Here is a 525,753-nt window from a genome sequence, read left to right as displayed (position 1 = left end):
TCACTTAATTTGATGGAAGAGACAAATCAGATGAACTCTCAATTGGCTGGCATAACAGATCGGATAAACATGAGAGGTACAACAGGGAGGGTATTCAGTCAAAATTAAAGTAGAGATTCTAAAAGTTGACCTCACAAGGGTCAACCAATGCTTTTCTTACGATGGGAAAAGTACTTACATATATGTATTTATGCTATGTGTACGTTCTCCTTTTAAAACCTTAGGTTAAACGATGTGTCGTTGACCTGAGGAGGCCTCCATACAAGCCGACAAAGGCGAGTCAGAGTAGACGTGATCTTTGACTTCTTCTTAGGACCTGATGGTCTTTAAGGAAATGTTATGAGACACGATCCTTGTAAACTGAAGAGACAATTTGCATTCTTGGATGGTGGAACTATGAGCTTCCCTCCTACCAGTTCTCTGAATTAGATGTGGTTATTTATGTCATCAGTGTGTGTGTGTGTGTGTGTGTTTACAGTGTGACAGCGTGAGCTAGGTTTCTGGCTCTAGTAACACAGGTTAGTGTTTTTACGATTGTAAACCTTCTGTCCTGTGGCTGTCAGCCTGTTACTAAATGGAAAGTGTTTCCAGTAAACATGCCTGCCATTATAAGGGTTAACTATGTGTACAAACACACATAAACATAAACAACATGTATACTGCAGACTCACATGTACAGAATGCACGCTCTCACACATGCCCCTCACACACAGACACAAGATGAAAGTTCATCCATCACCACTGGTCTGCCTTTAGTTTGTGTGCAACTCAGAGGGTTCTGTCCTAAGGTGGCGCAACATTAGCAAGACCACAAACATGGCTGCATCTGCCAGCTGTAACTCAGCAACGGTTCATCTGAATTACTTGTACAACTCATTTGCAAATGACACACCAACTATTATTGGAGTTTGAATTTGTTGGATGTCGTCCATTTAAGGCAGTATTTTACATCATTAGATGGCTAGCGAGCATTAGCTGATGTGGCACACTAAGGCAAAATCTTTGGGAGCGAGCATAAACATATAGCCGTCACCCAGAGCTTTCCTAACTGCTTAATATGACCAAACACACACACACAGTTTGTTCTGACACCTGCTGTAATTGTATATGGTGTTAGAAAGAAACATGATCCGACTGCATCTTGCACATGTTAAGCATGTTCAACTAAGACAGGCCTCCAGCCAGTGTGGGCATATGTGTGTGTGTGTGTGGGTACATACCAATTCATCACTTGTGTGTGGTGAGGAGCTTGGGAAGGCAGGGTGGGGAGGGAGGGAGGGAAAGTGATCACTCTAATTGCTTTTCCTGCTGTGCTTCAGTCTTGTTTCTCTCTCTGTGACGTCAAAACATCAGCGTGATTATGAACTAATTTGGAGAAACTGAACGTGTCTACTTTAATTCACACTTTGACCTCATTTATTGTGCATGTACTTATGTTAATGCATGAGCCTGTGCATTTCCTGCATGTCCAGGCATACCTCACAGAAATCAAATAAAATCCTGAGGGGACAATAAACAGAATTATATTTCATTTTTTTTATCCTTACATTCATAGTCATATCCATACATACATAAAATATGCATCTGCATCCTTTTAGACATTTTAGACTGATTATCATGTTTGGCACAGAGACTATAATGGTCCCCTGAGTTTGAATCCTGATAACTCCAGTGACCTGACCTTTCATGTAACACCAGCAGCAGGCCAAAGTTTCCACTTGTCTAGCACTCCAGCTAGTTCCACTTGTCCTGCGCAAAATGAGGTAAAGTACCCAGACGATTTGTGGACGATCAGTTTGCAGGGGCAGAACATTGTTTAAATGTTTTCACATGGCAACAGCAGTGAAAATGCATGTTTAAACTACATTTTATTGCTCATAAACGTCACACTAAATTCAGATTATTGGATTATATGTCCAAATCAACCTATATCAATGTTTCCAGGAAGTCAAATGTAATTTAGCAGATTTAATTAATGTCTCTGAATGACAATCTGAGCCGGTCACACTTACAGTCATATGATGTTTATTTAGTTGATTCGATACATACTATTTGCTTCATAATTGTGTCCACTTGGAAGGTGCGCAGCTCTCTTTTGACTGTTGCCTCACTTACATTATGCACTATTAAAGTGATGCTGGTCAAGGAGGGCCTCTCACACTCACTGTGTGTGTTACCTCACCCACACACTCCACACACAGTGATGGATGTACAGTGGAGGCCTTTCACTGCTGTCCTCATGCGACCTGCTGACAGAGTGCTATGTGTATACTGTGTGTATTGACATAAAGGTATATTAAGTTTGACTCAAAGAATGACAGAGTGTGACTGCAGGGGCCAGTTGTGTTCTTATGCAAACCTTCCTGCAACATTGTCAAATTTTGCATGAACAGCACATTTAATCCTGTCCACTATGGCCTCTCTGCCCTTCATGTGTGTGCTGCAGTTGAAAACTTGTGTACAGAAGTTTAAATCCTAATGTGATGTTACTCCTTTCGTATTTGAGAAGAGAAGTTGTTTGAAATTGGGTCATCAGTTCTCAAACTCTGACAAAAGGGATAGTTCTCCTCAGAGCATCATATGCTGTCATGGGTTACACACACACACACACACACACACACACACACGTTACAGCACCACGTGAACAACAAAACAACAAACATATGATCGTACTTAATATACAGATAGAGTTTTCTCTATTTTACCTCTGTGGTAGATTGCCGATGGTCCAGGGTGTACCCCGCCTGTCTTCTTGACAGCTCGGACAGTCTCCAACTCTCCCATGACCCTGTAGTGCAGGACAAAGCAGGTTTAGAAAATGCATGGATGGTTTGGTTTACTGAGAAGATGCTTAAACATGCAAATCAAATCTGATCACATGTTTAAATCTGCACTGCTCCTGCTGCTCTGATTAGCCAAGAGCCCTGTCATATTTGTAGTGTACCAGAGACAGACAGAAGATGTTAACTTAGCCTGTGTGCAAAGGTAACAAAATCTGCTTGTGAGCAAAAATTCATGATGTTTGGGTTTGTTGAATACACACAAATCTTGCTCTCATAATATTTGGTGTCTCATTTTGTCCTGAGAATCAAGAGTAAGTTTCCTGAAGCTTCCTGAAACTCTTTCCTACTCTAAATGAACAACCGCTTGTTGTTAATCCCCAAATATTACCAACTCACCCTGAACGAATTCAGACAGAGAAGCAATGTCATGTGAAATTATCCCAAAATATCCCTGCTATGATTACACTACATTACCTTCACTGGTCCCTGGTAAATCATCCTGCAGTAAAATGTCATATATTACATAATAAGCAGCTATTCAGTAGGTAATGGTTGACATCAGACTTGCCTCCAGGCTGGGATTGAAGGAGGATGTCACAAACCAAAATCAGGTGACGGTAGAGAGACATAAGGTCTCCAGTCCGCAGTGTCATCACATGCAGAAGCATAGTGGGTGGGCGGTGGTGGTGGGGGGGTTCTGTGTTAGGCTAAAAACAAGCCCATGCTGGTTGGTTTGCCCATCCATTTGCTCTCCAGTGTCTTAGAACAAGTTCGACTATAAATGACTCCTCGAGGAAGTGTGGTTGTTTCTAGTCATTTTCAATCACGGGTGCATTGCTGGTTGCTTAGGAGTCAGTAAACAAGAGAACAGAAGTGAAAGTATTCTCAGATGCTGCCTCACCAGATTTAAAAGTTTTTTTATGAACATTCAGCAGTGCTCTGACTGACAGCAGCTCAGCTGGCCAAACTGGGCTTTCCACTTTTACTCCCGCCCTCTCACACGCCTATGATGACTTTCCTTATGACAGAGATCCAGAAAAGACAATAACCATCAGCACTGTAATTTAGTGCACCACCCCTATGTGAACTGTCAAAAAGAACATTCCCTGTTTGAGTCGGCACATACCAAAGTTTGTCACCTAAGATACAAGTTATATAACTGTATATTGTTATAAGCTATCCAGAATAAGGTATATATATATATAGAGAGAGAGACAAAGGTTTAAAGTAAGGTATCAGTGTGATCATGAGTAATGGACACCATCAGGCTGGAGCATCTAGTTTCTCCCCTGGACACTGGATCTGTCCCTGTCTGTTACTGGCAGCTCACGACCAGTGCGAACACTGCCGCCACTTTTTTGTGTAAATTATCAACTGCTGATAGGTGTCAGGACGAGAGAGAGAAAGCTATGTCACACTTGCAAGTCATTATGTGAGCACTGGAGGCATGACATAATTGCCCAACAGGCAAAGTAGAACAGAATAGATAGGCCTATAGGCTGTGTTTCTGTCCACAGCTGCCTCTTTTATCTGCATCACTCTGCACCCACATACTCAGGTCTGCGTTTGATTCAGCGCTGCGGAACCACAGTGGGATTCTGAAGGAAGGTACAGTAGCTGCATGGTGATTAGATAGAAAAGGAGGCACCTTGTGGAAATTATGGATTCTCAAAAAAAAGAGCGTAGGCAGGCGGGCCTGATGAGTCAGTGTTGCTTTGTGGCAGATGGTTTGGCATTGGCAAGCAAATGTGGGCGCAACCAAACATTTAAACACAGCATCTTTAAACTTTTGTCATCTTGTACAAGCTGCATTTTAAATTTCTTTTTTTTTTTATCTTAGCATAGTATTATTTTTCTGTATTGTAACCTAAATATGTTTCAATTAAAAAAGAAAGACTACCCTAACAGTGACATGAGTGCTTCCTATATAGCAGAGATAAACACCTTAATGTGAACTTCAGTCCAGCAGAACGTGAGCAGCCCTTTCTAATCATGATAAAACAGTTAGTGCAGACTTTAATATTTACCTTCTAATGCTTGCTGATATACTGTAAGTCACCTGCTTCTTATCTAAAACCATAAATGAATATGAAAGTTTAAACCATGAGTCACGTTTGATAATTCCCATGCTATGCAGTGTCTGGAAATGGACCGTACAAACAAGGAAATGTCACATGGTGTCATGTCACTGTGATTTTTGGAGTAATTTAAAACAACATTTTCATGATCAAACCTCACTCTGTTCCTGTTTGAGTGTCTGTTACTGTATGTGTGAGACTAAAAGAAGACTGTAAAGCCAAAGACAGTGACCTCGGTGTTAAAGTTAGTGTATGGTTTCTCTAAAGTTCTCAATATCAAAGTAAAAGACTTCACACGCTATAAATAAACAGAGCCGGCCCTCTGGAGACTGAAGTAACAAGTTCCTGATTAATCTGCATGTGAAATGGTTCCTCAGACTCTTAGTGTCTCTGCTGCCAACTGACATCGAATTTAAGCAGTGCTTGAGTTTTACGATACCCACTCCTCTTCGTGTCTGAACAGGAACCAGGATCAGCGGGTATCATGAGCGCAAGACAGTGAAAGTGTGGGCCATTTTTTTCTGTGGTAAAAGTCAATATAAAATGAATTATACAGGTGTGTTTTTTTTCTCCATTGCTAACTTGTCCTATGTCAATTGGATACACATATACATATACATATACAAATAAATACAAGTATTTTTAACTGACCTTAAAGAGATGCTGCAACCTGGGGAAAAAAGTGTGTTTGATGATTGAGTGCATGTACAGTATTAATAATAATTCCAGAAGTACATTCATTAGTTTGACTATAGCTGTCAAATCCTCGACCAATTGTGGAGAGTCCAGTGTGTGTGTGCATGTGTACTGTTTGCCTTTGTGTGTTGAATTTGTGTATTTGTTGTTATAATCACTGCCATGCCAGCTAATTCTCCCTCTATTTATAAGAGTGTTGTTTTGACAGCTGACTCAAAGTGGAAAGTGTAAGTGCCTGTGTGTGCTCGCAGAGCGACAATCGATCTCACACACAGGCAGCACATGCACACACACACACACACACACACACACACACATACACACAATAGATAACTCATCTTTACACACATGCACAATTACCCCACTGGACCAATCAGTGAGGTTGCATGTGCAACAGAAGGAGAAACAGCGAGGCAGCGAGTTGGGTGTTCAGTCCAGACCGGTATCAGATACAGCACAGTGATCCCCATGTTAAAACCCTGCTCATCTATTTTAGCTGCAGGGGCTGTTATGTAATCAGTCACGTTTTCCCAACATCGCTTTCTCAGTCACCGACTTCTTGTTTTACAGTCAGCAGGTGGCTCCTGTTGTCCAGGGCCGTGCCGTGTCCAGAGCATCAAAGTAAACAACCAGGCACTGATGAAGTGGAGAATGATTGCAGGGGGATAAATCCATCTCCATTTAAACTTTGTTTAAACGGGACAGTGGTGATTGATTTACAGTCACCAGGCTGGAGGACTGCAGGGGAGCACAAGAGCACGAGCCAGCATGTATTCACAGAAAGGACCCACATGCATCTTCAACACCTCTTTCATGTGAAGCAGCTGTGTGATATGTCAGGAAATGGGACACAGTCCAAACATACACCAAAAAAAAATCAGACTTCCAAGCATGGCAGATATGGCAGACATCAGACAGCTTGCAGTTGGCTTGGAGAGTTCAGCTAAAATGACTCACAGTGAATTTATTATTACAGCTTACGCTTATTTTCTTTAGGACATGCTAATGATTTTTGCATAAAATGAGTGCTAAGAAGACAACATGACCAGCCAAAGAATACAATTACTGAACGAAAAGCAACCAAATCACGTCCAAAGGAAATAATCTGATTTTAAATACCAAAAGTGCCAGAATGAAGAAATAGATCACTCATAACACATAAATAAATGAATTAAAACCATCTACAATAATTGTTGTAAAATATATTTATGTATGTATTATACAGTGTTTTTTTCTTCATTCAAAGTGTGTGACAGGATGACTTTTTTGTGTTTAAAAAAAGTGCATGAATGGTGACGATTCATCTTAAAAGAAAAGTTAAAATAGATCCTGCTGCCGTGGTGACCAAGGACAGAGAGGCAGAGGAGGGAGGGGGGAGCAAAGAGTGAGGAGGTGGACAGATTTACCAAAGAAAAACAAGGGAGATGCATCATAAAGCATTAAAAAACAGACAAAACTAATGAAAAAAACAACCAGTGAGTTTGTATCTGAGTCTGTGAAGCCTCCATGGGCTCAGCTGAAATGGGTTGACTTAGCACATGGAGACAGGCACATGAGGAGGTACTAGGAAAGGAAGGGTGTCTGGTGACTGAGGCAAGTTCACCTGCAGGTATTCAGAGACAGAGCAGCACGCTTAATGTGGGACAGCTTTCCAACAGGGCATTATTCGGTCCTAAATATAGACAGGACAGAAGTAGGCTGAGCTGACAGCACTGCCAAAAAGGACAGAAAAATAAGCCTTAATGTGGAGCTTTGTGTACAGTCAGTGAGGAGTCCTTCTGTCAATCTTATTTATTTTCCTTGTGTTTTATTCCCTTGTGTAGTTCTTTGTGTGTTTTTGTAGTTATATTTTTAAAAAAAGTTTTGTCATTATTCAAGTAATTTTGTGTCTATCTTAGAACACAATATTCACGGGCAACCCTCTGACTCACTGTACCGCCTCCACACTGAGAAAATGTGGCTTACACACACACACACACACACCAGGCTTCTTCTTTTCATCCCAGTGGCCCTTCTAATCTCCCCCACATTATGTCAACATCTAATCAGACACAGAGCACTGCTAACCTCCTCTGACTGGGCTACATGAGCACATGTTGCTGAGACGAGACTGGACTTGCTCCAGACACTTAGACCCAGAAACACCCACACATACACTTCACAATTACCATCAACGGGACATGTCAACTTTTCAGCCGGTGGGGATGTAGGTCAACCAAGCTTTATACAGCAGAGAGAGCAGGTTGCAGTAGAGATTTCCAGCTGATACTGTTCCTCTCAATAAATAAACACCTATCCTCTTTCGCCCTTATAATATCTGTGCTATTTTTAACAGGTAGTCTAGTTCTGGGTGTGGTCATCATAGCAAAAGTTCAGTGACACTTGTAAGAGCGGCCCTGTCGGATAATGACTTATACTTTAAGAAACACTTTTATCAAGTCGGTTGTGCTCTGGATTCACATCTGAAAGTTTCTATTACGTAATGTTATGGCTGCAAGTTAAAATCATTTGCTAGAGATTTCTGGAAGAAAAAAAAGTCACAGAACTGCACTCAGAAAAGACATCTACCCAAACCCGTTCTGTCCTGCCTCAGCAGCTTGGCACACACACCTACAATGATCATGACTCATTAAGAAATTCCTACTCTCTGCTCTTTGCTAGAGATCCTGGCAATGACTCATCACAGAACATTCAGGATAGGTGTGACATTCTGGGACTGACTGCTGCTGCTGTATGTGGAGGAAACAGGTGGTGAGATCCTCAATGTGAGAGGAAAGGGGAGGAAAACACCATAATTCATGTTTGCATTTGAATACATTGAAAATCATGAACATTATAACATCCAAAAACTGTACAGGAAAATGACATCTATGATGTTTCATAAAAACAAAAAGAATCTGCAGCTGCATGTGCTTAGGTTCAGTTATGCTTTCAGCTGAATGTTGACACGTCTGTGCTAATTGCTGCTAAACACAATTCACAGCTCAAAATTACAGTCGTTACAGTACAATGAGAAGATAGGCAGGAATGTGTGCACTCAGTCATAGATGATGAGACATTTCATTAAAAAACAAAAAGTTATTTATACAAGTAAGTGATGTATTATTGGGGGTATTAAAACTGCTCAGCCGGTCTGAGCGTCAGAATCTCTTATCCGTGTTCAGCTAGTCAAGTATTTCAAGTCGAAAACTTCAGAATTTTGAAGAAAAACGCAAGGGTTGTCATTTTTGCTCCTCTTTTAGGTACCAGTCATGTGCAGGAATCGTCGCTGTGACCAATAAAATGGAGAAGCCAACCTGATCTGCATAAAGACCATAAAGAATGCCAACAAACCAAAATCAAATGCAACCATGGGCCACACCATACATCAGGCTTCAGATACAAGGACACTCCCAAGCTCCGTTGCTGTTGTACTTTACTGCCTCAAGCAACCAGTACTGAACAAATAAGCCATAAATTATGGTGTTTTTTATGCTTCTTTAGTTCTGGGAAGTAAATGGTTGCACAACAACATGAGCAGCCCCCTCCTACAATGTCAAAGGTTTTCCAGTCTAGAGGGGGGTCCTCTGTGAGTCTCCTCCCAGCTCAGATATCTGGAATGAGTCCATCGCTCAGTGACTGTGCAGTAAAAACAGCAGGAAAATAAAAGCTAATGAAATTTAAAATCTCTTGTATGCCAACAATTCCCATTGAATAGACAAACACATGAAAAAAAGACATGTGACCAGGAAAACATGTGCAACATGGGTTTATTGTCAAACTGGTTAAGACATGAACTTGATTAATGCCATAACAAATCTTAAACTCCGCTGTAGTAAAGTGCAGATTTAAATCAAGTTGCCCTGGGAGTCCTAATACAATTTCTGTGTCTGGTTTTGAACTGTCAGGTTAAATAGACTGCAGTATGAAATCCTACAAATTATGAAAAGCCCTTTTTTTCAACCCACACATCTAAAGCTAATGTGCAAACAAGAGAACTCAAAGCTTTACAGCCATTTTCAACTTTCATACAATTTGACGACAGTTGTAAACACTGAACAGAATTATCCTTGCTGTGGTCTAAGTAGGAGGCTTCATGGAAAGGTCTTCTGATGTGATCGGTTGGTTGATATACTAACTGCTGCACATGGACAGTGGGTGAACATTGGTAACCTACCAAGACTTTTTCCTTTTTGATCAAGATTATTAAAGAGTGGTGGCATTTAAAGGTCGGCCGCGTGAGGTCACTTCTGTGTACAAGCCTGCCTCTGTCAGTGGTTGTAGACAGTTAAGTTTGGCCGCTGTGGGTACAAGTGGCAGTCATGTGCATTATGGAATCTCCATGAGTGCCTCTTCCCAAACTCCTGTCCTCAACTTGCTCGAAAGGAAAAAAAAAAAGAAAGGGGGAAAAAAAAACACACCCTGTGGCACACACACTTTCACACGATCACTCGATCTCATTCTCTCATAACAATCAGTATAATGGTTTTGCATCCCCTTTCCCTCCCCCCCCTTTGCGTGAAGTAGGTGGATACTGAAGAAAAACGGCAGCAATGAGGTAAACACAAAAACTCGTGAGAGATATTGCACAGACAAGTGCCGGCACAGAATACAACAGTCTCTCTTTCCAACAGCCTAGCCTGTGCATAGGAAGAATAAAGCACTTATGGTGTTCGCACACATTAAACCCTTCTTGTAAAGCTTTGTTACACACTAAAGTGGGAACAACAAATGAGTCTAGAATCCACACCACTTGGCAGGTATCCAGATTTGCATGATAAAAACTACATGTATAGTAAAAGTACAAAAAAAATAACCTAAAAGGATGACTGAGGAAGGGTCCATGACTGTTGGCAACAGTGACAGGACAAAAAAAAAAATAACCTGAAGTCTCAGTGTATGTAGAAACGCCTCACCCCTTGCTTTGGGAAGGGAGAAGCAGGCAATGTTGAGACTGGGTTGGAGCCAGCATGGAGAAAAATCTCTCAAGTTTCATCCAATAAATAGCATTGTGGAATATGCAAAAAAAAAAATCATTTTTCCTCGAGCAGAAATACGACAACCTCGTTGCCCAGTTACAGCTGTCCATGTTGCAATCTGTTTCTCACAGATGGGCTGTGAATCAGGAAGATGGTGGTAGTTTTATTCCTCCATATAATCCATTCATCAGTCCATCATGGTTAAATGAAGATTTTTTTTTCCAGCTCAAGTAGTTTGAATTTGCAAACCTATCCCACATAATTGTCACTCTGCTTCTCAAACACCTTGTGGGTCAGGCTTTGAACTGTAATGCTCAGTCTGTTCAGGTTACTTGATGTAATCGTCCCACACACGTCCATTCATTCCTCCCTTCTCTACATCATAATCATTATCTGTGGAGCAAGACGAAGGCCTCCAGTTTCTCAGGGATATTTCCCCGGTAGTCGAGACTGTGCTTGATGATGGCCCTGGCGGCTAGGCACTGCAGCGTGGTGTGGTTAATGGGCTGAATGACATTCCTGGCTAGCTCCTTCTCATCTAGGAGGTCGCAGGCCGTTTGTTGGAAGGCATTAGTGCTGTCAAAGTGAGTTCCGCAGGAAATCAGCAGATTCATGATATCAGGGTGGCCGTTAGATGCCGCTATATGTAGGGGGCTGGTGGGACATAAGTAGATATAAGAAATATACTGCACAACATACATGTTTTGCATTTTATTCTAATAACAAGCTGGATAAAAACAAACGTACCTGTTGTCATCTTCATCTCGGCTGTTAACATCTGCCCCACACTCCAGGAGGATTGAGGCAACTGTGAGGGAGGGGAACTTGCAGACAGGGTAGCGGCCCACGCAGGTGGTGTTGCGGTCAACTGCCAGGTGTAGTGGACTGTAGCCATTCTTACCACATGGCCGGAGCTTCAAGAACCTAAACATGTGAAAATATGTCAACGTTTTAGTCAAGGAATTGCATATTTAGTTCAAATCTAACAATATGTTTACCCCAACGTCCTGCTAAGCAGACAGGGGATATCATAGCCATTTTTAGAAAGAAGGTCAAAAGAAACTTATGAAGGCAGAAAATTTCACCTCTCTCAGTGCACTAAGCAATTTCCAATAATATTTTTTTACACAGAAACACACCTATAGATCGTTTCCTTTTTGAAGTGGTCCTGCTCTGCAGTGCATGGCACCTTCTCCAAAAGACAAATGAGGTGCAGGATAATTGAGAGGGCCTTGCTGAGCTGTGCAGGGTCGGGATGCATTGGTCCACTTTGTTTAACCGCTCGCTCAATTTCCAACACGCTCTTGGATAGAATCCCCATCAAGTCCTCAAATGACACCGACGTCCCCAAAAGCCCCTTGGCTCTGTCCTGCAGCATGAACGAGAAGAGCTCAGCAAATGACAGCAGGCTGGAGGCAGTCATGGGGCTGAGGGGGTCCAGGTTACTCTGCTGCATGTCCAGTGCATACTTCCACAGGTTAATGCAGCGCTCAAAGTTTCCAGAGTCAGCATAGACGGCGCCTCTGTAACGGATGTAGTAGGATGTGTCTGGATGTTGTGGGCCGAGGATTCTCTCACGGATGAGCAGTGCCTGCATACGCATTTCATCTGGGTCAGATATCAGTCCATCCAGCTCTTCTGCATTTGTCACCTAAGAACGGGAGCAGCACATGACTTCTGTAGTACTCACAGAGTATCATGTTTGATTTTCCCTGCCGCATAAATTTAATAGCGATCTCAAATCTTCATGAAAGAGGAAAAAGAAAAAACTGACTCACCTCCCTGGCATAGTCATACGCCATGATCAGCTGCTTAGGTTCTGGTTTGTGGACAATGTTGTTACTATCAATGTAGCGGAGGTCCATGGCTCTCTTCCAATACTTTAAAGCTCCCAGCAGATCTCTCTTCTTGTCTACAAATGTAGCTCCTAAAAGCTCTAGGGCGTCGATACGCTCTGTATGGCTTGTCTGCAGAGAACAGAACATCCCCTTTCAACTTTGTCCAAGAGCATTTAATGCATTTATTGAATTATCAATCATTTTATTTAGCTGGACAAAAATCTACTGACACATTATAACTGACAGGAAGCCTGACCTGCTGATGTGACGTCAGGTAGTCTACGATGTTAGTGTGGCCTGTGACGCTGGCAGAAAGTAGTGGTGTCATGCCATAGCCGTCCTGCTCCATAGATGCTCCGTATTGTAGCAACATCCGCATGATCTCCAGGCTGCCCGACTCTGCACAGTCATGAAGTGCTGTGTTTCCTGTGGACAGAGAAAACATTTGTCTTACCAAAATACAGAGACAGTTGCTGTCATTCACATCCAATCTGAACATGACAGACATGTGTTTGAACGAAATTACTGCTGTTTTTAACTTTTGACCATATTTGGCAACCTTTCTGTTATTTCTAATCAGCTGATGCTTGGATTATTGTAGATGCTGCCATGAGCAATTTCTCCACCCAATGATCACCCATTTCAGTGAGATGTGTCATGCTCACTGCTTGTGCATGTAATTCCCCAACAACACACTCATTCAGACAGAAAAATCACAGGTCGCGTGGTCACTAGCTCTGGCATAAATTGATGTGTAAACAGGCTGTAGACTCTGTGTAGTGTGTTGAGTGTTGAGTGAGTGCTTAACTGCTGCAAACGTAGGCCTATTAAGTATGAAGATACACTGATTTGTTTTTGTTTTTTTGCCACACATCACACACAGAATGTTTTAAAAAGTGTTTCACTTTGTGGGTGTGTTATGTTGTAGGTGTGTCATGTTGTAGGTGAAACCTGGCATGACTGGTGATTTCGCAGTGCGGAATTCCAAACAGCCACAAAAACGTAATGGTCATGTGCTGAAAAACATCTTTACTTCTCTCCTTTCATTTTTATAATAACATTTTTTTTAATAATGCTACAGTTGTTTGCCTCATCTCTGGTCACTGAGGTTAATCCATACTCAAGCAGGCCGGGCCAAACAGGGTTAGTTAAGGATTACCCATGATTAATATTCTTCAGTTTCTGCCAAAAATACATCTGATTTTTTTTTCCAAGCCAATTGTTGACAAAGAAAACTATGGGGGTAACAGCTTTAGAGCTTTGCCTCAGTTAATTAAAGATGGATAAGGTCAGCTGGGCTAACAATGCAGAAAAACTGTTCCAACAGCAATGTTATTAAGGTTTTGCTAAATGCTTTCAAATGGGCTTCTATCAACACAATGCTATCTCCCTTAGTGTTCAGTTATAAGCAAGACGAATCTGAAGCTTGAATCTGTTGCCTGTTGCAAAGTGGCTGATGTGATCATGAGGCAAAATAAGGACAAGCTACAAGCACATGGTTCTGATCAGACCCTAGAGGTGGGGACTCGCATATGATTCCAATACCAAGTCCGTGCTCCTAAATCTGACAGCTTCACAGTGGCATTTTACTGACCACTTCTGAAATCAACCATAAAACCCAGGACTCTAGCCAAACACACTTCGCATGCTCCATAAAAGGAAGGATCAATAAATCTGCAACCATCTAATCCAACCACAGTGGTGGACATGCTGTCGCCTGTTATTTAAAACAACAGTCACCCAAAAACAGCTGGACATGACTTCTACTGCGCTTATAAAACACCAGGATGATAGCACTACCTTTCAGACACACCCAGGTGAACAGGTTGACTCTGACATAACCGGCCTACAATGTTCCATTGAGAAACCAGAAGTTTATGATATTCTGTTGAGTCATTTCACAAAAAAATCTGCAATCATCTGAATGATGTCATCTGATAGTGCTGATTCTGTCTACTTGCAACAAAGTGTATGAGTAGATTTTGGTATGTAAATGCCTGAGCACATTGTAACAGGTGTTTCACTGATTTTCAAAATAATCCTAATCTATTCTTTGATTGGAAACTACTTGTTGACAGATTAGTAACAAATGTTTTGATGTGGCAGACAAAACAATGTAAAAACTACATACATGTCATTTAAGTGTCACTCACCTTTTACACTTTTCCTGTTGACATCTGCACCTTTCTCCAGCAAGTACTGCGCTATCTCCTTGTGTCCCTTATAACAGGAAATCATGAGACACGTATGTCCGTGTCTGTTGGCCACTTCGAGGTCAGCTTTGTGCTCCACCAGGTATTTAACAATGTCCAAGTGGCCATCAAAGCAGGCTGCCCTCAAAGGCGTCGAGTTGGTGAGAGTCGTGCTGTTGACAGAAGCTCCGTGGCCAACCAGGGACTGAACTACCTTCAGGTGACCCGCTGCTGAAGCAGCCCAGAGAGGAGGCGCTCCCTCGATGGTCTCCCCGTCAAAGTTCACAGACCCACCGACCTCAACTGGAGCACTGCAGCACTCTAGCAGATACTCCACCAGGTCTAGGTGGCCGTACCGGGAAGCCATCAGGAGCGGGGTGGCCCCGTTCGTTTTCTCGCCCATTAATTTGGTCACCTCGTGTCCATCTTTGTTCTCCAACAGTTTTTGAAGCAGCCGGAGCTTTCCGTCCCTGGCTGCGTTGAATACTGCTGTCTTTAAATCCATTTCTAGTGGTTAATTCCACCGTTAAATCAAACAATGGGTCAACGATCACTGGAAATGTAACGCTGTTGGGAACAGGTGGAGCTCGGGACTCTTTGTTTACAACAAGCTCCGACTTTCTGGCTAACGATCAATCAATTAGCTAGCTGTGTTACAAACCCACAACAAATTCTAAACTTCAGCTCTTCGTAGTTGTCATCGCCAGTCGGTTAGGTGAATGTTTAACTCTATTAATAACTCAGACGTTTGAGACGACCCTTAGTCCAGTAATGCATTTGTCGCCGAGTTAGCAAGGTGGCTAGCCAACTTCCTTGATCAATTTAGCTAACAGACTAGCTCTGCTTAGCTTAGAACTACTTTTTTAACCTCTTTATTGACCGTTCAACCGATGCGTGTCCATTGACACCTCTTCCCCTCCAGGAAACCCCCTTCTTTAGATCGGTTTCCTTCACTTGGCATTGTCCCGCCACATAACGTTACTCCTGAGACGGTATTTATATTCTGTTTCCGAGGGCCGAGATGTAGAAATCCACCCCCACCCGTTACGCTGTGCTGCTGTTAGCTTAGCCTGGAAAAATGACGCTCGGTCTCTTGTTCGGCCAAACAAGGAGGGGATATCCCCAACATCCGAGCCGCGGTTCTCTCTCTCTGACAGCCACACCAACACGTCGACAGGCGTTAACCCCGAAACGACGAATAACAGTCGTCCATGTATCCACCACAGCAGGCTGGCACGACAATAATCACAGCGAAGGTAAATAGGGAAGGCTAACCACCCACGGCTCGACCGGATGATCACGACTCAGTTTCTGTCAAATCACAACCCCAACGCAGTCTTTTTTCTCTACTAGAGTCAATGATGGACCTGTGAACGTCCAATCAGAATGCGGCTTCCCTGTTATGCAGCCAATGGGAAACGAGTTTGAGATAAAGCTCCAGTTAAAGCACCTGGGACTTTTCCTTTATAGGAAAAAAGCAGCCCGCTCTGGGAAAAGTAACCACAATGGAAAGAAACTAACGTCACAAGACACATCAAAACACATTCTCCGTATCTGCTCGATAGAGAGATATTATGAAATACTCCATGAATCCAAAACTGACAGTGAAATACTTGGTTATATCACTCCCTACAGGATAAAAGAAGCATGACCAAATGCATCTCATTTTCACTTTCATTCATTTTTACTGATAATTAAAAAAACACAGAATCTCAGCATTTAAACAGAAAGTTTATTCAGCCATTACAATAACTTAATAAGTTCCCACAATGCTTTAGAGTTGTATTTGTCCTCAACCAACATTGCACCACAATCCAAAACTTAAAATAAACACATAGTGGAGAAAGAACAACAAACAAAGGCAAGGGCAAAAAGAAAGAAAAAAACAAATGTGATAAATGGCAAAATTAAATTCCAATAACAGTAATGTAGTTTTCAGTTGTTTCTAAGAGTTAATAGACTGTGGAGTCAGCTCTGACAAAGTTAAGCTTCATATATTCTGGTCTCTTCTGGTGGTCTAGGTTTGTAATGATGATTTAAAACTGAATGGCAGTAAAAAATGCCAGAAACCGTGATATTAAGCAAAAAAATAAACCAATCTTCCGTCCTTATTATTTTAACAAACTGAGTTGCAGTGAGGGGATAACACAAAAAAAATGAAACCTGGAACTCAACAAGTTTCTAGAATGGCATGAACTTTACAAGAGTGGTGTCTAAAACCAAAAGGACAATAGCCACATAGCCACAGGTTACGCTTTAAACAGCTGCAGATCTACATAAAATGTTGCAAGGAAACCAGAGAAACAAGATTTTAGAAGCTGGTTCAATTTAAACTGCTGGCGTTGCCACTTTAACTACAAAATGCCATTTTCATATACAAGAACATTATTTCTCTTTTCCCACACAAGATGTATTGTAACCCCTGCCTTATAATTCACCTAAAAAACTGCAAAAACTGCCCATTTTTTAGGTCTGCAGTCACTTAAGGGAGAGCATGAGCATGCCTACCATTAATCTTGCAAACAAAAGATGGTTTACTCTTACTTGGTACACTCCTAATAACCTGTCTAAAAAGAAAATGCTGATAAAAGCAAACTCAATATCTACTCCTTCTCACTTTATAAAGTGAGGATTAATAAACAAAAATACAAATTTCATAACTAATTACTTTGTGGGGAGGCACCCTTTGCACTGCAGGTGTGATTTTAGAGACCCAGTGCTCTGCAGAGGGAAAAATATCAACAGTGTCCAAATATTGTGAGTACATTTAGTACTTTGGACTGAACAATGGAGAGATGATGTGGGCAGAATAGGACACAAATAACAGAACTTTTTTTCAAATACTCAAATTACTTACAACTTGCCAGACCAGTGCTTGGGCTGCCTAAAATACAAGCACACAATCAAATCTTCCTTTTTTTTTCTTTAAACCCTCAAAAACCATTTTACACTCAAAACATTTTCCTCCTAACTAATTTGCATAAAGTTTCTAAGGACAGCAGTGCTGAATGAAGATGACATGTCAGATTGCAAGACCTGGCAGTTCTGATATGATGCAATGACAGATCAGCAATGCTGTTCTTAACCCACTCAATGCAAACATGCCCAGACACAGATAAGAAAGCAATGAATTACATCCTGGAGCCAAGAGAGTGTTATGATCCAACACGTGTTGTAGTGGTCTTTTTGTCAGAGAAGAAACTTCTCAGCAGGACCACCTGGCTGATGCTGACCACCAGAAGGATAATGGCTTCTCCAATGGACCAGAACGCAACGCGGGTGTTGAGGTCCTCTGCCCGACTGCGTCCCTGGGCCTCACGTAGGCGGAAGTGTGTCTGGTAATCAATAACTGACTTCAGAGCCTCGTGAATGGACACACAGGCTGATTCCATCTAGAAATGGTTGACAAATGGTAGCACAGTATTAGATATTTGAAACAAAAGAGAGAGAAGACCCCTTTCCCCATGCATGTAAAATCCATCTTAAACCAAAAAATAAGCACCAGTCCCAAATGTCTGAAAGTCAGGCCAGAATATGAGGGTTCTGATCTAGCAACACTAAACTCAGTCACCGATGACAGGACGACTCCTGACCTGAGCAGCAACAGTATTCTTGTTCATACATCAGCTCATCCTAACATAAATACACTTCATTCATGGGAGCACGCACAATAATGTCTGGCTGATGTCCACTTTACCAGCATTCTAACATTCAGATCCAAACAAAAATCTAGAATTGTTGTGCACACATTAAGCACCACTGAGCAACACAGTAATCTTGTTGAACCTATTTCCAGGTTTGTGTGTTATTTATGGCAATACGTTAGAATCATTACTATACATGCATGCAATTTTTGCCCGTTTCTTGCGAAGTGCTCTACCTTAAATATCTTATATTTTTTAAGAAAATTACTTCTAATTTAGCATGTCTTGTCTCTAAACACAACTTACCTGAGTCAGTGCAGTGACTCTGTTCTCGTTGGGGAAGAGCGGTGGGTCATCACCGACCTGGAAATCAAAGTAAACCGTCTTGTGCGTGAAGGTGGAGAACTCATTGCTGAAGCAAAACTTATAGGTTCCATTCTTGGCTGCTGTGAAGGTAAAACTGTCGTATTGCTTCTTCATTTCCTTGTAGAGCGTAGTGCCATCTGGGTCCTCCAAACGACAGTCCACATCATAATGGCCTCCGGTTACCACCTGAGAATTGAAAAGGTAAGGTAGGGTAATCGTTTATTTTGAGCTATTTTTCATGGTTTCATTAAATACAGGGCCAAGGAAACTGGTGTACATTATGTAGCGAAATGATAAGTGACTGATTAATTGAGTCAAATATTAAATGTTAAGTAGTATAGTAGTTATTCAAGTCTCACTTCCTCATTACATGTACACAGACAACTGGAAAATAATCATAAACACTCACAAAAGGAGAGGAATTTGATTATTCACAATGACAAATGCCCAAGTATAGCTTTGGTACATGTAGTGAGTACATTAAGCTACCAATAGCCCTGGAGTATTCATTTGTTAACTTCTCCTTAGACACACGTACCTGAAACTCCAGTGTACACTTGGTTCCAATGATGATGTCTTCGTAGAAACACTGCTTGGCGTTGTCTGGGAGCTCAAAAGTTAGCTCTGAGCCTAGCACCCACCCACATAGCAGATGGGCCCACAGCACCTGCAAAAGCACCCGAAACGATCCGTACATCTCGAAGATCGACAGCCAACGCCTTCAAAGGAAACCCTGTCGAAATAAACATAAGCCAACGTTGAATAAAACCAATATTAACGATGGCAAAAAGCAAATATAATGATCAGGCAAACCCGGACATGGTAAGTTATTAGCTTAAAGCTAACTAGCTAGCTGGCTAGCTGGCTTTCATATGTTACAGATATAAAATAGCTTGTAATTCGTAGCATTTTTCCATAGATATGATGTTTATGTACTTTCGTTGCTTTCGCGGGCCTTGGAATTTAACTAAATCAAAAGATTAACGTTTCTTAATTCATTATTTTGTCTCTCTCCGAATCACCTACTCACCCCGGAGTCCTCACCCGGATGCGACTAATACTATAACGTAACACAAACGTATCACATCATTGGCTGTCACCTATCAATGCCCGCCTTACCCTCTCTCTAATTGGTCCAAAAAAAGAAGCAGAGAGAAGCAGTTTAGATCACGTGGGCCACGTCCCCTTAGGAAGGAAGCGTATCTTCCGTTTTTATTAAAACTCCAACGTGGCTGTTTATTAGCATGCTGCGCATAAACCGAAATAATTAGTTATTTATTTAGTGTTATTTTACAGTTTGCACCAGACCATACTCTTTCTTACACACCATATATGTTTATTTTAAACATTATTAAGCGAATTATTATGGTATCATAACTTATGTATTCTCTGTACTATGCCTTGTAATATACTCAAGATACTGATAATAGTACAATAGTATACAACATCAGTGGTTCTTGTGAAAGTTAGCAGCCTTTCGGGAATGAACTGCTGTACTCCAACGTCATTTTCTCGGCACCTGAGATGTGATATATCTATGCGACAGGACGCAAACGTAATCAGAATAGGAACATACGTGTTCAGTGAGACGCTAGTTGAGTTGAAAGGGGTCATTTTTTAATGACAAATTACAAATTATGTGTATCAGTTCCCTGTAAGCATATATACAAGGATCTTGGATCAGGCGAGGCAAAGGAAGAGGGAAAAACAAAGTTCTGATACATCGGAATAAAATTTGAATAACAGGGAATAACAATTAACTCCTAATGACATACTTTGTGACAACAACAAAATAAGATTTTTTTTTCCATGAAATTAGCATCAATTGATCAAAGTTAGTCTGTAGTTTATGCGCGCTGATTGCGTCTTCATGATGGTTGTGAACACGCGGCTGACCTGACAACAAAGTCTCGTGTGAACAGCCACACGAGATCACAGGACAGGGAGGGCTGCATGGAGAGCTGGAAAGACAAAACAAAAGCCCCACATTTCAACTAACAGGCGCTGGTCGCTTTTTATTTTTTTGTGAGCCAAAAAAAAAACGAATTCATTATTCATATCGATTTGCCTGTACCGGCAATATTACATAAGATTTGCACCATGCCCAGTAGCACGTCTTTGCTGGAGGCCGATGAGGGAGAGTCCGAAGTCCCACCGCCGCTAGTACACGCTTTCGCCGGTATGGGCCTTGAGGAGCACCACGGCATCCAAAGCCAGACTCCCGAACAAGCAGATGAGAGCCTCGCCTTTCATCACAATCAACTTTCTCCTGTTTCCCATTTTAACCTCCTCGGTACGGTTCTGGACTTGAAACCTCTGCCGCTGCATCGACCGCCCTCCGGGGATGGAGTGAACAAGACGGCACTGCCTGAGGACGAACAGTCAGAAGTTGTACCCGGTGATTCGTCCTGCACCGGTGGCTCATTGCTAGCCCAGGCCCACCGCCACCAACACCTCCCATCGGGGCCGGGTAGCTCCGTGATGCCACCCGGAATGGAGCCACCACATATCGAGACGGTGTTGTTGTATAATGGTGACGAGCGGGATGATCCCGCGGTTGGCGGCAGCGCCTTACCACCGGCTGGCAGCATGGCAATGCTGCCGTCCGGCGTGTACGGGGAGCCGGGCTACGAGACCGAGCCTTCGCTGTTGAGTCGGCGAAAAAGCGTCAACACCACCGAGTGTGTGGCCGTGCCGAGCTCCGAGCACGTCGCGGAGATCGTGGGAAGGCAGGGTGAGTCTGGATGGTTTTGGGTCATTCGTTAACAAGTTGCTAGCAGGAGTTTGGATGAAACTTGGTGAAAAGACAATGAAGGAAGGAGAAAACCGAACATGCAAAAGTTCAGAACGGGACGGGATTGAGTCACCCAGTGTAATATAATATATATAACGGAAGCTACAGAAAATGTTACGATAAAACTAATGTACTACTGAATCTCTAGCTTTAGTCGCAGGACCCATGTTAGCTAACCAGCATAATTTATTGTCATCCCTATTAACCTAATGGTACGCACTCCGTCTACATTTTTTGTAAATCGTAACACTTGATGTAGACGTTTGAGTCTGTATAGTTTCGAATATAGTCTATAGTCAAAAATCCTCTATAAAACACTCATGTAGCATCTTCAGCTAAAGTAGTTACCGTTAGCTTTCAAGCAGCTAGCTTAGCACTCATAAGTGGGTCAACAACACCCTCGCCCAACACGCTCAGAAAAGTTTACATCACAAGTTTTATCAACCAGCAGATCCCACTGTGTCTTCTCTCGCTTTGACAACTCGTCGGTATCATGGGTGTTTTTGTCTGTGCTTGGCTGACAGTGTGTCCATCTTCAGCCGTGCCTGGTCGTGCTGAAGCAGGCTTGGCTTTGTCTCGAAGGAGCACATAAAGAACAATATGCTGGTCAACCATTGCTTTGCCACATCAGCTGTAGGTTGTAGTTGGCATCCTGACACATTAAGAACCCTTTAACTAAACATGACTCGTCTTTTTCTTACACATCCATATCCTTTATCTGGGCCATTACATAAACTTTACATAGCTTATTGGCAGGGTTGGGAGTGTGTTATGTCGTGTTTGAGACCAGTTGGGGGAGGGTGCAGAGACTGTGATGTTGACAACAACAGGAAATGGCTCTGGTAATGATGTTGGACTCTCAACCGCTGCTAAAAGGCATATTTAATTTATAAGCTATGCAGCTTTTATATGGTATTAATGACTTAAAACGTGTGTTGTAATCCTTTCTTGTTTATCATGGAGGTGAGTCTAGAAGTCTAATAATATCTCTGTGCATGTTAAAACTGAACTATCCCTCCTGTGCCCCTTAACTTTCCCCTCACAGGCTGTAAGATTAAGGCACTGCGAGCCAAGACCAACACCTACATTAAGACACCGGTTAGAGGCGAGCAGCCTGTCTTTGTTGTGACGGGGCGCAAGGAGGATGTGGCTATGGCTAAGAGGGAGATCCTCTCTGCAGCGGAGCATTTCTCCCTTATCAGAGCCTCTCGGAATAAGACGGGCCCTCTGTCTGCTGTCAGCGGGTTAGCAACCCCTGCTCTACCTGGACAGACAACCATTCAGGTCAGGCTATGAGTTACATCGTCATTTAGTGACATACAGTACACAAAGATAATAAATCACATTTTAAAGTTGGTTCTGTGTGTGTGTAGTTACCTTGTGCCTTTTACACCTCACAGGTGCGGGTACCGTATCGAGTTGTTGGGTTGGTTGTTGGTCCCAAAGGTGGGTCTCTTAATTCACTCTGTATTTAGATGTGTGTTGTTACTAAAGGTAGCAGCCACTGTCTGTACTCTTACAGTGTTTTTTTCCCATAGTTAATATTAGAAAATCAAAGTTATAATTTAAGACTGACAGTTTTCATGGTTTCAGAACAGGTCTCACTTCCCATTTAGATGCATTAAGGTGGTGATAAATTCAGACTTATGTGGAGCTGAAGTATAATCTCTACTCTTTTAGATTAGAGTTTTCCTTATTGATGTTCTAAGCAGACCTCTGAGCACATAAGTGAAACTATAAACGGTCTAATGGTTACTGTAGGGAGTGTTAATGTGCTCAGCTCCATTCCGTGAGGTTTTTTTTGCTCTTACAAAGTCTTTAACCTCTTGCCCTGTTGACATTACCACTTGAGTGTGAGGAAGCCCTGGGGTTGATTGTAAATTGAACTGCAGTGGTTCTCATCTAAGTGCCATTACACTGCAGAAGGTGAGTTAACAAGTCCAAGTGACAACAAAGTTGACAATAACCCAGTGCCCCACATAAACACGGAAGGAAATTCTTAGAGCACCCCAGGGTTTGTTTCTCTGACAAAGACATCAATACGCCTTTGTAGCTGAAGCAGTAACTTTTGAAAAGCTCTTTTTTAATGTTAAACACTACAGTATGTTGCTTTTAACCTAGGTGAGTCACTGGGGCAGCCTGCAGGTCAGGACTGTAATTACTGCACAGATGTGCTTTCAAAGTTGTTTTATGTGTCATTTCTTCCTTGTTATAGAAGTATTTTTTTGCATGCTATATACAAAGCTAACCTAACACTCAACTCACATATGTTTCAGGGGCAACCATCAAACGCATTCAGCAACAGACCCACACCTACATTGTCACGCCAAGCCGTGACAAAGAGCCAGTCTTTGAGGTCACAGGGATGCCAGAGAATGTGGACCGGGCAAGAGAGGAGATAGAGGCGCACATCGCCCTCCGTACTGGAACCTGCGGGGGTGTCGAGGCCCCAGGTATAGACAATAATGACTTTCAGTTTAATGGAACCGATGTCAGCTTTGACACGTCTGCACCTTCAGTTGGGTTGGGTGAGGCTGGGTGGCTTCAGGCAGGTGCATCATCGCCAGGCGGTGGAAACTTGGTGCCAGCAAGCATCAATGGTACTCAACGCATCAATAGCAATATTAGCAATGGTGTCAGGATGTCTTCCAACTACCGCAATGACAGCTCCAGTTCCCTAGGCAGTGGCTCCAGCTCAGCGGATTCTTTCTATAGCAGTGGGAATGCTAACCGAATGGCAGATTTCAGCCCAACCTGTCTGTTCAGTGCCAATGCTAACAACAATAACAACAGTAATGGCGGCAGTGCGAGCTTCTGGTTTGGAGAAACAGTTCTTCCTGTCGGTTCTGAGGAGCTGGTCAGTCTTGGAGGTGGAAGCTCCTCCTCAGGATTTGACTCATTAACCATTTCTACCGCTCAAGCTGCACACCAAGCTGCACAGCCACACATCTGGAGCCCTTATGTGGATCACCAGCCCCTCCAAGGCTTTGATGCCCTACAGTCTCAGGTATGTGAAATTCAACAGCAGCATTCTGCATTTGGACACACGGCTTAATTAAATTCAAAAACGGTTGTCTGATGACTGCTGTCATTGGTGTCTCCAGACCAGTCAACCTGGTACGCCCCGACTCTCTCCAACCTTCCCTGGGACAGAAGCCTTGGAGCACCCTCAGGCCCAGCGTGTTCACCGAGGGGCCTTGGGCTCAGCCGGAACCCTTGACGCCCACAGGTTCCCCTCCTATAGCTCGGCCTTCTCCTCTTCCAGTGAAAGCACCGCCTCCTCTTCTTCTCCACCTGAATCCTCTCTTGCCTATCGAGCGGGGCTTGGTTTGGCAGGGAGAGGACAGGAAATATGCATCCACTGTATGGATAACCAGGTGGTTGCTGCCTTGGTTCCTTGTGGCCATAACCTCTTCTGTCTCGATTGTGCCACCCTGATATGTCAGGGTCCAGAGCCTGCGTGCCCTGTGTGCTTGTCCCCGGCCACACAGGCCATTCAGCTCCGCAATATGTGATTTTTTTTTTTTTTTAATCCTGGATTTCTGACTATGGATCAGCCCCCCTAACAATTTTGGGTCGTATCATTCGTGGGGAATTTACAAATCTGATCCTGAATCAGTGTCTAGGCATGCCCTCACTCAGTGAGGAAGAGTAGGTGAATAAGCAATGATGTGTATTTAGGGCATAGGTTAGGGTGTTCAGCCCGTTCATGTGCCTGCTATTGTGAAGTTGTCTCCCTTGATTGATCAATGGGAGGGTTGGAAGCCCTCTATGTAGCATTGGGTGGGTTGCTCATCACCATTTTGATTTGCATTTTCCATGAAACCTTTTTTAGTTCAGCCTCTGCCTACCTATAACTTTAAATCTATCAGAAACATCTCATGAGGTTTTCCCTTTTATTTTGCTGCTACAAGTTTTGAAATGTGTTTTAATAGCCTGGCCCTGTTGCCTCTCAGTTATTATGCTCTCAGCAGGAAATCTTCAGGAAAAAAGCAGCGAGCACACACACTCATACTTTCTATATATATATGTATATAGAAAGTATGAGGCCCACGCATGGCTATTTATAAATCCATGGTATTCTCATGGTTACTACAAAATTTGATTGCCGCAGCAACCCTAGATAAACATTTTCAGGAAACTGACGTGCAAAAGATAAAGGTAGAGGATATGTTTACATTCTCCAGATCTTAACATCGTATAGACATGCACACACCCACGGAAGGTTTTTTTTAACCAAAGTGGGTCAAACCTGCTACTCCAAATTTGTCACACTCCAATAGCAAACTCCAGGTAGAACCAACTAGCCAGCTAACTCATTTTTGTAGAAAACAAGGATGTAACACCACTTCAGTATCGCCACGTTGCTTTCTATTTCTACTTTTAAAAAATGTGTTTACGGTGAACTTGTGCCTAGTAAACAAAAGAAACGACTAGTTCAGCGGACACACAGTGTTGCTCTGTCTTCAAACAAGCTTTGTGGCCTTTGTTTGGAAAGCCTATAATTAACACTATTTACAAATCCAGATTTTTGGGCTCGAAAGGACATGAGCTGACAGACCTAAGTCTTAATGTATTTGTGTTCAGTCTCTTGATGGAACAAAGATTGAATCACAGGGATGTATTCTTTTGCTTAGTCTTCTGGGAGGTATTTATCACCTATTGCTTCATGTTTTTTTTGACACCAAACACTCTACATCTCGTTCATTTCGGACCCATCTTGTTTGCCTTTTTGTTTACGCCTTGATGACATCATCTGTGGGAAACGGTGTGCTGTTTTTTTGGCGAGAAAGACATGCACAGCTTGTACCTTTCGGTAACATTCCCCTCTTTTGTAGAAGGTTTTGATTAAGTTCACCTAGGGGGCCAAAAAAAGCTGATATCTGGAACAAATCCCTGTACTGTACAAGCGGCAGTGGAGTTACTTTAATTCATCTCGGCCATATTATTTCATTCGCCTGAATGTTGATCGACTGCTCCACTACAAGGCTGTCTTGTCACACCTTGTTTTGTCAGGTACTAGGATGTAAAATTGAGTTGAAGGCCACTCATTGCTTTTAAAATCCCACACCTTGTCTGCCAGGCCTATGCAAAAATCATCAGTGCTTTAACTAGTCAAGGAAGCGCCTGATAATTGAACCCCTTAAGGGTTTAATTACAGAGCTCGAACTACATTTCAGTCTTCATTACTCGCTTTAATGCATCAATAAGAACTTTTAACGGTACACACTTGGGATCTATCAGCTCATTTACTCTTGTCCTGTGCACTACTAAGCACAGCCTTCCCCATATCTTCTCACACTATTGACAAGCTGGGACAAGCACATTATAAGGTTTTGTTTCTTTTCCCTTTTTCTGCGCCTCATCATCATTCTGAACTGTAAAGGAAAGCTACACATTGGTGGGAATCATCTCAGATCTGTAGTTTTAAACACCACAAACAGGTTGAGGGATATTTTGAAGGTGAAGCAGCTGGAAAGATTTTATCTAACTAGGCTGACACTACTTAAGGTTAATACTGTTGCTCTGTTGTGTGGACATTGGACTGCAGTCCCTCACAGGATTTGGAAGTTATTACATCACTTGGCTCTGTTTCTTTAAATATCTTTTTCATGGATCAATGAGCTTTTCTTGAGGAAACAGGAACCAAACAAGTCCCACAAGTGCAAAAAAAAAAAACAAACCCATCTGCTTCTGTCTGCTCGGGTCTTCTATCCGTCCCATCAGTTTACTTTTCAGCTCTACACCGGGCTGCTTTGTTTCTGTCTGAGGGAATGCAATACAGTGTTGGCCCTCAGTTCTATTGACATTTGTGTATGTATTATATATTATTACTGTTAATGACTGATTAATATACAGAACTTATTTTTTATTTTGTTACATTTCATATACACATAAATATATATATATATATAAAAATGTTTACAATAAGATTTTTTTAAAGATTTTTTTTTTACTTTACTCTCATTGAATAAGTGAATGAAGAGTTAGAAACCCAGAAATGTTGCAGGAGAGTGTCAGTGCTATCTGCTTGTAGTCTAGTTATTAGTTTACAGTATTGATGATAAATAGTATTGATAGCTGCCGTTAAACCTAGTGGAAAATGGAATGTGCATCACAAGCATGTCTTCATCATTTTACCGCCAATGTAAAATCATTACACTGCAACTGTAAAAAGGCCAAGGATTCAAGCTGCCTGTCATGTCTGTACACCACCAAATTAAGAACGGTATACTATTACAATGTATCTTAGAGTATCTATATAAATACATATATTGTTAAGCTGTACCAACAGTTGGAAGTATTTGCTAATTTTACTACACTTTTGTTATGTATATGTAGGGGGAGTCTTAAGGCATATAAATTCTTCAAATTGAGTCAGGAGTTTAAAAGCAGACTATATTTTATAAAGGCCTTTTAAGTTATTGTGGCCAAAGCACTGATATTATATATTTGCTGTAAAGAGAATTTAAGAGTTTTATTTTTCTGATATTAAAGTTACTTAATAAAGTCGGTTTCATTTAAAGCCACATCACACTGTTGTCTCTCATTCATTTTGTAAAATTTGTGTTTACTTCCTAAGGATCTTCAAGATCCTGTTTTTTGTGAATGTAAGTGCCTGTTTCACCTGATGTTTCAATTTATAAATAGTAATTCTCATTTTGACGTTTAAATAATGTCTAAAAAACAATTGTGTGTATATATACATATAGAACTCCTGAACTTCTAAGAGCCCTGAACATTTCTTTAAATTATTCAGGAGTGCTGAGTGTGGTGCAAAGGTGTTTGTTATTTTAAATTATTATTAAATTATTTCAGTATTAATTAAATATGTATTTTGCAAACACTTACTTATATAAAGCCCTCATCAAACTCTTGTCCTTCCACGAACATACAACAGTCAGTAAGTAGAAAGACTCCTGGAGGTATCTCCTAAAATCAACATGAACGCTTGGAGAAAAAAGAAAAACAGGTGAAAATATTTTGCACATAATTTTAACAAACTCTTACAGAAATAATCCACTGCTGTGATGTGAACTTTAACTAATACAGCCTCAAAAGTCCTAACACAATGATGGTCAAGCTTTATGAATATCCTGCATTTTCATCACACAACATGGGTATGATGGGGTAGTATGCTTCAATGACTACAAAAAAAGAAGAAACAGACTTACAGGAGACAAATGAGACACCTCTTTTGGATTCAAGTATTTGTATAGTATTCATTTTTAATAATCAAATAATAAAAAATGTTCAATATACTAGAGCTTCCATGTCATGGGACCAAGTGATTTAAAAAATAGCCATCACTTCCTTTCTTCTAAAAGAGAACATTATGTAGTATAATGTAGGGCTGTGACTATTATTGGCAGATCAATGTGTTCAAGACCTTATTAACTATGTGAGATTTGGTCAACATATGGGCAAAGTTATTGATATGGTAAAACACTGAAGTTCACCATATGTCCCACCATTGCTGTGTGGCAAAAATGAAACAGGATCATCAATGTGCTAAGACATTTGTGTAGATTGATTGATTTCCATGTAAGAGTCAAGCAGTCTAAATATTCCCTCAACTGCACTGCTCCTTGATGACCACAAGGCTGCTCAACACTGGTTGCAACTAGGTTTATATTTGTGGTAAAAGACAGTGGTGGAAGGAGCTGCCTTGACTGTGTTAACACTTTCAGGTCAACATTTACATACTACTTTACTGCAACATCATCAAACTGCTGATGATTTGACTAACGTGCAAGAATCCGTCTCCTAACCCACCGCTTAACTCACACAGCTGGCTGAACTTGTGGATGACTAAAAATTAGCTCCAGCTGCATGGACCGACAGACTATGGTGTAGTTGCAAACATGTAGATAAAATAAACAACTTTCTACTTACAGAATATCAGGCCATTTTAATTATAGACTCCCACATGAGAAATACAGGTAAAATTGATCTCTGAAATCTGTCATAGTAGTCAACATTAACTCATGGGAGCTGCTTTTTGGCTCCTATAATAACTTCAAATAAACTTTAAAAACATCTGTGTCCCTTAAAGCATGATAGGATATAACAGACCTCAGCATAAATTCGTTCAGTAACACATAATTATAAAATATCCTGCCATTTCATCAGTTGGATACATAGTGAACATATTCCTTAAGTATGTCCCAACAATTTTCAAATTACACTGAAATGATGAAGCATGGGGCGAGAGTAAGGGAGCCCAATCCAGCCCAATACATACTGAAAGACAGATTGGTGTGGGGGAAAAAGTCAGCATGAGGATCAAAGAGTGTAACCTTTAAAAACTGTGGCAAAATCCATCACATGCAGGAAGAGCAGACTCCAATTAATGCAACATGTTCAAGTACTTTCAAAAAGAGCTACACAACAATTACTGGAGGAGATATTTAACTTAAATTACACATGGAAAGATTAAGTTGCTTTCTTTAGGAGCCGAGCTGAGAGCCTAGAGTGTTTGGTTTATATAGTTTAATTGGGGGATTCATATTAGCGATAACAACAACTGTAACTTCCACTCTATGCACCTTTAATGCTGTTCTCCTCAACACACAAACACTAATATACAGCAGGTGCCTTTTTTGTACTCCATTTTAAAGGGCTTTTAAAGGGAGCGGGGATACAAAGGGGCGTCTTGGACAATAAAATTCATGCAAACATTGACATGCCTTTCAAAAACAAAAAAAGTTATTTACATGGATTAAACAGAAAATGCAAATCAAAAACTCAGACCAACCAAAAGATACCATAAGCTGTGTTGTAAATGCAAAGGGGCAAAAACAGGTGCCTAAAAAAAAAGGTGTCTTAGTGGTGTTTCAATACAAATGCATCACAATGCTACCGCTGCATAGAGCCCTACAGTACATCTAAGCCAGCCTATTTACTCCCTTATTCATAACTGCAGGACAACCACCTCAAAATAAAGAGTTAAATCAAGAAAAATGTAAAGTGCTAAAAAAAATATAGAAATCACAAAAATAAAAACTAGTATTGCTGGGAACTTTCTTAAATTCTCTCAACATATCAGTAAACTATACACAAGTAGTACACAAGTGGGCTATGAGTCATATATTTATGGAAAATGATCCTCAGCTAGGTGTTGGGCATGCCTGGAGAGAAGTATCTGCCAAAAATGTGAAAAAAATAACATAATAATAAACATAGCACACCTATTTATAGAATTTCTGAGCAATTTGTACTTTGGTTTGCCAAAACACTAATAACCCTATAATTAAATCTACAAAGATTGAGTGTCTGTCTCCTCTCTGCTTTCCTACTTCAATCTTATCGAGACAAGGCAAAGAGTTGACAGAAGGCATATGAAATTCACCATTTGTGTCAGCATAAAGATGGGCGTTTTCCAGATCCATACCTGAAACAAATGGAAAGTGAATCATGATGAATGAGCACTGATTACAGCTGTTTTTGAATGAGAACTGTTAATGCAGTAAACCAGGCATTAGAGTAGCTGTGACATGTGAGGGACACTGTGATCCATAAAACCAACCAGGCGCTCCACATTGTGTACAATAGAGAAAGGAGGGAAACAAAGATTTGTCATGGGATACCCACCAGGTGCAGGCCTGCAACAATCTTTTAAGTTCCGCAGACTGACGTTATCTGACCTACAAATGTCCATAGAACCGTTTCAGTTCAGACGTTGAGTTTGCAACATGACATTCTCAGTTGTGAGTGGTCCACAGCCCTGCCCAGAGGCACCAACAGGTTGACTTCGTCTGCGTGCTGATGCTCTTCTGTCCAGGCTGACAGCTCTCACAGCTCTGAGCTTACTTTTAATTCCAGGTGTAAAGCAATCTGTAACAGCTTCAGTGACATCAGACACAATAGTACTGCTCTGGATATGAGAACAGCTGTACAGCACACAGATGTTTTTCTATCATTCAGTGAGTTTAATGCCTGTCAGTAGTCTGTGGTTGTGTCAGGGTACGTTCCAGTTTTACAAGATCTGCAGGTCAGGTAACATATTTTTCTAGTCATATTGTTCACCCTTCCAGTCTTCACCATTTAAAGCCATTTATCAAAAATATACACATATTTTTGATAAACGGCTGCAGATAATTTTAGTTTCACTAATAATACATCAGGGCCACCTTGCACACAGGTGCCTCAAACACACCGCAAAGTCATTTAAGGTGAACACATTCACTGTCCTCTCCAAATAAAACAGTTCACTGAAGATGACTTTCCATTGCCACGATTGCTGCTGTGTGAGAGTACTGTTTATAAAGTCTCAGTCCAGAGGTTGTGGGTCTGCTATAGGCATGGTGTGCAGAACTTCATCTAATAACTGAAGAGCTCTGTGCAGGTGGATCTCGATCCAACAGGGGGTCTCCTTGATGCTCTGCCGTGGGTAGTCAGGTCCCCAGCCCTTAACAAAGCTCATCCTGAGAATGCACAGCCTCCGGAGGTCATCTACCCCGATGCCAGCTGCTGCTGAGAGACCTGAGAAAAGATAAATGAGTGAGTTACAACAATCGTTTGCTGCTGTAATATAAAATCTGTCAGCCAAATATGCCGGTATCAGAACCCAATACTGATACTAGATCGGATCGGCCGCATCCCTAACAGTTACAGTATCTTACTAATAGCTGGAGCGATTCCGCCAACTGATCCAGGTCCAGGTATGTTTCCGGCCACAGCTGCTGCTTGTGCTGCTGCTGCTGCTTGAGCTGTAGCAGCCTGCTGCTGCATCTGTCTGTGACACTGACGAAGGTCAAACACCTGGAAGGACAGAACAGGCTTTGAAAACTGTGCATATTGACATTTCTCCTGAGTAGAAGACATCAGTGAAAAGAGAGCAAACTACAGCAAATAGAGAAAAACTAGTGCGTCAGAATGGCTAAGAAGACATTAAATGGTCGCATTTGCAGTCTTCACTCAACAAGAAAAAATATTTTTGAAATGAGTGATGTCCTGTTTCAGTCCGGTGACTTCATTACACAGGAATAACGCCTGTGTGTGCTTACCTTGATGTAAGCACTGGGGTAGATTTTGTGAACAGCATCTCCAGGGGCCCGACCCGCTTCTCTGTCCAGGTAGTAACTCTGAACAAACACTGCATGGTCACTAAGGCATCGCACCCAGACATCTCCCTCACCTTTACACTCCAGCTGGACCCCTTTACCAATGTGAAGCCTGACCAGAGAGAACAGTAAGGGATAAAGGAGACATGAGTGACAGCTGTAGCATATGAAGTTTAAGAAGTATGTTGGTGTAATTTCATACTGGCATATTTTTCATAAATGTTGGCATTGTTGTTATTTTTTTAATTACTGTCTTAATCTTAATCATGTTTTTTGTAGCTACATGGGGAACCCACCTTGCTCTCTCTATAGCCTCGGTGCGATGTACATTACTGAGCTGACCCAAGCAGAACCTGTCTCCTCCTGAGGGGTCGACATAGCCATCCACTGTCACAATTGGGCAGGAAGAGGGTACTTTAAATGTTTCTCCAACTTGAACGTCCATCTCAAAATAGGCAATGGAGCACCAGTAGTCAGGAGCTGAAACAGAGGTTTTAGTGAGTTAATATGAGTTAAAGTTAGTTAATATGAGACCTGAAAATTCTGTCCAGGGTTTTTGTACTTCTGAGGTTATGTGTTCTCACCTGGATGATTGGATATAGGAGGCTGAAAGGCAAGTTCATTATGCACCGGCCCTAAAAGAAAACAAGAGTAATGTCTGTGATCATGTGTAACTTTATCTGAGGATTAAGTAACAACTGTAGTGTATGCTTACAGTAGTGTGTTGGATGTGGCATAGGGGGATGGTGCTGTAGATGACCGTTGGTGTGGTGGGGTATGCTCCTGGGCCAAGTTGGGGTGGCACCTGAGGGGAAATCAAGGATCAGAGCTTTGCAAAGACTAAAACGTGCCTGTGTACAATGTAATGTGACAGTGCTGCATCTTACTGCCTGATCCAGCAGCAATAGCTGGAAAGGTTGACGCTGAGGCAGAGGTGGAGGCCTCAGTGGGTGGGAGCAGGGTGGGGGTTGCAAACGTTTCAGATGGAGTTGGACGACTGCTGGAAGGCGGGTGCTGGATGGTCTGGAGGGAGTGCCCTGAGTGTCCTCCTTCGATAGAGGGCATACTTTGCTGCCCATCAAAATCATACTCATCCTTCACCATCAATGCTGAGCTGGGTCCTGAATTGGTCAGGGTTAACCCGGATAAGTCTGTGGACAAAGAACAACAATGAGGCTTACTGACAAATCCAACTGCTCATCTGCATTCAGAGTGATGCATTCTGTGGCCTGGACACATCTAACAGGTAAAGCAGGTGTGTATAAAATGCAAAGCAACTTCAAAAACACGTAGCACAACTAGTCAAATTACTTACTAATCTTAAACAACCACACTGTTTCAATACACATTTTACATTCTCACTGTGTTTTGTGTTAAGGGGAAAATCTCACCTATGCCAGGAGACACCACTCTCTCGTAGTGATAGGGGTTGACACACACATTATCACACTTGAGGTCAAAAGCAAACTGGCAGTATTTCACATGCTTTAGTTCATTTTTATGCAGGTCAGGCCATCGCCACAACCGGGCATAGATTACATGAGGAAACCCTTTACGACCAGCCACCTGGGAACAATAACAAAGAGAGGAATACATTAAAGGAGGTAATTCATTTGTGCATTTGCTGGTGAGGTCAAAGCCAATTACTGGAAGCCAGAGAATCCCTAGAGTTTTCTCCTAACTGTCCAAATACACACTGAACAAAATAATTGCAGAGAGTTTTCATGAATTTTCCATTTTTAATGTTAAGAGTTTCTCAAAGGTTAATCATGTTTTTTTGCACATGATTTATGATCACAGGGTACCGTGTAGTGGCATGTGTCACATCCTGTATGTTAGACACTGGAAAAGTTTCTGGATATCTTTTTAAAACAGTACACTCCTGAGTGCCAGTGTGCTTCTTCATGTTTATGTACCTGTATAGTTATGATTTCCTACCTGCAGCCGTCCATCCAGTGTCCTTTGAATGGTCACACACTTGCTTGGATGGGCGCCATTGGTGGTAATAGCTGTAATGAGGGAGTCAAGCTCGTCTTTTTTCTCCTTCAGCTTTTTTACCAGACTTTCGATGGCCCGCTTGGAAAATGTCTCGCTCTCGCCACCCTGTCTGTGACACATCAGGCTGTGCACAATGCTCAGGCAGGCATCGTTGCTGGTAGGTGTATTTGTGATGGACATCTTGGCTTTTGTGTCTGCTGCACTTTATGAGAATGTATTTGTTGTTGACAAGAGTTTCACATCACCATTTGAAGCAGAGATGATCTTCTCAGGGTTGATAAAAACAGCTTTTTGAATCAAGTGAGGAGGAGATACGATCTGAAAGAAGAGGATAATGCATGTTTTTACACCATTTTAGTCATAGCATAAACAAAGCATTTATTTTATAATTGTCAAAACACCTTTGAATTGAGTAGAGGCGCTTACTGCCATGTTTCTGCTGCAACGTTGAGCAAATCTGGATTAGTTAGTTCTAGCAAACACTAACCAACAATGTTTTGAGTCTGAGTGGGGGGGCTAGTGCATGAACAAGAAACTGTAACGTTATGACGAAGTTGTTAGCTGTACAATAACACCGCTAGCTCACAAATAACCCTGACAATGACATAATGGAGCAGTAATCAGTACATGGGCAGCAACGTTTAAAAAACCATGTAGCTGTTTATGCATGGGTATAAATACATTTTCATTGGTGTGCTCCTATGCTTCTTAGCTAGCTAGCGGCGCCAGTCTGGCGGCTGTCTAATCAGGGAAGCTGCACGAATTTACTGCAACCGCACAATATTAACCGGAAGTACTTATTTACAGTGTTAAAAAATGAAACTGGACTAACAAGCAAAATTAAATTACCGGTAGATTAGAGCATATGTAAGACAACAGCTTCTAGAGAATGTTACTATCGCTTTACATGGTATGCCACTTTATATTATTAGTACTTTTGTTCGTGCCTTTTAATTATATTTTGAAAAGCACTACCGGATATAACCGCTGTTATGAAAATCACTTCACCATCATCATTTAGCGTTGGCTAGCTACCTGCTGCTAAACGTCAGAGGCTGTTGATAGCAAACTAGCTAGCATGCTACTGTGAGGTTAGCTGACTTGTTTGTTTATTATGGTCAGTTCCACAGCACAAGAACGTGTTGATCATTTTGCTCTTTAGCGATTAACAAACCCCATTGAACTGTTGGAAACATTCCTTAGCAAGTGAGCGATACATATTGTATTAATTAGTTTGTATTCAAATATAAACTAATTAAAGCTATGACAAGAGCTAGCAGCTTACGCTACCTGGAGTTAGCTGGCAGTAGCGGCTAGCAGGCGGACCCTGCCTCTGTCCCAAGTTGCCGTGCCGACGGGGCCAGCAGTGGGGCTCTGCGGATCCCGTATACCCCCTTTCCTGGCCTGTATTTGCCAAAAAAAATGTCCACCCACTCTTTACAAAAGCATGGTGAAAACGCCGTTGTCCGCAAACGATAGCTTCACATCCTCCCAAGTGGAGCAGAGAACAACTCAGAGTCAAAACTCAGATTTCGTGTCAACTCCCCGACACCACTTCACTCACTTCTCACACCATTTCCTTCAATGGCGCGTCGCGCATGCGTACAGTTGGCCGTGGTGGTGTTCAGGCGTTTACTGGCTGTAATTTACTTCATTAGTTAGTAAATGATATATTACTGTTACAATTGCTGTTGCTGGCTTTTCTGTGATCACTATAAACCACTGCATCTATACTGTGAATAAAGCTATAACTGATTTTTTTCCACATTTCAAATATATTTTTATTTACTTCAGCCAATGAGGTAAAAAGTACCTTTATATGTCTTATATATTATAATCCTTAATATAAGGCACGCACAAAAAATGTACTTTTTAATCCTCTGTGTGGACTTCTCTGTGTTTTCAAACAATACCCTTTTTTTATAGTTCCTATCTATGAAATATACCAATACAAATCATACAATGGGCCACAGATGTATAAACCAACTGTAAACATGACTTTCATTAGAAAGAAATATTCCAGTTAGACTTTACTGTATTTGATGAAGAGAGGCAGTTTTATTTAAGCTGCTGCACCACAAGTGCTCATTTTACAAATGCTTCACTCCTCTGTGGTTAACAAGCCTAACTGCAGATGTGAAATCAGCTGCTGTATGCTGAGTTGGGATAGAAAGGAGACATTGTTTATCCTTGATGATTTGGTTTCTCATTTTACTCTCTCCGCATTATGTGAATACATAAGCATCTGTATTCACACAGAAACACTGACGTTTAAATGCCCCACTGGTTACCAATTTGTCCCAATTACGGATGCAGCTATTACCCACTGACAAGGCGCACAATGATGATTAATTGTCAGCTTTGGTAGCTAATATAGTTGGCATGCCCCCATAATTTGACTTTAATTGTCTATCATCATTCTTTTTGATTTCCTTTCAGCTCTTTGGGATTACCTCTCTATATTGTCTTTCCCCATAAATAACCTTCACAGATGAAGTCAAAACAGGGAATAATGTCTTTCAGTTTAATGTTTAATTTTTCTGTGTTAGTCCAATTTTTCATGTTCATTCTAAGTATTATTGTGTTTTGACTCCTCACTCTGTCCCTGACCAGAATTATAACCTCACTGTGTGGCCTTGTCCTTTCATTTTCCTCAGTATATAAGACTGAGACAGCACCAGGCGACTGATGATCTCATCAGAATACATGAATAGAGGGTCACAAATCACAATATGTCACACTATGCATTACATGTTCATAAGAACCACAAAAGGATAAGAGGAAAGTTTAAACATATTCTTATTCTGCCTGGCAATACTGCTCCATATCTAAACACAACACACATGACTATTTGGCTTGCATAACTCCCCAGACTCACCATTAGAGGGCAGTAACCACCAATTTATACTCTTTATTCATACTCTGCACCTGCACCCTTACAGAACTTAATAATTAGGTGAGAAAAAAATGAATTGCTTCTTCTTCTTTATCAAGTCAACCCTGCATTATACCTTTAACATGAGCTGTCACAGATAATTAATAAATTTACATTCCAAACAGACTTTTATGAAAGTGCGCTTTACATAAAAAAAAACATAGTAGTAGTAACAATGCAGCTTTCAAAATAAAATGTCCCAAAATAACTATATTCTCAGCAAAATATATGTCACATATGTGATGTTCAGCTCAGTCTGCACAGAAATAAAAGATGATGATCATTTATTTCCTCTCAGGGATGTTACAGATACTTATAGACATTAATTGATTGTGCTCATAAAGTCCTGCCACACACACACACACAAACGAGTGACTGGCAAAGTAGGTTGTATGTCATTAATGAGTGTGTAGGCTAATACCCACGTACAAAAACCTAAATGCAAATCAACGAGCAGAACTGAGTGACATGATGTGACTACTCCTGTCAGACTCTGTTGTCCACCCATTCACGCATTTTCAGATGACCGGGGTTAACCAAAAACGTCTGTGAAAGATGTAGCAATTCGGCCTTGTGAAATGTCGTCCTAACCCTAACTTATGATGGATTCCTATATGTCGACTATCTAGCCTAACTACAAGAAGAAAGTGAATAAAGTGTGTCCTGAAACAACAGGTCCACCTCAAGAATGAATGGATCGTCCTGGCCAACTAAGTGAAAACATAACACCATGTTATGAAAATTGACCAAATGTGCCATCATGTGTGAGGCTGTGTTGGTAAAACTCCAGCAAAGAAGCTTTGATGTTATCCTTCTTTTTTGTGCTTACCTGCCCTCCTCTTCCTCCTCTCTTAAACTCCTGAAATGAAATCATAGCTGTCAGCTGTTGCTAATTAAACTAATTGACGCTGGCTGACCGTAGGATGACTGCAGATTGTTGCCATATTAAAAACGGTACTTTTCTGTTTTTACCTTCTAACAGCTGTGTGTGAATAACTTCCATTCTTCCTCCTCAATGTTTGCACACACCTTCTTGCTCTCTCTCTCTCTCTCCTCTTTCTCTGAACCCCATCCTCTGAAGGTTGAACACATCACATGAGTGGGGGGGATGTATTAAATCTGAAATTTTTCCACTTCAGTGGGATTCAGGAAATTGTCTCCCCTGCGGGAAGTTAATGCAGATGGAGGGATGGGTAGATGGAAACAGGAAGAGACGGAGAGAGGAGTAAAAATGAGAATAAGGAGAGATGGATTTAGGGATGGAGGGAGGGTTGGATTGAGAGGTGGAAGGTATTTAGAAGATGGATGAGTGTAAGACAGACAGAGTGGGAATGGAGGGGTGGATGGAAAAAGGAGGTGTGGAAGAGGGGAGATGAGTGAGCTGTCCGTTTGAAGATAAATCAGAGAGGCAGTGTAGTGAGGAGGTCTATATCTGTAAACACAAATACACACACACACACAAACAGATGTGTGTGTGCGCACTCATGCTTCAACTCACACACATGCAAACACGAATACACTCACAAATACACTCATGCACGCTCTGCCTCACAGCGAGGTAGTAAAAGGCCACGGCTGATTGGGTGCTGCAGGCTGATTTTGCCCCGAGTGGCAGAGCGGTGCATGTTGGGATATTTGGATACAAATGCAGCGATCCATGAAGACATGAGGTAGGTCACCCTTCTTCCCTCTCTCTCATCCCTCCTTTTTTAACCCTCTTAATCTTTCCATCCTCACATTTTCCTTTTTTTTTCCAATCCTGGCTCTCTTCGTTTTCACTAATACACCTCCAGATTTGCCCTTTTCTCTCATCTTGCCAATCCATCTTTCATAAAGAGAGTGTATTCTCTCAGGGTAATGACAGTAGCTCTCAGTTCTCCACTCTTTCTTCCTCTTTTGCTCTCTTTCATCTGGCTCGATTCATTTCCATCTGTCTCCAATCTCTCTCTATTTCTAGTCCTCCATCCACCCTCCATCTTTCTCTGCCTACAGCCCTACAACACACAATGACACACACACACACTCACTTTGTATCCCTGCAGTGTAGTGTGCTAACAGAATAATTAGTCGTGCTTGATGTCTCTGACAGCTCTAATCCTTCTAAATGGCCACCACATGCCTCCCCTCGTCAGCCCATGGCTAGACACACAAAAACCACACACTCATACTCATACATGCACACACACTCGTGAAAAGCTTCCAAACAGGCATAGTTACTAATGTGATGGTACCATATAGATGTGAGATGGTTGTATGTGAAATTATTATTCACAAAATAATACATCATCATCTGCATGTGGAACAGTAAGGTTTGTGTATAATACAAAAGCGAAGGGACCACGGAAACACCACTGAATCATTTAGGTTCTCTCAGTGGTGTGGCTTTGGTCTCTAACACATATATTAATAATACACATGTTACTAGGACTGCCCTCTCTTACCTTCACAATATTGTCAACACTAAGTGTATCCTGTCTCGGAGTGATACTGAAAATCTAGTCCATCATCTCTGCTGGACTGTTGTAGATTCTGAAAAGCCTCCAGCTGATTCAAAACGCTGCAGCCAGAGAACTGATGTGATAAAGCAAGACAGATCATATTCCCTCAGAGCACACAGATTTAAAAATTCTTCTCCTTGTGTACAAGGCCCTTAGAGGTTAAGCTCCATTAAAGACCCGATAATTCTATATGATTCCTATAGAAGACTTCAGTGCTCTCAGAGAGCAGACTTAATTATGGTTCCCAGAATTTCTATAAGCCACGTCTTAGCAGGATGCAGAGACCCTTCTCTAATTTAAAGACCTTAAAACCTGCCTTTTTGTTAAAGCTTATAGGGTTTCCTCAGGTGACTTGCCCTCAGTTATGCTAAGCTGTTGGGAGATGTCCCATGATGCAACGAGCACCTCTTCTCTCGTTCCCTCGTCATGCATTTGTATTTCCTTTCTGTCCTCCCTGCAGGTGTCTCTGGTTTCAGTTGCATGTTGAATTCTGATCTGGGGGTTCTGGATGAAGTAATTTAGACTCAAACAGCTTATATTCTACACACCTATAAATACACACCCAGATTCATTTTCCGTCTCAATACTTTGCTTTTTCATGCAGTCCAACCACCTTTCAGTTTTATCACAATCCATCACAGCACACACACTTTGGTTGAATCTAGTTGCTGAACTGTGTTTTCATTAAAGTTATGGAAAGAGTTAATGAATCTCGCCTCATGCGGTCTGTGCAGCTTTGCCTGCATGTGGTTTAAAGCTCAATGGATTTAGGCTTCACAAAGACTCATATGTATGTGTTTGTTGGCTTGAATATCTGTGTTGGTAGAGTTTTCAATTTCCCATATCTATTCTGTGTCTGGGAGTACATGTTTGTATATTTGCCTGTGTGTTGTGACTCTCTGTAAGCCTGAATGTGCGTGCGTGAGTGTGTGAGTAAGCTCATTTTTTCTCAGTGGAACATGACAAGCATCATCACAGTGCTGAACAGAGTCAACACGGAATAAATACAAACAGATAGCTGCTTCGCTCTATTACACTTACACAGTCAAACATGTGTGTGTTAGTTGTGTCTTTTGTGTTACTGCATGTTTGCATGGTTGTTTACTGTGTGTGTGTGTGCATGGTGAATGCTTTAAGACTGTGATAGGAAACAGAGACAGTGTCATAGGGGGGTGGGGTGGGGGGGCTTCGTGGTGCTCTTTTAAGAGATTTCCCCTGAGAAAAGACGATCAGGAGCAGAGAACCAGCAGTGAGAAACAGAGAGAAAACATGAGAAGAGTCAAAGAGAGACGGGGAGTGTGCGGCCGTTCAGGATACACAGTGAGAGGGAAGCTGCAACGAGGGACTCACCAGGTAGATTCTGAAGGATAGAGAAAAAAATTATAAGTAAAATTTAAACATTTAGGATGTAGTTACTTATCATAACACATAATGTGTTTTTCCTGTCTTTGTCTTTCAGATGTGTGATCCTGTCTCGGTGAACAAACTCATGTGTTTCTTATTAAAGACTGGAGCAAAGCTGCAAATCAGCCACATCACTCCCACTGAGAGACATTCGCTCGTGTAAAACTAATAATGTCTCTTTGTAAAACATTGTCGGACATGTGTGTGTTCACACAGGTGTGTGTGTGTGTGCATGTACGTTTCCTGATTGTGGGTGGGCCCATTAGCCCACAACCTTTCATAGCATATGGGTCAGTGGTTTAGGAAAAAATGTTCCGAACCACAGCAACACACACACTCACACAAACCGCAACACACATAACCACACTGTCGTGCCAAATTATATATACAGACACACACACATACAGTGAAAAAAACACCTTGATAGTGTGACACACATCATAACAAACCTCGCTCACATAAACTAAACACGCTGACGTGCTGAGCCAGTGTGTGTGTGTGTTGCTTTATTGAAGTTTTATGATGAAACATGAAGACTTGAACCAAATTCAAACCATATGACAGCAGCAGCGTTTGATCTCTACTAGCTCACTGAGACAAACAGGGGCTCACGGTGTGTGTGTGTGTGTGTGTGTGTGTGGTCACACGTTTACTTTTAATGGTTACACACACACACACACACACACACACAGAGAAAATGTAGATCCAGTCCAGTTACATTAGCCTGCAGTTAAATGGAAACCTGGCCTGACCTCAAGATCTTTGCTAAAGGCGTTGATACAAGATTTAAAAAATACACTGTACATCATGTGTTACAGAAAATGTCATATGCAAAGTAATTATTTGATGTCTTAATGTCTTAATACAGTGTATAGGTTTCATCATGTTGGTCTAACTTAACCCCACTGACAGCTAAAAAAGGCAAACCCTTCATATCCACAATGAGCTGGTAATACTTCCTAATGATCTAACAAATATAAGAATACTGTATAAATGTCTTCCATAATGTGGACTGCATGTATGAATCACCTTCTTGAGGAGGACTCAGAGGAGCAACCACTTCAAGACACTGTAATCATCATTTATTTATCAAACTCCTCTGCACCTGCCTCAGTCAGCACACATAGTGGAAAGTGCTGTGAATCCCGGCTGTTTGCTTGCGTCAATGCAAAAACACAACTGGCTGTCACAGAGCAGATGACAGGGTTTTTGTTAGAATCTGTGGTCAGTGTCATACAAACACCATCTGTGGCCTTTCATGCTTCTAGATTTGGTTAATCTTTCCCATATAATGTCCCTGGATTGATCATCACAATCTCACCTCCTATAACCATAAACATTAATTTTTTGATGTTGTCAGTTTAGAAAACACTGCATCTCCATATTGTTTGAGAGTAAAAATTTGGTTGCAAGCCTTGCTGAGTGACACAGATATATTTCACTGCATAAAAACTTTTTGCCATCTGGGATGTCAAAATGTTGGTTCTCAATCCTCCACAGGGACATCTAGAGCCTTATAATTTTATGCTCACAATTTGTCACTGTTAGGATGGTGATTTCTGTCATGCTGAGACATTTCAACAACTTTCTTCTCGGAATGTCTTTGGTTGTGGAAAAAAGCGATTTCACTGCTGTGGGGTTTAAACTCGGCACCACTGGTGTCACATGCATCATTGCTAACCACTCGACCGTCCAACCTCCTCTGAAGGGCTTTTAGCGATCAGATTGTGGGCTGAGAATTGTTGGTTTTACCCCACACAATTTTACAAAACAAGATGTGCTTGTTGTTTTTCCCAGCTGCAGTAGATGTGTTCATGTGAGTTCAGGATGAAATAATAAAAAAATCAATACTTTAAGGGCAATGAAAGTCATTAGCACGTTGTCACACAAGCTACCAGTCTGTCTGGGACTGTAATCTGTCTGCCTTCTATTAGGCCTTAATTCTCCAAGAAGTGTTTAACATACACACACACACACACACACAGGTTAAAATACACACACACACAGAGAACACCACTCAGTGCGTCAGCAGCATTTGCTGGCATTCTCTGACTCTTGCTGCTTTGTTCTGAACATGGAAAATCTCCTTTTAACTACACACTGGCATGAGCGCACACACACACACTGGTGTCAGTAGAGCACAAATAATGTGACTGCAGAAAACACATTAGGCCACCTGTATCCATGTGAGCACATGTGCATCTCATTATACTTCTTATGACACTCATTTTGCTTCTATTAGTTCCCTAACCAGTAGAAGCACAGGCCTGTTGCTAACAGTTAGCCATGGCTGCAATGAGCTCTTCTTCAAAGCTATGATAACATTCAAAAATATCAACTTCAGAGAACATTCTATTTTATTCTAGAGAATGTATCTATTTTCTTTAAATCTTACCTAGCATGGTATCTATGTTTCCAGAATAATGTGCTTGTGGGAGATCCACAGTGATGTGGACCAAGTCTTGATCTACATCCTGTGCGATCAAGAATTAAAGGTCTTCTATAAGTGGTCTTTGTAGACATTGCTTGGATAACTGTTTTCTTCTTTATTTAGGCTTCTATTTTAGCCCACCCAAAACAGATTTGTCATACTCTTGAGAGCTTGTAATCCGTTGTCTATAGGATTACTTAACTTCTTATGTCTCACAGTGTAGATGTCTGAGGAACCCTTTCTGTGTGCTTATTGTGTCCACTTCAGATGTTAATACACTGCACCTTCTTAACCATGCCTGCAAGCAAGGACGTAGATTGGCTTTTGACATTGGTGGGGACCTAAGAGTCCAACAACTGTCTCACACTCGCTGTCTGGCATGTGTTTTGGCGACAGCTGGTGGAAGGCACAGCCAATCACATGGCCATATGTGGACCAGAACCCTTGATATAACCCAATCAAAATCAGAATATCAAGGGCTTTGGGTAGGACCAATGACAGGAGGATATCTATTGGTAGGGCACCAGAAACGGACTGAATTTAACCCTTCCTGCACCTAACCTTTTTTTGGGAGGAGATCAAATTATTGGTACAATAATGGTCTACTTCTAGTTAAGAACTGAATCTGTGAGGCGGATCAAACTGCTTTGACACACCACTTAACAGCTGTAGCTTGCCTTCAGTGGTTAAGAACAATGACCGGGTTTGTTGCCGTTTGCATCTGATGCTTTTCTATGTCTAAAAAATACCAAGTCATTAGGAACTGATCAGTAACAGCAGACACACTCGAGACACTTTGTGCTCTTGTAATTATGCTGCGAACAGTGTGAAGAATGACTGTTAAGCATCGATAATCACCTTTCTCCACATTTATCAATCTTTTCCCCATTTTTCTACCTCACTTTCAGATGACAACATGCGTGAAACCTCCGGTCAGGGAGCTAATCAATTTGCATCACATAGCTAATCCATTAGATGGTGTAATAATTAAATCAAGTTTTAGGGGCTGTAATGAATCTCTGTATCCTTGCCCTGTTGTATCTCAGCTGGCTATGTTCTGTATCCCATGAAACTTAAAACTTAGTCATGCTTAATGATTTTTACACACTGTTAGCCTGAGCTGACCGTTTCAGCCTGTCACTTTATCTGTCACTTATACAGCATGAAAGAATCTAACATTTGACATATTTGCTCTTCATGACTTATAATGACAAGCTAATGCACGTCAGAATGCTAACAGGCTGGTGTTATCTCTATGTTCACCATATAAGTGAGCTCATATACAAACATTAAATACTCCAAAGTCCAGCTGATGTGAATGACCTCAGAAGTAAAGGACAGAGTGGGTAAAAAACAAATAGTAAGAAAAGGCTTCTATATGATGCGTCTTTGCATTTAGGTTTATTTGCCAAAGACTGAGATCATTAAGCAAACCTTGTCGAAATAACATGGAAAAAAAACACAGAGGCAAGAGTGTTGCTTGACAATGAATGGCAAAGAAAACAGCTGAACCATGATTGCTCATGTTTATCATAAATCATGATCATCTGTTTTGCTCTGTTACTCTATTACTCTGTTACTCATCAAAAATGATCTGCTGCAGAAGAGGAAACAGCAAAACACTTTGCATCTATCAGAATTTTCCAATTATAACATCTCAAAGCTGATGTATAGCGACAACGAAGAACTGTAATAGCACTAGACTTTGTTTATACGTCTGTGTTCCTGCCTTCACACGATGGGTTTGGATTAACTCACCTAAATACTCCCAGGATGTGTATGAGATGTGTAAACCCTCTTTTTCCTCTCTAAGCCATCCATGAGGCTGTTACTGTAAATACAAATGTGCTGTCGGTTAACTGGATAGAAAAGGGCTGAAAATTTGGCCTGTGGTTTTCCATTCAAAACCGCAAAGCTGCTGAAGTCCCCCCCATCTCCTTTCTTCTCCTCCCGTCTCATCTTTCCCCATTTATTACTCATCCCTCCACATTAAAGGCGTGCTGCTAACTCAGAAAAGGTTCGTCTCCTGCTTTCAAGTCTCGGTGCCTCAATATCTTGCCTGAGCAGAATGAGTTTGTTACAGTGTGCGGGTGATTAGAATGTGATCTTGTTTTGAAAGTGTGTTTGTCACCTTTCACCTACATGTCATGTTTACTGTGCAGTCTGTTTCAATCCATCCTCACCGCTTTGTTTCGTGACCTACCACCAGCCTCATAATTGGCCTGTGAGTGCTGACCTTGTTAAAGCTACCTCAGTTTTATAATGGCTTTCATCACTGGCCACGGCTGGTCTAATGCCAATAGTGGCATTAGTGCTAGTCTGTATTTACACCTGAGATCCCAGCAGATACAGGGCTAGCCATTACACACTGTCTTAATGCTAATCTGTTCTAATAGATTTAGCATTGATCTGTGAGGCTGTAAAGCGGTTAGCAAGGGTTATAAAAGGTCAAAGGAAAAGAAACTGCCACAGGGGTTGGCTGTGATACTGATAAACATGACCTCATCCTGCAGTGAGCCCTATTATGACATTTTTCTGTTGTTTCCTGTGTTTTTGTTTTGGGTCAGTCTGTATTTAGTGTTTTACTCTTCCCTTTGCTGACTGGTGATGGGATGATACCATTGTTTTTGTAGATGAGGTGAGGTTGAGGGATTCTGTATGAGCCACAGCTGCTGGAGTAATTACAAGAATGTATATTGCTCAGGTGTAGATGATGAATGAACAGTATGTTCACTCAGCAAAGGCTGTCCACCTGACTATTACCAGATATGGTGATAGTGCATGAAAGTTGTGATTCTGTGATGTCTAAGTTAAAAAAGAAGCCTGTGAATCCCAGTGTGTTTTGTTTGTGTGTGTGTGTGCCTCCCCCTGCCCTAGACTCATGAAATTAAGCCTAGGGGACAGTTCTTAGTTCAGTCTGATTCACACTGATCCTATTATGCAAAGGCACACACGTGCATGCAAACACACACACACACACAGTTCATCAGACCCACAAAGAAACAGTCAGATGATGACAGTGGGTGTGTACATTGTGTTTGTGTGTGAGTGCTGCTGGAATCATAAGCCTCTTTAATATCGTTGAATAACTGATTTACAGTAAATCTTCTTAGTCGTCCATCACTCCGTCTTTTCCTCTCTGTCTCACACATTCTCCATCCCTGGTTTTTCAATCGCTGAATCCCCTCATCATTGTCTTCGCTTTGGCCTTTTCGTCACAGTTTCATTCCCTGGAGACGCAATATGACAGACTCACATGTTTCACATGCACACACATTCAAGTTCACAACAAAACCAAATAAAGCACTTTAATGTCTATGAATTGTGATGTAATGAGTTCTCTTTAATAAAGCATGCATCTTGTATAACACCACTTAGTACTGCTATGAGTCAATGTTCCATCTTGTCTGCCCTCGATCTATCATGTGAGGAAGAGGAAGCGCCGTCAGAGAGTTCAATGGAAGGCTTTGGCTTAAGTGGTTTAATGATACAATGTGTATTTATTAATAAGGGTGGAACACTTTGTAGGCAATTAATGGCATACTTTACTAGGATAGCTTCCCCATACACCAGCCTGCTACCAGCATTGGGTGATGGAAACTTATCCATCACAAGATGCTTCAAGCTTCAGTGTGTGACAGTTGTAGACATTATAAGGTCAGGGTGTTGACCCCACTGTGTAAAATACACATGCTTCACAAATACAATTCTGCTTTCTAATAAATGTGTGTATGTTCAAGTAAAAACCAGCAGCTCTGATGTAACCTGTGAGGATTTCCTGTCTTGCTCAAGGACACATAAGCAGGATGGATGCTTGTGACATGAGGTCTAAAACCATGCCTGTTCTTTCCGCCCTTGCTGATTAGTCTGTAGGTCCTTAACAAAAAAAAACACCACTTCCACCACTGAAAGTCATGGTTTGCTAAATATACAAGAGGCTGATTTGAGGTTTATAACGTATATGAACGTGTGCGTGTTTGTTTGTGTGTGTGTGAGGGGGCATACACACACACACACAGACACGGCATCTATCTTTATCTGCTCTCTCAGTGTGTGTAAGAGCTCAGTTGTGGTTTAACGGTATTAGTGCTTACTTAAAGGGTCGCAAGAGTCTCAGTGTCTAAGCCTGTCTCTTGGATTAGCACAACAGCCTAGAACGCGCGCACACACACTCTCATGCACACAAAATGTTCTATTTGCATTTCTTCATACACAGAGATCACTGTCATACAAATCATGTGCAAATGATTGAAACAAGGAGATTTTAACGTCAGGCTATCTTATATAAAAACGTGTGTGTGCTAGTATGCAATCGCACACCCACATCCACGCACACATATAGCACAGTGATACACTCATACACAGCTATTTGCATTCCCATGACCATAACAAGCCTTTGATTATCACTCGTGGTGGGTATTTCCCCCTCGGGCCTGTTTGCATGGCTGTTAAACAAACTGGGTGTTGGTGTATCTGGAGAAGCATCTTTGTTCTGTTTTTTTTCTTCGACACAAAGACCTGCCACGAATAGCTCACATGCGCTGATAGTAGTCTGATAGTGCTGGGTTAAGGAAACACACACCTGATGACCATGAATGCCCTCCTGACGCACACCTACAGGTATGCAACCATGCACAAAGAAAACATACAAATGTGGTGGATGCACAAACAGCCACAGTGATTATAAATAAGATGCACTCACGACAACAAAGAGAATGCATTTCAACTAGAAATATTGTCCCAGACTCAGAGGCTGCAGGAGTAGATGGACTTTATCTTTTATTCTCCACTCGACATAAAAGAAGTTTTCACGACGGAGCGACCAGGCAGCTACAATTCTACTTTCTGTTTTATCCTTGTTAAAATGAGGAGGAAAACTAAAGGAGAGCGCTTCAAAAAGAATAGGCGGATCAAACACACAGATCAAAAGGACACATCAAAATACCCCTAGTGGTATAAAGTTGGACTCTCAGCTTTTGGACTTTGAACATTCGTAGCTGCTGTAAAATCATGAGTTGCTAAACAGAATAACATTAAATGAACATAGATGTGCAAAACCCTGCAAAGCAGTCAGAGAGACTCTCAAGCCTTTCAAGCCTTTCAAGACAAAAGGAGAGGTTTTTGATCTGGGGCTCATGTATGGTGGAGAACATTATCATCAGTGTTTAGCACAGAAGGAACAGGGCGGAGGAACAGTCATCCACACCTATGAGATGAAAATACAGACAGATGTGTCCTTCCTTTTGAATGTTGCACTATATGAGCACTGTTTGACATTTTGACTCGGTTCAGAATTTAATATTATTATTAGCTGCACACGGCTGGATGTGACAGGTCCATTCTGAATATGCTGATGTAAACTAGCCAAAAGTTTCAGGTTCATACCATAAACATTAATGAAAATGTTATTTTTTTAGACACATGCTCAACAGTAACCTCCTTTTTTAAGTGTAAATCATTGTGAGTGTGACCAGATGTGGTCTGTGTTAATCGCTACATGATGTCTTCATTAAGATTAATTTTTCAGCATTTAAAATGTTTTATCCACTGTGATGGATATATATACACCAGCTCTTTGAACTTGTGTGTGTGTGTGTGTGTGTGTGTGCGTGCGTATATCCTGATTAACCAACCAACCTTTTACTCAACCATCTGCTGTAGATCATAGCGCTGACTGCCACTACACATGTTAGGACGCACAAAGTAACCGCCAAAACCTCTTACAAAAACATCCACACAGCCCCCACAGTTGTAGACTCTTTATTCTCCCCTGACAATATCTAGTCCTGGTTCAGTTTGTTATCTTTGTGATCAGAAACGCAGACGGACGTCCTGGTGGCTCAAAGCCAAGATACACAACACACACACACATTGTAAGGTTTAAACTGGCTCGCCTCGCTCTCTCTCTCTCTCTCTCTCTCTCTCTCTCTCTCCCTTTGTTTTTTATGTTTTTTGCATATCACTCCTGTTGCTCCTATTTGAGCTCATTAAACAGGAAAGCTATAAAAAAAAACAAAGACAGAGCAGAGGAGAAAGAGATGAGTCTTCTAGAGGCCTGAGTGATATATAACATAACAAAGCTAGATGAGAGATGACCAGGTCTGTGAGACAGACTGAAACCCATCTGGACCTGATCTTCTCTGCAGCAGTCCAGCTCTGCTCCGCAGGCTGCCTTTGATACAACTCTGCTCACAGCTGGACTTGATAAAACTGGAGGTTTTGTGGTACTTGGTTTATGTGTGTATGTGTGTGTGTGTGTGTGTGCGTGATTGTCTGTGTGTTTATATGTGTTTGCAAGTTTTTTTATGTGTGCTTTTCTGGCCCACACTGTGTCACTTCCACATTGTCTCGTCACAAACCCTCCCCACATAGACACACAAACGCTCAGTCGCACATGTTTTCCATTTAGGTTTTTAATTTCCCTCCTTCTCCCCTTTTCCTTTCGTCTGTTTAAACAGCCGGCAAGCGGCCTGTAAAAGCCCTGATCTGTTTACATGATAGGCTGCCTGGTGCTAGGCTGTTTAATGCACAGTCATAAATTATACAAGATCTCAGCACACTGGGAATGAACACCACACTGCAGCTTCAACAAAATGCCAAAAACCTGTTTCACATAGCTTGAATCTGGGACACCCCTGAGCTATGCAATAAAGGGAATTGTAAGGAAATCTGTACAGTCACAATGAACTAAAACTCCCCTGCATGTAATAAACATGTTATATGTGAATAAACTAGCTATGTATAAGTGATTATTTCTTCATAAGCACACAGAATGACAAAAATTGAGATCTCTCACCCATCTCTATACATGTTAACATTAAATTTTAACAGTGATAACTCACCATCATCTGAGGTGGAACCAGAGACTGTGGGAGTGATGTCATCTGAAGGTGAACAATGAACCTGAGACACTAAGAATGAGGGACAACAGGAATGAGAGAAGATCTAGTGGAAACGGTTCATACCTGTAGGCAGTGTTGCAGTGCATTCACAGATATATTACCACACACACACACAGGTTAACTTCTGCTCATGAGTGCGGTAGATGTTAGCAACATCACTGGGGCAGGATATAAATGACGTGAAACAGCAAGCTAACTGTCATCGTGTTTATAACTGCTGGTAAATATCTTGTGAGCAGATGACACAATGTGGATTCATCCATCCATGTGATGTTCACCACATACACTCACACTTCCAAGATTGGAAATGTATACCTCTTTGCACCATTAGTGCATCTAGTGATGCATCACTGTAGTATTAAAGTATCTTTGCTTCTAGACACACAATCAACAGAAGAGTTGGTTTCACATTTCCACATCACCCATGCTTGAGTTTCATATTGGAACACAAATGGCTTCTAAACTGATGTCACAAAAACCTGTTTGTGGAGGACACATTTCCTCCTCCTGCTGATGAATATGGAAGTGTGAAGTGGGTCATAAATGAGTACATCAGAGGGATTATAATATGATGTATCTGAACATTAAAAGGGGAGGGGAAAAAATATACAATTAGCATCTTAACCCAAGGGCATGTCAGCAGAAATGTCAACAGAAGAAGTTTTAAAGGAGTAAAGTGAAGAAAAGTAAATATGGTTGCATGTGTTTGCATCATAAGTCTTTACTGGCAGCTGTGCATGTTGACACTGCAGATTAGAGTCTTTGTCCCCTGCTTTGTTTTAATCTTTCGGTTGATGCTGACAAATACTGAAATGGGAAGTCGGCTCCTTCTCATAATAGATTCTCCCCAAGGACTTTGCTCTCCCTTTCCACTACTCTAGTATAAAACTATAGAAGGGATTATTAATATAACTATATGTGCAGTATTTAGAATAAAACAAATCAATGAAAAGATACCCATTTAGACTTAATAAAAAAGCCTCTGAACCCCATATGACTCAATCAATCATCATGAAACCTATTGGTTGCTAGGCAGCACTCAAGGCAGACAGTGAATAAAGGCGTGGTGAGGCGTGGACCTCAGAAAGAAGGTAGCAGATACCCTTGCCTGAACATGCTGCCATTTTTGAGCTGCTCACTGTGAAACAGCTGTATGTTGTTTTATCACAAAGAACAGTGAGACACATTCTGTGTGAAAACAAGCAACAGGGTAAAAGGAAGATCATCAGACAAGCCAAGGACTGGTCTCTGCTAGAACTGCTAGATTTACTACTAAAATTTTCAAGGAAGACTGTTGTCCTCAAGGTGGGCCATGGGCAAAGGAATACCCAGCAGCAGCATTAAAGTGAGAGTGCAGTTTGCTTCTGGTGATGTTGACACAGCAATGAATTGATCTTTTGAAGAACTTGGAGAACTCTGATGCTAGTGTGGTTTTTAGATTGTAAATGGATCTCACAGAAAAGAGTCCTGGGGTAGCCCTCTAAAAGCTTAGTACTAGTGAGAATCTATGGGAGACTGAAGTCACAGTCCATGCACCACAAGAGGCATGTGACTCAAAAGTTACTGACTTCTAACCAGCCATTTAATATGGATGCTGGGCACTACTGGTGACCCTCTTACATCAGTTTTCTATATTCAGTGCATCATCCTGCCACACAAAGGCTGATTTTGTCCTACTAATGTCCATTTCTATTTATTAAAGATCATGGATTTGATCCCAGTCGACAGTTTCCTTGGAAAAGCTAAGGTTTTAGTTTAGATTTCATAATGCTGGCTAAAACATTTCTATCAACATTGAAACCCTTGTTTCACAATGTGCACAACCTCGGCCCCAAATTGAACACAAAAGACTGGCTTTGGCATGCAGGGAGTCCAAGAGGAAACCAACCAGCATCCCAGACTCCCTCACTCAAAACACAGAGAAAGTGGCACACAGGCTGGGTCGATGGTATTCAAATTATGTCCTTGGTTGTCCATTAAAAACAGAAGAGTCAAAACAAAACAAAAGGGCTCCATGGGACAGCTCGGCCAGAACCCTCACGCAAATCATCTGCTGTTGACACACACACCACCTCATGACCATGAATACACTCTTTAACACCCTCTCCTGACACACATGCACACGCAAAAACACACAAACCGAATGCACACGTACATTCAAATAACTTACAGCCCCAACAAAATGCATATGTTTGCATATAAGATCACACACACAAAGACACACATAAGCAGAGATACACACACAAAAGCTCTACTTGTGGTAAGTGGGACGAGAGTGGGATCACTCCATTTGTCGTCCCACACAAAGCTGCTTGTTCAGTCATTATCTGGGAGAGCCTCTTCTCTCCTCTACAGGCAAGATGACCAGGTCACAGCTAAAATAGCCACTTCTCCCTTCACGCTCCTCTCCCACTCTCCCCCCCACTGCCTCTCCATCTTCCCCCTCTTTTATAAACAAAGCTCAACCATTTGTTTTAGCCACTAAAATCAGAAAGAAATTGGACATTTGCAAACCAAATGAGGCTTGTATGGCAGGTTCTTGTACGCCATCCAAAGCAGAGGCTAATTGTGTGCTTGCCCACTCTAAACAAATGACTGGGACAGAGATAAAGAGAGACTTCTGTAGTGAATGAGGGGATGGGCATTTGTTAAGGAAATCAGAGGCCAGTGAGCTCATGTGCCTTCCTCACTGTCGCTGTCTGATCACTGAAGCAGAACACAGAGTATCGCTGACAGCTTTGGACCAGTTCAGAGTACTGGCAGGTTTCATCTCTCTTGTGGTATAACAGACATGGACATAGAAACACAGACCAAACAAGACCTCCTTGAACTTTCTTTAAGGGGGCCTATATTCTCTAAGTGCATTATCTGTTAAAGGTTACGTTTAAGTCCTAAATCCTATCATCTTAATTGTGTTGTATTCAGGGAACAGACCCCAATCTGATTTAAATAGAGACTTTCTGAACCACATGATGTCCAACATATTGTCCTCACATATGAACACAGCAGAGTAGTTTGGGTGAAGGACAACAAATCAAAACCAGAGGTCCTGGTATCTGGGTGGTGAGCCATGCTGTGTTGTAGACAGGATAAATCTGACCCTGTCACCGCACCAACACGTTCTCATGTCAATTCTTGAGTGCCAATGCTTTAACATGACATATAAGTAAACGTGGATGAGGTAGTAACTGAAGACTGGTTTGGTTTAGACATTAAGTGAGGTACCTTGATGTGTGACAAATGGCTGTCTGGTGATGCCTTATCAGCAGCTCTCAGTATTGATATAAGTGCTGCATTGAGGTGAGCAAAGGATGTTACTGGATGCAGATGGTGCAGACATAAGAGGCAACTGTCTTGCACCGTTTCTTGTTTGCTCTATTTAGAGAACTGAGAGAGCGCTGAACCCAAACTGTTAATGATTACCTCGTTTTTTATAGGAACCATTGTCTCATGTTCTGCTTTTATTTTTCCGCTACAGTGATCAAGTGAGGATATTTCACAGTACATTTTAGGTTTAAGTTTCAGAAAAAACACACATTATTACTACTGCATCCACAATAACAAAAGCCTGCATGAAGGGAATATGTTTAAGAATTATTTAGATCCAAGTCTAAGCCAATTACAGCTAAACTTAAGTATAAGAAAATCTGACAGCTCAGAGGATGACAGAGGGGGACTCTCAGGACATGGGTTAACAGATGCTTGTAAAAGACAAAATGGGATCAAACCCATGCATGCAAAAATGTGGTTGCACACGCATGTTGTATCTGTACCACCCACTGACTAGCACCTGTGTGTGTGTGTGTGTGTGTGTGTGTGAGAGAGAGAGAGAGAGAGAGAGAGAGACCTGGGGGAAAAAAAAGGTCACGACTAGTCACAGTCAAGAGTCTCTCATATGGACTGGATCAGCCGCTGGAGGGGTTAGAGGTCATAGGGTCAGGGCTTGAGCTCTGGAAGCCAATCAGAGGTCATCAAGGAGCAGAGGGGCTTTCCATGTGAAGTGAGTGGTACTTAGATGGGGTGTTTATGCAGTTTGGGGTCTCCTGTGGTCATGAGCACAAGAAATGTGACAGTTGGTGCGAAAATACCCTCCAAAAAATGGTGGAAATTGAATACTTGTGATATGTAAAAGGGTTAGTTTTAATTTTGGTGCCTAAACCTGACAAAAGATTTTTTGTGACCATAATGATTTGCTGTAATACAACATAATTGAGCTTCTAGCAGAGGTTTGGACTAAAAATCTTCATTTAAATGTTCCACTGTTTCAACCATCACTTAGACATTAATAACATTGTGTAGTATTTACGTTTTTAGTATTAAGCAGCCATCTGGTTTTTAGAGTTTATATAATAAAATACACTTTATAATTAGGCTACAAATCAGAATTTCTTTTCACACTAGCCTCAGATAACATTTATAAAAGTGGTAAAACCAGGATCTGTATCCCTGTGTCACCAATGGAAAGATAAGATGAGAACCATGATTGTTTTTTTGTGGTTTTTTTGTTTTTTTGAGAAAAATTGAACTTTATACTTAAAAATAAATTCCCATCCTAAATAATATTATACATGAGGAAGAGGAAGAGGAAGATTTGAGGTGCTTTGTCCTGACACTTGTTGGAAAACAGCTTAGAGAAAACAGTATGTGTGCTTTTTTTTCTTTATGTGTTTCAATGGTGTGTGTGTGTGTGTGTGTGTGTGTGTGTGTCAGAGGTGGTTCATTTTTGTGTCAGTGTGTGCGTTCACGCGCACATATTCAACCCTGCTCCCGCTGAGCCCACGTTACTTTGATTGACAGGTGAGACTTGCCTTTACCCACCGCACTGCCCACCCTCGCGCGCTTCCGAAGTGGCAGCTCCTTGCGAGGCTCTAATTGGTCAGAATCTGCGTAGCTCAACGAGGTCAACAGCCCAGGGGACATTCTCTGAACGTCTATTGGTCATATCTGTAAGCCACTTCGTCAGCCCCACGTGGAACAGTGGCAGTGATTGGTCCGTTGCAGCTCTGTGGGCGGAGTCAGAGTTTCGGTTAGCTTGGGAGCGTGAAACCGCGTGAGAAAGTTGCCATTGAGGTAAGGCAGAGCTGGATGGAGGATGGTTCCCGCCGCTGCTGTGGGAGTTGTTGTTATCAAAACTAACGACATCTTTTGCCCTTTTTTTCCGTGAAATCTATTTCTGGACTCAGGTGTACATCCAAACGAGGAAGTAAATATTTCTGTTTTTGTTGAATATTTAACCGCCATCGAGAGACCGCGGCGAGTCAAGTGGGAACTATTCACTGCAATTAACTTGTGTGGATTTGTTTCTGATGCTCCGACAGAGAGCCAACAGTTTGCGGCTGTCTGTAGAGGATCTGCCGGCTTCCTTTTACCCTTGTTTGTTTGTTTAGCCAGGCTCTCTGTAGTCGGAATACACCAGTTCGCACACACAGAGCGAGTGAAGCGGCTCCAGCCTTTTCCTTCCTCACCTGGCTCCTGCCCTCCTCCTCCTCCTCCTCCTCCAGCTGCCTCCAGCTAATGAGCCGTTTCCCGTGTTTTTCCGGTTGATTTACGGTCGCGCTGCCGGTGGAGTGGAGGAGAGACAGCTTGAAAGGAGCAGGGATTCACGTTAAACAGCGTGTGGACCGGGACGGAGCGGCGGTTTTTGTTGGTCCAGATAACGGGGGCGGATGGATTCGTTTCCGTGATCAGGATCTTACCCCTACATTAGTCTGCCCTGTTTGATCCCTCGTTAACGGGGTTGTATAAGAAGGGAACGGTTGCATCCTCCCGGAGATAACAATGTTTCCCCAGGGGCGACACCCGGTAAGACACTTCCTTTCCTGCGTTAGCACTACTTTACCCAGTGATCAGAGCCCGGGAGATAATATTACCTCTTTGTCTGACCTGTGTGCCTCTCGTTGTACTAATTTGAATAAAAGCCTTCAAGCTACAACTACATGTTTATATAAAGCTTCTTCTCTTTGTTAATTAGTCTCGACGTTTGCCCAGAGCAGCACAGTAGGATTGATAATATTGTTTGCTTAATAACGACTAATAATTAAAACTTGTTGACATTACATGTGAGCCCGGAGAGGATCAGATGCACATTGTTGGCCACATAATGAAGCACTATGATGTTGATAATCCTGTGTGTGTGTATCTGTCAGACGCCCCACCAGGCTCCAGGCCAACCCTTCAAGTTCACCATCCCAGAGTCACTGGACCGCATCAAGGAGGAGTTCCAGTTTCTTCAGGCGCAGTACCACAGGTGGATAACACAAACACATGCACCACAGTTCAAACAGGAGTTGAACTGTGCTGTCTTCACGGGCCAATTTCCCCCCTATTGTAATCTACTATCTAACTCTAAACCTCACCCTAACCACCCTCATCCCCTTTACCACAATGAACGAAACCCCAACCCTGGCCTCAGACTAACCCATAAACCTGGATTAGGTTCACACAAAAGTGCACACATATGCAGCAGGCATCAGTGTTAGTACTTACACTGCGGTAGGTCTAAGTCCTGGTGATGGGTGAGAGCCAGAGGGTGGCGTGTGGGCTCAGGGTTTCATAAATCACTCCTTATTTTCCCCTGTGTATGTGCATAGTTGTGTGTTGGAGAGGAAAAGACAGCTGAAGTGTGTGCGCAGTTGTGTTTTCCTTTGCTTTACGTGTATCTACTTTGGCTTATTTGTGTTATCGGGGTGGGCTAGCCACAACAGGTGAAAGCTACTGACCTGGATGTGTTGTTTTAAAGTCACCTCTTTATGGTGCTAAGAAAGAGTGGCTTTAAGCAGGAGTTAATCATCCTGTTTTCCTTGTACTATGCTTCTTTGTCTTTGTGCGGCATGTTTTTGTGGTTGCTTAAATCAATGAGCTAATAATTGTGTTTTTAGACAAAAGAAAGAACATCTGCTTTGGTCTGACAAGCAAATTTGCTTAACTTATGAAGTTTGCTTTGTTTTTCAGTCTCAAACTGGAGTGCGAGAAGCTGGCGAGTGAAAAGACAGAGATGCAGAGGCACTATGTCATGGTGAGATACTTACATTCAATTAATTTTTCCCCAACACATCATAAACTATCCTTACACTTGCTCATGTTATGCATGCATGTTTAGATTTCTTATATTCAGACGCCCTAATGAGGACCATCAAATAACATTGTGTTATGACTTTGCAAACTCAATTTTTCACTAAGTTGAGAGAATGTCTCAAAGGCACTTTTTGAGTTTGAAGCTATTTATGTAAATGTTTGATATGATTAAAGCTTTTAGTTGACACAGAAACGACATGAACTGTCATTAGGTACAAAGCATCTGATTTGCATATAGCATAGCATCTTTAAACTAGTTTGATCTGTGAGAATATAGAATAACGTGTCATAAAAACAGACCTGCATGCTCTGCTGTTAATCTGTAAGATTGCACATATTCTCAGAGTTGTTCAAGGCTCTGACTTCAAAGGTTCAGGATTCCTTTTACTTATCTAACCATCTGACTCTTTGCTCTTCTCAGTATTATGAGATGTCATACGGCCTCAACATTGAAATGCACAAACAGGTACGGCTGCTTATCTGCCTTCTTGTTTGTCTCTCTTCCCCTCTCTCCCCCTGGCAGGATTTTGATGTATTTGGTGTGTGTGCGCCTGTTGACATGTCCTCGTACGTGCGTGTGTGTGTGCGTGCCAGCCAGCATGCACACACAAATGCTTTTGTGTGTCTTACTGTATGCCTGAATGTGTGTTTATTTGTGATCGATGGGGCTCTGTCTCCATTTCCCCAGTTAGGGCCGGCCGGCTGAGCCCAGAGGCAGGATGAATGGCTCTGTAGATTGATTGGTGCTGTCTAGGGGAGCGGCCTGCTTTATTACATTAGAGGGGCAGGGCTGGGGAGGGCAGAGGAATCGATCAAAGTGAGGCCAACAGAGGAGATACAGTGGAGCTCCCCCTTTTAGAAGCTGTGAGGTTAAAATAAATAGCTCAGTAAGGCAGATGCAAACATAAAGCAGAATAACAGAATATGCTAATGTACACATTTATATGCTTTAGCAATATGTGCAAACACATGGGTACAAGGACAGTATTACACACTTCTGATTAGTGCTCTAGTGTAAACACAAAAAGTTAAACATGTTTAAGCATGAAAACATACACTGTGAAAGGCAAACATTCTCACATTGTTAAGCCTGTAGACACATGGATGAGGAGGGAAAACTCACACAAACGCACATTTCCCCATAGGAGTGGTGCAGGGCTCAGAGCGTTTACCAGTAATTACCACAGCTATCGACCATTCAGACCAAAGGAAATTGGAGGTGGATTGGCTTGGCTGCTTCACTGAGGAGTAGGGAGGCTTCTCTCTCTCATACTCCTTCCCTTCAGTGTTATTCCCATCTTCCTCTTCACCTCTTATGCTGTTCTCCCCTTTTTATACCCCAAGTTCTCTCCTTTTCTTCCTGTCTTCTTCACTCCAATAACAGTTATGGGATCTCTTCTTTCATGTGCTACACCCCCACTCTCTTCCCCTTTTTCCTTTTCTTGGCTCCTCTTTCATTTTATGTCTATGTGAAGCTCCTGTTCTGTCGTTGTGAGGGAGATGCATCTCCTGCTATTGTTCCCACACACATAAACACACACACTAAAGCTCCAGGGGAGGTCATTAGCTTGGGGCTGCAGTTGTCAGAGCAACAAGCTTCTGTGGGCGGGGGGTACGGGGGATACAGACTAACAACCCACCTCCTGCTGGGGATGTACGGCCGTGTGTGTGTGCGTGCATGTGTAGTGTAGAAATAATTCTCCAATTATATGTGTAATGGGAAGCCTGTTCTCTGTTCACTTTGTGTGTATTGGCTTGCATCTTTTCTCTGTATTCTCAACTTTTGTGAGCCAACTTTTTTTATCACAGTGATTTTTTTTTTCATTCAGGAGGTGATTTCCTTCAGGTGTTGCCGCCTCACCCAATCAGCCTAACTTTGAGTATTTGTGCCTTTTGTCCTTTAGCTGGTGAGACTATTCTCAGACAGCCTAATCGGTTAGCCTTGATACAAAGCTAATTATAGGCTTACAACTCAGGATTCTGAGAATGGATGTGCAGGTATAGGTGGCCTGAAATAGCTCATTATTTAAAGCTGTCTATCCATGGAATCAGTTGGGTGTAATGGGAATAGCAGTTAGATGTGCTCTTGAGAACAATAGCAAGATGCACCCTGTAAATACTAAACAGACAGGTAAGCCAAAGGTTGAATGCAGACATCAAAGGTACCAGTTGTCTTTCTCTAGTGGCATGTTGTGCACCCCAATCTAGAAATGTAGCTGTCCATAATGAGTAAAGACAAGACATAACAACACTACATTGTGTCCAAGGTTGTCAACATGGGACTAGTAGTGCACACTACAACACAATACAAGTACATGACTGCAGCCCTAGAACTTAGTTCTGCACAGACTCCTGCACTTATAAATGATAGACAGAACTACATGTGTTCAGAAGTCTTACCACTGTTTGATTCTACATTCTGTTTCATTCGGGATAAAGAGTCAATTATTTATAGTTTCAATTATTTTTAGTGTTTAGTGTTCTCAGGGTAAAGCTGTTCCATATTTACTTGTTTGTGTTACTTTTTATCTATTTTTGGTACCACTTAATTTACATTCTAGGTAGTGCGATCATGCCTTTTGCAAGGCAAGATCTTTTTTTTACTTGCAGTTGTACTCCCATGTTCTATTCTAGGTGAAGCAGTTGCTTTGTTTAAGACTAATTGTGAACATACTAGTACTTTGTTTAGCTTTTCCAAGTACATAATTGGCTGAACTGGGTCAGGGTCAGAGCAGGCAGGTGTAGTATGTGTAACAGAGAGAGCCAACGGGTGTAAGTATGCTACAGCCGGAAAGAATGTCTCCAATTGTGCTTTTCAGGATTTGAAAGACTCATAAAAACATTTAATAATTTATACTGTTAGCAGCAGTGTGGCTTTAGGCACAGCACTACCTCCCAACAACCAGATACAAATATCTCAGCCTACTGGACAGATTCAAATGAAAAATGTATACAGGCTGTCACAATTTCAGAGAGAATGAGTTGGTGATTTGTTTTAAAAATTGGAAAGGAAATTGCTTTTTTAACTTTTCCTGTGTTTGACTCGGGACAGTGTTACCAGATTTGAATTTCTGAGAGTTATAATCCTCTAGTTTTTTAGTTGGTAAGCTATTGTCTTTGTTTCAGCCAGCATTCTTTGGCTGTATAACCACCATGATTCAAGAAGTAGTCAGCAGGAGAGAGTGATTAAACTTGAACTATCATTTGGAATCACAGTGTTCTATGTTTTTAAAAACAGTGGTACCAGTTACACTAGACCAGCTGTCTGTTGAACTTGATGACTTTAGTTTGACTGCGTTCACTGAGCTTTGAGAAAAATCATTTTAACTTTTTCTGGGGAGTACATAGAAGTTTGAGGCTCTTACATCCACTGTGTGTGTATCTAGCTATTATTGTGTGCCTGATGAGCCATTACTACATTTCATGGCTCCTCCAATTCCCTCTTCACCCTGGACGTCTTCGTATCAATTTGATTGGATGATATGTAATACGAGTCCCTTTATCTGATTTGATGCCACTGTGGGGGTATCTGGTTTCAGCCAATTGTAGCCACCTCCGGGGGTTTAGGGGGCAGGCGGATGTGTTGGCATGGATACTGGGGGAGAGCAAATGAAGTTAGTAGCTGATGAGATTATGTTGAAGTGCTGATGGGAAGAGGGACAAGAACACAGAGGACAGAGGGAGAGCGAAAAGAAATAAAACAGGCAAGAGAGAAACCTGAGCTCACAATGATGATTAGAGAAGAAAATCTCATTGTACTTTGTGTGTGTAATGCTGAAAGTGGCACTCACTGTGATTTGTGTGTAGAGTGCAGTGACGTTATTGTATCATAGTCTGGTAAGGTTGTGTGTGTGTGTGTGAATTAGCCTGCTGTGCCAGTAGTCGTTTTCATTGTGTTGATGTGTACACAGTTGTATTATTTTATTGGTATTGCTGAACAGCTGTCTTTTCTAAATGAATGTAATTATGTTATCAACAATTAAGTCTCTTTCTATCTCTGTGTGCCTCTTCCTTCACCAGACTGAGATTGCCAAGAGACTAAACACCATCTGTGCACAAGTCATTCCCTTCCTCTCACAGGAGGTAAGTATGTGTGACTGTGAGTTGTGTATTGTATGCCATGTATACAGTCAAGGTGCCTTTACTGGTTTTACTGATAAGTCTCCTTGCTTTTCTTAGCATCTTTGTGTGCATTTGTGTGTATGTTACAGCATCAGCAGCAGGTGGTTCAAGCTGTCGAGCGAGCCAAACAAGTAACCATGGCAGAACTTAATGCTGTCATCGGGGTACGTGGACTGCCAGGCCTTCCACCTACAGTGTGTATTCTCCTACTTACTCTTTATTTACATAGACTGTGTGTCTGCTTGTTCTGTATCAAATACATATTTTTTTGGGGAGGGAAACCTTAAATATTTTGATCTGTTTGACCCAGTGTCATTTTAACTGACAGATTAAATCAAATCAAAAGTTCCCCATTTTTTTATAAAGTATGGGTTTTAAAAATCTAAATAAGTAAAAATTGATTGATTGATAGGACAGTTTTTTTTTTACAGTTGGCAACTAGAGAATGGAGGATATGATTTAACGATGATGAGAGGTGCTCATTGAAAAAAATGTTGTCAGCCTAAGATGATGGATGGGGCATGACCAGCTATTCAAACTTGAGCAAAAATGGGTTCGGCAACGTGAGAGTGAAAAGAAGTTTTCACAGTAATTTCTGCTTCTACTAAGAAGTGGGATGGAGAGAGAGCATGACAGCTATTGGGTATTGCTTAGTCTTATAAGAGCCATATAGGGTCTTGACTGGCAAAAGGAGAAGCCATGAAGGGAAATGTGTGAAAAGAGGGTGGAGGGGTCTGTGTAGGTTTAGATTAGTGGGATTTGAAGGTAGTTTGGTTAGATGAGGGGTGGGCTTGTTAGTTGGCATGGACTGATGGGGGTCTCTGTTAGTGTGTGATGGGGTGAGAGGTGGATTTGGCAGTTGCTGTTGGAGTCTTAATTGCAGGATTTTAGTGTTTGTAAAAGGGGGGGTCACAGCGTTGCCCTTACACTCCCCTCTTCCCATCTCCTCTCGTCTCCCACGCCAGCCTGTCATTCACCCCGTTTGTGAGTTAAATGAGTGTAATGAAGCATGTTGCCCCTACCTCTACACACAAACCCCACACAAATGCATGCATACACACCAGCTCACTCTAACATCCCATGACAAACCAGACTCCCCCTGCCTCCACCAATACTTCCCCTCCATTTACTCCCATCAGGGGTCCTGTTTGTGTATCTGTGTGTGTTTGCATCTGGTTGTGTGTGCGTCTGTGTGTAGCAGAGCGTTCATTTCTGTTATCCCCAGAAAACAACAGGCAGGCTAGGTTAGTTGAGTGAGGGTGTGTGCGCCTGTCTTGTTTATCTAGACTCTACGTATACATGTTAGTGTGATCAAGTGTGACATGTGGGTGTGTTTGCGTTTGATTGTTTGGCAGGCAAGCCAACTCTGGAAATTGAGTGTGAGTGTGTGCAGGCAGGCATGGGGGTTGAGGCTAAAAGACTATTTCGTTGTTTTGCTTTCATTCATCGGGGGTGGATACAGAGAGCAAAGGATGGATAGAGAGGAAAAAAGGAGGAGGAGGCCAAGGGAGAGGGGGTGGGTTAGTCAATTAGGTGAGATAAAAGTCGATTTGACCTTCAGCACTCCTTCCACCCCTGCCGAGTCGCCTCCTGTGTCCCCCTTCTCTTTTTCTCTCCCTCCTTCCTCCTCCCTTCCCTGCGGCGAATCACTGAGCTTGGATTCCCGCGGCTACTGTCTGAGGAGGCAATAATGATGTTTTGGAACACAAAGGCATTTCACGCTCAGACGAGCGCCTGATTTGGTGTGAAAGAGAGAGCAGGGCTGCCAGCCAAACTCGCTCTCCCTCTCTCTCTCTGACCCTCTTCTCTCCTTCTCTCCTCCCCTCTCTCCTCAGCCGCCTCACTCCCTCACAAGACCTGACAGTGCAAGCAGCAGCTGGGGCTCTCGGCTCTGTCTCCCCCCTGCTTCCCCCCGTCATTCCTCCTTTTCCTCCCCCCCTTCTTCTCCCTCCACATCCTCAGGCTTTAGGCTGTGATCCCAGCTGTCAGTATTGTTCAGTGTTTGACCCCAGAGGGAGGAGGGTGTGTGTGTGTGTGTTGAGGGAGAGGATGTGTTCACCACCTTGTAGAGTGCAGCAGCTTGTTGAGGTGGTGTAAACCCCAGACACTGAAGAAACTGTCCCATCTGTTGAAGACTTCAATGGGGCCAGAAAGCTGTATTGATTAGGTTACAGAGTGCTATTGATTTTTACTTAGGGGTGCTTCTGTTTAGTTCATTCAGAGTTTTTGGTGTTGAGTGTTTTGCATATATTAGCTTTTAAGGTGGCAGTAAACCCAACATCTAACTTTTTAGTACTAGCCAAGGTTATAACATTTTGCACTCCATCACAGATGTGTTAAGTTAAACCAGCATCACACTATGAAAGAAACTCAACTAGGTGTATTTTACTAGGCTAGACAGCTTTGTCAGCCTGTCAGCGTATAATTGACCGAATCAAAAGTGGACTAAGTTTTGTTTTTATAAATATTGCAAGGGTTTCTGTTTTGCCCGTTCAATATTACTTAACAAACCACAACTTTCTCCCTCTGTTTTTCTTCTACATTTCTGTTAGCAGCAGCATCTGTCCCATAACCATGGTGGTGCCCCTGTGCCCCTCACTCCTCACCCTGCTGGCCTGCATCCCTCTCAGCTTGGTGGATCAGCTGGACTCCTAGCTCTTTCTGGAGCACTTGGTGCTGTTCCTCCTCATCTGATGGGAAAAGATGGTAGTGATAAAAAGCCTCATCTATCTGGAGCAGACTCACACCCTGCAGGACCTGAACACCTGAGAGGTACAGAGACTCAACCTCTGGATTAGTCATGTTGTCAAATGGTTTTACTTGTCTGTTTGGTCTCTTAACAGTCAATGCATTCATTCTTATCCCTTTATTTTCTTCTTGTTTTCTGCTCTGCTGAACACCCAACCCTATGACCTCAACCACATGTACACATTTCCAATGGCAATAGAGCGAGAACCAGGCACAGTAAGTACTTCCTGTTTCTGACAAACGACACAGTTTATTTTCTTTTTACTCTAAGGGTTAGTTTGGTCTTAGGGAATGTGACTTTGTTCTTCCTGTTTGAGTAAGATTAGCCTGTCTCAGATAGGCGTCTGTGGTCTGTACACTTTATGCAAACACATGGAACAATAAATTTACACAGTCTGCACTGGGTAAACCGTATTTACAGCAGTTCCCAAAAATTTTCTTAAGCCTGAACCTACGTATGTCTGAGGTTGTCTTGGGTCAAAAGTGTCACACATACAAACCTATATAAACAGTAACAATAGAACTAAGATATGGGTCTTGAAATCTATAATCCAGGTAGACGCCACCTGTTGCAGAATAAAGACTCATTTTTTGTGGTAATACTTTTGTTGACCCAATTTCACCTCGGAGATCAAAAATGAGGTCATTATGCCTTATTGTTTATTTTAACCACTGTTTCACATTCAAATAACTTTCATGTTGGAGTTCTGTATTTTCAACTGTCCATTTCAAAGTGTATGTGTGTGTGTGTTTGGTGATCTCTTGGGTAAAGCTTTGGCCTGCCTGTTTAGTTCTGCCCTAGATCTGCTCTGAACTGTTAGATTTCCTTTCTCCTCCAAATGAGCTTTTTAGCACGGTCACATGCACACAACACACACACAGGCTCACGCACACGCACACTTCTCCAGCCTAGCCTGCATTGTTGTGCATATTTAACACCTCAGTGAGCAGATTACCCCCTCCTCCCCCACACCCCCTCCCACCATCCCTGATCCCGCGCTTAAAGACTCTCATTGTGTTTAATATCGCCACCACAAGGGAGGGCTTGGGAAAGGGTGGGGGTGAGGGAGCAGCAGTCATATGACACTGAGCTTGTGTGTGTGCGAGGGAGAGAGAGACACCATGCTAAAAGCGAACAGGGGTGAGATGAGGAGGGGGGGTTGCTTATGTTTTGCGGGTCAGTGCTTCTGTGCTCAGCTCACTAAAACCTTTCAATAAAGGGGGAGGAGGGAGGAAGAGGAGGGGGGCATGAAGGAAGGGGCCTTTGGAAGAATACAGATTTCCAACCCCCCCTACACCTCTCTTTCCCTCCCTCGTCTCTTGTCACCCTTTCTTCTCCTCCACACTCTCACACCCTCCCTCCATCTTTCTGTCCTCTAATCTCATCCCCTCCATTTCCCCTTTTTTTCTCACCCTCCTCCTCCTCTCTCAATTATTCCTCCTTCATTTACCCTTTCTTCCCCTCAAAGCCCAAGCGCTTGCTCCCTCTCTAGATGTGTGCATGCGCATGTGTTTGTGTATGTTGGATGCACATTTCATTGACAGCCTGAGACTATAATGGACTCAACATGAAGCTTTAATCCATTAACAATAGGATCTGTTGGTCAGGGGGCCGGGGGAAGCAACTTTGTGTGTGTCTGTGTGTCTGTGTGTATATGTGTAGTCTTGGAACACAGGAACACAAGAGTTTTATGCAAGCAATACACACTCACAGTGTGTTACACACTTGATCATACACACAGGCTTTCACAGTCAATTACACATTGTGCACACACAGAAGCAGACAAACACACACACTAACCACACATACTACAGCCAGTGCAGCTTGTCAGAGCCAGGAGAGGGAGCACTGATAGATTTTGAGAGCCACTTAATGTAATCACCAACTTCAGAGGCATGTGTTTGTGTGCGGCAGTGACTGTCTTTGGTCAAGTGAGAAAAGAGGGTTGCTGTTTAAGTGTTAGTGCTGCTTAATTCACGCTTCTATGAACTATTAACCTCTTTGCAAGCAGGATTCTGTTTTTCTAACCTGCTCTCGCATAGCTGAGTGGCTCTTATACTTAGTGGTAAATCAGAATCAGACTGTACACATACAATAAAGGAAAACCTGAACTCTAAATGGAAAGATGTCTCAGTGCTTTAAATCTTAATCTTAAATTCTTTTCCCTCTCTGTCCATCAAACTCTCCTCTTGCCCTTCCACTGCTCCTCCTCCTTTCTATCTACAGAGTAACTCACTGCTGCCAGAAAGTCTTCGAAACTCAGATAAGCGACGCAATGGACCTGACTTTTCCAATGACATTAAGAAACGCAAGGTGGATGACAAGGACTCAAGCCACTATGTAAGATCTGTTTCTGCTGTTGCCTTTTTAGTCTACAATCCTTTTCTGATGAAATCCAAGTGCAAGGACATTTGTGGCAGACTTCTGTTAAAGAGGTTTTCCAAAACAAACAGAAATGTTTAATGCTGTGCTAACTGGCTTTTTTTAGGATAGTGACGGGGAAAAAAGTGATGACAATTTGGTGGTGGATGTCTCAAATGAGGTCAGTATGTTTTAACATCTTTGATTGTTTTTTAGTTGTTGTAATAAAGTTTAACTTTAGTACTGTAATTAACTGAATGTATTTATTCTCCAGGATCCAGCTTCCCCTCGTGGCACACCTCTGCCCTCTCCTAGAGAAAATGGCTTGGACAAAGCACGTCTTCTCAAGAAAGACCCGTGTAGTCCAGCCTCTACTGCATCATCAGCCAGTTCCTCCTCCCTCAAGTCCAAAGAGATGACAGTGGTAAGTAATTATAGTCTAATAAACCGAATCAATTAATATGACATTGTTATATATCCTTAAAATGAAATCTCACTTTCTGCCTGGCAGCGAGATAAAGCAGGTACACCTGGACTAAAGTCAAGCACACCCACACCTAGAGGTGACTCCACCCCGGGCCCAAGCTCCACACCTGGAATCCGGCCAAGTCTATCAAAACCCCCCTCCATGGAGATACCACATCCACCTAGTGAGTCCAGAATAACCATTTCTGCATTCATAAATTGGAAGTTCTTGAATTTTGATATGCAGCTTTTTGAGAGCAACAAGTTAAATTTTGTAATTTTTCATTTAAAAAACATTCAAAAAGGGTTTGAATAAATTATGCAGGATATTATTCATATATTTTTTCAGGTTGCTTTATGTATCTTTGCATCATAGTCAAAAATAACATCATCAAGGGTAACTAGTAAAGTCGGGTGACTTATTTTTCTCCTTGTCTTTAGCAGCAGGTTTGAGAACTCCCCTGGCCGTACCAGGCCCATATCCAGGTGCGTTTGGGATGTTACCCCACGCAGCAGGGATAAACGGGGAACTAGCCGGGGCTGCCGGGGCTGCAGCCTATGCTGCTGGACTTCACAACATGTCACCTCAGATGAGTGCTGCTGCTGCCGCTGCTGTGGCTGCATACGGCCGTACACCAATGGTAAGTGAAAAAAAATGTGTGCTATGCTATTTTTCCCACAATATGGTGCCGGCTTAGTTGTTTTTCTTAAAGCACCCTGCCACATTGGTTGTATGCATAGTGCTCATACTGCTATTCATTGCCTTAAAATAATAACAGATATGGACTTAGAGGGTGTGAATACTTTTCTTACCCACAGTATACTTTATATTGCAAACTGTGTTAAGAGTCAATAGTTGCACAGCTGTATTTCTCTGGCCAGTGTGATAGTATTTATACAGTGAGTATGCTAGTGTGCATTATGTTCAATCACCTCATCACTCTTGGCTCTATTTGCATAGTGTTTATTACACTGTTTAAACAGGTTTAGTAGATTCACAGCTGTGTCTAGGCAAGACTTGATAGCAACTCGTGTTGCGTACTTAACAGTTGTGCGTGTGTGGTGGGGAGAGCATAGTACTGACAGCTCTGCCACTGTGTGTTTGCCATCTCTTATACTTGTCATTCAGATTTGGAGGGTGTGTGTGCTTGTATCTGTTTGTTTTGTGCTCCTGGGTGTTTGTGTTCTCTGCCACCTGTGTGCCACCTGTGTGCATTTTGCCAATTCCTATGGGTGTGTGTTTGCACTGAGCTTATAAAAAGTCTGCGTTCTTTCCTGAAGGTTGGTTTTGATCCTCATCCTCACATGCGAGTCCCTGGAATGCCTCCTAGTCTGGCAGGGATCCCTGGAGGCAAACCGTAAGTGTGTTTGTTGCTCCTTGTATGTCAAAAGGATCTTTTGTATTCTGTACAATATTTAATCTCTTCATGTGTGTCATCAGTGCCTACTCCTTCCACGTCGCGGCTGATGGACAGATGCAGCCGGTGCCGTTCCCCCCGGATGCCTTGGTTGGCCCAGGGATTCCTCGCCATGCCCGTCAGATAAACACACTGAACCACGGAGAAGTAGTGTGTGCAGTTACCATTAGTAACCCCACCCGACACGTTTACACAGGAGGGAAGGGTTGTGTCAAGGTCTGGGACATTAGTCACCCAGGAAACAAAAGCCCAGTGTCCCAGCTAGACTGTCTGGTGAGTGAAGTGAAGGTCTATGTTTGATTACTTGTTTGTCATAGGGCATGCGTGACAAAGGATTAATGTCTTTATAGAAAGTGTTAAGAAAACTTTTTTTGTTGTGCATGCATCAGAACCGAGACAACTACATCCGCTCCTGTCGTCTCCTCCCTGATGGTCGGACACTCATTGTGGGAGGCGAGGCGAGCACGTTGTCAATCTGGGATTTGGCCACCCCTACTCCTCGGATTAAAGCAGAGTTAACATCATCAGCACCGGCATGCTACGCTCTGGCTATCAGCCCGGACTCCAAGGTCTGCTTCTCTTGCTGCAGCGATGGAAACATCGCGGTGTGGGATTTACACAACCAGACGCTTGTTAGGTAAGAGAGAACTCTGCTCAACGAGAATAGGTTGCTCAGCTTTAGTGTCATTCCTTACAGAAGACTGGTACAAATAAACATACTTGGGCATTAATTTTCTGATCTCTTGTTGGCAATAGTGTTGACACAGACTCAGCCTACTAACTTTTTTCGGATAAATTGAATAAGAACATTTAGCATTAGAACTACAGAAGAGTGCAGAGGAGAAATGCTGCCTAGATAACCTGATGCCTAGTGTGTCTTTGTTTAAACATTTCTCTCTTTATTTAACTAAGAATGTATGTGTATCCTGCAGGCAGTTTCAGGGCCACACAGATGGAGCCAGCTGTATCGACATCTCCAATGATGGCACCAAGCTGTGGACCGGAGGCCTGGATAATACTGTCCGTTCATGGGATCTGAGAGAGGGACGGCAGCTGCAGCAGCATGATTTTACGTCACAGGTACATGCAGACCATCAGTATTTCCTCCACTGACTAGTTTAGTTTTTACTTTAAAAAAGTTCTCTGCAGATATTCATAAAAAACTAAAATATTTCCTCCATTTTCTGTCTAGATCTTCTCTCTGGGTTACTGTCCAACAGGAGAATGGCTCGCTGTGGGAATGGAGAGCAGCAACGTTGAAGTGCTTCATGTCACCAAGCCTGACAAATACCAGCTTCATCTACATGAAAGCTGTGTACTCTCCTTGCGGTTTGCCTACTGTGGTAAGGAACCCTCTGTTTTCTTTCAGCCAATTTACCCTCCTTTTTCTATTCAGCTGCCTATTTTGTTGTGTCTTTTTCAAAACAATTGATTAAATGTGCTTTGGATTTTGTATGACTGTATTTATGATGTGATGAATTTGCTAAGTGTATCTGTTCCATCCTGTGAAGTGTTTTCTACTAACTACGTATTTGTTTTACCTTGATATTTGCTTATTGTGGTATAATATTTATGTGTGTTTCTCCACCCAGGCAAATGGTTTGTAAGCACAGGAAAGGACAACCTATTGAATGCATGGAGAACACCTTATGGAGCCAGCATATTCCAGGTTTGTAAAATATCATTCAAGTCAAAATATATGAATATGGATAAAAGCTGCTGCTTTTAGTTCATTAGCACCTCCGTGACTACCTATAACAGCTGCTGCATCTTAATAACAATTGTGTAATACAAATTTGAAAGAGTATCACATTGATTGCCTGCATGGTTTTATAATGTCCATCTATTGTATACAGAAGCTATGGCATATGTTATTATTGGCAATTTATTTATTTTTTTCCCCCTGTTGCTTTTTCTCTTCAGTCTAAAGAATCGTCCTCAGTGCTAAGCTGTGACATATCTGTGGATGACAAGTACATTGTTACTGGTTCAGGGGACAAGAAGGCCACTGTTTATGAGGTCATCTACTGAAAGAATGAAGAGAGAGCAAGGACATTTCTTTATTCTCACAACTCTTTGTAAGTTTCTAGAAATGTTCTCACAGAGCCCAGAAGAGTGACCTCAATGACATTATTTTTTGTGCTGTTACATCTGCTGAAGAGACGCAAAAAAGGACATAGTCATATCTATTGTGCCAGCTGGGAATTAACTGGAACATTTGGATGTGAGTGGAAAGAGAGGAACTATGTGGAGGTGGGTCTCCTCTGTTCTCTGCTGCGGACTGACCTGGGATCAGTTACAGGAACTACATGATAACCAAAGGAGACTCTGGGTTGTTTTAACTGGGACCAATCTCTGATTATACCGTACTGAACATCAAATATTGAACTCAACCTGGGGCAGAGACACTAGTATGAACTCTCACACCTGAGGGGTGAATACGTAAACAACTGGCAGAAGTTTGGAAAGACAGAGGAGACAAAACAGCAGCAGATAGACGAACATTGTACAGACAATGAATGCAGAACATGTTTGTATTTTGCTTCAGACAGACGATGCTCACATCCCGTTGATCTCTCAGCTACAACTTCTTTGACCTTAGAACCTCAGCTTGCTGTTCTGATACGCCTACACTGTCTGAAAAGTACCTTTTCTGTCTCAACAGTAAGTCCTTTCCTCACTAACTGCACTGTAGTGGTAGCTGTCCACCTACACGCTGTACTTAAAAATACCCAGATGGTACATTTTAATCCTACTGAAGGCTGTGCTGACTTGTCTAACATGCTGCTGTCAACTCCTATATGGAGTTAATTTGATTGTCAGTAGTTTCTCCTCATTCTTACCAATTTATGTTGGAAAATCGATTCTGTTATGTGGAGAAAAAAAAAGCTTTTTAACCCAGAGAAGCTTCAAAAACAGGAGAATGTATTAAAATGACCTAACTCTGGTTGCAAGACCAGCGAATGGAGACTTGACGTAAGAGAAAGCGCTGCTTCTCAGATTTTATTCTCCTTTTCTAATTATAGCTGTTTGAACATCCTAATGTTTTTTTTCACACAGATATGTTGACTGAAAATGTTTCACATGATCAGCATGTCTCTTCTGTTGACCCTAACCAACCCCGCCTTTATCTTTAAAACACACGATGTCTCATTGTATAGGTCATAAATTAGGCACCCTGTGGTTTGGTCTTCTTGCAGATGACATCATTATTGCCATAGTTGATGCTGTTTTAACTTCTTGAGACAGGAAATTAGCTAAAATGCCTTTTTTCACTTTTCAGTAAATAAGGAAGAACTATGAGCAAGATTAAATTATTTTTCAAGACAGTCTTAAGGAGGAGGGTAGAGAAGGTGCAGACTTCAGGAGTCAGTTTCAGCCATTATTCATGTCATGACCTTGTGCTTAAGTTTTTTTTGTTAATCTTTTTTTTGTCTGTAAAAATGTATATATGTTTTCTTTTTCTTACAAGACATGCTTTAGAAATAACGAACTGTTTTTGTACGTCTTTTACATGGAAAAGAAACATCTAATCTTGAGAAATACTAAATGGTCTTAATCCTAGTGGATCTAAAATGATTGAAATGTCTAGACAATAAATGTGTTTTTATATAGCTGCAGTCTTAAACGTCATTGTTTCGATACAAAAAACACATGAGGACCTCCTTAGTATTATGTTTAACTGACACAATAAGTGGCTCATGTTTTGTGGTTGTGTGACAGTTATAACATCTGCTAATCAGAATATTACCTGCTGGTACACTGCAGTTTATTATTGCCAAAGGGAGACATGACACAGTCCTAATCAAATTAGTGATTACTTTCTATCTCAGCTGGATGTGTGGGTTATCTCAGCAGGAACACACATTACTGCTGATGAGCCGATTATGAGTATGATCTGGGCATGACAACTGATTAGCCCAAGTTGGACCAGGTCTGTCCAGATCAGTTGGTGTTGACAGTCAATATGTGATGATAAAAGATTTTAATCTGGTTTTCAGATCCAGCTGCTGGATAGATAAAAAAATGGAGGCTAACACCCGAACTCTAAGCAAGTTTGTGAAAACGATGTGTGGTTTATTCAGTGCCTGTAGGATTCAGAGCTGCACTCTCTCGTAGTGTGGAATTAGATACATGGAGAATATTTGGCCCATTCTCCCCATTCATTCAGCCAAAAAGAAAAGTTTGTGGCGTGCAAAGTGTTGAGTTTTTATCCTATATTGTATTGATATGGAGGTATAGATAGCAGCAGAATCGAGCAGCTGTTCAAATCAACTGTGTGTTAAGTAACAAAGTCCAATCCCCTGCTTAATACTAACACCAACAACAAACAGACTAGCTCTCTCTCTCTCCAGATGTAAACTGGAAATCTGATTAATTACTGTGAATATATAAATCTCTGTCTATCCCTGGCTCTGGTTCGCAGACACTTGCACAGACACACACACACTAATGTTGTACAGTACGAGGTGATTATGTGGCAATTACAGCAGTCACAGTGACAAAATGAAAGCTGATCCTTGGAGGAGAGAAAAACGGAGAAAATGTCACTCCAAGTTTTCAGTCTATCTGGAGATTTCTGAGCTCTGAATCGCAACGTTCTCTTTTGATCATCACCGCTGCTGCCTCTCTCTGATACACAGACGGATTATTCCTCCTAAATCTCCCAAATCCCTAATCCTATTTATCTCAACGCCACACAAAAAAGGTGCTCTCTTCCTACTGCTCAGCTTATGTGTACAGTATGCGTGTGAGTATGTAACAATGTATTTTCTACATTTATGTTCATAACAGAGTGATATTTTAGGCTATGCTCATTCTGAAAGTACGGTTTTACTGTAGAGGTAATACACAATTCTAAATATTTTTAAAAATTTTTTATGTTGTTTTCTAGTAGAATATGTTTCGTTTTGGTAGAGCAAATTTGTGAATCGCCGATCTAATAAGACCATCCAAACTCCACACAGAAGCGCGCCAGTCAGAATCGAACCAGGAACAGGTCTTGCCATAAGACGAAAGTGCTAACCACTGCACCACAATGCCACTCTAATAACAATTTTCTAAAACTATAAATATGTCTTGGAGGCCCAATTGGGACCTCTCAGCAACACACAAGATACATAAAAGCAGGTATATTACCAATTACATACGTAATTTTTTGAGTACCATCTGATGCTAGTGGGGGCACTGGCCAATGTTTTGGCCTTCCAGTCTCACCTACAACAACCTCTGCCATGTGTTGGCAACTTTGATACAAGTTAGACATTAATGACATCTGCAACTGGACCACTACAAATGCTCTGTTTAACATATTTACCTGTTGATAACTACTGCGTTAGATCATGACGCATATTATCCGATATAACCCCTGAACCAGACATGTATATACAGGAGTAAAGCAGGGCATGCCTGCAAATAGTGCCAATAAGCTAAGGTTTGATGACTCCTAAACTAGTAATTAGTGCAGTTTAAGTTTATAAATGCATCATTAGAACAATAACAAGGTTTAATCATCATTTCATCGTTTCATTTTCTTTGTTGAGTTTGTGGACATCTCATGTGCAGTAGAGCTTCAGAAGGAAGACAAGCTACAATACGCCCAGATTAAATTAAATTCACACAAATCCGAGCAGGGGATAACAAGAGTGCAGCTGCTGGCAGCATGAATAAAAATGGGCCTTTAATCATTACATCCTGTTATGCCGTCTTCAAGCCTCATCCTCCTCCTGTTTTCTCTTGTCCTTCTCCCAGGCTCATTTAGGTTTCCCTCCCCATTCTATTCTGCCTTTACCTTTGTCTTTTGAAAGACGCCTTTTGCTTTTCTTATTTCTCTTTCAGCCCCTCCAGGTCTTGCGCTGCCGTCTTCACTCATCTTTCTCTTTGTTTTCCCTGTTGTCTTTTATGTGGTAAACCGATTTTTCCCTCCTCTCAGGAAATTTACTCTGCTTTCTCCTCCTGTAACTCTTCTAAGCTTATTTGCTTTTTTCCCCCGCTCTTTTTCTCCCTTTTTTTAGCCTCAACCTCCCCAGGTAGCTCACTCTGTGTGTGTGTGTGTGTGTTAATGAGCTTAGAGCTGTCTCCCTCCCAAGGTGAGGTACCATGCTGAGGTGATCAGCACTGCTGGAGCTGCAGGTATCAACCACAAACACCTGCCTGTTTGAGAACTAACACGCACACACACACGCACACAAACACCAGGTGCACAGAAATAATTTCCTTTTCGCTCACATGCACACCCACACACAAGAGTAAAACGGTTTCCTCCCTCCTCTTTCACACCGTTACACATATAAATGCAGAATAAATCTTTACTTTTTCCTCTCTCGCACAAGTGTACTCACATACACATACACATAAAATACACTATTTTTTTCTCTCATCCACTCTCACACACACACACACAGACAGCTGACTGCTGCACAAGGCCGATAGCAAAACTCTGTCCTGTCAACACACAGGATAATCAGCTGCTGGGGATTGTGGGTAAGCTGTAATAATCCCTCGCATGGAATATGGAAAGCATCACAGAGTTATTCAATAGGACAGAGATAAAGGTGTGTGTGTGGTGTGTGTGTCTGCAGTCAAACATCTAAGCTATGTAACAAATAATCAGAATCAGAAATACTTTATTAACCCCAGGATGAATTGCTTACATTCTAGGTGCTCAAAATCAAAAATAATAACAGGTTGAAAATATAAAATAAGGTAAAATAGCAAGTATATAACTATAAATACCACAAGCAAGTACAATATAACAGCATTAAATGCCATCCAATATGGATATAATTAGTAAGACCTCCTGTCTGATTTCGGAGGGAGGAGTTGTACAGTTTGATGGCCACAGGAAGGAATGACTTCCTGTGGCGTTCAGTGGTGATTTTAGGAGGGATCAGTCTGGCACTGAAAGTCCTCCTGCACCTCAGCAGCACGTGGTGGAGAGAATGGAAGCTGTTCTTCAGGATTCCCTGCAGCTTAGACAGCATCCTTCTGTCTGACACTGCTATCAGGGAGTCCAGCTCCACTCCACAGCACCACCAGACCTGGTGCTGTTGACCACTGTGTGCCAACGCACTGTGGTCTGTGAGCCCATCAAGTTCAAACAATGCAAGATGCAGCCTGTGATTTACTTTGTGCTCTTGCTATTGGCAAAAAAACATTCATTTTACAGTCAGTTAAGTCCTGTATGCTTCAAGCTTAGAACTTACTTTTACAAAGTTGTAAGAAGAAGAAGAATAGAGAACAGGATACTGGCTGCACAGAGGAAGGAGTATCATTCTGTAACAGATAGCATTCTTGGCATCGGCTCAGTTCTTCTAGTTATCAGTATTATGCTAAATGCACAGTTCATTATTAGAATCAGAATTTTTAGGGATTTATTACCATGGAAATTGTCTTGGCACTTGCAGGTATATAAACATGTTTTAAATACGTTTACTGCATCATTCACATCATTAGACCAGTTATCTCCCTGGCTGATTAAACTTAACACATCAACAGAACGGTAGATTCACATCAGTGTGACCTATAACATCTGTGCAGGAGGGTAGTGGAGGGTGAGTGTCCAGTCCCAGTGGGGAAATGCCTGATGGATTGCAGTCTAATGCCAGAGGGGAGTGGCTCTAAGAGCCTGTGTCCAGGGTGAGAGGGGGTTTAGCTGCAATCTTTCCTGCCTGCTTCAGTCCAGGAGACATAAAGGTCCTGCAGGGAGGGCAGTTTCACCTTCTCATCTGACCAGACAATGCACTGCAGTCTGCTTCTGACCTTAGCAGTAGCAGTAGTGTACCAGAGTGTGATGGAGGAGGTGGGGATGGACTCACTGACAGAGTGAATAAGTGACAGAAATATAAAAAAACCAATATCAGTCCCAATAAAATAATTACACTCGCCCAAGGAAATCAGACTAAAACATCTTTTTTTGTACCAGTCTGTAAACATGTTTAATCCTGCTGTAGAGTATTGTAATCTATGGGGATTGATTTGGAGCCAGCCTCAAGTGGCCACTTCAGGAACTGCAGTTTTTTGGTGTTTGAAACACTGCTTTTCCATTTTTAATATGCTTATTATTCACCTGAGGCTCCGTCATAACAAAAACATTTTCCTCACACATACATCTACTACCAGGGAAGCTGCAGCTGCTGAAGCGTTCCATGTAAGTCTTAATTAGGAACTACCTCCTGAACAAACCTCATCAAGTAAAAAATAAAACTCTGGGGAACACTGTGGCACTTTTACCTGTCATATTCCAAACTGCAGCGCAGACACTAATTAGGATGTGTTTAAAGATCTGTCAGTGTTCATGTATGCAGATTCTTCTTTGTTTATGTTTTTTAACACTTAAAGGTTAAAATAACTCTTTTTGGCCTCACATATTAATCTCATATCACAGGATTCTAATTAGAACGATGTCTTTCTGAAGCAGCTTTTTGGAGCCATTAACATTGTGTTCCACTGGGTACTTGATTGGTCTCCTTGCAGCAGGATTCATATTTTGAGGACAGGTTCCAATTCTAGGCAGAAAATTACTTTCCCAAACTTTCTTCTTTTTCTAAGCTCTGAGCAATTTCCTTCCACAATGTGTTATTGATTCAAGCCTCATTCTTTAAAAGATGAATTGTATATGTGCAGATGGGACACCCAGGTTAGTTTTAACAGAGACAGAGACATCTGCTAGAACCTTGTGTTCCAGTGACAAAACTTGAAATTAGAAAAATAATTTAATAGTTTAATTGTTAAACCTAATAGTTTGTGATAAAACCTTGTCCTTCCTTCCTTCACTCATATACATAATTGAACAATTTTAGTATACATTCAGAAAAAAACATTTATTTAGCGTGTAGTTCCTCATTTAGTGTGTGAGCTTGTGTTTGTGAGTGCGGGACAGCGTCCACACACTCACCCTTTGTCTCACCCAGCTTTGTTTAGAATTGATCAGTGAATTGGCGAGCTGTTTTTTAGACACACAACTCCAAATCAGGTTTCCCTGAGGACTGAAAGCTCATCATGTATTGATCACTCAATCCATAGCTATAAACTAGGGTCTGCTGATCAGAAACATTGATTACCTTTACCATGAATCAGCCTAACTAATGCCAACAGCAAGCTCACAAACACACACAAGCGGTGGGCCTCTCTTTGCTTCTGTTCTTTGTGTTTTGATCTTAAATTGTATATTTATAGCTGACTACAGATTAAAGAAGGGAATACCAAACTTTCTCATCAATCATCACAATACAAAGGAAATTAAAACTTCTCTCTCATGGTTTTACTAATCCCCCGTCTTTATTCTTTTTGCCCTTAACTCTGTGACTACACACATAATTATGCTGCTGGAAAAACCTAACACCGAACGTAAATCCTAAACGGTGTGGGTTCTCCCCAGAGTCTGGCTTTTCAAGGGTTTTAATCAGTTAAATATGTGCGTGGCTACGTGGCTAATCTGCTGGTTAATCTCACTAACACTTTTTATGGGATTGCTCGCTGCTGCAAGGATTACTGCACCACAGATCACATCCTGATTTCCATAATCCTCCTCTTCTGATAAAACTCTGTTTGTCCCTCATTCCTGTTCTTTTGTCAGACCGCTAAAAACATCATCCATTTACTGCATCGATTTCTTGGTGTAGTTGAAGGTGTTGCTCTTTGAAATCAGACAAACCTCATGTTTCAAATGAAGTATACATTACTATAAAAAAAGAATCTCAGACTCTCTTCAGACTAGACCTTATCATAATTATAATCATAATGGATATTAAACGCCAGATTCTGATTGCTTTCATTCATTACTTTCACAAGGACAGAAATGTGCAGTCTAGGATGGATTATACACACATTTTCATTTGTGTTGTTACAGAACCACTTTGTGATGAAATCTAGTTTTTCCTGGAAACACTGATTTAACATTTAGCATAAATTTACCAGACGTCTTTAACTGATTTGGCACAGGCCTCCCAGGTGATCAGAACCACATCCATACCGTCAGTCTATTATACAGTATGTAACAGAGGTCTGTTCTTCAGAAACAGACAGTTCGCCCAAAATTTATGATAAACAGCTACAACAAAAATATTCAGACTCTCAGTTTACTCCCTTGAAAAGCAGTTTTCGAATGTTAGGCTGTCTGCGTGTGCATGTGTGTCTGTGCAACATATTTGCCAGTGTGATTTGATTTCTTTTTATCTCGTGCTGTCTCTCTCCACTAGCCTCCATTTTCTGCTCTGAGGGTCCAGAGAATCCTCTCATGTGGAGAGAAGCTATGATAAAGTAAGCAGAAGAGAAGTGTTAGAGATGACGAGAGAGAGGGGGGAGGATGAAGAGGAAGAGGAGGGAGTGGAAGGAAGGATGGAAAAAAAAAGAAAGAAAGAAGTGGTGAGGTCTTTGGGAAAAGAAGGTGAATGTTGAAGACAGAGGAAGACTTAAAATTAGCCTGGTGTTAAATATAAAGAGGGTGGAGAAGAAGGTGGGGCAGGAGAAAGACTATCAGGAGGATGAAGAGGAGGAGGTTAACAACAGGAGGAAGGAGTCAAAGGGAGGGAGCGCAGGCATTCAGTTATGATGCTGGTGGAAATGGGTCTTTAACTGCATTACACTCTGGCAGCTCCATCTCCATCACTTTGTGTGTGTGTGTGTGTAACTTGTGTTTACTTGAAGATGCTCTGTGTGTGTGTGTGTATTAGTAACATACCCATGGGGCCTTTACTCTGTCAGTGCTTGGCGATAATCAGCCTCTATCTCTCTCCTGATCCATCTCCACCTCTATCTCTCCCTTGCCACCATCACTCACCGTGATACCCCCCCCCCCCCATCTCTTCCATTTCTCACTCTCGCTCACACCCACTCCTCCCACTTTGCACAAACACACACAGATGTAGTGTAGATAAATGTGTGTATGTTTGTGTGTATGAATCGATTCAGCCTCTGCCCTTTCTAAGCGTTCTACAAGCTCCATTGGCCTCTCACTCTCCACTGAGCAGCATCTGTTTCACACTCCACTACTGCTGTATGCCATATCACTCCATCTCCGCCTCTCTCTCTCTCTCTTTCTCTCTCCCTGGCCCTCTGTGTCTCTTGGTGTCTCCTTGGCCGTCCTCTGTCTCAGTCCATCCCTGATTCTTAATCACACTCTGTTTTGCAAATCTGATGTCCCTCACTCTGCCTTTTCTCCCTCTCCCTGACTCCCCTGTGGTCTGTATTGACTAACACTCACTTGGAATGAGTGAGAAATCTTGCGCATTCACAATATATTGATAACGGGAGCTTAAATGTCGATTTTGATCATGCCCTTGTGGGATTCTCAATTTAAACAGCCTAATTGCTCAATAGTTTAGGCTCCTAAGACTGACTGATCCAGTCCAGTTATCCTAGCTCCTTATCCTAGCAAACACACAATGCAACAAAGCATGCACCTGTTTATTTACCCAGTTCTGTCAGAGCAGGATGAACAAGGAAATCAAAATGCTGCTAGTTTGTGCATAAAAACCCATCAGCCCAGCATTATAACCGCCACTGTCACACTATGATGACAAAGCGTTGATGGTAAACTACAACTAATCCACATACTGTGTGTAGTTGTAGTTGAGTGACTGTGCATCAGGCTCTGTTGCCTCACTTCAGAGCCATAAATCTGCTTCATAGGCTCTGTCAGCATTTATAACAGAGATAAATTCCCTCCAGTAGATTTACTGTGTTCTGTGGATTTGCTTGCATTGCATTTGGGTAGAGACACAATACGGACACACCAGTGTGCACTTTTGACCAGCTGCAATCATTTGTAGCTGGTACACAACCTAGTCATCTATTTTCTGCAGAATCAGACACCAGTAGAGTTTCTTTTTTGGGCAGCTACCAGGTCTGTACAGGCTGGAACTAACCCCTGAAATTCATCAAACCTTCAGCGACATGCAGAGTATCACTGTACCATTCTGGGTACAGGTTTTGTGATAACCATTGTGTGTACATTTATTCTCAGCTAAAAGCTACAATCATGAATTTCATTATTGACATTCTTACTATCCATCTTTGTTTAGTAGACTATTAGGAACCTAACTAACTTTTCGTTGATTATGGAAACATCTGATTGTATATGGTGGCCTACAAACCACCATGTAACCTATCAGAGCCCTGGCAGCAGCGAGAGGCAGCTGCAGAAGCAGAAAGGCTGTTCTGTTGTGTTATCACGGTGCTGTCAGGTAGTACTGACTCTGAATAAAGGCAGTTAGTGTGCATCTCTAATTTCCCCGGGAGAGACCGTAGACGGGCTGTGATTCACAGCTAGGAGAGGAGATAATTACTGTTTCCTCCTCACCTCTCTTTCTCTCCCCACTTCTCTCCCGCTATCCTTCCCTTAGCTTTCCCTTTTTTGCTGCTCTTCTTCTCCAGCTGAGTGATTACCCCTCATTAAAAATCAGAATAAAACATTGTTAGCACAGATCGTTAGGGTGCTCACTCCCGCCTTTCTTTCACCCACTACTACCGTCGTTAGCACTCAGCTCCGGCACTAAACGAGCGGCCTTTGAGGAATGTTATTCTAATTCCAATTAGCTCTTCAGGCTTGGAGGGGAGCCAAGTCCCTGAGAAAAACACTAAAGCTACGGGCACGCACACACCAATGAGAAGCAAATAAGGGCATCCACATAAAAGCACAAGCACACACACATGAATAAATACACTGAAGTGTTGTGCACGCTCATTTTCAAGAGACCCAACACACACACAAGCGACACACATTGAATGCTCTGAGAACAGCAGCAGCTAATGGCTTTGGCAGAACTCTCACAGGGACCTGAAGAGCAATTAGGCTCCAAACTACACATTGTAAATCCCCTCTGATTACTCTGTGTGTGTGTGTGTGTGTGTGTGTCTTTGTGTGTGTGTGTTTGTGTGTTAAGTGCTGTTTATCTGCCACCAATTACTTCGCCCTGCCACAAGAGATGCACACTGGATAAATGGAATCCATGAACACACACACACAGATATTGAGTGCATGTACTCAGGTAAATGTGCACAGTCATACAGAGTAGGGCACACACACACACAAATACACACTCACAGAGTAGGTGTCTTATCAGTTTATGTTGGTGTGACTGGAGGATTTAGTCACATGACCTGCAAGACAGGAGCAGCCAGGCGCCAAAACTAATTTCCACCTTCAAAGACTCCCTTATCTCCTCAAACGCCCTGCATATATATGTGTGTTTGCCTGCAAGTGTGTGTGTGTGTGTGTTGCCTGCAAGTGTGTGTGTGTGTTGCCTGCAAGTGTGTGTGTGTTGCCTGCAAGTGTGTGTGTGGTTGATGATCTGATGTCCTCTGACAGAAGGACTTGCAGCGAATCATGTATCACTGTCTCATCTGCATCAACCACACACACACACACACACACACACACACATTGTCATAGAAAGAGAAGCCAGAGAAAGATAGAAACAGACAGACAGATAGATGGACAGATCTAGAGAATGGACATCCACCCACGCACACACAGCAGTGGAGGGCGAGGGAGGGATGTTAAGCATGGAAAGAGATGGATTTAAAGAGAGATAAGGGTGGGGTGGGGGGTGGTGGGGTGGGGTTAACAGATAAAAACCTTCGGCCCTCTCAAAGCCAAAGTATAAGAGATGCAGAGACAACAACAGCCTGTACCCAGCAGCTTGTGTCTCTCAGTGGCCTCTGAGGTAACATTGTTTATCTGACCTGTGATGAAAAAGTAACAAAGTGAACCTAAGCAAAAACAAAACAAAACAAGCAGCGCACCTCAGAGAGGTTTTCCAGCGACAGCAGTAACAGCAGAAGTGTGTTGTATATTTCATGGTGCTCTTTTGAAGTTGTCCCTACATTTTCCACCAGCTCTTCAAAGGTCAGACAGCAACTCCGTTTCATCATCCCCCCCCCCCCCCACACACACACACACACACACACCGTGACGTTCACCCCATCCCCTCACTGATGTTTCACTCATGTTGTATTCTCTCTGTTCACCCCCAGCTCTATTTTTCCCGCTCTTTCTCTCATTTCTGTCGATTCAGGTTACAATCAGAGTGAAATCAAATCATTTTTTGTAACGCTCTGTGACCAGGCGGTGATGCTCAAAGGAAAGAGTAAGGGAGTGGAGTCGTAAGGGGGGAAAGCATGCGCCTTCCTGACCTACATGATAAACCACAAATCAAAACAGAGATCAGAGAGGAGTGTCAGTGTGTTTGTGTGGGTGTTAGGGCATCAAATGCATATTACGTGCTCGACGTGTGTATCAAGTTCTCTGTGTATCTATGCAAATGCTCATGTTTAAGTGAAGGCTTTGTGGATTCATTATTTCCAGTCTAATTGTCTACAAGGAACCTTTAGGTAAATAGCTTTATGTAAAATAATTGCAAATGAGCTAATTAATTATCAGGTGAGTCAGAGTGCTGACTCTCTATCATTAACAGTAATTGCTTTACTAATGAGACACACAAAGTCAGACAGGAGGTTATTGTGTGTCTGTGCAGCTCATGCATCCTCCTATGCGTACATGTGACCTATTTCTTCATGCGTGTCCTTGTGTGTGTGTGTGTGTGTGTATCTGCATTGCTGTGTGCGATTTGTTGTCCACATCCTATCCATTAGCATCCTCCTGACCTGGAGCTGTTCCAGCCAATCAGAGTTTAGTGTACTGTCAGCAGGTGTCGTCACCTCGCTGTGAGATTTATCAAAGTGACGGGGCGCACCGCACAGTACGACAGCAGCATTTATCTCCGTTTCTCTCTCTCATGCCTTCCATTCTCTCTCACTCTGCACACACACACACCAGTATCACTTTATTTACTGCAGAAGCAAAGGATGCTCATGCAGAAGAGAGGACCACTGACAGTTCATGCACTGCAGTGACAACAAAACATACAGACTCATGAGATGAGGCGAACAATAAGAGGGGGAAGTTAAAAAATGCAGCTTCAGCAAATTTCAACAAGAAGCTCAAAGACAAAAAACAACAAAACAATGACACAGGCAAAGATACGTTTGAATGATCTGCTGATCCAATGAGGTAATGATCTATAACACAGGATGGTTTCATGACAAATCTGAAGTTATCACATCTCTTCTATCTCAACCATTCATGAAATCACTCATGAAGTGGATCAACACAAGAAAAGGAAAGAGAGGGAGAAAGACTATAAATGGGCTTCATCCTGTCCTTTTTAAAACATGCAGGTGAACTGTGTGTAGTATTTGATGCCATGGTTGGTCTGATCTTTAGAGTGTATCCACACTCAGAGCATAGCTTGAAAACACACGTTTACAGCTCACGTTACTGTGTCTATTGTCTATTATTTATCTAATTTACAGGACGACCTGTCATTTCTGGTTGCGGGTTTACTGTACTTACACTCCTCTGCTCTCACAGCGGAGTTCGCGCACACACGCACACACACACACACACACACACTGACAGAATAAATGCGCTGACAAAAATCAGTTTGTTTATTTAGCTAACTCTATGCGGTATTTAATTGTTCCGACGTCACTACAGCATAGACGAACTATGACAAAGAATTTACAGTGAATCAATAATCATTTTCGGACCAATCAAGGGAAACCTGATCACCTCTATAGCACACTGGATGGGAAACACTGCTTTAAACTACACAACCAGCCAATAAAATACATTCCAATCATTTGGAAATCCAAACAGATATTTCAACATGCAACAATAACTAGGCCTAGTTATAAACCAACTATACTCAAAAGTAAACATATTCCTAACACAAGCAATGAAACCAAAGACAGCAAACATAAGATCACATGAAATGTTGTAACAGATCAATATAACTGTAAACAAAGCAGGACTTACGGACGGTGCTGTTTTGTGTTTTTTCCTGTGAAGTGTTGACTAGATTATGCTGCAGCATGGTTCACAATTTGGCCAGAGAAAACCAGAGTTTAAAAAAAACCCTAAAGATATATACTTCCAGGTGAAGTCAACTTACTTCCTGTTTCTACCTGAGGAGTCACCTGTAATCTATATTAGGTGCCATTAGGTGGCGCTTCAAACATCAGCACACAAAATGTCTCCTGCTTGCCCTGAGTTTAATGCTAAGGTTAAGGTTAGTGCTAGGAACTACAGGATTTATCATGATGATTTCAAACACGTCATCTGACGAGTAGACAGAGAAAAACAGTAAATCAAAGGCAAGGCATTGTCCAGCACACACTGTGCACAGCTCTCCTCCCATCATATGTCTTTGTATGAATGAAGTAGTCTTAAGAGTGTGCACTCCTGACTTCACTCAACCTGATTCAACTCTGTTTTAGAGCTATTTTAGCTTATATAATTCATCTTGGTTAGGTTCCGGTTCATTCTCTCAGGTCATGGTAAAGGTTAGGCATGGATTTCTATGGACACAGTTGAGGCTATATGCCCCACAACAGCTGAGCTCCCAGCCCAAGGTTTAGGGTTAAATGCTTAGTGAAATTGTACAGAATTTCCCTACTGGTTGGAAATTGATGGAATCTCTGCAGCTTTTATACGGAACAATGATGCTTATCAATTTGTTTTGGTCGGAGGTCGTTTAATCCTGTTGTACCATGGAGGGCGTAACAAATTTATCACCATCTCAAAGCTGCGCTCCACGGATAAACTCTAATAAATTCATTTAAATACATAGATAGTCTGGATCTCTGGCATGTGAGTGTCTTCAAACTGCTCGATTGGGCCACAAAATGTTCTAACATTGCAGGATTTTCCCTTCAGGACGGTCATGCTGATACACTCAAACACACCGTGCCACCAGTGACCTTTGACCTTTAACTGCGACACGACCCCATCATGATGATGTACAGCAAGCTCATCATCTCCATGGTAACATGAACTAGTTGCACAGAGCAGCACCACAGGGGGGGTTGGTGTGTGTGCAAGTGTGTGTGTGTATCAGTTTTTGTGCAATGTGTGGTAGGTCTAAATAAGTGAAGGGGGAGGGGTGCACACACACACACACACACACACCAATACACCCACTAATAGGGCTCTCCATCTGTCTATGTAAATCAATCCTGACCTTTGCTGAACTCTGGCTGTGCAGTTTGACAGTTAATCACTTGATAAGTGTGTTGTGTGTGAGTGTGTCTCAGTCTGTGTGTACAACAAATATTTTGTTCTTTGTGTGTGTGGGTCTCCCAGTCTGTCTGTGTGCCTGTATGCTGTATGTATAAGCCAGAGGTTCCCAAAGTAGAGGGTGCGCCCCCTAGAGGGGGACAATGTTCTTATTTACAATAGGGGAGCTACACTGACTTTCTTGTTTAGGGGACTCAGTAGCAGCGTGACAAACCATCAGGTAAGTGTGTGTGTGTGTGTGTGTGTGTGTTTGAAAGTATCATCCTTTGTAATCCACATGTCTGTATCAGTAACCGTATTTTGCCATGTGTAGCTTGTAAGCAACTCCATCTTCTTCCTATTTTTTTATGGTCACCTGCATATAACAAAACAAGAATGGAGAGGATCAGACAAACTGAAGAAGATCTGCATTAAAGTATTTATAGCCACATTGATTTCGTCAACAATGTCACCTCCACTTCTGTTTGTCTTCATCAGAGTAACAAACTAAACTGTGTGGCAGGTGCTCTAAACCAAATCTAGGTTGTGGGAGCAACATGTCAATGTCTGTGGCCCTCGTGTGTGATGAGGTTCGTCAATATGTCCGTGCTGTTAGATCTCTATATTGGTGTGTGGGTCATTATGTGAGTGGGGGCATGCTTTGTGTGCAGACGCCCACACACATACAGATATCAATGGACCGCCTGTGGATTTGACGGATCAATCTAAATGAACACAATCTGTTTTTTTTTACACTTTGACTCAGATAAACCCGTTGGGATTGACATCTCAGAGAGGAAAACTGATCTCCAGTCTATGGAAAAAATCTGAGCATCCGCCACCATCAGCCAGTCAGCTTAAACCTTCAAAAAGATTTAGATATAATCATCTAGTAGAAAATACTTTATATAGTAAAGTGCAGTAGTACCACAGTGTAGCCAGGCTGTAATTCAAAGGGATATACAGTCACAAACTCACAGACATTCTCAGATTAACCTTATTAAGCTAATCTGTCAGATTAACACACATTATAAAACGGCTACTAATCTCTGCGCGTCCTTCCCAATAGGAGTCTAAGCGGTCACTGAGATAAACACAAGTGGGGCATCTTCTCTGGCATTAGACACAGACAGCGGTTATGATGGGCTCATTTCTTTTACCTTTAATAATAATCTAAGAAACTATTTTTTTAAATTAAAGGGGTTTCAATCCACAATAACTCTAAACATTAATTTCTATGTTCTATGTTTTTCATAAATTAGATGTAATCACTATTAATGACATCTACGGCAGCTGTGTGACATAACAGCATTAAATGCAGTCTGTAGCTACAGGTCAGCGTACAGAGTTTTTATTGTAGGAGACTGCTGCCCTCTTGCTTGTAGAGGTGGCATAGCACAGTGTTATGCTAGTGTTACGCTGACTCTTCCTTGCATTACAAATTATACAGTAAGAAGTTTGAACCAAAGATTTTCTGACACTAAGTATATCTCTTTTTTTTTAAGAAAAGCTCTGTAACTTATACAGTCACACACACACAGTCACAGACACACTGCTGCCACTAAATATCAATCTCAAAACCAGACACGGCAAACAATTTGACAGATATCCCTCAGATCCAACAGACTGTGTATGTGTGCATGTGTCTGACAAGGAGGTGGATTTGGACAGACAGTCTGCTGTCCCAGATGTCATCAGACTGACCAGTGCTTCCACTGTCTGACCTCTGACCTTACCAGATGGTGACACCCCTCTCAATCTATCGATGACCCCACCTTCTGATGGGCTGATAAAAAAAACTACACATTACAGGCGTGCATTCTTCATGTGTTGTCTATAAACTATATTAACTATGTAACATTCGGTTAGGATTTTAGTAAGAGTAAATATAAGTTTAAGATTACACAGGATCAGTTATTGAGGTATTATGTTTCCATGGTGTTGTTGTAAACCTGCAGATGCAGAACAACAAAGACAACCTGCTCCATCTCCTCCACACTAATATATTCATTACTGTCATTAACCTTTCGGCTACACAGTCCCCTTATCTAATTATCCCCCTGTTACTGCTGAACACACACACACACACACACACACACACACACACACACACCATCCCCACCTCCGCTACCCCACATGTTGTTTGACAAATGAGTGGTCTCGCCTCATCAAGCACATGACAATGTAAACAGATGGGAGGTGGAGACAGGGACCCGTGCCAGCTCTAAACACACCAAAACAATACACACACACACACACACACACACTCACACACACACACACAGAGCAAAACCCCTAACATATGTTGCAGTTTTTCAAACAGCTCCGCTCAGAGACACTTCCAGACGCTCGGGGAGTATGACTAACAGGAGGGTCTTTTAGAGCAGCAGCCAAGGAGAAATTATCTGATTTATTGATTTGTCTTCTCCTTTGTGTCTTCAGTGGGGGTGCAGATTGCCTGATTTACAGACAGACAACCATCAAATATCATCACTTCCATGTGTCTGACAACAATCTGAATAGACAAAAGGAGAATTTTCAAGTGTAGTGTAACATATATTTATCCTATTGTGGAATTCACAGTATATTTTTATTAAGAGGACTTTGTTTGAGTTTGTAATTGCACGTTAGCACAGACATTTATGCAAGATAAGATTAATAAACAGCTGAGCAACAGGTTGTCTGCTACATGCACATTTAAATACGGGTCAGTCTTGATGTTTTACTCTTTAAAAGTTAAAAAAACATGATGCTGACACAAACAGGACAAACGAAACATCTGTCACAGGTTTAGTGAGTAATTTCTGTGATGTAGCATCTGAAGGCTCTGACGCGGACACAGTTATTTATTTATTTTTTTACAGTGAAGTGAAGCTTCATCCTCCTCTTTTTATTGTAGTTTAAAACATTAATTAACAAAGACTGGAAAGACAATTTTCTAATGTGAACGACAAAAACTCTCCTCCATCCTAAAGAATTGTAACACTGTTGTGGTATTATAATAAGGAGCATACATTGTGACATCATTCTACATACACAACAACCAGGCTCAGCAGCTAATGAGCTCTCCCACTGTGTAATTCTTAGTGTTTCCAATCAATAATATAAATAAGTGCCAAAGTTAAAAGTTGAATCTATTCATATTCTCCACTCTTGTGTTCTTGTCATAAACCATACGCTTCTCTGTCTTTCTCTCCTCGTCGTGTGCAAATATCTGTCAGCATCACATCTCACTTTACAGCCACACTCATAAATCTCACTTTTAAACCCTTCTCACACTTCTCACTTTCACAGCTGTCGGGCACACTGTATCACTCATGTCAAAACGTGTAATAGCATAATAAAAATGTCACGTCAAGGCGTTTATACTGACTTCTCATATTCTTGTGTTTCTTATTTGCTCACTTTATCCACATTTTGGGTATTCACAGTAGTCATTTGTTCCTGCTGCTGTGGGGTCAGATTTATGCATTTGTTTTTTTTCCTTTGCTGAGCTCACATTAGGTTAGACATGGAAGGTCCAGCTCAGATGAGTTTGATCAGGTGCAGCAGGAGAAATTCGGTTTATTTCTCGGAGCGTCTAAACTGGTCAGCGACTGGTAGCGACTTTTCTCCTCATAAGTGGCCTGCTTGGTTACCTGCCTGTGAGTCAGAACAGCAGAAGGAATAAACACAGTGTTATCATATGGAGGTCATTCCTTAACATTTAATCTCATTAAAGCTACACTAACAGCTGTATCTGACCTGGCCAGGTGCAGCACAGACTCCAGGATGTTGGAGCCATCTTTGGCACTGGTTTCACAGAACAGAGTGTTGTATGTCTGTTAGAAAAGGACAACACATTATTGGATTATTGAATATATCTCCAGGATTAAAAAAGGCTGGAGTCATTTTATGTACGGTTAGATGAGTGCGTTTTTTTTTGTAATTACCATGGCCAGTTTTTCCCCATAGCTGGTGGGAACACTGTTAACTGCATGTTGCCTGAGGTCACACTTATTGCCAACAAGCATGATGGGAATGTCATCATGGGACACATCCTGCCAGGAAAATAAACACAACATTGTGAAGTGCTCTGTGATATCAAAATGTGTGGCCTAAACAAAATAACATAAACATGACATTATACTGTATAAAACCATGTGATACTATATAATACTCTATATGACTTACTGACATGTTTACATGCAGTAACAGTAACTGCAATGAAGTTTATCTATGTCTTTATGCATCTTAATAGCCAATCCAATAACTGCACATGTACAATTGTTTACCTCCTGACAGTTTTTGCACAACAGCTGATGTAGCACACATGCATATTTATGTATATAGCTTCATTTACTTCCATAGTTTATATTTTGTGTACTTATTTGCATCTTTTTGCTCTTCAAATTGCTCTTTTGCAAATTATTCTATTTTGACTTCTTAAAACTTTATGGCATTCAGTGTGAGCAGCAAAGTAAGTAAATTTCATTTTACAGGGAAACCAGTTTCTATACTGTGCATATGACAATAAACGCTTTGAATCTTGAATCTTGAATGACTTGAATATGGAGCCATTTTGGTGGAGTCCCACAATGAGCCTCCTGCCTCGTCTTCTGCTTTCCTGGTGCCTTGTTCCTGAATTTCCTGTCCTCAAAATCTTATTAGTCCTACATACAGACAGCTTCTCTTTCATCACAGCGATGCTTGATAGTTTGTATATCTCATCTGTTATCCACGGCGGTAGTATTATGGTTTGATGGGTTGGACCTGTTCTGTTGCATCTGAACCAGGCTGACTAAACTAATTGATGGAAGAATAGAGTTTGAAATACACCAGTGAATTCGACAAAGAAATGTGTGAGCTTAAGACAAAGAGAGTCGTTCGACAAGACAACAACAACTACACAAGTGGTTTTACAAAAGAACAGTTAAAGAAGAACAAAATGCTGTGGAAGCACCTGAACAGGTTTATGTGAGGAAACCCCACAACATCTCAGATTGTAGCTGTACAACTGAAGAATCAGCTAAAATACCTCCATGACCACTCATTTTAATGGAAAACTTGTTTTTGTTACTGCTGCATGAGAGCCCAGAGATGATACTGAGAGCAAAGGTTCACATACAAATACCACTCACATGTATGTAAAAACCCCATAGCTCAGTGCTTTAGAAGTATCAGGGCATCGTTCTTGCTCAGTTTAAATCTTGTGCGTGCCTGTCTGTTAATGCATCAGACTTGTGCAGAGTGGAAAAAGATACAAACATGTCTGATGTAAACAATTTCAACAGGAAAGTGACCTGTGCACATCAAATGAATGCAAAGGAACTCATATCTGAAAGGGGCTTTCCACAGAACCAGTGACTTATTGCATATTGAAAAACACATCATGCACGCACAAGTGACACAAGTCGCAGGACACAATCTGAACATGCATAACATCCAAACACTTACATGTCTGCTGCGTGTAGGAGGAGAGAAAGAAGCAAGAGCACTGAGTTTGTCATTTGATACAAATGGAGTCATCACTAAACCTTATTACACTGTAGACGAATTACCTCGATCATGTCCACCCAGTCTCGCACATTTAAGAAGCTCTTCTCACAAGTGACATCGTACAGCAGCAACACACCATCCGCTCGTCGGAAATAAGACTTAGCAATACTGCGAAACCTGGACAACACATGACATAATCACACACAGGTTTATTTTCCATGACGGAGGAAGTTATTGAAAAGCAACACACACCTTTCCTGTCCTGCCGTGTCCCACAGCTGTAGTAAAACTGGCTCTCCGTCAACGATGAGTGTCTTCATCTGGAAATCCACTCCTGAAATGAAGAGACAATTTGACACGTCACACAAAAAGCACATTATTCTGACTGAATTAGAGTGGGACATCCATCTCACCCAGAGTGGCACTGGAGTTCAGTGTGAACTCATTCTTGCAGAGGCGAAGCAGGAAACTGGATTTTCCCACAGCAGCATCTCCAGCTAACACAATCCTGTACGCCTTCTCTGATGTCATGTAGCCCAGGTCAGCACTGTCCTTGTCCTCCTTCTGCACAGACAGAGGGAACACAGAGGACAGACCAGGTCTCATTCCTATTTACTTTGCTGGCACTTGCTTTTGTGGGTCATTATTAATCGTTACCTGAACATTTAGGGCAGTGAGGGCTTTTTTCATTGCCGGGGCAGCAGGTGTGGTGGCACAAATAGGTTCAGATGGCTTCCAGTCCAAAACTGAGCTGCTGTCAGACCCGAATGCTGACTCACCGTCCTGCGTCTCTGCAGGCTGTGATGCAGACACACCAAAGCAAACAGTTTTACACAGTTAAATCCACTTAGGATCTATACAGTGTGGTAAGCCTTGTATGTAAACAGTGTACAGGGCTGCTCAAACTGTCTCACCTCAGTGTCCGAGTTTTCTCCCATCATGCTGTCATTGTTGTCATCCTCTATTTTCTTCTTCCTCTCACTCACTTCCTCCTCCTCCTCTTCGTGACCTTTGACCTCATGCTCTGATTCGTATCCACCGTGCGAGCCTCTGAGTGTCGACAGGCCGCTGTCCATGTGGATCTCGGGCAGGTAGTCCTCCTCACACTCACTGCTGTGTCTGCGCCTCAGGCCGGGGTCACACATGGCCAGTGCCAGGGTGTCACAGCTGGGCCGGCAGCTGTACAGAGGGTAGTCGTCCAAACGCTGGAACCTGAGGAGGAGATGGTGAAGACTAAATGACAATAATAAAAACATCTGTCCCACAGCACCTTAAATAAGTACATTCAACATTTACTTTATTATAGTGTAAAAACACCTGTCTGAGAAAACACTCTCATTTTATCATTATTTATGATCATATCATGGATTCTGGGTCTTACTTGTCTATTAGTGCATTGGGTGATGTATAACAGATGCTTTTACTTCTGTTTCTGCTTCTGTCCTTAATGTCTCCTGGTGACCCATCATTACCTGACTGCAACACACGTCAAACAAACATATTGTAAGTAAATTAGTAATTATTTTTGCAAAACTGTTTTGTGACTGAAAGTCCTCTGCTGTGTGGTGTTCAATCTGTGAAAATGTCACAACATTAGAGTATCAAGCTGAGCAGTTTCAGTTTTACCCTTGTAATCCTCTCCAAAGCAGCTCTTAGGCCATCGTTGGTGTCGTGGAGCTTCCTGTTTGCTGTCCTGTCCATACACAGAAAAATCATTTTATTCTTAGTGTTATGTGTAAATACGTGTTTTCTCTCTGTTAAACTTGTGTCTGACTTACTGCAGAATCTCAATCTGATTCTCCAGGACGTCTCGCTCATCAGAGAAGTGTTTGAAGAACTCCACATCTCTGCAACAAAACACAGCCAGACAACAAAGCTGAAATTAAAAAATAGCAGATTGTCCCTTGACATGTTGTACTAAAGGAGACCTTGTTTATTTGGTGTTGTTGTGGGAGCATTCCTGGCAGATACTGAGCATGCATTTAAAGACAGCACCCTCCTGTTTTCACTTCACTTGGTTCCAGACAAACACTACATCTAACTCATGAATAAGGAGATACCTAAAAATTAGAGTGTCAATATGATGAGCTGGTCCAATGAGGTGGGGTTTTATTCTGCCTGTAGACCTGTGGCTTCCGTTGCTAAGCAACACTTCTGAAAACTTATTGTGTGTGTGAAGTCACTCCAGGATATCCTGTTTCAGCTGTGACAAAACATAAAAAACCCATGGGAGCTGACCGAGGGAGGCGGGGCCTTCATCTCTCTGTGTGTCTGTTTCTGTTCTCAATGAAATTTCTCATTGAGATGGTGTAGAGCCATCTCATAAAGCATGACGGCAGACTGAATTCCATCTAAAACAAAGTAATTTAGGATGTTTTAAATACATGACACTGTGCAAATATTTATTATTCTCAAGGTAATCTTAAAATGAGAACCTGTTCTACAGCTTCTGGTCCATTAATTCTTGTTTTAAAGTTTGCAGACGGAAAGACAACGGCAGTAGTATATAAAGATCACTTTCATTTCATTGTAAACATTTTTAAAATTATCTTCTTGAGTGTAGTTGTAGCAGAGTTACTTTCTACTACTTGCTTTTTTTTCCAGCACAGAGCTTGTGACGTCAATGAGACACACAAGAAAGCTAAAAACCAGAAAACAGGAAGAGCTCATCTGCTGGCAAATAGAAGGTCTGCCTTTACCTCCATTTTTAGCCCCACAGACATGTTACTGACACATTACATTTTTATAATCAAATCACCGTTCAGAGTTGATGCTTTGATCAGTTAGCTCCGTCTTCAATGAGTCCATCTCGCTCTGCAGGCAGGCCACTTTGGTCTGAGACCTGAGCAGGTCCTGTTTTAACCGCTGGTTCTCCTGCAGAGAGAAAAAAAAAGACAAGAAGCACCATGAAAGAGCATAAATAAACTAGAAACAAACTAAATTACAGAAATTTTAACACTCTTACCAGCATTAGCTCATTGATCCTCTTCTTCAGGGCTGGACTCTCATCTTTCACAGTGATGTTCTTGTACTTCTCCTCAATCTGATGAACAGGATCACAAAATCTACTCAGGAAGGACTTGAGGAACCCAGCATTCAACGCCCCTGATCCACACACCAGGGTTACCAGACAGGCCCTGAACAACTATAGCTGATTTGAAGGACCTATATCAATACTTTTGCATCTGATTGTTGCATATTCATGGTGTGGTGTGGAACTGTGACTTCCCGTATCAGTGGATGACATTTGTTTTCCCATAAGCTCAAAAGAATAAATTAGTCCTGGTTCAATTTCATGTGAATGCTGTCTGTGTTCATTTTTCAAAATACTGATTGTTGATGTTGATTTTCTAATGTCTGACTGCACTGTGGATATAGTTATTAACATATGTAAACAGAACTCAAACAGATATATGTACCATCTGCATCCTCTGGACCTTACACTGCAGCTCACACACTTCAGTTTCATAAGTTCTCCGCAGGTCGTTCAGAGCGGCCTCAGTTCGCTTCTTCTCCTGCAAAAACACACAACAACATGATGGCGATATTTTTTTTATCAACGCGTGCATGTATGTTCGCTCTCTCCATTCAATCTGTGCTGTTTTAAGACTTATTTTGAAACACTGATGGAGAAGAATGATAAACGCTGCAGTAACTTTCTGTCCAAAAATAAAGTCCCAAAATAAAGGTGGCTGTGCACACAGTAACACCAGTAACCACAGTGTGAGAGAATGCAGGTGAGTGCCCTCTAATTTCTGTGTGCTTTTCCTAGACAAAACAAACAGCAGCTCCTGAGTTAGCCGAGTTGTTGGAGAACACTTACGTAAGAATCCACACGCTCACTGATAAGACGAGCTGTATGTTGAAAGAAAATGGAACCAAAGGCAACACTGAGGGAAGTGAAACGGTGAAAAGTGGTCATCTAACTATACTGTACTGCTGTGACACTAATAATATTGAATAATATTGATCTTTCACCATGTACCATTTGTTAGCAAAGCTACAACACATGTCTAAAGTGTGTTCTCCAGATTCTAGGAACCTCCTGCACTCCACTTTTGATCTGCTGTTAGTAACTCTCTATATGTCAGACTCATGACTCCACCCCTGAATCTGAATTCTCTTTTCGGGGCCATTCATCATGCTTAATGAACAGGGTAAACAATTATTGAGAGTTTATGGTGTCATGTCAACAAACTACACTGCCTCCATCCTTATCACTGTAAACATGCCCTGCTGTGTTACTGTTAACCTGAGGATAAAACTGTGGGCTGTTTAACATCAGTTGTGAAATCCAGCTGATGAGCAGGTGTGTCGTTTGTTTGACATATGGGAAGAGCTGTACAAACACACCCAGCTTATCACTCTACACAATCTCCATGGAAATGATACACAACAACAAGACAGCAATATCCAAAGCTTATGTTTACGTGTGTTTGTCCTACCTGCTCCCGTGTTTTCCTCTCCGCCACATGGATACGCTGGTCCATCTCCTCTTCCATCTCACTGAGCTGCATCGAGGCCTGGTCCTGAGCTCTGTTATCACAGTAACAGCATCACCGCAGATCCACCATGATGAATGTGTTGATGAATGCTAACTTTACTAATTACTGTGAGTAATTTCATTTAGTTTCTGCATGTAAACATATCGACTGAAGGATGAGCTGCACGTGTTTGTGTGTGCGCCTGTTTGCCACTCACCGCTTGATAGCCAGTGCCAGGTTCTCCATTTCTGAATTCTGCTGTTTGATCTCTTTGGTGAAGTTGATGATGACTTTCTCAAACTGAGGAATCAGCCTGGGCTCTGTCAGGCTGATGTTCTGGTACAGTGTCGCTGCTTGTTCAGGCCTAAAAAAAGTCAGGACATCTGACATCAGCCCTGATTTTTGTTTTGTTTGTTATATTTTTGCCAACAAGCATTTTAGAAGAACTAAATTAAAGAAATATTGTTGAGTTTCAGTGAAAATGTGAGCTGCAGGTGCTCAACATGATCATTTTTAGGTATACAGGTTGACAATTAGTGAGCTACTTCTTGGTCCTGGTGCTAAATTAAGTGAAGAGAGAAAGTGATGTCCACATCCACCCAGAAACTGCTATAAAAGAAATGACTCCTCCTCTTGTTTTCTAGTGACACATAATGAACTTTGTTCACATAATTCCTTCACAAGACCAAATGTATGTCATTCTTGTGTCCTCGTTATAACACAGTGATAAATCCCTCCGCGTCACGGCCACAGTGATGATACAGTGGAACCAGGTCACTGAAGTCTACAGTGTGTGTTTGCCGTCTGACAGGGTGGACCTGCTGTTATCCTGTGTATATAGACACTTCTGCCTGTCTGTCAATAGCTCACAGTGACACACAGCCCACAGCAGAGTCAGGTAATGACAGAAAAACACGCAAACACAATCCAACACCTGACCTGACAGTGAAGGAGAGGTATAAACGGAGGAAAACAGAAGCAGCTGATTTGTGCATAAAACTCAGAAATCAAAACCGAAAGCATGTCGAGCACCCTGATCCCCAATATTTTCAGTCTCAGTCACAGAAACAGGCTCAGTATTATAAAAATAAACCTGTTACATCAGCTTTGATCACGACAACAATTATGAAAAGGAAAATAATTGATTTTTCTGCTCTCGATGTCTCTTATATTTACACAATATATTCTTTCATCTCCTGATAAGTAGACAATTGTCTGAAGCGAGGCGTGTTTTCTAAACTGTCATCTCTCAGCTGACCGATATAACAGCGACTATAGCTGCTGGAGGATAACAGAGTGCATTTAGCAGATGCCACCGCTGTGACAATCAATGTCCTGATGCTGCAGCAGAGCAGCATGAGGACGAGTCCCATGTCAGGCTTCAGGCTACACACAAGCACACACACAAATATACAGACACTGTATATATTTAGTGTTCAGGATCACTATTAAGTGATAACTTTGATATCACTGTCAGCTCTGTAATGGTGCTCACACACAACACACAGGGACACATTTTAAACACAAGAAAAGTGTGATCAGGACTTATGACAGTTACAGGATGTTTGATAATGGTGCTACAGACTCAATTTAAAAAGAATATGTGACTTTTAGTGAAGTACGTGATGGCTGAAACTTCATCTGTCTGCTTAGACATTAACCTATACACCTGAATTCTTCTGTTCCTGTATCTGAACTGTTAATAGTTCCAGTCAGATGAAGACAAACCAGACAGTGGTGACTTAAACTTTATGCTTATGATGATCACCCTGAGAAGAAGGGAGTCAATGTCAGCACACTACCACAGTCCACCAGTTAAGGAGCATATGGATCCCATGTGTGTTAGAGAGTTGTCCACAGCAGTGATGACAACATAATGTGGAAATGGCCACGTTTGTGTGAGGACAATGATCCAGGACGATGACAGTCATTCTCTTCGTCCTCTGTCACACTTTCTCACCATGCTATGTAAGAAGCAGGACCCTCCCCTCATGTCTGTCAATACATGTACTGTACATGCAATTCTGTAAGCTTAGTTATAAATTAACTAACAACAACTAACAATGTCTCCCTGATAATTTAGTTTAAACTGGATTTAAAGTTGCTGCTGACCCCTTATGTCTTATAGTACTAAGAAAGAAACATGCTCCAAATTCTATAATCTAAAGTCTGGGACTTAATGCAATGTGATCATTTTATTATACTAATGGGACAATATTTTAGTCTGATTTGATCCTGAGTGAAAGCACACCTCCTGTAATGTATAATTTGTGGAGATCATTCAGTTGGCACCGCCACCTGTACGCACACTGCTCTCTTTGTCGAATTCACTCCTATCACCTCCATATTTCCATATTCTCATCCACCCTCCTCCTCTGACCTGTCCGTGTGTTCCTCTCACCTGGGGATGAACTTGGCCTGTTCTCCAATCCTGCCCTCGAAACGCTCCCAAGCAGCGGACACGTCTCCTCCGTCCGACTCCATATCCTGTCCGTAGCGTTCGTGAAACCCGTCGATGAACTCCTGCAGGGTGACGGTTCCGTCCTTGTCCACGTCCAGCCGGTTGAATATCCGGTCCGTCTCGGCCGCTGACACCTGCAGCTCCGCGCAGATGGTGAGAAACTCGTTCCTCTCGATCCTCCCGGATTTATCTAGGTCGTACGCGTGAAAGAGGGAGCGCAGCCGGTCCTGCTCCTTTGCGCTCATGCTCCTGATGGGAGGATGTGACTGGCTGGAAAGAAGGAGGCGTTGCAGTAAATAAGAAACCAAAAAGAGTTTTATTTTATTTTGGAGACAGCAACAAATTGAATAGAAGCAGCTTCCACTCGATCCTCTTCAAACATATTGACAGCTGTTGTTGAAAAGTTACATTTGAGTTAATCCATTGTGAACAGTTTCAACGATCAATAAATAAAACGGAGACACTAAAGCTCGCTTCCTTTCTTCACCAAGTAGCGTCTGTAGCTGCTGCCTGACCGGTGAGAAAAGCTGCAGTGTCTGACTCAGGTAACGCGCCGGCCGTAGAGACACCTCTCTCTCTCTCTCTCTCTGTGTGTGTTCACTCCTCACTCTTTTCAACAATAAAGGTCTGGGCTTCAGGCCAAATGAGAGTGGCTCCTCTGTGGAGAAAGGTTATAATAGCCTGTGGGCTATTGCAGTTGAATAAACTTTATCTATTATAAGGTCTTATATAATAATAATTATAATTATTATTATTTACACAAGAAAATCAGGCTAAAATCTCTAGTTACTAACCTATTATGGACGGCTTTTGAATTGTTGGACATCCAGACCAAGCTGTTATTCTTTAGTGTGCAGTGTTCACTGAAGCTGAACCATTTCTTTACATTTTCAGATTTCACCCTTTCTCTGTCAGGAAGCCTGGTCTTTGCTGATCTAGGACCAAGAACCTCCATCATGACCATCAATGTAGTTCATATACACCTACTCCTCATAAGGCCCCAAACCTTCCACCTCTCACCTGGATATGACCTGTTCTTTGGTGACTGATAACTCTTCAGCAGTTGAGGAGTTCTTGTCTTCATCCTCCTCGTCCTTGTGTTGGTCTTTGAAGCCGCTGATGAACTCTTCTAAAGTCACTGTGCCATCTTTGTTGACATCCAGACGATTGAATATGTCCTCTACTTGTTGAGGTGGGACGTGGAGCTCTTGGCATATAGTAGAGAATTCATTTTTTTCAATCCGTCCCGAATTATCTGCATCGTAGGCATAAAAAAGCGACCGCAGGCGCCGTTGTTCATCCTCACTCTTTCGCTTTGCTGCCATAATTATTCGTTTTAGTTTACAGCTAATTGGGCATCCAACAAATTTAATTAAGTTCAAAACTGCATTTCTTTGTTGTAATCAGAGGAGGTTGAAAACGTTTTCTTCCATCTCTGAAATCTTCTTAAGAGGAGCCAGACCTGGATCAGGCTCTGTCCGTCTGGTCCTCCTCTTATATATCCTCCCTCCTCTGATACCTCTTTCCTGTTCTTGCGTACACCCTTGACAAAAACATGATGTGTGTAGAAACTTCAAGGATGCTGTTGCAAATGCTGTTAAAACCATGACAGGCATCACAGTGGAAGAATCTTTCAGGCAATCCAAAGCACAGAGGGAAATAACAGCGTTTTCAAACCTGGCAGAGCAACAAAACAACTCTGTTTCCCTTCTAGAAAAGTTACAAAAAGAAATCCTCATTACAAAATTGCTGGTGAAATATATAGGTTATAGGTATAGGTTAAGGATCTGCATTGAAATTAAATATACACAGATCATCAGTCATTTTCAGACTTTAACGGCTACAGCATTAATATTTGTGATTCAGGTCAGAGGGTGAACTTTAACAGTACTGTTAACCTCTCTGATCTCTGCTTCAGTGGGGAGATGAGCACAGCCATAGATGTGAAGCACCTTCAACCTACAAGTAAAGGGAGAAAGATAAAGACACTGTTCGTCAGTGTGTCACAGTGTTTTTGCAAGCTTGAGTTATCACAGTGTAAAACCCAAACATGATCAGCAGTACAGCATGCTGACTGTGCTATTGATTTCTATAGTGAGAGCAGAAAAAAAATGTATACAACTATAAAGTAGCATGAGTGTGACGGTCGTATATGTTCTAAGCATCATTCAGGCATACACACAAACACACACACAGAGGAGAGCTTTTTACATTTTTACAATGAAAGAAAATTCGGTTTGAAAGTGTGTCACACCTTTTTGTCACTCCGCTCAGCAAACACACTGACAGGAAGTGTTTTAAATTAAATGTGTGTGTGTGTATTTACCTCTTGCAGTCTCTACAAAGCTTCAGTATTGTCTCTGCAGTGATGTGGCAGAAACTGAGTTTGACAGTTTGAAGGTATTCACTGCAGTGATTTGCCAGCAAAGAAACCCTTTATCACACACAAACACACAGTGAGGACATTAATTACATGATTTTATGTTTGATGTAACAGACTGTCACAAAAGTAATAATTGCTGCAGCTCACCATTGCTTTGAATTGTTATTTAAAGGATTGCTATGAATTGCTTGTATGTATTCCACATCATTAGGCTATTATTATTAAACATGCATTAAACCTGGATATGGATTTTCTTTTTTTATGTCTTCATCATGTCTGTGTTTGCACCTGAACAATGTCATAAAACTGACATATTGTCTTTGCATAAAGTTTTCAGTTGAATGGACTTTTGATGTGTACCCTCTGTTTCCTGTGCCAGTGGAGGTGAGATCCAGCTGCTGAAGCTGTTGGCAGCCCAGAGCCAAAGACTGAACACCTGCATCTGTGACTGCCTTACATCCACTCACATCCAGGGATCTGGCACACACACACACAAAGATACACACACTTTACAAAAGTGCATCCATAGTCCACTAAGGCTTTTATATTTATGGTTTGAGAATTGGTGTTTAAGAACATACTAGGTTAAATTTTGTGCATACCTGATTCGAGGTGTGTATTTGCTGATGTTGTGCAGTATGAGGTCTGTAACTCCAGGACAGGAACTGAAGGTCAGATTCTGAAGTTTGACACAGTTCTGGAGCAAAGTCTCTACTGAGGAGTCATCCAGCTGTTTGGGAAATAAAACCAGAGGAAGAGAGCGTACAGTATTTAAATGTCATATAAAGCTGAACAGATGTTCTAACTCACCACCTGTAGTCCAGTGAGATTTAAGGAAATGAGGCATTTCAGCTGTGTTGTCATCAGGGTGAGACAACGTATGTTAACTTTTGGCACCCGTCCAATGTTCAGATGTTGAAGATGAGGACACATCTGAAACAGAAAAAAAAACTGTAGTTATAAGTCCACTAGACACACAGCATGCACAATAAATCAATTAGTAAATAACTAAGCACCTCATATATATTCTGTAGACAGGATGGAGTAAGGAACTGACAGCCAAACACCTCCAACCTGCACAGGCTAAAGGGAGAACACGCACAACAGTTGTGTGAGGTGGTTTTGATAATCATTTGAAATTTAATTAAAAATTCTTTAATATCAGTATCAATATTTGTTACTTGCACATTATCTGTCTGATGCTGCACCCACACATGCCTACACTTACACTACAGACTGAATAAAGCAGGAATTCTGACCTCTCTTTGTGTTTGATGACAAGTTCTTTAAGCGGGACTTCTGTGATGTGACAGCCGTTCAACACAACAGATTTCAGTTTTAACCTACAGGAGGATAAAATGAAGGATTAACACTGTAAAGCATCCCTACCCCATTATAACGTCTGTGTGTGTGCACTGACCGTGTGCCACAGACACTCAGAGATTTCACTCCTGTGTCTGTTGCTCCACTCCAGCTTACATCCACACTAGTCACACAGTTGCACAGCTGACCAATCAGGGACAGCATCCGGTCACCATGCAGACCAGGGCCAGTACAGCTTGTGACCTTGAGCTCCTGTAATTTATAAAAGACAGAATAAATACAGATCATGACTGTTCACATGTGCACACCTGAGAGCTATAATTTAATCTTAAATGTGTGATTTCTTTGACTAGAGGAGGCCCCGGGGAAGACCCAGGACACAGTGGAGAGACTATGTCTCTCGGCTGGCCTGGGAGGAGCCCCAGAGGAGCTGGAGGAAGTGTCTGGTGAGAGGGAAGTCTGGGTGTCCCTGCTTAGACTGCTGCCCCCGTGACCCGGCCCCGGATAAGCGGTTGAAGATGGATAGATGGATGGATGTGCGATTTCTTTGAATCAGTTATTACATTGAAAACACACATTGAAACACGAGGATAATGATCATTTGTGCTGTCTATAATAAAACCTATAGGAATATAAAAGGAGCCAATCAATCCACAGCAGCTTTTTATATACTCCATGACAGCAGGCAGATGGATTCAGGATGTGAGTCCAATAAAAAAAAAATTGATGCATGTAACATGTGGCTCATTGATCAGGAGGATTTAATTCTACAGTTTCAGGGCCATGCCATACAATTATATGACTGCTGTGTTCTTCCAATGGCTCATTCTCAGTGATCAATCATTTTGTGTATTACCTCCAGAGAGTTCCTACACAGAAAGAGAAACATCTCCAGGCCGCAGGACGTGACAGACCAGCTACTGCAGCTGTACAGACACAGACTGCGGGGACGACGTCTGCCCACACACAGCAGCCACCGGTCAGTTAAAGTGGAGTTTTCCATCCTTAGATTTTTCCCTTGAAAAGGAGAAAGGATGTTGTATGTAGGTTTTTTGTCCAGTTTTACATTCTACAGTGTGTGTGCAGGCATGAGACCAGGTGATCAGGGTTATCTTCTGTTTGTCCAGGGAGGGTTACAGTACAGCAGTGCCTGGAAGCGCTTACATCATGAGAACCCACCATGTGCTGCTACTAGAGAACGTTTGGCATATCACACTTACTTGTGAACCTTAAAAAGCTAAAGGACCCTTGACTCATGTGTGTGTGAGTACAGAACTCACAGAGTGTGTGATCTGTAGCCAGTGTGTGCAGCCTGTGGCAGACCTGCAGCACTCTGCACAAATCCCTGTGAGACACCAGAGACAGGATGGACAGCCACACCTCATCAGGCAAACACAGCCAGCGGTCAGACACAGGGACACCTGCTGGCTGACAGGACAAAAACATGACAAAAACAAACACACCGTCATTTTCCCAGTTCTGTCAAAACTAAAAGCTGTGACTGCTTCTTACATTGAATTTGAATCCTTTGTTGATGTCCACTTTGACTTGCACAGCTGTACCTGTAAATACAAAGAGTTACAGTACTTTCAGATTGATATAAAATGTTATTTTTGTTGCTTAACTGTTACATAAATATCTGAAAAGCAAGATTTACCCTTTAAATAAGCATTTTATTTTTATCCTTTAGTGTAAATTAGTGTAAATTAGTGTCTGTAACACTAATTTTTCTTCTGTTCTGTTCTGTGATTTAATTATAGCATTTTTCAGTATAATGTTGGTGTTAAACTTACCCTCTGCTGATGTTGGTCTGGGGTTGTTAACACAAAGTGTGTATCCCTTTGTGGGGCGCAGGGATGTGTGTGTCTTCTTTCTGTGTGGTTGGGAGTCTACTTTCTTTGTGTAGTTGATTGATCCTCTGCTTGAGATAAAGGTGGTGTTACAAAAAGAAACCATGCTTTTATTTTGGAAATCTAATGTCTGCTATGAAGATCCTGGTAGATTGTAGTGAATTTTATAGGCTTATTACAAGAAATGAAATATTAACCCATTAAAATAAATGTTTTTCCTGATATATATTATTCTACAAATGACTTGTTCATGTGATGACTTCCTCTGTTACCTTGGCAGTATTCCTGCTGATGAAGGACTTTGAGTGTCAGCTGTCTTCTTTTGACCTTTGGCCGCCCTTTGATGACCCCTGCTGGCTAAGCAACATCTGACTTTTTCTTGCAGTGAATCTACACACAGACAAAGAGAAAAGCAAATTATACGATTAGCTATTGAACCAATTTTTAGCAGTGAATACTGTTGTATGCTCTGGTACAATAAGTAAATTTATAGGGGGGGGTTTATGTTTGGTACTAGATACCTGGGTTAGCTGCACTCTCCTCTGCAGGGGCAACATCGTCAGACTTCAGATTATCTGTAGGTGTGTTAATAGCCTCTTCACTCAGATCCAGATTTGGAGCATTTGATCTGACTGAACGCCTCTCCTCTGCGGCTTCTGCTGCTGTAAACTTTTGGCCTCCTGTGTTAAGGTGCCTGTCAGTTTCATTATTTGTGATGGGACAGGTGTCTTCAGATGTCTTCCGCTGTTTCTCGGGTGACTGTTTGAAGCATCCTGATTTGACAGGTTGGCTTGTTTGAAGATGGTGGACACATAGCTGGTACTGCTCATACACAGTCAAATCGGATGGTAGTGTCAAGTGAGCGGTAAGACTGGGAGTTGTAGTTTTTGTCATCTCTGAGCTGGATTCTTGTTCTTTTGTTCTACAGCTTTCCTCCCTCCTGCTTTTGCCTGCCTGCTCTGTCCTCAGCGCCTTCTGATTTTCTCCCTTTGACCCCGGACTAATCGTGCTGAGGAAATCTGTGCTGTCATGTGGCTGTTTTAAAGGGGATGCTGATGCTTTGATCAAGCCTGTTGTGGTATCTGTGGTAAGCGTTTGATCTGTGCTGCTGTTAGATGTGTCGGTGTGAAGCTTTTGACTGTGTAGCCCATTTGTTCCGCAGTGGTCTTGGCTCTGAGTTTGTTTACTTGTGGTATGTTGGGGATACAAACTTTTTCTGTTTTCACAGTCTCTGTTCTCTGACAAACAGAGAGGAGGTTTGTATCTGCAGGGGTAAGTATTTTGCTCACTATTCCCAAAGTTTGATAATCCTCCGAATCCCTCACTATCCCCTGCAGCACAGGAAACAGGTTGATGGTATTTATCTGTAGATAAGTGTTTACATTCAGGCGGCGTTCTCTCTGATCCTCTGTGCTTTGAATCAGCCAGTATCAAACTGTCTGCTCTGCAGATTTGACTGCAAACCTCTGACCCGCTGTGGAGGACATTTTCAGCCCAGTCCAACACATGCCTCAGCTTCTGCTGCTCACTAAACAGAGAGTCACTAAGAAGATGAAGCCTCAGCTCCTGGTTAACGCTCTGCCTACAGTTCCCAGCATCCTCCAAGAGTTCAGGCACTGCTCGTCCTGTCGCCCTTGTGACTGTATGTTTCTCCACAGTTGGATTAAGATGTACAGATTTGTGCATTGTTAGAATATGATCATGGAATTTGGTTGAACTGTTTGCGCCTTCACCAGTGATTTTCTCTGTCCACCATCTCACGCAGCCTGTTTGTTGTGAAAGAAAACGCACCCCCTAGGGACACACCGATCAGGTTGAAACAAAGCACAGCTGTTTACACATTCAACACATCTCTTCACTGATCAGATAGTGTTGCTTTTTGTTTATTCATAGGTGGATCCAGTTAAGGAGATTAAATAGTCACTCTTACCTGGATTGTGCCCTGACTTCTGCTCCTCTCAGTTTCCCACCTCAGTATGTTTTTCAGTAAACAGACTGACCATTAACTCTACATATTTTCAATCAAATAGAAAACTGGCTGCAGTCATCACAGTGAAACTCACTTTCCGTGTGGCTGAAATCTTGTGTTGCTCACACAGACGTCACCATAGAGATGGCTACACAAACTGCAATGACTATTTTCCACCACATGGAGGAGACAAAGGTTAAAATGGTGAGAAAATTTTAGAGTAGCACCTGAAATCTATTTTTTTTTCCACAGAGATGCTTGATGTTGTCAGTAGTTATTAAAGTGCTAACTTGTGTCAAGGTTCCTTTTTTACCTGATAAGTAATAAACCACTGTGATTAACAGCTGTTGTGTTGCAGAGAGAGACAGAGCTGTAGTTTGTGTTAACGTGTTATAAATGTGCTTCACACACAAAAACTCAACGACACCCAACAGTCTTAAAGGTTTAATCAACTGTCATTTCCTTATGATTCAGATTTGTTTGTATCAAAAAGACAAAACCAGCAGAAAGGATTCCCTTCACAGCCAACACAAAAATTCTAAATTTAAAACAGCACAATCAATCAATCAATAATGCAAATTTCATACTAAACTGAAAATGCATCATAGCTTTACAATTAAGAAGAATATTCAATGTGAAGTCTTTTCAAATACTTCTATAAACTACACTTATATTCACATTCAAACATACATTTGACATTTATTTATGATCTTTGGTTAAACTCCAGTGGCAGTGATTCTCACTCACATTAATCACTGTTATGTTATCAGTAGCTTGTGTTTTTGATGGAGATCTTTTGAGTGGCCACAATTTTGAAGTCTCCGACACCTGAGGGAGGATATGTTTCATTTTTACCAATGTGAAGTTAAGGCAGAAATGAGTCGCAGTGTAATGTGTGTGTGTGTGTGTGTGTGTGTGTCGGTGTGGGGGTGTGTGTGCGTGTTCTTACCCTCACTAAGTCCGGCGTCATCCGAGGAGAGGTGCCAGTATCTGCGGTCGCTCTGTCTGGCCTGCTCTCCATTCACCACACTTAAGAATGGTCCCCACAAGCTGGACTCTGTCTCAAACCTGTCACATGACATCAGATGTTACTCACAACTTATTAACACAGAACTCATAAAAGAATAGCTGTAGTGCAGAAGTGCATTATATGAGCTCACGTGAAGCCAACATTTCTCTCTTTGAGCAGTTTGAGGGCCTCCAGCAGGGAGCTGCCCTTTGGCACGTCTACAGAGAAAAGGGCCGCTGCTCCGCTGGCTGTCACCACTTCCACTGCCACAGTCACTTTGGTGTCACTTGATAAAACCACCACAGGGTCTGTGGGCTCAAGTACCAGAGTGTCTGTGGGAAGACATGCATAGTAACAGCAACAATGAAGACACAACCTGAAAACACTAATGAATGAAAACACTAATGAAAACAATAATGATGTGCAAACCATTTTCATTCAGACACGTCTTGCTTTTAACTGTCAGGTAGGATTTCTGCTGCAGAGCTGGCAGCGTCTGAGATATGGCCATGGGGTTGTGGTATGTGTTGCTTCTGGCAGCTGCCCTCATGGCTTCCATTGAGGCCGCGCACTCGCCAACAGTGCTGCCCATTGCCAACAAGGCCTTGAACACAGTGAATAATTATAGTTAAGCATCCAAAGATTGTTATGTGGTGATTCACAAACAAAAAGAGACAAAGGTGAAAAACTCCATACTTGAACTGCAAGACCTGTGCTGAACTCATTTCCAATATGTCCATCAGCCCTACGAAAGGCCAGAAGCTTCTGCTTGATCTTAGTGAGGGCTGTATTGAGCTCAGCTGCATTCTGCACATGAGAACCAGAATCACTCACACACTGGAGTGCCATTCCAGCCATGGCATAGGTATCTGTAAAGAGACATATGAGAAATTATTAATACACAATCTAAACCTTACAAAACAAGGACATCATCCCCTGCCTGCATATTCCTTGCACATATATTTCTTTTCATTGTAACAGCCAAAGACAACATGGAGGCACGTTTCACTCACCAACACTTTCAGAGTCTCCCTGCCTGAAGCGCTCATGTTCTGCTGCTTTGATGAGCTTGTTGCTGACATGGTTGTTAACCCTGATGCCGCTCACACAGAGAGCGAGCACACCCAGACTGTACTGGTAATAGTTGGTCAAAGGGCGGAGGCTTACTGCATAAAGGAGAGAAGTAACGGATAAAACATGACCTTAGGGTCAATTCAGAGGTACTTTTTTTCCCAGTGGATGGGCAATAGCTGCTGAGTCACACAACATTAAGAACTCGTGTTACAGCACAATGAAAGACAGTATTTTTTAATGTAGGTATTTGAATGTTTAACAGTAAACCTCACAGTTAATGTGCTCTTTCTCCAGTTCCATTTGCTTCTTCAGGTGTGTCAGCAGCATCTCACTCTTCCCATTGGCGGTGAAGGCGATGGTGTTGAGATCATAGCAGGAAGATTTTAAAGCCAGAGTGTACAGTGACAAGGTGCCGACCACAGACTGGCTGTTCGAGAGAGAGCTGAGAAAGACACCCTTGATAAGAACAGCAAGAACAAAGATACATCCAGTGTAAAACAAAAAAAGTAATACCTTTGGATGTCATTGTGCAAATCATTTTTCAGTCTGTTGAGGTGTTGGCTCTCCTTGACAACGTTATGGTAATCTGAAAGGCGTAATGCCAAGTGCACGCTGGGATTGGGAGTCCCTTCCTGTGTGTCTAAAGAGCGAAGGAGGTTCTTGTTGAGTGTCAGGAGCAGCTCACTGTTGGATCCTTCTGTATCTAAATTAAAAAATAGATGAAAAAAATGTCACTTGCAATGAACAAACTTGCAGAAGTACCCCTGTCTCTTGCTGACATCATGAACTTTCAAAGCATTGCAAAACCACTACAGATGCATCAGCACTTATGACAATGACGATCACGACTAAGGCACAGTCTTTATTGTTGGTTTACACTGATATCAAAGACCAAACTGTGCCCTGTGTGTTCAATGTAACAAATGAGCAAACAATATGAAGGCTATGCAACCTTGGACAATATGTAGTTGTGAAATCTGTGAATTCCCAGACTTGTGAGACAGTGTAAATGTACATTTAGCATTGGCCCTCATGTTGAATCTGTACTAGTTGGATTTCTTTTTAAAAGTTACTCACCACATGGTTTACAAGAGGCAAAAGCCAGCAGGCCTGTAACTATGACCAAAGGCAGCATTCTGGTTTAAACAAACAACAAAAAGAAACACCGTTATTTTATAAATGCAGAAGACAAAAAACCGTTACGAAAGGTACAGAGGCCAGACAATTAGAAGTGCACCCATCATTACATACATAACAAGCTACTCAGTGACGAGTGGTGCAGCAGTCTAGTCCTTCGCTTTGTTACCTGCTCGGTGCCCTGCGTGTGCACAGCGTGAAGAATCAGAGCTGAGTGAGGAAACAAGCAACACAACAGCTTCTATAGTTCACTGTCACATGACCGATCATCGGCGCTGACTACGAGGTGGAAAAAGCAGAGCGGTCCCTTTAAATCGGCAGCTGCGTGTCACAACGTAAACAGGAAGTTGGAGGATCTAAGCTAACACCCTTTTTTCGGTCTGTGCCAGACTCGCAATGATAGGTCACACATTTGAAACATTTAGATGCAGATAATGTTTAACCATTGGCCGCACCTTTGCTACCTGACTGCTGCTCCTGTTGTAAAAGGAAGCTTTGTAGCGACTTTGTAGCGTCTACAGTGACTTCATTTCCCACAATGCACCAACGTTACCGAACGTAGCGTACGCACTTTCTAGACCGTTGAAGAGTCTTCTGGCGCACATCACTTTTTCAGAATAGGCAACTCACGTCAGTCTACGGCAGGCCTGCCTTTCATGCAGTTCACACCACAGGGATTGACAGTTCGTGAGTTATTTATGCTCGGCGGTGATAGCGTAGAGTTAGGTTAGTAAGATTTAGACCTGCAATGCTGTTAATATGCGCAGAAGAGGGTGTTCTTGAGGAGAATATTGTGAACTGAACGAAGGCGAGCTAGCTAAACATCGACATCCCAATAAAAACACAGCGAGGAGGCAGGGCAGCTGCACAGGTCGGTCTCTAATGCTATGATTAACTTGTGCAAAGTAGATATGTAGAGATGAAGCTGCCATTGTGTGCTGTCGTGAAGAAATAACAGTCAGTTGTGTCTGTAACATCATACTAACAGCAACATGCAACAACGGCGTTGTAACTAGACAAGAGCAAGCTCAGTGTACACAGTTATAACTAGTTATGCGTCATGTAGGTTAAAATAAATACCAGTATCTAGCTTTTCTGACTGGTGTCAATACTGATGTTCCAGATCAGACCCGTTTAAAGGTTTCTGCCCGCGGGTTTCTCTATCATTTGATCGACTGAACTTCTAAACACTGAACTGGAGTTTCTGCCAGCCATGTATTCATTTTCAGGCCCCACAAGCCTACCTGAATTTGACTTTGGATCTCCAATATCTGGACATCTTCAGAAAGCTTCTGTCTCCAATAAGTATGTAGCAGATAAGTGCTGTGAATTTCCTGCAAACATTTGACATATTTCTTCATTCAAAACATTTGACACATCTGTATCCTTGTGCCTCTGCAGCTGGGAGACACGATGCCTCAGGAAGCACAGGAGGAGAGTAGATGATGAGTAAGTAAGAGGTGTGTTATAAAAAGCCATCTTAATCTTTCTTAACGTGACAGTGTGTAAGATTGTTGTTACTGTTTTTTTTCAGGGGATGCAGTGCTAAAAAAAGGAGGTTAATGTGTGAAGAAGTGGACATTTCAGAAAACTCAAGTGCTAGTGCTCCTCCTGACTGGCCCACAGCAAACAGCTGTCCCCCTCTGTCTGTGCAGCAGACGCCCCCTTCACTTTCACAGCCCAACCCAGCACCCCAGAACCTGACTCTGCCACAGCCCCCCTCCGCTGCCTTGTCCAGGCCTGACACGGAGAACTCCTGCATGGAGATAGAGGCAGCTCAGAGGAAACTGCAGGAGATTGAAGACAGGTACAGTATGCTGTGATCATCTGTTGTTAACAAGGTACAACATGTGTGAAGATGTGTAGTGTCACTTTCCCATCCACCACTGATTACAAAGAAATAACAAAAAACATGAAGATACTATAAAAGTGATTTGTTGTTTTTTGTTTTTGTACAACTGGATTTACAGAAAGACATTTTAGAGAACAATCTGGTTTCTGATTTTAGAATACTATCGATAATTTATCAAAAACATTGTTTATAGTAAACTTCTACATTGGAAGCATATTTGTTAGTTAGGTATTTGTTAGTTTCATTGCTTGTATTGAGGCTTGCTGTTTTGTCATTGAGTGCTTCAGCACACACTCTGCCCTCTGTTCCTGTAAATAAATACTGCGATATTGATGTGTCCTAGAATAACACTGGAGGATGATGATGAGGATGAAGATCTTGATGTAGAGCCAGCTCAGAGACGGCCAGTGCTGGTACTCTCTGACAGTTTGAAGGAGGGTCTGCAGCGTGGCATTAGTGACATCCTCCCCCACACAGTAGCCCAGTCTGTGTATGTTGTCATTATACTGTTACTGGAACATTATGGAACAAATTAAAGTTATGAACTAACTCACACTTGAAGACGGATCCATCTAATGCTGATTTGTTCTTTCTTGTGAATTTAGGAGTCATTCCTGCATGGAGCTGGTGCTGTGGCGACCACCAGACGACGACTTCTCTCGGAGGCTGAAGGGCTCTTTACAAAAACATCGCAAACAACAAACGGGCTCTCGGCAGCCCCCGACTCCATGTCCATCTCCCACCCCTCACACACCTCTCAGCCCCTCCAGTCCACCTGCAGCCACATACTCTCCTCTGTACAGTTTTCCTGTGGCTCACAATTCTGGGGAAGAAGACATGGAAATGTAACTGTGCGCATTCACTTTAAAAAGCAAGGCCAAAGTAAAAGGCTGGACACTCGTAAGACTGTGAAGGACTTTCTGCAACACTTCAAGTTGGTCTGTGTGGAGGGGGAGGTTTTGTGTCATATAAATATTGTGCTGTTTGAACAGTTTGTGCAACACATCATTTGCTATACGCTCATTCCAGTTTTCAATTCCTGGTATCTTCATATAACGTGACCTTATTAAACAGTTTTATTAATGTAAAGCTTCACAGTCTGTAGAGAGGCAGCCTTACACAACCTGTTTTATAGAATTAACCTTTGCCCTTAAAATGAGATGATTTGTATGCAATTTTGCTAACGAGCAGCCAGCAACACACTGATGATCTGTAAATATGTTCTCTGTTAAACATCAGTGTGCAGCACCTGAGTTTGTGGTTTAAATTGTGTCCTGCGTTTGGACATTGATAAGCTATCTAGCCAGTGTTATTACTTTATATTTGTTTTGTAATAAATGTACATGGTTCATGGAGAGATTTAACATGGTGTAGGTGGTCTTTGATTGGATGAAATTGTCTTGAATTTTACTTCATTACATACAGCATATCAGGAACAGTATATAATCCAGGACTACAAAATGCCACTAATGAGAACTCCTTGGCACAAATCAAAACCATTTTCTGTGTCCAGTACCTTTCTTTCAGTTACTTTCTGTTCATCAAAGCACATTTTTTACATCAGAGAGTTCCACAAAGTTAACACATATTTAATATTTTTTATGTTTATTTCCAGCCAGCTTTATGAGGTCATCTGACAATCCTTGGTCTCAGAGAAATGTCAGATCATCACTCATTACAGTTCACTGTGCTATAAAATGTGAACTTGTTGTCCACATTATGTCAGTGTGACCTGCTTGTAAACCTACTATCAGTGAATGATTCACATCCGTCACCACAGGACAGCTTAAAATACTTTCAAGAACATCATTTTACGGGCGTGCATTCACTCACACGGTGAGAGGTTTCATGTCCTTCACTGGAGTCTGTCCTAAGTGATGAATTACTCAGAATTACAGCTCTGTCTGGACCCGGACTGACCTGTGAAAGAGGGAGCAGTATTCATTACAATTATGAAAATAAGCATAAGCACATAATATTACAAATATTACAATAATGTTAATGTATTTGCCCTAAGATAAAGAGAGCTGAGGTAAAAGTCTTTTGTTAATGTATTAGGGTGTTGAAATGTCTGTGTCTGTGTGCAGAAAGTCTGAAAGTATTAACTTTGTGGTGTTTCTATTATGGGAACAGCAAGTCAGCACTGCCTCTGTGCAGTCAGCTGTTGCCTCGGTCTCCAGGGCTTATTGCCCGGGATGCTTCATGAAGGAATGGGCTGCTGTATCCAAATGTGGCAAAGCAGTGTCAGCTCCACCAGGGGGCATTAGAAAACTTCATTCACTGTGCCCCTTCACTTGTGTAATGCACACCATTATGTCTGTCCTCATCACCATCAATGGATATCTTAGCTCTGTTAAACAGAGCTTTTTATAGGTCCAAACATGCAGGAATTCAAGTTTTGCTTTGTCCTGGATGGGGTAACTGAACCGAGTCTGGGCAAAAAATATCAGCCTGCAGCACCCTGAAAGTCCTTGGTGCAGGTAAAAACTGCATTTTTTGAGGTGAACCTGCTGCAGTCAGCAGCAGTCACGGTAACACAATTACAATGGCTGACAGCAATAGGAGAGAATAAGATTCAGCATGAGAAGCTGACAAGAAGAGTAGTTTTGCACCAGGAATGTGAATATGAATTCCACTGACCCGATCTGACAACAGGTCTACCTTAGACTGTTGGTAGAAATAAATGTCTGATTTTTAATGTGCTACAGCGCTTGTTGCAGTAAACAGGATTATGCTGGACACTGAAAGATTTAGTTAATAGAGTCACTTTTCTGCAGTAACTGCTTTTAAATGTACTCACTGTTGCAAAATAAGATCCTGATAAATGTAAAGGGACTGCATGTGATGGAGGGGGACTCCATGTGTAGGCTTGATTTTCTACGCGGAGCTGCTTCACTCTGCTCTGCAGGTAACGTAGCAGTTTGAATGAAGCCAGGTCTGAGGGGCTGTGTGATGCAGCCGAGTCCACAACATGGAGGCAGGGAGAGCAGAGTGTTGTCTCAGTTTCCTGCTGGGAGAAAGACACCAGGAGAAAAAAAATCCTTGAGTCCAGCTGCCTCGATTTAAACTCATGGACACACCAGGAGAGACTTTTTTCAATAAACAAACACTTTTTTATTCCCATGAGAGGAGAGGTTTACCTTTCCAATGAACATAATTTCTCCTTCAGACCTCTCAGGCTTACTCAGCCTTTGCTCTTGAGTCTTTGGGGCTTTTCTGTAAATAAAATTTCAAAAAACAAACATGAATTGTAAATCTTGCTGGGTTAATAATTAACATAACTGCATGATGGAAGCATGGGTTGACGCATACTGTTAGATCTAGGGTCTATAAACAGCCTATCACAGTGAGTCCAGGTGAGGTCATGCTTGTGTGAGGACATTCTGCGGGTTAGTGTGTCATCTATTTTTCACACAAAGACAAGTTACCTGCCCCTTAACAACTTTGCTTTGCACCTGTGGGATGGCAGAGATCAAATGTAAACACTGTTGTGCGGATTATATTAGGATTTAGTCTGGAGGAGGTTGAATGTGGTACCGTTCTAAGTCGGCTGTCAGCTCCTCTTCAAACTTGCATGCCAGGCGCGCTGCGGTCTGTTCCTTCCACTCAGCCATGCTCCTCTGAACCTGCCTGAGCTCCTGGTCTTTAGCCTTCAACTGCTTGCGGAGAGATGCTGCCACTCCTCCTCCTCCTCCTCCTCCATCACTCATATGAGCCCATTTCAGACTGCTCAGCTCCTCGATGTGTTCCTGAATGAGACGCTCCTTCAGGGAATTAAAGGCTTGATCTCTCTCCACTCTCAGCTGCTGCCTCTGGATGCTCAGCTCTCGCTCCTGAATAGAATGTTGTGTTACTTATAATAGAACTTACAGACATGTGTTATGTCTACAAGTCTTACTTTGTCTTTTCTCAGCTGTTCATTGTTTTTTTTCTGTGAATCCAGCTCCTGCTGTAGATGGATCATTAAGTGCTTCAGCTTCTCTCGCAGTGTTCTCAGGTGTGTAAGAGCCTCAGACACTGTGACACTAACAAACACAAAGCATTACAAACCTATCATTGAACAAACATTCAGCTCTTTCTGGACATACAGTGAGGGCATAAACCTGGGAGGTAGTTCCTCAGCGCTAGGCTCCACTAAGTGATGTAGATGCTGGCACTCTGCTCTCAGCTGCTTGGCCCTGTGCTCCATCTCTGCTGTGATGTTTTTATGGCTGCTCTCCCTTTCTTCCAGCATCACCCGCAGCCTGTCACTCTCTTTCACAGCCAGCTGAACGTCCCGCTCGAGCCGCAGCACAGTCCTCTGACTCTGCTGTAATCACAGGCCACACCATGTCAGCTTCTTTATCCCTCTTGTGTGTGTGTAAATGACTGCTTTCTGAGCTGATTCCCTGCACCTGTGCCATGTGCTTCTGTGATCGCAGCAGCTCAGCCTGGTGCTCCTCCTTCAGTGATTTGCAAATAACAGCCAACAGAGTCTGCTGCTCTCTCTGCTGTGCACAGCTCTCGCTCTCCAGCTCCTGTACTCTCTCAGAGATAAAAGAAAAAATGATACAAAGGCAGAGAGAAACATGCTCAGGATGGTAACTTTTACACTTAGACCTTACTGTTTTTAGTTCCACCACTTGTTGCTGGAGAGCCAGTGCTTTGTTTCTCTCTCTCTGCATATCACTCCTCATGCTCTCCATGCTCTTTCTGTTCTGCTCCTCCAGTATCCCACACTGCACCTGCACGGCTTCCTCTTTTTCTGCCTCCCACTTCCTCCTCTCCTCCTCGACAGCTTTGTGCACCTGAATGAGGGCAAACCGTGCACGTCACGCAATCATGTTAGAAAAGCTTGCATGTGTTAAGAGGAGGATTAACACAGTACCTTTTCTAAAACCTCTGTTTGCATCTCCTCCTCGTACTTCTTCGCCTCCTCCCTCTGCTGCTGCAGTGATCTCTTCAGCTTTATTACTTCTTCTTCTTTGAGCTACCAGAATGAGATGATCACATCTGTGAAGTGTTGTTACTCTGACGCACTGTGGTGCAGGATAACACACTGACCTGAACGGAACTTTGCATTGACTCAATCTGTTGTGTGAGAGTCAGAGTCTGTTCTCTTAAGGTTTCAGCTTCAGCTTGCTTATTAACCTGAAGAGAGGAGAGAATCCCACTCTTTAGTTTGTCTCATTTTCTTCCTCTAGATTTACTAATCATTATTAATATGTTTAGAATATGTATCACCATCATCCTTTGAAGCTGCTCCTGAGCTTCCTTCAGTGCTTTGCAGTGCTGTGTTGTGAGGAGCTGCAGCTCCCCCTTCAGGCCATCTCGTTCTGCCAGTAAGGCTCCATGTTGCTCCTGTAAATCCAGCAGCTGCAGCTCTGTCTGGGCCAACATTTTCTCCAGAGTGCCCACGCTCACCTTACATTCTCCCAGTTCACCCTGCAGCTCTTTAGCTTTAACCTCAAGTGCCTGACGGTAAGAAAGAAAGATGGCAGTAACAGACAGATAAAAATGTGACGTGTTTATTTATAACAAGTGAGGAAAGAGTGATAAGAGGCGTCACCTCGATCTGCTCTGTTTTCTGCCTCTGTTTCTCCTCCAGAGAAGCACATCTGTTCCTCAGCGAGCTCTCTGCTTCTGTGGCTCTGTGCAGCTTCTCAGCACTCTCATCCAGCTCCTGCTCCCACATCATACAAACACATATCCAGAGAGACCGAGACTCAACCTGACGTTTACACAAAACAAAACTCCCTGATATGTTCATTCAAAGGTCTTCAACACTGCAAGGGTTGTACATAAAGAAACTTACGGATTAATTTAAGTGCAGCTATGAACAACTAATGTTAATATGATAATATGTTTGTAAGATGGACAAACACATTACTGTGATTTTTTATTACCTGACTAGTAATCCATTAAACCCAAATATATATTATTATATCAGTCATTTGGTTTTCATGCTGTACCTCCTGCATGGACTCTATCTTCTCTCTTGCACGCCGCTGCTCAGCAAACAATTCTGCTTTGGCACCATCCAGCTGTCTCTCCATCTCCTCCCTCTCCAGCACAGATATAATGACACTGTTCTAATTGTGGAAACAAAAAGCTTCAATATAAGAAATACAAACTCACATATTCAATCTAAGACATATTGACTGAGGGTTATTACCCTGCTCATGCTGGTTCCTTCCTTCAGAGTCTGTTTACGCTGACTCAGAGCTGCAAGATCTTCTTCCAGATCTCTGACCTGAAGGATGCAGGACTCCTTCTGCTTCTGCAGCCTCTGCAGCTGGAAACTACAACACAACACATAAACTCTTATTTATCGTGCTCCTTTAAACTGAACAGGGTTAGGTAGATGCATGTAAGAGACAAGTTAGTGGTTCGATTTGTTTTTGTACCTGACAGACTCCTTCTCCACCCTGCTGTCTCTCAGAACCGCCTCCAAAGTCATCCTCTCCTTCTCCATCTGTGCTCTCTCTGCAGTGAGTTGCTCTAATTCCTGCAAGGCATTCTGGGAAGATAAACTCTGAGTATGAGTGAGATGCCTAATCACACTTACCTGATAAACTGCGTGAACTATTTTACCTTCTTTTTCTGGCGAAGTTCAGAGAGGCAGAGCTCAACATCTTTCAACTGAGTCCTCTTCAGGTTTAGTGTCTCCTTCTCTGTCTCACATTTCTAAACACAAGTACAATAAGCAAACTGTCACACACGGCACAATTTATACACAACATTTCACAGTTATGTAAAATACACTTCTCTTACGTGTCGCAGTTCAGAGAGCCACTGTTTCATCTTGGCCGAGTCTGAGTGCATCTTCTCAGGCCTGAACCTCTCCCTGCTGTCAGTAATGTCCTCTTCAGTGTCCCTATCATTGTCACTCAAAGAACACACAAATCTAGGAAGAACAAACATGCAAAAATATAAGTCTAAAGAAGTTCAAAAGTAGCATAAATGTTAGATTTAACTGTTCCTTTACCTGTAGGTCTCTCTTCTGTTACGTTGAGCTTTACGTGCAGAAAGACTTCGGATGTGTCTCTGGACTTTGTAAATAAAGTTGTGCACAGATTAAAGTGTCTGTTTGTTACTGCGGACACAGAGAAATGCAGTCAGATGCTGTATTACCTGAAGTAGACTGTGGGTCACTGTCCTCCTGTGTGGGTGTGCCACAGTCACTCTGATTGGTGCTATGGTTGTCAGTCATGTCTGTGACAGACTGAATGAGAGAGCGCCAACCTTGAGGGGAGTGTCACATAAATCCTGTTAGAAACAAAGAATTACACAGCACGTCTTAGTCTCTGTGGCCTCTTACCAGTCAGCCTGTGAATGTGCTGCCTGACTTGCTCTGTGCAGACTGTGTCAACATCACTGTCAATGGACACTGTGTCAAAACTGCACACAGGAACTCCTGTATAAGACACAAAACGCACACAATCATTGATTCAAGTGAACAGCTTCCTGGTAGCTGTATAATCTGTGTGTGTAAGTTACCTGCCAAGCATCGGGCCTTGGGAGAACTGCTGATGTCTTCGTAGTTTGTTCTGTGAGAGACTGAAAGGCGTGCCTGTAAGAGCATGACTGCTGCAACACACAGTACAAAGCTACTGGAAGTTTGAGAACCACTGGATTAAATTGTGTTCAAAGGACTGACTTTGGATGATGACTTAATGATTAGCAGGAGGCAATAAAGAAGGCCTGCTGAAGCTGCTACATCTGTGTGATTACACAGTCTGTTCACTGCTTCTCACAGACCATCAGTTTGCAGTGACTGGGCTGACTACTAGTCAAACAGGAAAATATGCTGCACTAAAGCACTTATTTTTGCAGACAGAGCGGAGAAACCTGCTGCTGACGAGGCATCGATGCACATAACAGCAAACAGAAGCACTTCTAGTGGACTCTTTTGAACAAACAGATACATTAAATAGGGTTGAAAAAAAACATTAAACCTACCATTGCTAGTATTCCCAAGCCTTGTCTCAGCATCAGCACGTATACACTGTACATTCTGTCCACTGAGGCAGGTGTCTCTGTCACAGACATTTTCTCTGTGTTGTGTGCTGCTGTCAGGCAGAGCCACTTCCACCATCTCCTCTCTGAAGCGCCTGACAAAGTCCTCTGTGCAGACACTGTCTGAAGGAGGACAAGTGTCTGCCACCATCCCTCCGTCCTTACAAGCGTCTCCGAGCAGCCTCTCAAGCCTCCACATAACCTGCTCCCTCCGGGACTCATCTTTGTCTCTCGCCCTTCTTCTGTCCAGCCTCTTTTGACTCTCATCACGAGTGACAGAACAGCAGCTGGTGGTAGTATTGTCTGGGGAGAGCAGAGGGCAGACAGCACGTCAAGGAATCCATGGCTGAAATATGTACTGAAAAAGTTTTGATTCTAAAATATTACCTGATTCTTGCTCTGTTGTCGGAGTGTGTATCAAATCAAGACAAGACATGGGTGTGTCATTTGTTGTACTTCCAATGCCTGTGTCTTTGCTCAGAGACTGACTCCTCCTCAGAGGAGCTAGAAAAATATGTAACAGATAAGTGGACATAAAAATATTCAGTTTAAGGCAGATGTATGATGTAAATTACCTGCATCGCTGCAGTCATGCTCTCTGGAGACTGTCTCGCATTTCTTGACCTGCAAGCAGCATCACAATTGCTTGAAAAATGCATTTTAGTTGCACAGACAGAGACAGACAGGCAGACAGACAGACAGACAGACAGACAGGCAGACAGACAGACAGACAGACCTGCAGCTGGCTGAGCTGAGCATCCATTGCATCCAGCAGGAGCTCACAGTGGTCCAGTTTGAGAGGCGGTGGAGCAGAGTCCCATCCAGATGTACTGCTGTTCTCATTCAGATCTATGATGGCAGACAAACTGGTTAGTAAAGGGTGCAAACATCTATAAAAAACATAATCACTCAGGTCTCTGCTAAAAGTTTAGACCTGTGTAAAGCAGCTCATCAGTGTCCTCTGCATCTATCTGTGTCCCGTCACGGTTTCTGTCAGGCATGTCCTGTAGCTGAAGACAAATGCAGAGACAATCAGACCGTGTCCACACCCAGTGTGAAGCAGTGGTTAAAGCTGACCGGGCACTCATGAGAGGTGGGGGGTTTATGTTGCTCAGTTGTCTGGGAAACCAAGACAATTTAGCTTGTTAGCAAGTCAAACTGGACCCTAAATTCCTGACCGTGTCCCTCTCACTCCTCAAAATAAGAAGCAAGTTCAGGAGCAGTGAAGGTAAAAGTTCACTTCGACAGAGGTTTATAAGGATCATTCCAGTGTTCACATTTAAGCCTAAAGACTGAGTGGAGTCATAATACATAATACAGCGGTGCATACTATTTTCTAAGCTCACACACAAAGATAGCCCTGCTTTGATTTCATTTTTATTTTTTTGCCTGTAGTTTGTTAAATACTCACCATACACCTGTATGTAACTGTACTGTACTCACTTGTTTTCAAGGCACCAGCGTGGATACTCTCAATCGAAGCCGAACTTGACTCTTCAGTGAAGTTAAAGGCTGATGCTGCTGGATGGACGCGCAGCTTCAGGTTTGCTGTGGAGACGGTCAAACAGCTCGCGACTCCCATAACAACCCGATTCACACAGGACAGGCAGCGAGGACGCGCACTGGCGCGCACACTAGCGCCAAGTTAAGAGGCAGATACTTACTGACAGTAAACACTGATGTATGAGGGCTACAAGACTCACAGGGCGTGAAGAACCCGGTGCATCCAGCACACTTCAATGAAGGCGCGTCTCTGAAGCTACTATTAATAACGCAGTGGATCCGAGTGGGACGATTTGTGGACATTATAACCACCACCAAAAATGTAGATTATTCTATTTAAATATATTAAATATGTGTATATATCTTTTTTTATTTTGTGTATTTTATATTTATTTGTTTATTTACAAGTAATCTGTTGTTAAACCAAAGCAAAGCAGTATAACAATGTCAAGGACAAAAACCTCAAAGAAAACTCACACACATTCATCCAGTGTCAACAATAACAACTTTATTATCTTCTTCTTTCATTATTGTGTCTTTGTTCTTTAAAGACAATGTTATACAAGTATAAATTAAGGGAGAAAATACACAATTTAAAAAAAGAAGAAGAAGAAGAAAAAGAAGATCTGCAGTTAAACACCTGAATACACCTCTGTGTATTTGGGAAGTCAAGGCAGGTCAGTCACCTTTTTACCAGGCCGCTGTTGTGATGTGTCTCGTGATCATACAGATTTTTAACGTCCCCTTCATCTCACTGCAGAGCTGTGAGTCACAGTCGAAGGAGAAGCAGGGTCCAGTCTATACAAGGCAATAAAAGTCTCCCTACCTTTGTTTTTTGTTTTTCATTTCTGCCTGCCTAAAGACTGAGCAGCATCGAATGAGAAGGACATGTGTGCCCCATTGCACACACTCATCACTCACTGTGCACACAAACAGTAACATAAGAAAAAAATGGCACCCATGAGAAGGAAGAACAGAAAATAAAAGCATCAAAATTAAAGCTAAATATCACACTGTATGAACCATGAAATGAAACGATGACAGGGGCTTTACATGTGAACCCTCTGAGTCCGGGAAGGCAGACGAAGAGCTTTCGTTTTGAGTCTAGAGTACGCTCTCCACTTTGGTTGTTATGGTTTTCCCTTTCTGCATGAGGCAGACAACTGTCCTGTTCGAAGCAACAACAGCCATGAACTACTCACTTCACTCGCTGACTTATTGCTACAGCTGTCCAACACAACTTCACTCATCACCGATACTGAGGTCACCATATTTGGAAATATACTGATCATGATCAGCTCTCCGTTATCATTCAAAATATACTTTCAAATATAAAATCATCTCAAACACAATATATTAAAGTAAATCTCTAATGAACCTCCAACTGATCGCAGAGAACAAACAACAATCACATTTAACTCTTCGTTTGTACCACCTCTACACCACCGGCTGTGATTTTATCAGTTGATACAAAACTAACTGTACAAAGTCAAGATAGCAAAACATGTTGCTGCAGCAAGTGCCCGTCCTCCTGATATGATTAAAACATCTCATTTGTATATATATATATATATATATATATATACACACACTAATGGAAGTGTTTGAATCTGCAAATGAAAAGATGAAAAAAGCAGGTTTAAAGGAACAATTCAACATTTTGGGAAATGTGCACTTTCTTCATTGCACTCTCAAGTGGGAAAGTTAAAGCTGGTTAGCTCAGCTTCTCATTCAAAGGACCGATCAACCTGAAATCAAAAGGTTTTGGTGTGTGTGTTTGACACTAGCCAGTGAAAACTTTCATGAAATCATGACCTGACCACTCAAACAATCTACAGACATTGTTTCATGTAGCGAGACACTCTAGAGGGATAAACTGCGCTGCAGGCATGCAGGAAATTTGGGGGTGAACTGTCCCTTTAAAAGACTAAACAACATCTAAACATCCTGTTTCTCTCCAAAGGCAAAAGAACACATAAGCAGCTGTGAAATTGAATAATTAAGATGTCTAATCTTATTTCAGTGGCCAAAATGTCAGAGAGTCAGAGGGTTTATGCTCATGTTTTTTGAACCAAAAGCAACACGTGAAAAGTCTTTTGGCCACGAGCACCAATTCTGATTCTCAAGTAAATTGTAATGAGATTACATGGCGAGCCATTATTCGGACTTCAAGTGATAAAAGTTGCTCCAATGGGGACTTTATTTTAGCAGTATTGACAATCATCGATGGCCTGTCAGATTGGTAAGGTCCTGATCATGGAACAAACAAGATATAACATGCTGCTGAGACGGTGGAGTGTGTGTGCTGTGTTCTTAGTGTTCAACACAAGTGAATTGTTATTATATAATAAGTCTGGACAGCCATCTTGTTAATAGGTAAAAGATGATTTTGTGCAAAAAAATAACATCAAGCATCGCATGTCATTATCATCAACTCATTGATAAAGAATATCACAGTTAAACATTCTAAAGCTCAGACTGAAAATCTCCTCCACTCAGCACAGAGTGGTGATATTCTGTTTTTTTTCAGTGCATTTTTTTCCATCTTCATGGCCTGCAGAGGAAATAACTGAACCACAGTTACTAACATGAAGGACGATAAAAATGTATTTTCAGTTTTCGGCCAAATTGTGGGCGCCTCATGGTTAAGGTCCATCTTTGCAGAATCATTCTGGATTAAAAGGTAAAATTACAGCAAATCCTTCAGTGTCACTTCCACACTTGAACTCCGCTATACAGATGACTTAATACTCAGATTAGTATAATTACTCTTCATTTTACAATATCATTATTTTATCACAAAATATTCACACAAATAGACTAGATGGCAGATACAACACCACCAGCCATGAATTCTACATTCCTAATAATAATTACAAAAAAATACCAACTGCTTATTGAAACTCTTGTCACCATAGACTTGTAGTGCACAGGTCAGGGGACTCGTTCCCTTATTCAGTCAGTTAAAGGCAAAAGACCCAGTGTACCTTTGTGAGCTGATCCCAGACCAGCATGTCCACAAACGGTGAATGAGCTGTGGTGAGCCTGGAGCGGCAGCAGTAGAGGGAGGTCCTCTGTGGCTACAGCTGACTGCACAGTGGAGTGCTACAGGAACCAGCCCTGTCTGCTTCTATGACCTTTGACCTGCTGTCAGCTGAAGCCACGACAGGCTCCTCTGAGAAATCTGCTCCAATCTCAAGTACAGTAAATCCCACTGAGGTACACACTTGTGACTGAAATCATGTGATGCACACTATGGACATGTTCCTGTGTGATACTTAGTGAATGTCTCAGTGACGAGGGGCAGCCTGTCATCGTTTGTCACTGAGAGGGATGGTGGGTGAAATGGTGTTGATGTGGGAGAGCACCAGAGGACAAGGTAGAGTACAGAGTGAAAGCTTTATCAACATCAACACAGAGATATGTAATAACTAACCTCTATAGTCAACCACAGTGAAAAGTGCGTATTCAGGTCATTGATGGAGATTCTATTACAGTGATATGAGCATTTCATGTTGCATCACTGCAAGGGCACTAATGTGTAAAGGACTGACTACCACTGTAGAATTTAGTTAATCAGAATCACACATGGAAAAATGACAGATGCATGTCACTTAAACTACTAAACGGACCACCATTAAACAGACTAGTTGCATGTATCTAAAGGGAAACCCCAACATTCACACCAAAGAAAATATGTTCCTGTCTTGTTGCATATTTCTTAGTTCAGAATAAACGGAAGGAGAACCAAAGAGTTAAACTTTCAAATAAACACTAGATGTATAAAGGGGGAAATTACAAAGGCATAACGTTGTTTAAAACTAAAATTAAATAGTGTAATTTTACATGAAATTATTTAGTTAGAATCACATTAGTCAAAGAATGTTTTCTTCATCTTGGTTTTTTACATGCATACATGGAAAAACTAAAGCAAGGAAAGCAGCAGCAAAGCTGATTCTTCTGCTCTGTCTCATTTGTTCCCAGATAAACAAGGAAAAAAGCTTTATAAACACAAAAATATATTAAGTCCTTAGTGAACCTAAACCAGAAATTTAATATAGAGAGCACTAATAGGGATGCACAATATTATCGGTGACCAATAGGATGTATACATTGGCAGACAAGTTGACACTGGCTAATACTGACTGTGTCCCATGCATCCAATATGATGTCAGAGTGTCTGTGACTGTATAAAAACGACAAATACAGAATGTCTGCAATGCTAAGATTTTTAGTGTCAGAACCTACTAGTGTAGTTGCTCTGCATTGGCTTTCTCTAGACAGTGCAAGTCTAACTTAAATTCACTGTAGGAAAGGTCTTGAAATTAACAAGGGCTAGGTAAGGGCTTCTGCACTCAGCCAAAAGAAGCTGAACAATATCGCATATTGGATACCTGCAAAAAATGCAATATCATGCATGTCTAGTATCTGTTCAGTGTTTAGCTCTTTGGGTCTCCACAGTAATAATATTATCTAAAGCAGGTGCTGCTTTCAGGCCTCCTTCTTAAGCAATCAAAAATGTCAGATAATGCACACTTGGAACATTTTGGTAAGAAAAAATAAAGCTAAACTAAACTATTCTAAAAATTTATCAGATGGGTCAAGATAAATCCAAACTGTGCTGAATAAAACCTGGAGCCACCACTGAAATACTAACACATGTATTTAACACTGTGTCCTTATGATACTGTCAGTCTGTAATCAATGAGCTGCTCTGATGTGAGTTTCTATCCAATGAGGGAGGTCGAACACAGAAAAGTGCATTTTGCAGAGCACTGAAGCATCAGCATTGTGCAGGTGCCTTTACGGTGTGGAGTCCACACATTACTTCACATCCACACCTTACCTCACTGCTGTTTCAGTATAGTGTCTTTTTCTCCAACAGTCAAAACAGAGTGAGAGCGTACATTTGGAGGTACAGTGTAATCCGAGAGTGTGTGCAATAAACACATTCTCGTGCTCACAAGGGTCTGAATGGTGCTCATATACTCGCTATGCTCCACTGTTACAGGACCAGAGCAGATCCTTGTCCCATGAGGTTAGGTGTGATCTGAGGTCCTGGGTTAGAAGATGTCAGGGCACATGCTCCAGTCCTGTCTTTCCTTCGACTCCCAGTATCCTCCCTTGTAGACAAAGTTTGTCTCTCCTGTGATTGAGTCTCTCCTCTGGTGAAACCACAGCGGCTGGTACCCTTCATATTCTCTACCTGCAGAAACAAGTGCAGATGTTATTCTGCTGCCATCATTTAATCACACTCGATAAGGAGAAGCCACACTTGCAGGCAATTCACTGAGCAATTAATTCACCCTTCTATAAATGCATATGTGGGAAGCACTCAGTTGTTGAGGGCTGCATTTGGGAAGGCTCCAAATGTGAACTGAGCTAAAACAGCGAACAAATGAGATCAATATGTGCAATGCAAAAACCTGCATCGATTGTGGTAAGGAAGGAAATTATAATCAATAATATTGTGGAACTCTTTGGGCTGAATATTGAATTAAAATGTGAAAACTGCAGTTTCTGATGTATAAAATTTGGAAAAATATGTTGTTTTGAACCTATTTAAAACATAAACTAGCTTGAAGGTGCATCAGAAAATTGCCCGATCAAAGAGAAAGGATGGAAAATGAATGACTTGCTAATGTGGCTTCACCATAGCACACTGTAGATTTTAAAGTTTTCATTACATGTAGCATATTACTGAGGCCAGTTCTGAATGAAACATGTCACATGTATGCAGGAAAAAGTTTTTCTTTTTTTCCTGAGTCATTATTTGGAGACATGACAGGGGGCATCATGCAGTTCCCACACAGAGGCAAACCACACAGAGAACACAAAGGATGGTGTGTGTGTGTGCGTGTGTGCGTGTGGGAGTGTGTGTGTGTGTGTCTGTGGGAGTGATGCACAACAGAGGGGTACAAGGCATACCCCACTCACCAGAGTCAAAATCACACTCTGACCATCAATAGAGGGAGGAAAAGAAAAACACGTCATGGGTACATCAAATACAGTCTAACCTACAACACAACACACACACAAGACTGATTCACCAGGATGAAAGTTTTCAGCTGAGCCCTGACCTCTGGCCTTTGGTAACTCCTCCTTTCTCTCCTTGTATGTGATTTTTATTGTTGTCCTGCTGTTAGCTAACATTATAATTTCAGATTTTTACTGAGACTTTACATAACAAGCTCACCCACTGCATTTTTAAGCTCTTCTCCTGCTTTCTGGTTTTTGTCTTTCCCTCAGCTACTCTTCCCCAATCAGTCATCACATTTCATACCTTCATCCAGAGCATCAGAGGCCTCTGCTTCCCTCCTCCTCCTCACAGCTCTCTGTTTTTCTTCTAGCCTCTGTTTCTCTGAGTTTGCTTCATCCCATCGGCCATCCTCCATCAGCCTCTGGTCCGGTCTCAGACGGCTGTCGGTTAGTCCCACTCCTTCCTCTGACTCATTCAGTGTCAGTGCCAGTGCTGAGAAGTAGTACATGTTCTCAGCATTCTCCCTGGTAAAGGAAATCAACAGGAGATTGTGAGGTCTTACACTCAATGTTATTGAATGAATACACAACAGCTATAACTGTATTACTGCAATGTTCTGCCTTATGAGGTGGTTGAGATGAGCTTACGGGAGAGGATATTTCTTCCACAGCAGTTTGGGGGACAAAGTCTGATAGACGGTCTTCTGCTTGCCCTCTGATCCACTGCCCCCCCGGCTGCTCTGGATGATCTTGGCATATTCCATTTTATCATCCCATGTACCAGAGAGAATGTAATTAGCCTGGCCTCCACTGTCTGCCACCACACCTGTCACCTGAAAAAAAGAAGGAAGCAGAAAATGACACTCTGCCCTTTTCCTCCAAGTTTAAGGACGCACAGTCTTGCAGGCTGCACAAATTTCCATTATTGCATCATACATCCATCGTTCCATATTTAGATAATCGGTATAACTCTAATCATGGGACTAGATCACAGAGAATAAGTAGTTCGAATATTTATTTAATACTGTCCAGCAGGAGGCAGCATAACACAAATGAAGCCCACAGTGTATGACATCATGCCCAATTCTAGTATCACAGCTGGGAGAGAGAAGCATTTACCTTCCGAGGAACGTCCCTGGAGAAATAACTGTAGGGAGAGAACTTGAGCTGGCAGGTTTCCTTGGTCCTGTGATTCACAATCTCAATATCCCCCGACTGCACAAACACAAACAGGAGTACAATAAGAGAGACCAATAACAGCATATTTTGCTGGTAAAACTTTTTTACTGAACAAAAACCTGTAAATCTGATGTGGACTGAAACTCAGCCGACTTCTACCTTGGCTCTTAATCTGCTCTAAATCTTGCGGGATTTTTGACAATACGGCCATAACAAGCTACTGTGTAGAACTGCTGACTACTAGTGCTGGAGCAGAGCAATGCTTTGGAAAGCAGGTCCCTGTATTCTTTGTATTGTTTGGTCCTCACTGGGCGACACCTATTAATTTAAGTACTTAAACATGCTTGTGCTTGCAGCCATGAAATCAAAACACTTCAAGTCAATGTCAAGTAAATAAATGATAACAGATTTTGCTGCAATGGTAAGAAAGAAGCTTCAGCTACTGTATGTTACTGGAGAGAATCTGAACTGTTTTTTTAAATACTCTTTGGTTAAAACAATACAGTCTTATAGTTTTTGATTTTGTTAAACTTTTGCACACTCACAGAAAGTACAAAGTATTTGGAAGTACAATGTACCTGAAACTCTGCAGAAATGTTGGAAACATACAAGAAATTCTAAATATTATTCAATACATTTAGGTAAATATATAATGCATATAATCTCCCACATATTCCTTTAAAGGTTATGTGCAGGATGACAGTCTGATATGACACACATGAGCAGGAAGAATTACAGTTCTAAATTCTCTGCACAGACAGACAGACAGATGCCTGCCCCTCCCAGCTCCTCCCTTAATATAACTGGGCCATCTAACCCAGAAAAAGAAGGATGTTATTTTAGGGTGTTATTACAGATCAAAGCTAAAGATAAATAAATCCCCAGAGATCATGAAGCTTCTTATTCATGTGTTGTAAGACCTCACTTTGACTTCCTTCTTCACAGCACTGCTTTGTAACACAAACCTCTGCTTCTATGAGCTAATATCTGAAGGTCACAGGTATGATGGCAGGGTTGTGGCTTCGGGCCTGTGGATGAATAGTTAGCAATGTGCTCATAAACACACCTGATCAATCCAAAGCTTTCCCACAATGATGTTGTGAACGGTGGAGGTGACCTTTCTCCACACATAGTGGTTCCCACTAGAGTGGAAGTGCAGGTGGATGGCACCTACAGACAAACAGAGACAAGAGAAGAGTAATATTCCAACTGCAGACTTGAAAGTAATGCGGTATTGTTTGGTTTTGTGATTTGTGCTCTGTGACCCAACACCAAAAGACTTATTTCACAATAAATGCATTTGACTCATGAGATTTTTCTCCTGCATGTCTCCCCACAGTGGACGCATAATAGGAAGAGTGTGCAGTCAGATAAATACTGCAGCCCTATCAAATCTCTCATTTATCTGAGCCAACAGACCACTGCTCCTGCTCTCCCAGTGTAATATAAAGCTCCCTTTATACCCATATTTATGTATGTGTCAAAGGAGTCATAAAACCCTCCTGATTCATTCTCACCCCTGTTCCCCTGGTGTTAAGAGTATGTGAGCAGAGGTCTGCTTCTCTCCAGTGGGCTGTGGTGTCTTTCTTAAATTTGCTTGATGGAACCTTTATTTACATATTTCAGTGGTAAAATGTCTTACCCAGAGGCATTATGGAGAGGTATTTGCCACGGAACTTGCTAGCGATGGTGATTTCCTGCCACAAGGTCCAGCCTCTTTGGGAAATCACATGATGTGCAGCTGCAGGTGGATGATGGCTGACCTGGGGGGGGTCATATTGATATTAGAAAATGCATGCCAACTTGTTTGTGCTGGAAATATGTGCTAACACATTGGGGAGTATGTGAACAAAACCTCCCCATGGCTACGCCATTACCTGCTCACACAGCGAGCGGTAGCCAAACTCTTCCAGGCGATCAAGCTCGTAGGTCTCACCCAGCAGGGGGTTGAAGGGCTTGGCTGTCCGGTGGACCGTTGTGGAGTATGAGGAAACAGAGAAGGCAGCGACCAGGCACATCTGCTCCAGGGAGGAGTCACATCGGGCTGCCTTGTCAAGAAGCTCATGGTACTCCAGGTCCTCGGTGAGCCGCTGCAGCATTGACAGAGGCTCGTTGAAGTTTACCTGAAAGGAAGGTAAAGTTCTGAAAAACACAATCCACAAAGATTTACCTCATTGAGAAGAAGAAAACCTCATATAAACTTACAGGCATGGGGATTTTAGAGAGCTCCTTGCCGATGCAGTTCTTCATGATGCTCCACAGATTGAGGGAGTAATTGGGCTTGTCTGGGATATGAGTCCGCCTTTGTCTGCGGGGCTGCAGCTCCTTCCCTGACACATCATTACAGCTGGGTGACATCTTGGATGGAAAGGATGGCGATATAAGTTAGAGACAATACTTCAAATTCCACGGACAGGGTGGCAGCATCACATCAGATACAGACACAGAGCCAGGGAAAGAAAAGCACAGAGGAGAAAACGAAGCAGGAGAGAGTCAAGGGGATTGAAGAACAGATGTTTGGCTGGTAATTAAGATTCTGTGGAATGGCAGAACTGTGAATCTGTGGCACTACAGGAACGACAAGGAAACAGCATGAAACACAGATGAAAGCTGTGTGTGGTTGAGATGAATGAAGGGCAAGAAAGTAGGTTTGTGAGAACAGCTAGTGTAATAAAAATAAATCAACAAGGTAACTTGTTATGACTTTATATTGAGTTTATAAAAGTCAGCAGTGTTCACAAATGTCAGTTCTATTAGTCAGACTTGTTAGGAAAACAGACACTTACATGGTCGTCCTGGTTCCAGTCACTGGGATGGCCTCCACTCGCTCCGCTCAAATTACTCTGAGATCTCCTGGAACAGAATGACATTTTTTCCCACAATGAGCACCGGACACAATCACAGGCTAAATGTCCCACTCCATCTTGTTTCCATTTTAAGCACACAATGGAGGAAAGACATTTCTGGGTAATACAGTTGCTGCAGTGTAATAGTTTTTCATTAGCTGTAATGGTGCTACTGGAGCTGAAAAATATGTTGGAACACTGACAGATTAGTAAAAGCTGAGAACCTATTTTTATTTGTATAAAACACACTAAACACACCACTCTATGAGGAAGTATGACCTTGTTGAGCCACAAAAATAGTCTATAGAAATGTTGTTCTTCACTTTATTTTGCAAATACATATAAAAAAGTCTACTCAGTAACACGTGACACTGACCTGTGCTGTGTGTTCTCACTGGCAGTCACTGTGATGAATGCAGGGGAATCCTCCATGGCATCAAAGTACTCAGTATCCTCATCTTCGTCACTTGCCTCTTCTTTATGTGGTCTCTCACTCCCTTCAATTGGGACACATATACATTCGTGAGTCCATACAGACATCATGTAAATCTCAGCATAACCAACTCATGGTGGTGTTTGTATTCCACTGTGTCAGGAGAGAGCAGCCGTATAATCACATACCCATGGCGATTAATCAGGGAGTAATCAGCTTAGCAAAAATTGGCAATGTTCCTGCTGGTTAACTAGCCTGAATGATGCAAGTTCCCCAGGGTGTGCTGTTCATACATAGTATCCAATATTCAATACTCAGAACATTCAGTGAACCATTATCTGCGTAAGCCAGCTCTCAATACACAACCATAGAGCCTTCTAATGAAATATTATTCTATTTAAAAAAAGGGAAGGAAGAGGACTATAATATATGCTTACAACTGACAATCCATAGTATTAATGTATATTTAATAAAGGCTAAATAAAAGGAGTGTTTTCTAATGTTCTAACAATGTATGTGAATCTAAAACAACTTGGCGTTTGGTCTTAAAAGAAAATCAACTGTAAGTAGTAAAACTCTGATTACAGACAAAGGAGTGATGTTTCTTGATCACAAGTTGTTTAATTCTAACAACATTTTTAGGGCTCTATATCTGTGTGTCCTGTGTAACAGCACTTTAAGCTTCCTATTTGTGTTATTGAATGATGTTGCAAGCTAATTGCTTAGACGAAGACCGTCTTACACTAGATGTCATGAGTTTCTAAACTCATAGGTACCTTGTTACCTATAAGAAAGCACATCTATATACAGACAGGAGAGATCACATGGCCTACCGTTCCTGGTTAAAGTAATTTATCCAAACCTTCTGACACAACTTCCTCCACATAAACAAAGTCTATAATACCAAGCTTGAGGTTACACATGACTTTTAACCAATGAAATGAGGTCTACACTGAAGCCCACAGGAGTACATAAACAGACAGACAGTTGGTGTCACCTTTGCTGGTGGTTGGGGCACTGGGTGTGCTGGAAAGCGTGGGTGCTTCTCTCCACGCTCGCTCCAGGCTGTTATGCTGCTTGGCTAGCTGCTCAATGGTCTCCTCAAGGTGGGTTCGCTGCTCTCGCTCATACTGCAGCGCTCGCTGCCATCTTCTACTGTGAGTCTCAGCTAGGTCCAAGAAGTCTCGACACGCCTTGGGGAATACATGCAGACAAGCACATAGTTACAGACACTACTGATTTTTAAAATAAACAGTCTAAAAATGAATCTACACTAAGAAATAAATAATTTACAGATTTCTTTAAAAATATACAAAACATAAACTTATTCTCATCTTCATTCTTTTCCTGAAAGCTGGCAACAATATGAGAAAGTGACTAAATATATGTGTGACTCATTGTAATCAGGACTGCTTATCACCATTGTGTCAAGGCATCATCAATATGTTAATTAGCTGTCTGCCGAGCATTTACTGGATCTCCCTGCTGTGTCAAATGCTCTCCAAAGTAAACTGTAAACATCAGTGAGTGATGAACTGCAGCTTAAACCTCTGATTGCAGAGCATACCACCGTATATATATTTGAGTCAGGAGGGGGCATCATTGTTGCTGTTCTGCTTTCATTGTTGAGACAAAGGGGTTACTTCAGATCACACATATTACATGTCAGCACTTGCTGATCATATGTCTGACAGCTTTGCCTCATAGTGAGCTCAAAGGTCAATGAACCTAAAACTCCTCAGCTGACTACATACATGATAAAAATGTCATGTGATGGCCCTGAGCTGTCAGCAGGAGGCCATGCAGAGGTTTCATTTTGAAGCCGATGTTTGGCGGTTGAGTTCTGTAGCATTTTGTGAAGGCTTAAGTTCCTTTTCATTTGCTGCAAATGTAAATAATCATTTAAGAAAGGTTGTGGTCCAAAGCGACACAACCCTGAATCTGACTCTTACCATGATCGCTTATCAATACTAGCTAAATCTCAATCTCTCCCTCACACACGTTATGGTAAAACTTAGTGGCACAACTTTTTATTCAGTGTCTTGTTCAAAGACTCCAATCTGCAGTACCACCTTAAACACAGCTGCCCAACATACAAATATATCATTAATTAACATTAACACTTACCAAGATAAGATACAAACCATGATAACCGTGATATAACAAACCATATGACAGACAAAATGCTAAAATAGTTTACAAAATGGCAATAAAAGGATGCCATTTCTGGGAGCATTGTGTTCCTATGACAACATATACACTCACACATAGGACAGACAATTGCAAATTCTCAAAAATGTAAAGCTGCAATGAACCATTTATTCTACAAAAATAACAACGTATTAACTGATGATCTACTTCAGCAACAGATTTATTGTTTAAGCTAAAATTATATAATTTTATTTAATAACTTAAACAGTACAACTTTTCCTAGTTTTAGATGCAGTTCCTGGAGGACTGTGACTGTAGTGGCTTTCATGCAAAACATGTTGTCAGTATGACAATTAAATAAGTAATGTTATTAGCCAAATAACACATGTAGTAGTAATAACATTTTAAAAATCATGAATAATGGTGTGTACCAGCATTACACCTTTACTACTACAACAGTACTACAAATAATGATTTTAAAGTCACTAAAAATTTGCAGTAGAAACAGACCAATCTCCAGTCAATCTCTTACCTTATTCAGCCTTGCATGAGGTGTCTAAACATCAGAGTCTGCGCTCCAGTTTAAATGTCACAAACACGTGACGTTGCAGGCCACTTCCTCACACATTACCCTGATATGAAACTCACTAAAAGTATGACAGTTCCCTTTATTTAATGCTGACTTTCCCGTACAAACTCAGACTGCATGTGACTTCCTGTGTTGAAAAAGACAGGGTTGATAAAGGCTAAAATGAATGAGCATCCAGGAGAGGATATGTAAGAAAGACCTCATTGTGAAATCATCTTAATAAATCAACATTGTAGCACAGAATAAAGAGAAAGTAAGTAAAGCTTCACATGTTTAAACTCATTTAAAACATTGGGTGTGTAAGTTCTTGAATGCTGACACATACAAAACTGGCAAGTGTGCCCCTGGAGTCAGCTAAGAAGTCAGGTCACAGGTGAATGAACTGGAACGGAACCCTCTCAACAGACCAGGGTCGGATCACACACACTGCATGCAGTTGTGTCTTTTCATTATGGCCTCCTACTTTCCTCAACCCTTCCTCTTTCACCCGTATTCCCTTTTTACCCAGATTTTTTTATTATATTGCAACACACATAGCCACAGAAGTACAAAATCTTTCATTCCTTCACTACTCTCTGCTTCTAGAGAGCCATTTATAAGAGCAAAATACACTACAGGGAGTTTTCAGCAGTATTTCTTTCTCATTAGAAGCACATTCTTGGCAAACTAAATGGTATTTTAATGAGTTAGGCAATCCTACAGGGTAAATTTTATTGCTTGTCCAGTACGTTTTCTTTTTCTACACCAATTAATACAAAATGATGACAAGGAGCTCATCACTTTGAGCAATGGCCTCTTACATAATTTAAGTACAATCTGAACTGAGTTTTTTTTCTTATAATAAGCTGCATTCATACCTCCATATATCAGAAGTCTCTCAGTGCCAGAAATGAAACAACAACTACTTACACAAGAGAAAAGCTAAATAATCTAAAAATAATTTGTAACACATGCATTATACCAAAGAACTAACAACTGTTGACCCCAAAGAAATCAAAACCGCTGAAAGAAGAGCAGGAAGAAAGGCAAACCTTGTGTGATTGTCTGGTTTTAGTCAGGGCAGGTCTGTCTGTCCAACTGTAGTCCAGAAGGCTCTGAAATTCCTAACCAAGCAGGGAGGGTCGACGATTTGAGAGGAGGGGGGCAGGGGCTATTCCTGTCACCCCCACCCTCTATTCCTATCTAGTATCACTCCTCCAGGACCTCAACCCTCCCTGAACTCCCATCCGCTACCACAACCTACTGTAAAGCCCATGGTATTACCCAGAGAGGAAAGTGGAACAGAGCCAGCTTTAGTACAGCTTTCTGATGAGAGTGTTTGGTGATAACCGAAAACCCAGACATGTTGTTTTGCTAAATAAATCAGACAAGGTAAAAAAAAAGAAAAAGAAAAAAGTGAAAAATGTTAGCCTCTAAAATAAAGCTCTTATTCCATAGATTTTACTATTTAAACTTTTCCATTTTATGGAAGTTCCATCAATCAACATGAGGATATGACCTGTAGAGATAGAACAGAAATAAAAGATAATATTCATATAATAACAAGAATTTCTAAGCACACAGGAATCACCATCACCCCTGCAGACACAGAGAATCATGATTTGGGGGTTTAACAGTATCTGGTGAGGTGTAAGGCAGCCTGTCTGAACCTGCAGCTCTATGCCTGCAGGTCCTGTATAACATGCCACAGTGCAAAGTGATCTCATCACTCAGTAACAAGGACATTATAGATGACAGCTATTCCTGTCACATTGATCATGCCAAAGCATGAGAGACAGAGATCACTTACTGCTGCGTCTTCTACCCAGCTCTGTCCCTGCTACTTACATTGATCATAGCATTGGAAGTGATGCGGAAGAGGGTGGCTCGCTCATTCACCGCCTTGATCTTTTCTCCTCCCTCCACGGGCACTTTCAGGCCTTCGAGTTCACTCAGGGAACGCTGCAGGGCTGCCCCATGCTTGGCTATCAGGTCGTTACATGTGCTGAGATCATCAAGCTTGCTGACAAGGATCTTGAGTGTGCCCTGAATCTCACTGCGGTCCGACTGGGATGTGGGCTCCTCGTCCCCCGAGTCATCTGAAAGGCCAGAGGTCAGAGGTCAGAAGACAAATTATGTACTATATATTTATATAGGTTTCTCATTTTAAATGATTAAATGTTAAAAACCCATTTTCTCGTTTCATTCGTACTATTAACGACAAGCAGACAGCCGCTGGTCTGATTTTATAGATGTTTTCATGTAATACACAAATACACCCACGGAACAGCGATGCACTAAACTCAACAGCTCCAAAGCTTACCAAATATCCTGTTAATGTATAATTCTATCAGACAATTTTATGCGGACAGTCTGTTCCCATAGACCTCTGCTGTAGCAGCTGCCTTTCTCTATGATATAACTAAGGAGAGGTTACTCAAGGTTAAACAGAACATACGAGAACAGTGTTGCAGTGTCAGCTCTATATAATACGCACACATGTAAGCAGAAGCACTCACACAGAAAGACAGAAATATACCCAGTCCATAAACAGCCTAGAAACATAATTTAAAAAAAAAGCAGACCTGCAAATATTCAGAAATGAACCAGAGGATACAGATGATTGAAAACCTCTGTTATGAAGGATTTTATTTGAACATTTATTTATTATCTGACAGTAGATGTGTCAAACGGAAAACATGGGGAAAGAGTGGAAGTATGAAATATAACAAATGTCCCTGAGAAGAGGGTGCACTAAGACGTACTTTTATAAATCAAGAATACATCAAGGTATATGTCACTTTTACAAGAGAATTTTCCCACATACTGTGAAAGGCATCTGTGCAATTTGATAAATCAAAACAAGCCCATATGGTGGGGACAAATCAAAGGACCCGCTTCAGTTCCCTTCTTGTTGACACATTATGGCATGCTGCAAAGCATTAACATCCCCACAAGCACACCGCAGGAGTTACATACAGTATAACATTACTGCTGTGGCTAAAGCTAAAAAAAACAGACGACTAGGTGGTATGAGAAAGAGAAGGAGAAGAAACAAGAGGACATGCAGGGAAATAATAAAATGAGGACAAGCAGGAGGGCACTGTTTCTCTCTACATGGAGAGGCTAAAGTCCCTCCACCCTCTAATCCACCCTGCTGACCCTCTGATGTTCTAATGTAGGAAGTGCTGCCTATGCCTCAGCATGCAGAATATACTTTGTCACACTGAGAAGGTCTATTATGTAGCTGATAGGAGAGACTGTCACAGTTATGATGAGGTCTCCAAAGAACATGGCAGCTGGCTGTGACCTCGTAGTGGAAGGGACTATCACATCTGTCAGGCCTGTTTACACCAAGCAAGAATAACATGGCTCTACGCCTGGGGCGTGGTGGGAGGCTGGTGGTCTTATAGGCCTACATCAATTACTTGGTTCAAAATTGAACAGGACCTTTGTCCATCAGAGCATCAACCTCATGGGAGAAAAAAAAAACAAACAGTATTCTTACTGGATCGATCCATTTAATTCTGGACATCCAAAAACCATGCACAAACTATGGTATACTGTTAACAAAACCTTTGTCAAACATAAGCACTAAGCAACAGTGTGTTAGACTTATTAGTGAACAGAGTACTATTCAAAAAATCCAGCATTTATTAACCTTTTATTTAACTAAGAACAGTGAAAGGAGTAGAGATTCAAATTCCAATAACAAAATTGTTCCCTTATTAAACTGTGTAATAGCTACAGTGGTCCACCAGCAACATATATAATACCAGATTTTTAAACACCATCAGAAATTTGGAGGTTAGAGGGCATGCATGAGGAGACAGTTACACACTTTCACCCAAGAGAACAACCAAGTTCAAACACGAGGCTGACATTTGTGTTCCTCTGCAAAATGTCACCTAGGCCATAAAAAGCATAAATTCTCATTCTCCTGCAGCTGAAGGGTAATATGGCCATTGAAAGTTTATCACCAAATACCTGCTATCAGCTTTGCTTAGAGGGAAATTAGTGGAACATTAGCATGGAGAAATTAGGATGGTAATATAACATAATGTATATGTGCTTTGCTAGTATGAATCTGTGGATTATAATACGTATACCGTGTAATAATGTCAGGAGTTTATTCATTATGAGATAACATTTGCTAATAGCATTAGCCATGTAAAAAAAAAGCTCTACTGTACTTTTGCTGAAAAAAAGGAAGGTAAAACAGAAATCTCACCGTTTGCATTCCAGAGCATTGAATTTCACCCAAAAGGTAATCAAAGTTCAGCCAGTAAGATGCAACAGACCAAGAAAACTAAGCTTTAGTCCCTGTGGAACTGAACAAATATGTTGATCAAGCGCCCCGAGAGACACTGATGTCGGGCAATAAGAAGTCCAGTAAAAAGTCAGCTCACCAGTGACAGCAAAACCTGGCTTACAAAGTGACATCAGCATCAGCCAGAAAGTACATAGTAATCAAACTACTGAGAATTTCAATGAAGTCACTGCAGAGAATGACAGGCAAGGAAAAGTTGGAAAAGCTGATGAAGTCAGAAAACTGTGTGTCTAGAGACTGCAGCAACTGAAGGCAGGAGACAGCAGAAAAGGTGAGTTAAGAAAGCCGAAGAGAAAGTTTTAGGGGATAATGCAATTAGCATTAAATTGATAAGGCATGACTATGACATAAATAAATGAGTTAGTATGTTTTTAACTTCCTGCCACAAGGCAACAATTAACTTGACCCAAAGGATGTCGTATTTAGGACCACTGTGCTTTACTATAATTTTGTTTGAGTGGTTACCTTTAGTACATATCAGTTCATGATGCTATACACATCCCAAGGCAAATGTCAACATTAGAACCTGGATATGTTATTTTATATTTATAATATTGACTGAATAGGGTAAACTGTGTATTCAAGATGTGGTGTTTTGTTGAATCAAGCCACTTAAAATGCAACAATGCAAAGCTAAACACAGAGCATTAAAAGCACCCGCAGCAGCTTTCTTTCTAATCAGTAGTGGGAGGTTTATGTTATTTTATGATCGTACATGGATAAGCTATTCAGACTGTAACAACTGCAGCCCATTCTGTACAACAGGCTATTGTTAGGAAATAGAATGTCACAACTTGCAAGCCCTTTGGGAATAATGTTCAGTAGTATTTCATGAAATACAGTTTGCTGAGTGGGAGCAACATGCAAAGATTTTTGTAATTAAGCAGGGTATATATTACATCTTGGTCCAAAGTTTCTCCTGTCATTAAGAAAGAGAAACAAAACACTGAAACATGAGCACCTTATTCCATTCTGACTGGAAATCTGCATTACTGAATGGCAAAGGCACTGCTGACTGAGCAACAGTGAACTCAGACCTGCCCTGCCCACATTTGAGAGTGTGAAATTACATAGTAGCAACTGGATAATGTTCAGATCATTTCAGAGCTGCTGTGAGGATAAAACATGAAGGAGGTCACAGACTGGTGGTGTTTCTTTTCAGTGTTGAACTATATACATATTTCTATACAGTTAGGACATTTTAGGAGTAATACACAGCGAGACATTTCCAGAACTGCACTGACGCCTTGCTCATAGTATTCACCCTCATTCTGCCAAAGAGTTCAGCAGCTCTTGGTGATGCCACTTAAAAATAAACTGTCACATGTACCAAGGCATATTTGCTCACAGCAACTCGCCTGCAAAACTAATTCTCTCCTTCTGAAACCACACTGAAACAAACTGAGCTGCATGATTCTGGACACAGGACACAGAGCTTTTGTCAAACTATGTCAGAAATGCCCTTTATGCAATGTCCTTTCAGTTCACTAAATCATATCTATACAGTATTGACAAAATGGCAAAAATAATATATTCTAGCAAATGTGTATAATGCACGCTTGAAATAAAAAGTGAAAGTGGGTGTTTTACAACTGTTTACTAATTAATGTCAATAAACAACCTATTGATGCTGTTTTTGCATGACTGTCACTGCATAGCCCGCCTCCTCACATCTCCAGCTCCTTCTCCTCACAACAGCAGATGTAGATGGATTGCATCTTATAGCGAAGTCGACGTCATGAGGAAAGGCCGGGAGCCCATTACCACACTAGTCATGCCTCAAGGGCGGACTATCAAAACCCCTTCCCCCAAGCTACCACCTCGAAGAACACCCTGCATCAACACAAATGCAGGTCTGTTTCCTGTTTCTGCTTCCTACTGCACTGACAGAATTTAAGGTAGTGTCACTTCAGCACATCAACACACATCCATCTAACTCCTCAACATGTACAGTCTCTGTCCTTCACTGTCCATCGCTCAGCAGAGCACAAAAGTGTTGAACGAGGGGGGGAACGCTGGAGAAAGCAGGACAACAGGCAGTGGGAGTTTGTAATTGGGAGAGCAGTAGTCTCCTATCTCATTGTCAGGGCTCGTCTCTCTGCTCGTCCCTGAGGACAGGCTGTCAGATCAGTGGAGCCAGGCCTCCGGCTGACAAGACTTCACCCCGTGGCAGGAAGACGAGCATGTTAAGCTGGGAGAAATGTTCAGCCCCTCTGGATTGAAGATGGTATTTAAACACACTGCAAGCCCTAATTAAACAGGACAATGGTGTCAGAAAATCAAGAATGCACTTTATTTTTGCTTTTTTAGCTCAGTTTTGCATTTCATGTCAAAAAAATGTCAGTATAATAATGTCATAGTGTGGCTGAAGAAGGAGCTAGACAGTGTGATAGTATTTGAATAACTTCAGTTACCTTCAAGCAGGAAACAAATACTTAAAACATGAATGTATTATCCCTAAACTGTTTGAAATTAACTCCTTTCCACCTCCTACATCATGAATTTAAACTAGATAAGTGATGAAAAACAGCTCTATTTACATGCAGAAGGTAATTTCTTAAAAATGTATCCAGTAGTGTGAATCAGTAACTTAAGAAAATAGCTACCTGTAAAATTAAATATTTTTGTAGTATAGTGTACAATGCTCATATATTCCCTGATTCTCCAAATATCAGGGTAGATGAATTTAAATACATCCATATAATATATATAATAAAGGTTAATATATATATAGGTTATATATTAATAATTTAATGTTAATATGTTAGTATATAAAGGTTATATATTATATAAAATATATATAATAATTTTTATATTAAAGTTTATAGGAGTAGAAATTCTTAAGAAGGTATTTGGATATTATTGACCAAATATCCTCGACTTTACACAGTTTATTCGTTGAAGCACAGGATGGATGACTGTTTTGGCTACTTTGATGGCGTGTACAAGAAAAAATAGAGAAATGAGAAGTTTATCAGAAAAGAAGACAGAACAAGCTAGATGAAGAAAGAGAATGTGTCCCATGGGACAGGACTGTAATCCTGGCCAATAATTGCTAACTGGCACCATATCTCCCTTGAGATATATCACAAGGAGACAAACTGAGGAAACAGCAGGTTAAACTCAGTAACACAGTGCTCAGCTCTCCACAAGCAAATGAGAAACTGTGCAGTGCAACCCATCACTGTCCCCGAAGCTCTGCAGTGTAGCTCTGGCAGCGTGTGTCCAATTGAACACCCTCAGAAAGCAGCAAACAAAAGGAAAGATTAACAGCAAACCGCAACGACGCAGCATTGACTTTTAATTCTGTAATGTTTTACAATGTGCTAGGATGCAGAAAAAAAAGAAAACAATCAGCTTGCTGATTGCTACACATTAGATTTATATTATATTATATTTATAAATATTTTTTACAAACTTCCAGCTGGTGCATCAAACTCTGCCTTACTGCATAGGCTGAAGGTTGAGGACATTAATTATCCTACAACCTCGGAATACTAACAGAGCCCATCTATACCAGTCTGGTCACTGTGGCAGTGTTTCATTATATTACTGCAGCACTAAACACTTTTTGCTGCTGTACAGAATCACATGCACAATGTAAAGCCTGTGCAGTAATCCCTTTGATCATGAGCCTAATTAAAACCCATACACAGTGACACACAAACATAAGTTCTACACTGACAGGCACGCAAACAGCCGCTCATGCTCTGTTTGTTAACATCCGTGGTACAAGTTGGCACATGAAGATCCAATATGAATGCTTTTGACAGCATATCAGATGGAATTTCTTACACAGAGGACCCTCTCCAGTATTAAATAATTTGCTTGTGCATTAAAATTTTGAATTTTAGATGCTCATAATGGCATGCTTGCTGTAAATATTCTCTTTCTAGTCCTCTCAAGTACTCTATCACTGTATGTTATTAGATGATCCTTTCTCCTTGACACCTAGTTCAAGCACTGATGACTAATTCTAATCTAAACTAGTCATCTGCAACACTGTAGTCCTTAATTGATCAAATAATTAGTTTAGAAGCCAACTACTATCAACTGCTATGAAAACTTAACAAAGAATAGCAAGCTACTTTTAGCAACTTGTCAATAATCTCCTTCTTGCAAAGACTGACTGATACTGGATTTTTAAGGCCACATCAATACTGATTTAAGAAATTTAAAAAATTCCAATATTGATATTGATATTACCATCAATATAGCTAATTTCAGTTTTGCTGTAGTCCTGAGTTAGATTAAGCACTGCTGGAAAATGATCTTTTTCTGAATAATGCTCTTAAATCTATTTTTATATTGGCCAATTTTAATGCCAATACAATAAATTCAGCTAACCCATATGGTATATTGGCCAATTGGTAACATAAACAGTCTGACACTAACTTGTGTAGCGAAAATATCGGTCAGAAAGGGCCTCAAGTCGTACAGTGCATGTCATGGCCAGCAGTTATGTGCATTAAGATTTGAACATTATAATGATGACCGCCTAACAGGGCGCTCCAGAAGGTCTGCACTCTAGCCGACCCTGTGCTCTGACTCTTAATAATAAAAATGCATATACTGTAGTATGCATAGAGGCTGTATCCAGAGGGACAAAAGTAAAACTTCAACTGTCTCTACCACTGACAATATTTTTCCTTTGCTCCTCAGTTTCAGAGAAGAAACACACACATACTTAAATGAAAATGATTATCAAATAGATGTGGAATCTCACATGACAGTGCAACTCCAAAGCTATTCAGAATGGTTCTGCAGCAGTAGTATACCAAGAAATTTCCACTGAGAACATCTAGTCTGGTAAGCCTATTTTTAATGACACACACTCCAATTTTATTTACTCTTTTTATAGTCACAGTATATCATTCAAAACTGATAAAAATGTCACAAGGACATAAGATTAGACACTTTTTTCTTCTGGTTAAGCTTAGGTGTTGAAAAAGTGGTTAGGTTAGGTTTAGGTAAACTTGGTTTGTCTTTAAACACTCACGTTGCTAACATTAAAATATATATATCAACATAAAAAAGTCCCAGTTTAAAGATAGTATATTAAAAAATATACATTTTGGAAAGTTTGTCCTGAATGGGAAAATTATCTATAGAGACAAAAACTAACATGTGTAGGTGTGTTTTTCGATAATACCTTAAGACTGACTTGCAGCCTCAAGTGGCCACTTGAGGAACTGCAGTTTTTACACAGGCAGACGGCTATTGATTACTCACATTATGATAGGAGACTAAGAGAACAGCAGTAGTACAGATTCCACATTACTGCTTTGGAATCAATACTAACTTCATCACAGCCTGCTTTAAGAAAACTGGATAGCTTACTATGAAAAAAAGTAGTAAAAACAACATGGTTTGTACAACCTATGCCAACTTCATTTGAGTGAACAAGCAGACAAAGTACAGAGACTGAAAGCCCAAGGCTTAAGACCACAGCTGTTCCACTCCACATTGTCCAACTCTGCCACAGGCAAAGAGAGAGATGGAAAGACAGGAAGAGAAAAACGTGATGGTGCACACATCCATCACTGGTGTTCTGAAGGTAACAATGTAATCATACACAGACAACATGTAGTGCACCATACAGGATGCTCTTAACCTGCCATGAAAAGTAATAGAATATTGATTTGTTCTGTGCAAAATACATCAACTTGCTATACAGAATAATATTTCCTGTCAGTGCACTGAGCAACAATTCTATTAATCTGTAGCAACTGTCTTTAATAACTACTACAGGTTCCAAGACCCAGCAATATACAGCACATAGTATTTCCCAGTTTCTGATGTTTACAGTTACAATACTGATTGATTTCAATATATGCCTACACAAACACACCACTGCCAACACAACACGCAGGCCTGGCAGGCGCCGACTCATCCATATGCAAATGTGAGGTGGAGCAGGCGCAAACAAGAGAGAGGAAATGAGTGAGAGCAGCACAGGAGAGCGAGGGGAAAGAGAGAAGCAGACTGCATGCAGTGAAGAGCGCAGCAGCGAGGACAGGCTGCTTTTTCTACAGCATGAAGTGCAGCATTATGGAAGGCGCCAGGCTGCAGAAAGGATCAATGGTGGCAGATGACAGATGGAGGTAGATGGATGGAGGAATGACAGCTACCTCTTTCAGATGTACAATAAAGAGGTGATGGCAGGATGAAGAAGATTTTGTCATTGGACAGATGAACAGCAGTGTGACAGCTCCGTGCTCCTGTGCTAGCTTTAGCCGTAACTATACTGACCCTGGTTGAATTTACTCAGGCAGCCCGAGTTGCAGAGGGAGCGGACCGTCCCTGGCTCCCAGCAGCTCCGGCCCTTCATCCCACTCTTTGCAGGCCTGATCCTACTCCACGCTTCCTGAGATGCAATGCTGCCCTGGGTCGCTACATAATCCCAATCGAGGGGGGGCTGAGGCAGCAACTTCCCCTATTCAGCATTGCAGCGTGCACACACATACATGTACACTTACACACATGCAGTACAAACACACATACATACATGCGAAGAGTGATTTAGGGCAGGCACTGCCCCCTTTGAGTTTCAATCTTCTCTCTCCTGCATTGCTTTCCTCTATTTCCGAAAACACAAACTCTGCATACACACAATCACAAAGCTCGGCACATTTACAATTCTCCTCCACATGCTTCTCTCAATGCACTGCAGACTGGCAAGGGAGGGAGGGAGGGAGTGAAGCACAGGACTCAGCAGCCAGCATTCATCGACACAACTCAGAACACATCGTTTCCTCTCCTTGACCACTGCTGTGGTAACCAGACCGCAAAGGTAAACAATTTCAGGAAAGCTAAATGGCAGAGATAGTATTAAGTACATTAAGATATTATTATCATATTAAGTAAATTCATCTCCTGTATAGCATATGTTCGGTAAAAAATGAAACATGTGTGATGCGACATTAAAAGATTTCAGATTATGATTGGTACCACTAGACCAGGTATAGTTGAAGGTTGATGGCAGTGTTGATATTTCACTGAACTGTAAAACAAGGTCACCTTTAAAACCAAGAATTAACTTTCCACCTCTACAGTTAAGTGTGGGTTTCTTAGAAAATGCAGGTATATACATACTGTACAGCTCTGAGTTATTCTCTAGATTAAAAACACTACTACTATATCACATGGAGCCTATCTGCGGTAATCACTTTGTTGTAGTGATTCTGTAGGAAGCAGTGCTGACAAGGAAACATTGTTGGAAAGCAAATATATAATGTTGCCCAAATGTCCCGGGGCATGTTCTAGGCAGCAACGAAGCATGAAACCACCAATTAATTTTATACTTCATCATTTCTTTTATTCACAAATCACAATGAATTAATTTAATTTAAAGTTCTTGCTATTAATGTAAAGGTATATTTTGAGTTGTAGCTTAGCATAAAAGTGCAACAATAAATAATGTTGACTATCCCCAAAGCAGAAACTCATCTCCTTGTTTTTTTCTACCAGCATGTGAGTTGTTCAAACCATCTGAGATCAACTTAAGAGAAGGATGGTGTCTAAACAGCATAAATAACATCTCATTACTGCATTAAGAGGCAGGGACCCAAAAAACACACAACCTTCACAGCACTGAGCTCATTAAAGACAAACCAGTACAAGTCTGAGGACTCTTCCCATTCAAGAAAAAACATCTTGACATTACAGAAGTCACATTCAGAGATCGTTTGAAACATGCAGCTATACTAACTCCAGCGGCAGCAGCCAGACATATAAATGTTATTGATCCACATGAAAGGACCCTATTATGAGAGACACTGTGTTGGCTAAGTGTCATTGAAAAAACACAAGACCACTTCCATATAAGACCCAGAAAGAGAAAAATCGACTGGAGTGAAATGCAAGCCAAAATGAGCTCCCCTAATGCACTGATGCTCCTGTGGTGATAATAAGCGACTTATCCAAAGGAGGTGGGGGATCTTTAATTAACCACAAATCTAAGAGTTAAGAGTAATTGCTTCCTGTGTCAGTCTGCACTGCCTTATGGTAAAAAGAACCATGCATCAGCTTCATGATTTAGTAATCACTAACAGACACTTCATATGAATGCCCATCGCAGCAGAGTTAAATTATAGCAGACTCTCAAAACACTGGGGCGATGAATCATCACAGTCATCACTGGCAAATAAACTCCAGGTAGTATCTTTGCATGGTAGCTGCTATTGTTGGCACTGTGTAAATCCCCTGACTTAGAGTAGTTAAAAATACATTTTACTTACTTAGTCAATCCACAATTTGCAGAAATAATCGACTCCATTAGGCAGAAATCATGTATAAGAGGAAATCAATATTTCTATCTACTGAACACATGTCAACATTAATATATATATAGACATGTTTAAAAAGAAGAAATCATTTTTTCACATCCTGAAACTTCAGCACAGGCAGACCTTAAAAAGTCAGAATTTTGCATTTATGAAGCAAATAATAAGCCATCTTCATAAGCACAAGCTTAACCAAATGTTTCCATGGTTGCAGACAGAGCTGCAGAATGAGCAGTACTGTTGAACCAGTGCTCATTAGAGGAGTAGTTTCAGTTCGGTGATATCTGTGGAATGTCTTCTATGTACAATTTAACGGGCTTAAGGTCAGGAGTCTGACTTTCCAAACAGCACACATCTGCCAGTATGATGCATAATTACTTTGTGTGACACTGATCATAAACAGATACCTCTATATCTCTGAAGAATTTCACAAAACTACCAGAAATTCACTAGAGGCTTCAAGATGTCAAAAGACAGGGCCAGTGTGCACCTACAGACCATAGGGTGAGGTGTTAAGACACTTTTTAATGAATATGTTGGAGTCGACTCCTTGCCTTGCATAGAAACTGTGATGGCATAGACTCATATCTATACAGCTTCTACAGTTAACAATACATTATTTTCACTCCAGGTTCTATAAGCATCTTTGCCATATCCGTAGCTACCACATTGACAAGTCTTAGAAGGTAAAAAGCTTCAGATGTGTGAAAAAAACACCACCAATGCGGCTTGACTGTTCGGTCATCACATTTGCTGCAGAGCCATGCTGATAAATAAGACTTTCTCTTAAAGCCCTTCACAGGAAATTCAAGCTGAACAGACCCACATGTTTACAGAAAACTGGGCTTCCAACTAGTGGCCTCCAACCATCAGCAAAACAAAACCAAACTAATGGTGACTGCAGCGCGAGTAGAGAATTACATTTGGCCAGCTGTGCAGAAAATAGCAGAGGTTGGCATAAACCATTTTACCTGACCAATGAAAAAGCGGTGTCACAACAATGAAATCAATAAGAGGATAAAAATAGAGGAAAATGGGAAATTGAATATTGATCCTCTATTCTCTTAGTTGACCGCAATGTTTAGCTAATTCATATTTTAATTCCTAACTTCTATTTGTAGCTGATAAAGCAAAAAGCCCCAGCGTGTGCGACAGAGAGGAAACATGTGCACTGGGATACAATGCTCTCATAATAATGAATTCCAGCAGCAGTAGCACACATGTAGCAAGGACAGCCATATAATAATACCAGCAATATAATGAAGATTCAAACAATACAGCCTTTCAACAAAGCTTTTCCACTGATCCTATGTAATCATGATTTTAGATCAACATATCCCTGTAAGCACCCGAAGTCAAGACCAATTCAAACCTATTTAGCTTGTGAAACAGCAACAGTAACTTGAAAGCATTTACCAAATATTTTATCTAATAGAAGATAAACTTACACTTACATCAAAGATGGCAACAGCTTGTCCTTAGATGTGGTTAAAAAAGCATACACAAACAATAAATGAGGCCAAGAATTCCACTCACAAAAACTAAAATCAACTATTCCTCAAACCACTTCTGCAACATAATAACCAGAAGCACAGCGCTAACATGTTTCTGATTTAACATCAGCAGAAGACTAAAGCAGCTTGTTTGACAGAGAACAAAATTCTTATTAAATTGAATATTATGAGAAGAAAATTCTGCCCATTCAAGTGATTTAGTGTCCATTCAATAAGTGTTTGCTAAAAAGGCCCTCTTTACTTGATGTTGTTTCAGATACATAATGGAGGAAAGAAGAGCTAAACAGGTAGCAAACCCAGAAACAGACAATTAGTTCCAGTTGTTGATACTGAAAGGAAAACAACAATTACACAGTGGAGGTTTAATAAGTGAGGCCAGTGGGGGATAAAACAGGTGGCATGTTGATACCAAATCAATGTGGCCAACAACATGGAGGTAGTAAAATCCACTGTGACACAGCAAACATTTAATTCCACTGGGACACTTTCCTGGTAAAGTCACAGAAGATAACAGGTAGCGATAAGCGAGAAAGAAGTTAATCATGGCTTTAAAAGGGAAAGTAGAATACACAGTCATTTCTGGCTGGTTGTATAGTTGGACAGCAACATTGGTTTATGATATCTGTGAAGAGCTGGGTTTCAATTATGTTTGTTATGCCACAAAACAGAATCTGACTCTGATCTCTTCGTCCGCATCTCTCTTGTCACTGGGGACCAAGCTGATCTAGCAAATCGACCTCTGCTGGCACTTGTTTTTACATCCGAGACAAACAAGGACACGCAATTCAATACACACCCGCAGCAGAACTAATTGATGAAGATGATAAGCGTACCATCTGTCATTTCCTAACACCCTTTCAGGAGTTCAGAAAGTAGCACATCACAGGCTGATCTATGCAATGGTAACTGCTAAGGAAGGAGCTGCCAATTAATTAACAACGTATAAAATATATTACATAATAATAAAAAAACATACAGCTACAAAAGTAATTCAATACATTTTCATGACAATGGCAGTATCATCACACTAAATTTATATCAAATGATTTATGAGTTATGAATTTGTTGATGCCATGTATCTGCCACATGGGCTGATGTAATAAAATGCATACGTTAAATTGTATATTCTGTCCTCTAATCTTAGTCTCCTGTCCTGCAGAATGCAAACAATCTCCCATACACACACATTCCTGAGTACAACACAAATGCAAGAGAAGCTGTGTACTTACACGAGGGAGGCTCTGCCTTATCCCTTTGTGTATGATTCCCTTCAGAGTTTGTAGGACAATATTAATGTTTTAAGCACAAGAGAATGAGTGAAAGGGGAGAGAGTTGGAGAAAGAAGAAGGTCATTCCATTCAGAACTGAACCCCGCTGGATGAAAAGCAGTAAACGGCTTACTGAGAGAGAGAAGGGGAAAGAGAGAGAGAGAGAGAGAGAGAGAGAGAGAGAAAGAGGGAGGGGGCGGGAACACCAGACAGCGAGCAAGACTGAAAGAGAGAGGAAGAGCGACTGTTGGTGAGAATGTATAGGGGTAAAAAAAAAGCGACTAGGAGGAGGAGGCAGGGATAAATGACAACTGAAGCATGTTTAAAGAAGTGATCCTGTTTTACCCTCACCTCACCCTCTTATGTTTCAGGACCATGGACAGAGAACTACCTTTTATTGTAAATGCTCAGATGTCAAAACAAAAGATAAAATAAGCAAAAGGAACAACATGATTGACATCCACTTGATCCACACACACACTCAATGTGAGTAAAACATCACCCACAGGATGTCAGACTTACTTACTGATCAAACACTGATGCATATCAATGCACTGTTGTTAAAGAACTCAAGATAAGCATCAGCTTGTATGTCAGGCACATCAGGGTCATGTGCAGCTATTCTCCTGTCTGCCTCAGCTCTAATTGTCTGCTAGAACCAGAGAAATCCCTGACTGGATGACTGGTTCCAGCATCCAGAAATCTCTTTATCGCTTTTCGCAAAAAGAAAATGTGTCAGTTGTGCTAAATTTAAATAGGAATGTGTGTCAGGCTCATGAATTCAAGGCAGCACTGGAGCAAGTGATTCAAAGGGCTGCGGTCCCACCTTCACAAGCAGCAGCAAAAACAAGGCAGGTCACACTGACATGAGAGGAAACACTGCCATCTGCTGAACGTATATATGCCTCCAATTACAAGGACTAGACACAGGAAGCGGTTCGAAATCCAATCTAAGTCTAAATTAAAACAATATACAGTAACAACAGGACAGGTAATTTTCAAGAGAGGCCCTTTTAATCGAAAGGCAGCAGTACTAACTCAAGGTTCTGGTCAGTTACACACACAATGAATAGAGTGAATTTATACAACAGAACCTTTAGAAAAGGGACAAAGGTAAAACCAAAAAGCACAACAAGCTGCTAATGAAACAACAAGCTGTATCGAGGATATCAAGTTATAATTATCTACTGATGTGACCAGGGTTTATAATGCAGTCTCCTGAAGAGATCCATAGAAGCTCTTTCACTGACAGGGAGGGGAGGGCAGCTTAATTAATGTAGGCACCCCATCACTGACTGGACAAAGAAGGTGACTACAAAATTATTAAATTTAATTTTCATTAAGCCACACATACACCCTTACTTCCTTGTATTAGGAGCTACTTAATTTTCTGCAGACACACTCACACTGTGTCCCTTTTCTAACATCCTCTTAAATCGTCCTCCCACAGATAGATTAGCTGTGAAAGGAAACATTAGAAAGGCACAAAGGCACACACATTTCATTCTCTATAAGCTTTAAAGCAGTTACTTATTCAAAGCTTAGACAAAGCGCACACAATGCACTGCTTTTTCTAAGTAAAAGTCATGGCAGGAAATTACAGCACAGATGCAAATTTCAAGGATTTCAAGGTCAACAATACATAAAATATTTAAAAATTGTTGAACCTACAATAAAAGAATGTCACACATATTCTCCTTTTATCATGTTCAGGTTAACCAGAACCATGGCACCTAAGGAGAGCTCCTTACCTTAATGGTGTCTTTGGGGTTATCGCAGCCTGGACATGAGACTAACAGAAAGTCAGCCTTAAAATCCAGAGGTGTGACGTTGACAGAAGTGGGCATTTAGGAGGTAGGAAAAAGACACTGCTGAGCTGCACTACATGGCCTGCTGTTGAAAATGTTTTTCAAGTGGACATTTTATTATTCATTATAAAACTACTGTCTATTTCACCTACTCTGGCCAATGACCAACTTCTGTTGTAAAACACCAGGAAAAAACAGAGTCGCAAACTGAGTCATTGTTCTAGATGAATCCACACCGGACACCAAACTATAGTGGCACAAATGCTTTATCTGTACATTGGCTGGTTAACCTGATAATCTGAAAATGCATACACACAAATACAACCATTCTCCTGCTTACTGGAATCGTGTGCTGAACATCCTCTACTCAGTCTATATTTAGTGTTCTGACTTTCAAATGGAGGCCAGAGGAATATATAGCCTGTCTCAGTCTCTGTAGACCCTGTCTGCAGAAGACTAGGGCAGAGAGGCTCTGGGATGATGCCAGGGTGAAACGTGAAGAAAAACGTTTCTCCCAGGCTTTCCCACAGCCTTTGACCAGAAACATCTAACACAACCATAAGATTAAAGCCCCTTTGGAAAGGAGAGTGTTCTATTGTCGGAAGAAGGCTGAATGGAGGCTCAGTTCTCACAGCAAAATTAGCATACTCCAGTTTGTTTTCCAACTTGACCAAGCAGACAGCGCTGCCCTCTCCTGGCTCACAATGGAATGTAAATTACAATAAAGTAGGAGGGCGTGACCTGAAACAACAGCTGTGCTGAATATCAAATGGCAGATCAAGCATTTCTATATATGTAAACAGAACACACCTTTTCAGAATGTTTGCTCAGACTGTATGTACCCAGCCTTTAACCATCAAGGCTTCATTCTGACCATTAATGTCTGAACAATGACTCATGACTATATGATGGCATCAGGTGTTTGCACTTCCACAACAAACAGCATGCATGCATGCAGCTCTTTGCTACAGCTGCCCTTACCAGACTGATCGTTCATCATGCGGATAGCTTTAGCTTTAGCTAACTCCAGTGCAGTGACCCATCTCTGCCGCTCCACTTCCGTGCTAGCCTTCAGATGATAAGTGCGACCACCACTACTCAGGACAATATTGCAGGCGTCCTCTGTGTCGATGTGTGCTGTGGCCAAGTTTATCGTTCCACGACATGTGTGGGCCATCTCTGCCTGTGTCCTGCAGCAAAACAAAAGGCATAGAAAACTGAGGACACTGAATATGGGTTAATCAGCACAACATTCCAATATATTCATACAGTTCAGCAAGGCTGCAGGTAGGATAGTACAACTACGACTACTGAGCACAAGCGGGGAGGTTGGAAGGGACAGAGGACTGTCATAGTGATGATGTCAGTCATTCTGAAAGCCAAGCAACCTAATCACTGAACACATATCTCTGAAGCACGATCATTTATGAAACCTGCAATGTTGAACATGAAACAAATCAGATCTGTTTAACTACTAATTCATTTGCCTGCTCTGCTGCAAGTGTGATGAATTGTGGGTATCTGGGCAGCCAACTGTTGCACATTGAGAAGGCTACAGTAGTGGAGATAACAAGGCCATTGTCTGGCTCCAAGCCTCTGTAGTGAACACAACCAAACAATGAATAACAGTGTGAACAAAGAGAGAACAGAGTGTGAGAGGTGGTGAAAAATGGGAGAGTGATAGTAGGGAGACAGAGCCAAAGCAGCAGGGCAAGAGATTAGAACAAAGAGAAAGGGGGACAGGCAGTGTCAATGCATTGTGTGTGCAGTCTTCAAGAAAAATAAATGTATTTTTCAGGGCTGTATTATGTTTTACTTGTTCACTCATAGTGACTCAGAAATAACCTGATCAGCCTGTCTGATTGTGTTTATTGTGCACCAAGGTACAGATGGCTTTGTGAGAACAGAACAATCAGACCAGTGTTTATTTTTAGCAAATTAAATCTGCCAAGTTTGAACTTATCTTAAACTGTATACAGTGTAGTTAGTACTGCTTTTAATACAGATAAAAACTGCACAGGGTTAAGCAAGGTCAGTGTTGCTACAAGTAATTGTATTCACTGAAAAAAAAATCTGAATACATTGCATGTAGTGTGCTGTTGTGAAAAGCTGACTGTCTGACATTTTGTTATGGTTTGGCGAGCTAAGCTGTAGGGCAGGGAAGGACCATCATGTCCCTTGGAGAGCAAGTTTTCAGTCCAGCCACAGACCGCTGACTTTGCTGATTACCAGCTTCAACCAGAGAAGTCACTAATCAGCAAAATCATATGCTCCAGTCACTCTGCTGAAGTACAGAGGTTGTTTCAAATGAAACAAGTGTATTCTCAGCCCTCCATGTCACATGCTCGCCCAGCTACACTCCTGGAAACAGTCCCTTTGAACCATGCAGCCATGCAATCATATGCATTTATCTGAGGGTGCTAACATCCATTCATCCCTCCTCAGTGGGCTCTTACTGCCAGAAGCAGCTGCCTCTCAGCAGCACTAAGCGCTCCACCAGCTCCAGTCTCAGCTGACATTAACAAGGTGGTGGCTACCTTATTAAGTCAGAGGTTGAAGTGCATTTAAAAGTTCCGCCGCGCTGTGACTTCCCTCACACAGCTTCTACTGGCTAAAGTCAAGTCTTGTTACAATGCCAATCCAGAACAAGCGCCTCAGTGTATTGCACTTCTGCTGGCACTTGGTGCACATCAGTTGTGCAGACAACACTGCGCTGGGCCATGCGAAGCAGAGCGGTGGACAGGCAGGGATCCTCAACAGCCCAGTGTTCTGACTCATGCAGCCGAGCTCAGCTGCATAGTCCTGAATGTAAGTGGGTCATCAAACTGAATGTGCTGCTGATGAGTAAGATGAGATCCACACTGATCGCTTCTGCCCTGTGGGGAGGAAAGGCCATGCAAAGGCCATGAAATTACACAGTCAAGGAAACAACAAAAGCTGGGGAAGAAAGATAAGGGCTACAGGGGCATTGAGGCACTAGTAGAGGGGGATGTAAAGGTGAATGGGGGCAGCTGAAGGCATGAGAAAGGTCCTGCATGTTGCGCTGAGCCAGGAGAGAATTGCAGTGCTTTACCTGTCAGTCCCCTGTGCACACATCCTCATAAAACACAAATCCACCGATCTGGAGCATGTAATGACAAAACAACAACCGGTGAACAAACACAGAACAGACGGCCATAGGCATGACGTGACATACAGAGACAGGCTGAGGAAATAGGACTACCCAATGCTTCAGAATGTAGATACTGCAGGTTTTGTTGTGGCTGTGGTCTATAATATCACAAGATATGGAGGAAGAGAGCACAGAAAATGCAGAAGAACCTGTCATGCTAAAGACAGAGAAGAAACATAAGACAAGCAAACCAAAGCAATGATACTGCAACATGGACAGCATGAAATGACCTGCTGAGAGACTGAAACAATGAGAAGCTGAGAACCTAGCCAAACAACCCACTTGCTTCAACATCACTCTGCTGCTCTCACCTTCACAATAAAACACAAAAGACCCCCCCGGAGAGATAGACACAAATGCACACATACAAATACAAACTCGCATGTGCATGGCAGGTGCTAAGACCAATGAAGAGCCCACTAACATGATTAGATCACATCCCTTGCTCCATCTACTCTACTGATCTGCCATGCTAGTAAACAGAGTTTAGGTTCATAGTTCAAGGTTGGCTAGCTCACCATTCTTTATCCTCCCTCCCATCCTGCACCCAGGAACTGAGTGTGTGAGCAGCAACACCATAACCTGACTCTCACAGATGGTGCTGAACCCCCAGCGAGCACTTAAACTGATACTATCTAGTTACCCTCCCGCGGCTGAGAAGGAAATGTGGAGGGCCTAGCCTACTATGAAAGACAAGGCCGGATTCACTGATATGGCAGCTTCAATAGCGCTCAAAGCTTTAATGCCCTGTAATCTTCTGTAACACACCAAGCCGGATTTACTTTAAGAGGTGAGTAAGTAGTGCTGAAAGTATTAAAACTAGGAGGAAAAGTCAATTAAGAAATTAAAAATTGAAGACACTTAGTTGGATGAGGAGACAAAGGTCTTGTCATATGTCCCATTCAGCACAATAAGGCTCTTTACAGGAATTAAAAACTAGAAAAGGCACAAGCCTGATGTGAAATAAAACACAGCCAGGCTTGCAGTATTAGAGCCAAAAGTAATCAATAAGCAGCGCAACGTTGAATCTCTCTAAAACTCATTACAATTTAACAGTGGCAAGTGCTGAGTGGGTCAGTCGGTCTGCAGAATCAGGACATTGATTACAGTCCTGGCTTCTCAGCTCCTGGTGGAGTGAACTAAGCTTTTGCTCAAACAACTACAGGCCTACAGTAAAGAAAGCAATCCCGTGGATTATTGACTAGACCTCTAGCAGGCATGTTACTCACTATGGATTTATCAGAAATATAAAGCTGCCTTTAAAAGGGGCCAAGGAAATATTGAACACTGCAAATCAAACAATGAATCGATGCATGCTGGACCACAACTGATGTAAAGTGTATTTCCACATGACCATTATTTTGTTGAAAATGTCATTACCAAGCCCTTAATATAGAGAAGCAATGGTAAAGAATCTGTGTGCTGCAGTCATTTTCACTTTAACTTGCATTTTTTCTATTTATCAGTCTTATACAAAATCGTTCATGCTGTAGGAAGCGTGAGACACAATTATTACTTGACATGAAATGAAGACACAATAATTAATGTTGTCACATTTGCCTGTTTCCTTTTTACTTGACTCACAAAAGAAGTGCAGATAGTCAGTCAGAGAAGGCGCACACAAAGCGCACAAAGCCTTAAGTCAGACACACACAATGTGGTCTGCCAGGAAGACATCAGTGGATGGGACAACTTGTGCGCTTCACTGCCTCTGTGCTCAGATGTCGACAGGCTACCTTTACTTCAGGGACAGCAGTCACCTTATAACATAATGGACTATTAATAGAGGGTAGAGGCAACAGGCATCTTTCCTTTCACCACAAGCTCAGCCAGGCGGAGCAGGAGGAGGAGCAGGAAGGCATTGTCTACCATACCTTTCTGTCAAATTACACTCTGCTGACAACTAAAGACAATCAGGCCGCTTGGGAAAGTGTGGCAAGACTGCAGCATGGGATGGAATGGACTGAAATGGGTTTGATCAGATTTCTGCAACCCAAAAGGAATGTTCCAGGCTCAAAACCTCCATACTGACTAGCATCCACCACTCAGAAGTGCCGTTGAACAAGGCAGTGAATCATTGCTCGCTTCATTTTGCACTCTAAACTCCATAATGGAAGATGACATTTAAAAAGACAATTATCCTTGACGGATCAGCTTAGTGTCACATTATGTTATCGCTGAAATAATTTACAGGTTGTATTATCCTATTGAGCTATATGTTAGTAGACTTTTAAAGGATTTCTGATTTGTGGAGGCATTTAAACGTCACAGTCACAGTTTTGACTTATAGCGCAGTTAGCAGGGGAAGGTTAACTCTAACCTACATTGTGTTGTGAACCATTTAATTAGGGATAACTGGGCCAGATGGGCCAAATACTCTGCCTGTCTTTTTTAAACAAACCAGAAGTCTGTATATTCAATTGATATTTTGGACAACAACTTCAAGTAAATTAAATAGCTTAAACCTTCTAGGGTGCACCAAGGGCAGAGTGACCCTGGAGGTGATAAATCCGAGAATTTCAGTGTTGACAAAAGCAGCCAAGTGGAAGCAAGCAAACTGGTTAAACATGCAAGAACAAAGCAATGAGAGTTATTGAAAGAACTGACCTTATTTATGACAAAATAAGATCAATGCAAGGTCTGTTTTTCGTTTGTCAAAAACATCATATTGTCAGGAAATGAAGCAGATTCAAGGGGAAACTGTAAAAATGCTGGACCTTGTCCTACATCTGATTTTGTCCCAAGGTCAAACCTCCCCTATCTAGACTAGTTAATTCACCTGTAGGCACAGTTGTATTATAATCTGGTTAGAAAATTGTGTGCTGTCTGAGCAAGAGAAATTTTTGATTTAAGACACTTAAAGAAAATGGGCAGATCAGACGTGTATAAAGCCTTAAAAACATAACTCTTCTGCGCATAAGCAAAAAACCATTAGCCACCCAGAGATCTGACATGCTTTATGACCCATTCACTGTTGCACCTGTACACCCACACCTGTAGAAACATGACTCCCTTGTGAGAAGCACCTGAGCCACAGGTGTTTTGCTGGTGTTGTATAGCTAACATTAGCTCACAGGCTAGTAACTGTGTGGTCAGTGTGAAGACAGAATGATACCACTTGCAATGTATCTGCTTACAGTGATCATCATACTGAGTAGCTTGGCTTAATAACGCCAGTTAATGTAATGATGAATACACTTGGCAAAGTAGTGTGATGGTAATAAGACTTGAAAGTGTGTCATTAAAACAATCACACACACACACACACACACGCAACAATAATTAGTGAGTAGACATTTTCAGTTTCATGTTAAATGACCAGGGTATACTGTCGTGTCAGTGTCATTGAGGAGCCGACAGCTGGATCATCTGACAGATCATGACAGGAGGCTAAGAGCTAGCCTAGTTTGCTAGCTAACAACGGCATCATCTGTAGCTTCTTTTTCTGCACTTTACACAATAAAGTTAAAAGAGTTGCTGATGTTGGTGTCTCTGTCTGTGTTGTTCTCTTCCTGCAACCTACGGCGAGTTACAGTAAAGCGTTTTGACACCGTCAGCTTGAAGTAAACAGACACCCGACTCTGTTTGACAGCTAGCTTTAGCCCTGCTCCTAGCCAGCTGAGGCAGCCAGCTGTACTGATGCGCCGACACAGAAATAACATGAGTCGCTGTGCGCACAAGTGGCGTTTATTTTGAGAAATCATACACACTCCGTCTGCAGTATTACCTGTAATAGGAAAGCAGGCCGTTGCTGAGGACAAACCATCGCCGCTGGTACCCTTTCAAGTAGTTGGTCCATTTAAAAAGCCAGCCTTTGTAAGTATCCGATCCTGGTGCCGGGGCCGCGGCAGAGGCGGATGCCGAGCCCTTCCCTTGCTCGCTCATCCTCCGCTCCACCGCACGCCGAAGGGGTGCAGGATAAACCGGGGGCAGCGGGGACAGGGACACTACCCCTCGTAGACAGCCGGGGAGAGGACGTCGGCACTGACGAATGAGCTTGACTGAGGAGGGTCCGGGTTTGTGGCGAGAGAAACCACCGTGAGCCCCTTTCACATGACGCCGGAATGGACACAGGAGGAAGGACGAGAAGTGATGCCAAGACACTTTGCTGATGCAGACTGCAGAGGATTCAGAGCACAGAGCTTGGCTGGATAGAGAGGAAAAGCCTTAGGTGGTACCCGTGTAGTCTGAAAGGCTGTCAGCAAACCATCAGCGACTTCAATGACGACAGAGGTGGACAGTTTATGGCAGCAATTGTATGAGGGAGCGGCTACTAACCCGGTCGTTCATGTAATGTGGAGTGAATGGGAATGACCGCTCTATCAAATGAAGTCTATGATCCAGAGCTGCACCACGTGACGTTGTTATCTAAACATTCCTAAACATTTGACATGCGGTTTGCCTGCTGATTCAGATAGGACACCGGTCAGGTGAGCACACAGTTTTTACAGCAGACAGGTCACAGCAGTGGAGACAGGTGGAGCCTATCAATAGAAGGAGGAGGTCCTGGTTCACACTGCCATAGTTTACTGAGACACTTAACGGGTTAATCATTAATCTTTCCTTCCTGTACTTTTATGTACACAGTGTACACACCTCTAGCACCTCTCATTTGACCTAAATTTAGGATCCCATCAGGGGTCACGACCAAAATCACCAATGTCTGAATCACTCAGAAAGCATGTTCGTATTACTTGACCTGTTTTCTTGTGTGGTAAAATTTGCCTTCTCTGTTTTTCAACCTTGAGAAGATTTAGTTCCTTTAGATGTTGGTGGCTGGAGACAGAAAAGGTCTGGACATCTTTGAACCCCTTGTTGCTACAGCAACCTGGATGGACTAAATACCAAAAAATACCACAAAATTGAGAGTACTTGAATTTGAGAGGGGAACATACACATAGTCATAGACAAGCCTTAAAAAACGAAATTTTCTGCACTGATTACCACACACACTTAAATTAAAGCAGGCCGGCTGAAACACAGGGGACACCATCAGAACTTCATGTAGTTTAGTAGAGTAAAATCAAGCATAAATCCAGCAGTTGGACGGTGCCACTGCCACTGATTCCAGATCCTGATAACAATGCTTTACCACAAGATGGCAATGTTGTCAAATGATCTCAAGCCTGCACAGTAACCAGAGTGAAGAGGCTGTTCTCAAACGCATTTAATATTTCATTACGTGTCAAAATAAAAACAAAAATGCTCACAGTTACCAACACCATAAAAATCATTACAAGTGATGTTTCTGATAAAAACAGTAGCCCTTTTTATTTGGAAATGTGCACACAAACAAAGATGAGAACTCATGCTACACACAGTTGCTTTCTATCATATCTCTGCTACATATTTCTCTTTTTTTTAACTAGAAACAAAAGAAACTATTACAGCCATCTGCCCTGATTGAAGGGTTCAACACTACATCTGTGGGGGAGAATCATGAGTTTGCACTCTCACATGCTGGTTAGGAAAAAAAAATAACCACATTCACTCCACTCAGCTGTTCGATAGTGTCAGAAAAAAACATGTATTACAAAAAATTAAACACAATATCACATTTACACATCAGTGCAATTAAACCCTGACCTGTTGGCTCTACCAACAAAAGCATGCAAGTCTATGAATCACTCTTATGTACAATAGGTCTGCTTTGCTTTCAGTGCAGCCAGATTCACAAAGTGCCAATGAAGGCCTAATTAAATGAAAAGCAGTTTTTAATCGTACATTACCAGTTAGATAGTATTCAGAAACTGATATGAAAGCTTTGTTGATGTGTCTGTGATGTTGTGTTTTGTGTAAGTCAGAGCTGCTTCCTTATTTCTGCAGGATATCTCTGTATAAGTGGATTACATGTTCTGTATTTGAGGCATTTTTAATATAATATTGTGGTTCATATCGTCAGTCAGGACATCCCTGTGGGATTTTATTGCTCAGTTTTAATCCAAAGCTTCAACATCTGTCTCTTATCTTGCCGTGTCTGTCCTTTGCAAGCCTGAATGTCAGCTATCAAACCTGCCTCTCTCTCCCTCTTTCTCTCTCTCGCTCCGTCTCATACACTCAGACATTGTGTGCACTGGTTCTTGTTTTAGGCTCCGCAGCCTCCTGCGGGTCCCCAGTTCCCTGGATTTAATGTATTCATCAGAAACAGACACTGAGTGAGAGGAGGGAGCAGATTAAAGTCCTACAGTACATCATGATAATGGACTGCAGTATTTTCTGCTGCAAGACAACCTTAAAACACCCTTCATCTCAACAAACAGTTTTAGAGCGCAGGCCAAGTCTCTAATAGGGACAGGGAAGGAAAAATGCAGACTACAGTACATCTTAGAATCTAAAATTAAACACCACCTAATAGTCTATGTACATTTGAAATAATCTACCCAGGAATTCATATTTTTCTCTGCATTATTCTGTCATTGACACACTTCGTTTGGGTGTTAAATAGGCTATTGTCATATATTACCCCCATGATGACAAGTAGAGCTCAATTTTACCAGGTAGTTATCATTTTATCCCATTAAAAGTTATTATAAGAAGCCTTCCACATTGTGAGGGAGGCAAGTTGTCTTTTTTATAGGCACCAAGAATTGGTGTATAGATTTAGGAACATATTTATCTCCTATAGTCATCCTATAGCCCCCACCACCACCACCAAAACAAACTTCCCTTCCATTTTATGTATTAGCACAGCAACAAATACCCCCACAGTCACACCAGCAGTACCATCCGATGTAAGACTTAACCTTTCTCCTTGACTCACATTACGTTCTAATGTACCTTCTAGGCTACAATGCCTCTACTAGCCCATGTGGATGGGAATGGTGTGCCTCTTAATTTGCGTGATAATAAAATCAAAATCATTTGGGCATGAGCTTCTTCTGTTCAACCTTACAGGATGTGAACATTTTGAAAGGAAGACTCAATGATATTGCTGCCTTCATTTTCAGTCTCACAACCACAGCCTCCGTCCCTTCAGGCCCAGACCTGCTGCTGTGTTATTACTGGGAAGCACAGCCGGAAATCTTGAACTATCTGGACAATGTGAGAAAAAATATCTGTGCTATGCTGTTGGTTTTCACCTGCCTTCTCCTCTACCACCTTCCTTGTTTCTACATTTTATTTGGCAGAATTTGTGTAGGAAGTGGTTGGATGACCATGTGTGAAATTTTACAGCGCAAGAGTCTAATAGACCTCATTATGAAAAATCAGCTCAGTAAAGCAAGAGGCCACAGGGTATTTTTTTCCAGCCATTTAGATAATAAAGTCCTTTTCTCCACTGCCTCTCCACACCTGAGCGGTGGAGGGAGCTGTTAGGGTCACATGATGGTGCAGCGATTCCTCTGTAGCGCCCCTTGAAGACGGATGGAGGTGTGGTTTTGACGCATGCCCCGTGCAACAGCGATGCCCAGCAGCTCCTTAAAGAGCAGTACTACGTGCCAGTTAAACTTGGCAGAGCACTCCACGTAGCCGCACTTCCAGGTCTTCTTCACCAGCACCGACACCGCCCTGCGAGGCATGAAACGCTGCCGCTGCAAATCCCTCTTGTTACCCACCACTAGAATTGGCACCTCGCTGCTGCTGCCTTCCCTGCAGGAACATGTGATATAAAAGAGGTTAATTTCATCTCAGTGTCTGTCATAGTGGCTGTGCGTCTGTGTGTATAGTTTTTCCCTTCCTTCTTAGGTGTGTGTGGGCGGACTGGAGGATTAGAGCACACAGGCTCAAGGGGCCTCCCACCACACACTGCAGTGACTGGTTTACAGCATTATTGAGCAGGAAAATGTATGGGAGATATCCTAAGATCTGTGTTTTTAAAGCTTAGGCCTGAACTGCTAATGAAAAACATCAACAACCACTTCCAGTCACAACTGATTAGAAATCCAATCTACTACCAGAATTAAAAAGATGTTTCGTACAGCTATGTGGAGGGGAAATGATTGGATTTCTAACCATAAGTTTTTTTTTACTTAGTTGAAAGCAAAATCTAATAAGTTACTGTTTTATTAAAAAATAATAATAACCTAAGGACACACAGAGGTGTAGAGGTACAAGCACGACACATCTGCTGACATGTTGAGTGCAGGTGTCGCTGAAGCTGCTGCATTCATTTACATGCTGATCTTATCAAGAACAAAGGCTCTCTTCTGTTACATATTTTGACAAGAACTTCTGCATATTTGCACGCCTTGCAAGCCTTGACAGATGGACTGACTGAGAAAGACAAAGAGGCAGAGATGTACCAGTACAATCTTTGAGCCTCCAGGCAAAGTTCTTAAAAAGTGGAGTTGAAAACACACATCAATCGTCTCACTTTTACAGGTTGTGTTTACAAAAACAGACCTAAAAAAACGTCTCCTGGCATATTGCTGAGGCTCGAGCAGTTCTGCAGAATGAGATGTGCTGCACGAGAGCGCGTGGATGCAATGACTGCTGTCATGAGCCTTCCCAAATTGCAGTTAGGAGACTAAAAAACTAAAAAAAAGGTAGAAATAAAACAACACACATACAATACCTGTGTCTTTCTCCTCCAGTCTGATGTTATGTTTTTATGCGATTACACGTTTCTCCTGTTTTCTATTCCTTTTGCATCACCCCCTACCTTCCCTAGCTACTGGCAATAATGGGTTTCTGTCTTGAGCAATAAACATTCATGATCACACATTAGGCGTTGCAGGAAAGCAGGGGTGAGCTCTGCAGTGGCCGTTTGGTCATGTACAACATGGTAAACAAATGAGCACACTCAATTCACCTTTCTATATGTAAATGTATGCAGGTCGGCCAGTATTGTGAGGGTGATGGAGTATGTGATGTTTTTTTGTCAGCATTACTGTTCAATGGACTTACAAAGATAGCCAGCAGACCTTTAAGCCTTTTCCTGCAGTGTTCTGTCCAATAAAAGCCGATATATGCCAAATATAATCTTTAAATCACCAGTGACATCTCAGGCGTCTCTCATGCAGCAAGGCCAGGCTCAAATGTCATTATTAAACTGCTGTGGTGCAGGGACGGTTGAGCTGAATTAAAAGATATCACCACAAGCAAATATCACTGTCACAATCATGTAATTGTACGTCTTTGTGGCAGGCTGTGAAATTACATGCTGTCTCCAGACGAGTGACAGGAGGTTTTCAGAGGGGGTTACATCAGCTGTTATATGATCAGTAACTCTCTGGTGAGCTCATACCTGTTCTCCACTATCTGCTGTCTGATCATTTTGACATATTCAAAGCTCTCCACGCAGCAGATGTCGTACACCAGGATGTAGGCGTTGGCATTGCGGACACCTCTACAGCGCAGATCCAGCCACTCCTAGAGGACACAGAGAAACACGAATAAGCCAGGATTTTTCGTTCGCACACTCAAGTGATGGCATGGACTGTCAGTTGGTTTGCTCACTCTGTGAAATTTTTCACACATTGGCCCAATGTGTGTTGGCTTCAAGGTTTCCAGAAAGTGCATATTAATGTGTGGACCCAGCTGGCACCAGACGTCAGTTTAACGTCATAAAGATGCTGCTCTCTGCCAACACACACTGCATTTTGTTATGGATTTAAAATTAGATATCCCTCCAAAGCCAACATGGCCTAAATTGCATTGGACTAATGTAGATTCATGGTTAAATGTGGCTGATGATGAGGGTAGATGCTGAATTTTGTTCCATGGTGACAGAAAGTTTTCAGTGTAAAACATGAAAAGATAAACCTAGAGGCTTGTTGTTATTGTCTAAATTTAAGCTCAAAGCACCCACAGAGCTTCAAGCTTGCAGTGCATATACACTGAATACAGTTATAGTACAGTTGTAGCAAGGAGCAGCTGAACTGCATGAGATTCTGTCATATTCTAAAGCAAGGTGGCCCTGTGGTTTGCTGTAAAAAGTGCAGACTCAATGAATTCCACAAGCTGGCAGAGCTGTGTGAGCCTCACAGCCTGGAACAAAGTCATAAAACGTGGTAACTACCCAGCAGAAAGCATTGCACAGTCTCCTAGCTACACATGTTCAAGGACAATGACAGAGGTTAGCGACAAGCAAACACTCGGCCTTAAGCCAGGAGATGAAAAAAAGAACACTCTTTAACTGTTAGCCAAGCTTTGTAAAGCCAACCACATGCAATGTGGCAACACAGCAACATTTGTTTGATGCTAATGAGTTTTAAAGTGTAACTAAAGCGCATAGCACTAGTGGGTACATTTCCACCTCACTGGGGAGACATTTGGATCAATGGGGATGCAGTGACCAATTCCTATGCACATGCTGTGTTTCTCACAAGCTCACCACCATCCCTAACAGCATGCAACGAATTTATAAAGATTTGATCTGATGGAGATCTGTGGAGGAAGGGAAATGAGAAAATATCACTGGCATGAGAGAAAAAAAAGCAGCAGTGAATCATGGGATGCACAGATAATGTGTCATCGTAACCTCTGGTGTTCCTTCACACTTCTAATGAAGGACCAGTACTGACATGAACCAAAATCAATTCAATTGATCAGGCAAACAGCAGATGACTGCAACAAACAATTATGTATAGCCTGTTCAGTGCCACTGTATCTGAGGAATTAAAAACAATATATATATAGACAGAATCTAATCCCATGTTCAACCACTGTCTCTGTTGATGTAGTTTCTGTTGCCATGTGCTGCCACGAGTTTAGAGCTGTTCTGCTTGATGTATTTGATCTTTTCTGACTGATGCACCTGAACCTCGGGCACTGAGGGTTTGGCCTCTTCTGTTTGTTGTATTGTATCGCTTTGAAAAATCTGATTCGGATCTGATCAAAGTGCTGATGGTTAGACCTTGTTTAATTTCTATGCTTCTAATTAGCATGCAAGCTAATATGACCCTGGTGTGTAGCAGTGCAACACTGATTGATTGGCTACAGAGTTAAAGTCATTTTCCATGTGGTGATTACATGATTTTTTTTCTGCCTCCTGTGATGGCTTGTGCAACTTGAGACAGGAATGTGAAAAATATAATTACATTGCTGCCAAGGTTGGGGAAATATGCATCTAAACAGGGCATGCTGCAAAGCCACTGTCAAGATGTGATGATAATTTGTGACAGGGGAGGCTGTAAAGAACAGGTGATGATGGGTGTTAGATCTGATTATAATGCTAACACAAATTTCCCTCTCTTCAGTTTGGATGAGGGTAGTGGCGTGTTTGTGTCGAGAGGAAGAAACAGCCTCACACATCAGCAGAAGGGTAATGAAGCCAATCAAGCACACAGAAGCAAGATCACTGCAATCAGATGAGTAAGGTGGACACTGTTCTGAAAACTGCGATAAAGTGTGATGTTTTTTTCTTTTGTTTTGTGCAACAGGTTACCAAAAATTAGAATTAGATCAGTCATTGCCAAACACAAAAATAAATAAATCCTTGTCACACTAAAGCATATCATCACAGCTCACCCTTTACTGATAATTGAGGCAGCTGACGAGGTGAGATGCACACACTGGCTTCAGTTGCAGCCTCACATCCCTTGGGCTAAAAATAGCAGCTTGTGTTCTCATATCTCTTTGTCGTCCAAGTCCTGTTTTTAAATGTGGAGGAGGGGCTTGGAACAGCCATACTACCTCTCCAAACCAAAACAGGCAAAAACAAAAAGGAATAAAACGACAGGAAAGCACACTACACTACACCAGACCAAATCTAATACATGCATGTGTGGGTGTGTTTATTTATGTATGTGAGTGTGTGTGTGTGTGCTTGCAGCATGTGAGAGTGCACTTGTGGGAGAGCGTGAATGTGAAGTGTGGTGCCACTGTCTGTGTCCATCTTTCTTCATACCACAGTGCAGAAAAAGAGCATCCCATCCATCGCTCCTCAAGAGCCAAGCTGAATACGTTTCCTTGACAAAAGCTGTCATGGCCCCTGATGTTAAGGGAAGCAGCTTAATGGTAATGAGTGATTGTGATGGATCAATACTCAGGAGCGCAATAGGGAGGCTAGAAACTGTGACGTGGGGGATTGGGGGTATGTGACACATAGGCCACACTGGCTGATATGCAATTAAAATCTATTATCAATGATCACCTATTCCAAGGTAACCACTACAGTCTGCTGGCTGAACTGCTCGTGTTTAAGTTGGCGCTAAAAGGATCAACCAGATTCATTGATAACACAGGCACTGATGAGGTGAAACTACTTTCAGAGAATTCTTTGGAGCGACCACTTTCTCGGATGGCAGTCAGATTTGAGAGATATAATATAAGTATGCCTATTAAATACAAAGTTACAGCCAGGAACCACTTAGCTTTGTGAGACGGCTGTATCCATAGCAACCTAACTGAAACAGAAGTGTGGTCATTCAGTCTCAACCTTATAAATAGTATATATATCGTCCAAACATATTTAAAACATATGGCTTGTGGCTTGTGACTGAATTCACAGAGTCAATAGATTATTGATGTTTAGCTATTCATTTAATCACTGTAACCTAACAGTGAGTAAAACCTGAGTTAGTAATTATCTCAGTATTATAGATCGGTTTAAATCTAAAATAAAGCTTTCTGATTATGTCACCTACTCACAATTAACTGATTTGTAAACCACAGATGAACAAATATTCTCCTCCCAAGTGACACAGCGTGACATGAAAAGTGATTGTTTCCCTTGCTGTTATCACCTAAAGTATTGACAGAGAAAACATCCAGAGACAGAGCAGGGAAAAAAGGGAAGAAGGAGCACTGTGTGTGGGAGGAAGTTACAGCGATACAAAAAGAAAAGAACAACAGGAAAAATCATGCAGAATCTTCTGTCAGGCTTAAATCCATCTGTCTTCACCAATATCGACACACTGTGACAGATGCTCTCTAAATGCAGCACTATCAGGAAGAGGCAGACACGCTGCAAAGCAAACGAACGACAAATCTGCACCGGGTTGGAGACGTTCACTGACTCACTCCATTCTGCTGCTTATTCATCACAAATTCTAGAGAACCTCATTTGCTAACCCTTATACTCTGACTGTGTCCATTAAACTCTGTGCAAACTTTCTAATTGACTGCAGCAAATTCCATCTCTGTCCTTGTTAGCCTTTTATTCCCAGCAGTGTTCTAGCAGGGAGCTGTGCTTTAATTCAATTTGCCGTGTACAGCGAGTAAATTTCAATCAGGGTTCTTTGTAGTGGCAGTACTCGCCTCTCACTTTGCCCACAGCCCCTGACCTTAATGTTTTTTTTTATTTTGTCCAGAGGGTGAATACAGATGAGAGCCATGACTCAAAAATGCCCCTTGTCACTATCCTCACTAGCAAAGCAAGAGAGAGGGCTTCACAACAAGCAGGAGAAGAAAAGGCACAGCAGGCCTCACAGGGTCATTCCTCAGCAAATGAGTTACCATAAATCTGTCTGATAGAAATGTTGTGGCAGCACTCAGCTAATGGTTTTCACTGTTGTACACCTTCCACAAAGGGCCTGCCAAACACAGGCGCTCTCACTGCACTACAGCTCTAAAATTAGCACCAAACCTTCACACAATATCAAATTATGAAAGCTTTCTCGTGTGACTCAACCTTTGGGACACACTCCCACACTCCACGCTCATGTGACACATCTTGCCTTACTCCCACTTTCTGCTCACACCTACCAGCTTGTTCCCTAATGGGGGTCAAGCACCATTTAGCTGAGAAAAGAAGAAACGTGATGTCTTAACAAAGGGTCTCTGTGGGAAGGAAACAATGACACACTCTTTACACCTACCAATAAAAAGTTAAATCTAGTGGAAGAGCTGTGTGTAGCTCTGACAGGGTGATCACTCTGAGCCCACAGGCTGTCCGTCAGATGTTTGTTTTGTTTTTTTAAGAGCATGGCAAACCAACACTTTGAGAGGCCTTTCATTTCAAGCTGTTCGTTTGTTGTCTCCTGCTTGGCCTGATCTCATTTTCTGTGAAGATAGCTGTTCTTTGAGAGGGCTATCTGAGACACGGATGATGGGGAAAGAAACATTCAGCTGGTGACCTTGGAGATTTCTATCTTCAAAAGCACCACAGCCTCTTAAGCGAGGCAGCAATGGACAGGGGTCAAACAAACACTGCAGGTCGACAGGGTCTTGGAGAGGGGTCACATTTTGTTTGGTTGCTGATTTATACAGCAATGCACACAGTGAAGACCTTTGGGGCAAATAAAGAGAAAAACAAGATGTATGCATGTATGCATGTTCGCCTGTGTACTAACCTGGCCTCAAGCAGGACATTTTGTTTTTCCTTCTCGTAGTTCTGCAAAGCATTTGAAGACAATTTGGACTGCTATTGAAGCTAAATAAATACAAGCTAATCTTAAAACAATTGGACTTTTAAATGCTGGAATATGTAAGTGATTGTAGGGACAACATCCATAATTTCCCTTCTGTGTAGAAGTGTACTTTAAATTTTATTCGCAGCTGATGAGATGCTACACCAGTCTGAGTTTAACAAATCAAACAGACTACCCTCTGTCTTTCTAAATCCCCCCACGAATTCCCTTCACTGTTTGATCAAACCACAAAGACAGGATTTAAGACTTAAAAGAGGGTTACTTCAAACTGTTGAAGCCAAAGAAAATTTGGGTGGCAATAGGTTTTTAGTAGGGTATCATGTGAAGGCAGGCTGCTGTGAGTTCCTATAATAATCAAATCTTCTGTCTTATTCTCTCTTTATCTGTCTCTCCTTTCATGTTTTTTTTCTTTCTCCCTCTAATTCAGTTGTCAGCATTTTAAGTTTCCAATATCCAAACTGAAAAGAAAATTGAAATTCCACTTTCTGAACATGTGTGTCTGTTCTATGAACACTCTTTGTTTACAAGAAACCTCATTTCCATCACCTGCTTTTCAGCATTGTGATATTTTGTCAACATATCTACCTGACTGCTATTGATAAAAGACAACAGGCTAACACTGCTATAATCAAAAACAATGTGACTGAAACTCATGATAAATGTGTTTTGTAACCATTAGTATTTGCTGCCTCCTCTTCTAATAAGCTTGTGCTGAACTTTAATATTTTTACACTATAAAAAAGGCCTTTGAAATCTGTTGCTCATCATTTAACTGCATTAGGAAGGGATCAGTACACAGGTAATCATCTAAAGGCAGTCTACTCCAGCACCACATAATCAATTATTTAAACCCATTCCTCAAATCCTGACAAGAAGCTAAAAGCAAAAGCCGCTGCACACCTACAGTGTATTTTTGCTCTGATCCTGCAATCACATGTCTTCACCTAATGAGCTGTGGCATATGACCTGTGGTCTCAAATAAAAGGGCACCCTGCTCTATATTTAAACAGGAGAGTTTAACCAGGTGCTGTGGTGATGCCTGCAGCACAGTCCTGTTCTTATTTTTTTTCCACTGCAGAGGCGCAACATGTCCCCTACCAGGAAGCATGTATTCAGCTTTTATATGACACTAAACACTGCTCTTAGTGACGGGTCTGTGGAGACGTGATTAATAAGGCATTCCGTCCTCATGAGGGGGTTGCGAGAGAGAGAGAGAGAGAGTTTACAACCTCAAAGTGAAGCTCTGAGGCTTTAAGTCAGTCAGGTCTCCATAGCAACTAGTAGACTGGGGGACATCTGATAGTGATAGCAGAATGTATAAAATTGGACAAATGGTAGCAGCCTGGCACTTGTATAATAAGTAAATAAGATGTGGAGAATCCATCAATGCTTTTAAAAGTTTAATTCATCTAAGTCCTGAGACAGATACCTGACTGGAGCTGGATGGAAAAGAGGAGATTGGCGGGACGTCCAAAACCTTCAGCTCGTACATGTTCCCGTTCAGTATGACAGAGGGTCTGTACACATATCTGGTCCTGGTCGGCGTGTACACCTCCGAGAAATCGTTATAGATGAACTGGCGGATTATAGAAGTTTTGCCCACTCCGGGAGCACCGATCACTGCGATACTCAGCGTCTCCACCATTCCTGGAGCACGGCTTCAGCACCATGGACAGCGACAACAACGACAGATGTGACCGTGCAGAAGCTCCACAGCTGGCTGCCGCTGGATGCGTGATGATGCTGCTCTGCTGGAATTCAATCCAGCCGCTGCTCCCCCCCACACACACACACCTTTAACCAGCAGCCAGTAAATCACCCCAACCGGGTTCAACTGCGAACGATAAACAAATCAGTGTGCGAATAAATCATCCAGCCGTCGAGCAGAGCAGAGGAAACTTTGTCTCCAGGGTGAACAAGAAATATTCCGCGCAGATTGTCAAAATTAAAGCTCGAGCATGATCAAGCCAGCGGAGGGATTTCACTGCCAGCTGCAAGCACGGAGAGAAACTCTTGGTTTTCAGGGGGCATCCCCAGGCAACCTCGTCCCCGGAGAGGAAGCGTCAAAGTCCGTCCTTGTTGTTTCCACATGGACATAATCTTAACCAGGCTAGACGCTGACCTTGAGCAAACGCACAGGAGCTCTTGGTGTCTTCATGGATTATCTCTTCCTCTGCACCTCTCACTCATTTCCACCGATGCACCACCGCCACGCTCCTCCATCAAAGGGAGGACGGACGCGCAACCGCCAGGCTCGTAAATACGCGTTCCACGTGCTCTGAAATTGGATGAAACCCCATAATCTTCGACAACAGAGAGATCAGATTAGATCTGCGTGATTCAGCGAAGAGGAGGAGACCCACGGAGCAGAGAGAGGTGCGTTTTCTGTGAAGGCATCTGGAGTCTGTTAACCAGCGTTCTGTGTCTGCTGTTGGAAAGACAGCATCTCTCTCTCTCTCTCTCTCGCTCTCTCTCTCTCATCACTTGCCATATCCCCTGCCTTGCTCATCCAATAGGATCATGTCGTGCGCAAGGCGTGCGAAAGCTGCGAGCTCCCATACGCCGCAAAATAAAATGGCAAAGGAAGCGGTCACACACTGTACATCATCTCAGCGCGAGGGTCACGGAGAACATCATATATCTGAGGTGAGTTATTACTTCTGGACAGGGTCCTTGGAGCAGAGCGGGGACGAAGTGTCCCATCAATCATCCGAAGGAGAAATAACAGATTTTTATGGAGCCCTTTAGAAAAACTTGAGATGAGCTTGTAACATTTAGCAGCTTCAAACAAAGCGGTGTTTATATAGTTTTATGGCTTTAGTTTTTTTGGGTGGTGGTGAATTTCTGAAGAAACTCCAGGCTTATATAGACTGTTTAGTACAGTAATAATGGTTTAGAAATATATTAATATACACTTTCTACTGAGCCATCAGGTCTGTAAGCTGATATATAACCTAATAGTGTCAGACATTGATAAAGGATTTTTTAACCATCAGTCCTGAATGCCTGTAGTTTAGAAGCAAAATGATAAGTTATTAAAATTGTGTATTACTCTTGGTGCCAACTTGATGAGAAAGTCAATGACTTGACCAAAAAGTAGTGCAGTGGCGCCCCCTATTGAGAAGTATTAGTCACAGAAAATCAATAGTATGGATCATCCATTAGACAAAAACACAGAGTCGCTGACACTTGTTAAAGCTTTGGAACACCAACTTTTTTTCAGCATCTGTGAAGTAAGCTGACAGGGACAGACCCGAGATGACAGGTGTTTGTGTTCTCCGTTAGGTCATGCAGTGGAAATCCTGGCTAAGCTTTCCAAAGCAGGTCTGACTTTTAAACCCTGTCATTGCTTTAGAGCTACCTCTGCTGTGAGGATGCACATTGCGGTAGATAAACCTTTAGACTTGACTCAGGGATCAACTCTGAAAGCAGAGCGCTGGCTGAGTTTGTATGCAAAGCTCAAAGGCTGTTCAGCCGGTAACCCTAGAACAGAGCTGGGAGTGAATGAGAGGAGAGCCCACAGCATCACAAAGGTCACCGATGATTATAAAGTGTGTGAAAACAACGCACACAGGCTCGCAAAGCCGCAGGGAATGTAGACTTTACAGAGCATATAAAACAGAGAAAATTTTTTACATCCTGTGATGTGGGGACTTTGGCATCCATGTATTCCATCAGAAATAATCAAAACAAAATCAATATATGAATTTATCAAGACTTTTAATAGTTCCTTTTTAAATGATGTACACACAATGAAGAAACTTATATCAATCAAAAACATCTGATTAAACATTTGATTTTTTTCTCTTTTTTTGTACAGCATTTCATATGAATCAACTGCCACCACACACAAAGACACACACTTAGGAATACACAGCCTCCTCTGTTGTGATCTGGACAAGGTGTTATTGTGGGTACATTCATCCTGCAGAGCCGATAAAAAGGGCTTCCGTGTAATGACTCGAAAACTGAATCCAAATAATCTCCAGGTAGAACGAGGACAGTGGATGTTGTTCAGCATGCTACCTACACATACACCTATTACCCAGGGGTGTTACAAACTATGGCATCAGCTTATTTCACGTGAGCCTTCATCTCAGATGGCCATGGAACTCAAAGAGAACTGCAATGAGAACGAAGTGGCAGAGAGCCTGAGCGGCTGTCGCTAACACGGGGGGGGGGGTTCACCAGCTGTAAAATCCTCACCACCTGAGGCCCCTCTGCCAGTTCACCACATGTGCAGTATCAAGACTACAAACACAAATTAAACCATGGAATGACTAGGTAACAGAGCAGTCAACTGCTGCTAGTCTATAAATTGTCAAGATGTAAAAGTAAAAGAAACACATCCTCCCACACAGCTCCCATACACACATCAGACACTCGGTAGAGAATCTGATCCCACTGCTGACCACAGATGCTAAAGAAATCTCTATAAAATGACAATAGTGTAGTTTTAAAGTATTTATGTGTCTTTTACAGGCTGACACAGCCACCACCCACTTCAGTAAGGCAAAATAAAGCCTGATTCTGCTCCGTCTTAATTGAAATAACCTCCAAATAAATATGCCGACAGCAATGATTCACCTGCTGATTGCAAATGCTAAAAATAGACTCCAATTTGCAAAGAGGGCTGGAAAATGATTAAAGAGCCACATGCACAGAAACAGACACAAGAGTAAAAGTCACACGGCCGTCTGTCCCCCAAGAATAAAAGGTGGTAACAGGATGGATCAGGCAGGTAATTTAACTTAAGCTAATGTCCTGGAACTGGCACATGCGGAGTGAAGGCCAGCCAAGACAGTGAACCAGAAATATCTGCAGAGTTAGGGAGAAGAAAATTCAACAAAAATTAAGCATCCTAATAAAACAGCTGGATGACAGACAGACTGCAGGCTCCGGGCCAAATGCAGCAGGAAGGGTGCTGCTGCACTGCATGAGGGTTGTAGTATGGTTCACAGGTCGGGTGACAAAGAGCAAGAAGATGTGCTGGGAGTCTGCATGGGGCAGCGGCCAGGCGGAGTTGCGGGATGTTGGTTCAGTTCTTCAGCACAGCCTCGTAGCTCTGGAACACACACTGGGAAACCTCTGGAGCTCTGCACTTCAAGGAGACCTGAGGGAGAGGAGAGATGTGAAGTGTTTAATATGATTAAGTCATTTATTTTTAGTTCAAATAAGGGTAAAATGGATAAGAAGAGAGATAGGAATCGCCTTAAAATCATAAGCTCCTGACAATGACATGTTGCAATATTTAACTGAATCTTTAGGCAACTTCACACATGAGCATTTCTAATATTTCGTTACATTGTTGTTTGTTCAAACATCCCCCTTTTCAAGAAATAAATGCATTAGATTGTGAAGAAAAACAAGCTTTGCATTAAAATCTCCTTAATTCAGTCTTATCAAACACACAGACCTTCAGACAGAAATATATATATACACAAACACACTGGGGAGAACAGGCACTCGCTCGCCTCTTTGATGTCAGTCTAAGCTGGGAGGAGGTGTAGGATACGATGGAGTTTTTCTCCCATTGTGCTGCAATCACACTGCAGATGTTATTTCCTCATATCCATTTAAAGGAAACAACAAGGCAGGACACAAACCTCATGATGTTGCAGCATAAAAAATTCAACACAAACAAAGCTGAACATTTAAAAATGCTTCACTAATGGCTGCACAGTGAAAACCAGCTGTGCTATCTCCTTAATAACCCACATAATGTCTGTACAATGTGGAGAAGTGAAGACATCACCCGCATATTTCTCACCCTGACTCCATCGCTGAGCTGTTCTTTCAGCTTTAATCACTGTCATTGCTTCAAATCACATTTGTTACACTGGAGTGGAGCTGCAATAGTTTGAGGGTCACAATGCCAGTTTACCAATGCAAAGATAAAAAAAAAACAAAAAAATCTCTGTGTCCTTAAGATTCAGCCAGAACAGGGTGACCTCTATCGCCCATATTGTGTTTGGCGTCTTTTACTAAATGATTTTCTCCACGCTTTCCTCTGGATAATCTTAAATGACCCTCCACTATCCTTTTCTTTGACCATTTTCAGTTGTTCTTTTCAAATGTCAATGACACCACAGCATTTTCTCCACTTTGAGTCCATTATCATAATTACAGTGATTATGAATTAGCCAGAAATGTAATGATTGACTTACTGGAATTTCACACCAAGTTGCACCATGACTCAGTAAATATTCATCAAAATAAAGGTGATGGACTGTGTTGAGTATGGTGGATAAAACTGTGATATTGTACAGCTCCTTCAGCTCTGCATTGGTACACTCAAGGCCCTTTACTAATGCATGCCGCTGCTGCTGCTGCTGCTGCTGCTGCTGGCAACATTTAGATAGCTTTGCTACGATCAGCATGGGGCATGGTGTGAGGAAATGCAGAAGCTGTAGAGAAACTGCTTTTAAAAGAGACAGAACTGCAGCACTCGTGTTTCCGCTGAGGGCTTGCTGGTAAAATATTAGCATTATATCAGGCATGGAAAAAAACAAGAGGGGGAAGAAAAGAAAGCTCAGCGAATGTATCATTGATGGAATTAAGAGATTCATTTCTTTATACCAATACAGTTTTGTTTAATCGTCACAAGACTCTGCTGATGATAATAATAATAATATAAAATTAGCCAGCCTGAAGACACTGAAGGAGTGAGTCTAAAAGAACATCGTGTAACTGCTACACTGCTGCAGCAACCTAGCTCTACACAAACACAAAAAGAAGATAAACAATCGAGGCATCATACTCTGCAGACTCATTATGATCAATAATAACAGGAATCATTTTGTGGCACTTGAATGGAGTTCTTGACTTTATGCATGCACTATGATCAAAGCAAAGTTGGATGTATTGTCCAAAAGTAAAAAAACAAACAAAAAAAACAAATGGAGGACTGTGATTGAGAACAGAAGGGACACAAAAAGACCAGCAGCAGCAGACTGCACACTTGCATAATAATGAATCCCAGAAAAATCACAGAGAAGTGATCATTTCAGAGATCAAACATGTACTATTCAACATGGGAGTAATGTACAGGAAGCCACTGACACATTCAAAGATGGCCAAGAGGACAGTCCTAACTAAACTGCACAAAGCATATTCCATGTAGTTATTTTGAAAGAGCAAAAACAAAATAAATTTGGACTAAATAACCAACAATAGATGATATAACCACATAGATGTGTCTGAAACTGGAAAAAAAAACAGATTCATCACATTGTGGAAAAAGAAACCTATTCATGGCATGACATAAAAACTTCAATGCAAAAAGTTGCTTATGAGACTGGACGAGCATCATGGTGTCTAACAAAAAAAACCCCTGAATTACCAGCAAGAGACGTCAAGATTTCTGTAGAGAACAGCCAACATCGCTGGTCACACTGTTACCATGGGGACGTGAGACAGCAGATGAGAACACCATGCCTCACATCAAGAAGATGAGCAGCATTTCCATTACTACTATACTGAATCTGCCAATCCCCTCAATCTCAGGAGCTTTACAGTATCAGGACATTTTTAAGAGTCCAGTCTGCAAGTTTACGGTTTCACCATTCTTATAAGTTGGCTGCAAAAAGCAGCAAAGGGAAAAAAGTTTGTTTTCTGTGTCCTAATAACCTCGTAGTCCAAATCGAATTCAAGAATATCTTTTAGTATAATTAGTTTGGTCACTTTCATTGTTAATGAAGGAGAGATTCAAATCCTGTTAGAAGCAGCATGGTTTGTGAAATTGGGGCACAGCTATAATACTCTAATATAAGAAGTGAGACATCAAGGGAGAGCTGAAGCCAATCAAGTTTTCAGATATCCAAAAATAGGCCAAGCTACATTCAAGCCTTGAAACAGCATGGCTGAGCAGCAGCAAACGTCCAACACATCATACATCTCTCCTCTTCGCGTGGATTGTCATTGTTTTCATGTCTTCAGAAGAGCAATAAAACCCAGAAAACACACAGTGGCAGGGCTTTACATCTACAGGTCTAAAAATAGCTGCTGACAAAAGGCGTTGGCAGCTTGGCTTTAATGATCTGTGCCAAGAGAGCGCAGGGACCTTGCTGCAGAGCAGCTCAAAGGGACACATACAGGACAGTTAACTTGAAGGTGGAGTTTTTTTTTCTTCTCTTATTAAAAAAAGAACTGGAGCCCCTCCAGCCACACTGAGACTAGCACTTCAGAAGTGCAGGTGGACAAGAAAAACCTCCTTAATTAATGCTGTTGGATAAATGGGTGCAAGGGGAAATAAAAAAGGTACCTGTAAATACAGGTCAGGCTATGTGATGACTGAACTATGGAAGGTGTGAACTAATTTAAAGCTCTGAGGATTTTATGAACCAGAGCTGTGTGAAAGACAAATTGACTGGTCTAGACAGAAGAAAACAAAAAGACAGTTAATACCCCCTTATAAATAAAACATGAACTGCAAGCAGACTGAGTGACGAGCAGTGAGGAGGAGAGTCACGCCAAGGTCGTCGTTCAGGACGAGTCATGCAGAATTTCTAAGCTAAACACAATTCATCAAGACATTGGGACACGCTGACAAAGCAGATATGAGCAACAGCACAATGAAAGGATGCTAAAAACACATGTGGACACGAGTAACACAAACACACCCACACCCAAAAATCAACAATACTAGGAATGTACTTCAGTCTCTGCACAATCAACCTCCCCTCTGCAGCAGATACAGCACTCATTACTGAACATCATTCTCTGTCACGCCTGTGCTTGTTCAAATCAAATACTGGGATGTCATTCTCTATCTGTTGATGATGTGCAGTGATGACAGAGACTTACAAATACACAATCTCGAAGTTGAACACTGTTCACCAATGCAGAAAATCCAGATGGGGAAGCCCCCTAATTCCTTTTTAGTTAGTAGGACCTTTCAGAACTATCCCTGCAGTTCACAGAGCAAAAGAATCGGACAAACTGGGCATAAAAAATGGCCAAAAGAGGAACATTGGTACCAACTGAGTATTATTCAAAGGTGTAACAGTATTATTGGTTCTTATTTTTATAGTGCATACCAGATCATTGACACATGGATGCAGCACTGAGACAACTGAAAGCTCTGACAGTCTACTCAGATTAGTGCACAAGAAGAACATGGGAACCAACAAAGATCTTGTGAAGATGAGGCTTATAAATCTTCCATCCTGTCATGACTAAATCCAAAGAAAGAAGGCAGTTCTTAAGAAAAAGGTAGGCAGAATCTTGTATTACTAAGGTGTAAGTAATAAAGTGGTTACAGATGCATATCTGCCCTGTTAAAATCTCTTTATTTAAATTATTTCTATAGTAGGAATACTCACTGTGTAATTTGGGTTTCCTGCCTGCACCCTCAGCTCAGCCAGCACCCAGATACCGTTGGTGAGTTTTATGGACTGATACAGCATGTCCTGACCATCTACTGTGCGCTTTGCGATGGTGAAGATGCTGCTACCCTGCAGTTTGTTGGAGGCTGCATCTGTTGAGAGACCATAGGAGTAGTTCAGATATAATTTAATATGAAGAGTCACTCACTGACTTCTATCCATGCTCCATGGTTATCTGCTCAAATCTGTCATTAAATGTACCAGACCATAAAGCTTTTCTTTTACCCTTATCATCCCCTGAAATTTCCCCTTGGCTGTCTGTGCAACAAAGATACAGTCGCTAATTCCAAATTAACTTTTCTCCTCAGCCACTGTCTTGCTGTTGTGGCCCAGCAGGATGTGAAATCCTCTCTTTTTGTTCATGGAGAAGAAATTTAATCTGTGGGGGAAAATCTCCATTAAGCTGTCATTAAGAATTCCTCTCCTGTTCAGCTGCTGTCACACTTAAAAATAAATTATTACATGTAAATAGTGAGTGCAGCTGATGATTTCTCATCAAATGCAATTAGAGAGGGGATTGGGTTCTGAGATCACCACTATTCTGTCTGGCTATTTCCACATATAAAAGAGCTGAAAGAAATGGCAACAGAGTGGTGCTTTCTTCAGCTAGCGGAAGCTCTGTTCTGTTCATCCTTCTTACCTGAGCTGAGATGGCAGTCTTTTATCTGAAACTGAGTCTCGTTGTCATTAGGAATGTCTTTCCATGTGGCGAGGAATACTTGTCGCTCTGCAAGAGATGTAATCAATGGATGAGTCCAAAGACAGAGCACATGCTGAATTTTACACACCTGAAAATAACAGTAGGTTTTGTAGTAAATGTACACAGAGGAAAAAAAAAATCAAAGTAAGAGTATGAGTAGTTCAGTTCCACTTTAGCCACAAGGTTTCCTGCTGTGGCTTAGGCTCTGGAGCATTAGCTCACAGCCCCTGGCAGCAGTCCTGCTGTTAGCCCCATCAGATGGCTCCACAGGGAGAGATGCCAACATGTTTTTACAGAATAAATCAAACAGCAGCACAAAATAGGAGAAGGGGTCCGTCAAGGCACTGAGGTACAATCAATGTGTAACTGTGCACCAGCAGCATCAAGTAGAAGTACGTCACACAATACTTCACATGCTCAGAGCAGTCGCAATAATAACCCCTTACTGAAAGGATGACGTACTTTATGAGTTTCTGACGTCAGCAGGTGCTTCAATGCTTTCAAGAAACACTCACCCATCTTCCCGTCCTCTACAAACAACATGCTGATGGGATATTGGCAGCTGAAGTAGAATACGTCAATGTTGTTCTTAACAGCCACCTGTGAGAGTAATTACACCCAAGGAAGGGGGTAGAAGAGGACAAACGGGAGAAACAAGAAGCAATACATGAGTAATTACAATTCAAGTGGCCTTCAAACATTGCTGCTTCTATGTGAGACCGAAGTGCTTGAGTCTCACTCTTTCATACTCTCGCATCAGTTTTCGCATCAGAATTTAAAGTGTGATCAATTTTTTGTGAAAAAAGTTTTCAGTTGAAACAGTCACACGAGCATAGTTTAATGACCAGTCGCTTTGGTAGCAGGAAGTATACACTATATGTTGTGTCTCCAAAACAACAGAGTTGTGCACATCTGATCACATGATTCAGCAGCAGTAACAGTATTAGTTACAGTAATTATAAATTATTCACAACATGGATAAAACAGTACATTGTGTTGGGTGCACAGCGCCACAGTCTATTGGCTATGGGTAAACCACATGGCTGTCTAAGCTCCTCCCTCACAGTTGTCAAACACTCTTTTCCTTTTGTTTCATTGTCTTACAGCAGGATATGTGCAGTATTTACTTTTTAGGCATATAGTGGCTTCCTAAATGAAACACGTGTATTTGCATATCAAGTGGGGAACTAAGGTCTAAAACAAGTGGGTGCTGGAGACACGGTCTAATGAAAGGTGCAAATTGAAATCCAGAGAGCTCCATTTAAAACAGCATTTTGAATATGCTTCATATAAGATAAAAATAGAGATGAAAACAAGAAGACAATAATAGACAGCGGTTAAAAATAGCATAAATAACACAGTAAAGTGATGAAAAAATAGCTACTAACACAGAGTATGGTATAAAAGGAGCAGCTGCAGGCAGTAATACTGATCAGGGTTCTCAACAAAGAATTGCTGAGAGAAGGACAGTGAGTTCAGCCAGAGGATGGCAGAAGAATGATTTGTGAATAATTCATTAGGGCGTCTTATTCTTGGTGCAAAACAGGACACAATGCTTCAGTCTAAATGCTTAGAAACTGGAGCTGTAACCACGGGTTAGTTGTCCTAGAAGAGGAGGTCTGACAATAAATCAAACAAAGTAATACAACTGTCTGATAGAATTGTTGACATGCTATTACTGGTCTTATGTGCCTACATGAAATTAATCTACAAAACCACTAGATCACACCTCTGTCAAGTCTCTCATGCAGAGTCATATTCTGTACTCTCCACTTTTCTGAAAGCTGAGAAAGTGGCTCTAACTTTGGTTGGGATTATTTGCATTGAATAGTCTGGTATTTTACTCCACTTCCAGCTTTTCACTACCTGTATAGAAAAATCTGCAATAACCTTGTTTACTGTTGCCAAAATGACGGACAGATTTTGTAGTGTGCACATTTCATTTTCCCGCTCTACTTCCAGTCCGTCAAAGAGGCTTGTTTTATGTTTTAATTTACAGTGCTTGGATTTAACAATAAAGCTTAAGAATAAACTGCAAATGTCCTAGCAAATCTCACTACTGGAGCCAATTAATACGAGAGTGGTGACCGACTAATGTAGCTACAACTTTATCCGACTATGAATCCTTTGTCTTTGGTTCCTGTAGGTTTTAATGGCCTACACTCATTAGAAGTTCCTGAAGTATTTCCTTAGTGCTCATTTGTGATGAGGACTTTCAGCCACTGCAGCAGCAAAAACTGTTAAAAAGGGCACTCAGAAATATTCCGGGACATTTATCTACCACAGCTAAAATAGCTTTCAAAATATCTGGGAATGTGTCAAAACTGACAATAGAACCCATCAAAGCAGGGCCTTGAAGCAGCAGAGTAGAAAGGTTAGCAGGGCTGCTGAGGCCAGCAGAAACAAAAGAGCCATGTGCTGTGAGACCACTAATGGCCATCCACACCGCCATCACCCCCCTTGACACTCTTATCTTCTCTCTCCAGCTGCACAGAGCACCTTTCCACCATTCTGCTAAGTTAAAAGAACCACCCTGATCAAAAGCAAGCCAGCCTTTGCTGCCGCACTGTCAACCCTTCACAAAGGCCTGTGATGGGTTGTTTTATGTTTCAATCCACAGTTTGGGAATTCAATCATTTAGCTAAAGGACAGTAAGGATGCATGACTAATATAAGATTATAGAAGATAGAACATTATATTTTTAGAATGACCCAATGGACACAGTCAGGCCCATGGTATGCAGTATATACAAGCTAAGATGTACTGGAAACTTAGAACAACTTAAAGCAAGTAGTACTCTCAACTTGTTATTAAAATCTTTGCTATATTCTGTAAGTGTCGGTGTTGCCACATTTACTATGACATCTTGCCCTTTCCCACAAGAAACAAGTTGATGCTTTCACTATACAAACAATGATGCCCTGCTATTCTATCCCTGTACCTTCATACAGAAAGATGAGGCACAATAGACATGTCACAGTCCTGCCTTGAGTACAATGTATGTGAGAATCCATACAAATCCTTTGTAAAACTCCAAAGCATCTCTGACAGTCATCATGCTGAAAGGTTGTGTCACTGTCAGAAGTGTGAGGTGAAGAAGTTGAATCTAGAGTCAGGATTCATGGAGGTATAGTAGCAGCAGCAAAGTCCTATAACATTTAAGTAGCAATAAATACTGTGAATGTTTTACCTGCAGGTTATTGAGAGGATCCATCTTCATGACAGGACCCACAGTGTTGAGAGGAAGGGCCACTTCAATACTCTGGTTTGGGCTAAGAGGTGTTAAAACCTGGAGAGGGCCCGCTGGAGTGAGACCGAAGCTAAGGAGGGGGAAAAAAGGGAAAAGGGAGACTAGGGTGAACAAAAATGTTTCAATATACCAAAGAAAGAGGCAGTTTAGTAGGTGGTCTTACCTGTTTTTGTTGAACTGGATGGCAAAATCAGTCATGACACTCATAGCTTTATTAGTGAGGGTCATCTCCATTTGGATGACTCCAGCACGACGAGCAAACGTGCCTAATATCTCCAGACCTTTAGCCTTCATAGCTGGAAGCCAAATCTGAACAGAGATAAGTCATTTTACAACAAATTCTAAAACTAGTCTTAGATAGTTTTAAGACTTTGTTCCACATTATTAGCACTCACTGCTTTTGGAGGGCTGTAGGCTCCCATAGGCATACCAACACCGCCTCCAAGATCAAATAGGTCATCCAGACCGCCACTGCTAACAGGGGCATTGAAAGAGGCTGGCATCGCAGCTGGAGGTGCACCAAAACCAGCCCCCATCTGTGAGTCAAAAATCAACACATCACCCTAAGACATTTAATGTCACCCTGTACAGAGCAATCACAGCCCAATCAAAACAAATTGACTTACAGCAGGACTCCCTCCAAGGTCTCCTCCAAGCTGAGTACAGGAAAGAAGAATAAGAAAAAGCAATTACATTTGCGGCAAACTCATGTAGTACTGTGGGAGGTTTGAGGAGGATGGATGGTAGAGTGCTATGGGGTTTACACGTTTAACAAGTACTAGCAAGAAGTAGTTCAGGTGTACTCTGTTTGTGTATGTGACAGCTGAGTATCTACTGAAATCTAAAAGGTTTTACCTAAATGCAATATCTACTGTGGGGGTGAAAAGGTTGGGGATACAGAGAACAACTGTGAGTGAGACTCCATTGAAAGCTTAACTACTGTGCAAAAACCAGGTTTGGTTTACTGGAATCGCACCTACACAAGGTGGGACACAGTATAATACACAGTGCAAACAGGCACAGCTCACTGCTCAACTATTCAGAGGACACAGTGATACAACAGGGGACAGGAGGGGGGGGTTCTAGGCTGGTGCTGGCCTTTGCTGGTCCAGCGTGGTCCCCTGGACCAACCTCAGTGGGGCTGTAATCTGGGGGCGATGGGGACTGATGAGGGAGCTGAGGTGACTGAGGAGTGTCCGTCCGCAGGGGGATGGGCGGCTGATTGAAAGACGAAACACATCGCAGAGCCCAGAGATAAGTGATGGACTCAATGATTAGCAACACGCTTACTACACATATCAACGACAATAAAAGATGATACACGATGAAAGAAAATGTCAGACTGGTGCAGTGAAAACTACAGCAAAACAGCTGGATTTGTCTCATCTATAATGGTCCAATATAGCTTAGAAATATTCCACCCTCTCCCTCCATGTAGTTACCGGCTCAGACTCATCCCCCATCTGCGAGTGCAGCATTGAACAAAGAAAGGAAAACATACAGAGTCAAAAGAAAAAAAATCAAAGCAAAAGGTAGAAAAAAAAGATACAAAGATACATCACCATCAAACACTCCAGTTAACATTAAGACTATTCGAAGATCACAGCTTTACACAAATAGTGACATGTAGAAAACGTACCAGGCTGTCCAGTCCTCCACCAAGAAGGTCCATAGCACCCATCTGCATGCCAGAAGTGGCCGCTGGTGGTGGTCCGGTGGCACTAGGAGGTGTCAAGTCCAGATTGAGAAGATCCCCCAGGAGGTCTCCCTGGGATGGAATGACGGCAGGGGGTGCATCAGAAACTCCAGCAGCAGAACCTGCGTCCGGGCTCTCAACACTCTCTCCACTAATCAATAAGGAAGAACACAAAAAGCAACAATTAGTCAAGATTTAGAATTTGGATTTCTGTGTCCCTAACTGGCCATAATTTAAATCTAATCCACAAAAACAAAGGGAACTGTACAGTGTTTCCCACAGACCAGTTGGCAAATTGCGGTGGCATCTTGGCGCAGTGTCACATCGGTCGGCGAGTCGGTCATCAGGGTTTATACAGGTTAAATATACACCAGTATGCTTTTCTAATGACCGTTTTAAAGCTACAAGAAGCATTTTAAATTGATTTAGTTAAATCTTAATTCTCTCAGTTAGTTCTGAGTGATAAGACAAATAAACGTTTTTACTAGAACCCTGCCTGGAGCTTCCCCCACCTCAACTCCATACATTACAGGCCAGTAGTAGCTATTACCGGTACTTTGCTCATACAGATACCTGGACATAGTAGTAGTTGAATCATTGCCTAGTTTAGTTCTAATCTTTAGATTGTGTGTCATTCAAGGAATGGATTACAAATACAACTGAAGCTGAAGGTTTTTATTTCACTATATGAAGACTGACCTCAGCCCATATGTCCACCTGTTCTTGTGTTGTAAAATGACATCTTTAGGTAAAATAAAGGTTAAAATAAATAATGTGATATAATAAATACATTAATAACATAAATAATATGATTATAGATATTGTGAGGAGCTCGGTCACCCAAGAGGAGCTTGGAGTAGAGCCGCTGCTCCTTCACATCAAGAGGAGCCAGCTGAGGTGGCTCAGGCATCTGTTTAGGATGCCTCCTGGGGAGGTGTTAGATACATGGAACTACTAAAGGCACAACAAGGCAACTAACTATATAAATAAATAAATAAATAAATAAATAAAACAGCTTTTGGTGGTATTATTCTTCATGTGACTATGGGCATATAATGTAGTTTATCTCAACCGTAACCGTGTTTCGCTTTAAATCGCCGAATGGTTTGCTGCGTTACCAGCTCTGTCTGTGCTGAATTAGGGTGTGCGATGTTCCATTATCAATAACGTTGACCGTCTTCTCTGTGTAAAGATCCGCTGTTCCGGGTTTTCTTTCAACAGTCTATAGGCGTCAGGCATTGCACATGAAGAGAAGGAGCGGCCGGATCAGCTGCTGTCGGTGTGTGTGCTGCATGTGCGCTTATGTGTGTGAACGAGAACTGGAGGGAGAGAGAGAGTTGCGCGGAGTTGAATGAACAGAAGATAGCTATATTATAAAATCACATTGGCGAAAAAAAAAAACACAGAATCAATTTGTGGCGGAGGGTAGCAATTATGTGGCGGCCAGCCACGAATTGGTCTATGTGTGGGAAACCCTGCTGTAAGATTGCGGCTGCTTTAGAACGAAGGAAAGAACAAAGAACAGCTGCACAGTTTGACACTTCTGGAAAGTGTTACTCAGCAGATCTGAAGGGCAGCATAATTGCATAGTCATGAAACTAGTTATACTTAAGTAAACAAACGCCTAAAGAAACATAAAAGTGCATTACTCACGATCCAGCACTGCCTGGGAGTCTCTTGTGTTGAACACCACGGCTGCCCTCAACAAAAGCACTGGGGGGCTTGTGGTAGACAGAGGCAAGAGTACCAATGTGGCAGATAAGCTCCTCCAGCAGTGTGGGCTCAATCAGATCCGTCTCTTCAGAGATCAGAGGCTTCTCAGCCAGAACCACCTCCTTGGCAGCCACAGGGTCTGTGGACAACAAACGCCAGTAGATGTAGCCTCTGTCCCTGAGGTCGGGGTTATCAGAGTCCTGCAGAAAGAGGTGAAGATTATTATTTAAGGAGCAACCCAATACCTCATATTCTTAAACCCAGATATGATTCAACTGTTCTAAAGACAGCATCAGGTTAGTGCCAGAAATTGGATGATGTATGAGGAAACCGGACATACATTTATAAAATATCAAATTATACAATACTTATATAATCCAAATTTTCTTCTGTGACTGCTTTGTGCAGGAACAGAGGTACAAAGTTTTTTAGATATATCACAAATTGTAACTGCTTATGATGTTATAAGTTACTAATGTTATTGCTGTACATCTTTACAAAGAGTCTAATAGATAGATGGCATCTTCTATAGTACCACCATGTGGTTTATTTCAGGATGTCTCTCTTAAGTCATAGGCAGGAAAAATAAAATATATGAGCATAAGTTTTTACCTGTGTAGCTAGGCTTAGCACCTGCTGCACCAGCTCCTGTGTTTCTGTGGGCTTTTTAAGGAACAACTTGACGATTGCAGTCAGCAGCTGCAACTGCACCTAAAGTCATAAGAACATAGCTGTTTTAACAAAGCTCAGTTGGACCACAATAAACATATTGTAAACAAACAGTCTAATCTGCAAACAAAAAGGAATTTCTTGCAAAATGGCTGTGTTTTTACTAATAAAATATCTTCATGTAAAAGTAAAATATATGACTCTGAGTCGGGTATAAAATATTATCCACTTATTGTAGTGTTGTCTCATTATACATGCTTATTAGTCACAGTAAATAAAAACAACTCCCCTTGGCTTTATAATTCTTCTCAAATCAGTTTGGCAGTTGAATAAGGCTGGGAGTATTCCTTAGTACTTCTACACTTACACACTATACACTTACACATTATCTTCCATTTTAGAGCTTTTCAGCAGCTAACCAATAGCTTTCATTATTTCCTACAAACTGTGCTTCTTTCTGCCAGCGTTGATAGGCAATTACTTTGTGACTAACATTAAATATTGACTTTTTGAAGTAAGAATCTGCCAAAACTCTCCCCTAAACACACCTGAGTGCTTTCATCATGGAACCCCTCCAAAAAGCTCTCCAGCAGCTCATCTGCATTGTCGATGCGCTCAGCATACTCTCCAACGATCCAGATCATGGCAGCGCGTGCCTCTGGCTCATCCAGGGAGTCCAGATTTTCACACAGAGTGGCAATCACACTCTCATACCTAGAAACAGTCAAACAAAACAACACTACATGCACTCTGATGCAAATGTATAATGCAATGCAAATTGTTGACATGCACTTGCCAAGGACAAAAAAATAACACAAATGGCAGTATAAGCTGGCAGAGGAACAGCCACAGGTTTGATAGACAAAGCAGCATCGACACAGAACAACATTAACATTACAATGATGTCCATTTTTTGGAGGTCTGACAAATATAAATCTGGTTTTCACTCTCATTTGCATACCAGATGCCCAACCATGTCATCTGCAGCAATTGATTAATTTCTCTGATTCAGGCATTTCTGAACTGCATATATTACTTAGCAATAATTTATTCCATTTACATAATGATTTTGGTACAAATTATTCCAAGGCAAAAAAGTCTAACCAATAGGAAAATCAGACGTTTGACTGGACAGGGACTCATATAGCTCAAGGCTAGAGCCATGCTGAGCTAGAAGCTCTGCTAAGCCACTCCCTGGGAGAGTCACGACTCCTGCATGATGGTCTACTGCTGTGTGGGAGAGGGTTCTATCTGACACAAGGATCCACTCTGCTGGATCTGCAGCAGAAGTCATGCTTCCAGCTAAATCAGCCTGACCCTTGATGAGCTGTATTCTGGGCAGGGTGTTAGGTTCTGTGTTTGTGTTGCAAACTATTTTGTCTTTCTGTATAAGCAGCTTTCAGTCTTTAAAGTTCAAGAGAAACTATGTGAAATGCATTGATTGGTCCCTTCATAACAGAAAGCAAATATAATCAACAATGTTATGTGTGTATGGCCAATACATTACTTGAACAAACTGACAGTGATGAGATTTGTGACCATTCATGCTAGACTTTAGAAGATGTTAGCAAACTGTCCAAAGGACCACACAATATTTAAAAGGACACCTACTTGTTGGGGTACTTGCGGAAGATATCCTTGATGACTACAATGGCCTCCTGCACGACGTAATTGACCTTGGTCTGGATTAGGTCTAGCAGGGTGCTGACACAGCGTTCTGCTGATTGCTAAAGAATAAGGAGAAAAAGAAAAAGAAATCAATGACAGTATACATCAAATCTGATGTTTCCCATGTGTTGAAATGTGAGCAAGTAATTAAGGATTTATGATTTAACTACTACATAAAGCATTTAGGCTTCAAACATGACCAATCATGTGTCATTAACTTCTTGAAATTAATTTCTTTAAATGGACAGGAGAAAATAATCAAATGTTACACACCTAAAATAATAACCGTAATAATGTAGCATCATTTATTTTAGGTACTAATCCACACCGCTGCCATGCTGAGAGAGCCACCTTGTGTTTGAAACTGTGTCTTACTTGTGCCCTTTGAACAGTTACAGGTTTGTGGTTTTTGTGGCAGCCTGACTGTAACTCCATTACTCGCCGTGCTTTTAGCTCTGTTTTTATTTATGTGTCTTTTGCATGCTGGATGCAAAGAGCTCAAGTACAGCTGCCACTACTGTTTGAACAAGCAAACATCTGATGACAGTATTACATCATCTCCACTCACCTCCACTTTTATGGCACAGCGGCCAATGGCTCTGACCGCTTTACGCACAAAGTCCACATCCACCTCAGTGGCATACTCCTTCAACTCTGCCAGCACCTACAGCAAAACAGAAGGCAAGGCAAGCTTTATTTATATAGCACCATTCATACACAAGGCAATTCAGAGTGCTTTACATAAGATTAAATCACAGAATAAAAACATTTTAAAACATTAAATTAGGACGGAAATTAAAATCATAAAAAGAATAAAATCATAAAAACATCAAATAAAATCAGGGTGATTAAATGAGAAGAGTGCAGTCAAGTAATTAGGAGAACGCTGCAGTAAAAAAATGTGTTTTCAGGCCTGACTTAAATAGAGTGAGAATCCCTCAGAAGATCAGAGCTTCTTAAGAGCATCTAATGATAATGATGGATTTCAGATCTAGGTGTCTTACCTGAGCAATGTTGGCTTGAGATGCTAAGCGAATCATGATGTCGAGCTTCTCCAGTTTGACATAGATTGGGTCATTGTACTTCACAAAGAAAACCTTCATTTCATGTTTCAGGATCTCTGGGCTGTAATGGCACATTGAGCATGTCTTACAATCAAAATATAGGAGTTTAATTACTTTTCCAGAGACAGAGAGAACCCTTTGCACAGGCTTACCGTCTCTGAACGATAAGGTTTATGTTTCTAAGGGCCACATATTGCAACTCAGGCTCGGCAGAGAGGAGAGTAACTAGTGGAGGGGCGAGCTTCTTCAGCAGAGTCCCATAGTAGTCCAGGTCTTTCGGCAGCATCTCCATAAACTTCATTAAAACTTTAACAGCTGACAGCACCACAGCGGAGTTGGCATGAGAGAGTCGTGGGGTTACACGCTCACAGATGCTGGCAAATGTTGGGAAAGAAGGAGCAGAAAATTAAATTAAGTCTTTAGGGAATATATACCAACTGACATGCAGGGTGAGAAAATGTTGTGGTACCATCTCTTACCTTTGAGACTCACGGTCATCACGAGGTGTGTAATTAGCCAGACAGTCCAGAATGAATATCTGTCCCCACTCTGTACACTCATTAAGAGCTGTCAACAGCTTGTTTATTGTCTGAGGGTTCAGGTCCAATAGATTACTGTTAGGATGAGACTCTGCTATCTCGGACAACGCTGCCACAGCATTGGCTACAACCTAAGGAGGAACAGCACAGATGAATGATAACATTTACAAACAGTGCGCAAAAGCTACAAAATAAAGTCCCTTGGAACAAACTAAGCTGGCATCACATCAAACATTTGCTGAGCCAGCAAAGGGCTTATCTGTGAAAAGCACCGTGAAGGCTTGTAGCCAGCTGTATTACCCTGAATAAGAAATCTGGCTGGCTTAAAAATCATTTAGAAGGCTGGGCTGATGAAGTCGTACCATGGGGTTGGAGTCCGAGATGAGATCTTTAAGGGTGTCCAGAAATCCTTGATCCTCCACCAACTGGGCATTGATATCATGAAGCTTTGCTACACATACAGCGGCTGTCTTCCTCACATATGGGTCTTCGTCCTTCAGACACTTTCTCAGTGGCTCACAGAGGTACTCGGTGATCTTGTCCACACGAATGCAGCCCATTGTACGAACGGCAAGGGCCCGAATGAGAGGGTTCGGGTCCTCACAGTCCTAAGAGAGTGATTCACAGAGGTCACCAGAGACAATGTGATTCCATTTAACGTATAGTCAAGAGCGAGGGACTTTTTGCAGCTGAGATGACAGTTGCCTAAACCAGCATGCATGGGTAACATATATACACTGAAAGCAGAGCTTTCAAGTTTAAATGCAGGCAAAACAACAGGAAACTTTCTTTTTCTAAGTATTAGACCTACTGCGGAACGTCTAAGGATATTCTAAATACTACTTTTATTATTCTCAATATAGTACCTGCATATTTATGACTGACAGAGCTTTACCTTCACAAAGGTGTTAACAGCCATGATAGCCATGTCTGGCTGACTCTTGGCATAGTTCATCAGGTAGAGGTAGACCAGCTTTTTCAGTTCTAGGTTGTCTGTCTGCATGCAGTTCACGACATCTGGGAAAAGAGCACTGAAGGAGGAACACACTGTGACATAACAACCACCTCAAAATGAAGGGTCACGCACATGGTCATTTCCAATAGCTCACCTGACATCCTTGCCCACTGTCATTGATGCAATAACCTTCTTTACAGCCTCCTTTTTCTTCTCCTTCTTATCACTATTGAGCTCTGCCTTGAGCTCAAAGATCTCTCCTACATGCACAAAAAAGAGAGAGATTTGGGTCATCATGTAATGATAGGGTAGAGGAGAGCAGTTTCCCAGTCATTGTCGAGAGGGTACAATGACAGACAATGAACAGTGAGGGGTCAGAAACCCACATAAATGATGAATGACCAGTAAAATTGGTTGTCAGTGGAGCGGTGGTTAAAGGTTTTAGAGAACGTAATCAGACATCAACACAATGTACTGAATGTCACTGTCCGGCAAACGTTGCTACCAATATAATGGACAGACCAGAAACACAATGGTCAGTCAGTCAGTCCAGTGAGTTTTCAGCAGGTAGAAAAGACAGGTTCTGTGTAACACACTGTGATAGTGGAAAACCCCATCAGCAAGATAACTATATAGCTTTGAAACTGCTAAATTTGTCCTCATTATCTGTGACTGTCATGGTATTATAGGAACCTTACTCACTGGAAAGCAAAAAGTTTGTTTGCATGCCATTGCATTGTGTTTCAATTTGCACTGCTGTTACAAAACCTAAAGGTCTTCAGTGCCTACCTGCAAAATTTAAAATAAATACATACAGTGCAACTACAATTTTGGGCTTAAACTTTAATCTACCCACTTAACAGTTTCCCAGCAAATGTAGGCTGTTAAACACTCAAAATCCCCTTCAAGATGTTAGAAACTGAGTGTACACAATAACATCGGGCAGACCCAGAGAAAAAGAAAATACTGAAAGAATTGTCTCAAGAAAACCTAAACAATCAATGACAAGTCTATGCAGTGTGGGCCATAAGCTTCTGTTTACATGATTTAAGCCCTGTACGTGGGAACATTCAGGACTTCGGTGTGAGAGGAACCAAGCAAACACAACAAGAGGACTGTTATATTTCTGAGAGCTAATTCTCAATGTCTCATTTATAATAACCAGAGCTGTTGTTCTTGGCAATAAAGCAAGGAGATGAGGAAGGAACTTAAACTTTATCTGAACATACATTCCTCTTAGATCTTAAACTAATAAAGCATCTTAGGCTTTATAGGCAGAACACTGATGAACTGATGTAATGCATGTCAACAGGAACCTATGCACTTCGATATTTAGAAATCAATAAACAGATTAATGCCCATTACCAAGTAAGACAGTAATGGAGCATCACGTTACAAACCACACAAAGCATGTTAAATCATTGATTAACAAACCTTTCTTGGTAGTGGTGAAGTACTTGGAATCCGTCATCTTGGATCCAAATTGTCGATTCTCCTGCAAGGGGATGAGAAAGATGACTGTGAGATGTTTTTACTGCCTGGAAACTTTGGACAACAGGAAATTCAAGAAGTGCGAACACAGGGAAATAAAAGGAATTCCTGCTTTCTACTGAACAAACAGAAGAGGTCAAATGAAAAAGAAAACAATGGATTTTACAACGTAAATAGACACTGATTGTTTCTTGGTCAGCACATATGGTGCCAATACAAATCTCTTCTCTATCCAAGTTTACAAGTCGTCAGCAAGTTTAAGCCACGAGTAGTTCCTGTTCCCGTTTCCTGATTTCAGTTGGAGAAAGCACATCTCTGATAAATGATTTTTGTTTCATAATAAGCATTAGTGTTTAATGAAAAAAGAGAACGGTTGATGAAAACAAAAATCAGGACGAGGGCATCCACAGACATAAAACCAGTTTTTCTTTAACTTTTTGGGTTACAAATTGCACAAATACACTTCCACACATACATCGTCTTCTCTTTAGGTCTGTACTTATTTACTGCATTAAATTAATAATGTCCTTAATATTTTATGGTTTGGCTATAAATATGTACAGTGTACAAGTATTGTTATTGGTCCTGGTAATGGCTCAGTAACTGAAACAGATGCAGCCAACATTTAACAACTCTATAATCCTGAGATTGTCCTGAAATGAAAAATGCATGAAAGTTATTAATCAACATTAACAGGCTAAATGTAATAAAGCAGCTATAAACGGGATGTTTACAGTTTTAATAACACTTGTTAGCACAGCTCTGACTTCGAGGAGGTGATGATAAAAACAAGTCTAAATTTGTGGCTGAGGCCTGTTAGCTATTGATGCTAATTTGTTATTACTGCAATCAACTTTTAATTAAATGACTCGGTAAGTTATTTACTGAGTTCCAGGTAGCTGTCAACATCCGACAGGTTACTAACCGGACACAGGTTAACCAAATACGATACGACAACATAGCTGACGACGTAGCTAGCAAGGCGACAACGATGAATACGACGCGTTCCTGCCATAAAACTTGACGCAACCACACCAAAGAACACTGAACTAATCCTTAAATTGTTTGTAAACAAACAATGACTACTTGAGAGAAGCTGACTTCGACTTATACTTCTAACTTTGAGGAATGCTGCGCTAGATGGCTAGCATCAGGCTACAATGACGTTAGCATAGCAGGCTCGATTGTGTACAGATGAAGTCTGCTGAAATATGAGGTTAGCGATTTTATAAAGTTGGCTAAATAAGGACAAATAGCTGCGCAATTAGCGATACGACTCGATCGATTACTCACGCATAACTGATTGGCCCATTCCTGCATGTTTGCAGTAGTTACGGTAGATGAATGAAACTGGTGCTAACGGCTAGCTCTCCGGTGCAGTGTGCCTGTCAGTGGCAGCTAGCAAAGCTGAGACATGACCTTCTAAGTAGAGGCTTAAGGAAGCTTTTGCCGGGATAGTTAAGCTCTTAATCTATCGGCCTAGTTCAGACCTTACCCAACAAAGTAGCGTACCTTCTGTAGTTAAAATTAAACTCGCCACACAGTGAATTCAGAGAGGAAATCTCCACAAACATCTTACCGTGACAGGCGTAGTAGGAGCTGTGATGGCCTTCGTCCCCTCCCCTCTGCTTTACTTCCGTCTTTCCACAAAATAAACATAGCAGCGTCAGCTTTCATTCACAGAGGGCTGATCATAAATACTGGGAGCTGGAGTACTTCAGTAGCTCCATATAATATGATCTGAATATGATCTGCATGTATGCACTTCAGTACTGTTTGTATGTCTGAAAAATACTAAGTTGCAAGCTACTGGTTGACAGTGCAGTCTAAACAAATGAACTGAAGGTGTGTGGATTCAAATTACAGCTGTTTGTTATGCAACAAATACATATATGTTAAAAAAAACTGCTCAATTGTATTCAAATCTTCCCATTAAAAAAATTGGTAAGAGCTAATTCATAAAGTTCAGAAGAAAATATTTATTACAACAACTTGACAGCATTTATTTCAACTTCAAAAAGTGAAATGTTGCAGTATTGCTAGTTTTATACACACAAATTTCACAATGTCAAGCAATCTGTACATAAATCTGAAGTTGTATTGGAAATAACATCTGATTATTAACATTCAGATTTCGCTGGGAGAGAAGAAATTTGCAAAGTTGAATAGGAATAAAAATGCAAAAATGGACAATCAGTATTGATGACTAATACACTTCCATGTGTGTATGAAATCACAGTTTACATCTGAATCCCCAGTTAATCAAAAACCAAATATCTTCAAATGTCTCAAAACAAATTTTAAATAATCTGTAATAATCTGATTATACACATGACACACTCTAACATAAATTATATTTTATGAGTCTGTATATTTGAATTTTAGGAAACAGCCCAAACAAGTTTAATTTGTCTGCAGGATCTTTTACAGTTTGTATCTGGCAACAGTTCTAGTGCATAATGTTTAAAAAACACTTAAATTAAATTGCTCCATCTCATTTCATTTGCACTTTCCAAAACACGTATTCATTTACAGCATGTGGGGCACAGATGTCACTTGAGCCCAGACTTCATCGCATAAATAAATAAATTAGACCAACATCGCTCTGCTGTTTACTCACAACTCTGTACATATTCTCATACAGTATGTACACAAACATATACACACACTCGTCACTTTTAGCATCCTGCAACAATCTCAAACTTCTAAAACAGCCTCCAGTTCGTCCTCAGTCATCATAGCAAGATATTTCAAAAGTCATAATATTTCTGCAGGACACTGAGACACCACAAATCCAACTCTTCAACTTTCAAATATATATTTTACAAAGTCCACACCTGTTAAATACCAAAAACAGTGCTGTACACTCTGAAGCTCCGGAGTCTGATGACAACTGTGCAAGAGCTCCACACAGGAAACCTTAATATCCAGTTACATTATCTATTATTCATGCACTTACGCAGTCATTCTTCATCCATCAAACTTCACCATATCATACCATTGTAATTGGCTCTGCTGGTTTTAATCAGAACCTGGCATGCTGTTCTGAACAAATGAAAACAGGAAATAGTGTCAACAATATATAAGGATATATATTTACTGTGAATAAAACACATCTGCTTTTAGCCACTAGATGTCACCATAGGTTGTGCCATGTCAATTCAATCCAAACAGTATACCGGTACCTGTGTCTGCGACTGAGAAAGCATACATCATGTCTTAATGTTGACCTGTGCATCTACATCAATTTAAATTTAGAATTAAAAGTGGCAATGTTCTTCACATCTTCCCCACATTCACACCCAAACTCTCCAATTCCTATCCCTTTTTTTTGCTGGAAATGTAGTGTTACCCAATCTTAGTTATGCTAAGCGAAAACATTCAAAAGCCAACCTGTGAATTAATTTTAAGGCAAAGGGAATTGTCAAGGCATTTTTAACACCAACGTTGCATAGCTAAGGCAGCACAGAACCAAATACAGTGAATTATGTACATTAAATCTGTATATTCCACACCGTTTATATACAAAATGCCCACATTTCTCTGTGAGCACATGAATAAGTATTTACACATTAATTCTCCTAAGCATACACGCACACACACACAGAAACATTTATCATTGTATTCCAGAGTACAGTTTGATCAGAGGAGGAGCTCTCGTTTCTGTTTCAGTGACAATGACATAAAGAACTTTCAGATTTCACTGCTCCTCTTATTTTTACACTCAGTTTACTTAAAAGTTCAAATGGTTTACTGCATTTAACATAATCTTAAAACACATTTAAGCATTCAAAAACATAAACCAACTCAACTACACGAAAAGCTGACATGGTACGTTAATTAGATTGGACAACTGTACAGAAATTGGTAGTGAGCTTTCATGAAGTCAGAAGATGTGTATGTTAACCTATTAGTATATTGTAAATATGTGTATACTGAGACCACTACTGTGTCACCTAACCAGTATTTTGACTATCAAGGCAAGCAGAGAGACCATGGCAGACCACAAGAGGGCGCCAATGTGACTACAGGTTTAGTGTTTTTACACTGTTGCAGCTTTAAATCCCTGGCACTTCACCATGCCCCTCAGTGGGGGCACATTGCAGCACATATGCTCTCTTTCTTTTTGTGTGTATCAACTGTAAGAGTTTCACAAGTGTGTTGGAAAAAAAAAAACCCAAAACACCTTATGATTGGCAAAAGCATCCACATGCACACGTTAAATTACAGTAATATTTCAGACCATTCCTTTGGTAATAAATAATTTGGCTTGAGTGCAAAAAACAAAATAAAACAATAACAATAATGAACCCCCTGTGGTTATTCAGGGGTAAACTAAAAGAAAAAGGAGTGTTTGCCATGCAGTGAAAACAGTCTTTAGCCCAGTCGTAAGTGTTTTTATACACAGTAGTTACAGTTCATGACAAACCTCTCCTGTGTCATTAGTTTTGTGCTACATCCAAGCTTCAGTGTCCAGGCTGCCTGACTGTCCAGGATAGGAGCAGTCTTTGTTGCCCATGGCCGGGGAATGGGGCTGAGGGTGGATCATGTCTGTGAAAGCCTGGTGCAGGCTCTTACATGTTGCTGGACGACCTGTTGGATGAGAGCTCTGGGGGGACATTGGTGGGGTGTGGCAGGGGGAAAGAGTGCTGTGAGCCTGCTGTGTTCTGTAGCTGACTGGGGTGGGGATACGTGAGGGGCTGTTTTCTGGCCTGTTGTCAATGCGAGGCCTGAACCTGGCTCCCGGTTTGTGCTTAGAAGGGTGGTCTACCCTGTTGGCCTTCTTTTGGCCTTTCTTATTCTGCTTCATTTCTCTGTCTGTGTCCCCATTGGTCATGGGTGATGATGGTGGGGGGGACTCGGAGTGAGATTCGCTCAAGCTTAAGCACATGGAAGAGTTTTCACTGGAGGAATCCTGGAAGGAGCAGTCCTCAGATGGGGGGAGGGGCACAGGTGAAGGACAAGCCTCTGGGGGAGGGAGGTCATCATTCCCATCACCATTCTCTAGGTCATAAGGTAAATTTGGCTGGTGATTCTCCAGAGGAACATCTCCCTCAGGCCGTGGACCCCATCTAAGCTCATTCTGTGGTCCCTGGAGACTCCCTGTTGGAGGACAACCTCCATGCTCTCCATTCATATTCCTACAGTGGAAAGCATTTTGTGAGGGGATGTCTCCAATGCCAGGTAGGGAAGATGGAATTTCCCTCTCCTCCATGGAGCTAGAGATGGCTGGAAGCTTCTTGAGACCCCCTTCACGCTCCCCCCAGTGTTCAGGTTCTCCTTGACCAAAGCTGCGTGGTCCTCCACTGTTGTGTCCATAAAGTAAATTTAATGGATCCTCCGGTGGGAAGTGACGAGGATTAGTCCTCTTGGATTCCCTGAGGTCAGGCAGAGTTCCTATCTTTGCCCCCACATTCAAGGAAGAGGTGGAGGAGTTAGAAGAGGAATAGGCAGAGTCAGTGACGTTGGGATCAGTGACTGCTGGCACGGTATGTGTCCCAGCTCCCTGCAGGGTTGCTCCTCCCGGGGCTTTACTCAGCACTTTCCTAGCCTGCTGTGTATTGGCTAGAAACTCAGCCTCAAAGCTGCGATACAGGTCTTGCTCTCTTTGAGGATCTAATGTTGGCAGCATCTGGAAGCCAAAACCTAGTCCATCCCCCTCAGGCTCCTGGCGCTCCAGGCCAGACCAGTTTCTATGATGGCCTCGCCCAGCAGAGCGGGGAGTCTGTGAGATTCGAGGGGAGCGGGCAGCATTATGATGAGAGTTGCGTGGGGATGAGTGAGGTGAACGTCGACCTGAGTTGACAGGTGGCAGCAGTCTGCCTTTTCCGATGGAGGGTGAGCGAGGGGCAGGAGGTCTGGGTGTAGTTATAGTCTTATTGTTGGGGCTGTTGTTGTTGCTCTGGACTCCTTTAATAGGTGAGTTAGTGCATGAGGACGACTGCCTCTTGGCAAATCCACCACCAATTCTGGGAGAGGAAGGGGTCACCTGTTTGCCCCGAAGGTCCTCTCTCCTCTCTGAAGGTGGGGGCTGAGGATCTCTGTATGTATTAGTGGGTCCTGGACTGGCCTCGGTGGACCGAGTGTGGCTGGATAACTTACTCTGACTGTGAGAACGTGGAGCATGTATCCTCCTAGGCCCCTCGTTTCCAAGAGAGCGGCCTCGCTCTGTGCGAGAAGTCCGTGTTCCATCAGAGGATCCTTGTGGTGGGTTGGGTTTGAGTATCGAAGCAAGTGCAGAACGTTCTCGTGATTGGCTGCGTGCCCGGGGCAGGGAGGGCCGCATAGATGGGGTCTGATTTCCAGCTGCTGGCCTCTCAATCATGTGCCTTCCCTCCTTGCGGTTGACGAGCAGTATTACCTCCTCACCTGAGCGCCGTGAAGTACCGCCAAGAGGCCGCCCTCCTCCTCCTCCTCCTCCCTTAGAGGAGGCTGTGGAGGAATCGCTGTCTCCAGACAGACGTCTTGTGACAGGCAACATTGTCTCTTTATTCCTACAATGTATTGAAAAGACAGGGTCATTTATATTTCTAACAATACTACAGACTTTTTCAACATGTACTACACAGATATAACAGAGGTCTTCGGACATAACAGATTGGTAATGGTAATATGGTAACATCATCATAAAATGGTAACATGGTAATATCATCTTCCTTTGTGCTCCGATATGATGTGTAAATTACAATGTTGCAGATTTGCGAGTGTTTCCAGCCTGCCACTGGTGCACACAGACAGTGTGTATAACCTAAGGCTCATGTGTTTCTTGGAACAGTGGGCAGTGACAGCCAGGGGAGGGATTACGGACAAGATGAGAACAAGTGGGAGCAGGATTAGAGGTCTCATAGATTTTCTGGCCCAATACACACCACTGCCCTTTCTCAACCAGATACCGTTACACTGTCACGCACCTGTGGGACCATCAGGTTTAACTGTAATCAGCTCATAGCTTGCATTACAGGAAGTACAACCCTCTGAGCACTGATCAGTCAGACTGTGTGCTGCTAGTCACACATTCTAAGACCTAACAGAAGCCTGTATTTGGATATGTGTTTTCTATGTAGGTAATATATTTTTAGTGACTGGATTGAGGTACGACATAGTATAAGGTCCCACTTTGTGCTCTTAATTGTGTTTTGATTAGTGGACTACTGCAGTTATCCTCACAAATTAGATTTGCATGTATCAAGGCATAACATTTGTTTGTCTACATGGCGCCCACCTGTTGACCTACTTCCACAGTTAGTGGCGAACAGTTGTCAAGGGTCAGTTGTCAAGGGTCAGTTTAGATCAGATTAGTCTTTATCTTGTCTGGCACACTCGAAAGGGGACGTTCCCCCCACACAGGGTTAATTTGCATGAATTGCTGCCGTGATGTCTGATCGCTCAAAACAGAAATGAGACACATGTTGGCTTGTAGCCAAAGTAAACCACCATTCAGCCTCTAATTGTGTTAAACAATGGCGCCTGCATACTCAGACATATTGCAAAGGTATGTGACCAGCTAAACATTTTCCTGGATGCCATAAACACATTTTATTGCTCATATACAAAAAGCCATGTTTAATGATACTAACTTTGCTACCACTTTCTGGCAGAGCACTTTAGAAGCACAGAGTGAACAGATGAGTGGTTTAATTTGTCACTGGCTTCATACAGATTAAGACCATTTGTTTACCATGGCAAGAGAAGAAAGGCCTGAGCAACAGCTCACCCTCAGAATCCCAGCCATGATAGAGAGTCAATAGTCTAATTAACTGAATGAAAGTGGACGAGAGAAGAGCAGGAAGAAGGAGAGCTGAGCAAACATGTTAATGTCTGCCTTGTCTCCATTAGAAGGTGCTGTGGGGTGGATGGGTTAAACAGATTTATCAGGGCAATGTCACCTGAGATTAGATAAATCAGCTCTGGTTTAATCTGTGGCTTCCTGGCATGTGTATTTGTTGTGTTTATGCCCCACTATATGTGTGTAGTTTTACCAGAGTCAGCCTATCTGTTTGTGGGCGCTAAAGAGCAAGCAGCATAACTAAAGATGCTCTGCCAGGCTACTTGTGGGGGAGATTAATTTCTTAGCATGGTATCACACTTATCCACACTCTTATCCTTGCACAGAGACACACACACCTGACAGGATTAAAGTGGCGGGGCTCTGAGCGGTCTCGCGGCGGCCTTGGGAGCAGAGTACGGCCCGCACCACAGTCAGACTCTGCATGGGCAGAAGAGTTCTGGGATCGGCCTGGCCGTGTAGAGGAGGATGACGAAGAGGCACATGGAGCAGAGGGTGGCTCCAGGGAGCGTCTGTCAGGAGGTTTGTAGGGTGCAATGCCCTCATTTCGCCAGTGAGGGCCTGGGCTGGTGGAGCGGGAGGAGTGGGCACTGGAGGACTTGCTCTGGGCTCCTTGACCTTGAGCCTTAGCTTGGTGGTAGCGGTGGGCTGTGAAGACAGATTGACAACAAGTGTTAAGAACAGTCTTCTAACTAAAATGGCCTGTTCAAGGATAAAAGACATTTAACGGTCAACAATTACAGCTAGAAACTTCAATGGATAGACAAAATCCCAGAGATCACCCTCAGCATGACCTCATGTGGTCAGAAATATAAAGACCATTATGATTTCATCATGTGTCAGCTGTCCAGTCATCCCCTGCTACTTCATGGAGGGTCTTACTGGGCATAGCATCAAATTATATAACCATAGCATAGAGATGAGTTGCTATACAGATGTGTCGTAAGATCAGGTATAAGTAGATAAGGCAGACAGTTTCTGTTTCAAAACTGAACCATTTCCACACCGACATTTCTTTGTTAGATGTTGGCTAATACTGGTCAGGGTTCGCCGTGACACAGACCGACTGTTTCCATTAATACACCCTTGATATCACTGAAAATGAATTAAGTAATTTCAACATTGCTGACCTTAATTGTCTGCCCCTGGCCTAAGATATGAATCATGTGTTTACTTTATTATGCAACTTTGAGCCACAACAATAAAGTTATTTTGTAAGGGCCTGATGAAAAATAGGAAATGACCTCACCAAAAGCAGCACAGCGACATGGGTCATGCTTGTCCAAATAGTGCTCTAATGTGTCCCAGCCCCCTCCAACACGCACCATCACATGAGTACGAAGGACCTGAGGGGAGAGAAGGAAAAACAAGGCTTCAATAGATGAAGAGAAAGTAACGCACATTCATGCACAAATAAAATGGCTAAAGCTTTTGGAAGCTTTTGATTTAGTATCCCATCACACACATAAAACACAAGTCAATAGATATGTTAATCTCACAAACAGGGTGGCGTGCTAAAAGCTGGCTATCCCTCAGTGTTACATAACATCAAGATGCACCCCTGCATGTGCCCCTGCCTCTCCCTCCCCCACAACACTCTTACTCCCACATCACCCCCAGCTGCTGCCATTATCAGGGCCGTTCATTGCTATGCCAACTCACAATTAAAAAGAGTACGATAGCATAATAAAGAACCAAAGTGCTGTGAAAAAACCTCTCTTTTGGCCCCACTCTCCCTCTCATGCCTCTCAGCTTGCTTCCCTATGTATTCACAGAGTAGCAGGGTGAATTAACATGCTAACAGCCCACCCCTGCTGCCTGCTTCCCTCCTCAGCTGAGATTTCAGTTATCAGGGAGGGGAGGGGGGTCAGGATAGCCATAACAGAGGGGGGTTGGTGGATTTGTCACTTCCTACTCGTCTCTGTTCTTTGAGGCACACACTTCCACAAGATCAGACCAAAGAGCCTCACTCCCTCCAGGCAGAGGCTGCCTTCACTGAGGCAGTACACTGCTTGATGTGACAGCCCCGTGGATGCATCCCCCTGCCTTGGGTTGTGTAACACGGTCTGCCAGCCACATGTTTTAAAGGTTGTACCCGTGTGGCTGAGGGCACGCAAGGCAAAGCCATATTGGTAAATCTGCGTGGGCTGGCACCAAATCACACGTGGCACAGCATCTCATCTCCGGGTCCCTGTCCACAGCCAGCCAGAGGCCACAGACACAGCATGTGCTTCCAAAGTCTGACCCCACCTTCTCTCTCTAATACAATCCCTGACAATCCACTACAAGTCTTTTCATCGGCCCTGCTCCCCTACTACATTAAATCCGTCAAAACAGCTGATCTGCTTATCTCTATCAGACCTGGGAGTATAAACTGCTTACTCTCCAATGCTTCGGCCGTATGTCAGTAACAGGTTTACTGTGTCTGTGATGCTGCACAACCACAACAACCTAACAGGTAAAAGCAGGGCTACCCGAGGTTTAGAATATTACAGAAATATACTATTATGTTTTTGTGATTATTTACTTCACATTTCTCCAAAGTACAATTTGCAATCCAAGGTCTGACTTGGTATTTCATTTTGTTTTTATCCGGGATAGTCTGCTTACAAATTGCATTGCAATAAACACACAACTATAAAGAGAGTTACTGAGGGTCTTAAAATGCTCATTTTCAGCTACAGCAATTCAGTGTATCTTCTAATTAGGTTAATCCACATTATATTGTGTCTAAACATTCAGAAAAATCAATTAAAAACAGATTTAATCTTTATTTTTTTATTCTACATTAGTTGTTGCTGGATTCAACGACTTCATATATAATACATAATGCTGCAGCACTTCTGGAGGGTGAATGAGTGTTTAGGGACCATGTTCCACTCTAAATCTGTGGCTCAGCTGCCAGATTTCACAACCACTGAAGGGGTATCTCAGTCTTTACCAGTACAGAGATTCAATCCCTGTTTCTATGGCAACAGTGAACAGGGAGACGTCTTGTCATCACTGTGAGGGCGTGGTGAACAAATTTCTTTTTAAACATGCTAAACACAGTTCAAAAATTAAGCTCATCGTCCACTTCAGCTGTTGTGTCCCACATCCTCATCTCTTCATGGGAGCAGCCTCTCCATGGACAAAGGCGCCTTATTAACTTTCCACTCTGTTCATATGGCCCGATCACCCATTTGCTTTCATGACTTCACCCCCCATTTCAGCCCCCAAGATCCTTGTCTCTGGCAGCTGAATAGGGGGAGTTTGTAGGCTTTCAATGTGGCTGCCCATTTCCTCCCATCAGAAGAATAAGGGAAGTGTGTTGGGTGCACTTGTAGCTCCTTGGGCATATGCATAATCACTGTGGTGCCCAGCGAGGAATCAGGAGAGGGCGTAAACAACATGAAGGGAGCCAGTCTGACAGGTCAGAGGCTCCCAGAAGCACTCATGCATGAGTCTACCTCAAATTTAAATATGTCTTAGCTGCTCCAACAGGCAAATACATGTTTACACTGTGCAAACCCTTTATCTTAGGCACTCTGTCTAAATAATAAGGGGTGGAGTGGAGGCCATGAAGGGAGTTGTTTTGTCATGTTTTTCTTTCTTAAGGGACTTTTTTTTGGGAGCAGTGAAGCGTTAATTAATTTGTTTTTTCTGTGCTCAGCAAAAGACAAATAAACAGGGCGTTGATCAAGGTAATTATTCCATAACTAATATTAAGCTTCCATCTTTGTGGTGATAAAACACATCTGAGCTATGCTGTCTGTTCCATACTTTTGTCAACAAATGTTCACCCAATTTATTTCACACTTGTGGTGTGTTATTGGTAAGTGTGGTGCTGACAATGGTTGGTTTGGATGTCCAAATTTTGTTTTAAAAGCTAATTTCTCTCACAGTTTCACCACAGTATCCTTGTCCTCTTTAGCTCATCATTGTGCTTTCTTAAATAGAGACACATTTTGCTGTGCCTGCTCTGTCTGCTCTGTGGTTCAGGATTTCTTAAATTGCTGGATAATTTTGTATGTCACAGACGTGTAAATATGCGATCAGAAAATAATAAAAAATTGTATTACATTTTGATTTAAATTAGATGATCCATTTTTTTTGTACTTCTCATTTGGTGATTATTTTCACATACTGTCTTACAGTCCTGCTAAATTCAGTACTTCTTGAATGTATGGCATCTGTGCCAAATGTCTCCTGATACCACATCTCCTAGTGTGGACCAAGTAATGCTGCTAAATGTGAAGAAATATTCACATTACCCACAGTCAGACAGAAGAGTAAAATGCCTAAGCAGGCATTTTGGAAAATGATCAGAGGAGTCCATTAATACTGGCTGTGGTACATTTTAGGTAAGTGAGACCAAAATCGATCTCTGATATCAATAAGCAGGCTTCCTGCAGCATCCTCTGAGGCTGGGCGAGGGTACAGTGTCAACTCTTACTCTACAAAATGAGACATACAGTCCAGCAGAAAGAGGCCACAGCCAAGATAAGAAAAAGTCAGGAAATGACCTAAAGCTCTATTTGTGTCTCAGTGGAAAAAGTCAACTCCTGGGAGTGGGCCAAGATGAAGGCGGCTTGTAAACACACTCACATAAGAGAGAGGAATTACATTGCTGTTACATACTGTGGAACTCACTGTGTTTGATTCAGCCAAGCAGCTGAGTGGCCTATCTGTTGCTACACAACCTTGTTCTTCTTGAAACAACATATGATGCCATATGCTGGCACCATATGGCTCCATTCAATTACACCATGCCTGCTGTGCTCCTGTATTTACTGTACATATACTATTGTTATGTGCATGTAAAGCATCTAGAACAGTTAATACAACTTTTCTTAAGTTTTGTACATGTTCTGGTTATTAAAGGTGGCAGTGTGAGTGTGCCTGAAACATTGGCAGGTAATTGTGTTAAATCAAACAAAACATACAATAACACAGTTAAAGTAAAAAAAGATGTTTAATTTTTAAGATGTTTAATTTAATTAACAATCAAGGATGTACCAAGAATGGAGCCATTCATTCAGGAAATTTTCAAGGATGTTTTGTCAGCACTGTCAAAGCCTTTACAATACCCTTTTATTATAATAAAGAGCTTCACAATGTAACACATGCTGCCAATGAAAAGGGATACCTAAGATATCATACTACAGTTTTTGACTCTTCTTTGTTGACGTCATTTATCAGGCCAAGAAGTTGCTGCTTGCATTAAACACACTGAGATTGATTTGATGTCAATGGTGGTGAGTACCTACCCTGATGAAGATTAGTGCACTGGAGTCTCCCACTTTGTACTTGCCCTCAGACACCTTGATCATAGGAAACTGAGCTGGACAGGAACACTGGCCCAGAATCTCCCGCACCTGCGGAGAACAAAGCAGAGCAGATTAACATGATGATGCACACATCTGAGAGGAACCTGACAGCAGTCTCTTCCTTTTTTTAAGAGATCATGTTTAGTCATACATTTGTAACCACACTCCTGGACTTCAGTGCTGTGTGTGACGAACACAATGACTCTCTTTTATGGGGTGAGAAATGAGCACTCTTGGCTTCCTGAGTATATGACGGTGGGAGTGTGTGTGTGTGTGTGCGTGTGCGTGTGAGTGCATCATGTTCGTGCCAAGTTTTCTTTCCATGCACCTACAGGGTGATAAAGCACCCCGCCCACTGTCTTACCACAATAAAAGCCCTGCTCATCTCATCTCTGTACAACATTTTGGTCATTTAGCTCACCACAAAAATACATATCTGAACATGTTAATGAATACTCTGTCTCTCTCAGTCCCTGGACTTTTACATGACTCGTGACATCATGAACTGAAGGGAAGAAAGAACTCAGAAACCAGACTGGTGGCGGTGGTGGTGATGTGAGCAGGGCTGTGCTGCCAGCTGGGTTTTGAATTGAGAGAGTCAGAGCCGGTGCCCTTGCTGTGGTCGCGGCTGCTTATTAGGCAACTGGGAGTCAGACACAACTGCAGGGTGGAGTGAGATCGGCCCCATGTTGTTGCACAAGCCTGTGCTCTTGCTGCTGCTGCTGCTGGATTGGACATCTTTGATGTTTTTCTTGGCGTCTCTCTCAGACAAAGGCGTGTGCACACTTGTCGAGCAGGAGGGAGAGAAAGTAAACCAGCAAAGTGGACAGAGGGAAGTAGAGGGAAGTCTCTACAGAAGGCAGAGGGGTGCTTTATTGATACTAAAGTGACATTTTTCAGGTTGTGAGATGAGGTTTTACCCTCTAGCTGTTGACTGCACCTTTCCTGCTGCACACAGAGCTGTGTGTGCTCGACCTACAGCATCTTTATTATGGTGTACTCAGAAGATTAAGGTGGCACCTTGTTATTTTCTTAAAATAGCACCCTTTTTCTATCCCACGCTAATTACAGAGGGTGGAATGAGGGCTAAGCTGCAGCATCTCACCTGTCCCTGTGGTCTCTTTCTCACCTTCTTCTTCCCTCTTTTTCTCTTTGAGTTGTTATATTTCAGCCTTTATTTTTAGCTGACCTATATATGCTTTTTTTGTTTAGCTAACATTTCTACATTTGCTTGCGCCTTCTGTTTTCTCTACCCTGTCACCCTGCCTTTCATTTTGTCAGTAGGTGGACGAGCCCTGTTTGGAAAAACCCTAGCCAGTGACTTAATGGAAAGATTGCCATGGCAACAGACACACACACATAGTGTTATCCTTCCCTTTTTGACAGTACAGTTTTTTTTCAATCCTGCTAGTACAGTCAAGTCACCCCCAGAGCTGCCCAGCTGAGGTCATTCATTTTTCTCTGGAGGGAAGGGAAGGACTCACACATTGTGTCTCATATGAAAGTGTTTTGAAAATAACTTAATCAATAGCAACCTCGACACTTGAAGTGTTTACCCTGCAGCCACATGAAATGTGTGCACTTCTCATGTCTTCACTGTGTTCACAACACACACACGCACACACTGCAGAATGAGATAGAAGGCGAGGAGGGAGGCAAGGTCATGCAGGAAACATGCGGAAGTGCTGTGAAAAACGGAGGGATAAATTATGGATGCATGCTAGTCACTTTCAGCAAGAGCTGCAGATGTTTGAGAAGGAAAAGAGAAAAACGACACAACAATCCACAGCAAGCCCCTATACTGGCAATCTGGTGCATCTATCTTGAGATAGGAATGTGGAGATGTTTTTGCAAGAACAGAAAAAGAAACGTGTCCGTTACTAAGAAACCCTCCCCCCGAGCTGCTACATCTGCCTCTGAGCAGTTTAAGAAGACATACAGTGCATGTTCTTTTAATGCTCGGATCTGATCACGTCATATCTGCTCAGTATGAGTCAACAAGCTCTTCATTCTCTTCCTTCCTGACCTGCAAACTTCTGAAAGGCCATTCATGGCAAAGAGACTGAGGGCTGAGCAAACCCTGGGGATGGACAGAGGAAGTGGGCTGGGCCAAGATAATGATGTTTAGAGTTTATTCCTTATGTTCTTTACAATTTCCTGAGAGAATTGTCCAAATCCTTCATTTCAATTTATCAATTGCTGGTATGCAAATACACAAAAGCTATTGTTTGTTTTCTGGTTGTGTAGCTGTTGTTTTCAAATGTACAAAGCCACAAATACATTTGAATATTTGTCTGTTCTGTGACTCAACATCCACAGTGTAGCCACACAGTTTGCTTTACATAGGTGTGTTGGCCTGCTGTGACCGGCTCCCTTTATGAGTGCTATGTGAGGGATACTTATTGCTTAACTCCAAACAATAAAAACTGAACATTACAACTCACTTCACAGGAATTTATACAAGGCGTTTCCACTTCTGTGTCTTAGTGAGAGGAGGGAGTTTATAGCAGATCATATGGTAAAAGCACATTCAAAGAGAATTATATAAAAAAATAAGAGAACAAGCCTCTTCTCTTATCTGCACGCCCTGAAGCCTGGAAACTTCCCAAGATGAAACAACCATCAGATAAACTCAGAGAGAAGAAAACTAGGCCACAGGGGGCGCCTGCTTGGCAAGACAGAGATATGTGGACCACCGCCACCCATAAGTAAGCATTCCTAGAGCTTGTAAACACACACTGAAAACAGCTAACATATCAGACTCTATCACCCTATTACACTACCAGGCCACACTGAACAGCCTTTGCACGAATGATCTCTTTAAACATTATGGGGGAGCAGGGAGGAGATGAATAACAGGGATGAATGATAATTATGTTATCTAATTATCTTGGACCTGTAGCCTGAGGGAATGAACCAAAGAGTGTGATAATGTTTAGAGGCAGTTAGTGTGCTGGTCTAACAGGACTAACCAGAAGAGAAGAGATGGAAAAACAAGAGCCGGATGAGCCCCACAGGACAAGGTTTGTTAGTTAACAGGGAGGAGAAAGAAAATATACTAATGTATAATCATAATCAGAGGGTGTTGTCAAGTCAACTGTTGACTGATTATTATCTTATAATGAGGGAAAGCTAAATGAGAGAAGAATCTATGAATATTAACACCTCTCAAAAACATTATCTCATCTAAAATGTCATTATTATTAATAAAGCTGGACTACTTTTTAAAAAATACAGACCTCAGAGAACATTGAAGCATACTCCTTTTAGCAGCTGTTAGCTTAGCATAGCATTTAAGGGACAGTTCAACACAAAATACATCCTAGAGGAAAGTCACAGCTCAACCAAAGAGGAAACCATTAATGTTTACATCCAGACACGCTTTTACAGACTGCTGTCATGACTGGATGCATGCTGTGAACTGTGCACTGGGTATAGTTTGGTGGTGGTGAATTTGTTCACACTGTATCAGAATAAATCTGCAAACCAAGCACTTCTAAAGCTTCCTTATAAAAATGCTGTATATGGCTTCTTATGAACATAAACACCAGATTTAAAGGGGATTATGAGCCCTTTTTAAGACGTGGTGTGTTAATTAGTGAGAAGAGGATGAAAACAGAAGAAAACTATCTTTACAAACTGTCATTTAGCTCACCACTGCTCCTATAATTGTTAACCTCTATTGTGTTTGACTACAGTGAAAAATGTAATCATATGCGCTCCAAGCCAGATATCATGCACTGCTTCAAGCAAACCACTGTCTGCAAATCAATGCCTGTCTTTTGGCTACATGACAAGCAGCCCATCAGGGCCTTCAGCAATGTAAGAATCTGATGGACATCAAGTGCAATAAGGTGTAATAAATGCATTATCCATCTGCTTCAGTCAAACAACAATGTAATCACTCGGAGCAGGAAGTTAAATATCATGCCTCTGTCTAACTCATCCTCCGGTTTACTTGTGATGTGACTCCACAGCACTCTCTTTGTGAGGAACTGATGTTCAGTCTCCACCTGAGTCCAGCACAAAGGCTGCAGGCAGGTTCAAAAAATAACAGCAGCATGTTCAGAAAGGCCGCCAATTAAATAATAATTATGCAAATGATCCGTTGATAGCATCAAACGCTGCATAAAGACATAAAGAGGAGAACATGCAAAGTGAGGAGTCAGCTGTTTCCATACATGACCTGCTTCATGGAAAATAATGGTCTGAGCTGTTACTGTGCAAATTTAAATACCAAACCCCTAAAAACACTGCATGTGACAGCAGAGGGAGAAGCACTGAAGACTGCCACGCTCTCTCAGCAAAGCGTATGAGTGTGACCCAACACAGAGCATGATGACCTACTTTTCCCTTTCAGTCTCTCAACTGTAGCTCTCCCTCCCAGAGCAGCATCCACTCCAGTCAGGTTTAACAGAGTGTACAGTAAAGTCACTCACGGCACACTGTCTGTCATCCACTCCCCTTTTTATTCCCCTCAATACATGAATTGCAACATAAAGTTAATGGAGTATCCATACAGGCATTACACACACATCTTTTCACTGTGTGTATCACCCTTCCCCTCTGCTCTGCTGCTGTTTCCATCCAAAGGACATCAGCCTTTGATTACCTCGCAGTCTATTCATTTCCCCTCTTCCATGCCACCAACAAGACATACGGCTCCACTCTTTGCTTTATCATCTCCAGTGGAGGCAGACAGAGGTGGGGGGATGGGAATGAGGGCTCACACACATGAACTAAACAAATGCCGAATGTTGAAGCCTGCGGTGAGAAGAGACGTGAACCAGTTTATATGAGTGAGCAAGAAGAAGGAAAGGCGAAGGATGAAAGCCAACAATGAAGCTCACTTGTTTGTGAGGTGTATAGATGCATACTGCAAACATGTGAACAATTACAGAACGCATTAATGGGACACTTAGGATGCAGAAAACACACAAAAAGGTCATGAGTGTGGAATGCATCTTTGCCTCAGGCCTGGCGCAGCATATAGAAATGATCCATTATCCTACTATGGTGGTGGTATGATAGAAAATCCTCCTAATGCAAAAGACTGACTTCATGCATAGATGTGAAGCATCTGCTGCATGCACACACACGCATCAGGGAGAAAGACTCAGAAGGAAATGAGTTTGTAGCTACTTCCTTAACTTCAGTGTGGAAAAGTCTTCCTGCTGTAAGGTGAGTAAGTGCAGTGGCAGACAGGAACAGCGGTGAGTGCTTACATGAGGGTGTTGTAACCAGGAACTCAACCTATTGTACACTGCAGGTAGTTGATATGACACATGTAGTTTACACTCTCAGCCAGAGAGTGATCACAGTCTTGTCTCTTTAGAATAATGCAGTCTAATCCTATTATCACCACACTTGTTTCAACAAGAAGATTAGTTCCGTCTACTACCACTAAAGAATGTGCAGAAGAAGATAAAGGTGCCAAACAAACCTTAATAACTGACAAATAAACAATCTGATCTGGTATATAAAGGTCATATTACAAAAATATGGATTAGACATGTAAACAATAATTCCAGGTGGATCTTATATTTCACTAAAATATGAGCCCAATGGAAGCTGTATCCTCTGTGGCAATGGTATGGTAATTAATAGTAGACATTATATCAATAATGTTACTGGATATGAGTCTGAAGGTGGTTTGTAGTTAATAAATTATGCATTTTATTTCAAAAATGAGCTAAAAGCTTAAGTCATTACTGCATTAACCTATAAATCAGGCAGATTTGCTCTCAGAAGCAACTGTAGATACTGATCAAAGTGTTTAGAGGAAAATATGGATTTGATTTTGATCATTGACTGTACTACAGCACAAGATATTAAAAGGTATTCGGTGGAAGTACGCATCATGGAAATGGACCACAAGTGTGTGTGTCAGTGTGCTATTTAAAATTGTGGCCTGTGCTCTATTATTACTGTGGTTTCTGGATTGAACAGACTCGTGTTGATGTTGCAGAGCTTATATGTAATTAAATTTCTGATAGGATTGGAAGAGAGAGTTTATTTTGACACATGCTGACCGAGAATGCCTCTCGCTATCAAGAGCTGTCAAATCTGTCACTGAGCAACAGACGAGCATCTGTGGCTTTCCTGAGATTTTTTTGTTGTGATTTCTAATCCCCGGTCACATCAGTGAGAGTGTGCAGACTCAGACAGTCTGTATATGAACAGCGCACATCCTCCTCTCCTATTTCTGTCTGTGGAGGTCACACTGGAAGCGCCCGGCGAGCTTGATGAGTGTGACTGTCGGCTGTCTCCCCCTCCTCCCCCCGCTGTTGTCCCTCACATCTTTGGCGTCAAAGACAGACATTGTTCTCTTCATCAAGATGAAAATATTGAGTTCAACCCCCCCAGCTCACCACACAGTGAGCATGTGCTCTATCCGACTGGCTGTCTGCTCATTAGCTTTGCTCTAACAAGATCTCTCCCTCTCTCACTTGTCCAGCAAGATCCTGGCAAAAGGTCAGCCAGCGACAAATGACACAAGGTGATGGTTTGGATTCCTCAGCAGAGGGAATGTGTGTGTGGAACTTCCAAATGGGACGTTTTTGGTGATTAAGGAGAAACTAAAATGGTATTGATTATTCTTGATGACAAGCTAAATGAAAAAAACAATAAATCTGAAAACCTTCAGAGCAGACTCTTTGACTCTTTAGAGCTGCTCCTCTGAGAGGAAGCAAGAATCTGAGTGTCACACTCTCTCTGACCCTGCAGGTGAGCTGGAGTTTTTGACAGCATAGTCTGAAGTCATGCTCAGATACATGCACGCCCCACCAGAGGGAATCTTTAAGGCGCCTGCCTTCTTTATAGCACAGACATGATACTTTCAGAAGGGCTCCTTCACTTCTGACACACTTCTGTGGGAAAGATCTGCTGCTATCAGCTTATAATGTTTAACAGCAGACAAAACAGTGGGTGATATTTACCTTTAGCCAGGGCCAAAAACGCCTGTGGGAGCCTGCTCTCCCACAGACCCACTGAAGTTCACACTATGAGTAGTGGTGATTAAACAGTGTGAAAGCTGTGAGACTGTTCCACTAGTCTGACGACTATCATGAATCATCATCATCATCACAATCTACTCCTGTTACGACACATTTTGGATTTCTGTGGATTTCAGATCATAAACACACGGCTTGTGATTGTATCTTTTTCGCTGGCAACTCACCAACTCATCCAAATTTCGCATGTCACATAAAACTCTCTTCTGCGGCCAAATGAAGGGCTCTGGATCAGGTTCATCTTCATCCTCCACACTCTGGCTGCTCTCTTTCCGACTGAAACACCTGCTGGGCGGGCTCTGCTCAGCCGGCTCTCCAGTATCGATCCGCAGGCTCTCCTGATCTCGAATCTCCTCTTCGATCTCCTCCTCGAGCTGGATCAACATGGGCGCCAACATGCCAAACTTGGACCCACGCCGCGCCACCTCCAGGAGGCACAGAACTAAATTCTTCTCGTTGCATCTCTCCACCAAGTCGTTGGTCTCAAACATGAGGACGTCCTTGATCCGCAGCTCCTGTCTGCACCAGCTGATGAAGTTGGACACGTTGTCTCTCGCAAGAAAGGAGCCGGGGACAACGTTGCGCGACTGAAAGACAACATCTTTAGACGGCACCTTCATGGACTGTGCAGCCTCCGGGAACTCCAGCTGGAATTCCTGCGCGGCGCGGTTCACGTTGTTGGCGTGCCGACAGAGGGCACAGCCCGTCGCCAGACCATCCATGAAGGTGTCCGCAGTGATATCTAGATCGTACATGGTGTTTAGCCATTCAGCCAGATCCTCCTTCATGGCATACAGGTATTCTTCGCTGGATTTAAAGGGCCTGATGCTCTTGGAGGCGGCGGACTGGATGTTGCTCTGATCAGCCATATTGTCGGATTATGTATCAATACAGTCTATTTGATAATTCCCAAATGTCTCATTGCACAACTGCGCTCTGCAGCCTCATCCGCAATACAGAGCGAAATAACCGTGTTGACGCACCCATGCCGATTTGCATGTGCGGTTTCTTATGGGAGCTCCTTGAAGCCAGGCTTTGTGTTGTCAGAAGCATATCGGGATGCGGAGTGGCCGTGGCGCATGGATGCGTGTTCCGGATGTCTGTGAAACCCGTTTCCTCTAATGCGCGCATCGCCGGGTCCCGGAGTGAAAATGAAAACGGAGCAGCCCGGGACGCCGACACACACCCGCGCGACGACCAGTTAATTCCACCTGTGGTCGGTGGGTCATCTCGCCCACGGTAATCCACGTGTCACCATGATGTGTGTGAGACGGTCAAACAGATCAGCTCCTCGTCGGTGAAATCACGACCAGTGAGCGGCACCGAGTCCACAGCTCATTTCCCTGCAAATAGGCTCAGCCCATGTTGCGCCGCCTCTTGCGCTGAATATGTTGACCTGCTGTAGCTTAGACCAGCAGAGCGACTCGGTGGCACATCCCATTATGAGGGATAAACGCTCGACGGTGGAGGAAAACTTAACCCCATGTTCACCAAACTCACGACAGTCATGATCAAAATCATAAGATGTCGGATAGAACAAGCAACAATGTGGCCACAAATAAACAATAAATGAAACATTATAATGTCTACTAATTTATTAGATGCTGTGATTTCCTTGAATGAAGCCAGATCCATTTCCCAGTGTAGTCATATATACATGGAAAATAAACAGATGCTCCTCAACAAATTATGTAAACATGATGTAAATATCAAACCCAAAGCTTCAGTTCTTTGGATATTTTTCTTCTATCTTGTTGGGATTGGCTGCGTTTATGCTGATAAAACATATTTTGGGATGTTTGCTGTCACCACCTAAGCAGCGTCTCTAATAATTAAGTCTTTGTGTGGATTAAAAATAAAAAGCCTCAAAGCTTTTAAAGCTTTTACTATGAGACAGCACTGCTTTCCTGCTGTACAATCTTACAGATGATTACAGGATATGATGAGTAAGAAACCTTGTGCAGAACAAGGGTTGTAATCGATAGAGGATTATTGATTTGTAGCACAAATCAAGTCTGGACATGAGGCATGAAGATTCAGGGTCTGATATTAAGAAAAGTAAAGTTATCAAGTACATGCTTTGTACAAAGCAGCCAGTTCACAAGCACATGATCTACTGTGTGTGTGTGATTGGAAATGTCTTCTGAAGTGGGTAACAGGAATACTGTTACTGCAGAAAGGAAAGTGGACTATTTTGTGTTGCATTAATTCATAATCCTGCATTAACAAAAATATTAAACAAACCAGGACAATAGCAAAGTGACAAATATCATTACACACTGAGGGTAAATGGCTTTTCAGGATCAACATAAGTGTTGGAACAGTTTGGTGCAGGAGACCTGATTTTCAGGTTTTAAAGGTATGTTCCAAGTTTTGAAAACATCAACAAAACTTGAAAACAATGAGGCCAAGGCAGCTATAAATGCGAAGCACACAAATGGTAATATATTATTTCTGGTCTGGAGTGTCTGATTAAATCTTCGATAAGACGAAATGCAACTCAAAGCATTCACAGTATTTTTGAAACTTTCATCTTTTATCCCCCTCTCTCCACCCCAGTAACTCTTGTTCCCTCCTCAAGTGTAAGTTTGAATCTAAGCAAAAGCCTGCTGCCAAGAAGGAGGGTTTGTTTTCATTTAAAAAGAGGGGATGTGTCTGTTTAAGAGAGAAAGGAGAAAGAAAGGAAGGGACGGAGGGGGCAGCAGAGAGAGAGAGAGAGACATACAGAGGGAGAAGGAGGGGGCTGATGAGATCATTTTCTGGGCCTGGATGAATCAGCTTTTCTGTCGGTAAAAAGCAAGGGAGAGACTTCAGCAGTCTGTTAATCCATATGAGCAATTGGATGTAATGAATGAGAAGATGTCAGCTGTGCCGTTTTCCCAGAGGGACAACTTAGTAAGGACGAAGTTAAAAAATGATCACAGTTGCATATTGTCAGACTTCAAACCATATACCAAGTTTCTAAACTAACCCAAAATACAAAAGAGAAGTCTTGTTTTTGTCCCACAGAGAGATCAAGATGTGTTTCAGGAGTGTTTAAAGAAAAGCTGCCTTTGTACACAAATGAAGCTCTAATGTACAAACAAATCCTAAATGGTGATGTTTTAAAATTTCTACTGACAGGCTTATCCAATAGTAACATGAGGAGGTGTGCTAATAAAAGACCATATGTTTGACAGATGCTAAAAACCATTCCAACAATCAACATCTGCGATTAATAAACTACTCGATTCAGTGCGATTGCCTTATAGGGCCATGCTGTACAGAGTAATAAGACGGAAACTGTTAAAACAGTTCAAAGTTTATAACTTTGCATATCAACATTTAACTTAAACTGCTTAGATTTAAACTCAATCCTTTGATTAAAGTTCTGTATTTCAACTTCTGCTTCCCTGGCCTGTCTATTGTGGGTGACACACTGTGTTACTGAAATAAAGCATCCAGTATCATCTGATTCTGAGTTGCAGCAGCCAACATTTCAGTCTCACCAGCACCACCTATTGGCAAAACATGTAATAGGTGGTGTTGAGAAATGTACATGTCTGCAGAACAGTGTTCTAGATTCTAAAGACGGCATAAATCACGTCACTCTTCAAGGTTTGGCGATAGAAAAATGGTTAACCATCCACAGTGTATTCAGAGTCATCAGAATCCAAGCAATGATGTAGCACAGGTCCACAACGTGGGAGAGCAAACACAGATCAGACGAACATGGCTTCAAGAGGGCTAAATCCTTATAAGTGGAACAAGCATCCAGCTGACCTGAATCATGTCAACATGACCAGGACACTGGGTATAAACTGCAGCTTTAATTTACCCCAAAACTCAAGCTGATCAAATCGGTAAAATTTTATTTCCCCAAGTATGTAATCATACAATTGTCAGTGGCGGGAAAGGGAGGCAATGTTGCTAACAAAGGAAAATACACTAACAGATGGAAACAAATGCTGCATTTTACAATACAACGCTAATATACAAAACCTAATCTGCATATTAAAAAAAAAACAACCAAAAAAACATGCACAATACAAGATGCACCATAAATGGAACTAAAATTAATATGGAAACATGAGTGAGAATATAACTGCACAAGTTGTATGAAAGCAGCTCTATAGCCATCAAAATATGGAATTATAAATTAAAAATGTTATTTTTAAAAATCAAATTCCATAAGAGGAACAGTCAAGAAAGTCTCCTTCAGTAAGGTCGTTCTCTGCGTTCCTGCCGATGGTCCCTAAAAAACAAACAAGCAGAAATGAGTACTGAACAGTAAAAGTCTTTGTAACGTGACAACATAAATAACAAACTGACCATTTCACTGAAAAATAAAATCAAACCTCATATCCATCATCTTGCCAGCTGGTGGTCCCATTCCCCGCCCTCCTCTGCCACCCATGCGGTCCATCGGTGGTCCTCCGCGCCCGGCCCCCCGAAACCCTCCCCTATCCATGCCACCGCGTCCTCTGAATCCACCACGGTCGCCTCCCCAGCCTCCACGGAAACCTCCAGGGCCGCCTGGGCCTCCAGCTCCAGCCGGCCCACCGCGGTCCATACCTCTGCCTCCACGCATTCCCATTCCACCTCTGCCTCGGTCACCTCCCATAGGAAAAGGAGGGCCACCGCCTAACCCTTCTGGTTTGGGAGCTTTGCATTGGTTACACTCCATCCTCCAGGCAAAGTTCTGGTTACCACAACCCCTGGAAACACAGTCCACCACATAAATTACAACCTATTCTTCAATACCAAAAAAGAACCCAATAAGAGTGCACCGAGTAATACATACGGATTAGGACACTCCCAGTCCCCAGCTCTCTGCTGCATGTTGCCTCCTGTGGGTCCACCTCTTCCCATTCCACGTGGACCACCACGTGGGCCAAACCCACCACGGTCTCCTCCACGGCCCATCATGCCTGATAACACAAGGAAGTTACAGCACTTTATAATGCCAGGTCAAACATCAAAAATACAAAAGGGTTTGTGGTCTGAAGTAAGACGGGACAGCAAAGTGATTTCTTTTGATCTATCACTAAAACATTTAGGTGAGTGATTTAGTTCTCCCATGCCTTGTAAAAACCTGACATAAAAAAAAGAAAAAAAATATTTACCTCCACGACCCATCATGCCATCGCGCATAGGCATGCCACCTCTCATCATGGGTTTTCGCCGTGCCATGGACACTTTAAGCCTACGGCCTTGAAACTCTTTACCTACAATTAAATTACAAATTTTCCTTTATAGAAAAACATCACATCTTTAGACATTCACATACTTCTCAGATTCTTTTTCACTTCTGATTAGCAGTATGGAAAACATACCGTCAAAATGCTCCACAGCTGCTTTGGCACAGACGGGCTCCTCATAAGACAGAGTGGCATCTCCCTTTGGTTTGCCCGAGTCCTTGTCTGTGTATATGTTAATGGCAGGCTGGCCAAGTCTGCGGTTGATCTTGATAGAGAAATGATTCAGTTAGGTTTCACATTGAATTTGGATGAACCAACACAGCCTCAGCAGCTTTTTATACCCTAATTGGCCCGACATGTTTGAAGAATTCAGCCATTTCCTCCAGGTTAGCCTTCTCAGTCAATCCTGTGATGTAAATCGTGCTGTTCTCAGAGTCATCCTGCTCCTCTGGACGTCCTAAAACAAATCCATTAAAAATTTATATCCAGGAAATGTGTGCAGTGCATGAACATAAAATTTAAGATAAGATTCTACTTACCCATATCACGCTCGCCATCGTTCATCGGTCCTGTAGTCCATCAGTTTAGGGAAGGGGGAAACAAAAAATGATGCAAGTTAGGGTGCAGGACTGGAGTTTAGTATACAACACCTACGGGTACTACAAAAGATAATCAAGACACACTTTCTTAGATCCTTCAGTCATATTGGGATATTGAAAAAAATGGCACCATATGGTACACACAATTCCCACAAGTGTTATTTGGATTTGAAAATAGAACACCTCAGACCCTTTGGCAAATTGTCTCATTTGAAAAGCCTCTAAGACCAGTAACAAATCCTCAAAAAAAAAACATGAATTCAACTCATTGCAATTGTGTATATTGTCATTAACCTTTCAAAAAGTCCTTGTAAAACCATAAGCAGTGACTGATTTATACAAAGTACCCCAGAGAAATGGTCTCAGGCATTGAAAAAAGTTCCCCAATATTCCCAAATGTGTTCACATAAATAGAATTTGTAAACCACAATGAAAGACACATCAATACTTGATGCATATTTGCTCAAAAACTTTAAGGCTTGGAAAGGACTAACCAGTGTAATACTCGTTAACTTACCACCGGGCTTATTGAAGCCACCTCTCTCTCCAGCGCTGCTATGGGGGAATAAATGGAGAAATGAAGGCGTATCCCATTTACAGCCACTTCCACGGCTCGAGCAATGTGGCTTGATTGAGGGAGTAATCAAAACATTCTAACTAGCCACACAGCAACTAAAAAAATTTCCCCAAAATTATAAATACAAAGTGTGAAGGAGGGGATGTTTTAAATGTGCCATTCCTTAGCTAGATGAGTACAACTGCAGTGACAGAATACATTATGTTAAAATTATTAATGACTAACATGTTTTCACTGCCTTTGAAAAATGTAACAAAACCCAACATTTGTACAAAGAATGATTTCAGATGCATTGATGGTATACATATTTTAGAGCCAGAAACGAGCAACAACCTTGATAACATTTCTTAAAACCATGTTATAGCTCAATCTGATATAAAGGTGTAAATACAATGCATCTGAAATTTCACAAGAACATCAGTTGATCACAGATGTCAGGTATTAAAGTTAAATAAAATATTACAAAGATATATGAAAACCAGAAAAAAAATGACAGCTTTAACAGAGTTCCGGTAAATTAAAAACAAAGATCTGATCACTCAAAAATACCCATCATGCCTTTAAAAAAACACCATCCTCTGTTCTTGAAAAAGGCAGACCTTGAATCTTTGTTTAAGCTTCCTCCTGATGCTTAAGCTGGTGGCTCTGTACTGAGTACAGATACTTTTTAGAGAAAAGATGCTTTTAAATGGCTCTCACTGTTACCTGTACGGTATAAATGTGACAAAGCATGTTAAAAAGTGCTCAAAAGAAATTGATCAAACATTTGTATTCCAAACCACAAAAACAATTACATTTCAGCGAGACATCATGATTCCCCCAACCCGCCTCCCTCCATACCCCACATATAACCGTGCAAAGCTAAAACTATCCTACAATAAAAAGACTTAAAACTTTAGGGATGTATTTCTAGTTATGGCCCGATAGCGCCAATTAAGCAAGATCATAGCAGTTACTTGATTAGAGTCCCATTCTTAAATGTAAAAACTGTTGTGTACGTGTATTTGCTGCATCAGACACCAACATATCATGCAGAACTTTTTTGTTCTAAAAAGGATAATACCTGATGATTTGTGTAAAATTTCTGACTGATCATTCGGGAGGAAAAAAAAGCATTCCCCGAACAAAATTGTGAAAAATGAAAAAAAAAATTGTCTCAATGATATTGTAGACCGGCTCTATGGTATGTGATTAAAAAAAAGTGCAGATTAAACCAGTTTCTTTAATAATGAACCTATACCACAACAACCTCTGATCACCTTAATACCCCTGAGAAGTTTGTCGTGACCTCAACAATCTCTTTTCAGGTGAGCTGAATGCCAGTTCGTTTAAATAATTTTAAAGAGTAGACGATATGTAGGAACAGAGAAAAACCTGTGTACCCCTTAAGATCAAACTGCAGAGTTAGGTATGGTATAGAGTACCTGAAAGATGATAACTGCACACAGATAAAACTAGTTCACACTACGCAAAAACTCTAGAATGCTCCTATAATGTATTTGGGAGAACAAAGGAAGATTGAATCACATTCTATACACCCTGTGTTTTCAAAAACACTGTGAAAGTAGGGTGAGATCAAACAGCTGCCAGTGTTTGATAAATTATGCTGCATTTCAGTCAAAGATCTTGATCAATGAGTTTCACCCTTAATGTTTTAACTAATTCCTTTTAGTTTGAATAAAGTGACCAACCCATTCAGGAAAATCAGCAACTCTTGTAAATAGATGGCATCAAGTGATAAAAGATTGAAGATTTAGGACCAACATTGGAGCTACAATTAGAAAAACGACACAACAAAAAAAAACCAAGACCAGAAAATAGCTGCTCCATCACTGACTGATGTTTTGTAGTATTATTCTCATATCTGGCTCTGCCATTTTTAATGGTGCCAGAACTCTTTAATTAATTACTCAAACCCATCAGAAGGTAAAATACGTGTATGTTTAACAGCTCTACAAAAACCAACCACACTCTGAAAACACCAATAACTTGCATTGGCAAAATTAAAAAAAAAAAAAGAACCCAAATCGTGCACTTCAGTAGGCATACGTTTTTTTTTTGTTTTTTTTTTTAAAGTCCCGAATCTACTTAGGGGCCAGGTAACTTCCTAAAAGACCAAGGCTGTGTTTCATGTTATTGCATTTTTGTCAATGACTCCAGCATCACAACACCTGAAAAGCACCTGTTTAAGCAACTTCTAATTGCCCTCTTCAAAATATAATTGTACACCCTCCAGGTAACAATGTACCATGGTGAGAAATACACTGTTGTGAATGTTTTAATTTTTTACTTTAAAACTTAAAGATGTAGTGTAGATGTTCACTCCTAAAATGACCATACAAGACTGCAACTTTTGAATTATCCTGCACCTTTTGATACTGACCCATAGTCAAATAAGAGTGTGGGACATAAGCTGTTCCAACTAAATGTTTATGCACAGGTCTCTGATCACAAAAGAAAAAACCTTCTCCTTACCTCTGGCCAAAACAGGCAGGGCTAAGAGAAACTTAACGGGTGCTTAATGCTCATAATATTGATTCCCCCCACCCCACTGCTGCCAATACAACATTGACTCCTAAATAAATCATTATATTATTTTTATTATTATTATAAAATCCAGAGTGCTGGTATATTACTTTCAATTTCCCAATTACTACTTGCATTCTCTCAGCCCTGCCCCAAATGGCAACAGCACCTGTGGAGTCAAAATAAATGTGAAATTTAGAGGAAAGACACTTACCCCATGCCTCCACGTCCCATGCCTCCACGTCCGCGATGCATCATTCCACCTCGGTCAAAGCCGTCCCTGCCAGGACCCCTGCTCTCTCCCGCCCCTGGGTACCTTGAGGTCTCAGAGCCAGGGTAACCAGAACCTCCACCCTGGCCATCCTGTCTGTAATTATCTACAATACAAGCATAGTTTTACTCAATATTACCTTAACAGTGTCATTAAAATGAACAAAGAGTGAAATGTAAAGCTTACTGTAATGGTTGGACTGGTTGTAACTGGGCGGTCCACCTTGCTGGTTGTACTGGTTGGCTGGAGGCTGCCCATAAGAGCCAGCAGCCTGAGGAGGGTAAGCAGGAGGAGCCTGTTGCTGCTGCTGTGTTTGCTGCTGGTAGCCTTGCTGCTGGTTGTAGCCAGCCTGCTGGCCCTGATACCCAGCCTGTTGTTGACCATATGCTGCTGGCTGGGAGTAGCTGTTTTGGTTATAACTAGCTGGCTGATTGTTGGCACTGTAACTGTTAGAAGACAGACACACAATAAAAAAAACAATAAATAAATTATAATAAATTCACATGTAATTTTGGTTGAGAGGTACATACCTCTGAGGTGCAGTGGGAGTAGCCTGCTGGCCATAACCAGGGTAGGTAGACTGGGCAGAATACCCTGGCTGTGAGCCATATGACTGGGAGGCAGCTGGAGCAGCAGCAGCAGGAGTATTTTCATAACCACTGGCTCCATAACCCTGGGTGGACTGTGAGTAGCCATGTGTAGTAGACTGGGCAGCAGGATAGCCAGCTGTAGAAAACAATCATTTGCATTGTAGTGAGCTACTATGAACTGCTATGAAGGTAATTTTATAGTTTGTGCCATGCAGTCCCCAAACCTACCACATACCAGCATTATGCTGCGATTTTACTAATCACTGACCTGATGCTTGTTGGCCATATGAGGACCCATACTGCTGTTGCTGCTGAGGGTAGCCTCCAGTAGCAGGTGTGCTCTGGGTGTAACTGCTGTCAGCTGCAGCAGGTTGGGCATATGATCCATAATTTTGCTGACCATAGCTTTGCTGAAAGAAAATGACATACTTGAGCTGCTAGAATGCTGGAAGAACACATATCTGCTAACTAACACAATGACATTACATTTAAAGCAAATACTTTGGATGGTGTAAAGAGAGTTTTAATGTCTGTCTTTAAAAGTTAAATTGTTTGAAACCCTTTTTTACCTGTGCAGATTGTCCATAATTTTGGGACGACTGGGCAGCATAGGAGGCATACCTTAAAAAATTAAAAAACAAATAATCAAATGTGAATAATCAAACCTATACAGATTGTGCTTTTGTATAATAATAGCATTGTGCAAGTAGAATAGATTAAGTAACATCTACATCAGGGAGCCCATTTTCTTCAAAGAAGGACATTATGTTTCTACAGTGGTTCAGAATAGACAAAATGGCAGCTAGTTCACCTTGGGCTCTCTAAACGATTAGATTTAGGGGACTAGTCAGTAGGTAACAACCTGCAACCTCACATGTTAGTTGCTCCTTCATCCCACACTAATCCCTTTAAAAAAAAACTTTAACAAAAAATGTCTGCAAAGTTTGCAACATATAAATCAAAACATTTATCCTAAATAGATAATACTACATGGATATTTGGATGGTGCTTAATCGTGCCTCAAGCTCTGCTTTATTTTCTTTACTCGTGAAGTGGCAGTTTCACCCAGTGTTTCAACGCTACACTTTTACAATTATTTTAAAACTCAATTAATAAAAGAGCCTTACCCTTGCTGAGCACCGGTCTGGCTGTAGGAGCTGTAATCTGTAAAAGAAAAATAAACAGACCGTTAGCCGACGACTGATCATTAGAACAAAACATGCTTTGCGCGCGAGCTGCATGTTACAGACCCCCCTCCCCCGTAACGTCGCCATTCAACAAGGCAGCGGCCATTCATTTAACCAGCAGTGTTCTTTATCAAACAAAAGCATGCACGATATAATCATGCATTTAAAACAGCCTGGTGAAACTGGTGTTTGGATATGACTCGTAATATGTACAAATTTGGCTGCAAATACCGCAATGACTCGACGAGCTAATAGGGCCTTGCATTAGCTAGCTCATGCTAACACAATATTTAGTTAAAACAAAGTGATAATAACCCGGCTCAGATTAGACATTTGGATGAATGTCCCAATTATTATTTCAATTGTGGGCCAACTACGTTAAAATACAATATAAACGATAAATTCCTTACTTACCCGAAGCAGACGCCATTTTAGTGTGCCTGTAGAAGACGACTGGACAGAGCGACTAGCTGCTGGAGGAGCACTTCTCTACTCAGCAGCCGTGAAATCTCGCGAGATGCACGGCGCGACCTGAACGGAAATGGTGTACTGTTAAGTAATACAACAACAATAACTTCTGTACTGTGGTTCAGAGGCACATATATTAACTATAAAACGAAACAAACAACATGTTGTGAAGATGTATAGATTTTTTTGAAGTAAGTTTTTTTTTTTTTTTTACATATTTTTTACTCAATCGCCACAGTGTTCTAAAATGATACTGAATCATCAGTCAACTTAACTACTTCATTCTAACTGGTTAAGCTGCTAACTAGTGATTAGGCACAAACCAGCCATGTTTGAAATATGTATTGATAACAGATGAATTGCACAATGCACAAACTGCTGCAAAATAATAATGAAGCAAAAAGTTAAAGTAACTTTGTCCATCAAATGTTCCTATCTTAAGGTCACAGAGCAGTGCATATCAACATTAAAATTAAACAGGACAAATAAGTTCAGAAAAGTCACATCAGTGATTATTTCAAGTTAAAAAATGTGTGTGTGCAAATTAACCTGTGACTGGAATATGTCACACACTAGTGCATGTTTTCACTCAGCCTGTAGAACAGCAGCAGAAAAAACAAACAAACAGGACAGTTCCACATTTAAATGTATGTCAGTGCAAATCAACCTTCCTTACGTTCTTCCAGCGCTTACTTTGGTCGTGAGGAGCACAATGCCTAAACGTATCGCGGATTCTCGGAGTGGAATTCTTTCCAATATCTGCTGGAGGAGACTTCGCTGTTGTAATGGGCATATACATATATTATAGGGCAGCAGTGGCTCAGTGGTGAGCAGGGTTGTCCAATAACCGGAAGGTCGGCGGTTCGACCCCAGCTCCTCCCTAGTCATTGTTGTGTGTCCTTGGGCAAGGCACTTTACCCGCACCCGGAGGCAGCTTCTCCAGTCGGAGTTCATTCTTTTAATACCAACAAACATCCAGTTACTATGGCAACAACCAACGCTCCACGCTCCAAGCTGTGGCCTCGCTCGCTTTCTTCGGCTTCTTCGTACTCCGGCTTATGGTGACAGACGTTGAACCTCTTTAGGAACGTGCTGCTCCGCATCATTTAACTGAATACCATTGCCTTCCGCCATTATTGTTATTGTGGGCTCACATGTGCGGGTGATGGTGAGAGTACTTATACGTATAAGAGTATAAGTGTCACTAAAATCCAAATCAGAGTACAGTACGCAGTATGAGCACAATATATGATGCATGGATATGAATATAGACCAGTGGAGGGAATGACAGTGATGCATGACATGAACATCTAGCTCTTCTCCCTACAGAAAGGGGAGGAGTTATACAGTCTGATGGCCACGGGCAGGAAGGACCTCCTGAACGTGCTCCTGTAGGACAGCAGTGTGTCACGCAGGGGGTGAGACGCGTTGTTACGAATACTGAGGAGTTTCCTCAGTATCCTCCTCTCTGTCACCTCCACCACAGAAAGCACTTTAAAGTAACTTACTGACGTTTCAGTATTCTGGTTTACATAGAACACGTTAATTAATGTTCATTTTTTTTCTTTAAAGTTCATGCACTTTTATCTGTGAGGTAGCCTGTTATGCAAAAGCATTCTTTGCACAATGTTTGAAATTTTGGCATTAAATGCATAAGATTTCCTTAAAACATTGTGGGTAATTTTTCTTTTTCAGTTACATATATCGTCATGTATCATTGATCAAATTTGTTCCAATATATTGAATATCAAAATATCGAGAATCGTCAATATCGTGGGCTACATATCGCCACAGGATCGATTCGTGAGTTACCTGTATCGTCCCACCCCTAATGACCAAAGGCTTCTGAAGTTTTCCACTTCACCCAAGTATCTCTTTTCAGCCTCTCTCTACACGGCAGGTAGCACTGTTTGTTTTATCATAACATTTAACTTTTGGACTGTTCAGATTGTGTAGCCAACAATGAGGGTAGAGGTTGGACTGGCCCACAACCAATATACATGGCAAAGATCAAGACATGTTTATGACCAAACACCGGAGAAAAGAAATAGTGTGTTGTTTAATAAAGACCTTGACTTGAAGAGCTGACAAGAAAGCTCATTCAGAAGCAGGAAGCCATGGAAGCAGGAGAGTAACTGCTCAAGAAGTGACAGATAAAGAAAAAAAAAGAAATCCTCTCAGTGGTACAGACAGCCGTCTCCCTCCTCAGAGGTCGAAATTATTTTCAGCTGCTCCTGACTGCAGGGATTTACATTAACCCTAAACTGCTCTTGTTCCTGCTCAGTGCTGATTGTCTGAGCTGAGTGGCCTCATAAAACACCAAGGATGCCCATCATTTTTCCTGATCAATATTAACTTACTATTGCGCCACTGCTAAAAATGCTATAAGTATTTTTCAAACACTTCTTTACGATCAGTATATTTATTAATAAATCGTGAAGAAGACACGTAAATGAATGTGTCCAGCAGGTGGCAGGATTGCACTTTTACGCTCCTTACGTATAAGAAGAAGAAGAATAAAACGAAGAAGAAGATGTCACGTGTTGCGGAAGTTTGCATTTGCTTTGCTTACAATTTTACATTTAAAATGAATCGACTGTGGATTATATTTATTGTTACTGTAATGGTTTGTAGCATCCATTGTCATATTGTCGACAATAGACAGGGTTCTACATCTGCAACCTTTTAATTGCACGGTGTATTGCTCTTTTTAGGCGCAACAGCAGATGCTTGTTTGCAAAAAAATGGACATGTGAGTGGAGAAACTAACGCTGATTTTAATGATGCTGAGTCGTATGATGTTAGTGCGGTTTTGGTTTGGATCAGATCGCTCTGGATTCTGCTTAGGAACATCGTTATTGCTAACACTCATGCTGCTGATCTATGCTGGCGGCATCCAAGCAAGTCTCAGTTTAGGTCCAGGGGGAGAATTCCCAAGATTTAGAGGTAAGTTACTAATTCCACGACTTTCCAAATAGATCTGATGTTTCTGCATTGGATGAAATCAAGTGCAGTTTTCTTCTCCTCCTCAGACGTGTTTCTGTATGCTCTCAGTCATGATGACCTCCCCTCTCTGCTGGTCAGTGCTGGTCTGCTGCTGATGTTTGGACCATGTCAGGAGTGTCGCTGGGGAACAGTTGCCTTACTCACCCTCTCCATTCTGACAATGGCTGCGTTGCCCTGTCTTTACACTCTTATCCTCTTTGTGGGTAGCGCTGAGGCAAGTCGGATCTGTGGTCACTCCGCCATCCAGCTTGCTTTGTTTACAGCACAGTGTAGACAGGTGACACAAAGGAGACTGCTGAGGTGTCTGCCAGTCTGGTTCCTCCCTTGGCTGCTTCTTCTGATTGGCCTGCTGCTGCTGCCTGGAACGCCTGCACTGCTACACTTATGTGCTATATTCATTGGACACAACTGTATCCTTTCCTTTAATATATTGTTACTTTCCTGCTATTTTATTCCTATCCCTATGTAAATGACACATTACACGCCTCTCAAGTCCTTGACTCAATGTACCCTGCAGATCATTTGCCCTTTATTGGTACCTTACAGGAGATGGAGGAGGCCAGGGTCTTGGATATCATTCCTGATTGGATGTATGTCCCTGCTACTGCCAGGCTCAGATTGCCTATCTATGCTACTTCCCAGAGGTATGATTGATGTCCATCCCATTAAAAATCTCATTTGAATGCTCACCTGCAGATGTGATAACTTAAGTTTCATCTGTTGTCACAGATCTAGCTCATCTTCTCAGGCAGCTACTTCCCGAATGAACAACCTCTCTGCTTTGACCCAGCGCCCATCGATGGAGCCATTGCCTGTCTGGGTAATGGCTCACTCTGCTGCACTATCTGAGGCAGAAGTGCTGGAGGAGCAAATGCTGAGGGCAGGGATACTGGCCTCATTACAGGACGCTCCAGATGACCCGGATGCAAAAGTGGAGGTGCCCAAATCATCAGTTTCTTCACTTCGGTTTGTAAACCATTAATTACGAAATTTCTATTTTTTTGTTTATCCTAGTATTACTCACAATGCTGAGAGATGATGAAGTCAGTGGCCCAAGGTAGAAGTGCTAAAGTTACACATGTTCAGTCAGAGTGGAGCATGTATCGTCACTGTCAAAATGGTGATCGCTGAACCCCTTTTTCATCTTAGAGAAGAGGTCGTAGTCTGAATGTGTCATAGCTGGCGAAAAGTTCAGATCCACATCTTTAGACAGGAACCAGGGCTTAGTAACACAGGGTTGGACAAACGAAAAGTTGTTGACTATAAACATCGGTTATCACAACAGGTCATGTTATGTTACCACTTTATATTTTCATACAGTATTGGCAGTTCAGTTAAAGATCTGTGTTTCCTCTCAGACTCCAGCAGCTGGAGAAGATGGGCTTCCCCACAGAGAAAGCTGTGGTGGCACTAGCAGCATCAAAACAGCTAGATGGCGCCATCTCCCTGCTGATCGATGACAGCGTTGGAGAGCAAGCTGTTGTAGTGTCAAAGGTAAAGAGCCCTGCAAAAACCTAGAAGACTGCACTCTTCTGGACTGAATCTGTGGCAGTGTTTGGACTTGTGTTACAAACTGGACATACATTATGCTTGGGTTTTGCTGAGCTTCAGTATCTTCCCTGTGGGTTACATGTAGAACTATTAATGATCAGATAAAGGGGCACAATCGAGCTGTGAGTTGAAAACAGCTTCTATATCTGTGAATCTGGAGTGAACAGTTCTTTATAATTTATGTTATAAAAGTGTTTAATAATCACTGTTGTACCACAAATGAACACAAGTGACATGTTTAAAAAAAAGAATGAACATCATTTAATTACACCAATCATCTAGACAGGATTATTTTAACACATTAACACAGTTGCAAGAAAACAAAAATATGATGGTTACGCAACAGCTTACAAAATAAACTACAGTATTTTAAATAGTTTCACAATAAGTTTGATTAAAGATGAAAAAAAGTTTTTTCTCATCAGGGCAGTTTAAGCAATTTACCAACAAAACAATGGTAAAATAGGTTCAAGTTCCATTAACAGGTTATTTCCTCCATGTGTGTGTTGAAGATATTAAAAGCCTGTTTTGCCTAGATTTGTTTTCACGCTAAACAGTTTATATATTTACGCTGATGCAGCCAAACCCAGATGCAAATATTACATGTCAAAATACTATTGTATATTAAATCGCTTTATCAGTACATACTTTAATGGGGGGGGGGGGGGGCACTCACACCAGAACTACAAATGACTGTTAGCAACACATATGTCCATTAGGAGATGACTTCATCTTTTTAGTGCACTACATAACATTGAGTAAAACCATATGAGAAATATAAAATTAATGCTAGAAGAGGTTTGTCTGTGTAATTGTGTCCTGCAAACTGTACATGCTCTCAATATACTTAAATAATGGACTCTTCAGATTGTATTTATACTGTGAAAGCAATACTAACTCAGATGCAGTCTCTTTTCTCACATCTGATTTCTCCTTCACTTGAATACTCTAAATGACCCTTATTGTCCAGTTTGTCACTCATGCGAAAGATTTCCAAACATCTGTGATGTGAGGCAGATGGAGCGGCTGGGGTTATTGCATATTAGGAAGCGTGGTTGCGGCGATGCGTGTTGATAAGACTATTTTTCAGATTCCTGATGGAGCGGGGCAAAATGGAGTATCAGTGGAGTTTTCCTGAGGTGTCCCCCATCCTAAATCTGATGGTAAAACCATCAAACAGGCTAGCAGATACGGTTTAAATCTGTTGAGTGCCGATGAGACCTAAAGGAGGGGAGGTCAACCCAGCCAGTGAATCCTCAGGGTGAGCAGGAGAGGGAGGGAGTGGGACTACTTCCCTCGAACCTTGGTGTCAGCGGAAAGAGGAGAAGAAGCAAGTCGATGTGGAAGAACACCTGCTCGCTTATCTCTGTAGAAACTAGGGGAGACTGTGCCAAATGCTCCATCTCCAGACCCTAGATCGGGCTCTGTTGAAGAAAGACAACAGTTGGAACGGGGCCTCCCTGTCCAGCACTATGTGTGCACGCTGTAAGGTATTCTTAAAGTGCAACCATCCTAAGTGGGTTCTTATTTCCACTGGGCAGTTAAATGATTAACTAATCTGCTGTAACAAGGGGGCAAGAGTTGACTTTGTTATTAACAAATTTGTCTGCTGCATACATTTTCCATCTAACAGTCCACATTTGAATACGTTACAAAGCAAGATGTGATCAGACCTGTAACTGTCACAGATCCTACTGCTCTTAATGACATACCATTGTAGCGCTATTTATCATGTAAAAGATAAAAGTATCTCAATATCTCATAAAGTGTGTATGGGAAACTGTAAGTAGTTTAAACTTCAGTTTGATTGTACTTTTTGTTAAGGGACAGTGTGACGCTAACTTGGCCAGAAGGCCTACCAAAATATATAATGCACTGCTATTCATTGACACCTTAAAATGTTGATTACCCAACAGTCTTAAGAATTGTACCACACAGAAACACACATATATCAAAATACCTTGTCAAAAAAAAAAACACCTGAGCTAGAAAACAAAATGTGTGTAAGACCATAACTGGGTACATCTAATATCTCTGCAGTAGTTTACATAAAGGAACAACATTGTAGAATCTATATTTTAATTTAGTAGTTAAGTAACAAGTGAGCTGTTAAGCCTCTAACACTCAGGATGAGAATGTCACAGCGTTACCTGGCCAGATGATAGCCTCCAGCAGAGTCACCCTGCGAGCCAGAAGCTCAAGGTCTGCCTGCAAGTCGTGGAACATCTGCAAGCTAATGTCCTAACAGAGAGCAGTGACAGGGGGGACTGTGTGAGGGTGTGGAAACTCCAGCCCAAGTCCTGGGGCTGCTCACGACTGTTCCCACTCCCTATCTCAGCAGCAGAAATGGGGGTTTGAGTCACCCACCTTGGTCCCCCACCTAAAGCTGACCCTGCCTCAGGCCTCCTACTCACCATGAATACCGATCATAGTCTCAAGGATTAAAACTCTCTCGGCTAAGATCTTCAGCGCCTCTCTGATCTGATGTATTCCGTCCCCCTGTGAAGATAGATACAGCCGTCAAGGTAAGGAGCACAAGCCAAAGAACTGCTCGCCAAGATGCAAGTCATTGTTTTCAATACAGTTCAGTAGTTAGAAGGTTAAAACAGTCCACATACAGAGTCTGCCCAGCACTGTCAGACAATATCCATTCCCTGTATTTCTCCCTCATTCTCTGAACATGCTGCTACACAAAGTCATGCTGGGCTGGGCAACATCAGCATGCACATCACAGACCAGCCAACATAACTGAATCACACTCTTTGCATTTTTTTGTTGTTGGGTAGCAGTTCAGCCAGGCAACTACTTTCAGCTCCACAGTGTTCATTCTTATTACTGCAGTCACAAAAGTAACCCGTCGTCATCTGACACTTTGAAGCCACATTCAAATCTGATTTCTCTTTGGTTAATGGCTTCATGAGTCATACCTTTCAAAACAAACAAAAATAGCTGAAGAGGAGCGATAAGAGCAGACGGAGACAGGTGAAACAACCACAAAGCATGCAGAGATTATGCACATGTTAGTGACTCTGAGATACTCTCTTTATTATATCAAACAAAAGACATACTAATCAATGTTTTCAGAAAAAAAGGCAAAGTTACATCAACAGCTTGGCTGAAGTCAGTTTTGTTGGTTGGTCTTTGATACAAAAATGTCTCAACTTTGGGATAGATTGGCACAAATGAGTCTTATCACTCATTCAGAATGTGCCTTCATATATAAAATAATGAACTTTTGCACAAATAATCAAAGATGTGGGAATGAATTATGTTTTCATTTATGACCACGTTTCAAATGTGTTCCTAATTAAATACTTACAACTGATGACTTTCCCATTAAATTAGCACGTGGTGTGCATGATACCATGTTAACAGAGCAGTGACAGAACAGTACTGTTGTTTGTTTCCCAAATAAACCTTTATCTTTGCCTTATTTCTCTCTCACATTACTCACTAGACACATCCAGAAAGAGAGTTAATGTGGTATAGTAGTTACAAAATAAATCATGCATGATGTTAGCATTGTGGGAGAGAAGAGTATAGCTGTATCCACTCCACTCACATCAGAGCACAACACCTCTAAACCCGACAGGACCCACCACTGACACATATGGAAAGTTTTGGCATATACATCAATTTTGTGGTTCATTAAAACATTTTGATGAACAAACTATTAACTGTTGGATTCAAAACTTGTTCTGTATTTTTTCACTGAGTAACAGCCTACTTTTCTTCGTGTTGTTTTGCTTATTTATACTGTATGTATATGCCAAAGTCAGATGCTGAAAAGGTGACTGTGAAAGGTAGCCATGGGGACAGTAGCTTGCAGAGGGAGTCAGACAGCTTCAGGGTCAAGAGGACAGTGTGGTAACAGGGGGGGCAGCAGTCCAGAGCACACCCCAAGGACCAACAAAAACACACAAAATCAGACAGATCAACAGCTACAATCATATATACTCAAACATAAGGTTAAACAGACACTGTATGACTATCAACAGGAGAGAATGGGCTTGAGAGAGAGAGAGAGAGAGAGAGAGAGAGAGAGATGACCACCATTGTGTGGCCAATCACGGCCATAAACATGGTGAATAACCATAGTCTGAGATGTTGGTTTGAATTAATGTCACTGAGGAGAATCACTGCACAGTGAACATGTGAATAAAAATATCTTACATTTAGATTGCTCTTGTAAAATGAAGAAGAGGTAAAAGAAAAGTAAGGGTTAGACAGACAGAAAAAAAACTTGCAACATCTTCCCATCCTGGCAATGTGAAATGTAAATTACCACAAACTACTTTCTTACCGGCAAGCCCTTCTCTCCTGGCTCTCCTTTGGGCCCCGGTGCTCCCTGTAAAGAACCAACAGAAAAAGCTGAGCAGCAGTTCACGTCAACAGAAAAGAACGGAGGTTTGTAGAACTGCTGGTGAATGTCGTTTACAGTAACATAACCAGCTATGACATGTGTTGATGTTTCCTCCTTATACTCGTTTTCTCAGGCAACAATACTCAAGGCTTACCGGCTCGCCTCTGAAGCCCCTCTCTCCGGGGTAACCTAAAAGACCCTGAAAAACCAGAGGCACATCTCAGAAAGTTTCAAAAAGAAAACCTACGGCACACTGCATGTTTGGAAGCAGCGACAATGTTCTTGAAACTGAGTACAAGCAAACCAGTCTACTACACTGAAATCCATTGAATCACAATGCATAGAAACACTAAAATCAATCAGAAGCTTCACAGTGGTGAAAAGGAGCAGACTGTGTTAGATTTGTAAGATACTCACCCAGGTTCCGTTTTTCTTTCCATTAGCTAATTTAGTAGTGTTATTGTTCTGAGTTTTCAAATCAATTAATTAAATTACTCACTCTCTCCCCTCTTTCTCCCTTTGGCCCCACGGGGCCCTGTGCTCCAGGGGCTCCAAGTTTCCCCTGTGATGAATCGGAATGGACTTTAAAAATGACAAACGTGCAGTTGTTCAGCAAAACAAAAATCAACAGCACTGTTAACAAGCTTACATTCGGTCCTGGTGGGCCAGGAGGTCCTACTGGGCCTTTAGGACCTGGGGGACCTGTATAAAAAAATCATATTGGCGTATCAGTTTAAACTGAATTCGTGGGATGTTTGTGTTTGGTCAAGAATACAAATTTGAGTTTTCTACCTGAATTAAACAAACAAACAAATACATGTACTATACATGTTCTTTAGAGTATATCTTTGTCTGGCATGTTTAAGCATTTTTTTCACATTTAGAATGTCTGTGTGTACAGACAGATGTTAAACCACTCACCACACAAACATCCTGTGTATAAAGAGACTGGTAAACACTCACCAACAGGCCCGGCAGGACCCTGCGGTCCTGGAACAGGCGACCCTCGTGAGTCATGGAACGTGTTGGTGTTGAAGGGGTCTTTGCCGCGATCTACAGTTGACACAAAATATGTGTGGTTAATAGGATTCAGAAGTTGAAAGTGGAACCAAGTGGCTAAATGTGTGATAACAATCTATATCCTATCTTTTTCTTTTGATAGACCAGTTCAATTAGAACTGTTGACTAGGACCAGATGGAGCTTTTCTGTCAGTGTCTCTGTTGATTTTTGGATTCTTTTACTTGGTTTTACGGGACTTTATGGTCTTTAACCTGCATATGTGTCTCATCTACTTAAAGTATAGGAATTAATGCTGAAACTCTTGGGTATATTTAGAGATGGTGATGTAAAGGTTCCTGTTGCAGTTTTGGGAGAACAAGCAATGTTTTTTTCCTGAGAAAAAGAAACAAGAACAAACCTATACATTTTATTGTTGTCATAAATGTAAGAATTACAAACATCTGCAGCTAATGAGTAATGTTTTACTTTGTGGGCATATACCTTTGAAGCCTGTGCCCAGCTAGTGTAAACTCAACTCAGCCCAGTAAAGCTCAGGGTTAATAATGTTGTATCACCTCTAGAGGGCAGTGTTTTCCAACAAAAAGTCAAACTTCACTTTATGACTTCAGACGCAAAGTAAACAACTCTAAAATGTGTTCCAACGCACTGTCAGTGGAAGATCAGAGTTTGATATCTGTTGAAAGTTATATAATATTGCATTGCTCCACTGTGTAACAACAATGCTCGGACATACACAGCTCCACAAGGACATGAGGAAGTAGGTGGTGATTGTGCCAGTGATAGAGGAAAGGTGCGGTCAGTAGGTCATTTTATACTGACAGGAAAACATAGATCCAATCCCTGCATTAGACTACAAGAGATACAGAGAGAAAGAGGAGGAGGAGGAGGAAGGCGCGGAAGAGGGCTGACAGCCAGAAACATCCTCCAGCTGCAAGATCATTGTACACTGCAAACAGATCAGGACCAGAGGTGACATCCAAAGCAGGGTTGCTCACTTTGTGTGTCTATCTCTAGGCACCCTTCTCATTTCCTACCCAGAGCACACTGGGATCTGTGGCTTCACATGACATGACACTGAAATCATTCTGTTACACAGTCATCACAGCTTGGTTTGGGAAGCCTCTCCTGTTCTGCAGACGGGAATTCCAACATCCTGATGCAGATGTAAAAGCTAAATAAGCCTGTGTTTTCCAAAGGAAGCTCAGCTCAGAACCCCCACCTAATGTTCCCTACTGTTACTTTGATGTGTAAGAAATGGCCTACAGTCTCACAAACCATCATGCCAACATCTACGTCTCCACAGCTTTCTCTCACACAGGAACAAACCTGCGTGCTGCATACTTTGTTTCACCGCTGAATCCACGTATAAAACCCGCCCATGCATTGACCTTGAAAGGGCCGGTATGGGCCCCCCTCTCAGCTGTCTGAGCAGCAGACATCTGGAAGTTGTTGAGTGACATCAGTGGTGGACAGGTTCTCATCGCAGCATGCAAAGTCTGTGTCAATCTCACTGTGTCTGCCTCCATTTAACACTCTTTGATTCTGAGGAGCAAGTAGCAGCGAAAGGATTAACGCCGTCCTGTCTGTTCTTCATTTTATTTGTTTACCTTTTATCAGGCTGAATGAATATTAGTTTGAAGTGTCAAGTCTGTAAAACCCACAGTGTGTAACCCTGCCTGAGAACTCAGGTTGAATATTGTGCACAAACTGATTTCGTGTAGAGTCATATTTGCACCAGAAGGAGACCACACCACACGAGGAGGTGGAGGTGAAGTGGTTGGCTGACATGGATGTACTCACCACTGGGATTCCTGACCTCTGGGAGAGGTTCATAAATGCTCATAAAAACGGGGTGTGAGAATTCATAAGCAGCACCATCACAGCTGTATAAATTTTTATAAACCCACAGAAAGAAAATGAAACACACTGCAAGCAAAAGGGAGATATGCTAAAAAGCACGGTCTTACTGTAGTCTGGATCTGGGATGTGGGCGCTGGCTGGTGCTGGGGGGCCTGGTGGTCCTGGTGGGCCAGGGGGCCCTGGCAGACCCCGCTCCCCTGGGAGTCCTGATGGACCACGGGGGCCTGAAACAACGGACGACAGACAAATCACTATTGCGACAGATGTACTGTACTGTAGGAGTATGTCATAGCAAAATATGATCTTCTCCTGGAGAGACACAGCATATGGGAGACTGATAAATGACTGTGTGTGATGTGATGAAAGGAGGATAAACTATGACAAAGACCAGAGAGGAAAAAGATTAGATAAAGTGTTGAGTGATACAGCATAATCGTGTCTGGCAGGAGTGAGACTGTGTGGCTTTATATGGAGTACAATCAGGAGCTGGACAGAGAGGGAGAACTGGCTGACTTTGCCTCTCCGTAATTAACAGAAAGAGGGCGCTGGGCACTTACTCAGGGACAACTCAAATAAACACCATTAAACCCTGCAAAGTGTTACTGGCACAGGTTCATAGTAAATTAAACGCTCCTTGCACACATACCACCAGTTTTTAACATGTGTGGGAATCAGCCTGTGGCAGGTCCACATGTGCCGGTTAGTTAAAGTGCCCCCCCCCCCTCCTCCCCTCCCAGAGCCACTACTTTGAATGTGGAAAAAAAGACACGACCACAACATCTGACCTCATTGTTTGGATTCTCCTGAGGTAATGCAGTCTTGCAAACACCACCTCTTGCCCCAGACTCACCACCTTTATGTTTATGTAGTGATGAAACTGACAGTGACAGTCCACTAATTACTGCTTTGCAAAGTAATGTTATTACAGCTCTGATTTGACACCTTTGCACTGCGCCTCAGTAAACTCTGCAGCATGACTGGCTGTGTTTTGGCTGCTGCAGGGAGTTTATGGTGGTCAGAGCGGCGCTTCACAGAATGTGTGACATGTGAGCGAAAACTATTTTCAAGTTCTTCCTGCTGAATAATGGTTCCCCAGAGCAGCTTCAGGATTCTGCGACAAAATATGACTAATTCAAGTCTCCTGTAACTCATCAGGACCCATCATAACATACAGTATCACTTCTCACAATGACGGACACTCACTTTTCTCCCATCTTTCCCACAACCCCTGGCTTAAACACAAATTTGTCTACATTTTGCATGACACTGGAAACATTCCAGGCTCATGTTTATCTTTCTCTTTAAATGGAAAAAAAAATCAGCACAATAAGGAAAACACAGCTCCGCTTTTGGATACTTATGAAGTAATGGAGATAGAAAAAACAATAACACCACAGGCATATGGAAATCATAAGGCCCTGGGATTTGTGTATGTATAGCTCATGTTCATTTCAGATTGAAGTCACATGGCCCTTCCCAGAAAAATGGGTTTGTAGTTTAGGTTTTGCTCTAAATCTCGTCTTTACCCAGCAGCAGGCACAGAGCAAAGGGTCATATGCTGAGAGGGGGGGACACCTTCATGATCCAGAGCAGAGGAATAACAGTCTATAGCCAGAGCAGATGTTGTGACACACGTATACCGTCATTTACTTTATTCATCATTCAAGTCGCCGCAGACTGTGGACTTACTTTTTCTCCCAACAGGTCATTTATTATTAGTACATGGAACAGATTTATGATTCAGAGTCTGCTGTGGCTGTTCTGGCCATGAACTGCAGCACATGTTGAGGAGTCCATATGTAGTCTGAAAACAAATACCTCTGCTGCCCACTGAAACAGCATTTTTAGAAACGTATGATTTTACAAACCAGCTTTACCAGCGGGCCTCAAAAGAGCTGCTGGAATGCTCCAACATTTAACCACTGGATAGTCTGTGGGCTGACTGAGGTGTTTACAAAGAAGCAAATACTCCGGAGCATCACAGGCCTGTTTGCATTGTGGGCCAATCAAATGTCTCGTTGGACATGCTTATTTACAAGCTTTATTTGTTTGTACATCCAGGCCATCCGCTCTTACCTGCTGGTCCCGGGGGTCCTTTTAATCCGGGAGCTCCAGATGGGCCCCTCGTCCCAGCATCCCCCCGAGGCCCGCTGGGACCTGGCAGCCCTCGAGAACCTTGCTTCCCTAAGAGGAGGAAACAGTCATGAGTAATGCTGAAGCCTTAACTGCTCTATATCTTAAATAGTTTTACAGTAACTGAATGGTAACTATGGCTACAATTTACCATCTCTGCCAGGAAGCCCATCTCTCCCCTTTTCACCCTGAGGACCTGAAATGAAAACAGAGAGATGACTTAGATGAAAAAGTTGGCTCTGTGTTAAAAAAAATCAAAAGAGGCTGTGTAACATTTTGTAGAGGGATGAGAGCCAATTCTGTCATTATTGTGTTGACGTCAGTGTTACATGTTTTCTTTACAATACTAAATAGTCGCAACATTTAACAGTTGAATGAATTTAAAAGTCAATGCATTTGTAAAGAAAGACTTAGAGAATGATTTCAGACATTAATTAGGCCTTAGGTTCAACAAAGAGCTCTTCTGATTAGTTAAATAAGAATCCATTAGAGAATCAATTTTCAAATTCCCTTTGTATGTCACTCAGAGTGCTCGTGCATATGTAATACATAACACTGATGATGATCAATCCACAAAAAGAGTGATTTCTCAGGACAGTAGACTACAATATTAAACTACACATTCAAATCCCTTATATTGTACATCTAATTAGGCTAGGTACATTTCAATATAACTAACAGACTTTGTTCTTTTCTGAAGTGTTTTTAGCTGCAGCTTGGCTGGGCTCTACTCCAGGAAAGGAGAGGACATTCATGCTCCACACAGTCACAGAGCGCTGAAAGTGAGCAGCACAGACAACTGGGCTCTTACTTTTCTTAGAGGAAATGAGTGTGTGTGTGTGTGTGTGTAGTGGGAGAAACAGAATATCAGCAGGTAGTGGGCAGAAAAAAAGCTGTAAGGAGTGATTTCTCACTCAATTATCAAAACACATAACCCTGGACTAAATTAAATCGATTTTTTTAACCTAAACTTTATTAATACAAGACAGCATGGTATACTGACCTGCAGGTCCCTGCTCACCAGGAGCTCCCTGAGCGGGCACAGCCCCCATCAGCAACGAGGTCTCCGGATCAGTTCCTCCTTTACCCTGAAGGTGGCGATGTGATATGGAGACTGGGGCTGTGAGTAACTGGACCTTGTAGAGAAAGACATAAAACAAGTGCAGGTTTGACAATATGCCTTTTTAATGTAGATGTGTGATTGTTCTTAGTGACTCAGACACTGTGGTTGAATCTTTACCTTTGTCTCCAGTGAGTTCAGCCTGTCACTTAAAGCTGTGATTCGACTGCAGTTGAGACAATCTGAAAAACAGGAAATGGCTTGCTTCACTTTCAAGAATCAGATATGAAAACATGCATCATACCTCTGGCTCTATATTTGAAAAGTAACGTCTCCACAGTTCTCACTTGAGATGGGCTCTCCTGTGCGGGCAGGTGGACGGCGGAGTGTGGATGGTTTCCTAATTGCCTCTTGAGCTACAAGCTGGTTCCCTGCATCTGTAACATAAGACATAAAAGAGTCTTAAAACAAAAGGAAATTTTACATTTCTGTGGCTTGACATGAAGTATATTTGATGCTATAAAAACATTTCCAACAGCTCCAATTAGGAAGAGGAAGAAGGAGGGTGAGGACGGGGGGAGGAGGAGGACAAGAAGAAGAAAGAGAGCAAGAAGAAGCCTTTAACAGGTTGCAGGTGTCTGTATGTCACTGTATATTTAATGTAATGTCATCACTCCAGTGTTACAGACAATATCACGTTCCATCAAGACATTGCAGAGTGCAGGAAAGTAGAAACTCCCTCTGTGCCGTTTCTGTCCTCCAGGTAAGCTTTTACTATTAGCAGGCTGAAGGTTAACAGTGTGTAAGGAAACAGAAATGCAAACCACCAGTGACAGTTGCTGCTTTTTGTCTGTATTACAAACAGTGTGCACGCAGCGTGCACTCTACCAAGTTGCGCTCCTATTTTGCCTTGTTTCTTCACAGAGTGTAAAATCGCAAGGCCTGAGAGAGAGGGCGTGTAAAAGACAAACAATAGTTTCCTTGTGGAAAGAGAATGGGCAGCCTCGGCTCGCTTTCTGTCTTGCCTTCATTTTATGAAGTGTGGGAGTTTGTGTCCCAGGGTTCTGGATGTTTTGAATGGGCAGACCTTTGTGGAAATGCTAGACTGACTCCATTGTCTGGTCTGGTCTGGCTCTGGTCGGCCCAGGTGCTCCTGATACAAACAAGAGGCTGGGTTCAGCACCTCATTAGCCACCAGGAAGCACGTCTTTCCATTCAGTGGCCAGCAGCCACACAGTCAACGCCAAGTGCTATACTAAAGAGAAGCCATGAAATAGCACCTGCAGGGCAGAGCCTGAGCAGGAGAACTGTGTTCTTCACTTATTGTAACATCAGATGTCATAATCTGTCTCTATCCGCTGCAGACCAAGAAAAGGAAAATGAAGAGCTTATTGTGATGAAGAAAAATAAACGTTTTGGAACTTAAGACGCAAATGGATAATGGGTTGAGTGATTACCCAAAGAGTTGGGGAGGCAGAAGAGAGGGCAAAGGAGAAGAATAAAAAGTACACAGAGCACATGGTTCAGGGTAAACTGAGACTGCTCTAATAATTCTCCCTCCTCAGCCTCTGTGCTCATGATTTCACTGTTTTGGGTTTGGGGTATTTCTCAGAGGATTACAAGTGTAGATGGATTTAAACCATGTAAGACCTGAGACTGAAATGTTATGGCATGGGCTCTAGATTGTAGAAAACTCTTCCATCTTTCAATAACAATAAAAACCTCTCGCAGAGACGAGGAGAACACACACTTCACTCTGCTCTTCACTTGTCTGTACCCCCACTTGGGAGAAAGACGGCAAAGACAAAGAGAGGTGTGTATGTGTGTACATCTCATGGACTTTTTTTTTCTGTAGATGGCTGCATTCAATTACAAAGGGGGCTCTGGATAGGAAATCTAGCTCTCGCTCCTCCCCTTCCAACAGCACCTCTTTTCCCTGTAGAGTAAAGAACATCCGAGCGCCAAGATCCCCTCACCCACACTTGAGCTATTGTATGAAGCATTAAGCCGGCTTTGGCACAAGAACTACTGCCTCCCACACACACTCTCTCTCTGTCTGTCTTGCAACAACATATTTAAAATCCTGAAAGACCCCCTCTTTTCTTTTGCATCTCCTGTGACAGTATCAGTTAACGACAAGGCCTGCGGTGTGTGTGTGTGAGTGAGACTGTGTGTTTAAAAAAAAAATAAAAAGGTGGACTGAGATCCCTCAAGTGTGATCTGTCGCTCTGTTGGCCAACAATAACATCATCACAGCTAATGAATGCCCCCTATTGGACATGGTTCATTGTATCCACTCTTTGATCCCACTGGGCTAATTGCCCCAGTGAGGGGTCAAAGACATGTGTAAATGTATTTGACCTTGTTACCCCCATGTCGCACTGGGCTCTAATTGTGGACTGAGTCAGAGCTCTTCATTAGAGAAATACCCCCTCAGACACAATGAGCTGGCTTGCAGACACAAAGTTTAAAACCTGTTTACAAACACTGAAAAGGCAATAATTATTGCTCTTGCTAGTGTAATAATCTCAAAGGAAAAACAAGAAGGTACGAGCAAAGGTCACCCCGAGAAGGTTATCTCTCCCTATTTCATAATGAGAGTGTGTATTCAAGCAGAGTACCTCGGGGAATGTCCGTGCTCCATCAGCAGGAAAAGGTGCTAGGACTCTGAAGAGAAAGAGGCCTCTGAGAAGCAAATCAAATTTCGCAGAACATCTATTTCAGACTGATTTGATCTAATTTGGAGTTTCTTGCAGCGCGTTAAAGATATCCAGAAGTCGAGGTTGAGATACTAAACACTAGCAGACAGCTAGTGTTTGCTGAAATCTGGGCAAGAGGTCTCATGAGCCGCACCACATTTCTATCTTCAAAAACACTGAAGGCACTCCACTGCTCAGGTCCAACGAGACAAACTGTACTTCATATGTGGTGATAAATGCCCCTTAAAGGGACTGTTCAGTTTCTTTTAAATAGGATTGTAACCTGTCTATATTCAGCTTCAGTACATAAAGCAAAGCGATAGTCAGCTGTCAACAGGCTTAGCAGCAAATCGTCTTTAGGAAACAGAACCAGGAAACAAACAAAAAAACAGTCTGGTGTGTTGGAAGACAGCAGACATAGAACAAAGAAACAACCCTATTTCTTTAAATGTGTACTGGGTGGCCACTTATATTTCATGTTTACTTTTCACAAACTGTAAAATTGAATCAGAACTTGTCGTGGTGTAGAGCACCAGAGTCACACTTATGCCAAGTGTGAACAGGGTCAAAGAGGGGAAGGCTTCAACATGAACTAACAACACTCAAAGGAATCCTACATTTCAAATTTGGATTACATAACACCATTTACCTGCTTTTACTGTTATGTCAACATTCCTACTATAGTAACCTTATTACAAAGCTGTTTTTATTATTGGCTTTAAAAACAGTGACAGGACTGCAGCTGCACGTACGCACCTACGATCTAAGCTGCAGGATTATATGTGACAAACGTGCACTCACACACACACACACACATGCATACAGGCGGTGCTATTAATGGGCCAAGGTCATTGAAAATAAACACACACCTCACTCAATGCCTGATCCTCAAAGCCCATCACCTACTGAGGTTTGAGGCCGGCCTTAATGAGCTTCATGAACATACAAGTGAAACCTTCTGTCATATACGAAGACACACTTCAACAGCTTATAACGGCTTGTCTTGCCCCTTTTCCTGAAGGTAACTGTGTTATCTTAAAGTTTGAAGTCTTTCTGGAAAGATACACAGTGGTCTGGCAGCAGCTGTAAACATCACACATACACACACATGCACGTACACCACAGCCAGCAGACACAGCAGAGCGTAAGGTCCTGATCCATCTCTGTCTGGTCAATTAGCTGAGCTCAGCGCTGCAGCATCATTAGTGACCAGGTGCTGACAGCCAGCCGCAGGGAGGCGTTTGTCTCTGTCTTTGCACCAGACAGACTGAAGACTGCTGCTGCTGCTGCACTCACATAAACACACACACAAACACACACACACACTCAAAATACGCCAAGCTGAACAAGGTGGCTGCTCAGAACATATGTTTGCTGAGGGAGCAGTTTTTCTGTCTGTTTTTGAAACAAAGAGACAAATTGAGGTGATCCTGATATTGCTGTATTCTGCTCATTTTTCCTGTTCTAACACTGCAGCTAACATATTTATTTCTCCCACTGTAGTGCAGGTGGTCCAGGTGTGTGTTGAACTGCCAAATGTTTGGCCTTATTATATTTTTATTGAGAAAAATACACACATGAATGATGAATGAATTAACTAACTTGGCTGTTCTCAAAATGTCAAGACATTTATTACACCAGTACTTTATTCCACCTAAAGTACTGAACATGAAAACATTCAAGGCTTTGAGAGAAAACACTTTGAGCATCACTTCTACGCAGCTTTTTTGACCTGGTCTAAATCAATCTCAGGTGTGCTGGAAGCTGCTTTAACCTCAGCTTCAACCTCCCATACTGCTCACAGGTCTCGGCCTGGTCATCTGGTCTCGGCTGTCTGCCCATGTGCAAACATGCATCAGAACTGCAGTGTTTACTGTGGTTTCCCAGGGTTGCAGGTTTCTTTTATTAGGTGACTGGCTTTAAGGGTGGACACACCTAATCATTTCCTCATTCTACAGCATCTCTACGTCTGAAAGTGGAGCAGCCCACACACTGGACAGGTTCAACTGTAATTACAGGTGAGGAGGAAGTGCGGCCTTGCTGAAACAACTGGTCAGATAATTGATCCCACAGGAAAAGGCTAAACTGGACGAGACTGAATCATCACTTTCACACTGTTTATGTGGCAAACAAGTGCACCCAGGCAGCCAGCCTACATCTGCTCCTTTTCAATTTTTTTTTTTACAAGTTTTGGTGAGGTGTCGCAAAGACCTGCTGCTAAAAACACTACAGCCTCCAAGACCCTGAGGTGAGAGTGTGCAGGGTCAGAGAGGGTCTCACCTCACACACACACATCTCACCTCATCAATCAGCACAGACACCTAAGCCAAAGCCATGTAGCGTAGCACACAAGATCCCAACCATACCCTCCACAGAGCTTGACCTCCATCAGTTGGTCCCATAGGTACATTTATTTAATTACATTAAATCTGGTTTCTTTACCTAAGGAAATGAAAATATTTGCTGCAAAGCAAAAATACTTTTCTGACTGAGAGCTGCCTGTCTGTCTACTGGCTAGGAAGCAGAGGTGTACAGATAAGTCATAACTAGTCAAGCATGGTGCACAACAACACCTTCACACAAGATAAATGCTGTAGAGACCAGTTGCAGCGATGGTTCTCTAGTTCTTCCAATTTTCACATCAGTCCTTTCAGCTCCTCCAGCTTATCCAGATGTGCTCACACACACAGCCTCTAATCTTTCACAGGAAGGAGGAGGGTCTCTTGCCTCCCCTCCCGCCATGCTGTTCCACACAGAGCTGTCTTTACCTCACCTTCCCTCTCACTCACTCTCCCTATATCTCCCTCACTCTCTCTGTTTTTCCAGCACATGCCTGCAGTGATGCTGATGTCAGTGACAGGGTCTCAGTCTGGCTTCCCCTCCCCTTGCAAGCTGTGGTGTGTAATTACAGAGTAGCGTCAGGCTGAATGGTCTGACTAGTGGGGTGACTGTAGTCTGCTGACAGAGGTGTTTGTCTGGCCAAAAGACATGCACTACAATTGGCATTCTGGGACAGGAGATTGGCCACGATGGGCGCTAACAGCTGTGGGGCTAGACCTCTCTGCGCAGGATGCACAACTCACCTATAACCTGCCCTCCCTCCCTGCCCGCCTTCCCTCCCTGTTGTCAGGTTTCCTGTTCATTGTATTTTCCAGAGACCTACAGCTATTTGCCCCACAGAGGCTGAGACCTGACTGTCAAGAATACCTGCAAGGCACTTGTAGATACTAATTACAGGAATATTTAGCTTTGTTTCACAGTCACTCACCACCTTTGCTTCTAATTATTGAGGAGAGCAGAACCTCCTTCACTGCGTGTTAACTGCTCATTTTTGGGTGTAAGAGTCTGGTGTGTTCCACCAGAACAGCCACAACAGAGAAAGAATCTGGTGTTTACACATGATTAAGTGAGTTTAAACACAAAGAACCCAAACTGCTCTTCAAGTAGACTGAAAAATAAAACTTCACTATAAGTAGAAACAATTCTTTCTGTGCCATAAAAGCAAACAATGCTGTGGTCTGTGTAAAGTGGCTAAAATTAGTGGCGGGTACATCTGTCAAACTAGAGCATGCTGATTTGAGATAGTATGTGGTCAGGACAGGCTGCCCTGCAAATCCACCCCACAGACCTTAAACATTTCCTCCACTTGAAAGCAGCAGATGTCTAATAAAAGCTTGTCAAGGGCTGACGATCGCGCTCACACCCTTCACTTTTATTAAGAGAGACACAATTATGCAGAAGCCCCATGAAATGCAGCTCCTCCCTCGTGATCCTCGTTGACCCACATAAAAGCTGCTTTGTAAACTTTGCCTTGGCGACACTCTCCCTTTTGAGTGAACTCGGCTGGCACCTTATCCAGTGATGCGCCCCGTCTCTCAATCTCTGCCTCTTTTATGATCGCCAGGGAAACCAGTGAAAGCACATAGCTGCAGACTGTGTGGATTAAACCACACACTCTGCTGCTTTACTGTGGCAGGGAGGGGACCGTCTTGTCTGTGACCTCTCCAAATAAAACACTCCTGACACACAGCGGTAATTAAACACCACTCCTCTCGGCCAACACACTGCCACAAGAGGCCAACAAACAAAAGCTCTAAAAACACCCGGGACCACGATTACACCTCCACACACACACACACACACAAAGTGCTACAAAATATTAAAGTTATTGCTGTTGACTACACACTCTTTAAATAGCATGCATGCAGCTCTTTACTTTGTGTTTGTGACTTAAACACAATGTCTTTTGAATAATTATCCCACGTCATTACAATTTTGGTTTTATTTCTCTCTCCACCCAGCATGGTGCTATCCAAACTGCTGAGATCTGAGATCACTCCAAAGCCCAATGGAAACACGAGCAGCCACAAAAAGGGTGCAGACAGGTTAACAGGCCAAATGAGTGTGCAAAGTGTCTGGTCTACTTGGAGATAAAACCACTGAAGAGAAGTCAGCCATGTTTGAGCAGAGAACATCTCTTAACACAACCATTAATGTGAAACAATGACCAGATTGGCAAGTTAATGTCTCATTTAAAATTATTCCATTAGAATTTGATCAATGGACAAATAAGCAGTTACATTATTGTACTAAAAGGATCCTTAAAACAACCTGCTGTAAAACCTGGTCAGTCTGCATTTTTAATGTCCAGTGTTGCACCAAAGGTGTGCATACTTTTCCATTGTTTTTCAAGACAGAAAACAAAGATAATTCAGTTGTGATGAAATGGCTGAATTTCACTGTAATTCCACACTGGCTCTGGCATAACTCTAAATAAGACCCAAGCTGTAATAAAATACAAGAAGAGAAGTTACACAACAAAACGATCAGAACTATCTAAACAATAGGCTGCAAAGACTAAACAATAAAAAGATGTTGAATTGACCAACTGCTAACAGCAACAGAGAGTTTACACACTGCTGCATGCTGCTGAATTCCTGGCCAGCAGAGCCTTTACTCTGACCCTGTTCATTACCATACAGAAGTTGACATGTGCTCCAGCTCTCTGCCCACAGCTGCAGCCAAGCAGAGTGCAGGCCAATCCACAAACCTGCAGCCAAACATCTTATGCTGTACACACACTCTGCGCTGGGTGAGTAAATCCTTTGCCCTCAGTGTTTGAAGGACACGCTCAGCCCAACACACAGTTTATTTGTCCAAGGTTGGTCCGAGCGCTCACTTATTACGGCTCAGAGGCGTGTTGCCACAATAGCCACATGTAATTTCCCTCCTGTGGTATGATTTATATGTGAGTACATACGAGAGGGAGACTCTTGTTTAAAAAAAAAAGGTTTCAATAACCTATATTTTTCCTTAACCACCCATGTAAACAATAAAAACAATTGAGTCCCCTCTGACAACCGTGCAGCGGGATCCATGACAACCAAATACAAATGCTCCAGCTGAACACAATGACTGTGTGATAGTGACTGCACTTGTGCATCCAGAGCCAAGACACGATTGCCAGACTGTAGCCATTCCAACTCCCCTCAGAACGATATCCTGCTTCAATAGCAAACCATAAACCTGCCTCACTCTGCAGGGCCAGAAATGAACAGAGAGCAGCAGACATGTGTGGTAAGACGCGGGCCAAATCTTTCTTCACTTTTGTTTCATTTTTCCTCATGATTCAGCTTCTTTCAGAGAGCATCGTCCACTTCCTCCACCATAACAAATCATTTGATTTGTCAGTTGCCTGTGGGATTTCTCATATGACACCCTAATCTCCATTTTGCCTTCATAAGCTCGGATCATATTACTGTAGAGGTATTCAGCCTTGCTCAGAGGTTCGACAGGGCGAAAAATATTAGATGTAACATGCTGAAATAGCTAAAGACCACTGTTTCACCACACGCTTTAAACAGCACAGAGTTAAGGGAACATCTTCACATCTTAAATACACCTTAATACCAATATAAACAGTCTGTAAAAACAGCTCAGAGCGTTGCCATTTCACAACATTGTTGTTATTTTTAGCTGTTAAAATGAAGTAATCATGTAAAATTATTGTTTATGATATCCATTAGATGATTTCAGAAATAAAAGGGCTGATTTATAGGTTTGTGGCTTTGTCTCCTTCCACAGAGTTTGACCATACAGATCATCTTTGTAGAAATGTACATCTTGGACCTCCAGAAAGTAGTCACAGCAGTCATGGGATCATCACTGTCGGCACGATAACTCCTGAAGAATTGCTCTTTGAATGCAGCATGACAGTGTAATATTCCCAGGTTAGAGTATCATCTCCATTAAATTTACATACTGACGCCCCATCGCTCTGTTACATGCGCTATGTGTTACGTGTGTCTCACAGCAGTGGCAGGGTGCCGGGATCAACATCGCTCCCTCCATGCTCCAGGTTCAGTATAATATTGATGAGTCTGCTCCCTTCCAAATCAACTTCATGACAACTCTGAGCATCACTCTGTGCATCGTTAAACATTTCTGTGCACCTGTTAAAAAGCACACAGGAGCGAGACCGACCACCAATGACAGGAGTTTGAGTAACACATCCATTCACCTGATACTACTGCATCTCGCCTCTCAGCGTGCTGACAGACGGCCCTCCACACTCAGTATTTCTTATAGATGCACATCATCCTGCTGCTGCAGAAAGTGAAACTCTAATTAAAGACAGCAGGATGGTGTTTTAAACTTTCAGCTTTCCCCTGCGAGGATCGATTGAGTATCAAAAAAATCTGTTCAGAGGTGCGGCAGTGAGATCAAACCAGATGCTGATCTGCTGCCGTTGATTTCTGGAATACAGATGTTTAGGATCAAAAAAGACATTAATTATGAAGGGATGAATGTGAAACATAATACAAGCTTCTTTGTGTCATCGTTCCTGTCGTGTTTTGGCCTAAAGTGCATGCAACATGCTACACATTGTGATGTCTGTTTGATTGGAATGAAAAAGCTGCCTAACCTGACTGCTAGACATGTATGTCAGAAGCTGACACTCAAAGGTCTTTACACTGCCTAATTCAAACCATCATATCGACATATTCTGTCATTTATGTGTGACAATGTATTGTGATATACAAATGGGTCAAAAACTGCATTAGTTTTAGAGCTGCCAGCCTTGACTCTGATCATCTGGCCTCTTTGGCACACAAAGCTCACACAAAGAGCTTATTAGTGACAAACGTGGCTAATTAGCATTTGTCCTAATTTGACCTACATTTATGGCAATGTAAGCAAGATCTGAATGAGATTATTTCACTTAACCCTGCCTGCCTGCATTCGTGCAGAATACATGTCTTTATGCACACACACACACACACAAACACACACGTACATACAGTATGTACTCCCACAGAGTGGAGTGGAGTAAATGACTGTGTGAGGGTGAGCTCCTCTCAGTCTAATCCCTGAGTGAATGGTGTGCTGTGTGCCAAGCATTCCTCAGTGTCTTTCTAAGGCTTTCTACAGGATTAGACCCCACTTACTTCCAGGGGCCGCAGGGTGGGATCAAAGCTGATTGAGCTTTTTTTGGGTTCAGGGTGATAGCTGTGGAACAGTGAGCCTGTACTCAGGTGGACTCGCAGGGGAGGCGCGGGGGAACATGACACCGCGGCCGAGATTTGAGACAGCGACACAGGTCACACACACCTGGCAGGGGTCAAACCTGCGCTAATCCAGCACAGCACTCACCAGCACTGGGCTGATTGATGGCCCGCCTGCATTAGGTAAGACTTTACGCTGCAGTAATGCAGATATGCCGCCTCACTGGGGTTACACAAACACAAATCACAAATGAAAGATTTTAATCATGGTTTCATTCCTGCAGTTTGTATAAGAAGCCTTTAAGACATAAATGAAACCTGCATGTGACAGACTGTGCAGCAATCTGGACTTCATTCTCCTGATCACTCACACAGCGCTGCAGGCTTTACTCTGGCTAAACTTACATCCAGCAAAACAGAAGACAGACAAAACAAACATGACAGCTGATCTGCAGTGACCCGACAACACCCCGAAAGGTCTATACAGCGTCTGACCTTTACCCCGCCGCAAAAAAAACAGAAGGATTTCTTTAATCCGTTTAAGACAACCCAGAGGAAGTGCAGGAAGTCTTTATTGTGACAGTACAACGTGTAAAGTATGTGAATTACCAAAGAAAAAGACAAACACACAGAGAAGGTAAAGAGCTCTGGAGATCTGTCAAGATACAACACCAGGAATTAAGAAGGTCAACAAGGAGAGACCTTACAGACAAACTGAAAATAAACGCTGTAGATCCTCAAATATACTCAGATATTACAAACTGACTGTGTGTCAGAGAGAGAGACAGCGCTGTATGCAGCACACAAGGATGACACTAATTACCTTGTGTTGGAATTTCAAAGGCTAATCTCTGTGTAGCTGAAGCTATCTGCGGCATCTGGATCCTGATGACAAACACTTACACACGGCATGTTTTAGAAACTCCCGGGAAATAAACAAAGTGACCTTCAGAGGATTTCAGCGCCCCACAGATAAGCATAATCATGACAAACAGGACTGTTGACAGTGTGTGTACACCACTTATACGCTTCCACAAGTTATCTTGATGTCGCTCTTTGTTCTTTTAGTCCAAACTGCCTATGAAGGCCCTTTGTGCCACTCGGCACAGGTGTCTTTTTGCATCTACATGTTCTGTCTCTGAAGTGGATGGAGTAATAACACCCACACCCACAACAGCCAGTGACGACACTTCAGGGCTGAGCAGTGTTACTCCAGCATGAGGTTCTGTCTCATGTCTGCTCCCTCTCACAGATGGAAATAAAGTGGGCCCTCATGCGTATATGTGGGGCCACAGTTTGTTTGTGTTATGCACCATTGGTGATAAGTATGCATGCTCTGTGTGCTCTACAAAGGGATGATACGCTAATAAGGGCCATCCAGAGCTGAGCAGTGCAGCAAATAAAAATACAGAAATGTTTGTATTATATATGTATGGAGAAAAGTTAAATCCCCTTACATTACATGTCACATCATACAAAAATAATTTTGATAAATAAATAGCACTACAGGTCACAGAGAAAAACAAAATATATCAGTGAGTTTTTAAGCTTTATATTGTGAGGGCAAAAGGCATCTCTTCAATACAACATGCTATTAAGCACTGTGAGTATATTGCAGGAGTTTTGCGTGTGTAAATTATCCTGCAGTGTCCACTATCCACGACCCATCAGTATACAGTCATTCTCTTCTGATTTGTGTTTTCAAAACACCATCAACATGCTTTTATTATGTCTGAGGCCACAATAAATAGAGTATGATCTCTGGTTCTGCATGAGATAAGAACAGCAGCGGTGAATAATGCACAAAATTAGTCTTTGGTAACAAAATGAGCCCAAATATTAAGATCAAGGTACTTCAGGGTATTTTATGCTTCAAAGACAGATTTATTAACTGTACAAGGAGCTGTGCTCCAAGTTATAGAGCAGATGTAGGGTTTTGGGTTCTGTACTTGTTTTTTTGGCGAGGACATATCGGTGGGGGCCGCTGGACGATTCAGCCCAGGAAAACTCACTGCATCTATGTTATTCTATGTCCAACTCCTCTCTGTTTGCCAAGGCAAAGTCTCTGTTATTCTAAGGCTGAAGGTAGTTTGCAAGTATAGTGCTGTTAATTGCCTTTGCTTCAGATCACTGAAGTCTTTCAGGAATTGAGGAGGAACAAAGATAAAGGAGATGAATAAAGGAAGCGGGGGGGAGGAAGATGCTTCCATTCAGTGTTTTCACTCCTCTATCCTGCTATCACACCAGTATGAGGGTCTTATCTCTGAAAAGCACTTCAGAACAACATGCCCACAGACAGAGCTGACTGTGTGAAGACAAGCACACAGGGATGAAAGCATCCACACACATATCTGGAGGAGAAGCTCCCATACAGGGGAGTGGAAGCAGATTACAGGATCAGAGGAGCGAGGGGGAAACACAGATCAAAAATGCAGCAGAACCGTTACTGCAACGGGCCCAACAAGAATCAAACAGTGCAGAGCCATCAATCACGTTGTCCCTGTCCCCTAATAAAACAGACTGTGTGATCACACTTTGAGGTCAGCAGGGGTTGTTGACCCCTGAGGGCTTCAACGGAGGCTGGCAAGGTGGATGCGGCCCTTATCTCAGCACCGCATTACAAAGGAACACAAGCTCCCCTTTAAACTCCTCCCTGCTGGCGTTCACAAGGTTTTTCATCAACGTTGTTCCTGCACTCCCACGTCACACCCACACTGTGAGAAACTGCTGATCTGAAACTGACCAGTACACGCTTCAGCAACATCACACATCTTTGACCACCAAAACAATAATATACCAGTTTGTCCAAGAGAAGGACTGTGCCAAATTTCTTCAAAGTATTCCTGAGTTACAGGCAAAGTCTTAGTAATCTTGAACTTTGCCCACCAAATTCTTAACTTTGAATCCAATGGACATTTGTGCCAAATTTGAAGAAATTTCCTGAATGTGTTTTTAAGCCTCAAAACAGACAGAAACCATAAGAGGCATTAAAAGTTTGAAAATTCTGATACGTAAGAAGCTCCAACATTATGTTAAAGATGTCCCTGATGTTAGCATGCTAACTAGCTAGCACCAGCTACCTATTGAGCAAGTCTGACAAGGTTACAACTTTAAAACCAGGCTTGCAATTAAAAATGATTATTTAGGTGTTATCTTTGTATTAAAGAGTTCTGTTAATCTTTGACGGAAGAAAAACATGCATTGTACTGTTTCATATGTTTGGTTTAGTGTTGTTTTTTTAAAACAAAGAAAAAAGGAAATGAAAAATGCACCTATTTATTCATTTAGACGTCCTAATCAATCAACTGCTGCAACAATGTCAGCACTACAGGAAAAATGCATGGACACGTTACAAAATGACAGACTGTAGTTCTTTTATCTACAAAAAGTAAAAATGAATAAAGAAAATCAATCAATCAAATGATTCATTTGACTATGATTGATGTTTAATTATATTGTTTGGCATTTTAATCACATACAGTAATTACTAGCACTGTATTACTCATCACACAAACACAGTCTTGTTATTTCAGTAATCATATCATCATTGCTCCAGCAAAAAAAGTAATTTCTACCCGAACAGTCATATTTAGACAGTCAGTGAAGTGAAGATAAAGTTTCATTATCAGGTTTCAGAAAGAGTCACAGGGGAAATGCTGCACCGTGTCTGTAAGAGACTTATGGCGTGCAGGGTCTTTTGTGGCGTTACAGGTCTAAATCACTGCACAGGCGGGACCCCCCATGGTCAGCGAAGTGTAATTTATCAGAACGTTCCTGGTCACAGCAGCCGTGGCGACGTGCCGAGCTTCCAGCTTGAAAGATTAACACACCTTCAGAGGGAGCACAGCACTCGGACACATACATACTGAGATAAAACATCTGGCCTGCCTCGACTAAATATGTCTCCCATGTGTGCATGTTTGCAGTGTCTATTTGTCTAGAATGTGTGTGTGTGTGTGTGTGTGTGAAGTCCAGCCATGATGCGTGTATCCTTTCTGTCCTCTCCCCTTCGTTGCTGATATCTGGCAGTGTGAGGTGTGTTCTGAAGCAGACCTGGAGGTCTTGGCTAAGGATGACCTGATCTCTCCAGGCACTTGAAGAAAAAAAGGATGGATGTGTCCCACTGTCTCATTCAAAGCCAAGAAATGCCTGAAGTATATAAAAACTGTTTAAGATATGGAGAACTGTGTGTACGTGTGTGTGCAGAACAATAAGCGCTCTTTCGTCCTCTCCACCTATCACACTTAAGATACTGAGCGGCTGCTTCTTAAAAACCTACAGCCGTCAAACCCATCAACTATTCAGCTATTCAGCTATTCATTGTGTTTAATTGATTCATAAAAGAATCACCATCTACATGCATGACATAAAGGCTAATTTTGCTGACTTAGAGGGCTGTTTCTGTTTTATCTGCAGAGTGTTAAACTACTTATGAAACCTATAAAAACCACAAATGACAACTCAGGGCAAAGCAGCCTTTATAACTCATTGCAGAGCCCTCTACATAAAACTATACACCAGACCGCTGTTTAAAAGTGTTTTACTTTAAGGTCTTATGAAAGCTTCAGAACTACACATGACATCACTCAGCGGTGAGATAAGAATGGAAAATGAAAGTCACTTTGCCTCTGCACTTGAATCCTCCTCCCTTTTTCTAAAGAGTTATCATAATTCAGGCATGAAGTGCTGCCTCAGGGCTGATTTTACAGCAGCAAACTTTAAATCCCTCTTTTTTGTCTCGTGGGGACTTACTGTGTCTTCCAGATTTGGAAGTCATTTAAAGTGGGGACACTGGAAACATGTCCCTACCACTGTTTAAAATAGTTTGCAATAAGGCGCTTTAAACATGTAGTAACATAAACTTTTAGATGTGCTCTTGGGTAAACCCTGTTCCCAGCCATTATTTTGTCTGACGTTACCATAGACTGCCCGAATTTTGCACACGTTGGAGGCCGTTTAAATGCACAGGGCTTTTTAGCAAATGTTTCGGTATAAATTTCATGCATGACAAGCTCATTGTGATCACAGAAACTGCTAGGCCGGCATGCATTGTTCCTGTTCTTGGGTAGTCTGCACAATCACGTACATTTCCAGCTGGAAAGTAAGAGTTCCTGTAGGAGCTCTTTTGGGGGTAGCTACTCTGGGAATGCTACGTGCTAAGTGGTTAAAGTCATCATCATGGCTTCTGCCAAATTACAGCATTTAAAAAAGCAACACAAGCTACATTAAGTAGAAATAAAATGTCAACGATGCATTCAAGCTTTGGTGGCATGATCAGATGCACCTATGCCAATTGCTACATGATTCTTTCACACACACACACACACACACGTGAGCTGTCAATCTGGTGCTCCACTGATGGCATAAAAGGCCAACAACAATGCAATCTCACCCTGTACCTTTCACATAGAACAAATAGGTAAAGTAAAGGAACAACAGTTCTACGTGAAAAAGCATTTTTGAAACAATGCATCTTTTTATTTATTTTAATATTTGGATAACAGCTGCTTCCCTTTATGGACAAGTAACTTTCTTGCACTCTATAGCAAACTGTTTTTGCCTTTGTTCCTGGCAGAGCACAATTGACATGGCCACTGGAGAGCACAGAGCAAACATGCTCATGTGTTGTGCATGTCAGTGTTTCAGGCGTATGAACAAACAAACCAGCACAGAATTTTCTAGCGATGACTGTCCCAACGGGTCAGCTCAGCTAAATTGCAAACATAAATTAAACATTTTCAAAGGCGATTTTGAAACAATGTGAACACCAACTAAATTCCCTTCACATGCAGTCATCAAGAAACAACCACACATATAGTATGATTCCTAAAAACAACACACTCTTCACATGGCCTGCTGTGTTATTGCATGCATCCTCTGCATCTCATCCTCATGATCTTTGTCTCTTCTCCTCAAATGTTAAGGCTTAAAAATACCACTGAGTATCTCATAACAGCAGGAGCTCTTTCCCTTTGTCAAACAAACTGTATGCAGGATACTAAAACATACTCCAAAGGAGATGACTCAAAAATATAAACTCTGCAGACTTCACAACCTCACAGGATGATTCAGGGATGTTTAGATTTTGGGAGTGAGGATGCCAAGGATGGGTTCTGTGTTCAGCACTGCACATGCATTAGCAGTTCTTCTTGGGGACATCTTCATCTTGAAATATGGGAGAAAAAAAATATTGCTGCATACCACTCAGCCAACAGGTATGTCCCCCTTTCCTTCTGCACAGTCCCCTAACTCATTATGTCACTCCCTTTTAACAATTCATTTTTCAAATCTATACAGATTTTCATTCAAACAACAACTGCTGATGATAGCCATCCACGCTCCACCCATCTGCTGCATGGTTCATCCTTCCAGGCTCTTCCAGAGAGCAGGGCGTCTGCTCGCTGCTGACAGAAACTGCCTTAGTCCTAACTGAGAGCCTCCTGAAAACTTCCACAAAACTCAGCTGTGCTTTTGGAACAAAAAGTGAACTGGCAGCAGCTCGGGCTAAGGTTTCTGCACTGTCAGGTGCAGCCAGGGGAAAGGAATTCCAGCTTGGCAAAAAAAAGAGCTGCTCTGATGGATGAATGATCTCGAGCAGTGTTTGTAATTCATCTCCCAGCGTGCCCTCTCCTGTCCTCAACGGGACCAGGGAGCGTGTGAGGCCTCCATCACAATTACACGTCCACAGTGAAAGTATTAGTTGGATGTATCTCTGGCAGATGTCCATGCTGGCTGCAGCTTTCAGTCTAACAGTGTAGATGGAGTGAAAACAAGAGAACAATGGACAGTCAAACCACAGAAAAAAAACAAAGTGCACTCAATTCTCCTTGGATATCTCAGTCAATCATCCTCCTAAATGCTGAGACACTTGTGTCACACTCTCTTTGCCTTTAATCATACTTTTGATTTACTGATACCACAGTGCTAAAAGAGCCACATTGTACTCCCATAGCATGACCAGCTCACAACATAAAGCTCCAAAGTGACTGAAATTTAAGACAGACATTGAATGAGCGTGTCAAGAAATGTCCTATCATAGTCTGGACGCAGTGCTGCCACTTAAGGAACAATACAAGCCATTATTCTGCAGGAAAGCACAAACCCTGTACCCCTCAATCCTCCGCCCTTTCACCCCTTTGGCGTCCCTTTGGCTACCCAACCCACACCCAGGGGGTAGTGGTGCATGGAAGGTCAGACAGATCACACAAAGACAAGGAGACCACAAATCTAATTTTAGTTTTTTTTTTTGTTAGTTCAGAAATGATAAATTACCTCAAAGGAACATTGTGGTTATGGTGCGTACATAAACTATGAATGATGCTCATCATGGTTATTAGTTCAGTCTGTTCTTTGTCCTTTTAACAGTAACATGAACAGGCCTTTCCAGTTAAGAAAACCCCTCCATTTCCCCTTCTCTCTATGTCCCTTAAAATATTTTTCCTCCATCTGGCTTAAAACAACAGTGCCATCCCATTTCTTCGCAAGTGTCAACATGAGAGGAAGAAAAGCACATCCTCTTTTCCATTCTCACTCTTGTTGTCTTTTCTACCTGGCAGCGGTGGGGGGGAAACGTGTCCTACTGGAACTATGCCACCCTTTCACTAGTACAGCTCATTTTACATGCTCATCTCTCTCTACATCTCAAAGCGAAGGAATAGATTAGTGAGGCCAGAGGGGAAGAGAGGGGGCTCATGGCGGAGCTCGGACATTCAGGACAAACTGTAATTCTCCACTTTGTCTCTGGATTGAGGACCCATCTGGCTGCAGATTTAGTAACTCTGCTTCAATAGGGCTCTGTTTACTCAAGTAGCTAGGTTTACACAGGCAAAGTGGAGGGTTCATATAAAACGCATTAACTGAGAATAATCCTTTTGGTCTTTTGTAAATAGGGTGTAATGATGGGGGATGTCCACAGAGGGTAACCATTTTGAAAAGGCTCACAGAGACCAGTTCACTACCCGATCCTGAACTCTGGGTTCTGACATCTGATATCACATACAACTTCAGACTGATGCTGGCTCAAGACGAAAATTCAGAAACTATTATTATAAAGAATGCAGGAACTAAAGCTACACAATCCTTTCTGTTCTTTTGTTGTGTAATGTGTAAAATGAGAAGCATGTGCCATTTTCAAAGTACTTTTAAGTCCTAATTTAGAATTAGTTGCCTCACTGAGACTTGAATGAGTGAGTTAGACTTATTACAGAGAAGCAAGAAAGTCTAAACATACAACAACTCAGCTACAACTACATCATTTATCAATTTGCAAAACTACAGATACATTTTTGGTCAAACTGCTTGGTGTGATGAGCATTACCCTGACCGTCACCTCTTCCTACATACAGTATGTTGGCAGATTTACATGACCTCAGGAGGGAGCTATCTATATAAACACTGGTTATTGATGTCACCTCCACAATTCACCCGCTGCTGTTGTTTTCTTGGTGAGGAAAGGGCGGCCAGACGGTCCCTGGTGGAAAAAAACTCATCTTTCAGAGGACAGCATAGAGTGTAAAAAGAAAAGGCGATTGTCCCCAGAAGAAACACACAAATGGAGGTGAAAGAAGATAAGTGACTGACAGCAGTGGATGTTGCCTCATTGCTGTTGGACAGGAAGATATAACAGCGTTATGCAGCATTAGCGATCTGGCTGCTGTGATTTTAAGAAAATTGCATGCAGATGACCTGCACATATGTTAACAGTGTAATTACTCCAACAGAGAGAAGGGGGGAGACAAACGTTATGCAGTGTTCATTTTAGATGTGAAGAGGCCTATAAAAAGTGCTTTATACAATAATAACTAGAGCACCATATGACCTGGTAATGTGGAGTCTACAGCTAACCAGACAGTGAACAGTCAACCCACATTCAATGATTTACTGCCCTGTCAGCCTGTCAGTCATAAAGCACACATGCAGCTGATATACTGAATGTATATATGCGGAGGCAGTGAGTGAGTATCTGTGTATCCTGTTTATCGATCGCAGCGACTCAGCCAGCTTAGCTCACCACGTTTTTTTTTCCATGTTAGCGTGACCGCAGTCATCTGTGGTGCAAAAGTGTACATTTAATTTTAGTCACATATCTGTCTGTGCATACAGCTTTGATATATGTGTCTGTGCTTCAGAGAGCAGGTGTCTGCATGTGTGCAAGCACGAGTGTTTGCTTCCAGGCCCTGGCTGTGAGCTTAGCATGAATGAGTGAGAGAGCCATAAACACCCGAGGAGGCAGGAACACACAGACACCAGCTCTGGACTGTATTTATGTCCTGATTGAGGTAGTGGTGGGGGGAGTCATTACGCACAGCTCAGCTTTGGTTGTGGCGGGGGTCCAACAAAAACACCGGGGCTGTTAAAGCCCCCCTGGATGAGTCCCGAGGGGCAGTGGAGCGGACGGAATGCAGGCCTGGGTTTAGAGGTTCGGGGGTACGTCCTGTTGTTAATGAGATCACCCCGCTGGGCCTCTCTGGCTCTCAGCCCCCGGCATTGCCTCGCCAGCTACACCATCACTGCCACAACCACTTACTCCAGCCACAACGACTGGACCTGGACCACAGAGGCATACCACACTTCCTGAACAACATGCACATCGTTCTGTGTCGCTGAGGTTATCTCAACAAGCTGTGCATCTAGAAGGTAGCATGGCGTAAATCCTGCAAAGGATTTGAGCTCTTTCCTCTCTATTAATTGAGGGTACATAGCACTCAGCATACATTAAATATTTACCATTTTCTCTTCTAGAAAAAAAAATCTTTATTATGTGTGAGGTAAAACACATAAACCAGGAAATAAGTGCAAGGTGGATAAAGATGTTGTAAACCAGTTTGCCTTTGTATCTGGTTTGTGTGTAAAGCGCATACAACTTTTAATGGTTTACATGCAAGCAGCAAACTCCAGGGCTGAGCCATGAAGCACATGCAGAAGTGTTAAAAACTGCAGTTCACCCCGCAGCCTCTGGGGGCTGGCTCCAAAAGTCAATCCCTGTAGACTCCCATGTTAAAATGGCCACCTCTACACATAAATAGTGTGTACAGCATGGTACAAAGAACTGCTCACCTGCCTCAACTCTATCGACACTCTCCCTCTTTGAATTAAGGAACAGACTGTGACGCTGTCAACATGGCAAGAGCTTCACACAGGGACTCTGAATGACTCTTCAAAAACCTACGGGTGACGTCATGCTTCGTCCAAGTTATATACTGTCTAACTTTACAGGCTAATGATAGCACATCTTGTAGCCTGCATAGTAGTCACACTGCAATTAGAGATCGAGGGTCAATTTGTAAATTTCACTTGTACATTTTTAATGTGAGGGAGCTTTCAGGTAACACTTAAGGTGTACTTTGAGATCTCAAAAATAAAGTACCTTTAAACCAGTGGAGGTGGTTTGCAGACTGAGGGCAGTCTTACTGTAAACTTTGCAGCTTTTTCTGTCAGATGTTTGATCTTAAGAGGCAACTTCTATTATCCTCAAACTTTTTCCTCTTCTAGCCAATCAAGTGAGGTCATTTCTCTTTGGTCAAGACAGTTGCCTCCTCGAGGGGAATGCCAGCTCCTCTGTCAGGTCTGAGCTCTGAGAGCCAACCAGGCATGTTACTAATTAGACGGACTGCTGGTGCAATTCATCCAAACCTCCTCTGTACTCTGGTCTTCAGTCCAGGACTAATCACAACCATCAGCACCACTGCTCTCATCCCTGATGAGCACCGTATCAACCACATGAGCAAATGGAAATATATGCAAAGACCAGCTCAAAGCAGAGCTGAAAAGTCAGACAGGGGCAATGACTATTAAATTCTACACATTATCCAACCATGGCTGGGAAACTGGGACCAAACTGTAGGAGCAGAGGGGATTTTGGAGCAAAAGGCCATAAATGATGTCAGCACAACACGCCGCAGCACGGTCTCTGTGATGTGGTGCTCTGTTTGTGGTTTAGTATACAGTAGATTGGAGGGGAAGAGGGTTTGAAGGTCAGCTTTATAAAATCCCCACCCTCTGTTCCACAACAGCGAGCCTCTCTCATGTGGCGTTGTACATGTTTATAAACTTATAACAGCGACAAATGAGCAGGACTACTGGGAGGGAAGAAAAACCTCAGGCTGATGCAGAATAAGAGATGAAATATAAAAGCAACTTTTTTATTGTTTTTATGTCTTTGGTTTGCATATCAGGGCAGTGTGATGATGCAGCGATGAGGCAAGTAGATTTTATAGGGATTTATCCGACATTTGAATGTGTATAAAAGAGTTTTATTGTTTACTCAGCAGTTTAGAAGTGATTCATGGTCTATATCTGCTGACTCAAGCCTCTAAATCTGACTCTTTATTTTACACTAGTTTGATTTTTAAAAACATGAAACATCGGGAAAGTTAGCATCTTCGACCTCCAGAGAGTGGAGCACAGAGCCATTGTTATTGCCTTAAAATGTGTTTGAAACACAGTATCCAAACTTAAATGTTTTACAAAATGGAGAACAGGTCAGCTGAGTCTCACTAGTCTCTGTGGTAAACATTTTGACAATGATAATGATGCACTGCTAGTGTGGCCCTGAGTTTCAAGGTGCTTTAAGTAAAGAAGCTGCTAAGAAAATTCACTGTGTGCCTTTATGAATCTAATATCTGACATATCAGTAGAGCGTTTGTGATTTCTAGCTAAGTCTGGAGTTGTCACATAGATTACAGCCACCAGTGAGCCCACTGAACTCATCACAGCTGCATAGAGCCAACAGTTCCGCAGGTCTACCTGCTCCATAAATGCCACCATTGTCTCAGCACTGACGTCAAAACATCAAATATGTTTCATTACCTTCTCACAGCCTTCCTAAGGACAGTAGCGCTGTGTTATAGGGTACCTACATCATGCCACTCTATACCTGCTGGCTGAGAGATGGTGATAAATTGAAGGGCAGGGAGGAGACGGGGTTAATGCAGCTTTAATGACATGGCACAGATAGGAGAAAGGAGGTAGAGCACACACCTCCGCCCCTGAAGAGGATTTAAAAGGTAAAGGATTTCAGAGGTAGTCTTTTCTATGTGATAAAAGCTATTTCCAGTTCAGTTGGTGTTATCTCAGCCAGGAAGACAGTGCGTTACTTCTTTCTGCTTCTCTCCGATAGCGTGATCCTTCAGCTTGTAAAGTGCCTGTCTGTTTGTGGGTCACTCAGTCAGCAATGCAGTCCACTTAAAGGACAGGGTGAAGGGAAATGCCTCTGCTTTATTGGGGACAGAAGAATACTCCAGCTGGCATGACCTGCATTTGTGTGTATTTGCGGGAGTGAGTGTGTGTGTGTCTGTTTTCATCCCATAAAAGTTTTTTTTTGTGCACTGGTGACTCGGCCCACTTTATTTCTTTCTGACTGCAGGAAAACAGTTTTCGATGTACTCCCACGGGAAGTCTTGGGAAATAATAAATAAATCAGTAAGCAGAAGAGGCATTTCCAGTCCAGGAGCCAGATACTTAAAAGTTAACTCAGATCCAAGGCTACGTATGTATGAAACATTAAAAAAGATTCAGGGAAAGAATAGTGCATCTGCCTTTTCACTGGATTTCACTGGATGTAGGTTAACATTGAAATGTTTGATCAAATGTGGCTTTTCTGACCAATAAATAAATAAATAAAATCTCTTACACAAACCTACAAAATGTTCCTCCATACTGTCCTTCTCTAATGGTATTGCAGCCATTGTATAGGGGGGTATAATTATAATTCTTATGCCTCTATCATTATATTCCACAGCCGGCGAGGGATTTGCTGTGCACTATGTGGTTTGTATGGAACATTTCAAAATAATGCCATAATAATATTATCATAATTATATTCCAATTTAAATACCTAAACCCTCCTATGAAGTATAATCTTGGGATTTTTCAGGAATCTGGCACAAATAAAAGCACACATAAGACAGAAGAGACAGACAGACAGGAGGACAGCTTTCCTTCTCTGTGCGGTTTACTTGATTTTAGTTTTTAATGTTTTCGCTGATGCTGTTTGTTAATTAATGACTAATGACAATTCCCTTGAGCCAAGCAGCCTGTGCTGAACGGGCTGGACGCTCCCATGTCTAATCCCATCTGGGGCCCTCAGCCCAGTTCGCTTTAACTTCAGCTGCTTCCAATTTTGGGCTCAGCACTTGTGCGCTTGCCATTTACATAACTATGAATATCAGCTGCTGTGGCCTTTTCTACACGCCGCCATACCGTGTTGCATGTATATGGGATTTATGTGTCTTCACAGAACTTGTCTCCTGAGTGCTGTGGATGTGGGTGTGAATGCAGCTAAATCTGACACCAGATCTGTTATTTTTTGTGAATGGAAGAGTGCAGATGTAACACCTGCTAACGCAAACACATGGGAGCAGAGGAATGTGACCAAAAATAAAAAACAGAGAGAGAAGAGAAGAGCTGAATGAAACGGTGAGTCCGTGTTATGCAACTCTGATAGTGCTCCTCTGTGTGGTCTATGAGGAGTTGGAGCAGGGGGGGGTCACCTGCTCTTCCTCACCACCCTTCACTCTGACCTCAGACTGGAGTCTCTCCACTCACAGCTACTAAATGCTGCTGCCATTAAAGCAGCTAATCACAGTGAACAGCTGCATCCCTCACTGTACAAATCCTCAACGCCTCGCTCTCCCACCCACACATTGACTCTGGCAGCCAGACAAACACATATACCGGCGACCATGCACTCCCACTCTTCCATTGCTAGTGGCAAGCTGCAGCCGACTGATGTTTAAAGCAGGGGGGTTTAGTGTGTAGGCCTGTGATAAGCCACTCTGAGCTGTGAAAACACAGATTACATTTCTGCGGCTTATTACAGACAGCATGCTTCTGCCTCCCAGTCATACCGTAATTGCGACCCAAAAACCGCAGCCTCCGCTTGGCTATGAGATACGGCTTGATGGGGACCCCCGCAGCAGAGCTTTGACAGCCGTGCTAATTCAAGTCTACATTGGCCCATATGTTTTGCTGTACGCCGACCTCCTCCTGCGATAAGCTGCAGCCATAGTTCTTTTATGTGCTTTCCTCAATAAATCAAATCAGCGCCAGTATATCAGCTGCTGTCTCTTAGTGTCATCTTCAAACTTTTAAGACTCCATCAAAATAAGCAGATAAAGGGAGAATACCTATAGATATGACTGTATGAGAGCGCATTCTCTACATAGGATGGGGTCTTTGAGAGCCAGCTCTAATGTAATAATGCTGCTTTTAAGGGATAAATTTGATATTCTCATATCATAAAATTGCCTCTAAATGAGGCATAATTTTGATATTTGTGTTTGATGTAGCACAAGTTGGGATATCCCAACTGAAAACAAGCCTTTACTTACTTGGAATGCCAAAAGCCAACCAGGCATACATTAAATCCCTGTTTCTGGCAGGCTATGAAAGTGCCTCCATCTGCAAATACTTAGGCTTTTTTTTCTCTCAGGCTCAATCAGAGATAAAGACCATTGTGTTCCAGGTCCACAAGTAAGACAATATCTCCCAAACCTCATAGAAAACAATTAGGACCCAGTAATTACACCATTGGCCTGGAATTCCAGCCAAGTCCTGAGGTTGGGCTGAGGAAGTAAGAAAAAGAGAGCAAATGTGAAAGGTGCCTGTCTGATGCAGTGTTATCTTACTCTGATGGAGTGAGTTTGTTTATCAGCATGGGTGTGATGTAATGTTTTGCCTTTGGAGCCCTCACTCTGAATCCAAAAATCTTTACAAGCCTGCGTAAGACTTGATGACAGCACAGACCAAGCTCTTCCCATAATGATCTCTCATTTGTCTCTGTGCACTGCTGCTTTGGTTTTTTGGGAAAACAGAACTTAAACAGAGATATGTTATCTTTACTACAGACTGGACCTGTTGATGTACATATGTGGACCAATGAGCTGGCAGGCAGTGGAGTGAGAACAGAGGGACGCAAGAGAAAACAACTCTCTCGTCTCTAAATGTTTGATTTTAGCCATATCAGTGACAGTGCAAATGTCTTACAACACACTTGCTTCCTTGCTTTTCTTTAACCTTAAAGCAGCCCCTGGTCTCAGAAAAACTGCTAGTTTGAACATTGCTAGGATCTGCTGTAATGCAGACTGGCCCTGGGAGTCAGACGTGGCCACAGGCTTTTTGAGGTGGCCTGGTGGGAGAACAGTGGAGGTGAAAGCAGGGCGGTACGAGTAAATAAGCGGATCATACACATTTTCCACAGTCTGTGAAAGGCAGACAAGCAGACGAAAAGCACTGCATGCTCTGTACCAGGATGTGTACATATTTTTGCATGTTGTTTGAGATTCATGTTATCAAAATGTCACATGACTGAGACAAAAGATTTCACGATGTGCAGATGATGGGTTTGTTCTTTAAAATAAGGTTGTTTCTGTTTTCATTGAAGTGCTTACAGCCAGATAAAAATCTACAGATGTGAAGATCTGCAGATGATGCCACACAGGTATTAAGAGCCTGGACTGACCCACTGAACTATGCATGTAGCTTTAACTTCACTTGGCAACACCATGGCAACGGTTATATGCACAATCCGGTCTCCAGCATTGCCCGTGTGGCAAGTGTTTTTTTTTTCTTTCGTAACGTGGCCAAAGAGGCAGACAGCAGCAGGGTATCAGGTTCTGCACTGGCAAGGGGTTCTGCTCACGCGACAGGAGCAGAACAAAGCGCCGATGGCCCTGGATAGCATCCATGGTGCCGGAGAGTAAAGGCCCTGTGAATGGGACCTGTCACTTCCACTCAGCACCGCCTGTGATCTGAGCCACCCGGAACGACGCTCAGATAAGTGGCTAATCCCAGCATCCCCGCTGGCTCGACAGACCCCTCCTGCCATGACAACCGGAGGGGAATCTCCTCCAGCAACAACTTAATTGGATAATTTCCTCCCTGCTTCAGTGTGTGTTCCCCTGCTTTTGTTAAGTAAAGTCTGCGTTCTCTGACTGTGAATGTGTTTTTTTATTTAAACTTGTGAGTGGGGAGTGTCTAAAACAAGCATAACATTCAGGCAGTTCTGATGCACCCAAGTGTAAGCGGGAAAAGTAGAGTCATTTCTCCAGCTGAAACCACACTGCAGCAGACTTCTGGCCACAAGGAGGGCAGAGAGTTGATCTTAGTTTACCTGGGACTGAGAGCGTAAAAAGAGAAAAACAGCCTCTGCTTGCATCACCACAAAAAAGTGACCACTTTAACCACTGTAAACATTTATTGTCCTTTGTGTTACATAGCCCGGCAATTTGTGTTACACCCATTCAAGTCCTGGGTCCCAGCATAAACAGACGCTCCACCCTTCTCCCCAGACTGCAGAGACCTGCCAGTGCCAGGGGAAGTCATTATGCACTGGGAGTTTGTGTGTGTGTCTGTCTGTGTGTGTGTGGTGGGCTACCGTAGTCGAAAAATGAAAACAGCAGTGCTAGCAAGGAACCTAAAGAGGATGAAGACTTGGTTCCAGCTGGAGCATAAAACTCAAAACCACAGAAAAGAAAGAAGCCATACGTGGTACAATGAAGACATTAAAACTGATTAATAAAGTGGAGGTATCTGACTCACACAGGGGAGGCTGGGGGATCCTATTTCTTAACTTCATTTAGAAGACAGAAGCAGCCTTATGTAAGCTTAATGGAAATCACTCCTGTTTTAAAGTTTTACTCTCACAAGTATATTGGACAGCACATATGCAGGCAATAAGAGTAATGCAGATGGCGAGTTAGCTTGAAGACTAATAAAGAAACGGGAAGCAGGTAAAGAAAAGGTGACACAGTGAAAGAAGGAGAGATCTGTTTGTCATTCATGTCTGTATGAAGTTGGGTGAACTGCTCTGATGTCATGACTGACCTTCTTCACAGGTGGCCCCACTGAATCCTGGACAGCATTTCCACTCCAGAGACGTCACAGTGCGGTACACCACTTTATAGGAAGGTCTGACCACTGTCCTGTAGCTGCAACACAAACACACACACAAACTTTGTTTTCAGCTGGTTTCATTTTGGTTTTGTCTACTCCATACACAAATATTTATGTGTTTCTCATCAGAGCACATCCTCTTATTTTAGTTGGATTAATTGGCAGATCTTACAATAGACAAGAAAACCCCAGCTGTTATGTTCAAGCAGCAACCTCCACCACAGAAACATCACTGTCAAATGGCCACTGGAGGCTGGTTCAGCAACTCCCAACCCAACTGTTCAGAAGAGTGAATGCTGGTTGCTGTCTTATAACACTGTCTTATAAAATACTGTGGAAGTACAAGAATTTTGGTTGTTTGTTTTCTAAAAGTGTACTTAAAATCAGTTTTGTAAGAGTTCCTGACATCTTGGCACGTCTGTATTGGTACTGGCCCTCTCACCTGCCTCCTGTGCATCCCTGTGGCCAGCGGCACGTCTGGTAGACTCGCTGGAGGATTGTCCCATTCTGCACCTGGCAGGTCACTGTCTTAGTGACGGTATGAGGACACCAGTTCCTGAAGGGACAATTAAACATAAGTCAGACATACAGCAGGATCACCTTGGATTTTTAGATCACATTAAAGGTAGGGTAGGAGATTTTGAAAACTCAGTGAGAGTCAGCCAGATTTTGAAAGTAAACACACGCCCCGTTCTCTAAGAGCTCACCCCAAAGCCACGCCTCCCAACCAGTCTGTGACTTCAGCCATCATGCACGTACCTCTCTGGTGCGCGCAGAGCAAGAAGAGAGTGACAACCAGCCAATAATCCGCGCAGGTGCGCCTCGTAGGATTGGCTGATATTTTTAGCGTTTTATACCTTCCACAGATGATTAATATTCTTCGTTTTAAATCGAAACTGCCGAACTAATCGGTTGCTATCGGATTGTAAAGAGAAGTTACACTAATTTAACAAAAAGCGCATCAGAATGAAATCTCCTACCCTACCTTTAAGAGTAAACAAGGACTATATTTTAGAACACCTTTAAACCAGTGAAGCCGCACTACAGAGCGCTCACAAAGACAAATTAGTCACGCAGTCACATTCAGAAGTCTTCCCGCGACTCCAGATCCTCCTCTCCCTTCCCCCATTCCCTTTGTTTTAAAACTTCCTTATGGTGTTTACATGGTTTTAATCAGCCACAAGATTTGCAGTAGAGCATTGTGGGCTGTATTTACACTGAGGTCTCTCCTCTGTCAATACACATCCGCTTGTATTCAGCACTCAGGGGAGGTGAAGTCCCCGCGGAGGGAATAAAGAGGAAGACAAGGCTTCATACAGAGATGGAGGTCTTTCAGTACAGGTTAATTCTGGGTCGTGGCTTCAATCCCTTTTGAGAGAGGCTTCACAGGACATTATCTAGAGGCAGGAGAGACAATGACCAGCATCTGAAAAAAAAAAGCTGGGAGCAAAGACTTGAAAAATGGTATATTTTGTTAAAATGTATGCGTAAAGAGAGGAGACTGAAAGCTAATTGGTTTAGTTTAATCCTCACCATTGGCTCAATTACCCCTTTAACAGGAGCAGATATCTGAGATTATGAAAAAAGATTGAGAACTAGCATGATCGATCATCTCAACTTATCAAATCAGGTCAACACTGAGCTTCCGCGTGTCACTATTATTAACAGTGAAACGAACAAACACCCTCATTACCGCCATACATCTATGAGAAAAAGAAGGAAACAATTACAACCCCACAGCCTGTGTTTACACACTCAGTAGATGTATAGAAAGGGGCACAAACCACAAAGGACACAGTATGGCTCTCAGAACAAAACTACACTTTGTGTGTTCTGCTGCCAATGTGTTTGCAGGAGTGGGTGGGTTTTCCCACCAAAGTCTGTTTGTCAATATGTGAGACCATATGTTTGTGTGTATCACAGACAGTTTAAAAGAAAGCGCCAAAGGCGGAGGATGCGAGGCAGCCCTGAAACAGCTCCTATTAACAATCCCCACATGTTGTGGTGACCGCACACACACAGACCTGAGCCAGCGAGCATCAGACCGCTGATAAATGTTTGTGTACTACTGCAGAGTTTTTTTTTTCCTGAATGTTCAGCCTTATGAAGAATGACACCTTATATTATTTACACCATTTTGAAAGAAAGTGATGATTAAAAAGTAAAGAGAGCTCTAAACATTAAGACACACATCACAAAAGGAATGATGCATATACAACAGGCTCTAATCACTAGTGGAACATTTCAGACAGTTGTGGTCAGGTAGAACGAGGAGAGGGGTAATAACCCCAACTCCTCCCCACCACTTATCCTCCAGACCCAACAGATAAACATCTGAGTTTCCCAGGCTGAGAGGAGGTTTCACCTGGGAACAGCTAAGATTGTCACCAGGGGGTACGAGGAGGGAAGTGGGGGTGGCTTTTATGGTCTTCCTCTGTCTTTGCGTTGCTGCTCTTATGTAATTAAAAGAGGAAATGCCAACCAGAACTGCTGAGCGAAAGAGTTTATGACTTCTCTAAACGGTATGACAACCAGTGCTAACCAATTCACACAACAACAGAAATGATTCTCCACTGCGGTCAGGCAGTGATTAAAGATAATTGCATTAACATAACATCATTTTCTTCTCTTCTTCTTCATTTCCTACTTTACAGGGAGACAGGTGCTCATTGCACTTATTCTGCCACTCTCAAATATCTCATAGTCAACACCTTCCTCTTACTGGAGGCACCCTCGTGTTAGGAAGTGTGAAACCCACCAGCACCATGCTGTTTCACTGGCAAAAACACCAACCAGGCCCTCAGTGAGTATCAGGTCTCTAAGCACACATGGCACACTCTGAATGCCCGGCCCAAGCTAAATAAATCATCAACCATCTTTCACAGTCACACACAGCCACAGCCAACTGTTAAAGAAAGACATTTAGAAAAAACACACACATACAGCTTTGTCCCATCTGTTCCTCAACGCTGCAGAAGCCAAGACAGTAAAACATTGGAGGGAAGCAACCCTTAAATGAACACAAATGCTGACAAAAAAACTCTTAAGTTGTCAAAAATATATACTGCTTGTGGCCTCATTTCACCTTGTATGCAGTCAGCATCGTTAATGATCATACTACTGAGCTGGTTTACTCTCAGCAGCAGACTGTATGGGGAGGAAGAAGCTGGAAGTGTGGCTGTGTGAAATGAGGAGAGGGTGGACGGAGGCTGATGAGACTCTGGTGAAAAACATCCACCCGCCTATTCATACACTGTGAGAGGAGGAGAGCTGAATATTCAAAGATATGATTGAAATGCGTGGATAGAAATCTGAAGGAATTTTACTAGATTTCTGTCTGTGGGAAAATAGTTGGAGTGAACAAAGGACAAAAGATAGATGTGGCAAAACGCCATGAGAGGAGAGGAGAGGAGAGGAGAGGAGAGGAGAGGAGAGGAGAGGAGAGGAGAGGAGAGGAGAGGAGAGGAGGAGGATGAAGGAGGAGGAAGGTTATTTTATTATAAAGGTCGCACAAGGGAAAAGGGAAGTGAAAGAAAAGACAATTATAAGGCAGCATGGTTCCCATGGGACAGAGATAAAGTGTAAGATAAATGTGCTACAACAACAAATGACAAAGAGAAAAATACATGTCAAGAGGAAATTAATGAAGCAAACTGTGTTCCTGGAGTCCTAATCAGCAGCTTCTGGGAAAAACTAAAAAAAGAAGCAGAGGGGCCTGAAAAGTGTAAAGTAAAATAAAACTGACATATTCAGTTTATATTTGAAGAGTATCAGGGATATCATATTGCTGGTTCAAAGTGTGTTTCCCATGTGCTGAAGACAAAGGAGATCCTAAAAGCACTGCAGTGAGGCCTTGAAGGTCAGGGCTAAGTGACTCTTTACGACAGCCAGGAAGAAATCAGGAAAACTCTCATTTGTCTTTGTCTGTTTGGAGCTTTCAGGCCTGGACACCTGTGAGCTTTCAGTCAGAGTGTGTATTCATGGGTCTGTGCATCTTTAAGTGTTTGAAGCTGGAAGTTAAAAAGGAACATTCCACTCCATGAAAGATTTGACACACACAGTAACACATAGCCTGGTAGAGCTGACCTCCACCCAACATGAATGAGACTTGTACAGTATAGAATGTTTTTTGGATAATTTTCATCTGTATCAGCAATTTTTTAATTGATATAACAGAGGTGGCTTGAAGTGACGACTTCAGATGTCTGACAAAACCATCAAAAGGCCTCAATTCCACTCACATATTTTCAATAAAACAGAAGAAAGGCTGTGCTGCTTCCATATATAACTACACTTTCCCCGGACACACACTGTAACTGTACATTAAAGTAATTTAAATGGTCAAATCTGAAGCCACTCTCCACACAAGGCTCAGGCTGCTGGAATCTCTTCATTCCCATGCTTACAGAAAACGGTTAGGATGGGGGAGGAATGAGGGCGACTGCAGGGCTCAGACTGCCTGTCAGACCATGACAAGTCCTCCGAGGGAGGATAAAGAAGTGCGCGAGACATGAAATAAAGAAGCATCTACCTCAGCAACCCCACAGCGTGCTGAGCTTATACAGTCATTAAGAAGGACAAGGGTGAATGAACACTTTATCAGCTCCTCTACAGAGAGACAGCACAGAGTTGTTAATCCCCTTTGATTTCGGTAATCACTGTGTGAAGACAGGACTGGAATGGGCAGACTTTCTTAGTGAAGGTTGTTCTGCAACAGATTCTTTTCCTGATAGTTCATATTTATTGTCTTTTAAGCACCTAATGACAAGCTGTTGTGAGTCTGAAATCCCATCACTGAAACAGACCAGACCAGCAGGTGGACTGAGACCTTGAGCTCCTCTCATTTCACCTCAAACCCGCTGACCTCTCTGAAGACCTGCGCTTACACCAGCAGCAGCTTTCTTTCCATCTATCTATCCATCTATCCTACAGTGACCACTTACAAACAGCAGCAAACTGACTGTAAACTTATCTCATCTTCCCCCAAACAAGACCAGATGCAGCAGAGTCCCAGCTGCTTGTGTTTATTAAACATGTCCACAATCCTCTGGTCATGGAGTGGCAGAGGAGCTGAGTGGAGGGGTGCAGCCGGGTGAAGCGAGGCTGGGAGCAACCTGGGACACACCCAGAATAACAGAGCTCATCAGAGAGAAGGGGGCTCAGCCTCCGACCACACTGAGCACACACACACATTCAGACAGTATAAATATTTGAAAGACATCCTCTCATTATGTAGTAAAGGCTAGTCTGAGCTTTGCACCAGGAGAACAGAGCTGGTTAAAGATCTTGTTTGTTTAGTCTAGGACTCTCCTTCAACCACACTGCTGTCATACAGAGGATCAATCATTTCATGACACAGCATCAAAGAAGCAGCCTCTATGTTTGGTAGCTGGTGGTGCTGAGAAGGAGCAGATGATGGAGTTGTTGTTGCATACACACACACACACACACACACACACACACACAGAGGAGGTATATGAGTGAGCTGGGACAACAATGAAGATGGGACTAAGCAGGGAAATGAACTGCCAGCACAGGAAAAAGGAAACCAACTGTCAGGAAGACAATAGGACCTGGTAGATAGATGGAGATGGGAGTATCGTGCTTTGACAAAGGCAGACACAATCACAGCTTAATGTTTAACGTTCAGTGCAAGATGTTAACACAATATTAAGTGACCCTTCCTTACCTTTTCTGATAGACTGAGGTGTGAGCGGCTGCTGTCTGGTCTCTGCTCAGCTGCGTCCCGGCTGAATACGTCTTGTAAAGTCCCGTCTTCCAGGTCCCATCAACAAAAGTGGTCAGCCAGAGTATCAGCAGAGTCCAAAGCAAACTTTTTCTGCCAAGCGCGGACACGCTGTCTCGTTGGTACGATCCCATTTCCGCTGCATCCAAAGTGTGGAGTCCAGAACTGTTTTAATGAGCCCAACTTCCAACAGACCGGATTGTGAATCCGGCTCGGAGTGTGGAAAATGTGTCAAACTGCACCGGGTCGACTGGAAAAGACGCGCATCCTCTTTACTAAAGTAGAAAACTAATGCGGACTGTTTGTAAAATTGGCTCTCTGTGACAGAGATCCGAGCATTGGATAGCTGTGAGTGAGCGTTCAGAGTGTGTCGTCCTCTCCTCTGTGAGCTCTGCCTCCCTCCGTCTGTCTGCGCTCACATCCAGCAGAGCCTCTACAGCAGCGGGCATGGAACCAGTTTTATAGTGTCCTCGGGTCTTTGAAAAGCACAGCCTGCTCTACCCTGCCCCGTTTCAACCCCTCACAGATGACAATGCATGCTGAGGCCGACGGACTTTACGCAGCTGTATTTTTTTTAAAATCGTAAATAAATCACAAGAGCTGCTTCTCCAGGTTCCTATTATATCCCTGGAGCTGTGCGGATGATGACGATGACATTTTTGGTGAACACAACAGAATATAAAAAGAAACAATGAAATTATGGCTTTAGTAGATCTTACAAGGTTTAAGCTCTATAAGTTTTTTTTCTCGTTAGCAGTCAGCAGCTGTGAGTTGTGTACACTGATACCCCCTCTCTAAACATGCATTTGAGACATTTAGGTTTAGACATTTAGGTTTACAGTGCAAGCAGCCAGAAACCACCTGGCACTGCAAATCAGAGACGCAACCTCTCAGCTGCAAAAAGATGCTGCAGGCTGGGGGAGCATTGCAATACTCTTGAATGGCGCCCACCTGCTCACAATCGCTACACATAGAAACTTTGGTGTTGGATAGAGGTATGGGAGGTGGGGGGGGGGGGGGGGGGGGGGGGATGATGTGTCAGAGTTTTTTGTTTCAGGGCATCCTTGGTGTTTTATGAGGCCACTCAGCTCAGACAGTCAGCACAGAGCAGGAACAAGAGCAGTTTAGGGTTAATGTAAATCCCTGCAGTCAGGAGCAGCTGAAAATAATTTTGACCTCTGAGGAGGGAGACGGCTGTCTGTACCACTGAGAGGATTTCTTTTTTTTTTTCTTTATCTGTCACTTCTTGAGCAGTTACTCTCCTGCTTCCATGGCTTCCTGCTTCTGAATGAGCTGCTTTATTTCTTGTCAGCTCTTCAAGTCAAGGTCTTTATTAAACAACACACTATTCTTTGTCTCCGGTGTTTGGTCATAAACATGTCTTGATCTTTGCTGTGTATATTGGTTGTGGGCCAGTCCAACCTCTACCCTGATTTTTGGCTACACAATCTGAACAGTCCAAAAGTTTATTTTAACCAGCACAGCCACACTCTCTCCGCTGAGGCTACATGATCTATGCTGCATGCATCATTCCTAAAAACTGCTTTTATTTCTGCATGTCTCTGACCTCACTGCTGCACCAGCTGCCAGGTCCTCCGGGTCGTCTAGTTTTTAGAGGAAACTTCACCTGCTTTGGCATGCTGACCTCAGCAGCCTCAATTACTCAGAGCTGTACTAGATCTGTTTGTTAAATGTTATGATAAAACACACAGTGCTTCCTGCCGTGCAGAGAGAGGCTGAAAAGAGATACTTGGGTGAAGTGGAAAACTTCAGAAGCCTTTGGTCATTGTTACATTTTCCACTGTATGCAGCAGCTTTTGCCTTCCTCACCTCAGCAGAAACCTGCAGTCCTTACTAAGCATGTACACAAATCTGGCCATATATGATCGGATGAGTAGTGAATATTCATTCATCATAAAATAGACACTTAGGCCTAAAAGATGCTGACATAGTCTCTCAGTGCAGCAGCATGACTGGACTGAAGACTCAAGTATTGTTGTATGCTGCCATCTAGTGACAAAACACTTTCCCAAGGGGAAAATTCCAGGTGCTCCATGTATACTCAAAAAATGTATACTCTTTTAGACAGTACTCGTTTTGACTTGCCAATTTAGCGCAGACATCAAAGAGTTGGAAGGAGGAGTTCACCCTGTACACGGACCTCACGATGTCTGGCGCGGAGGAAAGGACTAAGGTTAAGTTGTTCATCTACCTCCTCGGAGAGAGAGGGAGGGAGCTACTGGATACACTGTCAAGTGGTAGGACGGCAGCCAGGAGGACAGTAGTTTCTATGATGGCGCTGTTTGATGAACATTGTAATCCAAAACTGAACAAAATTGTAGAGAGGTACAAGTTTTTCATCAGAAATCAAGGACTGGATGAGAATATTGACAGATATGTCACAGATTTAAGAGTTTTGGCCAGTATGTGCAACTTTGGAGATATAAAGGACTTACTAATAAAAGACCGCATCATGTGTGGCACAAATAGCTCTGCCATGAGAGAAAGAGTGTTAAGGGAAAAAAACTTAACACTGGATAAATGTTTGCAAATTTGCAGAGCATCAGAACTGTTGCGAGAGAATATCAAAACAATACAGAGAAAGACAGTGATGGAAATACATGCAATGAAAAGGACTTCCTGAAGAGACAAAAGGGAAGAGACTAACTGCAACTTTTGTGGCCATACACATGAGAAGAACAAACACAAATGTCTGGCATATTGAAAAAAGTGGAAAAAATGTGGAAAAGAAAACCATTTTGTTGTGAAATGCAAATCAAAACCTGAGAAAACTAAGAAAAGCGGACCAATTCACACAGTCTCAGAGTCAAGTGATTCATGTGAGGACATCATGACAATAACAGCAGTAAATGAAAAACAAGAGACCATAAACCATATGGAGGAGGTGCACAGCAAAAGCCAAGAGCTCTTTGCAGGGATGCTGTTAAACAAAAAGCTTGTAGACTTCCAAATCGAAATCCAAAATTTCTAGTATGATTTCTGTGACAAAGCCTAATGGGAAAATGAGGATCTGCATAGAACCCAAACCATTGAACAAAGCACTGAAAAGGTGTCGTTATCCTCTGCCCACTATTGATGACATCCTGCCAGAACTCTCGCAAGCAAAGGTATTCACAGTTTGTGACATGAAACATGGATTTTGGCATGTCAGGTCAGAAGAGGAGTCGAGCTATTTCACCACATTCGCTACTCCTTTTGGGCGCTACTGCTGGCTCAGGATGCCAATGGGCATAAGCCCAGCTCCAGAGGTCTTCCAAAGGAAACTCATGCACTCGCTTGAGGGGTTATAAGAAGTGTGTGTAATTGCTGATGACATACTGATCACCGGTGAGGGAGACACACAGGAAGAGGCAACCAAGAATCACAATGAGAAGTTGAAATGTTTTCTGGTGAGATGCAGAGAAAAAGACATTAAGCTGAATGCAGACAAGTTTAAGTTGAGAAGTCAGTCTGTTCCCTACATCGGACACTTACTGACATAAGAAGGTCTCCGCATTGACCTGGAGAAGGTTCGGGCAATAAAAGAACTGCCAAGACCTGGAGATGTTAAGGGAGTCCAGAGATTTGTAGGTATGTTGAACTACTTGTCAAAGTTCTGTGATCATCTTTCGGATGTCTGTGAAGTCTTGAGACAACTGACACACAAAAACAATATGTGGGAATGGTCTGAGGTGCATGAAAATGCATTCAGACAATTGAAAGAAAAGATAACAAACACACCACTGCTCAAATACTACAATCAAAATGATGAGTTAACTCTGCAATGGGATGCCTCAGAGACAGGGCTAGGTGCGGCCCTGACATAGAATGGTAAACCTGTGGCCTTTGGAAGCAGAGAGCTTACTCCCACAGAAAGAGGATATACCCAAATAGAAAAAGAATGCTTAGCCATAGTGTTTGGGATTGAAAAGTTCCACCAGTATATATATATATATATATATATATATACACATACTGTATATATATATGGTAGGAAAGTGACAGTACAGCGTGACCATAAGCCCCTTGAAAACATTGTGAGAAAGCCACTGCTCAGTGCACCAACGAGATTGCAGAGAATGTTACTCAGGCTGCAGAAATACATTGATGTGATATATGAAACACCCTGCAGCTTAGACAGCATCCTTCTGTCTGACACTGCTGTCAGGGAGTCCAGCTCCACCCTCAAAACATCACCAGCCCTTCTGATCAGTTTATTAAGTCTGTTTGTGTCCGCTGCTTTCAGTCTGCTGCCCCAGCCCACAACAGCAAAAAAAATCGCACTGGCAACCACAGACTCATAAAAGACCCTCCTCAGAAAATAGAGGCTGCTGCAGGTATTTGTAATCATCCACAATGTCCACACTCTGCCCACTAATGGAAACTGGAGCCACGTGTGTCTTGGTCCTCCTCAGGTCCACAACCAGCTCCCTTGTTTTTGCCACATTGAGCAGCAGATGGTTCTGCTCACACTGTGACAAAGCTGTCCACCACAGTCCTGTACTCAGACTCTCCACCTTTGCTGATACATCCCACTATGACAGAGTCATCAGAAAACTTCTGAAGGTGACATGTAGGGGTGGGACGATACAGGTAACTCACGATTCAATTCGGTGGCGATATGTAGCCCACGATATTGACGATTTGCAATATGTACGATATTCAATATATCGGAACAAATTTGATCAACGATATATGTTACTGAAAAAGAAAAAAATGGCCATACTTTTTTAAGGAAATCTTATGCATTTATTCAAGCCAACATTTCCAACACTGTGCAAAGAAATACGTGGCCAATATTTATTTAAACCCAGTGTAGCTACACAGATCTTTAATTGAACTCCCAATACTGTATAAAAATATAAAGGGGTAACAGTGACCTGTTGTGGTAACCAATGTTTATAGTCAACGTTTCGTTTGTCCAACCCTGTGTTACTAAGCTCTGGTTCTAAAGATGTGGATCTGAACTTTTCGCCAGCTATGACACATTCAAACTACGACCTCTTCTCTAAGATGAAAAAGGGGTTCAGCGATCACCATATTGACAGTGACGATACATGCTCCACTCTGACTGAACATGTGTAACTTGAGCACTTCTACCTTAGGCCACTGACTTCATCATCTCTCAGCATTGTGAGTAATACTATAGGATAAACAAAAAAATAGAAATTTAGTAACAAATGTTTTCAATCAAACCAAAGTGAAGAAACTGATGATTTGGGCACCTCCACTTTTGCATCCGGGTCATCTGGAGTGTCCTGTAATGAGGCCAGTATCCCTGCCCTCAGCATTTGCTCCTTACCCAGACAGGCAATGGCTCCATCGATGGGCGCTGGTTCAAAGCAGAGAGGCTGTTCATTCGGGAAGTAGCTGCCTGAGAAGATGAGCTAGATCTGTGACAACAGATGAAACTTAAGTTATCACATCTGCAGGTGAGCATTCAAATGAGATTTTTAATGGGATGGACATCAATCATACCTCTGGGAAGTAGCATAGGCAATCTGAGCCTGGCAGTAGCAGGGACATACATCCAATCAGGAATGATATCCAAGACCCTGGCCTCCTCCATCTCCTGTAAGGTACCAATAAAGGGCAAATGATCTGCAGGGTACATTGAGTCAAAGACTTGAGAGGCATGTAATGTGTCATTTACATAGGGATAAACATAATGGATTTGGTGGGATAAGCCCCTTTAAAATGACGCCTTACTCATGTGTCAGATCTATCAAAGAACCACCTGCAGCATTATGCTTGAATACTTAGATAAATGTTAAAAAAATGATAACATAACAAAATATCTCTTTAAGCAGCTAACTGATCACACTTGCAATTTGTTACAGCTGATGGACTGAAATAAAGATGGGTAGTTACAAGAGTTGTCCAATAAACTTGTTTTTATTAAGGAATTATTGAAATGAAAAATTGTGTGTGTGTGTGTGAGAGGTGAGTGTGTGTTAGAAAATGGATGGATGGATATAATACATTACATGTATACAATACAACAAAATCAGTGATCATTATTATCACGTCCTCAGGCAGGTGAAGACTGGTTTGGTGCAGTGTCTGGTCATAAGATCACAGAGCTGTGGAGAGAATATCACAATTACACAATGTACAATTTGCATGTCCTTTCATTTCCTTGTATTGGTGCAAATGTATGGCTCATTAAGTAGAAATGTAGCATTGAACTCCTGAGAGAAACCAGACACAAGTTATTTGTACAGCGATCCAGCTGTTTACATTTCAGCACAAATCTGTTGACAATACAAAGTGTATTCCCAGACAGGGAAATGAGGCCCCATTATCCTTTTCAGGGTAATATTTAGATTTCACAGCTTGTCTTGTTAGAGTAGCTGAAACTGAAGGAAAACACTGTCTATTTATGTAACATGCTGAAAGTCCTGTTTACAGGGGTTTAACCTGGGGTTTAGCAGTGCACTCCTCTTACATTGTTGTATCATTCAGATCAAATTTCACAGGTATGAGTTTATTGGTATTCAGCAAACACGTTAAGTCTTACTGTAGTCTGAATTTACATGTATGCTGGCACAGGAGTTAGACTGAGTTATATGTGTTTCACTATGTTCACAGAGTATAAAGATATGGCATGACTACTAGTGTAACGATCACTTAGCATGCTGACTTTGAATACAACACAAACAATAAAAACCGACAAAGTTTAAGGGCATGGAAATGTCTACACTGTGGCAGCTTACAGGAGCTGTTAGGATGTGTGTGGAGTCACATGTCATGCAAAGTGGCACTACAAATGGTACAAATAGTTGAAAGGATGTTATGACAAACAGCTCTGCTAGATCAATGGGCACACCCATGATATCCACTGGGCTGCTCTATCTATCTATCTATCTATCTATCTTGAATTGTATCCTCATCTGCTTCAGAGATTAACATAAAGTATTTCTTTAAGCTATTATGGTCATGGTTAAATTAGATGTGAAGTTTGAGCTTAAGAAAAGATTAGAAACAGACTGAATTTAAATCCTGCGAATCTCAATCATTTTAAGATGTTTTCTGCTGTAGCATGCTCATCTGTGTTGTTCGGGTGTATAAGGTCATGGTGGTTGTAAATCTCTTAGTGTTCCATTGCTTGAAGAGTTCCTTTGCTTTTTTGCGAAAGTTTTTCCCTACAACAACGTAGAGTATTGGGTTGAGAACGCTGTTAAAGAAGGCAAAGTAGCTGAAGAACTGTCGGCTGTATGCCACGTTGCGGTAAAAATCACACCCAGGCACAATCTTAAACCTACTAAGCAGGCTTAGTATCCTCATAACATGGAATGGCACCCAGCAGATCAAGAATGCTAGGAGGACAACCGGGACCAGAGTGGTGGCCTTGTTCTCCATTTTCTGAGCATGTACGCCCTCGGCCATTCTGTTTTTCAAAGCCTTAAGAATTTTAACAGTACAGAAAGAAATTGTACAAATAGGGATGACAAAGCCAAATGTTATGAGCACCAACTGAAATGTCAGATATGTTTTATCATCTAAGTCAAGAAAGCATATGGTAACATTAGAGTAATCTGTTTGTGTTTTCCTGTAGACAATAGTGGGGACACTCAGGAGCAAACCAAGTCCCCACACCAGAAGACATCCACATTTGGCAAAACCAGGCCTTCGCATAGTTTCATGGGAGAGTGGGTGCACCAGTGCCAAATAACGATCTATGCTAACCAGGACGAGGAAGTAGTTGCTGCAGTTTGCATTCATATGGATGACAGTGTTTGTCAGGCGACACATGGTTTTACCAAAAGTCCAGTTGAATTTGTTTCCTACATACACAGCCCAGAAGGGCAAAAAGGATGTCAGCAGGAGGTCAGCACCAGCCAGGTTGCCCAAGTAGATCTCAGCCACAGTGCAGGGCTTCTTGTGGAAGAAGAAAACCATCAGCACAAACACATTAAAGATGATTCCCAGCACACTGATGATCATGATGTAGGTCGCAATCATACCGACATAGGGTATGTCAGTAGAACACAATGAATTTTGCTGTGTGGAATCATTGCTGAGGTTGGCAGGGATGCTGTACAGAAACACAAGAAACATTATACTTAAAACAGCAAGTTACCAAGGTAAAATTATATTTCTTTAAATTACTACAAAGCGGTGGTTGGCAAGTAACTGTCTGCTTTGATGTTATGAGCAACTTGCGGGTTGAATTATTCTCTAAATTATACTTGTTCCCACACAAATTGCCACAGAAAGTTCTCTTTGCTCTGGTATTGTATATACTAGCTTTAGAAAGATATATTTGATCACATTTAACACATTTTAAATATTTAGTTTGTATCTAACTTCATCTGACAGGCAATCTTCCTGCCTGTATTTGTTTATCAATAATACTGTTATTTGAGCACTTATTTGCACATAACAGTAATAAGACTTACAACATTAAACACAATAAATACAGGATGAATGAATTCTTAAAAAAGCAATATAATCAGTCTATCTGTCCAGAAGTAGTGTAGATATTATCTAGAATTGTATCTATTATCTCCACTCAAGTCAAGTATTGGTAAACACTGACAAAACATGTTGAATTAAAACACTGGCTTTCTAAACAGTGTCATGTGTTCAGTGAAGACCCATTTTGGCTTCACACTATCACGTTGCATCAGAATATCTTAATGTGATGAGGCATAAAACTTGGAATTATGTTGCTCACGGCACTTGCTAGCATTGAAAACTACAGGGAATAAAGAAGAAACACGTTGTGCATACCTTGTAGGTGAGAGAGCCATCCCTGCAGAGGATAATAGAACTGTCCAAACACCCGCTGGCCGCCGGTGCCGCCGGTAAGAAAGCAGAGAACGTCACTCGTACAACGCGGACTCTCTGATAGCACGTTGTATACGCATGTTTGGTGTCGTGGTAAATTGTATCGAAGTGTTGAACCGGTGTTGTGCATCTTCACAGCTCTCTGTGTTGCTGTAACCAGCGTCCAAGACCTGCAGCACTGTGCCGCACCGAGGCGACGCAGACAACGAGCTGACCGTGGTCTGCTCAGAACATCCCGTAAACGTTACACAATGGGTTAAAAAATAAGAACTACCTGTTGATTTGACACATTTTAAGACAGAAGCCGCGGGCCATATAAAGTCCGCCGGCCGGACTTTGCACACTTTATACGCTACGACGCACGGGAGTGACGCCTTTTGTCATCCAGCCTCTTTGGCAGCGAGAGAGAGAGAGAGGGAGAGAGAGAGAGGGAGAGAGAGAGAGAGGGAGAGAGAGAGAGAGGGAGAGAGAGAGAGAGAGAGAGAGGGAGAGAGAGAGAGAGGGAGAGAGAGAGAGAGGAAAAACAACGAGCGTGCAGATGTAATTTATCGCGGCCGAAAAACTTATCGAGCCCATTTAATTTATCGTGCAATTAATTGATTTATTGTTTATCGCGACAGGCCTAATAACAGCAAGACATAAAGACTGAAGCAGTAAAACTGAACAATGATAACAGCAGCAGGTCTATGACAGAAGACGCTGCTCTGCTCTCCCTCAGCAGAGCTGAGGACGCAGCTACAACAACAACACAGAGACACGTGGCAAGGTTAGCAGGACTGATGTGACCATGATAATGACCATCGACAAGAACAAAGTCTTCGTATCCACATCAAGTTTGTCTGATCATCAGAGAGACGCTCAGAAAAACCGGTAAATGGAATAAAACCTGCTTTGAAACGCAGAAGCGCCTCGGAGGATTGGATGATGTTTTTAACGTTTTATAGCTTCCACAGATGATTAATATTCTGTTTTAAAGCGAAACTGCCTAATTGGTTGCTATCGGACTGTAAAGAGATTAACACTAATTTAACAAAAAGTGCATCAAAATGAAATCTCCTACCCTACCTTTAATGCATATTCCCACTGCGTTTACTGCAAGGCACCTGCCTCATATCACCTCACATTATACTACCAGTGTTTGCTTTTTAACTTTTACAAAAAAACAGCCAGGATATTGCCTAGTATATAAACATTCCTAACCACTCATTTAAAAAATAGAATAAAGTAAATAAGTACAATTATATTATAGAATAAAAAATAACAGTCAAAGTGTTGGTGTATGTACATTTAATAAAAATCACATCAAAATAAAGCTACATTTATAAATCTTAAAAGGTACAGTATTACAGACTGCACTGCAAAAATGGGTTAATATATACTAAATGATTTAAGATCACAATTGAGGCCATTTTGTGATAAAACAGCTCAGACAGGTGTGTCTGTACATGCCATGGACCATATGTAGTACTCTTGAGTTCAATGTGTGAACCCGTGTACAGTGAGAAATGCATTTAGAAGTTTAAAGGAGTGAACAACTCAGACAAATAATTGAAGATAATTAAGGGACAATTTCTCAAACGAACTGAAGCATGGGATGTTTGTTGCTGTACGAGAAACTACAACCATTTTACAATAATTAATAAAGACCATTTGCCCAAATAACCCAGTGAATGTCATTTTCATCATGATTTGACAGCACACTGATAAGCTTCCAAAAATATGCAGCTCAACACAACTGTGAAGACAAATACCTCATTCCCTTTAGAAAAAAAATCCCCATACTAACAGTGCCTGATATCAGTACACGATTCCATCATCTCCCATTTGATTTAATATAGGCCAGCCACTGTGCTGAATACAGATACAGGATCTTTCAAGATAAAGGTCTCCTGACTAGCAGAGCTGAGTCCACAAATGAATGGTGTAAGTTGGAATGTTAAATTGTACAGTAAGCAGCTTGTGCAAAGGCAACACAGTGAATGCATAAAAGTAAAAAGTGTACCCTATCTGTAATTCTGATGTATATTTAAAATAAATTAAAAATAATTCTATAAAAGTATATACATCTCATCACATCTGTTCAACTAGTATAACACTGGGATAGCAGGGAAGAATATGAACATGCTGTTGTATGGGTAGCACTTCTGTAAGGCAGTCAGTTCAACAAAAACTAAAAGTAAATGGTGGCTCAAAATCCAGTGCATAGAAACCAGATATGCCAAAACTAAAAAACAAAAATGTGTTTTTCTTTTTCTTAAATCACAAGATGGATGTTAATTTACATTATTTAAAAATCAAATCTATCCTTACAATCTTTCTGTGCAGCTAAATCTTAAGGCCCTGCATTTGCTAACTTATGTTGCATTATAAAAAACACTACAGTAGATATAATACATTAATTATTCTACATTAGGTGGATGCAGTTGTCCACAAAACATCACTGTTACACCCTTGAAGGTTAAAGCACATTTCAGACTCTAATGCTCTGCAGTGAAGCACGCTGATCCAAAAGAAAAAAAATATAATTTGGTATTTCAAAGTTTGTGAATCTCATTATATAATTTATTTGCAAAATTGTTAAAGGATGAAATAAATATCAATATCAGCCCATGATTTCTCTGGGATATGAATTTGTAAGCCCACCTTTTATTAAATAGTCCCTTTTATAGAAGGCCATCATTCTCAAAGCTGGAGGGTAGGAGAGAAAAAGAAAAAGGACTAAACTTGACTCCAGTCCCACTGTAGAATTTATTCTGAAATTCCACCCTGAGGAAGAAACAAACAGCTGTTATGAGATAAATCAAATCACACTGGCCCTAACAATCACACAATGACTAACACTTATTCTTACCAGTGCAACCGGAGGGCATGAAGGAATGCAGACAGCCCCTCCATTACCAGGAGGATAGACACAGTGAGAACAGCAAACAGGCCAAAAACAGGAACCAGGAAGAAAACCCCCAGAGTGGTGTCCATTCTTAGACCAATTCGCATCACCATGGCCCATAGAACTTCTGATAACTCTGTGGAAAGAATGTGCACACTCCATTTAGAAAATTAAGAGACCCGTTATCAATATTCATCCAAATATAAAGCCTGTAAAGTATACTTGTTGGCCTTGTTTATAAAATTCCTTAGCCACAACAAGTCTTGACTTCTCTAGCTTTAGGGTTCAATTTGTTTATCTTACACTGTATACCATCATACTTACGAGCATGTGCCAGGCTCAGAGCCCAGAGCCTTAGGTAGGAGGCTGTGTTAGAGATGCAACCCAAACAAAATTCTATAGTGTGAATGGCCTGATGAAGGAACTCGTCTGCAAAGTCAAACTGTTGGAACAAAATAAGAAACAAATAAATAAATGGAAATCAACAATAGATAGTAAATAATAATAAACCTCACTGATTTCCACATATTCCATAAATCAACATAGCTTTCAGTGTGATATTCATAACTGAAGTTGTATTTTCTCTTTCATGTTTCTCTTCATCTACAGACCTTACAACTAGATCTTGGCAACATCAACTGGTCTGATAAAGGAGTACAGATCCAGTTGTTTCTAATGTGCTGACCTCCTCTGTGTGGTGCTCTCCGCTAGAAGAGAGATCACTGTGACTGTTCCCCTCTTCCATGTCATGAGCCCTCATTAGGTAGACCTCTTCTTCACTGTTTCGTCTCACACGCTCATAGCCCTGGAAACACACAGACACTTAGTATCTGCATAATAACATTTAATGAATGTGTGCATTCAGGCAGACAGTGACTCACCCTGTACATTCTTAGGTGGTGGCTTCCATTGTGAAGCCAGTAAAGGTAGATTGGTTTCCCCAAGAGTAAAACAGGCACTGAGAAAACAGCAATGACCACCAGAAACACCTGTAGGCCAGTCTGAAAGAAGCAAAACATCACTTATCAGTTTAATGTGACCTCTACCAGTCACCTCTGAAGTGCATTTAAATGCTTTATTCAGTAGATTTTTACCTGTCCTGGGTAGAGTGGCTGCACTGCATCACCCTGCATGAGGAACATGTTTATAAAGTGGATAAGAATACTAGGGGCCTGTCTGGAGTTCTTAGCAGAGAAGAACAGCCACTTGTAGAATATCATGAACACCAGATAGCCAAACAGACACAACAGGAACAGGAGCTCAGGAAGAAACACCAGATACAGGTTGTACTTCTTCCTAAAGTATCTGTTTTTGTAGACAAAAAGAAGGTAGATTATTAAACTGTAAAGGATTTAAAAAAAAAAGATCAATCTAGTACTTACAGGTGATTGTAAGTGCTGAGGACAACCCCAAAGCTCATGTGTATGACACCCAATATTACTGACATCTTCATTTTGTAGGAGTTCAAAAATGTAAGGCGATTGGTGGCCAAGTTCCAAATCTTTACAAAAGACAGATGACAGATTATTAGCTGCGACCTGTTAACGACCAATGCCAATATTTAAATTCCATTAAGAATATCTAACTAATGATCTTTTGTTTATGCAATTCACAATACTTCAACTACAGACATATGTGCGAGTAGCACCATGGGTAATTAAGCAAATCCCTGTATATACATAAATACAATATATTAATAAGGTATATTACATGACATGGCATTTCATAGAGGATGTCTATCTATTGATATTGTACTCACTGGGTCAATTCCCAGAGGGTATGGCCCCCTGAAAACTCCTGTAACATTTGGATCCAGCATAAGAACACGATTCTCACGGATATCATTGATACTGTTAAGCACAAAAAAAATAAAAAAGTCCATATGTGGTAGCTGTTGTGTAAAACACACATATATATTTAATGTATAGTACATTTCTCAACAGCTTACTCACTCTTTGTACATGGCTTTCACACTCCAGCCAGAACCAAAGATGTTAAGGGACTTGGAAAAGCAGTCATTGTATATGAGGCCAGTGTAGATGGAGAACAGGCCCATCATCAGAATGATATAACGCCCCTCAAAGAATGTGTTCCAAATCTGAAAGTGCATATTAAATCACTCAGCCACATGGTCTCTCTTTCTCTTAATTAGCAAACACTATTATGGAGTACTCTCTTACCTCATTCCTGGTGTTTTTAAGTTTGCGGTCATTCTCATACAACACCATCCAGAAAGCAAACACAGCCATGATGATTCCATGGCCCAAGTCCCCGAACATTACAGCGAACAAGAATGGGAACGTTATGATTGTGAATGGAGCTAAAAACATGTGAGAGGAAAAAATCCATGTAAAAAATGCGCTCTCTCTCTCACACACACACACACAGCTGTCACATTTTAAATTTTCAAAACTAATACGTAAAGTCCACTTACCAGGGTTTACCTCCCTGTATGTCCCCACTCCATAGGCATCCACAATGTTCTGGAAGCCAGAGGTAAATTTATTGGTCCTTATTAAGGTGGGAGGAGTGTCGGTGGTGGGGATACGATTGACAAAAGAAGGAACAGTCGCCCCGCTTTTTCTCTGAAATAGAAAAGTGTCATGTTATTGTAAATTGAGTTGTACTAATATATAATATTATATGTCTCATACTCCTTCTACTGAAGAGTGCAAAATAATATCCTTCCTTTTGTGTTAACAATATGTCAGATCATGTAAAACTGCCTTGGTTAAATAAACGGAAACCTTGAATTGAAGCCAAATTCAATAGCAGTGTCTTCTTACCGATCCTTCCTCTAAGGCTCTCCGCAGCATGGGAATGTCATTGATAGGACACCACACCTCAGCGATCAGACACTTATTCGTCACATCAAAACTACACAGATTCAGAATGTAGTAGATGGCCTTCATTTTCTTGACTTGGACGACCCACGTGTAAACTGACTCTGAAGCCTTGATCAGGACTTGTCTCAGGTAGTCTTCTGTCCTATGAAGCACCTGTCCAGAGCACATAATTAGCACTTTCAGGGTGGCACATCATGTAAAAACTTCTTCATTTCTATGAGTGTTTGGAACATTACAAGCAAAAGAAGGGTTTGTGTTTAAGTAAGGACAGAGGAAAGACAAAACTGGGATGAAAGGGGGAGGATGAGGGGGAAAAAAGTTGTATCAGCTGATTCCTCATGTTGATCATGTGCTTTGGGGGGGAGTGCAATTCTACCTACAGTCACAGCGAGTTCAAGCTACCAAATGATTCACAGTGCAATGCCCCTGTGAGAAGCTCTGATGTTCCTATAACTACAAAGTCCACCTTGAAATCCTTATTCTGTTATGTTATGTATGTGATATAATGTAAGTTAAACATTCTGGCTTGTACTTTAACAGAGGGAAGATGGCAAGCACATTTACCATTAAACCTGTTGTGAATGATAAACAGCACAAGTAATCTGTCACCAGTTAAACTGCTGCATAATTAGATACTTCTGTAAGAACGTACTGTGTGCAGATCCTGAATACGAGTCCTTAGTCCTTCTACAACATCATTCCTTTCCTCATTGCTGCTGGGGTATGGATACAAGTGGCAGTGGTAACTGTGGAAGGAAATGACATGAATCAGAACTCACTACTTGTATAGTCAGGTAAAGACAGAAACAGAAATCAGCATGTACAAGATATTGTGTGCTAAAATTACCAATCACAGATCTTCTTCACTTTCTGACCAATTTGGTCTCCCCAGTAAGATATCAGGAACACCACACTTTTGGTAGGCTCACCCTGCAGATAAAAAAATAAAGTAGTTAAAAATAGTATAAATAAAGAACAGCCCGGTGCAGGATTTCAGGTGATGGCAACATGTTCTTGAGAACTTGAAAACAGCAGCTCAAAGCACCACTGTCTCCACACAGTTTTTGAAAAGCATGACCAGTTGATGAATTCAGCAGTAAATTTTGTCTGACATTCCATTAGTGATCAGCAACAGCAGTACATGCCTGCCTTCTGGTCAAGCAAAGGAAATGGATAAGTAGATTAGTGCTGTCACTCAGTATGAATAGACAAGATCACAGAGCTAACTGTTACAACAACCAGTAGAAACATACCTCACAGAATCAATTTACAGTTCTGGTCCCATTATTTTTTAAATATATTTTTATAGTACTTTAGTAATATTGCAACAAAACACTGTTTCTATCCAAAATTTAATTACTTCAGCCTTAAAGATCAACTGCTGAGATTTAATAAGGGGGACATGGACATTGAATAATCCAAACATATAATGCCTTCGTGCACAGATAGAGGCATAATTAATCATTCAAATTAAGTTTTATCATACAAAGTAAAGCACCTCAATTTCTTACTATAATAGAGGGAATGATTTTATCTTTAGCATAAATCAAAGAGAATTAGCTCTGGGCAACCTACTGTGTCAGGATCTTCCAGATACTCATCAATCTCAGCATAGCTAAGGATGGTGTAGCCTTTACAGACTCTCCAAAGCATCCGTTCAAAGGCCTCAATCTTCACCCGGTGAATCAACCCAGAAATAAAACTGCAAAAGATTTAGAACAATCAGCCAAAATAATTTGAAGTGATACTATAATAGAATACAAATCCTTTTAGAGCGATGGCACCTCAGGAAAAGGAGCTTAAAAAACATTAATTTGAAATAAGTTGCTCACTAACTATATTTATAATAGTATTGTCCTCAATGGTTTATTGAGCATAGACCAAAATTAGCAATAAATCCACAACACAATAAAGAGTGCAAAAACTAAAAGCAAATCCATTCTGAATTCACTGAAAGCAGCTGAAAGCATTAGACATCATTCCTTTGTGCTGTACATTCACAGGCCACTGTCCATCCTCCATAATACAAAGTGACTGTTTTTCAGCTGCATTTCAATTATTGCAACTTGTGAATGTGTTGCCTGTGTGTGTGAGTGAATGAGCAGAGTGGTGACAGACAGAAAGGACACAGAAAATCATTTAGAAGAGAAGTGAAAAGAGTAAACAGGCGACTGTTGTCCTCTGAAACTTTTTAAAGTTTGTTTCAAACACAGGGAATACTGTTGACTCAGAAATAGATCAAGCTCCTGACACCATTATAAGCCTAATACGTTTTTGTTTGCAAAATCCCATGTCTTACCCCAGTTTGGCTCCTAGCCTCTGCATGCTGCTGTAGTCCATCACTGTGTCTTTTTCTAGGAAGGGAAACTCCTCATACTGAACTTGTAAAGGCTCTCTCTAAAAGCAAAGACAAGATACAGGATGGTAAGCAATTGATTGACATTGATATGAATAATTGTGCATTGTCAATTTACTAACCTCAGCTGTTCGCTGAACAAAGTTGCGGGTGATGCGCAGCATGTGTGTGTACTCTGTCAGCTCCAGTAGATTCTTCTGCAGCTTCTCTTTATTCCTGGTGACTTCTCCCAACTCTACCTCTAGCCTCTGCAGCTGCTCCTGTAATGCAGTAGTACTCCCCATCAGACACAAACACCCAGAAGTTTACTTCCTGTCACTTTCGCTTGATAAGCAGCATCAAATCAAACAATAACAGGTAAATGAAAGCCTACAATCTGCATGTAACCTTATTATTCTTAGTATTAAATGAGGAAGTAATCAAATACATTTCTTTTTCTTCTACTGCATATTAAACAGCACATAAATGTCATAGCAAAAATAATAATCATGATAAGAAGCAAGCAAACCAACCATGATAGTCATGACATGCTTTGGTAAAGGAGCCACAGGGTTCACATCTCTTTCGGGTAGTGAGATATCAGCTTTCTTGATTTCCCTCAGAAGGTATCCTGCGAGGAACAAAGTACAACCTCTATCAAGACATAAAAACATTTCTAAAACGTATCAAAGTTTCCAAATGCCGTGACCAGTCTTTGAATAACACTGGAACTGAGGCCAAGTCCGACAGTGTGTTATTCTCTTCTTAATCTAATAATGCAGTGTTTAGTTAATGAAGGACTGAATCTACAACCAGCTGACATTAATCATGAGCGCAGGGTCGGGCTCTCAATTCAACTCCACAGCTTTGTGTACAGACAGAACTGTCCAATGCTCGACATCTAAACAAATAAGTGCAGAGCCTCACAGATAACACAGTTATTAAAATATGCTTACCAAGGATCCTCTCCATCTCTTCACATTTTTTAATCTCATTGACGTATTTTCGTTGGAATGCGTTAACACTAGGATTGAGCTAAAACAGGTACAAGAGACACAGTCAAGCATTGAATGATTAACAAACCACATCATCACTCACCAATAAAGACGCCTGAACTGTCATAAAATATTACGCGCAATGGCTGCAACATGGCCTGTACAGTAAATACGTGAATTTACAGCAATATTTTGCAGCAGCTAAGAACAATTTGTATTAAATGCCATTTGATTTGTATTACAAATGCTATATAGATCAGATAGTTAGACAAACAGGTAAAGCTGGATTACACTTTGTGGAGTACACCCAATGTTAGCAAACTTAGCAGGAACTTTTAAAGTCAGACAGCTCTAGGTTTCAACTACCTTTCTTGGAACTTACGTCTCTGAACTCCACAAGTCCCAGCTCCCCGAGTTCACTGATGCAGTCGTAAGCGGACCCAGACTGCAGAAACAGCTGGGCCAGGCACATCTCTTCACCTCGGAGCAGAGAGCACATCGTGACAGCTGCCTCTGATATCCCCCTGCTCCGCAAACTGGCTAATATTAGCAGGCTAACAGGTTCAGTAGAAGGTCCACTCAGTCTTTGTCTTTTTACATGATTCAGTTCAAGTTATAACACAATATTTACATAACGCTGACTTTACATAAACACCGTCACAGAAGTGGCAGTTCCTGCTAGCTAGCTAATTGGCTAGCCGGTGTAAGCGCCCTGTTGTTGATTCTTGGATGAAGAACCAGTTTCATCAATGTTGAGTTTAGAAATATCACTCGGTCGGTATTGCAGCCTAACGTGGTTTGTCTCAAGATGTGGTCTCAAATCCTCTCATAGTTTATGAAGTTTTAGGCGTCTGTTGGACATGTCCGTAACACTCCACGTCACTTTACTTCAGACTGTTGAATACGATCAACTTCCACAGAGTAGCGCAATGTAGCTTTGACCAATGGCCGCCGCCGCCTCCTGGAGTCTGCGCACTACGCAACGTATGTTGCTTCTAATCCCTCAATGCTGTCTGAAGGCGAGGACCCACAGCACCTGTCCACTTCACATTTTCTTGACTGCCAGTCAGATAGACAGTTATACAGCTATGAAACTTGATTTCTCAAAAACTAACAATGAGGCAATTAATGGAGAAATTGATTAACTTCTAACAATAAAATTTGAAAATGTAAAAAATACTCTACAATGTTTAATAATGTAAAAGCTCTGTTTTCTTCACCGTATGTTAAATGTTTGTATGATTATTATAGCGGGTGTAGTCTATTGTCATTTTAGCTCTTCAATAAACAGGCCTACAGACTGTATGGCAACTTATGACCCTAAAACAATCTTTAAAAACAATTCTATATTCTCTGGAGTCATGCTGCTGAAGTTGTCATCTATCATTAAATATTTATTCTGTAAATAGTATACTCACTCTGACTGGGCTAACCTGTTAAGAAGCCCCAGGGGGAAACAGGATAGTAAAACAAGATATTTGAAGAAGAAAAAATGTACATGATGTATACATCCCCTTATGTCAAAGGTAAAGAAGTGTGTACACAGCACTTTCATTTTAGCAGTAGTTGACTAAGGTAGCTTAATAACTTAATATAACTCCAGAAAAAGACCAGAGGTATGTTGTTAAAAATAAAATATTTTTATTAGAAATGAGTGCACCAAGAAACCCATAAAGCAATCACACACAAACATGTAAAAACATTTAAATAGAAAAGGGTATAACTACACTTCAGTGACTTATTAATGACTTAAAGTGATCTTATTAGGCCCTCCGTTTTCCTTTAACCCCTTGAGTTTTCTGATGTGTTTTCTCTACATTTTCTTCTTAAGGAGTTTAGCGAGTGGTGCTGTTCCACACCTGTCTGATCTGTCGCCATGGAGTTCCAAGAATTGAAGCAGTGATAAAGAAGAAAACCAAGATAATGCCCTTAGCCAGTGACAGGGAATACGATTCACCTGAGAGAAAAGAACAAAAAAGTAAAGTAAGGACGAATTATGTGTGCAAAAAAACAACAACACAGTGATGTTACTGTGGCAGTCCTTACACTTGCCCTCAGCTAAAATACTGTATGTTATCAAAGGTGCTTTCAGTATCTGTTATCTGCAACGGCACAGCTGGGACCAGATGCTTTATAGGTGTATTATGCCTCGATGATAATGTAGCATCAAACCCAGTACATAATTCAACTGAATAGTGCTGAATGGAGAAGCTCTGATGTTGAGATTATAACAGAATAATTCAAGTCAAATGTCATATAACAAATACACAAATCCCCACCTGTGTAATACTTAGTGATGGGAAACGCCAGCTCGGGCCAACACACGTCATTCCTATCACAGTCATATTCTGTGAAATTAATCTGAAACCTACAGAGAAGAAGAAGAGTCTGTTAGCTCAAAAACTGGTTTCACAGCTCGTCCTGTAAGAACAGTCTCTGTGTTAGAGTGAGCACCTGGTTTTTGGCGGTCCTGTGTTTGCAGGAATGTCAGTGAAGGTGACAGAGGAGGTAATGGGGAACAGCTGAGTTTTCAGTGGGTCTGCACATGAGGAGATGGCACCTCCTCCACAGTCCAATCTCCAGTTAGACAGGGTGTAGCTGAAAGTGAATAGAAAAACACAGAATATAGAGGCAACATTGTGTAATTAACAGCTTTTCCTAATGTAAATGGAGATCAGAATATACACTGTGCAACACAAAGCGCATCTGGCACACACCTGACTTGCAAAGCACGGATTTCTCTTTGAGGTATGCCCTCTGCCATGCCAGTGATAAGACTCCAAACATGGATATGCTGGTAAGATGGAATCCCATAACATGTACTTGGGCTGTCTTTGAAAGTTGTACTTGAGTTTAGCATCAGATCTGGAATTGATATATTGTGTACAGCATATAATTAAAAAAAATACTTTCCAAGTCCAAATAAAAGTTTAGAATAACAAATGCATCTTAATAAAAAGAACCATCTACTTACAGGTTATGTTCACCCAGTCTGTCATAGTTGAAAAATCTGGGTTTCCACTCCTCGCTATATACGTGGCTGTAATCAAAGCTGCCTGAAGAGTACTAACTGTCTCTCTAAAGGAGAAAACCATTACACCTTAGTACAAATATACAGTATATTGACATACATTGATCAAACAGCTGACCTCAGGAGATCGCATCGAGTCAGATTTTGTAGGCTAACCGGCAGCAAACATCCTGATGTTGAATTCTCCCCAAAGAGAAGTGGTTTCCTCTCAGCGGTTAAACAGAGTCCATCCCTCACTGGAGGCCAGATTACAAAATGGCATTGAGTTTTTTCATCCATTTGCCTGAATTGAAATGTATGTTTTTTAAATTTATACAACATAACACAACAGGTCTTACCTGGTTTCCAAAGATTGACTGACATCCTCTGAATGGAGCCTGTACTGTTGTCCAAAGTGTCCATGGATCCAGCAATGACAGGCCTTCCCACCTGATAACCTATCATTTAAAATGTGCATGTCAGTGTATTCTCTGCACAAAACTACTCTGTTATCTACAAAACTATGAAAAACTCTTGAAATGCTTACAAATGTGTATTAAAAATATGTTAATGCTGTGTATTATTTTAAGCAAACAAGTGTTCCAGTGACAAACACCAAGCAATTCAAATGCTTGAAATAATTTTACAAATACATAAACTACCGTTCAAAAGTAGCTTCTCTGATCAGCAGAACATCTCAGCTGTGCTAACATAATTTCACAGGAGTTTTCTAATCATCAATTAGCCTTTTTAACACGATTAGCTAACACAATGTACCATTAGAACATAGAAATGATGGTTGCTGGAAAAGGGTCTCTGTATTTGTATATATTCCATTAAAAAGCAGCCTTTTCTAACTAGAATAGTCATTTACCACATTAACAATGTCTAGACTGTATGTCTGATTACTTAATGTTATCTTCATTGAAAATATTTATTTTTTAAAAAACAAAGACATTTCCAAGTGACCCCAAACTTTTGAACGGTAGTGTACATCACAGTAAAAATACATATCTACATTTTACATTGATGGATCAAGCTTTAAAGCTTCATGTGCCTGAAATCTTTAAAAAAAATTGTGTCAAATTGTGTCATGCATGTTGCATTTAGGCGCTGATGGGAAACTAGAACATCTGGGCATTTGGTGGACCGAATGGCTTGACCGAATGGCTTGACTGGCTACTCATACTACAACCTTGTTGAAAAGAAAAACAATCGGTAAAGAACTTATTGAGAAGTTGGTAAAATTTACATTTGTAAAAATAATTTTATGTGTTCAAATAGTACCATATGTGAGAGTAATTACTCCCAATACACAATTCCCCTGAGGTTCAAATTGCTCTCACCTGGGTTCCCTGAGTTGGGATCACGCATGAATTCTCCATTTAGAAACACAGCAGAATACCGTGTAGTTAATTCCACTGTATAGAGAAGAAAAAAATTAAAAATAACCCAAAATTACATTAAACATCTTTCGACTTGGCATAAGCCAAATCATGAGCAAGCACTAAAGGCACTTACCTCTTTCTTTAAAGGTAATGGTTCCAATAGTACGTGTCAGGTTGATACCAGTGATGCCATTTCCTTTCCAGTAGAATTTGTAATCAAGCGCTAAGGTCACATATTCACATGCAAGCTTTTCATCTGCAAATATGAACACAACATCACAATTAATTGTCAGTATAAGATGTTTTAGTAATGACATGTAGAATGAATGAATCTCCATACCTGAAGAGCCAGCTGCATCACTTTTAGAAATAAATGGACTCAAATCACTGACCAACTGATCAACCACATTCACCCTGATGTCACCTAAAATGAAAACAAACTTTGTAAGAGAAGTGCATTCAAATTTCTTTTAAAACATGTATATGTTTTGACCTGCTACATTAAATTCAGGACAGGTAAAGCTTGCCTCCATTGCCATTCTTCACTTTAACACTCAAGTCTGTTGGTAGTGTCCGTAAGGGAGATCCAGTTGGACAAGAGCGGAGCAGAGTTACACAAGCGACTTTGAAATTCTTCAAAAAAGCTACAGGAGCACTGTTTATACAACGCCCAAGGACTTTCTGTGAAAGAAAAACAAACACCATGAGCTATGTGACGATTCTGGAAACACATACAATGCAAAATCATGAGCACAACTAACCTGAGGAATAGTGAAGTACTGATCATCTAATGTGAGAACTGGACTTCCTTGAATATACACATTAACAGGCACTGGAGCTGACAAAACAGGCCTTTGGAAGGACGGGCGAGGCTTGGGAGCACTACACAAGTCAAAAAAAGTTACGATGAAAACATGAAACAAACATTTGAAAATATACACATGACTCATTTTCTTTCTCACATTGTGTTTCCTTGATAAAAGAGGCCAAGGTAAGGGTTGTTTTCAGGTGGAGAATTGACACATAAAAATGGAAACCAATCAGGGGAGTTTTCAGAAGACTGCACAGAGCATTGATAATCTGGATCAGGGGACACCTGTCCACCAAAGGGCCCAGGCAGACAGTTGGACACAAACAGCTTCAAATCATTTTTGGAGCAGTCCTGATAAGTGAGAAACACAAAAATATTTTTACCAAAAGAACATTAACAACACTTTCAGTTGTTAAATAATTGTAATAACAAGTAATACCTTATCACAGCAGCAGCGTACATCACATATTCTGAATGTCAAGTCACAGGGACAAGAGCCCAGTGGTTGATACACTTGGTTTGGAAGGACTGTCGTATTATCTAAAAATAGAAAGTTGCATCATGGATGTAGAAATGTGGCAGTCTCTCACATGAAGTCACATTATGAAGCTTCTTTTGAATTACCAGATCCAATGTTGGAAGGGAACAACAGGGCATGTATCCTGACTTGGATAAGCAGTGAGGCCCGGGGTATACCGTCCATACAGGCAGCTACCTGAAGGGTTTCCAGGACACACAGCGGCTTTGGACAGCAGTCTGCATTTGTGTCATTCTCACCACACAAACGCAGACTTTGATTCAGTCTCAGCTGAACTCGAACCGCATTCTGATGATCAAAATGAAACAGAAACAAGCATAAAAGAATTTACTTTTACACAGTGGCATCAGTTATATAAATTGGGAGTGGGGGTTATCAATATATTGTTACTAAAATTCCACAAAAAATGCTATGATACATTTTATTCCTAAAGATCTATATCCACATCAAAATCCAAAATAGGCCCTACGATGACAATTTGTTTTTACTGTAAACCTTGTATCTCACCTTTCCCAGCTGCTCCCTTGTTATCGTCCATGACGTTGCCTCAGTGACACATGATGGAGAGCCAATATTTCCTATTAGAGAAAACAAACTATCACCAACTGTCCTAATTCTCTCCCTGTTAGCCCATTGACAGAAAAACGGGTACAAATTCAAATGTCATTCATTACCTGTTGTATTAGATGGAGACACTCTTCTCAGATTTAGAGAGATACCCGAGCTGTTTCCCAGCAGAACCGCACTCACCACTGGTCCCGTTGTGGTGAGATAGGACGGCTGGAAGACTGTAGGAGACATAGAGACTGTTTGCTGCATCTCACATTACTAACATAAATGCACTGAAAATTAACTCATTTAGCCTTCGCATGTGACTAAGTACTTGTGCTCGCTAACCCTTTGAGCTAGGTCTACGTAGATATCACTTTGAGAAAAAAACTTTTACATTTAGGTCTTACCGACAACGTTCTGTGTTTGAACCACGGAGACAAAGAGTAAAACAAAGGCGACTTTAAGCGAAGTGGGGACAGAAAATGAAGTATTAAACACATTAGCCATTAGCAACGCCTCAGACTATAGAGTCGACATAGTTGGACACTGTTGCTGAGCAACGCGGATCTTAACGAATCACAGCAGAGAGGACAAAACACCACAGCGCCCCCGTCCGGTCCGGAGTTACTAATTATTTTATGATCATTTGTAATACAATCATAATCATAAAACATGTTGCATACTTATTATTCTCATTTTACTTCCTGAACCATTTATAAAATAGACAAACAAAAAACTCATCTAATTCTTCATCTAAAAAAATCACGACATGAAAGCAAATATCTATGAGTTTAAAGGAAAACATTTTTCGTTATTTTTTTTTTACTTATTTTATGTTATTTTTATGTCTTTTTCAGTTGAGAGAACATTTAATAAGTCTTTTCCCAAAATACAGCCTCTAGGTGGCAGCATGTCCCTGTATCTTTGTGACGATGACAGTAGAAGTAGAGTATTGTCACGTGACCAGCCTACCAGCGTGCTGCCAATGTGTGAGACAACGTTAAGCCTCTGTTTTGGGGAATTGCCTGAATAATGTTGTCGTTTGAAAGCCTGATGACAAGTCTGCAGGACTGTGTGATGAGCGCGGATGGAGAACCTGAACATGTCAGCCAGACCCTCAGTCTGTTCACCGATAAACTGTCTGAATCCTCCAGGTTGGTCCTTCACAACTTCTCCAACTCTCAGTAGCTGTTGTTTGTAAACACTAATAAGATGTGATTATGAGTAGGAGCAGTGTGAAGAGGTGTAAGGAGCGCTGTTTAGAGGAAGCTGCTCAGTTGCTGAGACGCATTTCAGACGCGCAGCTCCGAGGTTTAGAGGACAAACATCTCTTGCTGCTTGTCAGACTTCTCCTGTCCACACAGCTGCAGACGGTCAGCATCTCCTCAGCCTGTCGTAAAGTGGACCAGGTCAGTCCAGCAACATGTACATTACCTCAAAACAAAAATGACAAGATGTACTTCAAACTTCTCGTTTGTTTGACAGATGTTGCAGCATTTATCAAAGGTGGACCATGAGGTAGTTTTCAGAGAAACTCGTCTCTGCTTTCATTCCATTGCCCACAGTGAACAGGTACAGGGCTCTCTCTGCATGTGTTTGTCTTATATTTTCATGAAAGCCTGGCAGATAACTTTCTTCTTTTCTTTTTCAGATGTTGTCTTTTGAGGATTTGCAGAGAGGTTGGTGCTGTTTCAAATGATGTGCTACTTATTATGCCACCGATGTTAATATGCAAAGACTTAATTGAGGTATTTTTCAGCCTGCATGTTCCTGGAGGACAGTGCTGTTGGCCGTGAGGTGTGGCAGGAGTCGTACATGCCCATGCTGAATAAAGTGTCTGAGTTATTTCCCATTTTATTGCAACAAGAGACTCTGAGAGACGGACCGCTGTGTTACATTACTGTCAAGGTACATGAAAGCATCATGACTCATGAGTCCCAGTTGTATGATACTGATTTGGAAACTATAATCCCTGCAGGTGTGTGTGCAAATATTCCAGCTATTGTCCAGTGAAATGGCCCCTCTGGTGTGGGTTGAGGACCACAGAGGTCCAACAGTGCAGAAGATCCTGCAGGCTCTTATGGACATCGTACTTGGGAAGGTTTGTTATTGTAAAAAAAAAACTAATTTAAAGTATCTTTTGCTGTGTCATCATTCAGTGTGTGCTGTCTTGCAGAGCTGCAATAGAGACACTCGTTTTTTGGCGGGCACTGCAGTGGCCATGCTGATCAACACAGCATCAGAGAGCACAGCTGCAGGAGATGCTGCCTGGAGTCTGCTGCAGGTCTCCAACTCAGGTTTGTAGCCCCCAACAAGAATGAGCGATCCAGCCATAAATATTACAAATTCAACAGCATAGTGTGAATGCCTGAAAACACCTGACTGAATAGCTGTTTATTTCTCAGCGCCGTGGCTGCTGACTGTCGGCACTCTCCAGGTTCAGTGTGGCCCATCAGGGAAAGACGGTGTTGACAGGCTTGCTGTGAGCAGGGGCCTCCTGACCTGCTGTCGATCTCACATTTTGCTCAGTTCACACAAGGATCCAACAGAAGTAATTCTACTAAAGGTTCAAGTCAAACACTTGTTTTGCTTAAATCACCTAAATCCCTCATGTCTTTCTTACAGACCTGTTTACTGAATGGTTTGTTTCCTCTGGTCTATGCTTTGTGTGAGGAGAAGCTTGATTGTCACTACTTTGCTTTTGAAGGTGAGTAACATATAGGTTTTTAATGTATTCATGCCGGTATCATCTGTTTGAATGTGACATGTTGTTGTTGCAGTGCTAACGCTGTGGATGAAGAAAGTAAAAGAAAGTCTGGCTGAACTCTGGAGGATGACAGGTGTTCGCCTGCTGCCCGACAACAGCAGCCTGCAGCAGCAGCTTATCCACATAATCTGGACCAATGCAGAGAGCCCAGTGAGTTATTGAACATCATTATACAGTACCATCCAGGTTCAAAATAATTATCTGATGTAAAGAGTTTTATATAGATTTGTCTTGTATACATCTGTTCAGACCTATAAACGTTGTGCAATGCTGTTTATAAGTTTGTTTATATACTAGTAAACTTGCTCAAATTATAAATGTGACTCTGCATTTCAGTTTTATAGTCTTTAAGTTTTGTTTTTGTTTGAATGTCCCCTGAATCACAGATCTTATGTCACACTGTGCATTTGCAGGTGGAAGGTGTCTCAGAATTTGTGCGCACTGCCTTTTGTCTGTTGTTGGACCTCTATGAGATGGACTGTGAGCACTTTTGTGATACAAAGAAGAGTTTTTATTTCACTTTGCTTCAGCGAGTGATGAAACAACCTTGGGATGCCAAAACCAAATACCACCGCCTTTGTGCCTTGCTGCCCTATCTGGGTACTGACATGGTGAGGATTCAGTGATCATTCAGTAGTATTAATGTTGTAATATAGTTGTTGTTGATCATGATGATGCATGTTTTTCAGGTGCTGGATCAGTATGCTGAATTACCCCATCATGTCCTGAAGTGCTTGTCGACTAATCACCTGTCACCGTGTGGATCAGAGCTTTACAAATGTCTGATCCAGCAGCAGAGGCGAGAGCTGTGTGACAGCTCTGCAAAGGCTGATTCCCACTCTGAGCTGGATCTGGCCTCTCACTGGGCGAGGCGTTGGCAGCCTGTTCTTCATGAGGCTCTGAAGTCTGAAGTGACTCTCCTTCAGAACAACTGCTCAACACAGTTGTTACCCTGCACCTTTCAGGTTTTTCCCTCTGCTGTGGACCATCTGCTGGCCTCTCTGGACCCAAATGTTCCTGGCTACCTCCATGCCTGGGCCTGCATCCTGAGCTCTTATCGAGCCGTGACTGGTCGCTCTCCTTGGGATCTTCTGGGTAGACCTGCCTTTGAAACCCTGCAGTTAGCTTTAGGATCTGCAGACGACAAAGTTCGCCTTGCTGCTCTCAGTCTGCTCTGCAGCTGCCCAAAGACAAAAGACACTCCAACCACAGAGGAGATGATGATGATGCGAATGTTTATTCCTCAGAATCTAAACTGTGAGTCGTCACCTTTTAGACAACATGTTCAGGCTGGAGTGAGGAGGTTTCTGGTTCGGATCAGAGACGGCTACTTGGCATATATCAAAGGACAAAAAAGCAAAAAGAAAGGAGGTGACAGTCACTCAGAGAACGGGGAGGATACACTGGAGCAGGGAATAGGTGAGAATCACTTGACATCCACCTTAATATGACCTGCTAAAATATTTGTTCCAATTTTAATTCCATCTGTTTTCTTCTGTGCAGGATTTGTGGAGTGGTTGAGTCAGCTTCCATACAGCTATCTGGCACCCGGACACAGTTATCAAAGGAAGAAGACCTCGTTGCTGCTGCTGTCTGCAGTGCTGGAGACCTGCACAGACACCTGGAGCCCTGACAAAAAGAAGGGACAGCCTCCAGGTCAGTTTAAAAAATGGCAATCCTATTCCTGGTTCTCTGAAGAATTCCTGCTCAGCATTACCATCTGTTTTGGCTTTTAATATTTGCAGCAAATATTGGATGTCTTATTGAATGTGCCAAACAAAGAGGACAGTGGGATTTCTTCTGCAGATCAAAACAGCTGCTCCTTATTAGCTGTTTAGAAGATTCTACAAATGAGGTAACGCTCCTGTGTCTTACATCTTTTGTATAGGTCAAATTAATTACATTTAAAAGATGTTTTTGTCTTCAGGTTCGAGAACTCTCAGCCGGGTTGTTGATGAGATTTTTTCCACCAAATTTCCCACACGATATTGCCGAAGTTCTGCACATGAGAACCAAACAGCTTCTGTCCAGTCCTCGCGTGCAGGAGGCACAGATGGGAGCCGTGATGATGAAGGTGCTTCTTCAGAAGTAAGCTGTTCCTCCCATGTCCACTCACACAAAGTTATACCTGCTTTAAGTGCAAAAGCTAAGCATTTTTTGTTTCTGTAGATCCCAAAAGCAGCACACAGACTGCAGTGACCCAAAGACCTCCTGCATGGTCAGGGACCTGGTTAAGGAGCTGGAGGAGCACTATTTGACAGCCAAGGCAAATATGATCCTTGCTGCCAGAACCAAGCCAATACATGGTGAGACATAAATGAACCTGATCCCAAGAGAAGTTCTTAAAGTCACCTGATGAATTATGCTGCAGGTGTCCTGAGTGCCCTTCAGAGGTGTTTGCTTGATTCTCACAACATGATCTGTGACACACTTGACCACATCCTTATTGAGCTGCTAGCCCTTTTGGAGAATATCTCTCTGCTGCTGCTTGGTGTTCTGTATGGGGACCGGGACGGTTGTGCTACAAAGAAGGGTAATAGAGCAATCTGCAGAAGCAATATATTGTATTTTTTGAGACACTATGGAGTAAAAATCACTCTTTTCTGTGTTAGATGCTCCACCTTCTTTTTGTGACATGGGAAATGCCATCAGCTCCCTGATCGCTGAAGCATCTGTTGGCACCCAGATGGAAGGAGAGGAGTGTGTCCTGCTGTCTGAAGAACACAGCCTCGTCCTCACCTGCTGCTGGGTCTCTCTTAAGGTAAAACACAACCAGGTGCACAACTGGATATCTTAATATTTTATTAATATTGACACTTATGCTTAATGCATTTGTTATTTGTGGATATTTTGTTTTCTAATTAGGAAATAGGAATTTTTCTGGGTTCCCTGGTGGGGAAAATTCTTGCAGAATCCAAACCAAACAGCAAGTGCCTTCTAACTAAAGACGATCTAATGAGAGCATCAAAAGTATTCAAGAGCATTCTTCTTAAATGCCGTCACTGGGTAAGATTTATCCACTTAGACATATAAATCTCTTCTACTGTGATGTTCCTTTCTGATGCATATTTTACTTGTCACCAGGGGGCAGTAGAAGGATGCTGTATAGGCTTCACAAAATTCTGTGCCTCTCTGTTGAGCAGCAATGATCCAGAGCTGAGGGATATCCCAGCCCAAATGTTGAAACAAGTGAGTGATGAACCCTACTGTAATTCTATAATAAAAAGAGACCCTGGCCTCCTGGCTGATAGATCATGTCTGTTTTTAGGGTTTGCAGGTTGTGCAGTGCCCTCGCTCGACATCTGTGACCCGACGGGCTGCAGGGCTGCCTATGCTGATCCTGTGTGTTGTGTCAGCAGAGGAGGCCAGTAAAGCACGACCACTGTTAGCACACAGTATGCAGACTTTGCTGGAAACAGCAAAAACTCCTCTAAATGAGGACTGGGACCAAACACTGGACCTGCCACAGGTGTGTAGATGCAGGAGTGAGAAAGACAGTATCAGTCCTTGTAAACACAAAAACACACGTGGTCACATGACTGTCCTCCTGCCTTACAGGTGTGTGCAGTTCACACGTTGCAGGCCCTGGTTCGTGGTGCAGGTTTGGGAGTTGCTGTTCTTCAGTATGCGCCTGCTGTTGCCATGTTGTCCCTCACTCTGCTCAGTTCTCCTTGTTGGGCCATGAGGAATGCAGCTCTGCAACTTTACAGTAAGACACAGGGTCAAGACATGCGGATCTACCTATACATACTTCACAACATCAACAATGAAGTGATCTGAAGCAAGGCACTTAACAGCTGCTGTGTGTTTGACAAAATGTGTTATTTGTCATTTTACCAGGTTCTCTGAGCTCACGAATGCTCGGCCAGCGGTCTAGTAATGAGGAGGCTGGTCCAACCCAAAACGGCTTGTCCCCGCCTGCATTCTTTTTCCACTATCCTGCACTCCACCCCTTCCTGCTGGGTGAGCTGCAAGTGGCAGCCGAACACCTCCAGGGTCCAAGCAGTGAGGCCAAGCTACACTTCCAGCCCTCACTCTACCCAATCCTCACTCTGTTAGCCCAGCTCCAGCCTGGTGTTCAAGACTCATCTGAGTAATTATACATTTACCTCTCACTGGCCTGTTTGATTAAAAGTTTTGCACATATATATATAACTGCCTGCACTAAATTTTCTTTGACTGACTAATTAAATGTCTTTGATTTTTCTTCTGCCAGAACTCTGTCGGACTTCCTGCCTCCTTTACTCCAGCTGTCTGCAAGTCCTGTTTACACTGTGAGAATCATGACCTCTAAGGCTCTGGTTGCCATGGCTCCCCCCTCAGAGTACATGAACATCCTCACCCAACTGACGGCTCAACTTCCCGGTCCACAGGAGTCCTGCTGTCACAACCAGCTCCACGGACAGCTGCTGCAGATCAAAGCTCTTCTAGAGAGAGCTCTCTGCACAGACAGGTGAGGCTTAAAAGGATTGTCTATTCATTCATCACACACTTTCAGGCTTTTAAAATGGCTGCTTTATTCATACAGCAGACACTGCAGGGCTTTGAAATCCTGTTGTGCCTTTATTCACAGTGCCCCTTCAGAAGTGCTCTGTGAGGTGATGAGTAGAGTGTATGACTCACATTGGCTGGTTACTGAAGCCCAGCGCTGCCCCCTGGTGAGAGCAGTGTACCTTGGAGTGACTGACTCTCTAAGAGGACTATGCAGTGAGACCTGCCTGTCCGTGCTCAATGATACACTCATGCACGCCCTCCAAAGACCACAGCAGGGTCTTCAGGTGTGTGAAATGTTTACATATGAAAAACAAAACATTTTCTGAATCTTTTAGAGTTTGATATTGATTATTAATGTATATACACTTCCTTATCTTCTATTCTACTATAAATGAGACCACAATTTACAAAATGGAAGTCGTGCTGTAATTTTTCATACATGTGAAAAGCCATTCACCTCCACAGCGTGTTCTCTAGGATACTGAAGGATCCTTGACTTGATAAGTAGGACCTGATTTCTTTTTGCAGCCACAGGAATTTAGGAAATTCGGGTTTAACGTTCATCACAGTTGCAGTCTGTCATGATCAGCCACAGAAGTAGCTTGTGGTAATAAGACGTAGCTGCAGCAATATGGACATGCACCTAATGTACTGCAGGGCCTGTATTATGCATAATGCAGTCTGCATAATGCTGCTCTTCTTCTAGATGAGAGGGAATACACCAAGTGTTGTTAGGAAATGCAAAAGCAAATCTAGGCACAAGCCTAACATGTTTGTCTGTGTCAAATCCACAGATTGGGCTGTCATCCTTCCATCAACAAGCCATCCACTTTCTGTGTGCAGATCCAAAGTGGGTGTGTAAAATCTGGGAGAACTTCTCCACAGCTAGTCCTGATCTGAGGCTGTCACTGGTTACATGGGTGCTGAATGGGCAGGGCGTGCAGCAGGCTGACTTAAAAAACATGATCCACAGGGTGTTGCAGGTAAGGTGGTGTGATCTGCAACTCTGAGCTGAGCTTAAAGAAAACAACATTACTTTGAAACCAGTCTGGCAGCATCTCTCTGAGGACGTAACAAACACAATGTGAGGAAATATTGAAGCCGAAGATAGGCTTAAAGAATAATACCGTCTGAGACTGAAATCAGGCCAAAGATCTTTTCTGAAAGGGCGTGGCTATAATTAACTGTAGTCTAACTATAAAGACACAAGTACAGTCATGCTGAGGATGTTTGTTTCTTTGTTGTATTGTATTTCGTTCAGATGAACATTTTTATCTCCAGGCTCTAACTGTACCTTCCCACGTTCAGTGTTTAGATGCCTCTTTAAATGAGCTTGATAAGATGACATGCTACATATCTAAAGACATTTTGTGAAGATTTTTGTTTGATGAATTTTATCTTTGTTGTGTAATGTTAATTATCTGTAGCTGAACCTGAGGGAAGCCTTGCTGAGCCACAATATGGAGTACCGAAGGAACTACCTCTCAGCCCTGGCAGTAGTGTCAGGTGATTGTATGTTACACCAACAACTCCCCTGCTTTGCCCCACTGGAGGAGCCAGTTCTACTTGAGTGCCTGGGCTTGTTGCTAAGGGACCTTGAGGACCAGAGGCAAGGGCCGGAGTTTCTATCCCAGGCTCTGTCTGCTGCTAGTCTGCTGCTGTCCCAGTGTCCAGACTCCAGGTTTTTGTTTTTTTTTGTGTATGTTTTTTCTCACTTATTATTCATTTTTCTGTGTAGCTCAGACTTTCTTCTTATCTTTCACCAATCAGTCTAAAGATAACCATGTTCAAGCGCTGGTGTGGCATTGTGGAATGTCAGAGTGCCCCGGATGCCCCTGAAGTACTCAGGATGGCATGTGCCGAAGCGCTGTGTGTGGCTGGAGTTCCACTAATGAGAGAACGCAGTAACACTGTGGCTCCCATCGCGATCAGGTATGAAGGTGATGAGATCAAATGATGCACGCTGATAAATATGAATTACATTAATAAAAAAATCTCTTTTTTTGGTTTAGGTTGATCAACTCAGGGCTTTACTTGCTGCAGGATCAAAGCCAGGTAGTGAGGATGAAAGCGGCCAGTTTCACTTCAGTGCTCCTCCATTTAAAAGGAGGAAGTCAGAGGAGGCTCCACCTCATGCAGGTCAACCAGGCTCTGACACTTCTCCTGGACCTGCTTGTGGAGGAATTCTGGGATACTCCTGGCACACTGGAGGTGCTGCTTTGTCACTTGCCTTCATTTGAACTCACATCTTTGCTGACAGAGGCATCAACAGTGGGGTATGTTACTTATGCATATGAAAGGAGCCATGTACATTTTTATCTTTCACAAGCGTCAATTTAGCTCTTGCAGCTTTAAGGCCGTGAACTTATCAATCACCCCAGTGTAACTACTTTAACTTGGTGAATTTTCCCTTTACTCAGGTGTTCCAGTCTGTATGAGCCGGATGAGGCCAATGTGTTTGCAGAGCCCTCGGTCATGTGTGCATATGTGCTGCCTTACCTGCTGCAGATTGCAGAAAAGTGCTCTCAATCCTCTGCTCTGGCACAGAGCCTGAATTCATGGGCAGAGGAGAGTGCTGCACAGGTGTTCAACAGCCTCACACTCTGCAGGCAGCTGCTAACAGGTAACACAATGGAATGTCAGTCCAGAAATAAGAATGTGTTTTTTTTTAATCCCTGTGTGATATGTGATGAGCTTTGGTATATTATGGTGCGTTAAAATCTAATTATTTATCCCCTCCCCCAGCTGAGGCTTTGACGCCCACTTGGCTGGCTCTCCTCGTAGCACCCTGTTTCCACAGCACCCTGTGCGGCCTGTTAACCAGGGCTGCTGTTCTCCTTCGACTGCTGAAAACATCAGACAGCATACAACACCTCTGTGATCCATCATCAATGAACATGAGTTTACAGGAAGTTTGCAGCCAGCTCAGTAGGAACGGTATCCACTTTCCCTCTGCCTTCACAGCTGCTGTCTGTGGAAAGCTGCCACAGTGACGGCATGAGCACAGCTTTTTGGCCAACAGTGGACCAAGATGAAATTTTAAGAATCCTTATGACATGCACACCCACTGCCTCATTCTTTGAGTGAGTGTTGCAACTGCTGATGCTGCAGTCCAGCAGCAGCACTCAGGGAGAAGTTATGTAAGAGCACAGTGGCTGTAGTCACTTGTGTCCATCATCATGTTTGCTGCATTAAAACGACCCTGTGGGTTCTGGGTGCCATCTGCACAGAAGGAAAACAGAAGTTTCAACAAAGCAGCTGCTCCTCCAGATTTTATAATTAAAAATAAGAGCTTAATTCTTTTTCATGCAGAGCAATAGTTTTAGGTGTGTCCAGCAGCAGTGAGACTCTTACTGCTGGTGCAGTGATGTAATGCAACAGCAGCTAGAGAAGACTGACTGCCAGCAGGGGAATATAGTGAATGGTTTAATGTTCCATTAGAGACCTTCTGCCTGGATAAGGATAAGTGTCCATTTTCCAACCACATGAGGTCTAATGATGGTTGACTGCATCTGACATAGTGGTTGCTCCGCAACAGACCACACACTCTATCAGTCTTACATCACTGGTTTTATTTGAGATGGGCGGCTCTCAGTGTTAGACAAACACTGCCATGAAAGAGCTTGTACATGCTGTGATTAGGCTGTGGTATGGATCACTTTATCAGGATCAGTATACATGCATAAATTGTTGTGAGTAATTAGATTGTGCAACAGCTATAATCTTGTATTAATGATTCATACTTAAACCTTATGCAATGTGTTTCCTTCGACCAATGCTAAAATCCACACCTGGTGCGTAGAGCTCTATGAGATTAACAAGTCCCTCAATGGGAAGTACAGGTGAGAACATGACGCAAAACACGCATCAACCAATAAAACACATCGGTGAGATGTGGAATTTTGTGGGGACGCAACTTTTTTAAAGGCGATTTTATTATGATGTCATAATTACATTGTTTTAATGAATGTGTCATTTTGTTTTGTTTCACCTTGAAAACAAAGTTTGGGAATCGTGTGTAAATGTAACAGGGTTTTTAGATTTGCTGCAGGAAAACTGTACAAAACTAGAAAATGACCATCTGCTATAATAAAGGCCGGCTATAGTTGCAGAGAGTCTGAGCTCTCAGTCAGCCTGCCTCCTGCTAATCAAATAATTAACTATGGCAACAGAGCAGAGCCAAGTAGATACATCCACTTTGATGGGGTGTGTGTATGTATATAGAGGCGTATATATGCACCATTTAGAGCATGAAATTAGTGTAGTTTGTTTTGTTTTTTTTGTTTTAGTAGCAATCACATTTTTTAATTAAATGTTTTATCAGTTAATTTGACTTTTAAAAATAACTGTGCTGAATATAATAAAGGGACTATTCAGATTATTCTAAAAAATGGCCTTTTTTATCATCAGTGGTGTTTAGTTTTTGTGTTTAATTTGTATTTCAAACATTCAAATTTCTTTGTGTTGTTAAATGTGAATGTTTTAGACATTTTAAAATTAAATCAAAGTTGTAAAACTTCTGAGGTAAGTTTAACCTTTTTTATTTAGCTTTGTTTTATTTCTTAGTATATTTTTTCTTCACTGATTCATTCTTTATGGTCATGGTTTTTTAGACTCATTTTATGTGATGTCATTGATTCTGTAAGTGCATGGAGATCAGCTCTGACTCTGACTCTGACTGATTGGTTGATTCTATGAACATGATGGAACACAGCTCCTCTGTGTACATATGCAAACAGAGTGGTGATGGAAACATGACACGTGCAGGCCTACAGAGGTGTAACCTGGGTGTATGAAGGGTTTGGCAGAGAACCGTGAAGCATTTATTATGTTTTTGTTTTTTTAAATGAGTCAGATCCATAAAGCTCTAGAAGCGCAGACAGATGCTGTGTGTTTGCTCTGGTGATTGCCTGAAAAACTGGGTAAGCACCTATTTGAAAAGTGGCTTAGTGCGCATTTACTGACTCATGCGTTGGCTGCCCTCTTTACTTGTGCGCCAACAATGGCACAGGGCCCCTCTGCTTTGACTATGCGGCTCCCTGTGTACAGACAGATACTATTGGCAGCTGCCCTTTATCAGCCTCTGTAGAGACGCGCAGGCCTTGTTGATTGCAGAGGAAGCCTGGGAAACAGGAAGATTTTGTACTAAGCGCTCAGAGCCAGATAAGATTCCACAGTTGGGATTATAAAGGGAAAGTAATGACTCAGAGAAAATGGAAAACATAAGCGGCTATTTATAGACGACCACAGACAACGCTTGGATGAGTAATTTTGTTTGAGGATGGATTGTAGAAGTGGCCATAAAAATATTTTCCCTCTGAGCGTCAACAAAAATGTGAATGAACATCCTTGACTTTTCAGCTGACTCTGTTTTGTCTGCGCGCCCTGATAGGATGCCAGACTTTTCTCCAGCTGATGTTCATCCCTTCCTGTGCGCGTGTGTGTGTGTGTGTGTGTGAGAGAGAGAGAGAGAGAGAGGGTACCAGGCTTTAGGACCTGACGACTGCACTGCAAAGGACAGCTCCTCCTCCACTGAAGGCTGTTTACGAAGAAAGCTGAGCTCCTCCGACAAAAACAAGGGCTGGGACCCCAGCGAGAGGAGCAGTGTGTCTGATGCACATTCAGCACAGGCTCTTCCTCCATTTTAAACATTTGTAGTTTATTTCTCACCACACATATTTGATTTTGGAGGAATAGAGAAAAGGCACCATGGTGTGTGTTCATTCAGCCCGTCAGCTGTGCAAGATGTTGTTCTCTCTGCACGTTGCGTTTCTGAGCGTGGCCATGGTGGAGAGCAGCGCATCAAATGGACGGAAAAGAGGTAAAAGAACACACCGTGGACTGCATTTAAATGTGTAGTGTGTTACAGGTGCTTACTTGTTTCCATCTTTTTTTTGCGCAACATGTTTTCCGTGTGTGCTCACGTGTTATTTTGTTGTTATTCTTGTTCAGACTGCGTGCGCTCCAGCGGTGTGGACTACAGAGGGGAACAACAGAGCTCCTCCACAGGTCTGAGCTGCCTGAACTGGACCAACACTTCAAGGGACTATGATGTCAAAATCTACCCCGATTCAGACACAGGTAATCGATTACTGCATCGCATGTCCCTTTAAATGATCTGAAAAGTTGTAGTACTCCCATATCCCTTCCAGGATAATAAACAACTTCTTTGCTGAGGTGATGATGCAGAGTAATAAATACAGTAAAGGATTGTAAACATGCAGAGTAATAAATACAGTTGTGTTTATGACTTGTTTTATAGGGTAGCTGCTGTTTCCTTTGTTTGTGCTCTTGCAGTCTGTTCATTGTACTGTGATGAAGTAGTGTTAATGATTTATGAATCCAGTGGTTTCACCCACACACAGACACACACACACACAGACATAGGCCTGTATTTCTACCAGCCTGACGTGTGCTGTTTTTTCTCAGGTGTCGGAGATCACAATTACTGCCGAAACCCTGACGCCGCCGAGAGACCTTGGTGCTACATTATTGGCCCAGATGAGGCCATCCAAAGACAATTCTGCACAATTGACACGTGCAAAGGTTGGTGAACACACCAGACACAACATTACCCATCAATATTTTATACAACAGTTGGCATCTGGACAAAGATGATGGAAACCTGAGAGAAACACTGAATTTTGAATCTATCATTAGTCTCTAAAAGAGGACTGCTTGGTTAAAAGAAAATAAATAATGAGGCGATGTTTGTAGCTATGCAAATTCTCTAATTAGTCAACCCGAAAAAAAAGATGCTGCAAAAAGTTTCAAACTTTTGTAGGTCAGTAAAAAAACTTGTAGGAAGTATCATTGACGATTAAACCACACACGTCCTCATCACAGATGGATTATCTCAGTTTACTTTTCCTAGTTAAGAGTTTTAGCCTGCAGTAGGTCAGTTGGCCACCAATAAGCTTCAGTCACACAAAAGTCACACACAACAACAACAAAGCACTGCATGCACACACTTTAGAAAGTTCAGTTTGAAAAAAAACACACTGACCACGCCTCAAACCTGAGCTCATTGGAACAGAGAGGCAGCCTTCCCTCAGAGACAGCGGCTAATTGGCTGCTTCAGTTTATGACTTCATGCCCTTTAACTCGAGCAGAGTTCATAAACAACTTGCAGGAAATGGGGGGAAAAAGACTGAAAGAGCAGATGTTGGCGTCTGCAGCTGAGACTTCCTGTCTCTTTAAAAAAAAAGAGTTGACCTTGTTTATGTCTGCTGCTTATGAGAAAGAAAAAACACACGCTCGCTGAACCTCTGAGTGATTTACATTCCAACAATTCGATGAGAGCAGTCTCAGAGCTTCGGTCCTGCTGTCGATGAGGGTTGTGCGTCAGTGGTAATATTATTGGACTAGTGGTAATTGGAAACTGCACCGTCCATATGATGCAAAGTGTTCTTATGTGCCATGTGACTGCACACAATAAAGCACTCACAGAGCCCTGAAAGCCTGTTCAGTTAAAGGTAAATCTCATCATACTCTGTGCATATTACATATCTATCTTACAGTGTGTTATTATGAGTTAGCATGTGAGTGGCTGAATGGGCACAGACATAGGAAATACTGTCAGAATCCACTCACTGTAATTCCATATTGCGGTTTCACATTGTGTTGTGATGGACATTTGTTTAGAAAATAATTGATCAATGATAAAAGGAGATCAGATACCGTCCGGCGGACTCTTCACTTGCCAAATCGGAAGATTTCCTGTGTGATTTGTGTAATCAGTAAACAATCCATCTCGTGCTTGTGATGGAACAGCAGTGAATCAGTGTTCAAGGTGGCACGAAATGGTCAAACGTGTAAGCTTGTAAAAGACAGATGGTTCCTCCAAGTCTTTTTTTTTTTTAAACATGCCTGCTATTTCAGTTTTCAGCCAAACCATCTGGTGCATACGGTTGTAGCTCCAAATATATCATTAAAAAAACCATGTACATCGTCAGCATGTTTTATTGGGATTTGTTTCATTTGCTTCCATTGACTTCTTTTAATCTTGTCATCCTGCTGTGTCTTTAGAACAAACCTCTGCGGTCCCAGCAGAGGCCGAATCCATTAACCAAGCAGGAACCACTCCATCCACAGAGAGCTTCCAGCCAGCCAGGTCGGGAGCTTCTCAGGGAGAAGTCGCTGCTGTACAGCCGGTGATGGGAATCAGCCAGCGAGTGCGCACAGGACCAAAAAAGAAGAAGGACCTCGGCACAATAGGTATGTTGTTATATTATAACCTGCAGTCAGACTTACAGTAGTTATACATGACACACTAAGAGTTTTTAACTTTTTGTGTTTTGTCAGGTTACGTGCTCGGCATCCTCATGATGGCGATTATCATCATCCTTGGCGTGGGCATCACATTTGGCTACTTCTATAAGAGGTCAGTATCTAAATCACAGCTCTGTGTTCAGGATAAGGGAGCCTCGATAAAGTCTTGGAAGAGGAATTTGTTAAATGTCCTATTTTATCTGTGGCTTGAAGGCAGCATATGAAGCCTCAGAGTTGGTCTCTTGAGGTTAGGCCTTCAGCCATTGTTCCACTTCCAGTGAATGTAACACATCCATTTTAACAGCTTCATCTCAACAACCACAACAACAGAACATGAGGAGGAACATGGCAGGGATTTAAATGCCCACTGTCTATTTTAAGCATTTTACATTCTGGAAAGGGAGGAGAGCGAGGAGGAGGAAGGCTTGAACTGAATGCAGAAGACCTTACATTCACTACAGTTATGTAATATACACAGAGATGGCCACAGTGTTTCGAAAGCAGGGGCTCCGATTCCCTTTGGCACAGCACAATGTGCCCTCCCAGAGCTGTGTTTGGCTGTCATATCTGATTAGGAGTCTTTGTTTGCTATTCTTAGGAGGTGATTATTAATAAGGAGCAGAAGCATGTTATGTCAGAGGGCTTATACATCACCTCAGCCTCAGTCCTGTTATAAATGTGCTGTAGGGAAGCCTATGTTCTTATCAATGTGCCGCTCCATTGACAAAGAGTACCTCCTACAATGAAAAAAGACCAAACAAAGCAAGTGATGCAAAGGTTTATTCTGTACTATACCCCTACTTTAGAACTGGCTCTCAGTCATTCAGTAGCAGTAGGTAGTTTATTGTCAACGGCACAAATCCCTTGCAGGCTTCATACCTGTGATAAAGCCGGTGGCCATGCAGTGATTGGCACGTATTGTAACTGCTTTTGGATTTCACCCAAGAACACACTGCTTCAACACAAAAATCCCACATAATGTAAAACCTCAAGCACCACAGTGCAAAGAATATGTGGTGAAATTTAGATATGTTGCAGTGTTTTTTGAATGTGTGGTATTATGGTCTGTGTTGGCTCCAGATCAGACGCCTGGTGCTGCTTGCTGTCGCTGTGTTGCCTTGAAGCAGATAAACTCCCCGGCAGCTTGTCAGCTCTCTGTTCTCTTTCACCATCTGTCCCCTTGTCTTTGCAACTGACCAGCTCCTGTTATCTACTCTGAGTATTTCTGAAGTGCACTATCATAGGTATTTAGCATGGTTGGCTCCCAGAATTTGCTGCACACAGGGTCAGTAAGAAGACTGCTTGTACACCAGATAAGAATGTGGTGGGATTTGTTGGAGCCTCTAGCTGCTATTTGAGGAACTCATGTAATAAAAAAGGAGAGTGAAGATTTCATTTGTAACAGCACGCTGAACCTGTTTTATGTTTTTAGGGGTCGTGACTTGAAGAAACAACATGAGCAGCGAGTTTACGAGCGTGAGATGCAGAGGATCACCCTGCCCCTCTCCGCTTTCTCCAATCCAACCTGTGAGCTTGTGGACGAGAACACCATCGTGATCACGGCAGAGCATGAGACGACCCCCGTCCAGGAAGGCGAGGACCCTCTCATGGGCCAGCAAGCGGGTACCCCGGGAGCATGAGCAGGGATGAGCACAGACTGGTGGACTGTGATATGTTTTTAGCGACCAAAACACTCCCAAAACTCCCTACATTTCTCCTTTCAGCTAATTCCCTCAGTGACCTCTGTTTTTAAAGGAGTAAGGGGAGCATAATGGTCTCTAGAGACTTGGACTGAAAGCTGTGTCCTTTGTGTCTCTTTTTCATTTAGTGTTTTTTCACGAGGCACAAACAAGATAAGCTCACACACAACTGACAGTCTGAACAACTAGACAGCAAGTGAGGTGAATCTGTTGTTAGTGTTTCGAGATCTTTTTTGTTTATATCTCATAGCCAACAAAATAAGGTCACATGAAGCTGTCCCCCTAAAAACAGCATGAATATCTAGTCAAGATAATTTGTGATCAACCCAGTTCTTTATAAGAGGTGGTGTTTTTGGGACAGGGAAATATTTTGTGTTGACTATGTGAAGAATTTGTGTGGACCCACTGATTGTGCCCATGGAGACACAGACAAGAGGTTGTATAAAGACTGCTTTCTCTCCGTCTCACACACACGTGTGTGTGTGTGTGTGTCCAAAAATAGCCATCCTACTCTGAGACAGGATGCGGGAGCATGAGGTAAAAAACTGGCCCACTAAAGACAAGGGAAAAACATCCCAAGTCTGAACTTGCCTTAGCATGATACTTCTGAATGTATTATCTTTTCTAGGATGAGTTTTTGTTAAAGTTTGTACTCGGCTGACAGGCTGATGCAGTTTTAAAAAAAGCATTGACGGCGGTCACAGGCAGATGCAAAAGAAGATTTGCCTTTACTTCCACAGGTTAAGGAGTGACAGGAAATATATAGAGAGTGCTCTCAGGACCCACGAGAGACAAGTAGTTAGTCCTCAGGACAAAATGGCACTGCCACAACATGGACCAGAAGAGGTCAGAGAGAGAAAGAGTCTGTCTTTGCAGAGCAGGACAGTGTGAGTGTTAAAGAAGCCTGGTGCCCAGATTAGCTTCATGTGCACCCGGAGCTTCAGTGTAGAGTAGAAACAGCCCAAGTTTGGTGTTCATATAAGACATGAATGCATGTATTCTGTATGGTTACCTGCTGTATGATTCCTTTCAGGAGCTGATGTTTTTGCATCTTTAAAAGTAGAACTATTCATTCTAAATAATAACAAAAAAAATCAGCCTGAAAATAACAAAAAAATCATCATGCACAGATTTTAGTTTGTTGCACATGACACAGTGTTGTATGTTTTTTGTTTGTCATTCCATCACTCCAGGTGATCTTGTAATTTATTGCTGGATCAAAATCACTGGTATTGTTCTGTTACTGTTGCTGCATTATGTTAAGTGTCTGCGTGCTGGCTGTAGTTATTTTCTCCATAGTAGCAAAAGTGTTCAGAAATACTGTGGTGCAGCATTTGGATTTAGTATCTGTATGAATGCAGATATTCACTGCTGAGACTGAAATAAAAACATCAAACAGACAACAGATGTGCTGTGCTTAATGAAAGGAACCAGTTAAAGAGCAATTCTGCAGGAGCACATGGCTATCATGGATGGTTCTCTGTAGAGATTTTGCAGCAGCTCCCTCTGTTGGCAGGTTAAGTAAAGGTATACGTTTACAGATTTTAAAATACATATATATCAAAGTGGTTGTTTGCATTTTAGGTAATAGTTGCTGATCACATCTCAATTGATTTTTGTACTGATTTCTGTAACAAACCACTATTAAATTGTGTATCATATAAAAGGTCAATTTTAGCATTTTAAAACCATAAATACCAGTTTTATCTTACAATTATTCATCTTTATTAACCTTATAAAAAGAGCAAACAAGTGTATAAGTTATTATGCTTTGTACCACTTATCTGAAGAATAACACCAAAGTAACTGCATTCCTTTCATATCTAATGATCAATATCCTGCCATTTGATCCTTAAACTACAACAAAGGTTCACCACCATGCACCATTAAATAACGACAATAACAAGTAACTTTCAGAGGGTTTATTTAAGAAACACTACAGTGATATAAATAATAGTGGTTACAACTGGTCGTCAGTACCTTGCATGATAAGAGCAAAATGGCAAAAACTTCCATTGTTCACGAAATGTCTAAAAAAAAAACAACAATCTACAAATCTAGAGTTCCCATTAGAAAATTAAATCCAAATTAGAAGCATAATATGTACATGATTATTTACATTGCTTAAGAAAAACAATCCAGTCCTTCTGTACAAAGCAAGTTAAGGTTTAATGGTCAGCTCTTATGTGATTAACAGTCCTACAATCCGAAAGAGCTGCTGTCCTGTTTCATTGGAAAAAAAAATCTACGTAGTGTTCATTTATTTTTCTAAAAAATTAATTAACTAATAGCATCAGACTACAAAGTACTTAAACACACACAGCATAATGTAACTATTCAGGCTCAGTGTGTGTTTTGATGTCACACCTTCTTTTATGTCCTGCCCTGTTTACCCTCACATGTCAGACAGACTGTGAGGGATCTTTGTTTTTCTTGCTGTTCAAGTGAAGTGACTCCTCTGTTGGGTAAGGACAGATCTGTACATGCCACACACACACACACACACACACAGCAAAACAACTTCAGAGCTAGAAAAAAAAATAATCGCCTTCTTCTGTCTTTGTACACAGTAAACATTAAAGAACAGGCCTGTGTGGTGAGCATGGCTTTAGCAGGGTGAGAACATTTAGTAACACTTGTTTTTTTTGTTGTTTTTTTTGTATGTTTTGAAATGCGTCTTTCCACTCTCTTTGCAGTTCATTGGTGCTCACAGAGCTAAGGTTTCACACAGGGATGATTGGTCCAGCTACCTCAGGTTATCCAGTTCTAATATGGCTCAGCAAAATGTTCCTCTTTTTCTCATCCACAGTATATTAGTGCAGCTGTTCAAGTGTCCCACACAGGCCTAGGTGCCATTGTCCGACATGCTGGAACCGTCTGGAGAGGCTTCTGTTGGAGTTAATGGCTGATTGGAGCCATGGCTCGGGGAGATGTCTTTAGGCCAGTGAAGCCGACTCAGACTCTGATGCAGTTCGTCCAGTTCAGCTGGTAGAGGGATTCCCAGCTCCTGATTGAGGGAAAGAGCTTCAAACCAGTCCTCCAGCTTCTGGAAAGGTGGACTGGTGGAGGAGAAGGAGAGATCAGTGAGGGCACACAGAGGGGTTTGAGGTTAAAACCAGACTGACAAGTTTGAGTGAAAACATGAGGAAGCAATCTGGCAGCAGAGGCGTGTCTCCGCGTAGGGCAGGCAGGTCACAATGGCATCTGAAAGGTTTTTATTTTTCCTACAAACTGACTTCACAAACTTAGGATTGCATTTTTGCTGCACAGCTATTGTCTCTTGACACGTTCATACCAGTCATCAACTCTGCAAAACATTAACTTTTCATAGTCAACAAAGCATAAGCTGTTCACATTACAACAACAGTACGTGCTCACCGGGTGTCTGGTGTCAGGTCACAGCAGGCCACAGCCAGTGGAAAAAAGGCTGGTGGACAATCTTCAGGGAGAAACTTCTCTACAAACTTGCCAACATTTAGACCAAAGTCCAGTGTCCTGGGAAGGCACTCAGGGTCTGCATAGACTTTTCCAATGATCTAATTCAAATAAAGGATTTTTAAAAAGAAGGAGTCAATGCACAAGCAGAGACAAAACAACAATGTTGATGTTGTTCGTGCATTACAAAAGGCGGAAACCAGTTTTGGAAACTACATTCAAGGCAGAAGGTTTCAGCATCTTACCTCACACAGTACAATTCCAAAGGAGAAAATATCCACCTTCTCATCGTAGCGTTTACCTGAAATAACATAAAGTAAAGGATGAGGCAGTGCACTCTCTGCCTATACAGCACATCGAGTCAGTAATTCATTTTCTTTTCTCAGCTCACCGTTCAACATCTCTGGAGCCATCCAGTAAGGGTTTCCCACAACTGTGTACCGCTTTTTCCGGTCAATACGCTTAAATACCCTCTTCTTCGTGGAGGGCTTCTCAGGTGGAGGTTTGACTTTCTCCTCCACTATAAGCCGGGACAGTCCAAAGTCCGCCACAACTACAGTGTTGTCCTGTTGACAGAAGACAACTGATGGTTCACTTAAAATATATGACAAATCTACAAAATCTACTATCTGCAGACAAATATGACAAGCACTAGCATGCATTCTCTTTCTGGCCACTAAAAACACCTTTAATCTTATTGTTGGTACAGTTTAATGTATAATGGCATGTCACCTACCAGTTTAACCAGGCAGTTGTGAGAATTGAGGTCTCTGTGGATGATGCTCATTGAGTGAAGGTGGGCCTGCAAGACAAAAGAAAAGCGGCAGGTTGGATAAAAGTCACGGATTGAAAGTAAATATATAAATAACTGAAATAAAATGGTAAATAAAATATTTTTGAACAGTAAATTAATGAGTGTTGAGCAGCTGTGGCAAAAATTGTGCACATTGCAGGCAACCCTTTCAGTAGAAGTTATTTCTTTTTGGAGACTCACCATGCCAGAAGCGATGCTCTTTGCAAAGCTCACTCTTTGCTCCCATGGAAACGTGTCCTGTTTGATTCAAGCACAGAAAGAAAAAGAGAAATGAAAAGAAACTCCCTCAGAGGTAAACAGTACTGTCGAACAGAATTCAATTCATGAGTATCATCTTAACTCACTCTCCTTCCCATACAAGTTTTAATTATCATGGTACAACTCCTCAAAACAGTCAGCTGTGGGAGGAGGGGAGGACTACTCTTCAAATTTCACCTGAGAACACATTCTACAACTCTCCTGTTCCTTGTGTTGGGCAGCTGACTTGCCAGCCAGCTTCTTACAGGGCAGAGTTTACTACAGGTCACCCCTCCTGCACCACAGTTCTCTCTGTGGCCTCTGAATAGTTTTTTGTACTCTAATGTGGAAGAGGATAAGAAGAGGGTTATGTGAATCAACAAGTTTAACTCACCATGTCGCGGATGAAATCCTTCAGCGTGCCTCCCTCAATGAATTCAGTTATCAGATTGAGCCTCTTGTCCTTATATAGCACGCCGATGAATCTCAAAACGTGGGGATGATCGAGGCTTCGCATTACTTTGACCTAAGCATTGGATGAGTGACAGAAAGTATTATAATCAAGTTAAGGTGAAGCCTCATACATGAGAAAGAGGCCATGGGTACAATATAAAATCTAACTAAAGTGTTCCCACAAGACTGAGGCAACAACCTTAAAATAACAATGTACAAAGCGGCAACTGTTGTTGGGACTTGTGATGTGCCTTCAGTGTCTCTATTAATAAGCTCCATTCAGGGACTGGTTTTGTTAGGAAGTACAGGCCTGCTGCTGCAAATTACTGACCTCCTTTAGGAAAGTTTTCTGGGTCTCCTCATCACAGCGAATTAGCTCCTTCATCACCATCACCTCTCCTGTGGCTTTATGAGTCACCTGTAATTGTGACGGCAACAGGAATTAGTGTTTTACTATGAGCACTAATGATATGGCTTGAGTAAAGTACAGGTTGAAAATACGATGGCTGCTGACCTTAATGGCCTGTCCGAAAAAACCCTTTCCTAAGATCTCTCCGTGGATGAGGTCACATGGTCGGAAAATGCGATGAGAGCAGCTGCTGGAGGATCTCAAGGACTCGGAGCGACCTATGTCCCGTGTAATAAAAGGTGACTCTTTAGGAGAGTTTGGCCCAGGTGACTTACATATGCTGTTACTGCGCCTACAACAGAGACAGAATACAGCTGATTAAAAAGGCACACATCTCTCTTCACAATACTGTAGCTGAGCTCCTACATACCTTAAAGACCTCCTTTTCAGAGTGCCATCATCAACCACATCTGTCCTCTCTAAAACTGCATCAGATGGGGAAGACAGACGCATGCGAGAGGTTGCAGGAACTCCCAGCCGGCTCCTGGGCGATCCCAGTCTGAGCCGGTCTAAACGCTGCCTGACTGGGTCATACTCTATCAGCAGCTGCAGCGTGTGACTGGTACGGTGAATGAGATCATCCACCTGAGCAATAAAACATTTTCCATGATTGTAAACTGGTTTCTTCTGAGAAAGGTGTTACACTCTTCACATGATAGTAAATTATTTGTTTGTTGTTTGTTAAAAGTAGATCAATTTGACAGAGCACATTATTTTATTTAGTGTAGTAGTGTTTCCTGCAAGAACCCATTCAAATTAAAGCACCTCCAGCTCTCAGTGGACAAAACAGGGCTTTTATTTTGAAACATCTGCCTCACATCAATAGTTGAAATAAATTAAAGGTTGATAATAAAAAAGTGAATCATGAATTCTGGTAAAAAAAAAAGAGAGTGCATTGTAAGAAACATTCTGGCTTCTTGAAAAATTATGTGAAGATAGAAAAGTGTTACTTCCACTAACTACACAGACAGATAGGTTTCAGGACTTTACAGCAAATTTAATGCACCTGTCCGAAATGTAATTTTGTTGGGAACAAATCTATCAAAAGCAAAGTAAAAGTGAATGATGTCTGCTGTGGAATGCATGTGAGGGTGAGGTTGTGGGAATGAGCCTTTAATTGCAGTCATTCCACATACCATCCTCTCCCAGTACAAGTATGTATAAATGATGGAGGAATGTTAAGAATGCCAAAAATCACATGTGGAGCTGTTGTATAATAAGAACATAGTGTAATGAATTTAAGGAATGGAATTAATGAGGAAACTAATTAGCTTCACTTGAATAATGTGAGAAGAGGCATCACTCAATGAGACTATGTGTGAAGGCTTTAAACTCACCTCTTCTTCCATCAATGTAGCCACAGGAAGGCCATTGATTTCCAGGATCCTGTCACCGACATGGATGGCATTTCGCACCTCTGGACTAATAAGCATCCCTCTGACCCTAAAACATTAGAACATTAACATGACTATGTGAACACTGTACTAATTTAGACAGTATGTTAAGACATCGGTCTGCTGGTTACCTGGTACACCTGGACAACAAACTGACAACAATGTTGCGCAATAATAAACTGTCAATAGCTACTTTTTTCTTCTAGTGGCACACTTCTACACACACACACCTGCAAATTCTGAAACCTATAATCAGCCTTACGTAAAGCATTACTCATGCCCTTCAGACAAAACTGTAATACAGGTACTGAGATCATTCAGGTCACACTTACTCTTTGACTTGAACACTCGCTGAGCCGTTGACGTCCCTCAGCACCGACACAGAAAGGCCCCTCTTGCCATTAGCTGCAGAGGGCATTGAGATGAGCGTAACAGTGTGGGGCAGCGAGTCTAGGATGGAGTCGTGTGAACGTTTTTCCAACATGGGTGTAAGGACCACCTGCTTGTAGCACTTTCCACTGCACAGAAAGTGAGAGGAACAATAAGCACACTTTTTGTTGAATTACAGAACAAAGGACGCATAAAAAATGGTAATATGAACATAGAAAATTAGTGATTATTCTGAGGATATTCCTGCCAACTATTCAGTCTGTGAATGGTCAGTTGTGTGTTAGTGATCCTTGATTCAAACAGAAAGGAACTAAAAATAATGATGTCCTTACTGCAACACTGTTTTTATACCATTGGTATGACAACAATTTGATATTTCATCTAAAACTACACATTGTATAATAATAATATATTGCAAACAATCTTTAAGGAAGGCATGAGCAGATGGCTTACCAGTAGAGTTTCGACCTCTCCACTAAGGCGTACGTATCCCTGTCCTCAATCACCACCTTGCAGCTCAGGCACACAAAACACTCTGGGTGGTACTTGTGCTCTCCAGCCACCTGGAACCACAAACAATCCTGCTAATTTTCCAGTCAAAGCAGAAAGAAGTAATATGAAGACGATGAGGTCGCCGTGCTGTTCTGCTGCTCATCAGAGATGAGTGTGATGTGTTGCTTTCTGTTTCTCCTACCACTGTGAGCTCTGACACAGTTGAAACACCTGCTTCACTGTCAGCCTGTCTGGAATCTGTTCTGACGTCAGTCTCTGCAGGTCTGAGCCACCCGTCTCGCTTTCAGCAGTCTGAAACCAGCTCACGATCCGTCATGCGCTTTCTCTCCCCTTGACACATCACTGACAGACTTCACTTTCTGAATGTTATGCCAAAGTCCTGTTTCATCTTTCTCTCATGCAAGATGAGATAATGCATTTGCCCTGCAGCAAGCAGGTGAATGGTGCAAATACCTGAATACCAACAACACTGATGTTATAACTATATAAAAACCAAAATTAAACTATATGTTTTCAGTATACTTACACTACATATTAATGATTCCTGTTCTATTTACAAATAAAATAGATCTGGCACAAAGCCACAGACCGCAATGTTAACTGCAATATTTTTTGCCACTGCTGTGACTCAGGAATTGCTGGGAAAGGATTCCCTGCTGCTATTGTGAGATTAAAGTGATGTCAGCGAAATTATTGTGACATCTCAGGAGTCTGTCTGCAAATCTGCCTTTAAGCCAAGAACACAAACACCACCAGAGTTACAACTTGCCTCAGGCTAAAACAGCATGACAGCCATAAAAAGCAAGATCCAAGTGAGGGATTAGGCAATGTGGACTAAGAATATTAAACAGGAAAACAACAGCACGATTCTGCAAACTGATGATATAAATATCCAAAATATCCTCAATTATCTATCATAATAAACTAGCAAATACTTAAACTGGGACAAAAACAATAGTGTTCTGGACTTGAATGCCAAACAAGCAGCAGCAGCTCTGCATGACCCTCCTCCGCTGATGGACCACAATGATTTTCTTTCTGGCTGAGGGGCTGCAGTGGCGGTTCAGCATTGCCAAAAACACTTGGCCTCACTGGCTGATGAAGCAGGATGCCAGTACCAAATAGAGGAGTCCATTATGTGTGTTGCTTGGTGGCAAAATGAAAAACCTCAGGCTGGCTCCATGTTAGACGAGTGACCCTGTTCGCCACCCACAAGAGCCACTGCCACCTGAATGTTTCAACTTGTGAATACAAAGCTCACTGATGTTTGGATCAAATTTAATGTATGTCAGCAGCTGGGCTTTTCTTATGTAAATCAGTTTCTGAATAACCATGGGTATAAATTTTAACAAAAGTGTGGCTAACATCTACAGAGTCACGTCACCACAGAGGATTGATGGGCCCTAAAACCACCTCATGTTCCAGCATCTGGATCCTCTGAGTACTTGGGGAGATGAACTGTGGACGTCTGTACAGAATGGGAACAGAATGGGGCCTCAAGGGGGAAAAACTAATTCACAAGTGAAGACTAGACGCCTTTCTGCTATGTTTAGCTGCAGCTCATGTAAAGCATCACTCGTCTCTAAGTGTAATGACTGCCTGACAAACAGCCTCCTGCTTTTTAACGCATGTTACTTCAAAAGTAGAACAGTGGGCAGAAACAGGAACAAAGAGAGCAACGACTCTGTGGGCATTCTGGTATTTTTTAAGTTGCTATATGATGGTGGCAGGAGAGAGACTGAATGCTCATTCCACACTAAAGGAACTTCCTCTAATAGTAATAATAAAAGTCGAGAAAAAAAGAAGCTTAATTCCTTGTATGGATTAAGTTTCAAGGTGTTTTTTGTTAAATCCTTTCACCTCTTTCACACAACACACTACAAGTAAGGCGTAATCAATTTTTCTTCCTGATACCAGTTTTAGTGCCTCAAATGTGAGAACTGACCGATACCAATGAGATCCAATGCCAAGATTTTAACCTGTACAGGTACAGATTTGAGGCCAGTGTACTTGCTGCTGATACATTCCCAATACTGGTCAGTAGCCAGTGATGATATTAGAGAAACCCATCCAACAGTCTGCATAGTGCCTACAGACTGGCATAGTAAAAAAAAATCTGTAGACCATAGCCGACTCACCATTGCAGGTCCAGTCATAAGCAGAGAGCAACCATGACAGAGCTCTCCAAACTTCTCCCAGTAGTGATTGCGACAGTACAGCTTGCCGTCTTTCTCATAGTACCAGTTTGTCAGGTGATCACAGCACACAGAGCACCTAAAGAACGAAAAAGACAACAACACATTCTTTTCAGTTTTGTAATGTAATGAAGACCCAAAGGGAAGAAATTTTGATGCAGACTAAAAACCCTGTTGGCACATTTTTTCAACCCTAAATCCTCATACCAACATAAAAATGATGAATAATATAGTTCAGGCAGCTCATTCGGAAACCATCTATCAGACCATGACAACGGGTTTACGACATTTTTTCACTCTGAGGTTTGGTAGGACACAAGCATTAGCTGGGGGCTTTTTTCCCCCAACAAAGACAACATGTACTTTTCTCTAAGTTTAATAAGGTGCAGGACTTAGTAAATACCTGGTCCCTGAGATGTGCAGAGTCTCACATGTGTGCTGGTATGTGTGCAGCTAACAGACAGCCCAAAGAGAACAGAGCAAACCTTTGCAGATGTTTGATTCACACGTTTGGTTATTAGACTGTGCATATTGCCACTATTGTTGCCAAACTGCAAAGCCAATTCCCAGCACCTAAATGAGATCCAGTTGTTTAAAATTATTTTTAAAAAAACAGGTTGCACCACTTGGATGGCAACCTACAGGCAGAAAATCTCTACAGGGCAAAGTGCTTAGGTCAATATAAATACCTACAGGACATCCTATAAGACTTCTGGTCAAAAGGTGCAAACCTTTAAAGATTTCAGAGAGGAGCCAGATTAGAGCAATAACATTAAGAATTTATACTATTCAGAGATTAAGAACTTCTGTTATACTTTATCTTCTGAGCATAGCTCTTATTATACTGCACCAAAGCTGATTTATTCAAGTTGTCACCTGAGAAGATACTTGGCAAAATGAGCAGACGTTAATGGATGACTTTGGGACAAAATGTTCCGAATGAGGAATGCTGAAGTTGCCAGCATAGTGGGAAGCACCTGCAGGCAAAGAGTGTTCCTTGAACAAGCTGCACTGGTTATGCAAAATGGTGGCAGCAAATTTGACTGCCAGAATACAATTAACGATGAGCCATTGTCAGAGATTAGATTACAGAGACGTCTGCAGTCAGTTTTGTAGCTGTCAGTGAAAAACTTTCAACCTTCAACCTTCTTTTTCTCTCAGTAATTTGAAGTACGCTGACTTAAGATTTAAAGTTGTTTACACTTCTCTCTTCTAGACACACAAAGCATGTGTAACACAACACACAGGTTAAGGAATGACAACAATTATTAACTGACTTAACTGACAGTATAGACTTCCTGATTAACAACTATTTTAAATTCAGGGAAAACCCAACATGGCTATGAAAGCTCTGACATGTTGTCTCTAAATAATGTTTAAAAAAAAATCCTATTTATGTCTTAAGCAGCCAATTCAAGTACATTACTTTGAATCTGTTTGCATTTTTATTCTGTTACTGCAGAGCTGTTTTCAGCTGAGCCTCACGAATCATGCCGTTCTCTGCACTGTAGGTATAGCTGATCCTGGATTATTGACTTTGGCACAGAATCCAGATATTTCAGAGTTTTCTGGCATTACTTAAGAAGGAGCTGTCCTTTGGAGGGAAGACCACATGTTTGTGTCTCTACTGTGGGGGGAAAAAATGGAGAACCGCTGGCTCGGAGGAGACTTTTTTGGTCTTTAACAATATGTGGCGTCTATGTTAATACCCAACAAACTGTTCCTCTGAGATGAAAGCAACAGATTTCAGGAAAGAACACAAGGTCACGGTAATAATGACTCCAGCCTGACGCATCCCACTGTGATGTGATGAGGGGAAACAGAGCAGAAAGTCTGCTGAAGTGAACACTGCATCAGTAATGGTAGCTGTGTTGCCGCAGTGTTCACAGCTGTGTTAAAAGTCAAACATCTGATTCATGTGTGAAAACATGAAAAACAAAATCACGTTTCCAGTTTCCGGGCTGAAATGGGGCCCATATGGGCTTAAATTTGGCTCAATTAGAATTTGCAAAGTGATGTTCACAACATCGATCTTCGTAAACCTGTAAAATAAACTTCAAAATATCCACTTTATGCATGTGTAAAAAAGACACAGACAGATTTTGACTCTTTCAAATGGATTCTAATAAAAACACTGAATTATTTCTATGTGTTCAGCTTTAAAGATCATGAAACACAGAACATTTTACTGGCATTATCAGTGGTCCTAATAATAAACTTAAACTGCCTGGCTAGTCAGATACTTGTAGGCAAAGAAAAAACAATAGAGCAGCATTTCAACAGATACTCAGTGTTTAACAATCAGTATCTGCCCAGGTACAGCAGGATACACGGACACCTCCGCCTTGCTCTGAGAAAAAGCATTCCTAGACGAAAACCTAATAAACCTTAATTATTGTCCATTATGTCTTTAATATATTTAGATAAAGTGATGTAAGAGAGCTTATGAAAACACCTGACATCCTTCTATGTGTGCAGCTGAATGGGGGGCGGGCACAGGTGGTTCTCCAGAGAACAATGCCATCGTCCTGCCTGCACAAACACTACAAAGTAAACATTACTCATTTCCTTACATCCACATTCCTGCTAGAGTGTATTCCTTTGTTGTTGTCCGGAGATAGTAAGATAGGGGAAACCTTTGCAAGTGTCAACGAAAAGAACTAGAACCAGAAAAAACTTTCTAAATCTTAAGACATTTTTATTATTATTTGTAAAATATTAAGCCTAAAATGCCTATTTGTAATTTGCAGGAAAATTAACTGAGGACTGACGAAGAGTTGAAACAACATCACCCCACCCTTTACTGGCCAGGCATGATAAGATCTGCTGCTTTATATGGTGAATAGCAAGATAGGAAAAGAACAATCAGCTTTTTTCGATGGGGAGCTTTCTACAGTGTGTGTCTGATGCAGCAGACATACATCTCTGAATCGCTGTCTAGGAATGCAGAAGGCAGCAAAGGCAAATCGTGCCGTTACCTATTGGACTCAACAACACTGCCAGGTTTACTGGAACATGAGTGACGTCATCTCATAAGAATGTTAAACTAGGTTGAAGTACATGGAGGGCAGGGTGGCAGCATGTGGACAAAGGAGAGCAGGAACACTACGGGGTCTCACATCAGCAAGGAGGACATGTTCAGCTTTGCTTCCTTAAAGAGTCTTTTCTTGCAAAGAATGTGAGTTGTGATGAGGGTGTCAATTTGCTGTGGCAGCAGTGATTGATAAGTCAGTGACCTGAGGTAGACAGAGGTGAGTTATAGAGCTGTTGTTGCATGCATGTGCAGCTCAACACAGTGCACAAAGTCAGAGGTAATAGAAATTCTGTTCTGGGTAACAAAAAAAAGTCAGTGCACATTGACCATATAATACATTACCTCAGTCTCATGGAGAAACATGAGCACAGGGTAGCAACACTAGGGCTGTTGCATTCTAATGATCATTTACTTATGAATAGTGCTGACTTGAAATTGTTCATTATGCAACTAGCATGAGCACATAAAGAGTTAAAAGCACTAACACGCCTTTTTAACACAAAAGGAGCATGCTTTATCATGCCCTGTGTCAAAAGAGTGAAACAAGCTCATTTTCATGGCTACAATGTTGACAGCAGATTATGCAATTTATCTGCACAACCACACTTCAAAATGTGACCACTACACAGACAACGGTATTTGTTTTCTACTTCTGGCCACAAATTTACCAATCACTGCTTGTATCTAATCATGCATGTTGTAGAATGTAGAAGTAGATTGAAAAGAAAAGGATCTGCTGTGTCAGGAACTTATATCATACTAAGATCTGTATGTGTTATTGAAAAGCCAGTGTGAGGAAACAGTGAAATCCCAGGTTATGTAAGGACACGGCTCAAAACACCGAGACAGTTATTTCAGGAGTCAGAAACAGACAATGCATTAAATTTGTTCTGTTCTTAAGGCTTTATTGACAAGCCAAAGGCCATCCGGATCCAGACTGCTCATAAAACTCAACCGATTTATGTGGATACACTCAGCAGTAAAATGCTGTACTCCAGATCAGCTACAGTCACAGTTTTAGGAAACAAGTCTTTACTGATTTAAACCAATTACACCCGTCACTTTTGGACACACAGTCTTTTCACTGAAAAAGCAGCTGTGGTCAACCACAGTGTCACATGACAGTTTTAAAACAATCTGAGCCATCTTATCACTCATGAGTAAAAGTGAATGTTTACTGTTAAACAAAGAGGAGAACCTCGTGGATGTTATATCAGGTAGGCATACAGTATGTCTGTCAGTGACCTGTGAAACCCACAGAAACCCAGTGTGGCAATCATTAAGCATCAGAGTAACAAAGTCCTGGAGTGGAGTGGGGGACCAATCCGTGCAGCTGTGACAGGCGCAGGACTGACCACCTGTACTGTGCATTTTGTGTAAAAACAATGGTGAAAAAACCACAGATGTAGGTACATGTTGCGCCTAGAAGCTACTGGGATTATCCACAAGGCCGTTTGTAAGTAACAGAAAGCAGCCAGCATGTTGACCAAAACCAATTGTGTCCATGTCAATGTAACCTGTCCCCTCCAGTCCCCGTGTCCTCCTTTCTATTAAGACAAAGCTAGTTATCAGACAGCACTGTGGAAATCACTTACTGAAAGCAGGCGTTGTGCCAGGTGTCCTGCAGGACTTTCATGTGAAACGAGTCTTGAATCTTTCCTCCACAGCCCGCACAGTAACAATTATCTACAAAGAGAGAGAGGGGGAAACTCGTCTGAAACTGCTGAGAAGCTTTCAGGCACTTGTATAGTCCAGGTAGTCCAGTCCCAACGCTGCTCCGCAGAAACAAGACTTACAACAACATTTTTTATCACAGACGATTTAACCTCGCCTCGGTGTAAATTCACAACCTGAAATCCTGCTCACCTTCTGCCTCCTCCATCTCCTTTTCGAGAGTATCGTCGATAATCACGTCCTTTCACAAAGGGCTCATACCGAAGCAGGACAGCTGTCATGCGCGCTTCAAACTTTCAGCCCTCCTCGACTAAAACTCCCAAACTCGTACACAACAATAAAAAAAAACGCCTTCAATCCTTCACACAAGAAAAATGAGCTGTTACTCCTGCTGGACGGAGCTGCTTTCTTGCCGTTGGCAGGATGACTGACGTAATGCAGTCTCCAAATTCCAGTACGGAGAGCGGAAAGGGTCAATGCAGCACCTGGAGTCAGGAGAAAACAAAGGTTTGGCCCCAAAATGGGAGGGAACGGCGGTGCCGCCATCTGCTGCCAACATGTACGAACTACACCACAGAGCTTTAGAAAACATGGACGTAGCCATACTGCCGAGAAGACGGAGCTGGGGGAAGAAGCGAGTGAGGCGCGGTGTAAATACTGCCCCCCAGTGTTTGTTTCCTGAAACAGCATTCAGCCAGTGTCTTTATTAGTATGAGGCAGTGATGTGTTCAGGGCACCATTACAGTAGTTAGAGTTTCTTGAAGATGTTTCGCTGCTCCTCCTAGCAGCTTCATTAGTTTTGTTTTGGTAGGGAATAAAGTCCACAAACTAAGGACACCTGTGTGTGTATATACACACATATACAAATATACACACACACACACACACACACTCCCTTTCAACTGAAGGAGACATTTATTTTTTGGAACTTCTTTAATGGTCTCAAGCTTAGTTTAAAAACAATGGAAAGTAAACTTTGACATAGTAAAAAGGCTGGTAGTAAACACAAACATATTTACAACACTGAAACTCTCTAGTTCAGATGAATGAAAATCTAGTGAGCAGAACAGAATGCCAACATGAACTCCACACATTCTACAGCAAAAACAGGAAATAAGAAAGCTTATGGGTGGGTTTGTAGTTAATTGATGCATGTGCAAGAAAGGCTTTAAAGAGAAGTATTTAAAGTGCCGTCCAGTCAATGGGAGTCTTTCCAGATTTCTTCAGCAGCTCATTGGCCTTTGAGAAATGTTTGCACCCAAAAAACCCTCGATGAGCAGATTGAGGAGAAGGATGCACCGCCTGCAGGACATGGTGGCGTTTCTGTAAAAACATAATAGTATAATAGTATGAATTCTTTATAAATAGCTTCAGCTGTAAAACAACAAGTGTGGACTTACCCTGTTTATGGCAGCGCCTTTCTTCTGAGCGTATGCTCCCCACAGCATGAAGACAAGGCCTTCCAGGTTGTTGCTGAGCCACTGCACCACAGCATCAATGAAGGTCTCCCAACCTTTATCTTTGTGGGAGTTGGCCTGGTGCTCACGGACAGTCAACACAGCATTGAGCAGGAGGACACCTGAGGGGCAAGGTCAAAGGCGCAGATTTGTTAGTGACTTCTTCTTGTTGAGTAACTGTGTGTAAACATCCAACAGACTGCACTTTTTAAATACCCTGTCTGGCCCATCCGGTAAGATCACCATGTCGAGGATGAGTGAAGCCTTTAATATCAGACGCCAGCTCTTTGTACATGTTCTCCAAACTGGAAATGAAAATGATCACAGAGTTCAAGTCAAGAAACTGACAGTAAAAAGCTCATTCAGGAATCAGAGGTTGGAAATTCAAGCTCTAGAGCCTGATAGATAGACTGCAATCTACTTCCACCAGAAACACAGAAACAGCTTCAGACCTGGGTGGAGGAGGCACTGGCCTTTTTACACTGAAGCACAATCCATGGGCTTGGTTAGGGCCATGATACGGATCCTGACCTAGAATCACCACTTTGACCTGCAATCAAGGAACACAGGCAACAAATGTGTCACAGAAATTATATATAGCAAAACAAATCTGTGCAAAACTGAAAGTGAATTATTGGACTCATATCTCCTGTTACTAACATCTGCTGCACAATAAACATCCACTAAAGAGACATTTGTCAGGATAACACATTTGGTTAACAAACAAGAAAAACGGACCCTGAGCTATTAGAAAAAAGTGGGAATGACACGTGGTCTGCATGTAAGTGACTGTCAGACTGTGTCAGGCTGAACTCACATCTCTGATGTCACACATCTGTGTCCAGGTGAAGACATCTTTAGCAGGTGGGTACACAGTGTGACGTCTCCTCTCCTCAGAAACAAAGTTCAACAGCTGTGGCAGAGTTCATGTGAAGTTATTACAACACAACGTAAAGGATCATGTTGCATGGTCATATCAGTGTCATCCTCCTACTTGTTCAAAATAGGGCTTTCTGAACTCAGCAGACAGTTCGCTCCTCCAGCCCTTCCTGAACCCTCGTAGTGTCTGAGCGTCAGCCATTTCCAGCGCCGCTCTCTTGGTGAGCTGATCTTATCTAGCTGCTCCAGGTACAGAAGCACAGGAGACGGATTGGGCTGCTCTGGCTCGACCACAGAGGCCTTCTGCTTCTTCTGTATTACTTTTGGTGTGTTGGGAAGAACACAAAGCTGGTGAAAATGTGCAACCAAAAGAGAAACTGGCGGAAGAAACCAGAGAAACCGGAGAAACTGCCGACTACATGGTGCAAACATGCTCGTGTTGGAGTAGTAACATTCAAGAAGAACAGAGTGGCAGGAGTGTCGTCTGCGAAACTTGAACACACACCCTTTTAACTGAAGGAGGCAACGCCTACTGATTCGACAAGAAACATTTATTTTTTGGAACCTCTTTAATGGACCCAACCTTTTAGTTTAAAAAAAGGATAAAAAAGTAAACTTTAACATAATAAAAAGGCTGATAGTAAACACAAACATATTTACAACACTGAAACTGTTTAGTTCAGATGAATGAAAATCTAGTGACCAGAACAGAATGCCAACATGAACTCCACACATTCTACAGCAAAAACAGGAAATAAGAAAGCTTATGGGTGGGTTTGTAGTTAATTGATGCATATGCAAGAAAGGCTTTAAAGAGAAGTATTTAAAGTGCCGTCCAGTCAATGGGAGTCTTTCCAGATTTCTTCAGCAGCTCGTTGGCCTTTGAGAAATGTTTGCACCCAAAAAACCCTCGATGAGCAGACAGAGGAGAAGGATGCACCGCCTGCAGGACATGGTGGCGTTTCTGTAAAAAACAAAAGTATTAGTATGAATTCTTTATAAATAGCTTCAGCTGTAAAACAACAAGTGTGGACTTACCCTGTTTATGGCAGCGCCTTTCTTCTGAGCGTATGCTCCCCACAGCATGAAGACAAGACCTTCCAGGTTGTTGCTGAGCCACTGCACCACAGCGTCAGTGAAGGCCTCCCAACCTTTGTCTTTGTGGGAGTTGGCCTGGTGCTCACGGACAGTCAACACAGCATTGAGCAGGAGGACACCTGAGGGGCAAGGTCAAAGGTGCAGATTTGTTAGTGACTTCTTCTTGTTGAGTAACTGTGTGTAAACATCCAACAGACTGCACTTTTTAAATACCCTGTCTGGCCCATCCGGTAAGATCACCATGTCGAGGGTGAGTGAAGCCTTTAATGTCAGACGCCAGCTCTTTGTACATGTTCTCCAAACTGGAAATGAAAATGATCACAGAGTTCAAGTCAAGAAACTGACAGTAAAAAGCTCATTCAGGAATCTGAGGCTGGAAATTTAAGCTCTAGAGCCTGATAGATAGACTGCAATCTACAGTGTCTTCCACCAGAAACACAGAAATAGCTTCAGACCTGGGTGGAGGAGGCACTGGCCTTTTCACACTGAAGCACAATCCATGGGCTTGGTTAGGGCCATGATACGGATCCTGACCCAGAATCACCACTTTGACCTGCAATCAAGGAACACAGGTAACAAATGTGTCACAGAAATTATATATAGCAAAACAAATCTGTGCAAAACTGAAAGTGAATTATTTCCTGTTACTAACATCTGCTGCACAATAAACTTCCACTAAAGAGACATTTGTCAGGATAACACATTTGTTTAACAAACAAGAAAAACGGACCCTGAGCTATTAGAAAAAAGTGGGAATGACACGTGGTCTGCATGTAAGTGACTGTCAGACTCTGTCAGGCTGAACTCACATCTCTGATGTCACACATCTGTGTCCAGGTGAAGACATCTTCAGCAGGTGGGTACACAGTGTGACGTCTCCTCTCCTCAGAAACAAAGTTCATCAGCTGTGGCAGAGTACATGTGAAGTTATTACAACACAACGTAAAGGATCATGTTGCAGGGTCATATCAGTGACGTCCTCCTACTTGTTTAAAATAGGGCTTTCCGAACTCAGCAGACAGTCCCTGCATCCAGCTCTCCCCGAACCCTGGCGGTGTCTGAGCGGAAGCGAGCCTTTCCAGCGCCGCTCTCTTGTTGCGGGCGATCTTCTCTAGCTGCTCCGGGGACAGAAGCACAGGAGACGGGCTGGGCTGCTCTGGCTGCACCGCAGAGGTCTTCTGCTTCTTCTGTATTATTTTGGTGTATTGGGAAGAACACATAGCTGGTAAAAAATTTGCAACTGAGAGAGAAACTGACGGAAGAAACCGCCGACTACATGGTGCAAACATGCTCATGTTGGATTAGCAACGCCCAAGAGGAACACGGCGGTGGTTGTGAACGCAGCTTACGTCGAACCAGTCGCGGGAAAGTGAACCTTAACTGTGTGCAGTGTAAGTGTTTTAAATGCTTAATAACATCACGTTTTAGCATTGCAAGCTACACATAATGCTAAATTGGCACATGATACTCACCGGCTCCTTGGCATCCTCCTCCGTTTCATTTAACTCCTTAGAAACTCTCTTCTTCGCGACTGGCGAAAAAAATGAATGAATAGTTTTCTGTCCAATCATTCTGGTAAAAAACACTTCGGCGGTAAATTCCGTAAACTAACTGAAATCCAATAAATACGAATACAAAAGCAAAACAGCAGTATGCTGCTCGGAAACTCAAAACTGTCCCGGTGGGATTAAAAGTTTCGCGCCTCCATACAGTGACGAAAGCAGTTATGATAATGAGCTGAGTGCTGTTCAAGACAAGTCAGGCGTTCATGTTTGCTAATGTTTGTCGCAGGTAGGCTACAGCACCTAGCATTGACGTTACACAAACAGCATGTAGACACACAGCGTATTTTTAAGTGGTTGCCTTGACGTGATTCTGTTAAGCTAAACAAAATGGTCCACAAAACGGGTAAGTTTGGGACATTTTTCAACAAAAAATGCATCTGTTCCGAAACTGTGAATCCTCAATTGTAGCAATGGTATTTCTGATTTCCCAACATTTCCGGTGTTAATGTTTTTTGTTTGTTTGTTTTTGTTTGTGCATCTTCAAGGTATATAAATCAAACACAATGGAAAAGTTTGTGATTCTTGGACAAAATAAACGCTCATGCAACAGTGATGCTGCAACAAGGAAGAAGATAAAACGGGGAAAAGATGACAGAATAAAGGAAGAGGAGGAGAAGAATGCCGAGGAAGATGAGGACGAGTTCTCTCATCCTGTTCCCTGGCAAAAAATAGAGGCAGAGGGACTTGACTGTGATTATGTACTGCTTTTCTCCAAAGAGGAAGCAGACCACCTTTTTAAACAGCTGGAAGAGGAGGTGGTGTACTCTACAGGTACAATAACCATGTTTGTGCACAGTTGTGACCAGAGGTCACAGTGCAGCTAAAGGATGTCATTTTCCAGGGGAAGAAGCAAAGGTCCAGGTGTTTGGAAAGGTGTACGATATACCAAGGAAACAAGCAACGTATGGAGACACAGGTTTAACTTATACCTATTCTGGCGTAACACGTTTGGCCTGCCCATGGACTCCAACATTGGAATACATTCGGGATGCTGTCACAAAGGTAACGGGGCAGACATTCAACTTCGTCTTGGTCAACAGGTGAGAAATGTATACTATCATATGTCATAGGTTGAGATCAGTTTAATGTTGAATGTAATAATCTGTCCACCAGGTACAAAGATGGGCAGGATCACATGGGTGAGCACCGTGACGACGAGAAGGAGCTGGACCCCCTGTCTCCCATTGCCTCCGTCTCCTTGGGAGCAGCACGAGACTTCATCTTCAGACACAGGGATGCTCGAGGAAAACAGAGCTGCAGGCAGATTGAACCTGTGAAGCTGGAGCTTGCACATGGAAGCCTGCTCCTCATGAACCCACCGACAAACACCTTCTGGTACCACAGCCTTCCTGTTCGTAAGAAGGTCCTCATACCTCGCATTAATCTCACCTTTCGACGCATCCTGCTGAGTGATGAGGACAAACCAAGGCATGATGTACAGGAGTGCACTGTCCAGACTGGTCAGAAGTCCTCTGGCTAGACATCACAAGCTTGAACTGTAAATCATGCACAGACTTTTCCTAACAGGTCATGTTTAAATGAGCAGTGAGGTTTTGTTAACAGCTAACATTGTTAGAGAAAAAATTAACAATAAAATAATGCAGTTTACTTCCTCTCTTTAAGTACAGACTTTGTTAGCTACCTACCCAGTTGATATACAGTACTTATAAATAAAGCTGCTACTATAGATTGCACTGTGAGGGTCTCCATAACCCCTCACAGCAGAAGGGTAATGGAAGAAAGGTGGGGTTGGGTGGATAGAGAGAGACAGAAAGATTCCCTTTAGGACTTCATAGTTCTCCTGAAGAGTTTTTCCTCTTCTACTCTTGTTCTTTACATTTTCCTTCCAGTGATTTTTCTTCAGGCGTCTCAATCTTCCTGCAGAGATTTCTTCTCTGTTCACAACTACCGGTATGTACAGTTATCCCCTTTTGTGTTTTTATATTTATCAATGGCAGTGTCTAAATGTTTCTGGTAGGAACACTTCAATTGGATTAAGGTCACAACTTTGGTCTTGGTCATTACAAAATTATTGTTCTTCTTTAACCATTCTTTTGTGTGTTTGGGGTTGTTGCAAAATGTATTTTTACTTTCAAAATTGATGTTGTGTTTTTTTAATATCTGAAAACAATCACCTTTACAGATTGCACACAAAAACACATAATCTCATGAATATACATCAGTGCAACCTGCAGACATTGGAAATGGCAGCTAATGCAGAATTAAAAACTTTTCAGGCTAACTTGCTCAGAGACTTGTGGTCATCTGGTTAAATCTCAACATTATGCCAATGTATCACATTTGCGGTAGCATTCATGGTTTCACATTCTACAGAATCTCGAGCATTAAAGACAACGTGGCACTTTCAACCTCGAACGTGCAACTCTGCACATCATGACTGTGTGAAGATCATTAGGGAAAATATCAAATGTAATAATGTCTGTCGTGCAGTTCTGTTTACACACACTGCTGGGAATGATAAAGCAAACATAATCAGAGTTTAGGAAGGTCGACCTGTTTATATCTCTGAGAGATCCATGTCACTGACTACTGTCTGCACTACAGGCTGGCCAAACTAACAGGAACACCTCAGAGTGTATTGCACTCAAATTTAACACCAACAGCATCATGGAAAATGCCACAGAACTTTATCGACACCTCTGACAGCATCAACAAAAATAATCTAATCTTCACATATGAACAGTGTATTGCAGGGCTATAACCTTGGTGCACGCTTCATTGTCAGGTGTTCCTGTTCACTTGTCCCATAGAAGCCAGAATTACACAAACTGTTACATATGTCAAGGAAATGTAGCACAAATAAATGAAGATATCTGCAGGTCCATCATCTTTGGGATTAAAAGAATCCTGCTCTGAACCCGAGCAGCAGGCTAAGTGTCCACAACACATCATAAACTGACCTTGACATGTTGTGATCCACAATCCAAAATTATTAAAACTCAAGCACGGCTTTCCTCTATGGTCTCATCATCACACAACGACCTGTAAGTAACCGCATTGTTCACTGGCACTTTAAGTGTGACAGTTTGACAGTAAACACTGAAGTCAGATTTACTAAGGGGAGAGGCTGAGCCTCTGAACTCTCTCATAGAAGAGCATATACGCATTGGAAGACAGCACCTCGTGCAGGCTGGCTTTGCGTACAGAGTCATCTGATACCCACAGCCACTGGGAGCTGAGGGGTGAGGAGCAGCGGAGTGACGAAGGGCTGCGGCGGTACGTGACGAAATGTCCTGAGTGCATGTCACCGTGGTGAACCAGCACAGCTGTGAGCTGGAAAAGGTACTCTGCAGAACTGTGGAAATAAGGACAGTGGGATCTCACTACAGGCTGTATTTAAATAACAGATGTTGCAACAACATCAATGACACGTTTCAGAAATCAAATGAGGACTATCTTCTCTTAATATTCAATACAATCTTGCAACCACAGAGCCGTTCCCCTGCTGGTTTTTAAAACTTAATTGGTTTCCCTTCTTAAACTAAACCACTGATCTCTAAACTCTACTCTAGAAAATAATGCCTCATTTTGATTCTCACCAGTTTCTTGTGCAGCCATCTTAATTGACAAGTTTCATCTTTACATTATTTTTTGCCAACCTTTACTACAGCGCTGTCTTACTGTCTTACTGATTTTTACCTGTAGTCATATGTGAGGCTGAGCGGTGAGTTTGCAACAGGAGAGTGAAGAAGAACAGACGAACAGGTTCCATTGGAAAAAGGTTTGTTGTTGTTATGATGCTCTGCATCTGGAAGACACAACACAACAAATACATGATGAACAATTAAAAAAACCTGAAGCAGATATTAGATATTGTTAACTCAACACTCCCAGCATACCGGTGCCATTGGCAGTGAGCTTCTCTGTGGAATCATCTACACTTTCTGCCTTTATGGCTTTTGGAGCACACCTGCTCCTCTGTGTGGATGTGCTGTGTTTGTAGCGATCCATTGATAGATATTCTGTGAACTGAACGTGCTCCTGTCGTTTGATGGGGGTTCCTTCACTGGACCACGTCAGTCTTTGTAAATGGATGCAGAGGCACTGAGGGAGCTAAAAGGGACAACATCTGTCATTTAGGAATAATAATAAGTCTGGGTATACAGGGATATTAACTTGGATAAACACAGGCAAATAACATCTCAAAACATTGATATTTACAATGACATGATGAACACACTTGCCTTTCCTAGTTTTAGCTGTTTAACAAACGTTGTCCTCTGGCTTTCTAGAATTTGCCCGTTCATTGTGGTCCCTTGTTGAAGCTGAGAAGGAATAATCAAAAACAAGAAATCAGCAGAACAGACTGAACAAAGTCACTTCTGGTGTAAAAACAATGACCCAGTTTTCTGCTTTGAGTGAATAAAGTAGTCACAACAATTTAAACAGCAATAAATGTACCTTAGTGCAGTTTTCACACTCCACTTCTTTGATAGTTTCTGAGGAGATAAAATGCTGAAGACACTGATCTAGAGAAATAGGCCGACCCTGAGAAACATACAATAAACATAATGACATAATGTGTATGAAGTGCTGACGCTATAAGAATAATTGCCTAATATATATATATGACATTTTTGCTCACCCACTGAGGTAAAGGGATGGACAGAGAGAGGCTCTCAAATGAGTCATACCGCACTGGACTCTGCAAAAACACAAAGCACAGGTCAAAACACTTCTTTGATGAAATGAAAAGTTAACTTGCTTGCTGGTAAAACACAAATAAACTCTGTTGTAAGGAGCAGGCCCAGAGGAGGACTTGGCGGTGGAGAGTAGGAGTTTGACCTTTGACCTGACCAAGGCTATAAGTAAAGGATTGCAGGTGTGAGAACCCCCTCCTCCACTAACATGCAGCAGGCTCCACTGACATCAACTGTTTGAATATATGCTATATATACATGCAATCAGCACTTCTGTTTAAGTTAATACATAATGTATATTTCTTTAGTTTAGTGATAACCAGCTTCAGTTGTCGTCTGCCTCAACCTGCCAACTTGCACCAAGTATATAATAAATGGATTGGATTGAACTGGATCATTTATCTGGTGTTTAACTGTGTCTGACTGCACAACCATAGTGCCCATCCCCTGTCCTTGGAACCAGCCTCAACAGAATAGTCCTGCTAATGTTAAATTTCACCAACTTACTTGTAGTTCGCAGTGCTTGCATGACATGTTGCTTGTTAAACGCCCATGAAAAGGATGCTGAAACTTCCAAGGACTTGGTATTGGATGAAGAGGGGCTGCCAGAAAAAAAAACCATCAAAACGGATTAAACATACTTGTTCATACCTTTATGGTCATGAAGGCTCTGTGAGGTGTTTTTCATCCTACCTCGACTCCTGCAGGTCATAGTTTTCTCATCTTGATCAGGGAGACTCTGGTATAAAATAATCACACAGAATAACTGACCTCATTTCCACAGACTGACATTTTGGATTACCAAACTGAACACTTGTGTGCTAAACTTGTGTGTTAAACACAGAATTGATGAAACATGCCTGAGAAATGTGTGTATTTCACATTGCTACACAGATATGCAAGAAAAGAAATGAACACTTGCCTCAAGGGACTGCATGTCAAACAAATGAGCGATTTTGGGTTGACGATCCAGCTCCTCCTCCAGGGAAGATGTAAGAACATGGAAAAGTTCATGTGCATCCTAAGAGGAAATAAACAAACTGTTATGACTTTAAGAGGACATTGCAGCACACAATATAAACATATATATAAATCAAAAACTACCACTCAGGAGACTTATGGACTAACCTGCTCTTCAAATGAACTTATGTGCCATCGGTACAACCTGAGAACATCCAGAAGGCATCCAGCATCAAGTACATCTTCATCCCCAGGCTCTTCACTGGACAGAGCTGTAGTACAGAAGCAGCCCCCATGTGAAAAACATGAATGAACAAAACATGTTGTGAAACACTCCTTATTCATCGACAGACAGGTTTTTGGTACCTTTAAGAAGCTGAAGCAGTGTCGTCGACAGCTGGTTGTCTTTGCCTGACCTGATCATAGGCAAACCTGTAAACTTTTCCAGCCACCTGATGAAGGACGGACATGCCGCCAAGCCTTGAAGCAAAGAGTTCAGGAAGCAAGTGTTGCCCAAGTTTAACAGACCTGGAACCATACCTGTTGGTGGAACACAAGTCATTGTAGATTACAACAATATACCTAGTGCCCTGCATATTATCAGTGTAAAACATACTGATTCTTACCTCTCTTTCTTCTTTTTCTCACTGTAATTGGTCCCCACAAAACATATACTCCGGCTGCAATCGCAGCAGCTATCCCGCCAATTACACCCCAGTTTTTTATCATCTTGTTTCTGGAATAAAAAAACACCACAAAGTTACAACACAACAGTCAGCAACATATATTCTGTTGTAAGGGAAGGTTTGGCATGAATATTTGTTTAACCAAACTACGTTAGTATACATAGTTCACTTTTCCCCAACACTTATTTTTATCTTGGATGCTGTGGTTTGTAATTAACTGCTTTTTGAAAATTGAGATGCGTTTCTAATATGTTAAACTGCTATACACTCTGAGTGAATGGTGCTCTGCTGTACTAGAACTTTTTTGAAAGTGGACACATTTGTTATGCTTAAGGCTACTGTGGATTTGTAATGCTGTTCTATATGCCGTGACTCTGAGCTCTGAATCAGGCACAGACAAAACAACAGAATTAATTCCGTGGTCTACTAACTTGTGATCCAATTAGTTTATCTGTGGAAAAACAGGGCACCGACGCGACTCCTGCTTACATCAGGCAAAGCCTTTTATCAACAACCCAAATCTGCCAACAGTCCAGCTTCAATGCTGCTTAAAATATCGATTAGCGTCATATACACCACTATGCATTAGCATTGTGCGTATTATAATACATTGTCTCCGTTATTAATTACCCCCACCTTACCGGCGTGTAAAAACGAACCATCTCCCCAGTAACAGTATACACACACCGGAGAGGAGAGAAGCTAGCTTTAGCCTTTATGCTAACTTACCGACAACGCCGGGGTCAGGCTGCCCTCCGTGCACTATGTCCCCTCCACTAACAAACATCCAAGCGGCTATCTTCAAATACAAGTAGAATATCTCTCTAATGTTACCGCAGACTTCCGAGGGCAGCTTTAGTAACGCCAACATTAAATCATACTGCGTGTCTGTGTTGTCTGCGCATGTTACATTTCAGGTTTAACGCCGAGCGACGTCGACTCGTGGCACACATTAACTAACGTCCTTGTGCACTAGAGACAAGCAATGGCTGTTGTTTGCCAAGTGGAGAGATTTTACCTGACTGTGGGTCCGGTGCCAAGAAACTCCCCAACGAGCTTATCGGAGCTTTCGGGTCTACACCACAACATTGTCCTCTCAGTCCGGAACTCTCGTCATTGGTGATGTGTTTCAGGACGGACCCACAGAGGAGCGTACTGATGCGTTACACCGTTGACAATCCGACAACAAATGTTTGTGGCGCACAAGTCTCAAAGATATGTGACCATGTTCAGGCTAGAGGTATTTTTTTCTTTTAATACAGACACTATAGACAGCTTTATTTATTTTACATTATTTTTGTACCATTTTAAAGATGGTGGCTTCAACTAACCATAACACAGGTTATCAGATTTTTAATATTTTACATTTAATAATTTAGGAAAACAAGTGTCAAGTAGACTGCTAAATATATTCTGAAACTAAATATACTATTTTTTATTATAAGAATACACAGCTACATTATTGTTTAGTTACACATAGTAACATAGTAGTTCAATTCCAGTTGTAATGTGTGTGTTTGGAATATTTTCCTAAATGAACAATTGGCTAAAAGGCTGTTAATGGATGCCTATACATTATGCAATCTAGGCGTGTTAGGAGTAAGCAATTATATAATTATACAAACTCGCATTACAGTATGATTGTTAGTTGTTTGCATGCTATTCAGACTCTGTCTCTGTGTTAAGTCATGTGTCGTCAGCAGTCATGTAGTCTCAGATCCTCCTGAGCTCGTCCACTTTCCTCAGTGTGTGTGTGTGTGTGTGTCACGCTGTGACTCGCACAGGGCGGCCTCTCATTGGCTGTCGGCTGACACCCGGAGCAGGTCGCTCTCCGCGGTGCTGAAATCGCTGCTCGTCGTGATAATGTAAACGGCGATGAGGCCAAACGGAGCGTCAGCCAATAAACACGAAAATGGACGATGATCTGTTCCAACTGAGACAGCTGCCGTGAGTACACTGCGATCTACATGCCAACGCTGTGTGTTTCATTCGTCCATTTTTTTAAAACCAATGACAGCGTGTTTGTCCGACGCCGTCGCCCTCTGACAGCTTGGCATTGTGTTTGATTAGCTCGCTGGAACAGAAATAGCCTGACATTCCTAGAAGCAGCAGTTATTTAACAACACATACGCATTTATATACACAGATGTGTTGACAACAAGGAGGGATGAAATCAGAATGACCTCGCATCTCCAGGCTCCGCTGCTGGTGCAGTTTGTTTACAGTCGTAGCATTTTAATAAAAAAACTATTTAGCTGATATTTTTACCACAGGATGCTGGTTTACAGTGATTTTAGGTCTGATAAGTTTTCTTTCCTAACTTGTTAGTGCTCGCTGTCATGACTCAGTACCTAACGTGATTTATTTCAACACTGCTGCTCATTAAGCTAAAGGCTGGCCCACGGGAGTCTAGCCTGGTAATAACAAGATATATCCAAAGTCACAAAGTCAAATCTTCTTCAAGAATTGCATACATAATGTTTAATATATTAAACTGTTATAGCTCAGATTTAAGGGAAAGTCTCAGTATTATTTCCACATGCATTCTACCTAAGGATGTTGAAAAGAAAATTATAGAGTTAAACAGAAAAAGACAACATCCTTGGACATAGTCTCATCTGTAGCATTGCAAGTAGGCTGTGTTATGTAATTACAGTGATTAACACATCACTGCTGCTTCAGTCTGAACACACGATCAATTATCCAGGAAGGATGGAGGAAGATTGTGCCTTAAAAAAACATGTATGTCTCTGGTATTTAACCCTGATATGCATGCCAGCTGCAGAGGAGAACTCTAAGTTGGCCTGACATGGTTCACCCATCAGATGATAATACCACCTATTCACAAAATTACAGCCAGAAAAAAACTCATCACCTAGGCAACAGCCTCTGGTTCTCATTTGAACTCATCTTTGCCCTGACTGTAGTCCTCTGAAGCTCTGCTGGCCAGCAGCCATGGGAATAGGTTGATCCTTGTGGACTTTTTGAAAAAAAAAAAACCTTTATACCCTTATCTTTTTTTCTTTTGTAGTGTTGTCCGTTTCCGTCGCACAGGTGAGAGCACTCGCTCTGAGGAAGACGTGGAGAGCAGAGAGCAGGATGTCAGGATTGCAGAGCAGACTGATTTGGAGTCTGTGGCACTCGCAGAGGGAGCTCCAGTACCTCGCGAGTTTGCCAACCCGACTGATGGTACAGTTTGTCAGTTTGTTTGGCTTTCAACTATTTTCCAGTTAAAATCTTGCAAACATCCTTTGAGATTGCTATCTTTCATCTTTCCTCAGACACATTCATGGTAGAAGATGCCGTAGAAGCCATAGGCTTCGGGACATTTCAGTGGAAACTCTCTATTCTCACTGGTCTGTCATGGGTGAGAAAGCTCTTTAATCAAATAAAAGAACACTATACAGACCATGAGGTCTACATGCTAATCTGCTGTGTGTCTCTGTGTATTCTGTTTGCTCAGATGGCTGATGCGATGGAGATGATGATCCTCAGCATCTTGGCCCCACAGCTCCACTGTGAATGGAGACTGCCAAGCCTGGAGGTGGCACTGCTCACGTCGGTAATAGCTCTCTAATGTCTGTAAAGTGCTCCTGTTCGCAGTGCTGTTATTATTCTGATGCTAGGTATTGATCCAGAGCTTTGAAATAAGTGCTTGTATTGAACAGTTAACAGCATGTGGAAAAGCAGAGCTCCTAACAGTGTTTACAACGCAGTCAAATCCTAATTTAGACCCACCCTTCCAGTATAATACAATGCAAGATGCAAACATGGGAACTACAGTAGCTTTTCTTACAGGTACTGCAGAGAAGCATTGAACAGTGCATATTTTATTGTTAATATATTGAGATGAAATGGCCCCTAAAATTAGTTTGAAATGTAATATATAATACATTTAAGCTGCTTGAATATGCCCTCTAGCACTGACATCATTTTCTTGATGCAGGCAGTGTTTATCGGGATGATGATCAGCTCGTCTCTGTGGGGAAACATCTCTGATAAATATGGCAGAAAGACAGTAAGTCCTAAAAAAACATGTGGATACGACTTGATGTATGTTTTTTCATTGTAGATGTACTCTAAACAAAACATTAGATCACTATTATTTACGAAGCAGCTTGTTATGTTTTGATTGTGTGCACAGGGTCTGAAGATGAGTGTGTTGTGGACAATGTTCTACGGCCTGATGAGTGCATTTGCACCTATATATGGGTGGATCCTCGTGCTGCGTGCGCTGGTAGGCTTTGGCATCGGAGGAGCCCCACAGTCGTTGAGTACCCCTTACTCATCATCTCAATTAATTACAGTATATGACCTGTGTTGGGTTTAATCATGTGTTCATCATCAAGTGTTTCTCTTTTTCAGGGTGACGCTGTATGCTGAGTTTCTGCCGATGAAGTCCAGAGCCACATGCATCCTGCTCATTGAAGTATGGATCATCTTGTACAATTGCTTTATACATATGATACTTCTTTTGATCTAATACTTTGTGTACTGCTGTTACAGATATTTTGGGCCATTGGCACTGTGTTTGAGGTCCTCCTAGCCATCCTGGTGATGCCCACTCTGGGCTGGCGCTGGCTGCTTGGCCTTTCCACCATTCCACTCTTCATCTTTGCCATCCTGTGTTTTGTAAGTACGATGTTCCTTAAGCATGTAGGATTAGCACATGTTGTTTTATTATGTGACATGTTTGTTTTTGGGGCCTGCAGTGGCTACCAGAGAGCGCTCGATATGACGTGTTGACAGGAAACCAGGAAAAGGCTCTGGCCACACTGAAGCGCATTGCCACAGAGAACGGAGCACCCATGCCACTAGGGAAGCTAATCGCTGCCAGACAGGTGCAGGCTGCTTCTGCAGAACATGTATTGAATGTAATGAAACCCCTTCAGATCATTTCAGTAGTAACTTTGTATTGTATGGTCTTCTCATTAGGAAAATCGTGGGAAGATTCAAGACTTATTTTCATCACACTTCCGCTGGACCACAGTTCTCCTCTGGTTTATTTGGTGAATGACGGCCTCACTTCAGTCACTGATTTGACTTTTTATCCTTTTTTTGTCCTTTAATTTCCAGAATTTGAATAAGCATGGTTCATTTGTCTCTACAGGTTTGCAAATGCCTTCTCTTACTATGGTCTGGTGCTGCTCACCACTGAGCTGTTTCAGGAGGGAGGAGCATGTGGAAGTGAGTCATGTGAAAATAACACCGTATAAGCTCGAACGCAGTTGTAATTTATGATTAAAAAGCTGGTGCTCTTGCCAGATAGCTGTGTTCATTCATCCTGATTGTTGTTTGATATCTCCCTCTAGTGTCAAAAGGAAATAAAAAGGAGCTCCGATGCAGCTTGGAGTGTAAATATCTGAATTCTGATGACTATAAAGATCTACTATGGACAACTTTGTCTGAATTTCCAGGTACACGTCACATCTCACGTTTAAAGAACTCACTACTGGTCTTTGGACTAATAACTATGTTGTTGATTAGTATAAATGATCATGATATATTATTGAATAATATGATTGAGTAATGTTGCTGATTATTTCATTACAAAGGACTGCTGGTGACTCTGTGGGCTATTGATCGATTGGGGAGGAGGAAGACAATGGCTTTGTGCTTCCTTGTCTTTTCCCTGTGCATCATCCCACTGTATGGCTGTGTTGGGAGGTAATTTGTGCCATATTTAGGTTTTAAAGTACTTTCTGTTCTCTTACTGACTCTGGTTTATCTCTTGTAGAGCTTCCATGACAGTGTTAATATTCATTGCCAGAGCCTTTATTGCAGGAGGGTTCCAGGCTGCCTACGTATACACCCCAGAGGTAAGAGATCCAGCCCAAGTGCAACACTAGCCTAAACAAATCAAGTTAGCTCTTCTCAGCATTTTCTGAAACTTTGCAGGTGTACCCAACAGCAACCAGGGCATTAGGCCTAGGAACAAGCAGTGGAATGGCCAGAGTCGGTGCCCTCATCACACCTTTTGTTGCACAGGTAATACACAGCAAACAGTTCTGTCTTAATAATACTCACACAGTGTAAGAGATTACAAAGTGCAGTTGCCATTTCGCCCCACAGGTGATGCTGGAGTCCTCTGTGTACCTAGCTCTCTCAGTGTACTGCTGCTGCTGCCTCTTCGCTGCCATCGCCTCCTGTGCGCTACCGATTGAAACAACAGGCCGTGGCCTGCAGGAGTCCAGCCACCGCGAATGGGGACAGGAGATGATGGGCCGCGCCTCCTCCCACGGCTCTGGGGGGATCCCCCATTCCAGCTCTGGCTCCCAGGGCTGAGGACACTGCAGTGCAACCCAGAGGTGACTGCAGTGAAGAGGCAAGAGGAGGCTAGAAAGCTGGATCAGCTGTTTGTGGCCCCCCCTTCCATGATTCTTCAGCAACGACATCAGAGTGGCTTCAGACAGCCAGGCAGCACAATATTTTTACAACACATCACAACTTTTTGTCGTTAAACACCATCGCTGTCACACTTCTGCCACTGTTTAGCTGCACACAAGGTGATTAGAAAGACCGAATGACCCACATGAATGCAAAGTGGACACAGTGGATGAGAATTCTAATACTTCAGCCAAAGTATTTATATCCTTGAGAAGTTAGGAGGATGGACGTGACATCTTCTTTTCAAAGAGCCTTAAAACTACCTATTCTTGGTGGCAGGGAGACTACTCTGCTGCTTCAGTTAGCATACTTCCCCTAAATGCAAAAGAAACAGCATTATCTCGGCTGCTGAAATACACTAAATGCCAACTCAGCTTTATATAAGGTGCATTGTTGGAGTAAAGGACAATTCCACATCATCATATCAGCAAATATCAGGCATGAGGAAAATGCAGGTATCAGTCTAATAATAATGAACATACCACATCCTGTCTTGATCAATATGTGGTCATATCATTTATAGCAAGTATTCATCAGGTGATAATAACACCAAACACATCATATATTGCATAATTATTGAACAATCAGATCTTCAACTTAAGACATAATGAGTAAAAAATGCCGTCAACGTAAATAAATGGTGTCAGAAGTTACAAAGCTTCATCTCTAACTTTACTTTTGCACACATGCATTTAGTCGGAGGTCATGCTCCTTGTCTCTGTAAATAATGTATCAATACTTGTTTTAGTTGTTGTCTTTGCTTTTGTTTGTAATACAGGTGATGAGCAGAGAGGGACTTTAAAATATTATCCTACAAGCAACAGAGTAAGCAAAGGTTCATTTTTTTATTTAAAAAAAAAGGGAGATTAAACTGACACAGGTCCAACAAGCCGACTCTTACCTGCCAGTGTTTGAGATGTATCGTGCTGCATTAAGTGTCTGTGTGCACAGATTCTTGTCAATGCACTGGATGTAAATGTGTATGATACTATAGTAAATAATCTTTAAAAACAAGTGTTGCATTCAGGTTGTTCTTTATTACTTAAAAAATTACAGACTTTATCAGTAAAAATCATCAGATATGTACAGTTGATATTTTTAAGATAGACCATATTAACACAGGATAACATTGCTGTGTATGAGTCTAAGTGGGTCTATATTAAGTTACACTAACCTCTTATAGATAAATGATGCTACCTCCACAAAACAGACTGAATGACTTACTAGATTGCTTTCAATGATGGTATATATAAGAAAATATTAATAATCACCAATTACAGCAACAAGAACAAATTCACAAACGAGCTTTTGGACCTTGGCCTTTTTCTTTCATAATCTGACCGAAGAGCCTGGCTGCCTCCTGGGCGCAGCCTCTGTGAATGGTGAGTCCAAAACCTCCATGGCCGTAGTTGTGTATCACCTGAAGGAGTGTTCACATATTTTTAAGCAGACTGACTATTATTTATTTGAAGTACTGATTAAAAGTAATTAAAGGTTACCTCTATTGTAGCTGCATCACATGGTATGGTCTCCCTCTCCAGTCGGACTTTGCTGCGAACGGGCCTGAGGCCAGACCAGTCATCTACGATCTTGGCATGCTGAGGTGAGACAAGACAAAAGCTTGTCACAGGACTGAAGAGAAGAATGGAGTATTCCAAATGTATCAAGCTGTAAATATTTCATCATTGCTTTGATATCAGCTCACCTTGAGGCTTGGTTCGAGCTTACAAGCCTCTTCCCAGATTTTCTTATGGTCAGTGGAATTGTTCTGTTCGCTCCAGTTTCCTACCTGGAAAACGCCACCGACTGTCACGAGACGACTTCTGCAGACACAGACGTTGTGTGCGCGCTGATGAAAACAGCTCCAACTCTGTGGCTTTACCATACAATGCACATGTAGCATACTTTATGCAAATGCAGTGGGTGTGTGTGTTGTGTTACCCTGGAATGATATATGGAGAATTGTAGATTCCTGTACTGTGGGTACAAATCCAGTGCTTCAGCCATGGAGCATCCACCTGAAACAAAGAGAGGGGCAACAAAGGGGAAATAGCTTCCTCTGTGCTTCCTTTTTAAGTTGATTAAATTAACAATTTACAAGCATTAGAATCTGGATCTCACCTTCACTATCTGACCACGACCTGGCTTCAGGTCTGGGTCGGGCTGTAGCTCACCTGATCTCACCCCAGTGCAGTTTATGATCACATCTGCTCCGGCTTCTGCCAGCTGCAAACAGGCCAGGGCCAAAAGACATAACACATGTGGTGAGACATGACACTGTGTGATTCTGTAAAGCAGGGCACCATAAATACTATGATAATAAAAGGTCTTACTAACCTCCTTGAAGGATTCGACTTTCTTATGATGAAATGTCACCCCTCTTGTTTGTAACCTGGAAATAACAAATGATTTTTAATACACACAGTAGGATTTCTGTGTAGACTAGTTGTTAGATAGAAAAAAAAATAACATTACTAAGATTGTTCTTCTCATTCAGGACCTGTCTATGTCCCCTTTTCTGATGCCTGCATTCAGAACGGTTTCTAGTTCTCCACTGCTATTTGCACAATACATTTGAACAACACATTAAACATGTAATGTGGATCCAGGCAAACAAATCATTTCAGCTCTACAGAATGTGATCCATGGTCAACATTGACAAATTTGCTGATTGTTGAAACATTTAGGGATGTCGAGAAGCCAGAATTTGCAAAATTGGCAAAAAAAGAACTCCCATGTGCTCACTTATTGTTTTATTACGTAGTGAATAAATAAACCTACAAAGACGAGGATCAGAGTTCAGTGAGTGGCTCTGCAAAAAAAATGTTTCAACATAACAGTGTCACTACAGTAAAGAGTTAATCACTCACCAGTCCATCAGCCAAGGTAAGTATGATTTACCTTCCACCATGAGAGCAGTGTTGAACCAGCCATAACTGGACAGATAGAAGAGATAGAATGATCCAGCCACACATACAGGTTTCTTTTATACATTGAACGCTATTGTACACAAGCGCATGTGTCTCACTGGAGAATGTGTTTCTGCATTTTGATTGTTTGATATATCAGCTATTTGTGTTTTGTGCAACCTTATGTATGAAGAGTCAAGTTGTTCAGCTGACAGGTAAAAACCCGGCTAAATATCCAGGCTCCTCTTTGAGTGCTTCACCTACTTGTAACCAGGAAACATCTGCAGCTCTCGTTCCGTGAGCCGTCTGAACCCAAGGACGATATCTTTAAATGAGGGATCCTGCAATCAAAAGCAAATCTCTTACAATAAGACCACAACGTTAAACACCTGTCATGGCTGCACCAGTGTGGGAGGTCAGGACACTCTGGAGTATCAGGCCCTCAGTGAGGCCTCTATTGGTGTTTTCCAGCCACTGCAAGCAGCCGTCTATTGTGCGGCTGCACAAAGCTCCACTTCAATGTGACTGAAAGTAATGCACTGTTTATGGCACACTTGTGTAATAAAGTTCTGAGCTTCTTAAGGTTATGTTAACTATTTATACATTTTAATGGTGCAGGACCTTTGTTCTTGGTTGTAAAGGCTCCATAGTGAGGCCAAAAATTGATTTTTAAAGAACAAAGCACTACTCACTGGTGCTGGTTCAGTGCAGAGGTTGTAGCCAGACTGAAGGAAAATACCCATCTTTACACACTCTGGTGAACTGAGCCAGCTAAACAAGTAGTCAAATGTCTCCTTGTTCCATTTTCTAAGATGACACAGTATTCAAGAGTCACTTGTTTTTTTGTTAACAAAAAGGAAAACCATAGGACAGGAAGTGCACTCACGTCTCCTGGATGTTGCCCTTGTCATATAAATAAGGTTGCCAGAAGCCAGCTGCTCCATCGCTGGTGGTCAGTGGAGTGAAACAGTCTGCATACACCTCAATGGTCAGTGGGCTGACAACGGAGTGATACTGCTCATAGATGCTCTGGGCTGTGGACAGGCCTATGACTCCAGCTCCAATCACTGCCACCCGCATGTCTGCACCAACATTTGACAACTGACACTTACTCAATCATGCAGCAAGAAATCCTACATGTAAACATACAATAACACACCACATTTCATAACACCAGTTTATGCAACAAAAACCACAAGGCCTATTTCTGTCTTTTTCTTTCTTTTTTTTATATTATTAATGTCAACCTCTCAACAAACCTGCTGGGTAACTTTTGCATTTGCAACTGTGGATAAATTCTGCAGTCCACACACAAGAGTAATTATGTAACAGTGGGCAACATGTCGGAAACAGTCATTGAAGAGGCAGCAGTTTAAATTCAGTGCAATAAACCAGATCAGATGCACATCTAATGATAATCCCCTCAACCTAACTCAGTATCTGTGCAAACAGTTCCGACTTACCTGCAGACAAGTATTGCACCACGACACAGTATGTGCTGCTGAACTTTGCTACAACTCACTACTAGTCCAGCTGTCACATCAACGTGGGGACGGAGACTGCAGCCAATCAAAAGCGTACGCTGCGTTCACGTCACGCCGTTCAAATCTCGAGTAGAGCTGCCGGGTGTGATTTAAACCAAACTTAACTGGTTGTTCTGAATCAGCTGCGTGTAATACTGACATCTCCTGACATGACGAAGTTACATGACATACTCTAACACCATTAACTTGCACGGTTTCTATTTTGTTACTGTAAGAGATGGCAAATCTGAATTAGCGGTGCCTGTAGTGTTCTTTTCCATTCTGCCCAGGCTTTCGAATGCACCATGATAACACCCTGAATAAAAATGCTCCACTGAATTTCTTAAACATAGTTGTCTGTTGGAGCTCGAGTTATCTATATGTGGGTTGTACAGATGAATAATCAATGATTATTATGATATGATAATGATATCATGATATCATGATATCATAATGATTATTCATGGAAGATTATCTTATATCTTATCTTATATCTATCTTCTATTGATTAAATCAATTTAAATGCTTCAAACTGGGGCATTTCATTTTTTTCAGTTTATTCTACTGTATCTTATTTTTGGTCTACATATATTTATTTCACTCCTTTTGTATTTACTTAAACCCATGACTTTTTTTGATGAGCTTTATAATGTTACATAATACAGTATGAATTTCTTTATTATTTTATTACTATATATAATTGCAGAAGAATTGCCATCAGGCTGGACGGGGCCATGAAGGCAGCACTTCCTGCACACAGTCCTGCCTGCAGGATAACATACGGCTCCTCTGTCCCTCCAATCATCCGCCTATCAGTTCAGTTGTATGTATCGTTAGCCCAGCAGCTAGCTGCAGCTCACCAGGCCACAGCGGCCGGTGCATCATTCTCAGCTTCCAGCCATGGCGTTGGTTACCCTGCAGCGGTCCCCGACACCGAGCGCCGCATCCACCGCCAGCACAGCAACCACGACCGCGGGGGAGGTCAGTTTGTTCCTGTGTGAACTACAGCAGTGCTCCGGTGTGGTGGTGGTGTACGATGATGGAGATGTTGCTGGAGGAAGGCCCGCTGATTGAAGCTAAATTAGCACCGTTAGTTAACATGTTATGCTAGGCTAATGGTAGCTAGCAGACGTCTTCAACAGTAATAGCTACAGCCGGCCAGTGCATATACAATGCTTCTGTCGTTTGTGCTTTTTAAAAATTGCATACATTATAATTTTTGTTTAAAAACCCCACAGCTGTCAAAAGATTAGGCGCTAATTTGAAGAGCTAGTGTTAGCTTAGTTTAACAAGTGCCTTATGAATGACATAAGCTGTAGCTAGCATTAGCAGTTTATGTGACTGGCTCACATTAGAAATCTACGTTTTTTTTAAACAGTGGCAAATAGTCATCATAACATTAACAGAGTGCTCACTACAGTGCTGTAATACTGTAACCTGTTTATACTGTACTGTGAGAATGTGCTGTTTTATTCTGGAAGTTGGATTCAGCTAAACATCTCTTAGAAATATGAAAATTAGAAACACAGTGAACTACTCACAGCATACACTAATGTTAATTTCTGTTGTGGTGTACTGTAAGTCTTCCTTCTGTGTGTAGGGACAATGTGATTTACAGAATAGCAAACAGCCTTTAAAAGAAAGGACTAAGTGTATTTCTGTTATCGCAGAGACAATAGTTTACAGTTTTCTTGTTTTCTGGTAACTGTCGGCCAGAAAAAGTAGTAATCTATTCTACAAAACTATCATTCAGAACTAAGTTCCTGTTGCTATTTTTTTTACATACAGTTACAAGCCAGATGGGGGCGCTAACTACCAGCTGTAAACAGACAACCTCACCTTGTTTAGCTCTGGATGAGAGTAACAGTATATTTAATGCTGCGTTTACTTACAGCCACAAGTGAGCTGAAAATGTGTTTAATCAAAGTCAAACCTGGCAAAAATACTCAGTGCATATTCAAGAGACATAAATATACAAAACACAGCTGTTTATTGGAAAGAGAGTGCTGCCTTTAAATGAATTGTCGTGTGCTGTGTGTATGTTGGCGTTGAGGTGTGACAGATAAAGCTGGCAGAAATCTGCTGCAGCTATGATGTCATCTACTCATGATGAGGGGTGGGTGGGGTGGAGGAGTACTACTTTGGCTAGGGGAGGAAACGACAGACAGCAGAGGTAAACAAGCATGTAGGCAATGCTGGCAGGAAGATGGCAGCAGCTGGGTAATGTGTGAGATTATTTCACTTTAATACACAGTGGTGGAGGCTCAACTAGTTGTGCATCATTCAATGATCTTTGTGCAGAAGAGTTTTTCTTCAGCCTCCCCAGAAATGGTACTATCCATTTCTATGGCCTTTTTCTTGCTGAGTATACTAAAGCAGCAGTACAGCAGCGGCTATAGGATTTCCCTGACAGTGGAAAAACATGCCATAAAGCCTTTTTCCATTACTTGCTTCAAGCACCAGTGTTAACTTGTCTCCTCTGTTTCAGCATTATTTGTGAACATGCACACAAAGTGATTACCTCTCCTTTCAGCCAGAATCATAAATCATAAACATTCACAAATAAACACTTTGTGATCTAAAGTTGTTACTTGTCATGCAGGAAATACAAATCTCACAAGCCTGTTTTAGAATTTCATGATTAATGTGTTTGGAAGCGATTTTACGGTTGTAATTGGGCGCAGAAGCATTAGACACAGTGTATTTACTGCAGCCAAATACTGTTGAGTCCGTTGTGTTCTCTTCAGCAGATTTACAGCGTAATGACCAAACGGAAGCATCACTGCTCCTTTTTATTGCTGTCATGTGCCCTTTATATATCTTCACTCATTATAATACAATTTTTTAAAATTTTTTTACAGTGGTCATTTTGGCCCTAAATGTATGCAGACATTAAAAGTTTGTATTTCAGTGTGTGCTTCAAGGATTTCCTGTATTTCTGCATTTAGATACCACATACACAAAATGTTGGTGATCATTTATCACATTTATTTCAGAAAATTGGTGAAAAGCTACAAGGCTAGAGCTTCTGTCTTTCTTCCAGGCTGTGTGTTTGTTAATATTGTATTTAAAACTGACTTGATAAGATGCTTATGCATGTGTTATCTGTATTTCAGGATTTTGGGAGTGAAGATGAACGGCGAATAAATCAGAGGTAAGTTTACTTTAACCCCTTCTGTTGCGTGGTACGTGGCAAAGATTTTTATACACAGGTGTTACTGACGGACTTGCTGCATCTGTCTTTGAGTCATTTAGTAAAATCTGGAGTGGCGGCAGACTAGCTGGCATCGACAAATGAGAGATGTCATAAAACACCTGTCTGTCTGTCTTGTTGGCGGAGTCATCAGTAGTCATATAGTCAACTATAAAAAAACATGTTATTCTAGTAGTATGTTGACAAGCATGTCTGTATCTCTTCTTAGACTGATGAACTTCCTCATCAGTTGAGTCATCAGGCTTTACCAAATGTTTTCTATAGAGAGTGCATATGTGACATAGATTGACAACATATGAACAATTTTAGGCAGAAATTGCAAAACACAGCATGATATATAACAATTTCAATTCAATTCAATTCAGTTTTATTTATATAGCGCATATTACAATCAGACATTGTCTCAGAGCGCTTCACAGGAACCCCCCTAAGAGAGAGAGAGAGAGGCAAACATGATACAAACATGATACAGTACAGAGCAAACATGACAGCAAGATGAAACAGTGATTATATTGTAATAGATATCTATATATATCGTTAGTCCATAAATAGGAATAGTAATTTGGTAGCAAAGATGAGCAGCAGGGGCTAGTGAAGTCGATGAGCACAGGAGAGATCAGGGGCCAGACTGCAGGTCAGTATGCAGGTCTTGAGACCTGCAAAGAGAGAGAGCGAGAGCGAGGCACAGAACTATGAGGAAGACAATAAACACAGATTATGAGACGATATTACCCAGTATGATCCAGACTAAGGAGAGTAGAGGAGAGGTCAGAGGGTAAGGGGGAAACTGCTCAGAGGATCGTGTTTGTGCCCCCCGACAACATAGAGCAAGAGAGACTTCACGGGCCGGACTGCAGGTCAGCGTGCAGGTCTTGAGACCAGTGTGAGCCAGACTAAGGAGAGAAAAGGAGAGGTTAGAGGGTGAGAGGGAAACTGCTCAGTGGATCATGTTTGTGCCCCTGACAGCATAGGCTTAGAGCAGCATAGCTGTGCTACACACTAGGTCTAAGGTCTAATAACAGCATAATATAACAGCAAAATCTGTTTATTCCAGACTGTGATTGAAAAAAAAAAATACACACTGTTTTAAGCTGTTCATCATTGTGTGAATTGGCATGTCTTCATCCACCATGTAAACAGATTAGTTGGGATAATGTCAAAAAACAAACAAACACAAAACCACTATATTCACTGCATGTCTACTCACTGACTGAGTGGAGAACTTCCAACTGTACTTGACTGATAACAGTGATGACATAGAATGTCTTTACGTGTAATGCAGACAGACTCCGCTGTTCTAATTTGAACATGCACTTGTGAGGTTTGCACATCCTTATTGCTAAACGCTTCAAATAAATATGTGAACTGGAGGATTTTTTTTTTGCGGACGCTTGTGACTGAGATAAGCAAATGTGTCAAGCTAAGAGTTCAGTTTCTTTTCAGTTATGCAATATAGCCCATGTCCCAAAGCAATGCATGTGTGTGAATGCGATCTATGCATGATGCAAGTCCTGACGTGCCTCAAAATTGCTTCCATTTTTTTTTTGGCCTGTAAGCCATGTTATGCAATTAAATTGCCAGTGAATTCATGTTTATAGCGATGCCCTATTGAGTTTTATTTGACAGATATGCTTCTCTTTAGATCAGTGTGTACTGATCCAGCATGCCAGATATGTAGTTACATCTGATGATGGACAGCTGTATATCTGCCAAGTGGGAGTATTTGTGCTTGCTTTTCCTGGCTGACCTCGATAACAATGACAAGCCTAGGGGTTTGATGAAAGCCAACATAAACCTTGTGCAGGTGTCTGTGGCACAAAACCAAGGAATGAGTTCATTTTATCACCTTGTACACAGCAAAGTTGGGTGAGGCACAGAATTAGTCAAAAATGTGTGTGTTAGCTGGTAGTGTGAGGAGGGTGAGATGAAGGATTGGCAGATCATGATCTCCACAAACTCATAGTTTTCATTTCAAGTCCATTTAAAACTCACCACCTCACTTTAAGTAGTGCACTTGTCTGACTGGTTGTAATTTAATACCATAATATGTCGCTGTCTGGTTTAAGAATATGTATTAGAAGATGAGGTTAGGCAGAAGCACTAGCTCTAGTTTTTGATGATGTCATTTGTTTCCTGCTGAGGCCCTCCATGACTCCACTGATACCTGAGGAGGCCTGTTCCTCCCTGTCCTGCCCCTCCTTCCCTCTCTCTACCCTATTGAGTGGTGTCAGTGAGAAAAATGCCCACATTATGCAACTGTCAGACCCAAGAGGAAAGTTTTTTCCCCTCATTGTGCTGCTGTGTGCAAAACACTTAGAGACCATGAATAAACCAGCCTCTGTGTAGACTCTTTGTGGCGAGTCCTCAGCATAATCCATTGCACCTCTCTTACACATAACCACTCCACCTGGTGACTCGGAGCAGTGGCTAAAGGACATCTGGTCCTGTTTGGCTCCGTCCAGCTCCATCTGGACACTTGTGCAGCATCATTCTATACCTTAAGTCTGTGGCATGTCACCATGTTTAAACTGTTGCCTCTAAAGCTTGACCTCAAATGCTGAGGAAATTCCTGTATCTAGGTCTTTCCACTTCTACCTGCACCTGACGCACAGAGCAGTCCAATTTTCCACCTAGAACGTCAATGAACTTATGTCAGTTAAAAGAGTACAGTGCCTGCTAGGTGTTAAGACACCCTGTTGTTCAGGAGAATAGGAGGGATATCTTGTTATATGTGTCACAGTGCTACTGTTAACGTCTGTCCCAGATTAACAGAGTAGCACCACTTCATTGTCTGTGTGTGTATAAATGCTTGGCAACAGGAAACATTGTACCCTTCTGCTCCCAAACATCTGCTGGCTCAGTTTTGGCAGATTTTCGTGCACTGAATATTCATACCTTCCTTCCAGAACTATAGAAACAGTATCTCCCATTGAAGTAGATGTATTAGATGTAAGAGATATGGATGTGGCTTCTTTAGCTGATCATAATCACTCCTATATTTTACATGTCAGTGAGTGACAACCAGCGTTGGCCACTTGAAGGAGGAAGACAAGATAATCCCTCCCTTATAAGCCTTTGTATAATGAGATTTAGGAGTTTTGGGACATTGCCAGTTCTCACTGCCCTGTACACCCATGCTTGGCCCATGTACTAAGCTCCCTGGAGGCACTACCTTGGATTCTGTTGACCCCCAATGTGGAATCCACATCAAGACGACACATTAGAAAGTTTCTGGGCCCCTCTCTGTTCTCTGAGTAGGCTCAGTTACATCATGAATGAGGAGAGTTAAGAATTACAGAGCTAATGCTGAAGGGGATCTCTTCATTTAAACAGCAATCCATTGATTCTTACTTATAGACTTGATGTTTAGCTTTCTCTGTACTGTAGGAGTGTGACACAGACAAAACAGACTGAGGAACATTTGAGTCTAATTGTGTGTGCCTGAGGCATCGCGTGGAGACTGCATTATGTCCCTGCAGGCAGGAGGCTGACTTGCATACAGAGACACTTAGCTGAGGGAGGAGGAGGAGGAGGAGGGAACCGGAGGGAGTGGCGTCTGAACAGACGGCACTTCTGCACTGAGCAGCACAGATGAGTGCAGATTGTCACTCAGTCTGTCACTCAAAAGCGCTGGGTCAAGTCCTGAAACTATCTTTCTGCATTTGCACATCACTCCTTTATTGTTCCTGAAAGCTGATGAAGAGGAGGTAGCTCGTGCCGAAGAGGCCTGTGTTTCCATTTGGTCAACAGAATGCATCTGGTTGTAGAACCCATTCAGGAGGCCATGGTGAAGATGCTACCCTATTTTGTGGAGAACGCTGTGTTGACCCAGAGCCAGATAAACCGCATGTGAGTTTAGTTCAAGTTCTTTTAGGCTTTTACAGCTGGAAACTGATCAGATTTTAGATGAAATGCTTGCTTTAAGCTTGGGGTCAGGCCTTTTGAACACTTTATAACTTTTCTTTATTAGTTCATTATAGCAGTTTTAAATGTTGACTGAACATTTTGCAACGGATACCCGAGTGTCATTTAAGGCCAGCAGACTAAATGAATCATAGTAATTATTGCAGCTGATAGCACAGTCTTGAACAGACAACTGTCCAATATGTCCTATTTGTCTTTTTGTAAAAGTGGTACAGGCACTCTAATCGTTTGAGCTATCTGGAAAACTTTTCTCTCATAGTCTTTGTTTGCTTTGATACCAGATATATTTTTAGCTCTACTGTTTGTGGAGTAGCTGATAGCAGGGTGCCGCAGGGCAAGAGACAGTAGAACTGAGGCTGTTCAATTAGGATGTCTGAGTATGGTCTGTGAAGCAGTTGGACAGCTTGTGATTTAAACATGGGAACAAGTTTTACACGTCCTCAGATTTCACCAGAGTGCAAGGTTTTCTTTTTCCTCTTCAAATTATCAGGTATCACAGGTTAAGTGAAAACAACAAAGAATCAGCAGCATTGACTTGTATTGAGTGCTGGGTGGGCTGATGATACTATGCCCCTTATCTTGGTCTCTGTATTGCCACGTTTGCCTCATCTCCTTAACATCATTTGCTGACAGTAGATGCTCCTGTCAGCCTAATAAATCTCAAACAGAGAACTGAGTGGGAAAAAAAATAACAAAGTGACACAAAAGCTCTTGTTGAGTGTGTCCACCCCCATGCTTTGTCACTAAATCTTTTCCTTTTTTTTCCCCTGTGGTGCTGGGGGCGGCCAGAATTTATCGTGAGGTGTACAAAACAAACTCCTTTGTTCTTACAAAATCATCTGTTTGGGCCAAGCCTGTTCATCTGTATGTGGGTTTGACAGTCTGATCAGAGGGCTGGTGGTGGAAGCCAGACAAACAAATGTACTACAGCTGCAGTTGCATTTGGATGTAGAATATGTATAAAAGACAGTACTGCTTTTTAACATAGCAGTGCAAACTGCAGTGTTTTATCTGACATATGGCTTTAGTATTAAAAAAACTGCTGCTAGATTCACAGAAAGGCTGCTCTTTTAAGCTGACCTGTAGTATGTCTGAGGTGCAGCTGTATTCAGAGACTGGTTTGCCTGTGGTACCTGTAAAGTTTTGTTTTGTTCCTGTCACTCATCAGCTCTGTGCTTTCCTAATGATGTCCTGATTTGGTGTGTGTGAGTGCACACGCAGAATACATGATGCATGTGTTCCACCCTTCTGGCAGGTAGCTCCATGAAATGCGCTCACATTGTTTTCCAGTGAAATGGAGTGATTCAAGTCAGCCTGGAGGAAACACCTCACTCATTTTTACTGTCGTTCTTTACCTGTGTCATCTGTTGACAGGCCTAACCCAAAAAGGCAGGATTTTTTTTTATAGGCAGGTGTGAGGTGTTAATTGCTGCTTTTCGTCGTTGTGATTGTTAAGCCTCACAAACAACTGCAGTTAGGTCAATTATTTAGGTCTGTGTTAAATTAAACCAAGCCAGCAGAAGCCTGATTCAATTCAGAGTGCAGCCCATGCAGCAGAAAAAAGACAGATAAGCATTCAGGATCAAAGCTTGATTCATGGCAGCTGCAGACCTGAGGTCTGTCTCTGTAACGTGGCAGCTGGGCTTTTCCACTCAGCTGTTGAGGTAATTCGCCGGCAGCCGACAACAGTGATTTATGCTCATCCAGTTGGCTGTGTCTAACTGAACTGTTAAAAGTAAAAAAATTCATCTGTCTCGTGTCCCACTGCTCAGCTAGCTGTCCAGTGAACAAGCAGGAGAGATTGTGCTGAGCTGTTGTTCTGCAGCGTGGTGTCAGATATACTGTGTCTATGTATTTCAGAACTTATAACTTCTCTCTCTGGTTTGTTTGCAGCCTGAGTGAGAGCTTCTTCATGGTGAAGGGGGCTGCGCTCTTCCTGCAGCAAGGAAGCAGTCACCCGGGCCAGAAAGCACATCCTCATCACAAACATGCGGGTGAGCATCACAAAGCACAACAATGTGCACAAATTATTTACCATAACTGTGCTTTTGTTATCATTGTGAGTTCATGTGCTGCACTCCCTAATGCTGCAGCAGATGTGTGTGGCTGAGGTGAGGAGGATGGAGGCTGCCACGTTGATAAGCATGTTCCAGACGTGTAGCTTAGGCAGATTAGTGCTTAAATCCAGCGTATGGTAGCACTGTGCACAAAACTTCTGTTGACTATTTAAAGGAGGCCCTTTGTTCGTATTACCTCGCATGTTCTCCACCTCTCTCGTGCTAATTTTTCTGAGTACACAACAAGGTAAATTACTATTTTCAGCTTCCCCTCAATGGCCACGCTTTATTGGATGGAATAACTTAACATGACAACATTCTGGTGTAACTTTCAAAGTGAATCTCACTGTGGAACAATTTCTGGGTTCAATTATTGCACAGGGCCAGGATAGCCTACTTTTGTTTTGATAGTAGTGAAAGCACTTCACTTGATTAGCTTGTTGTTTCTATTGACTGATAGCCAGTATCTGTCAATGAAAGGCACAGTTTTACTTTTAAAGACACAAGGCTAAACTCACAGTCCAACAGCCAAAATGCAAGTCATGGCTGAGACTAGCGGCTTTTGTCCATTTATCAACCACTTTGTCAGGTAACCCACATATTTGTGAGTCCTACTTTGTCTTTAAAAGCATTTGGCTGAGAAAGTAGCTATGTCTTTCATTAATAACCGTGGCCTTCAAGGAGAAAAACACCTCTATAGAAGATTTTTTCATTCTGTTCTAAGAGCTAAAAGCTGGTGTGGTTTTGCCAGCTTCAGTAAACCTAAAGTATTCATAGCATAATTAAAGTACTAATCCAAGTCTTTAACAGCCCAGCATGTTGAAGCAATGACTTGGGAAGAGCATTAATATGCCTTGAAGTCATTATCACATTTTATAATTTTTAAAGACTTTTTCTGTGGTTGTGTATCTAGGAACCAACATAATATCACTCAAAAGAAAAAGTCTCAGATGATGACTCAACTGAACTTATTTAAATAAAACTCTTAAAGAGTACCACTGAAAGTCTCCTTTGTTGTGACATAAGACAAATGACCAGTAGAGAGTCAGTCATTTTACCGTGTTATCTGTCTGATCTGTTGTGGCATATTTCAGAATTGTTTGTTTGATGAAGTGCTGCTCTGCTTTGCTATTGGTCCATCTCCATACCCTGTTTTATTGTTCAGCTCCAATGACATGTCTTGGCACAGGGAGCACTAATGGTGTATAATGAATACAGACAGGTTCTTGAATTGTGCTTTTGGGGATGATAAATTTGCTCATGCGAAGACGAAGAGTTTACTGCCAGCTGATTTCTCTTCAGTCAGCTGATAAAAACCACTAAACAGGTTGTATGTTATTGCTTCCAGGATTGTTAATCATGAGGGAGCAGTGTAATTTAAACTGGCTTTCTTTGGACTACAGGACTGTCTTTAATCCTTTCACCTCATTGTGCCCCAGCATGTGTTATATTTTCATTAATGTTCTTACTCAGTGTTTTACTCAGGTTAAAACAGTCTGTATGATGAGATTTTAATCACTAACCCACCATCTTCCTCAACAGGCGATTTACCTCAGCACCTGCAGGTGATGATAAACATTCTTCGCTCAGAGGACAGAATCAAACTGGTATGAGCATACATCAAACCAAAAACATGTGTGCACACATACAAACATAAAGGCTAGTGTCTAACAGCCTGGCATAGCAAACCCTCCAGAATGCATTTTATTGTGTACTTAGGATGCTTATTTACTCACTGTAATTATTAGCTCATGAGAGCAGGTTTGAACACACTCTGGAGAGAATTACGAAATGTTTCCATGGTATGTGTGTATGTGTATGTGCTAGTGTGAGGGTGAGTTATTTTATGTTCACCACCTCTGTGTTCTCACACATCCTGAGGACTTAGTTGCCCTATTACATCAAGTTTGTAGCCCAGTTTTCTTTCACATGCAGCTCTGACACTTTTTTGGACAGCACAGTCTCCTGTAGCTGCTCTGGAGTATTAGCTGTTCTATTCAATGTAAGGAAGTCACTAATAATTATGTAATTAGGTTAACTGTCACTATAGGGACATGTAGAACAGGAAACATTTTGTAAAGTCTGTGTACCTTGTGCAGGCAGTGCGGCTGGAGAGTGCATGGTCAGATCGCGTGCGGTACATGGTGGTGGTGTACACCAGTGGACGACAGGACACAGAGGAGAACATCCTTTTGGGAATTGACTTCACGAACAAAGACTGGTACAAATAGCCCTGCTCATTCTCCCTTTGTACCCATATGTGTCTCATGTATAACTTTAATCTTTTTTTTTTTTTTCAGCAAAAGCTGTTCGATCGGCATGGTGCTACCTCTGTGGAGTGATACAAAAATCCATCTGGATGGAGATGGGTAGGTTTTCAGGCATCCTTGTGACCCCTGTTGTAAGGACAGAGAGCCCAGCTGCAGTTTAACACTGGATGTACCACTGACACATAAGATAAATTTAATTCACACGTTGATACATGGTGGTGATCTGTGTTGTTTGTTCCTCAGGGGCTTTACTGTGAACACGGCTGGTCGGACTCATGTCTTCAAACCCGTATCAGTGCAGGCTATGTGGTGAGTAATAAGTGACCTTTGGAATCACAGTTACTGTCAATAGCAGTTTACTTTTATAGCACACTGCAGCAAGTCTTCTGATTAGACACACATCCACTGATATCACGCACACAGCGGCAATGCTGATTCATTCTGCCACCTGCTGGCACAAACACACATGTGCACAGAACCACATCTGATCCAGATAGTAAACACTATATGCAGCTCAGAAAAATCTGATTTATGTCAGTCATCTATAAGCTTAACCTTTTCTTTTCTCAACAACAAATCTAGGTCAGCCCTGCAGGTCCTGCACAAGGCATGTGAGGTGTCACGCAGGTATAACTATTTCCCCGGAGGCATGGCTCTTACCTGGATAGGCTATTATGAGAGCTGCATTGCTTCAGAGCAGAGCTGCATCAATGAGTGGAACGCCATGAAGGATTTGGAGACTACACGGCCAGATTCACCCACCATGTTTGTGGACAAGTCAGTAAACACACCAACCTTACTTAATATGTAATTGAAGAAACCCTGTGTACCCACTGTCAAAACTTCATATTCAAGAGCAACTGTTATTTTGTGACTCCTGAGTTTTTAATGAAAAGCAATCTTGTGTAGGCCTTCAGAGAGAGAAAGGACAGAGTGCCTTATTAAAGCCAAACTTAGAAGCATCATGACGTGCCAGGACCTCGAGAATGTCACCTGTAAACAGGTAAAAATACCCTAGATCATAGAAAACCACTGAACCAAATAAATATAGCTCTGAGCAGAAACTATGCATGTTTACATTTGAGGAGTGGCTTATTTTAATATGTTTACTGCAACACCCTGCAGACAGACTTGAAGGTATACTTTATAATTGTATTTCTTTCTGTCAGATCCGTACAGAGTTGGAGCAACATATGAACTGCAACCTCAAAGAGTACAAAGAGTTCATTGACAATGAGATGCTGCTAATCCTGGGCCAGATGGACAAACCAACTCTCATCTTTGACCACGTCTACCTGGTGTGAAAACTGATGCTGTCTCTTACATTCACAAAAAAAAGTGTTTCCTGTGAAGTACTGAGTAGAAATGATTTCCTCTCTGCCCCCCCCCCCCAAGGAAGGCTAGTGTTTAAGTAATCCTCCCTGTGAAATAATTGTTTTGGAGAAAGAACAGTCTTCTAGGGACTTGAAAATGTACTTAGTCTAAACAATATTTTCTCCCATTTGTTTTTAGGGATCCGAATGGAATGCATCTAATTTGGAGGAACTGCAAGAGACAGGGTGATTTATTTTATATTGTGGAAGAGCTAAGATAACCACACACAAAACATATTTTCATTATGATTTGAGCAAGAAGGAATGTTGTTGATGGGTTAACATTATCTTTCCTCCCCAGGGTGGGCTATATCCTCAATGTTACCAGGGAGATAGACAACTTCTTTCCAGGCACTTTCAGTTATCACAACATACGTGTCTACGATGAAGAGGCCACTGACCTGCTCGCTCACTGGAATGACACATACAACTTCATTGTTAAAGCAAAGTAAGTCATGTGGAACAGAAAACATATATGCTCATATATTTTTCAGTTCATTGCAAATATATCTTAACAAGAGAGGAGACATCCCGTTATAAACGTCTAATTCTTCAAATGATTGATGAAGATGCAATGCAGCATAGAACCATAATTGAGCCTTTAATTTCCTGCTCTGTTAACACAGGGATTTAAGAATTACAGTTTTAGAATAAATTAAAAAGTATAACAGATAAAAAGAGTGTGAGACAAGGATCTGAGAGCTTAAAAAATGAGACTGGGAGGGAGTGGGGAGGAGTAAAGAAGAGAAAGAGGAAGCAGAAATGAAATAACAAAACAAGTGAATGAGAAACAAATTTCAGTGACAGACTGTTTCATCATAGTTGTTACAAAACACTGTTGAAAGGCAGTCTGTTTTCCTTTGGATCAATTCATCACATCCATTTAAACATATTAGTCACATAACTGTAATACAAAGGTCATATAATGAGTCAGTGTGTGTGTTTTCTTGTGTGTGAAAATATGCCTAAGTATTCATACTTTGTCCACTCTTGATTATAACTGTATAATGTAGCTGTACATGTAAATCTCACACACAGAAAGAACCACTCCAAATGCCTAGTTCACTGCAAGATGGGTGTCAGTCGGTCTGCTTCCACCGTCATTGCTTACGCCATGAAGGAGTATGGCTGGTCGCTGGAGAAAGCTTACACCTTCGTCAAGCAAAAAAGGAGCATCACACGGCCCAACCCTGGTTTTATGAGACAGCTGGCAGAGTATGAGGGCATTTTAGATGCAAGGTACAGTCCATCATTTGGTGTGGCTGGGCAGTGCTCTTTACTTAGTATTTTCACATTTTGACTCTCCTTCTGTGCAATGTATTTCTCTGTATGCAGTAAACAGCGACACAACAAGCTTTGGCATCCAGACACTGACTGTGAGATGGTAGAGGGGCAGCAGGGCTTGGCTCCGTGCTGTGGAGGAGAAGGAGGCCATTTGACTCCAGAGCCAGGGATGTCTCCATGCTGTGAGGAGGTGCTGTCTGATAAAGGTGCAGCATGCCCCTCTCCCTGCAGGACTGTTGCCCTAGCGATTGATCCAGCCTACAACAACTACTATTTCCGCCGGCTCTCTGACTCAGCGCTGGACAGCGAACCATCAACACCAGTACGTGGCCCCCCACTCCTTGGCATGGAAAAAGTCTTTATAGAAATTGAAGATGTGGAGCGTGATGCTTTGCTGGATGATGAGACATTTGATGGACAGGAAGGCCTACCACTCCCTCCCTTTGGGCCTACAGCAGAGGGAACTGCTGCCCAGACCTGCAACCGTGGCCCTGAGCCACTGGAGGAGCTGCGTCTGAGGCTGGAGTTTAGTACAGTGGAAGAGGAGGATGAGGAGGATGTACAGAAGGAGGAGGCAGAGATGGAGGTACTAATGCAGCCAGATGATGGAGGGGGTGGTGAAGGAGGTGGTGGTGAAACACAAGATGTGGAGGTAGAGGGGGATACTGAAGGTAATGGGATGGACCTGGCAACCCTCAATGAAAATTCAAACAACAACAACCATCTGAGCTCTCTGCACAATCACAGTGTAAGTTTGAGTCATATGATATGTAATGAAAAGCCAACCCTGGCTTCTAAGCTTTGCCTTAACCCCAGTCCTCCTGAAGTCCCAAGTGCTTCATTCCCACAGTCCCATACCTCTTCTGAAGGCACCACGTCTTCACTGGGACAGCTGTGCCCCTGTGGCCCTCTGTGTGACTGTGCCAACTGTGCTGCCTCCCCATCCACAGCCTCACTTGACAGAGAGAAGCAGCCAGAAGAATCACTGCAATCAGTGGAGCCAAAAAACAATGGAGATTTCTTGGAACTAACGACTGGTCTTGATGAAAGCCAATCTGCAGCTGCCTCAGAGCCTCTTCCTGAGCTGATGAGAATGGATGTGGAGGAAGACGAGCCTGCAGTGGCTTGCTACCTTGGCCAACAACAGGAAACCCTTGTACAGCTGCAGCGATCTGGGCTGGTTCGCCGCCGTGCAGAAAGGCTAGAGAGACTTTCAGGTGTATCTCAGGAGGGCCCACACTCTGTAAAGCCTTTGCACGTGTGCCAAAGGTCCAAGAAAACTCACTTACATACTGAGGATGAAGACGAGTTTTCCACCTTTCCTGGTGGCTTTGCTAAATCTTCAACACCGTGCCAAGTGCGGTTAGAGCCACTGGTGATGCAACCAACCAATGAAGCCTTGTTGGGAGTGGTGGGGTCCGGGCTTCTTACACCCACCTCCTCGCCTCATGGCTCGACCCTGACACGCAGCTCCAGCAGTGACAGCCTGCGCAGCGTCAGGGGGAAACCTGGCCTTGTACGTCAGAGGGCACAGGAGATCGAGACGCGCATGCGTCTCGCAGGCCTGACCGTGCCCTCAAAGCTGAAGCGGTCCAACTCGCTGGCCAAGTTGGGCAGCCTCAATATCTCCTCTGAGGACCTGTGTTCAGCCTGCTCCTCAGACGCAGGAACCCTGCTGCTCCTCTCACTATCTCCAGAGCCGGACCCCAGCCTGGAGTGGGATTCCCCTGCCACCTCTGCTTTATCCTGGCCCTGCAAGGACCTGCACTCTCCAGAGAGAGCACTTCCAGTTGAGCCCAGAAGCTGACAAATCAAGTGGAGGTTATATACCTTCTGCTCACCCCCCCATTTGTCAACCTTTCGGGGTGGAGGAGGTTGTACAGATTCTTGAAACAGGAAAAAGTAGAAAAGAGAAAAAAAAAAACAATGCCAACTGTTATAAGGAGTGAACGCTCTCCTTTGCCACATTGTTTGTCAAACTGCTGTTCACAGTGATAAAAAGTCATATTGCTGTATCTGATAACAAGTGTGTTAAGCCATCAGTTCACCTCTAACTTTGTTTGATTCATGGACAAACAAGTGCCTTACATACAAGAACAGAGGCACAAAGCTGTGTGTGATGAGACGGTACAAGGCTCTATAACCTTTAACTAGGTATCCATTGGCACTTACATTATTTTTGTCAGGTACAAAGCAGTAACCTGCATTGTTGAGTTCCTCAAAGAGCATGAAAGAAAGCAACATGTTAAGTAAATGTAGAGTTGTTTACCACACAGTTTATGTTTTAGATGCTAGAGGGTTGTAAAATTAATGGTTACCTCATGTTGCATTCATAAGCTCTTACTCAGATAAACACCAGACAAGAGTTAACACAGTTCATTATGCTGACGTAGAGTTGTGAGTGAGAGGAAATCATCATTTTGATGCAAAAGTGTATGTTAATGCATTAAGGATGCATGTGAGTCTCAGAGTGAGTGAATGGGATGAACGTGGAGGATTGCCAGAGGCATGCTCGCTGTTTTCAACAAACGCAACAGAAACATTTCTGAGTTTGTTGTTCCTTTGCACTGCTTTTTATATTGAGTGAATACTGGTACACAGCAAGCTATCTTCCAAAATAACTTTTGGAGTAGTGATATTGACCTCATCATTCCCTGCAATGTTTCTGGGAGAGCAGAGTGAGGAGTCACACTGCATGGCTTGAAATCATAGTAGAAAAGGCTTAGTGTGACAGGAAACAAGGTTTTATGACAGTCAAATCAATCGTCTGTGAGAGTTTTTCCACAAGTTAAAGTTAGCTGATCATTGTTCAAATAAAAAACTTTCTTTTCCTTAAATTCATTTTTAAGGGTTGCCAACATTTTAAAACTCATTTGTGCTTTGAAATGTGAAAGACCAAAGTGTTTTTGGCTGTCTTAACAAATTGGAATTGAAGCTGTTAAAAACAAAAACATGTGAATCATTATGTCAATCACATACATATTTAAATGCTGTCACATCTTTTTGCACCTTTTGGGAGAAAGGCAAGAGACTCGGTGGAGTCATAAGGCTCATAGCTGTTAAGCTTTTTACGCTCATATCATCGATGAGTTTTAAAGCTTTTTGTCACACTGATGTGACATTGATCACAATAGGTTACTTCACAGTTTTGTAACCATTTTCTTTTTATATTTAAGTATGCAGTAATTTTTGTACTGTACATTGCTGTAGTTTGAATGCATATTGCACTTTTTATGTTGGTTAAAAAAAATGTACTGTATGTGTTAATTATGGAAATAAACATGTCTTTTACATAATATACTTGGTTTGTTTTCTTTAAGAAAACAATATAACATATGTGCACTGACATGGCCGTGATGTGTGTACCCTGACATTACATCATCATGCCCACATCTGTATGCTTTGGCAGGAGAACCATTTTGTAATAGCCAGGTTATATAACATTTGGCTTTCCGTCACTGTTTGCATGACATCAGTGAATTACTTAAGTTACATGCTCTTGTTACTCCTGGGCTATATGACTGTGTGTCTGTTTTGTGAATGGTTGTCCCTGTGTGCACAGAAGAGCATGTGGAGTGGGAACTGAGTTCACAGAGGTGTTTAGTGTGGTCTGTTTTTAAAGCAATGCCAGCATACAGCATCTCAGCCTCTGTTTTTACATTTACATGTAGCCTGAGACTAGTATTTAATAAAATGGAAAACAAATGTGAGTGTGACTACTGTAAACCCTTAAATGACAGAGAGGCTAATAGAGCTACATTAAAAAAAGTTGCAAGTGTGCCAAGAAGTCTGGGGAGTCAGTTTAAGATGAATGATTATCCTAAATTAGAGACAGATTGACTTTTTGTCTAGACCAGATTGGAAGTGACTGGTAACACTTTACTAACACAAAACATCAGCTGGCAAGAACACTAGCGGCCTGTCTGTCAGCACAGTAGCCTTCAGTCTATGGTCGGTGGGTGTGGGTCAACCCCTCTTCCCCTTCTGCCGGTAAATTCTTGGCTGCTGTACCTCCACTTTTGTTTTATCATCTGAGGACGTATCCTGTTTTGGATGTTTCTATGGGAACTGAGAGAAACAAAAGGAATTGTCAGAGCTCCTTTTCCAGCTGATTTCCCACACTCCTGGATATACCCACGTTGGTGCTCCCAATTAATTCTAGACACAATAGTTATTTTTTTTAACTACACTAGGTTCCTGGAGTGTATCCTGCAGCTCATAATGCCATTTGACAAACGGTGTCTGCAAAAAAAAAAAAAAAAAACTAGAGGACATCCCTCAGCAGAGAGCCTGATCTGCAAAGAGCAAAGTTATATACACTTATATGTCTAAAAGGACAGGACAGGATCACACTTACTCCCCAAAATAGTGATGGAGATATTCAAGATAACTTCTCCAAGAGAGGCAGAACGTAAAGTTACAAGTCTGAGCTTCTCCTGATTGTATTAGTCAAATGTGCTGTGACATCACATGGATGTAATATAAGGCTCCCATTGCTTGTGCATTTGAGGGAGGACTGATCATCTCCAAACAACCAACAAAGAGCACTCTGTCAGTCCTGAGAGAGAGCGATCGACTTGGCTACAACGTCTAACCGGTAAGTGTCAGCTGCAACATATAATGGGAGATCAATATTATTTCCACCATACTGTGCAGAGAGCTATATATGTGCTGGGCCTGTACCACAGCTGTACGAATCAGAACTAGCACAGAGAATAGTTGTGTATAAATTTGTCTGATCCTGTGGCTTTTGTTTACGAGAGATTTTGCTTTATGGGTTTTGAATTCCTGTATGTCTGCGTATGTTGGAGCTGCAGAGCACATGGTGATCAAGTGATCAGCGGTGGGTATTCATGAAGAATGAGACAGGATAATAGGTCAGTTGTTAGGAGGGATGACTGCCTTAAGGGAAGGGGTTCCCCTAGCAAAGTAGGTAGAGGGTAAACAATGAATGCAAATTCCACTTTGGTACATTAGGAGGTCACATGATGTGAAGAAGAAAACAAAATCTCTGACCTGTTGTCTTTTATGGTATTATCACAGCTTCTCCACACAGCCACTGTAGTGTGATAACATTAGCGTCTTTCACCATGTATATCTGGCCTGTGTTTGCAGGCCTGTCAGATGATAAGACAAGAGCAGTCATATGTTGTCACACAGATGGTGGAGTGGGAAAGAGACTTATGGTCCACATTATTGTCTATTGTGCTTCACCATTTTCTCTGCTTACTGCTGCAGTTTAGTGGGTGAAAACTCATTAAACAATTAGACAGTGTCATGGAAAGGTTTGTCTCTGCTGCATGTTCTGCTCCTTTGTTAACAACAACTGCAGCTGGTTCCAGCTCTTCCTACTCCCTCTGCCACAAGTGTTCTTATACTGTCACAACCAGTGCTTTTTCTAGGTTTTGACTTACTATACTTCAGCTCAACCACAGCAGAGACAGCCTCTCAGATTGTTTGCTGTCTTTGTGTAGAAAAGTTTATATAGTGGTTTCAAACTAGCTCCACCTCCAGCTACTAGAACAACTGCTTACACACTGCTGCTTCATGAGTTATAATGTATTTTTACTTTGCTGCTTCATACTTGTAATAACACTCCTAGGTATTGGATTTGAATTATTCTTCCACAAGTCAGTGTTTGAAGTCTAGAGCAGAGGGAGAAGATCTGCATAAGACTGTCATAAGACTTTCTTAGTCTTCAACATCAACAGTGGACGATTAATCAGTTAGGTGCTGTTAGCTGTCTGCTGTGATGCTGTGATCTGTGAATGCAACATAAGGTAACTGTGTGTCTTCCAGAGCACTGATCAGAACTGTCATTTAAAGGCTCTAAAATATTCCATTCAGTATGAGCATATACAGTGTATGAGTGCTGCAGTGATAATGCTGGATTAGTTATCTAGACAAAACAATGGATTACATTTCACAAGTGAGATTGCAACTAAAACTTGTGACTGTAATCTGACTTAAAGTTGAACTGGTGTGGGCATTGCAAATGCATGAATAACCCAACAGAGAGTATACTATAGCACTTAAAGTCATAAGACGCTTGATTAGCCATGAAAATGACTCTTGTGTGACCACGAATTGTTTGCAACATGTTAAACTCTCTTCCCAGAACTAAAACTGTGTTAGTCCCAGAAGCCTTTTTTTCACCTCCTCTGTTTTTGTTTTCAGTTTTCACTGTATTATGATGCTCAGAATAAGAGAATCTCTGTTAAAGCTAGAGATCAGTCATGGCTGGCAGGCACAAGAAAATACCTCTGGGCTGGTATCTCAGACATGTGGCCTGTTGTAGGAGAATTTTTTAAGCCTTTTGTTGTAAGGTTAACAACATGTCTTTCTCTGCAGTCCAGCATGGGACAGAACCTGGACAAAGAGGGAGGGGAGGAACAGGCCCCCAGGGAAGGATCGGAGGAGATGAGCCCATGTCCTGATTCTGAAGGTGTGGGTAGTCATGCAGATGACATCATGGAGGGAGAAAGCTTATGTGTGGAAGACGTTGGTAACACCGGGGAAAAGTCGGGGGAGCCAAGCTGTCAGGAAGAGAGTTCCAGCCAAGAGCCAACAACACCTTCAAGTGAGAAGCACATAAATTTGTGCGAGAGTCCTTTTGCTGTAAGGGAGGTGAGACAGGGAGGGGCTGCTGGAAAGGAAAGAGGAGGAGGAGGAGGAGGAGGCAGGACTGTTCCTCTGGTTCCACATGAGACGGACAAGAACCACAAGACAAGCTCAAGAACTGAGGAAAGTGCAAGAACACACAAGCTGTTCAAGAGAGAGGACAGGAAGGCTGAGGAGCAGCTTCAAGCATCATCAAAGATCAAGATGGAGAATCCGGCTGTGGAGACATTCCAACATGAGGAGAACCAGGATGAAAACGTACAGGATGATGGCTCTTTCAATAACTCTGCACAGGGCTCTGTGAGGTTGAAGACCAACACACGTGGAGCAGGAAGTGAGCTGCTTGTTCAAGATCTGACTGAGGCCATGATGGTTGAGAATGAGGATATTAAGCTTGGTGCAGGAACACTGGACTGCTTGAGTGAGAGGAAGGAACCGCCCCCAGCTGAAGACCAACATCCTTTGAAAAACAGTCTGCAGAAAGAGTCTTTATCAGACATGAGTGATACCGTTCACTGTAGGTCTTCAGAAGAAATGCTAACATGTGAGGCAGAGCAAGTCACTGACACTGATGAGCAGAGGGAGTCAGTGAGGCCTAATGCACAAATGGATACATCTGAAAGAAATACAGATCAAACCATGCCCTCAAAAGCAGCTGAACCCAGCTCGATTTTGGAGAAGCTGTTGAAGAGAAACAAAAAGGAGGCAACCTCATCTCTTTCTAAAATAAAAGAAGTTGATTATGAGTACAAGGAGACTGTTGCTATTCCAGTGGAAATTAATGCAAAGAGGTTCCTTGACAGTACATCCACAACAGCCACCGCTCACAGTGTGACCTCATATTCACAGCCTGAGGTGACTGGAGATGCCATGTGTGAGAGCGTACTCACAAAATCACATTATGCCAGAGCTGAGAACATCAACTCAGCAGATGCTCTGGTCAGGGAGGCTGTTTCACATGAAAGGATGTCATGTGAGATGAGTGGTGTGATCTCTGAGGAATCTCCACCTTCCTCACTGTCTGATGCAAAACACCCGCCTCCACAAAGAGATGGGCAAATCACAGACCTGTGCCATCCTGCTGAGAGTACAGTGACGCCACCGCTGCAGGTAAACAGTGACACTGAGAGCAAAACTGATCTACAGTTATCTGTCCTAGAGAAGGCAGATATTCAGTCAGAGAGGGGAAAGGCGGTGAAAGAATCCTCTGACGACACTGTCTCACCAGCTGTGAATGCAGCCTCAGATTTGGCTGCTGTGGTCCCAGAGGAAAGGCACCAGGTCTCTGCCAGCATGAGGCAAGATCTCCATATGACGGTTAACTCAGAGCATACAACAGCAGACCAAACTGATAAAAAACCTAAAAAAGAGAGAGACAGCAGTGTCTCAATGAGAGACAAATCCCAGAGCGCTCCCAAATCTAGGCCTCTTTCAGACCTCATAAAGGAGACGACCATCCAGCTGCACGAAAAGCTGCAGCATCAGGACCGGCCAAAGTCAGTTGAAGTCAAGTCTGATGAACAGGCCCAGTCGGTGAAAGTGGCACAGATGAAGGCAGCTTTTGACTCTGCTCAGAAATCCCCAGACAAGGCAATCGAGAGGAAGCCATCTGTGAGAAAAGGTAAGGGCACTGAGAACCTGGACCTTCCAAAATAACACCACAAACCTTTTTCTCCTCAGTACATTTTAAGGGTAGTCAGCAGGTAGGCAGTTCCAATCATCATTTGAATGTTAGCTGCCTCAGTGTTTTCTGTTTCTCCATGTTACACGTGCGTGAATGCATGAATGAATTTATGTTTCATTTCAAAGAGTCAAAGCATGTACATGTGCAAGTGTTTAACAGTTTATTTAGCACTACATGCACTGGAATATCAAATAAACAGGTGATGCAGGTCGCCATAAACACTTGCATCATCATCAGGAAAAGGATAAATGAAACATATTGACTGATGGACCATGGCTGCTTTCTGCTGTGAGACATCAGCTTCACTGGATTTGTGAAATAACGCCATCTTGTGGTGCTGCATTACACTAAGGGTACATTGTGTTCTTATGGAGCCTTTAAATACATTTTAATAGTATAAAATGACACATATTTTGAACAAGGGCACGCCATTGTTCCACTGCCAACTGTAGCACACTTAATATTCATGGCTATTAGAAGCAGCCTGCCTAGGAAATACCAGTGGAATCATTTACATTCTTACACAGAGACACTGAGCCATGCACTACACCTTTTTTAGTATCCATCAGTTTACCATTTACTCACAATTAGACAAAAAAACTAAACAATCTATTTTTGTTACCTCACCCTGGTGTGTACATCATATTATGGATGCTCTTGGCTTTCTAAATTGATTAGAAAGAGGCATTTGTGATTAGTCTGAATATACTGTCAAATAGTGCTTTTTACCATCGATGTGATGGTTAATACAAGAAGCAGATAGTATCAGACATGTAGTAAAAAACTAGTAGGGCCATCCTGTCAACTCACAGGATATTCAGCTGCTATAAAAATCGAGTTAATGGTCATTTTTTGGTAACTGGCAACCTGAAGAAAAGGCGGTATCGGTTCTGTTTCCTTTATCCCAGCACTTCACTCTGATTTGCTTTTGGCCGTGTCAATCAAAGGCAGCTGATCCACTCAGAGCTCGCCAAACCTGGAGAAGGGGCGGGGCTTATGTTAGAGGGGGGGACAGAGCACACAGAGCGGGTTGTGTCAGCGCAGCAGCGGCTCTGGCAGAGGGTGGAATCAATTGGGATACACATTGTGTTATATCATTCGGCTTTCGGGAATACTTGAATTTTCCTTTCAGAAGGTAGGTTACAGATTATGTGGATTATTCAGTGTATTTCATATTGTTTTTCCTTCTAAGTAATTGCCTGCGACGGTCTTCGTGTGTCCATCTACCCACAGCAGTCCAGACAGGAAAGTGCATGCGCTAGCTAAAATGAATCGGGATAGTCTGATCATTTTTTTTTTAGCTTTACCAGTTTTAACGACACTTAGGTGTAAAAAAGTTTTTATCTTACAACTAAATACATGATAGTTTAAAGCAAGATGTCCGCCTTCATTTGGTGTTGGACTGTTGTTCGTGGGCATTTGAGGGAATGAAATGTGCTGTTGTACGTTATTGAGTGGGGTGGGGTAGCTAACCATAGTGCGGCAGGAAAACTTATCTCCGAAACGATAGATCCACATAGACGGAGGACGTACAGCCTCAGCACAACCGCGCCCTGGCCCCTGGCATTATGTACTGGCGTTAAAAAGTGAACAATAGACCCCAAACATTAAAAATAACCAAAAATCTTGCGTGAAACTCTTCTGGTTTCACGCAATAAAATCCATGTTCCACACATTATTTATCCAAACGCCTGCTTTAGATTTTTAACACAAATGGAAAATTAAATTAAAAAATCCCCAGAAAAGGGAAAGGGTGCAATAGCACAGAAGTGGCCGCTGCTTCCTGGGTGCACCTCCCTAGTTGTATGGATTGCTACCAGCTCTGCTGGCCAACACGTGGAGAACGTGATAGTGAATGAGGACAGGATCATGTAGTGGCATCAATGTACTGACAGTTCATTCACAACTAAAATGAAATGTTTCATTTAATTCGATTTCAGGCTGATTAAGATTGTTTGTTAGTTGTTATTGCCTGAGTATTTTGAATTAAACTTTGCCACAACTAGACCATGTTAGTTGTAATTAAAGTGGGTGTGCACATTAATGTGTGGTTTGACAGGCATACTTAATACTCCAGCGTTTCACCAGTTCTTATTTAATTATTTAACAGTGGAAAGAAGTAGAAACACTCATGTAGGTGGAACAAGAGGAGATGTTAATTAATGCACATACACAAGTAATATGACATGGGATAACCCTTACATTTTCACTAATGTCTGCTCTCAAACAACAAGTACTGTGATTTTTTTCAATAACCAGTGCCATTCTTGGAAATTCATCCATACAGAGATGATTAAAGACTGCACAGTTCCCACCCTCTTACTTGGCAGCCATAAATACTCTCTTCAATTGAGTATTAGTGGCTGGACACTGCCTCTGTGTAACCCTTCTGTCTGAGCGCCACCACAGGCTCATTTGCTTGTTCATGACAATAGGGTAGTTTGATTTGTAATGGCTGTGGTTAGTGAGCCAAGAGGGCAGCATGACTTACATATTTGGCCACTGTCTTGAACTAGGTTACTCAGCTCTCATGTGTAATTAGCTGTGGAGTTGGAGCAGTTTCCCACTGGCGATTCTCACTCTAGTTTGCAAAGCAGGTGAAGCCTGTCAGAGCGATCTCGGGGTCAAGAGTACTACAGCTGTGTTTGGGCTTGTTAACCATTCCAGACGCATCAACCTCTGCTTGTTGTGCCGCAGTACAAGGTCTTCAGAAGTGCGTTGCATGCCTTCCTATGGCTGAGCTGAAAGAGGAAGTGGGTCAGGAAGCAGAGGGAAACTAAGCATAAGATGTGAGGGAGTGTTTGTTCCTATCAAGCAAGGCGCTCTTGTGTGGGCTTGGGTGAACTCTGAACTACAATTTTAACTTTCAGAAAATAAAACTTGGTTCCCCATTAAACTTTTTGCCAGGTTTTGAAGTCTCTAAATCCTGCAGTTCCTTGTTGGTCATCTGATGTTACGTAAATCTGCTGGAACTGTATTGTTTAATGTGTGTGTTAGATTGAAATTAGCCCGGTGGTGGCTTGATATCTCTCCTTCTACATTCACTCTTTGGATATCAGCATTCCGTAGTGAAAAAACTAAACATTTGGTCACCAACCTGGCCTCTGCATCAAAGATTGCATTATTCTAACATATCTGACATACAGTACCTGAGTTTGTGTCCAGTCCTGCCTCTGCAAGATGTTATCTTGGTTCTCACTTTCTCACAGAGAGTTTTCTGCCTGAAGCTTAAAAATGAAATCTCTCAGCTTTGAAAATTTGGCCAATTTTGCTTGTTTGCTTCTTGGTATCAGTAGGGTGGATGAAGAGCATCTCATGCCTAAATTTGTGTTGCTAATTATTTACACAGTAGAAACCTCACACACATGACCTAACAGCTGAGGATGTTTTTTGCTTGAATTTGTGGTTGTAGTTTCTACAAACAATTTGAATTTTTCTCTTGCTTAACAAATGAAGCTCAGAATGATCTCCTAATTAGTTAAAGCTCATTTTTTAGTTTTGTAGTTCTTTTCTAGCAGGTGCACATAGGCTAATACAATAGCTGCCATTGGTCTCTCCCACCATGACTGACAACATCTGTTGAAATGGAGCAGTTGTGGTTTGTGCATTACTCATTGGGGGAGGGGGAAGTAGCTCATCAGGAACAGGAAGGGACATGCTTTGTACTGAGGCAAGGGTATTTGGGAGTTTTTTTTACAGATCTGAATAAAGCAGATTTGGTCTGTGTGTTTTATCTTATAGGAACAGTGCAAGATATTTTTTTTTGCATGTCTGCAAATACAAGCGTAACCATACACTAGAGCTTTTCCTGTTGTGAGTAATTTTATAGGACTTTAAAGTGGTCCTCTTTGAACCTTGACTTATAAGTAGGATAAGAAGTTTAGGCTTTAGTCTTTAAAATCTCACAACACAGAAAGTGATAAGTTTAAGATAAGTAAGAGTTGGGAAGGAACGGTTTAGGTTGGAGTAAAGTTTAAGGCATGGTGAGCGTAAACATGCAGACGTTTTCCAGCTTGACTGTTTTGGAATGAGGAAGTTGGTAAAGCTGACTTATAGTGTTCAAATATTTTCATTTGCAGAAACAATATCTGAGGAATTTGACTTAGTAATTGGTTCCATTACTTATTTAGCAGTGTGTAGAACTTTAAGCTACAATACAATATAGCAGTTTTCCTTGAAACACTGGTGTGTAATGTGTTTTGTTCCATTAGTTTTTAAATGATGTGTGCAGATCACATGCACAGAGGTTGGAGAGGGGTGAAAAAACAGCACCTTATCTCATTGTTGCAAAAAAGTCAGTGGAATGTTGCTGGAATCTGATTACAATAGTGGTCCGTGGCCTTGGTTACAGGAAGGGGATTTAGATGGCGTCTCATGCGGTCTTGGTGACAAAAGGCAAAAGGCAGCCAGTGTGTGGAGAGCACTGAGGCGGCATCACTGGTGTGTGTTATAGAGGAGCGAGGGGTGGCATTGGTAGCATAGTGTGGGAAAGGAAAGCCCTTGACCAATAATGACTGTTACATCTAAAGTTCAAAGATTCTTTTAGTAAAAGTACCTACACTGTAGAGTATAAATACACTTACTACAGGCCATCCATTCTCTGTCCCAGGAATTTTAGCCTCCCATGTGTTAGTTGTAGCTTTATGCCTGGCCATCAGTGATTACCAGCTACATTGATGGGAAGCCTGCAATTGCAACAATGATGAAAAGAAACAACAAACAAAGGAACTCCAAAACTAAACATGTAGCCGATAAGACCTGTTGTGAAACATGATCAAGCCTTGTTTCATTCGTTGATTGCGTGTATCCACAGAGCTTTATGGTGCCAGTGACCTCAGCTTTAGACTGCATGCTTCTTTGAAGGTAAACAGCTTCAGCTGTTGGATTGTTATGACCTTTACAAATGAAAACTGTTGCAATTGGCACTATGTAATATGTTTGTATATTTACTCATGTTAAAACAATGTATTGATTAATCAAACCAGTGAAATGAGCCATTTTTTACCTCTGGCTGTTGCAAAAACGTCAGCTGTAGCTTGCTCATATAAAAACAGGCCTATTTGCTCTCTGTGACAGTTACTACATTTGTGGTTTACAACATCAGGAAGAACATTTTCATTTTTATTTACACTGAGCTTGATAGACTTGATACACTTTTCTAAAACAACTGTGGAGACTGGCTTTGTCATAATTCTGCTCTAATTCTGCTGCCCCTCCCTCTCCCACATTAGCTCATCCCGATTTGTGACTGGGATTTTCATGTTATGTCACATCTTACTCACCAAGTGCACATGAAACAGAGTAGCAAGGACAGTTTGCACCCCAACAGCAATGTGTATGTGATTGCCTGATGCGTGTAAAGAAACTGTTTTTCAGGCAGTGTTGCATTGATATGCAGACAATGATAATACTCTTTAGTCATTTAGCAGCATTGGCTAAATCTCATCTTCTTCGAGAATTTCCTGATTCGAGTTGAAGCTCTGCTTTTGTTTTCTGACATCACTGTAAGCAACAAAATTTCTTTACCATTTTTATCTTTAGGGATGTCTGCAATATAAAATGATGTTATTGTGCAAGGGCCCTATCAATAACAAACCAGTTGAAGAACAAATAGCTGCTGACAGAATGAGGTGGCCTGTGTTTTAATTGGAATGTGTGAACGTAACAGAATGTGGCAGCGATACGAAGCATTAAATGTCTTCTGTCTCTGAGGTTGTTCCATAAAAGTACATGTTTATGCACAAGCTCCAAAAATATATACACACACTGGCTTTCTGCAGGGTCAAAGTCCAAGATTAAATGACTGTTGATGACTCAGTAACACAAAGTCAAAGGAGACATTTCGATTTTCTTGGGCAGGGGTCACCTTCTAACAATTGATCTTAGTGTCACTGAGATGCATTTGGATCAAGTGACAGAAGACCAAACAGCAAAATGTTAAAGGCATGGCACTCTGCCACACTGGCCAAACATGCTCTCACTAAGCTTTCTTTTTCCTCTCATTTCCACTTCTGTAGCTGTTTTTCAGTCTTATGTCAGAGCAAAACAATTTCCCCTTGGTTAAATAGAAGGCAGCAGTTTCTACTGTGAGGCGGAAATGCAAAAAAAAAAAACCTCTGTGATCTAACACAGTGAGAAACAGCACGTGAACTGCCCAAAATGATTTTATTATTTTCGTCTTTATCCTAAATTGTAGAATTCTCTGGTGCAAAACATGTCTAGACTGGCATTCAGTTCCTTACCAGATTTGTCAGATGGAGCTGAGGAATCCAGACACGGATACTAAAAACTGTGTCACACTGGTCTCATTCCTGTTGGTCATTTCCTCAGGCTGTGGGGTCCTACTTCTGTCTCAGCTCATCAGGCTCAGGAGCCAATAAGGTAAACTGGATTTGCCCAACAAATACTTGAGTTTTTTTTGTTGAACTAGGGCTTGATCAGTGAACTGAAAATCTGTTGCTAAGTCGACATGGCATCCCCTCAAGGAGTGTCTCTATATCTTTGACGTATGTCTGACGCTGGCAGGCTGGTGCTGAGTCTTTACCTCCTGTTGTCCCTGTTGACTTTGATACATACAAATGTCATAATTATTATGCAGCTGAATATAGCTGCTACTTTGATTAGCACAGAGTCTGCTAATTTGGACAAAATGACCAAGCTATCCATAACCACACATTTGAGGTAAAACTGCTTAACTGCATTATCAACTGCAACACCCCCCTAGTCTGAAGTGACTAGCATGCACACAGATGGAGCCTAGCCCTCTTATAAACCTTTTGTATGCAATGTTTGCAACCTAGGCAGTAGTAAATCAGTTTGGTCACATTTGGTTGATCGCTGGGAGTGTGAGTTATGTGATTGTATCTTACAACCTTAGCTTTAAATCCTGCTGCTCGTAGTTTTGATTTGGTTATGTGCTCATGATTTGTTTTATACAAAGCCTAAGTAATCATTCAGTTTCACTAGTAGGGATGCTGTCGGAGTTAGGGACCTTGTTTTGCTGTCAGAAATGTAAATAAATCCAAAGATTCTTGCTTTAATGAGCTAAGGAGCCAAGGAGTGTAAGATATGGATAAAATAGGGTTAAATAAAACTCTTTGCTTATATTCTTCCATCATTTAAGGCTTCAGACCGCTTTGCAGGCTCATGTCTTAGTCTTTTCTGTAGTCTGCATGTACAACGGCATAATGTCTAGAGAGAAATCTAACAGTGAAAGTGATTTATGTTTAGAATTAAATGTACTGCTCCTACCAATAACACACACACATCAGTCTGTGATCCTTAAGCCCTGCCAAAACACCTGCTGTGTACTCTGTTCACCCCAGCGTTTGTACCATCCTGACCCTCAGGGCAGTCACGCCATCACATCTAATTTGTCTAATGCATATGCTGCACACAATTGCTCTCCACTCAGAAATGTTTTGTTCTAGAAGGCTATTAAAACATTTCTGAAAGCACAGGCAAGCAGGATTTTTCTGGGAGCCATGCGTTATCCTTTACACACATGCAGGTGTGTAACCCTACTGAAATCATACAGTTCATCTTCTCTCATGCCTGAAGGGGGAGTATTTTAAGGTTGTTGGCTTGTGTGTACATACAGCACATATCTGGCAAACACTGTTGAGGCACTTATGTAAGAGGAAAGGCTTAAAATGATCGTTATATAAAATGCTCACCTGTAAAACAAACATGGTCGGCTAGAAACCTATAAACATGCATAGTTTTTTGGCATTATAAGTAATTTTGATGTCTCCCTAACAGCAAAACTGTGTGTCTCCATACTTGACATACTTATAAAGTAAGAGATTATGTCAGTTTTTGTTAACATGGACAAAAGGCAGGTTCTGCGCTGCAAATGTGATACTGTGAAAAAGAAGATCTATTTCCTTGTGTATCATATTCTTGTCTTTTAAATGAACTTTGTGTTGTTTTCAGCTGCAATGCCTTTACCAGGATGTCGAGAGACTGCAGATGATTGGTAGTCAGCCAGGTGTCTTTGTCTGCTTTTTCCAGAGTAATCAGACAAATAGACTCATCATGCAGATACATGTAGGTGGATTTAGAAAATGTAAAACCTTACACAATCCTCACTTTGGGCAGGATTAACACTAGAGAATATCAATGTCTTCTGAATAAATGTCTTTATAGTGTAGCACTGATCTGAAGGGCAGACATTAACAGATCTCTAGTAGGTCAAGTGTGTAGTCATAGTAAAGACATTTTACATTTGTTTTACAGTTTACACTTCCACATCCCAACAGGAAGAACTTCCTGCTGGTGTTACAATTCCTCTTCTGTCAGAAACATGCCACACGAGCATTTCTTGCTCACGCTCATTCTTTCCCTCTTGTTCTGTCTCACTCTCCCTCTTTCTTTTTGCACATGCACACAGACATACAATGGAAAACCACCTTCAAAACATGTCCCACATCCTGTGCTGTGCTATGGTCATGATGATTCAGACTGGGAAACTGTTCCCATGTGGTCCTTAAAAAATACAAAAAAAGGCTTGAGGAGCTTCACAAAACCACTTGAGAGCTCCATAGTTTTAGGTGAAGTTGAACCTGGTTCTAATTGTTTATCTGAAGTTGGCTGGCTTTCCATTATCTTTGGAAATGGTCTGTTATTGTAAGCAGAGCAGTGGGACTTGAAGCTTTTGAAAGAACATGTTTTCCAAAGCGCTCAGTTCTGCCAGCTTGATTGTTGTGATGATTTTAGCTGAACCTACCGCAAAGTCTGGTTTTGTTTGGATTGAGTATGTCCTTTTTCCTTTGGATGTTGTGTGTCACAAGTGTGCCACAAATCAACACACTTAATATTTCTGATGTTTAATATTTGCCACAAGTAAGAATGAAAGGAAGTAACATTTATGAAAACTCATCCGCCGAAAACTCATCCATCCGATTGTTTTTTCTATTCTACTTTTATAGGAAGACGACTTTGTTTGAGGTGTTCAGTAGTAAATATTATGCCACAAATAAAGGATTTCTATATAGAGTTACTATCACAATTTGCAGTAGTAGCTCTTACAAACAGCCTCAGAGTGAGAGTTGAACACATCTGCAAAAGGAACGTCGCTCACATGTTCTCAGTCTGTTCTCAGTTTGTGGATAGAATGGTCTTATTTTCTCAAGTCTAGCTCATGCATTTGTGTTGATCCATATTAATGTTTTCTGTAGTTTGTGTTCTCAAAACTTTTCTTTTCAGCACTTCATATTTTTAGGTTCATTTTCTTACCAACAATTTTCCTCTGCACTTTCCGGCAGATATGAGACGAGTTGTACGACAGAGCAAATTCCGTCACGTCTTTGGCCAGGCGGTGAAAAATGACCAATGCTACGATGATATCCGGGTTTCAAGGGTCACATGGGACAGCGCTTTCTGTGCAGTCAACCCCAAGTTTGTTGCCATAATTATTGAAGCCAGCGGTGGTGGAGCTTTCCTTGTTCTCCCTCTTCACAAGGTAAGTTTGTGATGGGCCACCTAATTAATACCACAGGATCACATAAACTGCAATGTGTGTTTGGACTTGACTGAGAGGACCGCATGTGTTAGCTTGACACATAAGCTTGATGAAAACATATAACTACTTAAAATCATTGTTCCTACCTGTCATTTAGCCTGCTTCCTAACTTTATTTGTAGCAAATAATCATTTGCATTGTACACTGTATTGCTTACAGCCAAGACTGCTGACTCTTGATGTCAGTGTACTTTGGGATTAATGTTTACCAGCAGGCTGTTTAACACACCCTCATGTGTACAACAGAAACTACTCTAAAGCCCTGGAGCAAACCATCTCCTTATCTTGGCTCCCATGTGTGGAATCAGTCTACAGATTTACTCTTGGGTTGAGCAAGATGGCATTTGAGGAGTGTTCGGCTGTAAACAAGTGAATACTGTATATCCCTTCCCTTTGTCTTAACTCTTGTCGTTATTAGGTTAAATAATGTGCAACCTAAATCAGACTGGATTTAAGAACTGGCTCTGGCGTCTTTGTTAGAGAGCCCTTTTGTGCCATTATGGTTAATAATGGCGAATTACCGTACTGGTTGCTTACATTTTTATTTGCCAAGTCTAAGCTAGGTCTAAACAGTGGGTGACATAAGCACTGCAATGCTGTTGACAGACCTACCCTGGGCCTGTAATTAGTGTGCACCACTACACTGTCATGTCATATGAGAAGGCTCTGGCACAGGGGACGGGATCCTTAGGCCTGTCATCACACAGCTTACACCTCTCAGCACCTCACTCAATACAGAGGTTGTACTGGAGGTGGGCTGCAAGCTCCACCGCGTTCACACTCCTCCTGCCCTCTTCTCTGTGTGTCTATGTTTGAGTGAGCTGCCCTCTGCATGCCATGTCCCAGTACAGTAGAACAAAGTCTACTTTCACTGCTGAATTAAAAAGATGTGTGAGTGGGGTCTGTATGTGCAGCGAACTCCTCAGGCAGTTTCCTCAAGTGAGAGTTTTTAAAAAAAGGTCCTTTTGATTTTTAGATCTTCCTACATATGAGCCGGTATGCGTGACAAACAAGTCCTTCAAATGAAGTTTTTTCAGCTGTCCATGCATTGCAACACTGGAACTGAAGGGGGAATTCCATGTTAGTGTTTATATGTGTTTTTTTCCCCTAGCTTGATGGTGAAAATATGTTGTTTGGTCCATTATTTTCAGATCCTAAATTAAACAAAACAGAAAAAACAGTTTTAAGATCTATTTTTAGCCTTTATCACCATGCTATTCTCAAACAAAGCAAGTCCATCTGGAAATCTCAGTTTAGCCTCATCTGGCAATGCAGGTCTCAAAAGTGGGACAAGTCTGTTCTTGCAAATGGCTTGACTAGACTGCAGTGCAGTAGATCGGTATGTCAGAATTTCACGTTGGAAACTGGTTAAAGGAGGAAAATTCTGTCTTCTCTTATGAACATTTGTCAAACTTCTTAAATAAAATAATGTTAGACTGAAGACAGTTTCAGTTATTCTCATTTATATTTTGTTGCATGGCCACATGTCCCCTCAACATCTCCACCTTCCCACCCCTTCCCGTCCCTAATGTGAGGGTGCATCTGTCCGGCTAGCCCATCTGCCTGTGCTATGTCTCTCTGGGTAGCCAGCTGCTCAGGGCCTTTGTCCTACACTTACTCTCAGCACAGCCCTTTGTCATTACTGCACTTTGGCTGGGGGGAGGAAGGAGTGTGATGATGCTCCTTCCCCCCTTCACAATTAAGCCATGTGCAACTGTGCACTGTCTTTGTTATAATGGTGCCATAATGGTAGGGAAACATTTAAGATGAAATTATAAGGCCACAAAAACAAATTTTACTCCTCAAATGTCTACTGTTTTAGAGCTGTGACCTGACCTATGGTTTGAGCCTCATTTTGAGCAGTCAACTTACGGAGGTGGGTCTTTGTGTGACTCAGTAGTATCTGGGTTAATGTGGCCGGCCGCCCTGACTCAGCACAACCATGAGTATTGTTGCCTGCTCCTGTCAGAACACAGGGATTTATAGAGAAAGGATCAGATGTCCAGCTCAACACATGTCTTTCCCTTCCCTCATGCTTTCAGTCTCCCCTTTCTCATTCATAGCTGGATGCCAGCTAATTTATTCCTTGATTTCCATATGAAGGAAGTTGAATAATGAGTGAATACCAGCTAGCCAGTGTTTGGTTCATTTTTATAATAATCTCTCTCTGTCAGCACAGCCTAAAAGAACAGGAGTTTCCAGTGAGTTATTACAGTTGTTTTGATTTACATCCCTTAACTGGAAATCTTCTGCTTTGATTTATCCTAGCACGACAATGCTAACAATCCACCTTGTCTTCACCTTTTAGCCACCAGCACCTTTATTTTCCAAGCACAGTGTTCAACACTGCCTCTGCACTGAAAGGATGATCTAGTGTAGAGTGTGTGTTTGATTTGGATACAATCCTTCAATGCACCATTCATCCAGTGTTCAGCCTTTTCTGTTAGTAATCCCTGGGTGTGTGTGCACAGTGACACATTATTTCTCCCCAGTTTCGAATATACCAGTTTTGCTGCTAACTAAGCTGCACCCTCTCTGCATTCACAGATCTACTGAATGTGCATGTTATGCAGGGTCTTCCCCCATACTTTGGTCAGTTTGTGTTCCAAGACCTCTATACTGCTCCATTGCCTCTGCCGCTCAGTCCTGCTGACTGCAGAATTTACCATATATGGTCATTCACTGCTCCCTGCCTGACAGCCTTCCAAGACCATTTCCTCCCTGCCCTGCCATTGGCTGCTTCGCGCAGTGTCAGTACACATGTGAATTCTGGGATAGGCTGATATATGAAGAGCAGCCAAGATGAGAGAACCGGGTTGAAATCAGATGATTCTGTCACAGAGTCACTCACTGTATCCAAGTGCCATTTTTAAATTATTATTTAATGTGATAATCCAAATGGCTCCAAGTTGTCCTGTGAGGTTCAGGCTTTTTAAATAATAGAACAAAGATTTAATACTTGATATAAATGTGTGAGTGCAGTTACACTTGAGTCATTTAAAAAAAAAAAGCTCCACGGTGTAGTTATTTTACGAATTATACAGTTTTTGGGCAGCTTCTCATATGTATTTAGTCTTTTAATATGTTTGCTCATTCGTATGTTATGTTTTCTATTCATGTTTAGCTTTTGGGCACAGGTGCTAGCTGTCACAGCATGCACTGGGGAGACAAAAGGAAGATGTGGAGACACTGCAGACAGAGGCCATCCCTCAGAGGGTTTACAGTATCTATTTAGAGCGGTCTGATCAAAGACATGAGAGAACTTAATGACCCCTCTGATTTTCATTAAAGGGTTTACCCTTAGTAAATCAAAGTAGTTGCACAGATCTAATCAGCATGGCCTGAGATGTACTGAAAACACTGCCTTCTCCTTTGTCAGTTCAGTGCATTCGCAGTAGGATAAAACACACATTGTGCAGTGACCTGTTGGTAAATGCCTTGTGTGGCAGAAGCACATGGATACTATGCTTGAAAAAGAGGAAATTGTCCAAAACATTTTTATTAAAAAATTGATATGTCTCAGATACCATTTAGATTGTTTTATTAGTCATGTACTTAAAAATCTATGTCTTAATTTCTGTTATTTATGCCAGGTTTACAATCAGTTTGTAGTGTTTTATTGTTTCTCCCCTATTATGAAGAGGTTGTAAATCTTGACAAAAGGTTTAGAGTGTGACAACACTGCTGTTAATACTACCTCAGCTGTTTAGACCTCAACTATACAGAGACTTGTTAAAGTGGAAATTTCCATGGAGCTTGGAGTAGCACTGGACAGCATGCATGGAAGACCCTTTAGTGCTGTGCATGTGTGAATCACATGTTGGGCTGCAAGGAAAGGAAGTGTGCAGGCCTCTTGTGTGAATGAAAAGAATGTCCTCTCTTGCCTTGAGGGAGTGTTGTTCATACATTTTTTTTTTGTCTTTCAGTGTTGTGCTTTGTATCTATCGCCGTGTGATTCACTCTCGTTTTCTGTAGTTGTACTTGTTGCTATGCAACTGGTTGTTTTCTAGGCCTCAGACACATTCCTCTGAAAGGATTCAAATGTCTGTAGCGTAGTTATGGACATGTTAGGTATTCGACTGTCGAGTAGCCTCTTGACTGTTGGTGTGTGTTTGTTTTTTTTGTATGCTGGTGCAGTTTCTTATTCTGGAGAAAATTATGCTCACTTCTGAGCTGCAGAGCATGTTTCCTATACCTGTAGGCTGGTTGCCTTGGAGATGATTTTCTTGCCCGGCCAGTTTAGTCTGTGAGGGCTCTTTTTTTTGTGGTGTTTTAAGTGTGTGATGGCCTATATCGCTTTTTACTTGTCTGCCAAGTAGAAGAGCTTGCCAACCTTTGGTATGATTAAAATTCAGGAATCTTCTCTTAGTCAGTTCTACTGGGTACAAAGATGTTTTCTGTCTGATAAATATTGAGATTGGAATTTGATAAAGTTAAATGGGAATCAGAATTAATAGCTGTAGCTGGTTTGTAGCTGATAGCAAATGTGTTTATACAGTGTAGAGTTTGCTCTTGATATAACCCATACATGTTTTTGCACTGCACAGATGTGAAACTGTTTGCTGTCAAATAGCTGGCAAATGGCGGCAAAATGAGACAACACAGATGGTTTATTTTCAACACAAGTAACTGCTGGATACCTCTGGTGATGGAACAATATGTCCAACATTCGGTGCCAGCAAGGTGTGTAGGTGTGCATCAAGTAAAGGTGTGTTGTACAAGATTAAAATTGATTAAAGAAGCATGCTCTTGCTTCTTGGCTGTTGGTTCTGTGTCATATCTTAGTCACTGTTTTTATGACACACTTGAGTTGTTGCATAAATCGTTGCTTCCCTTGTCATAATTTCTTTTCACCTGAACATGAGTCTTGTCCATCGAATGGTCAACAACAGATTTCAGTTTACCTAGCTTCCTTGTTTTGGTGTTAAAGCATGCCTCCCAAGACTGTACATTTGACTTGCAAATGCTCCTCTCTTGAATCCATTCAGTTTGAATCTAAGTAATCATCGGGCTCCTTATTATGATCATCCCATTGTGATTGATTATTGCCAGAATTTTCAGCTTTCAGCTCCTTCTCTGAGGAGCTGTTTGCGGTTGGCAGATGACATTCTGATACATCCCATTTTAAAACACATACAGACTTGCAAATGTGCCTGAACCTGACTTTCCGTGCAGGACAGAGGGGAGAATGCAACAAGTAGCCACAGGTTAACATAGCCGTAATGCCATACATGTGTGATCTTACTGCAGTGAGGTTTGTGTTGGCTAATACCATCTTGTACAGCTTGGGTTGTCATTAATTGCCAGTGCTAACAATTATGTGAGCTCACTCCCAACAAACTGCATTCCTGCCTTGTGTATCATGTTATTGTACCTTGATACAGGCAAGATGCACTTGAGGCAAGATCCAATTGTGTTCACTCTCTAGACCCTGAAATTCCTAATTTTGTGTATCGGACACAAACACTATTAACACCTCAAAGGGTGCTATATTTGACACCCTAGCAGCCTTCTTGCTCTCATTAGTCATACCCATACCAGAGCTGCCTGGGGCCGAGGTGTGGAATGTGAAGAACGCCTGGTCGAACTATCGCCACCTCTGCTCTGCCTGGGATCATCAGGAGGGCATAGCTATCATAGCTATTATGTGTCACTGCTTATTTATCAGTTCACTTTTAAATACATGACAGTGTCAGGTTAAAGTCTGTTCCCCTTTTTGTTGTATCACTCTTTTTCTGTATGTCACTACATTTAAACTGCAGTGAGTGTACACAGATACACACACTATGCCAATGACTATTTCACATGACTGAACTGGTTCAACAATGTTGTACTGCTTTCCATTTAGCTTGGAAGTAGGAGCTGGGAATGACGCACACACACCTGAGTTGACCACGTTTCAGTACAGGTTGGAAAAATACCATTGCTTCCCTCTAATTGCTGTTGATATGCAGAGCAGTCTTCCTAGATTTTGAGGTTAGAGTTGTGTGTGAGTTTTTCTGAAATCTGACTTGTAGAGTGGGGCTCCACTTTAAATTTCTTACTACAGTTCAAATAAAGCACATCATTAACGTGCAGGTTTTGGAGAATAAATAAGCACAATTGTGAATGGCTATTGGTTTATCTTATCTCTATGACCATTTTATTCTTTGTCAGACTCGTTTATGGTGTTTCAGTTACTACATCTGGAGATCAGCCGGTGTGCTTCCTGCTTTACATCCCGTTTCTACCGCCTGCCAGATATCAGTAATACTTTTGTCTGAACTATATGCTTTGGGATGTAATCATGAAAAACATATGCAGAGATATCATGTCCTTCTGCTATTAATAATGTGTAATAAAAGATTTAAACAAATAAAAGATTTTAAATAGAGATGTTGCCAGTCTCGTAATGATAGTGTTATCTGAAACTAAAATGTGGCCCATAGATGCCTATTGACAGTGGTGTCAAAGTCTGCTCTGTACACTGTGCTTCAGGCTAGATTTCAGGGTGTGTTCAGTAGTCAGGGTGAGAGTTAGACAAGATCTTGTGATTTTCACATACTACACGTCCACACACTGTTCATTCTCACATATGCTGGACTTTGATCACTAGGATTGGAGTTGGAGTATGTGTCACAACCCAACTTTGTGCCAGTCAGATGACTGCATGGTTACAGGCCTAATATTTTCATACGGTAGTCATTTACTGTGACATATATGTGGCCATGTTTGTATGAACAGCCGCTGTAGGAGTCTACCTGCACACACCAAGCATGCATGCATGACTGAAATTAAACTTTCAAAAGCAGCAGGCCTGTTAAACCCTCTGCTGGACTGTGGAAGCACAGCATCAAGTTAGTTGATCTGGAAACAGGTTTGGGCAAATCTATAAATAATGCATTTAGAGCTGTCCTTTTTTGATTTAATAGCCAGCATGCACTGACTAAAATCTGCTTATGTAATTGACCAGTGAACTGCATGCTGCTAAACTGCTGTTGAATTGGGCAATGTTAAACAGATCTGCAGCAGCAAAGTGTGCAGGCTGACAAAACACAACTTGCCGTGTCAGCTAGAAAAAAAAACGCCTATTAACATGGTTCAACTTGCCCTGTTTGTGCTGATCGGAGTCTTTCAATCTGACCAAAGTATACCCGTATATTGACTTATATAACAATGACTGAATTTTTTTTGTCCATGCCTGTTTATCTGCCACAATTCAAGCCAAGACCTTACAACCTTATTTTTTAGCTTAGGAAGCTAAAGAATGTTCCATGTCCATATTGTAAAGTATTAAAAAAAATCTATGTCTCTAGTGACAAATTTGCTTAACATGCGTACTTTTGTGACCACCAGATTTGTTTTTACTGTGCTTTCTGTCACTCTAATACTGTGTTGACTATTTAGTGCCTTGTGCATAGGTATAATACATGATGATTTATGTTAATTACTTGGAGCTAGATTTGACTGCAGCTCTTATTTTTTTACTGAATATACAACAGCTTGTTTTCAGCCATTGCTGGTGCTATTCCTAGTATAATGGCAGAATAGCTGTGGGCAGTGAGTGACTCTTTCTTGTATTGGGGAAGCCATCATGCTTTAAATAGGGCTGCAGCAGCAGGACTCTTTCCACAGTAGGTGACATCATCCCTCTAGCCCTGCGGTGGTACTTGGAGTCGGCACAGAATAGGGTGTGTCTCAGACACCCAAGCTATCACAGTATGTGTTTGTTAAGTCACCTCACCTGAATCTCCTGGCTCACAGAGTTCAGGGGTAGCAAGGTGATTTTAGGATGCACAGTACAATCGTGTGTGTGTGCACACTTTCAAAAATCATTTGCAACCATGTAGCATGAGTTGTATAAGTAGATTATGTAAAGGGAACGGTTTAGTGCTTGATTTAAGGTTACCATTTTAAAGTAAAGAGATGCTGTGGAAACCTAAGCTTCTGTTGGCATGCATCTACTGTATAATGATGTCATTTCTAGTAACTTTCCTTAATTACTATTGGGTGGTCCAGTAGGGGCTAAAACTAATCTCAGCTTGCTTCTGTATAAAACCCAAGCTTCTTTTTTGGCTGAGTGATAGAGTGAAAAAACAACACTGATGACTGCCTGGCCCTAGACTTATGGATTTGGTCTTTTCAGGCTCATGATGGTTTGCTGTATGTGAAAATGAATTTGAGCACTGAAATTTCCTACTCCACTTGCTTGGTCTCTTATTCTACGGCTGTTCTGACCAAGCTGTGAGTAAATTTAGTAAACATGTGTTGTGGTTGTCATTGTATTGTTTTGTGTTTTACTCTATAGGTGCATGAGGTTTGTTTTGAAGTAGACATAAGGATTTATATTCACGTACCTGCTGTTGATTTTTCAGTCTTGCCCTTAGCCCTGATAGTCTACTTTCAGTCATCTACTATTGTTTAATGTGGGAGGAACCCATTTAGGCATCCTTTCTTATGTGCGTGTGTTTATGTGCTTATTTTTGCAAGGGGGATTTAGGATTATACTGTAATTGTCCTGTTTCAAAACATGCTCACTGTTCTCTTAAAGATCAGACTAAGACTAATCTCATTACTCTGTGTTGTTTATCTTTCTCTTTACAGACGGGACGCATTGACAAATCCTACCCTACAGTGTGTGGTCACACAGGTCCCGTGTTAGACATTGACTGGTGCCCCCACAATGACCAGGTCGTTGCTAGCGGCTCTGAGGACTGCACAGTGATGGTAAGGTTTGCCTCGCCCGTTACACCTACCTCACAGTTATTAACTGAGGGATAACATCTGACTGCACACATTAAGGTGACAAATGATAAGCATCTACATACTCTTATTGAGAAAGACCAGACTGTTGTAAGAGGGGTGGTTGCAGGCCTCACCCTCTGGATTAGATTAAAGCCAAATATGTGTTGTAGAAATCAGAGCTTGGGAATGATTTAGCTGTTTATTGAGCTGAGGTCACTGACTTTTTTTGAGACTGTAGTTGTATGTTCCTCCATATGTCCATATTTGGACTGTGAAAGATTCAGATTAGTTTTCAGCATGTTTAGATGGCTACTACTTCCTCACCTGACTTCCTGTTAAACCCACACTGAAACAATGCTGCAGTTGTTTATTGTAGTAAAGCCATGAAGAGTAAGGAAGCACTGATAGGTCTGCTCTTTATAAGAGTTGAGGGAAAATGGGCTATTGGTAAGGTTTACTGTTGACGTAAGAGAAGCAGTGGGACTGGCATGTGCAGACTGAGATGTAGACATTTATAAACACTAAGAACAGATTTCAGACCTGGATCCTAACCTGTGTCAGAGATCCTCTTTGGTTGTCAAGTTGACAAAGTTAGACTTATTAATGATTAATTTTTTAGAGCAATGACAGTATTAAAAAGATTTCTTAATCACTGCTGCCCCCATGTGGTTCATTTTGGTAACTACCATTCTATTTGTGTTTTCCCTACTGCAACACATCTTGTTGGATTTGACATAATTCTAATTATGATTTTTAGATTTCATAATTTTGTAAGTTACAACACACACATATGTTTCCTGTTTCTTAGTTACTGACTTTTTCATGTCCTCCACAGGTTTGGCAGATTCCTGAGAATGGCCTTGTCACTTCTATGTCTGAACCTGTGGTGGTACTGGAGGGGCATTCCAAGCGAGTTGGCATCATCACATGGCACCCTACAGCACGTAATGTCCTTCTTAGTGCAGGTAAGAGCCCTGGCTGTGTCCAGAATAAGTGTAAACATAAATATAAACCACCATAATTGTGACTCTGTAATAATGTAATAATTGTAATCTGTTTCAAAGAAGGTTGTTTTGTGGGAATTAGCCATCGTGCACACATTTACTTTATTCTTTATTCAGGTTGTGACAACCAGATCATCGTCTGGAATGTGGGGACGGGTGAGGCCATGATCACTTTAGAGGACATGCATCCTGATGTCATTTACAATGTGTCCTGGAACCGCAATGGTAGCCTTATCTGCACTGCCTGCAAGGACAAGTCTATCCGTGTCATTGACCCCCGCAAGGAGATGATTGTTGCTGTGAGCATTTATATTTTTTATATTCCGCTGTTACTTGTTACTTGTGATAGGAAAATATGAATGTGAAATACACATTGTAGTAGAATAGGAACATAAGATCAATACTGGGTAAGGCCCCGCCTTTACTCTTGGCACAAATTTCACAAAATTCTTCTGAGCTTGATGTTAACATGATTGCATCAAATTAGTTTGGGAGTTTTGTCAGCTGCACATTTATACTGCTAATCTCCTGTTCTGTCAAATCCCAAATTGTTCTGTGGGCAGCATCACACCACCACCAGCCTGGACTATAGACACACAGCAGGTTGGATTAACAGATCTACCCAGGATGCTTCTTGCTGGATGTCTGTGTACACTTCAGAGGACAAAATTTCCTCCATATCAGTTTCATCAGTTTCTAATAAACAGTGGTGCCACAGTCAAAGTTGCACATTTTAAACATATATTGTCTTTAATAACTGAACCTGCATGAATTTATGCCTGGTATACCAGACATTTATTCACACCAAGTCAATAAGTGTGAAATTGCAAAGTAAGCTAGAATGAATTTGATTTTAACTTGTAATCTGTTTTGCAGGAGAAAGAAAAGGCACATGAGGGTGCTCGACCCATGAGGGCTATTTTCCTCTCTGATGGCAATGTCCTCACCACCGGTTTCAGTCGCATGAGTGAGAGACAGTTGGCTCTCTGGAACACAGTAAGCTGCTTCATGACTGTACTTTAGAACTACAGGCTTTTGATTAACTGCTGTTGACACATCAAGATAGATTGGGTCACAAAAGATCCAGCTATTGCATTCTTTATTACCAGGGAATGGAAACAGGATTTGAAAGAGGGATAATATTATTTTTTTTATTATTTTTTTTTTTTAGCAAAACATGGAGGAGCCAATGACTGTTAATGAGATGGACACCAGCAATGGAGTGCTCCTGCCCTTCTATGACCCAGACACCAATGTTGTGTACCTCTGTGGGAAGGTAAGTCCACATTTATCCAATCAGCAACCAAAACAAATATGGACAATTGGATGCAGAAGTTAATCTTTCTTTATTTATTGACAGGGTGACAGCAGCATCCGTTACTTTGAAATCACAGATGAGGCCCCGTATGTCCACTTCCTCAACACCTTTGCCACCAAGGAGCCCCAGAGAGGCATGGGATACATGCCCAAGAGGGGCCTTGATGTCAATAAGTGTGAAATTGCCAGGTAAAGCAGAATTTATTGTGGTTACAGTCATCTACATCACATGTGGATTTCCTGGCTCCATGGCTTCACCAGTAGAGGGCAGAATGTAACCCTGATTCATTCACAAGAATATGGTACTGTAAGTAACTGGTGTGAATTTGTATGTTGCCAGGTTCTATAAACTACATGAAAGGAAATGCGAGCCTATCGTGATGACTGTACCTAGAAAGGTAGGTCTCCATCCCACAGTTATTAGACCTCGCTCATTGAACTGCATGCAGCACAGTAAGGTGTCAGTGGGATTTTACTCACAGCTTGTTGCTTTGTCCTTTCTCTTTAGTCGGACCTGTTCCAGGACGACTTGTACCCAGACACAGCTGGACCTGACCCAGCCCTGGAGGCTGAGGAGTGGTTTGAGGGCAAGAATGGCGACCCCATTCTGATCTCCCTCAAAAATGGCTACGTCCCGGGCAAGAACCGTGAATTCAAGGTGGTCAAAAAGAATATTTTGGACAACAAGGTCACCAAGAACACAGAGAACTCAAGCCCTGCCACCAAGCCTGCCTCCCCAACTCCGTCAATTGTGAGTGTTTGCCTTTTTCTAAGTGTCTAGAGTGTCTCCTAAAAGTAAAGTGGGCCAATATGGAATAATCTGATCCTCACCAGACATTTTGCTTTAGATGAAAAGGTCTGAGAAGAAGACACTTGAAGTCTACTCATTAGTGCCCCTCCTAAGTGCTCTTGGGTTTGTAGTATTACGCAGACAAATTGTATATGTAGGAATCATGGCAGATTGTGGGCTGTCTTCATGAGGTTGTTTATGGATGTTGTTCATCCCACTCTCTGACCCACAAACTGAGGGGTCTGCTGCTGCTCTGGGCGCCTGATCTGCTGGGCGTTCTGCCGCACCTCACCCACAACACAGCCACCCGCCTGGACCCAGCCCATGTGTGTCTCTGCAGCTCTGCTCTGTAATCACAGCCCACTGTGCTCCAGTGCTGGTGAAAGATGTTAACCCTCAGAGTACCAGATCAGGATTGTTGGGAATCATGTGTGTCTTTCACAGCAGGGTGGCTGTAGGGATATTTGAATGGAAACAGGGTACCCTAAAAGTCTCACTTGCCTGTTGTCTCTCCCACAGAAATCTGAAGCCAAGCTGGAGGAGATTTTGAAAGAAATCAAATCCCTCAAGGACCTGATCAGCAGTCAGGAGAAGCGAATCATCAAACTTGAAGAGCAAATGTCCAAAATTGCCATTTAAGGACCCTTTGCCCAACCCGATACAATTCAGGACGTTCCATTGGCTGGGGGGTGGGCGGAAACAGTCACTGCCTATCTCAATGACAGTGTTTTGTCAGAGTCCTGCCTAGCAACGATCCCTAGCAACATTCCAGATGAACTTTTTCTTAGCGAGCCCCCGACCCTTGTTTAACACAGATGGAATAAGAAGGACATGTGGCAAATTTTGGCAGAAAGTACTGTTTTGCTTTTTGGTGACAAAGGAAACTTTGATTCCTTTTATTCTGTGGCAGTCATTTGTTTTATTTTGTCTACTTGTATAAAAAGGTCTTACATAATTCTTCTCATTTTAGAGCGATGACCCAGAAAACTCCAGTGTCAACAGTCCATATTAACTGTTGTAAATCTTTATATTTTTAAGCATACATCAGTGTTTCATGTTAGCAAACCCCAAACTTATAATGTTGCCAAATCTGGATTTTTGTTTACCTCTTTCACAGTATTTTTCTCTTTCTTACAATTTAAAATACATTGAAATTTTAACCCATAGACTGACTCATAAGGAGGAGGAGGATTACATCATGAATAATAAAGAAAGAAAGTACATTATATTGGCATTTGAATTTATGTAGTTAAAAGAAAGTACATTCCGATTGCCACAGTCTACACCAAGCACCCATAAAATAAATAAGTTCCTTCCGTCGTTGTTGAAGCTGCAAAAGTCTGCTCATTCTTTTCAATTCTGTTGCTTCTTTTACTTTTGACTGTGGACACAATAGTCCATTTAAACATGCATTCCTCCTTAAGCTTGCTTCATTAACATGCACTCTGCACTTACTGAAGAAAATACATTCCACTAATTTCATTGGCAGTTCTTGGTATGAGGGGAGAAAAAAAAGTGTTCCTCTTTCTGTAAACACTTGACTGTGGTGACTCCGCCTTCCTTACACCGGCTGGTTGTTATGGTGGTGAGATTTTATTTGTTGCTTATAAAAAGACCAACTCAACTCAAGTCGCTGACTTTCACACAAGTATAGTCAAGTATACTTGGATTATTTTTTGTCACAGGTCTTTTACATTACATAAAGAACAGGAACTGACACCAAATAATCTTACACTCACTTGACGATTTAAACCCATCTGGTGAAATTGCTACAGAAACTGTTCATGATCGACCTCAAAGGCCTAAGATTGTGTGTGAATATGTGCCTCATGTCTTTGGTCTTTTGGGTATCTTGTCAATATGGATGTTCCTGTTTTGTTTCTTATTCACCGGGCTAGGGTTATGTAATGAAAAGGTCCAAGACTTGCCTCTAATTTGGAAGTTGTAGGATTATCACTTCGCTGTTAATTTTAGCCTGTTTCTTGTTCCAGCTGTGCTTATAACCCTCTTAGCACTTCCACATCTTTAATCTTCCCAATCCCTAAATTCAGTATAGTGATTTACAAACACAAGGAACCATTGAATTGTTCAATCTCAAGTTCTTTTTGCTCCATTTTTTTCAAGGATATGTTTCCCAGTGGGAAGCTGAGACGGGTAATGGTTCAGTGTGTTGTTTGCCTTCAATAATTGCTGCCACTGTAAAGACCTGAAAGTGCCATAGAGGTGACCCTGGAAGTGTTTGCATTGGACTGTTCTGTGAGTAGTTTTGTATAGCAAGAGTTGAGAGGTGCCTAGAATTAAAACCACTTTTGAGGTGCTATATTTAGTAAAAAAAAAAAAAACTTATGTTCAAAGGACCCTGTTCTGGACAATGTTGTAAAGCCAGCCTGTCAAACAATACACCAGGCAGAATTGCTGGTTATGGTTTATTAGTAGCATTGTACCCCTGGAATTTTGACGTTTCCACCTTGGTACGGGTATTTTAAAAACATCTCTGCCAGTCTGAGCAGGAAGTCTTAGAATATTAGTGAAGAAATGTGGATCCAGTTTATACTGCCGCATCAGACTGCCACTCAATGGCTTCTTTATAGCACTGCTGGCACGAGAGCAGAGTGAGGAGTAGTGATAGTGATCCAAAGGGACTCTGTAGGTTGGAGAAATGTGCAGTTGAAAGATAGATGTATGTTTGTAATTAAGGTCTAGAAAAATGAGTGAAAGCTGTGTAAATAACATGACCATTTATCTGTTATTTGTTTTTTTTTGTATGTGTGTGGTTGTGCTAAAGAGGGTATTTGTATGGGAGGTGGGTTTTAAATGTTTCCCCCTTGTTTGTGTTCCTTGCACCTTGCCATAATGCATCATGAAAAAAGCAGAACCTCTGTTATTCGCTGGAGGTCGTACAGTATGAAAATCAGCCGAAGACAAACCAGGATGAAAGCCTCATGTGGAGGTCTGCTCTGCGTTTTTGTTCATTACTCTTGCTTCAAGTATCAAACATTGATTATAAGAAAAATTAATAAAGAATTTTTAAAATGGGCTCATTGAGTTTTCTTTTGCTTCTATGTTTTAGATGGTCTTCTGTTAAAAAGACAGAGACTGTGTGTGTGTGTGTATATACGTATATACACTACTCAAAAAAAAAAAATACAATTTAACACAATGTAACTCCAAGTCAGTCACACCTCTGTGAAATCAGCCTGTCCAGTTAGGATCAACACTGATTGTGAATCAGTTTCAGCTGCTGTTGTGCAAATGGAACAGACAACAGGTGGAAATGAGAGGCAGTTATCAAGACAAGCCCTATAAAGGAGAGGCTCTGCAGGTGCTGACCACAGACCATTTCTCTGTTCTCATCCTTTCTGCCTGATGTTTTGCTCACTTTTGCATTTTGTCAGTGCTCTCAGTCCTAGAGGTAGCATGAGGCGGGGTCTACAACTGACAGGATTGTTTGTGGATTGATCATGTTCACTCAAAGGTGCAGTTAAGAAAAACCCTGAACCTGTAGAATAAATCAGTTTTGCATTTGTTGAGTTTTAGGCAAATAACCGCACACTCTCACAGTCCTGTTGTAGCACCTGATGACACATCATTGTTTATTTATAATCACAAAGCTTGTGGATGGGCTGTAATGATAGTTCCACATAGACATAGTGGTACAATGTTCATATAATATATAGTTTTCTTCATTGCATCCCTAATCTGGAAAAATTACCACCTTGTTCATGCTCAAACTCTCAGTCTGACCTTCTATAATATCATCTGTCTAGAGGCATGAGTAGCCTTAAATAAATACTCTGCATATTTAGAGACGTACCCAGAGATAACTGCTCCATGAAGTTTATATGTTCACTCTGTACATGTGTTCTGGGATGAAAGGGGTGCTTTCTCCCTGCACTGGTCTTGTATGCCCTGCAGAGACAGGCTGTAATCAACGAGGGCCTAATTAGAGAGGACTCAGTGGGAGGCAGAGAAGTCTTGGGACTCGCCCCACCAAGTACAGAAATACACATTTCCCTAAAACATTGGACTGATGCTCCAACTTCTGCATGTTTGCAGCCTTGCAGGTTTTGTCTAACACTGAATGAAACACTAATTACAAATCCTTAATTTATCATCATTCCATCTGAATATGGCATCAAACTGTCAAATGTTTTATTTAAAAAAAGATTAATGACGTGTAGTCGCATATGTGTGAATTGTGAGGATGAGAAGATGAGAAAGAGGGAGGAGAAGATGGAGACGGAGGGCTGGACATCGATGTGACTTTTTAGAGCTCGGCTAAAAAAACAGTGGGTATAACTCAGCAGGGAGGGCGAGTGCTCGGAAACCCTCCTTCACTCTTACTTTCCTCACGTTACTGCGTCTTCCCCCTTTTTTCCTCTCCGTGCAGTCTGCTGCTCTGCACTGTGCTGCCCAGAAGATAGACAGGGATCACACAGTCTGTGAGTATTTTTAACTTGACTGTTAATTTAAAGTGACTGTAATCAAGAAGAAAAGGAAAATATATTATATGATTAGTGTAAACTAATTGGGAAGTAATCTCATTTGATTTTACAAAGAGTGGTGCAAAGTTTACTTTTACTCATCTTATGTGTGGAACATTTTTGTTGAACTTGTGTTGATATAATTACATGGACATCTATAGTTTACACTATTGTACTATTACAAAGTAAACAGAACAACTGTGTATTACTTTACCACAGTAATTGTAACACACACTAATATGACATATACCGGTAGCCTGCACCTTATTTCTGTACTTTGTCATTGACTGTCTGCATGTTTACTCAATTCAAGTTGTTTTATACTTGTAATAGTATTTTTACAGTATATTGTTTATTTGTCTACATGAAATATTATTTATTTTAATCCTGCAAACAACTCATTTTAACACATTTTAACTCTTTAATTGCCCGAGTTTGTAGATCACACAGTGTAAGAAATGATTATGAAAAATATTCTTAAAGATATTTCCAAATCTGTGTATCAGTGAACTGTGTGGAAAAAAAGATGCAAACGCATCTAGTAAAAAACGTGTATTCGATGTCTTAGTATTTTTAATTATAGCTGCATGTCTAAGTGTGCTGAAATCTTGTAATTTTAGGAGCTGTCTGAATGTGCACCTTCAGATGAAGGTGATGCTGATGAAACACAGGAAATGTAATTTTAGCTGTAATTATGGGGATTCAAAGGGCAGTGCTATCCTATATCTGTACACCCAAGGATGGAGACCCAGCCCACCATGTGGTCCAGCAGAGTGCATACATACATACTTACTGTATGTTCGACCACACAGGAAGGGGGAGGGAGGGGGGCTTTCACACTGCAGCAGCTTCACATATGATGCAGCATGATGCTGATTAGAAGTTCGTTTTTACAGCTCAGTGCTGTGTAATTACTCTGTGTTCAGAGTTAAACAGGTTTTAAATGTTTAGACTCACAGTTCTCTTTGTTAGAGTTTGACTTTGAGAAGAAGGATAAATAATGGAAACAGAGAAGAAAAGTTAAACTGGGTTGGGAGGTTTATTCAGCCAGTTGCACTTTGAGTAAATGCAGGTTTTCCTGGAAGCAGAAATATCCTCATCAGGCCTGTGCTGCTGCTGCTGCTGCTGCTGTGGGCTGGTGCGCAGCAGCTGCTGCTGCTGCCCAGTGTAAATATAGAGGCCACAGCCACAGATCTCCCACGCCTCTGTGCTGCCTTCGGAATATAGCTTCCTCCTGGCTTTGGTGTGGTGGATGGGTGGCCTCCCTCTACTTTACAAATTATAAGGCCTTCAGCACCAAACTTGCTGTCTCCACCCCAAATAAGTATTGGCTACTTTGCTGCCTGCTAAAATAGAACTGGTGTAACATGGGAAGAGGCAGAAAACCTGGAAAACCCTGAGTCAAGACAGATTGAGGAGTTACATGTTAGAGGTAAAGGTTTAGTTAGAAAGCCAGTAGGTTATCAGAAAGTGTGGCACTAGACTTCACCTCTGCACCAGGACGTATGTAAGGCACCATAACCTTTTGTTTCAGTGTGTGGGTTAAACAATCAGGACCAGTGGTGGAAAGTAACTAAGTATTTGTACTTCATTACTGTACTTAAGTACATTTTATGTATTTATACTTAATAAAATAATAGTGCATACTTTATACTTTTACTCCATTACATTTTGCTGCTATTATCTGTACTTTCTACTCCACTACATTTCTACAGTGTTTGTAGTTACTTGTTACATTGTTACATGAACACAGTGCTGGACTGATGTGAGGTCAGACTCTGCATGGAGGTGGTGTCACGCTGTGAGCTGTGTTTTTATAATGAGCCTCAATCGTGATGCTGGTGCTCTGGCTCAGTTAGCTAACTAGTTAGCTCATGTCTGCTAACACAGGTCCATCCATTAATGTCTGATTAACATGAATCATAACATATATCTGAAGCAGGAATACTTACACAGTAAAAATGGTGAATGCCTGTTTTTTTATCACCAGCCTCTCTGTTCACTTGATGCCCACAGCCTGCCTCATGACACACAGACCTGTCCATAGCTGCTTCTGTACTGAAAATGTAAATTAACTACACATTGTCCATTTTAATTTTAAGATGATTTCTTTGATTATTTTAACCTGTTCAGATCCTTTGCAATGGAAATCAATAATATATATTCAGTGTGTGAGTACTTTTACTTTTAATATTTTAAGTACATTTAAAAGTACTTAAGTTTACTTAAGTAGGATTGTTGATGTAGCACTACTTTTACTTGAGTATATATTTTGCTGGTTATTTGTACTTTTACTTAAGTACAAAGCTTCAGTACTTCCTCCACCACTGATCAGGACTCATGCTCATTTTTTGACTTTTAGAGCACCAGTTGAGTATATGCTAGCTGATTCTACTTGTTTGTAATCTTAATGCAAAGCTAAGCTCCAGGCTTTATTGCACAGAATCTGAGTGTTTTTTCGTTGTTGCAGGACTCAGCGGAGAACATGAAGTCTCGCCTGGTTTTTCAGGTCACCTGTGTGACCCTGCTCTCACTGTGCTGCAGTTTGTGTCACTCCAGCCCTCTGTTCTACAACATAACCATGGATGGTAGTGGTGATGAAGCTGAGCTGGAACTCCTCTTCCCAACGTCTTTCTCCACCCGAGCGCCTGTGCAGATCACCACCGCTACCGGAGCTCCCAGCCTCACCAACACTATCACCAACACCATCACCACCACCATGATACGCCTGAAGGACTTTGTCCTCAGCCGAGTAGTGGACTTCCTGCAGGAGAATCTGCTCATCATCATCGTTGTCACCTCTCTTCTCATCGTCATGGTCTTCATCATCTGTTGTGCCTCAGCGATGAGTCACAAACGCAAGCTGGAGGCCTACAAGCCTCCAGCTCAACCAACCAGGAAGTACATGGCTGAGAAAACTGGAGGACATAAGAATTCAAGTGAGCTCCAGGATAGGCCGTATGCCGTTGACCACGTCAAGAGGGTCCACAATCAGGGCATGGTCATGTCCTCCCCCAAGAACCTGCGCACACCCTCCAAGGCTCTGGTGGGAGAGAGAGGAAGAGATGTCAGGTCCTCACCTCGACAGGAGGTCAGGAAGGTCAGAGACGTACAGGAGGTGGAGAAGCGAAGAGATGAACCCAAACACAAAGAGCAGGTGAAGCACAGGGAGGAGGTGCAGCAGAGTTCCAGCAGCAGCACCAGCTCCAGTCAGCCAGTCTGCACCTGCCATCTGAAAAAAGGCCATCACTAAGACCCAAATCAAGGTGTTTGGTGGAGTCGGAGGTACATGGCCTAAAATAAGATCAGATATAAATGAATATTAGAATGACCTTCATACAGAGGGGTGATCGATAAGTTTTTGTCCTCAGGTAGAGAGAGATGAAAAGGTGGAGACCCTCCATGCTGATTAAGGTCTTAGTTCCCCAGGAGGTCCATAAGGTCATGTAGGAAATCCCGGGGGGAGGGCTCCTTCTTACATAGAGATAAGGGCAGAGATTTATATAACTCTACCAGAGTAACTCCACTTTAGGTCACAACCTTATCAATCTCCCTTTGTATACTGTGTTTAAGTAAAGTCATGTCATAAAAACAGACCATCTTTAAAACACTAAAATCAGAACATTGATGTAAAAGTAGTATAAAAAGTAAACAGAACAGATGATATGTGACCAAAAAACAAAAACAAATTCTAATTACATTTTTTATAGCCATCTAAAAGGCCAAATATTGCTACGAGCACATACAATCTGGCTGATTTCTCTGAATGCTGGGAGCCTTTTATTTTGAAGGGGCTCAGTGACCATTTTTTATAACAATACCTGGAAGTGGGCAGTCACTAACTTTTTACCAGTGGATACAGAATCATCGGTTTTTGACATTATACCACTCTGCTACTGAGGCTTATTGAAATAACATGATGACAGAAAAGCAAGAAAACATGATATTTTAATAAATTAAAAATAATCTGCTGTGTGTAATTCTAAAAACAAACGTACTGTATGTGTTCATTACACATGTATTCCTGCCCTCAGTGTGTCCTGCTGTACACTTTTAGCAGCTTTAGGAGCCCACAGTCATTTTAGAGCAGAATCCTTGGTGCTGTATATAATGCAAGTGAAATGCCAGTAAACGTGATGAGTAGCAAAACCTTCTCTTTATATTTACATTCATATTTACTTCTTGTTGCATTATGTTATTTTATATAATCTTTTTCTTTCTTTTTTTAAAGGATTTAATTAGCAACAAAACACAAAAGGAGAATTTGCAGTTTTTGCAGAATTTTTTGACATTTGATTTAATAGAATATTTAGTTCGTGTTTACATATTTATTTGTTTGAAAATGTAGACCCTCCTTCACCTGATAAATACGTCAAATAAACAGGCTTTTTTTAATGTAAAAATTCGGTCTAAAAATATATATTTGGTTTGTGTGGTAGGATCCAAAAGGAAATAAATGAAATGGTGCCATATGTATGGGTGTCATATTTATGTGATTTTATTGTTTCTGTGTATCTAAGTACACATATGAACTGCATGTTGTGATCTTTTTGGGCCAGTTTTTATCTGTTGAACCTCACATTGTCGCCCTCAGATGTTTCCACACAGTTGTGTGACAGTGGTATTGTTTACAAAATTGAAGTTTTGTTTTGCCTACATTTAATAAAACTATTGATACAAATTTTGTCATTGCTAAATGAATCAGCAAGCTAGTGAAAGTGAAGGAATCATATTTTATGATAGTTACCAGATGTCAGATTTGAGATATTTTCTAACTGAACATTTCGAGGCCAAACATGACACAGTTACTCCTCCACAGACTGGCTCCTCTGAGGCCGCTGGCACCGTCACCCTCCAACACAACACTAAAGGAGGAGGTATCAGAGCCTGGAGATGGTGAGAGGCCCTTGTGTCCCTCTCTGGCAATTGTACAAGATTGTTTAAATATTTCAACAGCAGTAAATCAGATGCAGAGAAAAGGCCTTTGTCACAAAGTCTCATGTGTTCACATCAATCTGTCAATGTGGGCTAAAATGAAAAAGACATTTTGAACAAGTGACGACATACTACAAGTACTGATTTATTAGTTTATGTATATTAATACATTTAACAACCACTTCCATCCTGAACAATATGCCTGACAGTTTAAAAAAATCATATATGCATAAGAACATGATTTTTGATTAAAAGAACCTAAATCAAATGTGAGTCAAAAGATCAAACACGACATGACAGCCCAGCAGCTCAGAAGCCAGTGTAACCCTGTGGTGGCTGAAATGTGAGCCCAGACAGAGCCTTGCACTGGGGTCAGATTCCCTGCTCTTTTGTCAATGAGGTGCTAAATAATTCGAGAAAATGCTACCCTTTCACTTTCACTCTTCCCAACAGGTGACAGGGAGACACTCGGCCTCAAGCAGGACCCCCCTGCAGCACACCCTCACCAGCCTTCTCAATGCATCCACTGTTTCATTGAGTTTCAGAAACTTTGACCTTTGGTGACCTTTCACAGGTGAATGCTTGACACCTGTTTCTTTTGTCTGTTTGGTTTTGCACAGTTTTGTTTTACTTTCTAAGTGCGTTTCTATTTTAAGCTTCTTCCCTATCACCCCCGACAAACAATGAGACCTCTCAATCAATTTGGATGGTAAAGAGGATCCAGAATAGGTAATACAGCACCTTAAGGCTGTCATTAAACTTTGATGAGCATCTGCCTGGAATTCTCAGCAGCAGTGGTTATCTTTAGAGGCACAGTGGATCATGTAAGGACCACAGGGAAGCACTTATGCCCATCTCCTGCAAGGAGCAGATAGAACAGGAACAGGAGAATGGTAAGTGATACAATTCCTTCTAATAAATTATCGCTCATACTGGTTTCAAAAATGGTTTAACAGTCAGTGTTTCTGTGGTCGGGGTGTGAAAAAATCTTTACTTCTAAGTTTTTACTTGAATCTGTTTTTTAATGGTGATTTCAATATGAAAAAATGGATAAGAGTAATATTTTTCCCACACCAACTGTTTTCTAAAGGAAACAGGTCTGGACCACATAGGCCAGTTTAGCCAGTTTAGGCTTGATGTAATACATGTAAAATGTAGTCTGGTGTTGCTGGCACTGTTTCTTTTGGATGTGTCTAATGCGCTGGTCCGTCCTCCATCATTCTTCCTAGTGAGTCATGCTTTGGTGCAGATGTGGTGTCCTTCTGGTTCTCTGCATCTGCCCGCTGGCCTGCCTTGTGATGTCTCCATGTCCTCCTGGCTGCTGCTGCCCCCACCCGGGATTCTTGGTCCTGTGTGAGTCACTGGGTCTGCAATCGCTCCCTCGCTCTGTCCCTCTCAGCACCTCTGTCTTGTCTGTGGCCAGAAACCAGCTATGTAACGTGGACCACCTGCTCTGGCCCTTCTCTGGTCTGCAGGAGCTCAGTCTGAGCCATAACCTGCTGGCCCGCTTCCCTCGTGGGCTGCCTCCCAGCCTGGAGTCCCTGTTGTTGCAAGAGAACCGAATCACTTACATCACCTCAGGCGTCCTGAGGCAGCTGGGAAATCTGACTCGCCTTGATTTAGAGGACAACCGCATCCGTGCCATCCAGCCTGGAGCTCTCCAGGGTCTTAACAAGCTGCAGGTCCTAACACTGAAGGGCAATAGGCTTACAAGCCTCCCTTTGAATCTTCCTCCTTCACTGACACATTTAGACCTTTCAGCAAACTGCATCTCTGTCCTGGACCTGCCCTCGCTGTCTGCCTTGGTCAACCTGCAGGTCCTGAAGATCAACAGCAACTGCCTGCGCTCCGTCCCAGAGAACGCCTTCGACAGCCTGCCACGTCTCAGATCTGTGGACCTCACCAACAACCTGTGGGTGTGTGAGTGTGACATTTTGTACCTGTACCGCTGGCTGCTGAGTGCCAGGCTGAAGATGGCCACTGACCTTATGTGCATGGAGCCTGTTCATCTTGCTCACCGTCTGCTTCTCAACCTCTCTGTCATGACTATCTGTCCTCATGTCCTTAAGCCAAATGACAGGACACATCAACATGACCTGTCCTCTACTCTAGAGGAAGAGCTGGAGCCGACGCCACAGAGTCCATATGAACACATTCATCAAGATTTTCCAAAGACTCGTGTCTTACAGTACTCTTTAGAGACTCTGACTTATGAGGAGTGTTTATCCTTAAATAAAACTCAAACAATCAGCCCACTGCATTTAAAAACTACTTCTCCCCCTGAGGAGGAACAGAAGTGCAGAGAAAACAATACAGCACCACAGTACTCTCAGAGCAACACCACCACTGCTGAAGGGACTCAGTCTTTGCTCTCCACAAACAGAGATGCACTTCTTCCTACTCTCAAGCCTGAGCCATTCACTCAGCAGGACTCTGCAGTGATCGTTGGTCTGCTCGCAGTGCTGTGCATACTTGTATTTCTGCTAATGCTGGCTGTGCTACTCGTACTGAAAAAGGTACTTGTGCGGCAGCAGAGGGTAGCTCCAGCTGATGTAGGATCTGGTGGATGACAGCAAGACACACGCTGAAAAGGTTTTAAACTATTTATTATTTTAAAATAAGCACATCATCTGATACAATTGGCAGTAATATTTTTGTATGTGAACCTTAACTGTTGACCTCTTTATACTGAATCAATCATGATAGACCAGTGATTTTTATACATTGAAGCCAAATAAAGCCAAAAACAAACACACCTCAATGCCTTTATTCCTGCTTTTATAAAGAGCTCTACGTTCCATGTGAAAAACGACTGCAGAGTAAGGCAAGTGTTAACTCCCTTGCTTAAAATGAAGGATCAGCGTAAATTAAACATTTCTCTGATAAAAACATCAGTGTGTAGCACTTCAATATAGGAGTATGGGCTTTAATTGAAGACTGACCTCACAGCTGTGGAGATTTGTAAAGGGTATCACCCCCAAAGGCAGCAAGACCTAATGTTTTATCATCCTTCTTCCACACAGCGCTGTGCTGCTGCCACTGCTGGATATCACTGAAATACCCCTCAATGGACAGGGAATTACAACATATTAACTGCTACAGCGTATATGCAGGAATCCTGAGGTTAATTTTAATACCTTTTTGAAAACCTTTCAAAAATATTTTAAGACCCCATTGCCCCCTTTAAGCTGTTGTTAGGAACACATCTTTAACACTTGTAGTTTGCAAGTTAACAGTACACTAAATCCAGAGAGCTATTGGAAGCGCACAGGAGTCTGCCTTTGACTCGTTTATAGGAATTTATGTGCGGTGAAGCCATGTGTGGCGTGTGAGCCTGTTGAATTGTGTGGGTCTCACTCTCAATGCGTGAGCCGTGAAGAGAAATTCAAGAGGCAACATAACGCTAAAAACATAGTGAATTAAGTAGGCACTGGCGTGTTTTACTTTATTTCAGGAACCCAACTCTACAGAAAATCCAGTCTGTAACACGTTTTAAGATCCCGCGGACACCCTGTGCTAGCCTTGGCATGTTCCTATTTTTCGTTCTGTTGTTTCAGTATGTAGTCTGACAGTGCTGCTTTGATGGCATCTTCTGCAAGCACTGAAAGAAAGGGAGGAGTGAAAGAGTTCAGGTAAGTCTTTCAGTTAACAAAATATATGAAAATACTTGACTATTATGATAATTAATTTCCCAACTTATAAAAATGTAAGCTGGTTACAAACTGGTGGGAGGAGCTAGCTATAGGAGGAGGAGGAGCTCAGAATATATAAGCATTTTAGGTGACATCTTCCAAAAGGGATTCTATCAGACATATGGAGCTCAGAATATATATTCCGAGCTCCATATGTCAGGTGGGAGGATGTAGAAAGGGGCAGAAATGATAGAATCCCTTTTGGAAGATGTCACCTAAAATGCTTATTCTATGCTTTATTTGTAAACTTACTGGAGCAATGAAGTTTGACTGGAGGAAGGCGAAGTTCTTTGGCTATATCTGTGTTTTTGATCTTCAGAGCATCATCAACCTGCAGAATGCAATAACATTATTTACATTATCCAGAAACAATAATACCCAGTGTTAAGTCCACAGTTGTTGGCCGTGTTGCACTTACAGACTTCCCCTTCACCCACTCTGTTGCTAGAGAACTTGAGGCAATAGCTGATCCGCATCCGAATGTTTTGAATTTTGCATCCACGATCTTACCATTTTCATCCACCTGAATCTGCAAACAACAAAGAGTCAAACAAAAATGAGTCTTAAGCTGGATCCATACTCCGCGAGACAAAGACATTTTTCCCCCCTGCAGACGTTACGCCCACGAAATGACGTCATTTTTTGTCTCTGACCGCCCGCTGATCCGCACTTTTGTGCACAGGGTCCGGGCCGAACTTTGTCTTTCAAGGCTGTGCGGCAACCATGCTGTGATTGGTCGGAATTTATTGTGGGCGTGATGAAAGTGGAGAAGCGCAAGAGCCTCTCCAGGTATATAGGTAGGTGTATAAACAGCGCTGATTCAACAGATTTAGATAAGACCATACCGGTTTTGCATGATGAGCAATAAAAGAAAGAAAGAAAGGCAAGTCAGGGTGATTTGTCACCCATAACTCCAGACAGCCATTCACACATACCAGATGGTGACTGTTATTACCATTCTATATACTCCTACATACCCGGGCACAACAGGCTCGTTAACAATGTCTGTATATCTTTGCTATTGTTACTTTTAATGTCGCATCTTCACAGCTCATCACCGGACAGTTTGAAGTATCGCAGGCACATTGGAACACAGTAGATGTGCAAATGTGGTCATGGCAGCGGTACTGTGGTCTGAGCTCTTGACCTCCTACCTGAAGTTTCATAACATCCCCACAAGCTGGTGCACCCACCAATCCAGTCCCCACATTCTTGGATTCTTTGTCTAAAGAGCCCACGTTTCTCGGGTTTTCATAGTGTTCCAGGACCTTTAGGGAAGACACAAATAGTTAAAACATTGTATTGTCGCTGTGTTTGTCAAGTACGGACTTAAAGAAGGCGAAGTTAGCAACAGCTACCACTGACAGACACAGCGCAAGCTAATTATTAACAGCTAATGAGACAGTGAGTTTGGTTACAAGTACAGTCTTTAAATAACACGTTTGTTGTCTGTTACCTTTTTGTGATACGAACAGACAGCATTCAGCTCCGGTCTGAGTAACCTTTTGCTAAATAACAACAGCAAGGACGTAGAGTTTCGTACAATCGCCATGTTTCAATTCCGACTAGAGTCGGAAATTGACGAGTGAACACGAGGGATGACGGCCGCTTTTTGTTGACAAGCCAGAAAGGAGGTTCCCTACGGTGGCCCTGAAGGTCAAAACACAGCATTTCAGAAAACACAACAACATTTCACAAAACGGAAAGCGTAGGGACAACACTTCTTGTTTCTGGTTGGACAGAACCTAACGTTAAAAATTACCTGATGTGTTTGCTTGTTTCGCTGCCAGTCAAGAACTGACGCTTTGTGAATGGTCAGCCAAGCGGTTTGACTAGCGTGACCAACGTCACACGTTGGCATAAATTGTTGTTTTTTTGTCATATTTATAGTTATATATTAAATATATAATAGTTTGTAAAAATTATTTTGTAAATCAATAATGAGAGGTTACGTTACGTGATATTACAGAAGAGAAGAGCAGAGACGGAGGACTTTATGCTCACCAAAAAACCTTATCTACCGCTGGTTTTACTTGGCGTACACACTGAAGAGAATCTTTGTTCATTCTGTGAAAGAAACGTCGTTGTGTTAGTCAGGTTGTCATGGTGATGGGGAATATTTGCGTCACGTGGGTGTAGGTGTCTATAAAAACGGGCACTTACTCACTGGCACGGGTGTTCGGAGAGAAGGAAGCTGGGTAGCCACAGTTTTTGTGTGCCCTTTTCCGCAATGTGGGCAGTACATGTTTTCTGCTCTCTCTTTTGTTTCATGTCAAAGCGCATCACAGCGTGAATGGTCTTGACTGGCAGCGAAACAACCAAATACATCAGGTCATTTTTAGCGCGGGTTCTGTCCAATCAAAAACAAGAAGTGTTGTCTCTACCCTTTCTGTAGCGGCAATGTTCCAAAAAGAAATAAAAGCCTGTGACAGGCTTTGTCTGACGCGTGTCCACAGTTATTGCTGTTTGAAAGAATCCCACGGGCGACTCGGCTTCATTCATCTGTTACAAGTCCGATTCAGAAGTCTCAATAACGAAAAATATACACACACATACATATAAACACACGGTCAAAAACTTTTTGGCATAACGACCACACAGCCTTCCAGATCCATCACCATGTGCTTTACCTAAATAAATTCGGCTCCACCCAAGGACCGCCCACTGGTATTTTAACATAATGTCAATTTGCATCTAACTTAGGAAATATACTTGTTCAAATTTATAAACCAAATTAAGGAGAAATGTCGTGTGTTCTGAAATGCTGTTGTGTTTTGACCTTCAGGGCCACCGTAGAGTTCCAGAACGAACGCGCTCCAACTAGCGGCTAGAAGCGGCCGTTACACGCCGGAGGTGGACGGTGAGGTCTGTGACGGGCTCCACCTCTGATCACACTGCTGCTGGCTTGTTAGCTTGTTACCAGGCAGACAGCCTTTCCAACATGGCAGCGTCAGAGCAAACGCAGTTGCAAGACATGGAGGAGGAAGATGCAGGGATGGAGGAAAGAGAAATGGAATCGGACGAGGAAGAGGGCATGGGAGTAGAAAATTCAGACCATGATGAGGACGATTCATCGGAAGACGAGAAGGAAAATGAAGCCGAGATCCAGCGGCTGGAGGAGCAGGTAATGAGGCAACAACATGAGCCAAGCTTGATTAACTAAACGTTAGCCGAGGAGCTAATGGGAATGAATGGGTGGTAGACATAGTCCGCTATATCAAGTCTGCAGATTTAAAACTCAGCGCTGCTCTGCCCTGACATAATTTAACAGCAAGTGCAAATACAGAGACTCTAGCTGCTGTTTATAAAAAGAAGTTAAAAGATACGACGTCATTCAAATAGCTAACGTGATTAGCCGTTCTGCTAATTTGTGATGCTAATAGGTTGTCTCGTATCACACGCGCCTTTTTGCTATTTCAGCTAGCATTACAGAATTCAGTGTAATTAGGAAGAATGGGCATGTGGTCATAAAAAGTACAGTCTGTCCAAACTTTCAGTGTGTGTGTAACATAATAAATGTGCTTCATCTCGTCTCACAATAATGTCATACATTTTTGTTGTTGCGATTTTACAGTAAACGAGAAAAAAAACCGTTTCTGTTGAGAAGAGTGAAACTGTGTGACAGATGTGTTTTGGATTAAAAGTTAGCTCGGTTGACGGTTCTTAGGTTATAATATCAGTTTGGTGTTTATTTTAGTTGAGATAAAAATGTCTGGTATATGTCACCCTGGTAACATGTCTTGTCACCCTGGTAACAACATCTCTTTAAATTTCCAGCTGTCGATCAATGCCTTCGACTACAACTGCCATGTGGATCTGATCAAACTGCTTAAGCAGGAGGGTGAACTTTTTCGTCTGCGAAAGGCAAGGCAGAAGATGAGTGAGCTTTTTCCTCTCACTGAAGGTTGGTCTATGTCTGCATATATTTACAGTTGTGTGAGTCAACTCCTCATAATGTTATTTTCAACCCACATTTTGTGTTATCCTGCAGAGATCTGGCTGGATTGGCTTAAGGATGAGATCCGTGTCACTGATGAGGAGTCAAATCGAGAGAAAGTGTATGAGCTCTTTGAGAGAGCTGTAAAAGATTATATCTGTGAGTGAAGCCCACCAGTGTTGCCACCATTTAATCCCTGATGCTCAGTAGCGACATGATTTTAACACTAGTGTTCATACACAGGTCCAGATATCTGGCTTGAGTACGCCCAGTACTCAATTGGTGGCATGGGGTCACCAGGTGGGATAGACAAGGTGAGGTCCATCTTTGAGAGAGCCGTGACAGCTGTGGGGCTTCACATGACCAAAGGACAGACCGTGTGGGAGGCGTACAGAGAGTATGAGAACGCGATTCTGTCGACGGTGCAGGTTTGTGTTTCCATTATTAAGAGTGATACAGTGCATGTTATATTGATATGATTTTATTTAGTGTAGCACAATTTTAACACCATGTTCTCTGCTGTCTCTCCTCTCAGCCTCCTCCTGGCAGGATTCCCAGCCGTGAGGAGCAGGAGCTGCTCAAAGCTCAGCTAGAGCGAATTCATACACTGTTTCGCCGCCAGCTGGCGGTTCCTCTAATGGGTAAGCATGATGTCTCTTCTGACCAGATAGTCTGTTGTAAAATGGATTCGGTGCCCTGTTGTTCCCATATGTCATGATCAATCCAGAGAGACTGAATCACTGCATTAAAAAAGAGCTGTTAAGCTGGTTGAAATGGATGCAAATTTAGAAAGAGTACATACACCAGCTTCTGGCAGCATTATTAGGGAATCTTAGCCCATTCCCCATTGGCAGAGGCCTCCACTTTACTAATACTCCTGGGTTTGTGTGCTGCAACCACCTTTTTCAATGGGGTTCAATTCAGGCAACTGTGATGGCCACTTCCTGGTTTTCTATTAAAACCAAGCCTTGGTGGATTTTGAGGTATAGTTAGGTTCATTGTCCTAACCCTAGCTAAGGGGGTTTACCCACCTGCCTGTGCTTGAGACCACACCTGATTTGCAATTGTGTGCTCTTATGAAGAATTCTATTCATGGGGTCGAATAAGTTTGAGTAGAGTAGTAGTACTAAAAGTGGGATTTAGTGTTGAATTTGAAAAAACATAATTCTAGTACTATTTATTTAACTTTTTAAACTGTGCTTCTGTGATTTGTTTATTGCAAACGACATTTTAAATTTTATCAGCACACCTAAAATGCCCAGGGGACTGAATACATTTGTACATACATTACTGTTGCTCTCCTGCTCTGTAGACATAGAAGCCACCTATGCAGAATACAAGGAGTGGTCTGAACATGGGGTGCCCGACACAGTCACACAACAGTACAAAAAGGCTGTGCAGCAGATGGAGAAGTGCAAACCTTTTGAAGAGGCCCTGGTAACTGGCTTGGATCTATCTTTTGTAGTTATCCCCCTTTGTAACTTTTTAATAATTTAACACCTTTGCTGTGCCACACAACGGCTTGTTGCAGATGGTAGCAGAACCTCCTAAGTTGGCAGAATATCAGGCTTACCTGGATTTTGAAGTAAAGGAGGGCGACCCAGCACGCATCCAGATAACCTTTGAGCGGACCCTGGCAGAGAACTGCTTGGTGCCAGACATGTGGGCAAAATACACCACGTATCTTGTGAGTATAACTCAGTGGGGCTGTTGTTTAAAGGCTCTCAGTCAGACTGTAATGTTTGGTGTTCATAGAAATTGGACTTGTTTCACATGCTGTTCCCTCTCAGTATTAAAGTGATTAAAGTGTTGTAATGAACTTATCTTGATAAATTACCACCTGTTCCTGCAACTGCTCTTCCTGAATTGGTCATTTCTCAGAACATTTTTGTCCAATTTAGTAATAAAGGAGCTGGGTGTGTTTATGCTTGCTTATAAAATAAATATCCAGATTATTTCAACATTTTCTTTTTGGCCATTGCAGGACCGTCAGCTGAAGATAAAAGATTTGGTTCTCTCCACTCATGAACGTGCTGTCAGGAACTGCCCGTGGACCATGGGTCTGTGGAAGAGCTACCTGCTTGCTCTGGAAAGGCATGGAGCTGATCATCAGACTGTGTCGGGTAAACATCTGTTGCTCTTCTAGTGACATTCCTGATTTCAGTTTGGATTATCATTTCATTTGTTTCTTTCATCATAGATGTCTTTGAGAAGGCATTGAATGCAGGCTTCATTCAAGCAACAGATTATGTGGAAATTTGGCAGGCGTACCTGGATTACCTGAGGAGACGTGTGGATTTCAGTAAAGGTGAGAACAGTTTGTCACTGTGTTAGAAAAGGCAAACACTTGAGGTCATTCTGTTACTAACACTGTTAGCATTTTGCAGAGTCTAGTAAAGAGTTAGAAGAACTACGTGGGGCTTTCGCTCGATCTCTAGACTACATGAAACAGGATGTTGAAGAACGTGAGTGGATTTCACACAGATTTTTCTTTTTGTGGTCTTGGTTTGTGTTTCCCCTTATTCACTGCCTTGTGTCATTGTAGGGTTTGGTGAAAGTGGAGATCCCTCTTGTACCATAATGCAGATCTGGGCAAGGATAGAGGTAAGCAGTGTTACTATGACAACCATTTTCAATAGTTTGAATTGTGTAGTTGCAGTAAAGATTTAACAAAGCCTGACCATGGTCATTAGTTTATATAGTAGTGGTGGTTTGTAAAGCATTTTTCCAATAATGTTAACACTGTTGAGACACTGTATAAAATATGTTTTTGGGATCCCCTGACTTCTAGCCATAAATATGCTGTTTCTATAGAGGTGTAGAATGTTGTGTTACAGTAAAAATGATCCCACATTGATTAAAAATGAGTGTAAAAATGCTTGGGGAAATGATGTCATTTAATATATTTTTATATATATATATTTTGGACAAAAAAAATGAATATGGATATATCTGCATTGGCGAGTGCGAATATCTCATGTTTTTCTTCTCCTTGCCAGGCTCTCCACTGTAAAAACATGCAAAAAGCCAGAGAACTGTGGGATAACATCATGACAAAAGGGAATGCCAAGTACGCCAACATGTGGCTGGAGTACTGTAACCTTGAAAGGTCTGTCAGGGTGTCAAGTGTGAAGAGAGAAACTGTGTTCATTGAAGTGGTGCCTTTGTTGATAATGAGACATATCCTTGATATACGTATGTTTTTTTTAACCTGCAGGTCATATGGGGACCCTATTCACTGTCGGAAAGCTCTGCACAGAGCAGTTCAGTGCACCTCAGACTATCCAGAACATGTGTCTGAAGTCTTGCTCACCTTTGAGCGGGTGGAAGGTGAGTCATCACTTTAAAAAGAGAGGTAACCAGAAAATAAAGAAGATTTAAAGAGTCACAGTGTGTTTTTGTGTATTTTCTCCATGCTTACAGGATCTTTGGAGGACTGGGACGTTGCAGTACAAAAGACTGAAACGCGGCTGAACAGACTTAATGAGCAACGAGCAAAGGCAAGGGCACATGTTGACAGTGTACAGAGCTGATGTATCATTTGGCTACTCTTTGCTAATGTTACCATGTTCTACCCATCTGCTAGGCGGCCGAAAAAGAGGCTAACATGGCTCGACAGGAGGAGGAGCGGGCTGAACAGCGGCGAAAGACCAAGGCTGACAAGAAGGCTCAGAAGAAAGTGCAGAAGGGAACTCAAGCTGGGGAGAAGAGAAAAGCAGAACAAGATGATTATCAGGATGAGTGGAATGAGGACTCGGGTAAGATGGACTTCTTAGCTTCAGTAAAAATCCTTTGTTTTTATCTTATCTTATCTTATCTTATCTTAACCCTTTTTGGCAAAACTAAGTGTTCTATTTCTCTGACATAAGCTCCTAAAAGGCAGAGAGGAAACGGTGACCACATCAGCGAAGAGTACATGGAGACAGAGACCGGACTTTTTGGGAAGAACGCACCCCCTGGCTATAAGGCTGCTCCAGCTGTCTCAAAAAGAACCGCTCTCCAGAGACAGGAGGATGACAAGCCAGAGCTTCGAAATGACAACTCCAGTGTGTTCATCAGCAACCTAGGGTACACCCTGGAAGAGCCAGAGGCAAAGCTCAGGCTGCTCTTTGAGACCTGTGGTCCAATCAAACAGATTCGCCTTGTCTCCAGCAACAAAGGAACCTTCAAAGGTTATGGCTATGTACAGTTTGAATCACCAGTGTCAGTCCAAGAAGCCCTGAAGCTGGACAGACGGGAGGTAGAGGGCAGGCCCATGTTTGTGTCGCCTTGTGTAGACAAAAACAAAAATCCTGACTTTAAGGTAAGCCTTAGGGGATGAATCACTGAATTAATTTTCCTTAAAAAACAGCTTAAACAGATATTTGCTGGCAGGACACAAGGGAGCACTTCATCAGTAAAGAACTGCCTGAGGGTTTTGTTTCTATGACAACATTATTATGACAATGTAACCAGCATCACCAGCACCAAGAGATAAGCTTTTTTTGTGCTGTGTCGAAACTGCTTTTCTTTTCTATGTGCTGATTTCTCACATTAATGTCTCTGCAGGTGTTTAAATACAACACTTCAATGGAGAAACACAAAATCTTCATCTCGGGGCTGCCCTTCTCCTGCACTAAGGAACAACTGGAAGAAATCTGCAAAGGTTATGGCACCATCAAAGATGTACGTCTGGTCACGTATCGCTCAGGAAAACCCAAGGTGAGGTTTAAAGCGGGGGACGGTGTCCAGATGTATTCTTAAAAATAGCAAAACTGATGGAGCTAATGATTACCACCTTTGAAACTGCAACAGTGGAGCAGATTCAGTGTTCTTGAGTTAACCCTCTGTTGTGTGTGTCTGCAGGGTTTGGCATATGTTGAATTTGCAGATGAAACAGAGGCCTCTCAGGCTGTGCTGAAAATGGATGGCCTCGATGTACAGGGCAACAACATCTCTGTGGCTATCAGTAACCCTCCACGCAGAAATGCAATGGATAAACCTGGTTCCAGCAGGCCTGGTTCAGAAATGATGCATCGGCAGGTCTATGGATCGTAAGTGTGACGACACATTTCTCTCATTACATATTTCATTAAGAGACCTGAAACTGGTAATAAAGAATGTTTGTCTTTTTCCAGGAGAGGAAGAGGACGCACCCAGCTCTCATTACTCCCTCGCTCCCTTCACAAACAAGCCGCAGTAAGCAAAGTGGAGAACGGGACGACAGCTGCTGGAACACCAGTGACAGACAGCGCAGCAGTGACAGCAGCTGGAGAGCCGAAAACTTTATCAAATTCAGACTTTGCCAGGATGCTTCTGAACAAGTGAGAAGAGAAATATGAGCGCCGTCACACTGAAAGCCATGTTGTGTCCTTATAAACTAGTGTGATGATTTGTTTCTGTAATTGGTTACCTGATGTTCCGTTAAGCTTTCTTCATCATCTGTTCTGTGAAGTTGCCTTAATTGCCATCACATCCCATTTTCACCCAAGATTCCTCCCCAGTGTGACAGATCGTTGTGTTGGAACTGTTTGAAGATTGATTGCAGGCTGTTTTATAAAAAAATGTGTATCATATGTGTGTAAATATACTGTATCTAAATTTTAAGTCTCATGTTGAAAGGTCTCTTCTTGTGTTGGCACATTAAAGGGATTTAACAGAAGCATATTAGGGGAGAGTATTTTTTTAAATATTCAGCCAAACGTATGAAAAGGTGTTTTGAAGAGGTTTATACAAAAGTTGGCATAATGTAGTCAGTGTGTCTGTGTGCGCGTGATGAAAAAGGCATTCTCCATATAGTTTTAGGAATTGTACAACTCATCTGGACCTCTGAGCTAATGGCACTAGCCCATTTTCCTTTTCTGACTAGTAAGAATTGATGATTTTTGCAATATGAGCAACCATGTATAAATGTTATGCTGTGAATAACCCCTAAAAGTTCCCTTCAAAGTGTCTTTTTCTAGATTTGTTATTAGGGTATAAAAGTTGCTCTCATGTTGTGTAACAGCTGTATCAGTCTCTGTACGCATGTCATGATTTATCAGTTTTCCTGCCTCCACTGTAGCTGTCACTGTGACCTGTGTCTGTTCAGGGGAAGAGCATTGATAAGTCTCATATATGGGCTGAGGAAAACACTCCACTTCATCCTGTGTGAAATCTGAAGTGTGCCCGAGAGCAGGATGTGAGTGATGGTGAGGAAATGTCTAAATGTTGTTTGGTTTGGTTTATGTCTCAATCTTAAACCACACATTGGAGTGTCCTCAAATATGACAATAAATTGCTTTTCTTTTCTTACATGGTTGAATGTATTTGGGTTTTAGACAATTGATAAAATGTTTAACTACACCTGGCTAAACAAATAAACAAACAAAAACTTCATCCCTGCAGCTCTGCCACCATACATTGGATTCATGGAAACACTGAAAAACATATTTACTTCTTAAAAGTGATTCTTTGGACTTTTCCTAAGTGTGATTTGCACTTGGTTTTCACTCACAATATTTTGATCTGCAGCTCCTTCAATACCAGAGAAGAGAATCTATGCAGTTTTTCCGTTTTAGTTACCCCCCTGGCAATTCTGTATATAATGTTCAGTTAACTCATTTTAGAAAGGTGATAGTTTGTAATAAATATAAATCTAAATTTTTAGATGGAATACAAACTGTATGTACTGCTCTCACCACAGTGGCCTAATTGAAAAAAAAATCTTAGTATGTTGGTCTGTAGAAGTCGCCTTCTGTTTTCTGTCCAATACTAAAAGTTGTATTAATGTGCACTATGCTGTTGTTTTGTATAATTTCTATAGTTGGAATAGAGGTAAATAATAAAATGCTATTTTTTGTTGAAACTATTTATTTTCCTGCTTTTTATGATTATCCCCCCTTTTCTACCCTTGTGTTTTTGTGTCCTTATGAAAAAAAAAGTCATGCTTTGTTTCCTGATCTTAAACTTATTTTAATAAAGTCATGTAAAATCATCAATGGAACGCTTGTATTTTAAAATAATAAATATTTAGATACATGAAAGTGCATTACAGTGTCAGGAGACATTAACTTGTTAAATGTTCAAGCACTGTGCGCACCTGCAGTGGAAATCAAAGGTATCTCAAGTTAAACAACACAAAATTTCATGTCTTCATGTCAGCAGTAGTAAAACTTCACATTGTATGCAGATGAACCTAACACTACTCTGGCAATATGTCTACAAAGTACAAGTAGTAAAGACATGAAATAAAACTCAGATTTCTGCATTAGTTTTAGTCACTCAGTAGCTGCAAAAACCAAACTGACACAGTTATGATGGGATTGTTAATAAAAAAACTTTTAGATTATCCCTGCATGCCAGCACATCATGCTCCCTTTATCAGCTCAGTTGTGGACTGGGATGGTCTGTTTGCAGTCAGGACAGGCCTGCTCCTGGCCAGCTCCTGGTAGCCCGACAGCATGCTCTGTTGTAGAAATCAACAATGTATCCAAGGTTATTTCTGTACATTTGGCAATAAAGCGGATGAACGGCCGCACATCACCCTCATTGGCTGTGTCTAAAGCTGCATAATATTCAGCCCTTTGCTCTTTACGAATAGTAATCGGTGGATATCGAGCTTGCATGAGCACAAGATTCATGAGTAGCCGTGATGTGCGTCCGTTACCATCTACAAATGGGTGCACATACACCAGTTTGTAGTGTGCAAGAGCTGCATACTCCACAGGGTGCAACTGCAGAGCCTCTTCAGAGTTGAGCCAATGAACCAGCTCCTGCATGTGTCTCTGCAGATCCTGAGGGTGGGGTGGGATGTGATGGCCCACAAACACTTGGTTGGTGCGCAGTCTCCCTCCTTCCACCGGATCCACATAGCCAAGCACCCGCCGGTGAATCTCAAGGATGTCACTGACAGTCATGTCTCCTGATCTGGAAAGCAGTGTGGTGTTGATGTACTTCATGGCTGCATCCACACCAATGGCCTCATTCTGCTCCTGAAGGCTCTTTCCAGGAACAGCATACCGCGTCTCGATGATGTGACGAATCTCAGACAACGTGAGCGTACTGCCTTCAATGGCCACTGTGTGGTAGATGTGATGGTAGTAGGTTTCCTCCATCACTCGCCGGAGTGCAGAATTGCCTTTAGGAATGGACATAAGCCGACGCACTTTACTGTCAATGATGCTGAAGTAACGCTGGTCAATCTCCTCCACCAGGGGCAGAGTTCGGTCTCGGCTGATCAGAGCTCTCTTGTTACATGGTGAGATGGCTAAAGCTTTGGTGTACAGGTGATCTGCTTGGACGACGTCCTTCTCCTCCTCTAGAATGGTCCCCAGCTCAGTCAGGGCATCCACAAATTCTGGGTTCATGCTGAGCGCATGCACCAGAAGCTTGTGGGCCTTGTCCCTCTTCCCAAGTTTCTTCATCTCGAGAGCCTGCTGCAGCGCTGCTTTGGCCTCCAGCTCCATCTCTACATTTTAGGACAGGAGGTAGAAGTAATAATGCAACAGGTCTGACAAACCAATATTTAATATTTCAAAAAAGACTGTTGTCAAATAATGATTAGTCATATTAAGAACCTACAGACAATGAATGGTAGACATTATTCTCTTTAAGTTCTGAGTATGTGCATTGAAATGGATTACACTTCTGCATGTCTGTACCTTTGCTTGGCTTTGACTTCTGAGGTAGCACATCAAGGGCAGTGAATGGGACGGTAAGGCTGGTGGACTGTACAGCTGAGGAGTGTTGTGAGCTCCCCCAGAGCAGACAGCGGAGCTGAGCAATGCTCTTCAGCGAGCCACAGCACCGGTCCTCCACCCCAACTAGAGGCATCAGGAGTGCCACCAGGGAGCCGAGGATAACGCAAAGCAGCGGGCCCCATCCTCCGAGGACACGGGCGCTGGTGTAACGCCAGATCGTCACAGCAGCCATGATGAACCCAAGTTTGATCCTCCATCCTCCATCATCTCGTGAAACAGGTACCCATCTATTTCCACCCTCGTCGAAGGGCAGCAGGCAAGAGGGAAAACACGGTCAGCATGACAGCTGGGAGAGTTAACAACACGGACGTAGAAATTCCGCTCACTTAGCTAACTTTTACCGCTCAAGTGTTAGCTAGCTATGTTTATGTCGTATTTACGTGATTGTAGAAAGAAGCGTTTGAACACAAACGTAATAAAACGGCACACGGTGGCAGAATTATCCACGTAGTTTGGCGTCGGTACTTCTGTGTATACAAAATATACACATCATCCACTTCCTCGGGCTGAACGTGTCAACATCCTGGAATGTCATTGGTCAGCGGTATTTTGAAGCACGGTGCTGATTGGTTGAAAGTGTGGCAACAACCAGAGCAATAGAGTAAAGCAGTAGCCGCGAGATCCCTAAGTGGCATTTGGCATGCCTCGCTTGCGGGAGTGGCATGTGGCGATCTGTGGCTCACATGCCCCTGTTAAATGCAACATGCCATTTTGTTGGGGGATGTTTTGGTGGCATGTAGTGCCCGTTTTGGACATTATCGCTTAGACAGTCTGCTCAATATGTACCACTCATATGGCGTTTGTACCGATGTGTCAGCGCTGGGTGTTTTAGTGGTATGTGCCGCTTCGTTGCTCCATGCCACAGTTTTGTGGATGTTTTGGTGCCATTTAGTGCCCGTTATGGGATTTATAAGTTGGACAGTCTGCTCTAGCACCATGTGTCACTGATATATTATGTGCCGCTGAGCATGGATCTTCCAGTGGTACGTAAAGCTCTGTGGCTCATATGGCTGTTTTTAGCGGAATGCCACTGTCTGTACAGTCTGTAAGCGGAAGACAAGGAGCTGCACGTAACTAAAACAGCAACAGAATATATAGCGACTTCCTCAAACCTCCAGTGCTGCTAGAACAGACTGTCAAACTGATGAACTCCAAAACTGGCATTAAATGGCACCAACACAAAACATCATCAGTGAGACATCGGTACAAACGCCATCTGAGTGGTACATATAGTGCTTGAGCAGACTGTCGATAAAGCGATAAAGTCCAAAACGGGCACTAAATGCCACCAAAACATCCTCCAACAAAATGGCATGTTGCATAAAAACAGAGGCATGTGAGCCACTTTGAGATTGGCACATACTACTTCAGCAAGCGAGGCATGACAAATGCCAACTTTGTAATCTCGCCCCTACTGTTCAAATAGCAAGTAACACTGTGTTTACCTCGACCTCGATGTTCTCAACCAATCAGTCACCCGATATGGTTTCCAAGGCAACTCCAAGCTGTTGAACCCCAAACAATACTTGGATGGGTTTACACACCTTAAGTGGCGTTAAAGAGACAGAAGTTCGGCTTCATGCAATTGGCAATCTTACAGTATGCCGCACGATTTGCGAGTGGAGTGGATCCGACAAATGGTCTCTTCTGCGTTTAAATTGGCAGAGGAACGTTTCGACGAGGTACTCAGTCGAAAAGATGGAGACGGCGAAAACGAAATTATTCGTTTTTTGAACTCCTCCTCTGATGAACGCTCACCAGCGCGACTTATGTTTTTCAAAACCATAAAAGAAAAAGAAGTTGAAGTGCAAGTTCCTGTAGGTAAGTGTTGGTTAAAGTGTTTGTGTGTTAGCATACTGTCACATGAGGTCACAGAGGCAGTGTCTGTAAAAGTCTATCTATCTATCTATCTATCTATCTATCTATCTATCTATCTATCTATCTATCTATCTATCTATCTATCTATCTATCTATCTATCTATCTATCTATCTATCTATTTTATATATATATTTTTATTGAATTTTTTATTTGCTTTTTAACGTATAGGTTTTCCTGTAGCCATTTTTCTTAATGTTAACAACATCCTGTACTGTGTGTTTATTGCCACAGAGAAGAAGAAAGACGAAGACCCACAAGAGTCCCCCGTTAGTCCAAGTCGAGAAGAAATAATTTCTGATTCAGGAGAGTCAAATGAAGATGTGAGATCATACTCAGTCGTCTTCAGTGTTTTCGTTTTTATATGTTAATATAGGCTAACACAGATTAATTAACCCATTTGTGTGTTTTTTTCAGAGGAGAGAGGTTAAACTGGTGTATTACACTGACATTCATGTAGCAGTAAACCATTACCCAGAGCAATTTGTGAAGTCTCCTGTCTTCTACTTTATTAAGACAACAAAAGGTGAGATGATGGTGTCATTATAAATAGAGTAGCAGTGTAATATAAATGTAAACGTCTGCAGAACAAATGCCTGAAACAAGATCTGATTACAGATGCAGTTGCTGTACCGCTGGATATGGACGAAGCCAAAGTCATGCTGCCCATGCTGTTGAATTTTGGCATGTATAGCGGAGACCCCCTTCAGGTGTTGCAAAAGAATCTCACCCATGTAAGTACAATATAAAAAATATTTAAAAGCCAACAGCAACCCAAAACATTTAACAACAATTATATACAACTGAACAGAGAATTCAGGCACGCTGGTGCAGTGGCTAGCAAGAAGGTTCCTGGTTGCCTAAATTGCCAGTAGCTGTGGGTGCATGTATGCACTGTCGAGTGATGGACTGGCAACCTGTCCAGGGTGTACCCCTCCTCTCACCCATAGATAGCTGGGATAGGCTCCTGTACTACAGGACAAAGCAGGATAGTTCCATAATTTCACTGTGTCCCTTGGCAGGTGTGTATACCATGGGTAACTGCCGAACAGATGACCAAAACCGGAGCGGGTCATCAAAGTGAGGCTGTTTCTGTAGTGGGACCATCTTGGAAACTCCCAACACGCAATGAGTTGCTCAACAGGACACACAAGTTATTGGGAATGATCACCACAACAATGCAACAGTTTCAGCTTGAAGGTTTGTTCTACTAAGTATACTAAGAGTCTTTGTGTATTATAAGTAATCTGTATTTTAAGACAACATACATTTTACTTATGGTGGAATTCCTGATGTCTTTAGTTTCACTTTCTAAGTTTGAGCTTTCAAATCCACAAAAGGACTGTAATGTATTTCATAAGTTTTAATAATAAATCTCTGTTCTTATACCACAGGTGAAATTTTACTACACATCCCTGAACTAGACCTGGAGCCAGAGGTGGATGTACTTGTTTCTAATCCAGAAATGGTAGAGAAGTTGGAGCAGTGTGTTATAAACTGGCAGACTCAGATTACAACAATTATTGAGGAGCAGCAAAGCAAAAAGCCAGAGGTTTGTTTTTCTGTTTATTCTCCTATATCGATACTTCCAACGAAGGACCTGGGTGGTGGCTGATGAAATATGTATACATTTATTTGGAAGGAAAAACAATAATCATATTTGGATACATCGTCAGACTGACTGAAACATTTGCTTTTGTTTTTACTCCAGGGTCCCAGTCCTATGGCTGAGATAATGCTCTGGCAAGGGCGCACATCTGTCCTGAGTGTTCTGTGTGAGCAGGTTCAACAACCTGTGGTAGACAAGATCTTGCAGGTGATGACCAAAGCTGATGTAGCCATCATTCAGACCATGAAAGAAACAGTTGACGAACTTAGTGCATGCTGTTCGGTGTCTGATGAGAATTTACAGTTCCTCAGGACACTGGAAATGTACTTCATGGTGAGCTGCGACGGACTGTTTTCTCTGTAATGAACCTGAATACTATCAAGACTATTGTAGTTTTCTCCTTCACTCCTACCAATGCTACCATTTTCTGTTGTAGAATCTGGCTTCTGGGGCCAATTTTAGTGTGATCAGGGAGACCATCCCAGATCTGATGGACAGCTTGCAAGTAGTGTGGCTAATCTCTAATCACTACAACACAAATGAGTGCATGGTCCCCCTAATGGAGCGTATTGCCTGGCAGCTGTGTGAACGCGTGACTCTAGGAATTAATGTTGGCACACTGTTCAAGTATGTGCTGTTACATTCACAGTTTTTAACATCAGTAGATTTAACAGTTACAGTAAATTTTGCAAATCCCAGATTTTGCTTGATCATAACTTATTTCTTCAACAGCGGTGACAGAGAAGTGGCCAGATCCTTGGTGCAAGAAGCGAAGCAGGCTCTGGATCAGTGGAAGACATCCTACTTTGAAATGCGTGCTGAAATTGAAAACTTCGGCAGGGGTCCCCGCTGGGAGTTTGATCGTAAGAAATTGTTTGAGAAGACTGATTACGTGGCTTCCGGCTGCCAGGACTTGTACAATGTTTTGCAGGTCAGTGTACATATACTTCATACCAGGTCACCCTGAACTTTTTTTGGTCATCATGCTAAATGCCTGGGTTGCCAGGAACCTCCCAGGAAAAACTGAACACCTCACCCTGGTGCTGTCTATGTATTTATTTTTCACTACTGATTATTAACTTTACTACTTAACTTATAATTATTGGTTATGTTCATCTCACTGAGGACATTCCGAGTCAACTTCAAGTTTTTTCAAAAAATTAAGCAATTTCAGTGTCATTTTAACATGGGAGTCTATGAGAGAGCCCTTCAACGAGGGTCATCTGCCAAATGTATCTCCTCCTACAAATTTCAAGCTACAGACTTTTATTCCGTGCTTTTTTAGGGCCTCTCTTTTTTAACTACTCGATCATGAATCTTTCCTAGAATCCATTGCTCACTCTTGACTATTTGAGATTCTGGGCTCATGTCTTGAGACTTTATCAGAAACAATTGAACTGAATGCTGACCCCTAACTTAATAACCACTGATCCATTCACACTCATCCTTTACTAATTCATTTATGTTGTGCAGATTTTAAAGGACTTCCATAACATCTTTGGCCATGAGCTAAAAGGTGTGAGTGGTGATCCAAAACGCATTGATGAAATGCTGTGCAGAGTGGAGAATCTGGTTTTGCCTATTGAGAAGTTTGGCATGGATGTTTTCGACATCAACAAGAGAGGTAGCTGGAAAATCATCATGCAAGACTTCGATGCTTCAGTTCAGGTATGTTCAGGACACTTATTTATAGTTTCTGACCAACATATCTTAATCTATTTAAATATTTGTTCATAATTTAAGGTTAACATCGGCTTAAACCAATATAACTGCATTGCCTTATGTGAGTTTTTTTCTTTTATCAAGCTGATTTTTTCTTGTCTCTCAGGCTATTGAGGGAGAGGCCATCAGCTTCATTGATCAGTCTTTTAAGACACTACGCTCTGCAACGGCCGCCTTTGACATGCTCCTGAAATTCAAACACATCTGCTTTAGAGAGGCCATCAACAATCATTTAAAATCAAATTTTAACAACATCCTGGCCCAGTTCTGCAAAGAGGTATTATATTGTGTAATTAAGTTAAAATTTAACTACCATCAAAGCTCAAGGAACAACAAATTCCACTGCAACAAATAAAATGTCATATTCACAAATGTATTTTGAACAGAAGAATCATGCCTTTATTATTGCTGCTGTAGGTGGACAGCATCAACAAAATCTTTGAGGAAAACAAGGACAAACCACCACTGGATAAGAATGAGCCTCCTGTTGCTGGAGCCATCAGATGGGTCCGATCTCTTTTGCATCGCATTAAAAAGACCATGCTTCCATTCCTCAAAGTGCCAGATATGCAGGCGAATGAAGAGGGCAAGTTGGTGAGTTATGTCACCGTTGCACAGCTAAATAGTTGAGAATAAACATTTAAATGGTTAAAACTTAACTTTTCCTTTATTCTCCTCAGGCCAAGGACAAGTATGTGAACATGGCACAGACTATCAAGGAGTATGAGGTGATGAAGCATGAGTGTTGGTTGCAGCAGACAAAGCAGATCTTGCCAGGATTACTGAAACAAAACCTGTTGGTCATGATTGCCAAGGAAAATCCAGTCCAAGCAGGGCCGGTAAAGTATGAATTTTCATGCAACAAAGTAATGCTGATACAGTAACTATTCTTATTCTCTTTCTCTTTCTTTTTTTCCTTTTTAGGATGTCCCACCACCTAAAGAAAAACAGAGGAATGTGCAATTTATTGTGAACTTTGCTCCAGAGCTCAAAGAACTCATTTCTGAGACAAAACAACTTGTGACACTGGGATACTTTGTCCCAGATCAGGCTCAAAATGTCGCTCTTCAAGAGGATGAATTCATCAGGTGATGACTCACTATTAATTGTAAATTATGTAAAATCATAAAAGCACTGATTGTTGTAATCTCAGACTTGACCCAGTTCAACTTTTGTTCCAGATATGCCAGTCAATTGAACAAACTTGTCAGCCATTACCATTCCGTGATGGACAACCTGACTGAGACACATTTTGTTATGCTGAAACCTCAGATTGAAGAGGTCAACAGTGAGATGCATTTCGGATGCATAAGAATCAATTGGAAATCCTTGGGTACTGTTTCTACAGGGGCAATTTGAAGAGTGAACATTTGTGGACTGATTACATTAATATAGTCTGTAAAACTAATTTCTAACATTGTGTGTTTTTTGTTTGTTTTAGGGATCTTTGACTTCATCAGCCAAGCCATTCAGGCTGTCTCTAAGTTTGAGTCAGTTGTGAGTCAGATTCACAACAATGAGAAGGAAATTGATGCCAAGTTGCAGTCCATAGCATCGGCCAACTTAATTAAATTTTCAGTACCAGATAAATCAAGCGATTTACCAAGTAAGGCTACAGAAGAATATTATTTTTTTCTATATAAAATGCACATGTAACAGTTTATTCTAAATATCATGTGTTTTTAAGGTGTTAAAGAGTTCTTTGAATGCATTGAGCAAGAGCGAGTCAAGACTGTGGCTGTGCTGGTTAGGAAGTATGCTGACATTGGATTCCTCATCACAAAGACAGAACATTTGATCATGGAAACCAGCAGTGGCAAAGCCCATTGTATGGCTGAGTATTGCACATATTGGGAACGGAAGGTGCTAGACTCCCTGGTAAAGATGCTGCTGAGGTAAAAACACAATGATTTACTTCAACGGTTACCTTGCAATTAGTAATCATCATCAAGCTGGATTTTCTAAGTATAATGCAACATTGCACTCAAGCGCTGCAATATCTCTTTTGTATAGAAACATACAGGCCTTCAATGTGATGTTAATGGGTAGTACACCTCACTTCAAAATCGATGTCATCCTGTCTGCACCAAAGGTTGTGTTGCAACCCCGAAGCAATGAGATCTACTGGCTGACCATGCAGTGTATTAAAGATTGTGTTGAGAGCAGCAAGGTGGAAACATCCCTATTATTATTATATATATCAGCGTTTTACAAAAATATTTTTGAAATCTAACGCTGATCATTTTTTGTCCCCCTGTTTCTTTAGCAATTTGTGCGTTGGATGCGTGGGACCTGCATTGAGTGCCCTCCACAGCGCGTGGAAGGTGAAGATGAGTGGGTGATATTTAGCTTCTGCAGTGATGTGTTGCAAAATCCTCAGATAAATGAGAACGCCAAGACAGTGTCACAGACCATCAAGCAGCTTCTCCTCTCTGTGGATCGTTATCTTAACCACTGGAAACACTATCGTCCTCTTTGGGAAAGGAACATAAACACTGTCAATGAAAAGTATGCTGCAAAGAAGCCATCCTGTGTGATGTATGATGATAAGCTGCAATTCATTGTGCGTATCAAGCAAGAAGTGATGCTGGAGCCTTTGTTTACAAATGAGCATGCGATCCATCTGAACCTGGAACCTCTAGCTCAAACACTACAGGAGATTGCAGAGTCCTGGATCAGTTCATTAGGCAGCTTCCTCATCAAGGCTGCCAAAGAGGATCTCTTTAATTTAAGAGATGAGCTTATGGTATGGACTAATCTACACTGTTTGTACAGATCATGATCAATATGTTTTGTATGAATGTGTGATTTATCTATGAATATTTTAACAGCAACTCTCTGATAAGCTGAAACAGAGTCCTGACACTTTTGAAGATCTGAAGTCTGTCATTAGCACCATCTCAGACATCAGGGACATGTCTCTGGATGTAGAGATGAAATTCATTGACATCAAGGAACGCTACAGAACAATGGCCATGTACAAAGCAGAGGTACTATGAGCTAAATGTCAAATTCATCTCCCTTCAGAAATGATAATATTTCCTATGTTGACCTTTTTGTGCTTGTTGTGCTATAGGTTGGAGAGGATGAAATGGAGTTGGTAGGGAAAATTGGCCAGATGTGGGATGACCTGTTTGCAGAAGCCAGACGTGTGGATCGTAGTCTAAAAGATGTGAAGAAATCATTTACTGTGGTAAGACAGCAAGCCCACAAAATTTGCTTCAACAGAAGTTAAAAAATATGCCTTTTTAACACAGATTCTACACTTCCTATCCCTCTCTATCCCTATCTTCCTATCTCTATCTCCCATTTAAAGAGTACAACAGAGAATGTTGAAGAGTTTAAACAGGAGTTGTCCATCTTTGCTGAAAGTTTCAACATGCATGGTCCTGGAGCTGTGGGAGATGATTTGGACAAGGGTATTTGCTTAGTGCTTATCCAGAGCAATAATATATGTAAAATGTTGAAATGTAGTGGAAACACCGGTCTTTCTTTTTTTGTTTTGCAGGACTGGATATTATGGAAAAATATGAGGCAGACCTTGCCAAGGTAGTAGCAAGCCGGCAGGAGTTAACTAATGCAGAGAAGCTGCTGGACCAACCGGTTACTGCATACCCAGAAGTTGCCAGTATTCAGAAGGACATGAGGGCACTCAGACAGATATATGATGTATATAAAGCTCATAAGGTGGGATGCAGAGGCTGTTAATTCACACGCAAAAATCTAATTCAGCATACATTAGAGTAAATTCTGCATTTCTCCATTTTTCCTTTAAGGATGCAAAGACAGAGTGGTCTCAGACCCTGTGGGTGAATTTAGACGTGCAGCTGCTACAGGATGGAATTGAGGGTTTAATCAAAAGCTTGAGGCAGCTGCCCAGAGATGTGAGAGCGTTGCCTGCGGGCTTCTTCCTCGAAGGACGTATGAAAGAGTTTAGAGAGTCTCTGCCTCTTCTGCTGGACTTGAAGAATGAGGCCCTTAGAGACAGGTCAGTCTGAAGATGATATGATATGAGATTTTAAATATAAATATTATTTTTATGACCAGACTAAATGAAGCGTTGAATAAAGATTAACATATTTTTTATTTCAGACATTGGAAGGAGCTGATGGAAAGGACTGGCACAAAATTTGAGATCGACACTTCCAGCTTCACTCTGGAGAACATGTATGCTATGGAGCTGCACAAAAATGCTAATGTCATAGGTGAAATTGTCACCTCTGCAGTGAAAGAACTCAGTATTGAAAAGGCAAGTGGCAGTATTAATTTTTCTTAAACTAGAGTGAGGTATTGACGAGAAACAAATATCAAAATGTGAATGTCTATTTGTGTTTATTTCTAGGGAGTGAAAGGGGTCGTAGAGACCTGGGAACAGATGAAATTTAGTGTACAGCCTTACTTTAAAGGCACCCAGGAACGTGGTTGCATTCTGGGTGGTGTGGATGAGATCCTACTGAACGTGGACAATGACATCATGAACTTGCAGAGCATGGCTGGCAGCCGTTTTGTTGGACCCTTCCTTGGCACCATACAGCAATGGGAAAAAGATCTGTCCCTTATCAGTGAAACCATAGAGGTCAGTACAAATGGCCAAATTTTATATGAAACCTTTAATGTTCCACCAAATTCTTACTGAGAAAATAAATGTTTCTTTCAGGTTTGGCTGCAGGTACAAAGAAAATGGATGTACCTGGAGAGCATATTCATTGGCGGAGACATTCGCTCACAGTTACCTGAGGAAGCTAAGAAATTTGATAACATTGACGCAAGATTTAAAGAAGTGAGTGTTGTAATATTCTAGTCTTAGTCAAGTTATTATACAATATTAAAATAATATCACCCTTATTTTTGTGTAGATAATGAGTGACACAGCGAAGAGCCCAAACATTAAGCGGTGCTGCTTGGTTCCCAACCGGCTATCAGACCTGCAGGCACTGAATGATGGTGTGGCAAGGTGCCAGAAGAGTCTAAATGACTACCTGGATTTCAAGCGCAATGCATTTCCTCGCTTCTTCTTCATCTCAGATGATGAACTGCTCAGCATTCTGGGGAGTAGTGACGCTACCTGTGTCCAGGAGCACATGATCAAGGTAATGAGACACTACGGAAGAAGAGACAGAATGAGGAAGAAACTTGGTTTTGAATTTTTTCTTTTGTATGTTTCACAAGATGTATGACAACATAGCATCTTTGAGATTTGATGTGGAAACTGATGGAAAGACAGTGGTTGGAGCAATGGTGTCTGCTGAAGGTGAGGTGATGGAGCTGAGGAAGCCCGTCCCAGTGGAGGGCAGAGTGGAGGAGTGGATGATGGAGGTGCTGCTGGAGATGAGGAAGACTAATAGGGTCATCACCAAGGAAGCAATCTTCCACTACTGTGAAGGCAGTAGTAGGTATGTGTATAATGAGTATGAGGGATTTTTACAAGTGTCTGTGTGTGCAAATAGATTGAACAAAGATTTCCCCATGTTCCTGTTTTTTTCCAGGGTGGATTGGATGCTGCTGTACCAAGGCATGATGGTTCTGGCTGCGAATCAAGTGTGGTGGACATGGGAGGTAGAGGATGTCTTCAAAAAGGTGAAGAATGGAGAGAAGGATGCACTGAAGAAGTATGATGAGAAAAAGCACCAGCATATTGATGAGCTGGTAACTCGCATCACTCAACCTATGAAGAAGAATGACAGGCGAAAGATTAATACGGTGCTTATCGTCGATGTCCATGCAAGAGACATTGTGCGCAGTTTTGTACTGAATAGGTAAAGGATGATGTTTTTTTCTGTTTATATATGGTGGTAGGGTTTCCTACTTATAATATAGTAAATATGTCTCTTCATTCTTTTTCCAGTATAATGGACGCACAAGAATTTGAGTGGGAAAGCCAGCTAAGATTCTACTGGCTCAAGGCACATGACAACCTATTTGTGCATCAGTGCAGTGCTTCATTCTCATATGGCTATGAATACATGGGGTTGAATGGTCGACTGGTTATAACCCCACTGACAGACCGGATCTACCTCACCCTCACGCAGGTCAGGGATACTGTGCACATTGTAACACCAAAGCAGACACATATGAAAAAGTCCTGTCACTTTATTCTGACAGCAGGATATCTGTGTGTGTCTGTGGTCCAGGCACTCTCTATGTATTTAGGTGGAGCCCCAGCTGGCCCAGCTGGAACAGGGAAGACAGAGACCACCAAAGATCTGGCTAAGGCTTTAGGACTCCTCTGTATGGTAACAAACTGCAGTGAGGGAATGGACTACATGGTAAGACAAATATCTTATCTACTTCTGTACTGCAAAATACAGCATTGTAAACTGATGCTAGCTTTCCTGTTTGTGTGCAGGCTGTGGGCAAGATCTTCTCTGGCCTCGCCCAGTGTGGAGCATGGGGCTGCTTTGACGAGTTCAATCGTATTGATGCCTCAGTGTTGTCAGTTATCTCCTCACAAATCCAGACAATCCGTAATGCTCTTATTTTACACTGCAAAAGGTTTCAAGTAAGTCTGTATTGTTCATTTCTATGATTTTTATTCTTTTGTATAAATGTGGCAGAATCGTATTAAATGACCTCCTTCTCATTATGCACACCAGTTTGAAGGGCAGGAGATCAGCTTGGATGACCGCATGGGGATATTCATCACTATGAATCCTGGATATGCAGGACGTACAGAGCTGCCAGAGTCAGTCAAAGCTCTTTTCAGGCCTGTTGTGGCTGTTGTGCCTGACCTGCAGCAGATCAGTGAGATTATGCTCTTCTCTGAGGGCTTCTTAATGGCCAAGGTGAGATGTACAATGACAAAGCCAACCTATATTACAGCATATCCAGTGTATTGACAAATGTTTGATGTTTGCAAACCTTACTATAGAAGATGTATAGTGTGTGAATACATATATTTACTCCCCCAAAAACTGACATGAGCCCTAAACATTCATTATTATCAGGCTCTTCTTTTATACTAGGGTTCTTAGGTTGTATGGAAATGCAATGATTATGTGGCTTACATTAAATGATTTCTGCTTTTTTAAGCACTGAATGACTTTTTTACTTTTTATCCTTTCAGGTGCTGTCAAAGAAGATGACAGTACTATATAAGCTGGCTCGGGAGCAGCTATCAAAACAGTCTCATTATGACTTCGGCCTGCGAGCTCTGAAGTCCGTCCTAGTGATGGCAGGAGAGCTGAAGAGAGGTTCACCACACCTCAATGAGGTAGAGACGAAACTTAAATTGTTTCTTGTCAAACAGTGCAACTGCCCACACTCAGAAAATAAGGTATTGGTGTGTGGTTTGGTATGTATTTCTGTGTCTTTTTTCCACAGGATTTGGTGTTGATGCGTGCGCTTAGGGACATGAACCTGCCAAAGTTTGTGGCTGAAGATGTCCCTCTGTTCCTTGGCCTGATCGCGGACCTTTTTCCTGGGTTGGACTGTCCCCGTGTTCGATATCCAAACTTCAATGATGCTGTGGAATACATTCTGCAAGAAAACAAATACATCCTACTACCTAACCAGGTCTTAGGCTTGATCAGCAGGAGTTTTTACACTATTGTAGTTTCACTTTCTGCTATACCATACTCACACAGTCTTTATGCCATTTGTGGGCTTAGGTGGATAAGGTGGTGCAGATGTATGAGACAATGATGACCAGGCACACTACTATGGTTGTGGGCCCAACAGGCGGAGGAAAATCGGTTGTGATCAAAACATTATGTAAAGCACAGACCAAGTCAGTGTCAGTTTCCTTCACCTTCCTGATATTTTCTGTGGACAAAGGTTAACCTTTATTTTATCTCATGATCAGATTGGGATTACAAACAAAGCTATATTGCCTGAACCCAAAAGCCATAACAGTCAATGAACTTTATGGAATTTTGGACCCTGACACTCGAGACTGGACCGATGGAATCTTATCCAAAATCTTCCGTGATGTCAACAAACCTACAGAGAAACAAGAGCGGAGGTAACAAGTAAAAACAAAACACTGAGAAAAGGAAGTTTTTATAGTTGAAACACTATATGAAGACATAGTCTTTGACTCACAGGTACATCCTGTTTGATGGGGATGTGGATGCTCTGTGGGTAGAAAACATGAACTCAGTGATGGATGACAATAGGCTCCTCACTCTGGCCAATGGAGAACGTATCCGTTTACAGAGCCACTGTGCCCTTCTTTTTGAGGTGTGTCTGAATTCTAATTTTGTTGTTAGAAGTTCTCTACTGTTTTGTGCACAGCAAATTTAAGAGTATATTGTATAAAACATTGCTGTTGTAGGTTGGAGATTTGCAGTATGCTTCCCCTGCCACTGTTTCCCGCTGTGGGATGGTTTTTGTTGACCCTAAAAATCTGCGATATCTTCCATACTGGCAGAAATGGGTGAACGGCAGACCTGAAAAGGTATAAGTAAAAAATGAATCAAGAATTAATCATTTTACTTGTTTATAAATGTATAATACTTTTAAAACATTAATGATATCTTGATATAAGTCTTTGTGTTTTCCAGGAACAAAAAGTGCTCAACAGACTGTTTGAGAAATATGTGCACAGCTCCATTGAAATGATTGTGGATGGTATTGTTAATGGCAAACAAGTTCAGAAACTGAAGACTGTTGTCCCTCAGACAGATCTTAATATGGTAAGTTGGTGTGGTTTTGTTGTATTAACCAGAATAAATTTAATTTGTGGAGCTCCAGGAATTAATTGTGCATGTTTTGCTGATGTGTTCAGGTGATTCAGCTGTGTTTGACGCTCGATGCGCTGCTAGAGAGTGAGAGCAGCAGTGATGAAGTCATGGAGTGCTACTTTCTGGAGGCTTTGTATTGCTCACTTGGGGCTTCATTACTAGAAAGTGGCAGGATCAGGTTTGATGAGTTCATCAAAAATCTTTCCTGCTTAACTACAGTGCATGATGAGAAAGCCTTGGCTGGGCCTGGCGAGATACCAGGTAAAAAAGGATCATTTTTTCTTTAGTTTATTATAATGTTAACCTGCACACAAAAATTACAACCCTTTATGTTCAGTTTATATGTGTGTTAGACTCCTTTAAGTTTGAATCAAATAAGTAACTATTATGGTTAAGCCAAACCTACTTTAAAAAGTTCACTTATTATGGTATATTCTTAGTAAGTGTAAATCTTAAATTATTAACAAAAGGATGTCATCCATACAGGATACCTTCCAATGCTGTATGATTTCCATTTTGATGGAACACAGGAGAAGTGGGTTCCTTGGAGTTCCCTGGTCGCCACATACATTCACAACCCTGAAATGAAATTTGCTGATATCCTGGGTAAGGGTTATTTCTGAGAGCTACGAAATCAAAAAGGACAAATAAAGTGGCAAATCATAAATAAGGAAACCTTTTGGCCTTAATTCACTCATGATCTGTCATCGCTTTAGTTCCGACTGTTGACACCACAAGGGCTAGCTGGATCCTGGAACAGATGGTGAAAATAAAAAACCCTGTCCTACTGGTTGGAGAGTCTGGAACATCCAAGACTGCCACCATTCATAACTTCCTGAAGAACGTTGATGCAGACACAAAGGTAATTTCAGCACCTTACCATGATTATATGTACATTTCTTGTGCAGCTTGAGTTTAAACGGTTTTCGTTTTTCTTTGTTAGATCACTCTGATCATCAACTTGTCATCCAGAACAACTTCACTGGACCTGCAGAGAAACTTGGAAGCTAATGTGGAGAAAAGGACCAAAGGGACCTACAGCCCTCCTATGGGGAAGCAGCTGCTGGTATTTATAGATGACTTGAATATGCCAAAGGTACCTGCATCAAATTCAACCAAATTCTTATTTCTCTTACTGTGGTGAGTAGAAGCACTTGTGGACGTTTAATATTTAATACACTTGTTAGGTGGATAGTTACGGCACACAACAGCCTATTGCGCTCCTGAAGCTGCTTTTGGACCGGGGAGGAATATATGACAGAGAAAAGGAGCTTAACTACAAAATCCTAAAGGACCTGGGCTTTGTTGCTGCTATGGGAAAGGCAGGAGGTGGAAGGAATGAGGTGGATCCTCGCTTCATTTCGCTCTTCAGTGTCTTCAGCATCCCCTTTCCTTCAAGGGAGTCCCTCCATCTTATCTATGCTTCCATTATCAAAGGGCACACCAAGGTAAGTATCTTCCTCACACATAAATCACATTAAAATGTAAACCATCTATATCACTTGGATAATAACCTTCAAAAATAAACGTACTAAACATTTTAGAAATTTGACGATGCAATACGGAAGATTTGTGATGAAGTCACCCTCTGCACACTGGAACTCTACAACTGTATCATCAAAGATCTGCCACCCACTCCCTCTAAGTTCCATTATGTCTTTAACCTGAGAGACCTATCAAGAGTCTACAACGGACTGACCTTCACCAAACCTGAAAGGTTTGATTTAGTAGAGGAAACTTATTGTCAGATTGCAGTTTGACGTTTGTAATTTTTTTTGTTGTCCCTGATTTTCCTTTTCAAGGTTTGTGAGTGTCACCCAGTTTGTGCGTGTCTGGAGAAATGAGTGCCTGAGAATCTTCCATGATAGACTCATTGATGAAACTGACAAAGCTTTGGTAATTATTACCAAAATTAGTACTACATATGTGCTGTAAATGTTGACACAAAATGCCACAGTTTTAATTGTACAAGTGTTGTTTGCCATCAGGTTCAAGGGTACATAAAGAACCTGGTTGAAGAGCATTTCAAGTCTAACATGGAGGCAGTCATGAGAGACCCCATTCTTTTTGGAGACTACAGAACAGCCCTCAGTGAAAATGAACCAAGGGACTATGATGACATCCAGGACTATGAATCTTCAAAAGCCATGTTTCAGGTACCTACAGTACTGTTGGGAATGCAATAGCACATTCATAGAGAAATAGTTTTAGACACATATTCTGCATTTTGAAAGATGACTACTTCATTCTCCAGCAAATTCTAGAGGAATACAATGAGACAAACTCAAAGATGAACCTAGTGCTGTTTGATGATGCTCTGGAACATCTGACGCGGATCCACCGCATCATTCGCATTGATCGTGGACACGCACTGCTTGTTGGTGTGGGGGGCTCTGGAAAGCAGTCCCTCACCAAGCTTGCTGCATTCACTGCTGGCTGTGAGGTTTGTTAAACACATGGCTGGTATGAAGACCGGCATTGAGCTTTTTTGTTTTCATTAAGTTTATGGATATAATATAAAGCTATTTAAAATTACATTTAAAGCACAGATCAAGAAAGTGTTTGAATCTGTTGAATATGCCTGTCTCAGGTGTTTGAGATAACACTCTGCAGAGGATACAGTGAGACCAACCTCCGTGAAGACCTGAAAACACTGTACTTGAAGCTGGGCATTGAAAATAAGAAGACAGTGTTCCTCTTTACTGATGCTCATGTTGCCGAGGAGGGCTTCCTGGAACTCATTAACAATATGCTCACTTCAGGTTGGATACTTCAGGTGGTATACATCTTAAAAGCTACAGCTGAGCTCTGATCATGCTGATCATGCACTGTCTTGACAGGCATTGTTCCTGCATTGTTCGCTGATGATGAGAAGGAGTCAGTTCTAAACCAGCTCCGTGAAGAGGCTCTTAAGAGTGGAGCCGGTCCTTCTAAAGACAGTGTGTGGCAGTACTTTGTCAACAAGAGTGCCAACAACCTGCACATTGTATTAGGCATGTCTCCAGTGGGAGACACCCTAAGGACACGTTGTGGGAACTTCCCAGGTGAAATATGTGTTCTTACATGACTCAGTTCTTATCATTTTTGTATTACTAACAGTGGGTGCTTTTTTTCTCTCAGGACTTATGAACAACACTGTGATAGACTGGTTCATGCCATGGCCTCCACAGGCATTACTAGCAGTGGCTCAGTCTTTCCTTGGTACGTAATTACATGCATAAATGTTTACTTTTCAGACAGCTATTTTTCTTTACTAAATGTAGTCTATTTTTACATTTTTCTCTTTAGGTGAAAATCCCATGATTCCTCAGGCACACTCCGATGCAGTTATAGATCTTGTTTGCATGGTCCATAGCTTTGTGGGACAATACAGCAAGCTATTCCAGCAAAAGCTCAGACGTTGCAACTACGTCACTCCAAAGAACTACTTAGACTTTATTAGCACCTATTCTAATCTCTTAGAAGAAAAGGACCAGTTTATTCTAGGTAAGAAGATCTGTTTGTATGACTGTTCTACATAAGGATCTTTTTGATCATTTACAAAAATGCAGATTTATTCTCTTGTTTTAGCTCAATGTAAACGTCTAGAGGGAGGTTTGGATAAACTCAAGGAAGCCAATGAGCAGCTGGCCGACCTAAATCTCAAGTTAGCAGATCAGAAGGTTGTCCTAGCTGAAAAGTCCACAGCTTGTGAAGCTCTGCTTGATGAGATTACCACAAACACAAGCATAGGTCAGTGATAACCATCATCTGTGGTTCTAATAAACATAACAACAGGTCACTTATCAGTACTTTTTTCTATATAGCTAAAGAGAAAAAGACCCTGGCAGAAGAAAAAGCCAAAGAGATTGAAGAGCAGAATAAAGTCTTGGCTGTTGAGAAAGAAGAAGCTGAAAGTTCCCTGGCTGAAGCTCTGCCAGCATTAGAGTCAGCCCGCATGGCCCTGCAAGACCTGAATAATTCTGATGTCACAGAGATTCGGTAAGTCTATCCACACTTACATCTTCATGTTTATCCAGGCTGAGAAATTAGATGAACTGAGTTAAATGCCTCATAACAATTTTGTTATGGATTTACATTCTAGAAAGCTCGGTCAAGAATTCTGTTGTTGTGTTTACAAACAGAGATAAACCAATGCTTTAATAATTTTGTGTTTTTTCCTTCTTGTCTTTCTGCAGATCTTTTGCCAAACCACCCAAACAGGTACAGGTGGTCTGTGAGTGCATCCTGGTGTTGCGTGGCTATAAAGAAATCAGCTGGCAGGTTGCCAAGGGGATGATGTCAGAAACTAACTTCTTGCGCTCACTGATGGAGATGGACTGTAATGCCATAAATAACAACCAGCTGAGGACTGTCAAAGGTTAATTGACTTTATGAAGCATGGATACCTAACTTTTAAGACAGCAACTAATAATACATATACTCTGTGAGAGCGGAATTTGCATTTTCCAAGTATCCAATTGTTTCCTCTATCATCTCCCCTGGTTAGGCTTCATAAAGAACCTTCAGACCACCTATGAGGAGATGAAAGCCATCAGTAAGGCCGGCTCAGGAATGTTTAAGTTTGTTGATGCTATCATAGGTTTCTGTGATGTTGCCAGGGAGATAAAACCCAAGAGAGAGAAGGTACTGTATGTTTATGTAGTACTACTACACTATAATCTGTTTGAAAAAACAAATTATCACATAACCATTGTATTATTCTATTTAGGTGGCACGCCTTGAGAAAAACTTCTTTCAGAGTAAACACGAGCTGGAGTGCATTCAGAGTGAGCTGAACAATATCCAGAAAGAGCTGCAGACCCTCGGAGAAAAGTACCATTCTGCAATTCTTGAGAAACAGCTGCTTCAGGATGAAGCGGAGCTCATGGAGCGCAGGCTGATTGCTGCTGACAAACTTATCTCTGGCCTAAGCTCTGAAAATGAACGGTGAGGTTAATAAAGACATAAAGCTATGTGCCTACCCAAACCTAAACCTTTCTGCCACTCTTTTCCATCCTGTTTTATCATTTGTCTCAATTCAGGTGGACTAAAGATTTGGACGAGCTGAAGCAGCAGCGTGTGCGTCTCCTGGGTGACTGCCTGATTTCTGCTGCTTTTCTGAGCTATGAAGGGGCTTTCAGCTGGGAGTTCAGAAATGAAATGGTTTATCAAATATGGGTTCAGGATGTGCAGAAGAGAGGTATCCCCTTGAGCCAGCCATTCAAAGTGGAAAACCTTCTAACTGATGAGGTTGAAATCAGCAGGTGAGAAGTGTGTGTACAGTATTTCTTGGTCTTGACAGACATGACATACATACCATATGAAAAAGATTTGATTAAAATCCTGGTTTTACAGATGGGGCTCAGAGGGTTTGCCTCCAGATGAGTTGTCTGTGCAGAATGGCATCCTAACAACCAGAGGGAGTCGGTTTCCCATGTGTATTGACCCTCAACAGCAAGCCCTCAACTGGATTAAGAAGAAAGAAGAAAACAATAACCTCAAGGTAACAACTTTTTATATTAAAAATATCATAATAATAAATACATTAGGTGGTCTTCTACTGCAAACAGCCCCAGAATGGACACAATGGAATAATGCTGAGATTTGGAATTTGTGATCATCTTTTTGCAACAGATATCATCTTTCAATGATCCAGACTTCCTGAAACACTTAGAGATGGCCGTCAAATATGGCTTCCCATTCCTTTTTCAAGATGTGGATGAATACATTGATCCAGTTATTGACAATGTCCTGGAGAAGAATGTGAAAGGACCAGAGGGCAGGCAGGTCATCATCCTAGGTGACAAGGAGGTGGACTACGATCCCAACTTTAAACTGTACCTCAACACCAAATTGGCTAACCCCAAATATTCTCCGTCTGTCTTTGGAAAAGCCATGGTCATTAACTATACTGGTAAGATTGTCATTGTAACTGCATCTTTGAACAGCAGCAGGGATATTTTTATTTGCTACTTACCATTTATTGCATCTATGTAATATACAGTGACCCTGAAGGGTCTGGAGGACCAGCTGCTGAGTGTTATCATGGGCTTTGAGAAGAAGGAGCTGGAGGAGCAGCGTAAGCGTTTGATTCAAGAGACAAGTGACAATAAGAAGTTGCTGAAGAACCTTGGGGACTCACTACTCAGAGAGCTGGCCACATCTACAGGCAACATGTTGGATAACACTGAGCTTATTCACACATTGGAGGAAACCAAGACAAAAGCCAGTGAGGTCAGTTTGGCTAAGGCGAGTATGTGGTAGAACAGCATTGTACTTAGCTCACTAACCCTTTTTTCTTGTTTGATTTTTGTAATCATTAGGTATTTGAGAAACTGATTTTGGCTGAAAAGACATCCATGGACATTGATACACTCAGAGATGGATACCGGCCTGCAGCCAAGCGCGGTGCTATCCTGTTCTTTGTGCTGACAGAGATGGCTCTGGTAAACAGCATGTACCAGTACTCACTAGCATCCTACCTGGAGGTGTTCGACTTAACACTGCGAAAATCTCAGCCTCACACTGACATTCACAAAAGACTGACAAACATCATGGACACTCTGACATACAATGTTTATAACTATGGCTGCACAGGTAAAGTCATCAGGATAGCATAATAGACTGAATGGGAAAATTTTGAGAATGACTTTGCCAATTCACTAATTGCATGTCCACAGGGCTGTTCGAGAAACACAAGCTGCTCTTTTCCTTTAACATGACCATCAAGATTGAGCAGGCAGAAGGAAGGGTTCCTCAGGAGGAGCTGGAATTCTTCATTAAGGGTGACTCGAAACCTTCTTAAATTAAATTGGTTTACTGTTATAATACAACGGTCAAAGATAACATATTTACATGTTTTTCCACCTTTTGTGTAAAGGTAATCTATCCCTGGAAAAAAGCAAACGCAAAAAGCTGTGTGACTGGCTTCAGGATCAGTGCTGGGAGGACATAACAAAACTTGCTGAGCTCTTTCCGGCCCAGTTTGACTCTCTGCCTGATGACATTGAGAAAAATTCTGCTGACTGGAAAGATGTAAGTGATCATGATGACAGAATTTACTGCACAGCTGCCACTTAATCGGCAGAGAGTTATTTCTTTTGTTTTCTCTTTAGTGGTATGACCTAGATGCCCCAGAAGAGGCTCTGTTTCCCTTAAAATACCAGGAGAGTCTAACAAACTTCCAGAAGCTGCTGCTGCTACGCTGCTTCCGCGTTGATAGAGTCTACAGAGCTATGACTAACTTTGTCACTGTTATCATGGGAGACAGGTGAGTCTGTGTCTTAAATGCATTCTATGCATTTAAAACCATATACCGGTACCATATACGGTGTGTCTACATGTTGTAGTAATAAATGTAGTAATAAATCTAAAAAGTACCTAAACCTTTTGCACAGACTTGTATATACACACCCTATGTTTGTACATAGTACACCACTGTGTAAGTGGAAAGATATATAGAAAGAAGTCAATTTCTGTGTCTCCGTGTTTGCTTCTGTTTCTGCTCAGATATGTGCAGCCACCTGTGATCAGCTATGATGCCATTTATGAACAGAGCACTCCTTTCTCCCCCATTGTCTTCATTCTGAGCCCTGGCTTTGACCCAGCCAGTGACCTCATGAAGTTAGCAGATAGGACAGGCAGCAAGTTCAAGTTCCTTGCAATGGGCCAAGGCCAAGAGAAGGTGCCAAATCCTCCTTGTCCATGTAATTTAACATTTAACATTAAAAGTGAAGCAGTTGAAGTAATTATCTTCTGTCTCTGTGACAAAGGTTGCGCTAGAGTTGCTGGACAAGGCTGTGGCTCATGGTCAGTGGTTGATGCTGCAGAACTGCCATCTGCTGGTGAAGTGGCTAAAGGAGCTGGAGAAGGCTTTAGAGAAAATCACCAAGCCCAATCCCAACTTCCGCTTGTGGATCACCACCAATCCCATTCAAGATTTCCCCATTGGCATACTGCAAAAGTCTCTAAAGGTAAAAACATGTTTTCCTCAGCTTCTGCAATTTTTATTTCATGCATAGTATGGGCACAAATGTTAAATGCGTTTCCTGTACAATATTATGCCAGTATACTGTATGTCAAGTTTTTACCATATTTACAAATGCAGGTTTTAAAAGAGCAAAGGTATTCCAGTAATAACAAGGGATTTCATTGTTAATATTGTGTGCAGGTGGTGACAGAGCCTCCCAGCAGTCTCAAGCTGAACATAAGAGCCACATACTCTAAAATCTCCCAAGAGAGCTTGACGACGTGTTCACACCCTGTATTCCCCAGCCTGGTGTATGTGCTGGCCTTCTTCCATGCTGTGGTGCAAGAGAGGCGGAAGTACGGAAAGATTGGCTGGAACGTTGCTTGTGATTTCAGCGAGTCTGACTTTTTTGTAAGTGGTGCATGAGTCTAGTGCTGTTGGGAATAATTAATTTTCAACCTTTTTTATTCTTCTACATCTATTTCCTGTGGTTAATGTATGTACTTGTGCTCAATAGGTGTGCATGGAGATCCTGAACACCTACTTGACTAAAGCTCACAACCAAGGAGATGGTAACATACCATGGAGAAGTCTTAAATACCTCATTGGGGAGGTGAGACTAAACTGATATATAATGTAATGTAAACCACACACCTGTTGTTATATTTGCCATTGTTACAAGTTTAATGTGTCTGTTTTACTAGGTGATGTATGGTGGGCGAGCAATAGATAGCTTTGACCGCAGGATCCTGACTGTCTACATGGATGAGTACCTTGGGGACTTTCTCTTTGACACCTTCCGGAGGTTCCACTTCTTCAGCAGCAAAGAATTTGCTTACAAAATCCCCAAAACTGTAAAAAAGATCAAATTTGTTGGTCAGTTCTTCTCATTACATACATTATTTTTGCTTTAATTTTATGTTTTGACTCATGGCTCTACCCTGTTATGTGTTACAGAGGAGATTGATTCCATGCCACTCGCAAACACGCCAGAAGTGATGGGTCTTCATTCCAATGCACAGATAGGATATTACACACAAGCAGTTAAAGAGATGTGGACTCATCTAATAGACCTTCAGCCTCAGACAGGTGGGATTAGCATATTTCTGTGTGTCTGGCACAAAGAATTCTGTCATTTCTGCTCATTGAGAGAGTTGAAGAGCATAACTTTAATCCCTGTTGGCCTTTATGTGCTTTCTCCTGCCTCAGGGGAGTCTGCTGGAAGCATCAGTAGGGAAGAATTTATCAGCCAGGTGGCGCAGGATATTCAGAAGAAGCTACCTGAGTTATTTGATATGGATGTGATCCGAGCAAAGTTTGGCATGGACATTTCTCCTACCGCAGTAGTTCTCCTTCAAGAGCTAGAGCGCTTCAATAAACTGGTGGTCCGCATGAACCTCTCGCTGGCTGAGCTGCAGAGGGTGAGAAGAAAGATACCATATGCAGGCATCTTTGTGCATTACCATAGATTTAAACTGTGCTTCTTTTGTCTCCCTAGGCATTGGCTGGTGAGGTGGGTATGAGTAGTGAGCTGGATGAGGTTGCTCGGGCCCTTTTTAATGGTCACATCCCTGCTATTTGGAAGAAGTTGGCACCTGATACTCTTAAGTCCCTTGGGAACTGGATAAGCCATTTCAAGAGGCGTTATGAACAGTATAGGAGTTGGGTAAGGATGGTCATACATACAGTGCACAGAATATAGCCTTTGGGCAGATTAGTAGACCTTGTGTGTCATCTGTGTGTTTTCTGTCAACCAGGTGGATGACGGAGAACCAAAAGTTATGTGGTTATCTGGACTCCATGTGCCTGAGTCTTACCTCACTGCTCTGGTTCAAGCAGCATGCAGAAAAAACGGCTGGCCCCTGGATCTTTCCACACTGTACACAGAAGTGACCCAATACCGCAGTGAGGATGAAATCAGTGACAGACCCCGACAGGGTAATTCCATGACACTCATTATTAGAGGCACGATCCATGATTAGTTCTAAAGACTGACAATGTTACTTCCTGCAGGCTGCTATGTGTCTGGCCTCTATCTGGAGGGAGCGGACTGGGACATAGAGAAGGCATGCCTAGTAAAGAGCAAACCAAAGATTTTAGTTGTTGACCTACCCATTCTGAAAGTCATCCCTATAGATGCGCGCCGCCTTAGGTTACAGGTGTGAAAAAACAGACACTAATCACGTTCAAATTAAGTGTTATCTGTGTGAATGTTATTTTCTAACTGTTGTGTTTTGTACCTCAGAATACACTGCGGACACCAGTGTACACCACATCTGCTCGGAGAAGTGCTATGGGTGTGGGGTTGGTATTTGAGGCTGATCTGTCTACCACCATGCACATCTCCCACTGGGTACTTGAAGGAGTTTGTTTGTGCCTTAACACAGACTGAAGACAACTCTCAGCCTCACTGAGCTGGTTAGCTATTAGTATTTACTTATATGAAAACTAATAAATTGCACAGTTACAAAAATAAATTCACAAGAAATTCATTTAAATGTAATTATTTTGAGTTAAGTGTTTTGTCACTAGATAGCAGCATACAACAATACCTGAGTCTTCAGTCCAGTCGTGCTGCTGCACTGAGAGACCGTGTCAGCATCTTTTAGGCCTAAATGTCTATTTTATGATGAATGAACATTCACTACTCATCTGATTATATATGGCCAGATTTGTGTACATGCTACAAAAGCTGCTGCATACCGTGGAAAATGTAACAATGACCAAAGGCTTCTGAAATTTTCCACCCAAGTATCTCTTTTCAGCCTCTCTCTGCACGGCAGGAAGCACTGTGTGTTTTATCATAACATTTAACAAACAGATCTAATTTGGCTCTGAGTAATTGAGGCTGCTGAGGTCAGCATGCCAAAGCAGGTGAAGTTTCCTCTAAAAACTAGACGGCCTGGAGGACCTGGCAGCTGGTGCAGCAGTGAGGTCAGAGACACGCAGAAATAAAAGCAGTTTTGAGGAATGATGCATGCAGCATAGATCATGTAACCTCAGCGGTGAGAGTGTGGCTGTGCTGGTTAAATAAACTTTTGGACTGTTCAGATTGTGTAGCCAAAAATGATGGTAGAGGTTGGACTGGCCCACAACCAATATACACAGCAAAGATCAAGACATGTTTATGACCAAACACCGGAGACAAAGAATAGTGAGTTGTTTAATAAAGACCTTGACTTGAAGAGCTGACAAAAAATAAAGCAGCTCATTCAGAAGCAGAAAGTGTCAGGGTTTTGTCAGAGGAGTGGACACAGGTGCAAAACGCAGAGCGGTTCAAAGTTCAAGAGTCTTTATTTAAAGCCAGGAGGGCAAAACAATGCAAAAACCAAAAACCTCACTCAGTGTGGTCAGAGGAAAAGTACAAAGTAACAAACTAAAAATCACACTTAGCGTGACAAAACTAGATTAAGAAAAACAGGCACATGGCGAAAAAAAGCAAGAACAAAAAACAAGGCATGAACAAGGCTTCTACCTGGAGTACGCTGAGGTCAGGCAGAAATACATGGCATCGAAGGCGAGGATCAAAGCATGGCATGGCATGGACGAGACATGGACGGAAACAAACCCTACACCAGACGAGACGAACTAGCAAAGACAAAGGGGAAGACACAGACTATATACAAAGGGACCAGGGAAGACAACGAGGAATGAGGAAAAAAAAAAGAAATCCTCTCAGTGGTACAGACAGCCGTCTCCCTCCTCAGAGGTCAAAATTATTTTCAGCTGCTCCTGACTGCAGGGATTTACATTAACCCTAAACTGCTATTGTGCTGATTGTCTGAGCTGAGTGGCCTCATAAAACACCAAGGATGCCCTGAAACAAAAAACTCTGACACATCATTTTTCAGGATTTGAATTCTGACCTGTCAATCAGTAAACAATAAACATTTATATATTGTCAATAAACAGAGTTTTACTGTCCTTGAACAGTTCTTACATATGATTTGTGTTCAGACTAAAGTAGAGCAGGTAGGTGTCTGGTGATGTGAGGTAGCTCAATATCTGTAGGGAGCAAACTGCTCTGTAAACAACATAAACACCAGAGGAAATGCACTGAAGAAATTTATATATTCAATGCTAACTGGCTGTGTAGCATCGCTACCCTTGTTGATTAGCTTTAAAGAAGTTCATCCATAACATAAACTGACTGCATAGGAACACAATGTGCTGAGCATTCAAAGCAAAGACGGTGTAGCATCATGGATAACATGGTGACTAGCTTTACATGACTGCTGTGGCTAGTTAGCCACACTCATTAATTATATAAATAGTATTACGCACTGTTTTCATACACAAACATTTTCGCTGGGCAGATCTAGCTTGCCACATTTGTTGTTTATATTTGTTATGATTATGTTATGTGTTTTCACCTGTGAATGAGTTCCGGCTGATGCAGGTCGCGGTGCTCGACCACACTCGTCTTTTATGAACACATACTGCGCGTCCGTGAGATTAGGAGGTATTACTGCTGATTTTACCCCAGCAGTAAGTTATGATATCGTTATCTTTTACATGGTCAAATGTATTTCCTGTGTTAGTGGACACTTCTGTTGTGACTCGGTTTTATTTAGTATGTGTTAGTGTCAGTAAATGTATATCTTATACAGCCATTATGTTTAATTTTCTGCTTTAGCCTGCTAGTTAGCTAGCTTGACTTCGCCAGCTGCTGAGATGTAACCACTATAACCACTAACTACAAATTATGGAGTCTCAATTATTAAATTCATTATGTAATCTGTAACGTTATGAAGCTAGATGGCTAAATATGTCAAGAAGCAGTGAGCTGGTGCTCAGGGTAAGCCAAGCAACTTCACAGAGGAGGTCTCATTTTAATAGCAAGTAACACAATGTTTTACATTACGGCCTATGTATGTGAACATAAGCACATAACTCATAAGAAGTCACTGAAAACATGTCATCCGACAGCTTTAATAGCAAAGTGAAGTAACTTCATAGTCAATAGACAATACAAAAGGTAAAGCAACAGTTTTATCTAGCTGCTGCTTCTTGCTGTGCTATAGAGCCCTATCTGCTTTCATCCTCATATTTTTTCTTTCTTATGCCCGGTTTAAACGGTGCGATTTTGGGCTGTCACAGATGAAAGACGAGCATCGTAGGAGAATCGTGAATGGTCATCGTACAATGTGCATGCATCAAACTTGGCGATCGTACCAAAGTTTATTAGATTCACGTCTCATAGTGTGTCATGCAATGGTCTTATAAGATTGCTAAAAATCACACAGTGTAGAAAGGCCATTAGTTCCTTCAGCAGGTCCTCCACACTGGCCCTTTTATGACAGACCGTCTCCCCTGAGTGACTGGTTCCTGCTCCTGGAAAAGTGGTGCCTTGGATGCCGGCCCCTGACTGACTGGTCCCTGGCAGTCGCTGACCTCTGCTTCATCATCTCCTCATTTGCCTCTAAACTGTTCTCCCTCAATATCTGCAATAATACTAAGGAGTTGTTGCTGTGAAAGAATTCTGTCGAATTGTTTCCTCTTTATTTTGTTTGATAGATCTCATACATGAGTAAGGCTTCATCTTAACATCTGCATGGTTCTGATGTGTGGCAAAGAACTCCACTGGATAAAGACACACACACACATTCTCATCAAAAAGGCGGGGTCTGTTGTTGGCTTTAAGCTTTCTAACCTGGAGGAGGTGGCAAGGGAAAGAGTGCTGGCTAAACTGCTGTCAATCATGGACAATCCCTCCCACCCTCTCCACAACACTGTGGACAGACTCCTGCTGCCCCGCCGCTCTAAGGAACGGTACAGGAAGTCATTCCTGCCTTCCGCCATCACACTCTATAACTCATCTGTGACAGTCAGAGCTGTGCTCACTAACTCGGACTAAAACATCACCACAGGTGCATTTCAAACTTCTCAGTTACATTAACTGTGTTTTTATGCGCCATCTTCCCCCTTTGATCTGCTTTGTGTGTGTGTATGTACATATTCTTTCTCTGTTGCTGTCATGTGCGTGTATGTGTATATAAGAGTTTTTGCTGTTTATTGTATCTATCCTTTTAAAATGCTGCTACTACAACTCAATTATATATATATATATATATATATATATATATATATATATATATATATATATATATTATTAGTAAAGCAGACACTTACCAAAGCAAGTCCTAGAGTCCTGTAATACTAAAACCTCAAAATGGTAAATAAAACACCTCATGATAGGAGTGACCAGACTTTTTAAATCTTATATTACAGTCCATAACCCACTCCATAGAGTCAAGTCTCTGAGGAATGGCTTCATCGCCACAGAGGCACTAGCATTTATTTGTGGATTAAATATTTTCCTTTGTTCACCTCATAGCTTTCATAAATGTTGACTGAACAGCCTGATGAGGGAGATAGAGGCTGTCTAACGCAGGCTACTGTATCTGCTAAAATACAACACAGGACCGATGTCTCACTCTCACTCACCCGGGACATATTAGTGTATCCACACGCCCACTTCGGGTCAAAACCGGGACGTCTGGTCACCCTACTTTACGAGTACAATTGCACAATGAAAGGAACCTGTAAAGTTAGCACCACTCATGTAAGTAGCTACCCAAGCTAACCTCTCCCTCCCGATTTAACGCTTTCTAAATAATAAATGCAGTACTTTCAGTGGTCAACACCACTACTCAAAAGCATAACTGACACAAATAGCGGCTGGAAATATACTTTTGTGGGGTTTATTTTGACATTTACCATTAAATAAGGCACTCACTGCTATATTTACCATAGAAGTAAACTTCTTTTAAGAATTTAGCTTCTTCTTCTTCTTCTTCTTCTTCTTTTTCTTCTAGGAATTTAGCTGGCGGTTGGCAACCAATTTAAGGTGCATTTACCGCCACCTACTGGACTGGAGGCGACATCAAATCGTGTCGCAACTCTCTCTCTCTCTATGGCTCTGGCAATAACGAGAGGTTCGTAGCGGCTTCTGATTGGGTGAATTTTGGAACAGTGTTCTCCCGAACTTTATCTTGCAGGCTAAATTCTGTTTCTTCATTTTATTACATTTTATTATTTATTTCCAAGTGTTTACCGATGCACATGGAGTTATTTTATGGTGTGTTATGGTGTGTTTCACATGCCACATACAGTCAAGAAATATTTCAAATATTTTATACATTTGCAAAATGTCCGCTTCAACCCATACATGTGTATAAAATGCAGCTGTTTCCCACACTGGCCATCAGTATTAATTTCATTTTAGTTTTCTGCCCTTTGTTTATGCATATGTTATGGTGTTATTTAAATAAGAAACAGAGACCTCAATTTCTCTCTGTCTCCTGCAGCTTTCCAGGCCACACCCAATACATCTGTGAGTTATCATTTTCCCAGCATGTTTTGGGTTGAACTTAGGGGACCTCTGGCCAACTGCAGACTTCCACCCAAGGGCTCCATCCCTACCAGATGCCTAAACAACTTCAATTGGCTCCTCTCAGTATGGAGGAGCAGGTGTGGCCCTGGAGGACGAGGTGAGATTTGTAGAAAGAAGTCCACAAATACAGCTGCAACACTTCAGAAAAACCAGGCAACTCTAAATGTGTTACTCTTACAAAGTTTATAGTAGTTATATCTGCCCATGTCATTGGGTCCTAAGCATGTATTCACAGCCCAGTCAGATGCATGTACCTTATGTAGCCTATGCCATTGCTATGACATGTTTACTTTAACTTTAGGTTGGGAAGTGGATTTGCCACTTTAACCACAAAACTAACCCACCCTCATAACTAAGACCAGAAAGAAGGATTAGTTGGAAAATAAACATAACAATATTTAATATCACCCAGGACAATGGTCAAAATATCCACAGTACCTCCTACTTTGACAGAAGAGGGCAGCGTTGCTCTCTTAAACAAACATCACAGTTAGAGATGCATATATTCTCTGAAGACTGCACCAGCATTTAGCCTCACAATTAATGTGCTTGAGATTTGACCTCATGCCATACAGTCAACAAAAACAAACTGAAACTATTTTCATCCTCTTATTCCCATCATTTCTGAAGTTTATCTGCTCTACCTGTCCTTTATTTCTGTTATTATAATTATTGTATGTATTATTAAACCTTTACTTGATTGTATGTTATCTATTTATAGTAAAGTTCCTTGCACAGAACTGACCACCATCTGTGGACAACCTCAGGTGATAAGGATTGATTCCTGGCTGCATGCCAAAGCCAACACCATCAGGCATATCTTGAGCAGATGGGCATGGCGGGCTATCAGCTCTAAATAGCTGACATTCACATGCAGCCTGTAACTCTGCAGCAACCCACTGTTGCCACAGATAAAACAAGCAAAGTTATGAATGATCCCATGGGCGAGTTAGGTGCTGCAGCAGGTCTGCCTGAATTCTGAGGTTTTGAATTTGTCCAGTCATGTTGCAAAATGAGCTCCAGAGCTGCACACTAACATCATTTCCCACCACAGAGTCCCTCTGTGCCACTCTGACCCAGAGCAATTTCACCTTGGAGGATAATGGAGCCGCATGTTTGAGTGTGCTTGGGCTTCACTTTTTTCTCTCCTGTTATTCATGCACACTTCTCAAAGCAAAGAGCAGGCTCTGACAAGGCACCGTGGCCAGGAGTTCTCTTTTCTGAGAGGCTGCAGGGAGGCAAGGAAGGGAATATTTAATCAGCATGCTGCCAGCTCTGATGGAAAGACAGCAGCTATACACAGGTTCTAGATTTTTTGTAGCCATGGCTCAAATCAGACTGTATAATTTGGTCACTACACCAGGACATTTTATTATTAGATTTTAGGTCTGGGAGCAGCTTTGCCTCTATAATGCATGAAAACAGGCTTCTACATATAGAACCCCTGAAGGGTCAGAACAATAATTTGCAACCCCTGCAAGCAGCCCATTGTAAAATAATGTCTCACAGTCAGCCATGGCTACAGTCATAATCACTGCCTGTCGTAATCAGACTTGGCAGTGAGAGAGTGCAGAAACCCCTCTAGTTATCAATCTAACTGCTGAGCCGCCACATGCAGCTAATACTGTGTCCACAACCAGCAGCTACAGTCTGCTACATAATACAGCTCAGCCTATCAAGAGAATGAAACATTTATTGCAAAGTAAAGGAAAAAAAATCCACAGTGGTCCTTCAACGCCTCTGTACATCGGCTGAGCTCTTGTTTAAAACATGAGCTCAGTTCTTAACCTTCACTCTGCTTTGTTTTCAAAAATACATATTTTTTTCATTTTATTCCAATTTCTTATTTTCATCAAGGTAAAACCAAATCCTTATGTGGACCCTGCATGGATTAATAGACCTACCCAGTTACATTCGTCTTGTTATTCGTCTTTTATAATGAAGCCATCCTCCATTCTTGTATTTTTATGTAAGTTATCTAAGTATTTCTAGTACCTGTTATGTTATTGCATTGTGCTTTTGCATTTTCTTTCTTTCCCTTCTTAAGTCTTTACTGTTATTTTTCTCAATACTCTTTATATGTTAAATAATGTGCACCCATAATCTGCAGATCACACTGCAAAGCAAAAAAAGACCAAAAATGGTAGAAAATGGGCCAAAAACAGAAAAGAAATAGAAAAAGCTGATTCTTGTCATCTATCAGACCCCCCCCCCCCTCCAAAAAAATAAAACTGTCTTCATATCTTCACATCAGAGCATAGCATTTAGATCTCTGTGGCCTCCTGTTATTTTGAAAAAGTTAATTAGCTGTGGGCTTTCTGAAGCTGAGTGATTTAGTTTCTTCAAAGTAGAAGGATGGTATAATGTTCCAAAAACAGCAGTGAAGGGTAACTTAGTCAGTCTACTTTTTACTTAAATTAAAGACAACAGACGGAATGGGTGCTAAATTAGTGTAAAGCATCAGTTTTGCTACATTCTTGGATTCTATATTTGGATGCCATTCAGCTGCTCACAAAGCAGAGACAATTTGGCTGCTATTCCAACAGTGAAGTTTAGAGTCTGCTTCAGTTCAAAAGAAATGAGAAATGTTTCAGAATGAGCAGCCGATGAAGGAGAAATAATGTCATGAGATAAATGGCCCTCGGGTCACATTGCAGGCTAATTCTATGCCCATCTGGCATATGCTGACATGAGCTAACACCCTGTCAGCTGTGGAGACAGATAAAACCGCTCGAGTCTGCAGCTAAAAGCATTGATGAAGTTGTTAAAGGCTTCCGGTCATTTTAGGTTTATCATAAGGGCAGTGGATGAAAGGTTTAATTGTTTAATGGCTGCGATACAACATGAATTAATCTCTATTTGATTGTTTAAGGGGGATGTAAGGTAGTTCACCAGCTGACATGTTAGCTTGAAGCAGAGATAACCTGTCACATGCTATTAAATAACACCCTGTCCTTTCACCTTTTTACTGGAGCTGTGTTTCAAGAGGAGGAAAATCCACCTGGCCACCTTGAAAACAGTGACCTGTCAGGGCAGGAAATAAATCCCTGTGGCACCGACACTTTACCTCTTTCCCATACTGGTTCACTCTTCTCCATCCAGTCTCTGTGGAGCCGTCAGTCTGCTTTGCCTCTCTGTCTGAGACGAGGCTTTGTTCTGGGTGACAGAGCTGGGTGTCAGAGATAGAGGATCTCGTTAGACAGGCAGAGGGAGAGCGATGGTGGCTCTCTTTCCACTCTGGATGGTTCAGCAGACAGGGATGAGTGGAGTTGGTGATGGTGGGGGGGCAGACTAAGGGAAAGCTGCACTCAGGGCCACAACTGCCCACAACTGTCAGCATCCAAAGTACCCATCCCACTAAAATGCAAGATAGTTATTGGCAGTATGACAAGTGTTGCTACGAGATGGTTTTTGTGAGGTCAAGATGTCCTTTTTCTGCCTCAGGTGACAAGAGCAGAGGACAGAGGGATGTCTTCAGGTTGCCCTCTGCCTGTCCAAATGCTTCTCCGTGAATTCTGGGAAAAAACAAACTAAACGAATGACCTCACTTTGTTTTGCATGGGGCCACATTTGTTAAAAGACGGTAGAACAGATTAGATTTATTTCTTATCATTTCATTGAAATGATCTATTTTTCAAATCAAGATAACAAAATGTTATAAAGCAAATAATAGACAAAGATTTATGAGGTGACAAAAGAAAGGCAAAAATATTCATCCATTTAATTGAACATGTTTGAACATCACTAAAATTCAGAAAACAAAACAAAGGTTTTGCACAAACTGTAAATCAAATGTGAAGAAAAAAATGTAGAAAGAAAGAAATGCTTGATGTATTGTGTCTGTTCAGCAAAGAGAGCAAAAACTGTTCTTCAAGCAGACATGTGTGTTACTGCAGCTTAGAACCGAGTTACACCTATTACAGGAAAGTCGGCTACTGACTCCACCCTGTTAACCACATTAACACACTGACACAGCAACGTTTGGTGATAAGCTAGTTTGATAAAGCTTCCATCCATCCATCCACTTTCTTAACCTGCTTTGTCCTGTGCAGGGTTGCAGGGTGAGGGCAGGTCCTGGGCCGGTTGTCAGTCTATCACAGGGGTCTGTAAAAACAATACATGATAAATATGTCAGTGAGCATTGTAGCTGCTTTTCAACTCTGTAAGTCTGTTGTCTTTGTGTCATAGTGATTGATGTCACCATAAAACAACCTCTGTAAATAAACACCATCTCTTTGGTCTATAGCTTGATGCATTAAACATCTGCCCATTCGTCCATATAAATCTACCCTCAAATTATAGACGCCGTCCTCTGTGTCAGGTCCTGCAGGCTGAGCACCTCAGTGGGGCCAACAGGTGAGTAAATGAGCTGCTGGAAAAATCAGGAGGCAGAAATAATTGGGTCTCCACTGAGATACAGCCATCACCAAGGGCCTCCCTCAGGCACTTCTTGCTGTTTCACTTATTATCTCACGTCCATGCTGGCCTGCGCTGTTCAGAGGAGTGGGTGTAGAAACTGCCAGCTCTCTTGGATGTACCACGGTCAGGAACCGTGAGTGGATCATTATTTTCTTTACAACCAAGAGAACACTGACTGGTGATGACTTTTTTATGCTTCTCTGGGCCATACAAAAAAATCACCTTACATAATGATTAATAGCACTACATAACAACATGAGCCTTAAAGGCTAATGGACACATTTAGGATGATGCTAACCTAATCATGCAGTCAGAGTGGTGGGTCTCTCACAGCCACTTTTTGTATTGTGGAGTTATTTAGTGTCTGCCTACAGTCCAACAAGGAAGGAGGAAGCAGAGCTAGAGTTACCAGTGTGTGTGTGTTCAGTGTAAAAATAATCTGACAACCAACCTGCTGTCATGGCTACAACTTAAGACCTTAATGTGAGGTAGTTTAACGTAATGATTCAGCTCACTGATGTAAACAATGATTTTGATTTGATATGATTTGTGCTTTAAAGGACTGATTTAATTTTTGGAGGCAGCAACAAGTGCTCATTCATGGAACTGTGAGTTTTGGCACATAAAAGAAGTGGCTTATTTAAGCCTGGAGTTGCTGTTTGGTCAGTAAACACAAACACACACACAACATATCACAATGAAAGTAGTGTCAGGAATATTCTTTTCATGTGACTGAATGATTAGTTTGTACAGTTTGCAGGAGGTTACAGAGACATCCGGTGCCAGCAAAATCTGATAAATCACTGTGGGCCCATATGGTTATCATAGAAGGATCCCATCTGGAGGCTGATTCCGCCATACTAAATACCCAGCGGCATCGTCCTTTCCATCCAACTACACATTTTCAAGTCCTGCAAGTCAGGGAACGGACGCCAGAGCTTCATTATGTGGACGCTTCAAACGTTTCTCTGATTCCTGTTAGAATGTCTTCCAGAGGATCATTTTAAATATGCTACTTTTAGAGTTGCACTGATTCATACTAACAGATTATTATCATCTGTGATTACACACAGATCATGAGCATGGACCACTTTAAGGATTAGAGCTGCTAATTGACTTTTTCAGTGCCATAGGATCTGTCTGATGACTCTAACAGGATTTAGATGGTTAAAAGCAGCTTTGGACCATTATAGCAGAGTAATTCACGACATATTTACTTTATCCAATAACTTTAATTTATAGTTTTCTAACTAATGCTTTGGTGCATAATGGTTATTTAAATATACATGTAATTATTTTGCAGTTTTATGTGAGTCTCTTTCTCTCTTCCTCTTTTGAAATAAGTCTGTGTAGAACCTGTGTACTGTGTAGAACCACAACTGCAGTCCAACAAGGAAGGAGGAATGCTTGCAGTTGTGGTGAAAACGTGCTGTATCAAGGTGCAAGATCATATACAGACATGCTTTTAACATCGTATAGTTACCTGGCAACATATTATGAAAGAAGCAGCATATTTATATAACACATTGTTTTGCTTTATCAGAAAAACAGTCAGTATTAAGACACTGTGACATTTTCATTCAAAGAGAAATGCAGAGCTGTTAATTATTCACAATGATGCAAACAAACATCAGCATACTGCCAGAGAGAGTGTTCTACTATCAGAAAAGCTGGTATAAACAGATACAAAACTAAAATGTTGACAGACTGTTCGCGTTGTTATGTACATGCTGCCTGCAGGATGCTTTGAAAGAATTTAAAAAAAAATGGGCCCAAATGTTTTTGTCCATAACTCAACTTGTGGACATGGATGCAACCTGATTGGTTAGCAGATGTATACAACCAGAAGTCAGTAAATCTAGTTATTATTGCTCCAGCTGTGTTTCAGCCCTGTGCTCCTACCCTCTGTACATTGGTCTGAAGCTCCACCTCACATCACTGACACAGACTGTCCTGTCATGTTGCACAGGCTCTGCTTCAAATGTGTGTTTTCCTTAAAAAACAAAGAGCTATTTTTGTTCTTTTATGGCTGAAAAACAGTCGTATTGTGGAATAACAATGTGGTGCAGGTCCTCCCATCTCCTCTCTGAACGCTTCTCCTCCCTCTGTGGTCTGCATGGATAAATGTCTGGTGATGCATCCATTTAGCATAAAGCCATGTTGGTCCATCTGTGCATATTACAGCTGGAAAGAGGCCAGCTTTAATCTTCCTCTGAGCTGCTGGTATGCGCAGTATGTTTGCATCCTATAGGCCATTAATCCTATATTAATCATGACCAGAGCCTCTTTTGATGTCCCCTGAATTGTCCCAATTGGCTTCATATCATTTCCACATGTACATATGACTCCTGTAGATGTTTAAATGAGGATCATGAGGTTTGAAGCACAAATGTATAGACATAGATTTCAGTCTGGGCATAGGATGACTTTGCCACAAGGAGCCAGAAAAGAACAGCAATTGAATGTTTGTAGCAAATTTGATGAGTTGTACTTTTTTTTCTTTACTTTTTTGGAGGACACACTTGAGACATCTGTGAAGCCACTCTCTTTTGAAGGACAATAAATTTGGCAGGCCTCTTAGTTCCCTGTGAAACACCCCTTACAGTAAAGGTGCTTTTACAAAATGAAAACTAATGATGTAGTATCAGCTCTATTGCTGATGGCTTTTTCCACATATCAAATAAAATCTAGAAATACTTCCGACCAAAGGATTGGAGGCAGTTTTTCCCACACAACCTCCAACTGCTGTCACTGATAGTCATGTCACATTAAAAGAAAATCAATGATTCTGCAGGCGATATTGAACTGGGATGCACTGACTGACTGGACTATGTAACTGTGATTACAAGAGACTCTTATTAGCCACAGGGGAAGCAGTCAGATGTGAGAGCAGTAATATGTGGATGCAAATAAAATTTGCCAGTTGCACACTCCAGTTGGTTGCAATGTAAATGTGCAGACGGGTTAAGGTGCAGACATCACTAAAATGCTGCCAAGTCACTGCTGTCCTAACTGACATGTGCAGTATGAAGTTACAAAATCACTTCCTGGGGTTAATGCCAGGCTTTGTTCCACAGATCATTTCAACACACAATTACTATCTATTTCTGATACTGTGATTCAAAAACTCGCCCCACTTTAATCTGCACTGTGGCAGTGGATAAGCAGATTTATGCCGTCGACTGGTGCATCTCTGCTACAATCTAATCTATATAATGGGTCTCGAGCAGGAGACACAAATGTAGCAATAACACTCGAATTACTTCCAAATAAAATTCTGTAGGCAAGCAGGCAGAAAGGCAGGAGTGAAACCTGACACGGCGGAGGACCCTCCAACAAACGGCAGCAAACGTTAGAAGCACAGTGTTTGATAGCAGGAACAAAAAAAACACACTTTAAGAAAAAAAGCATCTGAGAAGAAAGTCTTACTGGAAAGTTTGATGTTTTTTTTTTTGGCAAAGCTTGAAGGCAATAATTTAAACCAGACAGCAGATAACCAGTGCAGTGTGAGAAGTGCCATGTATTCAAGTAAATGGATTATTATTAGGTTTTTGGAAACCATGACCAACAGGATAATGTGGAAACAGATTTAAAACCATAATGTCAAATGATATAAAACTGGAACTTTCATTTCCTTAAAGTTCATCATAAGACTCTTGAGTCAGGGCAAAGGTATTTTTAGAGGAAGACCACATAAAACACTGTTCTAATATTGGGCAATGCGCTAAAAGTACATTTACTTTAAAACCTTTTTATAAACAGAGAAGAAATATTAATTTAAGAGCTGTTGTCCTGTCGCTTAAAATTTCATGGAGAGAATATCCTCTTGTGGTTTTCTGATTCAAACACCCAAGTTGTCACCACATGTGCATTTCCTGCCAGAGTGTCAGGGAGATTGCTTAACGAAAGAAACTCTCAGTGCCCTCTGTAATGAGTTACACAACACACTTCTCTGTTAAACTCAACTACAAAACCAAATAACCAGTGTAAGATCACAGGTTAGGCTATGACAAGGATGTCTCAAGTCTTAAATATAGCATTATTATATAACATAAAAGAGAGAGATGGGAGAAAATATTAGAATAAAGCACAGAAATATGTTCTTACTGCACAGTTTGCTGTAAAGATCCAGACAAACACACTGAATTCATGCTTATTTAAGGCTCACCTTCACCTGTACCTGCACTTTTTATGTGACAAAATTTGAAACACTTATTCAGTGGCGAATGTGAGAAATGAATATTTAAAAACATGATATAACCTCTGAGTTCTGAATCACCCTCTTTGTTATTTCGGATCTTTCAGTACATTGTGATCCAGCCACACTAATATTAACAAGGTCATGCATATTGCAGAATTCTGCTTCACACTGAACCTGCAGAAATACTTCTCAGGGATGCTGCATCAGGATACAGAAGGTACCTGAAGGGAAGTCAGCTGTGAAAGGACAGCTTCCATTACACTCACTTTGCCGCCATTCTGGACCCACAGTGTCTCTGTGATGCACTCAGATCAGCTGGCACGGACAAGGCCTGAAATATTTTCTCTATCTTGAGTTAAAATCAGAAGTAAAAATGTACCTGTAATTCTTTTGAAATAAAGCAATAATCTGCATTTTGCTAGTCAGCTTGCAGTGCATTTCCCAGCGACAGACTATACCTGGTGTGTGTGTGTTTGATTGATTATTTATAACCTCTGCCTTCATTAGGAAATCTAATCTGCAGGGCACCAGCAGATCTGTGAAAGTGATTTTACTGAAATGCATCTAAGTAGGTCAGGTATGCATGCTGTATGCAATTTAATATTTCCCAATTCACCAGAGAGCTGTATGTGTTGGAGGATTTACATAGAAGTTTGTTCCTCAAACATGCAGTAAAATCCTTTAGTATTATAATGATCAAGAAAGAAACTTTTTTTTTGCAAGTGAACGTGCTATCTGGTGTGTCATTAGGAATAGTTTTATTGTACAATCTGAACATGTCATGTTCATTTTTATGTGCTTGTCATAGAGAGTCTACTCTGTAATACAAATTGCACAACAGCTTGAGAAATATCATATCATGACAGATGTGTGGTGTAGTTTTGCTCCAGCGCAACAGTCTTTAGTGATGTCAACATGACAGCAAAATGACTCATACCTCATTTAACATTTATGTAAGTCTGACATGTTCCCAGAATGTGTCATCACTTCATGAATCGCCACTGATCATTCACCCTACTCCGTCTGCATACCCCAGGTCATAGTCCTGTTTCAAGTCACCCTATTCATTGTCTATAGCTTTAAATGCAAATGAGAAGCATGCGGGTACCATGGGTAACCTGGCAAAATAATGTGTGACAATTATTATGGCCCATCAACCAGGTGGGGATGGAGCTGTGACATCATATAGTCCATGGGCCAGACGAGATGTCGCTACCACTCTAGGTGGCAAAAGTTGCTTATACTTGATATACTGAAAAGACACAGGACTGTAGGCAACATTTATAACATTGATAACCCCATTGAAGTCACAGCTAAATTATTGTTATCAGCTATTAAAGTTACTCTCACTCTATAAAAAAATGCATTTTTGACACCGGTGCATGTCTTGGCTCTTGTTAAGGACATATTCAAATAATTTATAGTATTGTGTTTAGTATCATTTTAAAGGGTACACACAGAGCTTTCATTCAAGCTCTTTTAATGAATACTTTTGATGTGCAGACAACACTGGTTGTGGTTCCAAGTTTCGGCTCACTGAGACCATTACGAAAATGTCTCACTTGAAGCTCTAACCCTCACAACGGCCGAGAACCTAACCCTAGCTCTGCATTAGGGTTAGGGTTACAGCTAGGGTTAGGAAGGTCACAGAGTTATGGTTCAAAGTTTAATACATTCGGTTCAATGAGACCCTTACGGAAATGTATCACTTGAGGCTCTAAGCCTCACGATGGCCAAGAACCTGACATCATAAAATGCCTTCTGATCTTAATAACTGAAGGGTAAACACATGTGGGGCTGCTCTTTTCTCTTACTTTACACACACATACTAGGATGTGGTATTTGTCCAAAATTCTCCATGTTTTTAGAACATTGTTCAAGGGGAAAAAGCCTTTAGGTAAGTGTGGGACGCTAGTTGTAATAATTGCGAAGAGACAGCATGTCAAAATGATTCACACACTGCCACACTGATTGTGGCTGATTGGAACTCTACTTGCAGGCTAACAGGAACCAGCACAGGCAGAGGTCCAATCAGCCAACCTGATTAAAATCATCATGGGGTTTAATTTGTTATAATGACCAAAAGCTGTGCATTGTCTTCCCTCTTAAACAGATACTTTCTAAAAAAATTTTTATAATTTAATTAAAAAACTAAATGTATCCGTCTTTATTGAATTTCAGGTGCTTGTCTATGGTTATAAGAACAATTTCCATAGCAACAGAATGTCATACAACAGTCATTCGCTCAGAGAGCAGAATGCTGCAACTGACCAATCAGATTCAACAGTATTCAACACACCTGTAATAAAACTACGTACTGTTTACATTCCTCTGGATGTCATCTACTTTTAATTATACTGATGTTTGGGAATGTATGGAAATGTGGAAGTAGTAGGGAGAAACTTTGCCATCTGTGTTTCTTTTTCCTGCAGCTGTTCTTTCTGCTGCTTCCTTATGTTCAAGAGAAACACAGACATGTGCATCTGCATCTCTGTGATTATGACTGCGTGAAGCAGGACAACTGTGTAGCAGTCATGTGTTTACAACAGCTGTTGTGCAATAGAATCATCTGCATGGAAGGTTGTAAAATAAAATTAAAATCAATTTGACCAGTGGGTATGGTTATATGAACACTGTAGTCTTAATGAAACACAAGAATGTTCTTAGGTCCCCTCCTATGTTTGGATGTGCTATAAAACTGTTGTTAATTTTTGGTTGCGGTTTGGGGCCTTCCCCATGAATGGCGAAATAAATGTGTGTTTGTTTGGAAAAGGAACCAGAGCATCTTGGAAACAATAATGTCCACAGATAAACTGCTCAATCACTAACACAGCCCAACATCTAATAAGCTTGTGACAGAGCAGCACCATCACTCACTGCAGAGGGACAAACACACCCCTTACACACACTCACACACACACTCATACACACGTTGCTATACAGGCCACTCGCTTCATCCACACACATCCATATCTAATGGGCTTCTCACTTCATTTCCATACATTTATACAGATGCTCACTCGTGTCACACACACACACACACTCTTACACACAGTGCAGTGAAAAACCAACCGTCCACACCAACTGTTTGAGTAGAGCTCCACGGGTACTGAGGATGTGTACCTGTGTTTCCTGCCTGACATCAAACTCAAACAGAGACTACAGCCAACAATATGTGGCTAAATAAGATGTCTGAAAGCATTTAACACAGACGCTAAGCAGGCAGTTAATCACATACTAATCCAACAGCAACAAGGCCTGATCACCACTGGTCTTGCTTCCCTTTTCCACTCTTTTGCCAAGCAAAAGTGAATATTCAACTGATTATGCTAATCAGTTGAATATTCACTTTTGCTTGGGTTCTTGTTTAGTTCCTGCCTTCTTTTGTTTGTTTCCTCAGATAAGATACTCTTTGGTTCCTCTGCTGGCCCTGCCCAGAAAATAACAAGCTACCCAGCTCTGTCTTATACTTAGGCTGACTTGACGTTTCTGTGGCTATAGTGCTGACATATGCCATAAGGCAGGTCATGTGTAGTTAGTTCCTTGTGGGTTCCCATATGAAACACATAGTGCTAGTGGAGATGCTGTGAGTCCACTCAGGCAATGAAAGGGGGACCATTCACACTCTTGTAGTTGGTGTTCCATTGAAATGATTTTTACTGCATCTGGTCAATAACATGCAGTTTTCAAAGGAACCTCAAACCTTGAACTACATTAAAGCCAGTGGTGCCATTGGTGAGCATCTCTGAAACAAGTAGCCTTATAGGATGGCCCAGGGATGGACAGTGACAGGGTCATAGATGCCCAAGGCTCAGCTGTGCCCACATACACATAGTTTGAGACAACACATCAGAAATTAAAATGAAAACCATTTGAGTATAAAAATAAACAAAGAGCACAACTGAATCTGCACATAGCAGCAACACAAGACAGAGCTTTTAGTGTTTTGGGGAAGTTGCTGTATGCAAAGTAAATGTCTCAGGGCTTTTTTTGTTTCAAAGTGCTAGACCTGCTAAAATGCAGTTCTGAAATCATTGCAGGAGATAGAAGTATTGAGAAACCTCCCAGTCAGCTGGTTCAACACATCAAGAGGAAGCAGCTTGACACTGACACTCAGCTCTTGACACGATAGAGTCAACATCAGTGGAGACTCAGTGCTGCAGGTAAGGCATTATTTTCCTAAGCTGATGTGCTAATAAAGAATATTTATATACAATAAGGCTTGGTGGTGTTTGATGAATGTAAAGATGTTTTTTTTTTTTACAGAAATTTCACAGACTCTTAAAAACAATATGGAAAGCTATGACTATGACTACCATGAGAATTACACGTACGAGGAGAATAATTTCACCATATCTGAGGAGGCAGTTTTCCAGCACAGACCAACATGTTTAAAGGAAATTTTATGTGTGTCTTTACTTGGGATAAATGTTTTAATTTTCCTGCTGGGCTTCTGTGGCAACGCTTTGGTCATCTGGATTTCTGGCTGCAAAATGAAGAGGACAGTCAACACCACATGGTACCTGAGCCTTGCAATCTCGGACTTTGTCTTCTGTGCCTTCCTCCCCTTCAGCATCACCAACATGGTGATGGAGGAGTGGATCTTTGGCCGCTTCATGTGCAAATTTACCTCCTCTGTCATGTTCCTCAACATGTTTAGCAGCATCTTCCTCCTGGTCATCATCAGTGTCGACCGCTGTGTGTCTGTAATATTTCCAGTTTGGGCCCAGAACCAGCGCACTGTGAAGAAGGCTTCAGTGGTCGTCGTCCTGGCCTGGCTGCTAGCCATAGGTCTCAGCATTCCCTCCACAATCTTCCGGGAGGTCAGAAGTCACCTGGGCACGACCATTTGCTATAACAACTACACCTTACACCAACACATGCACAAGATAGTTGCAATGAGTCGCTTCCTAGTGGGTTTTGTCGTCCCTTTTGTTATCATTATCATCTGCTACTCCATCATCATCATCAAACTGCGCACCAACAGGATGACCAAATCCACAAAACCCTTCAAAGTTATGACAGCACTCGTCGCTGCTTTCTTCTTCTGCTGGTTGCCCTACCATGTGTTTGTTCTACTTGAGTTGAAGCACCAAAACTACGACCACAACATTCTAACCCTCGGGCTGAAAATAGGCACCACTGTGGCTGCAGCAAACAGTTTCCTCAATCCGGTGTTGTATGTCTTCATGGGCAATGATTTCAAGCAGAAGTTCAAGAGCTCCATGCTCTCAAAGATGGAGAACGCAATGGGAGAGGAAGGTCGTACCCTCAGCCGATACCTGTCCAGGTCCAGCTCCATGGATGGCAGAGCTTCTACGCACATCTAGAGGTGTAGACTTCAAATATAATTTACTTGACCCACAAACCCACTCTTTATGAGTATGAAGTCAAATGTCTTTGCTTTCCCATGACTGCAATCTAAATAGATTGATAAAAAATGTACATTGGTAAAGCATGTAAATATGTACTCAGCCTTGTTTAAGGTGACTGACATCATCCAGTGCTGACCTGTCAGAACAGCAGCTTTTTGTTGAAAATAGATAATAACATCATCATAAAAGCATGTAAATAATTTGTTGATAACATTTAATACATGTCATTGGATCAAATATTCTTTGCTCTTGCACGCACGCACACACACACACACAGATTGTGACTATGTCTCTTGTATTGATCCACATACATCATAATACATTCACACAGGAAGATTTAATTTGCTTAATGAACTGAAATACTTTGTCCACAAATGTAAATAAACCAAGTATAAGTAAGACAAATTTGCATCGTTTTTATTCACGGGGGGGAAAAAGCCACTTATAGGTGTTCTGTGGTTTTGTTTCCTGTAGTACTGACCAAAATGAAACACATAGCTGCTGTGGTTTGTGCAGTGCAAAAAGAGCTCTACCACTGCTTGGTACAAGTCGACCTGATAAGAACAGGGGTCCTTTTTCCTTTGTGAACTAACTGCATCTCTATATGATGATCTAATATATATATTATTCATTTATTATCTAGTATCAATAATAGCTCACACATCTACCATGGTCTCTCAGAAAAGTAAATCTGAGCCACAGGTCAGAAGACTGTGCTGCCTCTGAAGGTATAACCTGCACTTAATACATCACAACTGTGTAACTGTAGAGTCATTTGTCTGTGGATGCTCTCATTCATCTAGGTCATGACATGTCCAAGAGTTTAAATTGAGGCAACTTAAGTAACTTTTTGCTCAGCTACAGGACAGGAACAGGACTCTATTTGGTGAATTCAGAAGTGTTGAAACTGTCATGGAAAGACCCAGGGCTGAAGAGGCTGTGTGAAATCTTTACACATGCAGTTCTGACATCTTTCTGTTCTTGTTTTTGTCCATACAGGTAGTCTGCTTTAGCTGCCTAATTTGGACATTTATATACATATCTCTGATCTGACCTGATTGAGTTGTCTTTCAGCAACACTGGTGATTCACTTTCAGTATCATGCAATATATGGAGGATGAGGTAAAAAAGCTAAAACATGAAATAAAATGTGTCAAAACATACTGTATTAAAATCACGTGCTCTCATTACATTCATTTCTCTGACTTGTACCATCCCGGAATTAGCATTTAGCTCTAAGCACGACAAAGCCACAGAGCTGCAGACCCTCGGTCTAGTTTATCTCATGCCTGTGCAACATGTCTTGTGTTTTACAAGAAACTATATGTATATTTATATCTATCTATCTATCTATCTATCTATCTATCTATCTATCTATCTATCTATCTATCTATCTATCTATCTATCTATCTATCTATCTATGAAAGGCCTTTATAATGACAGCATACCAAAACACTTTATTTATTTTCTTGATTTATTAGGGCTGTAATTTTGTTTTACATTACATTCATTCCATATAAAATACATTCAAATGTGACACCTGTTGAATAAGTGCCCGCTTGTCAATGAAAGCAAGAGCCAATAAAGTGTAAAGCATGTGTTAAAAATAGAAACAACTTTTCCTGTTTGCTCGTTGCAATACAAATATTTTTGATGTGTCAGCACACACTATAAAAATATATTATTTATTAAACAAAAAAAAAAGCCAGCTCATGTGCTCTGGCTCTCAGTCAGTGTTTTCTCTCTTATTTCTGTATTTATTTATATATTTGTTTATTGGTTAAGCATATGGCAGAGCACACTGAGTACTATTATAAGATATGCTGCTTTATAAAAATTGGAAATTGGAGCACATTTTTTTTAGAAGAGTAAAATTATTACCAGCTTTCGCTGTTGGGAAGCTTTTCTTATAACATAATAATAAAAAAAAGACATTTTCACATTCAGTGTGATTATTTGTCATAAATAAACTACAACAATCACTACTACTAAAGGTGACCTCCCATCTATAACATGGATGCCTAATTCCTCAGTGATCTTTGGGGAAGGTGTCGCACAGTGAAGTGCTTTTTTGGATTTTTGCATTACGTCCAGTGTTAAGAAATCATACCCACAACCAAATTAGTCAACATGTGCAACGCACACCAGAGACAAATAAACAACATGAATCCTCCTCTCCATGAGTCAGTGCTCTCAAGACTTTTCATCTTCAGGAATTGAGTTCTTTACCTCCTCTTCATCAAAAACATGATTTCGGAATTACTTACAAAAACTTGGAAACACACAGTATCATCATCAGGTAGTTGTACCTTGCATATTGCATTTTCCCTCTAACAAAGAGAACTTCTTATATAAAACAGTTTAGTAATTGTGATAGCAGCAGGAAGTGTAATGCTTTCCTTTGTTTCTCTTTTGCACAAAATAAGCTCATACAACAGGCTTTGCAGTAATGTTTCATATCTTTTTGGGTTAGGTGTTTGTTTTTTTCCTCCACTCTAAACAAATTACCCATGAAGCACAGTTAAGTTGAGCCTCTCTGTAGTCACAGCTACAGTACCTTCATATTAAGGCATGTGCACATGCCTCCATAGCACATGTGCATAGAGCAGGATAAGAAGTGCTTTTCATTCCACTAAAGAGAAATACAAAATCTTTCCCCAGTTAAAACTGCCATGTCGATGAACGCATGACACCGCTAAGAGAAAATTAAAAAAAAAAAGATGGGAAAAAAAAGGAAAAAATTAAAGAGAAATGTCTTCTCACTATAGCTTTAGCCCATGTATCTTCACAGAGAAATAACTGAAAACAAACTAATTAGTCCTATAAATATGGTGCAGTCTGTAGAGTTCAATTAAAGGCGAAAGAAAAAAAAAAGGAAAACAAAGATGCCCCTGTTATCATCTGGGCATATATTCCTCTGGAACTCCTGACATGTTTCTTTTCTTCAAGGCTGCATCTACTGTTCTGATCAGTCCATTGATGTCCGCTCGCATTTCAGGAGTGTACGGGTCATACTCGAGCTTACGTAGCCCCGACCGCTTAAAGTTTCCATCCTTTTGGCCCTCGACGCAGAGCAGGCGATCCTCAGACACATTCAAACCCAGAAACTGGACCATCCCCTTCAGCTGGGAGAACAGTTCCCTCTTCAAAACCTCAAAGTGGACCACATGGACGTTCTTCCCATAGTTCAGCCAGTCTAGCGTGTGCGATGCCCACCAAGGGGCATAGTTCTTCACAAACTCAGGCCACTCTGTAAGACAATAAATAAAAATTTTGGTACAAATAGAGGCCTTATGTCTTATTTAAAATATGGTAGGCAGAAAAACCATCAATGGAGAAATAACACGCTGGTCTACATTCTGTTGTATTTGTAGACTTATTTTGGCAAACTAGCAAACCATGCTAGCGCTGCTAACAGTGATCTGGAGTCAGCAAAGTATTCTGATTACCATCTGCTTAACACTTTACTGCAACTAAATAATTCCTGGTATGGTACATGGACAATCTCGGTTGTCAGTCAAACTGCAAAGCTACTCTAGAAAAAAATCCTTTACTTGCAACTTTTACTCATTGGTCCATAAAAGCAGCAGCTGGCAGGAGCTGCTAGCAGAGGTTGTTGTTAAAGTTTAAAGCCTGCTGAGTTTGCAGAACTGCCCTTAGAAATCAACGATGGAGGCAACTTCAGGACCTGAGAGGACAGAATATTATACACATCTAAAGACATGAACATCTTAGAAACCACATGACACAACTGAATCTGTTGGTGTTCTCCTTTTCAGTGCAGCTTTTAAGAAAAACTAGAGCTTGAAATATGTCATAAATCACCAAAAAAAAGTCGAGTTCTGCTTCTGTCTCACTGAGTATTAAATTAAGCGAATATTTGTTGAGGTTTCAAACAAGGGTGTTTATATAAGAGTGTCTAATTCCACTTGCTGCCTGAGTTGAGTTTGTTTGGCCACACTGGAAGGCATCAGTGACTGTAACATCATCTGTCTCCCTCTGCAGAAGTGAGTGTATCAAATCATACATGTACACAATGTCACACTGGTGCTCAAACCCGAGCCCCGCTCTCTGTATTCGAAGTGGCAGCTGTCAAAAAGCCTTTCTCTCCACTGATGTCCCCGCATCATTTCCCCCACCAACAGAAGGAACAAACACTGATCGGGGATGGCAGGCCAAATGTGCTGAGGTCTTCACAAATGCAGAACACTGCTGGGTCGGCAACTCTCCAGCCTCTGGAAAATCGATTAAACCTCACAGAACGTCAGAGAGAGAGAGAGAGAGAGAGAGAGAGAGAGAGAGAGACGAGGCATGGACACCGGTTGCCACGGTTACTAAGGCACAACGAAGGAGCGTAGGAAGCGGATCATTATAAATATGGCATTTTTAAAGACAATATCATGACCTTAAGTCTAATTTTTTTAACCACCATGTAGACGCACAAATTGACTAAACTTTGCTGACACATCATTAAGTGGTTGCACAACGCAGCGTGATGCACTACATGACAACACGTTCCAGCCTATAAACAAAGCACAAATAAAGCATCAGCAACAATATCCAGCATTAAGATGTTAGGACAGAGCGTGCTGTTGAGCATAATGTTGGGAAAATGTTGCATTAAAACCACTGTGAGAATAAGAGAAAAGCAGATATAATTTCACATTTTAAGCTTTATACGCAGCCAAGAATGGCTTGTGTCTTATTTTTACCCTGTGTTTTTTCTCTCTAAAACTCTCTAAAAAACAGAATATTCTTTACTCCGGTTGAAATCCAGTCAGTTTTAAACAACAGAAGTTGTTTGGTTGACATGAAATGTTTTTCACTTAAGTAAACACATTGGACAGAAAAAACACCTGTGAGAAGGCTCTGGAAGCTCTAAAGAAGAAAATAGTACACAGTGCCATTATTAATGAGGTTTCCATTATTGTGCTATGTGCATATATGCAAATATATGGCACTTTTTGCAGATGCTTATAAGGATCCTGCAGTTGTATGAAGGCTGAAGAATTATAATAAATTCTTGCAAACATCAGCAAAAGTGATGAATTTACAAACTATACTAACACGAAGCCACAAATTAACCAAGTGTCTGAGATGTTTAAATACAATGTAGGATGGCAGGCTCTGGTGGCATCTGACTCACTGTACTGACATTTGTGAATCACTGGTTTAGTGATGTGGGTCAATCATTTTTTTAAACCAGATTTCTGTACCTTTTCCTCTCCAGTGGGCCTGGGAGGCGAATCCAATATGTCCGCCATATTTGCGGTTAAATTCTGCCATGAGGGCTTTGTAGGGATTTCGGATCATGAGGATGCTGGTGTCGAAGGCCTCGATCTCCTTCTTGCCGCTCTCGTGTGTCTTAATGCAGATTGTCCTTCCACTCCGCCAGTGGTCGCGTTCCCCTTTAAATCCTGTGAAACATCCCACAGTGAACTCTTATTATTCTTATGGAGATTTATTCGTGAATGGTGTCAGATACATGTTGAGGCTGTTACCTTTATTGTAAAGGGAGCCGTCAAAGTAATAGCTGCCAGTGTAGAAGCCAGTGGCGAGCTCTATGAGGTGGCGAGCCCAGGTGTTCCCTGCACCGGGGAAACTGGCGAGGGCCACCAGCTGCTTTGCACGTGTAGGAAGGAAGTGGCGGTCCATGCAGCGGTTATCTGACAACGCAAAGCCCAAACAGCTGGTATTAAATTGTTGTAGCCACAGAAATAAATCAACATAATAAATGTTTAAATCAATATTACTATGTTGTAACTCTGGAAGAAGGTGCCATTAACAAAAAGAGGGAAGCTCAACTTCTGCACTTTTTTTGACGTGTGCTGCATTGACTCATTCCTCTTCTTTACCAAATGTACTTCACACTGCAGCTTGTTTTTGTTTTGTTTCCTTTTGGGGTTTTGATCCAACCCACAGCTGTTTGCTGCACTGAAGAAGTCCTGGCCACAACAATGCCTACCCAGAGAAGACACTAGCACCGGATTGTCTACACTTGTTACAAAAAGCTGTGTGTCTTAGCACATGAAACAATGAAAAAACATCTTTGAAGAGTGCCACACAGGTCACCACCTTATAGCCCTGTTAAAAGAGCTACACATCTTTCAATATGTCCACTCCTGCATCCATCATTTACTTCAAACTGAATGAGCTGAAGCACGAAAACTGTGCAGCAGTGTGAATGTTTGTGGTGTGAACTCTATATCCTGCAGTCATGCACAGCATGCAGCTAACCCCTCTGTGGCCTGACACTCTTGCTGTTTACCTTGAACCTGCGTTTGGTACACCACAAAGAACTTGTCATTTCCACAGCTCTCAAACTCTTCCCCTTGGCAGCGATGCAGACACATTTCCTCGTCCTCCGGATCATGCAGGGAGAAGACAGAAGTGGGGAATCCGCAGTAACATCGATCTCCAGCCAGCACCGCCAATGATTTCTCCTGAAATATAGCAGCTATTACACACTGAAGACAGACAATGCACAGACACACACACACTGGACACCCACTCACCCTCTCTGTGCACATGTCCACACACTTGTCCACAGACGTGTTCTGGATGACAGCGTTGAAGGGAAGAGCCAGTGTGACATTGTCTGGCCGGTGGAAACATCCTTTGAAAATGGCACTGCCATCTGAAACAAACACAACACACACACACACACTTCAGTTTTACGGTTACTGTGCACAGCTTCCATCAGATAGCCTCTAACCACTGACCCCTGATCCCACTGGGATGTACTGAGGCTCTGACCTGCCAGCAGCTTGAGCCAATAGCAGTGCTCACATCCCTGCAGTGTGATAATACCCTTTGACCTCAAGTCCTCTTTCTGCACTGATGGATGGACGCACCATATAACAGAGAACCCGGCCTTCTCTTTCACCCAAAAAGGTTTTTGTTGTGTTTAAAAGCTGTCAGCAGCAGTCTGCATGTGTGAATACTCTATCTAAATATATGCAGTATTTCTTCCTGTTACGGTTCACACACCTAACTGCTAAAACTGCTGAGCTCATTCACAGCCGTAAAAAAGGAAATGCCTTTTGCAATTTTTTGGCCTGTGTGCGTGTGTGAGCCTAATGTTTTATTTATTTCTGACCTTTTTATAAAACTTGCATTTTTAATGTCATGCCTATGTTTCTTCTATTTCCCAGCAGTGCCTCATTTTCTCTCCTTCTTTGGTCTCACACATGCTACAGACGAAGCTCATGTATTTTATTGTGTGCCTTTGTTAATTCACACTGAAGACACTTAACCATAAGAGGCCCGAGGGTGGTGAACACCCATGAAACTGCCACCTCAACACATTTGCTGCACTCCCTGTTTGATGTTCTCACATGACAGACATGAGGGTTAGAGGTGAACAAACAAACATGACATGCTTACACAGCATTCTGAAGGCAAAAGCAGAAATAAAAAATATTAATAAACAAACAGAAGCAATGGAGCAGACAAAAAAGGTGTGGATTATAGATGGTTCATGGATAGAGTGAATGAAGTCATGGGCTGAACTTAATTCTTGGTTCTCTAAGAAACAGGAAGAAGTAAAGAGAAGAGGCTAAAGATGTAAAACGTTATCTCATCCCGTGGCTGGGACTTTTTTATATTTCTTATAAAAAAGGAACATAACCCTATACCACACATTTCATGCACAACAGCGGGGTTATTGCCTTGTTTCTCATGTTTGACATTGAACCCTTTCTTCTTTCATTTCAGTTCCCTATCAGCAGGCAGCGAGGGTTTAGGATGCAGACCACGGCTGGCTGGGCTACGGAGGTAGAACGGCTCTCCAGGGGGAAAGAGGTAAACACAGCAGAGCAGCCTGCTCCCAACTGTGGCAATAACCCCAAAATAAAGCATCTTCTTTCCCCACAAATCAACCACAGTAGATTAAACCCAAAACTTATCATCTGTTACAGCATATCTACATTCAGCTTTGGTATTTTGGTGATTATTTTATTGAGGAGACCTGTCCAGGGTGTACACTGCCTCTCACACGTAGCTTCAGCCCATGTGACACTGCACTGCAGGACAAAGCAGGTTACTAGATGATGGATGGATTTTATTGAGGGTATTAATAAAAATGGTTTAAAGTTTATAACCATGACAGTGCTCTCTCTCATGTTTACTGTGATGGAGCAGCACATGGTTAATCTGGAAGGATGTGTTACTCACAGCGACGTGCTGACTCCTGGCTCAGCTCCAGCCTATAGATGGACAGTCTGTTGGCTCCTCCACACAGGTTGCTCTTCTCTCCTTTACACTCCATGTTGCATTCGCTCTCTGAAGTGTTCGGCGCCTGGATCTTGTGGCCGCAGTAGCACTCGGCTCCGAACTCCAAGCCTGCGTACATGTAGCCTCTGGAAGGAAAAAAAAGCAAAGGATTAGCATTGTTCAGGAGAGGTTTGGGGCCTTTATCGTGTTTCTTAATCCCTCACACGGAAATAGAGTTTATCCTTCTGAGCTGGAATCAATGAAACCAAAGACAGTGTGCAAGCAAAGATTAATATAGAAATCATTCCTCCACTAAAATGAGAGATGTTACACATTCTGCAGGTAAAACCAATTATCAAGTGTACTTGGAAACTGAATTCATCACACAAGGTCTTCCTGCTGTTACTTCATGAAGGATTTGACTCCCAAGAGGCCTTTCAGATGCAATTAGACGTCTAACACAGCCCTCACACAGGACAAATCCCCTGAGCTGTCAATCAAATCCAAACCTGTGTGCTGCTATGTGTTGCCCCTCATTTGTTTGTCTGTTTTTATTAACTTGCTTCTCTGGGGGAGTAAGAAAGAAGCAAGAAGGAAAGAAGCTGAAAACAACCACCTCTCTCCTCTCCCTCTCTGCTCCTATTCTCCTGACTCTGTGAATCAGTGATGGGTGTAATTCAATGCATTTGATAGAGCCGTCCCCGGTATTCCTCAGAGAGGAGGAGGTGAGAGGGAGAGAGAGAGAGAGGGAGAGAGGGAGAGAGAGAGGGGATGGGAGTAACATGCTTTGAAATGCCTGCTTATATTTAGACACCAGATTACACATAGAACATGGTCACATTGTTATTAACAAAAAATCAACGGTCCTTTTGTGCACAAAAATCTATCCACATTACAATAAGTAGGGCGTAACAGGTTAATCTGGTCATGTTTGTATGAGGTTCAGGCCCAGACAGCTGCAGTCAAGTGCACAGAAAACTCACAATAAAGTAGAAATTTCTTCAGAAATCAAAGGGAAATTTCAGTTTCCTATAAGTGAGGTTGTGTTAACTGTTGTCAGTGTATGACCTGCTGTAAATGATGACCACAAAGCGAAGAGAAGCACAGAGATGTACCAACTGACGACGACAGGGGAGGACACAAAACATATTTTAGCTGCTTAAGACATAACCCACAATAATGTTAGATAACGTTTAATGTTATCTTCTTTTATGATATGTTATATTAACCACTTAAACTGTTTTTTTTTATCCTGACCCTGTTTACTGCAGCAGATCATTTCTGCAAACCTCTGTTGACTATGTGCCTCATATACCCACTGAAAAGTTACAAAGATGGTGTACATAGAAATACATAACAAGCTTGTTCCAGAAGTACAGACAAACATTTCAGCATGAAGCTCTCATTCACATCTTAAACTCAGTGTCAGTTTATTTCTGCGCCTGGCAGTGAAAATAAAAGATTAACTAATGGATGAGTTTTTGTTGTTTACTGCTTTCATACCTTTCTGCACAGTTGTCTTGGCAACGGAATACAGTCATCTTTTTGTAGTCAAAAAAGGAAACTCCTCTCAGAGCTCTTTTCTGAGTGTCATCAGCATAGCAGCCAATGTACTTTGCTGCAAAAAGAAGATAAAAAGATGTTAGTCTCATAGATATAAATACACACACACATGTATATATATATATGGAATCCCTATGCAAAAGGGACTTGTCAATATTAACAAGTGGGGAGTTTTCACAAGTGAATATTAACTGCAGCAGTGTCTTCTCACAGTAGCACAGCACAGGAAGAGACCAAACTGGGGCAGAAGCTTTATTTATTTATAAAGACACACATCCCCTTCTAGTGGCCTGTAACAGTAGTGGCAGTTATCTGGCTGCATTTTTTTAGTGTTGTGTGTGTGTGTGTGTGTGTTTGTAAAAGCTGAGCTGCTGTGGACCTCTGCAGAGGGATACACTGACCCTTCTACAGCTTCCTACCTGTCATTAAAACAATGCTGTCCTGTTAAAACCACACAGCACAGGCTCCTACTGACAAACCTCTCGCCATCTGTGCTGTGCCATTACCCCTCTGAGCCTCCGTTAATAGCTTAATGGGCAAAGCATAGAGTCGCCTGCATTACTTTAATTGTTATGGTCTAAAGGCCTGCATTTGAGCAGCATGTGGTGTGCTGCAATGGGCTGTAATCTTCCTCCTAACTATTGTTGAGCTGGGAAATAATCTGCTTTTTGATGGAGTGGAATGCTGATTTAAATGAGGCCGCAGCTCTGTTTGGAAGAGAAGGAGACTCAACTGATATTATTATTAATACACCTTCAGAAACAACCTCAGCCTAACATGGTGAATCACAGCCTGTTGTCCCATCTGTATGCAGCTGTGGTATTGCACCACACAGTGTTTATGTGCTGCATCTCATACTGCAATACTCCCTCTGAATTAAATCCAGAGCCAGAGAGAGAGAGAGTGATCGCATTTGGAGTAAGACAACAGGAAGAACCTGAACATAAGATGGTCCTGAAGATGGTTAGAAGTAATGAGTGATGCTGGATGCATGGGAAAATGTTCTGGACCCATTAATCACTCGCTCACCCATTCAGCTGCAGTCCTGTGAGGTTATGAGGAGGAGGAGGAGGAGGCCCTCCTTTGATCATCCTAAATGTACATTGGAATCATGTTTGTTTTTGTGCCCTTGAATTCTCTTCTCCTCTCAAAACTGTGCTAAAAACATTGTTCTTTTATATTCTGCTCTCTAATTCACAGCGGTATACTGTGACTCAGAGGTTTTGTAATAGGATAAATTTATTTATTTTCTTCTCTGGCTTGACCTTCTTCACGCTCACAGATGCTGGAGTCTTTCCCAGAGCAAAGAGAGAGAGAAAGGGAGAGGGGAACAAAAAAAACATGAGCAGGCCAGCCTCCACAGTTTGTCACAGCACGGAGCAGCAGTCACTCACACTTATGTTTCGTATTTATGAACAGGTTAGATTCTCCACCTGACTGAGAACAGTCAATAAAATTGGAGTTGTGCAATGTCTATTTTAAGATTTCATGGATGAATAAATAGAAACAGATAAATAGTGTGCTCATCTGCAGAGAGGTCGTCCCCCAGCAGAGACCAAACCAGATGTCTATCTCTTTAATTAAACTAGTGTAATAATACACATGCACTGTACTCTGTGTTATTTGACCTTTACATGTCACTAAACACGTTTTTTTCTTTTATTTATCTGACAAGAATATGCTCTGATTTTAGATTAAATTATGTAGTGAAATACTTCACTCCACCTTCTGCAACATAAAATGCTGCATTTTATCCTAATGCAGCACTCTACCATCTCGTTTCTGCTGCAGCTACTTTTGATACTGCACAACGATTTTGCATATTTTTTTTGCCATGTTCACTTAAATAAGAGATGGAGAGACTCTTCCTGTTACTGAAATGTGCAAATACAAAATGACCTGTGAAACTGAACCACAAATGTGAAGCACATGCCACAGAGAGAGAAGGGATTCTTCTTGTTGTCCCACTGGAAATTAGTTTAAACTAAAAAATAAAACTGTGAAATTTGTGTTGGTCAGATTCCCATTACGAAAGGAATGTTGGAGCGTCTGAACATGAGCACTTCCACTTTATGAGTTTTACACATGTTTTCAGTAAAACATCACATTTTTTTAAGCATTAGGTATTAAAATTCTGCTCACTGAGCATTTAAACCAACAATAAAGTACAAACAAAATGCATTTTTTTTAAAAAAGCCTTCACCCACTGTTTTTGTTAATGTTACAAAAAGCACATAATAAGATACAGTGCTTATTTCTCTGTCTTTCATGTTTTGTCACAGAAAGAGGTGGAACTGAATGCGGCATGTTTCCTTAAATACATGTTGGAGATACGGTCTGTCAACTTTGTTTTTAATATGTCGGAGTGCAGAGAGTGATTGACAGGGTAAGAAAATCAGATGGGAGGAAGAGCAAACCGAGCCAGCAGTAGAGATATCTTCTAATCAATCTGACAGTCCTTCATTTGTACTGTAAGCAGGATATTTATCTCAAAGCTCTAGACAGACATGTCCTGTCTGTCTCTGTGAGGAGATAAGATGTCACATGCTGCCCAGAAGTTTACATGTAAATGTTTCCTGAGATGTTGTCATTCTGTATCAGCCAAACACATGCTGAGCGCGCCCAGAAGATGCACAGAGGGTGAGACCTTTGAAGGATTCATACTGAGAGAAGACAGTGGACTTAATCCTAATCATCATCTCAAGAGATCTCCCACATGACCAATTACAGCCAAGAATGCTGAGTCATTAAAATGCTGCAGTTTGTAATCAGAGAAGTCTTTGTATTATATATTATTAGCATGAAGTGACACAAAGGCTGCCTGTGTGTTTAATGGATGTACATTATGAATCAGCGTGTAATACGATCGTTTACTTTTCTATAATTGTTGCCTTCTCTTTCTTTTCTCTTTAACACTATGAGACAAAAAAATATGTGTGTTTACACTGATATTCTGACTAAATACAGCATTTTTGGATTAAGCTGGTATTAGTCAGGTTTTAGGAGGATTTTGTGGACCTGTATACAGTGCACAGTGTCTCGTTGTGTTTGTTTACAGTCAGCATTAAACCAACATGTTTGGAAAGCTGAGGTAGAAAGCCAATGATGGATGAGAAAGAAACCCAGCTTTAAACATGATGAGAGACTGTCAACAGGTTTTTGAAAAAATAACTGTGACATTAGAGAAATATTCATTATCATTAGCCATGTAAACAGTTCCGTCAGACTATTTCTAGGGGTAAATATTCTGTAGATGTAAATGTAGTAACTGTGTTTACATAGACATTAGTATTCTGGCTGCCACCAGGATTTTGGATTATGTTTTGAGCACATAAAGAGCTTTTCTCATGGACCTACAACCTTTGTACTGATCATAATAAGTACACATTCTTTTTGAAAAACTTCACATTGTTGTAGAGCCAATAAATCTTGCTGATCAGTACAAATGAAAACTGTAGTGTTATTGTTATTTCTCCGAATGAATTGTCTGTGGGCAATAAAAAGAAATCTTATGCTTTGCAGTTGGCCAAATTATGTTGAAATTTGAGTTATGGGTGAAGGTTGGATGAGACTCCAACCAGGGGAAACTGACACTACTGTACAGCTCAAAGAATCGGTTTAACCCACCTCTTCCCTCGTCCATGTCTTTGGCATTGCGTCCTTTAAGTGCACGGTTCCAGTTGCTGGTGTAGTCTCCCCCCCTGCGTTCTGTCTCCATGCTCTTTTTCATCCAAGGTGGACCATACCTCCGCCCAGACCTGCGCGTCTCCTTAAACACTCTGCTCATGATGCCAAGTCCCCGAGCATCAGATGATGCTGAAGCTACAAGAGAGTTTTGTCCTCCTCGGGCTCCGGGGCCACTGTCCCCGATGAAGCCGGAGTGCAGAAAGACGAGGCTGCCGGCAGTCAGGTAGAGCAGGATGAGGGAGAAGAACCGGACGGGTTTCCTGCGGAAGTAGCGCTGTATCTTCAGCAGAGGCTTGGCCATGCTGGCTCCCCCTGCCACTCAGACGCTCTTCCACAGTGACGAAAACTCATAAAGCAGAAGAATCAGCACCAGCTCCCCCACACAGTCCCACTGGGCACAAAGAAAAAAAGTCAGTCCAAGTGGCTTAAGCTTATTTGAACATCATCCAAACAGATGCATGCCTCGTTGCTGATGTATGAACCTTTTAGTCACATGAGGAGGGTCCTTTGCATCGGTGCTGTGCTGCCGATTGTGCCCACGTGAGAGTCTCTCTGCACTCCTGCTGACAGACCAGCTCTGACAGCTGACTCCGGGGCTGCAGCATGAAAGGTGAGTGGCTCAGAGTGAAAGGTGATCGCTCAACACGGCTTTCTCTCCAGCTATCGGCCGACAGAGATGCCACACCAGAGCCGCTGTGGCACTTTCTCCCACGCCGAGCAGAAGGAAGAGGGTTTTATTTACCAGCTGAGCTGAGATCTTTTTGGCTTTGTGCAGCCGGCTATTCACTGAGACGATCCGGGAGAGAGAGGGCGTGACTCACCATCTGAAGTAAAAACACACACAAACAGGATGAGTGCACACCTGAGTGGGTTTATCACATGTGGAATAGGAGAAATAACACAAGCTGGTTACAAAAGGGAACAAATGTCAAACTTTAGTTTTCCTGTAATATAATAGAAAGTATCATCAGAGACTATATATTTTATCAATACTGTTATAGGAACAAGATGAATCTGTTCATTCTTCTGTCAAACTCATTAACTGAGAAACAAAAGATAATGGGATTAAAAGCAATTAAGTGGCCTGTTAATGCATCAGTGTTGTTGAACAGAAAACAGACTAACTTCTATCAAGCTCAGGGGAACAAAGCTACACTGCAGTATTTCACTGACGACTATGAGAAGCGAGGGAATTAAACAATTTATTTAAATTGACGGGAAAAGAACTCAAGTTCAGCGGTTAAACATGTGGTGTCTTCTTCCATTAAATTATCTAAAGCATATTTTCTCATCATAAGATTTGCTGATTTCTGCATTTCTTCTGGGGGATGGCTGAATCCCGATTTCCCAAATTCTCTGCAGCCTCTCTCTCAAAGGAGTCTCTGTTCTGGGACGAGCCTGGGAGCCTACAATTGGAAGGTGTAACGCAACACTCCTCAAGGTCAGGGAATTTTCCAGAACATTTGAGGGGACACTCGCCCTTCTGGCTTTTCTGTCTGCCCCGGGACAAATCCGCAGAATACTTGTCACCTGAGACCTCAATGGCACCGCAGACCCCCCTTGGCTTTCCGCCCCTCTACTTTTTCCCCTGCTGCTAAGTCTGGGAAGAGTCTGGGACCCTCAAGGAGAAACAGATTGTATTCTGCTTGTGTGCTTCAACCAGCAGCACCCAGACAATCCTCATCCTGTTTGACTTCTAAAAACTGTGCCTGTGTTCAGCTTTTACATACCTACAAGGATGCCACAATTACGGACATCTTCATCTAAATTATTCAGTATTTTGTTCATTTTAAAATCAGATTCCTTTTCAAAGCTCTTTTCTTCTGGGGTTTGGACACTGCAGTAACATTAATCATATTAGTGAGGTTCACCCTCAGGACATAGGAGTCATAAACAACACAGATTCACAGTATGAACATGTCTTAGGAATTAATCTGTTCTGTGTAGTTGACGGGAGAGAGATAAAAACATTTAAAAATGCACAAACAAGCCTGCGGATGTCTGAAGGACATTTTCAAAAACCATTTTAGAGAGGGGCAAAGTCCAGGGGCCCACATGGGACCTTATTTTAGAAAATACTGAAAAAAAAACAGGATAAAAAGACTCATTTGACTCACAAGTGCTTATATGCTAAATATTTAGCTAGAACTGGCAGTGGGTTAGCTTAGCACTGTATGAAATAAGGACTCATTTCATGTTATATCTCATTTGTTTAATCGTTTTTCTCTTCTAATGAGAACATTTCCCAGACTCACCCTTTAAACATTTTATTTGCATTTTTAATGACCTTTTCATTCCCATATTCCACATGGATGCACTCACATAGTATGAATTTATTTCCACAGCTCAGCAGCTGTGTAAACAATATTTATAAAGGACTTACACTCAGCCTCTACATTTGAACCATGATGTCAGTGTTTTGCTCTTCATCACAGCAATGAAAAATATTCATACTGTATTTCAGGAAGAATGAGATACAATGACTCTTGAACAAGCCAGTCTCTATTTCATGCTGAAAACTGTTTGCCTGGGAGAAATTGAATCATACTGAAGCTTTGGGTTACAAGGTTAAAACTGAAAAACAAAACTGCACATATCACTGTTTCCTTCCTACCTGACTGTGCAGGGAAACAGTATCATGAACATGCAGAGTCTTCCTTTATTAAGGTCGTTGAAGGTCAAGAGCAAAGTGTGTGTGTGTGTGTGTGTGTGTGTGTGTTTGTTTGTGTGTGTGTGTGTCTGGTCGCTAAAAAGCACTGAAGTGCTTCTGCTGTGAAAAGATGTGAAAGGAGCGAGCAGATGGAGAAAGTAACCACAAGGATACATGTGATCACTCTGCCTGTTATGAAAGCAACAGGGCCACAGGCAGGTTAATTGCGGATGTTAATAATTCATTCCCCCGAGTTACGGAAATGAAATTGAACTCTACTTGTGGCTAATTTGCAGGTTCTATGGACAGTAACATAAGAATGGATGGACCCTTGCTGCAACCTGATTCTTCAGGTAAAAAGAAACAAGAGTTAACACACTGCAATCACGCTATAGTGGCTACGTGACACTGTACCGCAGGGTAGGAGGTGTATTATTTACCTTGTCACCAACTTACTGTAGTTCAGTGTGTACCAATGCTGCTTTCAAAATGGTATTAAAGAGCTAAAGTGTCAACCTAATACTACCAATGATGCAAGAAAATCCCAGTAAGCAAAGAATAATCCCATTTCAAAGGACAAGAGCAAAAAATCCAGATCCTAAAATGTCCAGAACACAAGTCACTCCCCATAGATCATCATATAAAATGCCTAAATAATACTGGATGACATCAAAAATGGTTCATCCGTCTTGTTTTAACAGTTTATGGATCTGGAACCAGCGGGGCTGCTGGTAAATGAGTAATGTAGGGGGGAAAGAAAAACATTCAGAGGCCTGATACTTATTTACATAGCTTACATTCTCCTGTGGTTATATGTTATAGTCAGCTTACTGAGTAAAAGGAGATTATATTTCGCTCTGTTTGTCTTCATAGGCTCTGACATGAGTTAAACAATCATACAGTTCTTATGGGATTCACCTCAGTGTAAGTCATATGAGAGCTAATGACTTCACAAAGAGCACGTCAGCAGTGCACCAAACATTTCACTAAAAATGTTAAATAAACATTTATTATATATATTTTTAAGGAGCCAGAGGGTCAGTCATTGTTTGGATTCATGGTGTGCACATGATTCGACTGTAATCTAAATATCTGCTGAGGTATGTCTGTCTGTGGCTGAATGAACTCCCATCACTACAGCAATGTTACTGCTGTGGCTAAAACCCGTGTCAGGTCCCCATGCATCTGCAGTGCAGTTAATTACAGGTTCACAGAAGTTCATTCTCATTTAGCTCCAACAACAGGACCAGTGGCTGAACCTTGAGTGTGAAACAGATACAGAAAAAGAGGAAACGCAACAGACGAGAGACAGGAGGTGCTGCAGAGACACAAGTGGAGTGGACATGAACTCACTGACTGACCATTAATTCACATTCATATTAAATGAGCCAGCAAATATTTAATCAGAGAGGATTTAGGGGAGGAAACGTCAAAGTTAATCTTCAGTGAGCAGGCAGACAGCCAGCTCTGCCTGTGCTGAGAGGCCAATAGCTTCACAAGTCAATCCATAAATATTCCTATATATCTGACCAGAGGGGGGGGGGGGGAGAAGAGAGAGAGAGTGAGAGAGAGAGAGAAGGGTTCAGTGAGACAGAGGAGCACCTCAAGAGCTCCGAACTGTTGAACCAGAATGAACAGGGAGTGAATTAAAACAAGGAAACCACTTTAACCTTAGACACGACATGCAGCAACAGCAGTGAGAAGCTCCTATCAATGTGATTATGTAATATTGATCTGGTTTAAAAACCTGTCACACTGACAATATGACCGGAGATAAAATGGGAATTTTTGTAGGATCTTTTGGAAATGTGACAACTGAAGAAGATAAAAAATTCACTCATGTTTCTGCAGATGCAATCAGTTTCCAGTCCCTCGTGTCAGGATTGCCAAAAAGCATTCTTTTCACTTGAATGTGGGTGAGGCGTCCTAACTGCTAGACCTCTGAATCCACACAGCTAAATCACAGCAGCTGAATTAAATTAGCTGAGATATCCTCCCTCAAATTAAAATGTGGTTTTCTTGCTGTATAAAATCAAGTAAAAAAAAATGAGGAAAAACAACTGCATGGTAAAATGTCAGGAAAGCTGTGCTTGGATTTTTCAGTAAAATGAAATACAGATATGGACTTCTAGGGGACACACTGCTGTGATAGCACTCGAAAGACAGTCAGTATTAACAGTGGCAGGAAGAGGAGCTTATCAGGAGGAGCCGGTGCTGGGCTTAGCGACTGAGGAAACCATTTAGGTTTTCTCATTGTCCTTTTTTTTAAGCCTCCCTGTTTGTATAAGTGTACCTCCCATCCTGTGAAAGTGCTGTACTGTACAAATCTTGTGTCTCTGCAGCGGCAGAGACAAGGGTTAACATCTGAAGCAGTCATGACCCTCCCCTCACCCTCGGGCCTGTCTTTCCGCTCTCCTGGTGTGTTTGGCCTGCCAGTGCGCATTAGCTATGTTTGTCAAATCAAATCAAACTAAAGATCACATTCTTCCTCCGGTGATAACGCTGAGCATGCTTGTGTTTAAACAGATTGCTCCGCGCCATCTGACCTGCAGAATCACCCCATGCCTCATTACAGGCCCTAAACTCATGATAAATGTTTTGGAAGACGTCAAAAGAAAGACTGTAAGACTGTAAGACTGACAAGCTTCAAATGAACCATTTAGGTGCCAAAGTTTTGCTTCTCTCAGAACAGATTTATGAGCTACTCGTTGAGCGCAGATGGCAACTCTTAAGAGTGTGTGACCTCTGCAAACTGGAGTGTGAACATGGCTGCTTCCAATAACAACAGGATCACACTGCCAAAGCCGTTTTCTTCACTTGGCAAAAGCTGCCATGTTATGCTGGCTCCACATTTCTGTGTCAGCTATTTTAATTAAACCTGTGTTTGATCTGACTGCGTGCCCACATTAGTGATTGGATTAGCGCCCAATAATCTTAATTACCGGTGGCCACTGAAAAGGAAACTCATCTTTTAAGATGTTTTCAGGAATCTCAGGAGCAAGTTTTAAATCTCCTAACCAGTTTTTTTTTATTTTGCTTCTTATTCTAAAACCATCAGCCTCAGACAAGATTGACCTCTGCATCCTGGCACAAAGTGCCACTTCACATACCTTATGATAAAGTTTCTAAAAGTAGAGTTCCACTATGGGTGCTGCTGCACACCATCCTCACTAGCTGTCAGCAATTAAACAATAAAAGAATGTGGCCTGTGGTCAGTATCACAGATACAGCTATATTTGTGACACCATTACAACCTTTGTTTTTGTATCTCCACTTGCATACTTGCATATTTATTAGGTGTTCTTGTGGTTTGTGTTTTTGAAATAGACACTCATGGAGTATAGCATCTGCTCCTGCTGTGATGAAATGATTGCAGTATTTAGCCCTGTTGGTTACACCCTCCCAAAGCCTGGGGTAATTACAAATTTCAATGCATTTGGCACAGGAGAAGGTTGGACAGACCAATGGCAGGAAGAGTTTTTAAGCACAACCCATGAAGCTTAAAAATTAAGCCCAGGATGGCAGGGAAAAAGCTCATTGTAATCCTGATAATACTCAATGGTCCATTAAGCTCAGTGGTGACCTTTTACTCTGAAAGAGAAGAGGTAAATTAAAGGGCCTAAAAATAATGTAATCCTGTCTTTGACTGCTGCACAGTGGCGTTAAGCTGCGGAGTTGTAATCGAATGACTGATGATTGTGAACCTATCCAGCGGTACACAGTGATAACCAACAAAAAAAGTCAAAAAGAAAATGGAAGTGATGGAGTAAAACCACCGTAGTGATTGTGGACACAAAGCAGCAGAGCTCAATTAACAGAAAGATAAAAAAAATGGACAAGTCATCCGGATTAGCACTAATTCTTCTGTGAATCTGAAAGAATGGAAAAGAGAATGACATGAAAAGACCTTTGACTATTTTTGCACAGAGCAGACAGGCAGTCATGGTGCTAACGATGTGTCACAAAACTCCACACACAGACAAATATCCCAGATTCCCGCTGTGTGAGTTTCTGCAGCCTGTGAAGCTGCCATGCACAGATCCCAGTTGGCCACATGGATGGACATTTGAGAAACAATCACTTGAATCGGTCCTCTCTAATGGCTTCATAAAAGAAGCAATTATTCTGCAGGGGGGGAGGTGCTGTCAATGGGAGATCAAATGATGTCTTCCACTATCCAACCTTAACAAAGCTCTTCATTCAAGGCCTTACAGAGTATCTGCAGGTTTTTTTTCCAAACAGGAAAAGAGCTTTTTTTTCCCTCGTTTTCTTCTCACACCTTCACTGAGCACAGAGGATCTCTGCTTTAATTAAAAGTGAATTCTCCCAGCTCAGTTCTGCTGTGAAGCTCAGTCCTCTATGCTTGAATAGACTTAAGAGGGGATTGCAGCAAATGTTTAGTTGCAGGACAGGGAGGGGGAGGAGGAGGAGGAGGAGGTGAAGCAGTCTTGGGATAGGAAACGCTGTAAGGAAATTTTAACAGTTTTTAGCTGTTAGTCGACACGGCAAACACTGTTATTTATTAACAGAGAAAAAGGCACTTTCTTTTTCCATGTTGGCCACAGAGATTTTACTAAGAATGTGCTCTCAGCAGAACTGGTGTGTGGGTGTTTGGCTCAGCTGAATGACTGACTGTTAAAGACTTCATATTCATGGTCTCTGTTTACTATTTGTGAGCTTGAACTGGTCCGTGAAACATAATTCAGGATGTGATGATGGAGCGGACTCTGTTTACTTCAATGTTACCATCCTTACTTCCTAGAAATTATGTTTCATTTGTTTCGCCAATTATGTGTAGAGAGGAAATGTGATTGCTGCCTGGATAATGTTCTCTGTTTCCCTAGGAAGTGCTACGTTATGTAACAATGCTATGTAACAGTAGCATTAGTGGGAGTGGATGGAGGTTGCCAGGACTTCAGAGACCAGGGGTGGAATTCTGAATCCTAGTTTGAACACACACAGCAGGTTAGCTGTAACTAACTACTCCTGTGTGTTGCAGATCAGGTGCACACTTCAGTTTGTGATTGCAAAATTTGTTGCTCATGGCGGGATCTGACACTGTGGTAACTGAAAATGGAGGTGAAAGCTGGGACAGCGCTGCGTCATAATAACCCGCGATCTTCTCTTCTCAGTGTTCAGCCAGGCGACAGGAAGGAACCCCAACCAGTTTGTAAACTTGTTGCTTGAAAAATATGCCATCACTGTCACGACATGCAGCAGTAAGTGCTGGAGCAGTGGATCAGCAGCGGGACAAATGTTGCTATAGCTATTTCCAGTGAATGCACATTTTGCTGTGTTTGATTGGAAACAACGCCGGCCTGTCAATCCTCCCACACTAGATGTGTGAGTGGATTAATGAAAGTGAGACACAACACAGTCTTCATGTCTGATGCAAAACTTGTAGCCTCTAATGATCACAAAAATTATTAAGGTTGTCTTTTTATTGTCATTGACTGTATGTTTCCCACAATATTAAATTCAGTGTAATGCATAAAAATATCTAACTCTTGTTCTGGCCACAGAGAGAATCTCTACTACAGGTGAAAAGCTAAACAGTGATTCCATCTAAACATTGCCTGGAGGAAGCTTCTTTATTTTTGCACTGACCCTGTGTTCCTGGAGGAATTTACTGCAGTGGAAAGGTGATGACACGACTGTCCTTGTATAACAGCTTCTTCTGGACCACTGGGCAGAGTAAGATCTGACAAACAGCCGGTGCACAGCAGCGCAGCGGGAGGGGAGACAGACCCTCCACTGTAGGACTCTTGACCAAAGCTGCTGCATCAACGAGGACCCTTAACAGCTCCCTTCTCAAGGACCTACTCAGTCCTTAAGCTAGTAGCTGAATCCTCCAGCTCTGTTCTACACCTCTTTCATCTTCCAGAGAAATACGGCATTAACAAATACTCTGGTCCCCTCATTATTTACCATTAATATGTGCTTCAGCAGCCCTGCAGACATGGTTGTGTCTGAAGTGATAAGTTATTGACAATATTACACTTCCTGTATTTTAACTTCCTCTGTTTCCTTCAAGAAACCACAGTGCAGTCTCAGAGGCTGCTCCTGTGCAGCGGGGCCTGTTTTCAGATCATACATGTATTGATTATCACTGTAATTTTTTAATCTGACACACACCCCTGAGAGCAAGATAAGTCTGTAACATTTGGCGCTGGGAGATAAAGGAGGATTAAAGAGGTTTCTCAAGGTGTTGTCTGGAGTGCAAGGGTGATCTGGTCCACAGCACCACATGCTAGCATCGTTTCAGACAATTGCAAGCTGCTATCTCAGCATGAAGCTAACATGCATTAAGTAAAACAGTGGAGGTCTTTTGCGTCTACCACCTAATTTTATTGCTCAGATCTAGTTGCAACATCCCTTGTACAATATAGTGCACTTAACAGCCTGACAGGCACCTGTCCCACGACTGACAAAAGCAGCTTCATCAGCACACAGCAAGGCCAAAAAATACTGAACTTCTCGATTTCTATTTCACTTCCTATTTATGATGCTATTATTATATTATATTATTACAGAATGCTGCATACATTAACTTATGATAATAAAAAGCAATTTCTAGTGACTTAGGGAACAGATAGTGACCTGAGAGACCGCAAACCCACAAATGTAGAGGAAGCCAATAAGTACATGATTGCGGCATTAATGATAACACCATACATGTCAAAACCCTGTTTAAATACATCACTGACTTGAGATAAGATCCATAAAGGTTATATTTACTTTGAAATAGGAAGAAAAGGTGTCAGTGTAGTTGTGATTTCAGATTGGTCCAACATGAAACACCGCAAATATTCAGATGCGAAGCTTGTCAGTGCCTCTGTTTTTATGCTCAGACACTACACAGCCGATTTATGTACCGGTACATGAAGCCAATGGCAGTTGACAGTTACATGTAAGGAGGTCAACCACAACAGCAGTGTTTTCATTTTTAATGTGTCCACAGACAGAGCTGAGTACAAAGCAACCAGAACATGTGTTCTGAGTCATGACACAAAATCTTAACTTTTTGTGCAGCGGGGAAAAAAAAAATTGCCTTGCCGTTAGTGTGCAGTCGATATTACTTCCACCACCTACACATATAACCCACAGCAGCAAGTATTTGACACCTATGCTGACACTGACTAACTGAAGCCATAGAAAATGAGGCATATTGGAGAAAGGCAGCAGAATGAGCGGCACCTGAATGGAGCTGGATATCATCACATGCTGCCTGGCTTTACTTTCCTCCAAATAAATAAATAAATAAATAAAACAAATGGAGTGAAAAGATTGCATGAGAACAGTCAGCTGTTGTTGTTGTATGCAAGCTATTTAGCTGTTTTTTTGATGAGCTGTTGAGAGTGCACAATCACGCAGTGCAGCGAGCTGGGTGCAGCAGTTAGGATCTGAGAGAACATGAAGTGTGTACATATAGTCACAGTGTGCTCTGTAAGCATGCTTTGGAAAATGTGTAGTGAACCATGAGCCTCATCAGCATCACTCAAATCTGCCAGTAAAGGTCAAGCATCACCAGAGGCCTGCTGTCAACATATCCATTCCAATTAAAAACAACCAGGCATTGTTGCTCACATGTCCTATTTTTACTTCAATGTTTTTGTTGTTGTTGTTGAGAAGTTGTTGACGTGCTCACTGTAGGCCATCAGCTCCATATCACAACATAAGAAATTCACATGTAGCTTAAGTAGAATTTAAAATAGGACATGGAACATGTGTTTTCTGCCTGCTATAAATTAGGTAAATTTCTTTGTGTTTAAACTCAATTACCACATGAGACACATGTGAAGGAAACTGAGAAATTGTGGTTTCTACCAGGCATATGTATATGCAGGAAAGTGCCACATCCTGCATTTTAATGTGTGCATCTGTGTGTGTTTGAGTGTGTGTGTGCATAAGAAGAGATGAGCAAAAGCATCTGGGGATTCAGGCTCTTTGACAGCTGCCTGCTTCAGGCCTGCAGGAAGGAGCCCGCCTCAGTGCTGCAGCCGCTCCTAAGATGAATAAAATATGATGGGTGCATACAGTAACGCTTCACTGTTGCTCTGATGCAACATGCAACAACATCTCCAAAGCAAAGGAAGAAAGAAGAGGGCCGTGTATGTGTATGTGTGCATGTGAAATCTTTGAGGTGCTCTACTATTTTTTAAAAAAGCAAACATTTAAATGGTCAGTTGCACAGTTTAAAACACATTTTCTTACTTCTCTCTCCTCATGATGTTTATACGTTTAGCTTCATGTGCTCATGTTTTGAGTTCTGGCCTGTGGAACTTAAAGGGAGTCTTGTTTTCAGCAGTGAGCACTTCTAAAGGAACCCTTCACAGTGAGGTCTGTGGATTTTTTGGACATAAAGGGGCGCTCTGTGTGGAGAGGCATGTTAGTGCTGAACTTTTCAATGCTGTCAACACCACAAACAAGAATCCACCCACACCTTCACTGTATGGGGGTGGCGGCAGAAAAGGATGTAGATGAAATGACAGCTTATGGTTCACTTAGACAGCAAGATAAGCCAGAAGCTAGCAATCCCAGCCTGTTGTACATGAATTCACCGGAGCTGAAGCACTTCTGTGTTTGCTGATAAAAAAAAAATAACGTCACAAACAGTTAATTGAACCTCTACAGTCAAAAGCATTCAGTCTAACTGTGCAGGCAGACCATGTTCTAGTTGCCGGTTGACTGAGGAGACGGCCTGAACAGGGAGTCAGTGAGCTGTTGAGTGGGAGCTGGAGCTGAGTCATCCTGCCCCTAAGCAACCTGGGAAAGACATCTGCACCGTCACCAAGAGAGCGGAGGTGATGAGGGTTGACATGGCACGGCGACGGGCTCGTGGCTGACCAGGCGTGCTTCATTTAGCGCATGTGATAGTTCCCAGCATCACAGCCAACCTGAGTAGTGTTACTGACAGATGGAGAACATTAGCACCACTCATGTGTGCGCTCTGCTCACTGCCAGATTCAGAAAAGTAGCTGATAAGGGGATAGACTTAGGCGCTCATCCTGCTTGCTGCTGGAAATTAATGGGACAACATGTACGGCTGAGTGTAAGAATAATAAGCCCCTGCTTTAGGAGTGTATTAATAGGTGCAGCTTGGTTACTGTTGCACATCTTTCAAAGCAAATCCCAGTGGATGCAATTACCGAGCACAAAGCTATCATGAGAATGTACTACTATTTACCCTTTAATGACACGTTCCCAACAGGAAATAAGCAAAAGTAGTTTATCTATTAAACATCAGTGAACATCCTGTTATTCCAGAGGTAGAAAAAATAAACAACGCATGTCTCGATTTGGCCATGTCATTCATTTCACAGCAACCTGACAAATTTCTCTAGCAAGCGTGACAGCCCAATTAAGGCCCAGCACACTGAGGGGAGATCTGAAGTCACTGCTGACACTGACAGACCCAGAAGGGGCTCCACTCCTTCAGATTCTTCATCACACTCCTGCTGCTGGATCGCAGCATTGTTAGGACAGAGCTTATCAAAAATCTCCTGACATCATCTCAAGAAATAGCCTGACTAATTCTTTGCAGCATAGTCTGGGTGTAGATGGATGGAAAACACCACAGGCTGCTTGCTAAAATGGATATTAACTATATTGACCTAACATGGTCATTAAGTCCACTGCTAACATCATCATTGGAAGTAAATGGCATCTTGTTATCTTTACTCCCACATTATTCAGTTTTTGGCTGCTATAAATAACTTTAATGTGGGAACTCCTTCAGGAGTATAAATGGCTAACACACAGGCAGCTACTTGGGCTATTTTGTCCTAAAAAGCTGAAGCTGATGAACTCCATTTCTCTATTTAAAGGCTGTGCTGTTGCCAGGTTGGACCTCTGTTGGTACAGCTGGTACAGGATACAGAACCCAGCAGTTTAACACCAACAAAGGCCTTTTTGTGAGGCTGCGATCAAGTTGAAATAAGAACAAGGGGGTCTTCTACTCAAGGTGAGCAATTACAGCAGTGATGTGATAATCGCATCAACTGGCAGCGTCTCAAGGTCGAGCAACAGACCACAAAAAAAGTGTCTGTAACATTCATTATTTTCTCCTTATCTTCTACTCCTCATCTTCTGTCATTTAACTGTCTGCATCCACACTCATTCTCTTACTGTCTCACACACACACACACACACACACACACACACACACACACACACACACAGAGTTAAGCCTTCTTCCTCCCCTGGGAGGTTGGTGTTAGATAGTTGTGAGTCAGTCTGAGGATGTGCAGGGTAAACAGAGCTTGGGTCAGACTGAGGGGGGTCAGTGGTAAGGAGTACAGATCAGTGACACATAAGGAAAAAAGGGCCTTTTTTACACTGAATGCATGCTGGTAACACAATATTTAATATAACTGAAATTAACATTTAGCAGATTGGGTGTGACCAGAACTGCACCCTTAGCAACAGACTGTTATCGTAGCAACAGTCTGTTCTTCAGAAATAAAGGACTCAGGATGTTGCATCCAACAATGCCCTGTGTTAAACATGACTTTTTAATGTCCACACACACACACAAAGCCTGACCAGCAGGTCTGAGTTCAAAAACATAATTGGCTGTTAGATGACCAATCATTGCAGGCTGAAGATCTCACAGCACAATAAAAAAAACATCCGGACATGGACTTTACATAATGTGTTCCTGGCTTTGGCTTTGAGTTTTTCAGCTTAGGTAATTATTTTCTTACCACCTGTCTAAGCGGTCCCATTATCTGGATATGTCTTAGGAGAGGTCTGGTTCATGAATAATCCTGCTATAAGCTGAAAATCTGGCTGGGATGCACAGGCTGACCCACTCCTTGGAACTGTGTGACCGTAACACAGATTTATAGATTATCCTCCTCTTTTCTTTCAAGGAAAAATAAGGAAATAATAATTTTTCCCTAAAACAAAAATGTGTTTTAAATCCACATCAATAAAATGCGATGAATTTACATGACTTCGAACGTCAGACACAACAAGCAGTCTGAAAGTTTCAGCGTGTCTTTGGCGAGTGCAGTTAATACTCTAACGGATCTTGATATCCTTTCTTGATGGTGATATATCAGGAACACAAGCTCCATCCAACCTACACATTTTGCACCAACGTCGCTGTGAGGGCCAGCACAAGCATGCAAAGACTGTAATTCCTGTCAGTTCCTCTGGCGATCTTCAAAGTCACTGGATATGATCCGTGGCACGTCTCTGAGAGGTGGCCAAGAGGATGAAGAAATAATCCCTGAAGGAATTCAAAGCCTTCTCACTCTGATGCCGACCACCCCGTCCTACACAAATGACTTTATATCCGAGCCTCTCTCAGGGTCTACGCTGCAGCCATGGCTGCTCTTTTGCTTGTGTGTGTGTGAAAATGTATTAAATTCAACAGCAATTTACAAAAACATTTTTTCTTTCAAGATTTAATCTCAACAGTGTGATCATTGAAAGTCTCTGGTGAACCAAACTTTTATTACTTTGATTCTGATTATTCACTACAGCAGTTCATGAGGATACAAATATGAATTACTCTGATGGCCGTTTGCTTCTGCTTCAGGGAGGACTGACCTCACAGGACAGCACAGCTGCTGCTAAGAACAATAATGACTATGCGATTTTATAGTTTGAATGAGCACCCGTACATTTCTGCCCTGCACAGCTGAAAGCCACATTATTGTTATTAAACCCATAACTAGTGGCTTTAAAGAGGAGGAGGACGAGGAGGGTGTTAGCTTTTATTTTCCAGTGGTACTCACGCCATTGATCGATTCAGCTTGGTTTAGATTCAAGAGCTGTGAACTGTGCCATGCTCCAGCTGCCATAACAAGAGGTCTGTCATGCTGTATTCTTTTTATTATCTGCATGACGAGTGTTGAAATAGCACCAACATGAGCAATTAGTGGCATTCATCAATGGATTTTAAGGGCACTGTGATCAATCATAACAAGTGCTGTGCTAATTTACAGTGGACCAAGGTCACCAAAAACCAGGAAGAATTGTAACAAAGTCAGGGCAAAAATTTACAATTATTGTTATTTATTAAGAAAAAACGGCAGGGTGTATTCTTAGAATTTTGTTTCCCCACAAAATCTCAGAAAAAAATAAATTATGGTCATTGTACCAAAAAAAACAAACTTCTCCACTAAACTTTAACATGTGAAGAACAAAGTTTAGTTTTCTTAGAGCCACAGACAAACAAATAAGAGAGGAGGTGGGGGTGCAGGCTATAGGCTCTGTCTTGAGTCTGATTTGCAGCTTTGGTTAAAAATTAGCAGAAGGGCTCTAAATGGAATTCCAGCATCCTCACACTTTGGAGGAAGGTGTTCAGGCTGTGGGCCACCAACCACGCATGCACCTGCTTAGAGACTAATGCATTTTTCCCAGGCCAGTAAGCATGACAATGTACCTAACAGAGAGCATCTGTCACACACAAGCACAAGATATTACAGCGAGATATGCATGCACAGCTGGATTAGGCAGCTAGAAGACAAATAAATAAAGCAGCTCTTTACAGGATGTGTGTGTGTGTGTGTGTGTGTACAACCAACCAGGGCAGCTATTTTTATCACTTGAGGCAGAATCAAAACATGTGGTCTGTAAAATGTGTTACCAACAAGTAGCAGCATCTTTTTAGATGCCAACGTTAAGGATGATAAAGAATAAAAAAAAGTCTCCGCACCATAAATGTGCATGCGAGAGCTGATATATCAGGAGTTCTGCTGCACCACACACACACACACAGCAGCAGCTCAGTTTACAGGATTTGTCCCGAGCAGAGAAGATTTTCTTCTCTTTAATGTCTTTATGTGATGTGAGAGAAGAGCTGATCTTACCTCGAACATCAGCAGACGGAGGACTCAGCTGAGGATGGTCACCTCTCAGGCTCAGACATCATGTTTCAGATCCTCGATAACTCAGCCAAATATGAGCAGCACCACGCGTCAGCATGTGAAGCTCCTGCTGCTATGCAGATACCTAACGTTAGTTTGTCAATCCCATTAGCCCGCACAGTCTCTTGCTGCTGTTCAATAATCTGCTGTACTGCAGATGAACCGCTACACGCTTCTATATTCTGGCCGGAGAAGGTGGGAGTACTGTTAATGGCCTCACAGGCTTTCCTGTCTTTACATGAGCCCCGCTGAAAACAGCCCCCGTCCTCGTTTGGGTCGCTCCAGTCCTCTGTTCAGGTCCAAGCGGGGATGTGATGCGCGCGGTGGGTTGACTTGTCTTTTCTGTCGCCTGTCCGGTGAGAGGGAAGACTGTTTGACGCAGCGGAGAGGAAGCGACACACACCGTGCGCGCCCTGCGCTCACACACACGGACCAACAGCACTGCCTGCTGTACTTAAAGAGACACAGCAGAGGGGCCCGCAGAGGCGCGGTGCTCCCTGCACGCCGCTCTGCTTTCTGGGCCACACAGGTGAGGTCTGGCGCGGTGACACGCTCCCTGCTTATAGCTCCGGTCTAAACGTGAGAAAATTCATCCAGGAAATTTAGATTTTCTTTTCTTAAAAAAAACATGCATATGCAAAACGCCGTGCATATAGAGTTTATTGCTGCACTATAGCAAGTCAAGCATATTCAAGAGCAGAATTTTTTTTACAACCAACACAACTATAGTAAACCATTTTACTATAGTTTAATCATCATAACATGGGATAATGCGAATCTTACAGCAGTGATGCTGTTTACTCTGCCATCTGATATTTAACATCTAAGAAGCACACACCATGATAAAGGTAGCTTCAGTATCTAAGGGCTGTTTAACAGAAACAACAGTGGCAAACTTTTTGAGAATTATACTAATTGCTCCTTTAAATTTTGAACATTGATCCTCTGTCATGAAAAAAAAGTCATCTTTGTTTCTATCTCACCACTTACAGTCCCCTTTCTTTCTGTCTCTGAGCCAAATGCACCGATGTCACGGTTTGATTAATACCTTTTTTTCCCCACTCTGATTTTAATCCTTTCTGCATCACCCCTCTCATACCCACCTCCAGATGTTCAGCCGTGTGTGTATGTGTGTGTGAGAGAGAAAGAGAGTGTGTGTCTCGCTGCAATTCTCAGAATTTCCAGTCAGAGATTGGGGTGGTGATCATCAATTCTCTTTAACCGTAAATCTTCTAGTGTGTAAACTGTGGTCTTCAATCAGTTTTATCGTTCTGTCCCTGACAGTCACTGCCGTAAAATTAATGGCTTAGAGCTATTGCATTACACAGATCTTTAAGGACATGCACATGCATGCAGAGGAGCAGTGTAGGAGGGACTTTAAAGTTTCCTGTGCCTGGCCTAAGCTTTTCTGAAGTGTACTGTGGGTTGGTTTCATCTGTGTGTTTAGTCAAAGCCTGCACCTGCTAACTGTGTGAGGCACTCACTCATTACAAGTTTAACTGGTCCGTCCTAAAGGGATGCTGTGCTGACACAGGAGAGATGACTCTGCATATTCCAGCAGCATCAATTCATGACTCGGTTGTTGTCTGTGCTGTCGCCCGTAGTGCTGTCACTTACAATTACTCTCTCTTACATGGTGACTCAGCGACGGACTTCAACTCAGAGAGGCACTGCGAACTCACCAGTGTGCATATTAGTCATGCTGAATCAGACAGACAGGATGGGGCAGTGGCCAAACAGCACTAAAAGTCATAGTCCGGCATTCGTGGAAGGCAAATGAGTTTGTTTTGATCAACTGCACTGCAGGGTTTTGCAGATAGATGGAAAACAACTCTTCTATTTTTTTTCATGTGTTGTTCAAGGGTGTACACACACACACACACACACACACACACACACACACACACACTGGAGGTCAGAGGCAGGGTTATAAATCATGTGCTGCAAGAGATAAAACTGCAGGCCAGCCAACACATGTCAACCCCTCATAAAGCCTGCAGTCACTGCATTGTGAGCTGGCCTGTGTGTGACCACCACTAGTTTATCTCCCCCAAAGAAGATAAAAGGCTCATTGTGTAAAATCTCAGAGTGGTGAGAGAGAATTTTCAGATTGTGACTGTTTTCTAATAAAGCTTTTTTTTTTGCACATCGCCATCAGCAAACGATACACAGAAAGTCCACTGCTGGGACATTGTCCTGTTTAATCCCTCTATGGAATATTTTATTCATAACGAACAGCACATTTCTCTGCAGCACCATGTAAGCCTACCCCCTCTCTGAATCACCTCAAAGGGAAGTTTCCCCCAAGAGATCAATCTAGCGCTGTAAACAGCGCCTCGTGAGAAATCCACTGCAGCACTGAGCTTAAATATTGGGAGTTTTCATGAGAAATGGGGTCGCCACACATTTGTCACATGTCTGTGCAATGTGATGGGAGTAAAAATGAGTACGTGCAGCCTAGTACGTTCTCTTTAGGTTCACTGTTTGACCTCCTACTGATGTAACAAGTCAACATGTGTATCACAGGTTACTGAACACCATCCAGATTTAGGTTTCATCACCATGCACCCCATAAAGAGAGTCGACGCCCACAGCTTTCAAAAACACTATTGTCAGAGAGCCACTGGGGCTACATGAGATCAGAAACAGGTAATTTGGGAACGTCAGTTTCGCCTCCAGCATGGGAGTCAGAAACGATGAAATGTCAACACCGTAACACTAGCTGATAATCCAGGAAGAAGCTGTCATGAAGAAGACATTTAAACACACTTCTGTGGAGGTGTGTGTTTCATGATTACATATGAATGTGAGGTGGAGCATTGAATGTCTTCCACAAGACTGAATGATGGACCAGTTAACTCCTGTTGTTAAGAAGAAATGCATTTATAATTTTAAAGTATATCTTAAGTCACAGATTGCATTTAACTGCCTAATCATGTTTGGTAGGGCAGATTGTGTCTGCAACATTTAAAACTAAAAACAAAACATCTCATTTAAAGCTAGTATTTTCAGTTATCTTTGTATGGTCTGAGTAAACCTTATCATACCAATCGTAGCTGTTTATCTACAATATTTGCAGACAGCAAGACAGACAACATTGTACCTACTCGTCAGTCTCAGTTGTCTGGGTGTTGCTCTGCCTATATGTCACATGCTTTGTTCCTTTTATTGGCTGTATGTCTATCCAGTTACACCCAGAGGTATTTTATTCTATGTCCACTGCCTGCAGACTAAATCTTTGTATAGAACAGGAAAAAAGGATTAGCACGGCTGACAAGGCTACTATCTCTCAATAGCATCAAGATGAAACCGTGAAAGATCAGGTTGTGAGGGCTGGGAGTTTGGGGGTTAAAAAAACAACAAAGGGGGAGAGAGTCAGGGAGTTTCTGTCAAAATGCTACATGTTTTTGTATCTGTTAAAGAAATAAATTAAAAGGGCGTTGGTGACAGAAGTGCTGTCTTTCAGAGCGAGGATCTGCCTGATGAAAGATATTATTTGCTTTGAAGAAAATCAAAGTCTCTGAGTGTTGCTCCCAGAGCCGTGACCTACATGACTTAGAGCACCAATGTGATGCCACTAGAGCAAATGTCAGCCTGTTGACGTTCTGTTGTGCATGAACAGAAAGCTTTGCTGACTGAAACATGAAGGGGAAACTGCATGCACTGACTTGCAAATGGCTGCATTGACAATGCTATCAGTTAATCAAGTCTGCACCAAAATATTACACACACACACACACACAGTGTAAACCTGTATCAATACAGAGTAAACGGTTCCCTCCAGCACAATTGACTCAAGTTTTCTCAATTCCTGCAATTCCTGCTGATTGTACTTGTATGTCAATCAGCTGATAACCATGTCATGTTTATTGATCTGCACAGTGATTTATTATCTTCCTGGAGGCTGCCTCTAAAACCTCTCAGTGATCTTCAATAAAGTCTGTCCACTGCTACACATTTGAAGATGACATTGATCCTCCATGTTCAGGTTTTGTACAATAAACATTCACCGCTGATGAGACAGCTCACAGCTCTATTCTGTAATATTCCCATTGATTTGGCACAGAAATAACACACTCAATACGTGTAGCTGCGCTGCACTCTGAATGACCTTTAAACTAATAAACAAGGCAAGTCTCCCTGTCAGCAACACTTCTCTTATGTAAATGTTACATACAGTAAATATTCGTTTTTTTTTAGCAGTAATTTTTTATGGAATATTTTTCTCTTGACTCTGAGAGCAGGGAAGTCTGCAGTTCATCGTGGTTGCATGTCTCCCTGCTCAGAAACTAGGACAGAGACACTCTTCATTAATACAAATTAAATATCTCTCTACATGTTTGAACATTTTATGCTATCTGATGTGAATGTTCTGTGTCGCTCTGTCCTTTCTGTGTAATTGGCCTCCACAAGCACTGTGAAATCTGATTAGAGCTCGTTCAGGCTGCATCATAACACACTGAGTTGTAAGAATGTTGATCAAATGTGTTGGCAATAAATATAATGTAAATAATTAGGCACCTATAAGTTCCTTTCCAGTCTAGTTAGTAATGCATCTTGATGCTGGTTGAGGAATGGACAGGCTCTGTCTCACTTTGTACACTTGCATAGAGTGTTGTGTAAAGAATGTACTTTGTTGCGTATTTCAACAGGGCTGTGTGGTTTCATATCGACTGTGTGTGCGTGCCAGAAATGACTGTAGCAACAAAATGGATGAGCATAGACACACAGCACAAAAACAAAAAGGTTGTGTGAGATCACTGGATGAGACCCGCAGAAAGAGTTTGCTCATAACTGAAGAAGCTGCTTTGAATGCGACTTCATAATGAGCCAACAGATTCCAATCTGAACATATTGTTACTGGTTTATGTGGAATTCACACATAGCAGCACTGAGCCTTGCCTCGGTGTCTCTACAGCACCCCAAAAAAGGTTCCCTAAGAAATGCTCCTGCAGTGAAAAAACACCCAAAGCAGTAAGTGAGAGCTGGAGAGTCAGGCCAGCTGCCACTGTAACAAATAAACAAATCACAACACAATGCAATACAATAGGCAAAGTTAAAGAGAAAAATTTGGTATTATGAATACTGCTGTAGTGAATTCTTTGACCACAATAATTGTAGGGGAAATGTGTGTATCTTTGCAGCTGTAGGTGAGAATTAATGCAGAGGCTGAGTGAGTGAAAGGAACTAGTTTTCTGGCTGGTTTGTTCTTCATAAAGAAGCAGGTGGAGCAGAATTTACTGAGGAAGCAGACCTCATCAATTAAACCCAGCGATGGCTGCAGGCATCAATAATTCAGCAGTCCCTTTGAAAACTACCCAAAAAATAGGCCCTGCATTATTTAAAGGGCACACTGAATTTATTAGAAATATGAATTAATGATGAGATTATCTTAAGAATTTGACTTAAATCGCTGGCAGAGGCACTCCAGCAATCAGCAGATAAATCCGTTTCTACTCTAGATTTTATACCTGCAAAAAAATGTCCTGCTTGGAAGATTGAGGCCGTGAAATCAAGCTCATGTTGTAATTGCTATTCAGGAGGTGTTTCAATGTCGCTGCATCAGCATGGGGAGGTAGCATTACTGAAGACCTACATCTTTAAGTCACCATAAAAAAAATAATGATTCTCTCAGTGAGTTTCATTTGATCCTTCTGACTCCAATCTCATTAGACACATCTGACACAGTTTGGGATGTTTTGGTCACTGGTCTTATTTCCTCTGCTATCAGTGTCTGGCACCCAGCTTCAGCCTCAGCCAATCACACTGTGAACTCCATTCATTAATTTGGAACTTATTGTCTGCTAATAAGCATCTATATTCAGCTCAGATCCATAGGCGTTATTAAAGCCACGCATGTGTGCACATCTCAGCTACATTCATCAAGCAGAGCCACTCTGGTACTTCCTCCTGTTTAAAGGCCACAGCATGAAAAATAAAGGAGAACTGCAGTCATCTAGAAAATGACAAGAAGTGATTTCTAGTGGCTTTGTTACATCCCTCACGCTGTCTGAGAGTGACGCCTCTTCTCTCATGCCCGCACCGTGGTCTGTACTCACTTATAATGCAGTGACTACAGTGTGCATAATAAGTGACCCTTTACTTTAAGGGAAGAGGCATTTTATGTAATTACCAGCAAACAATTGAGGAACCAAAGAGGAAATATTGGTTATTAAACAGTTTGCAGATGAATGACTTGTTGTTAGATGATTAGTTCAAGTTACCATTTCCATTAGTTAACCTCTTTTAAGTAGAATTGATTAAGTATAGGTTTGCTAGTGTGTGTTATTGTCCCTGACAGAAAGATAATAGGGGTGGATTCTAAAAGCTGCTAAATATAAGACACTCTGCCTGAGATGTAAAAATCTAAAAATGTAAATCTAACCTTAAATTAATAAAGCTTCTTACTGTAAGTGAGCTCTTTTTTACAAAACACTGTTACAACATTATTCCTGTCCGGGAAACAGAAACCAGTCAGAACATTTCTTCATGTGTTGTGAAAATTAGTAACCAGTGTTATTGTAACCAGCTTATTGATTTTCACTCATTGGATAGCCCCCCCACCAGGCCTCCACTCCAGTAACCCATTTTGATAGGAGGGTTTTATTTTTCTGCTCACTGAAACATTTGTTTGTTTTCAAATGGCCTGTGACAAAAACTCCTTCTGGTAATTGGGGTTTGTCTCTTAAGGAAATTATAGGGTGTCAAACTGATTCACCAGGAACACCAACCCTTTACTGATAATTATACAGTGCTAAAAATCACCCACAACAACAATGTTCAAATTCACACACACACACTCTCTCTCTCTCTCTCTCACACACACACACACACTAGCTCAGGTGTCTAATTAGTATCATTAAACATGGGGCACTTACATTGCAGTTTCTGTGGGTGTCTGCTGTTTATTAACACTGACTGAAGCAGCTGCCAAACAGCAGCTCAGTTGTATCACCACCATCCATTCTGAACATGCTCAAGAGAGCTGACCCACTTCATGGTGCAATTTGTCTCGGTGACATCCTCCTTCACTTCTGTCTTCTGCTGCCACTGTCACCATAAATACGTTCAAATGACCTCAAAAAGAAGGAGAGTTAACTGTTCTAACAGAACAAATCAGTAATGACAAAAACGGCTCATTTTAATGCTCGCAGACACAACAAAGATCCTGACTGAAACACTCAAAGCTGCAACAATGTTGATGTGTTTAAGTGATTCCTTCTTCTATTGTCTGCTCTTTCATTTTATTCTACTGCATGTAAACTTCTTAATGCTTAATTCTTAACTCCTCTCCCAGCATGAAGTTTCCTGGGAATAAATAAATAATTGAATCATCTCTCTTGTTTCACAAATTTCTTCGGATTGTGGAAGTGACTTACAAAAGTCAATTTACATCTAAAATAAAGGAGCACATAACAAGTCAAATATAGACTGGCACGCTGACGCTTCATCAACCTCAGGACCAAATTCAATTTTCTGCCCTGTCTGTGCAGCCTCATTAGGTTAGCATTGTAGAAGCAATTTATTCCTCCATGCAAGGAGATAAAGAAAAAGGAACAAAGCAATTGTCCTTATTGTGGCGATACAGACAACATTTTGTGAGATAAAACACAGACTTTCCTCACATACATGCAATCACCTATGACATCTATTCTAGCCTCATCCATAATCTAATCAAATTCTTCACAGGGAGTTCCTCTGGAGGAGCAGAAGCACTGCAGCTTTTTTATTTCATCTTACAGGATCCACAAGAAGTCATTACTGTGCAGCAGAGCCCATGCATATGTATTGAGATCTGCTCAGACTTGACATGGCACCAAATATGGGGAACATACCCGAAAATATCTATACAATTAAGATAAAAGATGATACCGGTACATATAATATGTTAGATCAGCCCATAATCAGCTTGAGTAGACCTGTAGATGTGAAGCAATACAAACATGTCCGCCCACAATGTTTTTTAAAAAAACAACACTCTTCAATCGCATTTTGGAAAAAGTCCAACTAACGCTGTGGGCTGTGGCCTCATTACTAGCGGGAGGTGAGCTCTGTTTAGGGGCAGAGTTGTTAATGTATGCACATCCCAAACAGCCTGAAAGAAAGCTTTAAAAATTCCTCATTAAACAAAGGCAACTGTGCTGCAAGGGTGCGTAGCATCCCGGCCTCAAAGCTCTTATCTGCATATGAATAGTTGGCAAGATGCTCATTAGCATTTTGATGGATGAAATGAAAACTTAAATAAACAAATATGCTTATTCAGACATCTTGGACAGATCCTCAAAGTATAAAGATAGCACTTCAAAGTTTTTAAATAGGCTTAGAAGGTTGAATTAATTCAACAACCCCACTATTAAACTGCCACAGGTTCCTGTCTTAAACTTCAGCAATGTAAACCACTGAAGACTGAAGACTCCAAATGCCCTTGTCTCTTTGCAACATACTTGCCTGATATCTTAGTTCTGCCTGGAGACGGTGTGCAGCTAAATGCACATCAAATGTAACCACATCAGAGAGAAAATCTAAAACGCAGATGCAGAGAAGAAGAGATTTGTTCTGCAAAATGAAAATATGCTTCATGCAAGTCAGCACCACAAAGAAACGAGGTGAGTGTGTGTGCAGGTGAATGTTACAAATGGTGATAGATAAGTCAGCAGTCCATGTGCATTTTACTGTAGTATTACTGGGTAATAGAAAGTCTCAAGTCAGCACTGTATGAGAAAATGGATGATATTATGTACTTAGCAAGCAAGGACACCCATAAGGACATGGTGTCAACAGTCCTTCCTGCAGCATGCTGAAAAAGAGGGCTGCTGAATTCAAATGTGGCACAAAGATCCAGAAGAAAATGACCCCTGTCCAAAAAGATCACAGAGGAGGCCATTGATAAGACCCATGATATGAGAACAATGAACCCACAAGAGTACACTGCCACAGAGCTGGGCGTCCTCCAAGAATGTGTCCATGCAGTTATTCAGAACAAACTCCAACTGCTTAGGCCTGATGAGAAGCAGATTCAGCACAACATGTCAACGGACAACCGACCATTTCTGAGGAAGAATGTAAGACATTCAGGTGATGACCTCCATTTCCTCTTGTGCAAAAGAAGACTACTAAAGAGTCATAACACAAGGCTTTCCTCTCTAATCTCCTGAGACAGCTACAGGAGATAATCAAGATGAATCAGCATGGGAAACTGAGGACAGGCAGAATTAGGCTCCCTGATGATGAAGATGAAAAGGGAGTCACTTTTTTAGTGAACCACTTTTACTTTCCATTGGTTTAATTACATTTAAATTTGAAAGTTAACCTCTAGGACTACAGAGAAGATCTGATTAAACAATCTGTAGCTGTGTCAGTACTGTGGGGTCTTTGTAGAAATGAGTGGATGTTGTGCTTTATTCCCAGTGCCAGACCAGTAGCTGTATGTAATGAGCTGTGATCTCTGCTTCTTTTACCTAATCATCTTCCCACACACACACAACACACAAACATGTGGACCCTCTCTCAGATTAACAGTAGGGATCCTCATCCCTTCACCTGAAGTGTTACAATAGAGGAACAACACCATTTCAGGTTACAGTGTGCCATTTTGTGGATTATCTTATTAATGCTTTGGCGCAGATGAATGTCTTCACACCTTACAACATGAGTCAGACAGTGACCCATCTCCCCCTTCTTGCCCATTCAGACTCACAAACACTTCCCCACTGCTATGTATAGCCATTAATTTACTTCCCCCTGGGCTGCACTGTCTATGGCTATTGATCAAACAGAGCCCCCAGCATTAATTTAGTGCCCATGATACATCCTGTCATGAGAGGCAGGAAGAGAGTATTGATTAACGTATAGTTGTGCTAAGGGCACTACTGCAGCACTCTATGACAAAAGCCTAATTAACTTTCTGAAACCTCTTAGAGAGCTGCAGCTCTACTCCTTTCTGCTTCAAGTGTCTCTGCAGTGTCGTGTGTTGACCACAGAATCAGCAATCAGGACCTCAGCTTCCAGTGGGGCCATTCATTCTGAATATATATGTACTGATTATGCTGCTGGGCAGTACAAACAGAAGTATTAACCTATTTTCACACTAACATATGCATATATCTCCTTATTGTCCATAAAATGTCTGCATTCTAAAACAATATAAAAATGGCTACTTCACAGTCACAGCAGCGAGTTAACATGTTTAAGGCTCCATTTACAATACAAACAACAAAATACATTACAGGGAAAGTGGTTCTTTAAACATTCAGTTGTAAGGAAAACACAAAGACTGTAAATAGGACTGTTTTTCTTGTGCTGCTATGCTGCCACCTAGTGACACTTGAAGATAATCCATTCATTTATATAGGACAATTATTCTCTCATCAGGGGAGGGGAAAATAAACACACATTCAACACAGTTATAAAATGTAAAAAAAAATATATATATTTGAATGCAGAGTGCAATGAAAAGAGTTTAGAATTATGTTTTTGTGTTATCTTTCAGTCTTTGCAGCAGTCAGTTTCAGGCGAGAAGGGTCAACTGATTTTATCTCCTACTCTGGTTTTGAATATGGTCAGAGGTCCTGATCACGTGTACACAGACATGGTTTTGTCTATTTTTCATTTAAACTTTCAGTCTCTATGATGATCTTTACCTGCAGAGAATATTGAGAAACCTGGACTCCACCTGGAAGGTTTTCTCCTTCAGATGAGCCTGTTAGTTACAGTAGCACTGACAATGCACATTACAAAATACTGTTCTGCTATTTTTCAAAAATAATTCTTGCCCTCTGACCAGCATGTGTTATACAATGCTTTTTGCATTGGCTTAAATTATTTTTGTATATCTATTGAGGTTATTTTCTGTGTTTTTTTTTTTATGAAAGGCACTGAAGGCTCATTGGAAGGCTCAGCCTTATTCAATCTTTTAAAGGCTGGAACTTTTAAAGGCATGCCAATGACTGGTAACTGTACATTATACCCAGTAAGAGTAATGATTTCTCAAAAGAGATGTTGCTAATTGGATTTTTGTAAGCATTTAAGGGGATATAATGCAGAAAGTGCCAACAAACTAGATGGGTAAATATCCCCTCAGACCACAGAAAAAAAAGTGAAATAAAAAAAAAATGAACCAAAGAGGAAGAAATATTTTTGTGAATTTAAGTGTGTTGTAATGCACCTGCAGAATCTAAGCATGATAAAATGTCATTAAACTACATATACTGGAATCACTATGTGCCTAAACATTTCAAGTTGCAGAGTATGGTAGAAACACAGGTTGTGCATGTTCACCTCATACTGCTGAAGTAAAAGGAGTTTCAGGCACCAAGCTGTCATGATTGTGTTTTTCCAGCAGAGGATCCAGGATTACAGCTGGAGTCACTGCTGTTTTAAGTCTCTGTGTTTATGATCAAATAAATTTTATTGATAAGCATGTAAACATTTTGCATACTCATGTTCTGCAAGAAATAAAGTGCTAAGATCAGATCATCATTGAAATGTATTTTGTCTCGGCTGTGCTAAGTAAGCACTAAGTAGCAAATGTTGGCATGCTACCTCACATTACTAAACAAAAAAGGATTTATCTTAATGTGCTTACCTGCAGAAATGATCCTTTATTTTTATAGAGCTCATGAAGAGCACCTAGTGGGATCCACACTACGGAGACCAGTGAGATGCCCCAGCCCACCACTTCAGCCCATGCTGGGTACCTGTAGTCCCCATAATGTACAGGAGTGTACTGAATGATGATGGAGATCATTATGCACTGTAAAAAAAAAGAGTCATGTGCACTTGTGTGTTTCTGACATTTTCTCATTTGCACTGATTAAACAAGACTCACCAACACCAACAGAGGAGAAAGCAGCAGCCAACAGACACGGAAGTAGATGTTTGGTGCTTTCCCCTGCATCTTTTCTACCATCAGTGAGACACGTGGAACACCTGACAGGGAAAACGTGCTTAATTAGTATATTAACTAGTCATGGATTGGACCATGTTCACGTTAAATGGTGTATTGGGGAGTTTCTTTCACCACAAAATAAAAGTTTGTATGACCACTTAAGTTGCATTTTGGGTTTTACCAAAGATCCAGCAGACAGCCACAACTTCAAAGAAAGCCAGGACCATGAGGGAAATCACAGCAGTGTAGTGGTCCAGCAGCTGAAACACATAGATCCCCCCCGTGCAGGAAGGAGATGCAAAAACAAAGTGGTTGCCCCCAGTGAAGCAAATGTGGACTATAAAACCTCCTCAAACATGTCGACTGTACCTTGGTGATATGAGGAATACCCAATACAAAGAAGACAACGCACACAGCCAGGACTATCAGCTCTTCTCTTTTTAGGAAACTCAGGACTTTGGGTCCAAACTCGTCTTTTATGAAGGTCACAGCTACCTCAGTCGTGGCAAACTGTGGAAGACAATATTTACCAAGTGTGTAAAGACTTATGCATTTTTGTTTGGAGTAGAGTTCAGTAGCTTAAGTCATCAAACCTTCAGGCTCAAAATGGGTCAAAAATCATCATCATGATGTGATGTGTGGACATCAAGTCCACGAGCAAAAGAAGTTAACAGTTACAGAGAAATGGCTCAATATTCTAAGAGCTACACATCAGAGAAAGAAAACAGCTCCTGATACAAGAAAGAACATTTCAAGATCACATATGTAAGATCTCAAACTTGTTGCAGATGTTTACCTGACTGTCCAGGCCCAGACACAGCAGCATAAAGAAGAATAAAGGAGCCCAGAGCTGAAAGGCAGGCATGGTGGCCAGGACTTCTGGGTACACAACAAACACCAAACCAGGGCCTAAACACAGGACACAACAGTTACAAAGACCTCTACTAGACCCAGATTTTATCTGGAGCAGTGTGACGCCTTCAATGCCATGTTCTCACAGCAGCATAGTTTGAATGTTGTTGTCTGTGATTCTGCAGAATTTTGGCATAGCCCTATACACAACTAATCCATGGCTCTGTCTTCTTCCATGAGTCTGTAGTGTGTGTGACAGTGTGTGTACCATCTGTAGCTATGTTTTCCACTGGGAGGTTGTGTAAGTGTGCCATGTAGCCAACAGCAGAGAAGATCACAAAACCAGCCAAGATACTTGTGAATGAGTTGATGGATGACACGATCAACGAGTCCCTGTGGAACAAATGAGGACAAACAGACCATTTCCAGTAAACAAGAGCAATAATGCATCTTTTTGGTTTGCTGTCAAACTGCCAGACATTGCTGTAAAAAAACCCTTTAGGCATTCCAAAGTGAGGTTGAGGCTTTATTGGTTAAACACCCCCATATTCTATTACTCTAAATTACACTTACCGGTACTGACATGCTTTATTTCTCTGGGATGACCCTTCTTAGACAGACATAATTTGCATCACTGCTGAACTCCTTATCCAAACAGAGGATATTAACTCTTTACCTGGCAATGTTGTTGTTGAAGTTGTTGTAACTAGCCATGGAAATCATGCAGCCAAATGTTATTCCGACTGAGTTAAACACCTGGGAAGCTGCATTAACCCAAACCTGTGATGGAGATGACAGAGTGAAGAACTTTTGTGTGGTTTGATTTACTTTCCTTGTCAAGGCTATGAACACTTATATTCTCTTTGTGAGTCTTTGTGAACAAGATGTGTGTAAATTAATACTTATGATGCAGATCTGTGTACAAAAATTGGTTTATGACAGTTGTTTGTTGCCATCATGGTTGGTCAAATCTGTTTGTAAAAAATATTCAAATGTAACATAAAAACTGCTTTTTTTTTAGTTAGAAATAAGTTAATTCAGCGTTTTTAAGCCACATTTTCTCTGGTCACACACAAACAGAACATTTGTCCACAGTTCAAAGTGCTCTTTCTGTCTGAAATCATGCCAGAGAGCAGCTGTTGCACAAAGCGTGCAAATGTTAGCCTGTGTTTTATCTTTCATTAACAGTCTGACCTTCATGTCAAACAGTCTGCTCCAGACAGGCGTCACAAAGTAGAGGATGCCATTCTTGGCTCCAGGAAGCTGCACATTATTGATGAGCAGGGCAAACAAGAGAAAGTACGGGAACACTGCAGTGAAATAGACAACCTATTCACCAGAAAGGGAACAAAAAAAGAAGTGGTTGAGTGTGTGTGTTTGTTGTGTCCAGGTTGCAAAATCTTTCAATAACACTGGTTACTATATCAGGCCAAGGGCAGACATATTACTTTAGATGTCATTATGAGCAAATTCACCTTGCCAGTGGATCGGATTCCTCTGAAAATACATAGATAAACAATAACCCAGGTGATCATAAGGTAGCCAAAGAGTTCCCACCGAAGGCCTCCAGGTTCTTCAATGCCAGTGGTCTTCTCCAGAAGCCTGTGACTAGAAATGGAAGAAAAAGGGAGCAACAATGATCCCTAAAGCTCCGTAAAGATTTGATTAAAACAAAAAATGGATTCATAAGTTGCTATTTTGTACAAGAGACCCTTTAATATTGATTGAGGAACGTTTTCGGGGCCTTTAAGAAGGACACAGAATAGATGTGAGCAGCTGCTTTGGTGCAGTAAATATAGCTAGAGTAGTGCCTTTAAACATCTACAGTATGTTTAATGCAGTGGAGACTTCTCACTCAAAGAACTGCTGGCTGGCTGACTGCAGATGGGTTACGTTGCCGGGGAAACCACTGGAACAGTTTTCAGGGACGTTCCATGTGTTGTTGCATGACTTCCAGGGAGGAGCCGCTCTGAACGAGTTGATTAAATAGAAAAACACCCAGCTCATGAGCACGTTGTAGTAAGTGCTGTACACCGAGGAGATAACCACCGTGGCCAGGCCGACCCCTGCGGAGCCACAAGTACACAAGAGAGGAAGAAGTGAGGGATGACTCTGCAGAGGTTGTGCCAACCGGAACAACTGAGATGCTCAAAAGTAGTAGTATCAGTGGTGTCATTATTAAATGTCATTTAGTGGGGCCAAGACTGGACTTAACAGCATTCTGATCTACATTGGTAATCTGTGCTCAGTAGAAGCCCAAACTTGGCCACAGATTCGAAGAATTCCTGGATTAGAAAGACACTAATCTGAAAAGTTCTCATCCATCAGCATGGGATTACAGTTTTACACTGTTTTCCAGTTTACCCATAACTAGTTCTTGAGTAAATGTGACTGCAAATAAAAGGCACAAAACTGCTGCTGTTTCAGTATTTTTATCACTGACTCATAGCTGAAATGTTTACCAAACAAATAAACAGTCAGATCTACAGATTTTGAAAACTACTCTGCAGCTCATTGTTTACACCGTATTGATCAGCTCCTTTTTTAAACGCTGAAATTTAAGTTGTTGCGCTCCAGTGAGAGCTACAGCTTTGTTCATGCTTCAACTTGCATTTGAATGACTCATTTCATACAGTTTAACGAGTTGATGCAAAGCCAGACTACTACATGTTCCAACAGCACCACGATACATGCGTGTGAATGAAAAATAGAGGTTTAGATCTGGAGAGACACTCACCTTTAAACAAAGGACAGATTTTGGCAAAAGCATGCACAGGCCCTAAACGAGTATACTGCCCAATAGTGAACTCCATGAAAAGAAGAGGAACGCCACACAGGAGCACCATGGTGACATAAGGGATCATGAAGGCACCTGAAGCAGAAACATGGAAATACTTTTATCAAAGACTGTGTGTCTTTATATCCATAAAATTAAAGATAAATTTAAGATCGTTCACCTCCAGCTACCAGGGGACTATAGTATGTAAACAATGGACAGATAAAAGCTGAACAAGGGGATAGCTGCCAAAGTGACAGATGTGAAGTTGTCTGATGAAGGGGCCACATTTGTTTTGCTTATTTCTGGTCATAGAGTAGATTCCTGGGATCATGATGATGTTGTTTGATCCAACAGTGAAACACCAAATATAAAAACAGGCATTTGATGCTGGAAGAGTGTAAAAAAGACATCAATTCCCTAAAGCAAGTCTTTCACTTCAAACAAATTGTGTGTTGCGTGTTTTTTTAGCTGTTGCTTTTGTTGTTTTATTTTATTCACCGAGGAGACTTTTGCAACCTCTGGTATCACTGATGAACGAATTGGTGAATTTCACTGATTATAAATGAGTGTAATAATTGTACAGGTAGTCTGTTTGCAGTTTAAGATACATCCTTACCTCCCCCGCTGCTGTAGCACAGGTATGGAAACCTCCAGACATTGCCCAGTCCCACCGCGTACCCCACCGATGCCAGGATGAACTCCAGCCGCCCGCTCCAGGTCAGTCTCTGAGTCCCCGGGTCCAGGGCCCTCTCGGCCGTGACTTTGTGCTCTAAAGGCTCCGGGTCAGCGTCTGTGTCGTCACATGGTGTCTTTGAATTTTCAACGCAGACATCCATTATTAGCTGATGGTGATATGTGTGAAGCGATACAAACGCGGCAGCGCAGATCTAGAGCATGAATTGAGTAAAAGCTCCTGACACGTCCTGTTACTTTCTGATTCTCCACTCCGTCAACTCGGTCTTGTGCAATATAACATGCTACACAGACTAGGCTACCAAACATCCCTTACCAGCATTTCTCATGGGTCTGATCATATTTTTATTGTTTATAAGCTGTCCTTCATGTCATTCTTTTCTATTACCCCGTCCAAGAGCAGAAGTCAACCACCAGGCGGCGCTGCAGGTTTGGCCTCCCTTTTGGGGAGTAGCGCAGTCCATTTTTACAGTCTCATAAGATCCAGTCACTTACTCCCAACTCCCTATATGGGAAATCCGCTGTCGGGCACCATAGTAAACTCATTGGGAAAACATTTTAGGACCTTTCGGACAATACCTGTCGTTGCTACTTATGTCATTGCTGTCGCAAATAAAGTGCCGATCTCTGCCGGATAAACAAATTAAGTAGCCCAATGAAGGGTTTAGTCTACAGAGGTGCACACACACACAGAAACAAACAGGAGGGAGATGCAAATGAGCAAGAGAGAGAGAGAGAGAGAGAGATAGCTGCTACAGAGACAACATGATGGAAAGATGGGAAAATGAGTGACTGCAAGAAAAAGTCTGATTTCAATTACATTGTTAATACAAAGGCATGCAGCTGCACAGGCACATTAGAGCTAAACACTTATCAGTGCAGTGAGCCTGTGTGATTATAAGCATCTCTGTGTTTTTCACTGAAAAACTACTTAAAATGTTATTGGTAATATAGACTACATACTATCAGACATTGGATCTTTTTTCCAATTAAGAATCAGAAATCCCTTATTTATATTTAAGGGGAAATTATTTTTTTAAAAATGACTTGATTATTGTTTTTGTACTTTTAAGATGTATTTTCTATAGCACTCTGTTGATTTCTCAAATTATTTTACATGATGTTTGATTATAAATTACATTAAGCAACAAAAAAAATCTGAGGAGCCACTGAGGCAGCCGAAAGAGCCGGCTCTCAAAAACAGCCGAAACTCCCATCACTGTTTCGAACACGGCCCCTGTGTTAATAAATTGTTACAAATAACGATTATTTGTCCACCAGGTGGCGCAGTGCCAGGACAAGACGTTCAGCTTCCATAAAACAGAAGAAGAAGAAACCGTCACTTCCGGTGTTTCTGTCTTGTCCTCCTGGCGGGAAGCTGTGGTGGTAGCACACAGTTCACAGACTGAAGCGTAGTTAAAAACACACGCATACACAATGTCCCGTGTTCTGAACGGTATCGTGGCGGTGTGTCCCGACTTGGGTATCGGGATGAATGGAAACCTGCCCTGGCATCCTGTTCGACTCAAGTAAGCCTTGAAAAATGCAGCCTCCACCTAAAGCTATATTAGAAGTGAGTTGTGATGTTTGTGAGTCTTTACTTATGTTCTTATTTTAGCAAGGAATTAGCGCTTTTCCGGAAGTTGACATCCACTCCGTCTGTGGAAGGTAAGGCACCTTACAGCCAGTTACAAACCAAATACAAACTTGTATTTGTCAAACAGCTAAACACACACATGTATGTCATTGTAGCGGTTATAGGATGACTTAGCAGATAGAAGAACAGGTTTATCAGTCACAGTTTTAGATAAGCTGGAATTAGCAGCAGTCAGTGAAAATGTTTACTATGCCTCTTAAAAAGTTAACCATTACAGTGCCTTTACAAGAGCACAATGTGCAGATGGGCTCATGAGGCAAAGTAAACAAACCTCACTGAGAATGTGTCTGGATTAGGATTTGATATTGGTGTTCCATGCAGAAGCATAGCTCTCTGAAACCCAGACCCAAAAGAGAGGACACTCCTTACTTGCAAGTTATACACACAGAACAGGCTTATTGTGACAGCAGAGACACCACGGTGTCTAAAAATGAATCACGCAGTATCACATAACTGAGCTAGCTTTGAATGAGGTGTGATGTTTATATAATGCAATGACCTTGTCGTGAAAGAATAATGTCAACTTAACAACATTACAGGCAAACAGAATGTTGTGATCATGGGCAGAAAGACGTGGTTTTCCATCCCAGAGAAGTTCAGACCCCTGCGTGACAGAATCAACATCGTCCTCAGCAGGGAGTACAAGTACGTGCTGCACACTGTTTATGTCTCCTGACAGCCGCAACCAACAATAGAACTTTTCACAACTAAACTGTTGCTTATTCTGTCCCAGAGCGCCCCCTGCAGGAGCACACTACCTGGCATCAGACTTCAGCTCAGCTCTTAAGCTGATTGAGACAGAGCTGGCTGAGCAGGCGGACCAGGTGTGGGTTATAGGAGGCAGTTCTCTCTACAAGGTACTTACATATTTTTACTTTACATCATCACCATATTGTTTTGTTTAAGTGTATGTGTTAGAGATACATAACAGTGATTTCATCATAATTGTGTCTTATTTGGGCTACCTAGGAGATGATGGAAAGCCCGGGAACCAGGAGACTCTTCGTCACACGAATCCTGAAGCAGTTTGGGTGTGACACTTTCCTGCTTGAAATCAGTCCAGATAAATATCGTCTGCTGCCAGAGTAAGACCATCACACACGTTACAGCTGCAGTCTTGTAGCTTTATCCCTAATGTCATTCACATCACTCAGTGTCTAACTGGCTAACCATCAGTGAGCAACTTCTGGCCCAACTTCTTTCACTAGAAAACAGCTTCCAGGCTGTTAGACAACTGAAAATGTAGAGGAAGTTCACATTTTAAAGTCATGTTTGTACATGAAAATGTGTAAAGCAAACTAACTAATTTTTTTTCTGTTGTAGGTTTCCTGGAGTGCCACAAGGGCTGCAGGAGGAAAATGGTATCCAGTACAAGTTTGAAGTCTATGAGAGCATTGAACAGTGAAGACAAAACATCTTATTTATAAATGTAAATGCTGGACGTGTGATTTTTTTTAATGTAGTTTGTACAGTTTAATTTTTTTCTCTGAGCTGAACTAAATGCTAATGCTAATATAATGAACTAAATTTAACATGTAGTTACAAAGCTTGAATTTGCTGTCAGACACTGATACCTTGATTTCACCCCAACCTCAGGTAAACTAGAACAAAACTGGAAATTGATTTTCCCCCTTTCAATCTAGACCAAAGGAACAAACTGCAGCTATGAGCACAGCAGAAATGTGTCGACCAAACCTTGAATAAAACATGATCACTATCAGTGGAGAAACACCAGACAATTGCTGGAAGTGCATACACCCCTAAACTGTGTATTTTCTCTCCTGTCTTCACACTATCTATGCAAGGGAAACTTATTTTAACCAATTTCATGTGCAAAAACAAAGACGCCAAAGAATCTTGTCCTAACTGGAAAAAAAATCTTGCAACATCCACATGTTACACATGATTATTTCAGCAAATGAGTTGCAAACATTAAATAACATAAAGTGCTGCTTAAAAATATGTTATACACTCGGAATTTTTAATATTTCTGCATAAATGTGACCCAAAACATCAGCTGTACCAAAATAGAAAAAGAACCCAATCAAACACAAAATATTTCACCACATTAATGTATTCAAGAAAATATTACATGTATAAGTAACAAAAGTATGTGAACCTAGCAGTTTATATGAAGGTCAAATAAGAGTTCATCTGTTCAGATGTGTTTTAATCAGTGGAAGAAGTTTGTGAAGAGTGGACTGTTTAACCTAAACAACAGTGATCTATCAAAGTCTTCACAACGTGTTGGAATGCATTTCTGAGGACCTCATGCAAACAGTCGCTGCTCTTTACTGGGGAAGGTTACACAACCATGTCTAAAGAGTTTGGACTCCACAGTTGTCGATGTTTTGGGTTATATTTATGTAGACATTTAGAAAATTCTACAGCATTCACAAATGTTCAAGCTGCATGTGGGCCTGAGTACTGGCACTTTTTGAAATCCATTGCTCATATAGATATTCAGTTACCAGTAGACACAAAATCTAATGTTGTACAAAACTTTGACAGACCAAAGACCCAGACGGCCGAGTCCTGCTATGGTGCACCTGTTCACAGTTTTCGAAATGCTCGGCAGGAAGGTTATTCAGCATCTTAGATGCTGTTCCACAGTTATATGTCTGCTGTCTTTTTATATGACAATATATTGCTGAGATTAGGTTGCGGGTATTAGATATTTACGAATGCAAACATTTTAAGTGAAATTTTGCCACACTACTGTGTGCATTAGATTTTTTCTCAGTGGCCCCCATTTTACCTTATTTAAAGTGACTTAAGTGTATCATCAGTTTAAATCCTCTATAAAAACATAGTAGGCAATAGATGGTGTAAAGCAAATAGCAGAACACCGGAGAAGGATGTCAGGCTGGAACAGATTTTTAAAGTGGTTTACAATCAGCCATCTCTACGTTTTTTCTCTCAGTGCTTCTCCATCAGTGACTTCTGAATATGGTAATAATTCCTGTTGTGCAATCTTCACCAAAATAAATGTGTCTGCAGCCTTGAACCTTCCGCTGACATTAGCAGCACTATTGTCATTCCACACATCAACAGTCTGAATACCTGAAGTGAAAAGAAATGAGTCTTACCTGCGCAAATGTTCTGCGTCTGCACTGTGGCTTCTCACAAAGGGATGCGCTGTCATTGGCTGCGGACGTCATGCTCCTCGGCTGCCATAGGCCAGCCTTTTGCTCTCATCTGACGTATATTAGTCTTCACTCCCTCCTTTCATCAGTCACTCCCATGCGTGGATGTCTGGTCTCCCTACTGGTTTCTGCTCAGCCTGAACACTGTCAGTGGCCTATCATCTGGAGGGAACCTGCAGTTTAAACAGTGAAGAATGAGACACATTCAGGTAAGTTTGTGCACATGACGAAAGTAACTTGTAGTTTAGACCTTTCTGTTTATGTCTACACTGCAAAGCTTGCATGTGCTATTAATTTTTCCCTGCTGTAAGGTAACAAATTATTGTTTAGTATAGACATTGAAAATAATTTACTTTATCCTAAACTGTATGCCATCAAACAGGAGTGTGTGTGAATGTTTCATCCAGTATTTTTGTATGTCACTGTTTACCAGCGTCATTGTATAAACACACACATCTGTCTTATCTAACCTGTCTTTGTGCCTGAACACAGGCAGCAGAAGATTCATCCTTGCAGGGTTAGTTTTATTATTTATTTTTGTGTTTTTTTTCTGTGATGAATTGACAGTATAAAGCACCACAGTCATATTTGCTCCCTACTTGTGAGCAGATTTGAAAAAAAAATCTGGCCTTTACATGTGGAGTGATAAAATGTTAAGGAATGACATTTTCTCAGCTGCCTCCGTCATTAGTTATTCTGTCTGTGTTGGTGCTGGTTGAAGGCCAGGCCTGACCCTTTAGAGAAGCACGGATGGGGGATTGAATGTCACCCTGCAGAAGATGCTGCTAACACTGTTTAAAACCTCACACAGTCCCAAAAGAGCTATTGTACAGATCATTAGAAAGTCATTTAGGATTGTACATTCATACAGTCAGGAGACAATGGTAAAAATCTGCAGCAGTGGTCAAGATACACTGATTATTAGTAGTGTTGTGTGGATGGAGCTCATTAACTTCATTTCCCATAATGCTGTAAATGAAAGCAAGATGTTTTCACCACAGACTTTCTGTTGGAAACCCTTCAGCTGCAGTGGTGGATAGTGACTAAATACACCATGACCATTGCCTGAAAATCCCCTCCATAAACAGGCATTAAAATGAGCTCAGACAGAAAAATCAAGGGAATATCAATCAATAAATAGAATAAATGGAATATGATCTGAGCTCTGAATTAGTGATGTCACAAGACCTTCAGTTGTGACCAACTTTACAGAACGATGTTTCCTTCACTCGCTGTCAGCCACCGGAATGATAAATGTGTGATGTGTTGTTCTGTCACAGCATTACTGGAAGTGTATTTACACACGTTTACACCCTACACACACACACACACACACCCGTGCAGTCAGAATAAGTCATCAGTTACACACGGTGACACAATGGGCTGCAAAAATTAAATCCAGCAACATATTGGTTTCTCATGTCTGAATTGCCACCCTTTAACAGTGCTGAGCTGATACAGTTGCGTTGCCATGCGTCATCTCTATTAGACGCCTTACAATCACTGAGAAAACTCAAGGCAACATAGGCCTTGTTAGAGAAGTACAAAGAGGCCACATAGCTGCTGCTGCTCTGCAAAATTACATAACAGCTGAAAAGATGTCATGACAGCATATGGCAACCACAGAACTGTGACAGTGAAGGTGAGCAGCAGCAACACTGACACTTTATCACAATGTCATTTCGCTTTGTACATTTTCACTCTTAGTAGAAACAACATATATTTACTGAAAGGTTTCATACACATATACTTCTTCTATATCATTCATTTCAGTATGAATTTTCCCAAACAATGACAATAGATCTGTGCTGTGAGTGCACTACAGTCATCTACTTTGGTAATCAAATGTTGTTGCTATGGATACCACACATCAATTTTCTAATGTGCTTACACTGTTCAGGGTCAAGAGTGGGCTGAAGCCTATCACAGCATGCTCTGGATGAAAGGCAAGGTGCCGCCCGGACAGGTTGCCAGGACTCAGTAATTGTTACACACATACACAGACAAATTATTCAACGTCTAAGTGAATGAAGTGAATTCAAAATGGTGTCTAGAAATTTTACAGCGATAGCCACAGTCATGAAACTAAAAACAGAGGATAGAACATAATACAGGTCAACAAAATGAACACTAAAGTACATGTGCTGTCCTTAACCCAAAGTGTGTTTTGGGATAGTTGGAGTAGAAATGTACTGCTAGTGATAACTTAGCAACAACATACAACAGTACCTGGTAAACATTAGCACAGGAAGTTCATCATGAATGTTTTTTCGAAACAAATGAAAGTGATAGGGTGCTAGTCTCCAGCTGTACTGTTCTGGGAAGTTAAAACACCGTAGAGTGGAAGAAAAACATGGATCTGTGTGGTGTAGTAGTGCCACCCTGCTCTTACTTCTCTGTTGCAGGTGTTGGGCTGTGTGCACCTTTAGAAAAAGAAGTCACAATCACAAACCTCTGCAATGGATGACTCAACAGAAGTCCGAACAGATGGCAATTCTCTGCTGAAGGCGGTCTATCTGAGTCGGCTGCGTCTGACTCGGCTGCTCCTGGAAGGAGGTGCCTACATAAACGAGAGTAATGAGTATGGTGAGACTCCACTTATGGTAGCCTGCAAGACACGCCACACAGACTCACAGAGCGTGCCCAAACACAAGATGGTTCGGTATGTTCTGTCAGAGTACATGATTATTTTTCATTCATGAAAGGATATATATTTTTGCTGAGGATTTCTATCTCCTGCTGTGATCTTTGCTTCCAGGTATCTCCTGGAAAATGGCGCTGATCCAAACATCCAAGACAAGACAGGAAAAACTGCTCTGATGCATGCATGCCTTGAACAAACAGGGGCTGAAATTCTGTCGCTCCTGCTGAGCAGTGGAGCTGATCCAACTCTGGAGGATCATGCAGGCCTGTCTGCATTAGTTTATGCAGTCAACTCAGGCAACAGGGACATCCTCAGTGTCCTCCTGGATGCCTGTAAAGCAAAGGGTAAGGAGGTTATCATCATCACTACCAACAAACTGCCCTCCGGGCATCAAATGACAAAGCAGTACCTCAATGTTCCTCCACCTCCAGACCTTGAGGAGCGACTGCATTACAGCCCAGCCTCTTGTTGTATGTCACCATATGAGATCCAGCTACGAACTCCTCCACAGGGCTCTTCAGCATCACCTTCCCCACAACCTGGTAGCCCCCTTCTTGGTCTCAGGGATGCCCAGTGTTTAGGCTCAGGTCCTAGCCTGGTCACATCTCGACCAGGTTCTCCAGTTCAACATCTTAGTCCTTTACGTGTTTCTGGCGTGGATAAGCGACTCAACCTCCACAGGCTACACTCAGAACAGTGGTCCAAAAGTGTTTCCCTACTGCTGCAGCAGAGTCAGGCCTCCTCTCTGACAGAGGAGCCTGTGGAAATCACACCTGAGGAGGAGCTGTCATTTAGAGGTAATGGCCTAGGCATCCAAGGAAGACCTCCTGCTGTTTCACGGCATCACAGCATCGATGTCAAAGATTCAACAGGGCTCCTGAAAGCGCTAGAGAGCATGTCAGTAAATGAGAACAGTGGAGCAGGCAGCAGAAGACTCTTTAGCAGAAAGATGTCTTATGACAGTGCTGCAAGTTCATTACACTCTGCTTCACACCCAAATTTGCATCAAGACAGTCTCCCCTTTGCACATGAATCCAGTCCAGTGGATGAAGACTCCTCTGACTGTATCAGACAGCTGAATGTTTCTAGTCTGCAAAATGTGGTGCGCCGACGGAACATTGGTTTTGACCACTACAGTTCTGACTCTCAGCTACCACAATTTGGCAACCGAGACAAAACTTTAAAGAATGGTGGAGGAGCTGGACCAACATCAGAGAAGCACAAGCTGGTCAACAGCAGATCCTCCACTTTATCAGGATCCAGAGAGTCCCTGGAGAGCTCCGTGCAGAGAAGAGGTGGTGCTGGGCTGGAGCGAAGAGGTTCAGGGGCCCTTCTTCTGGATCACATTGCCCACACTCGCCCTGGATGCCTCCCGCCTTTAAATCCCCATATTCCTATACCTGACATCGGGGTTAGTTCCAGTTCTTCCTACCCTTTGAGGGGAAGCAGCAAAACACTGAATGGCGTTCTTACAGGGTCGAAGCCTATTCTTCCCTCTGCACCCAGTTTCCCACAGGATCTAAAGTCAAAGAAAATGCTGTGGAGACGCCACTCCATGCAGAGTGAGCAGATAAAACAACTAGTCAATTTTGAAGAAACCTTCGGCCATTAGAATAAAGTGTCCATCAGGAGAAAATACACATGGTCTTACCAGTATCATCTGACTTCTGCTGCTAGCATCACATGTAATTTAAGACTATTTACATTTTAGACATTTTCTAAGCCTGTGCCAACGTTCTACTTTAGTCAGAACTTCACATGGACTGTTTATGCTGCAAATAATAATATGCTCATACAAAATGTAGAATAGAAATGACATATAGATCAGATAGATCAGGTCAGTCTTAATACACTGTTCCACTTGTTGGAGTTTTGACTTGTCATGGAGTTATTAATCTGGTCACATGGTAACAGGTCATATGAAGATCATGTGGGTTCTCTCTTAGCTTTCTCTGACCATCCACTGTCTCCTGTACGTCCTTCCAGTCATGGCTGTAGGCAGCTTTGTTTCTTGTTCTAAAACTGCTAACATTGTATGTTGGAGTTCTGTTCAGGATTTGTATGTAAATACTTTTTGGGAATGCAGATGGAAATTAGTTATAAAGTATAATGCAACTCCTCACTTTTATACGGGGTCCTTGAAAGCATTAATAAAATAGCTGACAGGTATGTCTAAAGGTCTGTTTACACTGTCAGAAATTCAAAAAGAATAAGCGATGGGGGAGTGACATGCAGACTTTAGCCTCAGTTTTTGGGGTGCCAGCTCAACCAAGCAAGGCTGTCATGAGTGTTCCTAGGTTGTCATTTTTGAATACCTTTCTTTTAGGGAATGGACAACAAACACATGCAAACAAAAGGAATAAAAAGTGTGCTACCTTTCCAAAGATGAAATCTTGCAAGCTACAATTTTAAACATAAGCAGCACAGACAAATGACGTGTTAAAAATGATGTTTTTTTCTTTTTATAGTGTCACACCATCTGACTGATGCTGAATCTGACACAAACAGAATGCTTCACTGTGATACACTCTCATACACTGGTTACACACCCATTGCTGTTTAAAAACACTGTAAATTATAATACAGGGTCCAGTAATGTAATCTGTATCATATTTTCTAAATAAACAACACTCTAACATACTTCTTATACTCACCAAAAATTGTAAGAAAAACTGTATAGAAAAACTAAACTAAATCTCCATGACAACTGAGCAATTTAGTCCTTCAGGTAAGAAAGTGAGGTCCTGGGTGGAGATTTTTTTTTGGTTAGCTGCTGTTTTGAGGATTAAGAGTAAAAGCTACACTGTAAAATTATCTGCATTAAAATGACAACATTAAAGGTTTAGTATTGATTATGTGGATTTCTATCTCATGATGGACATCTGTGTGGTGGCTCTGAATGAGAATAACCTTGGATCAAAACATCAGTGCATACAGTCAATATAATCTATTCTATTCTAAGACAACCCATGATTTAAATTGTAAACATAAAATAAACTGTTAGAATAAAAAGTGCACAGTGAGGAAATGACAGCAACCTCTCTCTGTTGATCTCTTTTAGAAAACCCTTTTATCTTAATTGCTGAGAGTGACTCTGCATCTTCGGATATTTTCCTCGCACACAGTTGCCAGGGGCAACATTTTACTTGCACAGACAACCTTCAGTGTACTTTGTTATCTGATCGTTTATTTTTTAATAAATATTGTGCCAAAAATTGGATAAACACGAGTGATAAATGTCCACTCAAGATATACTGAGACAAACCAGTACACCACCTACACCAGATTACTCTAATTACATTATTATCTTACCTGAACAAGCAGAATATTTAGAAAATATCGGCATAATCTTTGTAGCAGAAATACCTCTTCCCCTTTTTTTTCTGTCTTCTTTCTCATCACAGTAATATACGCCTTGCATGCCCTCTCTCCACTTGGGGCTGTCAGTCTGCTGTGAGAGATACCACAGTTGTACACTTCTCAGTGGAACTGCATCGCACTGAGTTCTGTTCTTAGAGTTCCAGGTAGGTCGTAGTAGATCCTGCTGATGTCAAACGTTTTTCTGTAAGGCAGCAAGTCCTGTAGTGTAAACTCATCATTTTGGCCAGTCCACAGCGTCAGGGAGTACCTGTAAGCAGCATGGGAGAACATCGATGTTTTGACAGTTATACTTTTATTTTGGTTATTTCTCAGTGGCAGAAGGTGATACTCACCTGTCTGACTGCTGCAACAGCCACGAGAGCTGAGAGAAGGACTGGGCCAGCAGAGCTGCACGCACTGGGAAGGTGACTGGATGTTTAAGGGTTCTACACATCTCTTCCATCTCATGCACCATATCCCAGCTGTAACCTAAAAACCAGGTACCAAATACATCAACATGCAACCCCCTGTCCCACAGTATTAAGATGTCTTTAATCCCAATCTCCTAAAAATAAACACAGAGTTCTAGGCCTAAATTTAAATACAGACTAAGTCATCCACAACTGTGGACTGCTTTCAGCCATGTGGCTGACAAAATTGACTGAGACACAGAAAGACAAGCAACTGATTTGACCTGGTCATCAAAGCTCTAGTAGGTAAACTGAAAGTAAACACAGCTTGCTGATACTGAAGTGTCCTTACCTGGATTTTCTGTCCCAGCAGTCCATCCGGTAGTCCAGCCAAGAGACAGCACTGTTTTAGTGTGAAGAGCTGTGACAGCAGACAGGAAGGCCTGAGGCTGCAGAGGATTGGCCTGCCCCTTAGGACCAGGAAGTATATCCGCATTGACCCACACTGGACGGTTGGTGTCAGTCAGCACCTCCTCCAGCAGAGACAAAGATGGAGAAACTGCTTCCAGGCTGTGTGGACAGTACATCACATGGTTACTATAACACACATCCACACAGTACTAAAGAGGAATATAATAAACTGGGTCTCACCTCTTAAAGTCCAGTTTTATGCCCTTGCTGTGCTCTTTCACGCCGTCCAGCCACTCCCTGAGTGTGATGTCGCTGTCTGTGTCAGGGGGATGTGCCATGATGGGCACTTTGGCATCATGACCTCTCACAATGATGTCGGCTTCAATCATATGAGTGGGACCTGAACAGGAAAAGTGTAACATAACTTACATACCTGATTTTCCAACAACACAAGAAACCATCTTAACTTCACAGACATGTTTGACATTTGTATGAAGCAGTCTGAACACAGCAGAGCTCCGCAGGAACATGGACTCACCTGACAGAGCCTCCGCCAGCCTGCTCCTGCTGTTCACAGCGTGAGACCAGCTCACGGCTGCAGCGTCCCTCTTCTTCATCTGACCCAGACTCAAGAAATACTCCAGCGTTTGATCACACATGATGTCTGTGGGGAAAAAAGCCTGTCTTCACATTAGCGCCGCTTTACAAACCTCAGTGTGACTTTATTTCGTCTTACGAGAACGGACATGTCCTGTAATGTGTAGTTACCTAGACTGACATATTACACTGGACAAATCTGTAAACACAGTAAATACTGTAAATGCTATAAAAACTGAAGAAGCTCTACGTTAACTAACATAAACAACTCTTCCTCTTCTTCTTCTACTTCTTCTTTTTCGTGTTCTTCTTCTATATTTTGGAAAAACTAGGTGCACTACTGCCACCTTCTGTACGGTGTATGAATCGGGATATCTAATTGCACTTTTCAAACGCTCTTCTTCCAGTTTTTGCCTTCGAGTGATTGCTTCCGTGTCACACTGATTAATATAACATATAACTGTTCATACTCAGATTGTAAGTATCCCCACATCTCAGTCTTTGTAGGTCTGCAAGCTTCTGTTACTCTGTAATGAACACTGGGCTCATATTAGCTCAGTTTATATATATATATATATATATATATATATATATATATATATATATATATATATATGTTTTGATAAAATCCCTCCCACAAAACGTATATGTATATACGTTTTGTGGGAGGGATTTTAACAAGCTGAGCTGATATGAGCTCTGCTGGACTTTAAAACGTAGAGCAGCAGGTATTGAGGTTAGAAGTAAGGGTTCAGGACTACAGGTAAGACTTCACCTTGGCAGGGCATTGTCCTCTTAATCCTTTTATTTTCGTTTTTTTCTGGTGTTAAATGTTTGTATTTAGATTTATTTATTAATTCAAATGTCCACTTTCATCATCACTAAATTAACACTAAAATAACTTACAGTAACTTTATGTAGAGGAGCATGTGTGGATCTGCTGTGTGCATACTCTGCCCAACAGCTGTTGTGATGGGTGGGAAATCACACAACATTTATTTTAGTGCTACAGTGTTGAATCTATTCCAACATTACAGAATTGTCTTATGTTCACCTTCACTTTGATACAGCTGAAAACAGCATCACAACACAAATATACAAATATAAGCCACAGTTTGTAACAGGAATCTATCTGAAACATTTTGTCTCAATATTTTATTATTTAACTTACCTGGTCTATAAATTTATGGTGCTGTGTGTGTATGTGTGTGTGTGTGTCACGAAGATACCCACAGTTTTACAAATGAGATTATTTCCTTAAGAAAAGCCTGACTCCATGTTTGTTCTTCCTCCTCCATGTTAAGCCATGGCCTCCAGCCTTCCTCTCCTCCTCGTCATCTTGTGCAGTCTGGGTGTGGCTCAGTCCCAGCTGAGGGTCTTTGGCCTGAGGGCCAGCGATCTTCCCTCTGGCCTTTTAGGAACCACAGATGGCTACGTCAAAGTTTTCTGTGGTTCGGCCACTCTGGGTGCCACATCTGTCCGAAATGACAATCCCAACCCGTGGTGGGAGGAAGAGTTCAGTTACTTCAAGGCCAAGCAGAATGATGTGCTCAGACTTCAGGTCCATGACAGTGATTACCTCTTGGATGATTTGCTGGGAGTCTGCCAGCGTCAGATCAAGATGGGAACCCATGAGCATGACTGCTATCTAGAGAAAGGTGGCACCCTCCATTATTCCTACACCCTTGGTTAAAAGAGCTGTAGTCCTGTAAATGTTTAGACCTTCTCATGTGTGACCAGATAAGAATAATTTTGTCCCAAAATGTATCATTTAGAATTTGACCAGACAACAAACATTTTCAGCTTAATCAATAAACAGCGACCTTTACGTTATTTCTAACATAGTCAATAAAGTTCTTGCAACAACTAAACTTGATGTTTTTTTCCCATGGTTTATTTGTTGAGAATTTTAAAGCGTACCAAACACACAGTAGATAGAAATCTCTTCCATATCTCCATATCCATATATCCATATTTACATGTCAAATATATATTTACACATCTTTTTATCACCAGCGTGGACATAGTACATCAGCAGTGCATCTACAATACAAAATGCCCATTTTATGCACTTCTTCTCACAGATGTTGGACCTACATGTGACATGATGCCTGATAAAGACTCTAAAACTACTTGTGCAGTATAATATTTGTAAATATTTTTTTAAATGCAGCCCTCAGCACAGTTTGGAAGCCATGTGACATCAAAGTGTGGAAAGTGTCACCTGTCTGAGTCTCAGCAGGTGGAGTGTTAACATGCACACCAAAGCAGGGTTCAAATGCAGTGAGTGTGAGACTCAGACAGGTGACACTTTGGCTGCAGCAGGTATGTTTTATTGGAGGGATTTTATCAAGCTGAGCTGATATGAGTTCTGCTGGCCTTTAAAATGCACAGCAGCAGGTACTGAGGGTCGAAGAAAGGTTTCAGGACTACAGGTAAGACTTCACATCGGCAGGACATTGTTCTCTTAATCCTTTTATTTTCGTTTTCTTCCTAGTGTTGAATTTTGTATTTAGATTTATTCATTGGGACTGTTGAAGCCTTGCAAAATTAACAAAAAACATTCACAAAACAAAATAACTTGTAGCACTTATAGTAACTTTATGTAGAGGAGCAGCTGTTGTGATGGGTGGGAAAACACATAACATTTATTTTAGGGCTGCAGTGCTGAATCTATTCCAACATTTCAGCATTGTCTTATGTTCACCTTCACTTTGATCCAGCTGCAAACAGCATCACAACACAAATCCAACTGTTGTGAAACAAAATTGTTCACACTAACTCTCAGTGATGCAATACCTGCTCCACAGGCTGTCTGTGGAAAGGCCATGGTTGGTATAATCTTTAAGAGAGGATCCGTTCAGTTTGGGTTTGGGTCAGGCTCAGATTTCCTGGCACAATACTTTGCTGGTGCTGTGTGTGTGTAAAAGACAAAGATACAAACCATTTTACAAATGAGATTATTTCCTTAAGAAAAGCCTCACTCCACATTTGTTCTTCCTCCTCCATGTGAAGCCATGGCCTCCAGCCTTCCTCTCCTCCTCGTCCTCCTGTGCAGTCTGGGTGTGGCTCAGTCTCGGCTGGAAGTCTTTAACATCCGGGCCAAGGGTCTTCCCTCTGAAACATCAGGAAAAGCAGATGCCTACGTCAAAGTTTTGTGTGGAGGGAGATATGTGGATCAAACAACTCACATACAGGACAATTCCAACCCGTCTTGGAACACTCATATTGTAGACCGTTTTGCCAAGGTGAATGAGTTGCTCCGTCTTGAGGTTTATGACAAGGATGTTTTCTCTGATGATTTGCTGGGAGCCTGCCAGACTAACATCAAGAGGGGAACATACAATGCTTACTGCAATCTAAAGAAAGGTGGCACCCTCTATTTAGATTACACCCTTTCCTAAAAGAGCTGTAGTCCTGTAAAGTGTCAGACCTTCTCATGTTTGACCAGATGGGAATAATTCTGACCCAAAATGTATCATTTAGAGTTTGACCAGAAAAACCTTTTCTGCTTAATCAATACACTGTGACCTTTCTAACAAGTCACAGTCAATAAATTTCCTGCAACAACCAAACTGCATGTGTGTTTTCAGTCATGTATCATAGAATATCCATCATATTCATCCCATGTTTTTTCCATGGTTTATTTATTGAGATTTTTGAGGCATACCGAACACACAGTAGTTAGAAATCTCTTCCATAATCACAGAGCAGTCAAATAAAGCGTCTCAATAATGAAATCTATTACAATATAGATGCAACCTTTCTGACAGAGACAAGGTAAAGGCATGGGAAAGTGTAATGTGCCAGGGATGACTGAACAGTCAGAATCTATCACAAACTAAATAATCAGATCCATAAATCACCAAACCACAACACGCCCGAATATTTGAAAACTAGCAAGTAGCAGTTAGCATCTTTGTGAGGATGTAGGCAGATGATTTTTCAGTGCATAAGCTTAAAACCTGCCCAAAACACCATATGTGATAATGGTGTCATAATTCATAGTTAAAGGCCAACTGTTATCTGCATGTTTGTCAAATATCTATTTTAAAGGTAGGGTAGGAGATTTCATTCTGATGCATTTTTTGTTGTTTTGTTGTAACTTCTCTTTACAATCCGATAGCAACTGTTTAGTTCGGCAGTTTCACTTCAAAAGAAGAATATTAATCATCTGTGGAAGCTATAAAATGCTAAAAACATCAGCCAATCCTACAAGGCGCACCTGCGTGTATAGTTGGCTGGTTGTCACTCTCTTCCTGCTCTGTGCGCACCAGAGAGGTACGTGCATGATGGCCGAAGTCACAGACTGACTCTCACTGAGTTTTCAAAATCTCCTACCCTACCTTTAACATCTGTTTATCACCAGCATGGACATGGTACATCGGCAGTTCATCTACAACAATACAAAATGCCCATTTAATGCACTTCTCCTCACAGATGTTGGACCTCAGGTTTGGTGGCATGGTGTTTTTGTAAGGATCAGTGACACTAAAGGGTTAATTAGTATAGTCCATCAACCTGCTTTAATGAGATGCTACCTGTCTCTAACAGTGTAGATTTCATTTTGTGTTGTTGTCCTTTTTTAACCCATAGCAGATGTATGTTGCTTGCTATCTTGCTAGAGATATTGGTGACTGATTCCCTCTGTCTGTGGACATACAGCTGAAATTTGATGAGTTTCTGATTATTACATGTGACAGATACTGTTCTTTATAAAGACTCAAAGTGTGGAAAGTGTCACCTGTCTGAGTCTCACACTTGCTGCATTTGAGCCCTGCTTTGGTGTGCAATGTTAACACTCCACCTGTAGAGGAGTGGAACAGGGTGAACTCATTGGAAGAGTGTGTCGCTTCACACACCCCCCTAAAAAACAAATGACTGAACCACCATGTCAGAATGTGGAGAGGATGAACATCCAATAAAGGAACAACTTTTGTGGTTGCATTTCATAAATTAATGTTTTTGTCTGTGTATTAAACAGCCTGCTGAAGTCTCCAAACACTGCTTTATGGGCTACAATCACAGCAAATGCTCAACCCAATTGGTATGAAACACATTGCAAATGTTTACATTTTGTTACAACAAAATATTAAAAGTATCCACATGAAACACTCGGGAAAATCCATCATTGTCGCGGACCGTGTGAGAGCATGCCTGACCATGACAAGATCCTTTCTTACCAAGACATTATCTCAAGCTAGAAAAAATCCACTATTGCAGCAGCAGCATACAGACACTCAAGCATACTAAAATATACCTCTAGAAATAAACAGTATAGAAGTGATTTACAGCAAAATAAAACAATAAAACAAAGGTATATATACATATATAATCATATAGCAGCAGGTGGAGTGTTAACATGCACACCAAAGCAGGGCTCAAACAACGAGCGTGAGACTCAGGTGACACTTTGAGGTCACGTGGGTTCCAAACTGTGCCGAGGGCTGCAGCAGGTATGTTGTTGTTGTTATCAAGCTGAGCTGATATGAGCTCTGCTGGCCTTTAAAATGCACAACAGCAGGTACTGAGGGTGGAAGCAAGGTTTCAGGACTACAGGTAAGACTTCACATCGGCAGGACATTGTTCTCTTAATCCTTTTATTTTATTTTTTCCTAGTGTTGAATTTTATATTTAGATTTATTCATTAGGACTGTTGAAGCCTTGCAAATGTCTAAATTAACAAAATTTATTTGTTTAATTTATTTATTTGTTTTTATTTATTATTTTATTTTAGGGCTGCAGTGCTGAATCTATTCCAACATTACAGCATTGTCTTATGTTCACCTTCACTTTGATCCAGCTGCAAACAGCATCACAACACAAATCCAACTGTTGTGAAACAAAATTGTTCACACTAACTCTCAGTGATGCATTATTTCCTTAAGAAAAGCCTCACTCCATGTTTGTTCTTCCTCCTCCATGTCAAGCCATGACCTCCAGCCTTCCTCTCCTCCTCGTCCTCCTGTGCAGTCTGGGTGTGGCTCAGTCTCGGCTGGAGGTCTTTAATCTGTGGGCCAACTATCTTCCCTCTGGCCTTCAAGGAGCCCCAAATGGCTACGTCAAAGTTTTCTGTGGAGGGAAATTTGTGGATCAAACAACTCACGTACAGGGCAACCCCAACCCGTCTTGGAATGCTTATATAGTAGACTATCAAGCCAAGGTGAATGATTTGCTCCGTCTTGAGGTTTATGACAAGAATCATTTCTTTGATGATTTGCTGGGAGCCTGCCAGATTAGGATCAAGACGGGACAACACAGTGGTAACTGCATTCTACAGAAAGGTGGCACCCTCTATTATAAATACACCCTTGTCTAAAAGAGCTGTAGTCCTGTAAAGTGTCAGACCTTTTCATGTTTGACCAGATGTGAATAATTCTGTCCCAAAACACATCATTTAGATTTTGACCTGAAAAACCTTTTCTGCTTAATCAATAAACTGTGACATTTCCCCCTATTTCTAACGCAGTCAATAAATTTCCTACAACAACCAAACTTTATGTGTGTTTTCAGTCATGTATCATAGAATATTCATAGTATTCATCAACTGTTTGTTTTCCCTCCATGGTTTATTTATTGAGATTTTTGAGAAGTAGTAGATAGAAATCTCAGAGCAGTCTCAATAATAAAATCTATTACAATATAGGTGCAACCTTTCTGATAGAGACAAGGTAAAGGCATGGTATCAATGTGCCAGGGATGACTGAACAATCAGCATCTATCACAAACTAACCAATCACATCCATAAATCACCAAACCACAACATGCCTGAATATTTGAAAACTAGCAAGTTGCAGTTAGCATCTTTGTGAGGATGTAGGTGTATGTAGATGTGCAGTACATAAGCATAAAACATGCCCAAAGGCCAA

General features: G+C 41.7%; 42 protein-coding genes and 1 long non-coding RNA gene across 80 annotated transcripts; 19 read left to right on the top strand and 24 right to left on the bottom strand.

Moving 5' to 3' along the window:
• Positions 1 to 9,289: 9,289 nt before the first annotated feature.
• fem1c (fem-1 homolog c) lies at positions 9,290 to 15,886 on the bottom strand. Its single transcript, XM_028414678.1, has 6 exons — positions 14,507 to 15,886; positions 12,610 to 12,779; positions 12,294 to 12,482; positions 11,655 to 12,166; positions 11,263 to 11,439; positions 9,290 to 11,169 (listed from the first exon to the last, which is right to left on the bottom strand). Exons 1-6 carry the CDS (start codon positions 15,048 to 15,050, stop codon positions 10,905 to 10,907), a joined length of 1,857 nt encoding a protein of 618 aa, XP_028270479.1. The 5' UTR covers positions 15,051 to 15,886; the 3' UTR covers positions 9,290 to 10,904.
• A 371-nt stretch (positions 15,887 to 16,257) lies between these two features.
• Positions 16,258 to 19,654, bottom strand: tmed7 (transmembrane p24 trafficking protein 7). Of its 4 annotated transcripts, none has more exons than XM_028415139.1 (4): positions 19,586 to 19,654; positions 19,094 to 19,288; positions 18,496 to 18,741; positions 16,258 to 17,937 (listed from the first exon to the last, which is right to left on the bottom strand). In XM_028415139.1, the coding sequence occupies exons 2-4, from the start codon at positions 19,250 to 19,252 to the stop codon at positions 17,701 to 17,703; spliced, it is 642 nt and encodes a 213-aa protein (XP_028270940.1). In that variant the 5' UTR covers positions 19,253 to 19,288; positions 19,586 to 19,654; the 3' UTR covers positions 16,258 to 17,700. The 4 variants fall into 4 exon arrangements, with proteins under 4 accessions (XP_028270940.1, XP_028270942.1, XP_028270943.1 ...); XM_028415141.1 differs by having other exon boundaries at positions 19,578 to 19,603; XM_028415142.1 differs by having other exon boundaries at positions 19,582 to 19,603.
• A 786-nt stretch (positions 19,655 to 20,440) lies between these two features.
• On the top strand, positions 20,441 to 27,879 carry LOC114441690 (RNA-binding protein MEX3B-like). Its single transcript, XM_028414731.1, has 5 exons — positions 20,441 to 21,289; positions 22,395 to 22,633; positions 22,750 to 22,795; positions 23,626 to 24,356; positions 24,454 to 27,879. The coding sequence occupies exons 1-5, from the start codon at positions 20,656 to 20,658 to the stop codon at positions 24,862 to 24,864; spliced, it is 2,061 nt and encodes a 686-aa protein (XP_028270532.1). The 5' UTR covers positions 20,441 to 20,655; the 3' UTR covers positions 24,865 to 27,879.
• A 1,381-nt stretch (positions 27,880 to 29,260) lies between these two features.
• Positions 29,261 to 35,996, bottom strand: LOC114441285 (mothers against decapentaplegic homolog 4-like). Its single transcript, XM_028414109.1, has 10 exons — positions 35,704 to 35,996; positions 34,354 to 34,731; positions 33,807 to 33,981; positions 33,303 to 33,566; positions 33,131 to 33,220; positions 33,000 to 33,050; positions 32,712 to 32,895; positions 32,359 to 32,527; positions 31,975 to 32,113; positions 29,261 to 31,834 (listed from the first exon to the last, which is right to left on the bottom strand). The coding sequence occupies exons 2-10, from the start codon at positions 34,591 to 34,593 to the stop codon at positions 31,623 to 31,625; spliced, it is 1,524 nt and encodes a 507-aa protein (XP_028269910.1). The 5' UTR covers positions 34,594 to 34,731; positions 35,704 to 35,996; the 3' UTR covers positions 29,261 to 31,622.
• A 19,667-nt stretch (positions 35,997 to 55,663) lies between these two features.
• Positions 55,664 to 72,300, top strand: LOC114441027 (transducin-like enhancer protein 1). Of its 4 annotated transcripts, none has more exons than XM_028413763.1 (20): positions 55,664 to 56,385; positions 56,730 to 56,830; positions 57,535 to 57,598; positions 58,079 to 58,123; positions 61,678 to 61,740; positions 61,869 to 61,943; positions 64,332 to 64,551; positions 64,727 to 64,743; positions 66,755 to 66,868; positions 67,017 to 67,070; positions 67,164 to 67,313; positions 67,401 to 67,539; positions 67,796 to 67,995; positions 68,636 to 68,712; positions 68,796 to 69,045; positions 69,162 to 69,409; positions 69,705 to 69,852; positions 69,965 to 70,115; positions 70,365 to 70,441; positions 70,696 to 72,299. In XM_028413763.1, exons 1-20 carry the CDS (start codon positions 56,362 to 56,364, stop codon positions 70,801 to 70,803), a joined length of 2,325 nt encoding a protein of 774 aa, XP_028269564.1. In that variant the 5' UTR covers positions 55,664 to 56,361; the 3' UTR covers positions 70,804 to 72,299. The 4 variants fall into 4 exon arrangements, with proteins under 4 accessions (XP_028269564.1, XP_028269562.1, XP_028269563.1 ...); XM_028413761.1 differs by having other exon boundaries at positions 61,869 to 61,973; positions 64,335 to 64,551; XM_028413762.1 differs by having other exon boundaries at positions 61,869 to 61,973; positions 67,799 to 67,995.
• A 16,390-nt stretch (positions 72,301 to 88,690) lies between these two features.
• rasef (RAS and EF-hand domain containing) lies at positions 88,691 to 99,661 on the bottom strand. Its single transcript, XM_028414264.1, has 18 exons — positions 99,275 to 99,661; positions 98,195 to 98,524; positions 96,011 to 96,157; positions 95,755 to 95,845; positions 94,729 to 94,824; positions 94,275 to 94,352; positions 94,068 to 94,183; positions 93,088 to 93,156; positions 92,936 to 93,002; positions 92,691 to 92,785; positions 92,224 to 92,521; positions 91,967 to 92,107; positions 91,723 to 91,873; positions 91,562 to 91,643; positions 91,372 to 91,486; positions 89,764 to 89,871; positions 89,576 to 89,652; positions 88,691 to 89,473 (listed from the first exon to the last, which is right to left on the bottom strand). The coding sequence occupies exons 1-18, from the start codon at positions 99,577 to 99,579 to the stop codon at positions 89,371 to 89,373; spliced, it is 2,469 nt and encodes an 822-aa protein (XP_028270065.1). The 5' UTR covers positions 99,580 to 99,661; the 3' UTR covers positions 88,691 to 89,370.
• Positions 99,662 to 99,712: 51 nt separating this feature from the next.
• Positions 99,713 to 104,829, bottom strand: LOC114441164 (F-box/LRR-repeat protein 7-like). Its single transcript, XM_028413956.1, has 14 exons — positions 104,332 to 104,829; positions 104,083 to 104,200; positions 103,754 to 103,878; positions 103,473 to 103,522; positions 103,241 to 103,388; positions 102,817 to 102,977; positions 102,058 to 102,212; positions 101,897 to 101,980; positions 101,654 to 101,720; positions 101,448 to 101,570; positions 101,240 to 101,367; positions 100,998 to 101,114; positions 100,581 to 100,688; positions 99,713 to 100,213 (listed from the first exon to the last, which is right to left on the bottom strand). The coding sequence occupies exons 1-14, from the start codon at positions 104,702 to 104,704 to the stop codon at positions 100,117 to 100,119; spliced, it is 1,854 nt and encodes a 617-aa protein (XP_028269757.1). The 5' UTR covers positions 104,705 to 104,829; the 3' UTR covers positions 99,713 to 100,116.
• A 1,629-nt stretch (positions 104,830 to 106,458) lies between these two features.
• Positions 106,459 to 109,324, bottom strand: tcn2 (transcobalamin II). 2 transcript variants are annotated; one of them, XM_028414996.1, is made up of 10 exons: positions 109,169 to 109,324; positions 108,940 to 108,998; positions 108,376 to 108,565; positions 108,135 to 108,304; positions 107,802 to 107,954; positions 107,485 to 107,657; positions 107,218 to 107,392; positions 106,940 to 107,120; positions 106,729 to 106,847; positions 106,459 to 106,607 (listed from the first exon to the last, which is right to left on the bottom strand). In XM_028414996.1, the coding sequence occupies exons 2-10, from the start codon at positions 108,995 to 108,997 to the stop codon at positions 106,546 to 106,548; spliced, it is 1,281 nt and encodes a 426-aa protein (XP_028270797.1). In that variant the 5' UTR covers position 108,998; positions 109,169 to 109,324; the 3' UTR covers positions 106,459 to 106,545. The 2 variants fall into 2 exon arrangements, with proteins under 2 accessions (XP_028270797.1, XP_028270798.1); XM_028414997.1 differs by having other exon boundaries at positions 109,114 to 109,267.
• A 36-nt stretch (positions 109,325 to 109,360) lies between these two features.
• Positions 109,361 to 112,215, top strand: ccdc117 (coiled-coil domain containing 117). 3 transcript variants are annotated; one of them, XM_028414999.1, is made up of 6 exons: positions 109,364 to 109,870; positions 110,123 to 110,304; positions 110,401 to 110,448; positions 110,534 to 110,806; positions 111,195 to 111,341; positions 111,457 to 112,215. In XM_028414999.1, exons 2-6 carry the CDS (start codon positions 110,213 to 110,215, stop codon positions 111,698 to 111,700), a joined length of 804 nt encoding a protein of 267 aa, XP_028270800.1. In that variant the 5' UTR covers positions 109,364 to 109,870; positions 110,123 to 110,212; the 3' UTR covers positions 111,701 to 112,215. The 3 variants fall into 3 exon arrangements, with proteins under 3 accessions (XP_028270801.1, XP_028270800.1, XP_028270799.1); XM_028415000.1 differs by having other exon boundaries at positions 109,361 to 110,301; positions 110,398 to 110,448; XM_028414998.1 differs by having other exon boundaries at positions 109,364 to 110,304.
• Positions 112,216 to 122,894: 10,679 nt separating this feature from the next.
• Positions 122,895 to 158,205, bottom strand: osbp2b (oxysterol binding protein 2b). Of its 2 annotated transcripts, none has more exons than XM_028413835.1 (14): positions 157,613 to 158,205; positions 151,695 to 151,930; positions 135,357 to 135,607; positions 131,787 to 131,982; positions 130,733 to 130,853; positions 130,297 to 130,363; positions 129,716 to 129,868; positions 129,388 to 129,633; positions 129,153 to 129,273; positions 128,577 to 128,680; positions 127,451 to 127,546; positions 126,980 to 127,164; positions 126,636 to 126,856; positions 122,895 to 125,558 (listed from the first exon to the last, which is right to left on the bottom strand). In XM_028413835.1, exons 1-14 carry the CDS (start codon positions 157,768 to 157,770, stop codon positions 125,416 to 125,418), a joined length of 2,298 nt encoding a protein of 765 aa, XP_028269636.1. In that variant the 5' UTR covers positions 157,771 to 158,205; the 3' UTR covers positions 122,895 to 125,415. The 2 variants fall into 2 exon arrangements, with proteins under 2 accessions (XP_028269636.1, XP_028269637.1); XM_028413836.1 differs by having other exon boundaries at positions 151,695 to 151,903.
• A 2,996-nt stretch (positions 158,206 to 161,201) lies between these two features.
• Positions 161,202 to 169,782, bottom strand: rasl10a (RAS-like, family 10, member A). The gene is made up of 3 exons (XM_028414954.1): positions 169,567 to 169,782; positions 163,070 to 163,194; positions 161,202 to 161,472 (listed from the first exon to the last, which is right to left on the bottom strand). The coding sequence occupies exons 1-3, from the start codon at positions 169,780 to 169,782 to the stop codon at positions 161,202 to 161,204; spliced, it is 612 nt and encodes a 203-aa protein (XP_028270755.1).
• Positions 169,783 to 171,840: 2,058 nt separating this feature from the next.
• On the bottom strand, positions 171,841 to 192,909 carry ap1b1 (adaptor related protein complex 1 subunit beta 1). 6 transcript variants are annotated; one of them, XM_028414087.1, is made up of 24 exons: positions 192,562 to 192,622; positions 191,212 to 191,272; positions 189,932 to 190,037; positions 189,718 to 189,853; positions 189,185 to 189,430; positions 188,763 to 188,953; positions 188,436 to 188,657; positions 188,224 to 188,344; positions 187,788 to 187,883; positions 187,163 to 187,278; positions 186,100 to 186,265; positions 185,495 to 185,593; positions 184,823 to 185,082; positions 183,113 to 183,320; positions 182,916 to 182,936; positions 182,605 to 182,691; positions 182,100 to 182,129; positions 181,869 to 182,009; positions 181,637 to 181,782; positions 181,414 to 181,543; positions 178,739 to 178,823; positions 178,164 to 178,250; positions 177,461 to 177,615; positions 171,841 to 173,250 (listed from the first exon to the last, which is right to left on the bottom strand). In XM_028414087.1, the coding sequence occupies exons 1-24, from the start codon at positions 192,586 to 192,588 to the stop codon at positions 173,176 to 173,178; spliced, it is 3,012 nt and encodes a 1,003-aa protein (XP_028269888.1). In that variant the 5' UTR covers positions 192,589 to 192,622; the 3' UTR covers positions 171,841 to 173,175. The 6 variants fall into 6 exon arrangements, with proteins under 6 accessions (XP_028269888.1, XP_028269885.1, XP_028269886.1 ...); XM_028414084.1 differs by lacking the exons at positions 182,605 to 182,691; positions 192,562 to 192,622 and adding an exon at positions 192,848 to 192,909; XM_028414085.1 differs by lacking the exons at positions 182,605 to 182,691; positions 192,562 to 192,622 and adding an exon at positions 192,781 to 192,832.
• A 1,314-nt stretch (positions 192,910 to 194,223) lies between these two features.
• gas2l1 (growth arrest-specific 2 like 1) lies at positions 194,224 to 212,846 on the bottom strand. Its single transcript, XM_028414350.1, has 5 exons — positions 211,544 to 212,846; positions 204,304 to 204,411; positions 200,304 to 200,400; positions 199,393 to 199,702; positions 194,224 to 197,762 (listed from the first exon to the last, which is right to left on the bottom strand). The coding sequence occupies exons 1-5, from the start codon at positions 212,243 to 212,245 to the stop codon at positions 195,722 to 195,724; spliced, it is 3,258 nt and encodes a 1,085-aa protein (XP_028270151.1). The 5' UTR covers positions 212,246 to 212,846; the 3' UTR covers positions 194,224 to 195,721.
• A 2,364-nt stretch (positions 212,847 to 215,210) lies between these two features.
• Positions 215,211 to 222,830, bottom strand: ewsr1b (EWS RNA-binding protein 1b). 3 transcript variants are annotated; one of them, XM_028414101.1, is made up of 15 exons: positions 222,721 to 222,830; positions 222,247 to 222,283; positions 221,689 to 221,740; positions 221,388 to 221,529; positions 221,060 to 221,255; positions 220,716 to 220,975; positions 220,473 to 220,635; positions 217,673 to 217,710; positions 217,096 to 217,125; positions 216,898 to 217,013; positions 216,692 to 216,821; positions 216,482 to 216,583; positions 216,160 to 216,286; positions 215,688 to 216,073; positions 215,211 to 215,610 (listed from the first exon to the last, which is right to left on the bottom strand). In XM_028414101.1, exons 1-14 carry the CDS (start codon positions 222,734 to 222,736, stop codon positions 215,692 to 215,694), a joined length of 1,791 nt encoding a protein of 596 aa, XP_028269902.1. In that variant the 5' UTR covers positions 222,737 to 222,830; the 3' UTR covers positions 215,211 to 215,610; positions 215,688 to 215,691. The 3 variants fall into 3 exon arrangements, with proteins under 3 accessions (XP_028269902.1, XP_028269900.1, XP_028269901.1); XM_028414099.1 differs by having other exon boundaries at positions 215,714 to 216,073; XM_028414100.1 differs by having other exon boundaries at positions 215,714 to 216,073; positions 217,673 to 217,707.
• A 2,402-nt stretch (positions 222,831 to 225,232) lies between these two features.
• rhbdd3 (rhomboid domain containing 3) lies at positions 225,233 to 228,514 on the top strand. Its single transcript, XM_028414989.1, has 6 exons — positions 225,233 to 225,720; positions 225,807 to 226,190; positions 226,298 to 226,424; positions 226,510 to 226,746; positions 227,139 to 227,274; positions 228,422 to 228,514. The coding sequence occupies exons 1-6, from the start codon at positions 225,555 to 225,557 to the stop codon at positions 228,467 to 228,469; spliced, it is 1,098 nt and encodes a 365-aa protein (XP_028270790.1). The 5' UTR covers positions 225,233 to 225,554; the 3' UTR covers positions 228,470 to 228,514.
• An 80-nt stretch (positions 228,515 to 228,594) lies between these two features.
• Positions 228,595 to 271,063, bottom strand: emid1 (EMI domain containing 1). 2 transcript variants are annotated; one of them, XM_028414988.1, is made up of 16 exons: positions 270,555 to 271,063; positions 265,308 to 265,421; positions 264,797 to 264,900; positions 238,116 to 238,205; positions 237,949 to 238,010; positions 237,712 to 237,844; positions 236,860 to 236,904; positions 236,652 to 236,759; positions 234,683 to 234,799; positions 232,658 to 232,747; positions 232,344 to 232,396; positions 232,194 to 232,256; positions 231,849 to 231,893; positions 231,635 to 231,679; positions 229,746 to 229,830; positions 228,595 to 228,755 (listed from the first exon to the last, which is right to left on the bottom strand). In XM_028414988.1, exons 1-16 carry the CDS (start codon positions 270,743 to 270,745, stop codon positions 228,619 to 228,621), a joined length of 1,482 nt encoding a protein of 493 aa, XP_028270789.1. In that variant the 5' UTR covers positions 270,746 to 271,063; the 3' UTR covers positions 228,595 to 228,618. The 2 variants fall into 2 exon arrangements, with proteins under 2 accessions (XP_028270789.1, XP_028270787.1); XM_028414986.1 differs by lacking the exon at positions 229,746 to 229,830 and adding an exon at positions 229,482 to 229,572.
• A 6,568-nt stretch (positions 271,064 to 277,631) lies between these two features.
• Positions 277,632 to 279,467, bottom strand: LOC114441163 (B2 bradykinin receptor-like). The gene is made up of 2 exons (XM_028413955.1): positions 279,348 to 279,467; positions 277,632 to 278,649 (listed from the first exon to the last, which is right to left on the bottom strand). Exons 1-2 carry the CDS (start codon positions 279,365 to 279,367, stop codon positions 277,632 to 277,634), a joined length of 1,038 nt encoding a protein of 345 aa, XP_028269756.1. The 5' UTR covers positions 279,368 to 279,467.
• Positions 279,468 to 280,674: 1,207 nt separating this feature from the next.
• atp6v0a2b (ATPase H+ transporting V0 subunit a2b) lies at positions 280,675 to 289,390 on the bottom strand. The gene is made up of 20 exons (XM_028414546.1): positions 288,850 to 289,390; positions 288,429 to 288,507; positions 288,006 to 288,103; positions 287,616 to 287,753; positions 287,437 to 287,534; positions 286,713 to 286,839; positions 285,985 to 286,067; positions 285,790 to 285,883; positions 285,078 to 285,290; positions 284,726 to 284,876; positions 284,472 to 284,611; positions 284,244 to 284,389; positions 284,051 to 284,141; positions 283,674 to 283,792; positions 283,386 to 283,596; positions 283,173 to 283,292; positions 282,977 to 283,096; positions 282,616 to 282,733; positions 282,256 to 282,427; positions 280,675 to 282,170 (listed from the first exon to the last, which is right to left on the bottom strand). Exons 1-20 carry the CDS (start codon positions 288,964 to 288,966, stop codon positions 282,068 to 282,070), a joined length of 2,538 nt encoding a protein of 845 aa, XP_028270347.1. The 5' UTR covers positions 288,967 to 289,390; the 3' UTR covers positions 280,675 to 282,067.
• A 696-nt stretch (positions 289,391 to 290,086) lies between these two features.
• On the bottom strand, positions 290,087 to 295,315 carry tctn2 (tectonic family member 2). The gene is made up of 18 exons (XM_028414507.1): positions 295,174 to 295,315; positions 294,889 to 295,002; positions 294,722 to 294,792; positions 294,301 to 294,502; positions 294,116 to 294,216; positions 293,828 to 294,027; positions 293,627 to 293,747; positions 293,393 to 293,546; positions 293,206 to 293,289; positions 292,999 to 293,121; positions 292,824 to 292,898; positions 291,837 to 291,935; positions 291,617 to 291,734; positions 291,442 to 291,545; positions 291,185 to 291,332; positions 290,922 to 291,065; positions 290,747 to 290,835; positions 290,087 to 290,424 (listed from the first exon to the last, which is right to left on the bottom strand). Exons 1-18 carry the CDS (start codon positions 295,271 to 295,273, stop codon positions 290,303 to 290,305), a joined length of 2,169 nt encoding a protein of 722 aa, XP_028270308.1. The 5' UTR covers positions 295,274 to 295,315; the 3' UTR covers positions 290,087 to 290,302.
• A 415-nt stretch (positions 295,316 to 295,730) lies between these two features.
• Positions 295,731 to 306,389, top strand: LOC114442077 (thyroid adenoma-associated protein homolog). The gene is made up of 31 exons (XM_028415355.1): positions 295,731 to 295,920; positions 295,995 to 296,175; positions 296,252 to 296,338; positions 296,418 to 296,445; positions 296,526 to 296,674; positions 296,745 to 296,867; positions 296,943 to 297,063; positions 297,172 to 297,317; positions 297,392 to 297,473; positions 297,547 to 297,683; positions 297,947 to 298,144; positions 298,223 to 298,952; positions 299,037 to 299,189; positions 299,279 to 299,388; positions 299,461 to 299,621; positions 299,703 to 299,839; positions 299,905 to 300,066; positions 300,146 to 300,294; positions 300,399 to 300,539; positions 300,618 to 300,722; positions 300,802 to 301,002; positions 301,092 to 301,242; positions 301,374 to 301,626; positions 301,750 to 301,986; positions 302,107 to 302,311; positions 302,822 to 303,010; positions 303,455 to 303,708; positions 303,798 to 303,959; positions 304,040 to 304,303; positions 304,448 to 304,650; positions 304,773 to 306,389. Exons 1-31 carry the CDS (start codon positions 295,799 to 295,801, stop codon positions 305,018 to 305,020), a joined length of 5,589 nt encoding a protein of 1,862 aa, XP_028271156.1. The 5' UTR covers positions 295,731 to 295,798; the 3' UTR covers positions 305,021 to 306,389.
• Positions 306,390 to 307,533: 1,144 nt separating this feature from the next.
• Positions 307,534 to 313,401, top strand: pik3ip1 (phosphoinositide-3-kinase interacting protein 1). Its single transcript, XM_028414889.1, has 6 exons — positions 307,534 to 307,848; positions 307,980 to 308,108; positions 308,457 to 308,573; positions 310,056 to 310,244; positions 310,332 to 310,410; positions 311,731 to 313,401. Exons 1-6 carry the CDS (start codon positions 307,737 to 307,739, stop codon positions 311,936 to 311,938), a joined length of 834 nt encoding a protein of 277 aa, XP_028270690.1. The 5' UTR covers positions 307,534 to 307,736; the 3' UTR covers positions 311,939 to 313,401.
• Positions 313,402 to 313,905: 504 nt separating this feature from the next.
• On the bottom strand, positions 313,906 to 326,985 carry limk2 (LIM domain kinase 2). The gene is made up of 16 exons (XM_028414803.1): positions 326,739 to 326,985; positions 326,468 to 326,558; positions 321,782 to 321,917; positions 319,584 to 319,693; positions 319,073 to 319,258; positions 318,684 to 318,789; positions 317,717 to 317,931; positions 317,452 to 317,638; positions 317,269 to 317,355; positions 316,879 to 317,010; positions 316,428 to 316,484; positions 316,170 to 316,235; positions 315,825 to 315,999; positions 315,679 to 315,734; positions 315,377 to 315,534; positions 313,906 to 315,057 (listed from the first exon to the last, which is right to left on the bottom strand). Exons 1-16 carry the CDS (start codon positions 326,752 to 326,754, stop codon positions 314,844 to 314,846), a joined length of 1,992 nt encoding a protein of 663 aa, XP_028270604.1. The 5' UTR covers positions 326,755 to 326,985; the 3' UTR covers positions 313,906 to 314,843.
• A 641-nt stretch (positions 326,986 to 327,626) lies between these two features.
• LOC114441584 (uracil-DNA glycosylase-like) lies at positions 327,627 to 329,233 on the bottom strand. The gene is made up of 6 exons (XM_028414574.1): positions 328,998 to 329,233; positions 328,821 to 328,916; positions 328,456 to 328,553; positions 328,220 to 328,308; positions 327,947 to 328,125; positions 327,627 to 327,869 (listed from the first exon to the last, which is right to left on the bottom strand). Exons 1-6 carry the CDS (start codon positions 329,082 to 329,084, stop codon positions 327,729 to 327,731), a joined length of 690 nt encoding a protein of 229 aa, XP_028270375.1. The 5' UTR covers positions 329,085 to 329,233; the 3' UTR covers positions 327,627 to 327,728.
• Positions 329,234 to 329,418: 185 nt separating this feature from the next.
• LOC114441661 (uracil-DNA glycosylase-like) lies at positions 329,419 to 331,672 on the bottom strand. Of its 2 annotated transcripts, XM_028414687.1 has the most exons (7): positions 331,453 to 331,672; positions 330,967 to 331,167; positions 330,790 to 330,885; positions 330,436 to 330,533; positions 330,194 to 330,282; positions 329,921 to 330,099; positions 329,419 to 329,846 (listed from the first exon to the last, which is right to left on the bottom strand). In XM_028414687.1, exons 1-7 carry the CDS (start codon positions 331,549 to 331,551, stop codon positions 329,706 to 329,708), a joined length of 903 nt encoding a protein of 300 aa, XP_028270488.1. In that variant the 5' UTR covers positions 331,552 to 331,672; the 3' UTR covers positions 329,419 to 329,705. The 2 variants fall into 2 exon arrangements, with proteins under 2 accessions (XP_028270488.1, XP_028270487.1); XM_028414686.1 differs by lacking the exon at positions 331,453 to 331,672 and having other exon boundaries at positions 330,967 to 331,300.
• Positions 331,236 to 333,600, top strand: alkbh2 (alkB homolog 2, alpha-ketoglutarate dependent dioxygenase). 2 transcript variants are annotated; one of them, XM_028414690.1, is made up of 4 exons: positions 331,236 to 331,371; positions 332,031 to 332,316; positions 332,387 to 332,585; positions 332,659 to 333,600. In XM_028414690.1, exons 2-4 carry the CDS (start codon positions 332,049 to 332,051, stop codon positions 333,023 to 333,025), a joined length of 834 nt encoding a protein of 277 aa, XP_028270491.1. In that variant the 5' UTR covers positions 331,236 to 331,371; positions 332,031 to 332,048; the 3' UTR covers positions 333,026 to 333,600. The 2 variants fall into 2 exon arrangements, with proteins under 2 accessions (XP_028270491.1, XP_028270492.1); XM_028414691.1 differs by lacking the exon at positions 331,236 to 331,371 and adding an exon at positions 331,744 to 331,888.
• Positions 333,601 to 333,643: 43 nt separating this feature from the next.
• Positions 333,644 to 338,983, bottom strand: usp30 (ubiquitin specific peptidase 30). Of its 2 annotated transcripts, none has more exons than XM_028414684.1 (13): positions 338,871 to 338,983; positions 337,793 to 337,902; positions 337,533 to 337,706; positions 337,335 to 337,438; positions 337,129 to 337,227; positions 336,900 to 336,945; positions 336,714 to 336,808; positions 336,152 to 336,211; positions 335,968 to 336,054; positions 335,751 to 335,831; positions 335,406 to 335,619; positions 335,206 to 335,314; positions 333,644 to 334,861 (listed from the first exon to the last, which is right to left on the bottom strand). In XM_028414684.1, exons 1-13 carry the CDS (start codon positions 338,939 to 338,941, stop codon positions 334,621 to 334,623), a joined length of 1,491 nt encoding a protein of 496 aa, XP_028270485.1. In that variant the 5' UTR covers positions 338,942 to 338,983; the 3' UTR covers positions 333,644 to 334,620. The 2 variants fall into 2 exon arrangements, with proteins under 2 accessions (XP_028270485.1, XP_028270486.1); XM_028414685.1 differs by lacking the exon at positions 338,871 to 338,983 and adding an exon at positions 338,582 to 338,842.
• Positions 338,984 to 339,042: 59 nt separating this feature from the next.
• On the top strand, positions 339,043 to 345,124 carry svopa (SV2 related protein a). 2 transcript variants are annotated; one of them, XM_028414419.1, is made up of 17 exons: positions 339,043 to 339,092; positions 339,637 to 339,799; positions 340,884 to 341,041; positions 341,134 to 341,219; positions 341,316 to 341,414; positions 341,799 to 341,870; positions 341,997 to 342,121; positions 342,218 to 342,281; positions 342,359 to 342,484; positions 342,565 to 342,693; positions 342,788 to 342,861; positions 342,963 to 343,039; positions 343,165 to 343,269; positions 343,408 to 343,519; positions 343,590 to 343,671; positions 343,751 to 343,840; positions 343,925 to 345,124. In XM_028414419.1, exons 2-17 carry the CDS (start codon positions 339,765 to 339,767, stop codon positions 344,135 to 344,137), a joined length of 1,647 nt encoding a protein of 548 aa, XP_028270220.1. In that variant the 5' UTR covers positions 339,043 to 339,092; positions 339,637 to 339,764; the 3' UTR covers positions 344,138 to 345,124. The 2 variants fall into 2 exon arrangements, with proteins under 2 accessions (XP_028270220.1, XP_028270219.1); XM_028414418.1 differs by having other exon boundaries at positions 339,058 to 339,092; positions 339,539 to 339,799.
• A 409-nt stretch (positions 345,125 to 345,533) lies between these two features.
• Positions 345,534 to 348,655, bottom strand: LOC114441703 (D-amino-acid oxidase-like). Its single transcript, XM_028414752.1, has 11 exons — positions 348,612 to 348,655; positions 348,035 to 348,230; positions 347,841 to 347,955; positions 347,413 to 347,489; positions 347,110 to 347,175; positions 346,577 to 346,631; positions 346,361 to 346,465; positions 346,181 to 346,257; positions 345,945 to 346,062; positions 345,739 to 345,837; positions 345,534 to 345,659 (listed from the first exon to the last, which is right to left on the bottom strand). Exons 2-11 carry the CDS (start codon positions 348,226 to 348,228, stop codon positions 345,534 to 345,536), a joined length of 1,032 nt encoding a protein of 343 aa, XP_028270553.1. The 5' UTR covers positions 348,229 to 348,230; positions 348,612 to 348,655.
• Positions 348,656 to 349,487: 832 nt separating this feature from the next.
• ssh1a (slingshot protein phosphatase 1a) lies at positions 349,488 to 365,812 on the top strand. Of its 3 annotated transcripts, XM_028415091.1 has the most exons (14): positions 349,488 to 349,652; positions 351,788 to 351,825; positions 357,703 to 357,803; positions 359,409 to 359,473; positions 359,966 to 360,087; positions 360,167 to 360,235; positions 360,380 to 360,445; positions 360,719 to 360,913; positions 361,046 to 361,139; positions 361,306 to 361,434; positions 361,649 to 361,695; positions 361,811 to 361,957; positions 362,548 to 362,748; positions 362,845 to 365,812. In XM_028415091.1, the coding sequence occupies exons 1-14, from the start codon at positions 349,572 to 349,574 to the stop codon at positions 364,598 to 364,600; spliced, it is 3,111 nt and encodes a 1,036-aa protein (XP_028270892.1). In that variant the 5' UTR covers positions 349,488 to 349,571; the 3' UTR covers positions 364,601 to 365,812. The 3 variants fall into 3 exon arrangements, with proteins under 3 accessions (XP_028270892.1, XP_028270893.1, XP_028270894.1); XM_028415092.1 differs by lacking the exons at positions 349,488 to 349,652; positions 351,788 to 351,825 and adding an exon at positions 355,637 to 355,734; XM_028415093.1 differs by lacking the exons at positions 349,488 to 349,652; positions 351,788 to 351,825; positions 359,409 to 359,473 and having other exon boundaries at positions 357,730 to 357,803.
• A 6,295-nt stretch (positions 365,813 to 372,107) lies between these two features.
• Positions 372,108 to 395,492, top strand: coro1ca (coronin, actin binding protein, 1Ca). 2 transcript variants are annotated; one of them, XM_028414121.1, is made up of 11 exons: positions 372,108 to 372,233; positions 380,365 to 380,561; positions 389,204 to 389,326; positions 390,180 to 390,309; positions 390,466 to 390,647; positions 391,225 to 391,344; positions 391,520 to 391,624; positions 391,709 to 391,854; positions 392,006 to 392,063; positions 392,174 to 392,416; positions 392,975 to 393,094. In XM_028414121.1, the coding sequence occupies exons 2-11, from the start codon at positions 380,367 to 380,369 to the stop codon at positions 393,092 to 393,094; spliced, it is 1,422 nt and encodes a 473-aa protein (XP_028269922.1). In that variant the 5' UTR covers positions 372,108 to 372,233; positions 380,365 to 380,366. The 2 variants fall into 2 exon arrangements, with proteins under 2 accessions (XP_028269922.1, XP_028269923.1); XM_028414122.1 differs by lacking the exon at positions 372,108 to 372,233 and having other exon boundaries at positions 380,367 to 380,561; positions 392,975 to 395,492.
• Positions 395,493 to 396,838: 1,346 nt separating this feature from the next.
• Positions 396,839 to 400,192, top strand: LOC114441162 (transmembrane protein 119a). Its single transcript, XM_028413954.1, has 2 exons — positions 396,839 to 396,897; positions 399,410 to 400,192. The coding sequence occupies exon 2, from the start codon at positions 399,425 to 399,427 to the stop codon at positions 400,190 to 400,192; it is 768 nt and encodes a 255-aa protein (XP_028269755.1). The 5' UTR covers positions 396,839 to 396,897; positions 399,410 to 399,424.
• A 2,988-nt stretch (positions 400,193 to 403,180) lies between these two features.
• Positions 403,181 to 403,986, top strand: tmem119a (transmembrane protein 119a). The gene is made up of 3 exons (XM_028413953.1): positions 403,181 to 403,227; positions 403,298 to 403,864; positions 403,944 to 403,986. The coding sequence occupies exons 1-3, from the start codon at positions 403,181 to 403,183 to the stop codon at positions 403,984 to 403,986; spliced, it is 657 nt and encodes a 218-aa protein (XP_028269754.1).
• A 1,303-nt stretch (positions 403,987 to 405,289) lies between these two features.
• On the bottom strand, positions 405,290 to 407,877 carry iscua (iron-sulfur cluster assembly enzyme a). Its single transcript, XM_028413785.1, has 7 exons — positions 407,730 to 407,877; positions 407,571 to 407,633; positions 407,023 to 407,216; positions 406,721 to 406,834; positions 405,985 to 406,095; positions 405,819 to 405,897; positions 405,290 to 405,475 (listed from the first exon to the last, which is right to left on the bottom strand). Exons 3-7 carry the CDS (start codon positions 407,116 to 407,118, stop codon positions 405,408 to 405,410), a joined length of 468 nt encoding a protein of 155 aa, XP_028269586.1. The 5' UTR covers positions 407,119 to 407,216; positions 407,571 to 407,633; positions 407,730 to 407,877; the 3' UTR covers positions 405,290 to 405,407.
• A 521-nt stretch (positions 407,878 to 408,398) lies between these two features.
• Positions 408,399 to 416,358, top strand: sart3 (spliceosome associated factor 3, U4/U6 recycling protein). Its single transcript, XM_028413782.1, has 19 exons — positions 408,399 to 408,690; positions 409,344 to 409,470; positions 409,558 to 409,662; positions 409,747 to 409,931; positions 410,039 to 410,144; positions 410,816 to 410,940; positions 411,035 to 411,190; positions 411,488 to 411,626; positions 411,704 to 411,811; positions 411,891 to 411,968; positions 412,049 to 412,107; positions 412,503 to 412,612; positions 412,721 to 412,833; positions 412,927 to 413,003; positions 413,090 to 413,261; positions 413,373 to 413,806; positions 414,052 to 414,204; positions 414,349 to 414,536; positions 414,621 to 416,358. The coding sequence occupies exons 1-19, from the start codon at positions 408,508 to 408,510 to the stop codon at positions 414,808 to 414,810; spliced, it is 2,808 nt and encodes a 935-aa protein (XP_028269583.1). The 5' UTR covers positions 408,399 to 408,507; the 3' UTR covers positions 414,811 to 416,358.
• An 87-nt stretch (positions 416,359 to 416,445) lies between these two features.
• On the bottom strand, positions 416,446 to 418,750 carry ficd (FIC domain protein adenylyltransferase). Of its 2 annotated transcripts, XM_028413784.1 has the most exons (3): positions 418,125 to 418,750; positions 417,154 to 417,931; positions 416,446 to 416,929 (listed from the first exon to the last, which is right to left on the bottom strand). In XM_028413784.1, the coding sequence occupies exons 1-3, from the start codon at positions 418,393 to 418,395 to the stop codon at positions 416,881 to 416,883; spliced, it is 1,098 nt and encodes a 365-aa protein (XP_028269585.1). In that variant the 5' UTR covers positions 418,396 to 418,750; the 3' UTR covers positions 416,446 to 416,880. The 2 variants fall into 2 exon arrangements, with proteins under 2 accessions (XP_028269585.1, XP_028269584.1); XM_028413783.1 differs by having other exon boundaries at positions 416,446 to 417,931.
• Positions 418,751 to 419,501: 751 nt separating this feature from the next.
• dnah10 (dynein axonemal heavy chain 10) lies at positions 419,502 to 442,462 on the top strand. Of its 3 annotated transcripts, none has more exons than XM_028414805.1 (78): positions 419,506 to 420,044; positions 420,334 to 420,422; positions 420,517 to 420,625; positions 420,718 to 420,833; positions 421,122 to 421,299; positions 421,494 to 421,651; positions 421,811 to 421,915; positions 422,145 to 422,335; positions 422,441 to 422,639; positions 423,182 to 423,376; positions 423,537 to 423,707; positions 423,848 to 424,024; positions 424,111 to 424,269; positions 424,355 to 424,518; positions 424,612 to 424,763; positions 424,872 to 425,036; positions 425,118 to 425,325; positions 425,444 to 425,600; positions 425,697 to 426,176; positions 426,262 to 426,420; positions 426,507 to 426,623; positions 426,747 to 426,849; positions 426,939 to 427,117; positions 427,207 to 427,418; positions 427,523 to 427,679; positions 427,773 to 428,006; positions 428,088 to 428,210; positions 428,287 to 428,520; positions 428,600 to 428,823; positions 428,917 to 429,186; positions 429,276 to 429,459; positions 429,562 to 429,696; positions 429,777 to 429,929; positions 430,024 to 430,212; positions 430,494 to 430,640; positions 430,751 to 430,942; positions 431,038 to 431,156; positions 431,232 to 431,390; positions 431,473 to 431,608; positions 431,703 to 431,825; positions 431,932 to 432,063; positions 432,156 to 432,372; positions 432,598 to 432,717; positions 432,828 to 432,973; positions 433,055 to 433,207; positions 433,299 to 433,559; positions 433,656 to 433,828; positions 433,914 to 434,007; positions 434,100 to 434,267; positions 434,366 to 434,554; positions 434,702 to 434,873; positions 434,952 to 435,155; positions 435,232 to 435,312; positions 435,400 to 435,597; positions 435,682 to 435,843; positions 435,918 to 436,092; positions 436,290 to 436,471; positions 436,601 to 436,737; positions 436,823 to 437,040; positions 437,136 to 437,357; positions 437,449 to 437,596; positions 437,728 to 438,007; positions 438,098 to 438,327; positions 438,417 to 438,690; positions 438,774 to 438,878; positions 438,974 to 439,128; positions 439,209 to 439,363; positions 439,603 to 439,777; positions 439,866 to 440,066; positions 440,264 to 440,473; positions 440,580 to 440,675; positions 440,767 to 440,938; positions 441,020 to 441,151; positions 441,272 to 441,483; positions 441,561 to 441,728; positions 441,820 to 442,000; positions 442,076 to 442,221; positions 442,308 to 442,462. In XM_028414805.1, exons 1-78 carry the CDS (start codon positions 419,825 to 419,827, stop codon positions 442,452 to 442,454), a joined length of 13,533 nt encoding a protein of 4,510 aa, XP_028270606.1. In that variant the 5' UTR covers positions 419,506 to 419,824; the 3' UTR covers positions 442,455 to 442,462. The 3 variants fall into 3 exon arrangements, 2 of the variants coding, with proteins under 2 accessions (XP_028270606.1, XP_028270605.1); XM_028414804.1 differs by having other exon boundaries at positions 421,811 to 422,041; XR_003671276.1 differs by lacking the exons at positions 439,209 to 439,363; positions 439,603 to 439,777; positions 439,866 to 440,066; ... (7 more) ...; positions 442,076 to 442,221; positions 442,308 to 442,462 and having other exon boundaries at positions 419,502 to 420,044; positions 421,811 to 422,041; positions 438,417 to 438,539; positions 438,974 to 439,103.
• Positions 442,463 to 445,835: 3,373 nt separating this feature from the next.
• On the top strand, positions 445,836 to 451,038 carry LOC114441927 (uncharacterized). The gene is made up of 4 exons (XR_003671300.1): positions 445,836 to 445,932; positions 446,881 to 447,000; positions 447,373 to 447,555; positions 450,903 to 451,038. It is a non-coding gene; the product is annotated as an uncharacterized LOC114441927 (long non-coding RNA).
• A 9,067-nt stretch (positions 451,039 to 460,105) lies between these two features.
• cmklr1 (chemokine-like receptor 1) lies at positions 460,106 to 461,852 on the top strand. The gene is made up of 2 exons (XM_028414311.1): positions 460,106 to 460,241; positions 460,345 to 461,852. The coding sequence occupies exon 2, from the start codon at positions 460,371 to 460,373 to the stop codon at positions 461,406 to 461,408; it is 1,038 nt and encodes a 345-aa protein (XP_028270112.1). The 5' UTR covers positions 460,106 to 460,241; positions 460,345 to 460,370; the 3' UTR covers positions 461,409 to 461,852.
• A 1,057-nt stretch (positions 461,853 to 462,909) lies between these two features.
• On the bottom strand, positions 462,910 to 507,320 carry LOC114440908 (WSC domain-containing protein 2). 8 transcript variants are annotated; one of them, XM_028413548.1, is made up of 14 exons: positions 506,583 to 507,320; positions 505,925 to 506,059; positions 505,043 to 505,253; positions 504,663 to 504,795; positions 504,382 to 504,516; positions 503,864 to 503,967; positions 503,456 to 503,580; positions 503,132 to 503,244; positions 502,706 to 502,845; positions 502,517 to 502,617; positions 502,276 to 502,376; positions 502,033 to 502,200; positions 501,726 to 501,831; positions 475,215 to 475,741 (listed from the first exon to the last, which is right to left on the bottom strand). In XM_028413548.1, the coding sequence occupies exons 1-13, from the start codon at positions 506,800 to 506,802 to the stop codon at positions 501,727 to 501,729; spliced, it is 1,791 nt and encodes a 596-aa protein (XP_028269349.1). In that variant the 5' UTR covers positions 506,803 to 507,320; the 3' UTR covers positions 475,215 to 475,741; position 501,726. The 8 variants fall into 8 exon arrangements, with proteins under 8 accessions (XP_028269354.1, XP_028269353.1, XP_028269349.1 ...); XM_028413550.1 differs by lacking the exon at positions 475,215 to 475,741 and having other exon boundaries at positions 492,873 to 501,831; positions 506,583 to 506,775; positions 506,976 to 507,320; XM_028413554.1 differs by lacking the exon at positions 475,215 to 475,741 and having other exon boundaries at positions 492,873 to 501,831; positions 506,583 to 506,775; positions 507,048 to 507,320.
• Positions 507,321 to 508,019: 699 nt separating this feature from the next.
• Positions 508,020 to 510,033, top strand: dhfr (dihydrofolate reductase). Its single transcript, XM_028414618.1, has 6 exons — positions 508,020 to 508,188; positions 508,278 to 508,327; positions 508,856 to 508,961; positions 509,050 to 509,173; positions 509,286 to 509,401; positions 509,640 to 510,033. The coding sequence occupies exons 1-6, from the start codon at positions 508,097 to 508,099 to the stop codon at positions 509,719 to 509,721; spliced, it is 570 nt and encodes a 189-aa protein (XP_028270419.1). The 5' UTR covers positions 508,020 to 508,096; the 3' UTR covers positions 509,722 to 510,033.
• A 3,888-nt stretch (positions 510,034 to 513,921) lies between these two features.
• Positions 513,922 to 515,718, top strand: ankrd34bb (ankyrin repeat domain 34Bb). The gene is made up of 2 exons (XM_028414851.1): positions 513,922 to 514,124; positions 514,221 to 515,718. Exons 1-2 carry the CDS (start codon positions 513,922 to 513,924, stop codon positions 515,716 to 515,718), a joined length of 1,701 nt encoding a protein of 566 aa, XP_028270652.1.
• A 1,555-nt stretch (positions 515,719 to 517,273) lies between these two features.
• fam151b (family with sequence similarity 151 member B) lies at positions 517,274 to 520,136 on the bottom strand. Of its 3 annotated transcripts, none has more exons than XM_028413296.1 (6): positions 520,118 to 520,136; positions 518,826 to 518,951; positions 518,528 to 518,687; positions 518,229 to 518,446; positions 517,820 to 517,955; positions 517,274 to 517,734 (listed from the first exon to the last, which is right to left on the bottom strand). In XM_028413296.1, the coding sequence occupies exons 2-6, from the start codon at positions 518,944 to 518,946 to the stop codon at positions 517,587 to 517,589; spliced, it is 783 nt and encodes a 260-aa protein (XP_028269097.1). In that variant the 5' UTR covers positions 518,947 to 518,951; positions 520,118 to 520,136; the 3' UTR covers positions 517,274 to 517,586. The 3 variants fall into 3 exon arrangements, with proteins under 3 accessions (XP_028269097.1, XP_028269096.1, XP_028269095.1); XM_028413295.1 differs by lacking the exon at positions 520,118 to 520,136 and adding an exon at positions 519,056 to 519,194; XM_028413294.1 differs by lacking the exon at positions 520,118 to 520,136 and adding an exon at positions 519,056 to 519,180 and having other exon boundaries at positions 518,826 to 518,967.
• Positions 519,604 to 520,717, top strand: LOC114440795 (perforin-1-like). The gene is made up of 2 exons (XM_028413298.1): positions 519,604 to 519,647; positions 520,189 to 520,717. Exon 2 carries the CDS (start codon positions 520,191 to 520,193, stop codon positions 520,575 to 520,577), a length of 387 nt encoding a protein of 128 aa, XP_028269099.1. The 5' UTR covers positions 519,604 to 519,647; positions 520,189 to 520,190; the 3' UTR covers positions 520,578 to 520,717.
• Positions 520,718 to 525,753: the final 5,036 nt, after the last annotated feature.

This window comes from Parambassis ranga, chromosome 9 (genome assembly GCF_900634625.1).
Source record: "Parambassis ranga chromosome 9, fParRan2.1, whole genome shotgun sequence".
In the NCBI taxonomy this organism is placed as follows: domain Eukaryota; kingdom Metazoa; phylum Chordata; class Actinopteri; family Ambassidae; genus Parambassis; species Parambassis ranga.
This window is presented reverse-complemented; position numbering and strand designations above follow the sequence as displayed.

Excerpts from the sequence above, each read along its gene's own strand:
- emid1 (XM_028414986.1), bottom strand. The coding sequence starts at position 270,745 with ATGGGATCGTACCAACGAGACAGCGTGTCCGCGCTTGGCAGAAAAAGT. Across the intron at positions 238,011-238,115 it reads CACAGGAGAGCCCATCTCAA|ATTGTCTCAACTGCAGTCGA; the intron begins GTGAGAACTGTG and ends CCTGTTTTTCAG. Across the intron at positions 234,800-236,651 it reads AGGACCCCCGGGACCAGCAG|GCCCCCGTGGTCCATCAGGA; the intron begins GTAAGAGCGGAT and ends CCGTTGTTTCAG.
- tctn2 (XM_028414507.1), bottom strand. The coding sequence starts at position 295,273 with ATGGCTAATGTGTTTAATACTTCATTTTCTGTCCCCACTTCGCTTAAA. Across the intron at positions 292,899-292,998 it reads CATTACCTTTAAAGAAAGAG|TGGAATTAACTACACGGTAT; the intron begins GTAAGTGCCTTT and ends TTCTCTATACAG. Across the intron at positions 290,836-290,921 it reads ACAGGACCGCCAAAAACCAG|GTTTCAGATTAATTTCACAG; the intron begins GTGCTCACTCTA and ends TCTTCTCTGTAG.
- LOC114441584 (XM_028414574.1), bottom strand. The coding sequence starts at position 329,084 with ATGGCTGACGCTCAGACACTACGAGGGTTCAGGAAGGGCTGGAGGAGC. Across the intron at positions 328,917-328,997 it reads GAAAGCCCTATTTTGAACAA|CTGTTGAACTTTGTTTCTGA; the intron begins GTAGGAGGATGA and ends ACTCTGCCACAG. Across the intron at positions 327,870-327,946 it reads AAGGCGCTGCCATAAACAGG|AAACGCCACCATGTCCTGCA; the intron begins GTAAGTCCACAC and ends ATGTTTTTACAG.
- rhbdd3 (XM_028414989.1), top strand. The coding sequence starts at position 225,555 with ATGATGCTGAGTCGTATGATGTTAGTGCGGTTTTGGTTTGGATCAGAT. Across the intron at positions 225,721-225,806 it reads AGAATTCCCAAGATTTAGAG|ACGTGTTTCTGTATGCTCTC; the intron begins GTAAGTTACTAA and ends TCTCCTCCTCAG. Across the intron at positions 226,191-226,297 it reads TATATTCATTGGACACAACT|ATCATTTGCCCTTTATTGGT; the intron begins GTATCCTTTCCT and ends TGTACCCTGCAG.
- ficd (XM_028413783.1), bottom strand. The coding sequence starts at position 418,395 with ATGGCTGCTGTGACGATCTGGCGTTACACCAGCGCCCGTGTCCTCGGA. Across the intron at positions 417,932-418,124 it reads GAAGTCAAAGCCAAGCAAAG|AGATGGAGCTGGAGGCCAAA; the intron begins GTACAGACATGC and ends CCTAAAATGTAG.
- rasl10a (XM_028414954.1), bottom strand. The coding sequence starts at position 169,782 with ATGGTGGAGACGCTGAGTATCGCAGTGATCGGTGCTCCCGGAGTGGGC. Across the intron at positions 163,195-169,566 it reads TTCCATCCAGCTCCAGTCAG|GAGTGGCTGGATCTGCGCTG; the intron begins GTATCTGTCTCA and ends TGTGTCCTCTAG. Across the intron at positions 161,473-163,069 it reads CAGCAGATAGTGGAGAACAG|GGAAGGCAGCAGCAGCGAGG; the intron begins GTATGAGCTCAC and ends ATGTTCCTGCAG.
- LOC114441690 (XM_028414731.1), top strand. The coding sequence starts at position 20,656 with ATGCCCAGTAGCACGTCTTTGCTGGAGGCCGATGAGGGAGAGTCCGAA. Across the intron at positions 21,290-22,394 it reads GGAGATCGTGGGAAGGCAGG|GCTGTAAGATTAAGGCACTG; the intron begins GTGAGTCTGGAT and ends TTCCCCTCACAG. Across the intron at positions 24,357-24,453 it reads TTGATGCCCTACAGTCTCAG|ACCAGTCAACCTGGTACGCC; the intron begins GTATGTGAAATT and ends TGGTGTCTCCAG.
- ap1b1 (XM_028414087.1), bottom strand. The coding sequence starts at position 192,588 with ATGCAGGAATGGGCCAATCAGTTATGC. Across the intron at positions 190,038-191,211 it reads CTTCACCACTACCAAGAAAG|GAGAGATCTTTGAGCTCAAG; the intron begins GTTTGTTAATCA and ends TTGTGCATGTAG. Across the intron at positions 189,431-189,717 it reads CTGTTAACACCTTTGTGAAG|GACTGTGAGGACCCGAACCC; the intron begins GTAAAGCTCTGT and ends TCACTCTCTTAG.
- dhfr (XM_028414618.1), top strand. The coding sequence starts at position 508,097 with ATGTCCCGTGTTCTGAACGGTATCGTGGCGGTGTGTCCCGACTTGGGT. Across the intron at positions 508,328-508,855 it reads ATCCACTCCGTCTGTGGAAG|GCAAACAGAATGTTGTGATC; the intron begins GTAAGGCACCTT and ends ACAACATTACAG. Across the intron at positions 509,174-509,285 it reads GAGGCAGTTCTCTCTACAAG|GAGATGATGGAAAGCCCGGG; the intron begins GTACTTACATAT and ends TGGGCTACCTAG.
- LOC114441027 (XM_028413764.1), top strand. The coding sequence starts at position 56,362 with ATGTTTCCCCAGGGGCGACACCCG. Across the intron at positions 61,974-64,331 it reads TGCCAGGCCTTCCACCTACA|CAGCAGCATCTGTCCCATAA; the intron begins GTGTGTATTCTC and ends CATTTCTGTTAG. Across the intron at positions 69,410-69,704 it reads CACAACCAGACGCTTGTTAG|GCAGTTTCAGGGCCACACAG; the intron begins GTAAGAGAGAAC and ends TGTATCCTGCAG.
- ccdc117 (XM_028415000.1), top strand. The coding sequence starts at position 110,213 with ATGTATTCATTTTCAGGCCCCACAAGCCTACCTGAATTTGACTTTGGA. Across the intron at positions 110,449-110,533 it reads AGGAGGAGAGTAGATGATGA|GGGATGCAGTGCTAAAAAAA; the intron begins GTAAGTAAGAGG and ends GTTTTTTTTCAG. Across the intron at positions 111,342-111,456 it reads CACACAGTAGCCCAGTCTGT|GAGTCATTCCTGCATGGAGC; the intron begins GTATGTTGTCAT and ends TTGTGAATTTAG.
- cmklr1 (XM_028414311.1), top strand. The coding sequence starts at position 460,371 with ATGGAAAGCTATGACTATGACTACCATGAGAATTACACGTACGAGGAG.
- svopa (XM_028414419.1), top strand. The coding sequence starts at position 339,765 with ATGGACGATGATCTGTTCCAACTGAGACAGCTGCC. Across the intron at positions 342,862-342,962 it reads GTTCTCCTCTGGTTTATTTG|GTTTGCAAATGCCTTCTCTT; the intron begins GTGAATGACGGC and ends TTGTCTCTACAG. Across the intron at positions 343,040-343,164 it reads GGAGGGAGGAGCATGTGGAA|TGTCAAAAGGAAATAAAAAG; the intron begins GTGAGTCATGTG and ends ATCTCCCTCTAG.
- ewsr1b (XM_028414099.1), bottom strand. Across the intron at positions 220,636-220,715 it reads CAACCAGTCCAACCATTACA|ATAATTACAGACAGGATGGC; the intron begins GTAAGCTTTACA and ends CTTGTATTGTAG. Across the intron at positions 216,287-216,481 it reads TGGCATGATGGGTCGTGGAG|GCATGATGGGCCGTGGAGGA; the intron begins GTAAATATTTTT and ends TTGTGTTATCAG.
- dnah10 (XM_028414804.1), top strand. The coding sequence starts at position 419,825 with ATGCCGCACGATTTGCGAGTGGAGTGGATCCGACAAATGGTCTCTTCT. Across the intron at positions 434,874-434,951 it reads TAACAATATGCTCACTTCAG|GCATTGTTCCTGCATTGTTC; the intron begins GTTGGATACTTC and ends CTGTCTTGACAG. Across the intron at positions 442,222-442,307 it reads CGCGCCGCCTTAGGTTACAG|AATACACTGCGGACACCAGT; the intron begins GTGTGAAAAAAC and ends TTTGTACCTCAG.
- LOC114441163 (XM_028413955.1), bottom strand. The coding sequence starts at position 279,367 with ATGGCTCTCTCACCTACAAG. Across the intron at positions 278,650-279,347 it reads ATGGCTCTCTCACCTACAAG|CATCCCTGCCAACCTCAGCA; the intron begins GTATGCACAACG and ends GTTTCTGTACAG.
- LOC114441661 (XM_028414686.1), bottom strand. The coding sequence starts at position 331,275 with ATGAGCATGTTTGCACCATGTAGTCGGCGGTTTCTTCCGTCAGTTTCT. Across the intron at positions 330,534-330,789 it reads AGATGTGTGACATCAGAGAT|GTCAAAGTGGTGATTCTGGG; the intron begins GTGAGTTCAGCC and ends CCTTGATTGCAG. Across the intron at positions 330,283-330,435 it reads CCAGTGCCTCCTCCACCCAG|TTTGGAGAACATGTACAAAG; the intron begins GTCTGAAGCTAT and ends TTTCATTTCCAG.
- iscua (XM_028413785.1), bottom strand. The coding sequence starts at position 407,118 with ATGGCGATTGTACGAAACTCTACGTCCTTGCTGTTGTTATTTAGCAAA. Across the intron at positions 406,096-406,720 it reads GGGATGTTATGAAACTTCAG|ATTCAGGTGGATGAAAATGG; the intron begins GTAGGAGGTCAA and ends TGTTGTTTGCAG. Across the intron at positions 405,476-405,818 it reads AGTCAAACTTCATTGCTCCA|TGCTTGCAGAAGATGCCATC; the intron begins GTAAGTTTACAA and ends CCTTTCTTTCAG.
- sart3 (XM_028413782.1), top strand. The coding sequence starts at position 408,508 with ATGGCAGCGTCAGAGCAAACGCAGTTGCAAGACATGGAGGAGGAAGAT. Across the intron at positions 409,471-409,557 it reads GCTTTTTCCTCTCACTGAAG|AGATCTGGCTGGATTGGCTT; the intron begins GTTGGTCTATGT and ends GTTATCCTGCAG. Across the intron at positions 414,205-414,348 it reads ATCGCTCAGGAAAACCCAAG|GGTTTGGCATATGTTGAATT; the intron begins GTGAGGTTTAAA and ends GTGTGTCTGCAG.
- LOC114441164 (XM_028413956.1), bottom strand. The coding sequence starts at position 104,704 with ATGACAAAAACTACAACTCCCAGTCTTACCGCTCACTTGACACTACCA. Across the intron at positions 104,201-104,331 it reads GGAGAGTGCAGCTAACCCAG|ATTCACTGCAAGAAAAAGTC; the intron begins GTATCTAGTACC and ends GTCTGTGTGTAG. Across the intron at positions 102,978-103,240 it reads GGCTACAGATCACACACTCT|GGAAAAATCTAAGGATGGAA; the intron begins GTGAGTTCTGTA and ends CTCCTTTTCAAG.
- usp30 (XM_028414684.1), bottom strand. The coding sequence starts at position 338,941 with ATGTTGTGGTGTAGACCCGAAAGCTCCGATAAGCTCGTTGGGGAGTTT. Across the intron at positions 337,228-337,334 it reads TAAGTTCATTTGAAGAGCAG|GATGCACATGAACTTTTCCA; the intron begins GTTAGTCCATAA and ends ATTTCCTCTTAG. Across the intron at positions 334,862-335,205 it reads AGCCTCACATATGACTACAG|TTCTGCAGAGTACCTTTTCC; the intron begins GTAAAAATCAGT and ends TTATTTCCACAG.
- pik3ip1 (XM_028414889.1), top strand. The coding sequence starts at position 307,737 with ATGGTGTGTGTTCATTCAGCCCGTCAGCTGTGCAAGATGTTGTTCTCT. Across the intron at positions 307,849-307,979 it reads ATCAAATGGACGGAAAAGAG|ACTGCGTGCGCTCCAGCGGT; the intron begins GTAAAAGAACAC and ends ATTCTTGTTCAG. Across the intron at positions 310,245-310,331 it reads GAAGGACCTCGGCACAATAG|GTTACGTGCTCGGCATCCTC; the intron begins GTATGTTGTTAT and ends GTGTTTTGTCAG.
- fam151b (XM_028413296.1), bottom strand. The coding sequence starts at position 518,946 with ATGTGTGATCAAACGCTGGAGTATTTCTTGAGTCTGGGTCAGATGAAG. Across the intron at positions 518,447-518,527 it reads ATAAAACTGGACTTTAAGAG|CCTGGAAGCAGTTTCTCCAT; the intron begins GTGAGACCCAGT and ends CTGTCCACACAG. Across the intron at positions 517,956-518,228 it reads TGCTGGGACAGAAAATCCAG|GTTACAGCTGGGATATGGTG; the intron begins GTAAGGACACTT and ends CCTGGTTTTTAG.
- ssh1a (XM_028415091.1), top strand. The coding sequence starts at position 349,572 with ATGGCGTTGGTTACCCTGCAGCGGTCCCCGACACCGAGCGCCGCATCC. Across the intron at positions 359,474-359,965 it reads CAGAGGACAGAATCAAACTG|GCAGTGCGGCTGGAGAGTGC; the intron begins GTATGAGCATAC and ends TACCTTGTGCAG. Across the intron at positions 362,749-362,844 it reads GAGGGCATTTTAGATGCAAG|TAAACAGCGACACAACAAGC; the intron begins GTACAGTCCATC and ends CTCTGTATGCAG.
- LOC114440795 (XM_028413298.1), top strand. The coding sequence starts at position 520,191 with ATGGCCTCCAGCCTTCCTCTCCTCCTCGTCATCTTGTGCAGTCTGGGT.
- LOC114440908 (XM_028413548.1), bottom strand. The coding sequence starts at position 506,802 with ATGGATGTCTGCGTTGAAAATTCAAAGACACCATGTGACGACACAGAC. Across the intron at positions 502,618-502,705 it reads GGTATTCCTCATATCACCAA|GGGGGGGATCTATGTGTTTC; the intron begins GGTACAGTCGAC and ends TCCTTCCTGCAC. Across the intron at positions 502,377-502,516 it reads GGCTGTCTGCTGGATCTTTG|GTGTTCCACGTGTCTCACTG; the intron begins GTAAAACCCAAA and ends TTTCCCTGTCAG.
- atp6v0a2b (XM_028414546.1), bottom strand. The coding sequence starts at position 288,966 with ATGTGCTCTCTGCTCCGAGGTGAAGAGATGTGCCTGGCCCAGCTGTTT. Across the intron at positions 284,142-284,243 it reads GTGAAAGCCATGTACAAAGA|TATCAATGATATCCGTGAGA; the intron begins GTGAGTAAGCTG and ends TGTGCTTAACAG. Across the intron at positions 282,734-282,976 it reads GAGAGCACCACACAGAGGAG|TTTGACTTTGCAGACGAGTT; the intron begins GTCAGCACATTA and ends TTGTTCCAACAG.
- tmed7 (XM_028415139.1), bottom strand. The coding sequence starts at position 19,252 with ATGTACGGATCGTTTCGGGTGCTTTTGCAGGTGCTGTGGGCCCATCTG. Across the intron at positions 18,742-19,093 it reads AGTGTACACTGGAGTTTCAG|GTGGTAACCGGAGGCCATTA; the intron begins GTACGTGTGTCT and ends TTCAATTCTCAG. Across the intron at positions 17,938-18,495 it reads GAGTCACTGCACTGACTCAG|ATGGAATCAGCCTGTGTGTC; the intron begins GTAAGTTGTGTT and ends AACCATTTCTAG.
- limk2 (XM_028414803.1), bottom strand. Across the intron at positions 318,790-319,072 it reads GCGAGTGTTCAAGTCAAAGA|GGTCAGAGGGATGCTTATTA; the intron begins GTAAGTGTGACC and ends CTAATGTTTTAG. Across the intron at positions 317,639-317,716 it reads CTGAAAAGGAGGTCTTTAAG|GCGCAGTAACAGCATATGTA; the intron begins GTATGTAGGAGC and ends TCTCTGTTGTAG.
- rasef (XM_028414264.1), bottom strand. The coding sequence starts at position 99,579 with ATGGCAGCAAAGCGAAAGAGTGAGGATGAACAACGGCGCCTGCGGTCG. Across the intron at positions 91,874-91,966 it reads TCACTGCCCTAAATGTTCAG|AAGGAGGACAAGGACAGTGC; the intron begins GTAACGATTAAT and ends CTGTCTGTGCAG. Across the intron at positions 91,644-91,722 it reads GAACTCCAGTGCCACTCTGG|GAGTGGATTTCCAGATGAAG; the intron begins GTGAGATGGATG and ends TCTTCATTTCAG.
- LOC114442077 (XM_028415355.1), top strand. The coding sequence starts at position 295,799 with ATGTTGTCGTTTGAAAGCCTGATGACAAGTCTGCAGGACTGTGTGATG. Across the intron at positions 300,295-300,398 it reads GCTGCTGGGTCTCTCTTAAG|GAAATAGGAATTTTTCTGGG; the intron begins GTAAAACACAAC and ends TTTTCTAATTAG. Across the intron at positions 301,987-302,106 it reads AGAGCTCTCTGCACAGACAG|TGCCCCTTCAGAAGTGCTCT; the intron begins GTGAGGCTTAAA and ends CTTTATTCACAG.
- LOC114441162 (XM_028413954.1), top strand. The coding sequence starts at position 399,425 with ATGAAGTCTCGCCTGGTTTTTCAGGTCACCTGTGTGACCCTGCTCTCA.
- LOC114441285 (XM_028414109.1), bottom strand. The coding sequence starts at position 34,593 with ATGTCCATCACAAATACACCTACCAGCAACGATGCCTGCCTGAGCATT. Across the intron at positions 33,221-33,302 it reads TATTGCTGCTGGATCAGGCA|GTGCCACCCCAACTTGGCCC; the intron begins GTAAGATGCAGC and ends ATTTCCCCTCAG. Across the intron at positions 32,896-32,999 it reads TCCTATATCCAATCATCCAG|CTCCTGACTACTGGTGCTCC; the intron begins GTGAGAACACAT and ends CCTCTGTTTCAG.
- tcn2 (XM_028414996.1), bottom strand. The coding sequence starts at position 108,997 with ATGCTGCCTTTGGTCATAGTTACAGGCCTGCTGGCTTTTGCCTCTTGT. Across the intron at positions 108,566-108,939 it reads TGCCTCTTGTAAACCATGTG|ATACAGAAGGATCCAACAGT; the intron begins GTGAGTAACTTT and ends TTTTTAATTTAG. Across the intron at positions 107,955-108,134 it reads GGAGAAAGAGCACATTAACT|TAAGCCTCCGCCCTTTGACC; the intron begins GTGAGGTTTACT and ends TCCTTTATGCAG.
- LOC114441703 (XM_028414752.1), bottom strand. The coding sequence starts at position 348,228 with ATGCGGGTGGCAGTGATTGGAGCTGGAGTCATAGGCCTGTCCACAGCC. Across the intron at positions 347,176-347,412 it reads CAGATGTTTCCTGGTTACAA|TTATGGCTGGTTCAACACTG; the intron begins GTAGGTGAAGCA and ends CTATCTGTCCAG. Across the intron at positions 345,838-345,944 it reads AGCTCGAACCAAGCCTCAAG|CATGCCAAGATCGTAGATGA; the intron begins GTGAGCTGATAT and ends GTCTCACCTCAG.
- gas2l1 (XM_028414350.1), bottom strand. The coding sequence starts at position 212,245 with ATGGCTGATCAGAGCAACATCCAGTCCGCCGCCTCCAAGAGCATCAGG. Across the intron at positions 204,412-211,543 it reads TGCGAAATTTGGATGAGTTG|GTGCGGGAGATTCTGGGCCA; the intron begins GTGAGTTGCCAG and ends TGTTCTCCGCAG. Across the intron at positions 200,401-204,303 it reads GTGCACTAATCTTCATCAGG|GTCCTTCGTACTCATGTGAT; the intron begins GTAGGTACTCAC and ends CTCTCCCCTCAG.
- fem1c (XM_028414678.1), bottom strand. The coding sequence starts at position 15,050 with ATGGATTTAAAGACAGCAGTATTCAACGCAGCCAGGGACGGAAAGCTC. Across the intron at positions 12,780-14,506 it reads CAACAGGAAAAGTGTAAAAG|GAAACACAGCACTTCATGAC; the intron begins GTGAGTGACACT and ends CTCTGTCCACAG. Across the intron at positions 12,483-12,609 it reads ACCTGACGTCACATCAGCAG|ACAAGCCATACAGAGCGTAT; the intron begins GTCAGGCTTCCT and ends TGTTCTCTGCAG.
- tmem119a (XM_028413953.1), top strand. The coding sequence starts at position 403,181 with ATGTCCTCCTGGCTGCTGCTGCCCCCACCCGGGATTCTTGGTCCTGT. Across the intron at positions 403,228-403,297 it reads CCCGGGATTCTTGGTCCTGT|AAACCAGCTATGTAACGTGG; the intron begins GTGAGTCACTGG and ends GTCTGTGGCCAG. Across the intron at positions 403,865-403,943 it reads AAGATGGCCACTGACCTTAT|CCAAATGACAGGACACATCA; the intron begins GTGCATGGAGCC and ends CATGTCCTTAAG.
- osbp2b (XM_028413835.1), bottom strand. The coding sequence starts at position 157,770 with ATGAGCGAGCAAGGGAAGGGCTCGGCATCCGCCTCTGCCGCGGCCCCG. Across the intron at positions 129,634-129,715 it reads TCTCTAAAATCCCCATGCCT|GTAAACTTCAACGAGCCTCT; the intron begins GTAAGTTTATAT and ends CCTTCCTTTCAG. Across the intron at positions 127,547-128,576 it reads GAAAGCTTTGGATTGATCAG|TCGGGGGATATTGAGATTGT; the intron begins GTGTGTTTATGA and ends GTGTTTGTGCAG.
- coro1ca (XM_028414122.1), top strand. The coding sequence starts at position 380,367 with ATGAGACGAGTTGTACGACAGAGCAAATTCCGTCACGTCTTTGGCCAG. Across the intron at positions 380,562-389,203 it reads TTGTTCTCCCTCTTCACAAG|ACGGGACGCATTGACAAATC; the intron begins GTAAGTTTGTGA and ends TTCTCTTTACAG. Across the intron at positions 391,625-391,708 it reads TTGTGTACCTCTGTGGGAAG|GGTGACAGCAGCATCCGTTA; the intron begins GTAAGTCCACAT and ends ATTTATTGACAG.
- ankrd34bb (XM_028414851.1), top strand. The coding sequence starts at position 513,922 with ATGGATGACTCAACAGAAGTCCGAACAGATGGCAATTCTCTGCTGAAG. Across the intron at positions 514,125-514,220 it reads CCCAAACACAAGATGGTTCG|GTATCTCCTGGAAAATGGCG; the intron begins GTATGTTCTGTC and ends CTTTGCTTCCAG.
- alkbh2 (XM_028414690.1), top strand. The coding sequence starts at position 332,049 with ATGGAAAAGTTTGTGATTCTTGGACAAAATAAACGCTCATGCAACAGT. Across the intron at positions 332,317-332,386 it reads GGAGGTGGTGTACTCTACAG|GGGAAGAAGCAAAGGTCCAG; the intron begins GTACAATAACCA and ends GTCATTTTCCAG. Across the intron at positions 332,586-332,658 it reads AACTTCGTCTTGGTCAACAG|GTACAAAGATGGGCAGGATC; the intron begins GTGAGAAATGTA and ends TCTGTCCACCAG.